Source organism: Rattus norvegicus, chromosome 4, assembly GCF_021556685.1.
Source record: "Rattus norvegicus strain SHRSP/BbbUtx chromosome 4, alternate assembly SHRSP_T2T, whole genome shotgun sequence".
NCBI lineage: Eukaryota > Metazoa > Chordata > Mammalia > Rodentia > Muridae > Rattus > Rattus norvegicus.
Window position 1 is genome coordinate 52068374 of NC_141537.1, and position 576716 is coordinate 52645089.

Sequence of the window (576716 nt, forward strand, 5' to 3'; positions counted from 1 at the left end):
CTCCCCCGAACTTTACAAGTAACACAGAAGAATAAAACTACTTTAAAAAAAAGCTGAAAAGCCAAGACTTGTTACACAGAGAAAACTTGCCTCAAAAAAAATTAAAAAAAAATAGTAAAAAGGAAAAAGTACTGAATTTCATAATAAAATTATATGAATCCCTGTAAACATGTCACTAAAAAAAGCTTAAATAAAGGGGAATTTTCTGTTCCATATTTATTTCACAGTATTTTATATACAGACACATGCACACACAATTGGTGCTTACCTGATTATTTTAATTACATTGCATACTTTATAAGATCCAACTTGTATCAGACAAAAATCTCTATTTTGTGTATGTGGGGTTTGTATGTCTCAGATTATATTTCTCTTTCAAAATCTAAGCACAAAATCAAAATTTGACCAAATTAAAATAAATATTTTCTCATTTAATAAATTAAAAAGACTATGCAAGTTATATAACTTAAAATACTCGTTTGCCTAATTAGTAATTAGCAATTTTATCATCTCATGACCTGTCATTTTGAAGACATTGTTCTGAATGTACTGTGAATGTTGCCATTTCTAGGCTGAGATAGTTTCCTTGCAGAATTTCTTAGCAATCACACATGATGAGCTTTAGAACAGGAGCTATGTGCCATTTGACTGAGATGATGCAGGAGGGTGGTGGGACAAGCTGACTGGAATTATTAAAGCTGGCTGGCTCCCAGCTTCCTGTACATGGACATGTGGGGATTCCAGGTCTGCTTCTAGGTGGAGTGTATGCCGTTGGCCTTGCCAAGTCATAAAATTATTTTCTCCTTTTCACTGCCCAAACTTGCAAAGATTATTCAGACTTCTAGAAATAAAATTAGAGCATCTAGTGGTAGGTCATATCAAGGATGATGGCACAATCTGACAGTGACATCTGTCTCTCCACTTGTGCCAGGTTTGATTTGAGGGAATCTGGCTGGCTAAGGGGTAAACAGTGCTTCGCTGGCTCATTGTACTGTAGTTGCCTTTGGCATTGGCTTCATCCTCAGGTTGCCACACAAGTCAAAGAAGGTGACACCCCCCAGTCAGGGAGCACCATTCTGTGATACCAGTGATAGAATGAATGGAATGTTCCTTCCAGGACTTAAACACAGATCTTTTAGGTTCCTGTGCTGATGTAGATTTTAGTTCAGCCTTTTGTTTATAAAATATCACCCGATGCAGAAGTTGGCAAAAGTGTTCGGCAATGGATAAATATATTCAGAGAATCTGCTTGTCATGAGATCCTTAAGGTTCTCTTTTCTGGACAAACATAATCTGGTCACCTATTGGATAAAAATACAGCAATCTTTCTATGCAGAAGGAACAGTATTTGGAAAATTCCAGAGGTGAGATAGAAAGTGACAGAATCAGCGGAGAACAAGACATCTTTGTAGCTGGGCTGGGTTGTGACAAAGAAGAATTTATAAATTTTATACTCAGAATTTATGTGACAGAAGGCAGATGACAGAGAATGACTGAGAGGTTATTGCAGAAACCTTATTTTTTATTGTGTGTATGTGTGTGTGTGTGTGTATTCCTGCATGCATGCATGTATATATGAGGGTGTGTGTACATAGATACCTGAGGATGATAAGTCTTTTTTATTTCTTTTTTTTTAATTGGAAAATTTTTATTTACATTTCAAATGTTATCCCCTTTCTGTTTTTCTCATCCATAAGCCGCCTATTGCATCCCTTCACCCCCTTCTTCTATGAGGGTGTTTCCCCTTACCACCTTCTTGCCCTGACATTCCTCTACACTGGGGGATCCAGCCTTGCCAGGAGCAAGGGCTTCTCCTCCCATTGGTGCCCAACAAGGCCATCCTCTGCTACATATGCAGCTGGAACCATGGGTCAGTCCATGTGTAGTCCTTTGAATGGTGATTTAGTCCCTGGGAGCTCTAGTTAGTTGGCATTGTTGTTCTTATGGGGTTGCAAGCCCCTTCATCTCCTTCAATCCTTTCTCTAACTCCTCCAGTGGGGACCCTGTTCTCAGTTCAGTGGTTGGCTGCTAGCATTCACCTCTGTATTTGTCACACTCTAAGTCTTCTTTAGCCATTCTCCACCTCATTTCTTGAGACAGGGGCTTTCACTCAATCAGTAGCTTGGCAACTCTTCTAAACATTGACTATTGATCCCATAAACTCTGGGATCACACAACCATGCTCAATAATTTATGTGGGTACCAGGGATCCAAATTCTGTTCCTCAGGTTTGTATGGCAAGTATTTTACCTATAAATCCATCTCCCAAGGTACCCTGAACAAAGAGAGTGGAAGTGAAATACAAAAAGACTTATGATGTGTTCAGGATGCAGAAGAACAGGATGCATGGGAGAAGGTGGATGTGAGTACTGGTGAGTTTGAAGATGATGATATGGGGAATGCTTAGTTACCTCAAAGGGTAACTGCATGAATGTGATTCTTTTTTATTAAAACACAAAACCCAGAGTGAAGATTAAGAGAAATGATGCCTTCGATTCAGACTATTGAATTCAAGGTAGATGTGGGATATCACACAGATTTCAGCAGGCAGTGGTAAGCATGAGTGTTCACTTGAAACCTAAGATAGGCTCCCAGAGGTCATACCACAGAAGGAACGAAAACCTCTCCAGAAAAGTACTCACTGCAGGAAAGAACGAAGGCAGGTTTGCATGATGGATAATGAGTCCAGGATCAATGGGAACATTCTGCTTATAGTGTGTTATCTATTTTTAACTCACCCCTCTGCTATACTCCCAGCATTTTACATTTAAAAGGCAACATAAAGAGTGTGATGTATATGAAAGAGTGACCTTGATAAAATCTCCATAGTGCCCCCAGATCAAACCATGAACAGTCCAGTATGGCTACAAGTTCAATCATCTGGGCTGAAAAGAAGCAGGCTTCTTGAGAAATAGCAGACACAAGTCAGGGTTATCGGGCATCTGTGTGTCTTGACTCTGTATATATGGCCATTGATAGGCAGGGTGTCTCCAGAGAGAGCATTAATGGCAACAGAGCTTTGCTAGACAAGGTGGCCTTGGCTAGAACCATTGCCAGGGGAGCAGTGGGTGCTCTAGAGTTACTAAGATGACTGACTGGATGCTGCAAGACACTTGCAGGTAGGACATGTGCAACTAATAAAGAGGAGTCAACATGCATTGAACACTGTGATCAAAGAGCTAGACACAGTCCACTCCATTGCTATTTTGTGACATTATTTCTAGAAGTAGTATGGGACCACCTGGTGGGAAAACTAAAATCCTTCTTGAATAATTGCTATGCACATTGAAAAGTTGTATTTATAACTTCATTTTAGAAATAAAATTTTATCTTCCTTATTTTAAAAACTCAAACTCAATTATGGGTTAAATAATGTAGATTCCAGGCCATTAATCCTTAGCCAGTAGTTTTAAATGTAACACGCCTCTCTCTGCTCTTTTAAAAAATTAAGCCAAACACATTTTTAAATGATAATGGTGCATTTCTGATATTACAGATAACAACTCCACTGAAACAATTCTCCCTACTATGAGTAAAAGTGGCAGAATTGCTTGCTTCAGTTAAGGTTTAATTTCATCTAATCATTAATTCATTTTTACAATGTGTTTTGTAAAACTAATTAATTAGGTCAATTGCTTCCGGTCTCATGGGTTGAACATTAAAATGAGGTTGGAGAGGTCCTACCAAATTGTGTTTTAAATTTGATAAGCAATATTTGTTGATTAAGACTTGTGAGGCGATAGGAGATGCTTTAAAACATGAAAAACCTCCAAGCCATCTGGTCCATCATTGTGGTTTACAATAGGGCTTTGAATTAAGGCTCTGATATTTTGCAAGCTACTTTAACACTTTGTGCTTTAGCATTCTCTTGGGTAAAATGAATCTGATGTATATGATACTTGGCAAATATTAAATCGATGTGTTTTTATTCCTCTCTACTAATCATGTTCTTTTAATGTCACTACTGGAAAGAAGAGGTGATGATCCTGGGGGGAGTGTCTGACATATAATAATGGGGAAGGTCTCTTGGACTAGACACAGGAAAAGGCAAAGAACTCATTGGAGCAGAAGAATAGTCAGGTCTCCCCTTCTTCTCTTCTCCTACCCACAAGATTCAATCATGAAGGGTATACTGAGGAGTTGCACTTATTTTATTTTAAGAGGAGATTGAAGAGAGTGTAGAAAAAGACTTAACCGCTCTGGAAGGAAGTCACCTTATGAGGAACCCTAAGGACCAGTCACACTAGAATTACATGGCAAGAATGGGATGTCAGAAATGATCACACTGACTGAGAAGTTCCTTCCAGGCCACAGGGATCCACAGCCCAGAAAGAGGCAAGGCTGCTGCTAAGACACTAGAGACTGTCCAATGACACTGGCACTTTGTTGATTCTTCCCACCCATGGACTTCAATGCCAGATACCTTAAAGCTCACTAGTGACTGCCCAATAAACGTGTTCCACCATCAATGTGGTAAAGCACAATAACACTTTAGTCCCTTTGTAAATTCAGAGACCATCTGGAAAAAGAAGAAATATCAGAAAATCTGAAAGAGGCTTATCTTCCAGAAAGAGGAGTAGTCAAACTGAATAATTTCATTCAGAGTGGAATCTCTAATAGTTGATTGGCCAGAACTTGAATATGGTGGCTTCCATGAGCTAGACTGCTTAGACTGGTGGGTTGAAGAGTTAGTGGTCCAAGGTGACAAAATTTCAGTTAGTTAGGAAAAATAGGCTGAGATCTCCTATACAACATGATGATTACAATTAATATATTGTATTCTTGAAAAATGCCAAGAGTGGATATCATATCTTACAACAAAGGCATAACTCTATGAGGCAATAAATTTCCTTTATTTAGAAAGTTGCTTCTATTTCCTCATTCCACAACTACTATAGACTGAGACCTGCATGAAAGCTGAAACCATTTATGGTTATATATTTATAAAATATAATACACATACTATAAATATTATATACAGTAAAATTGCATGCTAAGTTAAAATGTATGCATTCTAACTGCAATTAAAACACTATTACTCACGTAAAGTAACACATTCAAAGTTCATCCAGTGTTTCGAGTCTGTTAAATGTCAGTGAAGACATTTTAATTTACACTTAATTATGAAATAGTTAGTGAGTTGCTGAACATTAGCATGGCAGGGCCCCTGCTAGTACATAGACACATAGGTAGTCAAGATTGAGCAGTATATCCAGACCTTCGATTGATTTGTCATGTTAAAGCCTATAGCCCAAGTGACTGTCAGAACAAATCAATGCCCACAGTTGCACTGACAAATGAGTATATCGGCAAAGAAAAATACCATATGAAACGTTGGAAAGAGAAGAGAAGAAAGAGCAGACACGGTCACACAGTACCAACAATTATCGTTGCTCAGCCAATGCCCATGTATGACCTAATTCTGAGAAGGAATTTATGGCAAAAGCATGGCTCACCGCCTTTTCAAGAGCTGACTCAGCCAGCCCCAAGGAAGCTTGCTTTGTTGGCGAAACCACCTGAGTAGTAAACAAACAGGGTTTTTAATGCCGCTTTAATCTTGAGAAACACCAAAGACCTATGGCTAGTTTTTTTTTTTTTTATCTTTTGGGTTACATTTCATTGTATATGTTCATATTTCAAAAGTTTTTTACTTTACAACATTATTCTCGTGTGTTTGTCTATGTGCCTGTATCAGTAGACAGGATGCTGTTTTCTATATGAAAACACAATTCCTTCCTTACGGTGTTAGAACAGCCCTATCACCTATAATATAATATTATCTAGACATAGAATGACCAGGAATGATTATTAATTGAGCTTCTTACATATTGTAAAGAGAAAACATAGAGTAGATATCCAAGTTATACCAATTATCTGTAACAAATCTTTATTAATTTAAAAATGTGACGTATACACTGAAGCTTTACACAAAAGCGTGCGGGGCTCGGGGGTGGGCAGGGCTAAGAGTGTGGGCAGGGCTAGGGGTGTGGGCAGGGGTGGGGTGTGGGCGGGGCTAGGGGTGTGGGCAGGGTGTAGAGGTGTGGGCGGGGGTAGGGCTGTGGGCAGGGGTAGGGGTGTGGGCAGGGGTAGGGGTGTGGGCACAGGTAGGCTGAGCAAAGGAACTGACCAAAAAAGACTCTACAAAAAATGATATACCCCTTTTCTACTACAAGAGTTCAGTGGATGGCATAGTTCTTTAAATTGGCTGTAGCTGAGGGACTTTAAGAGCACCGGATACCAGTTCAGTCATTGATGGTTTAGCTAAGGGGCTCCTAGCTCCTAGCAGGAATCCTCAGAAAAATAGCTTCCAAGACCAAATTCCATGTAAGCTCTAGCATAGGGTGACAGTAGTAACTTAAGCCTGTGAACTTAAGTAACTTAAGGCCAGGAGCTCCCAATGAAGCCCCTAGGAAGCCATGTATAAGCCTCATGGCAGTCTTTTTTATGTAAGGCAATAATCCTCTGTTTGAAATTCCTTCCTTATGCCTAACTTGTCTTCACCTTCTCTGCCTCCCATGGACAGTGTTTACCTTCCCCTTGCATTCATTTCATGTATCTCCTCCTGAATTAGTTTTTTATCCTTTCTTTATCCTCCTCTCCATGTCCATGCGCATCTTGAAGCCTAAAGCATTCCTGTTCCACCTGTGCACGGCATATCTAAGTGAGGTTCAAACAATTGGAAGGTAGAGAGGTTTTAAATCTAACTCTAATGCCTAGCAGAGTGGCACACAGGAAGGCCTCAGTAATAACTAGTGGGTCAAAGGCGGTCACTCTGTATAAATTATAACAATAGTTTTATGATTAAGTTCTTCCTGTACTCTCTATTCCGGTAAGCTGTATAAACAATACTTTAGAAGGCTCCAGACAGTAAGCAACATTCTAGCTAGAGTAAAAGATCAACAGAGGGCACAAGCAAATGTAGCATCTTGTAAAAGACCACCCTACACCAAAGTAGATTGGAGCATCAAACCAGAAAGAGGTCCTGCAATTGTATTAAAGAATTTACACTTTGTTGTGGGCACTAAAGATCCATGAAGAGCTGATTGGAATTTATTTGAAAATGAACCGTAGGCATTAAAGAGACAAAAGAACGTGTTTAGGACCAAAGGCAATGTTTATTTTTTTTCCCCTAGAGTAAATTATAGGAAACAGAGGGAACTAAACCAAACTAAGCCAGAGGGAAGGTGGTCAGTGACTTTTGCCTACTATGCAAGTATACTTTGTCTCTCTCATTTGATGTTTAAAATCAATAAATCTAACATCCCGAGGAGCTCACATGAAAATGGCTTTCTAAAATACTTTAAATGTTTGGAGAATTGGTGATCTTTAGCATTCAAGATAGTATCAGAGTGAAGCAGAAAAGACTGTATAATGGGGTACAACTGGCCAAACTCAGTGTATCTATACCGAGAACATTTCCTAAGATCTTGGGACACCCACAGTGTCATCAAAGTGACAAATATCACTTTAGTGACACTCATACAGTTTCGAGACACGTAAAATTATTTAAAATACTCATTATTTTCACTTTCTTCTTAAAATGTTTCTTTTTTTTTGATGCCTTGTAAGACAAATTAATAGAATATGTCATATTGTTTGTATATGATACACAATATACACATTTCTAGGTCCTATTTTATTAGATGGAAGCAGATACGTTGATGAACTTTCTCCCCCAGCAGCCTGTAGAGCACCTTCTTCAACACTGTGAACACTGGTCCAGAAAGGCAGTAAGGGAGAAGGTTCCAGATCATTACCATAGTGATTCTCCACATCCTACGATCTAAGTACATGACGTCTTCAGCAATTCTACATATATATTTGTTTGTCTGTATGCATGTGTGTGCACATGTATATGGTTTATATGTAAATAATCATATACATGTATATGATTGTATATATGTATATGATTGTGTGTGTATATGTATACACATATACAGCTGGAGAGACGGCTAAATAGTTAAGAGCATTTGTTCTTTTTGTTTTTACAGAAGACTGGGGTTCAAGTCTCTGAACCCAAGTAATGGCAGACAGTCTGTAACTCCCGATTGAACCAATGCCCCCTTCATACCTCCCCATTCACCAAGCACACATGCAAATATGCAGGCACATCTACTTATACATAAAATATAAATAAATCTAAAAATAAATAGCCCAGTGTAAGGCATTGGGTTCTTCCCTTTAAGTTGTTGGTCAGGGGATGTCCCATAAACACCCTTAAAAAATGTAGTTTGTTGTTGCTCTTGACTTCTCACCAGAACTTGATGTTAAGATCCTGTTGCTGGCTGGGTACGGAGGTGCACACCTTTAACCTAGTAAATGCAAGTCCTATTCACAGGACTACACCTTAAATAACTTTCTACTTTCAAGGGGGAGGCAGAGGTCTCTATGATGTTGATTTGCCAAATTTACATAGAAAACTCCAAGCCAGTCAAGACTGCATGGAGGCACTATGTGTAATGTGGTGTGTGTGTGTGTGTGTGTGTGTGTGTGTGTGTGTGTGTGTGTGTGTGAAAACATTTAATTAACAGTTTGCTTATAGTTTCAGAGGATTATCCATTATCATCACGAAAGGGAACATGGTGGCGTGCAGGCGTAATGCTGGGAAAGTAACTAAGAACTATAGGTTGTGACCTACAGGCAGCAGACACACAGAGTGGCTGAGCTTGGCAAAGCCCACTCCCAGTTACACACATCCTTCAAGAAGGACACATCTACTAATCCTTCAGAAACAGTTTATCAGTGGGGACAACGCACTAAAACATAATATGAGCCTATGGAGTCATTTTCATCCAAACCATCACATTTCTAAACACTGACCTTTATATCCTAAGATTACTACATCCCCTAAGCCTCATCAGAGAAAGTCTCTTTGCAGTGGACGGAGGTTAATAAAGAGGCTCACAACTGGTCAAAGTACAGAGAGTAAGTAGTTGTTGGTAGCTTATCCTTAAATGAGGTGTTTATGTTAACCCCTTCCCCAAGGCTGAGGGAACATCATGGAAGAGGAGATGGGAAGACGCTAAGGGACAGAGGCTGGGTGGCCTGCTTCAAAATTGCGTCTTCTGGGCCAAGCACTGGGCCACTGCACACCTAAATTCCCAGCAGCTTGCCTGCAAAACACCTGCACAATAGCAAGCTCATCAACATTTTAGCACAAATGAAAGAACGTCTCTAGTCGCCACCCATAGCTGAGGAGTTGATGGCGCTGGAGAATCAATTTCTTCAGGGATGTGGCCCTTGATATGTTGACCACGTTCTAGTGGGTGGTCCTGTAGCCTTGCATGTCTGGACAGACTAATTAGGTGGAGTGGTTTTTTTTCAAATGGCATGAAGTTAAGAGGGAGATGTGGTGAGGAGGTCTTGTCAGAATTGGAATGAGGAATGGGAGTAGATACGGTATTCATGTGTGAAATTCTCAAAGAATAAGTGAAAATATTTTAAAAGTATCTAGATTTCAAAGCATTCATTTACATTAAATTTAAACCTTAGAAACGTGTTTATGTATAAATGTTTTTCAGATATCTAGAAGTCCTAAGAGCATTCTTTAAAGTGAACTTGTCTGTTTTATAAAAGGATGTCATATAATTTTTAATGTCATATAATGTTTAATTCCTACAACAAATAGGAATTCAAATAATCTTACCTCTTTCTTACATTTTAGTTTTTTATTATAGACACATCCTTATTCAAGCACTATACTCCAGAAATTTTACTAAAGATATCCTGTCTCACCATCCTACTAAAGTATAGTTAAGGTAGCCACAAAGAAGACAGTTCTCTTTGGGAACAAAGTGATGTGTTCCCTGATGGGGTCTGTTCTTGCTGTAATTTTAAAGTTCATGCTTCTTGTGAAAAAAATGGCATTATAGAACTTAGATGTGATTTTATTTTGTCCTCTTGATTCTTAGTCATCACCTCTATCCACGAATCCCAAACTGAACAGGAGCCAGCATGGATAACATCTGCCAACACCTTAGGGAGAGGTTTCCTGTAAATACAAGGTACTATTCACAGTACCACACCTTAAATAGCTTTCTACTTTCGAGAGGAAAAACAGGAAAAACAGCCCAAACCCACAAAGCCAGTCCATCAGGTTGTCTATTGGGTGAAACTGATTAAAGACTTAAGAGCACCTTGTCTTATCATTTAGTTCCTAGACTTTAAACAACATTTAAATGTGACTCTATCTTGAATCTTAAACTCTCTAACTCACTGTAAATATAGCATCTATAGCAAACAGTCAGGGAAAGAAATATTGCCCCCAACTCTCACATTTGTAAGAAGTCCAGCTGTATACAGCACACTGGAGCTATTTACCAAGCCTGGATGTTTTGTGCCCCAGATATATCCCTGTTTAGCCAAGAGTCTACATTGCTTTGTTCAGTGGAGTGCTCGTTCTGTTGAAATAACCCTGGAACAATGGGGCAGTGAAATTATTTCAGTGTGGTACCTGATTGGTTTATTAACAACTCCATCACCAGAGGCTGCCTGGATTTGACCAGTTTCTTAACAACCATGTGACTTTGTTTCCTTTGTGCAAAGGGAAGGGGATGATATTTACCCCCATTAGTATTGAGAAGAAAGTCAGACATATCTATCCTAAGTCTGTTTGCTGGCATTCAGCCTTTTGATAGAATGCAAGAAGTTTGGGGTTGGGATGCATGCCTGGTGTGGGTCTTCGCTGAATCTTGTTAAAAGCATGTCTGCTTTTTGCTGTTCTGAATATTAACAAAGCCATGTTTATCGGTTCTAAGACATAACAAATAGTGCTTTAAGTGCTATTCACAGACTCGATCTGTCTGGAATCACTCTTGTATGGGAAGCGCTAATATTCAATTTTGCCAAAAGGAAGCCAGAATAGAAATAGCTGAACCACTTAGCTTAATTAAAACTGTCCTTCTCTTAGAGGAAATTCAAGCTAAGACAGTTTCTAGCACTAGAGTTCGTGCTGCATTACGTAGAAAGAATTTATCAAACATCAGTGTTCAAAAGAATCTCCCGGAAAACTTGCTAGAAAACCTGCCCCAGGGTCTAGCCTGTGATATTTAAAGATAAATAGTTGCTGTTGAGCCAAGGAACCATTATTTCTTATTTTTGGCCCAATTCATGTGTGTGTGTGTGTGTGTGTGTGTGTGTGTGTGTGTGTGTGTGTGTGTGTGGGTGTGTATGTACGTCACATGTGTATATTTGTGTGGATCCATACAGAGGCCAGAAGAGGGTGTAAGATCTCCTAGAATAGGAATTTTAAGTGGCCCAACTCAGGTTTTTGGCAAGAACAGCAAGTGCTCTTAAATGCTTAGCCATTTTTCCAGTCCCAGGATCATCATTCGAATCAGTACTAAGAAATTCTGGTGTGACTGGCCATTTAACAGCCACTCTGGAAAGCATTAAAGCAACAATGAAGTACTAATCTGATTAACCACCCATTGTGTGAAATGAAGGGTGGGAACTATAATCAACCAAACTTTAAGTCATCATGATACATAAACAGTAATATTCTTGCTCCATTTGGAAATTCTACCTGAGCCTTGCCCATAAATGAGATGAAATGAGAAATAGGGAAAAAAATACACCATAGTCAAGAATAGACAGCAAAATACCCACGCTGAAAGGTTGGCCAGGAGGAAGCAAGTCCTGTATTTGGGCAGACAGGAGACCAAGAGATTCTGATGACACCACTTGAAGAGCTGGTATTTCTTCACGGGGGAGAGAGCAAACCCTTCATTTAGTCTTATTTAGAAAGCAGCTAAAATTGCTGCTGTCTGCCCCACACATTTAAATGAAAAAAAAAATACAGAATTTACTTGTGGATCAAGGACCACAAAATGAAGTTTGATTTCCTGCAAGAAATAAATAATAATAATAAAAACCCTGTTATATCTTTGATTTCAAAATGTACTGTTTTCTGCCTTTAAAATTCTAAAAGAGCAGCGTGCCCTACAATCAGGGGATTCATTCAGGGGGACAGTGTTCTAGGCTCTCCATTCAAAATGGTATCTTGGGATCAGGAAATGCTGTGATTTTATGTTCAGATGGCACGGGTTATAAGAAAACAGAAAGCATAAATTTAGGTCACAACCAAAAGGAAATGGTTACAACTACTAGTTACTCCTCAAAAAGTTATGATAAGACTTTTTTAGTGTATAAATATAGATCCATATTTCAACACATAGAATAGTTAGCTGAAAGTGAATTCATTCACTAGCATTTGAATTTTTTCCCATGGTAAATACTTACTAATAATCTCTAGGTTGGTATCCTAACAGCCCACACCTTCCAAAAGCAGTCTAGTCAACTATCTTTACAATGTATTTTACTAGAAAATAATATAAGTTGATAGGCACACTTTTATTTGTGTTTTCTTGCACTTATTTTTATTATTGTTATGGGATTCTCAGTATAGAATGATTTGAAAGAAGACAGAAGAGAAACATGAGGATCTGTGAGGACAGGATGCTCATGACAAATAGATCTCAAACAATACCACTGGATCGTCCAGTTTGCTAAAGGTTGTTAAACAGTTGGTGGATGAATGCTTAAGAGCTGTGCTTAGCTTGGGTTTAATTAAAGAAACTGAGTTTAAGCTTGTGATTTCTAGTTAAGTGGTATTTGGAGAGTATCAAATTCAAAAACTTTTGTAGGAACTTACTGGCACCCAAGTTTCAGAATGCAGGGACAAAGTCTGTGATATTAAATGAGCAAATGAGCATGCAGAAACTTGTGGTTCTATCCATTAAAAGCGGGTCTGACCACAGAACACGATCTGATAGGAGAGCAAGGCTGGGATGGTCAGCAGGATAGTGAGTCTGGCTCTGGACCACTTGGGCAGCCTCAGAAGAGCGGAAAACAGGACAGTGCACTGATAACGTGTGTTTTAAAACATTCCTTTGCCTTCATTTGAATTGCAGAGAAAGCTGTTACTTTTATTTTCTCTAGAAAATTGTGAACTTTTACTAATTTAAAAAAATGATGTTACTGTATAATTCCATCTAGTATCTGAATAATTGATTTTAACAAAAGCACACATCTTGGGCAAGCATAACGGTGCCCAAGATGGGTATTAAAGATGAAAATGTATATTAAAACAAACTAGGCTACAAAAACAAAACAACAAAAAAACAAAGAAACTGGCTGCATTTTTACTACAGTTCTTTCTAGAGCCAAAGCAAAGAGAAGCCTGAGAGCATAATCTGTTTTGAAAATGTAGTAAAGACTCTGAAAGATGTAAAAGCCTCTAAAGAGAGTATTGTGTCTCAAAAGCTAAGCAAATAATCAGAGCATGATGGAATAAACCCAATTTAACAGAAGATTTTAAACACATAGTCATCAAAAGTAGGTTACTTACAGCTCTGGGGGTTAGCAAAACTATTTACCCTTGTTTTCTAATTAATTCTGAAACATCTTGCTTATTGTATTTCTTTTCTTTTCTTTTCTTTTTTTTTACTTTTATCTCCCATCTTGAAATCATCCATTCTTTTACTACTGTGCTGTGTTTTTGCTACTCCTGGTAAGAGAGAACATGGGAAGCTAAGCGTTAGTGGTGGGGGAGAGGGACAGGACAAGTGTTCCTTTCTCAGGGTTAGGGGTGAGACTACAGGCAACAGTTCATGCTGTACTGTGTTCCCCAGCTCCTTCCTTCCCTGTGATTCACCAGTTGACTCATAGGAAGTTGTTGGGTGTGATCTCTCTCCTCTGACAGCAAGAAAACTCAGTCAATGGCAAGTGTAGGGAGTGACAGGACTCAGCCAAGGATGGCAATACCAGTTACCTTGGTTAGCTGACGACTCCCCTTCCTTATAGCATTGTTTCTAGTTGTTTCCAGAAGTGATCTGAGCATCCGCCACTCATTTATCAACCCCCCTCATATCACTGGGCTAAATTCTGTCTCCGAATATTCTCCTAAGATTTCATAGACCACATTTATGTTTGTGTGTATTGATGAGAACTGTCATCATTGCCACTAAATATGTACTGCACAAAGTGCCTACTCCCTTGTTCCTAAAAAGGAAAAATTTCTCATGTAAATTAAAAATTAAACTCTATACAGAGTGGATATACTGTGGCATTCATTTCCAAACCCCATCAGATTTCATATCAATGTTTAGGTTTGAAGGCATTATTTCTTAGAACAGGGGTTTTAGACATGAAGAAAGAAAAGGCATTTTCCTGGAAGTTGTCATTGCCCATACAAGCTCTGTGGGAGTAGGCATGAGGTCACCTGTCAGGTCATGAAGAGAATGGAGTAGTCCCCTTGGGCAGGTATAAACTTCTAATGGAAACCAGTCACCCTAGCAGAGCCTCACGACACAAAGCATGTCCGTCAAACAACCAAGCCGGTCGTTTTCATTTGCTTGTCAAGCTGGAGTTTTACTTCTGATTTTCTCAAAGCTTTGCCAACGAAGGGGAAACTGCACCAGTCAAATTAGCACCAATATCATCCTTAGTTAACATTTATGCTTTGAATGGTGAATTCATTGTCAGTCAGTGGGTTGTTCAATGAACCCTCGTGGACGTTCCTAAACATAACCAATGCCAGATCAGGGGAAATTTAAATTCTGAGTTCTTCAGGTTCAGAAATTGTCCTGAGGCTCAATAAGTTTGGTGAGGTTTGGCGGCAGCCATTTCTTATGGAACCATAGCTTCATCTCTTGTGCTACCTCTGAAATGGCCACACTCGCCTTAAAGAGAGGTACATGGTGTCTTACACAGCAGCGAAGACGGAATCAGCATAAGTGCCTTCCGCAGGTGAACACTGAGAGATAAGGTGATGCTTATGCAACGGAGCCGCAAAGAAGAATGAAGTTCTGCCTTTTGTAGTGAAATGAGTGAAACTAGAGGGCAGTAAAATAGCCACATAAGATAGACACCTACATAAAGATGAGTGTCACATGTTCCCTTTCATATGCAGAAAGCACCAAACAAAACCGATAATCCTGAAAGTGTTGTGAGGAATGACTAAAGTTAGAAAAGTAAACACTGAGGAGAGATGGGCATGGTCATTGTATGATGTATGCATATATGATACATTATACAAATTATATATAAATTATATATATATAATTATATGTGATATACTAGAACTGTCATAGTGAACTTCACCCATTTATACAATTAGATGTGTTAATACTAACTTTATAAAGAAAGGTAACAGAAGTTCATTAGTGTACATCTATTTCTTTTCTCCATTGGACCATCGGGGTACTAGGCACAATAATACATTAATTTTCTAGGTTTGGGGGAGGAGGTGAATTTTAAATGACAATCAAATTGACTCCCAAGTATAAGTTTTATATTTAAAATAGTGTCTTAAAATAAAGATGATTTTTTATGTGGATGACCTTCCTCCCTGTACAGTCTCAAAGCTATTATCATTTCTCCTTTTGCAAGAATAATCAAAATAATTTAATAAGTCAAATAAAAATGGCAATCTCCAAGAAGCAAAGGGGAGAGTAGTTAAGCATCTCTCCCAGGGTCAGTTTTCTTCCGGTATCTCAGAGTTGTGGGTACACAACATGGCCTAGCTCAGTTTATAACCGCAAAGCCACAAATAACAGTACATCGCTCTAATCATTTATGAACTTCAGGGCCAGGTTTTGATTGAAACAGCATTGAAAGACATGGACCACTAAGCTCGTAGGTGCTTTGTGAAATACTTTTGCTAAGGTACAGAGTCAAGTGGGGTGTTTTTCATCAATGTACTTATCTTTGCCTTTTGTTCTTTAGGCTCTTCAGGCGTCACTGTTTCCAAGGGATGACAACAGGATGCTTAGGCACACCGAGTTTTGTTGCTAGGAAACGAAGTCCGAAGATTTTCCTGATGGTACTTTCATTTGGATCCTGAGAACTTATCTCTCAATTTCTCTTTTCCTCAGAGATTCCCTTCTCATTCTAGGCCACAGTTTTGGAATGTTGTCAGTGTCAGGGTACAGGGAGGTGAGGACTATTCTCTCTCTAGGAAGCTACATGTCCCCTCCACCCACAGATTTCAAATCCCGTTTTTGGAAAGTACAAGTTGAGGGGCAGCTTGTTTAACATCTATAGTGGCTTATTTAGCTCTCTTTACAAGTACCCCAGAGCTGGCTGTTTTATCAGGAAAAGACGACAATTGTCTAGTGTATTCTCTGTTGAGATATGGATGCGAAATGTCCCTAATGGGTTTATGTATTTGAACCCTCGGGCTCCATCTCATGCTGTTTTGGAACTATTTCCTTTCTTCAGTAACTTGTCTATGATTGTGACATTTTCTCGGTGTTATAGGAAAATGGATTAGGCCTTGTAACTGATTGTTAGTGTCCCAGAGCTGTCATAACTGAGTACTCCATTGCTAGAAATGACCAAAAGTTAGTTCTCAAAATCTCTAAAAGCTACAATCCTGCAACCACACAATTAGGACCATGCTGTGGGAATCTTCCCTTGTAAACCCTGCCCTCTCAGGGTTCCAGGCATCTTCCTTCCAATACTCACTTCTAATCATATTGTGCTCTCTAAAGAAACAAGCTTTCTCTCTTCTCATAAAAGTATTGGGTTACAGTGCACCCTAATGACCTCATCTTAATTTTATTTGCCAATGTCCTATTTCCAGGTAAAGATATATGAAATAATTATTGAGTGTTCAAATTGAACCTGTCTTGGGATGGTGAGATAGCTCAGCAGTACTGTACTTGATGAGCAAACTTGATGATTTCCTAAGCTGCTGCTGCTTCTTCTTCTTCTTCTTCTTCTTCTTCTTCTTCTTCTTCTTCTTCTTCTTCTTCTTCTTCTTCTTCTTCTTCTTCTTCTTCTTCTTCTTCTTCTTCTTCTTCTTCTTCTTCTTCTTCTCTTCCTCCTCCTCCTCTTCTTCCTCCATTTCCTCTTCCTCTCCTCCTCCTCTTCCTCCTCCACCTCCTCCTCCTCCTCCTCCTCCTGCTCCTCCTTCTCTTCCTCCTTCTTCTTCTGAAATCAAAACTGCCAAACATTACAGAGAAACCCACTCTGGATGCCACAAGGAGATATAACCACAAGGTACAGGGAGGTTGTGTTGGGGAGGCAGATCTAGAATTGCAGAGTGCAATTTATCGAGGGCCATCCAGAAGCATGAGTCCAGGTGGCAGGAAGACAGTGGGCTTGTAATTTGGGTTCGATGAAAGGACTTCACAAAATACCTGGGACAAATGTGATTTCATGCAAGTTAGAAGACATTTAACTGAAATTATGCTGGGAAATCTTACCAATGTTGTGAGATAAGACATTCATGGCAATTATAATTCAACATGGCTATAGTCATGTCAAGATCCCTATGCCAATCTATGGTACCTATTGCGATTTCTACTATATATGATGACAATTTCCACAGTTAAATCAAATTTTTTTTCTTTTTAAGGGACTGTGCACTTGCTATTTTGTTTGATTTCTACAAAAAATGTACAAACTCTTTCATAAATGATGTTAGTATAGTCACATCTGTATTTTACTTCATTACTTAGCTTTTATGATTAAAAAAGGTGTGTGTGTGTGTGTGTGTGTATGGGTTGAGCATACATATGTGTCACATGTATGTGTGTATCTGTAGAGGCCAGGCGACAGTGTGGCGTACCTTGGAAGTAGAATTGCAGGCAGTTGTGAGCTGACTGATAGGAATGTTGGGAATTGAACTGTGGTCCTCTGGAAGAGAAGTGAGAGCCCTTAACCACCATACAATCTCCCCAGTCCCTTGATTTTATATACAGTTTATTTGAGACAAGGTCTCAAGTAGCCCAAACTGGCCTAGAACTACCAATATAGCAGAGTTGACAACCATGAACTTCAGTCTTCCTATTTTCACTTTCCATATGCAGAAATGACAATCATGTGTCATCATGCCTAGTTTGTTTGTTATTGGAGATTGGGTCCAGGATTACATGCATATTGGGCAAGAACTCTTATCAAATGAGATATACTCCAGTCCCTGACATCTCTCTTGTTTTCTAGTTGCAAAGTCACATTCCTCTTCTTATCAGGCATTTCTCTTTTCATAGTGTATGGTTCTCCATAAATCATCAACTGACAGGCAGTTGATGTGATTAAAAGAAAGGGTTAGTCTAGATTTACCTCAACTACAAGGCTACAGGAGACTTTGATCATGGCTGTTTTGTTTTTCCATGGCCACATACCGTCACTCTGGAGAATCTGTCCATCTCTGGCCATGCTGACCCCTCTTAGGATATTGCCTTTGTAGGTAGAACTTACTCTCTTAGACTCAATGAACCTAGATGTCTTTTTAAAAAGATTTTTATTGCTTATTGTATTTATTTGCATTTCAAATGTTATCCCCTTCTTGGTTTCCCCTCTGCAAACCCCCTATCCCATCCCCCTTCTTTCTGCTTCTATGAGGGTGCTCCCCCTGCCACTCACTCCCACCTCACTGCTCTGGCATTCCACTACACCGGGGCATAGGTCTTCCGAGGACCAAGGGCCTCTCCTTCCATTGATGTCTGACAAGGCCATCCTCTGCTATATATGCAGTTGGAGCCATGAGTTCCTTCATGTGTACTCGTTGGTTGGTGGTTTAGTTCCTGGGAACTCGGGGTGGTCTGGTTATTTGACATTGGTCTTCCTATGGGGTTGCAAACCCTTTCAGTTCCCTTAGTACTTTCTCTAAACTCCTCCACTGGGGACTGGGTGCTCAGTCCAATGGTTGGCTGCGAGCATCCACCTCTGTATTTTTCAGGCACTGGCAGAGCCTCTCAGGAGACAGCTATAACAGGCTCCTGTCAGCAAGCACTTCTTGGCATCTGAAAAGTGAGTCTAAGACAGCCAGGGCTCTGTTAAACAGAGAAACTCTCTCTCAAAGAAAATGTGTTAGGCCAAATGACAAGCACTCATAATCCCAACACTGGGAAGATGGAAACAGTCAGATGCTGAGAGCAAACCTCACCTACCTGGCAAGCTCCAGGCTACTTTAAATAAAAAGAATAAAAGAAAAGACATACAGCAACCAGAGTTCTGCCTTCACATACATGTAGGCACACATGTATGTACTCACAAACATATACCACATGTGCATACACATGCACACACATATACATATGCATCATAAATATATGCATACATACACACAGACTCACACATGTGTATACATACATGCACAAGAAGATTTGGAATGTATTTCATGAGGAGACCTGGAAATCAAGCTTAGGATGCACAGATAGAAGCTGAGTCCTCAACAGCATGCTACCTTCTGGACTCTGTTCATAGGCAAGCGGAATCCTCTTGTTTTCACCCAGTACTATGACTTGATGCCACTCCTGATCTGGAGAACACTGTCAGGATCGGTTCAGCACCCTCCACCTTTAGGACCCTAGGTCCCATTTTTATCTCCCAAAGAAGTCTCTCTCAGAAATACTAATTTTTCCATTTTAAATGCTGGAGAATCATTGATTTTTCCATTGTAGACAAAGCCATTTTCTACAGAAGCCAAGCACAAAGAGTCTTATTATAACTTTGTGTTACAGGTAAAAGAGGCATTTGCTCTGCTCTGCCCTTCTCAGAATAATATCTTCCATAATAGAAAATCCATGTCCTGTCCAATTGAGCTAAGTATAGCTTCTCTCAGTAAACTAGATGGCTTCCTCATACCTTCCTTTCCTTATGTTAGCGCTTATCATAATCCCGTGATATGACAATAACAACAAAGTCTACCTATTTTCTTCTATCTGACTGTTTTCAGCTCCCCAGTGCTGGTATTACAAGTTCATGGACCAGGTCTAACAATTTTTTTAAAATGTAGCATCTAAAGCAATCTAGTCATTCATAATTATTGGATTTGGGAAGTCAGGAATAGGCGGTCCATGTTCCTCTCCTCATAAGCAAGTCTTCCTCTTTGCCATCACACAAATATTTATTTGTAAGCAGGTATAAAAGAAACAACAAAACCAGTCACATTACCAATTCTGTAATTTGGGAACTTCTGGTTCCTTGTTGTATTAGGGCTCTGACAAGGAGAAAGAGTCTCTTTACTGAAAAAAAAATTCAACTGTTCTGAGCCCCATCGTAGGTGACCTCTATGTTGACCACAGCTGACTTCTCTCATCAAGTGCAAGATTTTATGTTCTAGATGCAGGGTTCAGTATGTTCTATTGCAGACTACTGTACGAATGCAATTGTTACATGGGCCTTTGATCATGTGATCTTAAAACTAGTTATCGAACGTTACTCCACAATAAACATTGTTTCTGAACAGCAATGTAAACAAGACCTCCAAGGTGTGTGTAACACATTTGCCTTGTTTCCCTTTGCCACTTTTGCAGCATGACCTGATAATAAAACAACTTATGTAACTAGCCACAGATGAGCATGAGGATCTGTGACTCTTGGATAATTCAAATGAAAGTTAATCGCTATCAGGCGCAGGTAGAAAGTAACCTACACGTGTGTGTTCTTGCTGTTTAAAGAAAAGGAGTTAAAATAAAACCTTACATTTGTATCCATCTTTGTCTTTATTAGCATTCTCATAACACTTTATGAAATACATACTTCTATTGCAGCTTCCCAGGAAGTAAGTAGGATAGAAGTCATTTCCAATTTTCAGATAAGAAGACTGGATTGGAAGGCTCTCTGACCTCTCTCAGGGTATTCTCCTAGTGACTCCAGTCTGATTTCCACTTCAGAAATCTTCATCAAGGCTTGGTGTAGAGTGACTCTATGGATAACCACCCGCAGTTTCAGAGAGGTTATCAGAAACAGACCCTCTGGGATGCCCTACAAGTGCTAAATCAGAACTTCCGCAGACTGATGGTACCGTAAATTTAATGAGCAGTGGATTAAAGCAAAGGTTGCTGGCTGCTTTTGTAAATGAAGTTTTACCGGGATATAACTACAATGTCTGTGGCTATTTTCTCAGCTGAGTTACTAGTTGCAGGTGAGACTGAATGACCCACAAAGCAGAGTTGATATTTAGATAGTTGCAGAAGATTCGTTGATGTTCTTCAGGCTTATGCTTCTTTATACTCGAGGGACAAATTTAAAAAAATAATTTCTGATCCATTATGGACCAGTATTTCTAGTACTTACATATAATTAAGAATGAGTTGTTATAAAATAAAAAAATACATGTAAGTCCTTCATTGAGAATGCTATGTTCAATAGATACTAAATTCTTTTATCAAATAGCTAAAGTGTTTGACTGAGAACATCCCACAGAGGAGCACTGGCTTGTGGGTATTGTTTGAGGGGCTGCAGCTCAGACAGCAAAACCTGTACCCTTGCCTTTTCCACTGGTTTGCAGTGGCTTGTTTAGTGATGGGACAATGAAACATAGAAATCGAACCTTCCCATCACTCTTTGGGAAAGTGTTTCCTTTAAGGAGCTCAGCTAATGTTTTATTTACCACTTTCTCCTCTACCTGCCTTGTTATTTCAGAAATATATGCATCCACTGTGACTCCTTTGTATTAAGTGGTGCTTAATGCAACTCACTTTTGAACTCTTGGTTTTAAAAATAGCATCTATGCTCCTGCGACTAGAGAGACAGGCGCTCCCCACACTCCCAAATATCACATTGCATCCAGGGAGAACTCACTAAATTCTGTCATCTAATTGGCATGCAGAACAAATATTAGACTCTAAAAAAGCAAAAGCTAGAAGAGCACACTTTCCAAGCTCTCCTAGAAAAAAAAATTACCTGCAGTGTGGGAAATGAAAAGCCTCCAACTCCTTTATGAACTAGTCTTACGTTGCTAGGTAACAAGTTCTCAATTGCTTTTAGCCTGTATCCACAGCCAGGCATTGAGGAGTCAGGCTTGTTTCATAAGTGCCCAAGAGTCCTCAACTCTGACGCCTCAAGTCTTCTCAGCCTTCTGTTCAGTTACTGTGTGCCTGTTTCTGGGGGGTGCTGACAAGACCTCTACCCTCCAACCCAATAGAAATATCTCCTTCAGGAATCAAAGGTGGTGGTGCTGGTGGTGGTGGTGGTGGTGGTGGTTGTGGTGGTGGTGCTGGTGGTGAGGACTTGGCATCCCACCATTCCAGTGTTTGCAAAATACACTGAAGGTTCTCAGGCTGCACTATGGGTTGAAGTAATGCGTCTATGTGGAGCTGCTAGAATCTCGAGTGAGCACAAGACTGCAAGTACAACTAGGATTGGGACAGAGAGCACAATGGATCAGACAGGCACCTCGGCCAGTGCTCAATTGCTGGTCTACTTTTTACCCTTCCAGAGAATGAATGGAACCATCATTTTAGTGACTAGGCTCCTGAAGACCAGAAAACAGGCATGTTTGCATTATCCATGTAGAACACACTATCAAGGAGGCAACTCGATAAAAGTTAAATATTAATAAACATCACTACAAGATAAAAGAGCAAAACAAGATCAGCTGCCAAGTAAAATTGCTGTAATTATAGTCAGTGAATCCCAAAGACACATTCCATTCATCACCATATGTAGGAATAAGATGGCCCAGGGCCATCCTCCAGCACATCACAGACTTTAGCAGAAAACTGGCCCATGTGAGGAATCCAGGAGACAGAGTGAGCAGAAATTACACAACTCTCCTGATATAGGTGTAGGAAGAAATATAATAGAGAAACCCTTCCTGATTCCAACACACTGCAGCCCTATATTCAGCCACAGTGCATGCCAGCTCTTTAATTTTAATTCTGTGGTGGTTGAGTATCTAGCTAAGTAAAGGCACTATCACTTTAAAATAAGGAAATCAGTCTGAGCATCTTGTCCAAGCCTAGGAGTGTTTATTTTTAATTTTTGGCAGTGCTGGGCTGGAACTCAGGGCTTTGCATATGTTAGGCAAGCATCCCAACAATGAGATGCACCCCTCCAGCTCAGTACTGGATTTTTAGAAGGCAGCCCATAAACTTAATGTGTTGGGTCCAGTCTCTCTTTCCCCAGCATAGCATGCATTAGCTTAAAAAGAAAACAACTTAGTAGCATAGCTCCCTATACCCAAATCCTTCCTGGAAAGAGCTGGTCTGGCAGGAATGCTGTCACTCCCAAGTTCCAAGTGAGATGAACACTTTTGCTCCAATAGCTAGACAAAGAGGGACCCACCAGGAGACCACAGGGCTCAGGAACTGGAGCAACTGGGGACAGGATCCTTTCGGTTGGTTTCCATCAGCACCCTGGAGTTAACCCTGTAAAACAGCTCCCCATACCCAAATCCCCTCTGGAGAGAGTTGGCTTCATAGGAGTGCTGTTACTCCTAAGTTCACAAGTTCACAACCTCACAGGAGGAATAGGCTCCAGTCAGAGACAGCAAGACCAACTAACACCAAAGGTAACCACAAGATGAGAGGCAAGCACAAGAATCAAAGAAACAGAAACCAAGGCTACTTGGCATCATCAGAACCCAGTTCTCCCACCACAGCATACCCCAACATACCAAAAAAAGCAAGATTCAGATTTAAAAATCACAACTCATGATGATGATAGAGGACTTTGAGAAGGACACAAATAATTCCCTTAAAAAATACTGGACAATACAGGTAAACAGGTAGAAGCCCTTAAAAGGAAACACAAAAATTCCTTAAAGAATTACAGGAAAACATAGCCAAACAGGTGAATGAATTGAACAAAACCATTCAGGATCTAAAAATGGAAACAGAAATAATAAAGAAATCACAAAGGGAGACAATCCTGGAGATAGAAAACTAGGAAAGAGATCAGTAGTCCTAGATGCAAGGATCACAAACAGAACACAAAAGATAGAAGAGAGACTATCAGCAGATGATACCATGGAAAACATTGACACAATAGTCAAAGACAATTATCAGGAGTTCAAGGCTCATCCTTAAACACAGTAAAAGTAATATACAGCAAACCAGTAGTCAAACTGAATGGAGAGAAACTTGAAGCAATCCCACTAAAATCGGGGACTAGACAAGGGTGCCTACTCTCTCCCTACCTATTCAATATAGTATTCAGAGTCCTAGCCAGACAACAAAAGGAGGTCAAAGGGATACGAATTGAAAGGGAAGAAGTCAAAATATCACTATTTGCAGGTGATAGTAATAGTATGCTTAAGTGACCCCAAAAATTCCACCAGAGAACTACTAATCCTGAAAAACAACTCTAGCAAAATGTCTGGGTATAAAATTAACTCAAACAAATCAATAGTCTTCCTCTACTCAAAAAATAAACAGGCTGAGAAAGAAATTAGGAAAACAACACACTTCACAATAGCTACAAATAATATAAAATACCTTGGTGTGACTCTAACCAAGTGAAAGGTCTGTATGACAATAATTTCAAGTCTCTGAAGAAAGATATTGAAGATCTCAGAAGATGGAAAGATTTCTCATGCTCATGGATTGGCAGAATTAATATTGTAAAAATGGCCAAAATCAATCTACAGATTCAATGAAATCCCCATCAAAATTACAATTCAATTCTTCATAGAGTTAGAAAGAGCAATTTGAAAATTAATTTGGAATAAAAAACCCAGGATAGAGAATAACTATTTTCAACAATGAATGAACTTCTGGCGAATCACCATCCCTGACCTCAAGCTGTATTACAGAGCAATAGTGATAAAAACTGTATGGTATTGGTACAGAGACAGGCAGGTAGATCAATGGGATAGAATTGGAGACCCAGAAATGAACCCACACACCTCTGGTCACTTGATCTTTGACAAATGAACTAAAACCATCCAATGGGGGCAAAAGGCAGCATTTTCAACAGACGGTATTATTTCAACAGGTGAACATGTAGAAGAATGCAAATCCATCTATTCTCATCTCCTTGTACAAAGCTCAAGAGTAAGTGGATCAAGGTCCTGCACATAAACCCAGATATATTCAAACTAATAGAAAAGAAAGTGGGGAAGAACCTCAAACACATAGGCACAGGAGAAAATTTCCTGAATAGAACACCAATGGCTTATGCTCTAAGATCAAGAATCGACAAATGGGATCTCATAAATCTGCAAAGCTTCTGTAAGGCAAAGGATGCTGTTGTTAGGACAAAATGGCAACCAGCAGATTGGGAAAAGATCTTTACCAGTCCTACACCCAGTAGAGGGCTAATATCAAATACATACAAAGAACTCAAGATGTTAGACAGCAGAGAACCAAATAACCCTGTTAAAAATGGGGCACAGAGCTAAACAAATAATTCTCAACTGAGGAATATGGAAAGGCTGAGAAAAACCTGAAGAAATGTTCAACATCCTTAGTCATCAGGGAAATGCAAATCAAAATAACCCTGAGATTCCACCTCACACCGGTCAGAATTGCTAAGATCAAAACCTCAGGAAACAACATATGCTGGCAAGGATATGGAGAAACACCTCCATTGTTGGTGGAATTGTAAGCTGGTACAACCACTCTGGAAATCAGTCTGGAGGTTCCACAGGAAGTTGGACATTATACTACCTGAGGACCCAAGGGAGGAAATATGGAGACAAATTTTGGAGTGAGACTGAAGAAAAGGCCATCCAGAGTGTGCCCCACCTGGGGATCTATCTCATATACAGACACCAAACCCAGACACTATTGCAGATGCCAAGACGTGCTTGCTGACAGGAGCCTGATATAGCTGTCTCCTGAGAGACTCTGGCAGAGCCTTACAAATACAGAGGTCGATACACGCAGCCACCCATTGAACTGAGAAGAAGTTCTCCAATGGAGGAGTTAGAGAAAGAACTGAAGGAGCTGAAAGGGTTTGCAACCAACAATATCAACTAACCAGCCCCTCCAGAGCTCCCAAGGACTAAACCCCCTTACCAAGAGTACACAGGGACAGACCCATGGCTCCAGCTGCATCTTTGTGGTTTTCCCTGGCATTTAAAGTGTTAAATGTTCTGAAAATATGGTTTCTGAGAATGGATTCAATCCATGAAGTTTTCTAGTAGTGCTAATTTTTTACACCAAAGGGTAATTGCTTTTTCAGTATATAAACTAGAGGGTTTTTTTTCTTTTTCTTTTGTATAATAAAATAAAAAATAGTAAGATAAACAAAAAGCTAACACATTGGAATGGAACAAAATAAATAGAAGGGAAAGAACCCAAGAGAAGTAACAAGAAACAGATCCATTGGTTCACACACTCAAGAAACCCAAAAAGAACTGAACTGGACATCATAAAATGTATGTAAAGGATCTCTAGGATATACGTGTGTGTGTGTGTGTGTGTGTGTGTAGAGTTATATAGTTATGTATATTATATATATATATATAATATATATATATATATAATTAAGAAAACATTAAAAATATGACAAATAAGGTAAAATAAGTTAAATTAAGATAAAATTTTAAAAAGATAAACAAGAGGAAGCACTAACGACATTATGAGATAAGGAAGTCCCAAAGATGTTGTTGAGTTCCTTTTCTGTTGGCATCTACTGCTGGGCAGGCAGCCTACCCAGTCTTTTGTTTTCCCAGTGAGACATCCTTGGTGGAATTTGAGTTTTCATTTGCAAGTCCTTATCAATTGGAGATAGTTTCTGGGCTAGGGATGGGAGCATTTCCACTTCTTTCAGGTCTAGGAATCCATCTGGTAAAAAGCCATGCACGGCCTATGCCGGATGCCTCAGGCTATGTGAGCTCCTCTGAGCTTCAATACTGCTGATTTAGAGAGGTCCTTGATGTACTCTATCCCCTCTGGCTCTTATACTCCGTTTGTATACTCTTCTACAGGGTTCCTTGAGCCCTGATTCTATGGAAACATCCCAGTTTTGACTGAGTGTTTCATGTCTCTTAATTTCTGCATGTCTGGCTGTGGGTCTCTGTACTTGTTCCCATCTGTTGCAGGAAGATGCTTCTCTACTGATCTATGAATATAGCAGGCTGTCCTTTGGAGTCCTTTGTCTGTCTATCTGTCTGTCTGCCAGACTGACTGACTGTCTGCCTGCCTGCCTGACTGACTGTCTGCCTGCCTGCCTGCCTGCCTGCCTGACTGACTGCCTGCCTGCCTGCCTGCCTGACTGACTGACTGACTGACTGACTGTCTGCCTGCCTGCCTGACTGACTGACTGACTGTCTGCCTGCCTGACTGACTGACTGACTGTCTGCCTGCCTGCCTGCCTGACTGCCTGACTGTCTGTTATTGGACAGTAGTATTTGGTTTTACCCTTGGCCACTGAGCTGTCTCATCTCAGATTCTTGGTTAAACAAGCAGTCTCAGGTTCTATCTTGTAGAGTGGGCCTTGAGTCAAATCAGATATGGGTTGGGTACTCACACAAGTTTTGTGCCACCATTGCACTAGCATATATTGCATGCAAGATACCAATATAGAGTAAGGGTTTGTTTGCTGTTTACATTACTCCTTTGATAGCTCGTAGAGTACTTTCCTTACCAAAGATGCTAACATATAAGGGTAAGAACTCTATACAGGTACCAACTTACTTCTCTGTGTACAATGAGCTGTGCAGATGTTGTCTTCAGATATGGTGCCTTGCTGTGAATTTATAGAGAACAATTTATTGTCTTGGCAACAACCTGGGTTATTTGAAGTTCCCATGGGACTCTGTCTTAGAGTTTCTATTTCTGCAACTAAACACCATGAACAAATAACACATTGGGAAGAAAAGGGTTTACTTCCATATAAGTGCTAATCATTGCAGAAAGTCAGAATAGGCAGGACTCTATAGGCAGGAACATGGAATCATATGGAAGCATGCTGCTTACTGGCTTGTTCCCCATGGACCAGGCTATATTATAGAACTCATGACTACTAGCACAAGGACGTACTGTCCTATCACTTCTGATTAATTTTGGTTTGAAGTCTGTTTTGTCTGATATTAAGATGGTGCTTCTTATGTTCATTTGGTTTTAATAACTTTTTCCATTTTTTACCCTCAGGTGATGTGCAGCTGCAGTAATATTGACTAAATTTGTTTTTTTTCTCCATAGAATGTCTTACTCACTCCATTATTGTGATTGTAAGTTTTGCTGGGTATAATAGTCCAGGTTGGCATCTTAGAGTCTGTAGAGCATCTGTCCAGATCCTTCTGGCTTCTAGAGCATCCACTGAGAATTCAGGTACAATTCTGACAGGTCTGCCTTCATATGCTACTTGCTCTTTTACCTTCATAGTCTTTAACACTCCTTCCTTGTTCTTAACTTTTACTGTTTTGATTATTGTGCGCGAAGGATACTTGCTTTTCTGGTCCAATCTATTTGGTTTTCTATAAGTTTCTTATACCTAGACAGACACCTTCTTCTTTTAGTTAGGAGAATTTTATTCTATGATTTTGTTAAAAATATTATTGTGCCTTCAGTGCCTGAAATTTTCTCTTCCATCTTTGTATCCTCTTGCTGAAGCTTTCCTCTGAGGTACCTGTTCCAGTACCGAAATTTTTCATTTCCAGATTTCTTCAATTTGGGATTTCTTTATGGATTCTATTTTATTAATTTCTTTTCACTATATCTTTGTGTTTGCATGCATTTCTTTAAGTGTTTTATTGAGTTCCTCTTTAAAGACTTCTATCATTCCCATAAAAGCTACGTTAAGGCTTCTGTCTTTGCTTCTGTTATGAGCAAACACTCAGGGACTACCGTGGTTGGGTTGCTGGGCTACAGTGAAAACACATTGCTCAGAATGTTACTGATTGTGTTTTAACGCTAGTGTCTGAGCATCTGGGTTTGGGAAGATTGTAATTCTAGGCATTGATATCTGATCTTGTCCTTGCTGGGTGGGAGTTTTAGTCCTTGGTTTCTATTGCCCAGTCTGTTTCTCAGGAAAGGATGGTGGCTGTGTGGTCTGGCAGAAAATTCTTCTGGATTTTGATGGGTGGGTCCATTGTGTGCATTCTGGATGAAATGTGTTCTAGATATTGGAAGCTGACACTCAGTAATGAGGATGGATAGAAGGTAGAAGGAGATCAAGGAGTCCATAGGAGAGAGGAAAAGAGGGTGCTCCACCAAGATATGCTTAGTCCCCTGGAAACAGGAATAGATGAATGAAGAGAAGCTACAGCAGGCAGTATAGTTAGGAGTTGGGGATAAGAGAGGACAGGAGGGAGAGTGAGGATCTGAAGCTCACTTACTAGTGAATGGCCAGAGGATACCTGCAGGAGTTGGGCCTCAGAAAACAGGAGAGTGGGGAGAAAGTTTAGGGAGAACATTTGGGGATTGTGGCAGAGCTTGAGAGGAAGGCTGCAGCGGATGCCTACAGAGATGACAGTGAGACAGAGGGATTGGATTTGGAGAAGGTGGGCTTCTCTGGTTGGAGCCGCCAGAGGGTTTCCAGAGAATCTACTGCAGCTGGGAGCTGGAATGAAGCAATGAATGAGGGAGGGAAATTTGGAGGAGAACATCCATGTGATCCACTGGAGATAAGGGCAGCAGATGTGGGTAGGGATGATGCAGTACATGTTCTACAGAGCTGGAGGTGAGACCAGGGGATTTGATTTGGAGAGGAGAGAGAGGTGGAGATTTGGTGTCAGCCTACGTGTTATCTTGGCATGTACTTGCTTCGTGTGTTTCCAGAGAATCTAAATATTTCTAGCTAAATTATTCAGTGAGTATTTTGCATTCATCTCTTACTGTTGAACAGTAATGAGAGAATGCTGACCTGTTGTATTGTTTTCTACTACAACGGGAGAGGAAGCCATTAACAGAGTCACTGAGAAATGTTTTCGAAAAGTTATGAATCTATAGTTTCCTTCATCAAGTGAGAAGCAAATGCTCCTGATATGCATAGTAATTACCTCTCTACGATGAGCATGTGACCACAGTGACACATGGTGATTGTGTGAATGACAGAGTTGAGTTTGGGAGCCAAGATTACCCAGAACCAAATAGCAAAGTAACCTATCAGCGAAGGACTGACATTAAGGTGAAGAAATTGCAGAAAATGAAACAAACTAATAGCTTCATAGGCATGTCATGGTAATGATAGTCATAATCTTTGGAATCTCACCACTTATATTGATTTCTATTGAATACATTTTCCTGAAGTCACTGCATTAGACAGAGCTTCCCATCGACCCCATGTTAATTCTTAGGTAACATCTCTCCTGGCATTCATGGTGTTTATCTTATTAGCTTCATGTTACTGTATTTATGAAGAGCCCCTCCCTCTTTGTGTATAGTTCCTGCAATCCATGGTTTTAATTACACCCATCACTCAGACTTCTATTTATGCTTCCTGTTCTCAAATTTATCTCTTCGGTCTATGTCTTTCTTCAGATTTCTTGGCATAAACACATTTTTTTGAACTATTACTTTTATGCCAGTGCTTTTAGGGAACCCAAGTCAATGTATCCAAAAGCTGCATTTACGCTCTCTTCTCTTTCACAGATTAAAATATGAATCACACTATTCCTCTGTACCTAAGTGAGTGAGATCATGAGAAAGAAATCAGCAGCAGTCTTGTTTCAAAGGGAGCAAGATCTCAGGTTAACACTTTTCTTCTATGAAGAACTGGAAGGCGTCTAAAACAAGCCCAAATCTAGCAAAAGGGAGGAATTAGTGGAGGTGAGTGAATATATCAATTAGAGCAGATAAAGAAAATCAAATATCAATTGGTTTCTCACATGCAAAAGAATGAAACTAGACTAGGAGGCTACCATGTATGAAATTTGATTGAAAATGCATCATCAACCTAAATATAAGAACCCAAACTTAAGACATTTAGAAGAAAACTTGACTAAATCTTTTTTACTTTGGATTTGATAATGAATTCTTAAGTATGACACCCAAAGCACAAGCAATTAAAAAAAAGAAGTGGTAAATTGGATGTTGTCAAAAACTAAAAGCTTTTATGCATTAATGGCATTATCAAGAAATTGAAAGAACACCTTACCAACTACAAGAACATGTGTTTAAAGTCATACCTAACAAGGGTTTATGGTCTAGGACACAATAACAACACTTACAATTTAACAAGCAATTGACAGGACAGATCAACTGAACATTGGAGGAAGAACTTGAGAAAATTCAAAGACACAAAATACTGAAAAGCATATACTATAGTGCTTACCATAGATCATTAAGGAACTCCAAGCCAGCCATAGTGACCAAAACTCATGGCTACATAGTAAGACTCTATCTCAAAAACAAAAATCAACTCAAAACACAAACTCACAATGAGATAATACCTTACACCCACTAAAATGGCTACAAAAGAAAGTCAGGAGGGAGAGTAAGGAAATCTTTGTGTTTTACTGGTGAGGACGCAGAAGGATGCAGCAGCTGTGGAAGGTTGACAGTTGCTTGGGATGTTAAAGATAAAATTACTCTAACTCAGCACTCCACTCTTCAATAAATGCCCTCCAGAATTGAAAACAAAGATCCAAACAGATTCCCATCAGCACATGTTCATAAGAAATGCTATTTACATAAGAAATGTAGTAGAAAGGTATTCATTCATAAAAGGAAATGGAATTCTGACAGGCTACAACATGAAGAAACCACAAAAAACAGTTTCCTAAACGCTTTAAACCTGAAAGAAAGACCACATAGTACATGACACTATGTGAAATCTTCTGAGGTAAATTTTTTATTGGTTATTTTATTTATTTACATTTCAAATGTTATCCCCCTCCCTAGTTTCCCCTCCAAAAAACCCCTCTATCTTGCCCCCTTGTTTCTATGAGGGTGCTCCTCCACCTACCCACCCAGTCCAGCCTCACTGCCCTAGCATTCACCTACACTGGGGCATCAAGCCTTCACAGGACCAAGGGCTTCCCCTCCCATTGATGCCAGATAAGGCCATCCTCTGCTACATATGCGGCTTGATTGGTGGTGTAATGCCTGGGAGCTCTGGCGGGGTGAGGGGAGGAGTTATGGTTGGTTGATATTGTTGTTCTTCCCATGGGGTTGCAAACCCTTTCAGCTCTTTAAGTCAGTCCTTCCTCTAACTCCTCCATTGAAGTCTCCATCCTCAGTTTGATGATTGGCTGCAAGCATCCACATCTGTATCAGTAAGGCTCTGGCAGAGCCTATCTGGAGACATCCATATCAAGCTCCTGTCAATAAACACTTCTTGATATCAGCAATAATGTCTGGGTTTGGTGTCTGCATGTGGGATGAATCCCCAGGTGGGGCAGTCTCTGGATGACCTTTCCTTCAGTCTCTGCTCCACTCTTTGTCCCTGTATTTCCTTTAAACAGGAGCAATTCTGGGTTAAAATTTTGAGAGGGGTGGGTGGCCCCATCCCTCAACTGGGGGCATGCCTAAGCCTCTGGATATGGTCTTTTCAGCTTCTCTCTCCCCTCTGTTGGGTATGTCAGTTAATGTCATCCCCGTTGGGTCCTGGGAGGCTCTTGCTTTCTTGGTGTCTGGGACTAGAGAAAGCACAATGGTAATTATCAGGGGGCTGGGAGGAGGACCGCTTAGTGGGTATGGGTCTTTAACTGTGGTAATGAAGACACATTTGTTGGAACTAGATATAGAGGTTGGTTGTATGTCATTGTAATCCCATTAGGTACTACTGAATATGCATTTAATATGATTAATTTATTATTATGAAAATTTCAGCCCAATTACAAATTCTTTGTCTGTAGGACCAGGAAGATGATCAATAGTGTCACTATTTCTTCACAAACTCCTTTTAAAATTAATAACTCAGATATGGTGATAGCATTTAATTATAATCTTGAAAATGCATGATTAAACTTTAAATTTTTTAATTAAATGTTCATATTTTCTTACTGAATGCTTTTTAGAATAAAATTATAACTTTTTGTAATGATCAAAACCCTGTTGTTTTACGTATGTTAGTATTTAAGTAACCTCATCTACAATATATGTACCATTCAAGTTTTCATTTCTTAGCCTGCTAAAAAGAAAAGCTCCCTCCCCCCACAGTCTCTTACTATACCTGAAACTCACTATAGATCCCAGGTTTGCCTCAAACTTATAACAACCCCTGCCCCTACTTTAGCATACCATGTACTAAGAGCTCAATGGGAGGCAGGAGTCACTACAATTTGAAGGCGAGTGGCCCTCACAGGCTCATTTGCATGCCTGGTTCCCACTTGATGGACTGTTTGGTAAGGATTAATGGGTGTGGGTTGGTTGGAGAAGTGTGTCACTAGGACTGATTGGACTTTGAGGTTTCAAAAGCTCATGCCAGGCACAGTGTCCCTCTCTCTGCCTGCTGCCTATGGATCAAGATGTAAGCTCTCAGCTACTGCTCCAGTGCCATGCCTGTCTGCTTTCTGCCATGATGGTCATGGATTCACTCTCTGAAATTGTAAGCCAGCCTCCAATTACTTGCTTTCATTTTAAAGAACTGCCTTGTTCTCTTAATTGCAATAGACCAGTAGTTGAAACCTGACTTTTTAATTCCTTAGTATAAAAGGAAGACAATTCAAAGAAAATTGTATCAATTGACAAAAATTGAATTATTGTACAGTAGCATATGATTTTTTCCTTTCCTAACAGAAGTCATAATATGAATCACAATAAGGACACATTTCACTGAACATGAAATAAGTGTGGGTTTGGTGTTTAATATCTTGCTTGGACAGTTGAAATGGAAAATTTTATAATGAGTTCCCTTTAAATGCCACTTCTATCGATATGTCCTCTAAGGATCGTCAAAGGCCTGATGCACTGAACTCATGGACCACAGAACATAACCCTCCCACTATTCTCATAGTCTCCATGCACAGATCCATGCTGTTCTGTTTTCAGTGCAAGATACTATTTATAGTTTAACTGATCTAAGCTTCTAACAACAAAAATTCATAAGCTATACAGAAACAATGTATGCAAGTCAGAAGGGAATGAATTCTAACTTCCTGATTTAGTTTGAATTCCTTAGTCCCATCCTGAGAAAGACAAGATGTAGCTCATTCATGTGTGAATGAGTCATGGAAGTCAATGAGCAGATGGGAGAGACAACTCAGGACAAGACTCATGGCTATTGTAGGGCCATGAATGGACAATTTTGTCAATGGTTCACCTCTGAGACTGCTCTGAGATGCTAACATATGCATCTCTCAGTTTATACATGGAGGGGTAAGGTAGCACCAATACAGGGTCACCAGTTTCACAACCACGTCCATGATCACGGTTGAGCATTGATTCCCTGCTTTTCTCTCTTCATCTATGACAGCTGAGTATGCTTCAGAAGCTAGAGAGCAGCTCAGAGGTGACAAGAAGCTACAGGGAAGATCAGAGTTTCTGAAAGGGGGTCCTCAGTGTAGGTCAACAGGACCCTATGCCAAGCTAAGTTCTAGTTCCAGACCCTATTAGCATATGGTATGTGGGTACTAGCTAACTAACGAGCATCCTTGGGAGCTATGCTGTGGATGCAGGAGGAATCACTGAGCACAAGGCAATGTCAACTTTCTATGACACAGTTGTACCCCATTAAGACACAGAACAAGGAAACAGAAACATCTGTCCTGGAACATCTCATCCATTTGGTCAAAGAGAAGATTTTGTATGATTCCATTCACAATCATTTTTAATCTGTGTGCATCTGTCCTCCTTACCACATGTGCTAAAGTGCAAAAACTTAATGTGTTAAGACAGACAAAAAATAATTTTTAACATTTTCTAAATTGCCAATGATTGACTTAAGTTGAAATGATGGAAGACAATTTGTGTTTTAAAAACATTAAATTTAAACAACACAAACCCCTAAAACTCCTTTCAATGAGCACAGAAGCATAGGTGAGTTATACACACACACACACACACACACACACACACACACACACACACACACACGAGTTATAGACTCAGGGTTTGATGAAAATGTGCCCAGGATCAGAAATCACAGTACCTTTTAGTTCAGATATTGATATCCCTCCTGGAACGTCCAGAGAGTCAGTAAGCCAGGGCAGTCTGCACTAAGGACCTACTGCAAACAATTCCCATTAACTGTTTCAGCACCTTACTCCTGAAACTCAGAGATAATGGAATCTTTAGAGGGATTCAGTTATACAGACAATGAAACAAAAAGAGGCTATTTTACACCAATTATTTCCTCTCAACTCACTGCTAATTTCAGCTCAAAGGAAAAACACTTCAGAAACTAGCTTTATTTTTACCTGAATTCTTCCAGCAGTATCACAAACCAGTAAAGCAAATGGCCAACTCCCTACCTTAACATGCCACAAACAAGCAAGAGAGTGAGCATGCATTTTAGTGTCTTAATCAAGCTTTTATTCCCATCCTTGTTTATTTTCCTTCTGCCAAAACCTGACAAAAGGGAATGGGAGCCATAGTTTCTTCTAGAAGCACAGATTGATTTGGGGTCAGTAGGGTTCCATGGAATAAGCAATAAAGTGAATGTTCATCTCTACTCAAACCACTCCACAGGAAATTCTGTCACGTATTCCTTTTAATTGATAATATCTCTATAGATAGTGCACTCCTAAACATAGGCTCAGATCCAAATTCTAATTCTGAACAGATGTAAGCTAAGGAATTCTTTTCAGCTAATTGGTAGCAATAACTTCCTAAAAGTATTCTGGTGCATTAGTTTTTGATTCACCCAGTAATCTCATGTCAAAAGTAGATTAATCATTATAATTCCTTTTTTTAAAAAATAGGAATTTTTGTGTAAGGCAGTTTTAAAGCATGTGCTCATGATCACACAGACTGAAGATGGATCAGTGAAATTAAAAATAAAGTTTCCTGGACTTAAACATTCTATCTCAAATCTACTACTTCAATGGTCTATCTAAAATGAGTTCTTAGTGTAATGTTAACATCAAGGTAAAAATTCAGGTTTAAAACAACTACCATAGAGCACTCTAAATATCAATATGTAATAAGAGATATTGAATGAGAAAATAAAAATACAATCTAGGCAGCATCTTTGGATCCATTCTAGAACTTTGTAGCCAAGTTGTTGAAGAAGCTGAGAAAGGTTGAATTTGCTGTCTTTGAGCAACAGAGGTTAGCACCATGCTGGGAAAGTCATTTTCTTCTCAAATATTATATTTTAGCATAGTCACAGTATAGAAGTTTGATATACTTTAATGAAAGCTACAAACTTGAGTTCTTTATAGATTTTCCTTTGCCTCATTTTTTTTACAGCTGTGCTCAAGTCAAGGAGGGTTTGGTTTCCACAGTTGACTGCTTATCATATTCCCTAATGAAATGATTTAAAGAGGAAGTAGAAAGAATTTTAATATAACAATTGTAAAACCTTAGCCCTTTAAATCAGATGAGCAGACAATAACAGTATCAATGGAATCTTCAGGGGAGAGAAAGAAGCACAGAAAGGAACTCTAATGTGTACAAGGCCAATGTGAAGAGTGAGGCACCACCATTCTGCCTCATGGGTAGACTTTCTGCAGAAGCACCCTCCCTTTGTTCACCATCACACCTCTGTGTTCAGCCTTCTAAACATAGGCAACAATCTCTCCACTCTGTACATATCACATTGATCCTACAATTCTCAGTAAGGTTTCCAAAAGCAGAGAAGAGTCAAAATTTTCCTACTCTTTCTCAAATTCCAGTAGGATGATTTTTAAAAGACACTTAGATTACACTTTACAGGCTCATGTCATAATTCACAGCAGACACGGAGAAGAAGCCCAATATGCAAAGTGACTAGATATGACATGATTTTAGAAACCTGTACATTGGTCCTCTTCGGGAGAGTATGGAGAGGATGAAAGTATGTAGATGTGATCACATCCTAATCATCAAAAAGGAAAACAACAGTGATTAATTGAAAACAATTTTAACTGTGGAACAAAGGTGTTTGCCTGCAGCAAGTTGTAGAATCTCAAGACCCAAAATAAAAGCTCTGGGGGCAGAGTATGTTTTAAAACAACACTCATGTAAAAATTCACTATACTATAGACCACCTAAGGTGAGTCGATCTATTCGACCTAAACTTCAGTACCTAGAACACAGTCAATGTTTAATAAATGTTTGCAGAACATCTGGTATACCAAAGGAGAAAAGCTAAATTTTGTCCATCCAGAAATAACATTCCATCCTCAGATTTGACTGGAGTAAGACATTTGAGGATTTTGGAAGCATCTTTCAAAAACATTTTAGTGAATTATGCAGGATGTTATGAGCTAACATTTTAAATACTGGAAATGTGTTTCTTATATTAGATGAAAGATCAAAGCATCACGAAGTGCTAAGAAATTTAGTTCAAATACAGGAAGGAAATAAGAAGGGACAAAGTACACTTGATACCTGCTAGGGAAAGGAAAAGCAGTTTTCTCTAATGGAGTGTCACTGGCTAAATCAAGCACACTCTGGCCAGGTCCCATACCCAGAAGTAGTTGGACAATACAAAATGTATTCCATGTGTTAATTTACTTATTTGTGTATTTATTTATTTAATCTTTTCATCTTTGATACTATAATTTAATTACATGTCTCTCTTCCCTTTTCTCCTTCCAAGCCCTCCCTCTTGTCTTTCAAATTCATGACCTTTCTTTTTTTTTTTTCCTGGAGCTGGGGACCGAACCCAGAGCCTTGCGCTTGCTAGGCAAGCGCTCTGCCACTGAGCTAAATCCCCAACCCCATTCACCAATTGTTATTGCATGCATATATGTACATGCATACACATACATATTCCTAACTATAACCTGCTCAGTCCATATAATATTATTTATACATTATGTTTTCAAGGTTGGCTGGTTATCTGTGAATTTTCAAAAATAAATTTTGTCATTTTAATTTTCTTTTAATTAGTTTTGGATTTCTTGGGACTGGGGGGGTTGTTTTTAAGAGAGGGAAGACAAGAACTTGGCTGGGTGTGGAAGTAATAAGGAGTTCAGAGAAATTGCAGGAGAGAAGTAAATATTATCGACATGTTGTTTTAAAATGTTTAAATAAAAAAGTTTAAAACCTTTATAAATGAACAAAAAGTAAGAAAAGAGCATTAAGCTACAAACTTAGAAATATAGTTTCCATTTGATAAATAGATTTTATTTGGTAAAAAACATATTTATCACTGAACGTAAAATTAAAGTTACCTTCATTGTTTTTAAGTCTTTAAAACATAGAAAAAATTTGATTGAATGATATGCAGTCTCATGTGAAAGTTAAGTGTCTTTAATAAACCCAATGGCTGGTATTTATGACATGCTTACTGTATACTCTGCATACTTTGAATTACCCCATCTTCAAAAACATCTCATTTGACAGATAAGGAAATTGGAATATGGAGAAAACAATAACTTTTACAACATTCTAAAGATGTTAAAGGAAACACAGAATCAGAGTTTAAAAGGAGTTTTATGTAGAGGAAGAGAAATCATCACATCTTATCAAATTCTTCCTACTGAATTCATTGAATTAATTTATAGCACCATGCTAAGAAACTTACTACCAACTGCCATCACCAATTTGTACAATAGACTCATTCAAAACTCCTAAATTACACATCATAAAAATTAGAACCTAAGAAACACCACTGCACATATTTCAAAATAAAAATAATTTTTAAGATTTCTACCAAATATTAGAATAATGTAATTGCTTATAGACATGTCTTATCCTGAATATAATTTTCTTGTCTTAATATTCAGGAAAACAAATTATTATATTTCTGGGGCATTCGTTTGTATTTGTACCAAAGCTTCTTCAGAATGCAATACTGTTTTTTAAACAAACTGAATCTAAAACAAATAAAATTTATTTCATAAGAATAATGCCTAACACTTAACCACATATTATCTTACCTAAGTTGTGTATGTAAGTCAAGATTAACATTGTTAGCAGACCATCCCTCAAAGGCTCAGATTTTTGCAAAATGTCTGTCTGGTGATAATGGTGTCACAAGTTGTGTCTAAGACTTTTTAGCCGAGCAAATTAGAATGAGTGGTGGCAACTTTATCCCTTTGGAAAATATGTTTTGAAGGGAAAAAAAGATAAAAGCACATCAGTCAGAGATCTGCAATGGCTCTTACCAGCTGTGACTCCACCCTTAAAGCGATGTTCTCCTTTTCTGCAGCACCACTCTTTTCTCTCATTGCTTGTGTTCTACCAGTAAAAACAGTCCCTTTTTTCTAATAGTGAAATGCCTAAAATCTACTAAAAATATTTTAACTTGAAGTATCATGCAAACAATAGGAGATCAGAGCCAAATAAGTCATGAAGAAGTAATATAGAAGCCTTCACTTCATTGAATTTTATTACACGATATCCACCTGGCATGATGTATCTACAGTCTCCACAAAGAACAGTCTAATGGAGGGGGTCTAACACCTCCAGGAAGCAGTCTTTACATGTGCTCCCTAGATTCCTATAGTATTCCATGGTTAAGTTCCTTCACACATACTACCCCTGAACATTTGAACTATCTCACAGAGAAGGCATTATTGCTGTATCTTTTCCTAAAAAGACATTGTTCCGTTGGTCTCAGATCTAGGAAAGGAAGATGCTTACCCCAAAGGACTGCACTGGAGAGAATACATATCTTAGCTTGTAAAATAAAAGCAAATAAAGAAAAACTAAAAGCCAGAACAAGTTGTTTTCTGTGGCTTAGAAACATGAAATTCAAGAAGTAGCCTGTGTTCCAGGGTCAAAAACAAATGAAGAAATTATGTTGACAGCAGAGTTCAAGGCAGGAGACCCAGTGTCAAAAGACAGAGGTGAAAAAGGTGTGGTAAATTTACTCATTCAAGGTGCCATGGACATGGGCTTCTACTAAAATGTTAGCATTTCAGCTGTAGGAGCAAGGCTAGGGATTGAACCAGGGCTTCATATGTTAGGCAGGCTGTACCACTGAGCTACAGCCACAGTCCTCATTGACTTCATTCCTGCTGTCTTCTCTCTAGATCTGTTTTATTATCATTTTGCAATCTAGTTCCTAGAAGGGAGCTGGATCTCTGCAGAAGTGTGACACTGATTCTAGGGGACTGAGGGGCAAGGAAAGGAAAGAAAGCTGGTCTAGTAATGACTGTGAATGTATGGTAGAATTTCAAGGCTGAAGAAGGATTGAAAATAATTTGAGTCTGGAAGAGCCTAACTGTTAATCTCAAAGATGTGAGGAAGTAGACTATCAACCCAAATCATTATGGCCAAATTGGTTAATTAAAGCACATTTTTTATTTGTGTGCACAGGCTGCCTCCTCCTAAGGGTGTGTTTCAACAGATCAGCATTGGGTGTGATGAAAAGGTCTTATAACTTAGCTGGGGTAGGAAGTTTCCAAATGGGGGATTTGGTGGGCAAAACAGTCCAGGTTATAGGAGCAGAACATAAACCTAGTAAGTTAGTCATAGTGACCTCCTGAAACAGACATGATTGTAAGATGGTCGTAATAAGGTAGTAATAACAACCTTTTGAAACAAAGGTAGGGCTCAAAATGTTCCTAATAACTTTTGGAAACAACACCATGGTTACCATTTCCTGGAAAAGGTAATAGAAAACCATTTGTAGTTAAGGTTACAGACGAAGCATAGCCCAATCTTTAAGAAACATTTTTACTTAATTTATGATTATTAAATCAGAAACAAGAGTGAGCCTAGTTTGTCTTTAGTATAAGATGGCTTTTAAACCTAAAATGGAGGTAGGCTGGTTCATCACCTAAAATCAGCAATAAATCTGACCCAAGTGAAGCAAACATCATGAGAATTTGGGCTAGTTAGTGTAACAGCATTTTCCCAGATGTTAGTGTTCAGAATAGAGCTCAGTACGAAATGGATTCTGTTGTCTAGAGTCAGACTAGAAGGAAACTAAAGCCCATAACCTTGTCATACTACATTGAGGAATGCCTGATGTTGGATTTCTGAGGCAGTTTAAAGAAATGGGAGGCGGAACATGTTTATTGGCACACACAAGGAAGCTGCATACTCTCTCCTGTGCAGGTGGTTGAGACTAGAAAGAGGTGACTGCAACCCTTTACAGGGTTTACTCTTTACTCTAATATGTATTTTACATTTCTTCCTATATTCTCTGCCTTCCAGAGTTTCATGCCCAAGGTGAGACTGGTTGTCTCAGCAGACAATTTAGCAAGGTTGAACAAGACAATATGTAATCTTGTGGGAATACTGTATTACAAGGGAGGCACTCTATCACTGAGAAGGGATAATAATGGACTGAATAGAGAACTTGTGAATAAGAAGGAGAAGAATGTTCACTGTTCCCAGTGGCCATCAGGCACAATGGCAATACACTGAGACACACACAAGGATACACAATCAACAGCGATTGATAATACTGACAGAGTCTGCATAACAACTCCATTGTCCTTTAAATTTTTGTAAAGATTGATCATTTCAGACATTTGAAGATACTAAATGCAGTGTTCAGTAGACAATGTGTTAAGAGAAGATGCAGCATCAGAGGAGCACCAGCGAAAACAGTCTCAGTGATGCAGACCCCACAGGGAAAGCCCCTCATCTCTCTACAGTGCTACTGTGAAATGTGCAGTCTCACATATTGACCTGGAAAAACGTTTCCTTAGAGGAGACCATGGGGAAGGCCTAACTCCTCCGCAGCAAAGGGGTTTGCTTTAGTTGTTGTACATTAGCAACAAGTTTCCTGTCTCCCTTTCTCCATGCTCTTCTATGATCCCCCAAATGTCCCTCCAGAGCCCACAAATGGACCAGAGAAAGGGACTATTTCAAATCCCGAGGAAAAGCTGTTATCCATAATCTTGCTAGTCACCAGATGTTAGCATTAATTGATACCTTGTTATTATTTTACAGTTGACAACAATTGGTACTCATAAGTGCCATAGAGTGTGGCTATGGAAGGCATAGCCACATTTCAATGGTAGAAGTAAACACAGCTTCGTTAATTCACCAAGCATATGGATCTTTACAAGGTCCTGTGTGATGGTGTCATTACACATCAGTCCCACTGAGAAATGAAACAGGAGAGTCATATTGAGTGAGCTTTGAAAACAAATACTTAAGAGAACCTGACACGGAAATAAATATTTATCTTTCATTAAAAGAATGGGGGTATGAAGTATTATATGCTTTCTGTATATAGGCCACTCGGTTAGATAACAAGCATCATTGCAAGCTCAGTCACATAAGCCCTATTTTTAATATGAGGAAATGAGTTCAAGAAAGGTTAACTAGCTCACCTGCCCAGTAGTTCACAGAGAGTTGAATGCAGTACAGGTTATGACCCAGGTTTATCTGATGCCACATATTTCTGCAATACTGCACCCCCTGTACTATACCTCGAGTCTCTGAGTCTACTTATGGTAAGTATATAAATTTCAGATAAAGTAAGCCCTTTTACACATTTACACATTGGCCAAAAATCCTTAGGTTCATAGACAGCTATCAAGTCTCTAGTATTCTATCATAAAGTGAGAAGAGATGAATTCTTTAGTGCATTTTACATGTTATCAGACCTGCTCAAACTGTCACTTCCTCCAACACTCTCAAAAATATATCAAGTCATAACATTTACCCTTTGGATATGTAATGCAGGAATATTCAAAACTACACACATCTATCTATCTATCTCTCTATCTCTTTATTATCAGTCAATCATCTATTTATCATCTATCTACATACACACAGCATGATTATGATGAATTAAGTTAAGAGTTTTATCACTCAGTGTCTAGTGCTGCAAGGCAGCAATAGCAATAAAACTTCAAAATCTGTCATTGTGAATGACAAGGTTATATGTTAATGCCATTAAGGAGTTTTAGCTTCTAAATCTTAAAGTCAAGATCTAATACTCTGTAGCTTGACACAAAAATAATAGATTCTATATCCACAGCTGACTCACCATGCAGTGTTATCAGTGAACTAGTGGGAAAAAAATCCACCTGCATTTATTATAACTGTCAATCACTGAGATCATTCTAGCGTTTCTGTATTTAAACCATCTTTATGGTATTCCTAGTTCTCTGTTTTTGTTTGTTTGTTTGTTTGTTTGTTTTTACTGTATGACATAATGATAATCACAGAAATAATCTACAAACCTACGTGGGATCTGGAGACCATGTTTGACCTAAGGACCCAAGAAGACTTACATATTTCCTCCTAGTGTTTAGAGGTATTGTAATGCCTCACGTAACCCATACAGTTCCCCACTTATATTTTAATTACAAAAATCAACCAATAAACATTTTGTGAGTATCTGCTCAAATTATAAGAAAACTCAACAACACAGTAAAGAAAAGAAATCCTTCCACAAAATATGCTTACAGATCTGCCCATGGGAGTCTGATTGTCATGTCAGCAACGGACAGCGGAAGCAGATTAGATGTACTCATCAGCAGAGAGGATGGCAAGCAGGCAAAGGCAAAAGCCTTCCACTCAGACTTTCTCATATCTTGGCTGCTGAAGCTGCTGGAGGATGCTTATCACATTAAGAATGGGATCAGTGAAGGTAATCAAGAAAATCCTCACAGGCATACCAGAGGAAAGAAAACCTAATCTAGATAATTCCTGATGGGAATCCCCAGATATTTCTCTCCTGGGTGATTTTATATCTTGTTAGGTTGACATCAATATTAATCATCACAGGAATTATATTGAGAATTTCCTCACAAGTCTTAGCAATCATGTTCATGTTTTTAGTGTTTATTTTTTTATTTCAAAGAATGCAGATGTCCTTCCACAGAGGAATGGATACAGAAAATGTGGTAAATTTACACAATGGAGTACTACTTAGCTATAAAAAAAACAATGACTGCATGAAATTCTTAGGCAAATGGATGGAACTAGAAAATATTATCCTGAGTGACATACTCCAATGTAAGATGTCATACAGGTGAGGGTAGGTACAAGATAGAATGAGGCCTGTCATTGGATGAGAAGGAAGGATGGGCGGGAGAGAAGTGTGAGGGAAGAGGAGGAGACTGGAATGGGAGGAGACTGGACAGAAGCTGCAGAGAGAATTGAGTTTGGGTGAGTGTTGGTGACACTGGGCCGCCACAGAGTTGGGATGTATATTTCTGGCATGGTGAAGCCTGCCTTGGGAATGACCAAGTGGGGACAAAGGACAGCCTTTTTTATAAATTTACAACAACACCTCAATCACAAAAGAACACACATGGTATGTACTCACTGGTAAATGGATATTAGCCCAAAATCTTAGAATACTCAAGATACAATCAATTTACAGACCATACGAAGCTCAAGAAGAAGGAAGATCAAAGTGTGGATGCTTCAGTACTTCTTAGAAGGGGAAACAATATACTTTTGGAAGGAAATGCAGGGACAAAGAGTGGAGTAGGCACTGAAGGAAAGGCCATCCAGTGACTGTCCCACCTGGGGATCCATCCCATATGCAGCCACCAAGCCCAGTCACTATTGCTGATGCCAAGAAGTGTTTGCTGACAGGAGCTTGATATAGATGTCTTCTTAAAGGCCAGAGCCTTACTGATACAAATTAAGATGTTTGCAGCTAACCATCAGATTGAGCACAGGGACCCCAATGGAGGAGTTAGAAAAAGGACTGAAGGAGCTGAAGAGGTTTGCAACCTCATAGGAAGCAGAACAATATCAACCAATCAGAGAACCCCTAGAGCTCCCAGGGAGTAAACTACCAACCAAAGAGTATACATAGGGGAACCCATGGCTCCAGCTGCATATGTAGCAGAGGATGGCATTGTCTGACATCAATAGGAGGAGAAGCTCTTGATCCTGTGAAGGTTCTTTTCCACAGTATAGGGGAATGCCAAGGTGTTGAGGTGGGAGTGGGTAGGCGGGAGTGAGAGAATCTTTATAGAAGCAGGGAGGGGATGGGAGAGGGCGAAACTAGGAAAGGGGATAGCATTAGAAATGTAAATAAATAAACTCTCCAATAAAAAAACATAAAAAAATCTCTTTACAGAAAATAGAGACCACAAAAAACCATAACTGGCTAAAAACTGATTGTAGGATGCCCAGCCCCAATGCACCAAATATATATATTTCAAGACTGACCAATTGGTATGGATATCTAATTAAGGAGTTCATCCCCGTGGAAGACTAATTCTCCTTCTCTTCACACTTCTTGGTTACCTACAGTTCTTTGTCTCAGGGTAGATCTCAAGAAATGTCCTTCTTTCACATTAGCTGGGAAAGACACTATGAGTATAGCAGAACATGGTTAGAAGACATTTTATTGCAAAGTTCCTTCATTATAACATTAATATTTAGTCTACCCCTATATCTATTACCTGTCTCGTCTCAGGTTATTAGCCACCTAAGCTGTGTCAGTCATGGGTCTATCTCATGAAGTGGGCCTTCAATCCAGTCAGATCATGCTTGGTTGTTACTATGACTTTTGTGCCACTATTACGTTGTCTACTAGGTAGATCAGTTACCATTATATAGCAAGGGTTTTGTAACTATGTTGATGCTAGATATCTCCTCTAGTTGTGTGCAGAGAACCATGAACACTAGTCAGCAGGGGTGAAAGCTTTAGTTACGTACCAACTCAATTTCTCCCTGATGATTGAGATATGTAGGTGTTGTCTTCAGCAAAAGAGCCTTACCATTAGTTTGTGGATAGCAACCATAGCCTTGCTAATGGATTCGGTTGCTTGTATAATCTCACAGAGCCTCCACACTGGCCAACAACTCAATTAGATACAGCTCACTCCTTGCACTGGAGATTTCACTTGGTGGTAAGATGGAGTCTAGTTGGGGCTTTGTCTCTCTTGTTATTTGGTGATGCCGTTTCAATTTCTTTTGTATATGTAAATATGTTAAGAACCTCCTAATGGAGTAGGTTTCCATTATTTCTCAAATAACCCATAGTGTGAGCTGTTCCTCCCTGTATTCCTCCTTTGCTTCCTCTTATCTCCTCCTTTCTGTTTAATCCTCTCATTCCAGGTTTGCCCTCCTCTCTCTCCATAACCATATATGCTATTTCACCAAATTAGAAGTCTCTTTCTTCTACACAGTTCTTTATTCTATACCTAACCTGTAGTTTTATGAATTTCTGCAAGCCTATGAAAGGCATAAAAGCAACATTCACATTTAAGCAAATGCATATCATATTTGTCTTTGGATTTGGGATACCTTACTCAGTATTATTCTTTTCTTACTTCCATCCATTTACTTGTAAATGTTTTGATTTTATTTTTTAACAGCTGGGTAATGCACCATTGTGCAAAGGTACCACATCTTCCTTATGCATTCATCTGTTGATAAACATCTAGTCTGTTTCCAATTTCTAGCTATTATGAGTACAGCAGCAATGGGTATGTTTAACCAAGTGTCTCTATAGCAGGAAGGAGAGTCCTTTGGTTATATACTGAAGAGTGGATCTCGAGTGAGTGACCAGTATAGCTGGGTCTTGAGGTAGATAAATTCTTCTTCCTGAGGAGCTACCACTGGTTTCCATAGTGACTGTACAAGTGTGCACTCCCACAGCAATAGATGAGTGTTTGCCCTACCACCTGTCCTTGCCAGCAAAAGCTATCACTCATTTTCTTGATCGTAGACTTTCTTATGTGTTTAAGATTTACATTTCTGGGATGACTGAGTATGTCAAACATTAATAAAAGTTTCTCTGCCACTTGTGTTTTATCTTTTGAGAACTCTGTAGTTTGTTCTGTATCTCATTTTTATTAGGTTATTTTGTTACTTAATGGCCAGGGATATTTTTAGTTTTTTTAAATATACATTCTAGATATTAGCCTTTTATCTGATGTGTAGTTGGTAAACATATTTTTTCATTCTATATCTTGCCGATTTTTCTGAATGATGGTGTCCTTTGCCATCCAGAAAGCTAAAGAAATTTTAGTAATAATTACTATCATATATAGAGTGCATATTTTTGCCAAATCTTTAAAACACACTTTTGTTCATTGTCAGGGAATATGTGCAGAACTGATTTCACTGTGGTCTGGGAGGTTGAACATATACATGCAGCCCAGTCATTGTTGGGCATTTTGAAAGATAATTAATTATGTAGTTTGTTGCTAGACTGATTAGAATCCTCTTTCCTTGAATACCTTGAGAGGTCTAGATTTTTGAAACATTCTTAGTACACAGAACTCTCTCTTGCCTTCTTTCTAGCTAATTACATTCTTTTGCTCCTCCTCACCAGAGCATCGTGCATGCTGTTTCCAGAGCAGCACTTTCCTCTATCAATACATCCGTGTAAGGAAAGCAGTCCGTCTATGTCTGTGACAACTGCATAGGAGACTGCTCCTGTACATTTCCACTTCTTTTAAGAAGTAAAGGAACGTGTGTGCACACACTGGTAAAGCCTGCTCGTGTGCCTCACAATTATCCTCTGTGATGGTTAATCCTCCTTGCAGCTTGACAGGATTTAGAATTACCCAGAAGACACACCTCTGAATATGTCTCTATATATTTCCAGAGAGGTCCAACTGGATGTTAGGAGAGAGGATAAAACCTCGATGTGGGTGGTGCCATTCCCAGGACTGGAATCATGGACTGAGAGAGAGAGAGAGAGAGAGAGAGAGAGAGAGAGAGAGAGACAGAGAGACAGAGAGAGACAGAGAGAGACAGAGAGAGACAGAGAGAGACAGAGACAGAGACAGAGACAGAGACAGAGACAGAGACAGAGACAGAGAGAGGATTCCCACTAGTACCAGCATTCATTTCTCTATGCCTTCTAACCACAGAACAAGGTAACCAGCCCTTCTTGGCTTAGCTGCCATGCCTTCACCACCACAGAGGTGAAGCACAAACTAAGCCAAAACAAGGTCCTCCTCTTAAGTTACTTCTCAGCAGGTATTTTTATCACAGTATTTAGAAAAGGAATACATTACTGTCAAGGTTTTTCAAATCGTTGAAAGCAAATGCAAATGCGGCCTAGTTTTAAATAAAAACAGAATTATGTTAAAAGGCTATTTTCTCTGCTATACAAGGATTCTTTACATTAAGTAGGTGTTTTTCCTGCTAGGTATACCACAAACTCAAGAAGCTGGGAATCTGAAAGCCACATGGAGACCTCACTTTTCTCTTCAAGTCTGTGATGGAGAGCTGGGATACTTGATGAAATATTGGACAGTAAAAGAAGACTCTGCTTTGATGCTGGTGCTAAGCACTACTTTAATGAGTTAATGGCTAGCACAGTTAGGAGGTCAATATCTTTTCAAGGAAATGAATATTCATTTATTCCAGATATCACAATTTTTAGGTACTATTAAAGTTAATATTTTCTTTTAATCTTCTCAAAGAGAGCTGCAAATAATTTTGGAAAAAAATTTAAAAGTGCAAGGCTTCTCATTAACACAAATTCATATCTTGAATTACTACTTCGTAAAACCTATTTCGCCTCATCTTCAGCACCTCGTCAAGAGGGAGAAAAAAGCTCCTGGCCATTCATTTAGTAGTTTGTTAATATCAGTTACAAATTTTACTCAGTTCCAATTGGCACTGACATTTTACTCTTTTTAAGTCAACACAGTTGGGACCATATCTTTTGATTTTCTAAGCTCCCATTAGTAGCACCTCACACAGTGCTTGCCATATCTGGCCACGTAATACCTTTTTGTTAATTGTTTATTGATTTGGAAGCTGGATTAATATTGTCTGTATATTAATGTATCAGGAAATAATATAGTTGAAGTATAGAAACAAGACCTCGAGGAGTCAAAGGAGTGTGGTTAACATTCCTTTTAAAGTCAGAAGAAGATCTCAAACCCAAGCTTTCTAATTCTTAGTGTGATTCTCCTTTCCTTGAGCAAAGATGTCCTTCCTGGCTTCTTTGGTTTTGTGCTACAGGGGTTGGAACTCAACCCTGACTGTGTTAGACAAGCCTCCCACTTAGCCACAGAGCAGTACCCCAAATCCTCTAATCAATGGGTTTTGTTGTTGTTTTGCTTTTCTTTTTGCTAAAGAAACTTTTATTGATTTGCTACTTGAATTTGACATTTAAAAATGTGAAGCTGGGAAATCTCAAAATAGCTGCTATGTCTTTCTATTGACTGGGGCAATTTTTCCCCAATTTGTATAAATTGTTTTTGTTTTCTTTTTTCTGTTTGGCTGTTCTTTCACACAAAAACCACCTTCGGGCAATTTGATTTTCTTAAACCATATGACGTCCATACATTTCATTCCTAGAGGAAAAGACATGGATAGCTAAGCCAATGTCAATATTACGGTGACAAGGTCAAATGAAGGAGAGCTAGAAAGAGTCTATATTTGTTCCTATTTAATCTTCATAGCTCCACATAGAAAATGTTTCACAGCCATAAGATATTTCTGATAAGTGAGATTAAAAGCATTTAAAGTTTTTCAAAGATTTATGTATGTACTTATCTGTACATATGTATATGCATGCGTGTGCAGGTGTCTGAAGATCAGAAGAAGGTATTGGATGCTCTGATGATGGAGTTACAGGGGTTTGCGAGATGCCTGATGGGGGTGCTAAGGTCTGAACTCTCCTTCTGTGGAAGAGCAGCAAAGGCACCTAATCGCCAAGCCATCACTCCAAGATTAGGAGTTAAGTCACCTTGTATTTATGTAAAACATAACAATACAAAAAGGATCTAGTACCTGGAATCAAATAGAGGGCTGAATAAATGAGGACTGACTATGAGCTGATCATACCCACCCTTAATCTCCTTTGAAACTAGGCCAATCCCATGCTGCACACATGCAAGTGTGCAGGTTTAGGTGTTCCACAGCTTGAGATCTTAATATCATCCCAGTTTTCTCTTCCCTGACTCATAGAACTTACATATGCACACTTTAAAAGACTGAATTCGGGTCACATTTTCACCTTGAAATATTTATAGTAATAGAGTTATAGATTTTGCATTCATTGTTTATTTTCGTCGGCTATTACAGGAAACACACAGCACAATCTAACAAGTCATTGAGAAGAACTTATAGGAATAACCTGGTTGTGTGTTCCCTTGAGGTCTTCCTTCTCAGCATACTATACTCCTATTTTTCTCAGCAGCACATTCTTCTACCTCCTCCCCTCATTCAATCAAAGCCCGAGAGCCAACTAAGCCTCACTTTCTTTTTTTTTCTTTATTAACTTGAGTATTTCTTATTTACATTTCGATTGTTATTCCCTTTCCTGGTTTCTGGGCCAACATCCCCCTAACCCCTAAGTGAGCTTTCATATCCTGTCCCTTCTTCCTTTTCTACATAACTTTTATACTTATATACTTACTCTCGATGCTTCAGCTATCACATTTTTGCCAACTAATTCACCACAATTGCAAATATTTGTTAAGTTTTGATCTTTATTCAAGAGAGCTTGTTGTCTTATGGTCTCTAATATCTGCAATATAACCCTGTCTTAATTTATTATTTTTAATTTAATTTATTTTTATTACTTTTATATTTTACTGTCAAGTCGTTACCCACCTTCTAGCCCATACTCCCATTCCTCTAAGAGGATGTCCCCACTCTCTTCCGCACCCCTACCCCCACCAGACCTCCCCACTACCTGGGGCCTCAAGTCCCTCAAGGGTTAGGCATGTCTTTTTTCACTGAGGCTAGACCAGACAATCCTCTGTTGTATATGTGTTGGGAGCCTTGTACCAGCTGGTATATTCTGCCTGGTTGGTGGCTCAGTGTCTGAGAGATCCCAGGGGTCTAGGTTAGTTGAGACTGCTGGTCTTCCTATGGGGTCACCCTCCTCCTTAGCTTCTTCCAGCCTTTCCTTAATTCAACCATATTCTCTGACTTCAGTCCATTGGTTGGGTGTAGGTATCTGTGTCTGTCTCAGTAAGCTGCTTGTTGGGGCTATTGGAGGGCAGCCATGCTAGGCTCCTGTTTGTAAGCACATCATAGCATCAGTGATAGTGTCAGGCCTTGAGATGGATCCCACCTTGGGTCAGTCACTGGACCTCCTTTCCCTCAGTCTCTTCTCTGTTTTGTCCCTGAAGTTCTTTTAGACAGGAATAATTCTGGGTCAGAGTTTTTGGCTGTGGTATGGCAATCCCATCCCCCTGCTTGATGCCCTACCTTTTTTCTGGAGATGGATTCTGTAAGTTCCCTCTCCCCACTGTTGGGCATTTCATCTATGGTCCCTCCCTTTGAGTCCTGAGGGTCTCTGACCTCCCAGGTCTCTGGTACATTCTGAAGGGTTCTCTCATTTCCCACCCCCACTGAGGTTGCATATTTCCATTCATTCTGCTGGTCCTTAGGGCTTCTCTCCTGCCCCCACCCATACCTGATCAGTTCCCCTTTCCCTTTCCCTCTCCCCTCTTCCACCCAGGTCCCTCCCTTATGAGCTCCACCCTCTTTATCTACCTTCCTTCTGTCTGATGATCATCATGTACAACCCTCAGGAACTTCTCCACGGCCACACCTGTTTGATGCTGCCTTGCTCCCCACCATAATGGTACTAGACTAAGCCTCTCAACTTGTATTAATTAAGCCTAATTGTTTTGTGCCAGACTGTCCTGAGTATCAAGGAGCTTAAGCTAATTAAGTATGCGAAATGGTCCACGCCTTCCAGGACTCTGTAATGGGATTTTTAAAGGTTCTACTTCAACCTTCGTCTGGCTGGAAAAAGAAACAAAAAACAAAAACCCAAAACAATATCGGATCTTAAGATGTTAAGAAAACGCAGGGCGTGAAAGAAGAAGGTACCATTATCAAGATCAAGGTCAGATGAGTAAACAGAAACAAGAAAATCGTGTCACAGATGACCTGGATGCTCCCAAGCCTGACTGAAGCTGAAACAAAAGAGAAGCTAAATGGAGACACCAAAGAAGGATGCAATAGACTTTCAGATGAACCCCCGCCCCATCTCATAAGTCAAGAGGAAAAGATGTACCAGATATAAAGATGTTTGCCTTGTTGGATAGTGACTTAAGAAGCTGCAGTCACCGATGGAACATTTGGCTAGTCGGTGCTGTCCTTCTCAAAGATAAGCAGTTATTGAAAAAGTTCTTCAAGTCTATAGGGCAATTATATTCTGTGAGACCAAGAAAAAATGTTACAGAAATGGCCATGACTCCATACATAAAGCAGAATGCTCACTGTTTGCATGGGGACATTGTTCAGTTACCAAAAAAAATGACCTTGAAAGGCTCCAGCGACTATATCTGATGTACAGGTACAGCTGGCTGGACAGGAATTTGTACATGCTTTTATAAAGCAAGAGAAAGAAGTCAACTAGCTATGTGGAACAGAAAACAGAAATTACTTTTAAATGTGGAGGTGCTCCTTCTACAATGGACTTACTTAAATCTAAGGCATTGTGTGCCTCCAGGTCTCTGCTTTCTGTTTCTTATGCTGCTGCTGATTGCTTTCCCCACCATCAACTCAAAGTCAGATAGAAGAGAAAGGGCCATCGGATGCATGGGTTGAAGCATTAGCTCACATTTCTGCTCCATTAAGCTTCAAACCTCAATAGTTGATTGCCTCTGATAAGGGGTTTGTGACCATGACTCTCGGAAGCCCACAAGAAATACAGGATGCCAGCTGCTGTGCCTTGATAGAATTTAGCAGAAAGCTGAGGAATGATGCTGTCTCTCAAATAAAGAGACTGCCTTCTAAAATGAAATATGGGTGTTTATTTTGATGTTCCTACAACTGAGTCAGAAAGATTAAAGGCCGAGTGGCATGATTCAGACAGGATACTCTTAAGGCCAGCTATATTACCTGAAATTGAAAAATATTATGATATAAACATAGCTTGTAGTCCCAGACAGAGAAGTGAGTGGTCGGACAGTATGTTGGACCACTCAGGCTAGCCTGGTGGTTGATCTGGTGGCTGTTCAGGTAGACAGAGTTAGCAGGAGTCTCAGGAAATTGGCAAGATGGTAGAAGACTAACTTGGGACAGAAAATGATCAAGAGTGATATGAAGTTTGGACTGAGCATTCAATAGTTAATCTTCTAGTAGGAGCTTGACTGTTTCTGCCTAATCTTATACTGTCCTCCAAAAGTTAGATGATCACAGATGAAGTACGTGTCTGTAATTTTCAAAGAAGCTGATCATATTTTTTTAAGTATTTCGCTAGAATGGATGTAAACAAATCTACTTGTCTTGAATTTTTAAAAAAAGACCCTTAAAAAATCCAAATCAAAGACTGAACCCCCAGTGAACTAGACTGGTGGGGGGAGGGCGGCAATGGGGGGAGGGTTGGGAGGGGGAACACCCATAAGGAAGGGGAGGGGGGAGGGGGGAGGGAGATGTTTGCCCGGATACCGGGAAAGGGAATAACACTCGAAATGTATATAAGAAATACTCAAGTTAATAAAAAAAAAAATCCAAATCAAAACAAACAAAAAATCCAACCAAGTATATCTTAGTCCCTAACTACTGTTGTGACACTTTCTGCATTTGTGTTTATTTCAGCCCCCAGCACCTTCACAGGAACATTGTCCCCTCAGTTATCAGCTACATCTCCAGTTGCTGAGCCAGCTGTTTCATCATGCACATTTGCCAGCACTGTCTTTCGCAAGAGCCATCTCCTAGAATCACTTTCTCCCTCCCATGTCATCTTGCTTAAATTCTAGAGTCTGGTACCTAAGCCCTTCATCAGCATGGTCCTCACTCCATAAATTTTCTAACCAAATATCTCATTACTCTTCAGGATACCCCTGCTTCCTCTAACTCAAATAAGCCACCCCCTCCTACTTACCTCTCAATCACCCTCTTTATGAGTTGTTTTTCCCATAACCTCACATTCTCTTTGTTCTTTTCTCTCACCCATGCTTATTACTGGCCATGTTTATTACGGCTCTCTTTGGCCCTGTGATGACTGCAGCAGGGGTATCTGTTCTGAGAGGAAAAAGTGCCCCAGTTGCAGATCCTTGAGGATGGGTGTTCACAGGTATTCAAAGTTGGCTGCTCATCCCACTAAAATCAGGGACTAGACAAGGCTGCCCACTCTCTCCCTACTTATTCAATATAATTCTTGAAGTTCTAGCCAGAGCAATCAGACAACAAAAGGAGGTCAAGGGGATACAGATCGGAAAAGAAGAAGTCAAAATATCACTATTTGCAGATGATATGATAGTATATTTAAGTGATCCCAAAAATTCCACCAGAGAACTACTAAAGCTGATAAACAACTTCAGCAAAGTGGCTGGGTATAAAATTAAGTCAAATAAATCTGTAGCCTTCCTCTACACAAAAGAGAAACAAGCCGAGAAAGAAATTAGGGAAACGACACCCTTCATAATAGACCCAAATAATATAAAGTACCTCAGTGTGACTTTAACCAAGCAAGTAAAAGATCTGTACAATAAGAACTTCAAGACTCCGAAGAAAGAAATTGAAGAAGACCTCAGAAGATGGAAAGATCTCCCATGCTCATGGATTGGCAGGATTAATATAGTAAAAATGGCCATTTTACCAAAAGCGATCTACAGATTCAATGCAATCCCCATCAAAATACCAATCCAATTCTTCAAAGAGTTAGACAGAACAATTCATCTGGAATAACAAAAAACCCAGGATAGCTAAAACTATCCTCAACAATAAAAGGACTTCAGGGGGAATCACTATCCCTGAACTCAAGCAGTATTACAGAGCAATAGTGATAAAAACTGCATGGTATTGGTACAGAGACAGACAGATAGACCAATGGAACAGAATTGAAGACGCAGAAATGAACCCAGACACCTATGGGCACTTGATTTTTGACAAAGGAGCCAAAACCATCAAATGGAAAAAAGATAGCATTTTCAGCAAATGGTGCTGGTTCAACTGGAGGTCAACATGTAGAAGAATGCAGATCGATCCATCCTTATCACCCTGTACAAAGCTTAAGTCCAAGTGGATCAAGGACCTCCACATCAAACCACATACACTCAAACTAATAGAAGAAAAACTAGGGCAGCATCTCGAACACATGGGCACTGGAAAAAATTTCCTGAACAAAACACCAACGACTTATGCTCTAAGATCAAGAATCGACAAATGGGATCTCATAAAACTGCAAAGCTTCTGTAAGGCAAAGGACACTGTGGTTAGGACAAAACGGCAACCAACAGATTGGGAAAAGATCTTTACCAATCCTACAACAGATAGAGGCCTTATATCCAAAATATACAAAGAACTCAAGAAGTTAGACCGCAGGGAAACAAATAACCCTATTAAAAAATGGGGTTCAGAGCTAAACAAAGAATTCACAGCTGAGGAATGCCGAATGGCTGAGAAACACCTAAAGAAATGTTCAACATCTTTAGTCATAAGGGAAATGCAAATCAAAACAACCCTGAGATTTCACCTCACACCAGTTAGAATGGCTAAGATCAAAAACTCAGGTGACAGCAAATGCTGGCGAGGATGTGGAGAAAGAGGAAAACTCCTCCATTGTTGGTGGGATTGCAGACTGGTGCAACCATTCTGGAAATCAGTCTGGAGGTTCCTCATAAAATTGGACATTGAACTGCCTGAGGATCCAGCTATACCTCTCTTGGGCATATACCCAAAAGATGCCCCAACATATAAAAAAGACACGTGCTCCACTATGTTCATCGCAGCCTTATTTAGAATAGCCAGAAGCTGGAAAGAACCCAGATGCCCTTCAACAGAGGAATGGATACAGAAAATGTGGTACATCTACACAATGGAATATTACTCAGCTATCAAAAACAATGACTTTATGAAATTCGTAGGCAAATGGTCGGAACTGGAAAATATCATCCTGAGTGAGGTAACCCAATCACAGAAAAACACACATGGTATGCACTCATTGATAAGTGGCTATTAGCCCAAATGCTTGAATTACCCTAGATGCCTAGAACAAATGAAACTCAAGATGGATGATCAAAATGTGAATGCTTCACTCCTTCTTTAAAAGGGGAACAAGAATACCCTTGGCAGGGAAGGGAGAGGCAAAGAGTAAAACAGAGACTGAAGGAACACCCATTCAGAGCCTGCCCCACATGTGGCTCATACATATACAGCCATCCAATTAGACAAGATGGATGAAGCAAAGAAGGGCAGGCTGACAGTAGCCGGATGTAGATCTCTCTTGAGAGACACAGCCAGAATACAGCAAATACAGAGGCGAATGCCAGCAGCAAACCACTGAACTGAGAATAGGACCCCATTGAAGGAATCAGAGAAAGAACTGGAAGAGCTTGAAGGGGCTCGAGACCCCATATGTACAACAATGCCAAGCAACCAGAGCTTCCAGGGACTAAGCCACTACCTAAAGACTATACATGGACTGACCCTGGACTCTGACCTCATAGGTAGCAATGAATATCCTAGTAAGAGCACCAGTGGAAGGGGAAGCCCTGGGTCCTGCTAAGACTGAACCCCCAGTGAACTAGATTGTTGGGGGGAGGGCAGCAAGGGGGGAGGATGGGGAGGGGAACACCCATAAAGTAGGGGAGGGGGAGGGATTAGGGAGATGTTTGCCCATAAACCGGGAAAGGGAATAACACTCGAGATGTAAATAAGAAATACTCAAGTTAATAAAAAATAAATAAATAAATAAAAACAAGTATAATATGAAAAAAAAAGTTGCCTGCTCTATATCGCTTGCTACACCATATCCCTAACCAAGCAATCCGTGATCATAAATGTCAACGGGTGAGTATAACTCCTAATGAATGGATAAACCCGTGCAGCCACCAAATGGACTTTATTATTTGCCACATGCCATGGGCTATGTCAGCATAGTGGAATAAAAAGTATTTAAAAATTTTCCTCAGGTCAAAATATGTTCAGTTAAAATTATTTTTATCAAATTTATTTTCTCATCCCAAGGCCAATACTGTAATATTTGGAGTTTATCTTTGTTTCTCTTAAATATTGATGCTTTTATCTAGGAAGCATCATGTGTTTCTGTTTGAATTTACTGATTTAACCAACACCTATTCGGGATGTACTAGAAGCCAGATGAGCTCCAAATGAGGAAAAAGTTAAAATTTTACTGTATCCTCTCAGTGGAAATATATTTTATTCTATAAAGTATTGATAAAGCATAGGAAGCATTAAAAACCACTCTGCATATTTAGTAATGTCAATAAAATTCAAAATATCATGTTTATGGTGGATATCGAGGACCTAAATATCATTATATTTTCGCCAATGGCAGACTAAAATTTTACCCACTTTGGTCACCCTTGACACCATACTCACACATACACACACAAAAATAGTTTCAGTGGGTATTGTTTATATATTTTGTACACACACATTCATGCACACTTGCTCATATGTAACAATAATAATAATAAAAAGAAGCTACAAACTTGAGGGGCATGGAAACACCTGGAGAGAGGAAGTGGGGAGGAAAGAGTAATGTAATTCTGTTTCAATTAAAATATGCTCTAAAACTCTACCTACTTTCCACCCATGTATTGCTGCAACATGCAGTGTGGTTTACTTATGAAAGAAACCGGAAATAAAAGAAAGCAAGGACACCATATTTCCCCTTTATATTATCGAGCTACTTACATAATGATAATTCCAGTCAATAATCCCAAAAAGAAATTCTTAGTTTGTTAAACATGCCCTTAAATATTTAAATTACAGTTGTGCTTGTGTGTGTGTGTGTGTGTGTGTGTGTGTGTGTGTGCGTGTGTGTGTGTGTGTGTGTGTGTATGTGCATTCCCACATGCATGCTTTCACAAGGTGTAGTTGTGAAAGCAAGGGGACAACTTGGGAGGAGATAAAATTCATGGTGGACAAAGACTGAATAAGAACGTATGGACAGGATTGGCAGATGTGGGAGAAGTCCTTTCCTTGTCAGCACGAGGACCTGAATTTGAATCACAAGAATGTGAGTTAAACCAAAGTTAATAGCACCCATCGACAATTCTTCTTCTGCTACATCAAAATGGGAGACAGAGACAGAAGAATTTCTGAAAGCTAGCAGGACAAGAGATGTGGAGTATGCAGCAGGGAGTGAACAACAAAAAGGAGACACCATCTCAAAACAAGGTAGAAGGTGAGTACTGATACCTGAGCTGGTCCTCTGTTCTCTGCTTGCATGCTTGCCATGGCATGCACATACCCACATTTATGCACATAAACATACATGCACATCATTTAGAGACATGTGTGTACATACCGTACATAATGCAAAGATACATTTAAAAAAAAGAAAAGAAAAGATGTGCAATGAGAATGTTCAGAAGATCCTGTGTTGGCAAACCTCTTTCCATTAACAACCTTGACTCTCAAGTGGATCTTTTAACATCCAACTCAAATACAGTCACAAGGATGTTTCATAAATTATTCACGGGACATGAATTTGTGAAGTGGTCAGATAAGAGTCTAGCTGTCTTGTGGAAATTGTGAACAGAATAAATGGTTGGCTTCACATATTTTGTTAAGGCTTACACAATATTACAAACACTTAATAATAATTAATAATCGAGTACGTTGATGACACTGGGCACTAAAGTGGAGAGTTGTATAAGGGTGACTCATCCATCACATATAACGTCTAATCTTTGCAGATCTCTTGAGCTACTTAGGACCAGCAATGGGTTAATGCTTCCTAGTGGCAGCCTGGCTTTCCTCCTCTATCTATAGCTCACAGTGACCACTGGAATTTCCAGGTACTCAGTAACCAGGTAAAGTGCCTTGAATCTTCAATTCATAAAAAGCATGGTAAATTTGCCTTTCTATTAGCAACACAGAGAAATGAACAAGAAAACCTTAATAACCTTCAGGTAGTTTCTTCTTTTCTAGATTTCCCTTCTGTTAATATTCAGTATCTTTTGGGTCTCCATATTGATGCCTCCTCCTCCTCCTCCTCTTCCTCCTCCTCCTCTTCCTCCTCCTTCTCCTCCTCCTCCTCCTCTTCTTCCTCCTCCTCCTTCTCCTCCTCCTCTTCCCCCTCTTCTTTCTTCGCCTTCCTCCTCCTCATTATCCTATTAAGGACACCAATGCAGCATATATATATATGTGTGTGTGTGTGTGTGTGTGTGTGTGTGTGTGTGTGTGTATGTATGTATATATATATGTATATATATGCTATGTCTAGCTAGGAACCTCAGTGGCAGTCTCCCCACCCCCATGGGGAAGCCCCAAGTGCTGGTCTACCCAGGTTCCCACAGGGTTAGCTGCTACCAAACTGCTTACACTTCCCAAGCCATCTGCCCCTTGCGGCTAGCCCATCGAAACTGTCTGTCACTCCTTCTGATCCCTTAGTCCCCTAAAATAAAAACTCCAGAGGCTTGTAATTTACCAGCCAGATTTATAACAGTAAACTTAAACCCCCAAAATGCCCACACAAATAACTCAAAACTCAATTGATATAGACAAAGGGGGCACACCTAGATTGGACAAATGTGACCTACATTACTCAATCGTCTATCTGTGAAATTCCCAATTAGTTATGGCTCCTAGGATCAAGTGGTTCCAGCTCATCATCCTTTCCTTCAGGTACTGTCTTGTCTCTTTCATCTCTGTCTCATCTTGTCTCAGTCTCTCCCTCTCCCCTCCTTCTCTCTCCTCTCTAAAACTTTCTACTCTGCTTTCTTTTTCCACTGACCATTCATAGGCTCTAGTCTTACCTGACTAATAAAGTTTCACCTGACCTCTCCTGGGTTCAGGCACCCCATTTGAATGGGGCAGAAAAAACAGATGGCAATCCACAACACACCTGTGTTTAGGACGCAGCACATGACATCCCTGAGCTATTGGGGTTATGTCTATCCTAAGCTTTCCCTGTTCTTCTTCTGAGGCGTTAGACAGAGGCAATCAGCATCTGAGGGTCACGGGGTTGCACCTGTGGTTTCCAGATTGAAACTGGAATGTTTCAACTCCTTTTTCTGTCTTCATTGTTTTCTAAAGCACCCCATGTCCATCAGCAAGACATGCAGGGCTACATCTCCACAAGACCCACTGAAGTTTCTAGCCCAACCTGAGTACCTCCAAGTGGAAATCAGAGCAGCAGATCCAAGATCATGTTCAGATGCACATCTACAGAAGAAAAAAGCAGAAACAAAAAGACAAGGTTTTCCAAAACGTATCTTTGAGGCTAGGAAGATAGCTTGATCTATAAAGTGCTCACCATACAAGCATGAGATTTTTAGTTAAATCCCCAGAACACACATTAAAAAAAATCCCTTGTCCACACTTGTGACCCCAGTATTGTGGAGGTAGAGACAGGTGGATCTTTGGAGCTCACTCGCTGACCAGCCTAGCCTAACCAAGAAGCAAGTGTCAGGCAAAGGAAAGAGTCAATGCAAAAGTAAAGAAAGGAAGAAGGAAGGAAGGAAGGAAGGAAGGAAGGAAGGAAGGGAGGGAGGGAGGGAGGGAGGGAGGAAGGAAGGAAGGAAGGAAGGAAGGAAGGAAGGAAGGAAGGAAGGAAGGAAGGAAAATAGACAGAGAGAAAAAGCAAGGTGGAAGTCACGTCAACACCTGAAGTTGTCCTTTGGCATCCACAGGCACACCTACTCACAGGTGTATGATTATGCACACACAGGTGTACACACATGTACACACACACACACACACACACACACTTCAGATGGTTAACTAAAACAAAACAAAATTACTTTCCCTCTTTTATCTAGAGAACCACAGAACACCCTGTCAAATACCCCAGTTTTACATAAAACTACATTACCATTTTTAAATATCTGAAATTTTATAGTAACAAACTTACATTATTTGGGGGAAGAGCTTGGGTCCTCAAGGTGCTACATATATTAATCTAGGGTACTAAGAATTGTCTCTTATGAATAGTGAAAGTGACTTACTTCTCAGTGTGTCAGTCATACCAAACTTTAGGAATGATACTTAGAAAAGGCACATTGATAGGTTGCCTCCTTGCCTCTGATTTATAGATCTTGAAAACATGTATGAATTTACATGTTGGCCCTTGTCATGGTTTATAGAAGGGGCAGTTGAGTTATTTCTCATATGTTGATTTGCTTACCAATTTAAAGAAAAAAATGGAGGGCTGGAGAGATGGTTCAGCGGTTAAGAGCACTGGCTGCTCTTCCAGAGGTCCTGAGTTCAATTCCCAGCAACCACATGGTGGCTCAAAACCATCTGTAATGGGATCTGATGCTCTCTTCTGGTGTGTCTGAAGAGAGTAATTCCCATACATAAAATAAATAAATGTATCTTAAAAATAAAAGGAAAAAAAAACCCTTTAATTCTAACTTTTATCATTAGGTGCCAAGTTGTGAGAACTCCTAGGCAAACTTTGTTTTTTAAGTTGGAAATCTCTTGTGTAAAAATATAGCTATTTGGCAGCTAAAAGTTATGGAAAACAATCTTCAAGAAAAATAGCGACTACATTAACAGATGCTTTCTTACAAGTTTCCATAGGCTCAGTTCTTTCTTGATGCCTATTATTAGTAGATACACAGTGGCTGATGGAATGCTTATGAGTAATATTATCTCTGTACTATTTTCTTTTTTTTTTTTTTTTTTTTTTTTGGTTCTTTTTTTCCGGAGCTGGGGACCGAACCCAGGGCCTTGCGCTTCCTAGGCAAGCGCTCTACCACTGAGCTAAATCCCCAGCCCCTGTACTATTTTCTAAATAAAGATGGAATTACCATTCTTAGTAAAGCATATAGGAAATGAATAGCTAATTTGTATTTTATAAGATAACAGATCATTTAAAGGTGAGAAATTTGAAATTCTGCCTTATTAAGACATATAGTTTGAAAGCATACTAATGAGGTTACTCTTTGACAAAATATTCTAATAATTCCTTTGGGGATTCAGCTGTTAGATTTCTCAAGGGCTGATATAAAAGAACTGTGTATTATTTTGAAACCTAATGAGTTACTATGGCTTCTTAATACTTTCTATTTATCATAAATGCAAATCGCCTTCTTAGAAACATTTATCTGTGGCCTTAGGGCAGCATTTCACTAGGAAGCTTAACTGCCTGTGTTTAATTAGCATTGTGTTATTAATGAGTCACAACATTCACTTGCTGCTATTCCTTTGTCCCCAATTTCATATTATCATTTAGTTTACTTGATCTTTGTCAACCTCTTTTGTATACTATTTGTTTTCTTCCCTATAGTTTGAATGCAGGTTTCCATAAGTACATAAAAGAACATTGATGTCAACAGTCATTTTGTAAGTCCAAATCAAAATCAAAATTATATGCTTGCCACACCAATGTGGATTGAAACAAGAGGCATAAGAATTCTTTTGGATGTGGAGTAATAGAAATTTTGGTCTTTGCTGGTGAGAGCATGAAATGATAAAAACATGTTGTCAACTTTCACTTCAAATGTTTATTGGCTGGAGACTCTATAAAAATATGGTATAATTGTGTTGGAAGGTACATTAGAAATGCAATGCAGAAGATATTGTAGTGTACAAGGATAAATCACATATAAAACGGTATGGGTGAATCTCCCAGAGCTATGAAGTTGAAGAAGTCAAACACTAACTTATATGTGATTCCATTTACAATAGATGACAATAAATATATATGAACACACTCACATGTAATTTTTTCTGGTCTGTTCTCTCAGGGAACAGAAAGTTGTTTTGTCTTTGTGCAACAGTTACTGGTTGGGAGCTTGGGGAACTAAAACAGTGGGCTAAAACATATTTATTTGGACAGCAGCCACTCTGGATTGGTGTATATGTGTGGGTAAATTCATTGACTGCCCTTAAAACTTATGCACTTTTCTGTGTGTGTTATATTCCAACTTTAAATAGATGTGGGATATAAAAGAATGTGGGGTGCTGTTAAATGTGAAGAATCAGTGTTTAAACTATCATTAGGAATCTCTTAGACCAAAGACAAGAGCTAAAAGGATTGATATTCATTTATCATGAATTGTCAATTAAACAGTTTAATGAAGTTGCAGATCTTTCTAAGTTAGTCCTGGTAGATACAATAATATGAAGATTCTGAAACATAGATTTCAAAGAGTATAGGATACTAACATTTTAAAATGCTATTTATCAAATAACCATATAGTTCAATGTTTATTTAAATGTACTTTCCAAGAAGGCCCTAGAATCAAAGTTAATGACGACTTTCCTGTTTCTAATAATAAAGTCTAAGAATACTGAATCCATATGATGAAAAATAGTTAAAGCACATAAATAAAAACACTCAAATGATAAAGATGAGTTTGTGTAGCCAGTGTGAGTGAAGATGCCCTCAGCTCCTACTGTAGCAATTCTACATATGGTTATTCTTCAGTGTAAGCTGCCAAGAGGGCCAGTAACATCTGGGGATATGATCATTCCAAATTCCCTTGTCATAAGTATATATCATTTTCAAATATGACAGATTCCGTCTCTATGACATCAAATTTTTCCATTTATTTTGTTGAAGCATTCAGCATTATAATGGTTCCTTTGCTGCATTCAAGATGAGGTGACAGTTAATACTGTCATTTAGCAGATGATATATATGGAGAAACTAAATTTATACCTCTTCCAGAAGCTACTATTGAATTCATGGCAGTTATCTGAGTTTATTTTTTTCAAGTTGGCCTAGTGATGATAATACTAGTTATGAGCTTGGACAGAAGGTGCCCCTCAGGAGTGGAAAATGCTATTCTCAGAAGTTGTGTGCTTTTAAATAAAAACCCAATGTCAGTGCAGGTGGTTCCCTATTAGTTAGTGGCTAAAGAGACTGTGGAGGCCTCCTAAAGAACACTGCCTAGTGCCATCACTCTTGGTTGCTTACTAGAACTAGAGAGGAAAATGTTCTGGAGGCATCATACTGGACATAGAGAAATCGGGTTGTGAAAATGCTGGAAATCCTCTTGTTGCTGACATTTTCAAAAGGCTTTATGCAGACTAGTAGAAGAGAAAATTTGCTAATGAATTTATTCAGCTACAGAATATGGTTATTCCAAAACAGACCTGCTATACAAGCTGTGCACTTGGTGCAGTAGTGGTCAGCTATGTAAGGGACAGCCAATCGCTCTGTGATTGGGTTGGAAGCATGCTTCATGACAGGGAATACACATCCTGTATTATAAACCCGTTCAAAACCTCATGGTTGGGAGAAGGAAGCATACAATTATTGTTTCCCTAAATTGATACACTGTCAGACTTCCTTCTAAATATTTATGTTTGTAACTATAGACTAGTTTGGCTTTCATCCCAGGTCAAGGAAGCTCTGTTTTGCAGGGAGCTGTGGTCAATATAGAGACTCCTATCTATTCAAAGTGCTAAAAAATAAGTATCTGTTGAGTTCTTAACTCTAAATAGAACATCTATCTATCTCTCACTCCTTTTGCAAACTGCTAGGTCCAAGGAATATCATGGTAGAGAATACAGGAAGAATGTAAGAGGAGAAAAGTATTGAGAAATTTCTTAAAACATTGCAATTCAGATACAACAGCTTTTATAATCATGAACACATAGCAGCAATGGATACCTGCATAAAATTGAGAACTTCCACTTCCTATCATGCTTAGAAAAGGTACCCCATGAAGGCCCCATCCCTTCCTTTACTGTTAATGACTGCTGTAGAAGGGGGTATTATTTCTGTCAATTATGTACCCACTGGAGGACAACTTGAGAAGAAAAGGGTCTTTAGAGAGAAAGAAAAAAGAGATTAATGGGGGAGAATAGAATCACAATAGTACACATATATACATATAAAATATTACATATATATATGAATATATAAGTGACATGTGTGGGTAAAACTGCCAAAAAATAAAATTACATTTAAAAAGTTCACACATCCGAATGCTATTACTCAGAAAAATGCAAAAGAAGTGTTGTGATTAAAAATATATTCTACTTCTCAGCAAGGGGAGCTCAAATCAGGTCAAGTTTATAGATTCCCATCTCTAGACCGAACACCTCAGCATCATAGAGGGATTTCATAACTAAATTGGCAGTATTATGATTTTTTACTCTTTCTCACACTGTTTAATCAAACAAAAGATCAAAAGAATATTATATGAATATATGCCGAGCCTCCCAGTTCCTCCCAGAGAGAAGCACAGGTATTCCCTAGAGGGTGAAAGCTGGAGGAACTTTGTTGTCAGTGTACCTGTCCAATCTGATGATATTTTTTGTGGCACTATTTTAGTTATTTCATGAATCTAGGTACTATACCCAAACAGGAAGATTCCCATTTTCAATGCTTCTTCAAACTCAGGTGAACTTCTGAAAAGAAAGAAGTGGTGGGCCAAAGAAGACCCTGAGTGCCAGAGTATATTCTGACCAAAAAGCTTTTGTTGCTGATTCATTATCAATCCCTATTTAGCCAACAGTCCATATTTGATTACTCTAACCACAGTTCTTGTCAAATTCCTTTATAATGTTTTGCTGGCATTGATAAAATTGGTTCAACACCAGGCAACAAAATTTATAATATTTAATATCTTAAAAATAAAACTAAGATCAAAAAAAATACTGTGTGCATTTGGACGCTCTATGAACTCATACTGTAAATGGATACCATATGAACTCTAGTCTTCTTCTAGCTTCTAATTTCTATATACTGATTTAAAAGACACCCTTAAAAAAAGATCCCCACCTATTATTTCAGTCAAGGAAGAAATTCCGTGTTCTAAGTAGAAGGTGATAGGGAATTACAGAATCATTGATGTCCAGACTATTACAAGGTTTGTTTTCTGTTTTTGTTTTTATCGTTTTAATACAGAAAGTAGGATGTTATGAGAATTCATCCCCCGAGGAGATATAGACAATAATTACATCCTCCTTATGACATCCCAACAACAAAGTACATGTGTTGGTTAGTTTTATGTCGACATGACACATGCTAAAGTCTATTGGAAAGAGAGAACCGCAATTGAGAAAAGTTTTCCATAAGATTGGCCTATAGGCAACTCTGTGGAACATTTTCTTGATTAATAATTGATGTGGGAGAACCCCACCTATTGTGGATGGTGCCAACCCTAGGAAGGTGGTCTTTGCCAAGTCTTTGCCTAGTTATGGAAGGGACAGCATGACATGGTCCTATCACTGGAACAGAGCCAGGAGGACATGGATCTCCATGAGTGCTGACAGTTGCTAGGCATGAGGCTTATTTGTTCATAAAAATGTGTATATTTTATTTCATGTTCCTCCTTCAGAAAATATTCTTCCTGCCAAAGTTATCAGGGAATATCCTCTCTGCCAAGGTTAATAACTCCATAATAATCATAGACAGCAGGCGTACATGAGATGAGACTATGTCTATGTCCTTACCAAAAATCCTTCAGGACAGCCCTTAAGGCTGTGGGAAAGGACTCTAAAAGCATGAGTTCAAAAATATATACTTTCTCAACTATTCAAATATAAGGATGCAATACAAATCATATGAGGGGCTTCACAGGTCTAAAAGAATAAATGCAGCTACACTATGAACCAGCTTGTTGGAAAGATATAAAAGAAGGAGATAAAGAGATTTGGGGAGTGGTGGTCACCACCCAGCTAAGTTTATTGCCTGTGCTTACAAAGGCAGGCAGATCTCTGAACTCATTTGCAATGCTTAAAAAATGTGCTTGCTGTCTCTAAGAATCAAGGGGCTGGGGTCATGGAATAATTCATAGGAAATCAAAAGGAAACTTGGAGTAAGTGATTGAATTGATACGTAAATAGGAGACTTGGCTTTGGTCTGTAAGAGTTGAGCTATCTGGATGAGTTGTGTGGAGATCTCCAGAGAAAGCTGTCTTGAACAGACCACAAGTTGTCAGATTGTATCCATGATTTGACTTTGTTTTAAGTCATTATTTTTGCCACTTTTGAACACCCCTTCATAAGACCCCCTCTCTAAGCTGAGACTGGTCCTTCGCAAGTCTTTGGTTATTTAAGAAAGCAGGTTGAACAAGCCATGAAAAATGCGTGATCCAGTAAATCCAGTAAACAGAATTTCTCTACGGCTTCTGCTTCAGTTCCTGCTTTAAAGTTCCTGACTTCTTTCGGTGTTGGCACGGACCTGAGATGTGTCTTTAAATACACTCCCTTCCTCCTCCCTAGGTTGCTTTTGGACATTGTTTTATGGCAACAATAGAAATCCTTACTAAAGTTTACCATGGTGATCCAGTGAGTTACTTATGGAGTGTGACTTGAGGGTATTACCAAAAGGGACATGGGTGCCCCTAAAACAAATGTATTGCCAGGTCTTTACATGTCAGATGTAGCTGCTTGTACTACAAATGCAGATTATGTTCCCCAAACAACTGTTTGCATGAGAGGGTTGGCACATAGCTCTGGGAACCTGGCCCAGTTGGTTCTGATTGGTAAATAAAGATACCAACAGCCAATAGCTAGGGAAGACAAATAGAGGCAGGATTTTAGGATTCTTGGGCTTGGTACCTGGAAGATGAGAATAGGAGATCCGCCATGCTGGGAGAGTGTGGAGGAGAGCTTTGCCATGCCTGAGAAGAGTACAAGACAGGGAGGCATATTGGCCATGTGAAGGAGCCAGAAGGCACGGCCCAACTGGGCCCAGAGCAGCTGAGATAGAACATAGAATTTAGTAAGTAGCAATTCAGAATTATCAGTGGGGAGGTAGGTTCTAACAGCATTGGAGATCAGCTACTGCTCTCTTTAAGGAATATCAAAATATAAAGGCTGTGTGTTTGTGTTTCATCCAGGATCATAAACCATTGGGGCAGGTAGCAAACCACTATCCAGATTTATTAATAATTATTTCTACATCCATGGCATCATAGATAGTCTCTTTCCTCAAAACTTTCCCAACCTATGTCCTCTAGGCTTTTCCTGAGGTCCAAAGTACAGAATTGTCTGGGAAGGGTAGCTGGACATTCCGATGAGGATTCTGTGAATGTCATACTCTTTCATTCTGTGAAGGAATGTCCATAGTCCTTAGAGCTGATTGACTAACTCATGTAAACAGGCATAACTGACCTAATATAGGTGGTGTCTGTTTTGCCCCAAGGACAACAGTATACAATATGAAGTAACAATTACATAATATCATCTAGAAAACCAAAAAGTGTATAGTCACTTACCCACCTACCCAACTTCATGTTCTATTTCTCTCTCTCAGAAAATAAAATAAAATAAAATAAAACAAAAACCCTCACAACAAACAACAACAAATAAAATTCAAAATACCAAAAGAAACCACAAAAAATAAAAAAATACCCAGAGTTCTTTTCGTGTTGGCCAATTATTCCTTGGCTTGTCTAGGAATGGCAATGATATTCCGTTGGCAAAAACTGATTTTCTCGTTTAGCATAAATCAATTGAAAATGGCATCATTGACGTGGGACTTTGTGTCCACTTCTCCTTATCAGAACTGGTATTTTTTTCCTGATTTGAACCTGTGTAGGTCTTGTGCATCTGTCATTGTCTGTTTGGGTTCACATGTATACTAGTCCTGTTCTTTCTGGAAAATATTTTTTCCTTGGAATTGTCCACCACCTCTGCCCCTTACAATCTTTCTGCCTCCTCTTTCACATAGATCTCTGAGCTTGGAGGGGAAAAGTTTGATACAAACATCTAATTAAGGGTTAAAGGGGCCAGAGTCTGGCACATTGTCCAGTTGTGGATCTCTGGGTTAATTGCTGTCTATTGTTAGAAGCTTCTCTGAAGAAGGTTGAGTTGGACTCTGGTGTAAGAGTATAGCAAGTCTTTAGAAGTCATTTTATTGTTATGTTCATTGCTTCATTTCCTTCTGTTGTTCTTGTTTGTTTTGTTTTGTTTCATTTTCTTTTGTTTTTGACAGTGTCTCTAAGAGACTTTTACTGTTTTCAATCTCACTATATAGACCAGGCTGGGCTTGAACTCATAGCCTGCCTTTGCTTCTACCTCCATAGTTCTGGGATTAAAGGTGCATTCCACCAAGGCCAGCCTTGGCAGAATAATAGTAGTAGGTATTCCTATATGGCCCATGACATATCTATTCTAGGGCTCTTGGTCACTTTAGCACAGTCAAGTGTGGGTTATATCTAATGGACCTGCAGGTTTTTTTAAGTGATTGATTACTCCTATAACATTTGTGCCACTACTGTACCAGTATACCTTGTAGACAGGTCATTGTCTCAGGGTTTGTAGTTGGGTGATATTAATGATTATATTTCTCCTTAGGAGTTACCTTTCAGTACCATGAATACTAGTCAGTAGGAGTAAATACATGTTACCCTTGAATTCAGATGTGTTACGTGAGTTTTTTTAAGAATCTGTTTTAAGTACTCTTACCTGACCAATGGGAATAGCTCAGAGGCCATTCATTTTTCACTAACAAGACTTTGAAATAGTCTCTAAAAGATCTTTTTATTTTTTTAAACACCTATGAATCCCTCTAGATAGTTCTGCTTTCCTATTAAACTTTTGAGTTTTTGAGCCATCTTCAGATCTTCCTGTTTGCCTTTCACAGCCAATGTTTTGCATTTGGCATTCTCATGAGTTGGTAAAGATCTGGCCCCCCTTGCTGTCAATGAATCCTTTAAAGATGAAATCATCATTCTTTGTTATTTATAGGAAGCAAACATAACACTTCTAAGCACTTATTGCTGCTGACTAACTTAAGGTTGTTTCAAGGAAAGAATTGCAAGACTCTACTTTTAGTACACAAAGTTTAAACTCATGTTAATACATCTCTTATTGCACAAATATATCTGTTATTTTCTTTTCGTGAGGCAATTGTTATAACAGGTCTTCCAAGGGCTGATGTTAAAGAATCCTTACTATTTTGAAACTTGAGTTGTTATCACTTATTTACACTTGCTATTTATCATAAATCAAAATCACCCTGTTAAAAAATTTGAGTATACAAACCTTTTCTTTTCTTTCGAGACAGGGTTTCTTTGTGTAGTCCTGACTGCCCTAGAAGTCATTTTGTAGACCAAGCTGGCCTTGAACTCAGAATTCAGAGATCTTACTGCCTCTGCTTCCGAAGTACTAAGATTAAAGGCTGTGGCTCCACTGCCTGGCTTAAGTATACAATCTTAACATCTTCAAACAGGGCCAGATTAACTTCTGTTTTTTCATTTTATGCAATTTATTTCTTTTTCAGGTCTTGTAGCACTCACTGAAGTTTCCAAAACTCCTTCTGGAATCCAAATGTTAGAGGTTCAGACACCTCTTCACCCTCACCACTACCTGATAAGAATGTGTCTCTAATACATGGACAATTGAAGAGCTCAACCTGAAAGCATCCTGAGCCACACCCTGAGAAAAGGAGGAACAGTGTTGCTATCCAAAACTGGCTTTCACCTCCGAATCCAATGGAGACATCACTCACAGATGACAGGGATCCGCATCTGTTGCCATGGCAATACATACATTTGGTTTTACTCCTACCTTAACCTGGAGTGGTTATGTCACAGTCACAGTTTAAATAAAAGGCAGAACCTTCCTGTCCTTTTTCTCTTTTTTCCATCTTTCTCTCTCTCTTTCCCCCTTTGTTTCTGTTGTCCTCAATAAACCTCTCTTTTATGGGACTGTATTGGCCTGGTGTGGTCTGTCTGCTCTCTAGACATGAGCCACAATTCTATCACAACAAACAGAACCTGGGAAGTTTTTAGTAACTTTTCAGTATGGCGCAAAAGGGGAGAATTGTGATATTTAAAGACTCTTTGAGAGTGTGGAAGGACTGTAATATAGCAATGATTTACTAGACACAGCAAGAAAAAGTACTCTAGATTATGCTATGCAACATAACATTCATCTTTTTCCAGAATGTTCTTGGAGCAACCAAAGTTATTTACAATTTTAGTATTTCTGGGGAAGCATTTTCTGAAAGTTTTATTGATAAAAACAAGTGGAGTATTAAAAGTCTATTAGCCAAGCAAAATAGGCAGTAAAGCCACATTGGTATAGGTAGTAAGATGCATGGTAGTGGAAGTTTGTATCTCATTTTGGCTTGTTCCCACAGACAAATCTGTTTCTTAGTGTCTCTAAGGGCTTTGAAGAATGTGGGAGCATTGTATTCAATGTTAACTGATGCCGTTCACAGGGACCCACAGGGACAATGGTCTCTTGTATACAACTCTCCAGCTGTTTTTTAGGTGACTCCATCACCTGGCATCCATGGTAAGATCTGAATATCAAAACACTTCAATACCTTCTCATATTTGTTACATTAAAAGCCCAGTACTTGGTACAGTTTGTAGAGTAAGCTGGTACAACTTGGGCTAAGCTTGGAAGGGTGTGCTGTAGAAGGCCCTGTGTTGAACTATCTCTCCACCTCCACTGCCATCTCCTGCCCCCAACATGATAAACACTAAATTAGAAGTCTGTGAGGTAATGTGCAAAATGGAGGCTTCCTTGTGGAGTATGTGCTCAACAGGTCTAGAATCTGCTGTTCACTGTCTGTAAAGCTATTGATAGGGTTTCCTTCCCTTTAGCCATTTGATTCATTGTTCTAGAGGCAAGACCAGCTGTAGACATGCACACCTTAGAAGTAAGAAGTGGCCCAGGAGCATCTGTTTGCTGGAAGGGCTCGAGTTATCTAAGATGCCAGTGTATATGTTTGTTCTTTCCAGTTAAAGTTTAGAGCTAGACATAGAAAGAGAGTAACCTGCAGCAGAGACCAACAACAGCCAATGATAGAAGGACAAACCTAGAATATTAGTTTCTAAATTTGCATAAATTTTCAAGCATTCTGACATGTACTGATTTTTATCAATTTCTGTCACTATCTTTTTCTTTAATTCAACCACTATGTTTCACATATATGAAACATATATATATATACATATATACATACACATGTATATATGTATATGTATATATGAAACACCCTTTAGCCAAGTCTCAACTTGTATGGAGAATGCAAAAATATTCTTTATGTGCCGTGGTATATCCAATACTGAGGTATGTGTCTTCAGGATTCTTTTCCAACCCAGAGAAGTTCAGACTTGTGACAAGGATTCCAAAGTCGAAATCTTTCTTGTTTTCTTGCAACAATTGGCACATTGACCAGATCTCATGTGAACCGTGATTCATCAGTCACTGACAAACAGAAACAGTTGCTCAGAAATCCTGGGCAAAAATTCAGAGGATCATCCTCACTCATCATGAATTATTATCCCCAAGTGCAGAACATTTACAACAAAGTATCAGGCTAATCGCCTGTGAAGATGACTTCCCTGAGCCACACAAGTTTCAGAATAGACTGATGGCATCCATCTTTCAGAATAGACTGATGGCATCCATCTTTCAGAATAGACTGGTCGCATCTATCTTTCAGGATATCAGTAATTTCTTCTCTGTGTGATCAGATCTGAAGGTACATTTCTTCCCCTTTAGTAAGGGAGACGACCACGACTGGAAAGTACACAGCCCATTGCTTTGTTTCTCCCCTCTAGTTCTGTGTTGCAGAAAAGTGGGTGCCCACATTTACCTCGTTTACACTCTACCTGCCACCTGTAAGTATATTTTGCCTAAAGCAACAAAAAACAAGAATGAACAAAGTCTTTGCTATCATATCTCAGTCTACAATAGAAAGTATGATATAAGGAAAATATGGCCTTTCCCCCTCTGAAATCTGTGGTTGGTAGCATAAATTGGGAAAGGGTAGTATGGTAGCTTAGGCTAAACTTTCACATACTTGAACAGCACAGGATTCTCATGTCTTAATCCCATCATGGTTCTATACATGAAGTCATGAGGGTAAAAAACTAGAGCTCCAGCAGCTCCAGCAGGCTTGGCCACCTCTCCTCAGGATGGCATAAGTAAGGAGGCAAGACTGAGAAGGACTTTACTTAGTCTGACCTCTATCTAGGGATCTAGAAACCGTAAACCATTGTCAGGTAACTGACAGGAGCTGTAGCTGTAGTAGAGGCAAAACTGGGACAAGAGATATGCACACTTATCGTAGTAGGTGCTCTAGTCAATGTCTCAGTTCTGGGTCCGCAATGTGTACTGAAGAAGTTCTTAATTGTTTTCATCACTTGAATTCAATCCGATTCTTATATGCTTCCATTCCTGGGTACTCTTATTTCAGGGTGGTCTGTCTCACAGAGTTTTGTTCTCCTAGGAATTCAAGATGGCTCACAAGGAAGGTTAAGGACGATGACTTATCTCTGTGCCTTCAGCCAAAGTAAAGGAAACAGACAAAGAAAATTAAGACAGCGGTGGCAAACTTCATTCTGCTTTTGAGTATTAAACCCAATTGAGGAGTCAAGGCTGTCTCGAAAAAGCAACTTCTTTTGTTTGTTTGTTTTGTTTTGTTTTAGTGGTTATTTTATTTATTTACATTTCAAATGTTATCCCCTTTCCTGGTTTCCCCTCCAGAAACCCTCTATCCCATCCTCCCTCCCTCTGCTTTTATGAGGTTCTCCCCTACCCACCTACCTACTCCCGCCTCCCTGCCCAGGTATTCTCCTACACTGGGGCATCAAGCCTACACAGGACCAAGGGCCTCTCCTTCCATTGATGTCTGGCAAGGTCATCCTCTGCTGCTGCATATGTAGCTGGAGCCAGGGGTCCCTCCATGTGTATGTACTCTTTGGTTGGTGGTTTATTCCCTGGGAGCTCTGAGGAGTCTAGTTGGTTGATATTGTTGTTCTTCCTATGGGTTGCAAAAATAATGTCTAAGTGCCCCTTTTAGCTCTGGCTTTATGCTATAGGATTCTGAAGGAGAATCATAAACTCTTCTTTCACAACTGGAGGTTCCAAATGTTTTCTATTTACAAAAAGGTAGTAAGCATTCTTCTTAGTTGACATTGTAATTGTTTTATGAATACATACTTTCAGATACCTTCAAATCACAAATATTTTATTTACCCACAGAAAATCAAATATGTTCCTTTTATTTTTTTCAGAATATATCACAGTCCTGGAGAGTCTGGGTTTTTGATCCCTTCAAAGACTGTTCTGTGCTAACCGTCAGCCATGGTCAGAACTGCCTCCAAGTACAATCTTTGGAGCAAAAGTCTATTGAAGGGAGAAGGGATAAAAGGGATGCCCCTTCTTAGCGTATTTTAGATTCTACGATGTCCTGGAACTGTAAGAAGTTTAAGTTTGAAACTTTCTATCAAGTCTTAATTAATATGCAAAATTAAAATTCTGAACATACATGAACCTCTTGAAATATTCTTAAAAAAAAAAAAAACTTGAGCACAGATTGCTCTATGGAGTTCTCTATCTCCTGAAGCAGGTTCTCAACCTTCCTAGTACTCAGACCCTTTAACACAGTTCTTCATGTTGTGGTGCCTCCCAGCCATAAACTGACTTTCATTGCTACTTTAGAACTGGAATTTTGCTGCTGTTACGAATCACAATGTAAATATCTGTGTTTTCTGATGGCCACTCCTGCAAAAGGGTCCTTCAACCCACAGGTTGACAACCACTATCCGAAAGTCTCATGACGAATGGGCATGCTTTTGTGTTGTTGACTTTTAAATGTTTGCCTCGGGAGCCCGTTGGAAGTATTTCGTTTCTTCTAAAAGTATGTCATATATCTCAGAAGTCTTAAACCGCCTCCAGGTGGTCCGATTGAGAATCTTATGGAACCTGCACTATATTGTTCAACAAGTGTTCACAGCCTGGAGACACACTGAGATATTACAATTCAACATAATCCCCAACACACTAAACACCATTAAATGGGGAGGAATTCCTGCGAATTTCCAGGGAAACCCAGGGAAATGCAAATGAGTTTCACTTCCTCTTCAAGACGAATGATGGGAATATCCAATCCAAGTATGTTTGGTGCTGAAGGAAAATGCAGAGGCGGCTTTGAGCTTTGCACACGCATGCAGCCAACAGGCTGCCTTTATTGACTGCTAACCCTCGAATGAATTTATATTTCAGTCTCCTCAGGAAAATCACTCTATAAACCAGTTTATGATTTTCCCTCTCTGATCTTCATTGCAGCTGCTGATTACTGAAAGCGATGATCTCAGAGTCGGCTGTCCCTGCCAGAGAGCTTGCACACAGAGAGATGCCTTTGTGAAGCCAGCCATAGAAACCTGCATAAAATTGGCCTTCTTTCCTTAATAGAAGCACACGAACAAAGATGAGTTTGTTGCTGACTCAGAGCTCAAAGCTTTGTTTTGTAAAGCCCTCTGAATGTACTGCAGTCTGCCAGAGAAGGGTTCCTTCCATCGAATAGAAGGGGAGGGGGGAGGACAGTAAGCGGAAATCAGACAACAAGTCCAAGTGCACACCCTTCGGGTGGAAATTTGTGAATAAAGTGGCCTGAAACTTTTTTTCTTCCTTTTTGCTGAATACTGGTCACATTTCACAAACTGAATAAAAATGAAAGGAAAAGGAACTTCAATTAATGGGATGCCTTTTGATTTGCAGAGCAAAACGGCCGCAGCAGATGTACCAGCAAAGAGGATTAGATTGTCCCTCTATGAAGCACTGAAATTTCTTTTTTTCCCCTGTAGTAACCCCATTGAAGAGAGGCTGTCTTTAGTGTCTAAGATTCAGAGCTGCAAAGAGACTGTTGTCCTGGGGCACAATGGACCACTCTCATAAGACCAGAGAGAAGATGCGAGGAGAGAGCTAATGCCCCTTGAAGTCTGAGCAGGACACTTTCAATTTTACTTGTAAAAGGTAAAATTAAAAGGAAATTTGTCCATACACTTAACATTGATGAAACATGCATTAAAGTGAGTCTTAAAACATTCATGAACAACATTCCTCATTTGGAAAATTCAAAGTGAATCAAGAAGGAATCTTAACTCACTGTCCTGTGTTTTAATCATTCCAGGAGGCTTCGGGTTTTAGAAGAGAGTTTTGTTTCCAATTATTGTTCAGATCTTCATTTAAAAATATAGACCTATTTCCAATAAAATAATTCTAGAATGTCAAATTTCATTGTTATCAGAGCCCAAGGCATTCAGCAGCAAATCCTACAGGGAGCAAAGGAAGGGACGATGAGACATGTTCTTCCTGTCCTTGGTGTGACCATGAAGGACAAGAGAGCCCAAGAAAGTGTGTCCTTATGTCTAGGTCAAGGTCCCATTTTTATGGGACCTAACAGAATTATGGGGAAATGTTGTGAGAGTGGAAGACTCAGCTGGTGCCCGAGTCTATGGAAAATAGCTGGGGTTCTCTGTGTAACCCAGATTGAAGGAAATCATGAATGCTGGCTTAACCACAGACTCAACCATTCAAGGGAAGGGTGAGGTCAGCACACTGCGGAAGTGGAGAAAATAACCCCCCTCTCTCTTCTCATCTTTCCCACTTCAGCTTCTTAGGGGCAAGCTGCAAATCTGCCTGAGGCCAGGGACAAATGTTCGCACAAATGATTTTCTTCTGTGCTTGTCTAACCGGAGAGCTAATCCATTCTATTTGTTGTTCTGTGGTTTCGTCCTCTGACAAGATACAATCTGCACACAGACACTGTGGCATGCACACTGGCACTGTGTCCATGAACACACACACACACACACACAGAGACACAGACACATGCGCGCGCACACACACATACACACACACTCACAAGCTCACACACATAGACACACACACAGGAACACACAGGAACACAGGCACACAAATACATACATAGACACACAAATGCATACATATGCTCACACACAGACCCATACAAACACACAGAGACACATATACAAAAACACACACAAGCATACACATTCACACAGGAACACAAATACACACACATATACACACAGATACACACAGATACACACACACACACACACACACACACACACACAGATGTGAGCCTTCTTCTATAATAGCAAAACAGTATTTTCTATCAGACTGATTCCTCCTTATGTAATAGCAAAACTGAATTTTCTACTGGTTATGTCTTTTCATTGAAGATTGTCTAAATGCATTTTTGTTTGTTTGGGGGGGTATTTTTTGTATTGTATATTTATATATTTCAGTGCAATGTAGGCTATTTGAGTTTTCAATTAAGGGTGACTCTGTCACTAAGCTTTTCCTCTGGGCTCCTCTGAGCTTGTACTCCTTGTGATCTCCTTGACCAGAATTCAGAGGAGAGCCACAGTATAGAACACAGAGAGAGCTCATTAGAGAGTAAAGTGGGCCACGCTCAAGGAGTGACAGAGAACAGGAACCGAAAAGACCATTGTGTCAATTTGTGTTTTAGCTAGCTTTTGTACCTTTTCTAAAGTCTCTGGAACTGTCAGTTTTACCAAGGGGAAGTCTTTTGTCCTATCCAGGTGACTGACAAGCCCATTTAATTGTTTTACAGGATGAGGAAATACTGCTTTTTTAAAAAGAAAATCAGAAAGTGTTGCACTAGATTGATGTATGAAATGTAGAGTCGCTGGAGTTAGATTTAGATAGTCGCCAACCTTTGGAGAAGCTCAGAATGCTAGGCCTCTTCCCCGAGTAACAGATACAACTCAACCTAACAGTTTTGTAGAGTCCTGAAATCCCTGTCTTTGGGTTCATTTATTTATTGTTTTCAGGCAAGGTCTTGCTATACAGCCTGGCTAGCCAGGGACTCTCAATGCAGATAAGGCTGGTCTTGAACTCACAGAAAGTCCCCTGCCTCTGCCTCCAGATTACTAGGTTTAAAAGTGTATGCCGTCGAACCCAGATCAATCTTTGGTTTTATGAGCTATTGATTAGGAGGGACGTCCAGCACTAATATTCTTCAAGCCTGTGAATAGCCAACTAGTGGCCTAACAATGTTACCTACTTCTCCATTCTCCCAAGAAATTAATCATCTTTGTCTTTCTTATGGGTGGAAAGGTTCTCAGGGGCCATTGCTGTTGTCCTGGGCACATGTGAATTTTTGGTTGTCTTTCCTTTTCCTTTAGACCAACGATACCTTCAGGATGGGCCACCAAACCTGCAGGCCAAGCCTAATCATGGCTCTTAACACATTTACATATGGAGCACACACATCCATGAAAAGCAAGTCCAGCCACTCACAACAGACCATGGAATGGCACTGAGAAGATCTTTGAAAGACAATGTCATACCAACTAATTCTTTTATGAAATTAAGGCTCAGGGATAATGGCCCAAACATTAACAAACTTATATTTTCCCATAGCTGCCTAATGAAATTCTAATGTTTTACAACACATTGTTGATCTTGATGTACTTACTGTTGATGGCAAAACTAATGTAGGTGAAGAAAATACTTGAATGTTAAACTGCATGTGAAATAAACTAGACAAAGTGTATAGTGCTCCTTTTAGCTTTATTCCCAGCAAAAAGTGAATTCACAAACCAGCTGGAAATCTTTCAGTATATGGTTCATAGACTAAGCACGTAAGTACTCCCTGTGTATATCAAATATCCCAGCTCCTATGATCTTTCCTCAAAGTTTCTCTGTTTCAGCCTTTCTAATCTCTCTGTAGGAGACAAGTCCAGACAAGGACACAGCTCCTCTAAAATCACATGCACGTGTTCCTGTTGATGTGTGTGCATTTGCACATGTGTTCCTGTGCCAGAAGAGAACATGAGATGTCACTTCTTGAGCATCGTTTTTCTTTCAATATCCAATCTCTCATCGGCTGGAAACATGACAAGTAGGAGAGACTGGCTAGTCAGCCAGCCCCAGGGATCTGCATGTTTCTGCTTCCCAGGCCTGAGGATTATCAGAACACACTGCCAGGCCAAGGGAATGTCTTATTTTTAACATGTGTTCTGATAGGGGTGTGTACCAAACTCAAGTTCTATGTGCTTGCCTGAGCTATCTTCCCAGCCCTTCCTTTCTTCAAATTCTTTATATTCCAAAGGTTTCTGTTATCTCTGGAAGTGTGTTCCAAAATTGTAGCCATATTTTCTTCATCTTCAAATGGTCCTTTTTTTCAGTTGACTATTTAATGTGAAACTGCTGACTGTACCGTGGGAGATGCTGTTTGCATGGTAGGAATACTGAACTTCAAACAGGAAATAAATCTTCTTGCATGTGCAGATAGAGGCTCCAGGCAAAAGGAAAGAACCATATGAACAGAGGCTCAGGAAATGTGTCCTTGAAAAGCAAGCCTACGACCATCAGCCTAAGGATGGTGGGAATCAAGGCAAAGAACATGGTTGGTAGGTGACATTTGAAAATGACCAAAGAGGAGGACTGTGAGGTAAGGAGCCATACCTGAAGAAAGACATGCTAGACAAAGCCATCCTCATCGACAGGCACCAGGCAGTACTCTTTTTGCAATCATAGTTTGCGGCAGGGAGAGTAGCTGAGGGTAACTCTCGAGTGTGCTTTGCTTTGCTGTGGTAAGTGAGCATTTCACCCTCACAGCCAGTCATTACTGGTCAGCCTCACCCTGTGCTAGAAGTGTGCTCATTCTTAGCTATCTCTGTCCTTGCTGATGTGGGAGTATAGCCTGTGGGCGAGCCTCCTGAGAAATTTTAAACAGGTAGCACAGTGATGAGCCGAGTATTTAGGAAACTTAGGAAACTTAGAAAACAAAGCCAAACTTAGAAGATACAGTCACAGGTTGGACACAGTGGGCAGATCTTGAGAAACCTGCATTTGGATCACCTTTCCCAAGGATGCATTAGGAAAGTACATCGAAAGTTTATTTTTTACAATTTGCTCCTCTCTGATTTTTAAGAGAAGATTTATGATTTAAAAATTACGTGTATGCACATGTGATCATGTGTGGGTATGAGCACATGTGAGAGGGTGCTGAGGAGGACAGAGGGCCAGAAGACCTCAGATCTGGAGTCACAGGTCACCCAGTGTGGATGCTGGAATCAGATTCTTCTGCACGGGAGAGCATGCCTCCCAACTGCTGAGGCATCTCTCTGGTTTAGCACACACCATTCCCTGTGCATTGAAAGCCTCCTCCCTGCCATCCATCACCAATGCTTTCCCCCTCTGACCTGTTGACCTACCTATGTGCCAGCTTCAATGATAGAGCCTCTTGGCTACCCTCCCTAAACCGCAGGGCTCACTACACATCTTTACAGGTTTAACTGCTTTCTAAGTGTCTTCAAGGAACCACTCTACTTTAGGAAAACTGTAATTATTGGGAAGCATATATGACCTCTTCTAGGTAGACTTTGTGAAAAAATAGAACTCAGACCTCCAATCAGTAGCTCCACGATGAAGGAAAAACAAGAAATGCTAAGAACTGAATGATGAAAATATACTTGCATGAGTTAAGGTATAATTATATACGCATGCTCCTATGACACTCTACTTAAAAATAAACGATTGGGTGGCCTGCCCTCTGTTTGCCCTCTAATGTATGTCTAAGTGGGTTTTGGGTACGTCTCCATCACAAGGCACATTATTATGAGTGGACCTACTCTGACTGAGGCAGAGATGGGGGGGCTGTGTCTTCTAAGTTTTTGTGCCGTCTATGTCCAGAAGATTTCCTGAAGCAGCTTGTTTTTTTAAATGTGTTTGAGTAAGTTCCTACATTTTTCCCAGTTGATTTTCACAACAATCGGTGAAGAGGATAATGTCACCATTATACCCATTTTATAGTTAGGGAACTAAGACTAAGACTCATCGTTCAGTGATCTGGACAACAGCGAGAATTCAGAAGGCAAAGAACACACTCTCCACCAACTCCTTTAAGCATATCTGGTACCAAAAGTGACGAAGAAGGAATTTGGATTCAGTCATTTTCCAGAAGGATTTGGATTGTGCCTCTCATAAGGAATGGGCTCCATTTAGTAGCCTATGTAGAAGTACTTTCACTTTTCTAAATACTTGGGAAAACTAGAAAAGAGAGTAGGGCTGTGTCTTAAAAGTTATTGAGTTCTTTTGTTTCCTCCTCCTTCCCCAAGAGTGATGACACTACTCATGTGTATCTCCTAGTAAATAATTTTGAGGATTAGAGGTTATGTGATAAAAACCTCCCAGGCTTCTTGAAAGAGCTGCTTGAACCGCCAGGGTGTGCGTGGCAGTCACATGCCTCATGTTCATCACAACTACGTGAGATTTCAGGAACAAGTTTATAAAACAAGCCTTTTTTTAGACTGCCTTGGCAACCAAATATTCATTTATTCTAGATGTTTCTATTTCTAATTATGAGAACGGCTATCGCTCAGCACCTTCTAAGTTCCAAGTGCTGTACACACGTCTTATTCAAGCTACATAATAAATGCCACTTTTCATTCATCTGGCAGACGCTGGTGCTTTCCCGGATGGTGGCGATGTGATTAATTATTGATCAGGTGACGAAGCCTGCCTAATGTGTCAGTTAGCTAATTTGTAACTCTAGTGCTTGGAGAAATAAAAACCATTTGTTGAGAAGATGTGTACCTCTCAAAGGTATTTGTGATGTCTATAAAATGTGTATGGAGACTAATCTTTCTAAGGGTCTTCAGTTTGAACGATGCAGCCAACATGTCTGACTTTATATAGAATCAACACCATTGGGCTATTTCGCAATAGCAGAGTGCTTCAGTAACCTTGGTAATCACACAAGAGGCCCCTCCCCGTGCACTCTCCATGACTCATCAGGAAGTGCCATTTGGACAATTTCAGTTCAGGAAAGCAGCCAGTTCTCAGCTCAGTTCCCGCATACCCTTTGTCTGTCCGTACAGGTAAGAACGGGTTCAGGAAACAGCGGCCTCTCAGTGTTGCGTAACTGGATGTAACAGTTCTTTCTATTCAGCGGTGACACAGAAACTCAAACCAGCATCCTTTCAATCCTCCTCCAACCTCATTTGCGGAAAGAACAAAAGGGAGAATCATTCAAATAAATGTGGTGTCTGTGGCTAACTGTATGGCGAAAGAGTCCTTGGAGTATGCTGGCAAAGAGGCCGAGCCTGAATCACATTAATAAGAGCACAGCAGGGGTTAGAGACACCAGCGCAAATGCAGTTTGAGGGATATTGGCCACAGTGAGAAAGACAATGAAAGCCAATAGGAGGCGCTCCAGTGTGGCAGGACCTCCACTTCAACTCGCTGCTCTTGCTGCACTAGGACCTAGCAAGGGCCCTTGGTCTTGGTGAACTTTGTGTGTGCCCCTATGTGTGATACCCTGCCATAAAATGGTTTCCACATAAGCTGATTCCTGTGAACATAGTTTCTGAATACAGGAGGTCCTGAATAATGGAAAGAAGGAGTCTTCCTCCCTCCCTCCCTCCTCCCCACCCCCGCTCTGGCTCCCTCACTGGCTCTGTCTGTGGGTAAAGGTTAGGCAGTTAAGACCATCCCACACCTGTTGTATCTGCCTAGGGCTAGTTCCAATTAGACTCTATTAGTACCAAATGCAAGTTGGTGTTGTTGAGATTTTCCTGTTTACTGGTTCAGCAATTATTCATTTAGCTTTAAGCCCTTGAACAAGACTCCTCCCCGGCAGGTACCAAGCACTGCTTTTCTGATGTAGGATCTATGTCCAGAGATACTCGTTCTGTGATGTAACCTTTGAAATTGAAAGCTATCACACTTTCTCAGGAAGTGTTGTTTTCCTACCTCCTAAGACGTAGTGAATTATTAAGAGCAAAGAAGATATTTTCCTGAAGTTACGACATTTAGGAAATCACCCGACAGGGGATCTTGGTGAGTGACCAGTGAGTAATTTCAGTCTTCTGATTCCAGACACGGTCTAGCAGGAAATCTCCACAGAGGAACCTGTGCTTGTCTCTGTAGTCACAGAATTTACTGATTCTCAGCTTTGTGGCCTTGTATCTCTGAAGTGTTTAGTTTACCAGCACAAGGTGCAGAATTTTATCACCTTCTCATAAGTGTCTACTTATGCAAGGTGCAAATTGGGAGCATGAGGGGCTCCTTTCCTTTCACAAAATGCGCGTTCTGACTGGTCTGTCAGCAGTACTCAGCAAACCTGCAAGTCTCTTCAGTCATTTTCCTTATTACGGTGCCATTTTTCTCTTTCCACTTCACTGAAGCATAACTAAAACATTGTGTGTGGGGTGGTGTGTGTGTGTGTGTGTGTGTGTGTGTGTGTGTGTGTGTACTATAGAACATGAGGTTCTGAGCTATGTAAACATTATGAAATACTTCAGTCGAGATAGTAAACATTTCATCACCTCACAGAGTCACTGTATTGCTTTTTTGGATGGGAACATTTAAGACCTACTTTGCTGAAAATTTCAAGTGCACAATCAATTATTATTAACATAGCCACCACGCAGGACAATAGAATTTTTTGGCATATCTTTGTTCTAACTGAAATGTTACAGTCCTTGCCAACATCACCTCAACAACCCCTTCCTCCCACTCAGTTTATCCACAACTGCCGTTGGATGTTTTGCTTTTCTGAACTCAACATTTTTTTTTTTTGGTTGTTTTTTTCGGAGCTGGGGACCGATGAACTCAACATTTTGATCCCATATGTTGGTGAGGCCAATTACTATCTCTCCTTCTACATGTCTCTTAACTTCACTTAGGATAATGCCCTCTGGTTATCCATGTGGTTCTAAATCAGAATTACTTCATTTTAAGACTGAAAGGACTTCATCCTGTGTGTATGCCACACTTTCAGTATCCACTTATCTGTTGATAGACATTTATGTTTACTTTATATCTTGCCTATTGTGAGTAAACCTACAGTGGACATGAGAATTCAGACTGTTTTCCTACAGGCTGCACTCCCTTTGAACGTGCTATGGCTTGGATGTGTTATCCAAAATTGGTTTCAACTTATCAGTTGTTAAAACTTGTCATCCAGCAGTTACTCAAGTTGTGGAATTTTCTTACAGCAGCATAAACAAACTAATATATGTACATTCTATATAATGTGGTTGCGAGACCATATGGTAGTCCTACTTTCAATTTGTCTCACACTTAATTCACTTTTTTTCTGATCTAACATCCCTCTGTGATAGCAAGATATGGAGAGTGGATCCTCTGAAGAGAGACTCTGGTGTGGGCTTTCACAAGTGGTTAGTGGATTCCTGATAAGGCAACTTGATGAGTACAGCCTCTTTTCAGAGGTCATGGGTCAGATAGCGGTAGATTTGGGGATGGCATCATTGACAAAGTCGTGTCAATACTAGCCAGCAGCGGCAGCTTCTTGGGCACAGAAGCAGAGACAGTGCCAGTGCCTCTGGGGGCAGTGGTAAGGCACACCAGTACCAAGTTCTTTTCAGTAGCTGTCACATCGCATGGGATGGTATGAGGGTTCCCAATCTTGTTTCCCTTATAGCCTGTCTGTGTAGAGAATAGAAAACTTAGCAAAGTGATAGCCCTTTGGGCTGCAGTGCCTACTTCCTTAGAGCAATTAACCGGAAATAAACATGACCAATGTAGTCATTGGAGACCTAATGGTGAGAAAAAAAAAATACCTTGATCCTGGTTCTCTGGCTGGCCATCCCTAATCTACTTCTGTGCTAGCATGGTCCTTAGAACCTCATCTTTGAGATGTTCTCCCAGGAAAAACTCAATAATGTCAGATTACCTGATGAAAAGGGAGAACAGCTCTCCAGGGACTTTATCTTTTTTTTCCTTCACCAGGCAGCCCAGATTGTTGATGAAGACCCATGCCTTGTCTTCAGCTTTGCCTCCACAAGTCCCATGGCCCCTAAAGCCACTGCTGAGTCCTCCATCAAGTTTCCGCCTTGCATCTGGGTCCAGTTCTCTGGAACCTCCTATACTGCCCCGTCATCACCTGCCATCTGGTGTCGTCCTGAGAAAGAGGTAAGATTTTTAATTTTGAATAAGCTTCCATATTCTTCTTCATAATGCTCATCATTCCTTACGACAGGATTCAAGGGTTATTTCTTCCCACATCCTCATCAACTCCTTTTATCTTTGACTTTTTAGAAATTGCTCTTCTAACAGGGTAGTATCTCGCTAAGAATTTATTTTACATTTTCCTCATTAAAAAAAAGATCTGTGCCTATTGACCTTTTGTTTGCCCTTTTAAAGAAATCTTTATTCAGACCATCTGAATTTTAAGACTAAAATCATTTTTCTGCCTTGAATTGAGTTCCTAACGAATTTTGAATATCCTCTTATCAGATGTGTGACAGAATGTGGGTTAAGGATATGTAAAGTACAGTGGAAGAGTACCTATATTCAACCTCCAGAACCGTTAACCATTAACCAATTCATCCACCAATCAATTAAAAGTGTGATTTGAAAATATGTGGTATTAAGGTATTAAGAGTGGGCTGCTTGTCTACTAGCAGTGGATCAATAGATGGCCAACTAAAAACAAACTCAAAGGCGTCTTTGGAGGTTCATGTCAGGGTGTTTTCCTTTAATTGTATCTTATTATGTTTTATTTTTATTTTACATTATTTATATTTATTCTCTTCCCTATTTTATCCTACAGGTCCTTTGCACTCATATTATAGCTTCCAGCTCAGTATTTTTATGAGATTCCTAAGTGTGCAAACAAGTGGGCCTCTGTTTCTTTTGCCTTCTCTCGGGCTCTTTTCCGTCTCTTTGTTTCTTTTATCCTGTTCTGAGGTGCCAGTTTTTGTTTTAGCTTATGTTATTATTAGCTTTTAGAAGCCTGTTTGTTTTCTAATGAGTGACAGAAAGGGAGTGAATCTAGATGGGAGGAGAGATGGGGAGGAACTGGGAGGAGTAGACGGAGAGGAAACCATAGCCAGGATATATTATTTGAGAGAAAGAAAGAAAGAAAGGAAGGAAAGAAGGGAGGAAGAAAAGAAGGAAGAAAGGAAGGAAGAAAAAAAGAAAACTATTTTCAATAAAAGAGGAAAAAGAAATATGTGGTAAGCTAATATTCTTTTGCCCTGCAGAAGCTAAAATCAACATTACCACCAGTGTCTAGTTGAACTTGTGTTACTTATGCTTTAGGAGTGACAAAAATATCATTGCTTAAACAAAACCCAAAAGCTTCTCTTTTTTTATGATATCTCCATGTACATTAACTGTTTCAGTCCTGTTTTTCAATCTTCAATTCATTTAGAGTTAATTTTTAAAAATAATATGAGAGAATGCCTAGTCTTTTCCTTCTGCACATAGATATTTAGATCTTCAAACACTGCTAATCAAAGACTATCTTACCTTCATTGTGTATTTTCAGCAACTTTACATATGCATGAAGTTATTTCTGGGCTTTCTACTCTTTTGTGTTGGTCTATATTGTTTTAAGAAAGAATTTTATTTTTATTATTTGTGTGTGCATGTGTGCATGTGTGTATGTTTGTATCTGTATATATGTATGTATGCTTTCATTATCATTATTATTTTAGGGGACAAGATGTCCCAGTTAAGATTTTTTTATTGCTGTGAAGAGACATCATGTCCACAGCAACTCTTATAAAGGAAAACATTTAATTGAGACCAGCTTACATTTTCAGTGGTTTAGTCCTTTGTCAGCATGGTGAGAAATATGGGAGCATTCAGGCAGACATGGTGCAGAAGAAGCTGAGAGTTCTACATCTTGAACCTCAGGCAGCAGCAGGAGACTTCTTCAAAGCTTACCAGATGTCTGGAGTAGCTCCTCCTCCCATATTTTCCTGTTTCCACCTCCTTAGAGTAGGTTAGAGGCACACGATGCCATACCTAGCTTTTTGTTTGCTTGCTTGCTTGCTTGTTTATTTGTTTTTCCCACCCATGCTAGGGATTTTAGCAGGTCCTCACACTTGTGTAGAAAGTATTTTTCAAGGTATCCATTGTCCCAATCCTCAGAGATAATGTTTAATGATTCTAACTCAAGCCATGAGCACAAGGTATGTTTACTTGTGTTTTAGTCAATTTATTTCATGGCTATTTGATAGCTTACATTGTAAAACTGCTTTACCAAGTTGATATAATTTATTCTATTTTTATTTTTCCTACATGTTTTACATTTTTACACATGGTGAATTCTTTTACCTCATTTTATATGGCATATTAATGAGCAAGATAATTTTGAATGTTGATTTATTTCCTCAATTTACAGATTTACTTCTAGTAAGTTTTATAAAAGTTTTAAGGTTTCTAATATAAAAAAATGAAGCCATCTATAAGTAGGTTTTAAAGTGGGGGTGGAGAGGGCTAAGAGAAAGAACAGAAGTCAGTGGAGGCATCTCTGGGACTGGCCTGAGACCTGGGACAAGCGAGATATCAGGAGTCTATAGGAGTGACTGTAGTTGGGACTCTTAAGAGCTGGGGATATGGAGACTGAAGTGGACACCTCCTGTAGCAGGGTGAGATTTCCAGTGAAGGGAGAGGGACATCAATCTACCCACAAAACCTTCAATCCAAAATTTGTCCTGCCTACAATATGCACAAGGATATAGATGGAACAGAGATTTAGAAAGTGGACAATCAATGATTGATCCAATGACTTGAGACCCATCCCACGGGAGTACCAACCCCTGACACTGTTAATGATACTCTGCTCAGCTTGCAGACAGGAGCCTAGTGTAACTGTCTTCAGAGAGGCTTCATCCAGCAGCCAGTGGAAACAGATGCAGAGACCCAAAGCCAAGCATCAAGGCAAGCTCAGGAAGACTTGTGGAAGAGTTGGAGATAGGATTAAAGGTGCTGGAGGGGTCAAGGACACCACAAGAAGACCTATAGAGTCAACTAACCTGGGCTCACAGAGACTGAACAACCAAACAAAGAGCATGCATGGGCTGGACCTAGGCTCCCTACACATATGTAGCAGATACACAGCTTGATCTTCATGTGTGTGTATGTGTGTGGTATATGTATACGAAAGTGAAGAGACAAAAGGATGATGTCAGATGTCATCTTTTAACCTGCTCCACCTATGTTTTGAGATAGGGTCTCTCACTGAACCCAGCTCCCACCATTGACTAGCTTTGCTGGCCACCGAGTTTCCAGGCTTTTTACCACACACAGCACTAGTGTTCTGGCCCTTTATGTGGATTCGAGTTACCTGAACCCTAGTCCTCTGGCTGTGCAGCAGATATTTTACTGACTGAGCAATCTTCCCAAGTCTAGGAATGAGGGAGCTTCTTTGACTTTTAAAAAAATCCTTTTGTTTTTGGAGATTTTAATACAATCACATCATTTTACCCCCTTTCCCTCTTTTTAAAGTGGACAAATGGGATCTTACTTCATAGGGGAGTGTCTAGATATTTGGTCTCAAAAGCGTTTCTGCAATGCAATTCTGTGAGGATTCACTGTCAGGGTCTCCTGGCATGGGCTAAGGAGATCACCTGAAGGCCAGAGTGGTACTAGGATTCTTTCTACCCCACACAGTGTCTTTTTCTCTACTAACCAGACTTAGGGGAGGAGCAATATCAAGGAGGCAAAACTGCCCTGGCTGCACTCACTAATGTATCTTATTTTCTTTTATGTATAATAACCATATGCTGTGATGTCTCCCTCAGGTCTTTTAGCTCTCAGGAAGATGTGTTCCTACCGGGAAAGATGTTCAAGTTGTTTATGGAAGAGATGAATATTAGAAAAGTTATTTATTTACTTTTTACCCTACCCTCATTTTGGCATTTGACAAAACATTGTAAATATAATTTAGATAGATTGAAAATTAATAATACCTAATTCAAACTGAGCATGTTATGTGTTGAGTTCTCTAGAGGAGTTATTGAAATTCTCATAAAACCTCATTAGTTGGCATGATAAAAATTTCTCTCATGAAGATACTGAAGCTTAGTGAAGTTTTACTTATAATCTAAATTTACATAACTATAAAGTAGGATCACTAGTCTTTTAACCTAAGCAGTATGGTACCCATTTCAATGATCTCATCTTCACCTGTCAAGTAATCCCCTAGTCAAATTCCAAAACTTTATAGCTTTAACACAAAGGCAGCATTGATGGACCACACCATCATCCCCAGAATACCTTGCAGACCCTAGAAGATCTCTCCAACATGCCTGGAAAAGCAATGTTCAAACAGCATCCCCACCTTAGCAATTATGCATTCAGTTTCTCTTCTTTCTGTAGAAATAAAGAAGACATTACTAAAAGATACCATGTTTGATTAGATGCTATTTCTCTATGCATTCTTCAAAAGAATTTTAAAAGTTATGGAAGAGATGTGGGTCATCATTTGAATTGTCCTTTTACTAGTACTTTCTGTTATAAGGCAGCTTTTATATCAGACTCCAGAACATTTTGACGTTTGCTGTTCACCTTTACAATTTACTGACAATCCCAGTTTTCACCCTCAACAAGCAAATGTATTCAGTCTTGACTTCTGCTATCTATGCGACTTTCTGTCAAAAAGATATTTCTATAGGTATTATTCACATTCTGTATGTGTGTATATGCCACGTGTTGTGTAGTACATGTGTATATGTGTTATGTGTGTGTTTGTGTGTTGTGGTCAAGATAAACAAGATAAACAAGGTAAACGTTATTTTACTTGATGATTTTTTTTCTTAGAGTGCCAATGTACAAGCTTGAAGACAGCCTGGGTTGGGCTACAAAAGATTTTCAAAATAAGTAATAAATGAATTGAAAAGTATCTCTTAAATCATCTGCAGACTGAGTTTAGATATGAAGTATCATAATCATTTGATAATACCCCATTTTAAAATAAAAATAGTAAGCTTTACTCAGTGGTAGAGCGCTTACCTAGGAAGCGCAAGGCCCTGGGTTCGGTCCCCAGCTCCGAAAAAAAGAACCAAAAAAAAATAGTAAGCTTTAATAAAGAACTAATTTTATCCAGTGAGTAGTTCACACTTTTTGTTGATATTTAAATCATTTATATCGAGTTTCTTCTGCTTATTTTGGTGATGCGATCAACTAATTTGACTTTCTGAGCATTGATTTTTCTTTCCTGAAAACATGAACAAAATTACCTCGTCATCTTAATTCATAGCCTCAGTTTAAGAAACTCTGCGAGTCTCCAAATGTGTGAGTGAAACAGGTCTTAGTGATTTATAGGGGCAGTAACTATGATAAATTCACACTGAAGTTTGAGTCACATTAGGTAGAACCTTAGATGTATAAAAGCAAAATATGAGCAATGCACGGCCTCATCTACGTTAGAGGTTCTAGAGAGACAGTTTTGAAGAATGTGCCTTGATGTCCATTTAAGGGCTATCTCTGCACAAGATGGCTACGGATTGTTCATCTCTCACTCATGGAAAGGAATCTAAACATTTGTGTAATGTTTTGAACATCTAATGTCATTACTTTAAATATGGTAACCACTGTATGTGCTGTGTGTGTTTTATTGATGTGTTTATGTTGTTTTAAAGAACATCTTTTTTTTTGCCTCCAAAAGCTAAGGCTGAAGTGAAAACTAAAGCACACCAGGATTTTATATCTATATTACTACATGATCATTGTTTCTGAGAAACACAGTGACCCTTCTCATGAAGCGAGGAAAATTATGTACACAGACATATACACAAAAAATCATTTTGTATTAGCCATGTAAAGTATAATTTCTTGTTTTTTTTTAAATAAAAACACTTAGAAGGAAATACTATGTCATAAATGATAGGACTCTGTGGGGTGTGTGTGTGTGTGTGTGTGTGTGTGTGTGTGTGTGTGTGTGTGTGTGTGTGTCTAAGCACACTGAAGCCAAAGCAGGATACCAGGTATCTTTCTTTATCATTTTCTGCCTTACAACCTTAACACAGAGTCACTCACTGAAGTGCAAGCAGCTGTTTTGGATGGCTGGCCAGGGATCTATCAGGATCACCTGTCTCTGCCCCTCCCCTATGCTTGGGGTTCAGGCACACACAGCTACCTGTGACTTTCTCTGTGTATGCTGGGAAGCCAAATTCAAGTCCTCATGCTTGCAAAGCAAGAGATCTTATCCATTAAGCCCCACCTCTCCCAGCCCCAAAATGGTTTTAGGAAAAAGGAAAGGCAAGAAATCTAAAAGTTAAATAGTGTGATCTTCGTTTTAATTGTTTGTGCTAGCCAATACAATTACACAGGAGAAGCAGGAAGCATACAAAATTGTTAGTAAGGGGTTTCCAACAACTAAAGTGCTTAGGACAGAAAGTTTGGGTGTTTTCTCATGAAAGGTCATAAAAAGACACATGCAAGTGCTCTCTGCCAGTGAGCATGTGCCATACCAGTGTTGAATATCAAAATGAAACCTCTTTGGAAATAAACTCTCTAGCACAAAACTGTTAAAGCTGATGTGTCTTTAATATCTCAAGAGCTATTTCTGCTTATTGTTAATACTTAAGAATTCTCAGACTCTAATACGATAAAACCTACATAGATTTTATTTTTCCCATTTTTGATTTCTAAATTAAAACAGTTCATGTGTACAGCAAATATTTGATTTCTAATTTATTTTTTCAAAATTTGTTTCTGGGCTACTTTTTAAAAAAATTTTTAAATTTTTTATTAGATATATTTCTTTACTTACCTTTCAAAGGTTATTTCCCTTCCCAGTTTCTTGTCCATAAGCCCCCATTACCTCCTCTCCCCCTCCCCCATACAGGTATTCCCCCTATACATCCTCTTTATTGCCCCCCCATATTCCCCTGCACTGGGGGTCCAACCTTGGCAAGACCAAGGGCTTTCCCTTCCACTGGTGCCCCAACAAGGCTATTCTCTGCTACACATGCAGTTGGAGCCCTGGGTCAGTCCCTGTATAGTCTTTTGGTAGTGGTTTAGTCCCTGGAAGCTCTGGTTGCTTGGCATTGTTGTTTTTATGGGGTTGCAAGCTCCTTCAACTCTTTCAATACTTCCTCTAATTCCCCTCAAGAGGGTCCTATTCTCAGTTCGTTGGTTTGCTGCTGACATTGACCTCTGTATTGGACATGCTCTGGATGTGTCTCTCAGGAGAGATCTATATCCAGTGCCTTTCTGCTTGCATTTTTTAGCTTCATCAATCTTATTTAGTTTTGATGGCTTATCTATAGATATGGGCCACATGTGTGTGAGGCTCTGAATGGCCAGTCCTTGAGTCACTGCTTTAAACTTTGCTTCCATATCCCCTCCTATGGATATTTTCCTCCTTTTAAGAAGGAGTGAGAACATCTGCATTTTGGCCATCCTTCTTCTCGAGCTTCCTGTGGTCTGTGGATTGCATCTTGGATCATTTGAGCTTTTTGGCTAATATCGACTTATCGATGAGTGCATACAAAGTGTGTTGTTCTGTGATTGAGTAACCTCACTCAGGATGATATTTTCTAGTTCATTCCATTTGCCTATGAATTTCACGAAGTTATTGTTTTTGATAACTGAGTAGTACTCCATTGTATAGATGTACCACATTTTCTGTATCCATTCCTCTGTTGAAGGGCATCTGGGTTCTTTCCAGCTTCTGGCTGTTATAAATAAGGCTGCTATGAACGTAGTGGAGCATGTGTCTTGGTTGTATGTTGTAGCATCTTTTGGGTATATGCCCAAGAGAGGTATAGCTGAGTCCTCAGGTAGTTCAATGTCCAATTTTCTGAGGAACCTCCAGACTGATTTCCAGAATGGTTGTACCAGTTTGCAATCCCACCAATAATGGAGGAGTATTCCTCTTTCTCCACATCCTCACCAGCATTTGTTGTCACCTGAGTTTTTTATCTTAGCCATTCTCACTGGTGAGAGGTAGAATCTCAGGGTTGTTTTGATTTGCATTTCCCTGATGACTAAGGATGTTGAACACTTCTTTAGGTGCTTTTTGGCCATTCGATAATCCTCAGCTGAGAATGTTTTGTTTAGCTCTGTACCCCATTTTTTAATAGAGTTATTTGGCTCTCTGGAGTCTATCTTCTTGAGTTCTTTGTATATTTTAGATATTAGCCCTCTATCAGATGTAGGATTGGTAAAGATCTTTTCCCTATCTGTTGGTTGCCGTTTTGTCCTAATGACAGTGTCTTTTGCTTTACAAAAGCTTTGCAGTTTTATGACGTCCCATTTATGGATTCTTGACCTTAGAGCATAAGCCATTGGTGTTTTGTTCAGGAAAATTTCCCCAGTTCTGGGCTACTTTTGAGTTTGTTTTTCCTTTACAGAATCTAAAGGTATCTGCTTAAGGAATAAGGTCTATTCTCCCACCTGAAACAATAGAAAGCCTACATATGAAATAGTGTTTTGCAAGCAGTGGTATCAGGCAATGATCCCTGTGTGATAGAAAAGCTCTCTGAGGACCTTGAGAGAGCTTCCACAATGTCCTTTTTTTTTCTGGAGTTGAGGACCGAACCCAGGGCCTTGCACTTTCTAGGCAAGCGCTCTACCACTGAGCTAAATCTCCCACAATGTCCTATAGAGAAGAAAATTCCAGGACATAGCTGAGAGTCTAGAGAATCTAAGGTATGAACAAGGCTCAGGACTATGCACCACAAAGGACCATGTACCACAAAGGACCATGTACCACAAAGGGCCATACACCACAAGGGTCAAGCTTCCAACAGGGAAAACGGCTAAGAACCTAAAATCAGTGAGACTCCTCTTTAAGGATCCACCTATGCATTGCAAAATCCACATGACTTTGGGAAAAGCACTACCCTTTGATTAAAGGTAACAATGTCTGACAGTCACACAAGCCAGGAATAGTATCTGTTCCCATCAACCAAACTAAAAATACTCAGGAATCAAGGGAGATGGCTAAAGCATCTACAAGTATCATTACCTCACAGATGAAAAGTGATTACCCCAAAGATGTGCATTATTTTAGTCTCTAGGAAATCTCAAAAGTAAGACACCAAGGAATGAGACAACTTCCCTGAAACATGGAGAACAAAGCTAAGGTTTATTAAGAAGCACGTTTTGTAGCATCCAACAACATGAGGCTGACAATGCCTAGCAGCTAATTAATTTATTTCCCTCACAAAAGCAGAAAAATATGACATATAAAAAAGAAATGAGGGGTTGGGGATTTAGCTCAGTGGTAGAGCACTTGCCTAGCAAGCTCAAGGCCCTGGGTTCGGTCCTCAGCTCTGAAAAAAAAAAAAAAAACAAGAAGAAATGACAAGAGTAGGAGAAATCATCTTCTCCAGGGAAGAACTCTGTAATTGGTCATCCAATAGCAAGTGGTCATCCCTTAAACCATTCATATAAGTAACATTATGCATACTACAATGCTATATTTAAGATACACACATATATGCACACACATATGAATGCAATAACAACTAATGAAAGAAGAGGCCATGAATTTGAAAGACATTAAGGAGGGGTATACATGAGGCTTTGGAGGGAGAAAAGGGAAAGGGATATAGTGTAATTGCATTATAATCTCAAAAATACTTTTAAAAGAACAGAATTAGTCAAGGACAAAACTCAAAACTTGGTATACATTATAATTATCAAATAGGAACTTTGAATAATTATAATTTCATTTCATGTATTTAGAAAGTTATATAGATATATGGAAAGTAATAGAGAACACAATCAGGTTTCTGGAAGTAAAAATAAATATCCTGGATGATATAAACAATAAAGGAAAAGATGAGTAGTACTTAGAGACATGGCAACAGAAACTTCAAAGTAAACACATAGGAAAAGGAATCAATCAAAAAGTAAACAAAGCTTTAATGAGTTACAGGGCAATAACAAACAACAAAATACATGTAATTAAGAGTTCCCGGGGAAAGGAAATGATGGGACTGGAACATTTTAAAGGAAAAATGCCTGGAAATATTCCAAATGGGATGAAAATTGTAATAGCACGTTTTGAATAACCCAATGAGTTTCACATGGCGAGCAGTGGAATAAGGCAGGATTGCGAGTAAGTACTTTCAAATCCAGGAAGACAGACAAATGGAAGACGTTGAAATCACCAAAGGAAAACAAAACACACTAAGTAAAAAACTGAGATCAGAGTGGAGCAACGTGGGTTCAGAAAAATAACTCCCAAAACTTCAGAAAATATTTCCCGAAAATAAGGGGAGAAAATAGATTTGGAGACATGAAAGAGCTCACAAGACTCATTCCTGCTGAGAGATGTAAAAGAATGGCCTTCGAGGGAAGAGGTGGTACTCAAGACCCACTTTCTGCATGCTGTCTGACCACAGGCCTCTCAAACTCAGAATCAGCAACAGAAGGCTCTCTGGGAAATCCCCCAAATGCTTGGGAATTAAGTCACTAACTCTCTGAATAATCTGCCTGCCAAAAATAAATGGAAAATAAAATTAGAAATTGTAAGCTGATTAAAATCAGAGCAAAACATATAAAAATTTTGTGGGCTGCCTCGGTGAAATATTTAGAGGAAAATAAATAGAATTAAGTCTTTGGGTGAGGAAGGAGCAGCACTGTCAAATGGATGGCCTCAGCCTCCAACTTAAAATAAGGAGATTCACCAGAATAGGTAGGCAAAAGGAGATTAGGAGTCTCAGTGGGGCACAGCAGTAAGATTTGGGGGAAAGAAACAGCAGAGACCATACATAAAACTGAAAGCTGGTTCTGAGGGAAAATAAAAGCGGATAACTCTCTGTCAAGATGCACTGGAGGGAAACAGTGTTAACTGAAGTCATCAGCACCGAGAATGAGGAAAGGAGTTATCACTCTTGACACAGTCTGAAGATATTCCAACGTTAAAAGGATAGGGTAGAGAAATTATACCAATTGTTTCAAGAAGCTGGGTAAACAGAGGAAAGTAGTTTGGAAATCACAAACTGAAAATGCCAGATCAAAAGTAGGCTTCCAACAGAGTTTATTTAACAGATTTGGACAGTGCAATAGAGCTAACCAGAGCAGGAGGCAGGAGCACTAAGCACTCATGATATTCCCAGGTTCCAGGATGATAGGCAAATGCCGGCATACCTGGCTAGAAAGACATTTTATTTTCATTTCAGCCTCTCCCACAGAAAAGTACAGGCTCATTTTCAATGCTGAGTTTCCAAAAACACTGAAGGAGAAACAAACGTTTTACCCAACCTCTTCCAGAAAGGGTGTGACTATTTCCCGAATCCTTTGCGGTATACCCTTACTCTAACACTAAAGCCTACACAGGAGCCGGAAGGAAGAAATGCAGACACATAATCCTGTGAGATACTCCTCCTGTAAGCAACAGCAAAGCAAATATAACAAAGTATAAAAATAATGCATCACGACCGAGTGTAGTTTATCCCAGGAACACAGCGATGGGTTTATAAACTTGCATGTGTGCATGTGTGCATGTGTGCATGTGTGCATGTGTGCATGTGTGCATGTATGAGGAGTTTGTGTGCCTGCATTGTCACACACGTGTGTGGTTGCCTGCATGCTTGAACATATACATGCAAGTACAGGTCCAAAGTTAATGTCAAGTTTCTTTCACCATCACTTTCCACTTTATTTACTGAGATGTGTTCTCTCCCGAATTCCAAACTTGCCCATTTCAATTGGCCATTGTGCCTAGAGATCCTGTCTTTATGTGTCTAGTGCTGAGATTAGCAGTGACCACCGAGCTGCCGAGCCTTTACCTGGGCTCTGGGATTCTGAGCATCGGTCCTCAAACTGTCCGTGGAACACACTTGATTTACTGAGCCATATCTCTAGTCCCACAAGGTTTGTTTTAACATTTAAAGCATTTAAAGGTCTATTAGTGTTATAACCCAAATCCATAGCTAAAGAGGACAATCATATAATAATGTCCATTGAATAAAAAAATGTAATAGTCACATGATTTTTTTAAAACCCACAATTCTTATCAAAGTAGGGGGTCGAAGGAAACTCTGATATATTACTAATTGTGCTGTTGTAGACAGATTTCCTAGTGTCAAGATAAATGGTTCTGACTGTTAGTGTATGAAAAACTGGAGGCAGTACTGTTGCAAAGTCTATAATTTGTCCTAAGTCACATATTCCTTCAGCATCAACATCACTTGTCAATTCCTGTTGACAACTGTTCCACACATCCTGGATGTGTCTATGAAATTCAGCTATCCTAAAATATAAGTAATCACTGTGACCCTGAAAAGGAATAAAGTCAAGACACCATGGTATTTCTCAAGTCTCTACAGGAGAGATTTCAGTTGAAGACTCACAGAGAAATCTTCCCGGGGTTTTCTTTTTTTTTTTTTTTTTTCGGAGCTGGGGACTAAACCCAGGGCCTTAGCGCTCTACCACTGAGCTAAATCCCCAACCCATTTTTTTTAAAGATTCATTCATTTATTATATATAAGTACACTGTAGCTGTCTTCAGACGCACCAGAAGAGGGCATCAGATCTCTTTACAGATGGTTGTGAGCAACCATGTGGTTGCTGGGAATTGAACTCAGGACCTCTGGAAGAGCAGTCGGGTGCTCTTAACCACTGAGCCATCTCTCCAGCCCGAAATTGTTACTATCTTTTTTTTTTTCCCTCGGGGCTGGGGACCGAACCCAGGACCTTGCGCTTCCTAGGTAAGCGCTCTACCACTGAGCCAAATCCCCAACCCCGAGAAATCTTAAGAGGTTTATTGCCCCATAAACTAATATCCCTTAGAGGCAAGAGGTTTCATATAATCCTACATCTATCCTTGTCCCTCCTTCTATATCACTGGATACCTTCTGAACAGGAAACATAGTAGGTTCTGGGGCATAACTACAGACATTTAAGAACTTACAGCCTAAATACAGACATATATGATGGCATCTGACAACAGTGAGGACATTGAAGTATTGACTGAAAATATTGCAAGAAATAATTACACCAAGGGGACTAAGTCAGACAAGAACTGATATTATTTTAATGATATATAAATACAGAAAATTTAATTGAATATAATTCTCAGTGATAGAAACTAGACTGGTAATTATGTGGTGAAAGATCTGTGGGAATAGAAAAAGAATGCGGAATGATTACCAAGGTGTGTGAGAAAACTTTGAGAGTCATCTGTCAATTATATTCATAGTAGGGAAGAATTTAAATATACATTTATTTATATGTATGTATATATGTATGTATAAACTTCTATACACACACACACATATATATATACATACATACACATGCACACACATACACACACACACACACACACACACACACACACACACTAGAGTTCATTAAAATGTGTACCTTGATCTGGATGTAATGGTATATGACTATAATCCCAGCACTCATGAGTTTGAGCCAAGAGAATTGCCAGTGCTATATAGTGAAATGTTCCCTGGGAATTGTTGGAAAGAAAGGCTTTAGAGCCCCCTCCCAACAACATAGGTTAGGGTCCTTGCTCTTGGTTACTCACCAGAACTAGACAGTAATATCTTACTGATCAAGATATCACACACTTTGATTATATGATATGGAGAAATCAAGCTGGAGTGGCTATGTGAGTTTACTCTTTGCTGGCCAGCTTTTATAGTGCTGGGAGGTGCTATGCTGCCTGATGGGGTAGAGATGGCTCCAGTGATTTTACCTATGAATCCCATGAGCTATGGTAACAACTTGTTTGGCAACACGTGCCTACTAGTGCAGTAGCTACGTGACTGTTACAGTTGTAACTACCTTCTATATAATTAGGTTTGAAAGGAAGGAATTCATGCCTGCTACTATAAGCCTGGTCAAAAGCTGGTGTCTGGAGAGATCATAAGACTAAGAGGAAAGATAATGCTGATTTTTGTTGTTGTTGTTTGTTTGTTGTTTGCTAAATGACCATGTTTTCAAATATTTAGCAATACTTCTAAATACTTATGCATAAACTGCTAGATTAGTGCTACTCTCTGCCTTCAACAGAGAAACTTTTCTTGCAGTGGCCAGTGGTTAATGAAGAGTCTCACAATTGGTCAAAGTGCTGAGAATAAGAGTTGAGTGCTAAGTCCTTAAGAAAATATCTACCTCACCTCCTTCGGGCTCAGGGAATGACATGGATGAAGGAATGAAAAAGCATGAGACAGAAGTCAGGCAAGAGCGCTATGAAACAGTGTCTTATAAAAGTGAAGTGACTGCACTCATGGATTTGGTGTAGCTATGGTTACCTGCCTAATACTGAGCCTGTCAACATTCCAACACACATGGGAAAGCTCAGGAGACTCACTGAGGCCCTGTGAGTAATTAATGGTTGCTGGGAATGGTGTTGTTTTCTTCAGTGGTGTAGCCATCAATTAGTTGTCCATGCTCAGTAAATAACCCTGCTCTCATGCTCGTGCAAACCACCATAATTGAACTCAGTGGGTCTCTCTCTCTCTCTCTCTCTCTCTCTCTCTCTCTCTCTCTCTCTCTCTCACACACACACACACACACACACACACACACACACACACACACACAACACACACAAAGTAGGACATCAAACTATAAAGGGAGATTTTGGTATGAGAGGAAAGATGAGGAAAGAAAGCAGTAGGAAAGAAAATGAGCAAAATATATTACATACATGTTTGGCATTATCAAAAATAAAAAATTAAACGTGTATAAGTACATCAAGTTTATGGAATATATTCTATGCCAAGTAAACTTTAAAACTCTGTTAAAAGAATATCAGGGTACAAGGTAACATAAGAGAAAATGGCATTTTCCTCCTGCAATAGATGAAAAGCTCAGGAGAGTCTGTTAAAAAGTTATTAAACCTAATCGCATCTTTCTGTACCACAGAGTCCTTAGAGTAAACCCAGTGTATATTTACATTGTGAAACATGAGAAGAGATTAATAAAGGACTATATTGAATGATGTAAAATATATGATAAAATACAAAGGATAGTTCCCTGTGTCTAGCAACTCAGGGGACACATCTTGTCTAGACGAGAACTGGAGTGGAATGTTTCCTAAAACTTGGGGTTGTGCTGTGCTTTAAATAGTGAGATTCCAGGACAACTGAGAGAAAAACAGCCCTGTTGGCATGCCCCTCTTTGCCTCAGAATCTTCTCCTGCTGCCTCCATTAGCCACCTCCAAATACATTCTAGGCCCATGGAGACATCCATTGAGACACAGTAAATAAATCACTAGGACAAAACATCAATGCATAGCATAGCTCCCATTACTGTCTGCTTTCTTCTTTTCTGATTGTGGACCAAAGCAATCAAAATTAGACAGAACTAACACACAGTCAGTGATTATTTCAGACTTTAATCCACAATGCGTGATGGCTAATAAGCCTTAATTTTCCCTCTGATTGGATAATGTCTGTTTTGGAACACTGTTGAGGAGAGTGTGAATTTGACAAGCTTGCTCTGTGCCAGAAGTTGACAGTCTATAGCTTGATAGCCAATCTGTCCCACCACCTGTTTTTATCGAGCCTGAAAGGTAAAACTCTTTCAAATGGTTGGAAAAATACCAAAAGAAAAATAACATTTTGTGATGTGAAAATTGCATGAAATTCAAATTTTTGCATCTGCAAATCATGTTTGTGGAAGTCAGATATACTTGTCCATGTATATACAGTCCACGGCTGCTCCTGGGCTGTGGCAGAGTAGAGGAGTTATACCACAAGCTCTCCATCTCTACTCTCTGACAATTTATACAAAGAACTTTGCTGAGTCAGATACTGTGCCGGAGAATCTGAATATCTGGAGACAGAGTAACCTGGAACCAGACTCTGGCTCTATCGTGACCTGGCTGTGTCGTCCCAACATGTTAACCCACAAACCCAGCTTCCTTTAAGAAAAAAAAAACTTATATACAGTCCTTGTTGAAGCTTAAATAACCAACTGAGGTGGTGATCATGGGGACTAAGACACAGGACATTATTTCTGAAGCTAACTGAACAAAAGGAGAAACAGTATTAAATTATACCAATCTTCCCCTTCCTCCATGTATCTTTCTTTCTTTACCATTGACTCTGAGTGTGTGTGTGTGTGTGTGTGTGTGTGTGTGTGTATCATTTTACTCCAAAGTTCTGTCTCCCCCACCCTTCACCTTTCTAATGGTTCTTGAATTTCTTTCTGCATGGATTCCTTCTTACCCCAGTAGGACTGTTTATTTCAGAAGTTACAATAGAGTTTATATTGTTCTAATACCCTGTCTTTATAACTAGGCACTTTTTAATTCTTGCCATCTAGTTCCTGCCATATATGATCTGCAACACATCTGGAGCCATTTGACTTCTATGTCTATAATTCCTGTACTGCCATTTGGTATCCACCTTTTTTCATTCTTTCTTATATATTTTAAGACCTTTTCATCTTCTCTTTATCAAGCATAGTGCCTTCTTTTTTTCCCAGCTCATTGTCACAGAGTGATTTCATTTGTATTCAGCGAACTTGAAATCATCCAGCTCTGGCCAGACCTGGAAATACATACTGAGAGACACCAGCGTGCTTTAACTGTAAGACCAACCATGGAGTTATAGTCAGTGTTTACAGAAACATTTTCCAGGCCTGAGATTTGATAGAATCCACACGTTAATATTCATTTTTCCACATCATAAGTAGCAAAGAGAAAAACTAGAGGGAAAGAATGAAGATGACTAACAGAAAGAGGAAAGGAAAAAGAGAGAAGAAAGTGCTACCAAGAAGACATTGTAAAGCATAGAATTTATGTAAACATTCAACCAAGCAAGTTTGTAAAACTGAACTTTTGATGTGGATGGGTACACTCAGCATGGGCATAGCTGAAGACAGCAGGATGGGAAAGCACTCTCCTGGTAGGGGCTGAATCCAGAGAACTAACTGGCATTACAGAAAGGCCAATAATGTTGAGTGAAAGTTTCTGCGTTCAACAGGGTTGCATAACTGAAGAACATTTTCCCTGTGTTTTGTTTCGCTTGAGACAGATTCTTACTATGTACCTCAGGCTGCTCTCAAGCTTGCTGTGATTGGCCTGCCTCTGTTTCCCACTTGTGAGGATCGGGAGATACCACAGCTGGCCTGGGAATGAAATTTTCCACCTCAGTGAGGAAAACGGTACTTCAAACATTTGGAGAAGAGACAAGTAGTTGGCCACGGAAAAGAAACAAGAAGAGGTGGAAAAGACTCATGCCACTTAGCTAGCATGAGGATCAGCTACAAAGTGGACAATGGGACTTTAGAGAAGGGACAGAGAAATCCAAAGTTTTGTGGGAAGAAAGACTAGGGGGAAAAAGGAAAATAACTCTTTTCTAAGTAATTCAGAAAGATCAGCAGACTGTATTGCTGCAGCCCAGTAAGACACTGTACCATATAATTAAACTCAATGCTCAGTTGAAGAGAGAGGTAAGTAGACAAATCCATAGGACAAGACATGCCATGGAAGGTGGACTTATGACCAAGGCTAAGATCAATCAGTAGGAACGTTAAGGAAAGCATTAGGAAAACTAATGTTCTCACCGACAAAGCAAGATGATACTCAAAACTCAGAGAGATCGCAGAAATAACCTTAGAGATGTGCTCAAGGTAAAAACAAATGGACAAGAAGGTCTTGAAAATGATGCAGTGTTCAGAGAAGAAAAGGAAAAGGCCACTGACTCAGCATTTCTCTTAGACAAGTCACGATTCATGAGAGTTTGTTCGTGATTCCTCAACAACCAAAAAACTGCTGGACATCAAGCTATCACCCGGCTTCTGTTTTGTACAATATACAGAAAGGAGAATGGTTTGGAAGTTAGGAAGAAGGCTATATGGTGTATACAAGTGCAATGACTAGTCTTTGTTGTCAACTTGATGCAACTCAGACCTATAATCCCTTCTGGGTATGTCAACGATGACATTTTCATAGGATTTACTGAGAAGAGAGGACCCACACCCGTTGGAAGTGGTACCATCTCATAGTCTGGGAGCCTGGAAGGAATACAGTGCAGAAAGAAAGAAATACACAGAGTGTCAGCATTCTCCTTCCTCCTGCTGCCTGGCTGGCTGTGTTCGCAGAGCATCTTCTATGTGCTTGCACTACCTGATGTGGACCAAGCCTCTTCAACCTGCCTTCCCTGCAATGATACAGTGAAGTCCTATCAGTCAAAATAAACCTCTCTCCCCTTAAGAGTTTTCCTTACAGTGTTTTGATTACAGTCACAGAAAACTAGCTAATAAAACAACATTAAATCCTAATCTATGACATTGCAAAAATTAAGTTGAATAAGTAAATGGAAAAGCTATTATAAATATATTGAATATTTGAATCTAAGACATTCCATGTTAACTTTATTCTGTGAGTGAATTAATAGAAGGATGTCACTGATAGGTTTCATTATTTCAGTGAAGCATGTGAAGAATTCATGAACTATGCTATTTTGGACAAAGCAATGGGTGAGTAAATTATGACATACCATATGTTAGATTCCAGGGAAACCTGAATTTATGTGCATTGTCATATGAAAAAGTAGTTGTGATGTACTGTTGAACAACAGCCCATAGGTTTGCAAGACAGCATTTTCTACTGTCTAAAAAAATTGCATATGGTAAGTTCTCCCAGAATTGCATCCATATGTATGTGGGTACCTTTCTAGGCAAGGACTGATAGCAACCACGCATGTGAGCTCTCATTTGTATACACAGACAGTGGCAGATTGTGCTACAGATTTATTTGGCTTAGGCAATAGAGCATCTATGTCTCATTATTTTCTCTTTCCTTTTATTGGATATTTTCATTATTTACATTTTAAACGTTATCCACTTTCCCTGTTTCCCCTCCACACACCCCAATCCCATCCTCCCTTCCCCTGTTTTTTTGAGGGTGTTCCCTCACCTACCTACCTACTCGGTTGCACCAGCCATCCCTGGCATTCCCCTACACGGGGGCATTGAGCCTTCACAGGACAAAAGGTCTCTCCTCCCATTGATGTCCAACAGGGCCATTCTCTACTACACGTGCAGCTAGAGCCATGGGTCCATCCATGTGTACTCTTTGGTTGATGGTTTAGTCCCTGGGAGCTCTGGGGTGTCTGGTTGGTTGTTGTTGCTCTTATTATGGGTTGCACACCCTTTCAGCTTCTTCAGTCTTTTTTCTAATTTCTCCATTTTGGACCCCCTGCTCATTCCAATGGTTGACTATGAGCATCCATCTCTGTATTTGTAAGGCTCTGGAAAAGCCTCTCAGGAGACAGCTATATCAAGATCAGCAAGCATTTCTTGGCATCCCCCTTAGTGTATGGGTTTGGTGTCTATATAAGGGATGGATCCCCAAGTGGAACAGGTTCTGAATGGCCATCCCTTCAGTCTCTGCTCCACACTTTTTCACTATATTTCTTTCCTTGAGTATTTTGTTCCCCCTTCTAAGAAGACTGAAGCATCCACACTTTGGTCTTCCTTCTTCTTGAGCTCCATGTGGTCTGTGAATAGTATCTTGTGTATTCTGAGATTTTGGGCTGATATCCACTTATCAGTAAGTGCATACCATGTGTGTTCTTTGGTGACGGGGTTACCTCAAGAAACATGGTATTTTTTAATTCCATCCATTTGCCTAAGAATTTCATGAAGTCATTGTTTTTGATGGCTGAGTAGTACTCCATTGTGTAAATGCATCACATTTTCTGTATCCATTCCTCTGTTGAGTTCTTTCCAGCTTCTGGCTATTATAAATAAGGCTGCTATGAACATAGTGGAGCATGTGTCCTTGTTACATGTTGGAGCATCTTTTGGGCCTGTGCTCAGGAGTAATATAACTGGGTCCTCAGGCAGTGCTATGTCCAGTGTTTTCTGAGGAACCCCCAGACTGATTTCCAGAATGGTTGTACCAGCTTGCAATCCCACCAACAATGGAGGAGTGTTCGTCTTTCTCCACATCCTTGCCAACATCTGTTGTCCCCTGAGTTTTTGATCTTACCCATTCTCACTGGTGTGAGGTGAAATCTCAGGGTTGTTTTGATTTGCATTTCCCTGATGACTAAGGATGTTGAACATTTCTTTAGGTGCTTCTCAGCCATTCAATATTCTTCAGCTGAGAATTCTTTGTTTAGCTCTGTACCCCATTTTTAAACACGGTTATTTGATTCTTTGAAGTCTAACTTCTTGAGTTCTTTGTATATATTGGATATTAGCCCTCTATCAGATGGAGGATTAGTAAAGATCTTTTCCCAAACTTCTGGTTGCTGTTTTGTCCTAATGACAGTGTCCTTTGCCTTACAGAAGCTTTGCAATTTCATGAGGTCCCATTTGTTGATGCTTGATCTTAGAGCATAAGCCTTTGGTGCTCTGTTCAGGAAATTTTCCCCAGTGCCGATGTGTTTAACGCTCTTCCTCACTTTTTCTTCTGTTAGTTTGAGTGTATCTGGTTTGATGTGGAGGTCCTTGATCCACTTGGACTTGAGCTTTGTACAGGGGGATAAGAATATATAGATTTGCAGTCTACTACATGCTGACCTCCAGTTGAACAGCACCAGTTGTTGAAAATGCTATCTTTTTTCCACTGGATGGTTTTAGCTTCTTTGTCAAAGATCCAGTGGCCATAGGTGTGTGGGTTCATTTCTGGGTCTTCAATTCTATTCCACTGATCTACCTACCTGTCTCTGTACTAATACCATACAGGTTTTATCACTATTGCTCTGTACTACAGCTGGAGGTTAGGGATGGTGATTCCCCCAGAAGTTTTTATTGTTGAGGATAGTTTTGACTATACCGTGTTTTTTGTTATTTCAAGTGAATTTGTAAACTGCTCTTTCTAGCACTATGAAGAATTGAGTTGGAATTTTGATGGAGACTGAATCTGTAAATTGCTTTTGGCATGATGGCCAATTTTACTATATTAATCATCCCATCTTTCCATCTTCTGAGATCTTCAATTTCTTTCTTCAGAGAGTTGAAATTCTTGTCATACAGATCTTTCATTTGCTTGGTTAGAATCACACTGAGGTATTTTATATTATTTGTGACTATTGTGACAGGTGTCATTTCCCTAATTTCCTTCTCAGCCTGTTTATCCTTTGAGTAGAGGAAGGCTACTGATTTGTTTGAGTTGATTTTATATCCGGCCACTTTGCTAAAGTTGTTTATCAGGTTAAGGAGTTCTCTGATGGAATTTTTGGGGTCACTTAAGTATACTATCATATCATCTGCAAATAGTGATATTTTGACTTCTTCTTTTCCAATTTGTATACCTTGGACTTCTTTTTGTTTTCTAATTTTTCTGGCTAGCATTTCAAGTATGATATTGAATAGGTAGGAGAGAGAATAGGTAGAGCTTTGTCTAGTCCTGATTTTAGTGGGATTGCATCAAGTTTCTCTTCATTTAATTTGATGTTAGCTACTGGTTTGGTGTATATTGCTTTTACTATGTTTAGGAATGGGCCTTGAATTCCTGATTTTTCAAGACTTTTAACATGAAGGGGTGTTGAATTTTGTCAAATGCTTTCCCAGCATCTAATGAGATGATCATGTGGTTTTTGTTCTTTGAAATTGTTTACATAGTGGATTACATTGATGGATTTTCGCATATACAACCAACCCTGCATCCCTGGGATGAAATCTACTTGATCATGGTGAATGATAGTTTTGATGTGTTCTTGGATTAGGTTTGCAAGAATTTTACTGAGTATTTTAGCATCAATATTCATAAGGAAGATTGGTCTGAAGTTCTCTTTCTTTGTGTGGTTTATGTATAAATGTAATTGTGGCTTCATGGCATAAATTCGGTAGTGTTCCTTCTGTTTCTATTTTATGGAATAGTTTGAAGAGTATTGGTATTAGGTCTTCTAAGGTATGATAGAATTCTGCACTAAACTCATCTGGTCCTGAGTTGTTTTTTGGTTTTTTTTTTTTTTTTTTTTTGGTTTTTTTGGTTGGAAGACTTTAATAACTGCTTCTATTTCTTTAGTGGTTATGAAACTATCTATATGGTTTGTCTGATCCTGATTTAACTTTGGTACCTGATATCTGTCTAGAAAATTGTCCACTTCATCCAGATATTCCAGTTTCCTTGAGTATAGCCTTTTGAAGTAGGTTCTGATGACTTTTTAAAAAAGTTCCTCAGTTTCTGTTGTTATGTCTTTCTTTTCATTTCTGATTTTTTTATTTCAATATTGTCTGTGTTCCCTCTGATTTGTCCGGCTAAGGGCTTACCTATCTTGTTGATTTTCTCAAACAACTGGGGATTCCTCCATACCTGGTTCCTGGGTGTTCAGGCAGATGTTGTAGCCTCCTCACCTGTGATCCTGGGTATGTTAGAAAACCTGGGAGTTGCACGTCCTCTGAATGTTCTCTCTTTCTCTTTTTTTTAAATGAAAGTTATTAAAATCTTTGGATAGCCACCACCAACCCTAATTTAAGGAGTTGACACGTGACCTTAGCCTGAACCTTCTAGCTTTTTTTCACTTTCTCTTCTAAATGATTAGTACAGAAATCACCACGAGGCTAATTTGAGCATCACATGGATCCTGAGCAGCCAGAGAAGAACTTGAAGAATGATGACTTGACTTGCACAACTGCAGTCTCCCTGTAGAATGGTATGTTTTTGAAAAGTAGTCCCAAAAGAGAGGAAGTTGAGTCCAGATGGCTACAAGAAGTTCAGGCTCTGAAGCAAACCTCTGTGAACAAAGCTGTTTGGGACTGGACACTCCATCCTCAACTTGTATATTTTAAATTTTTACTGAAAATAAAATTGTATTTGCTTAAATAACATGAGATGAGAAAAGATGTTCAACATCTCAAATACGTAGAGAAACGTAAATCCAAACAACAATAAAGTAACACCCAGCTTGTGTATAGATAGCTGTTATCAAAGTCCGATGACAAGTACTAGTGAGAATGTGTACAAAACTGGTGGAAATGTATTTGGGGACAGCAACCATGGAAAACAGCCCAGCGTTCTCTCAAATAATTAAAATAGAACTACCTACCGTAAGATCCATCTGCTCACCTTCTGGGGATAAATGAACAGAAAATTAAATCAACATGTTGAAGATATAGACTCTCTGCTCTTATGTTACTAAGGAGATGGTAATATCTAGATAAGGAGAACATATTTTTTATGACACTTGTTTTTTTATTATTTTTTTTTATTTTTTATTTTTTTTAAATTTATTTAATACGTAATAATAATTCTTTGGTTTCCGGGTAAACATCCCCCTCCCCCTCCCCTTCCTTAAGGGTGTTCCCCTCCCAACCATCCCCCCATTGCCGCCCTCCCCCCAACAGTCTAGTTCACTGGGGGTTCAGTCTTAGCAGGACCCAGGGCTTCCCCTTCCACTGGTGCTCTTACTAGGATATTCATTGCCACCTATGAGGTCAGAGTCCAGGATCAGTCCATGCATAGTCTTTAGGTAGTGGCTTAGTCCCTGGAAGCTCTGGTTGCTTGGCATTGTTGTACATATGGGGTCTCGAGCCCCTTCAAGCTCTTCCAGTTCTTTCTCTGATTCCTTCAACGGGGGTCCTATTCTCAGTTTAGTGGTTTGCTGCTGGCATTCGCCTCTGTATTTGCTGTATTCTGGCTGTGTCTCTCAGGAGAGATCTACATCCGGCTCCTGTCGGTCTGCACTTCTTTGCTTCATCCATCTTGTCTAATTGGGTGGCTGTATATGTATGGGCCACATGTGGGGCAGGCTCTGAATGGGTGTTCCTTCAGTCTCTGTTTTAATCTTTTAAGCTACCCAAATGGTCAGCCCTGAAAAACACGTACAGACTAGTAACATTATACAGCCCGGGCATGCTGTATTTATTTATTTAAGATTACACCTGTATACATATGTAAGAACAATTAACGAAAAAAAGAGGCCATGAATTTGAGAGAAAAGAGAGGATATGGAAGAGTTTGGAGGAAGAAAGGGAAAGGTAGAAAATAACGTAATTATAATCTTAAAAGGTCAAAAAAATAAAGTATTTGGTTATGTAGTAGAAACAAATTTCCAAGGTCTATAGCATAATCTGGTTATCATCAATAAAAGCAATGGTGTCTGACATATGAACCAGGACACTAACTTCTACTTCTGGGAGCAGAAGTAGAATCAATGAGTTCAGCTCAAACTTAAGCAGAGGGGTAACCTTCACATCCCTTGATAATTTATCCTAGAACAGCTTTTTCTTTTTAAATATATTTTTATTCATTCCTTGGGAACTTCACACAATATCTTTTGATCATATCCACCCCCAACCTCTCCCCTTAACTCCTCCTTCCAACTCCTCCCATTAACTCCTCCCGTATTTTTTTTTAAACCAGTTACAGTGAGTCACTGATAATCACCACTAATGTCTCAAGAGGAAGAAGAAAAGCAGGAAAAAAGTGAGTGATTCAGTACAAGCCTGATGCCAGCTGGGAGGGGGAAAGCCCTTTCTGACGTGGAGCTAGAAGGCACAAAAGGACATTATTCTCACAGGAGCTCCGATTTGAAATGTTTGAATGGGCTGACCACCAGCCGCAGCCGGCAGCCTACTATGCATGCATGCGCAGGCATGGGAACTCTTCAAATATACTTTTTCTTTCCAGAACTGAAACTGTTGCTTGTCTTCCCGCATTAATCGCCAAACAAGGTTACTTTCTCATTTTTGCTCTCTCCCACTGAATTAATGCTTCAAGCCACAAGAGAATAAAATTATCTCCCATTCTCTCAAAAAAGAGCTTTCTTTTTTTTCTTCTCCAAATACAATATATCATGTATATTTTTGGCTCCTCTGATTATCAGCACATGAGAAATGAGGATACTGAATTAGAGGTAATTAATGACCATGTACACGGAAGCAAGAAAGTGAGCATCACAGCCATTTTTAAAATGTGATGTGTGGATGAAGAAGGGCCATTAGGACAGAAGATAGCCTACTGGGGAGAGACTGCCTCACTGGGAGTGACATTACCTCATATGACATCAGGCACAAAAGCTTCTAGGGAAAGCTAGTTATTTTGTGTCCTTGACCTGAAAAGAATTGCAGTGACCTAATAAAAGGCATTGTTGTGAGGTCCTATAATTAAATTTTGTGCACACATTCTGGAGAACTGTGAACTGCACATGAGGCATATAAGAAATCTCCCACAGTGAACCAGCCATGCTGACCTTACAAGGAGAAAAGAGGTAAATGGAAAAAGAGAATGCACTTTCCCATGTATTTTTCTCCCTTTACAAGAGGAAAAGAAGAATTTCTGTGGCATGTGTATTGGAGGCATTGTTGAGAAACAGTTCCTGCTTGCATGAAGGTTGCCTCTGTGAAGCAGCCGAGGTCAGTGCCCAGGCAGTTAGGGGCCAAGTAAGTGCCAGTTGCGGATCTCTGCCGAGGCTGCAGCATGGATGCGGGCTCCACTCTCCCACCCTCCTTCTGAACCAACGTTCTTTGCGCCTTTGTGCCAGAGCTGTCACTCTCCCCATTCTGGGCCCTCCCTTCTCATTGGTGGGATTCTTCCCTTACATAGGAGCTGAATGTTCTGTTGTTTGCCAGGAAGCCAGACGTGCTGAATGCTGATTTCGTGGAAGTCGCACAAGAGAGGCAAGCAACAATTTCCAACTAATCTACATAAAAAGTGGCCATACAAACGATCAGCCTGACTCATGATACCTTTTAGACATATGCAATAGTGCATAGCTTCTCTATGTGATATAACTATGTATATGTAAATATAAACGTGTGTGTGAACACATGATGTATAGATATGTATATGCAGATATTGATATATGCACATATATCGATAAACATGTGTATATGATACAACACATCAAGTATTCACAAGAATTTAAATATATACGCATATTTCCCTTAATATATAAACATGCATATATATACATATATACATATATATGCACATGTTTTAGTTTCTGTTTCTGTTGGTACTTCAAAAGTCTTTATCTCATGACTTATTTTCTCTCATTTTGAAAGAACAGCATGAATAACAATCACAGGTGAACTGTTCCATTTCTTTGATCTTTTCTATGATCTAGGCATATACCTGATGTCTGCTCTAGGACGTGATATAGTGGACACTTGTATTCGATTTCTATTTTGGCATGAAAGATGAAAAGAACTGTTTGGAAGCATGTAGGTATTCATTTAAACCTTTTCTTTGCACAAAAGATATTCCTGTCGTCAGATATTATAACACTTCCTGCAACCTTCAGAAGTCAGAATGTAGGGCATAGGCTATGGATAAACAGGACCTTGTTTGCATTAATCCACATTGTTTTCTTAATGAGGCTTCATAGGAATCCAAAGCCTAGTAATAGCTTGCAGCAAAACTGGTCCTTTTACGTTTTAATATCAATTTATCATTTACTATTGTGCTAGTATGTAAATTACATCTTAATTCTTTTCTCCCTGATACCACAGATATTCTTAGGGATTCACCAACAAAATAACACTAAAATTGTTTTATCTAACATATCATGTGCTTCTATACTTTTGGGTTTCAGTTCAAAAAACTGAAAGTTGGCTTCATTAAAAAATGTATTTGTTGAAAAATGTTTAAAAAACCACATGCATAATAAATGAAAATGGAAAGTTGGACAAGGTTTGAGAGATGAGGTGTTGGGGATTTAGCTCAGTGGTAGAGCGCTTGCCTAGGAAGCGCAAGGCCCTGGGTTCGGTCCCCAGCTCCGAAAAAAAAAAAAAAAGAGAGATGAAGTAGCCCCATTCAGAATGTGATCATTCAGCCAACATTATTTCTCCATTTTTATTTATTTTTTTCAACTGATTTATTTCACCAATGAAATCATTTAGAGGCCATCCACATTTTCAGATTGGTATAAAGTTGTAGAGCTCAGACTCTGTCTTGGAAATAAAGAGTCTGTGTAAGTCTGTCTGTTCAGTTCAGCCCAGAGTCAAACGAGACAGTTCTGCTGGGCGCTTGGCTAGCAAGCGTGGTGGAGATTTTACAGATTGAATGGGGATAAATTCCTAGTGTTTAGGTGGGGGCTTTTTCTAGAAGGAGATGGAGACACAGAGTTATAACCACGACATAAGGAAATGAAGTACTTTAAGGTTTCTCCCTATTGGGAGAAAATAAAGGAAGCCAGTTCTCCACAGACATGCAATTTTGTCCTTAGACTTAACCGACAGCCAAGGAGGTGTCCACTGAAATACTTAGATATAAATTTAGCAGATCATTCGTGTTGTTTTCTGAATTCTGCAAGTGTTTCAAGACAGCTCTCCTGATTTACTGCATTTTCTTTGGTCTAGATAGAAATGTCTGGTTTTGATGAATCTCAGTTGAAAATTATATTGATATCTGATGGTATTTGATTCATATGCCATGGCTTTCTAGATTGTTACATTGTTAAGAAATAAAGTATCAGTGGACATGGTAGGACATGCTTTTAATCCCAGTACTTGCAAGACAGAAGCAGGTGGATCTCTGAGTTGAAAGCCAACCTGTTACAAAGGATTGGTTTGGGTGAATCTTTATACTTGCTCTATATACAAGTAAATGTGAGCCAATTATCAGGTTAGTTCAGATCTGAAAGACATGTGTAGTGCTCTTATACTGACCATGTGTCAGCTGAGCCTAAACCTAACTTTGTAAATAAGTATTGCTGTAGTCATCCTACAGATGAGAAAATTGGGGTCAGAGGTGTAAAGAACCAGCCTACACACATACTGTTTGCAAGAGAGAAGGTCTGTCTCTCTGCCTCTAAAGGACGTCCATATTTTATCATGTAGCTGTACACCTCTCAGTGCATGAATTATGTACGCCAGAGCCAGATGGCTCATACGTTCTAAATTTGCAAAACATTTCATCTACGTAGGGAAAAGTGTGAACAAGAAGAGGAGGACATGATTAGTCACCTTCTGATATAAACATGTTGATTGCGGTAGATATGCCCTTTCCCCTAAATATAGAACAAGAACTTTGATGGAAATATGAAGTTCAGCTAAGCACAGGTTTTTAACTGAGTAGCAAGCTTAAAAACGAAGAGAACATAACCAAGTTTCCAAGTCTGAATTTACAGGTAAGGTACACATTTTAAAAATCCTGTACTAATAGGAAGACTTCAGAAATATGCACTTTGCCTACATACTTATAAAGTAATTATGTTTGAGCTACAGAATACAATATGGTAATTGCAAGTGTACTTTTGTGTTTCCTTTGACAACCCCTACCAAAACTAACTTTGAAGTGCATGAAATTGTTCATTCAGGAACGGACTCTGTCTCCCCTACATGAAGTCAGAGGCAACAAATAGAAGGCTGTATGCTGCAACTCCATTGGGAATGTTTTAATGATTTTTTTTAAAAAAATATTTGCTCCTTTGAGCAAATATACCTAGATTATAAAGGAACAGCTGGTCGGTGCATAACACATCAAAATCCCACATTCTGCCACAAGCTAACAGATCGCAATTGAGGTACTTGAGCAAGACATTCAGTGCTTACTAATTTTTCAATGTCAGGGGAGCAAAACTCACATTTTTGTAAAGTTAGAATGAATATTATTTCAAATCCAATAAGATTAAAATTGACATGTAGCTTAATACAAGCACATGCTAATCAAATTAAAACTGAAGTCCCCCCGGATTCTAAATCGCTTGCAGTAGTTCCACGTATGTTGTCACAGTCCTCCACCTAGTCCCTCTTCTGTCACTAGACCACGTGTGTCTATAATAGACAATCCAAGTCTTTTTTATAATATTAATTAGCCATGCTCTGGAAGAGTGACTATAAAGACCATTGTAAAACACCCATACAAATACTTCACTGAATATATACATTCAAATTCAATGGAGTTAAAAAATTTATAAGGAAAACCAGAATAAGCCCAACTTATGGGGAAGGTTTCAATTATGTTAAATATTATTAAGCAGTAACTGAGCTCATACAATTGATAAAATTAAATTCTTCACTAGTTTCCAACATTTTAACCTTTAGTTTCTTTACATAAAGGCCTGTTGGTTTCTACAGCCTTAAACAAATGTAATTTTTGTAATCTAGAATGTAAAATGTATCAAGTCATTAATGGACTAAATTTAACCTTCTCTGGTCATTTGCTGACTTTGGTTTTGCTTTTCCTTCTTGTTTGCTTGTTTGTTTCCATTTTAGGGTATTCTCTCCAGAAACCTGACCCAACCTCACTAAATAGTAGAATGAAGTGAACTTATTGGCTGTCCAATTCTAGGGAAATAGAGAAGCTAGCTTGGAATTCGGTACCGCTCATTACCTTCTCTGCCATGCCGAGCCTTTATAGATGGTAGTGGATTATTACAGATCTGTATTTATTCAAGGGTTGAGTTTAAGTTTTACCTTAACTTCAGGATTCAGGGTGATTGTGGCTAGTGTGTGGTGTGACCTTTGGTAATGGAAGGCCAAAACGGGGGCTCCATTTACCCACATGTAGCACAAGTGAAGATAAAGTACCACAGGGAAGACTCCTCTTGTCTATGACACCCATGGAAAAAAATCTCATGTCCTAGGGAAATGGCTAAGCTGAAAATGAACTTGGAGCTCTTGTCCTTTCTGCTTTTGTTTCCTGTTTTGTGATCTGTCTGTCCACCTGTTTGCCACTCTATCAAGCTATGTCCATTTGTAATTCATGGAAATCAACTTAGATGTAGAGCATTGTGCTTTGACTTTCAGGATTGGATGTTTCGGCTCACGATCCAGAAAGTTCTTTGCTTTTGGCTTGTGGTACAACAGGATACCGCGGTAGCAGAAACATCCCTCTCTCCACAGCAGCCAAGAAGCAAAGCAGAAGAGAAAGAGACTTGAACCCTAGAAACTCCCTCAAAGGCTCTGGACCTAACTTCCTTTCACCAGTCTTGACCTCCTCAAGTTTCCGTTGCCCCCACTGGCACTGTGGGTTGAGAATCAAGCCTTCATTATATGGGCCCTTAGGGAACAGTTCTCGAAACCATAGCACAAATCTTTGTTCTCAAGGATTAAGGTTCACTTCTCTGAAGTGGGAAGAAAATTTAGGAAACAGACTTAACTCTGTGGTGTGAGCTGCAGCCATTGCTTTCTCTCTTGTCATTCACATTTGCACTAAGATGAGAATCTCCTTTTACATAGAAACACATGCTTCTGGTTAGTTTCAACATGCACCTGAGGTAGGACTAATATGTAGAGAAAAAATTCCAGATTTCAATTACTAAAATATTTCCCACGGGTTCTAGAGGATGTTAATGGTCACATTTAAAACAATATTTAAATATCAGAGTCATTTACATTTTATCAAATATAAGTTATGGATTAAAATTTTCAATGTGTTTAAATGATCTTCCTGTTGTCCCAATATCTTCTGATGTCATCTTTTAAATAATTTGAGATTTCATATTTATTGTATAGTAGTTCTCACTGAAATCAGGTTACATCTACCTTTCTATAGTTGCTTGACCAAGCCATGCATCAGTTCCACGTTTTAAAATTATTTTAGGTTTTAAATTTTTTCCTATAGTTCTTATTTTATTTTATGTTCATTAGTGGTTTGCTTGTATGTATGTAGTGTACCAAGTGCACGCATGAGACCTGCAGAGTCAAGCAGAGGCCTTCATATTCCCTGTATTGAAATGGTGGTAACCCAATGTGTGAGTGTGTGTGTGTGTGTGTGTGTGTGTGTGCGTGCGCGTGCGTGCATGTGTGCGTATGTGTGCGTGCACAGAAATCTGATATTCTCCAAAAAATAAATGCTTTTAGCTATAGAGCCATAATATCTTCAAATATACATGTATATATTTAAATAAATTCTCATAACTTATAGCTTTTATTGGCTATTTAGTCTTTATCTAAGCCACTTAAGTTAATTTTGAGTATTATTTTTATTTATAGAAATACCCTGTGTTCAAATTCTTTTATTATTTTATAATGCCTTGCTTTCCTTTCCTTCTTTGTTTTGTTTCTTCCATTTTTAAAATCTTTATTTTATCTTAATCATTGTCAAATGTGTGCATTTTTAAATACATAATATCACGATGGTAAGAGTCCCCTGAAATGTTCCTGCGTTTTAAGTACAGCATATTCTACCCTTCAATTATTTACAAAATGATGGGAGGGGTGAATTCAACATTCACTGAAGAAATATCACTCCTACTACAGGAAGAAAACTATCATTATTTAGAGTTTGACAAGATTTATACTAGAAAACTGAACTGTCTTACACCGATGCTTCATTTACCCATCAGTCCAATAATAACAAAAATAAATTTCACGTGTATTTCTTGGACAGTTTTTCACTGTAGGACTATTAGTACATAAGACTGATTTATCTTATGTCAATGACACAAGCTGAAGTCATCTAAAGGAAGGGAACCTCAATAAAGCAACTGCCTCTACAAGAGCTGGCTGCAGGCAAGCTGTAGAACATTTTCTCAATTTGTACTACAGAAGTACCTATCCTATTGCAGACAGTGCTACTCTTGGGCTGCTATGAGAAAGTCGGCTGAGCATAGGGAGCAAGCAGGTCAGCAGCACTCCCTCACGGCCTCTGCACTAGCTCCTGCCTTCTGGTTGCTACCCTGTTTGAGTTGCTGCCCTGACTGCCATTGATGATGAACTGGGACTTCAGAAGAGGAACTGACATAAAACCTGTCCTCTCCAAGTTGCCTTTGAGCGTGGTGAGTCATCATTAGAATAACAAGGAAGCAGTTGACTAAGGCAATGAGTTATTGAACATTTATGGACAGCGTAAGGTGCTGCTCAGCAGTGTTCCTGTTCCTGGTAGAACTTTATTGTTGCTGTAGGGTTTCTGACACTCTTTGTCTCAGCATATACTAGTTCAGAGATTAAGTGCAGTCCAAAATATCTTTGGAGACAAAATGTCTTTTATTTGATCGATAGCTCCATATGTTAATACAAATATAAAAGTGTTTCTTCACCCAGATCATGGGTAATGGCCCATTGCAACTTATCTCTTAAAAATCAAATCTCCATGGCCCAAGAAATTAAGTTCCTCTTTCTATAATAGTTGTTTGATTTTCTATATCCTAGAGGTTTTGAATTGCTTGTTCACTACTCGCCTCAGCCTCTTCCTCACTCCCAAGCCTTGTTGAGTGGCTCCCATTACATTTCTATTGGTGTCCTTGGTAACTGGATATAGGGCTATGTTATACATAACTACTCCCTACTGATGTCAGCCACTTTAAACGTATGTCATCCTTTTAATATCAGCTTCCCCATCAGTCCTCTTGAGAAGCAGTAATATTGTGTATAATATGATCATAAGTCACATGTGGTCCTCTAACATCAAATTTAAACGACAATGGATTCAATTAGAAATTTGATGTTCAGATACGCTGGACTCATTTCAAGTACACATGAGCAGTGTGTTACCATATGGGTTACCATATGGGACAGTGCAGACATTTGCAGCACCATTGGAATTTTATTGGATAAGACTGCTATATGCAATAACTGATTATCCTGGAGACCTTCAGCATAACTCTCATGCAGGTGATGAGAATTTTGCAAAGAGTCCTATACAAAGGCACTCTGCCTGAGTATCATAATCAGGTTATCTTCTATTTATACAAATGACCTCATCAATTTCATCAACTCTAAGTAGGAAACTCACAGTCTAACATAGAAATTGTATTTCTTATACCATTATATTACTGTAATAAAATGAGACTTCACTGTGAATTCCAATGACTCAAATGTGACCATTCAGAAGCTTAGCAGTCATCTTTTTAAATTAATGCTGAGCTATGGAGAGTTTGAAAAGTGCCTGTCTTCCTTCCCACTTGAAGTCCCATTTCACTCATAATAGGTATTGTAGTCATTCCAAATAAAACTTCAGAAGACCTTTTACAAAATTGTACTGAATGGTCCTATTCATATCCCAAGATCACTAGGAAATTTCCTTTGGTTGTTCTTCAGTACTGCATAGTGTCTTGTTAACAGCTTTACCTCTGTAAACAAGCTCAAAATAAAACTAAACAGTCTGTGCAAGGCCGGTGTATAAATGCGTTTCACAATCTTTCAAATGTGGAGTAGAATTCTTAAGTTCTGTGCTTGGCATCATGGTGTCATCAATTTTCATCATTTCTGTGGATCATACTTTGTTGAATAGACTTCACCTGCACTCCTGCTGTGAGGGAAGGACCCAGATATAACACGAGTTGTATAGCTACTTCAAATGTTACAGTCTATCATTTTCCATGTATGAAAATATGTTCTTTCAGCATGTGTATTATATCAGCATGTTGCTAATTAGCCATTTCACACTGGGCTACTGTAATAATGCTAATTCTAAAATTGTTAGGGAAAACAGGACTTCCATGATCTCAGTAGTAGTCACCTAATTCTCAACACACACACACACACACACACACACACATACACACACACACACACAGGGAGAGAGACAGAGAGACAGAGAGAGACAGAAAGAGACAGAGACAGAGAGAGACAGAGACAGAGAGAGACAGAGAAAGACAAAAAGAGACAGAGACAGAGAGAGACAGAGAGAGACAGAGAAAGACAAAAAGAGACAGAGACAGAGAGAGACAGAGAGGGAGAGACAGAGACACACACAGAGAGAAGCTGAAGTATCAAATAAGTACAGAATTAAATTTCTCCAAAAAATGTGATTTGGCTACATTTTTAAGCTGTCATTTCACTTTAATTAATTGTTTACTTTGCCATTCAGATGTATTTTCATTTTATGAGGTCCCATTTGTTGACATTTGGCCAGTTTCCCAGCTGTTGGCATCCCACTCAAAAATCAAAACTTGCCTTCACCCATACTTGTGTGTCCCACTAGCATTTTCGGTTTCAAGTTTTATTTACAGTCTTTGATTCACTTTGAGTTGATTTTTGTACAGGTTGAAAAGTGAGGTTCTTGCCTTCTTGTTCTCTCTTGCTGTCTTACTCTCTTCCCCTCTTCTCCCTTTTTCTCTTCTCTCCCATTCCCCTCCCCCTTCTTTCCATGTGCTAATGGCTTCTCTCTCTCTCTCTCTCTCTCTCTCTCTCTCTCTCTCTCTCTCTCTCTCTCTTCCCCCCCCCACCTTTCTCTGCCCCTACTACCCTCTTAACTCCCCTACCCATGCCCTGAATAAACTCTATTCTATACTAAAAAAAGAAAAGAAAAGAAAAGTGAGAACATAGTTTTCTGTGGACAGCCACTTCTTCTAGTGTCATTTTGTTGAAGAGAGACATGGCTTTATATCTTGGTCCTTACTGCTAGTCTATTAACCTACATGTTCATTTTGGACCAGTGCCACACTCTTTCTGCTATTACAGCTTAAAAGTACAACTTCAGATGAGGTATGAGGGCTCCTTCAGCTCTGTTCTTCCTCAATATTGGATTGACTATCCAAGGACCTTTGTGCTTCCGTATGAATTTGAAGATTGTATCTTCAATTTCTGTAAAGAATGGTGTTTGTATTTTGATTGGAACTGCATCAAATCAATAGATTTCTTTGGTATTTCCATTTTCACAATATTAATTCTTACAATCCCTGAGCATGAGAGAAACAAACATTTACATCCAACTGTTTAGAAACTGCAGTAAAATAAAAAAGAAAGGCAGCAGAAATAGAAAGGGGAAATGCATAGACAAAGATTTGTTTTATTTATTTTAAACTTAAGAGAAAATTATAGATGCAAAAGTAACTGTGATGATGGGAGAGATGTATCTTAATAACTCGTGGGATGGGGGGCTACAGCAAGAGTTGTGGTCTGGTGAAGCTGAATGTCTCCTCTTTGATGAGACAGATCAATGCATTTCCCCCACTAAAAGCAGAGTAACGAAGGACAGGCTACAACTGCACTTGGGAATGTGGTGGGAAGAAGTTGAGGCGTTGCAGTAACTAACTCCCATTTCAGCTCCAGACATTTTATGTTGCAAGTTAATATATGGAGAACACATTAGAAGCTGATCCCACGTGGGAAGATAACAATTAAATAGTTATTTAAATGGAAAGACATGACTTGAGAAATTAGATTGGATTTCAGGCAGAGTGGGGATATATTTGAGTTTTAGGATGGTATGCTTATAGAGAAACACATTTACCCTGTGATGGATCTCTCCTGCTATACTCTCTTAGCTTAATGCATAAATAAATGAGATAGTCATCTCACCCAACTTGGAGCTTTGACTGACCAGAAGTAGAACTTTTGGCAACAAGATGTTTAAGATTATAGATCGTAGGAAGGAAAGGGGAATAAAAGAAGAAAGCCTGAGGGTTAATGAAGTGAAAAATCACAAGAATCACTGGAATATAATTGGTAAATAAGGAAGCTCATAATATCAGTTTGATTGAAGAGAGACATGTTTAAGTTAGTGCTTTGAGGAGGGAAGTAACTTTAGAAGAGATGAGGTGTTTGGGGTTATATGACTACAGATATGAAGCAACTTTAGGTGATATCTGTATGATCTACATGTGATATAGTAGAATAAAAGTGAAATCTTTAGAAGAATGGATTTACTCATTATGACAAGAATGACCCTTAGACGTCAGGATTCAGAAAAGAACTTGGGTCATGGTAAATACATGCAAAATACCATGAGACACTGTGAGATGATCTCTGAGCCTTGTTGACATAGCGGGGAATTAATGAGTGTTTTCAGACTTAAAGAACATTAAATAAATGGGATGGTGAAGGCCGACGGTAGCCACTCTCCAGAACCATTCCCTGGAGACGTTTTACCTGGTCTCCACAGCCTTGACCCTGACAAATAACATGGCTTTCAGTTTCATGAAAGCCCTGAGCCAGTGCTTTCACGGTGTAATTGCTGTAGAACAGCCATGTCTCCATTCGGATCTCAGAAACCATGTGAGAAAACAATGGCGGCTGCTCTAGGCTGACAAATTTGGGGCTCATTTTTATGCTGCAGTATCAGCAAATACAAATGGGAACGTTCTTTACTGGGTATTTCAGCACTCACTCCACTCACCCCTTCTGCGTGTCTATCTCTAGATCTCTCTCTGGACTCATAAGCCGCGGCTCTTCTCTGCACTCTACGTTACAGTAAAAATGTAGCAGCCTTATATTTGTACTATGATAATCACAATATTTTGAGCGCAGATTTTGTGTTCAAAAGTGTAAAATTTGTCAAATTGGGCTAAAGTGCAGGGTAATAACTTAATTTCTGATTTGATGGCACATTTTCCAGAATGATTTACAAGGTATAAAGAATCGAGTCGCAGTGATCCCCAATCCACACCGAAGAATTGCCACGTTTCATTTCTTTCACAATCCAAGCAAGTCGATATGAAGCCATCACTGACAGAAACCACAGAGCGCGCTTTCAGCAACGAGCGCCTCGTTGAGTTAACCTCCCTTTTAGTTGTACACAGTTAAAATAGAAATAATAGCAAATCTAAAAATAAATTGGGAACTTAACTTTAGGAATGGTTGGCATGGAAATAATACAAATTCTCCTCACATCAGTTATTACACTAGTTTACCACACAGTTTAAAATAAAGCATGACATGATAAACTCACTATATTAACTAATATTTAAAATTCATTTGTAGTTTCAGAAGGGAAGGTGGATGAATTGAAAGACCACTGCCTTCTGTTCTAAAACAAAATGGCCAATTTTTAACAACACACCCAGGAAAAACAATAAACATGTTAACTTTCTAAATCCAGGCATATAACACATTGCACTGAGAATGTCACAAGTAAATGATATAAAACTGCTATTTTATACAAAGATATAACTTTTCCGTAAGGAGTCTCCCACTGTGATTTGTATAAAATACAGTGAAATAGAAACTGTCACTGTTGAGGCTTTATTGCTATGAAGAGATATCATGTCCAAAGCAATCCTTATAAAGGGAAACATTTAACTGGGACCAAATTACAGGTTCAGCGGTTCAGTCCATTATTGTCATGGAGGGAATCATGGCAGTGAACAGGCAGACATGGTGCTGGAGAAGTGACAGTGGGCTTGTGAGCATTTGAAACCTCAAATCACAGCTTCAGTGGCATGCTTCCCTCCACAAGGCTACATCTAGTCCAACAAAGCCATGGCTTCTAATAGTGCTTCTCTGTGTAAGCCTGTGAGAACCATTTTTCATTCAAACCATCATAGGAGCCAAATTTTAGAGCGTATCACCATAGTTCTCTCTACATGACCAAGCATGTATACGTATATTTCCTGGTTCAGAAGAATAATATATGTTAAGACATATTAATTTATTCTCTCACATATTACATACCTACTGCAGGTTCCCCTCTCCTCGGTGCTCCCTGAAACTTCCCCCTTTTCCACAAATCAACATCCCCTTAACCTCCCCTCAGAAAAGAGCAGACATTCCAGGGAAACCAACCAAATACAGCATAACATGCTACAGTAAGACCAGGGACACATTTCCATATCAAGGCTGGATGAGGCAACCCAGTAAGAGAAAAGACAGGTAAAAGAGCCGAATACAACCCTTGCTCCCTCTGTTAATCACCCCACAAACAACCAAGCTACAAACCATAACATATATGCAGAGGACTGAGGAGAGACTCACATAGGCTCCTTGACTTCTGTGAGCCCATTCGAGTCCCAGTCAGGCGATTCTGTTGGCCATGTCTTCTTTTTGTGGTATCTCTCCCTGGCTCCTTCAGTCTTCCCTCGCCTTCCTCCAATGTGCTCCCTGAGCTCCACATATTTGGTGGTGGGATTCTCCATTCACTCCCACCAGTTGCTAGATGAAGCCTCTCATATATATATGTATACACACACACACACACACACACACACACACACACACACACACACACATATATATATATATATATCAGTTTTCACTTAACCAGTGAGCCAACCAAAGATTAGATATGTTACCTGAACTACAGCAAGCAAATAAGAAAGCCAACGTCCAGAGAGGTTGCTACATGTCAAAGACCACATAATGGAGCTTTAGCTAACGCATCCTGGCTGCTGCCCTTGAAGAAAGAACGTGAGCTGCTACCATTCTGCCAGCCTGAGTTCATTCTTCTATTATCTTCATAGTGTGAATGGCTCAATGACAGGCTAAGGCAGCATGGATTCTCATTATATTCCTTCCCTGACTGAATGTCCGCAAAATATAGACATCATCACCCTGAACGAAGATTGAAGTTTCACGTTGACGAATAACCACCCAAATAGAACTTAAAGAATCCACAGCAGCGCAGCTTCACCGTGTCTTAGGTGTAATGGTTTCTAGATATTAAGTTCCATTCAACTTTAAATTCTGTATGTAAATGACAATGTAAACTATTGATTGTAGACACGTATAAGACATAATTGGCAGGAAAGCCCCTCTTCTGCAAACGTCACACTCACTGTGAACCTAGACATGGTGGTGAAAATGAACTCTTAGCACTAGGCACAAGTGGAGTTGTCTGCTTCATTCTAATTTGCATTTGTAGGGTAGGATGTGCACGGGATCATGTATGTGAGTGTGTTCACATGTAGTTTATGTACACTCACGGGTGCACACATAAGCCAGAGAATGATGTCAGGTGTTTTCTTCTGTCACCACCATGGTTTTTGATAGGGTTCCTTGCTGGACCTGAAATTCTCAGCTAGGATGACTGGATAGTGAGTTTCTGGGATTTACTTACCTCTGCCCCTTGGTGTTGAGGCTATTGGTAGCAATATTTTGCTTTTAAGTGGGTGCTGGGGGTTTATATTCAGACACTCTTGTTTGTATAGAAAGTACTCCTAGCTCCTGAGTCATGTCCCTAGTTTTGCATTGTCATCGATAATCATGTCATTGGGAAAAAATCTAACAGTAGATAAGTTAGGGATTCCAAAATAAATAGGAAGCCCTCATGCAAAAGAGAGCAAAAAGTCTGTCTTTCTATTACATAGAAAATGTAGTTGTACTTGAGTTTATTTCCGAATGATGGAAAAAGGAAGGAAGGCGGGGTAGGACTGAAAATGATCGTGACCAGAAGCAGATGTAGTGGGAGCACACGCTGCTCAGACAGAATGAGAACATTAGGAAAAGAAACGATGTTAGGGGTTTGCAAAACATTGACAGGTACATTTGCCTGTGAAGTTATAATGCAAGTTTAAAAAAAAATTTAAAGCTAGTTGCTTATTTCTTGTTTTATCTACTAAAGACCAGCACAGCAAGATATGCTCTGTGGGAAGAACCAACTATTTTCAAGTGGGATTCAAGGCCCATTCCAGTAGGTCGAGATCCTACAGTTGGGTATTCCCAAGTCCCAGACATTGACTTGCCACTATTACTTTGTTAAATGAGTATAGTAATATCAATCTGCCCTCGAGATATCCATGTCTATACACAGACATTAATGAAACACTCCTAAGAAGGGAGTTTCTTTGTGCAGTGAACTGAAATTAAAGCAGGAACTTACAACTGATCGCAGTACAGAGAATGTGTGTTAGTGGAATTCTCAGGCACAAACCCACCTCTATCTCACACACACCCCCGAGTTCATTGTGAAAGAAGGGGTGACCAGACTGTAAAAGCCAGAGGTCAGGGATGACTAGAACAAAATGGTGGCTTCTGGGCATGACAGGCCTGGTGTACTCATGCACTCACAGCAGTTGTGGCTGCCTGCACAAGACCTGCATGGGATCAAGACAATCAACATTTTAGCTTTGAAAGATAGCTCTTCACAAAACCCTGTGCATGAGACCTACTGATGGTTAAAGGCATCTGGGATGGAGACAGTTTCATTAAGGATGTGGCTCCTGGCAGGCGGACTATTCTCCAACAGATGGCCTCAAATGTGTATGTATATAGGAAGTATAAGTTGGAATTGGTAGGTAGTTAAAATGCATACATATGTACATACATACATACATACATATATACATACATGCATACATATATGCATACATACATAGGTATATGAACTGCAAAAACTTGGGAGGAGGGAGGGGATGGAATTGAAAGGAGTTAGAAAGGAGGAGTGGAGGATGAATCTGATCAGAAAATATTGAATAAAATCAGTGAATAGTAAAATATTACATTAAAACAAATTGTTTAAAACTATTGACCGTGAAAAGGTTAAGAAGGGAATGCTGAAGTTCTTCAAACTATAACAGCTGTGCTTTAATTGATTGATGGTTTAATATATTTTCCGGCAAGTTCTAATTGAATACCTCCATTCTTTATCACACAGTACCACATGCTATGAAATATACCAAGCAGTGTATTCATTTGAAGAGCTAAACATTCTTGTGTCTGAATAATTAGCACTCGAAGACCGGCCTGAGTTTCTCGGAGCAAAAGAAAACAAAAATGTCTGCTTGTACACTTAGAGTTGAGAATGCAGATAAGTAAGGAAAGGGCAAAGGTGTAGGAGGCCAAACAGACAAAGCAACAATTCTCAGGAATCCTACATTCCTTGGGGCAACTTTGCATTTACCTGGGGGAGGGGGCATAGACTTTTCTTAGGAATTATATAATTCAGCATATAGTAGGACATGGGATATAGTATTCCTTGTTACATCAGAATTTTAGCTCACACACGATGATCAAAATTAAATGTTTCGTTCTAAAGAGATCACCTCACACACCTTTGTGATATTGGTTGCGACTTTTACATTTTGTTTCATGTGTTGTATTCACATGCAGGCCAGAGGATTGCTGCTAGGAGTGGGTCCTCTCCTTCCACCTCATGAATCTGGAGATGAAACTTGGTCTTTGGACTTGGTGGCAGGTACTTTAACCTCCTGGGCCATCTTACCAGCCCTGTATCAGTCCTTTCTGTCTGTAGAGCCTGTATTAGAACTGCCTAATTGAGAAAAGGCAATCAGTATTCAGTTCTTTAGCAAGCACAATGTATGTTCTGAAAAAAAAGCTTTCTTTCTCTGTTCATGTCTTTCCAAAGTCAGGTGACCAGAATAGAGAGAAGAATTCCAAGTCAACCATCTATCAGAATACATTTGCTATCTCAATTAAAGGCACTAAGTATGGTGCCTTGAACATAATACATGTCCACTCTTTAAAAGAAAACTTTATATAAACAATTAATACAAAAATACTAAAGGAAAAGTATTATAGAATAAAGAAGATTGAGAAAACCATTCAAAAATTGAATACGTTGAGAAAAATCAAAATAGATAAGTCAGGGCACTATCAACTGACTTAGCCATCTTGAGAGTGCCTGATCCTAACTGATGGTGGGAAAGCTGAAGAAGCAGCTTTGCTGGGGGTGGAGCTTGGAAAGCACTGTGGGCTCTGACAGCACCAAGGGCTTCTGGAAGTATGGGAAAATATGAATTCTAAAACAAAAGACTATTGATAAATCTAATAACCCAATTTTAAAGTGCCATAAGGGCATAACGTGAACAGATAAATCTTCAAAGAAAATATGTAAATGGCAACAAGTATATAAAAAAGAAGATAACCAAAGAAAAATATAAACCACTATAAGAAGACAGAAAATCAAGACAGACATTTTGGGGAGGATGTATGGAAAAGAATCCTTTGAACACCATTATGAAGATACAAAAGACTTCAGTCACTACTAAAAAAAAAATGGAGAGTTCTACAAAATGCTTAAACTACAAACACTACCTGATTCAGAAACCACATTTCTTAGTATCTAGCTCAGAGAATTTAAATGAGATATATGCACTCTTGTATTCATTCGAATGTTATTTGCAGTAGAGAAGATCACACCATCAATATTCCCTAACTTTTGAATTTAAAAATGTTGAGGATGGTCATAGTGGTGGTAGTTTATCATGGGAGTAGGTACCTGTTACACAAGACCTTGCGTTCAATCACAAGTACCAAAAAGAAAATAATATAGCGCACATAGAATGGAGTGGAGCCCAACTGGGCATCTGCCCAATGTAGTGTAAGTAAGACTTCAAACACTCTGCTAACTGAAATAAGTCAGTCATCAACAAAAACTACCCAATTCCATCCGTATGAACTATGTAGAATAATTACACGAACAAAGTCAAAACGAAACTGTGGTTGTTAGGAGGATAAAAATCCATCATTGACCATAATGTTGAAGGGAAAGAAAACAAGTTCCAAGTATTTGTAACTCACCTTATGCTTAGAACCAACCATACTTTTCTTTTTGTAAACTTCAAACTAGAGCAGGGAAGAGCTCATCTTCAGTGTTCCAACCACGCAAAAATAAAATTAAAATTAAAGATACAACAGAGTGTTTTAAACCTGTTTAAGAGGAATATTTTCCTCCAGTCCTGCCAGATGACTACCTACTCCACAACCCAGCTGAGAGGGAAAGTCGTACCCCAACTAGAACTGGAAGGAAGGTACATCACTTATTCAAGCAGAATAGGACACTACTTTAAAAGTACATTTGGGGGAAAAAGGAGTTCTTGAAAGTTAAAAATGTGGGAGGGTGGAGCACCAATGGAAGTGTCACAACAGACTTGAGAAAAACTTCTCAGGAAACAGAAAACAAAATAGATAGGAAAGAATACAAATTAGAGGGTCAAGAGAAGCCCAGTAGTCAGAGACTCAGAATACCATGGAAATGGAAACAGAATGCAAGAAGCTAACAAGGAAATAATTTAAAAGCATTTTACAGACTCGGAACGTACAGATGGGAAGACCCGAGGGAAAGAAAGGAAGAACAGAGAGAGGAATGAAGCTTGGTTATTGGGAACTCCAAAGGCTTTGCAAGTCTCTTCAACACTCTCATCAACCACAACAAGTTCTGAACTAAAAGCATTTTCAGATTTTGTAATCAACACCAGAGCAGTGATATTTTATGTTCTGGTTTGGATTGGATCTTTTGAAATTGGCTTTCCCTGGTAGGAGTTTTATACCCTCTGGTCTCAATCTCTCAGCTACAGGAATATACACTGTACCTAGCTTAGATATGTTATTAATGAAGAAAGGATTCAAACATTGAAGAGGACAGTAGAGATGCTCTTCCTTGTAGTGGCTTTAGGAAATAATCTGTCCCCTTGCATTTTCTAGCTCTGGGCACCTTTACCTCACATCACATCACCAGTCTGACTCATTCTTCTGACTCCCTCTCTGACTTTTAATATACCTACAATTACACAAACCCACTCAAATAATCCAGGACAATTTACTTAACTTGAGGACAGTTGATCAGCAAACTTTAATTCATTTTCAACAGTACCATTTGCCAGATCAACAGAACATCTTAGCAGGCTGCAAATATTGGAGTATGGAAACCTTTGGTGGGTCACTTTTCTGTTCAAGAATACCTAGATACAATGAATAACTTAGTGGTGGCAGGACACTGGCCATCTTGCTAGTACTTACCCAAGAGGGATTCTCATGGGTCAGCTAAAAGATTATGGCCCTCTGTTTCTGACAACACTTTTGCTTCCTCTTCAAAGGGTTGCCTGAGATGAGATGGGAAGCAAAAAAGACAGCCCGTTCAGAATGGAGGTCCCTCACTCTGCCTATTTGTCTATCTGTGCATTTCTTTATTTGTTCTCATCTGCAGCAAGAGGAAGCTTCTCTCATGATGGTTGAGCAAGGCATTGATCTATGAATATAACAGAATATTGTTAGTAGTCATTTTTTTTGTCTAGATAGGTCCCAGACCTCCCTAGTCTCAGGCTCTTGGCCATTGGAACAGTGTTAGGCATGGATAGGTTCCATTCATGGAATGGGCCTTAAAACCCAGAGTGGTTGGTTACCTGACAGAGGTTCATGCCACTATGGCACTAGTGCATCTCGCATGCAGTTCACCATGATAGACCGAAGGATTTATAGATGGTGTTTATCTTTCTCCTTTGGTAGCATGTAGAATATCTTCTAGTATCAATTTAATTTTAAACCTAGTCTAGATTATATGTAATCTAGTTACAGCCAAGTAAAGCACACCTGTAAGCAGAGTTAAAGAACTGTGCTGTTTCTTCAGGTTTTTCCAGCACTATTTTTTAAAATGTATTTATTTATTCTCTATATATCCCAATATTCACCCCATTCCTCACAGTCTGTTCTCGCACAGCTCCTTCCCTCATTTCCCCTTTCCCTTCTTTTCTGAGAAGGAAGTAACCTCCCAGTACCATCTCTCTCTCTCTCTCTCTCTCTCTCTCTCTCTCTCTCTCTCTCTCTCTCTTACACACACACACACACACACACACACACACACACACACACACACACACACACACCCTAGCACATCAAGTCTCTGAAGGACTAGGCACATCCTCTTATACTAAGCCCTGACAAGGCAGCCCAATTAGAGGAACAGGATCCACAGGCAGGAAACACAGTCAGGGAATCCCCACTCTAGTTGTTGAGGGACTTGCATGAAGACAAATTGCGAATCTGCTACATACGTGCCTAGGTTCAGCTCATACATGCTCTGTGGATGGTGATTCAGCCTCTGGGAGCTCCCAAGAGTCCAGATTAGTTGACTCCGTTGTCTTCCTGTGGAGTTCCTATCTTCTTTGGTCCCTCAATCCTTCCTGCAACTCTTCCCTAAGACTGTCCTACTCCATCAGCTAATGTTTGGCTGCGGGTCTTTGCTTCTGTTTCCATTGGCTGCTATGTGGAGTTGCTTAGAGGATAGTTATGCTAGGATCCTGTCTGCAAGCATAACTTGCAGTGTTATGAGTATCACAGTGTCAAGGATTGGTTCTTGGCTGTAGGATGGGTCGGAATTTGGGCCAGTCATTGGTTGGTCATTCCCTCTGACTCTGCTCCATTTTTGTCTCTGAACACCTTATAGGCAGGACACATTTTGGGTCAAAGGTTTGGGGATGGGTTGCTATCCCTATTCCTCCACTGGGAGCCCTGCCTGGCTACAGAAGGTAGGCTCCACACAGGAACAGGCTCCGTATTCTTCACTGCTATGAGTTTCAGCTACAGTCATCCTCATAGATTCCCTGGGACCTCCTTTCATCCAAGGCCTCTGACAGATCCTAGAGATGTCCCTCACTGCCCACTGATGGTTTCCATTCTCTCTCACTTGCTCTCCCTTCCACCTGATACCCCCAAACCTATTTCCCTTCCCACCCCTCTCTCAACCAGTTCTCTTTATCCATCCACCTCTTATATCTACTTTATTTCCTTTTCTGAGAAAGATTCAAGCATCCTCCCTTGGGTCTTCCTTGTTATTTGACTTCTTTGGGTCTGTTATCAAGTACGTTATGGGTAATATCCACTTATACGTGAATACATTCCATGCATGTTCTTTCAGGTCTGGGTTACCTCACTCGGGGTGATTTTTTCTAGTTCAATCCATTCGCCTGCAAAATTCACGATGTCCTTCTTTTCAATAGTTTGCAGTATTTCATTGTGTGAATGAACCACATTTTCTCTGTCTATTCATCAGTTAAGGGACATGTGAGATGTTTTCAGTTTCTGACTACTACAAATAAAGCTGCTATAAACATAGTTGAGCAAGTGTCCTTGTGGGATGGTGGAGCACCTTGGGGATATATGCCCAGGAGTGGTATTGCTGGGTCTTGAGCTAGAACTATTCAATTTTTGAGAAACTGTTAAATTGATTTCCAGAATGGTTGCACAAATTGCATTCCCATCAGCAAAGGAGGAGTGTTCCCCTTCCTCCACATCCTTGCCAACACATGCTGCTCCTTGAGTTTTTGATTTTAGCCATTCTGATAGGTGCAAGGTGCAATCTTAGAGTTATTTTGATTTGTATTTCCCTGATGACTAAGGATGTTGAGCATTTCTTTAGTGTTTCTCAGCTAGGAATCTTAGTTAGAGATTCCTCTGTTGAGAATTCTTTTAATTAATAAATTAGTTAATTAATTAAGCATCTTGATAAAACCCCCTCCCTTCTCTCTTCTCAGTCCTCTTCTCACATACCTCTCCACCAATTCTCTTTCCCCTTTGAGGAGGAGGGGAGGACTCCCATGGGTACCAATGTGCCCTGGTACATCAAATCTCTTCAGGTCTAAGAGGATCTGATCTCACTGAGGCCAGACAAGACAGCCCAGGTAGTGGAAAGAGATAAAGGCAGGCAACAGAGTAAGGGACAGTTCCAGCTTCAATTGTTAGGAGCCCCACACGATGTAGCTATACATCTGCTACATATATGTAGAGGGCCTAGGTCCAGCACATGAGTGTTCTTTGATTGGTAGTTCTACTTTTGTGAGCCCCCATGGGTTCAGGTTAGCTTACTCTGTAGGTCTTCTTGTGATGTCCCTTTTCACTCTCTGAATCCTTCCCCCAATTCTTCCACAAAGCTCCTTGAGTTTTGCCTTTGGGTCTCTGCATCTGTGTCCATCAGCTGCTAGAAGCTTCTTTCAGAAGATAGTTACATTAGGCTCCTTTCTGCAAGCATAACAGAGTGTCATTAATAGTGTCAAGGGTTGGCTCTCTCCCATAGGATGGGTCTCATGATGAGTCAGTCATTGGTTGGCCATTTCCTTAATCTCGGCTCCATGTTTTTTCCTCCACATCTTATAGGCAGGACAAATTTGGGGTCAAAGGTCTGAGGTGAGTTGGTGTCCCCTCCCCTCTAGTTCAAGTCCCACCAGGCTACAAAAGGTGAGCATTTCAGGTTCTATATCCCCCCTCCTGCTAGAAGTCTTAGCTAGGGTCACCCCTACAGACTCCTGGAAGCCTCCCCTGTCCCAAGTCTCTGGCTCATTCAGAGATGCCTCCCACCACTGGTTTCCATTCTCTCCCAGCCCTCTCCTCCCTCTTTCCCCACACCTGATCTCAGTTCCTACCCCTATCCCCATCATCTCCCATCCAGTCCCCCTTTCTCCATTTCCCATGTCTGTTTTATTTACCCTTTTGAGTGAGATTCAAGCATTCTCCCTTGGACTCTCCTTTTTGCTTAGCTTCTTTGGGTCTGTGGATTGCAGCACTCCTGGGCACACGGTGGAAAGATTCTCCAACATGCTACATGAACACTTGATCCACTATGTTCATAGTAGCTTTCATAAGAGCCAGAAACTGGAAACAACCTAGATGTCACTCAGTCAATGAACATATGAAGAAAATATGGTGCATTTACACCACAGAATACTACTCAGCTATTAAAAACAAGGACATCATCAATTTTCAGGCAAATTGATGGAACTAGAAAATATCATATGGAGTGAGGGAACCCACACCCAGAAAGACAGGCATGGCACATACTTATAAATGAATATTAGCCATAAGGCATTTTTAATTATCCTATGTCAGTAAAAAGAAGGATATATAACCCAAGTTATGAACTGTAAAATTGTTTCATTTTATACACACTGGTATAAAGACTGGGACTGTTGTAAATACAGACAGATGAAAGCCCATGATGTCATGATGTTGAAGCACATAAACCCATTCAACATGAAAAGGAAGGACTCAGAAGAGATCTGCTTTTTATTGCTCCCATCACCCACGACTTCACTCCTCTTCATCCTTCCTGCTCAACCTCCTGCAGACACCATCACCACGGGAGCAACATCTGGGTGATTCACAGAAGACAGGGGTGAATATTTCTTAAAACGTTTCATCGTTGACAATGAAGATCTTAGAATCACATTTAGCATTTAAGTCCCAGGAGGAAAGACAGTAAAATCATTACATAGCCACAACAATATACCATACCAGTGCCAGGTTTCTTCCTGTTATTTTACATTCTTTTCTCATTTTCCTGCTTGGTCCCTGCTTCTTTCCTTCATGCACCCCAAGAGTGTATAATTTTATCACTACTCATATTTGTTTCTCATCTCATTCTAGACACACTGCGAAGGGAACGGTGGCATATACAGATATCTCTTGCCTGTGTGGAGATAATTAAGTTGTCAGTGCAAGCCTGGCCAGCTCTCTCTTTCCCAGAAACTGTGAAAATGCATGCTGAAAAGAAGCTGCCCCTATCCTCATAGCTCACCAGACTGCTGACCAACCACTTGTAAGGCAGCTACCTACCCTAGGGAATCTGTCAATTAAACCCATTACAGGCATCAAGTGAACAAGAAATCGATGTAAATCCAATTTTCCTTATTATTGCAATATAATCTAGCCCATCCTGACTGATGGGTTCACTGTCTCATATTGCCTATTGTCATTTTAACTTGCCTTTATTCAGAGGCATTCTTTCATGTTATTAAAGACCTTGATTGAACTTCAAATTATAATTTCAGGTTGACCTGTATGTAAACTACATAGACATAAGTGCTATGCAGAAGTAGTTTTACTGGACGATAAACTAGCATGGATTATTAGACCCAGCTCCTATGGCCAGTGCTCCCTAGATGATATTGACTAACCTGAGTGCTTAGGAAAGATGATTTCCTATAGCTGACCATCTATAACAGGATGACTTCTAATGGTTGACTAGCTATAACAAAATGACTTCCAATGGCTGACCAGCTATTAGATGACATAACCTGTGATCATAGGAATTGAAGCTTGTGTTCCAATGTGACCATCAAAGTCCTGTGTCTAGTAATACTGAACTCTTTGAGCATTGGGGGACACCTATAAAAATGGGGAAACAGTCGCTTGTGTGTGACATTTGGGAGAGGCTGAAGTTAGAATACAAACATAGTGAGTAGAGTTAGCACACTGTTGAGGTGTGGTCCATTGCTATGTATTGTATTGCCAAATTCTGTATGCCAAGGGCTAGTTGCCTCAAGATGTATACTAACTTTCGTTGTGCAAACCTTGGTCCTTAACTTAAAACTATTGGTTGAATAAAAAGGGCTACAGCCAATTACTTGAGGAAATAGAGCTAGGCTGGTTTGTTATCTGGCTGGGGGTTGCAGGTAAGAGGAAGAAGAAAGGACATGGTGGGAGGAGGAAGTTGCCAAGAGAGGACATGGACCATGAGCACATGGTCAGGAGAAACTTGGCATACGCGGCTGCGGAAGTAGATAGGCTAACAGTGAGAAATGTAGGTTGGGGGTGACCTCCAAGTAACTGTCAAAGCCAAATAAGATAACCATAATCTGAGTCTCATTCATTTGTAAGCTAGACGAGGACAAATTTAAATGGGATCAACTACAGTAGACATTAAAGGAGAAATGACAATTTTGTTTCCCTTGGAACATCTCAGGAGATGAGTGCAAGCTGGGAGACCCAGAAGGTTTGCAAGCTTTGCTATTATTTTCAGATTCCTTAATCCCTTATTTTAGCATGTGACATTTTATGGTTTTGTTTCATGTGGATCTTGAAAGTCCTTCTCTTTCACCACTTCTGTGTCTTGTGGATATCATACTTACATACTTTATTTCTTTTTTTAACATATTCATGATGTTTAATTTATTCTTTGGAGTTTACTGTATCATTATTGTTTTAGTATATTTCTTATCTCTTTAAAACTTTAATATTTAGTTTATGTGTACAAGTGTTTTTCTCACCATGTATGTCTATGCACCATACTTGGTACATCGTGCTTGGTGCCAACGGAGGTTAGAGGAGGGTGTCAAATCACCTGGAACTGAAGTTATGGACAGTTATGAGCTGCTATGTGAGCGCTGGGAATTGAACCCAGGTCCTCTGTGGGAACAAGCTCTCTTAATTATCGAGCCATTTCTCTAATCCTATTTTTTCCTATCTTAAAGTGAAAATCTTAAAAGTGTTTCTCATTATCATCTTTTTTGTACATTAACACTGTCACTTTTTGATATTTCTTTTTGTATCTTAGATTGTAGCCCTTAATAGATATCAGGTCCTGACTCTATCTGGAGTTCTTTTCACTTCATAGTGGGAGACTTTCAAAAGATTTGTTCAGCTAATTTGACCAGGAGAATTGACTGTGTAGAAGCTGACTGGTAAACACCCCTGTAGGAGCTAGAAAAATGCCTCAGTCACTGCGAGCACTAGATACTCTTGCTGAGGACTGAGATGTGGTTCCTAGCACTCATGTCCTGGTGGTTCACAATTGCCTCAAACTCCACTACCAGGGGATCTGATGCCTTCTTCTGTCCTTTGCAGGCAGTCAAATGCACATAGCATACACACCCATCTACAGACTTTTAGATTCTTTCGGTTTGACAAGTTAAGACCCATGGCTTAATTGGAAGAGGAGTCTGAGACCAAGTTGTGAGGCGTAATTAATAATCCTAATTAGTACAAGTTGAAGTACAATTAAAACATTCTCTGATTTTTAAGCTCCTTCAGGCAGAAAATAAATTTCCCTCCGCTGTGATTAGAATTTGTAGTGCTAGGTAGCGCTGAAAACAATCAATAGAACAAATGGTAAGGAAAGACAAAGCTTGGCTACATACCAAGTAGCCATCAAACTGTGCACTCTCTATGTACAGCTACAGAAAACATGCTGATACATGAACATCACGTTTTAGCATCCTGTCCACAATGTGATTCCCTTACAATCTCCCCAAATCTTGGGTAGACTTTAGAGCCATAGAATGTGCTCTTCAGGGAAGTCATACAGAAAGGACACTCGCATCCTCTTCATTAATAAAGGGGAATCCTACACTAAAGCTGAACCCTTCAATGTCACATGGGTTTCAACGAGACAGTCTTTTGTTTGCTTTTAGCCCATGTTGTCAGCCAAGAAGCAAAGCTTTGGTCAAAGCCTCAATTTTCTAATCATGGTGTCTCTGTTCTATTCTCCATTAATGTTCCAGATTCTTTCAGGGATTATGCTACCAAATAACTCTGCTTGAATAACTGAGTAAAAACACAAGCCAGAAATTCCTCTCAGGACAATACTCATCTTATTTGAGCAGAAAGCATATCTGAATTTTTGGAATGGTGTTTCTTTCTCATATCACATCCCTTTTATATTATTTATATTTGACTCTGAATCAACATTTCTAAATGTACTATGTCTTAGGGAACAAAAGGAGGCACAAGTTTCAACCGTAAAAGTCACCTAGGTGGAGTCTGACAGGAATTGTTGAATCTCACTGATGTCTGTAAAGAAACAGCAGAGATGATTACATGACTTTTGGATATCATTCTATTTTCCAGTGACATTTGGGACAGTAGTAATGTTAGCTCCCTCAAAGCCAAGGATGTAAGGATTGCATAAGCATTGACACAGTGCTCATCAAACAGATTCCTCTAATGAATACAGGATATAAACTAGGTTGATGGTGATTTGATATCTTGCTTCATACCAGCCTCTCAACATTTCATTTCCTATTTCTTATGAGAATGGTGAGCGAGTTCCCCAGAGCAGTAGACTTTCTCAGCTTCTCTTCCTATTTTTAGGAATAGGAGAAGCTAGCTAGAAATAATGTAGTAGCAGTAGATACTTAACGAAAATGGTTAGAGGCAAATGCCAGGATTTTACAGAGTCCCAGAAATAGAACTGATTCTCAACTCTCAAAATTGTGATGTTTTTATTTCTTTGCAAGTTCTTAACAATAAAGTTTGTAAACATGTTGGAAATGTAAATAAATAAGTCCAAATACTGGTGTATGGACCTTCAAAGAAAGTAACAAATCTCCAGGTTTGGTTGGGCCTCTATGTGCAAGGAAGGGACATATCAGCTTACCTTACAAGGTTTAGGCCTGCTAGTGCATGCTATTATTTGAAGAACTAAAAACTTGAAACCTCCCACATTACAAGTCAAGACAAATAGGTTATGAACAGTGTGTCTACTATCCCCCAGCAGGAAAAGCAAGGAAACCAAGGGAAGAAAACCTTTCTTAGTCTGAGGGAATCAGTTAGTGTCCAGAAAATGACAGAAACATCGAAGATGCTGAATGGAACTTTGTCATCATCAGACAAGAGAAGAGCCAGGCAATACTACCCTGAGAGCTTCACTTCTTGGACAGACAAGTCCATGTGTTTGAGGAATTATTGAGCAATGATCATAAAGTCAAGCCCACTGATTACATCAAAAAGCATGATAACAACAGAATAAAATTGAAAAGTGGTCAGTCAACCTGGTGTCTGATGAGGTAGAGGGCAGGAGGAAGGAAAGAGGACCTAAGACTATCCAGGTTCTGTAGACCACAGAAAGCACCAGACTTGGGAAAATGAGATCTTTAGCTTTGGGTAGACAGCATTTGCGAAAACATTAGGAAGTAATGTTTTTAGGAAGTAATGTTGGTTACCTTTGCAGTGGTTTGAATGGCCCCCAGAGGCTCAAATATTTATATGCTTGGTCACCACAGATGATAGTTTTGAAAGGATTGGAAGGATTGGAGTTGGGGTCTTGTTGGAGGAGGTATTGAAGGAAATGAGTCATTGGGCCTGGGCTTTGAGGCTTCAAAATCCGATCCAATGCCTGGGCATTCTCTACTTGCTTACAGATCAAGATGTGGTTCCCAGCACCTGCCGGTTTATGCTGCCATGCTCCCCACCATGATGATAATGGACTAAACCTCTGAAACTGTAAGCCAGCCCCTAATTAAATGCTTTCTTTCATAAGAGTCACCTTGGTCATGGTGTCACTTCAGAGGAATAGAACAGTGACTAAGATCACTATATTTGACATGAAGTCAGAAACCTAATTTCAGTGGTTTCAAGGGATATTAGAAAATGAAAAAGTAGACAAAATTATTATAGTCTGGTCTTACAAGAAAACTGTAAAAGAAGGTATCACTGGGACCCTAATTATAATGAGAACATGAGGTGAAGAGAAAATTCTAAGTGAAAAAATACTGTAATGGTTTGGTTGGGGAGCAAATAAATAGACATAGAAGAGGGAAAGGCTTAATAGACCTCTGACCCCACAAAAGCCAGATGGTTCAAATAAAGAAGAATTAGAATATATTGGGAGCAGAAAGACCTCATTACAGACTTAGAGGAAAACAGAAATTCTTTCTCTGAATATACAGAAGCTATTTACTTTGAGTTTCTAAGTCAAATGGGTGGCAGTTATAGAGAGATAATATTTTGATAAATACATGGATTAAATAATAGTTTTATTGTGATTTAAAAAAAAACAGCATCATTGATAGACAGGTGCGATTGCTGCCCTTCTGTAAGCCCAGAACTTGTGAGGTCGAGGAAGGGCAGTCATAAGTTTGTATCCAAGCTGAACTCTCTCAAAAACAAAATATACCAACACATGCATAGACATATATAGTGGATCATTTAGGGTGACTGTGAGTTGTATTTAATTAAAAATGGGTTAAACTTTTGGATACTATTGAGACTGTTTTACCCAAAGCTTATGTTCATTCGCTGATTCACAAAACTTATTTTACACGATCTTTGAATTTTACAATACCACGGACATTGTTTTTAATGCTTATGTCGCAAGCAATCTTTAAGTTAAGCTGGTGGATAGAGTATGGTTTCTCCATCATCTCCATAAGGGAGGTAGAGTAGAGAGAGCAAGATTTAAAGATGGTTACTGCTTACAGCCAACACAGTGTACAAGAGGAACTGCCCTCCCTTCTCTAAATTTACAATAAGTAAAATAATCACTTTGATACTCCAACAGTTAATACAGCACACTGCAGACTACCATGACCCTCCCCAATAAAAGCTCCTACTATAAGAAAAAAATGAATGCATTCTGAATAATATGTCAAGTTGAAGAAGCAGCCACTGCTACAGGTTCCTGTTTACTAGCTTGTAGCTCACATTAAGATGCTTGCTTTAGAAACTTACTCCGAAACTGAACATGGAGTAAAGTGCAGAAGGACTAAGAACTGGGCACTGAAAACATCCAGCCAGAAACAAGGTGAGTGAGAAATGGGAGGTAGAGAGTTACCGCTGAGAATAAATATTTTAAAAATCAGGCAACTTTTCTAAGGAGACAACATGAAACAGCACAGCTTATTCTTAAATAGCACAAGATGGCTCCTGTTGGCCACCAATTCTCCTTTTAAGTGATTATAAATTAGGCTTTTAATACAATACTATACAATGAACAAAAGCTCCTTTTAGTGTTGTCAAGAATCCAGGAAAGCAAGACTTCCCCCAAGAGGAGGTGATGAAGCAATTTACATTAATCCAACTGTTTTGCCAAGAGAAGCTTTTGGCTATTGGATGTGGGTATGATTATAGATGTTGAAGCAAAACGGCAGGAAGAATAAATAGTAAATGTAAAATTAACTGGAGAACATGGACAATGTGTACACAGGAACTCATTTTACTACTTCTATTTTTTTTTTTTTTAGCATCTTGTGTCATTCCAAATTTCAAATTGAAAAAATGATTAAGGACTACTATCTACCTATGGAGATAGTTACCATATGGAACACTGATGCAAACATATTTTGGTAAGTATGTTGAACAGCAAGAACTCTAATTCATTGCTAGTAAAAATAGAAAACCGTTTTAGAAGAGGGTATGGAAGATTCTTATAAAATTAAACACACCATTAGATGACCCAGCAATCACCCATTCTCCGTGGTGTTTACCCAAATGGGTTGAAAGCTTACATCTACAAAGAGTGTGCATATGGATTCTTATATTTATCTGACTTATAACTGCTAGAAGAGCAGCCATGATACTCTTCCCTGGGCAATGGACAAGTAAACTTTACCACATCCAGAAAATATACTATCCAGTGCTAAAGGAAATGACCTACCAAGCTATGAAGACTTGAAGGGTCTTCAGAAAAAAATGTTAATAAAAGGAAGGTAACCTGAAAAAGATACATATTGCATAGTATCCAACCACAAGACATTTGGAAAAATGAAAATTATAGGAAGTAAATATCAAAGCACAAAAGATTTTTAGGGCAATGATAATATTGTACGATGCTATATTATCAATATCTGTATCTCTTCTTATGTATGTTGTGTGTAAATGTGTATGTCTGTCATCTTTCCACATATTTATGAATCAATCCATTGTATATGATTATGGTTTTGCCATAATCTATAGACTGTATAAGATTGAGAGTAAGCCTAATATGTTGGTTTTTTTTTTTGAAAAATAGTGTGTTTGTGTTAATTCATCGCAACAGTGTACCAGCGGGATGATGATAATGGGAGACTGTGCACCTCCAGATGCAGGAAATATGTAGGGACTCTGAATTTTATAATTAATCACTCGATCTGAGCTTAAACCTATTCTAAACATTACAATCTACTTAAGATCAAAATAATTTCACAGGAGATTGATCCAATTTAAAAAAAAGTTTAGTTTGTGATAAAACTAGGCTCTGAAAGATTCCTAATACAGTTAATTTAAAAAGCACACCAAAAAATTGACACATCCACCAATATGGAATCATAATAGAACAAACACTTAAAGAGTCTTCTTATCCCTTATAATCTTATGCACTGAAACCCAGTCCTCATGTGGAACTTTTGGAGGTAGGACCTTTGGGAGCTGATTATTTCCTTCCCAAACGGGATTAGTGCCCTTATCAATGAGGCTCTGGAGAGTGACCCTGCCCACTGACCATGATAGGCTTCAGTAAGGAGCCAGACACCAGCACAGGAGGAACCGGGTCTTGTATGCAAAAAAAATGCTGTCAGTGCCTAATTCTGGACCACAACCTCCAAATATATTTCTGTTGATGGCAAACCAGGATAGTGTCTTGCTCTAGCAGCCCAGCTTGACGAAAAAGGTAGGCTCTTCACAATGATGATTTTTAGGATGAGAGAAAAAATGGAATTTAAGGAATTTCAACCATAACTATTGTTCCAAATGTATGATTATTTCCTACCACTCTTTTAAACTCAAACCGTACAATAGATTAATCAATGGCACCCAGGGGAAGAATTACCAGAATCCCTAGAATGCCAAATGTTCTGGACAAGGAAGGAAAGATTACTGTCCTGTGTTCATTGTTACAATTTCACCACTCAATTGCATACTTGGAATTTCATAAGTTTAAATTGAATAATTTTATTGTGGACCACAACAACAATACAAAAAGTACACATGTAACTTACTAAGTTTTTCTTTCAAGTATAATTTTGTCTCTTCCAGACGGTCTCAGGGCCAATTCCCTTTTACCCTAGAGCTCTCAGGGAGACCCTGAAAAGAACTTAACCTACACTCCCAAAAGTCACAAAGCCCATGTGCATAAGAATGAACAGAAAGTTAGGACAAATCCAAATAAATCACCTGACCACACCACCGAAAGTCAAATGACCCTTCAGATGTGACCAAAATCTGTAAAGCTAAATCTGTTTCCATAATCTAAGATACACATTTCTTGTAAAATGAGAACTGCTTCTGAGAACATCTCCATCTTTTCCTTGTAAAGAACCACTGCTTCCTTACCAGATTACAGTTAATGCTCAATTCAGCTTACCAACTTTGCGTCAGTATACTTTTCAATGGAAATAATTTTTGGGGTAAATTCATGAAAAACATGGCTATTTCTTTTTTTCTTTATTAACTTGAGTATTTCTTATTTACATTTCGATTGTTATTCCCTTTCCCGGTTTCCAGGCCAACATCTTCCTAATCCCTCCCCCTCCCCTTCTATATGGGCATTCCCCTCCCCATCCTCCCCCCATTACCTCCCTCCCCCTAACAATCACGCTCACTGGGGGTTCAGTCTTAGCAGGACCAAGGGCTTCCCCTTCCACTGGTGCTCTTACTAGGATATTCATTGCTACCTATGAGGTTGGAGCCCAGGGTCAGTCCATGTATAGTCTTTGGGTAGTGGCTTAGTCCCTGAAAGCTCTGGTTGCTTGGCCTTGTTGTTTATATGGGGTCTCGAGCCCCTTCAAGCTCCTCCAGTCCTTTTCTGATTCCTTCAATGGGGTCCCGTTCTCAGTTCAGTGGTTTGTTGGTGGCATTTGCCTATGTATTTGCTGTATTCTGGCTGTGTCTCTTAGGAGAGATCTACATCCGGTTCCTGTTGGCTGCACTTCTTTGCTTCATCCATCTTGTCTAATTGGGTGGCTGTATATGTATGGGCCACATGTGGAGCAGGCTCTGAATGGGTGTTCCTTCTGAACATGGCTATTTCTTAACTGTGAACGACCAACCTTAACATCCAGCAACTCACAAACATATCAAGACAGAGTTTTCAAGATTCTGTAGAGAAAATGCGAAGCATTTTCTTAAGTTTGAATTTCATACAAATGGTCCCTAATAACTATAAATATGTCACAAATATTCAGCTGAGGTATCCTAATGATCCTTTCATAGTGAAAAATGCTTCATCATACTAAAGTACCTCATTAAATTTAGTACATTGTAGTGCACTAAGATTACTTTACATTGTAAAATTATTCATCGTTAATATTTGAATTTAGCTGAGTCTCATCCACTTAATTACCAGTTGCATGCAAGATTGTCTTCTAGTGACAGCCATCGTCTTCTCTTAGACTATCAGTCTGTGATAGGGATGGTGACATTCCCTCCTCAACAGTGGCTGATGTTTAATGGGGAGGGGTGTCCAGTGACCACGCGATTCACTCAAAACTCTTTCCTCCCTATTAGATTCTGAGTTCAGAAATATTTGGCCATCTTCAACCAAGTAAACCTTATTTCCTTGCAGAAATAATCCTTAATCTGATAAGATCAGATGACATGATTCCTTCTTTTGTTTCAACATTCAGTGGTAGGTTAAACATCTAAGAGTGATGATGATGATGCTTCCAGGGCTTTGGATTACCCAGCATCCTCTAGGATTATATATAAACAATGATCAAATGAATCTTTATTCTGTGTCTATTTCTGATCAAATGTATGTATGTTTGTATGTATATATTTCATATAGGCATTGTGCATATATATACATATATGCATACATCAACATATATTCAGACTCTATATGAGGCATATGGTGTGTGTGTGTGTGTGTGTGTGTGTGTGTGTGTGTGTGTGTGTGTGTGTTTCTGAGACAGAATACCTTTATGTGGCCCCAGCTGTCTTGGAAGTCACTATGTACACCAGGCTGGTCTCGAACACTCAGAAATCAGCCTATCTCTGCTTCCTAGGTGCTGGTTTTAAAGACGTGTGCCATGATGCCTAACCTGACGCCATGTGATTGTATGCCTCGCAATGAACTCGCAACAGCTAATGTACACCAGTCAGATGATACTTGTCAGAATTTGTGAAATGAGACAGTAGGTTCCTGATGCTCATTCGATGTCTTCTCCTCCCACTGAGCTGCCTCAGTGGCCTGCTTTTCAAGGATTTCAACCTTCCTCTTCATCACCCCTCCACAGAATGATCAGAGCCACAGCAGCTGCTCCTCCAGTTCAACTTCTCCTTGCTGTCACTCTGAGAATTAGTTGACATTCTGTTTCCCCTACAAACCCCAGTGCTGTCTTTCGTGCCTTCACAGGTGACTGACCATATTCTCAACTATGAGAATGGAGTTATCAGGGATCATAGATGTACATATTTGCTCTTCGTGAGAACCTTTAGCTTCTACTGGGGCCTCATTTGGTTAATCAACTCTAATGCCAGCTAATGAAAGGCTAACAGTCGTTCTTATTCCTGGACTATTCTCCCGGGCTAGTGGACAACACTTGATAATTGAGATGCACTATACTACATATGTTGTCCCCGCGCGAACTTAGCTTCTACTCTACTTTAATTTTACATTTATTTATTTATTTATTTATTTATTTATTTATTTATTTATTTATTTGGGAGGGATGCATGCCACAGCATTTGAATAGAAAGAGGGCGACCTATGAAAGTCACTTCTTTGTGGGGCTAGTGTCTTTATCCACTGAGCCATCTCGCATGTACCTAGCAGACACCAAGCAGTTGAAGTTCCTTCTGTGGTTCCCTAGGCGTTCCAAGTGAGAAGGCTCAGCATTTCAGCTAACAAGCTTCTTCACAAGGAAATCAATGCTTGCCGTAGTTTGAGCATTCTCTATCTGCTGGAAATCGCAGTGCCTTCAATATGCATGTGGCTTCAATGACTTTCAGTTTGGTCTCTAGCCTGTTTGATAATCGGATTCTCCAACTGTCCTTTTTGCGCATCTCTAAGAAAATGTCCCTGTTCACTCCGGCTCACATTCAATAAATACTTTTTTTTTCTTTCTGAACTCTGGGTGCATTTCCAGTGGACATACACACCTGTTGTTATGTTAGTAAAAATGACCAGAAATTCTTTTCTCTTATGGAAACTCTCAATCTCTGTTATAATCCTCGGGGCATTTCTATTTCTATGCATGGGAAGAACAGGATCAAGGGTCAACTTCTTATACTGATATATATGCGTTCCTAAACAAATACTCCAGCGTCGAGATCTCTTCTTTCAGGACTACAGTGCATTCACCATCCACAAATCGATAGCAAGCTGCATCATTAGCCATGTACATTGAGCCCAGTGTTCAGAGGCAGTGGGAATTCTGTGAGAACTGGGAGTCACAGCTGAAACGGACTTGGAATTCCAATTTGTATGCATTAAGCATCCTTTGAATTTTATAAAGCTACAGCACTGGCTTTGAGACAATAACAGAACACAAGAGTACATGCTGTACAGATCCCGACATCAAACTGAGTACTGGGGATAATTCCAGAACTTGGTTTTCTGTGCCTTTGAATGTGACTCCTGAAAGGTTACGAATAGAATCTCTTACCAGTGTAAAATGGACCAATAACTAAACCACATCATGTATATGAAAATCTCGCGAATATGTTTAGGCTATTGGCTGACATCACCACCAGTTAACTTGTTTCACGTGGACCTCAACATAATTTAACAAATATTTCAGGAATACCTATTAAAACTCCCTACCCCGTCGCCAAGCCAGGAGTTCAGGTTATAGCACTCACAGCCCTACACAGCAAACAAACACCTCCATAGAAACAGGCTCCTAAGGAGAGAAAGGCATGCTCAGCTCTGCGGAAGCACAAGGTGTGTATTATGTTTATTTTATGTACCCTTCAATCAAGCAATTAAAAAAATCTTCCTGCAGGAGGACCCTGTGCAAAGAGACACTTGGGGAGTTCTGTCCAGCAGGACCAGGGCAGTGTTGCGAGTTCCTCACAGCTGTGCACAGCATGGCAGAATGATTGGGGTCTAATGAAGGGTCAGCCAGGACCGAATGGTCACAACAGGGCTGGAAATGATTGGACTTAACTACCCTGATGGTAATGGGGGCTGGAACTACTTTACTTACTAGGGAAATGGAAAGGGGTTGGGGGAAGCTCAGTTTACCCAGGCTCCCTTCACCCCTTCCTGATAGGATCTGCTTGGTAACTGCAGAGACGACAAGAAACAAAAGAAAAAAAGACTTTCCCAGGGGTGAAGCCAAAAGGTCAGCCCCAAGCTGTGCGGGACAATGGGGACCCAGCCTGCTCTTGTGTTTTCCTAGGGGGATGAAGGAGCCTTAATGAAGAGACCTTTTTCTCCGCGAAGATTCTAAGCCCCAGCGGGTTCCACTCCACCTCCAGCCCCGGGCGGGGGAGGGGCGTGGGGCTGGGACAGGCTGGGCTCCGCCACGCCCCTCTTCTGCCGCTGCGCGACCCCGGCCCCCGCGCGCTGCGCGTGCCCAGCCCGGAGCGCGTCCCCGCAATCCCGCGCCGCTGTGCTGCCAGCGCTCAGATCCTGGCCGCTGCAGCCCGCTCAGGCAGGGGACAGCGTCCCGCCCAAAGCCCCGCGCTTGGCCCGGGCTCGGTCCCCGCGCCCACGCGTCACCTAGCTCTATAGTCTGTCTCTCTCTCTCTCTCTCTCTCTCTCTCTCTCTCTCTCTCTCTCTCTCTCTCTCTCTCTCCCTCGATCACACGTCCACCTAGACCCTGGCCAGTCACCGGCGTCCCCTGTCTCGGTGTTCCCACTCTCTGCACCCTAAGCTGTACCCCTGCGGCTGGCGAGGGGCCGCGGACCCGGCTGGAGATGCGAATCCTGCAGAGCTTCCTCGCGTGCGTTCAGCTACTGTGCGTGTGTCGCCTGGGTAAGTGATAGGACCTCGGTGGGGCGGCCGCGCGGGGCTCAGTCTCTGGGACGCGGCTTTGGGTGGGGGGGTGGATTCAGAATTGTCGGCAGCACCCCAGGAAGTTACTCTGAACCTCTCGATGTCACCTCCGCGGACTGCTCCCCCACCCCCTCAACTGAGCCGCCACCACCTGCTAAGTCCCCCTACTGAGACTCGTGTGGTCAGGACACCTGGACACCGGAGGTCACCCAGTCAGAGTCCTCTCTCTCTCTCTCTCTCTCTCTCTCTCTCTCTCGCGCGCGCGCGCGCTCTTCTCCATGTTGCAAACTGTGGGAATAGCCTTTGTAGACCTACATAAGAGGATGAGTCAGTGACTTGAAATACAATACAGCGGTGGCGAGGGGCTGCGACCTAAGCGTTCATTTTTACGTTGCCAGGACTGTGGACTTGAACGGAAGGCACACGTGTCTGACTTGAATTACGAATACGCACCTGAGAGGCACTGAGCTGAACAAGCACCAACCTGACTTTTCTAGTACTTTCAATTTAGTCACGTTCAAGTCCAGACAGTCACTTGCAAAAAAGTTCCAGTCAAATCTCTGTGAGCATTGTGCCCCAGCTTCCAGAGAGAAGAGCTGCAGGTGATGGGCTTACGGTACACAGCGCCTTCTCGCAGCCTTCCGAACTATACACATATTAAATAGAGATTGCACTCTGCAGTCAGCACTGTGAATATTTACATGGGATGGGCATGCAGATTTAGGTTTCCAAAAGGGAAAAAAAGGAAAACGTGTCTTTTGTTTCTTGTTGTTTTGTTCCGTTATTTTAATTATTGAAAGCCCCTTTCAAATGGAGCCATTAACCTAAAAATTAGAATATGTACCTCGATCTGTGAGTATAACTGTTTAGCTCCTATCAGTTCTAAAACCCTACTTTTAAATTTTAGATTATTTATAATAAGGGATACATTAAATATGCATTTCCAACCCAATGGGTGGTGCTCCTCTTAGCACCGTAACCTTTGCAAACACAAATCATTTCTAGTTCTGACTGATGCAAAAAAAAAAAAAAAAGAATTGTGTAGATCACTATGGTGATGATGCCCGTGATTCACTCCGTGTATTCACCTAACTTCAATCCCTAAGGCTTGGTGAAAATGCTCAAGGCTGACTTGGTCGAAGCCTTGCAGGTAGCCACTCAGCGGCTGGAGCCCCTGACCTTCCAGGATTGGGGAGACTTGAAGTTGATTGTTGAGTCTGCTTCATTGGAAACACTCTTCCAATCCACACCTGTTGAACTGACATTTCCTCATTGCAGTCACAGACATTTTAGCAACAAAGCCAGGTCCTCTTGCTACTTAAAATTATCTTTTAAGGAGATCTCACAGAATTAGGGAAGCAAAGTATTACTCTGCAAAGCCCAAGACTACATTAGGAATGGCTTTAATTGAGGAAAAACATCAGTGGCCACACAATTTATCTGTTCGAAGCATGATGTTCATCGGTGTTTACTACAGTCACAGAGTTGTCTGCCATCGCCGACCTCTGACCCCAGAGCATGTAATCAGCCCTCCTTGCACGATAACTGAGGTTTCTTGCTCAGGTTCTGTGTCTATTGGTCGGCCTGCTCTGGGCATTTCATCTGAACAGAGTCAGGAAACCTGCTGCGGGATTTTGCCTGGCTTCATTCACTTAGCAGAATGTTTTCAGGGTTTACTCATGTCTTAGCATGTATCAGCCCTCGTCCGTTTTTATGACTGAGACAGATCCCACTATATGCAAATCACGTATTTGCAAAGTTGCTTTTTATTTTCCCATAGTAAGGCATTATTTGTAGCCTGCTTAGGGCTGCATACATTTTGGCTGGTTGGACACATGCCTTTGAAGATATAAAACATACGGGGAAGGAACCGAGTGCACTGTTCGACTGTTATAAGCTTATGCAATAGCATTTAAATCTAAGCCTGTCTATTCGAAGTGAAATATGCTTTAGTGTTCTCTCTCTCTCTCTCTCTCTCTCTCTCTCTCTCTCTCTCTCTCTCTCCTCCACCTCCTCCTCCTCCTCCTCCTCCTCCTCCTCCTCCTACTACTACTACTACTACTACTACTACTATGTGATGCATACGTCGTATCCTTCACCATTTTAAACCAGCCCCCTTTACGTTGCTATCAACAAGCTGTCCTAGAGACATTGGCAAATTAGATGGAAATATTGACCTTGGGGGTGGCATATTGTGGAATGTGAGGCACATTATCTATGAATGAAAAATTCAGCCTCCCCTTTATAATGCCACCCCCCATATAGACATCAGTGTTCGTGGATGTAATTATTTCTCATCTTCAGTGTCTTTGGAGCCTTCCAGGTCCCATGCCACCCGTTAGAGGTGCTCAATCAAAGGTCTGAGGACTGGCTGAGGTGGTGGTACAGGTGGCTATTCTGACATAATTAGACCACCCTGCTCACCATTATCCAGGAATGTTTGAGAATTCGCCAAGGTACTTATTGTTTACAATTACACACACACCTCTGTAATCAGGGTAGTTTCCCATAAGAAGGTAAGATTGTGAATTATGGGGGGGAACCAAGGGGTTTTTCACTCGTGAGACCTTGAGATCTAGAAGTAAGCAAGATCTTCTAGAGCTGCGTCAAGGCACACACACACACTCTTGTCAAACAGGTAATGTACCTCATTCTAAACCTTGTCAGATCTCATTGCTGTGAGACCTGCCTGACACATTTTAATGTGGGGCCACATTAAAAATGGATTATCCCTATGGCCCCTGCAGCGATTATGACGTCAGTCACTCTGGGTGTGGTTCCAGGGGTCTTTTCAGTTCTGACTCCATTTGTCCTCTATAGCAACTCATACCTCGAACACGAAACACTCCTGCTTCCCCCAAATAATAACTGGTCCCCATTCAGGAAATTTATTATGTTTGGCTTGCATGAGAATACCTTTCTGCACTTGGGATCTCCGTTTCTCTGCACAGCAAGACTGTTCTCAAAGGGGGAGTTTGTAGGAGAGATCACTTCATCAGTAAATTCATTTCTACTTGCACGTCTATAAGAGAAATGAGGGATCTTGCTTAAAAGTGTATGTTGTGACAATTTTGCTTCTGGTAAAAGACTTATTTTTTTTTCCTGGAAGTACAAGCTGTTTCCCCAGCCCTCAAACTTCAGGAAGCTCTGAGAAGATCTGTCTTGGGAGCTCAATTTGAGTGCTTGTTTGCTAACCTTTTTTTATTTTTTGAAATGGCTCTGTCAGTCAAGCCTCCAGTATGTTAGGGACCATCAGCCAAGCCGTCAGCACGTTAGGAAAAGACTTTGTGGACATGAAGTTTGTGCTCTAGATCTACCTGCCAACAGCTCCAGCATTCACCCAGTGCCATCCCCATGATGGTAGCATCCATCTTCCCATTTCTTTCCTCATCACAGATGAGGAAACAGGCACACAGAACTAACATGACTTTTCTAGCATCACACAGCCTCGGAGATCTTTTTCTCTTCCAAGTCAGAGACCTTGTTTTCTGCAGTTTGTCTTTTGACTTTTTTGTTTATTCGTTTTGTTTTGGACAGGGTCTTACGAATCAGGCAGGCCTTTAAAACTACTGTAGCCAAGGATGATCTTGAACTCCTGTTCTCCCTGCCTCTACCTTCCAAGTCACACCTTGGTGACATTTTCTGTGTTCCCTCTGGAGGATAGCTTTTCCTGTTGAGAATTTGCAGGCTTACTTCCCAGGAGGAAATGCAGAATTTCAGTCCTGTTTGCTGTCTTGAAAATGTACTCAGTGACTTTTCTCATATGTTCCCATATAGCCTTTTTTTTTATTTAAGGACAGTCTATCATTTTAGGTAACAATGACAATTGCCTCAATGCAATCTTGAAAATAGTAACAAAGCCGTAGATCACACAAAGAAGGCAGCCTCCATATACTACTGTCTATCTTCCTTCACTGTCGTCGGCTGCATACTAAGATCCCAACAGTGCTAAGCACAGAGACCTGACACATGTGCCCCCTACCCACCTGTTCTGAGTCAACCCATACTGAAGACCTTTAAGAGATCTCATTTTTGAGTGACGCATGAATCCCACCACCTGATAGGCTGAGGCTGGAGGGTTGCTCTAAGTTCAAGACCACCCTGGTTAGGTAACCTTTTCTACCAAGGGGTATGAAACTGTCTCAATACAGCAACAGCATCAATAAATACATTCCCCAAATGCTAGTTCTCACTTCTCAGACTCTATATTGACAACCAGTTGAGAAGAACAGTCTGTGAATGCATTAAATGTGTTAAGTCTCAAATATACAAGTAATATAAGTATGTATAAATACATTCTACTATTTAAGTAATATACATATATGTATGTATCTGACCTGGGACAGGGGAGATATTGTCACATGGCTCTAAAGGAGAAATTAAGGTGATTTGGTCTTTCATTATGATATTTTTCTGATAGTCTTCTCAATCTACTGATTGGGAGATGATCGTGCAGATGTCAAAAGGCTTACCTCGTAAATGTGAGGACCCCAATTTGGATCCTCAGAGTCCATATAAAAGCTACATGTGCTGGTTTGTGGTTGTAATCCTAGTGATGGTTGAGATGAGAGATGGAGCCTAACCCTAGAGCCTACTGAACAAACACCCTGGCCTACTACACAAAGCTCTAGGCCATGAAAGACCCTGTCTCAAAAGGAAGTGAGAGCTCAAAGGAATGACCCCTGAGGTTATCCTTTGACCTCTATATATGTGCACACACATGTGCATGTGTGTACCTGAACACACATATAAAGAATAGCCACGGAAAAGCACTGTTTGAAGACAATAATAAACAAAATCATGGTTTTGGCCTCTTGAGAAGTTATCGACTCAACTAGAAAGGAATTCTAAAGTCATTAGCATTATTTGAATTGTTGATTCATAGTGACTATTTCTGGGCTGCATTATGTCAACTGGACAAACAACCTGAGACATGATGATGGTTATGCATAACAGCTAAAGAAACTTAAATGTCCATTTCCTCATAAATTGGAATTCACAACGGGTGGTTTACGTGTGAGTGATCTGTTCTCACACTACGTTCTTCAGAATCTTTTTTTTTTTACTACGTCCTCTATTTTTATATAGTCTGCCTGCCTTCCCAACTGGAGCAGCTTCTCAAGACGGTGTTGTGTTCATCATTAGCTTCTTAGACGGGGCACCTAGAGGACATATTTAGTTAGCCCTTAATACTCAAGGCCGTGTTACCTTTATGTTTATGATCAGCTGATTTCTGTCTTGATTCTCTTCTAGGTCAACACTTTGGTCAGCATCATCTTGACCTGTTCATCATTAATGCCTGTTCTGGCACCAGAGCCCAATTTTCCATGATTCTCTCAGATGTCCTTTAAAGATTACCTAGATCCAGACACTATATGTACATAGAAAGTAAAGCACCTGTGCTTAATAGTGCATGGACAGTGGCCAGGGTAGCCAGAAGTGAGCATTTAATTGTGAATGAGTTGATATGAGTGAGCCTGGCTGTGTTCCAGGGTTCAGGGTGAGTGTGTGTGTGTGTGTGTGTGTGTGTGTGTGTGTGTGTGTGTGCGCGCGCGCGCGTGCGCGTTCATGTGTTACTGAGAGGAGGACAAGGGGATGAAGAATGGTCAGGAATTTTTTAAAAAGTATCTTATGCATAAGAATCTTACTTTCTATCAACCCAAACCATGATATTGGATAAATCATAAAGAGGATTAGTGTTGGTTAGGGTTAGGGTTAGGGAAAGGTTGGTGGCCCAAGATACTTTCGAAAACAAAATAATAGAAATGTGGACAGGAAGTATAGTGACATCTCAAGACATATGATTTTAACAGTTCTTCTTTCAGTTTCTTATTAATCCTGGAGATGAATTATAGGGCATAGCTTAGCCCTACACATAGCCTGTGTTGAGTATGCTTCTTTTTTTTTTAATGGAGCTAAATTCAGTTGGGTGGAATTTGGAACAGGGGAGATGTTGTCACATGGTTCTAAAGGAGAAGTTAAGGAGATCTGATCTTTCATGATATTTTATGAAATTTATGATTTTATGATATTTTTCTGATATTCTTCTCAATATTCCCCTCCCTCTTTACTTCTTTTTCATTTTGATGGCATTTCTTCTTTAATCTTTACTTCCTTTGAGCATGGATTTAAATAATCAAATACACTTGGCACATTTTTTCCCACATATTGATGAAGAGTTGGCTAGGGAGGAAATTGATGGTATTTGATGTCATTAGCAAACATATTTTTCCTTTGCTAATATAATTTGGAGGGCTTGGTAGTTAGCATAATCTTAAAAGGATAGGTCAACAGATGCTTCTACTCAAAATTCCTGTATGTTAAAAATAGGCCTCATTGTCCTTTATTTCTTCTGATATTTGCTCAGATGTTAAAGTAAACTCAATTATTCAGGGTCTTGGTTGATGTGAACTTGCTGGTTTGATTCAATAAGAGTGAGTCATTTCGTGCGAATCTTCATAAGGCATGCATTTTATAAGTTTCCTTGGAAATAATGTTCTTTATATTTTTGGAAAGAACAATTCGCTCATGCGTTGGAAGGAAGGAATTGGGTTAAAGTGTTTATAAGAGTGACTAGGCTTCAGGTAGGTTTTCATTCTTGGAGACTTGTTTCCCCCCACCCCCTCTCTCTCTTTCTCTAAGCATGGATCTTACTACTAGACCTTTACTGGAACTCATTAACTCAGTATCTTGAATAGGAATAAATAGAAAAAAATCCTTGAAAAAAAAAGTGACCATTTAAAGCAGATATCATTGTTCCTATGTGATTTCTGATCACATACATTGAAATGCTGGGTGGATAGTTACAAATACCCTTCCCGATGTTCTCAGGGTTTTCAATCACATCATCACCTGATTAAATCTGATTTCTGCAACTAAATTGTCATACACTTTCATCTACACATTTTCTTGAATAGAACACGTAAAGGTGTTGCCTGTTATGTAGAGTTGGATTAAAATCAAGGTCTACCCACAGGAGCCATCAGCATGGCGTTGAGGAACAGGTAAGACATTAGTCTCATGTTTGTCTCCTTGCAAAAGTGTTGACAGACCTTCTCTGAAATCATGAGTTTTTAATCTTGGCCACACTTTAGACTTGCCAGGTATGATTGTGTGCTTCCTCTCCAAATTCTATGTTGAATCCCAATCAGGACTGTGGGACTTGGAAATGAGATTTCTCGTGAGTAAATAGGTCATGAGGTCCACGCTCTCACAAAAGGAATTAATGACCTTAGAGAGAAGAGACAAGAGCAGTATCTTTTTCCATCCTGTAAAGGCATAGCAAGAAGCCAGCCATCTGTAAGCCATAGGAAGCCTTCATCAGGATCAAATCTTTTGACCCTTTGATATTGGACTTTCTAGTTTTCAAAACTGCAAGAAACAAATGCTTGTTGTTTTACCCATCTACCCTAAAGTATTTTGTTACAGTACCCTGAGCTAAGCAACACATGCAAACAACTTCTAGTTCAGCACACTGTAGCTTCGGAGTTCCTTAGTGAAGTATAGATGTTTTCTTAAAACACTTCAGGTGACTGGAGGACACAGTCAGGGCTCGAAAACCACAGATCTAGGCCAACCTCATGATACTACTAATCTTAGTTCGTTTTTCTGCAGGTCGAGACACTGGCACGTTATGTGCTTGCTAAAACAAAACCAGTTGCAAGGGACAAAGGCCCTGGAAAATATCCCAGCCCTCTTTCCTCTTCTGAAGGTAGTTTCAGTTTCAGAGTAACCCTAGAAGAGGTGTATGGACTGAAGCATTGACCTCAGAGTCCGCAAGCCAGACTTAGGAGGGCAAGAGACTTGGAGTTGATAATTCAAGTCCATTATCTTTTCATTTGCCAATGATGCATATTCTTAGTGGTAACCAGTATTGTCTTCTTTATGAATCATTCAGTAGAACTAGTTAGTGTTAGTGTTTTCTATTCATTAAGTTAATACAAGATTTAGCTATATCCCTCTTCTATTTTATCTATTTTATGTTGTCTCTAAAAATTATCATTGTATGAATTATAAATGAAAACATTTATAAAATATCAATTATTTATCATGTCTTGGCTATCTGCATTTTACAGTGTTTGAAAAGCCCTAGTAACTTCCACTTAAAAGCTAATAATGGGCTTACCTGGATGGTCAGATTCCTTCCTCAATACACTAATACTCAGTAATGATAACATAAGCACAAACAGATGCAGTGGGTCTTGACGAAGAATATTCTTTGAGATAAAGATTCCTCTAGAGAGATGAAATTTACATACTCATACTGGTTAATTTAAATTTCACAATATATAAAAGGAGCTTTCTAGCATGGAAAACTTTGCAGATGGATTGTGTGGGTATATATATATATATGATATATGTATATATATCATATATATATATATGGTTCTAATCCACCTCTAGGAAGACAGAACCCTTTTTACACCATGCAGAAGGATGAACTTTCAGGGTCACTATGAGAGCAAAAAGGCATAAGGGCCAACAAAGAATTCACAGAAGCATAAAAGAGAATCAAAATGTGGTATTTGGAAAGAAACAATGATTTGGGTGGATGAATAGCAATACACATTCTCAAATAGTAGGGAAGATTTCCCACAGCTGCTTGAAAAGTTTGGAACTGACATTTATCTACCACAATGGAGCGTGACCGCAGGATTTCGAACAATAAAATTGCTTGAGAAATCCATATATATTTTAAATTTAGACTTTAAAAATATTCTTACTACTACTGTATTTCTATGTGTATGTAAGAGAGAGGGAAGAGGAGGAGAAGACAGAGAGGGAGGTGTGTGGGGGTAGGGAGGGTTATTTGTATGTAGTATGCTCCCCTGGTCCCCTTTGAGGTTGTGTTCACCTTCATGGACACATGTGGGAGCCAGAGGTTGATGTTAGGATATTTTCTCACCTCACTTTTCTACCTTCTGTTTTGAGACAGGGTTTCTCACTGAGCCTAGTTCTTGCCATTTTAGTTGGTCAGTAAGTCACAGAGCTCCTCCACCTGCCTACTTCTCAGCGCTGGGGTTATAGGCATACACCCTCACGCCAGACTTTGATGTCGATATTGGGGATCTTACTCTTCTACAGCAAGCTCCCCGCTGACCCGTTGCCCCTGCTCAGGTCTATAGAATTATGGGACAACTCACGTATCAGAGGAGGGTGACTGAAACACATTGAGACAGGACGTAAGGCTGCTTCAGTGCCATTACTGTGGAATTTTCTTGGTGGTTCAGTGTGTGACAGGACCATAGCATCCTCACAAGCCACTTTGAGGCCTAGCAAGCACTTTCACATATATCACTTCACTGGACTTAAATAGAATCGGTGTATCTGATAGCATATGATGCCATTGTCTGAAAACAAGGTATTCGTGATCTTTGAGGGAGTGTCTGGTCTGGGAAAGTAAAGATGTAGCAAGAAACAGAGGGAATCAGAGAGATAGCCAAGAAGGAAATGTGCAGACAGCACGCTGACACAGCTCTATAGGAGCTGCTGATAAAGACACAGTGGGGAGAGAGAGAGAGGGTCGTAGCATGAGCTTATGTATTGATTAAATAGTAAAACTAAGGTTAAAATGAGCCTGGGGCCTTGAAGCGAGACATCCCTCCAAACTGATTAGCTTTGTGACTTGGGCAGCAATCTGAGCAGACTCTGCTGCTTGTGGAGATCATAGTTAGAACTTTACCAAAGCAAACACCATTTTAGGGGTGAAAGGATGCGAACAGATCGATGGCGTCAGGTCCATCTGCAGCACCCATCTCAACACAGTTCAGCTTATGGACTTCCAACACCCACGTGTGTGTCCTTTCCACGGTGAGCACACACACACTCCTGTAGTGGGGCAACCAGTAGGCTGCTGGTACAGTAGTTTTCATACTTATCCATGAGTTCACATGAACTGACGTATATCATAGTCATCTCTCATAAACTCGTCTCTCTGGAAACTGCTTACAGTGCGGGCTGCACATTGAAGACAGAGTAGGAGAAAACAATGTATAGACTGTGCTTCCCTGGTTTTGCTTTGAAGTTTATTCTTGAGAGGAAGGGAGGGAGGGAAGAAGAGAGGAGCATGCAATGCTGTGTGTGTAGTCTGTGCTCGCCATGGCACACAGGAAAGGGTCAGAGGACAACCTAGGACCTGGGGTAGCATTTATTTCCATCCACCTTGATTGTGAGTGAATCCTTTCTGCTGTTGTTATTTGCTCCTGCATGATCCAGTATGGCTCACAAGCTGCTGGGAATTCTCCATTTCTGCCTCCTATTCTTGCGGAAGGAACTCTGGGATGCAGACCATGTTATCATGCGGACTTTTGATGTAGATTCTTTCTGGAAATTCGAGCTCAAAACTTCACGCTTGCACATCAAGGTTGACGTGTGATTGTTCATTATTGAACAATGCAATCAAATTTTATTACTTACTGTATGTCTCTTTAAGATATATTTATGATATATGAAATAGTAAGCTGAAGAATCTTATAACTTAGGAAAGGAAGAAAGTAGTAGCAAAACCAAAATGTAAGTTTATTTTACCATAGATAATTGAAATATAAGTGCACATTTCCATAAGTAATTAAAAATATAGTATATTGTGCTATATAGGATTTGATTACAAAGTGAAAATCTATTAAAAATTATTGACTGTATATAAGATATGTTTGGTTGTGGACAGTTTTTGTTTGATGACTTTCATAATGGAAAGTAGTACATAATAGTCATATATTTACAGTTATCCAACCATGTTATAAATATATGGTTATATAGATATATGTAGTCATGCATAAATTAATGAAGATCTATAAATACATGTTCCTATGAAGAGGAATAATTACATATGTATGTTTCTTGTTACTCTGGAAGAGTCTTTAAGTATTAAAACGGTATCTTTTATGAAAACTATTCAGATTAATTCCAGCACACACTTTGATTTCTTTTAAAGATTTCAGTCTATTATTTTTATTTATATGTATGCATGAGTATCTGTGTGAAAATTATGCCTCTTATATCCATGTCTGTGGAAGCCAGAGGATGGTATCAGATTTCCTGGAGCTGGATGGCGTTACAGCCAGTTGTGAGCTTCCTGAAGTGGGTGCTAGGATCCAAACTTGGGTCCTCTCAAAGAGCAGCAAGTACTGTCAACTCCTGAGCTATCTCTCTAGCCATGCTCTGATAGTTCTGGCCCTGAAGTGTTCCTGGACCTAAGAGGAAGAAAAAAAGCAGAATGTCCATTGCTGCCTGTGACCTGAGTCAATCCTGCCATCTCCTCAGGGGATGGGCCTAGTTAGAGAATTGAAGCTATGTGGTACTTAGCAAGAGCTCACTGAGGAGTCTGTGTGCTCAGTAACACACTTGGGCTTGAATCAGTATTTCCATCTTTAAGGGGTAAATCTGGTTACAGATACAAAATGTAATATGGTGGCATCAGAAAAAGAAGAAGTAAAAATAAAAGATGTAAATACACTTCGTAAAAGGCATGCGAGCTTGTGAGCAGCCCCTCTTTCCCTCTTTTGTACGAGACAGTTTGCTGTTTCAGTTTATAACATAAGCCTCTGTTGCGTCCCTCTGTCTTTTCTGTGGCCAGCAGACGTTTATGCATTTGAGACCAGCGTGGTCTGTATAGCAAGTTCCACTCCAGCCAAGGCTGTAGCATAAGACCTTGTCTCAAAAACAACAAACAAGAAGGACAAACCAAAAGCAAAGGAAAAGGAAGGAGGAAGGGAGGAAGGGAGGGAGGGAGAGTAAAAACAGAAAAAACATACATTATTAATTTCATATGTAGCTTGTATATTCCTGTTCTTGAGCAAAAGTTCACCGAGTTTTGCATCTGTACCCTGAAATGAGTTTATTTTTCAGTATTCCTCCCATCACATTCAAAGTAATTGTGTAGCTAAGAATACATTCAAATAAATGTAGAAGTTAAACCTTCTTCATGCACATTCTGTCCCACATCACATGACTTGTAAGGTTAGACCTGTTCTATCATGAAGCCTAACTGTGGACAGAGGGAGCTGCCCTTATGCCACGAATGTCAGCTCTGTATGCTACGATGTTAGACAGTTGGCCAGGAAACCTGTAATTTTAGGCTTCTCTAGAAAAAGTATGAACATAGATAGCAATGCTGTCTGCTACATAGATTTTGTAAAGAGTGAAATCACATTTAATTAGGCACGAGTGCCTAGGGCACACTGCCCTGAATCCTATAAGACACAGTACAATCTGGACTCCATCTATTCCACCAGATAAAGTGCCCAGGGAAGCCGCCATCTTGACAGTGATTCCATGATATTTTCTTGCTAATCTTTCAGCACTTTCTAACTGTTCAGGATTCTTGGCAGGATTAATCAAAACACAAAATGCTTGCGTGCTCCTCCGTGGTTTCTGGATTTTATACAAACCTCTCTGCCCATGGCAAGATGCCTACAAGACAGCCTTCTGGTTCACTGCTTGGAAGCAGTTTCTCTCAGCATCCTCATTTTCTACATTGAAAAGTTGAAATCCTGCAGCACCCGTAAACTGGAAGACCAGGAGGGGGGTGTCTTTATCTCTTTCAACTTTTGAAATTTTATTAGACACGATGGCATTCAGGCAGGCAAAGATGAAATGCTTACCTACTTTCTCTACTGTGAGCTTAGCTGCTAAGTCCTTCTCCTATGAGGCAGTTAGGTCTCCTGCTGGCAAAGTGTGCTTCTGGGCTGTAAGTTTCCACCTATAAAAACATGGGAAGGCTGGATATTTGACGGGAGTCTTTGGATGGAAACTTGTAGAAGGCTGGAGGTCTGTGTGAGCGATTGCCCTGCTTGAGAAGACAAATAGAAAATAGGTCATCAAAGATAGATTGACAGACTCTCTGTGTCAACGTTATTATGCTTGGCTGTTGCTCCCTAAGAGGATGAACTATGAACTTTCAATGAGAAAATATTAACATGTGCACGTGTAAACTTAGAACTTGTAGACTGGAGCGGAAATCTCCATCCATTATCCCTCACAACTTTCTTGTAGGGACTGAGGAATAAGAAATGAAAAGGTTTCATATGTATTATGTATGTCTTTATTTGTCACTTGAAAATCCTAGAAATACATACTAATTAACCAAAACACAGGTGGAAAGTTTCACTGTAGGAAACATAACCAACTCAGAGCCATGAAAATGTCAGAAATCTGCCTGCTCCCATCCTGGGAAATGGACACAATGCAGTGAACATCCATCCATCTTAGGGTCTTGATGTACATCACTTTTTCTCCAAGACCAACATTAAAAACATTTTCTTGCAAGTGTGTAGCAACGGTCATGGGAATCCCTTAAGGGACTCATGTCCTAAGAAGACTTTGTGTTTTCATAGTCTAAGAAGAAAATCTGCAACCAGCCTCAGTAGTGAAACACGATGAGGTTTGCCAGAGTTTCCGACCACAGAAACCTGTGAGGAGACATTGGGTAAGATTTTATGTACATTAGTCAAGACTGGGAAAGACACAAAGGTTCACGTGACTTTTGATGTCCTGTGATGCTCTTCCCAGGGTATCCACAGTCCGTCCAAAGCTGAAGAGCTCAAGTTACTTCTCAAGCTTTCCTTCAATCCTCGTACATTGCTGGCTCCCCTTGACTCAAGATCTTTACCACTCTGTGGCTTCTGACCTTCTGAATCTCTGGTTGTGTCCTCTTTGCAACTTTCTAGAACATCACTGCTCCCTCAGGACACTGCCTCACTCACTCACAGCGTACACTCTGCATTCCAGTTGTTTCCAGTTTGGTTTCTCCTGAGGAAACTCAAGATTTATATTCACTGGGCTATAAGGGATGTACCTCTCGCCTATATAGTAGGTACCCAGTATACCTTTGCAGTCTATATGAGTGCAATTCTTTCCAAAACAATCATACTGAAGACAGAAAAACCTAATGATGGTTCCCCAGGAACACATTCAGGACACTCCTTAGCAGACTATGAAACTTGGGATGCAACTTTTAACACTGGGGAATTAGAATTCACTTCACCCTCAACTTCACCCAGTTCCTCTAATTTATCAAAATGTAAATGGAAAGTGGGCCAATCAAATCACATTCTGATTTTAACAGGTCCAAGAATCTATATAGGTTTTGAACCGAATTGGCACCCAATCATGGACAACTTCCTAAGGGCTTTTACTCTTGGCATTCGGACTTTTAAGAAAGAAAATTAAGCGATTGGAAGAGAGCACAATAGTGAATGCAGAAGACAGGCAGAATGACATTGTGGCCAGAAACATGAGAGAAAGAGTACTAGAAGTTTCTTTATTCTACGTAGTGGTGGGAGAATCTACTTTTTGGCCTGCCCAGCGGATGCACCATTTCTTTGGGTAAGCTTCCCCTACGTTTCCTGTCAAGCCAGCGTTTAATGAAACAAAACGATACCGGATCCCTCTCAGTAACACCTCTTCATGCCTCCAACACCCCAGTCAGCGCCAGCCAAGAGCATTTCCCTCAACCTCTTTTATCCTTTTTTCCCCAAGAACAAGATTAGAGATATGTGGGATCCTGTTTGATTCAAGCATAGAGAAACCGTGGTGTATCTCATGCCCATGGGTTACCTGCAGCTGTCAATAGTGGTATTGTCAGCATTCATTCTGTCCTGGGTCTGTACTTATTTTTTTAAAGCAGCATAAGAGACTTATAGAGCAAAACTGATTTTTCCATGGGACAGGGGACTGGGGTTGTTGACATTTCAATGTCTTTTTAAAAATGTGAATAGTACACTTGTGCCCAGTTCCTTTTAGGGGCGCTGAGAGACATTCTAAAACCACCACTCTTTGCATATACTCAGTTCCTGAGCTGCTGGCATCGTGTCTCTGGCATAGATAGAGAGGTCTCTATGGCTGCAAATAGAAATCCACCAAGACAGAGCAAATGTTTAGTAGAATCATAAGTTAGTGTTCTGTTCATACAAGTGACTTAGTAGTTAGGAGGCTAATGGACAAGTGAAGAATTTTCTCTAGTGTACATAATCACACAGGGGGTAAAAAACATTAGTTTTAACTCAGTGTGAATCAGACTGATATTGAATTGCAGGAGATTTAAGAACTTGAAACGTAGGTTTTAATGAGTTCAAATGCAACCACTACAACCTTAAGGAATATAAATGAATAGAAAACAGCACATCAGAGGGAAATAATTACAATACTCAGATGTAAAACTCAAAAGCAGATTGCTTGATGGAACAGTGATGCTTGATAGAATATTAACGAGGTGATTAAAAGTTTAAAAGCCACCATTTCATTAAATAGTCACTAAAAGCAGCAGTATTTGTGCTAATAAAGACTTGCCTTGTATCTATAAGTAATGATTAAGGTTGTGTGGGAAAAACTGGGCTTTGAGACACAGAGACATAGGGAATGAATTCAATTATTGAAATTTTGCAATCATGAGCCCGGGGATGAATTTGGTAGGTTTAACATTAATTTTAAAGTAATGAATATTTTTATTCTGCTTCCAGAAGAATTTAGCTTTTTACTTATGTAAAATAAAAGCCCCACTTAAATTCAGTAAGAGGAGGTCGGAAAAATTTGCCGACCTTTAGTTACAGTTCAGAGACGAGTAGATCAGTTGTGAAATTACAAATAGTCTGTTTTTAGGAGTATTTGCTATTGAATGACCTTCTCGTCAAAGGAGAAGCAACTATTCAATAGGAGAGAATACAGCAAGAGTGCCTTGAATTACTGGGAGGGGTCCTTGTCATCATGGAGCAAATGCTCACATAGGAGAAGTAGCTCTTTAGGTTTGGGATTCTTTTTGTCTACTCGTTATGTCCATTAGCAATCAAAGCATGGATGCTTCCCCTCAAGTGACTAGCTTAGTATTTGATGATGCTAATGATTAGTTTTAACATGCTGATCTGTTTCCACTAAAACAAATTTTTCTCTCTTGGCTTGGGAGATGTTTTTGTGGATAAAGCACTTGCCAATGCAGGCACGAGGACTGGAGTGTGGATCCTTTGAACCCAGGTAAAGCCAAATGTGCTGGTATGCATCTGTAGTCACTTAATTCCTACAGAGAGATGGGGGAAGGGGGAAGGACAGAGAATCCCTAGAAATGTGTGGGTTAGCTAGCCCCGAGTTTGCAACAAGCAGTGAGCATCTGTCTCAAACAAGGTAGAAGGTGAGAACTAACCGCCAAGGCTGTCCATTCACATGCCATAATATGCACATGCCATGGTAGACACGTGCCCGCACTCACACATGAATACACATAAACACCTGAAAACAAAAGAGAGCAATATTCCTCTCCTTGCCTCTGCCGCATCTCTGGCCTTTCATATACTGCTAACCTTTTAGACAGAATTTTCCAGTTAGCATCTGGGTTTTTTCTCCTTCCATTTGCTCGTGAGCCTGTAGTGAACAAGAATCTGCTCCCGTCACTGCAAGAACCTTCCCTGATCCATCTCAGTCGTGCCCTTGGCATGGTTACATGTAATGGGCAGCGCTGTCTGTCATGATTTAGCTGAGTCACAGTTTGCAATTGTAACTCTGGAAATGCCTTGGTCTCTTGACTGCCCAAATGTCTCCTAGGCCTTTCCTTATGCCCCAGGGCCATCTCTCAGCATCTTCGTCCCTGCTTATAACCTCAGCACTAGCATGACAACCCCAAGAGCTCATGCTTTGAGCTGTACTATCGTTTGGATCCTAACTGACCACCAAAGGCATGTATGCTAAAGGTTTGATCCCCAGGATATGCACCATTGGGAAGGGCTAGAAATTTTATGGGGTGAGGTGTAATGGAAAGAGATGAGGCCCTTGGGCGTGTGTCCTTACAGGTGAAAGTCAGCGTGAGCCGCCATGTTCTTTCTGACATATCTACCGATTGGCTTTAGGCCCAGAGCAATTAATTCAGTTGACTATATTCTGAAACTTTTGAAACTGTGGGCCAAAGTATACCTCTCCTTTTAGGTTTTGATGACCTCTGTTCTAGTATTGGAAAGATAAGTAACACAGACCTCTTTGTCTGCACACTTGCCTGACTATCTCACCCTTCCATTTCTGCATGATGTCTCTAGGATTTATGTCTGTAGGCCAGAACTCCGACCCCAACACCATGCTGACATCATTTAACTATTTCAGTAGACTTTAATTTGATCTGCTGATCTTTCTTCCATTCCGGATCAAGCTCTATCCTTGTCCAAACATGCTGCTTGATTCACAGACACATCAGTACTCCATCAAATGAGAAACAAGAGGGTCTGCAGATTACCTTCAAATGCAGTATAGAAGCTGCCCCTCACTTTGCCAGCCTTTAGCCATCTTGCCATAAGGAAGAGTGGACACTGTGGTATCTATTCAATATGGACAGCTACCTAGCTACCTTTCGCTGCTGTGGAATCTAGGCAACTACGTTCTAACAATTTTTTGCCATGTTCACCATGTATGGTTAATGAACATCTCCCTACTTCTATATATTCACTGGCCTATAAAAATACCTTATTAATAATTTCCTCACTAAAACCATCTGCATATTTAATACAACTAACATGATAACTTTTATATAAGTTTTCTCAATGATGTGTGGTGACCCTTGTAGTCAGTGACTCTTCCTTTCCCTCCTTTAATGCTGTGACTGAGGAATTCCAACTTAGAAGACAGTAAGGAAAAAGGTTTTGCATAACTTGGCCAAATTCCCAGGGTTAATAAATGGTTGACCGACATGATACTCTGTTCTAATACTTCCTAACTTCAAAGTCTTCATCCTAAATTCTAATCACTGCTCAGAATAAACTGTTAAACGAGTCATTTAACTACAGTAGCATCTATATCGCTAACACATTGACTCAGATTGGTGAAGCACATTGGAAATCAAGTGTTAGATGATGCTTTGGGGTGATCGTTTATGTTCCTTGTTTCTCTCACATATAACTTGTAAGCTGGTTTCATTTTAGGCTCTGAACATGAATAGACCTTAGAAGAAAAAGATACCCTGAACGTTATAATAGCTCTCAGTTGAGCTTTCAATTCGCTTTAAAATGCTAATCTCTCCCCTTAACTGTAGAAGACAGAAGCAAACTATGTACTCTGGGGACATCATTTGCATGAATTGTTCCTCTCTTTTGTTTGAGATTTTTTATTTTGAGGTTCAGACATTTGAAGGGGTGTAGTGTTATTTCTTTCTCTTCTAAAATAGCACGTGTCCCTGGCAATAGGGTGAGCAAAAGCAGACACTGTTCAGAAACAATGGATTCTAGCGGGAGAAATGAGCATTGCCAGCTTTCCTTCTTGTCCACCAGTCTTGTCCACCCTGATTCCTCAGAGATAAGTATGAAATAACAATAGTTTTATCTTTTGGGAGACAGATATTTAAACTCTAATTATGGAAGAGAACGGAAACACCAAGGAAGTCAATTGTGGGTTGTTCCCCCACCCCCATTTCTGTAGGAACAAAGTGACTAGCACCTCTGGCTTTACCTGGGTTCTTAGGATCCACACTCCAGTCCTCATGCTTGCACGACAAGTGATTTATCCACAGAAACATCTCCCAAGCCAAGAGAGAAAATTTTGTTTTAATGTGAATAGTTCACTAGGTTAGAAGAAGAAAATCATTATCATTATCAAATTCTTACAAACTATTTACCTGCCAAAAAAGCAGGGCATTTTTATATTCCCTGAGAAACATGGAAAGGAAATATGAATGATGAGAGAGTACATATTTAGTTCTTAATATGTTGTGGGAGCTTCACCTGGATGTGGTTTATTGCAATTGGGTGCGTTTTTATGCGCCTTCAAGTGTTGCATGCTCCTGGTCTCAAAAACAAAGATTTCTTCGTTCAAGATGATAATTTCAGAAACTTGGAGATGGTTCAGATTGACCTAAGTCAACAGTCCTAAGGCTGCAATCCTTCAATGCAGTTCCTCACATTGTGGTGACCCCTAACCATAAATTGTTTTCATTGCTATTTCACAACTGTAATTTTGCTAGTTATAAGTCGTAATGTAAATATCTGTGTTTTCCAACAATCTTTGGCAATCACTATAAAAGGGTTGTTCTAACCCACAAATGGATTGTGACCCACTGACCAAGAGGCTAATATGTAGAGAAATAGAGACCATATTACAACCTTCAATCTTTACATCAGACTGAAAAAACAAATTTTTTCAAAGAAATTCAAAACACTAGATCCTTCCTATGGCCAGGTAAACTTCAAAAAAGTTTATCTTAGCATCTTTCTGCATCCCTGCTGTGTTCCTTCCCATCGTCCCCAGACACATACCATTCAAGGTACCCTTGGAAGGTCAGTATCACTGTTTCCTACATGTTGTTTGGGTCCTACTCTCTAAATGTCCTGGGCTCTTTGAAAGTCAACTGTTTTGCTTTTTTTCTCAATCAAATCCGTCTTTTCCTTGACTACTTGTAGATGTCTTTAATGATTCCCAAATCAATAAAATTTATAATAGAGCTTTGAATAGCTACAGCTAATGACACATACATTTGAAGAGTATATTAATATCAATAACTATGTGCTTGTTATGAAAATAAAATAGGGTTTAAACTACATTACATGAAGCATATGCTTTGAAAGTTCTGGTTATGCAGGATAGTATTCCTCACTGCTATACACAGGACGTCTACACAGCCTTTTCACCTTGAATTTCAGAAACTCTCAGAAAATATCAACTCCTGTGCTCTTCTCCTCAAAGCCTCAGAAGCTACCCTTCCATTCACTACATCTGAGAGTGTGAATATGTTAGCTACTGAGCCAAGAGTATTCACAGATGACGAAAGAACAGAGCAGCCTTAGCATGTGCATGCAGTGGAATTTCATTCAAACTTTAACAGAGGACACATCACATATGCTGTGGCACTGATGAATTTTCTAGAACATTCTAGAGAGTGAAACAAGGTCACTAACAGAAAGAGAAATACCTCATAATTCTACTCACATAAAGTAGATACCTTACTGAGCATAGGAAACAGGCTGTGAGGGATGAGACATTTTCCACTTCTTACTCATGGACTCTGTATTTTTCTTACCATTGGCAGTAAGTTACAGTCTTTAATTTGGCAGGGATTTATTTCATAAAATGGGTATTTCTTATATGTGGAGAGGAAATAGCTTGGTTAATATTGTCACATTAGAAATGATCTCTTGAGACATTAATTTAATATTGTGTTTTCATATGATCTTTATAGTACCGGGGTGGACATTGCTGTTTTCATTTTACATTGTTAATACTGTAGTTTCTGTTCATTCACTATTGGGAAGAGTATAAATCTGTTCTCAAGCCCTCTACCTTTAACCTCTTTCACCTTCAGTGGTAATGAGATTCTCAGAAAATCATAGGAGGAATTAGGGCTTGATATTGGTTTGACACAATTCATTTTAACATAGAACTAAGAACTGACCTCTATATCAGAAAATGCATTTTTCTTGAAAACCCAGAATCTTGTGTTGCTCAAGTTGACACTTGGTCTCAGGCTTGGTGCTACTATGGTGCTCTCAGAAATATGGGTGTCCACAGTGAGCTCAGGAGTGAGGGTGTCCATGGTGAACTCAGGAATGTGGATGTCCATGGTGAGCTCAGAAGTGTGGGTGTCCATGGTGAACTCAGGATGTGTGTGTCCAACCTGAGCTCAGGAGTGTGGGTATCCATAGTCAGTTCAGGAGTGTGAGTGTCCACAGTGAGCTCAAGTGTGTGGGTGTCCAGAAATGTGGGTGCTTGTTTCTGTACATCCCTCTGTAGATTCCTCTTTCCTCTAGATCGTGTTAGCCGCTCAGATTTTTGTGTAGCCTCTTGGCCACTGTCTGTCTTAACACTTGTCAGTCACAAAGATGCCATGATCCTAGTCTTCCTAATTGTCACAGGTCCATGATCAGCAGCTTTCCCTGTATCTTTCCCATGGCAACATAGAATCTGTGTGCTGCTTCCTGGGCAAAAGTCTTAGTGATCACAAATTGCTAAATGATTGTCTGGCCAGGAATGCAGAGGGGCATGATAGTATACAAGGTCAATACTTTTACGTGTGACTTTCATTCAGTCACTCAACGAAGGCTTTTAAGCTCCTACTATTTTCTGTAAAATCTTATGATATTAAAGACCCATTAATCTGTTTCTTCAATCTTAAGAATAAAACCTTTTCCTAGGAACGTAACATCTTCTTAGATGCAATGTAGAACACTCTGATGACACATTAAAGTGCTACAGTTCCAGAAAATGGTACTTCTAAAGAAGTATGAACTTCAACAGAATAATAAACAACAGAAGCATGTGGCATGTCAATGAACATGCTCAGCTATTATAGGTCTCATCCTACCAACAAGAATCCCCTTCAGAGGAATTTCTTTAACCATGAGAAAGAAAGTCCTGATTGTCTCATAGTTTATTCATGCACTGTTTGCCCCGACCTCCAGTGCTCTCACGTTTTCAGAAGGTAGTTGTAATGTTAGAGGAATTTCTGGGAAATCTTGTTATCCACTGGTTTGAGGATGGTTGATGATAGAACTAAAAGAGATATCTGCTTGCTATGTGCCCAAACCATATTTTCTAGAACAGAGGAAGTCAAAGTTTGTTTTCAACCCTAACTTTTAAAAAATACTATTGTTAGGCTGGAGAGATGGTTCAGTCATTAAGAGCACTGACTGCTCTTCCCGAGGTCCTAAGTTCAATTCCCAACAACTGCCTGATGGCTCACAACCATCTGTAATGGGATTCAATGCCTTCTTCTGGTGTGTCTGAAGATAGGTACAGTGTACTCATATAAATAAAATAAACAAATCTTTAAAAAATAGAATGTTTTTAAAAATATTATTGACTTCTACGCTAGCATAGTGCTAAATTCATTTACATTGCTGCAATTGCCTCAGGTTGATGGGGCAATACACTTGAATACATTCTTTAGAAGGAACTGTAAAATCAGCTCAAATAATGATGCTGGATGATTTGTTAATCTATGTTAGGACAGGGTGGATGCAACTCTTAAAAACTAATGTTTGTTACAAAGAGAAGCACCTACTTATAATCTGTGGGGGGTGTCAACCTTGTGAAGGAAAAAAATGAGATGGGGATCAAGGCACCACAGGCTTCTGTGACTCCTCAAAGAGTCAGTTACTTGATCTAAGATGGCTCCCAGCAAACCAGTGAGACAGTAGAAAGGAACTGAGGCCAGGGCGATGGCTGCTTCCACCATCCTCACAGGTGAAGATACAACGCCCACTTCTTCTGAGTTACCTCATTAGGCAAGGGCTTTCATTGGAGCATGGTGAAGGTGTGAGATAGGATTGACCAAGGCTTTAGGGACTTGGGGTTGGCTCAAACACTGTATCTAAGCGTGTGTGCTGGGCAATAACTCAGATCTGCACTCTGATGCTGATCTCCAGAGTCTGAGCTCCTGAGATTCGTCATGTAACTCTGCCGCCTCTCTCTCTCTCTCTCTCTCTCTCTCTCTCTCTCTCTCTCTCTCTCTGTCTCTCAGACACACACACACACACACACACACACACACACACACACACACACACACATACACACACACAAACACCTCTTTGGTACTGTTGCCAAAATTATCTATCTGAAAGTCAATGAGAACTTTTTAGCAAGTACTTGATGTTAAATAGCCTTAAGCAAAAAATACAAAGCCCATAAGTAAGAAGTAAATTAGGGGAGCTGAAGGGATGGCTCAGTAGGTAATGTGCTTGCCATTTGAGCATGAGAACCTGAGTTCAGATTCTCACCACTTGTAAAAGAAGCCAAGTGTATCAGCTTACCTCGTAATCCCATTAGCAGAGATAGCAGGATCCTGGAAGTTTCTAGCCTATTAGCTCTAGGTTCAGCGAGAAATCTTATCTCAAAACTAAAGTGGAAAGTAAATGAGGAAAACATAAAACATTAATTTTATATTTCCATGGGCATGGGTATACACACACACACACACACACACACACACACACACACACACACACTGATGTCTACATACACATGTGTGCACACACAAGCATAAACACACACACTAATAAGTAAAGTAGACCATGAGACAGTGTAGCAAATGACATAATACACAAGGAATTTTCAAGTGATAATGGTCCAGAAAGAACCCAGAAAGTCCAAGATGTACAGACTGTAGATTTGCCATCATAAATTCTCAACTCATGGCTATAATTTGTTTTCCTAGGTGATACTATTCCAGTACCATTTTTTCCCTCTTTTTCATACTATCTTACTTTTCAACTTACAAGGCAGCAACATTTTTATAGCTTTAAAAGGCCCTCAGTATTAGTGGCCTCCACTGAACTGAAGCAGCAGCTATAGAAACATCTCACGTCCCCATGTTCCTTCTGAAAATCCTAGCAGCCACAGACATTCACATCCACGTTCACATTAATCGCACTGATATCTGGTCATGACTCAAGCCATAGTGCTTGGGGATGCATTTCTGTGTGAGTTGAGAGCCCCCAAATACACATTTTGCATCTTTCTTGCTTTGCTGTCTATTATTTTCAACATTTTATATGCAATGCTGAATATATGTGAGATAAATTCACCTGACTGTGAGTTCATGTGCTTTTCTGCTGTTGGAAGTTTTGTTATTACTGTTAAACTTACAAAAAGCATGGATTTCATTTGAACAGAGTGCTAATTTGGTGGCTCTTTGCCACTCTGTCTCTCTCTCTCTCTCTTCCTCTCTCTATTCCTCCCCTCTCCTCTCCCAAACTTCTCTTTCTGCTCCAGAGGAAGAAGGGGGAAATTTGGATTCTGGAACACCTTAAATCAGAGCAAGAGAAATTGAGTAGCTGAGGACTTGGGACAACAGAGGGCATTTATCCTAGACCTGGGGAAGGACCCTGTTTATTAGATTTCTGAGCCAGGACTATGATGCAGCTTTTCGACTGTCTCTTGGCTCTCCTCTTGAGACAATATAAAGTGGTGGGGATGGTTTAAAGATGTCTCTTACCTAATTTTAGAGACCATATTTAGAACCAGGGACAAGAGAAAATTAAAGTATAAGCTAGATCTAGAAATACCACCTGCTCCTGGGAATTAGTTCTTCAATAGTTTAACCACTGTGGTGTCAGTAGATGAAAACTGGGAACTGCATTGCTCCTGAAACAGATCTCAAGCCATTTTCTGAAGCATATTCTAGCCCAGTGAGTAGCTAGCGTCACAACTAAAGTCTAAGCAGAGTTGAGATGGTCATTTATTAGAGCAGAACAGGATACATGATCAGGCTTTGAAACCTGAGAGACAGGTGTCAAGCTCATATTGATTCTCAGGGTGGAGAGGTCAAGTTTGGAGGCTAGAAGAAGGTATGAAACATGACTAGGGTGAAGATAAAGGGAGAAAGCTGAAACTGAATGCCAAAGATGTAAGGTTATCAGTGGCCATGGGGTCACATCCCTGGCCACTGAAGAAACCGGCACAACCAAGGCAAGGCTTCTCACTGAGAACGAGAACAAGCTTCTTGTGTGTGATTCTTGTCTCTTTGGCTGAAGATGGCTGCTCTTCTTCTGGGGAATCACATTCTTTCAGTGGGGTTGTCTTGATTAGATTAGAGAGCATTGAGGTTCGGCAAAGGAAACGGCCTTGCTGTCTTTTTGGCTAGGCCTCCCACCTCCTAAAAGTTCCACAATCTCTATAATGCCATCAGCTGGAAATTAAGAGTTTCAACAATCCTGAGGAAGGGAGTTCACTTCCAAACCCTAACAACAATGTAGCTGGTAAGTATGGAGGAGTTGGTTCAGAGGTCCAGAGTATGCACTGGGGAAGATTTCACCAGTAATCTTCCTTTATCCTCATGTCTGTACCTGGGTCTCTTTTTCATATTTACCACCAGGCACACCATTACATTGTGAACATCTTTTTCTTGAGAATGAAAGAAGAGAAATGAGAACGAAATAAGCAAGAGTAGTATTTTAGGAAACATCTTCCATAATTCAGGCAAAACATGTTTTTTTGACAGAAATCTTAATCTTGTATTCACAACTCACTTAAGTTGGAGAAAATAGAGTTGAAACAATGTTCTACTAGGCTTGTAGTAGGTATGAGCCCTACGAGGCAACCTACTACTAATTTCTGCTAAATGAACATAACAAAATGACTTCTAGTTGTGCGGTATACTGATAGATTGTCCCAGCTCTCAACTCTTATAGAGAAACTTTTATTTGCAGTAGATGGTGATTAATGCGAAGGCCCCACAACTGGCCAAGGTACAGAGGATAGTTAGCTGTGGGATGCTTAGCCTAAAAGGAACATGTATACCGAATCCCCTCCTCCTAAGGCTTAGGGCTTACTGCAGAGGAGGGGCTACAAAGAATGTAAGAACCAAAGAGGTGAATAAATCCAAGGAAACAGTAACAGGGCACCTCCATAGATGAGCTCAGAGACTATGTCCGCATCACACACCCTATCTAGTTCAAACCAGACCAATTAGCAGCTTGGAGACAAAGGTGGACATGAAGTCCCACCCTGACCAAGGGACTATTCACAATGGGCAGTTTCTGAGAGAGGAATAATTAGTTTTATTTGAAAGTGTTGCTATTCACAAGTCAGCTATGCCGTAATGGAACACCACATATCCATGAATATACAGGCAGCACAAATTGAACCCCGTAGGTTTAAAAAAAAAAGAAAAAAAGAAAACAAAACAACAACAACAAAAAAATCAGTACACAAAGTTGAGTGAGTAGGGAAGGTGGGTGAGGAGTTGGGGAAAGGGAAAGGGGTGAATGTGGCCAAAACTCATTCTCGGAAATCCTCGAAGAGCTAATAAAAATGTTTATAAAGAAGTTAAATTTAAGTAAGTGTTATTGTGGAAATGCTACACTTCATTAAAAGTGATTCATAGCCAAGAAAGTGTATAGTAACAGGACTTTTTTTGTATGTTTGACTTAGAATATAGAATACAGTTCACTTTTTAAGCAAGTGATGCAGTGGGACTTACAGAATTCTCTGGCTATGAAAACGTCTTCACTAGTTAAGATATTCTAAAACTCGATGGAGGCATCACATAAGTGAGAATTTAATCAATTAATCTCTTGATAATTTAAAACAATGTGTGCTTATGTTTTGATAAAATATCAATTATTTGGTCTCCTGATACTCTTTGTTGAACTTACTTCCCTAGAAATTACTCCAGAATGCCTATCAGGTAGTGAAGAAATCACATTCATGATTTTTGTCCTTGGTGTCCTTTCACCTATTATAGTCCAGTGTCACAAAGGTTTCATTTCTTTTCTCCCTGTCACTACCATTCTGACGACCGTGGATACCTCCATGCCCTCTTTCTTCTGTGGTGCCACATCTGGCACCCGCCAGCCAAGTGGGCTTCTCCCAAGTGAGAAAACCATCTTCTTCTTCATCCTTCTCTTTCCTGCTGCCCAGGAGGAAGTGGAACATCAGCATGCCCTCTTCCTAACAAGCACGTATATACTCAGAAAAGGAAATAAATTTGGAAATTTATAGTGAAGGCTTCAAGGCATACTCATTTAGCAGAATGGTTTAGAAAAGGTAATTTATGTCCTAAGGGACCCACACACTCTAATACTGTGATTTCTCTCTTTTTCTTCTGTTTTTATTAGACTTTTCTTTTTAAGTTCAGAAACCGTGTGTGTGTGTGTGTGTGTGTGTGTGTGTGTGTGTGTGTGTGTGTGTGTGTGCGTGTGTGTGTGTGTGTGTGTGTGGCCAACTTGCCCTAAGCAGACAGACACTGTGCTGCCCAGAGCCAGCAGGGGGCTCTGCTAGTAAGCGAGGTGCAACTGTCAGGAACCAGGGACACTGGCATCAAAAGCTTCAGGAGAGAGCCCTCTTCCCAGGAACTGTTACAGCTCTTATGTGACAGAAGCTCTCAGATGATCTGTGGTGGAGTAATTCTCACACTTTTGTTCCTTCTGGGTAGGATCTTATATACATCTTGGGGTGGGTTGGGGGTCTGAGAGCAGATGCTTTTTTATTGTATATTTTATTTATTTACATTTCCAATGTTATCCCCTTTCCGGTTACCCCTCCACGAACCCCCTATCCCATTCCCCATTGCCCTGTTTCTATGAGGATGCCCCCCTTATCCATCCACCCACTCCCATCTCACCTCTCTGGTATTCCAATACACTGGGTCATTGAGCCTTCACAGGACCCAGGGCTTCCCCTCCCATTGATGCCAGATAAGGTCATCCACTGCTACATATACAGCTGGAGCCATGGGTCCATGTGTACTCTTGACTTGGTCTGAGATGTTAGGGATGCCTCATCTGCATGTGCAGAGGCTTGGGGCACTGCCCCTACGTGACTCTTCATGGGTTGCTGTGGTCATGTGACAGGGGCCTGGTCAGAAGCAGGTGAAGTTCCTACCATCTGCTGATATAGATGAGGTGCTGGAGCTTCCAACCCACTAACCTTACCAAGTTTCCTGGCACAGTCTACTGCCCATCATCTTTTAGTGGTAACAATTATAGGTGCAGTTTTAGCTTACTTCGATAGACTAAAAATAAATTTCATTTTTGCTATCCTCACAAGTGGTTCAGTTAAAAATCTTTTACATGAACTATAATTATGTAGAATTATGCCTATGTAATCAACTTCATAGCTCTTTGACTGATTGAACTTCAGGATATCTTTTTTTATGTTGATTACCCCAAGGAAGATAATTCCCCTAGTAAGGAGATATTGAGAAAGACTTTTTCTCTTGAATTGGCATTTCTGCTCTCAGTCCTTGGGCAAAGAGAACAATGAATCCATGTGTTTCACATTCCACAGAGTGTACCAACAATATTCAGAACAATAATGTGAAGCAATGCCTTACAGTGCATTAACCAAGAGAAGAGGCACCAACCAATTTTTACCCAGAATCCCTCACTCCACTCTTCAGCCTTCGTAGGGAAAGTTCTGTACAGGCAGTCACTAGTCACCAAGGACAGCTTCCTTAAAGGATGTATGAGGGCAGATGCTTTACCTCATGTCTAGATCACAACCTACAACAAAGACAAACAGAAAAAGGCACCAAAGCATGGATGCCATTTTGAAAAAGTGGGAAATCTTCAAAAAGTGATGATGGACATCTTTAATCTAAAGTCATTGCTCACAGTGATTCATGTGTTTATAGCTTCATGCACACATATATATGCACATGCACACAAAGAAATGGAGGCCATCTGGGCTTGTATTAGGAGAGGGGAAAAAGCAAGACTATGTGTGCTACTAATTCAAATGAAACATTACAAGTGAACCTGACAACATTCTGTGATGACATTCCTAACCACGTGACTACCACCTTCCTCTTCCTATTGCTCCACCACTCTGTGGAACACTGTTCCAAGATAACTGACATGATTTATTGAAGGTAATGTCTATAGACCTTGCAAGTACATTTCTCTCAATTAATTGCACCATACAAAAGGCTAACGGCCTTGCCTACTGCAGGGGATGACCTTTGTACATGTGGTGATTTTCTTATCCCTCTATAGCATTTCAGGGTAGATGTTCCTGGGAAACTGGAAAACTTAAATTTATTAGTGGCTTAGTGACCACAGGGTTTAAAAGACTGCCTCTGTTTAAAGAGAACAATCATTTGAAAAGGAAAAAGTCTGTGGCTGACTTACAGAGTTTATCAGAGATGGAAAACTTCATGTCAGAACTCTTTCCTGCCCTATAAATCTCTTGAATGAAAAATATAAATTTCACATTTAGGGAAGCACACAGATGGGTAATGGTCACTTTCCAATGTCTTAATGGTTGTTTTATTTTTTTTTAATGTTATCCAACAAGCTTTTATAATAAAATTGTATGGATTGTCTTCAGGAGGCAAAATGAAAACAATTAAACTGTATCCATTTTGTTCAACCATAGCAGTCTGATATGATTCCATAACCAGTGTCATCTGTCATAATTCAACTTCAGATTCGTGATCCAGAAGGAATGATAACTAAGCTGAAGACTATCATTGTTGGGGTTGGGGATTTAGCTCAGTGGTAGAGCGCTTGCCTAGCAAGCGCAAGGCCCTGGGTTCGGTCCCCAGCTCCGAAAAAAAAGAACCAAAAAAAAAAAAAAAGACTGTCATTGTTGGCTAGGAACTAGTTTGGCACTAACAAATTTTTTTCAAGTAAAGTTTGTTTGGGGGAGCTTTAGGTAATAGAGCTTCCCTCTGTTTCAGGGACAGAGGCTTGACGTAGATGAGAAAGGACATGGGGTTTCTGACCACACATGTCATGCATGTAAACAGCATGCCCTGACTTGACACTCTCTGAACAGTGGCTATCTGGATCTCGCTTTCCTGGAATGAGCCAGGTTTCTCACACTCTTCTGAAAGCGAAGCTTATGGTTTACAATTTTGGAAGATAAACTTGACTTATGTTTACTATTCATATGGAACAATGTTATTAGATCTTTAAGATTACTGTTTGATCAAGCAATCTATGCTTTGTTTTCAGAGACCTCTCAGCTTTTATTGTATAATATAGATAATGAAATTGAAAAATTGAAAGGTCTCCATGTGAATATTCTTTGTGAATAACTAAAATCTCATTATCTAAATAAATACTATCCCTGGAGTTTAGTTCCATCAATAATTAAGTAACTAATACATGGTAAAAGAAGGATTATAATTTATATAATCTAAATTATACTTTTACTTATAAATATCAAATTAGCCAAAAGCCAGAATTACATTATATGGCTATTATTAAGAATGAATGATAAATGATTTTGAACTGACAGGAATGGTTATTAAAATTCTTGTTAGTTTTACTGAACTATGTATTATGGCAACAAAAAAAAGTGAGTATGTTCAAAACAAATTAAATATGGAAGTTAATTTGAAGACATTTAATTTATTTTGTCATGTCTCTATAAACATTAGGAATAGGGATTTTATAAATGGAAACTATAAACCTCATGTTATTGTATGACTTTGTATGTATGAGCCAAATGCTTTCTCTGATTTCTTAGTGATGGCCCAAGACCATACATACATTAAAGCATCTAAGCTTTCACATAGCTTATTTAGTCATAGATTTAGAAAAATAATTTAAAAGCCTAGAAAATGTCACAATATATTATAAACTATTTATATGTCAATATCTGTGGAGTGGTTGAAGGTCAAAATATATTATGATACAAATTAGCATATCTTAGCAACTTAATTTGTTTCATATATATGTCTATTCTAGTTTAAATTTATGCATTTCATACATTATTTTGAATTTTTAAATAAAACGAACGAAGTATACGGATGTCATATATAATTCTTTTCCAAGTTTCAAAAATAAACATCAGTAAATTTGAATAATAAAATTTGTAATCACTGACAAAATGCCATGATTATTTCTTTTCAGATGTGTAACTTAATAAGATTCTCAATTCTTGAGATCACCTTTTTAAGTGTTCTTTGTCAAATGAATGTACACTACAATTTGGAGACTCCGTGTTCTTTATTGAAACTGACTTATCCGCAAATATAGCTAGCCGTCCAATGGCAAAGTTATCATCATATTTAAACATTCAATCTTTGTGTTAAGGTCAGAAAGGCATTCTATAACAATAGCGTGCCTCATCTTTTTGAAATAACATGAGGTCCTCTGGATTAGGAAAAGTGCAGCTCCAAAATAAATATTCTGGGATGTTAAAAAGGAAATAGAGGGCTCCGGATACCCGAAGATTCATGTCATGGAAATGTGTCCAGAGCGTATAGTATGGGAGGCAGGCACTCTGAGGTTTTGGTTCTGAGATGTTTCTGACTGCTCTACGTGGCCAGTAATTTTGTTCGTGTTATCTTTTGGCTGATTTCTTTGCTCTTCTTCTGTTTTCAAATTAGCTTTCACCTCGTCGTTCATCACATGCCTTTCAGATCTATGCACGCTGTGGGTTAAGAATGAGTGATGGGGCTGAACAAACACACAGGAAGGTGCTGAAGGTCTGAGGATAATATGGGAGCCTTTCCTCTGCACTCCTGCATTTTAGTCCTAGAATGACAGATCACATACACAACAGAGAGAGACTGGGCAGCCTACTGTGAAACGTCCATCTTCTTCTTCTTCTTTTTTTTTTTTTGGTTCTTTTTTTTTTTTTTTCGGAGCTGGGGACCGAACCCAGGGCCTTGCGCTTCCTAGGTAAGCGCTCTACCACTGAGCTAAATCCCCAGCCCCAAAACGTCCATCTTCTGTTACAATTATTCCAAGGAGAATTGATAAATACCATTCAGTTACACCAAAACTGAGTTCACTCGCTGTTTTACTATTCATTAAGAGTCTGATGGCTAAATCTAACTAGCTTACACAATATTTAAAATTGTTTTTATTTTGTGTGATATATATATACAGTTATGCACCTCATGGAATTAAGCTTTGAGCTAGTTAGAAGTCCCATGCTGTTACATAGTTTAACACACTGATGACCTCTTGATTTGTGTTATAACCAGCCAGTTAAAATAAAACATATTTTTACCATATGAGTTGTAATGATAAGTAAGTAGGCACTATGGTTAGCTTCATAATAATACCGTGTGCTTGTACACTGAATGAATTTAAATGTCTTTATCCTTAAATTCTGATTCAGACCTCATGTTCTGCATCTGACACCGTTTTCTTGTCTTCCATTGTCCTTCCCTTTGCTTAGATGGGTGGAAGGGGATGGTAGAAGGGTCTGCCTATAAATGACCAAACTTTCTAGGACCTCTCCTAGGGCTGTCAAGGGTAAGTGTCAAAATGAAAGGCAAACATTACCAAGGAACAAATTCCATTAATGAGTTCTTTGTAAGTAAATCCAATTTTCCCTCTCAGGAACTGTTTCTATCTCTCATTCATAGCTGGGTATGCAAGCCATAGGACCTCTCAAATACATCATAAAAAAATTAGGAGTCTTTACATTTTATGTGCCCATGTGAAATGGTTTTTGTTTTAATAAGGTATTAAGTATTTCATTAAGATTTTTCAATACTGTAGGCACCTAGACAACCATAAGGTCAGTTATTACATTTATTTAAATGGCAAATCTGCACAGGAAGGATATAAGGGGGAAATTAATTGAAGTTCTCTTTATGACCTGTTAATCAAAAAGTAAAGCTATTTCTGAAAAGGGAGATGAAAATTATATTTGAAATTGAAACATGGTGAGGCATTTTCTACTGGCCTGAGAACTGGGATTTTTTTTTTTAATCTTAAGGTGCTAATAGATAATTGAAGGTTTCAATAATTGAACAGAAGGAAGCACTGGCTAAGTTCAATAAACCCTGATAAATTCTAGGGGAAGTTTGAAGTAACTTTCATATATGTATGGCTAGCAGCAAGTGTCTTCTATGAAGATGACAGGAAGACAGTGTGTACTTTTCGACATCAATACATCATTGTGTGTGTGCTGCTCTCTTTGACAGCAACCAACACTAGGAACATAAAATAAGAGATGTTTATTAAGTTAGAAGTGCATTTTGCATCATTTGCCATTCATTCTATATTCAGTAACCCTTCATTCATTTTCATATTACTCATTAAGCCCATAACTTTTTGCCCATTGAGGTGACAGATTCCCTGGCTTCTGCTGGTACCGTGAGCCGTGGACAGAAAGAAGACAGGGAAATGTTTAAGAAGATGACAGGGGTTGTTAGAAAAATGTATGGAAGTGCATGTCTCTAAGACATTCAGTAAAAGGAGGACAATGGAAGAGAATTTTTAGGGTAGTTACGCTCTATTTTGTTATCTGGCCCAAGGAGATCAGTGAAGAAAGAGATTGACTCTCTAGAAATCCTAGAGGGGGAGGAGGATAGAAAAGTGTGGACATTGGTCTTCATGAAATCTAGAGGGAAAGCAGTCAATGAGTGAGGATGGAAATGAGTTGAAAGGTGGAGAAGGAAGTGTGCAAGTGCTGTTCAATGGCTGAGCAATGGCTACTGTTTGCTCTGTGATTAAAAACAGGGTGGTACAACGTCAGCTCCTAATCACAAAGGGCTCGACTTAGAACAGTACTCTTTTTTTTATGATACTATTTTATTTTTTTTATTTTTTATTTTTTGGTTCTTTTTTTTTTTTTTTTTTTGGAGCTGGGGACCGAACCCAGGGCCTTGTGCTTCCTAGGCAAGTGCTCTACCACTGAGCTAAATCCCCAATCCCGATACTATTTTATTAATACATCAGGCATGATTCGTTACATTGTTAGAGTATACAGCATTAATTAAAATGTACTTAAGCTAAAATAATGCATGCTTTTGAGTATTGCATATATCAAATATTACAGGTCTTTTTTAAGAAGTACCTGTTAGATATATAAAGGTACAAAGAAAAGACCGGATGTATAAAAGAACCATGACCTTTGACCACTTTGAGTCTTGGACTCCCAATTCACATCTTAAGAGGGAGGCCTCAGTACTTCTTTCTAGCAACAAAGATGACAGATTTGCAAGTGGCAGAAAACATTCCTCTGAGAATCCATTGCTTATTCATTGAATTAATATTTAATGAGCCCCTACCAAGCACATAGATAGGTGTGTGGAATGCCCAGCTAGGTGTCGGGAACATGATGTGCACTTTCTGAATTCTCGAGGAATTTAGAACTGAACACTAAATAAATAATAATAGTAAAATGCATTAGACAATTCGTGATCAGTGACAACTCTGAGAAAGACTTCAACAGTCAAAGATATGCTGTCATTAAGGTGCCATGGGATGTTGAGGGTTGGGGTGTGGTGGGGAGGCAGAGAAGGAAGAAAGTCAAGATATCCAAACAATGGCTGAGTCAGAGCTTTGGGGGCAGAATAAAGTTTGAGAGCCGCAAGGTGTTCTACTCAGTGTTCTATGATACTTCGGGTTATCTCTTTACCAAAACTTTCTTAGCTATTACCTTCTACCTGTGGACGCTATATAATTAGAATTTTCTGACTAGGCTGAGATCTGAAATGGTTCAAGAACTTTGCAAACTGACCCATGAAGCTTTTTAACTGTAAGATCAATAAATCCAGGAAGGAGATATTTTGAAGTTTTTAAATGATTATTTCTTGGAGTAAATTTGTTTGTTTAGCAAATACAGATTTAGTAAGATGTTTCTGCACTTAACCTGTGCTAACTTAATGAGTATTCCAATTAGTCTACAGATGGTCTGTAAAACCAAAGAAATCGTGGGAGGGGTTTCTCTGGATATTGCCATAGTTACCTCACCTCAGCAACTGAGGGGGAAATGTTCTCTTTGTTTATTAATGTCAGTACAATCATGTAACATTGATTGAAATTTCAAACATTCAACCAAAGGATTCTAGGTTTGTTTACACGAATGAAAGCATTTCAGAAATCATTCATAATGTCCAGACAAAAAATAATCTGGTTCACTTGCTGGGAAAATCTGGAATCAGGGTTTGGAATTATTCAGCTGTGCGGCTGATTGATGATTTAGTTACATCCTTACCCTGTTTGCTTTGTACGTGGTGTTCATTTAAGAGAAGCACAAACCTGGAGCTTCCCCCTGGGCTGCCCCAACTCTGAGAGCATTATGTCTTTACCACTGCCTTAAATCACACCCTTTATTTATGGTTGCTTGGTATTTTCTGGAGTCTATAGTGGTCTTCTCTTGTCTGGTACATGGAAATTGTTTTCATTGGTCTCTAACTTTCTGATAATCATTCATAATACAACAATCAATGTTGTCTAAGGGCCCGAGAATGCTTTAGAAACAGAAAGCACCATGGCTTTTTCTTCTCATCAGAAATACAACCCTGTGGAGAGGCAGAGAGTGAAAGGCATCCGAGTGTGTCCATGGCGATCCACTGACTGAGTGCAGGAAGTTACTGTGGCATTAAGCCCTGAAAAGGATTGATTGTTTTTGTGAGAAATCCTCAAGACATGCCTTGAATTCAAAGAGTCAAGTTCATTAAAATCATAAATTATCTGCTGAATCAGTCTCTCCTCACTCCTTCCCCCTCTCCTTCCTCTGAAATACCTTTGGCAGTCAGTGTTAAAGAACAAAACATGTTTAGTTTTTCTTTAAAAAAATTGATGGAATAATTGGAGTCACTAAAATCAACACCCTTGGTGATCTTCTGCCTTAAGAAGCTTCTGTTGAACACTTGCTCCCTCTCTGTAGCTCTGAAACTGATCGGTATCTTTCATTTACTTCCTAATGTCCCAGGACTATGCTAGTTCTAAGTATAAAAACACCCCTTGGGGTTTTTTTCCTATTTCAAAAAGGGCTGCTGGATGGACTGACCATCCTGTGAAAATCAGATGAAATGGTACATGAATTCTTATTGCATATCCATGAAAGAAGGGGATATCTTTCTCTCTGATTGACTAAAGCCCAACGCAGGGTATGCCACAGTGCCTTCTTCCTGGATGACAGCCATCATAAGAGATGAAAAACCTGTGACAGCACCACCCGTGGTTTCCGGATATGGGACCACCATCATGAGTCACTAGCTAACCCCATTGCTGTTTCACCAAGGAATGTCCGAAGTGTCTATGTGCCCAGAAAGGGTCTCCTAATGCCAAATAACTCCTATTCCTTGACGTGAGACCAGAGAGGCTTCTGAGAATCCAAACTTAATAAAGAGCATTCATTAAATATGGACACAAGGTTTTTCATTCAGTTGAAGATGCATGTATCATTTAAAATCAAGTCAGTACTCTCTGTCACCTCTTTCTACAGATGTAAAGGTTGCTTACATTTTTAACACTGTGGTCAAGCTTCTCAGTAGAATGGATGCGGGGGCAGGAATGTCCGTGTTTGAGAGCACCTTGACTTGACATAGCCAGGTCCTGGTGCATGCTGTTAGTTTATGATCTCTTGGAGTACAAAATACTTACTGTGAGATCTCATTTTGAACGTTGAATCAGTGTGTATTTCGTCTGATATGGCAGATCATCCATCAAATGTTTCCCATCAAAACAACTTTGCTTTAGTGAGATGAATGCCAGACGTGTAAAGTGCAGGAAAGTGTCACATGAGGGCCAGAGACATGGTTCAAGGACTAAAGGTGCTCGACACTAAGCCCAACACCCTGAGTCTGAACTCCAGAACACACCTGTAGGAGACAATCAGCTCCTGAGAGTTATCTTCTGATGTCCATTCATGTGACTTGACCCCTCCCCCAATAAATGCTAATAATTTTTTTCATCCCTGAAAGGAGTCATCTTTCTGTTTCAGTATCTTGTGTCTTTGTAGTATAGCCTATATAAAATTAAGGCCTAAATCCTTTCATGAAAACACCTTTTCTTTTCCTTAATTTGCACACAGAGCTAGCTCCCTAGGGGTGGAAAAAAAAATGCTACCTTTGGTTGGTTGTGAGTTGCTCTTTCTTCTTTACCATCACCATCATCACCCTGCAGGAGTGTGTTAATTACCTTGAGGTGTCCCAGTGGCCTAATAACTTCAGGGCCAGGTGCCAGCAGAGTCCTGGCTGTAATTCACTTCCCTCATACGGTTTTAGCTTGTTCTATCTCCTCATAGCCTCACGAATGAAATGGTAAACCTGGGGAGAAAACATATTTGTTCTAACCAAGTTAGCTAGTCCACGGAAAATAATATCAAACCCCTAGCCAACCATTTTCGATCATGTGTAAAACGTAACTAGTGAGATCTATTCTCCAAGGCTATTAATTATACACTGAACAGCAGTGCTTTATACGTTTTGGTCCTATAAGCACAATAATCTGTGTTATCTAGGACATCTAATGAGCATTTTTGAGCATCTGCCATCGCAGTAAGCATTCATGTTGTGGGCAAAAATTTGTGAACAGCTGTCGCAACACTGAGCCAATAAGATCCAGTTCTGTTGTTAGTCAAGATAGGTCGCCGACCAGAAGCTTTGAAGAAACGTGTTGCGATGGGCAGTTGAACTAAATCCTTTTACGGGGGGGGGGGGGCAACTTTGCTAGTTCGGGGAATGAGGACTGTGCAGATACCAAGATCCAAAAAGGAAGGCATGTCCCTGGAAGAGAAAGTGGTATGCCTGGCAGAGAGTAAAGGTGCGGGATAGAGAGGAATCCAAATGCCAAGCAGAGAAACAGGACACAGATGAAACCAACCCAATGGTCCAGAAGGCCGTAATAAGATCTGCAGCTTCTGCTTGCCTCACACTTTTTAGTAGAGAAAACTAAGACGAGCAATGATTATTACCGAATCATCTCCAGGTAGTGACACACCTAACCATACTAAGGAAGTAGTAGTTGTCATCTTTTTTTTTTAATTAAAAAAACACCAGTGTCCAATGTGAATTGGTATCCAATCACACTGGAAGGCAACTGTCTAAGAATATAATGAAAACATCATTAACACTAATGGCATCATTAAACACATTAAAACAAACTTTACCAATGGGCAAAGTGGTTGGAAAAAATGTACAAGGTGTGAAATTTTAACAAACAGTGGGGCTATGCTATCTTCTACCTCCTTTCAAACAAGGAGACTATCAGTGTTCTAAAAGTCTTGCTGGTCAAGGACACTGTGGTTAGGACAAAACGGCAACCAACAGATTGGGAAAAGATCTTTACCAATCCTACAACAGATAGAGGCCTTATATCCAAAATATACAAAGAACTCAAGAAGTTAGACCGCAGGGAAACAAATAACCCTATTTAAAAATGGGGTTCAGAGCTAAACAAAGAATTCACAGCTGAGGAATGCAGAATGGCTGAGAAACACCTAAAGAAATGTTCAACATCTTTAGTCATAAGGGAAATGCAAATCAAAACAACCCTGAGATTTCACCTCACACCAGTGAGAATGGCTAAGATCAAAAACTCAGGTGACAGCAGATGCTGGCGAGGATGTGGAGAAAGAGGAACACTCCTCCATTGTTGGTGGGATTGCAGACTGGTAAAACCATTCTGGAAATCAGTCTGGAGGTTCCTCAGAAAATTGGACATTGAACTGCCTGAGGATCCAGCTATACCTCTCTTGGGCATATACCCAAAAGATGCCTCAACATATAAAAGAGACACGTGCTCCACTATGTTCATCGCAGCCTTATTTATAATAGCCAGAAGCTGGAAAGAACCCAGATGCCCTTCAACAGAGGAATGGATACAGAAAATGTGGTACATCTACACAATGGAATATTACTCAGCTATCAAAAACAACGAGTTTATGAAATTCGTAGGCAAATGGTTGGAACTGGAAAATATCATCCTGAGTGAGCTAACCCAATCACAGAAAGACATACATGGTATGCACTCATTGATAAGTGGCTATTAGCCCAAATGCTTGAATTACCCTAGATCCCTAGAACAAACGAAACTCAAGACGGATGATCAAAATGTGAATGCTTCACTCCTTCTTTAAATGAGGAAAAAGAATACCCTTGGCAGGGAAGGGAGAGGCAAAGATTAAAACAGAGACTTAAGGAACACCCATTTAGAGCCTGCCCCACATGTGGCCCATACATATACAGCCACCCAATTGGACAAGATGGATGAAGCAAAGAAGTGCAGACCGACAGGAGCCGGATGTAGATCGCTCCTGAGAGACACAGCCAGAATACAGCAAATACAGAGGCGAATGCCAGCAGCAAACCACTGAACTGAGAATAGGTCCCCTATTGAAGGAATCAGAGAAAGAACTGGAAGAGCTTGAAGGGGCTCGAGACCCCATATGTACAACAATGTCAAGCAACCAGAGCTTCCAGGGACTAAGCCACTACCTAAAGACTATACATGGACTGACCCTGGACTCTGACCCCATAGGTAGCAATGAATATCCTAGTAAGAGCACCAGTGGAAGGGGAAGCCCTGGGTCCTGCTAAGACTGAACCCCCAGTGAACTAGACTATGGGGGGAGGGCGGCAATGGGGGGAGGGTTGGGAGGGGAACACCCATAAGGAAGGGGAGGGGGGAGGGGGATGTTTGCCCGGAAACCGGGAAAGGGAATAACACTCGAAATGTATATAAGAAATACTCAAGTTAATAAAAAAAAAAAAAGAAAGAAATCTCTTAGAACTAAGATGCAGATGAGGATAAGGCACTTTCAAGGATTTCTCCCACGTGGAGGACACTCTCCATCTGACCAGAGTGCCTTGGGGACAGTCTGTGGCTCTCATAGTTAGCTGTGGCTCTTGGTAGTCTGACCCAGTCCATTGTGTATAGACTTGGGTGTGGTTTTCCTCAGTTTAACTTTAAAATGCTCTTCACATTGCATCTACATAGTGCGGTTTTTTTGTTTTTTTGGGTTTTTTTTGTTTGTTTGTTTTTTTTGGTGAAAAAAGGTAAGCTTTAATTGTTAAGCCCAAAGTGACAAGTTAAAATGGTTTTCGATGTTCTTTTTTTTTTTTTTTTTTTTTTTTTGTTCTTTTTCTCGGAGCTGGGGACCAAACCCAGGGCCTTGTGCTTCTTAGGCAAGCGCTCTACCACTGAGCTAAATCCCCAACCCTGGTTTTCGATGTTCTTTACAGTCTTCAGAAGACTTGTTCATCTTTAGTTTGTTTGGTCGTCGTTTCCAATGTTGTTTGTAAGTGTAAATGTATTAAATTAAAGATCTAGTCACATCAAACATATGCAAGTCATAAGAACATATGAAAAGGTCAAAGTCAGCTCCCCAGGACACCGTGTAGTGAAATTTACATCTCTATGAATGTGTATTTACAAACACATATCTTAATTGCTGATAATCATTTCAGCCCTGTGAGGTTGGCAGAGTATGAGAATTTTGAAAATATATTCTCAATAGCTTCATATTCTTCCAGAGTCTGACCAAAGTTTAAGCGCTCCTATTCTGCAGATTAACTTATTTTCCTCTAACTAGCTCTTATTTGAGGTGCTATCAACATCTTGGTACCTCACCCTTTGATGTCTCCCATGTTGGTTGTTTTTAAAATATGTGATTATAGTGTCAAGAGATATGAAAAATGTTCAGATTCTCGATGAACTCTTTCCAACTCACATTCAGGAAAGTTCAAACCAGGTCAGTCTCACATTTGTATGTAAAGAAAAAAAGATTAAGATTCTTTGAGCATTAGTAAGCTTTAAAATAATAGCAAACCTTTGCCAGTCTGTTCACTGAACTCACGCTGTCTGTTTTATTAACTTGTAATGTGAGTGCCATGTGCTTTTAGACATATCTACAGGTGTATGAGTGTGCACATGCACACGGAAGCCAGAGGACAGTGCTGGGTGCTGTCTCTTAGGTGCTCCAAGTATCTTCTCAAGCAAGGTCTCACACCAGCCCAGAACTTTCCTAGCAAGCTAAGCCAGCAGGGCAGTGAGCCTTAGGGATCCATCTGTCTCCAGCTTCTTAGTGCTGGGCTTATGAGTGCACTATCACAACTGGCATTTTTCTTCAATTTATATTTTTTATTTGATAGTTAATGTATTTACATTTCAAATGTTACCCCCTTTTCCGTTTTCCCCCTTTCCCATTTTTCCTACCCCTGCTTCTATGAGAATGCTCCCCCTCCCTCCCACCCACTCCCACCCTAACACCCTGGCATTGCCCTACACTGGAGAAACGAGCCTTCACAGGACCAAGGGCTTCTCCTATTGATACTGGGCAATGCCATCCTGCGACTGGAGTCATGGGTCCCCCAATGTGTACTCTGTGGTTGGTTGTTTAGTCCCTGGGAGCTCTTGGGTGTCTGGTTGGTTGATATTGTTGTTTCTTCCTATGAGGTTGCAAACCCCTTCAGCTCCTTCAGTTCTTTCTCTAACTGGGGTCCCCATGCTCAGTCTGATGGTTGGCTGCAAGCATCTTAATCTGAATCAGTAAGGCACTAACAGAGCCTCTCAGGACACATTCATATCAGGCTCCTGTCAACAAGCACTTCTTGGCATCAGGCCTTTTTTTTTAAAGTCAGGAATTCTGGAGAGGAAACTTGGGTCCTTGTACTGTAAGCACTTTACCAACTGAGCTCACTTCTGAGCCCCAATCTAGCAATTCTCGGTAGATATTGTGTCTGTAGTAGCACTGCAAGCCTTGCTTGGTTACAGAAAATGCCCAGTTCAGGCTCTGTCTTGGTTAGGATTTTACTGCTTTGAACAGACATAATGACCAAGGCAAGTCTTTTAAAAGACATTTAATTGGGGCTGGCTTACAGGTTCTGAGGTTAGGTCCATTACCATCAAGGCAGGAGCATGGCAGCATCCAGGCAGGCATGGTGCAGGGGGAACAGAGAGTTCTACATCTTCACCTGAAGGCTGATAGTGGAAGACTCTCTCCCAGGTAGCTAGGATGAGGGTCTTAAAGTCCACGTTCACAGTGACACACCTACTCCAACAAAGCCACACCTTCTAATAGTGCCACTCCCTGAGATGAGCATCTACAAACCATCATAGTCTCTGTATCCCCCATTACTAAGAGTCTTCCCCAGGGTCACCCTCATAAATTCCAGGGTGTTCCCATTGCATCAGGTTTCCACATCGCCTCCCAAATTCCTCCCAATTTTAGTTGTCTCTCCCAGTACTCTCTCCCTCCATTTCCCCCAACAAATCCCTCTTGTTACCATCTCCAGCAACCCCAGTCCACTAACAAAATCTATTCCATTTTCCCATCCTTTGAGCATATGTCCAAAAGTGATATAACTGGGTCTTGAAGTAGATTGACTTCCAGTTTTCCGAGAAACCGCCATATTGATTTGCAAAGTGCCTGTACAGGTTTGCTCTCCCACCAGCAAGGGGGGAATGTTCCCCTTGCTCCACATCCTCACCCAGTTAATTTTTTCTTCTGTCCATATTTTGCTCTTACTGATGTGTAAAATGTATGTGGTGTAGAAATTTATGCTTTGAATTTAACAATTATAAAAATTAATATATCTATATATCAAACTGTCTCCTAAATATGTATTTATTTTTTATGATTCTGCCCCCCAAATCAACAGCATTAGTTAGAGAAGCTTCTTTGTGCAGGAGGGTGATGCTTGTTGCAGAGACTGCTAATGTACTGAGAGTGACCGATGATTGCTAAGTCCTAAATAGAACACTTCTATCATTGCCTTCAAGGCTTAGGGGCCATCACTGAAGAAGGCTTAGAAATAAGGGCCAGAGGAAGGAGGGGAAGAAATGTTGTAGAATGCTATCTTTCAGGCATAACACTGTTGTCGAACTGAAGAACTCACAGTAGCTCCTATTAGCTGTACAGGACTAAACCTGAATATATGTCCTTTAGCAAAACAGTAGTACAAGTTTCGCCCAATATTGCCTAGGACTCCTTAGCCGTGAGCTCTTGGTACTGTTTATGCTACTTGGCATGAATTCGCTCCTGTGGAGCAATCCAACCAGAGAGCACTTGGTTACCTGTATAACAGTCTTGCCACTCTTGCACTAGTGAGCTGCCTTGACTCTCAGGCCAGTCATGTGTCATTAGAGCGCACAGCTTGGTAAGACTCTTGACTTCTCCCTCAACAACCTGCAAAGAAGCTTCCAGCACCTTGAAAACTAAGGAGCAGTGCAGTTTCCAGCATGAGTTCTCTATGTGCTTCCTTGTTACTTTGTGCATTATTCACAGGTGGCACTGTACTCAGAAGCTGTTCATATTAGTGTGCGAGGTGTTGGGGAAACCTGAGCGATCCATCATAGAATGGGGCAGCAGATGTTCTTCCAGGCTGAATTTCAGTGTAAGCCAGAGAACAAAAATCTTCCTGGAAACAGACCAATTTATATTACTAACTGGTAATACACTACTACTGTACACATGATTTGACAGTACATAATGACACAATGATATATAATACAAATACAATAGCAGTTTAATGATTTATAGTGTTTTGACTGTCTTTGTGTTTTCTTATTTGAATTTCTCTTCCTACTTTTCATACTTTCACTCCATTCTACATTTATCTTTAATACATTGTTATTTCTATCCCTAGTTTTATTATTACTATGCCTTCAAACACTGGATGCTTCTTTTATGGCAGAGCAAATTCAGTGTTAATTATGGGTATAAAGTATGTAGCTATGATTGTCTAGATGACAAAATGAGTTGTCTATCTCTTTTTTTTTTAAATGATATGTAATCCATAAACTTTATTTTATACATCAACTTACCCTAGACTGCAATAATGAAAACTGTCACCACTCAATTAAATCCATGAGATAAGAGTTTCAGACATAAGCAGATTCTAAAATATGTTACTATTATTATTACTATTGGCATTATTTAAGATTATGTGTATTTGTGTGGGTATGTGCATGAAGTATGGTGCCACAGAGGCCAGGAAAGGGAGTCAGATCTCCTGGACATGGAGTTGGAGATGAGCCACCTTTCTAATCCCAGACTTTAAGTATCAATAACTGGTATACAGAGAATGAGTTAAATATATTCCCATGATGCTGTAGAAGCGTATTCATTACCGTGAGATAGATCAGTAATTTGTTTGTGAAAAATAGACATTATTAACTAAATAAAGGATGTGAGTAAGGTTATGTCCAATCTAAATTAAATATGTATGAATATCCACCATTTACAAAACACATGTATATCCCTGTTCCGATACCCAGCGATCATCATGGAGGAGGTAAAAAGACTGTAAGAACCAGACGTGATGGTTGACTGCAATGAAAGAGGGTCCTCTGGATGTGATAGGGTCATTACACATATGGACTCACAGAAACTGTGACTGCACGCACAAGATTAAGCCAATTAAAATACTGGGATGCATAGAAGTGGTGGTCATGAGGTTCCACCATTAGCTGAAGAGTGATTGGCAGTTGACTGCTGGTTGGGGAGAAAGATTCAGGTTCCTTCATGGATGAATAGCCCCTGAGAGGCTACCCATGGTCCAGAATATGAGTCTATACCCATGTACACACTAGCGGTTTTAAGTGGACACAATGGGCTTAGCAAAAGGAGCATAGGAATTCGGGCGAGAAAGATGTGTGTTGGGGTATAGGGATGCGTGAGAAGGGGATGGATTTGATCATTATGTATGAATATGAAACTCTGAAACAATAAAATAAAATGAACATATAAGACCATAAGCTGAAACTGTCTGTAAGTAGAAGAGATTATGTGATTTAAAAACTATTGTGCAAATCTACATTTTTCTAATTTATTTAAAACAAGCATGCGTGAACACTTATATGATAAAGATTACTATGAGCATGTTTTTTAACTTAAAAATTTTCAATCTTAGAAATATAAATAAGTCATGGGAGGTTACAAGTGTGTGTTTAAGAAAATATACTAAATACTATCCAAGGGACGCCTGTGAGCTGTCATTGGAAACTACGGATGGAGTTGGTAAATATTTATTTCATAGAGTTATTCAAACATCCGGAATTTTTGTCTCTTTAAGCTTACAATCTAAAAACAGATCACTTGAACTTAAAACTTATGTTTATTTTTTCATTAATTTATTTTGTTTAGTCTTAATTAGAGCTTCCCCTCCTTCCTATCCTCCCAGTCCCTCCCTCTCATGTCACCTCTCCCTCTGCCCCCTCCTTTTCTCCTCAAAAAAGGAGAGACCTTCCCTGGATATCAGTCTGCCTTGACATATCAAGTTGTAATAGAACTAAGTTCATACTCTTCTCTTTAAGCTAGACAAGACCTTCCAGTTAGGGGGGAAATATCCAAAAGCAGAGTCAGACACAGCCCCTGCTCCTTCTGTTAGAGGTCCCACCTACGGGCTAAGCTATACATCTGTTACATATGTGTAGGAGGGGTAGTCTGTCCCATCCTTGTGAAATGGTCACGTCCTGTAATTAGGCAAGACTTCCAATGGAGGGATGGGAATACCAACACAGCCACAAAACTTTTGACCCACAATTCTTCCTGCCTATAAAAGTCATTTTAATCTAAAATTCCTCGTTAATAATATAAATTAACAAGCCCTCCTATTTAACACTGTATTCCTTCTTAAAGCTTGAAACTATCAATTGTACCGATGTTTTTAAGCCTTTGGAGAAGGCTCTCCAGTGAAGTGCTCCCTTTCAACGCTGGAAGGTGGCTGAAATTGAAGAGTTCGAGTAGATCCCAGTGATGTATACATTTTATACAGAAATGTGTTTTTAGAGAGTTGGGTTACATTGATAAGAAAACGTTTGATCAATTATTATATCCCAAGGAGACTATATTATGTGACTGACTATAATTAGGCAAGTCATATCCACAAATGTTTGCATATATGTTGCATGAAGTGAAAAGGACAAGTTGCGTGATTATTAGAAATGAATGTCAAGAAGATGTGCAGAGAAAATCTAGCATCAATTGGTTAGCCTTAAGCAAAGAATTGGGTTAAACTGACTTATATTAAAATGATACCAAATACTCTTTACTCCCAGGAGAATTTAATTTCATCTGGAAAGTTTACAACAGTTGGCTGTTGACCTTTGATTGCTTGGATAATGAATTCAAGCTTCTTGTAAGAAAGACAATCCCAGCAGGGAAAGCTAAGCACACACTACATTATGGTCTGAAGATGAACTCTTCTCTTTGGACTCATGTTTTGGGGCCAGTGGTGGTTGATCTGGTAGCACTATTTTGGGAGGCTCTAGAAATGTTAGAAGGTGAGATCTGATGGGGGAGAGTAGGTCACCATCACTGAGTCCTTCAGGATATAGCCTCCCTGACCTTGCCAGGTGCCCTGTTTCCTGCCTCTGATAAAGATAAATGAGTCTGTGCTCTCCCACAGCTCTGATGTTCTTCCCATGTACTTGGGGACAAGCTAAAACAAATCCCCCCTCTTTTATATGGAGTCTATTAGCTATGCAAATGTACTGTCAACTACCAGAGAGGACTTACTTCTGTGTGCCATGTTCATGGGAATCCTTTCATCACAAGGGGAGTTCTTTCTTAAACTCTCGTTGTGGGTTTTTATTTTATCATATGTTCCTCAAAGAAGAAATTTGTTTTATATTCAGTGGCAATAGTTATGACTGCTGTCAGTGTCGATCTTTTAAAAAAATCATTGCTGCATAATATCTTCATGTCAAAATATTTAGTGAATAATTGCTCTGGTGATACTAGACTGGCTCCAGATTTCTGGCCCCTTATTCAAGCTTTACAAGTCAGCTAATTTTCTTCATGAACATACTTCCACCCTGTTACTTCGGATAAAATGTTTATCTTGTTACTCCATCATCTTTTTATTTTGAAGGACATCAAAGTTTACCCATACATGAAATACATTCAGTACACTTCCATCAACTGGATAGACTGCATTTCATTAAAACCAGACACCCCAGGAAGAAAAGAAAAGTAAGGTGAAAAGTAGAGTTGGAGAGATCCATATGACCTTTCATCACAGTAAAGATTCCCAAGAATATGTCTCTAATGACCTGAGGCTTACGTGAGACTTTGGCTGGCCCTACAACTTTTGGAAAGCTCTGTTGTTTGTCCCTCCTAATACTCAGCGCTTTCTTCTGCTGGAACACACAGTCCTTCTCGTCATGGCTTTCCTTGTCAGCCTTTTTCAATAGCTTCCAAATTTCATTCTAATTATTTGGCTACTTCCCCACCCTTCCGGGTTCTTCACTCTGCTGAAGAGCCTCAGTGATGTGTTTAAAGGTTATGGGGTGTAGAAATAGTCTCTACTTGGACAAGTCCATCTTCAGAAGTCATGAATGCTAAACTTCAAGTTTCTATCTGTGGTGCTATATTGTCCCCGGTTTCTCATTCTGAGAACCACTCTAGTTCTGTTCCCTTTCATATTCTGGACACTCTATGATATTAAATATCCACATATCTTTATGTGTACCATAGAACACTGTTCCTACAATCTATAATAGGAGGCAGATCGTAATATTGATCAAGATGTAACAGAGGCTTTTCTCAGAGTAAACTCAGAGTGATTTTATAATTAAAATTTAAGGATACTTTAGTAGGAAATGAGCACCGCATTTTTATTTGGAAAGAGGGGCTTTTAAACTTGAGAAAAACAGTAATGCTAATTATCAAGGAGAGTAAAACTTTGCTTTACATGAGTATGAAGAGTAATAAATATATAGTTGTGTATATGCTTATATGTATATTCCTGCTTTCATCTATTAGGTAGTTTGAAAGTTTTTTTAAATATATAGTCTTAAATTTTATCTGTGCCATGGTCCATGTACAGAGGTCAGAGGATAAGTCACCGGAGTTTCCCTCCTTCCACCTTGTGAATTCCCAGGATTGAATTCAGATCATCATTCTTGGTAGCAAGTGCCTTTATCCACTGAGCCCGTGATATTGATTCCTAAGGCAGGACTAAGATGAAATGGGCTGAAAAGTAAATATTTAAACTTATCTGAGAGTATATAAGCCAAATCTCTTTCAAGGTTTTAAGTAGGTCAAACGTCACTTCATTAAGAAAATATTTTTCGTAACAAATTTCAGAGTAGCCTTTTAAAAAATTGTCCGCGAACATTTATTTACCTATACTTCGTGTGTACATTCCTTAGAATTTCTCTCCTACTTTCATAACTGCAATCCAGGTTTAAGCAGACAGTACTAGGTAGGGTTGAGACATTTTCTCAGTTGAGGTTTCCTTCCTCCGATGAGTCTAGCTTGTCTAAAGTTGACATAAAACTAGCCAGTACGTTACTTGGTAAAAAAAAAAAATGTCAAAGTTAAAAAACTGAAATCCACACAAAAAAGAAAACAGCTCTATAATTTATAATTTTCATGAATGGTAAACGTGTAAGCACTTTGATAAATTGTACTTTATGTAGGGTTTTTTGGCTTCAGTATATATTATGCCAGAAAAAAAAAAAGAGCCTGTTCCTCTTTTCCTGCTCACTGGAGCTATCACATCTCATCTATGGGACCTCGGAGCTCAGTTCTTAAAGTAGGGTACTCTCTCACGCCCCAGGTCTGTGTAATTAGCATGTGAATGTGTAACGGCATTGTTTGAAGTAACAATTAAGGGAACAATACATAAAGAGGCTGATGAGAGCTACCAACACCTGGGAATCCTGTATTGAAACTGCTTCCCTAATGTATGTAATTAGAAACCGAGGACAAATACACACTGTGTGGTGATGAAGCCCTATGAGGAAAGCCAAAAGTTGGCTCACCTTTTGCTGTCATTCTTTGTAACGAAATGTTAAAGCAAGGGTTTACTGTTACACTTACTTCAAAAGACCGCTGCACTGTTACACTTACTTCAAAGGACTGCTGCCTACGTACAGTTAGTTTTAGCACAGTATCTGACCTTGGCAAATCATCCAAATGGTTCTACATGATAAAAAATACCTACCATTTAAAATCACACAGTTAAGATGCATAAAAGATTAGAAAATCGCTTCTTGCAGTGTGGGTACAAAGTTTTAGGGGGAGACGTCGGGTTGCTGGCCAGGACAAATCACGTGTCCAGTCAATCTTCTATGACTGACTCTTTTCAGTTGTGCTAGCAGACCTCTGGCTTGCTACATGACTTTGTTTTACTTCCCTTGAAGTGATACAAGGATCCTGATCAGGAGACAGCATCTTAGGAAAGTCATGAATAGCCCCTTAATCCTTGGGCAGGATCAGTGAATGGGGAAACAGAAACTAAGCCTTAGAACTTTGCTTTTATCAATGACTACATGTGCAAACTATTTCTCTGGCTAATTGTATTATAATGAAACAGAATCCACACCATTCCCCCAATTGTTAAAGTCTAGTGATTTTTTTTTTTGGTGTTTTCCAATACCCTGTCATATGTATTCCTTTATCCTCAGCATTTAAATTAGTCTACATAACTACCATTTTAAGAGAAATTGATTTGCACAATTAACAGTGAGTCTAATCTCATTTTTAAGAAGCAAGACAAATGCACACAGAACTGTCTAAAACAGTGTTATTCATAGTATACCCCGAATGGGGACTACCTGAGTACCCATTGGATGATGAGTGTGTAAATAAAACAGGGTGTGTCTGTTTTCAAAACGGATTTTTCAGCAGGTAGATGTAAACATTCTAGAAACAATGTTTTCAAGGCTACTGTGGTCAAAGAGAACATCCAGAGCCAGTCTCACATCAATTCTTGGGGTAAGGTTTTCTAAGGGCTATGATGAGCTAGCTGTTGGGGAAAGTAGGACCCCCTATGCCTGTTTTAAAAGATTTTGTTTTGTTTATTTGTTGTTTTTTGAGACAGGGTTTTTCTGTGTAGCCTTGGCTGTCCTGGAACTTGCTCTGTAGACCAGGCTTCCCTTGAACTTCTATAGATCCACTTACCTCTCTCCTGAGTGCTGGGATGAAAGGTATATGCCACTAGCACCCGACTTCGTTAACATATTTTATCCAAAGGAAAAATAAACTCAGGTAATAAACTCGGGTACTTGCCATGTGCCGCAAGTGTCCACTGATGCTTCGTGACAAGAATATCATTTCCCTTTATGGCTGTACTCTTCAGACCTGGTTCCCAGTACATGGGAAGTTTATTTCCAGGTTGGTAATTAAAGATTTCTGCATCTCAACAGGAAGAGAAAAGATCTTACAGTTCCAGCATTTCTGCGGTAAAATGGTAGTCTCAGACAACAGAAGTTAGGAACCAAGTACCAGGAACTAACTGGTCAATGTTTAGTCAAGCCTAGGGGAACCTGTCTTGGCTACCATATAATGGAATACCCCTGGTGTTAAAAATACATAAAAGCTTTGGTACAGGAGCAAGAAAAACATGTAAAGTGAATGAAACTGATCACAGACTCATTCATTGTATAGTTGGGTTTACATGAAATGTTAGCCGTATTTAAATACGAAGAGAGTAGGTAATAGAGATATTTTCCCCCGTAATAAGAAAAACATCAATATACAAATGTGCCTTTATGTGTGAATACTCAGATGAGAGCTATATGGTCTGAACCCCATCTTAGAATGGACAATGCTCCCCAAGTTCATCAGTAAACTGTGGCCTTTAAGAATAAGGAGTTCTGTCAGCTGTACCGATCAGGTCTCCGACTAAGCCTGCAAAGCTTTCCTGTAGCTACACTGAAGCTGAAACAGAGCAGTGGCATTCCTGTAGTCGGGGACTATGGGTGTATGGCACGTGAATTAGTACTGTGAACCCTGATGCCTGGATGGTGAAATGGGTCCAGGCACATTTTGAATTACACAGAATGAAGATCAGAAGTAGAAGCTTCTTTTCTTCCTCTATGAATTATGCCACAATTTCCCTACAGCCTGTCTGTCTCCTTGAGCCATGAGGCATCTGCCTCTTTCACAATGTTCAAAGCTTCCCACAGTCTTACCTCCACCAGATACTGCCATTCCTGTGGAGATGAATCCACTTACAACGTCCAATATAGCCTTTCTCCTTGTCATAGTCATACATTAAGGATTTCAATTTCCTCAAGACGTCTGATTTCATTCTATTTTAGAAGGAAACATGTTTTGAACACAAGATGATACTTTTGGGCTCTTTTAAGAACTTATAGATGTGTGTCCGATTGTAAGCCCCAAATGTTTTCAAGTAACAGGATTTCAGATCTTGAACTCGGAGACAGGCTGTCCTTTCTGGCCGTGTTTTCTTTGTGATGATGCCTCCAAGTTGCTGGGAACTTGCTCCGCCTTTGCCTAAACTTTAGCATTCTTTACAAGCATTTCATATACTTTTCACTAAGTGCTCCAGATGTGTTGACGTTGATAATGGTGGAGAAGTGGCTGAATGGAGATACTGGGAGGGAAACGTAGAAAAGACTGTGGCGTGAAAGATTTGGACAACTTCTCATTTTTAAGTTTTAGCCACCTGTCTTTCTTCAAATTAATCATTTTTATTTTTCTTGGTTCTAGACTGGGCTTATGGATACTACAGACAACAGAGAAAACTTGTTGAAGAGATTGGCTGGTCCTATACAGGTATGGATGTCTCTTACACAGTGAGAAGTAACAAAAACTTCCTTTGCCCTGCATTTGTTACTTTATGTGAAAGGAATTCTTGTACCTGGCATATTATTTTTGTCTACTTCCATGTGGTCCTTTTAATTAATAAAATATTATTGGTAGAAAATTATTATTAGTGGGCTTCTCATGAATCTGGTATGATAGCATATTGACTAGCATTGAACTTCGTTCTCAGACCTTTATCTGTATTTCTTAGAACTGAACTGAGAATAGGTCCCCCGTTGATGGAATCAGAGAAAGAACTGGAAGAGCTTGAAGGGGCTCGAGACCCCAAAAGTACAACAATGTCAAGCAACCAGAGCTTCCAGGGACTAAGCCACTACCTAAAGACTATACATGGACTGACCCTGGACTCTGTCCCCATAGGTAGCAATGAATATCCTAGTAAGAGCACCAGTGGAAGGGGAAGCCCTGGGTCCTGCTAAGACTGAACCCCCAGTGAACTAGTCTATGGGGGGAGGGTGGCAATGGGGGGAGGGTTGGGAGGGGAACACCCATAAGGAAGGGGAGGGGGGAGGGGGATGTTTGCCCGGAAACCGGGAAAGGGAATGACACTCGAAATGTATATAAGAAATACTCAAGTTAATAAAAAAGAAAAAGAAAAAAAAAAGAAATATGCATAACCTACCTGAGTACCAGTCTTTTTTCATCTGTGAAGCTGAGGGCTAGGCTGAGCATGAAATGAGTCAATGAAGTGGAAAACACTTTCTTAAACCTTTTTCTTAAAAAATAAATGGCTACTTCCACTAAGTACTAACTGCTATAATTGAGGTAGTGATTATTTTTCACTCATTTTACAAATGTTGATAATGTACATTTTTTTTTTTAGTAAGGTCTTCCTTCTGGATGTCCATGATTGAGCTCATTGGAACCAAACTTTAAAATTACTTTGTGTAATGACTGTACTTGGCTTGAGTCATCATAAATACCTGAAGTAGGTTAGAAAGAATACTAACCACAAGTCATAATCAAAGCTTCACAAAGAAGAGAAAGTAGAGTGTTGATGCGAGAACACGAGAAGAATCTGGATGGACCACACATTTGGCAACCAGTAGGGCTATTGTGGATAAGCACTGTGGTTGGGCACTGAATAGACTTACAAACTAGTTGATGAGATGAAATCAGAAAACAAGGCACTGACCATAATTTGGGGCTTGATTTCACTTAGAAAACAAAACAGCAAAATGTTAAATTTTATATATAGACAGGCATCCTCCTTTTTATTAAGTTTTGTTAGTATACAAAATAATGGGTCTCATTATGAACTGTTCTTTGTTTATACTCACCCATACAATATCACAAAAGCTTAAACGCAGAAGCAGGAAGTGCTTGGTTCAGGTCCAAGCTTACTGTGGGTAACTATACAAAGCAGTACCACTGACTGCTATCGTGATTGGTTTTGAAGGGCACAGAACATAACAGAATATGTAATCAACTTGAACATGAGAAGGTGTCCTAGTAGCAGCAGAAACAACATATGAGAACATCTCCTTTTAATATTAGTAACAGGACAAAATGGCAGGCTAGCCACGTAACAGTTACCTAGGCCTTAACATTGCATCTAGGCCTTAATATTTTACCCAGGCCTTAACAGTTCTTAAAGTAGGCCTGAAACTGAAGTGATTGGAAGTTTTATTATTTAGTTACTCCCTTTGTGTTCATATAGCTAAGTCTTTCTTTCTTCCCTTCCTTCTTTCTTTCCTTCTTTCCTTCTTTCTTTCCTTCTTTCTTTCTTGTTGCTTCTTTTCTTTCTTTTAATGACATTTGTTATTTGAAATTGCCTCTGATTGCTTCTGAAATCATATTTTAAAAAATTAATAATCAAAGCTGGGCATAGTAACCCACACCTTTAATGCCAGCACTCAGGACACAGAGGCAGGTGGCTTTCTGTGAGTTCAAGGTCAGTTTGGTCTACATAGTGAGATCCAGGACAGCCAGGGCTGTGTAGAGAGACACTGTCTCAAAAAAAAAATAAAAAGAGGAGAGAGAGAGAGAGAAGGGGAGGAGAGGGGAGGAGAGGAGAGGAGAGGAGAGGAGAGGAGAGGAGAGGAGAGGAGAGGTGAGGAGAGGTGAGGAGAGGAGAGGAGAGGTGAGGAGAGGTGAGGAGAGGAGAGGAGAGGAGAGGAGAGGAGAGGAGAGGAGAGGAGAGGAGAGGAGAGGAGAGGAGAGGAGAGGAGAGGAGAGGAGAGGTGGGGAAGAATGAGAACAAGGAGAAAATTCTCAGTTGGAATACAGGAAGCAATCAATGGGAGGAGAGGCCCTTGGTCCTGTGAAGGCTTGATGCCCCAGTGTAGGGGAATGCCAGGGTAGGGAGACAGGACTGGGTGGCTGGGTGGGGGAGCACCCTCACAGAAGCAGGGGGAGGGGGTGGAGAGAGGAGATAGGACTTTCCAGAGGAGAAACCAGGAAAGAGGATAACATTTGAAATGTAAATAAAATATCCAATAAACAAAAAGAAACAAAGACCTGTCCTTAATGTTCATATATAATAATAATCTAAAAACCTAGGAAAATAGGTTTTTATTTTATAAACATAGTAAAATATATACGAACAAAAATTATCCACAATTCTGTCTATTTGATATAGTTTAGTTTTCTTTCTTTCCTGAGTTTGCTCTTCCATTGCAACATCATGATTTAAATCCACAACTATTCACCTGAGCATCTTTAAAATGGATTTTGATTAAAAGAATTGCTTGATCAAAGGGCTTTTATAATTTATAATATCACATTTTTACATTCATCGTAAGATACAGCCAAACAAACATTTAAAAGTTATACTACTCATTTCATTCCAACATTTTCACTAGTGTTAATTTTAAAAGTTCAATGAAATTGTTAGTAAAAAAATCACATTTTTAATATTTTCCAAAGTGAATTATTTGATTTGTTTAGTCATACAACAGAGGCTAGGTTATGTTGTTGGGGGACATGATAATGTCACGTGATGTTCAATTAATAATGTATGACATAAAGACTTAAAATCAAAAGTAAGAAAGCCTTAGGATTGACCTGTAATTTTACTTGTGCTTTTATGCATATTCATGTGATGCTCATCTGAATGAATTTAGGTCTGCATTTGATTTTAGGATGTGGGCTAGTTTTTCTCACATTCATAACTCATGCACCATAAAAGTTTTAAAGTAAGCTATTGCAGGTAAAAGATGAAGGCATTTCATCTTTAAATTGCATTACAATTAGTACTTTTGAGAAATTTAACTTATTTTAACCTTATTAAAATAGTATTGAGGCTAAAATATATGAATAATAACATAATTATCACAGTCAAATTTTAAATACTGGAAAATAATTGTTTACTTTTCTATCTATTTCTGAAATGTTAGAAAGTACTGAGTGACCAAAAGTAACTTCTGATTACATGGTCTGAATAAATTTATACTACTAAAGGATTATCTAGGAAGTTTTCCTAAGATTACTTTTGTTATAGTGACTAAAGCTAAATAATTTCCTAATTCCTACTACTATTATGCTTTCTTCTTTAAAGGAGAATATTGTTGAAAGTTGATTTTAAGTAGGTAATATATTTATATTGCTAGAAAATATCTTTTTCATGTATGAATTATTTATGCTCCTGATTGAGTTATAAGTTTACTAATGAGTAAAATGTAGTTTTCAAAAACTATAATTTTGTATACTTTATAACTTTATATACTTTGTATACTTTATATCTAACAACTGCAATCATTTTGGATTTATTTTCACCCAAAATATAAATCCTATATTTTATATTGAGTTGCTACTGTTAAGCCTCAGTAAGTGGGAAAGGCAAATGCCAGAGAAATTATTCACCATGGCAAATGACCCCTCAATGGATTGTTCTGCACAACGTCTGCTGACGTCAGATTCTGCACGGTGTGGAGGCAAACCATCTTCCCAGTACTTCTTCTTTTTTTTTTTTTTATTGTCTCAATAATTTTTTTTTGCTTATATATTCTTTTTTTTTATTAACTTGAGTATTTCTTATATACATTTCAAGTGTTATTCCCTTTCCCGGTTTCCGGGCAAAATCCCCCTCCCCCCTCCCCTTCCTTATGGGTGTTCCCCTCCCAACCCTCCCCCCATTGCCGCCCTCCCCCCATAGTCTAGTTCATTGGGGGTTCAGTCTTAGCAGGACCCAGGGCTTCCCCTTCCACTGGTGCTCTTACTAGGATATTCATTGCTACCTATGGGGTCAGAGTCCAGGGTCAGTCCATATATAGTCTTTAGGTAGTGGCTTAGTCCCTGGAAGCTCTGGTTGCTTGACATTGTTGTACTTTTGGGGTCTCGAGCCCCTTCAAGCTCTTCCAGTTCTTTCTCTGATTCCTTCAACGGGGGACCTATTCTCAGTTCAGTGGTTTGCTGCTGGCATTCGCCTCTGTATTTGCTGTATTCTGGCTGTGTCTCTCAGGAGCGATCTACATCCGGCTCCTGTCGGTCTGCACTTCTTTGCTTCATCCATCTTGTCTAATTGGGTGGCTGTATATGTATGGGCCACATGTGGGGCAGGCTCTGATTGGGTGTTCCTTCAGTCTCTGTTTTAATTTTTGCCTCTCCCTTCCCTGCCAAGGGTATTCTTTTTCCTCATTTAAAGAAGGAGTGAAGCATTACCCTAGATCCCTAGAACAAACGAAACTCAAGACGGATGATCAAAATGTGAATGCTTCACCCCAGTACTTCTTAAATGTGACTCGTAGTAGTTTTAACAAGCTGCCTCTGGCATGAGCTCTTTGCCAAGGGCTCTTCATGAGGTTTAAAAGTTCTACATGCTTTGGATTTTAGAGTTGCATTTTTATTTTCAGTTCCTAAGAAACTCACGGGCTGGATCCTTCCACTCCTTAAAAGGGGAACAAAAATATCCATAGGAAGGGATATGGAGGCAAAGTTTAGAGCAGAGACTGAAGGAACGGCCATTCAGAGCCTGTCCCACATGTGGCCCGTGTGTGTGTGTGTGTGTGTGTGTGTGTGTGTGTGTGTGTGTGTGTGTGTGTGTGTATCTCCACAAAACCTAGATAAGATTGATGAAGCTAAGAAGTGCATGCTGACAGGAACCAGATATAGATCTCTCCTGAGAGACACATCCAGAACATGACAAATACAGAGGCGAATACTAGCAACAAACCACTGAACTGAGAACGGGACCCTCTTTGGGAGAATTAGAGAAAGGATTGAAAGAGCTAAAGGGGCTTGCTACCCCATAAGAACAACAATGCCAACCAACCAGAGCTTCCAGGGACTAAACCACTACCCAAAGACTGACCCAGGGTTCTAACTGCATATGTAGCAGAGGATGGCCTTGTTGGGGCACCAGTGGAAAGGGAAGCTCTTGGTCCTGCCAAGGTTGGACCCCCCTAGTGCAAGAGAATCCCAGGGGATGGTAAGGGGGGAGTGTATGGGAGGAACACCCTTATGGGGGAGGGGGAGGTGATAGGGGGCTTAATGGACAGGAAACCAGGAAAGGGCAAAACATTTGAAATGTAAATAAAGAAATATATCCAATTTTAAAAGAAAAAGAGATCATCCAAAGGGAAAAAATAAAATAAATAACTAAATAAAAAATTAAAAGATAAAAAATGGAAAAGAAACTCACGAGCCACCTCTCAAAAATTTTTCCACTTAGCTGTTTTTTTTTTAAAAATTGTAAACAAATACTAATCCACTGTTGTTATAGAAGGCTCACCACACAGAACTACACTTACTGAGTAAATCTGGTTTAGTCTACTGATCAACAAACTTCCTAGTTTCAGAGGTCATGAGAACAGGTTATTTTCCTTCAATGAACTTTCAAGTGAAGAACCCAGATAAAGATCAGGACTGTTATCCTAAAGCACACAGCAAGCTTTTGTGCACCCTCCATTCCACAAATGTAGAATCAGAGAAAGGACTTCTTTTAGGTTAGGGGGAGCTAGGATTCTCAGCTCTCCAAGCAAGGGCAGCAGATAGACTAATGGAGAGACAATAGAGATGTTACCATCTTCCTCTGGTTCCAGAAAAGCTGGGTGTGCCTCGTGAGCTAAGAAGAAACCAATTTTGCCGCTCAGTTTCAGTAGACACACTAGCAACAATGCAATGCCACTGTACAATAGACTATTATTTGGGAAGTTAGCCGCAGAACTACTCCTCTGAATGGCCTGACTGAGCCAGACATGGCACGTCACCTGGCCAGGCTTGGATCGAATGGTCCTGTGCATACATAATGAACAGTTCTTTCCTCTCTAATCAAGTTGCCTGGCCCTGCCCATAACCAACAGCCTGTCAGTTTTAGGTCCCATCAGAAGCAGTCTTATGATCAAATGGGTAATCTTATTAAGAAGTGGTGTTGCTGTTACAGAAAGGGAGGCACATTTCCAAAGAGATATTGAATAGTCAGGGTGAGTGAGAGCAGAAGATGGACTGTGTTGTTTATATGAATGTCTTTCATTGGTTTTAAAAATTATGTCTGGAATGTTTGAGGATCCTACGGAAAAGACTAGTGGTAGAGCATTTTATAACTGTTTATAGTTCAGACAGACTATGACTTTATTCTTTTGTAGTTGGGATATCAAATACAATATATATATATTGTATATATATATATATAAATAATTTTTTTATCCAAACGAATGTATCTCTCCCATGAAAATCATTATTCACTATAGCATTCGTCTCTTTTTAAAATTTGAACACAGATATTTAAGGTTGGCTTATGTGTCTAATGCTGTGCTTATTAATACTGTCATATTCCTCAAAAATGAAAAAACTGTGCTTAACATATAGTACACTGTCATTGTATTGTAAAATTGTATGTCATTGTGTGGGTCTTAAATATAGCTAACTTTGTAAGTGGTAGAAAGGAGTTAGTTCTCATTCAACTTTGCATGTGTGGGCTTCCTTTTGTGTTGTGGTATTGGAATTTATCCAAGGAGCTGAACTCTTAGAAAAGTATTTCGGAAAGTGTTTGCACATAGACTGTTCTACTAAGAAAAACTCTAAGCTTGACATTTCTCAGTGAGACTACTCTTAGGCTACCGTAAGTCATTTTAGACACATGACATATCAAACATAGCTTAAATGGAATCACTTAAGCTGAGATTGTTTATCAACGATTATACGACTGTAAGAGACGAAGAAACAATACAATTCCCTACAAACTACCAGATGGGTGGAGAAACAGGGCAGAAAAGAAAATTACTCTCTTAATTGTGCTTTTTATACAGATTAAAAACAACCTTTCCATTCAGGACTGCTGTCGCTGGGCTAACAAAGGACAGGGTTGCTCAATGAAGTTGCATTTTAAAGTTTATTTGAGGAAGATAGGTAAGGTGTGGTGGCAGCAGATGGACAGATTGAAAACCTGGGAGTGTCAGCACTAAGTACCTGACTTCATGGCTTCGCTCCGTGCTGTCAGAAGACTAGACTCCCTCTCTACGAGTGCAACAGTAAATTTTCTGTGTCAGTCCAGATAAAGACAGTAGAGTGAGGAAAAATATGTCATTTTTGTCTTTCATTTTTAGTATTACAAATGCTCAGGATTCTCCTAAAAGTTACTGGAATCTTCTTTCTCCTTGACTTGTTTAGGTCCTACCTACAGACTTGAGTAACAGTAGGATTATCGGAAGTATATGCATTTGAACTGTTTCATTCTTAGAAGCACACTACTGACATACTTTTACTTCCTAGACTTATAAATGCTATATTATTTCTCATTGAGCATTCTTTAAAGAAACTTGGAATAGAATTCTTCATAGCAATGTATTCTTACATTTTCTTGCCTCTAAGCGCCTTTTTATAGTTAAGGTTTAGTCAAAGGGTTGCAGTTGGCACAAGCCAGAAGATGCAACTCTCTGACCACTGTTAGATTTGTGTAGATACCAAAAGGATGGAGATTTTAAATACTAAAGTGATCCTATTTCTTTAGGTAGAATGTCTTTTCTTGCTTGGCAAACATATAGACTAGAAGATGTTACTTACAGAGAATATAGAGTCATAGGGACCATGTGGTGTGGTGTCTGAACCAGGATACAGTTTAGTATTTAAGTAGACCATACCCAACTCAAAGAATATTTGAATCTATGTGGTCTCATTTGTCTGGGTTTTTTTCTGATTCTGTAATATCTTTTTAATCTGTTATATCCTCTTTGATCCTTATATTTGAACTTCTTATACTAAAGAGACTGTTTATCCTCATCTCGAGCGTAGTTGTGAAAAAAATTTAAGTAAAAGAATTGGCCCATTTCTGTATAAAATTGCTCATATATGTGGGCAGAGAGGAAAGGCCTGGAGGAAAATCGCACCAGACTCTTGGTATTGTCATCCTGGAGAATAAGTCAGTGGAAACATGAAAATAGCAACATGATTGTCACCTCCTACTATACATATCTCACAGAGCATTCTTTATATTGACAAAGAAATATTTTGAAAAAACGTTATGGAGTATTTTAAATGTATCTGTCTTAATTTTAGTTAGAATGGGCAAAGTTGTTAGGTGAGCTGTGTCTTCACTCGCTGTTACGTGGCATTTCTGAATGGCTGAGTCTCTGTTGGTGGAGAGATGCGCTTACCAGAGCATCTGCAGATCTCTGCATCCAGCTCCCTGGCTACATCTGACCTGCAGACAAGAGAGGCTGCTAATCGCTCTTCATTTCAGGTTTTTCATCTGTAGAAGGTTCTTAATAATGCCCTACTAATTGAGTATGGATTAGATAAACACCTCCCATTGTTGCAAGAACGCTCTTGGAGCAAGGACTGTAAGCGACAGATCCAAGTGATTACTGTTTGGCAGCGTTTTAACTTGCGCCCACACAGATTGAACAAGCCGCGGAACATCTGATAATCTCACAAGAGGATTTGGAAAGAGTTGATCATCTAAAGTGCATATTATAGACAGGTATTTCCTATGCTCTGGGTATTATTGAAAGCTTTCTTAAGATTTATATTCCTCCCCATGGTAAATGTGGTGACTTGTAACGTTTCACTGTGGAGGCTGAATACGGTTCAGGTATTCAAACTTAGAATCTTCCTGTACTGTATTCTCAATGATCACTAAAACAATGGAGGTTCCCTGTTCTCATTGTCATAAAATGATAGATGAGGTAAGGCAAGTGTTTATAAGCTCAATTTCTCCATTATATAATATATACATACATCAAAACAGTGTAATTGGTATGTATGTAATTTTTAATTTATTAAACACAAAATAAGTACATCATAAACATGTTTCAAAATATTATCTAGGAGAAAGCAGGAGGAAATGAGAAATGCCTATAGAATACCATAACAAATAATCAGTGCTTCTCTTGTCCACTGGCAGAACTGGACTCTGCCATGTTTTCCCCTGTGCTAGTCAGGCCTTCCATTCCTGACAAAACACCCGAGAATGCAACATTGTAAAGAAGAAGGTTTTTATTATGGCTCCTGGTTTGCCATATTGAGGCCTATACTTTTTGACTACATTGATCCTAGGATTGTGGCCAGGCTGCTCCTCTTTTGGTGGGCAGGAAGGAGAAAGAGGAACAGCTGGGGGATAAGGTATAATTTCAGAAGCCCATCCCAGTGATGACTTCCTCCAGCTAGGACTCATCTCCTAGTGACTCTAGTCTACTGTGCAGAATAGAGCCACCATCTAGGAACTTATGTATTCAACACATGAGCCTAAAGGGGCATTAATGTCTTTGCACCTATCTATAAAGCAAATCACACTGATCCTCTGGTCCAGCTTAGTAACTGTTTCTATGGACAACATCTAATCAAGTCAGTAGATTGGACTAGTCCTGTGCAAACTCAAGATGAGAAGTTTTGGATGCTTCTCCCTGGGTCTGTGTTTAAGAAATCTGCATTATATTTCAGGGGATCTCGCCTCTTACTGTAATGAACATCATTTATTTCAGTCCATGCATACTTTACACTGGAATCATCTGCTTTATGGCAGAGATACACTACATCAGAAATGTGTGTGTGTGTGTGTGTGTGAGAGAGAGAGAGAGAGAGAGAGAGAGAGAGAGAGAGAGAGAGAGAGAGAGAGAAACTATGTGACTGGCCAAGACAACAAAATCCAAGGTTAGGCCATAGTTTAATATTGTCATGAGAACTGGACTGTGCTAAACTCTGATGTCAAATTTGATTACCATAATTTAACCTGTGGCTGGCCCCCTCCTATGTTATGTACCAGTTTGGACCAAATGGAAGGTTTACTTAATTTTAATTTCCCATGTCTTCACCATGGTAACTCTGATTCTTTAAACCAAAATTTGTCAGAGAAGGAAAGATAGAACATACCTGGCTGGTTTCATATGTCCAGAAAGATTTTTTATTAAGTGAAATGTCCTTTAAAGAATGGGAAATATAATTCCCCTATAGGTTTTTTAATATATTTAAATAAGTTTAGAGCTACTAAGTTTTATTCCCTCTATATTTTCAGAGAGGAGAGAGAGAGAGAGAGAGAGAGAGAGAGAGAGAGAGAGAGAGAGAGAGAGAGAGCATAGAGAGAGATTACATGAAAGTCTCTGGGGATAGAAAGAACTAAAGGGGTGGAGGAAAGATAAGAAGAAGACAAATAGGAAGGCATGGTGGAATATGTTCATGGTACACTAGGTACATGTATAACCACACCTTTATATAATCTAGTGTAATCATGTATATGTATGTGTATATGCATGTATGATGGTTTATCCCTTTATCTCTAAATACTATGTTACTGCTTTAATCATATAGACTGTTTTGTTGATGTTGAAGGCCTCCTTGACTGAAGCAGAAGTAGGATTTCCCCTAGATGGAATACAAAGTGTGTTTCTTGTGTCCCATACACTCTAGCATCCATATTGTGGTCTCTTGTTTAGAGAGAACCCTAATTATCATAGAATATTCTGATGCATCTGTAACAGTTGGCTCAATTCACCCCCATAGGCCAAGGTCTTAGGTTTCCATGAAAAGAGAAGGAAACTTGAGCCCTAGTGAAAGGGTAGGAGTTAGATCTGAATTTAGTATCTGAGAAACTATACACAGTGAGTCTGATGGAAACCAGAACACAGAGAAAGACAGGATGGAGCCCTAGGAAGACTGCTCTGGAGAAAGAAAGCTGGCAAGAGAGGCTGAGTGCAAAGCATAGCCTAGTGTCAATAAGAACAGGTCTAGGATCATTATGTTGCTCCTAGCTGCCCTTCCAACCACCCCTCATGCAGAGACTACACCTCCTAAAATGCCTGCACATTCTGCCTTGCAAACAAAATCACCCAAGCAACTCTACTATGGGGCTTTCTCTGAAAAGACAGAAATAAGCATGGGAAGAAACTAAAATGTTCAGTGTTCCAAAGTACAGAGGTATTGTGACAGCTAATACAATTTCCATAGCCTGGTGACAACTGATGGTCTCAAGGAAGGGTCAGCACCATTGGACTTAAAACTAGACTCTTGAACCCAAGCCTACACTTTTTCCCAAGAGGATGCTCTTCAACTTTCTTATTTAGTAGAGTAAGTTCTGGTGATAAATAGAACAAGAGAGCATAACCAAGCATTGGAAGCCCCTGCAGGCAAAGACTGTGGATGCCTTTCTAGTTACTTTCTCTCAATGCTGATACCGATGAAATGTGACATCCAGGTTATATTTCCTGATGAGCACCATAAGTGTCAGTTTGGTATATGTTTGTCCATGAGGAAAACATGCTCACTTAAGATATATATATATATATATATATATATATATATATATATATATGCAGGAATTCTTTTACCCTATTGAAGTAACTGCTATTTATGTCTTCTGTTAGAGAAAATATAGCTAAAAATAAAAATCTGTCTTAACTCAGAAATTCTTTCTAAAGGGTAGTAGAGAAGACAGTGGTTTGATTACGGTGTGAGGATGAAGAATGTAGCCATCAAATATAGTCTATTCAAGAGATTGTAGGACTCTCACATTCATAATCAAGCAGCCATAACTTATTATATTCATATTTTGAAATTAAGCAATAATTAGCCCTCATGTATGAAGACTTGATAGTAATTTTGGTCATATGTAGTTCAACTAATGGTTACCTGGCAATTGCAATGATTATGTTGATAGATTGGCTTTATCCAGAGGAAACTGGGGTTCCCAAGCTCCAAGGTGTTCATTTGCTGATAGAAACCATAGGAAGTCAGGGACAAAGAAAGCCTGTGGTCTGCTTGGAGACCAGGGACAGGAGTTCCCAAACTCCTGGACATCTAGAGGCCATTAGGCCAAGGAGAGTTAGGAATGAAGCAAGCCTACAGGCTAAAGACAAGCCCCAGGCCATTAGATGGCACGGATCTGTAGTCAAAGATTTCTGCCATGCTCCCTACATTGGTTCTTGATGAGAAAGAGAGTCCTTAGTTCTAGTCTGTTCATTGATTGTCCATTGTAGAAAATGTATACATACCCTCTCCTCAGGGTGGACCAGATATTAAATACCTTTTACAGAAAGCAATGTCCGGGAAGGGAACCTTATTGGTTAAACCCTCGAGGTCTCTAGATACCTCTTTAGCATGGAGAACTTTGTTCTGATCTATGTGACCATAGGTCACGTTCCTATGTAGGGAGTATGGTCATGTGACAGGGGCCTGGACAGAAGCCGGTGAAGTCCCTATCATCCTTTTAGAGGTTCTAGGGTTTCCAACCCACTTAACCTTACCAAGTTTCCTGGAATGGTCCACTGTCCCACAGTTAGGCTCTCGGGTATTTATAAGGACTTGGGTACATTACAAAGAGCATCCTTAGAACGTACTTACAATGATCCATTTTCTAAAATGCTCTAAGAAAGGGAGCATTCTCCTCCCTATTTTCAACAGGAGTAATTAAGCTCCATTTCATTGTTTGTCCTTATACTTTAAGTTACCTTTCCTGACTGACCTAGAGCTTCTCATCCTACATACTGCTCTCTAACTGTGTTTATCTCACTAGCAGTTTGTGGGTATTGATCCAGGTAAAGGTATTATAGTTAAGTCTGTACCTCAACAGAGAGCATCTGTCCCTATGGGGCGGTCTTCCTTACTGTATTTCTCCTTCTGAAACAGAGCCTCACCTATTGCAGGTCCCCAATACATAGTTAGTAATTACTAGTCTGTTTCCTTCATTGTCACTGGGGACACAGAATTAATTTCATCTTGTAAAAATTATGATCACTAATATCCTGATTTCAAATGACTCTCTCAGATCCTCCTTAGAACAAAAAGGATTATATATATATATATATATATATATATATATATATATATATGTATATGTATATATGTATATATATTAGAGTGACTACTGGAGAAGCCACTATAATTCACAGAGAACTCAAAAAGAAAAGAAAAGAAAAGAAAAGAAAAGAAAAGAAAAGAAAAGAAAAAGGGCTACATTTTGTAGACCTTTGCAACCTGGAAAAACAAACAAAAAATAAAACAAAAACCAAAACCAGTGGCACTCCTGCCTGAACTAGTGACAACAGGAAACCAACCACAGTGTGTGCTATCCTAGACAGCCTATAGCCTGCAGGTAGATGGCTTATCTAGCCTTTGCATGCATGGTTCCGACCTTTACATATTTCATGAGTGTCTCTAGAAAGTGAGATCTGCTTGCAGCATTCGATTTATAGATTCTGCATGGCTCTATGGTTCCAAAGCCCCGAGTTTGTTTTTAAAAATCAACTGCATTTGTGCCTATAACACACTTGGCTCTCTTTCTGGGGTGTTTAATTTAATCATTCGGTATTAGACTGTGAGGGAGTCAGCATCAGTATCTTATCACATCTCCAGGCTTTGCCCCCGCCTTAATGGCATTGCTGCCTCATTAACAGAGGAAATGTAAAGTGTTGAGGTCATTAGTTTGATCAGTACTCCTTGGCTGTACACCAAGAGCCAGAAACTGCAGGACATCAGGGAGGCAGCTGCAGATGGAACCAGTCAGCAGGGTGATGACAGTGATAACAGTGAGATTTTAAAAGTGTGATCTGTGCCACCATGGTAGACAGAGGCAGCACAGGGTCTGCAGTCTCTGGAATAGAATAGCCTGGGGAGTTCAGGTAAAGCGTCTGGAGAAAGGAAATTTAAATCGAGACAGGGAACAAGTTATAGTCATGCTAGCCTGGCAGAGGATTGTCCCAGGTAAAGCTAGCCACAGTGCTGGGCTGCAGGCGAGATAGGCATCTCCAGACTCCATCCCTACTGGCCTCCCTGCTTTCTGACCCAAATTAGGAACAGAATAGATGATCTTGTTGATATAGGAATTCTTTCTAAAATCCTTATTCCATTCAGGATCCTTGGTAACATAATTTTATTGTCAATGACCTAAACTTGTTGTTACTGACAGTTGTGTTTAGCAGATGCTTGGATTGATTTTATACCAGCATTTCAACTGGTAAGCTAATGGAAGGAGAGAGAGAGAGAGAGAGAGAGAGAGAGAGAGAGAGAGAGAGAGAGAGAGAGAAGAGCTCAAAAGGATGGGATAAGGAAGTCTTGCATGCTCCCATCGTGGGAGGATTTCAAGTAGACAGATCTAATGGGCATGTCACACATCTCTGCAGGGAGTTCACTGTGAGATAATAATTATTGGCTTGGCTGTATTCTAACAAAGCAGGATTAGTGGGTGTCCTTCTACTGGTTTGCCTGGTATGGAGAGTGTACTCTATAGAGTTGATCTAATTGCTCAACTTTAAATCTGGCTTTCCCCTTCATCCCTTCTAAACTCTCTGATTCCACAATCATCATAAACGCCTACTTCAAAGGGGCCAGCATGGTTAAGTGAGTCTGTATTCACAAAACACTTGGGAATGAACCTGGCATGCAGAAAGTACCTGATAAACGTAATAAAGTCACGTAAATCTACTCCTCAGGAATTGTCTTGAACCTAATTATTGAACATATATATGTCTAGGGTTCTTCAGATCCATTCAGTCGTAGCTGGAGAGATGACAGTTCAGTATGTAAGGTGTTTGTTGTACAAGAATGAAGATCTGGGTTCAAATCCCCAGCCCCGCCCCCCATCTAGAAATCAAGTGAGATATCATGCAATTGAACCCTGGTGGTAAGAGGCAGAGACACACAGATCTTGAGGGCTTGCTGGTCAGTCATGCTGACCCAAACTATAACTTCTCAGTTAGAGACTCTATCTCAAAAATTAAAATGTAGAATGACACAGACACTGGGTGCCTACTTCTTGCCTCCGTATATGCATGGGTAGGGGAGTGTACCCTTGTGTGCTCACATAAAACACACACACACACACACACACACACACACACACACACACACACACACACAACCTTTCTTTTACCCATTACTCACAGAATGATAAAATGAGTTCCTCACCATAGCATACTACATAATGGCTATTAATGATCTAGTTCCAGCCCACCTAATGGACTGCTTCTCCAGTCCTCATAATGATTTTTCCCTGACCCTGCTGTAGCGCCAAGCCCTGTGGAAAACAAGAATCTAACTTTAGTTGTTCCTGGCTATCTTGCCTAAGTACTAGACCTCAGTGGTCTACTACTGAGAAGTTTTCCGGGCTCTGTATTGGGAAGACCCTTTGCTCTAATGTACCATCAACTCATCCTAAGCAACCCAGAGCATCCCTGCAGACACAGGGGCTAATTCTGCTTGGCGACTGAGAAGTAAATGGACGCTGGGAAGCTGATAGTTTTTGAATTCCTGTGTAAACATAAAATGGGATTGCTCCAGAGCCACCATATGTAATAGCTTTCTGCCTTGTCAGTCAGTGTGTTGTTTTAAGAAATGTGTTAAAAGCGGCCATTTCTTGAAAGTGCAGTTTTAGCTTCTTCTCTTTCTTGTCTTTTTGTTTACCTCACTTTTCTAGCTTTTCCAGACATGTATTCATTTTATTACTAAGTTGGAAGAAAGGTAATTAAATGTCTATCTCATACAATATAAATTGAATTTATTTTATTTCTCCTGACTTTAAGACAGGACAGAATGCAGAGACCCACAGGCAAACATTAGACAGAGCTTGGGAAATCTTATGGAAGAGTCGGGAGAAAGGTTGAGGGAGATTGAGGATCAAGGACACCATAGAAAGACCTACAGAGTCAACTAAACTGGGTCCACTGGGGCTCACAGAGACTAAACCACCAACCAAAGAGCATGCATGGGCTGGACCTAGTCCAGCTTACATGTACATAGCAGATGTACAGTATGGTGTTCATGTGGGTGCCCTAACAATTGGAGAATTCAGTTCACCCTGTTGCCTGCCTTAAGATCCTCTTCCACCAACAGAGATGCCTTGTTTGGCTTCAGTGGGAGAGTATTCCCTTATGACTTGATGTGCCAGGGTGGGTTGGTACCCATTGAGGGGAGGGCTTCCCCTTCCCTGAGGTAATGGAAGAGATAAGATGAGACCAAGAGGAGAAGGGGGAGGAGCTCTGATATAAAGTGAATTAATTAATTACAAAAAATAAACAAGACAGAAGGTCTTCTGCATCCTTCTAGCTCCCTGCTCTAACTGTGTAACTGTGAACTAACTCAGTGATCAATCAAGACCGAACTGTTGATCATGTATGTCCTTGCAGAGTGGGGAAAATTTCCCATGAGAATATTCACTTAGAAAAACGGCCATGCTGAATATTAGTATTTTACCGATATAAATACCATTTTATATTGTAAATATACTGGGTCCAGCCAGGACTCTACCCAGGCCACTTCCAGGATCTCGGGACTTGATTTTCTTCTCTGCTGTGGTGCAATAACCTGGCTCCAACCTCGTTTCACAATCTGGAGTCCTTACTCCTGCTCACTAAGAACCAACCTCTCACACTGATTGTCTGAGTCGCTGCCAGCTCAGCCACATTCTCTACGTCATTTACCACAGAGTGGAGGTTTTTGAGAAGTCAGAAAAATTATGCAGGAACCTGCAATCCAGATATGCCTTCAGAAAAATGCTTCAGAGCCATCCCACCCTGCAGCTAATGCTTTTCTGCAAATTAATAGACAGTATGGCTGACCTACTGGGTCTCCATCTTCTCCAACACTTTTCTGTCTTTAATTATTGCAAATACAAATATCGCCAGCTTACCTAAATCCTTCTGGTACCTAGCTGGTACAAAACAAATATCGGGAGAATCTTGCTTTGTTTGTTTACCTTTAATTTTTGAGACAGATTCTTATTCTGCCTCAGGCTGGCTTTGATACTTCTGCCCTGGCCTTCCAAGTGCTAGGATTATAGACATGCACCCCATGTAAGAATTTTTATTTTTTTATTATTTGATAGTTTTCTACATGTATATGGAGTATTTTGATAATTTTACACACACACACACACACACACACACACACACACACACACACACACACCACATCACATTAGTTTCTCTCATCCTCTTCAATTTCCAACAAACCTTACAAGTTCTAACAAGCCCTGGCCCTTATGTTCATGTCTTGGTTTGGTTGGTTGCTTGGTGTGTGTGTGTGTGTGTGTGTGTGTGTGTGTGTGTGTGTCCTACAGAATTTAATTAGGATTGCTTACAGGGCAGGCGCGGGTGCTTGTATTTACAGCATGGGAAACTTAACAGTGGCTACACCACTGAAGAAAATGCCTGCCTCTCCCACAGCAAGCATCCTGGTTCACTGTTCTCTGCCTCCCTCAGCCTGAAAGACTCTGTGGCCTTTGCTAGAAGAATTCATGTTTACAGAGCAGTCCCTTTATTTGCAGAAAAACCCCATCTTTAATTACTACGGTGATAAGGAAGAAAGGCAGTTTAGAAATTTCAGAGCATAGTTAGGGAGAGACTCCTAGGCCTTAGTTATGATTCAAGCCCCTCCCGACGTACATTAGTAGGTAAATTATATTAACACTTCTATTACTTCCATTCCGGTGATTGCTTGTTCGTGCCTGAGCACAGGAGAGAAGCCTTGGTTTAAAATCTAAATCCCACTGATGTGTTTTTATGCCACCGATATTTTTAAAAGTAAATTGAGTAGAAAATTGAGCTCTGGCATATGATGCAGTCCTCTAATGTATCTGCCCTGCCTTTAATCATTTATGAGTTCTCACTGCAAGATGCTGATATAGATTAGATACCATGGAGATCTAAGGAGTTATATTTATTTGATCCTAATTGATACTTGGCCTTAGATAGATAATCACATTTCTTTCCAATTTTCAGACAGCAGCTGTTGGCTAGATAAGTATTAAACTTTGCCAAATACATATATATATATATGTGTGTGTGTGTGTGTGTGTGTGTGTGTGTGTGTGTGTACTTTTCCCATGTTTGAAATATAAGGTGTATTGAAATCTGTATATGTTAGCATTATATATGTTCTCACTTGACAGTGATTTATTATCTTTAATCATGTTAAAATCTTGTTAAGGTTTTGAAGACAGTTACATAATAAATGTTTCTGCACAGCATGTGGGCATGCCATGTAAAAACTTGTGGGCTGTCATAGGAAAATATATTGCATGTATGGGACATGTAAAGTACAGTGTGCCTGAAGAGTTTGTTTTCTTAGCTGGAATAATCCTGAACTTCCATAGCTTGCTCCTTCTCTTCAGAGTGAAGTTCCCCCCAAAGCAATTACAATAGTAAAAAAAAATGAAGGAAAGATTAAATATAGATATTGTATAATCTAATTTCAGACATCATCAGAATTACCTGGAGGGATTACTGAAGAGGGAAGATTGCCAGACCTGGTGCCACGGTTTCTCATTCACGAAGTTGAGATAGAGGTCACAACTTTAATATCTAACAAAAGTCTTAGGTCACCTGACGCTGCTGATAGGAGAAACCTCATCTTTTCAGTGTCTAGAAACTGGATCCATCCAGCTTCTGCTGTTATAACTTGCAAAGTGAGGAAATGACCGAGTGTAGAAGAGAAAGGGTATACACTGATGTTTCTGTGCATCTGAAAGGGCTTTAGCTCTGTGGGTGAGGTGAGTGGATGTAAGAGACAATCTGATTGCTTCTGTGTAGTATTCTGTGTTATTTTTCAAGCTTTCTCTCTGTGTCAGTAAGAGATGAACACTTGGTACTGCCACTTGCTATATTTTCCCATCAGGATGGGGCCTTCTTTGTGGGGAACTTCCTGGCCTAATTGCATTAGGTAGGCATCTATCATTAGTGAGTCTGTTATGAGCTGTCCTTATGCTCATTTCCTCTGGCTGGTTTATGGCCAGTGATTTCTAAGCAAATCTCATCTTGAGAGAAGAGTGTCTCAGCTGCAGAGATAACTCAGCAGTTAGGAGGACTTACTTCTCCATTAGAAGGCCCCAGTTCCTAGCACTGATATCTGCTGGTTCACAACTCCCTGGAACTCTGGCTCTCAGGGTATCTGATGCCCTTTTCTGTCCTCTCCTGGTACCCGAACACATTCAGGCAAACACATACATAGAAATATCAACTAAAGCAAACTCTTTTAAAGATCCTTTAAAGAGAATTAGTTCTACCTCCTCCAACAGCTATCAGTAGCCTTTAGCTACTGAGCTATCCCATTGGGGTTTGTCAGCCCCTCCCCCTTTGTGCTAGACTACTGGCCACCTTGCAAAGCAAGCAGCCATGGCTACTGAGTGCCTGAGTGTAGCTTTTCCATCATGAGAGATGAGATACAGATGTCCCATTTGTGGGACATCACACGGGCTCTGATCCTCTGCGTTTTAGCCTCTGTGAGTCACTGTCTACTGCACCAGGAAGCTTGTCTGAGAGCTGCAGCAGTCTGTGGGTCTAGGCAAACAAATTCAGGAGGCAGTTTTCTTTAAGGGTGTCGGTCCTGGTACATCAGCCAGGCTGTGGTGGATGGCTTCGCACCTGTGAGTCTATGTGTAGCACAAATTGGACTCAGTGGGCCTTAAAGGAAAAAAAATCTGCCAAGAAATTGGGAGGGCATGAGAGGGTGCAGGGTGGGTCTGGGAGGAGTTCAGAGGAGGAGTGGAAATGATTAGGAATAAGTTCATTATCCGCTTCAACAAATTCTCAAAGAGTGAATGTAAAATAGATATTTTAAAGATTTAAAAATTACTTCTTTGACATAGAGATTGTGCTCCTTGACAATTTCAACATTATATTTTATGGCTGGGGGATGGGCCAGTGAAGCATTTGCTTTGTAACCATGAGGACTTGAGTGTGAAGCCTTAGAATCCATGAAAAGAGAGAGACAATCCCGGGTGCACCTGTCATCACAGTGCTTCTACGTTGGGCTCGAACACATCATCCATCCCTGCTGGCTCCCAGGTCAGCCAGCTAGCGTGTGCAGAAGAGAAAAAGGGAAACTGTCTCAAACTAGGTAGAAAGTAAGAACCAATGTGCTCTGACTGCTACACATGTTCTACATGCCCACAGTTGCACACACACACACACACACACACACACACAAACACACACACACAGATTATCTATTACTGTGGGTTTCTTCTTTTGTTTCTTTTTTAGTGTCTAAATCCCAACATAGTCTCCTATGCTGTATTTTATTAATAAGAACCTTCTAGCAGTCTGCTTTGTTACTACTGAAATTTAGTGGTGCCTTTCAAACTCTCCAAGTATTTCTTGATTTTTGTTTTATGTAGGCGCTTATTCATTCTTTCCTGCATTAGCAGCTCACAGTTGAGTAAGTCATTTCGCCATCACTTTTCAAGTCATTGCTGACAAGGACCCAAGACAAATGGTTTTACTGCTACACAAGCCAATTATACTTTCCATCACTGGCTTAAATTAAATTTTTCTCAGATTTCTGTTTCCAAGTCTTAGGGATATATTTGAAGTTTTGTACTAATTGTCCATTTAGAAAGGTAGGTTGGTTCTCATTACTTTAGCAGAGAACGTTTTAGGGTATCTTTTTTGAGGTTGTCTTTGGTCTGTTCATTTGGTTTTGGGCATATCCATATCCTACATTGTAGCCCATGCTGGTCTACAACTTACTATGCTACCCAGCTTCAAATGTATTCACTTCTTCTGCATCAGCCTCAGCTTCTCGAGTGCTGGGGTTACAGGCAAGAACCACCACACCCAGCATGACTGGCTGGTAATGGATATGAGAGCCCGAATCTGTGGCATAATGACTCTATTCATTTATTCATTCAGTTCATCTAAATTAAGCATGCCTATATGTCAGCACAAGGAAATAGCAACACAAATAAAAGAAAGAAAAATACTAAGTGTCCCTCATGGAGCTTGGATTCTAAAATCCTACAGGAGGAGAAATGACTTACAGTGACTGTCTACAGTGAGTGTCAAGGACAGTCATTTTAGATAATTATCCTCTGGAGATTTTCCAAAAGTATAGGGATTAAAGTCACTGCTCTAAGTAAATAAACAATTTCTAAGACCAAACTAGTTTGTTTTAATTGAAGAATAATTATCTATGTATTTTCAAAGTTAAAAGTTTTGTAATATTTCCCTGCCCCCAATTTAATTTGATTGAAATCGATTTGTCACTGGTTTAAGAAGATTCATTGTATATTACCAGGGAATTTGAAAAAGCCTACCATGCTGTAGCTAGTAGTGACTTACGCCATGTACAAGCTCCTCAGAAACCACTGAAGTCAAACTATTTCTCATTACTCCTTGCAGTCAGTCATATTTCCTCATTTGCCTTCTGACCTTTGTCCCTTCCATATTCTGGATGCAGAATACCAGGTTCAGAATCTCAATCCATATTCAGTGCTGGCAAGAGCTATCCATCCCTTATAAGATATGCAGTTGCCCTTGTAGCTTAATAGGTGCCTCATTTCCTCCACCCTTTAAAGCATGTTAGACTTAACTAACAGGGTAATTTTCTTAGAGGTTTACAAGAGGCAGCTTGTCATTTTGGCTAACTTATTATCATGAAGCATAGCTAAGCACAGGGGAGGATTCTACAGACATCCTGCCCTGAGTATGACAGCTCCCTTACTCACCAAGAATTCTGCACCCCACCCACCACGTATATACTCTTTGATGTTGGTCAAGTTGATAACAGAAAAAGTCTAGAAATACTTCTCACAGGAGTAGACAAACTCCCGGAGTTCAAAGCAAAAACTTCGCTCTGAACAAAGAAGTGAGGAAGAAGCCTAAAGATTACCTTCATGTTAAGGAAGAATGTCCAACTCCCTGGAGCCACCATATGCCCATGGGGAGTATTGTAACACCTTCTCATGTGCTCCCATACTCAGTGCTAACCCAAGCCGTGAGAACTTTCTCTGAATCCTAGCTTGAAGCTACAGTAGGTATGGTGAGAGTGAATACAGTTCTGAGAAGAATTTCAAAGCCACCCTCAGGAATTGCCAGTTAGGAACTATTGATTTTGTATGTTCATCCTAAGAAGGGTAGGTACATGGCGCTCTTCCCATTTCCTGAGAAGGATCAGCCAGTAAAAGAAAGGGGGAAACAATCCTGATCCTATAGCACTCCATAACTGCACAACTCCTTGTACCTAATGAGTAAAACAGGAAATGAGCTTCACTCAGTATAAATCAAGAACTGAGGAAGTTAAATTTGACAGGGAATTTTCAGATATAGAGGCGGTTTCAAATTACTTCCCCCACAAAAATATAACTCTTCCAGTTCGAAGAGAAGGAGCACGACATTGTAGTGACAGAGCTCACGTTTGTTTGACACACCGCTTGTATCAAGTGAGCAAAGTAAACACCAGCAATGTGGAGCCACAAAGACTCCCTGTGCCAAAGGGTGAGGGTGAATGAGCATCCTTTGTGGGAACATTCGTAATGAAAATGCACAGCCTAGATCTTTCACCGGGAAGCACCACACAAACTCGAGCTGAAGGAGACCAGATGAAGAAGCCACAGTGTCCAGAGCTTGAGATCATGAGAGCGATGCAGGAAATGTTAGTAGTTGAAACTAAAGCAATACGACAATAAAAGTGCTCTAACCAAACTGAGTCTTGCCCTTAAGGACATTGTCAAGAGGTGTTATCCACACTTTTGTAATTACTGGAAAGGGAGAGGGCAAATACTTTTATGGCTGTGCTGTGACTGTGTGGGAAAATACACTTGCATTTAAGAAGCATAAACTAAGGTGCACCCAAACCAATGAAAGGTTACGACTAGGCTCTCAGATGGGTAAGATTTTTCTCCTCTGCTTGCACTTTTACTGTGTATTTAGATTTTTTTCGAAAGATAGGGCTCAAAAACATCTAGTAGGTAGATTCTTTTTATTTCGAGGGTAGATGAAGAAGATAAAAATGGAGCCTTTCAATATTTTACTCTTGGTGTTGGTATACTGCACTGACCAGGCATGACAATCTTAATTGATTAATAAACAAAGGAAGAGAGAGTCGAGGAGATGGCCCAGTGGGGAAAGCACTTGCCACAAAAGTGTGAAAACTTGAGTTCGGACTCTAGAACCCTGGTGCTGCACACGGTTAATCCCTGCAGTCCTATGATAGGAGGCAGAAGTAAAGAACTCCTAGAAGCTGACTGCCTACTCATCTGGTGGACAGGAGAACCCCCACCTCAGACACAGTAGAAGGTACAGACTGACACCTTAGGGTATCCTCTAGCCCCCACACACATGCCATAGCACCATGACACTGTGTTTTTGGTGGTGGTGGGAGGTGTACATACAATTTATGAAAAGAAGGGCATGAAAAACATCACTGAATTCACCAGCATGTGCTGACAGAAACAGAAGCTGGATTCCACAAGTTTTCACTATACATTACTCTATAGTTTAACTGGAAACTGATAATTCAGGTAGTTAGTCCGCGCTAGGCGTACTCACATTTTTTTCTATCAAAATTATTCCACCAGAAAGCAACACAAGAGTCTCAGACCCTAATGTGAACTTCCTTATGTCTGCCGAGGTTTCTGGGTAAAACAAGAGGAAGTGGGATGTCACAGAATATGCTTTGTGGGAGCAGCAAGATGGCTCAGCAGATAAATGAACTCACTGTGCAAGCCAGGCAACTTAAATCTGTAACCTACAATTTGGACAGAAGGAGTGAACCACTCCTACAGAGTTGTCCCCTGACCCTGACATCCACAACACTGCATAGAAACTCATACATGTACATGCACATAAGCACACAGTAACATAAATAAATATAATTTTAAAAGAATATGCTTCAGAACCATTCAGGATTTTGTTACTTATCCCCTCAGAATGTTTATTTCTGAGGCAAAAGTCCAAGCCAAATTAAATAATTCTGGCATTGCATTATTGTGTTGGTTTGTAACTGTGTTTCTTCTTAAGGCACGTGCTGAAGTTTTCAATTATGACACACTGGGGCACACAGGATACAATTCCGTGTTACAATAAACTGAGCTCTCTTCAGTCCCTGGGAACTGTGGGGAGGGTTGTGTATTTTGGTGACCGTACACCCTTATGAACTGTGTCTCTTTGTATGTTTTTGTTTTCTAAAGATGCAGCTTTGATTTTTGCCTGCTTCAAGTAGCACTTCGACCAGGTAAAACTATATGTGCTAACTGCACAGTGGCTGAAACAGCAGTAGGTGCTACGCAAGCTTGTTCCGCTCTTCACAGGACTAAAGAGACTCCTGTTCTGAATAAGCTCAGATTCTATTATGGAAGAAAGATGAAAACACACGAGTGAAGAAGAAACTTGCCCTATGATGACTGTTGTGAGTCTGGACACAGCCGAGTAAGACAGCAGCTCTAGGACAACGACGTCACCTAAGATAGGAAAAACTGAGTCAGGGCATGCTCGTGTGCGCATGTGCGTGCGCATGCACAGTAAAGAAGCAAAGGTGCCTAGACAAGGAAAATTTGTGATCTTATTTTCCTGCCTGGAAATGATAAAAATGGAGTTGGGGGGAGTCTGTAACTAAGCAAGTAGCAGCCCTCTGCCAGTCTAAAAAATATAGGATAAGAAAGCTAACGACAGTTAAATATAGTACTTGTTTCCCAGATACCCAGCAAGGTTCTAAATGTGTACTCTGTGGAGATCGTATCCTAAAAATAACTCACAAAATACAGTTTTGATTTGGAAGATTGTAAGAGCCAAATGGTTCTTTATAAGATGTGATGGGTTATGGTTGAACTGGATTTTAAAATCAGAGGACTTTTCCATGTTCTGTTTTGGAGTTCTTTCAAGTCAATGGAATCAGTAAATTCTCTGAAAATGAACATTATTTGGAAAGACAGTCAACTTCTTCAGACTGCAGAAGGGTCCGGTTCTTGGTCAGATGACTTATGTGGAGGATAGCAGTGTCTTCCAGGAGTTGGCATGGTAGTACACTGATTGCTACTTTAGGCTCTCAACTGCCACAGGAGAAGCAATTTGGTTAGCTGTATTTTGGGATCTGACTAATATAATTTATATGTTTTTGTTTTGAGAAGGGAAGAAGAGTGACTTATGTAGAGTTTTACTGGTCTGACCATTATGAACACCTATTGATAGTGTGGCCATAACTGCTTGGTAGTGCCGTACATGAAAGCATAGGTTCACTGGCCATTCAAACTTTCAAAGATCTGGCTTAGTCTGTGGCCAGCCTACCTACCCCCACCTCTACCCCTCCTCTCTCCTTCATTTATACTATCAGAGATGATCCTAAGCTTTGCCTGGGATTTCTGTGACTTCCCACACTTCACTTCTCAGTACTTGCTTCACTTCCCTTGCCCTGACCATTTGACAACATTTATGTGCAATTATGCAGAGGCAAGGAACCTACTCTTGAACTACATGCAAAACTCTGCTTAGTTCTATTCTACTGAATAGAGGAGTAAGACATTTTAACCAGGATGTTAAAAACGTAGATGCAAATTAAAACACACTTAAGTCCATGCAAGTGTATCTCTTGACAGTGACTTTTAGGTCTTGTATCTCATCTTAGCATGGCATTTCCTGATGTCTCTCCGAACAGCCATGGTCTCTCTTTTGTGTGGATGCTGTACTCTCTACCCGAATAGCATCAACCCAGAATTCTTTCCTCATCTCCAGTTGGATATTTGTCTCTCTTAAGACTTATGCCAAATGTCTTGTTTTGCAGGAAGTCCTATTTGTCATCTGTCCAGTGTGTGCTATGTACTATTAGTGTTGCTACAATACTGTGTACACATTTCTCCTGTGCTGACAATGAGGAACTGTAACCGCTTGTGTTTGCCTACTCAAGCAGTGAATTCCTTGATAGCACACATTCTGTTCATCTTTGAAACTTTTTGTATTGAGCCTCATACACTAGCTCAGACTAACCACTCCATAAGTACTAAGGGAATGAGTAAACACCACTCCATTCCACAAGTACTAAGTGAATGAGTAAGCACCACTCCACAACTACTAAGTGAATGAGTAAGCATCACTCCACAAGTACTGAGTGAATGAGTAAGCACCACTCCATAAGTACTAAGTGAATGAGTAAGCACCACTCCACAACTACTAAGTGAATGAGTAAGCATCACTCCACAAGTACTGAGTGAATGAGTAAGCATCACTCCACAAGTACTGAGTGAATGAGTAAGCACCACTCCATAAGTACTAAGTGAATGAGTAAGCACCACTCCATAAGTACTAAGTGAATGAGTAAGCACCACTACATAATTACTAAGTGCATGAGTAAGCATCACTCCATAAGTACTTAATGAATGAGTAAGCACATGAACAATAAAAACTGCCTTCCAGAGCCTGGCAACTGGACAGGATCAGAAAGTAATCCAACAGACTTCTAAACCGTGAATTTGACTGCCACCACGATAGATTCACAGATTATTTTCTGGCCTTCACATGTGGTCAGTAAACTGCCTCTAGGAGATCCGGTACAGGAGACTGTTTTCTGACTAATATTTAGCAAATGGATAAGCCGGCTGCTCTATATGAGAGTTAAAGAAAGCATTGACATTTTAAGCAGCATGCTCTTTAAACGGTGGTGCAGTGGTGCGAAAAAGAGGTCCTGTCACGAACAGAAGGATGATAGAAGGGCCATGTCTCAGATTTCAAACTTGAATCTTTTGACCAGCATACCAGACTTAAAGATCACAGATACAGCCATGCCTTGTGTGAATAAACCTGTGGATAATAAACATGGAAAACAGGCATGATGGTGGTGTCGTGTCAGAGACTTATGCTCTTATTTTCTATCTGGCTAGTTTTTTTGCTTTAAGTACCTGGCTGATCAGTTACAGAAGGAAGAGGAAAGTTGGTGACCACAACAAGAAAGTTTTCAATGTCTATAAGTCATCATCTTCATCATCATCATCATCATCAGATCGCTGCCACCACCTGTTCTCAAATTGGAATAATTTCTAAAGCTGTGTCTTGTGTATTCGCTTATTTCATTGGTATAAACAAGGCTGCAGCATCAAATATTCCTGTTTCTCTCAATCATTCCTCACATAGATTGCTTGCCTTTCATTGAGAGAAATTAGTTAACCACAACTGGACTGGGGGAAAAATCGCTACAATGAATCAGCTCTCACTGCCTTCAATCTAAACCCTGAATATAAAAATACAATGGACACACGTTGATAATATAGGTATATAGAGAAGCTATAACATTAATCAAAATTATTAATCTCTGAGCCTCAATTTCCTTTGAGAAAGGGTGGCTTCTCATAGAGAAACAAGAGCTCCACGGAATTCCGTAAGCTTGTTAAATTTCCTCTGTGATTTCTTTTCCATCTCTGATTTACTGTTTCATACCAGACTAAAGCAATGAACTCATTTCAATATTTGGATTCAGAAGTATCAATGTCTCCTTTTAAATTTAGAAGGAAGAGTTGCAGGGAAAGCCTCGGTTGCAATTGTTCAATAGCTTTTTGAACGTTTACTTTTTTTCTTCCTGGAACAGATTAGAGACCACAGTAAGGGAGCTTATCGGTTTCTTTTCTTTGACTTCCATAACATACACAACAAAAAGCAGCTCAGGGGAGAAGGGTTGGTACTGCCTTACAGTTCCAGACATACAGTCCTTTTTGGCAGGGAAAACATGGCAACAGGCAGGGAAGGAACGGTTGCAGGAGCCAGAATCCGGCTGAAAACAATGCGCCCTCACACAGGAAGCAGAGAGAGAAAACCGGAAATGGGGCCAGACTATAAACCTTGCACTCCACCCCCAAGTGACGCACTCCTTCCAGCAGCGTTCTACCTAACAGTTTCCTAAAGGTTTCAAAGAGCAATAGCGGCTGGAGAGCAAGCGTTCAGATACGGTAGCTTATGGAGACATTTCAAGTTCAAACCAGGACACGGCCTTCAACACAAGTGCCAGAACCTCCCAGAACCTCCCGTTCTCCAGACCTTTACCTTCTCACCACCCCGTTGTGCTGATCACTGCCTAGTCCTGCAAACACATGCCCTCCGATTATCGATCAACACTGTTGATCTCACTCCGAAACTTAAAGCTTAAGAAAGCGAAGACACACACCGATGAGGACTAGCTCTCTGTTTATAGTTGTCTCTGTCTTGGAGGACCAGCTATCACACTGTTCTTCACCACAAGCTGCTGAAAACCCTATGCATTCCACTACGATTAGCTCTGTGAATTTAAGTCTATGGTTGTGAATTGTTTTACTCCAGGAACAATAAGCTTTGAGTTAGGGAATAGCATCTAAAGATCATTCTTAAGTCGTGACGCCTTGGGCTTTGTGATCTGTGTGTAACACCTAGTTTAGGATAGTCATTCTGTGATGTTCTTAAAACATTTTTACTTAGATTTGCAATTCCCTTGCAGGTCACTAAATTTTAAGTTCTTTTGGATCTAACTTTTCTCCTCAAGTTTTCTGTGTCACTAGACTCAGAGGTCCTATCATTGATCCTCTGCTCATTTACCAAATGTAACAAAAATGCTTCAGACACATCTATGATTTTAGCCTACTGTGTTGATGGTTCACAGTCTCTATCGGTAGCTCAGACCTCACAGTGGCTTCAGGAGCCATATTTCTAATTGTCTAGTGAACATCTACAGGCTTCTCAGTGACGAGAGGTCAGATTCAAACCTTCTCTGCCTACGCCTATCCCTCCCCGCGACGGGTAGTATGCGGGTATTATGCACCCATGTTTGTAACTTTTAAGGTAGTATTTTCTCTTCTTCCCCTCTTTACTTCTCAGTGAATGAATCTTTTCTAATAGTTCCAGAGCCTTGTGAATGACTTTCTGTTTTGATTCTCAGTTCTGTTTCAGGGTTTGGGTTCTTACTATTTCTTACCATCACTAAATGGTTTTTAAAATAAGAAGTTTTTTTTTCTTACTAATGTAATGGAATAATTTTAACCAGCAATCAGAAGTATAAGTCTTGAATCCATCAGGAGATCCAGGCTATTGAGACTGTGGAAAACAGTGCACTAGTGGTAGCTTAAGACCATAGATCTTATTTGATCTGTTTAGCAATGTCATTATACTTGCCAAAATTATCAGGGTCTGCTAGCTCATAGCTAGAGTGATGCCATTTTTACTACCTCAATATCCTCACATTCATTTATGTTGTATTTTCCTCCAATAGTCTGTTATAAATTTAGAGTTATTGCATTGCAAAACAATATTTTTAATCACTAAGTCTTGAAAGGATTCTATTGGAGAAATTTTCTGAATTGAAAAAATGTATATGATTTTAAAGAGGAAACTTGGGGAAAGTTTCTAGTGTGTGCATGCATGCTGAATTTCAGCTAATGATTTCCTTACATTTCATAGTGGCACTAGGACATTGGTTTAGAACTGCCCTAAGTACATAGGTAAACATCACTGCTGACACAGAAGCCCCTATCAATTAGAAATTTCAACCAGCCTCACAAAGATTTTTCTACTGGGTTGATAGAAGGATCTGTCACAAGAGATAACGAAGGCAAATACAGCCCTGAGGAAGTAGGCTTTCATACTGAGCTAGCTTGCAGCTGATCTGTCTTCTCGCTCCAGAAGCCTCTCTGGTCAGAACCATATCAGAATGTCTCTGTAGATTCTTATTTTGCAATGGGGTGTTCTCTCAGACATCTTATATGTGATGGTACTTATTAGAATGATATATATTACTTGATGATTTTTAGGCTGCAGATTCTTTTAACAGATCCCTTTGCTCCAGGGCTCAGGGCTACATCTGAGGAAAACAAACAAAAAGGCTTCTTACATAAATCATCCTTCCATTTGGCTGGGGTTCTAAATTCTTTCTTATATTTTCATAGAAACTGATTTATTTCATTTGTATGTCAGAATAATTTAAAATGTGAATCTGAGTCACTGTACTGTCAACCTCTTTATACTATTTAAATTACTTTAAAAAGTTGGTTGTTTGTCCACTCATACAATAGTGGTCTGAGTGTTATGGGATTAACCAACCAATTTCTGTTTGGAATTATGGACCACTCCATGAGGTGGAAGTCATACAAGGCACCATTATCAGGGACAAGAATCAATGGTTAGAGAGGTCACAGGCCTTAGGAAAGAACCTACTCTCATTGTTCTGCTAAACGGACATAGCATCCAAACAATTCTTAATGACTTACTGTCATACCTGTAGACCAGTCCATCTCTCAACCTCCACCAGAGAGGCTGCTTTTTACAGAGAGTAATTAACATAGAGACTCACAGCTGGTCAGCATGCAGGAAATAAGGGCCTGAATTGTGTTCAGTCCTAAATGGGATGTCTATACCATAGCCCCCTCCCCAGGTTCAGGGATCTTCTGGAAGAGGGGCTGCAAGGATTGTGGGACCCAGAGGAACGACAAAGAAACAGTCATTGCCGATAGGAACTCAGAGCAATTGTCTCTACATGCACAAGACCTATGTAAGCTTAAGACAGACAAAATCTCAGTATGGAGGGCCAAACGAAGAGGCCATGAAGTCCCACCCCTGCCAAAGGCACAATTAACATTTGAGAGTTTCTGGGAGAGAAAGAATCAGGTTTTCTCATGTAAATGGAATCAGAAGGAATTCATTTCTGCTGATTACAAAGTTAGCTATATTTAAGAACCATACAATGAACTTAATTTTAAATTTTACGTGGTAAGCATAGTTTTTCTCTTTTGGGGAAGAATAATGAGCATACCATTGGAAATATTAGTCAGTCTTAAATACCTGTGCTCAATTTTTAAAAAGAGACAAATGCTATAGTGAATAATGATTTTTCATGGGAGAGGTGCATTTATTTGGATAAAATATTTTATTTATTGTATTTGATATCCAAACTACAAAAGAATAAAGTCATACTCTGTTGGAACTATAAACAGTTATAAAATGCCTTCACCACTAGTCTTTTCATAGGATCCTTGAACATTCCAGAAATAATTTTCCAAACCAATGAAAGACATTAATATAAATAACATAATTCATCTTCCATTCTCACCCCAACTATTCAATCCCTTTGGAAATGTGCCCCGCTTCCTCCCACAGCAATGCTACTTTTTAATAAGATTACCCCTTTGATCATGAGACTGCTTCTGATGGAACCTAAAACCAAGAGGCTGTTGGTTATGGGTAGGGTCATGCAAGTTGATTACTAAAGGCTGAAATGTTACTAGAAAAAAAAACACTCAACTTTGTGTTCTTTCTCTTAAAAATAATCAAATCAAGTCAAAACAAAACAAAAACAAACAACAAAACACAATTGGATAGAATTTGTGTTGCCTAAGTACTCGGGTGTGGGACCTGCCCCAGAACATTTCAGCCTTTAACGATCAGTTTGTTTTAAAATTCAAAACTTACTAATAGCAATTTGAGGGAGGGAGGGAAGGAGGGAGGAAAGGGAGAGAGAGAGAGAGAGAGAGAGAGAGTTTTGTCAGATTCATATCAATTTTCAACCAATATTCTGATCATTTTGTGAATTATTTGATGTTTCAAGGCAAGAATAATAAGACACTGGGAGCAGGAAAGTGAGGGAAAGAGAGAGAGTGTGTGTCTCTAAGCTGTTATGCATTTGCATATGAATGTTATTGTACTCATTCCCACTTCGTTTTGTATTTACTTTTCCCACTTCATATTTTTTAATGCTAGTGACTAATGAAGTAATAGAGTTCATGAAGAACATTTTATAAAATGCACTCCTCTCTAGAACAGCAACTGGTCAATCTATGTAGCAAATTAACATTGGGAGTAGGTAACGACATAGCACTGGAGTGGTCTTCATTTGGCAAATAGTTGTTTAATCCTTATATGTCAGAGGCTAAGAAAAGTGATAAATAAGAGACAGATGTATGGCCATCCAGATAAGTCCAGGATATTATAAAATGTAGTTCACATGCTAGTAGGAAATGCCTGTGAAAATAGCCATCGATTTTGCAGCCTTTTCCTTTCCGTTTGCCTTACTGATTGGCAACCATAATCTCTAATAAGAAAGCTTGCCCTTGCCCTAGATCCATTGGTCCACAGCTGTCTTCTCCATTAGCCTCTACGGAATGTGTGAGGAGACACTGTACACACACACACACACACACACACACACACACACACACACACACAAATCATGTCCCTGCTCATGGCTTGTCTGAGCTGTGCCTAACTTTCTCTGCCATCCAAATTTGCTCAGGCTTATCACTCAGAGGAGCATAGTGTGGGTTCCCTCTGTCATGACCCTATCTATCCATCAATGACAGCACCAGTACACGTTCACCATGCTTGGTCACTTTCATTCGTCATGGACATTCTTTCAGACGTATGCAGGCATGTTTACCACTCTCCCCACGCATCCTCTTCTGGAATGTAACAAACAAGGAAACAACCTTGAACTCCCGTGTGTCCCCTACAGAGTTTGGAATTGCTTTTCCTTTCCACTTGGAAGAAAAGGTACACAGAAATACTCTGATGCGCAAAGACTGTTTCACAAAATCTTAATTTGCTTTTTCTGTCTGCTAGATTTGATTTGGCAATAGTGTATACAGGAAGCCGACACGTTAACTGTAAACTTACCATCTGTTTAATGCCCCCAGTAGACGAGCACAAGGAATCTATGGGTTGATTCAGGTCTGTCAATGAATGAGTGAAAGATGTGATAAAGGAATAGTTTGCCTACATCACTTAGAGCTCCCATTCAGTCTTCTGCAAAGCTTACTACAGGTAAATCTTGAAAGATCTTCTGAAACTTGTCCAAATGCAACTCGGATAGATTTGTTCTCATTAATGATTCTATCCACTTGCTTTTTCAGATGCACAATTCTAGGCTTTAACCACTACAGCGAATAAAGTCTCCAATTGCTCTAATGATAATTTTGAGAACTTATATAATGATACTTAAGTATAAGGGTAGATTAATCTGTCAGTGTTAAAGACAGATGAAATATATCTAATGCTTGTTACATTTGTAGTATGTACCTGTGTGTGTTCGTGTGTCCGTGTGTATCTGTGTGCCCACTCGTGCACATGTGTGTACACTTTAACATTTATGGGCTAACTTCTCTTGATTTTTGTACTCCTGGTCATTTAAATGACTTACCCTGTAGAGTCTTCAGTTGATAGGTTTTTCTGGGCTTTGTTTTTTTTTTTTTATTCTTTTTTTTTTTTGTCTGCTAAAAATAAAATCTTTAACCTTATCCTGCCCTCGTTTCTTTTGTGTCCCCATCATAAATATTAGGGAGTCAATTAGATCCTGTGCTGCTCCAGAAATCCTAGTGCAAGGGTAATAGACTGACTCACACTCTGCCACACATTTGAAACACAATCCAGCTGATCAGTCCTGTTGTGCTATAACAAGAAAACATAGAATTCACGCCTTCATATTTTCTCCCAGTGTCATTCAGCAGAATTTCAGTAGAAGCTACTCCACTCTCATATAGCAATGGCAAGCGTTATAGTTGATTTTAGGAATTTCCCTGTAACTGACTTTTTGTTTTCTTTAATTTTACTGTTTTGAGTTCTAGTCCCATGAGTTCAAATACATAAAACTCCCACCATAACTTGTAAGGTTCTATGAATGTTCATTGAAGACCCACCCTGTACTATTTGTTATAGATATGAGGGTGTGGAAACAACAAAGAAATAAACATTTTGCATTAGAAGAAGAAAAATAAAGGAAAGGCACTGGGCATGACCAAAAGCAGAAAAGCATTTTGCAAGACTGCTAGGAAAAAGTGTTCCTGGGTAGTTGTAGTTGAGCAGAAACCCAACTGAACCCAGAAAGTAAGGTACCTGGGCCGCGCAAATATCTGGGCAAGCAGTCCAGGAGATGAGAGTAAGCTCTGAGAACAGAATGGAAGCGATCGTTGCTATAGCACTGTCCCCAAGAGTAGTCAGTGATAAAGAAAAGTCAAGATGATGCCTAGGCAAAGATCTTGTATTCTGAGTGAGATAGACAGGCATGGGGAGGATTTAAGGGAAAAAGTGACCCGAGCACTGGTGTGTGTTTTTTAAAGATTTACTACTGAGCCAGGCATGGTGGTACAATCTTTTAATTCTAGCACTTGGGAGGCAGAGACAAGCAGACCTCTTGAGTTCAAGGTCAGCTTGGTTTACAAAGTAAATTCTAGGACTGTCCCAGTGGCAGGGTATCTGTCACCCAAAAGAAACCAACAATATCAAAAGATTTACTACTGGGTTTTATTGGTTTTCTCTGATGTCAGAGAAAGTTATTACATAGGTAGAAGTTAAAATACAGATTTGTTCGTGATTTCTGTATGCCAGGAGTTGTGAAGAGTGCCCACTCTGTTGGGCTGTCTGCTCAGGGATTCACAAGTGTAGCAACAGGGTGTCTTATCTGAAGCTTGGCTGCCTCTTGGTTAGAATAATTCACTTCTGAGAGGCAAGATGGCGGTGCCTGGTTTCGTTAGCTTGCTTGCTCTGGTTGGGAGTGTGCACCCTCAGCTCCTAGCCCTGGCTCCTAGTTCCTAGGCCTGTGACCTCTTACAATCTGGTTGCCCAACTTTTCAAAGCTCATGAGATTAAAATGCACAATTGCAGAGGAGTTTTCTGTATCAAAGCCAAGCAGTGACTTTCTATTGCCTTTGCCATAGAATGTGAATTAGCAAAAGAGTGACTGCCCTCTATTAACACACCACTTATATGAGACAGGTAAAAAATACACTGAAAATTTGGAGGGTCCTTTCACAATTGCACTTGCTACAGGGAGAACAGAGTTGTAGAGGGACCAAACTGTAGATGGGTGGAAAGGCACTAGAAATCTCTGAACTACTGTGGAGATTTATGTAGATGAATTTCCTAGAGATTGTGTTCAAACACAGATCTGACTTCATGAAGCTATTGATAACTGGCCCACCAAAGGCCTCTTTCAGGAGATTTTTTGTCGAGCATAAAGTATAGAAAGGATGACTGTGGCTTGAGCTAGTATAGCCATGGTAGATATGAAAGACATTCCAACTAGAAATATATTTTGAAGGCAGATCCAACATGACTAACCGAAGTGTAAAACTGAGACCTACCAGTGATTCGTAAGTTCAGAGAATGGCAAAAGTGCATTAGGAATTTGTTTCAGAGCAGAAATTAAGAGTTCCATTTTGGATGATGGGTATGGCGACACATGGCTTTAATTCTGGCGCTCAGGAGACAAGAGGCAGGTCGATGGGTGACAGTTCAGGACCAGCCTGGACATAAGGAGTTCCAGGACAACCAAAGGTTTATAGAGAGACCCTGTCTCAAAAAGTAAATCTATCTTGTATATATTAAGATCTAAGATCCAAGTCAGAGTGAAGGTGAAATGGACCAGAGTCATCCAACTTCTTTGTCACATGCGGTGTTGGCTGAGACCTAAAACAGTATGCTTTGTAAACTGTGACCATGTGATTCTTCTAACGAGAGTTTATTGTGCTAATATTTTAAAGTGTGAGCCACGAAAAGGATTTATTGATTCATGCTTCTACGCTTCTTTTACACTGACATTTATAAAATAAGCAGCATTTTCTTGTCTCCATGCCCAAGCATCTTAGAAATGAAATCAAACTATCATTACTGAAATCAATAAAACTCTTCCTAGAAGTCAAAATATGTGTCACTGTACATATCCAAAACACACTGTGTTCAACTCCTCCTGAGAAGTATGGCCAGCATTAAGAGTATGTTTTCAGCACCTATTGATTTCGATGGACGCCTCACTGTGAGGTATTATTCTGCTTTCCCCAGGACTTCAGAGGCAGCATCGTGGTGTGACTAATGATTCTTTCTTTACAGGGATGTTTTGCAAATTAGCTTCGACACACTGCTAAGAGGTGGTCTTTCAATCCAGCTGACATTGATGTTAGCCTGCACCACCTTTCACATCTCCAGGAGACTGTGGTGTAGCCTGGGGTTGCACCACAAATGTTTGCTTGGGATTCCCCCAGATTTTAGTAATATGAACTCAGCTTCACTCACACTCCTTTTGAGAAAGAAAAGCTGTTAAAATTTTGTCTACTGAAACTACGCTGCCATTTTTCTTTCCTTATGGTAACTGGAGAAAAGTTGAGAAAAGTTTAAGCCTTGGACTTACAATAAATATTACAGACATTTGAATGAGACGTTAAATAAATGTCCATTCTTAGCTTTGATGCGGTGAAAGTGGGAGATGATGTGTGTCTCCAGGTGGGAGTGAGGAAGGGGCAGTGAAGGCTTCTTATTGGTTCAGAGGGCCGTTCATTTTGTGAAAGAAGTGAAACAAACCCTATCAGAAGTCTTGATAGGGTGTTTTGATTTAACATGGTTACGTAATATGACCTGGTTGCATTACCACATAGTACAGAGATTTTTGATGATTATTTTTTCATAAATAAAACTTGAACAGATGGAAATTGAGCCAAGTCATTTGGTGGCAGCAGTGACAAAGGGTCTGAAAAGGGCCATCTCATGTGAGTTGCTAAAGATTTCAGCATCAACTCTGAGTGCCTGGCCTTTCAGTCTGCAACTGAGCATGGCTGCCTACCTTACATACACCTTGGCTTTATGAAGATTTGGATAAGGTGACAAATGGAACAACTATTGATGAACCCTGAATTTGACAGGTATATGAGTGGGCCTATGGTTTACAATATTTGGAATTTTAGGAAATTCTAAGTAAACACGTCTTTTGGTGCAAGCCCAGCCTACATCATACTCTCCTTGTGACATGGGAGATGATGAGTTATTTAAAACCCACCGTCTAATTGAGGCATAATTATTGTATAACTTATTTTAAAGATATGCCACTTCTACCATTCTGATCTATTCTTTTATAATATATTATTTGATAATGTCACACTTCAGGTTTTACATGGCAATTCAAGAAACTAATTCTCTTCTTTCTTTTCCCTAGGAGCACTAAATCAAAAAAATTGGGGAAAGAAATATCCAATATGTAATAGCCCAAAGCAGTCTCCTATTAATATTGATGAAGATCTTACACAAGTAAATGTGAATCTTAAGAAACTGAAATTTCAGGGTTGGGAAAAACCATCCTTGGAAAACACGTTTATTCACAACACTGGGAAAACAGGTAACCTCCTTGTCTTTTGCTTTTGACATGCTTTTTCATACTGAGAATATTTTTTAAATAAGATTCATTCCCTTTTACTAACATGCTAGGAACTGAACAGAGGCTGATAGTAATAGGCCAAATAGAACAGAATCAGCACTTGGAGAGTTTGTACAGAAAAAAAAGTAACAAAAACATGATGCAGTGTTTTCTCCTCGTGCAATGAAAGTGGTCTTGCCATTTGATAATGTAAAAAAAAGGTAATAAAATTAGAGGTAATGAAATGTTTCCACTTGGTGCATAGTCAGACACTTGGTCAGTATTTCCATATCTTGGGCGTTAAGTTTGGTCTTAGATGTTCAGCCTCAGGCCATAGTCAATATTTGACCATGACAAGATAATCAACTATAACTTAATTTAAGAAAACCAAGTAATAGCCTTTTATTTGAGAAATTTAAAATTATAAATTAAGGAGGTACTTCTGTAAGTATCTTTTATGGGAGCATCTCTTTCATGTAAAATGTAAAATTTCTGAAAATTTAAGGAAATTCTGGTGAACAGTATATATAGACACGATAATTTTCAAAATATGACATGTTTCCCTTTTAGATATTTTGTTTTGACATGAAACAGTTTGTCAGGGAAATTGTATAAACATAAATGTCCATCTTTGCAAAAGTTAGAAATAATGATAATAAAATTATAATAACAGACCTGTTAGTGTGGTTTATAATGAACAAATTTCATCTGCATTTCATATTAAGATAATATAATTAATAAATGTGATAATTTGACTTTGTATTCTGTAGAGCCAGGGTTTTTCTCTATCAGTGACTAACTGAAAAGCATTTAATATTATTTGAATGAATACCCTAGAAAATTTTGGCATGTTATTCTATAATTCAAATATAATAAAAGTAAATTATTCCGAATCTTGACAATTTAATACAATTTTGTGAGTGTTAAAAGCTGTGCTTTGAACATTTGATCTCTGCTTTGTTTCTTTTAAGGTGCAATGGGTAAGTATTTGTCCCTTACGGTCAGTCTGCTTGGTTTTATCAGTGGTCGTTCAGATGACAATGTAAACATTGGAGGAAGCAACTTGCCTTGTCTGTTACTCAGTTGCCTTGAGTGTAACAGAGGTCACAGTTGTTTTTGCTCCCTAAGGTTACATAAGAATCAAGTAGCCAAGGGGTATAAGCAGTTGATATTCTACTAGGAGGTCCTTCATGAGTGATTCATGTTGACTGCCATTGCTTGCATGATTGACACTGTGCTTGACATTATTATTATCATAGTCAATGGAAGCTTACATCACTATCTAGGTAGCCAGTGTATGGGATTTCATCACTAGTGCCTATGCCAGCCATGGTTTCTGACTTGCAGAACAAGGACTAGTTAACCTGACTGAGAGACATCATCATCTTTGCACGAGGCTCTCAAGAGAATCATTATCCTTCCGATTACTTGTAAAATTACAGCCAATAAAATCTGTGGGACTTGGGGAAGTTTCCAGTTCTAATGGTGGACACCCCAGTTTCAAATATGAAATTGCAAAAGTTTTTCATATGATGGGTCTCCTCAAATGCTTGCCTAGGACAATTTGGGGAGCCAGATGAAGTCTGGACAGAAAGCAGGGATTAGACGGAGCAAAAGGTCGGGAGGGGGCGAGGGCCAAGGCGCAGGAACAGGCTATCAGGGGCAAGGCGCAGGAACAGGCTATCAGTGAGAGATGAGAGCTCTCCCAGGGAAAGACTTTTCTTCTCACCGTCTCTTCTGGCACCTTTACTGTGTTCCTCTCTCATCAAGCACTTTGAGGCCAGAGAGCCTTGGAGGAATGGCGGTCTCAGTTGACCAGATAGAGTAAGTGGGTTGGCTGTCCCGTGGTGAGCATCAAACTGTAGTCGTATCTTCAGGGTCCTTGATTTGTGACAAGATACATTAGGTATGTTAATATGTGGACAAAATTGAAATGCAAACGACTTTAAACCTCTTGAATCTGTCAAGTGAGTTTTATCTGAAGTAGGAGATTCAGTTAAATTCATAATTTGGGTTTTCACAAACTTAGATGTAATATTTTGTTCTTTTATTTTTTGCTTTAGTGGAAATAAATCTCACCAATGACTACTATCTCAGTGGAGGACTTTCAGAAAAGGTCTTCAAGGCAAGCAAAATGACTTTTCACTGGGGGAAATGCAATGTGTCATCGGAAGGATCGGAACACAGCTTAGAAGGGCAGAAGTTTCCACTCGAGGTACGGTGGCAGCTGCTGTTCTCAGGCTTAGCTTCTGCATCTTTGAGAGTTTCCCTCACGCAGAACTGGACTTGCTGTGTAGTTGAGAATTTAGAACATACAGTTGTGTCTTGACGCCTTGATCAATACATGCTTTCCTTCCAAGACTGTAAACTCAGTGAGCATGAGAACCACCTTCAGTTTTCTACTTTGACATGCCCAGGTTGTGACTTACTAGCTTATCAATAAATGCAGATGAGGAACTGAATGAATAAAATAATAAAAGGGGCGATGTCATCAATGTACAGCAGGATGCTTTCAGTTGAGTCCTCTAATTTCTAGCAAGGGGTCATGTTTAAACTAAAAAAGAGTTATAAGTATGATAAACGATGTATATAGGTAAACATTTTCGAATGTTTCTCTAAAGTGCTGAACTTTCTGGGCAGTAGTTTATTTAATATAAAATAAATTAATAATTTAATAATAAATTTAATAATATTAAAAACTGTTTATTTTCAGTATTTTATTATTCAAAGTATAGCAATAATAATTATGATATGAGTCAGATTTTATGTGTGAACAGTTCTTACAGTATTAAATATTGAAACAAAGGATGTCATTAAATACATTATGATGGAGTATTAGACCTTGTAAAAATCATGTTTCGAGTTTTATGCTGGGGCTGGGAAGATGACTCAGCGAGTGATTCCAATGTTCCTGTGGCAATATGGGGAGAGGAGATAGGAGACTCCCCAGAAACTCTTGGGCCAGGTTCCTTGAAATAAGCAATGGCAAGCAATGAAAAGACCCAGCTTGCCTCTGTACCCACACCACCGCAGGCCATTACACACACACACACACACACACACACACACACGCACACGCACACGCACACACACACACACATACACACAGATATATACACACACAGACATACACACATACACACAGACATACACACACACACATACACACACACAGACATACACACACACACACGCACACACGCACACACACACAAACACGCACACGCACACACACATACACACACATACACACGCACACACACACACACGCACACACACACACACGCACATACACACAGACATACACACATACACACAGATATACACACACACATACACACACACAGACATACACACATACACACAGACATACACACACACATACACACACACAGACATACACACACACACACGCACACACGCACACACACACGCACACACGCACACACACATACACACATACACACAGACATACACACAGACATACACACACACTCATACACACACAGACATACACACACACAGAGACACACACACAGACATACACACACACAGATATACACACACACACACATACACACACACAGACATACACACACACATACACACACACACACGCACACACACATACACACAGACATACACACATATACACACACACATATACACACACAGACATACACACACACACACAGACACACACACAGACATACACACACACACAGAGACACACACACAAACACACCCTTCCCACTTCAAAATGTTTTATCCAATTAAAAATAATAATTTGAATATGACCTAATCAGCATTATTTTTCCAACTTTGTAAAGCATGAAAACTAACTACACAGAGATTGGGTTAAATGGCCAAGACTCTATCCTTAATGACATGATTTTGTACAAATTATTTGATTTGCTACAACTTCTGTCCTGTGAAACAGACATATTCTATGAAGTTAATTAAAGAAGGGACTAAGTATATTATTCTTTAAAATCATCCAGAGAAACCATAAAAGGGTGAACAGTAGCTCTCTTGTGCTGATGGCATTGCAAATGCCTCTGATTTTCTTCTTTTAAAAATCCACAAGTATAGACAATGAAACTGTATTACTTCAATAATCCAAAGTAGTTGTTAATAATAAAAATCACAACAAATCAGGGTGAATTCTGTCAAAGAAACAAAAGGCCATTTAAACACGTTGATAATTATATCTAGGAATTATAACCAGGAAGGACTACCTATTAACTATCCAGGAATAAAGTCATATTTATTAAATGTTGTCAAAGATTTAAAACCACCTTTTTTTTTATTAACTTGAGTATTTCTTATATACATTTCGAGTGTTATTCCCTTTCCCGGTTTCCGGGCAAACATCCCCCTCCCCCCTCCCCTTCCTTATGGGTGTTCCCCTCCCAACCCTCCCCCCATTGCCGCCCTCCCCCCCATAGTCTAGTTCACTGGGGGTTCAGTCTTAGCAGGACCCAGGGCTTCCCCTTCCACTGGTGCTCTTACTAGGATATTCATTGCTACCTATAGGGTCAGAGTCCAGGGTCAGTCCATGTATAGTCTTTAGGTAGTGGCTTAGTCCCTGGAAGCTCTGGTTGCTTGACATTGTTGTACATATGGGGTCTCGAGCCCCTTCAAGCTCTTCCAGTTCTTTCTCTGATTCCTTCAACGGGGGTCCTATTCTCAGTTCAGTGGTTTGCTGCTGGCATTCGCCTCTGTATTTGCTGTATTCTGGCTGTGTCTCTCAGGAGCGATCTACATCCGGCTCCTGTCGGTCTGCACTTCTTTGCTTCATCCATCTTGTCTAATTGGGTGGCTGTATATGTATGGGCCACATGTGGGGCAGGCTCTGAATGGGTGTTCCTTCAGTCTCTGTTTTAATCTTTGCCTCTCCCTTCCCTGCCAAGGGTATTCTTTTTCCTCATTTAAAGAAGGAGTGAAGCATTCACATTTTGATCATCCGTCTTGAGTTTCGTTTGTTCTAGGGATCTAGGGTAGTTCAAGCATTTGGGCTAATAGCCACTTACCAACTTTTTAAATACATAGCATCTCATTTCTACGATTTAATGTCCTGCCAAGGCTGGACCCCCAGTGAATGGGATTCTTGGGGGGAGGGCGGCAATGGGGGGAGGATGGGGAGGGGAACACCCATATAGAAGGGGAGGGGGAGAGGTTAGGGGATTGTTGGCATGGAAACCGGGAAAGGGAATAACATTTGAAATGTAAATAAGAAATATCCAATTTAATAAAGATGAAAAAAAAGAAAAAAAGATTTAAGCTCTCATGCAATATTACCTACTTTTTAAATGACATTTTTTAAAAAGCTCTCCATATCAAAAGCTTTAAGCTATCAAAAAAATACAAAAGAGTTAAATTCTAAATAAATATTTTGTTCAAAATATTGTTTTGGAAAAGTTGTTTGTTGGCTTGTCTGCTTGCTTGCCTTTTCTTTTCCCTGTTGCTTTTTAAAGATTTATTCTAGGCTTGAGATACAGCTCAGGGATTAAGAATTGTGTACTGCTCTTGCAAAGGGCCCCGTTCGGTTCCCAGCACCAATGAAATGACCCACAAATGCCTGTTTACTCCGTCTCCAGGGAATCCTACTGCCCCTAAAGATCTCTGACAGCAACTGTACTTACATGCACATCCTTCCACCAAGACATACACATAAACACATAATTAAAAATAAAAATAAATCAAGCCTCAAGCGTTGACTTAGTGGTTAAGATCATGTGTTGTTCTTGCAGAGAACTGAGGTTCAGTTCCCAGCACTCACATGAAGGCTCACAATCATCTGTAGCTCCAGTTCCAGGGGGTCTGCTGCCCTTTTCTGTCCTTCTTAGGCACCAGACATATGTAAGACACACTGACAAGCATGCAGACAAAACACTCGTACACATAAAATAAAAATAAATATAGTATTAGAAGTATTATCCATGCAGTTATGCAAATAGGACCTCAAAGGAGGATCCTAGAACCTACCCATTCCTCCTTCCTCCCTTCTCCCTTCCCTCTGAACCCCCTCTTTCTTTTTTCTTTTTACATTCCTTTCTTTCTTCCTATGTGTCTTCCTATGTGTCCATCTCTTTATTCCTTTTTCTCCCACATCCCATAACAAGTCTTCTGAATTCTTTTTAAAAATTGCATGTGCTTTAGAGCAAACTCTAACTACCATTCTTTCTTCATACTTATCAAATGACAAAATATTAGTCTCTCTTTAATCTTAACCTCCTTCTGTCTGTCCACATTCCTATCCCTAGCCTATCCTCATGACTGTTTTCTAAAGGGCGTTGGTGATTTCCCATGGCTCCTTGGTGTGACCACTGCCTGCTCCTCCAGCCCCTTCCCTTACAATGATCCCCTGCTATCACAGAAAATGACTTTCAGTTTCCCATGCCTATACTTTCTTTGTGTACATCTTTCAGGAGACCTTCTCGGGAGACCACCCCCCATCCCTTCTGATTTCAACCTGCTCAAAACTACTTGACTTCTAGAGGTCAACTGAGATACCTTCTCTGAGAAGGCACTGGTGGCACACCACGGCCACTGCCATCCTGCTGAATATGGTGCCTTTCCACTATCAATCCTTAAGTGTCCTCAGAGGTTTTCTACTCTTGCCTGATTCTACCTTTATATACTGATGTTACCTGGATTTCAATCCATGGGCAAGGAGCACATTAAAAGCTGGAATAGAGCCTGTCATGGCTGAGCATCTAAAGTGGAATAGATATTCACAAGGGCTAGCTTCACAGTAGAAGCTACAATAGGACGCTTAAAACACTTGGCATTTTTAGATATAAGCAGAGTTCTTTGTAATTTCAGTGGAAGAACAGAAAGTACAACATGACAATGCCCAAAATTGTAACAATGCTCCATCAAGTTAGGTATGTTCGCTCAAGAAACAGTGATCCCCAGGTTTGTACAAATTATGCATGATAGTTAAAAGAAACTTTGTCCGGTTTTTTACATTCAACAATTACTTAGTGAATTATTATTATTATTATTATGGCTATTATTATTCCCCTTCTAGTGCATACTGCTTTAGGGAAGATTCTGTGTTTCCTTCTATGTCCAAGGATACAAATGACAGCAAACTTACTTAAGTATATCTTATTGAGAAATCATTTGGAAAACTCAGAGACTCTAGAACTGTAAAGTCTGTAGAATTTTTCAGTAGAATTTACTAAGCTGGTTAGCTTCTCTGGTACATCTCTTCACTGGCTTTTGTGAAGTGTTTCTAATAAAGCTACTACCATTACATTCACAGATGCAAATCTACTGCTTCGATGCGGACCGATTTTCAAGTTTTGAGGAAACAGTTAAAGGAAAAGGAAGGTTAAGGGCTCTATCCATTTTATTTGAGGTAATTATTGGACATGGGTTTACAATTGATTTCTTCTTAAATCATAGCAACTACCAGTTATATATATATATATATATATATATTAATATAAATACTTTCACAAGCTGAAGAGACCACACCCATAATGATCACTGGCAGTCATTTCCATTAAGAGTTGCCCTCATCTGGTATGTTTTTAAAAGAACTCATATTTATAACTGAATAGGTTTTTTCCTGCTAGAGTGGACAGTTATAAGTACACAGACTTGCCTGTCTATCCATGATGTGCCGTAACTCATGAGTAGTAACTGTAAATCATGGCATTTCCCATTTTTCTTTTCATAGTGTAAAATGTAAAGTTACCTGATTTTTATTTATTTTGTTTTTAACCTTGCTGTTGAAAAACAATGTACTTGGGACATACTGTTCTTTATACTAATTTGTGATGTATTATTACGCACTTAGTCAATTGTTGACTCCTGTTTTCATAGTGCCATTCTTCCCTGACAGATTGGAGTTGAAGAAAATTTGGATTACAAAGCCATTATTGATGGGACTGAAAGTGTTAGTCGTTTTGGTAAGCTGTTAAGATTATGAGATGAACACCTATGAGTATCTGCAGCATAACCAGATCACTTGGGAAAGATGGGGAGGATGGTGTCTTTAAAGACGAATGTTATCTCACTTCCCATACTTGACCGCTCTGTATATTTCTCACGAAGTAAAGAACCATTTATAAGATAATTTTGTGCCATAACAACTATGAAAACTTGGGCATGGTGGAACATGCCTTAAATCTCAGCATTTGGGAATCTTGGCAGGTAGATCTCTGTGAACCCAATGCAGTCTTCATCCATATGTCAAGTTCTGGGGCAGCCAGCCAGGGCTACACGGAGAGGTCCTGTCTCAAATGAATAAATTCTTAATAGATTAATTAAAAGTTTAATTTATAGGCTATCAATGTAAAAGGGAGTCTGCTATTCTCCAAATTCATTCTTTAAAAATAACCTTATTGTAGTATGCTTTTAAAACATTTATCTATTCTGAGTCTGCTTTGTACATCACCTTAAAGACTATATGAGACCAATTAATCTTACAAATACTAAATTATGAAGTGAAAAGAGACTTGTACTCAAGTGGACACCTGTGCCTTGGTGGTTTTCTTGGCAAATGAGTATGTCAAAGAGGTAAGATATTTACAAGAGGAAGGATGCTAACACTAAACGGGATGGAATTCCTTTATATTATTCTGCCTGGTGGGTAACTAGGTGGATCTTGTCATCTGTCACAGCAAATGCTATTCACAACAGTGGTGACAAGCTAGAAACCCGTGATTGCTATTTTACTTTTAGTAACAACCCACACAAACAATCTTCATCCTCCCCTGGTCATCAATAAAGTGAAAATCATTACTCTCTAGAAAGCCACCAAAGCAAAAACGAGAAACAAGACTCACGTAGACCTTTTTCTTAAAGGCAAAAGTCCAACCTGCGATTGATTGATCTTTGTCACTTACATGTGAGGATCAGAATTGACTGACATTTTCAGAAGTCAGGAACATGGGGACTCCTGCAGCAGAGAAGCCTGCTCCACCCCTCCTCCTGTCATCAAAAGCAAGGTCCAGCTGACGGCCCACTCAGTCCACCTAGAAAGCAAAATGCAACATTGAATACCATGAGCCACACTTAGTTCTCTCTCAATAAGTCAGAAAGTGGATTATAGCCAACTGAAGGAAGGGAAGCAGATGGGTTTCAACACTTTCTTCAAGGCGTAGAAAAGCTAAACCTAAATTATTTTCATGTTTTATGTCAGCTCATGGGACAAGAGAAACCAAATTACTAACTCTAACTTGTGAAGTTCTAGAACCTTCTCTATGTTCTTTTGAAGTCTAGACCATCCCCTAGAGTACAGCAAACTATGGAATTCTAATCTTGGGCTGCAAAGCTATTATTATAGAGAATCTTAGATATTGAAAGCAGTTCTTACCCTTAGACAAAGAGACTCTAGGAGAATGCTCAGACTTCCAACCCCAGATCCATTTTCTCATGTAGAGTCGTAACCAACTCAACACTACAAACATCATTCAGAATGGAAAATCTCCTTACTATGTCCTGGGCTGGTTTCTCATCTCCTACATTTCTCTCTAAAAGAGAAACCTCATTTCTCGTTGAGAACCTGTTCTTTCTGATCCTCCTCTTACCGTAGCTATTCTGTGCTTGACATTGTTGCACTTGGAGATGGAGGAATCGGTGGGGACTTTGCAGTGATGCAAAGATAAAATATTAATGTTTTTCAAGCAGAACACACCGAAAAATATGAATGAAATCTTTCTAACTGCAAAGAAGAGAAACTTCCAGGGAATGTTATCAGTGATTCTTGAATGGAAGGTCTCATCAGAACAACTTATGCTGCTACTTGCTCAACTGCAAACCAGGCCCAGGGATCTGTAAACCAAAGAATCTTTACAAGAGGTTCTGAGGTGGCTCCTTAAGTGCCATTGTTATAAGTAATAGTTGGTTTTAAATTCTCAGGAGCTTTCACTTAGTGCTTGGCTGTACTGTGGTTCTCGGTTACCTGTCTCTTTTTTTTTCCTCTCTTTGGAAGAGAGAAAGAAAACAAAAGAAAAGGAAGAGTGGATTCTGGATTAATGAGAAAGAAATAAACATCCTCTTTCTTCTTTTTCTTCTTAAACTTCTTTACCTTTAGTGTTTGTTCATGTTCCAAAGAAATTCTGTGTTCCACATCTCCACAGAGGTCTCAAACCTTTGTCCTCTCTGCCCTGACTTGAGATCATCTGGCATCAATTCATCTCTCCCGGGTACCAGAACATCAATTTCTGCCTCTTTATTTAATTAGTATATACCAAAATCACATTTTCATAAGACACACGCATAAAAGAAATTTTATCTTTAGTAGATTATCTAATCACCAAACAATCAAGCCTTAAAAGCAGGAATCAGAAACTGGTGAATACCCACAGAGTAACAGGAAAATTCTGATCAGTTCCTGAGAACTTGAATTGAGATCTGAACTCTGATAATCATCTTTTTCATTTCTGAGATTATAATTTAATCACATTTCTCTCTTCCATTTTCTCACTCCCCCAACCCTCCCACATAATCCATAAAATCCATGGCCTATTTTCTCACTAATTTTGATTTCATGCATATATATCTGTGTGTGTGTGTGTATTACTAAATATAACCTATTCGATACATATAATGCTACCTATATGTATGTTTTCAGACCTGACTACTTAGCACTGGACAACCAATTGATGTGCCCTTCCCTGGAGAAGACCACTTCTCTTGTTCATAGCTTCCCTCAGTTGTCTAAAGTTCTTCGTGTAGGACTAAGGTCACATGGGCTTTTCCCAGTCCCACTTCGACTCTGAACTTTGATAATCTCATCTTGACATTGGACATTTCATAGACATCATTAGTCCATTAAGGCAAACAAAATGTAAACTTTCTAGTGGACTAAAATAAGATTTTATTTGATCTTGGAGAAATGTAACTCAGTCAAATAGGTTTCTGTTTATAAGATTTAGCTTTTAGCTCAAGCGTAATCAATAAGCTCTAATTTTAATTATTCACAATACGCATGAATAGTGTGATCAGGAAGTTGAAACTCTTGAAAACACTTCCGTTTTCCCTGGGTTTTGACTTTGGTTAATGTCTGCATCATCTGGGAAGAGATTTAAAAATGCATGTGGCCAGGATCCAGCCCTAGAAGTTTTATCTCCAGTGGCAGAAAGTGTGATGCTGGTGTGATTTTTCAAACTCCTTCGGTTATTCTAATAATGTGCCACCTCACATAACCTCAGTTGGCTTCGGGAACTACCATGTAATGAAATAAATCTCCTGGATAGAGCAGAAGAGGTGCATTGTACAGCAGAGTGAGAAAGATGAGCATTTAACTAATGAGTAAATCACTACCTCTGTGAGTAATGGCAGAGCAGAGAGAGCTGGATGCCCAAGGTAGTACTGTGGACAAGCACTGTTGGAAGACCCAAAATAGAATGCCTCCATAATTGTATAGGGATTTTCTAATCTGCATGCAAGTTCATGTACAAGAATATACATAACACAGATAAATATAAGAATAGCTTGCACATAATTATAAATGTGTATATGCATAGAATATTCTCAGTACATTTTCCATTTTTGAGTTGACTGTCTTCACAATGACTCTTTTCTGAGGACTGGCCTCATGAAGACCAGGCTGACGTCAAACTCACTGTGCCACTTGGAATGGCCTTGGGCATCTTATCCTCTTGTCTCTACATTTTATAGCAAAGATTACAAGTATACACGGCCACACTGGTTTTATTAGGTTCTTGGGATCAGATCTAGGACAGCATATGTTCTAGGCAAGCAGTCTAGCAAGTGTAGTATATCCTCACCCCTAAATCCTCACTCTTTAAATCTTGATCGTAGCATCCTTAAAGTTTGTATCATTTCTCCTTTCACAAGTAACTGAGAGCAGAAGTTCCAAGCTGCCTATATGAAGATAACTTCTAATGATTGCTTTTAGAAGGGAAGACACTTTTAAACCTATAGTCCACCTAGAATTGGACAGTATTTGTAATCTACAGCACAGTTACAGGTGAGGGTGTAGCATAGTGACAAAGTGCAAACTTGCATGCTTAAAGTCCTAAGTTCACTCCCTAGCACCCAGTGAATGAATGGATGATGAATGAACAAATGATAATGAATGAATGAATGAATGGGTGCTTGAAATTCATTTGTTTCTTCAAGGATAATTAATACAGTTCTGCTCATTGAAAATTCTATTAACTCTACTCTACCTATTACCATTTCAGCTATCAGTTAATCATGTACATACAGATCTTTATTCTCCTTTATTCTTTTTTCTTTTTCTGCAAAATATGATACTCTTATGGTTTTCACAGTCACATATGGTCAGGAAGACTTCCAATCTGACAATGACATTTGTCTAGTTTTTTATTATTCAAGATTATCTGATTTATAGACTCTGTATTTTATTTAAACTTTACAACCAGTCTTCCAGTTCAGATAAATAGCATGGAGAATGGATCACGCCATTAATCCTGGCACTGGTCTACATGGTGAGTTTCAAGACAGGCAGAGCTATATAGTAAGACAAACAAGTAGACATCATCAACAACAGAAACACACGCTCAAAGGGTACACACACACACACACACACACACACTCTCTCTCTCTCAAAGGGTACACACACACACACACACACACACACTTTCAAAGGGTACACACACACACACACTCTCTCTCTCTCTCTCTCTCTCTCTCTCTCTCTCTCTCTCTCTCAAAGGGTACACACAAACATACACACACACAAATGCACCCTACCATAATATTGAATTTTCAAAGCCAGGCCATGATCATTTCTACCTTTTTGAAGAGTTTTTCTCCTCATTCTCTCTAGACTATATTATAACATAGATTCTATTTGTACTTCAAATTTGTGGCTATTTTAAACCATGTTGATTCTGCCGTTCATAGCTTCTGGGAAAGGGAATATCAGATTTCTTCATTCGAGTGACTCAGTATATCAACCACATTCACACTCAGGAGTAACTGGCTAACACAAAACTCCAGTTTTGTTTGTTTGTTTGTTTGTTGTTTTATTAGTGGTGGTTTGGTTTGGGTTTTGGTTTTTCTGTTTTGGTTTTTAAGAGAGGGAAAGGTCATGAAGTTGAGTGTGGCGATAGGAGGGAGAAGAATCTGAAGGAGTTGGAGTAAGAGAGGGAAAGAATATGACCAAAATATATTGTATAAAAAATTTAAAGCAAAAGAATAGAGAAAGGAAAAAAAACATGTTGCAGAAAAACAATATTTTTGTTCAAAACTGGTGTAGAAATACAATTGGTATTTTTCTTGTATTGTGATTGTGCACCGTGACTTTGATTAATTCATCTATTAAATTGAATAGTCTTTTAAATATGTTTCCCAATATACATGTTTAATTCAATTTTATTTTGAAGCATGCAAGTTTGGTACATGGTAAAAGTAACACTAAACTTGAAAAAGAAGACACTTCAAGCATGTTAAATTGCTTCTATATTGTCAGTGAAGAAAATAAATGTTCTTCATCTGCAGATAAGCTTACTTAATTTCCTTGCCTTACAAATTCGTATCAGTGCAATTTTGTTTGTGCCCTTAATTCTTTCTTTTTTATTCTTTAAAGCATTTCTTAAAAGACAGCTGTTTATTCAGAACACAACACACACTTCTTTTCATAAGAGTAATATTTTCATTATTTATTCTTTTTCACAATATATGAGCTTGTCCTCTACTACTACAACTGAATTTTCCTTAATTGTCATTAATAGTGTTTTCTTGTGCTTCCCACATACCAAAGTGTTAAAAGAATGGAAATGTCCTAATATGTGAGACGAGTGCAACAAAGAGCAGAGGAACATTCATTGGTATTGATTTTGAAATTACAAAGAATTCAGAGTCCAAGGAATGCTGGCTTGAACACACTTTGGCTTTCTTTATTTTCCCAATTTCCCCGACAATAATCACTTAATTACTTTTCCAAGAATTTCCCCAGTCTCCCGCTTCCTTTAAAAATATTTTTCAGAGTGATTACATAGTTCATTTTGCAATTGCTGTGGGAGTGGTAGCCATTTTGAGGCCTATTTATTTAGAAAGCCCTAAATAAAACCCTAAAAAAATAGTTTTTAATTGAAATAGAATTACATCATTTTCCCTTCTCCTTTCTTTATCTCCCCCAGGCCATCTCATGTACCCCTCCACTCTCAAGTTTTTCTTATTTTTTAATTATTACTATTACCCACATTCACCTATATATGTATATATGTATATGTATGTATGTGTATGTATGCAAAAATGCATATAAATACAACCTGATGAGTGTGCTTTGTTGCTTGTGTGTATATGCCTTTGAGGGCTGACCACTCTTCATTGGCCAACTAATGAGGGAGCTAAAGCTCCCTCCTCTAGCATTCATGGCTGCCTGTGGTTCTTTGTCTAGGGATAAGAGTTCATGAAATTGTCCTCCTTTCATGTTAACATGCTCATTGATATTATCGTCATTACAGTCTTATTCCTACAGCCATTTCTAGGAGAGACTATTTCCCAACCAACATCCTGGTATTCTGGATCTTAAAATCTCTCTGCCTCCTCTTCTGTGATGTTCCCTGAACCGCAGGTGCACAGTCATGCTCTGTCTGCAAATTGTGATCATGGCAATTCCCATAAATCCTAAGAGCTTTTCTCAACACCCCAGCCCCAAGTTAAAGAGCATCCCCTTAAGTAACCCACACAGGCCTCTAACTCCTGATCCTCCTCCTCAGCCCTGCAGTTGCTGGGATGAAGTCACGGGGCCGTTCAATCAGCACCCTTAATTGATCCCTTTTCATCGTGTTTGATATCAAACAAAAGCGATGATCTGAGACACCCTTGTCTCATTCTTGATTTCCGGGGGAAGCTTTCAGGAAGTTGCCCTTAAACCAATGCTCACTATAAAAACTAATCTATAACAGCAGCATAGGTCTTTGTTTTTCATTCTGTAAACTAGAATGAATTTTTTTTCAAAAGACGTAGCTGATTTCTATTGAGGTAATCATATATTTCTTTATCTTTTTATATGAAATGATCTTTTTTCAGCATCATGTTGGAAAACAAGCTATCTAACAATCTACAAAGATATATTTGAGACAATACGTAGAATGTGGTTTCCTTTGCGCACGCTCTCCCCCTCCTCCAAATATAAACTTAAATTCTTAAACTTAAATTCTAACTAAATATATAAGTAAGAATGTGTCCTTGTGTTGTAGCAGATTTAATAACTAAGTTCCAGCATTGGGATTCCAGCTGAGCTGTGTCTCATTACTTCACAGGAAAGCAGGCTGCCTTAGATCCGTTCATCTTGCAGAACCTCCTGCCAAACTCCACTGACAAGTACTACATTTACAACGGATCACTGACATCCCCTCCCTGCACAGACACCGTCGAATGGATTGTTTTTAAGGATACAGTTAGCATCTCTGAAAGCCAGGTACTCTCAGAGATTCACGTAATGAAGTGATTGGAAGCCATTTGTGAAAGCATTATTTTGTAGCTCTGCTGCCTGCCGTGTGTCAGTTTAGAGCATTTACCGAAGCTTTTGAGGCAGGCGCGTTAAATGATTTGGTCTTCTTTCCAGCTGGCTGTATTTTGTGAAGTTCTCACAATGCAACAGTCCGGGTATGTCATGTTGATGGATTACTTACAAAACAATTTCCGAGAACAACAGTACAAGTTTTCCAGGCAGGTGTTTTCTTCGTACACTGGGAAGGAAGAGATTCATGAAGCAGGTATGGATTGAAATATTTCTTCACGTCCCTCACAGACTCGGCAGAGATGGTTATTCTGCTGCGGTGGAAAATGCACAAGACACACACAGCTTTGGAAAGGTTTAAATTAACTTTTCTAGCTGTAGGCGAGCAATTTAGCTGCCCCGAATCATGGTTCCCACATCTACAAATGAGAATTTGAAAAACTCCATTCTTCCTCTATGAATATTTTACAGGCGAGGGGAAAAAAAAATAAGAGCTGCTAAATAGAAGCAAGTTTTCCTAATCCCACGACAGTAGGTAACATAGCAACCTAGGCCATCCAAACTCCCTTTAAAGCGTATGCTGCACTAAACGCTATAGAAGGAAGAGGAGTAAGAAACCAAGATGTTCAGATATTGGGTTGTCATGTCTGGTAGGGATGATCGTGGATTTGAGCTGGAGACAGAAACATTAACTGAATCTCAACCTGAGATTATGGTACACACACCTGTGTTGCTAGTTCCAAGACAAAAATTAAGAACCTACTGTACTGAATTGCTGTTGATAGACAAAGATGTCCTTGGTTTCCTTCTTTGGGGGGAAATAACTTTATCTTTGTCATAACCAACTAATAGAAAAAAGGGTGGGTGTTTGGGATCCTTGTGTGTGTTTTGTGCCTTTTCTGACTGACACAGAATCAGAAGCCCTTACTACCAGATGACACAACCAGAGGTATCCATAACTTCTAACTTTCTGTTTATATAAGACTGTAGCAATCCATGTAGAGATAGTTGAAGTTGCCTTCATTTTGGGGTATTAAGACTTCTGATTCTGCCCTGCACTTAAATTTTTGTTATGAATGATATTAATTTAATAATCAACTTCTTTTTTAATTACATGTTATCATTTATGTTTAAATTTAAGTGAATCATTAACGTTCATGCTTTTATTATTTTAATATTATATTTGGAATTGTTTGTTATCCAACAAAAGGCATGACAACATTGTCAAATAACTATATCTAGTGTGACAGTAGCATTCAAAATAAAATTTGATTCCTGGTAAAACTAATTTCTAAAGCCATAACAAAGTCTTTAGTGGTCTTTATAGTGAATAATAGGTAATTGATTAGAAAGATGGAAATGAACCTAAACTACCTCCCTTTCTAAAATACAGTAGACAAAATGACAAATTAAAAATGTGATTTCTGCGCTGGAGGGTTAAGAGCATCGACTCCTCTTCTAGAGGTCCTAAGTTCAATTCCGCAACCACATGGTGGCTCACAACCATCTGTAATGGGATCTGATGCCCTCTTCTGGTGTGTCTGAAGATAACTACAGTGAACTCATAAAAGAATAAATACATTTAATATATATTATTTCTTTTACATTGTACTTTAAATCACATCTTATCAAAACCGTGGATGGAACCTCACGTCTTTAGGAATAAGATCATAATCTGTCACTTAACATAGGTCTTTGGTGCTCAGTGATACCAATGCTAACCCTTCATCAGCAAGCTCTCTTCTTTCCCACTGTACTCTTTGAGGTCCTCTGAAGCAGGGAAACCCATTCTCACAGGTCACACTGAAGAAGTTTTCTCTACGCCCCAGGCCACTCCCTGCTGTCTTTACATCTTTGCTCACTCGTCATTCTCTGAAAGTCATACAAGACATTCCTCCACTCAGAGACTGTCTCTTATCCCCATTATGTCTGAATTTGTCCCAGGCACAGGACTACTCTCAGGTAACATCATAACCAGAAAGTTTAAGGTAAATAATGCTCATCTGGTCTCTGTTCATTATGCCCAAGTTTGTGTTTCTCAGTAACAACCAGACTATAGCAATTGCCGGTGCTCATGACTCTCCCATAGCCCTCTAAGCCCATGATGCAACTACGTATTTTATCTCTTTATGTGCATTTCTGAGCTAAGCCCAGTTGCTGAATATTCACTGCATGCCTGAAGGAATCAATTTCCATATAGTAAAAGCATGATGATGCTTGATAAGTATACTCTGCACTGTCCAGTGTGCAACCCACATGTAGTTCTGAACTGCCATAGGGCAATATAGTTTACATAATTAAGTTAAAGGCTTAATTGAGTATCCACAGCAAGCAACAACAGCTACCTGCTATTGGGTAACACTCCCTTACCTTGAACCAAAGTCTGTTTATACTTAAGTGTATTATACTTAAGCCTCACATCACTCAGCTCATGATGCTGGCCAACATTTTCATGGTTTCCAGTTCGGGAAGCTGACACTGAGTGATTTGTCCCAGTTTACACAGCTAGAAAGAGGTGATGTCAGTATTTGACCTCAGGTATCTCCAACTTTAAAGCCTGCCATAGCTCTTTCCACTTTGCCTAATATTTTGAAAGGAATGTAATTTTGTAATAAAATCAATGACCTTAAAAAACAAGGTCAGACGGAGACACTCACTGCAGTCTCCGTTCCCCTTGGTATCCTGAGTTACGATCAGTCAGTGAAGAGGTTACTGCGGAAGGCAGGCAGCTCGCACACGGAACACGGAGGCATCACTCTTACTCCTGGCAGCTGCTCCTGGATGCTGCCTCAGTACCCCACAGCTCTGTTGCAGCATTGTCCTGGCTGACAGAGTGATGCATATCACATATTGTCATTTTGTTTGAAAATAATTATAATTTCCTAACTAGGAAAGGGTGCTATTGGAAATAGATCTATCCCTTTAAATTGGAGGGAGCTTCTACTTCCCCGTCTTACTCAACGAGCCTTTCCTCCATCCTTGCAAACGGACCTTTCTGCGAGCCATCCTGGTCTTTTTCCTGCAGTCAGGCTGTTTTTATTGCCTCGCTTCAGAACTTAGTCACATGCTTCACGTCCTTGGTTGATTTTCACCTGTCACAGCTCGCTGTCATGGAATAAAGGACAGCCACTGTCCTGTGGGTGCAGACTTCTTCTCCCTTGATAAGTGAGGAACAAAAGAGAGAATTAAAGAAAGGTTAAGGTTCACTTGTTCCTTAGCCTTTGGGCCTGCAAAGAGCACGTGCTACTGGCAACGGGCACAGCAGGGTTGAGAAGCCTTAGATTTCCAGACAAGGCAGAGCCACGATCTTCTTTATTTAATATCCTTTGATTTTTTTTAAATGCTCAAAGTCTTCAAAGGAGTGCATAACATACAGTCCACATTCATGATAAAAAGACAGTTTCAAAAATTTTTAATTTTAAAAACAGTATCTGTGTCATAATAAAATTAAGAAGTCATTTTCTTGGTGACTGATAAAAAGAATCTATTCAGTCCCCTCACTTGAACTCTGTCGCTATTCAGTTGCAACAGTTATTATATTTGACAATAGTGTGTATTCAGCATATAAAGATAATTATAGACTAATCTCACAGATTCTCATTGTATAATGTTTTGCATTTGCTGAACTTATTTTAAAAGAGTGAGCTGCATGCTCTCAGCAGTTGAGAAGGGAGACTTGGGAATGTTTAGAACTGGAGCATTTGTTTATGAGCAGGATCTGTTCTCTTTCTATCTCAGCAGCTTGCATTTCAGGAAGCATTCACTATTATTGCATTTGCTGAGCATATATATCCTTATGATAGTTCTCTTAATTATGAATGCACTAGCTGGGCTGGAGAGATGGTTCCATCATTAAAAGCACTGACTGCTCTTCCACGGGTCCTGAGTTCAATTCCCAGCAACAACATGGTTGGTTCACAACCATCTGTAATGAGATCTGATGCCCTCTTCTGGTGTATCTGAAGACAACTACAGTGTACTTATATATAATAAATAAATAAATTATTTTTAAAATTATTTTTAAAATGAATGGACCATCTCTTTTCTTTTTGAAGCTGAATTTGAGAGCAATTTTAGGGTAGATTCAGGTTTTGATTTGTATCAAATTTAATCTGAAAAGAAGGCATTTCATGGGTGCTTTTGTTAAAGTAGAAAGTCTGAGTAAGCTCACAGAAGACACTAAAGATACTTCTTAATGTCATCACTCAAAATTGGCCACTGAAAGCTCAATGTGCTTTTTGTCTTTTCACTCCAATCAAAAACATTGCACCTCACAATGGTAAATATGTTACACAGAGATATTAAATGAACCTCTAAGGAAGCATTTAAACTGTCATATACTATTCCAATATTTAGTGAAAATTTATAAAGAAAATTTTTTCCTCAATCTTGGACATTCGGGGTTTTCACTTTATTTTTACTTTTGACCTTTATAAATATCTAACATTGTCATTTTGGCTGCAGCAGAAGTAAAAAGAATGGTAGAAATTGTCAGAACCTTGCTCTCGATACATCCATCACAGATACGTGTCTTTTCAGCATACATACCAAATCATGGCACAAAGCATGTGACTCCCTGTTTCCAGGTTCACTCTGAGGTGAAAGCCCAGACCATACTCATTTTCACATTGACAGAGCCTCAGTATTCATCTCATCAGAACATCAATGCTCTGCGTTTCTGCTCTGATGTGAGGCTACCATTTTTAGACAGGCACTTCATTTGGGCATCATAAAGTAGACATTATAGATTCTAAGAATCCTAGAATGTAGTCGAACCATCTGATTGGGAAGGCTTTAGTAGAAGCTGTCTTCTAAATAATAAGTCCTGTAGATAACAGTTTAAACATGAACAGAGTAGGAGAGGTTCACGTTTATTCCCATCCTCTCGAGTACTATATGCTTTCTTGCTCCTAGCACACTAGCAAGACTCTCCCATTGAAGAGCAGAGCATTCAGAACACACAATCTGAGCTTCAAAGACCAGAGTACATTGACTTCCAAACTCAGCACCAGTAACTTGATGATATAAAAATCATGAAGTTGTCAACGTTATAAACCACCGTGTCTTCACCCATAAAATAAGAGAGATTACAGCTGGTCCCTTCAGAGGGCTGCTGTAAGATTCAAGTGAGCTAAAATCTGCAAGGTACTACCACACCTTAGATGAGTGAGCTACACACTCGGTGACTGATATTGTTGTCATGTGTCGCATGCATAAAGAAACAAGAAATCACGGTGAAGAAATAGAGCTCTGCAAAATTTGCATGACGAGCATTTCAAATAATTATGGATTGTACTCCAAGAGTTACCTAGCACCATAATGAATGTAGTATAAAAACTTTAAAAGTAGTAGAATATAGTGTGCTTTTCAAGACAGAGAGCATGTTGGGAGTATCTCTGTAGAATAATGTACACAAAGCATGTAGCATAAGGCAATGAACTACAAGATATTTTCTATCAATTCCTGGGAAATGTCATTATGAATTATACATTAGCAACCCTGCTTTCTGGGAAGTCAGTAGCTGTAAAAGTGGGTTTTAGCATCACACCTAGATGGCACTAACTCCAATTATAGTCAGGAAAGAAAAAAAAATCACTTACTTCTCAGACGATCATGCAGTACGAATTAAACTGCTGATAAAGTTGTTCTCAATCCCTGGAGAAGAGCGTGAAGTATATCTACATGCACAGTCAGCAAATGATGGCATTTTTGACACTGCCCTAGGCACACCCACCTGAACTTTCTTACCTTTCTACATTTTTAGCCGTAGTTCATGCAACTCAGAATATGCTCCCTCCCTCCTGGCAAACTCCATGTGTTTCAGGACACACCCTAGAACAAGGAAGTCCAGAGAAAACTCAAACTTAGCTGTGCCCTCTTGTTAAACAGAGATTTGTCACAACCAAAAAGGTCACTGGTATTTCTCCTCCACGTCTTTTCTGCTATCTTTTCTTTCCCTGCCTTTTCCCTTTGCCTTCAAGATACTCAGAACTTTGATTGGCAATTTTGTAGTTCTTTCTTAATGGAGTACAAGTTCTTCCATACAAATAACAACTAATTAACCGCTGACCTTTATGCAAGCTAAACATGACACTCTATGAACTTAAGTGGATATAGGTGGCTTTTGATGAATCCCATGTGGCCCGAGTAACAGTTGTTTGTTTGGTTCTGGTTTATTGAGCATTTCTCTATGAGTGAAGTCTAGAATTTAGAAACTAAAGGTCCATGAAGCTTTCTGAACGTCAGTCTTTGAAATCTATGACAGGGAGGAGCTTCCAACAGGCAGGAGCAACAGCTGCACCTACATGCCAGTAGTAACCAGAACCAACCTGGGTGGTGGAAGATTGGGTCTGATTTTAATCCAGAACAGATATGGGTCTCTGACAAAGTTGATATGGTAAGAAGCCCCTTCGCTTCTGAATGGCACTTAAGTACTTTCTAGAACTCTGTTTGTTCTTCACGAACCAGGTTCCCTGTTTCAGCCACTGTTGCTTAAAGAATGGATAGCTATGATCCAGATTGAGTATAACTTGTGGAAAGGAAATGAACGGCAGCATTTGCTTCCAGTACAGTTGATGAGACCCATACATGGAAATTATAATTCTCTTACTGTTGAAATTTGTGTTAGCATTTTTAATATCTAAATACATACTGATCTAAAAAGGAATTCTAGACTTTCAGCACAAATTGTTGGCTGAGTAGAGTTTATTTATTTCTAATAAAATAATTATCCAAATTTCTGGAGAAATTATTCAGTGATTACAAGAACCCACTGCTAAGAGTGCCTAATAGGCTTGCAGAGGCCCTGGGTTCAGTTCCCAGTCCAGTGAAGGTCTGCTCATAGCCACCTACAATTCTAGCTAGAGAGTGTCCTCACTCTTTTCTAGACTGCACCATTGCCTTCAAGGAATGTGTACAACTCCACACAGAGACATATACACTACATATTCATGTAATTTAAAATAAAAATAATATATTAGCTAAAGGCTTATATTATTAAATTATTGGTTATCAATTAATAAAAGGGATATTTTAAAAAATAATGTTCTTATTTAATAAAGCTCAAATGTATTTGATTCACAACATATAGAGGTGAGTTAGTAAGCCAAGGGGAAATCTTCCTTGTAAGGGAAGCATTTTTATTTTTAAAAAGGCTTATGGAAGCCTAGTAGTATAGTAGCCTCTTAAAATATATACCTATTTTAAAGGAGGTTAAATTGAGTAACCATATTATGAGGAGGTGACAATAACTCCAACTGGACATTGTATGCTACCAAATACTCAAGAATTAAGAATGAATTCCATCGTTCTGAGTGGCTCACTAGCAGGGTCTGATAGGATTTCTAAACTTTATGGGTCATAGCCATTGCTATTGATTACACACCAGAATTTAACACTAAGATCCTCTTGCTGAAGATACCATGTGCTTATGTCATGGAATATAGAGGAATCTTGCTGGTACTCGACTGGAAGCTTCAGCCTTCTGGCATGCATTCATATTGCTTGAAGGTGCCAAAGGAGAAAAGTAATCATCATTCTCACCCAGCTCTGAATCCTGAGAGCTACAATAATGACGTAACTGCAAGATAGGCCCACTGGTACAATAGTGGCACAAACGTTACAGGTGTAATCAACCACCTTTTACAAACTGGATTTAAGGCCCACTCCACAAGATGGGACTCATCCATACCCTACACTGTCAACAAGACCAGGAACCTGTAGCTAGATAGGCCCTGGCCCCTGAGGAAAAGTCTATTTATACTATTCTGCTAAATAAATGTAGCAATAGCACAACTCCTAAGACACATCCTCATATGGATAGACCAGTGAATGACTCAACCTGCATTGGACGTTTTCTTTGTAGTGAATGACAATTAACATAGAAATCTACAAGTGGCCGACATGTAGAGCACAAGAGACTTTGGGATGCCTAGCTTTCAATAGGATGGCTCTGCCACACTGTTCACTTGAGGCTCAAAGATCTATGCAGAGGAGGAAGAGGAAAGATTCTGAGAGTCAGGGCCATAAGGAAACAGCGTCTTTCAGCCACAGAAGAGCAGGTGCACTTAAGAACCCACAGAGACTGTGTCAGTGCACACAAGACCTGAACAAACTTGAGCCAGACAAAATCCCAGTATAAAGGAGTGCAAATGAGCATGAATCCCACTTCAAGCAAAGTATCTATTGCCAACAGAAAACTGCTAGGAAAAATAATGTCGGTTTTCTTAATTGAGTGACACTGTGCACTGTACTACTCCTAAGACAGGTCCCATGCTCAGGAGTAATCAGTCAACAGAAACAGGCCTTCACAATTCTAAGAGAGAGAAAATATGACATGGAGTGGTTAAGAAGGTGATGATCTGCAAATAGTTGAGAAAGAAGAATGAAAAAATAAAAGAGAAATACATAAACCCAATATAATTAATTGAAATAATTAATATGGCCATATTAGTCATAAGTAAGATAGCTAGGAAATGAAAACCTGACATCAAAGAAATATGACTTCCTTTGAAATCTCTCACTTCATATTAACCCAGATGGATTGAAGCATCTCCTGTTTGTCACCAGTAAGATCAGACAGAAATGGACAAGCCAGAGAAGCTAGATAAGAATGCTGTGAGTGTACCAAAGACTATACATGGACTGACCCATGGCTCCAGCTGCATATGTAGCAGAGGATAGCCTTGTTGGGCACCAATGGAAGAAGCCCTTGGTCCTGCCAAGGCTGGACACCTCCAGTGTAGGGAAATGTCAGGGGCAGGAAGGGGGTGGTTGGGGAGGGGAACACCCTTATAGAAGAAGGGGGGAGGATGGGATAGGGGGCTTGTGTCCAGGAAACCTGGAAAGGGAATAACATTTGAAATGTAAATAAAAATATCCAATTAAAAAAACAAGCTTAACAAGAAAAATAATGTTGTGGGTGTATCCCAAGTAACACTTTCCTACTTTTCTCAAGTCCTTTCTGTTTAATGTGCCTCATTAAATTAACTGAATTTTAAAGAGCGCATCTTACAGAATGTCTGTCACTTTACTGTATCCATTTGCTCCAGAAAGAGGGACTTATTTTAGAGGAGAAGATCTGCGAATTATATTGCCAGGAATCCTCCTCATACCTTCCACGGGTGCACTCCTCTACCAGGAAGGAGATGATCTCAGTTTTCCATTGATAGCTTATGTGCTGCCTTTATTTTAGAGACTGGTTGATGGCTTTCTGCCATCTGGTGGAAAATCACAGAACAGTCACGGATAGCATTATATCACATAGTCTAAACATAACTAAGGTAATATATTTTTGGTCTGAGTTCACATTTTTTCACAATGAAAGAATATTTTATTTATTCTTTTTAACGTTTTTATTGAGTATTTTATTTATTTACATTTCAAAGGTTGTCCCCCTTCCTGGCTCCCCCTCCATGAACCTCCCACCCCATACTCCTCCCCTTAACCTCTAAGAGGGTGCGCCTCCACCCACCCATCCATTCCCACCTCAAAGGAACACCTCACTCTAACTACCCCTCCAAACAAAAAATAACATTACTTGTTTGCAGGAAAAAACCTCTAGCTCATGTAAATGTATCCCTGTATTCATTCAAACATGTGCTTGTATTTTGTGAGTAATTAATGTAGTGCATCAAGCACAGCGTTGATCTGCTAAATTCTAATACCGTGTTTAAGGCAGCCTACTTGTGCAGGGAACTCTTAGTCTCGGTTGCCCTCATGTGTTTATGAGATGAATTACAAACTAGAAGAGACAAAAAAAAAATCCATTAGGATCACATTCTGAAAAGGCTGCTGGCATATTTTCAAATTTCTTACCCATGGGAATTGATTTATCTAAGACACCTACAGACTTACATGACACAACTTTGTAGTTTCATATATCCCTTGAAAACAGTGCCCAGCCAGTGAGTTTGTTCTCTCTGTGTGTCTTTCTGTCTCTCTCTGTCTCTCTCTCTTTCCCTCTCTCTCTCTCTCTCTCTCTCTCTCTCTCTCTCTCTCTCTCTCTCTCTCTCTCCCTCCCTCTCTCTCTAATTAATTATTTTATTTATTCCAAATGTTGCCCCCTCCCAGAGTTCTTCACCCCATTCCTCCTCCCCTTTGCTGTTAAAAGAGCGGTCTCCCCTCTCCCCAGCCCCATCCTCTTTCCCTGAGCATCAAGTCTGTACAGGATTAGGTACATCCTCGGCTACATAATGCTGGGGAGGAAGGGGTATATCCCATCATCCTGTGTCTGCTCTTTGATTGGCGGCTCCCAGGACTCAATGGGGGTGACTTTAGCCAGTGAGTTCGTCAATTCATCTTTGTCCTGAGAGATTTTTCTCTCTGTCTGTGGGATCCAACTTTTCCTGTGTAAGTTACCCTAAGCTTATCACATATCTGTACACACTGCAGAGCATCAAGACTGCTTCCGACAGGACTGAAGTTTTGCTCAGTTCCAAGCCATGGTGATCTTAAAGTTATTTTAAGAAGATTTGAAATTTTTTTTCACAATATTATTTCCACATGAGACAAATATCCAAATTTCCTGTGTTATTTATTTAATCTTTTAATGATGCCAGAGATGGATTTTAATCACCAGTTCTCAAAAAGGCCGAATTGATGGTTGTAGTTATGATATGGCTTTCTAGGGTTGGGAATTTTGAATTATTTCTCAAATAGCAAACATATCCAAATATAGGCCATGTTTTATAGTTGTTGGTTTTTTTCTTTTTTCAAAGTCCTGAGCTAAATATGTTCATCAAGTCTCAAACAAGGCATATACAGACACCATGAGTTTGCAGATTTCCTATCTTGATGTTTCTAAAAATGAATGTCCATGTCAAATGCTCTCAAAACCATGTTCTGGGCAATAGCAAAGGAAAAGGGAGGGAGTTAGGATTCTTATTATATTCTAATGGGATTGAGACGGCAGGAGATAATCAGAGTATGGTGTTTTCAAGTGGGACTTTGGAAAGTGGAAATTGGGTTTGTGGGTGGAGCGCCTGTTCCTGAATCCTGGTGGTGGTATAAGGACAGAGGAAAAGACCATATGGACAGTGAGGTCTCCACAGACTCTCATCAAGACACATCATAGTCAAGGGGTCCTCAACCAGGACTTCTACCCTCCAGAACTTTGAGCCACAGTAACCGCCTTTTTATGAACAGAATCCAATTTTAGGTACAAAAAGTCATCACAAGTGAAAGTATCATGACAAAAAGGACATAATATCTTACTTCATATTGAATTAAAACATAATAAAAAATGTTCAAAGAGAACGTTTTACTTAATATAAATCCTGGAAGCCAACGATGTCTATGCCAGTGACTTACTTTTTATTTTTTTCCCCCTGAAGTGTGCAGTTCAGAACCAGAAAATGTGCAAGCTGACCCTGAGAATTACACCAGCCTTCTGATCACATGGGAAAGGCCTCGGGTTGTTTATGACACAATGATTGAGAAGTTTGCGGTTCTGTACCAGCCACTGGAGGGAAACGACCAAACCAAGCATGAGTTTTTAACAGATGGCTATCAGGACTTGGTAACTATAAGATGAATTACTTTCTGTCTGATAACATAGTTTGACTTCCAAGGTAAGAACTTACAAATAATTATGTATTTTTACCTTTGCTCACTTTACATTTTGAGTGAAGGTGTTCCCAGGGAACATGGGCAGAGTAAATAATGTCTGTCTGTAGTTAGAATTAAATATGAGATCGTGACACTGTGAACACCATGTTGGACGGTGGATACATTTGGAAAATTTGGGCATTTGGGCATTATTAGTGTGCCCCTCCTTTATAAATAAGGTAATGTAAAGAATAATTAAGTACTCTAATTAAAACCTCACATTTGGCCGAAGAATCTCACCTTATATATGTGTGTACTCTGTACTATCTCAAGAAGAGAACAAACAATAAACAAAACCAGGTAGCAGAATTAAAAGTCTTTTGATTTGCATCAAATTTCTAGATGACATATGTAAAGTGATAATTGGGTCATGACTTGGAGAACAGAATAATATAAAAGACCCTCTTAGCCATTCTGTGAATTACAGAAAATACAGTTCAGAATCCTTTTGTGACCCAAACATCATGGTTTGGGCCACAGACTTTGACTTGGTAGGGAAGGGTTAGCAACCTCTCATCTGGATAGGATGAGACACCGCCACACCAGGAAATCTCAGGCGGCAAGCCGTGTCCCGGGAACCCACTTTAATAAATCTGTCATTATTATATCTTTGATAGCATATGGACAAAATAGATAAAAATTTAACTACTCTTAAATTCATTTGTGTAGAATATAGAGAAAATAAACTAGGAGAACTGAATAAGGGAGCAAATATTTCCTCTCACAATTTATAAAGAAAATAACTTACTGCTTCGTGAGCACACATGTGCACATACACATACATGTGAGTACACGTATGCACTTGCATGCAGCCATGAATAGTCAGGATTAATTTTTCACTGTTAATAGTTTTCTGAGAATAAATTTTGTATGATTTGTAATATCTCTCTTCTAGGGTGCCATTCTCAATAACTTAATACCTAACATGAGTTATGTGCTCCAAATAGTGGCCATATGCTCTAATGGCCTTTATGGAAAGTACAGTGACCAATTGATAGTCGACATGCCTACTGAGGATGCTGGTGAGTGCCTCCCGAGATGCCCTTCTATCTTCTGAGCTATTTGGTTATGGGGAACACATGCTTTCTTCTGGCTTTGTTGTGTTTTAAATGTTTCTATGAAGTTTATTTTTTTATTAGCATCCTTTTCATACATACTTGCTTGTGTTGATCTTCAAAACGCTTCTCTGCCCCTTCCTTCCCTGGTCTCATTCCTGCCCTTCTCTGCTTTCATGTCATGTATATTCTCATAAGAATACACACACACACACACACACACACACACACACACACACACACACACACACCCTCTTTCCTCCCTCTCATGGACTGCTTTCTATTTTTATGACCTGTACCTACCTATCCCTATGCATACCTAAATCTAAACTCTAGATTCACATGTGAATGAAAAAAAATATAGTTTTTATCTTTTGCGGTCTAGGTTACTTAGCCTCACACACTATTTTCCAACTTCAACAATTTTCACACCATTGTCATGATATTTTTGTAATGAGTGATTTCAGTTCTGTTGGGTATAGGTACTACATTTCTCCGTCAGCCTTTCATCTGCTGATGGACATCTGGAGTGGTCCCATCTGCTGCTATTGTGAAGTCATTGTGTGCTGTGAATAGTAGCAGTCTATGTGTATGTGTTACGTAGTACAGCAAACTAAGGGAAGGGTTCTAAAAACAAAGAAAAGAGAAAGGAAGGAAGGAAAGGAAAGCAGAAAGGAAGGAAGGAAGGAAGAAGGAAGGAAGGAAGGAAGGAAGGAAGGAAGGAAGGAAGGAAGACGGATGCCCAATAAATATTTTAATAAGTGTTCAACATTTTTAGCCATCAGAGAAATGCAAATTAAAAGCACTCTGTCTGAGATTCCATCTCACCCTAATCAGAATGGCTCTCCTCATGGTGGGGGTTGGAAGAACAGCCAGTGCTGGTGAGAATGTAGGGAAAGCACCTATATTCACTATCAGTGAGAGTGAAAACAGGAGCAGCCAACATCAAAACTAGCATGGAGGGTTCTCCAAAAACCTAAGCAGAGAACTGACTTCACATCCTTTTGAATGAAGGGGAAAGTTCCTTCCATTATATCTGGTTTCCCAAGAGGCTTGGCATTTAGCAAACCCAATACGAGGTGATCCATAAATTTATTATTAATTCCAAAATTTTAACACATACAAGATAAGGAAAACAAGATTTACTTGTGTTTGCAAAAGTCATTAAATGGGAATGGATGAGTGGATATTGAGACTTCTTTGAGACATAAACGTAAGAGTTATTTTAATTTCATTTGTACTTATTTCCTTTCCAGCCCCCAAAGCATGTAGTAAGTATACTCTCATCCTAGGACCGTGACAGGTATTTTCAAATATCTATACAAAGCATCTCAAAGTTTACTTTAAATATTTTTCCACTTTTTATAATTTGATCCAGGGATGCTTTTCCCTTCCTTAAGTTAATACCAGTCTTATTTTCACAGAAACAAAAGTTGTTTCTAATTGTGTTTATCTGCATGCTATCTTTCTAAAGATTAAGGGAAAATCTTTTGATCTCAAACATATGCAATAAACAAATCAAGATATAGACATTCACAGATTTACATAGCCTTGCTTTTGTTACTGAAAGTTTTTCAAGTGTTAGCGTTGATGTGTGTATGTGCACATGTATATATGGGTATACATCATAATAAACGTAAACACATAAATGCATGCATGCATACATAAATGTTCTTTGGTCATCCCTCTCATGATTCAAGCCATTACAATGCTTACAAGTTTTTAATATCAATGAATAGTTATAACTATGTTTTGTGTGCAGAGGGGAGAATGCCTTGCTTTCATTATGTAAAGGCTGTAACAGGAGTTTAATCCAATGTAAGCTCACAGGATGAGCATGCTTCCTCACCTTGTGTGATTGACCACTGAATATCACATTCATTCCTTTCTCAACCAAACGCTACAACGCCCATCAAGCTCTTGTCCACTGATGGCTTATGCCTGTGATGGCATCGTTGGTTTTTAATGTTTTGCCTCATGGCTTCTCTATGATCGTTTTTCCTATTGCCTTTACTTAGGGTTTTTATTTTCAAAATTGGGTTGTTTCAGAATGGAAATGCTAAATCTTAAAGGTGAGACTCACAGGAACTGACCACACTTATATTTTATGTCATTATGTTGCAGAGAACAACAGCTTTTCCCAAAGTTCTATCCAGATATGTGTGTCTATCCAGAAAGCAATATCAGTAACAGGATAGCACTGTCCAAGCTGGCCAGGCGTATATAAATAGACCAGCATGCATTATATGAAAATTCTCCTGCGCCTTTTGCTGCACCTGACTATGAATTATATAGGGCACATTCACATAACTATCTTCCTTAGTGAAATCACTCTCATCTCTGTCCATAAAGCAGATCCCAAGGCATTTGTCAGATGGATTGCCTCCTTAATCCTGTTCTATACTGATGACTATGTCACCATGTCTAAGTTTTTGAAAATTTTTGTTCTTTTGTCCATTTTGAGATGCTTATTGCATATGAAGAGGATCAGATGGATGTCTTCCGTATAAACTTATCTCTGAGTGCTTTGTTTTAAGCATGAATCTGTGTTGGGACATTGCTAATTATTTTAGTATGTTTTACTTGTACAAAATAATCAGTATCACAACTGAATCTCTATTTATTCAAGGATCGGGACACTGTTGAACATTTCCATGATGGGACACTAGGTCGGACCTTCCATTTAATCTCCATGGATGTCTTAGTCCCCTAAAGTGTTTTGTACAGTGTTGGTTCTTTATTAGAGGGTGGCATTTGACTGGTTAATGTAAGAACCCAAGCAAATGAACATAGTAGGTAGACTACTCCCTAATTCTACCCATCAAAAACTCCCTTTATCAAAGAACCAGTTTATTTCAAGCTTGGAATTTTCGTTCTAACTATGAAGAAAACCTTAGTTCTTTTAGACGTCTACCCCTGATTTTAAAGGTTGCATTTTGGTTCACTTGCTTACAATTCACATTAGCTTAAATATTATTATAGTAAACATATCTCAGTCTGGACCATGATGTTACTTTCTAGGTGGGCAAAATAAATTGCTTTCTAATAAGTGAGTCTTGTTATTTTTGTGGCTAATGTAGGAACGTGTTAGGTTGGCCCTCTCATCCTGTTTAGCATGGCACTACTTTTCCTTGGTGATGTGATGAAACATAACATTGAATTATTCTGTTGTTATTTAAAATAATCTGTTTTCTAAATGCTGTATAGCTTATTGATCTTGTTCAAATGAAATGAAGAAGATAATAAGTAATCACCCTTGCAATTGCACGGATCTCAAGTAATCACTCAATAGCTAAGGAAAAGTCAGTCTTCTCAATCTAATCTTTACCTTTTTAAGTTGACGAAATTGTGCATTTAAAGTAATAATAATTTTACAACTTTATCACATCCTAATGTTACTTGTCACTACTCACAACAATATTAATAGGCACTAATATCCATTAAGTTCGATTTCAAGTGCTATCTTAAAATGCACACATAAGTTCATATTAAGAAAAACAATTTGAAAAGTTTCTGGGATGCCTTTGTAGTGTTGAGAAGAAGTATTCTTTTAAGAGACATGGTGGGAAATTATCTTTACGAATGAATAATTCATGAGTATATTTATTTCATTATAACATAAGCACGTATAATTCTCTTCTCTGATGAAGGTTATACAATATAGAGGACACTTTCACATATAGGCTTTAAGGTTTTAATAACTGTACGTGTTAAATGTAAGTGCATGACAGAATAAGCCCACATGCTTGAGTCTCCATGCACCGTGTGCTTTGCAATTTGTCTCCATTGTGTGTTGCTGCATTGCTGCCTCTGTCGTTGGTCCTCCTGCATCATTCCATGCTACTAATGCTATGGAATCATTAGATTTTAAATTACACATTGAAGCAATTGGAGTCTACATTACTTTTTCATTTTGCACTGTAAAACTTGGCTAATCTTCAAACAATTAAATAACATTGCTGTTCACCTTTATCAGTTGTTGCTTCTTTGTATTATGAAATATTAAGGTCCTAATGGTCTACCAATGTATCACTTTTAAGTATACATAAGAGTGCATGTGCCTCGAAACAGCATACGTCATCTGCATCTGTTCAGCTATTACACAAATGTCACTTCTAAGTATCCACTCAAAAAATAAAATAAGACACAGACACAAGTTTGCTATCATATGTTTTTTCTCAGCCTTCTTGGAACCTATTTTGCTGAAGTGAAGATACTCTATAAACCAAGGTCATTTGTAAACTTTTTATTTATTAGTAAATACTCTAGTCAACTGGCAAGTATTAAAATGTCAGCTACTGTTTTTCAAGAAAATACCAGCAAGGGGAGATGAATATGAGAGCTGTTGCTGTTCAGCTCTACTTTGGATGTAGGGGTTTTAATCCTTCATACTCAGAAGTACAACTTCTTCAGAATCTTTAAAGGAAACGCGGTGTGTAGAATTGTCCTATTTATGAATCCCAAGGATTTCTATTAAAATGATCTGAGTCCAGTTGGAAACCAGAGTCAAGATCTTCCAAACAGAGTTCATACTTAGCAATGTGAAGGCTCCTAGGGTCCCCATCCAAGAGACTGACATGGGCTTGAGAGGTCACTCAGGCTCCTCCAGAGCCTAAGGCTGTGCAGACAAGGCTTGTTTGTTGCAGAAAAGAGCAAACTCACAAACAGCAGTAGTCAGACTCTGGGGTAGTGTGGTTGAATTAGTTTACACATTTCACATTGAGAGAATCGTGATTCATATAGTTAACACTGCTCACTAGTAAACGGTAAAGTCTATCAAATGCAATACACACTGAGAATGTTTATATGAAGCCTCTCTCCAACTCTGTCAAATAAATGAAATAATTAGAATCCATGGTCAGATGATGGTAAACAGTCTTAAAAATCTGAAACATCTCCTGAGGCATGCTGAAATGAGAATAAAATTGTGGAGTTTAATGCAGGTGAAAAAATATAACACAGGCATCGTTAAAAATATTTTATTATAGTCTGCCTTTATTATAATTAAAATAGTTCAAAGCAGAGGAGAAGACAGGGCTTCTGGGAAGCCCAGGAAGTGTCTCATGGACTGAATTTGAAGATTACTACACACATAGACTTTTCTACTCTGACTGTAGCTTTCAGAATAGTAAGTTGAAGGTTGTTTTGGCCACAGTGCATTGCATGTTATAAACTTCCCACATGTTGGTTTTCTTGAGGGTTACAAAGACTAAGGTGTTTGAGAGAATTGAAATTACTTTAACTTGGACCCATTATGACTAAAGAGCTTGAAAAGAAGACGTGGGGAGATGATTACATAAGAACAGAACAACTGATCCATAGAAAAATTGGCCCAACTCTCTCACAGTCAAACAGCCTATAAATAAAATGAGAATTTCACGTAAGTCTAGGAGTATTTCAAGTGAAAATTTTCACTTTGATGGCACAGAAAATTCGTGAGGGTAATTACCTTCAGAATAGCTAAGCTTTTAAGGATATCAAGGAAATCTTAGGAATTGAGGACATTTGTAGACGTTACGTGATTTTCTTCTAAACAGAATTTATGTGCCCAATCATGGCTTTTCTGTTATAGTTATTAATACCCAAGGAGTTTCTGGTGATAAGAATCAACTTGTGCTGCATATATGAAGTATATATAAATATATAAGGAGGAAGGCTAATTAGTAACTGTATAATAGGATACTAGGAACTCTGTAAAACTGTGCTCTATTTTGAAGAGATTTTTAACTAAATTAAAGACCTTTTGAACCAAAAAAAAAAAGAATCAACTTGTGATAGTCTATATTGAAGGGAAAGTCAAAATAGGATGCATTAATGTCTGTTCAGTTATGCCATGGAATTTCTTTAGAAGATGTACATACTGTGTAAAGACTTAAACATGGAGCATAAGCAACCTCAGGATGGAGAATGCCAATGGAGTGCAGTTTCAGAAAAGCCAGAACATAAGAAAAATATCATTATAACAGTTCCCCCAAGCCCTCACTACTACTACTGTGCTTATCCCTTCTGGATAACCCAGACGCTTACCTGAGAAATATCCACCAGCTCTCGGTAATTTGTCAGTGTGCTAGATTCCTTTCTGGATACCAAGAACCTTTATCTTTTTCCAGCAAGCACTCAAGCACTGAACTACATCACTGTGCTCTTAGCCTATTCTAACATTTGCTAACAGGTCTTTTTTTTTTTTTTTAGGCAATGATAAAAATCCATTGATTCTAATTGGTTTGGGAAAATAAAAAGCAGACTTGAATGAACGCAGTGACAAGAGTTCTCCACAGTAGTCTAAATGCTACTAGTTCAATTTCCTTGGGGAAAAATCCACATAAAATCTTTCCCTCTAGGTTTCTCTGTGGTCAGCCTGGAGCGTACTGATAATAAGTTCTCCTTCTTGCATGGTGCAGGCTCCTGTGTTCAAATAACTACAAGCACGAATGAGCACGAATGGATGGCTTGGTCATTAATCAGAAGAACTTCAGGAAATTAGCCAAATCGGAAAATTAATCCTGGCCAAGTGCCTAGAAAGTCCCAGTCATTCCTCAGTTCTATTTCTATCAGCCCTGAAGATAAACAGATAAGAAATTGGGCTCGTTTTGGCTATTAATTTTTTCACTATTGTGCCGTCCTTTTTCCTTCTTTGCTTTCATAGGGATGGGGGTAGGCTCTGGAAAGACCATCTGAGCAGAAGGTAGAAATCAACGTAAATGTTGTCACACATCACTTCGTTGTGTTGTCTCCAGTTTGACTGTAGTTTTGAAACTAGAATCTGACACTTTTACTTTGAGATATTTTGAACAGTAGTGACTTCTTCGTTTTCTTTTAACTTTTTCTCTCTCTCCACCCAAAGATGAGCCTATGAGGCTTCAGGAGTTGAATTAAAACCATTAACGATATTGTTTTTAACTTTTTAGAACTTGACCTCTTTCCTGAATTAATTGGAACTGAAGAAATAATCAAGGTATCATAGCCATTTTTATATTTCAATGTTTTAAAAGTTAAAAGCCTATCTAGAATTATTGCTTGGATTTTAGATATTGTTTTATGATTTACTGTTGGATTAATTGTTATGTTTTAATGTCACACACACACAGACACACACACACACACATTTATATATATATATATATATATATATATATATAAATGATTTGTGAAAAACTTGGAAGGTGTTTGATTGGTGTAATACCCGAACAATAGTTATAATGAAAAAATTCATCAACTTTACAAATAATTGTACGTATAAGCTATAGCTATATTGGAACTTGGTAGCATTCAATCTTTTCTAGCAATATTGTCCTAGCTTTTAATATTGCTACAGTTTATAAATAATCAATGGCTGATGGATTCATAATAAATATGAACAAGTTTGTAAACAGAATATTTTTTAATTTGAGCTATTCATAGAAAGCATACATTTCTAGCACAGTGAAATAAACATTTGAGAATATAAACATTTTAACAATATCTTATGATTTGACATGAGAGAAAATAGTTGAGTGAATGTGCCTTTCAACCTAACTCCAAATATGTTGTTCATCACAACTAAAACTGTATTTTTAAACCACATACCCTAAATTATATAGATATAAGGATATGTGCAAATTGTGTAGGAGCAGAGAAAATGTGACAACTAATGCCAGTATCCAGTATGGATTGAAATCACGTTATCATTTTACATATAAAATTACCTACCTCAGTGATTGACATATCTATGACTGGTCCTTCTTACAATGGATTGTCTTACCCAAATACTTATTCTATATTACAAGCATTCACATTTAAATCTAGGGATAGCTTTGTGTGTGTGGTCACATGTTCACCTGTGTGTAAATAATGCCTAAAATTACTAGTCAGTTTTACAATTGAAATTACTAAAATTACAGAATCAAATCAAAAGAAGAAAAAATGTTTGCCTTGGCTAAATCAACTCTTTTTTTTTTATCTGATAAACTAAAGCAAGCCCCTGGCTCTAGTAATTTAGTAAATGATGTTGTTTGGGTTCCATTGTGTATGAAATGCAGTCGGTAATTACTTTTCATTATAATCACCATAATTCCAATTCCCTATTTATTTTTATTCTGAATTAATATTGACACTAAAGCGATCTCGGGGGATGCTTACAAAAGTTGTTTGAAATCTCCCAATGCTAATTACAAGCAATTTTTTATATAAAACTACAGTGTTAAAGTTACTATAGCATTTAATTGTGTGAATAAGCTATAATTTCTCCCAGTATAACATTAGAGATGCTAATGTATATACATATTCATATACATCCTATACACATACACATATTAGTATATGGGATGTTACTTAAGTGTCACCAACTGTGAGTTCTGCAAACACAAGCGGTAGAGAAGTAAACTGCAATGTTTTCAGATTATATCTATTACGGTCTGTCATGTTGTAGTTAAAGGTTCCTCCACAGGAGGAGGAGAAATAAGCCAGCATGTCTGCCCAGGTTCCAACCAGAAATAGATGCCATGGCCAAGTGTACTCACTGAAGTTGATTTAATAAAAAATTCTATTCAAAGACGCATGAGAAGGTGAATAGATGTCTAGAGGAGGTGGTTTTCTACAGCTGTCAGAGACTGTTTACTCTACCCACACCTGAAAGTCAGAGATAAAGTATACAGACTGTCTTCCAGCAGATGCTGTGACCTGGGTAGGGGGAGAGGGCCATTCTGTGATGAAAATATGGGTGGTAAGGCTCCTGGACAATATTCTCACTCTCTTACTTCCTATTTCCTAGCCCTACAGCATGGAAAATTGTGGAGAACCAGGAAATAAAGGGAAAGAATTATATAGTCCATAGACAAAAAGACCTGTTCGAAGACACAGTAGAACTTAAAAGTTTTCTTTGTGAAGAAGTTTGTGACCTGGAAGAAAAAGAGGACTTGTTTAAAAAACAAAACAAAAAACAAAAATCTATAGTTTTTGTGGGTCCCATGGCAGTAGCACCCGAAGAAACAGAAATACCATTTTATAAAGTAAAACTAGAATACCGTTTTCACTGCTGAGGGAAAGGAGTCAGACATACGTGGGCCTTAAAATGATAGAAAAAAAGATAATAGGTCCAAGTACCCTGATCAGCCAGTTTAACTGTACAAGTCAGAATATTGCATCCTATTGATATCAACTCTCATAGCATATGGTCAGGTCAGAACAGATGCATTAAATAGTGTGTTTTTCTACAATGTGACCTGCAGATGGGTTGAGAATATTGCTCACCCCCCACTGTCTACTTCCTAATAACGTCTGCTCTTATACTTCGTGTGTGAACAAAAGAAACAGAGAACTGTGTGGATTGTATCCATGAGGATTTTTTAAGTCCTGAGTATTGAAATGAAAAGTAGATCCTCCCCATGTAGAAAACCACCGTCACTTGAAAAGCGAAGGTCTCTGCATGACTGGAGCGTTAAATTTAAAAAAGAGAAAGTTGAGAAAGCAGGTGTGATGGCGCAGGGGAAAAAAGGGAAGACAAATTACAATTCTGCAAGAACTTACAGGAGAGGGTATCTGTTAAAATGTTTGTAGCCATACAATACATATATTAATCCTAGAGCATAAACTCTTGAAAAAGTGCACAAGGTAGTGTGACCTAACAAAATCCAGCAGAGCATAGAGAATGGTCAATCATCTTCCTCAGATTCCAAGAGGCATCTTATTGAACGTTATAAAATTTATAATCTGCCAGAAAATGAATCACTTAGGGTAAAGGTTTATTCTGGATATATAGCTTTTGCCACAATATATGCAATGGGAAAACAGATGAGTATCAGCAAGGCTCTCATAAAATTGTTATGGGAATCTACATGGTTTGTGGAAGGATATGATATAGTGTGTTAATGTGGAACATATACAAAGATGAATATTACTGTGGGGTCCACGGAAATTATTAGCTCATGCATAACAACACATGACATATCTTTGAGGAGATTCCGTTTAGAATGGGGAGAGAAAGATTAGAGGATAACAGATTAAATTAAAGATGTTCTGGGGTTGGGGATTTAGCTCAGTGGTAGAGCGCTTGCCTAGGAAGCGCAAGGCCCTGGGTTCAATCCCCAGCTCCGAAAAAAAAAAAAGAACCAAAAAAAAAAAGATGTTCTATGTTCATTTTCAACAGAAGAGACCCGAATTCACTTAATCTCATTAGAACAATCTGGGGATTTGAGAAAATGCAGAATGCTCAACTGTGTTTAAGTTGTAAGGAGACCCTAGAAGGTAGACTTGTAGACAGATGTAGGAATGAGCTTTTGAAGAGAAGACTAACAAGGTCTTAGAGATGAGAGGAAGGAAGGGGTAGGGGTGACTTAGTTGAACAGTGTTTTCAATATTAGGATCACATGTGATTTTTGTCAGTTGGCTTCTGTTCTCCCTGGCAAGGGAACAAAACTGGCATCTGCTGAGAATGAGACAAAGAACAGAAGATGGAACGCTTGAATCGTGCTCGGTGTTGGGAGTTAGTGTGGCATGACATTTTAGAGCTAGGCATATTCTTAGACTTTTAATATAGAGGAATAAGATAACAAATTCATTCTATTAAGCTGAACACACATGCTCAGAAAAACTGAGTCAGATTATGAAGCAAATATCTTTTGAGGTATTATTTCAAATATTTTTGTGAGATTCCTTTGGGTCTTTAATATTGAAATGTATACAGTTATTACTAAAGTGACTTCATTTAGTTTAATAGCTTTCCATAGTGAATATACAATAAAAATTATATATATATATGTATATATATGTATATATATACACACACAGAGAGAGGGAGGGAAACAGAATAGAATAGAATAGAATAGAATAGAATAGAATAGAATAGAATAGAATAGAATAGAATAGAATAGAATAGAATAGAATAGAATATGATGTCCTATGAGGGTCAGAAGTCATGAAGGACACACCAGTGAAAAATTTGTAGTATAATGCTGTATAAGATATTTAGACTTTGTTTTTCTCTAATTTCTTTATAATTCTTTAAATTTTGTTTGCCTCTTGCAGGAGGAAGACTATGGAAAAGGCAATGAAGAAGACACTGGCTTGAATCCCGGTAGAGACAGTGCCACAAACCAAATAAGGAAAAAGGAACCCCAGGTTTCTACCACAACTCACTATAATCACATGGGGACTAAATATAATGAAGCCAAGACTAACCGATCTCCAACGAGAGGATCTGAATTCTCTGGAAAGAGTGATGTTCTCAACACATCCCTGAATCCTACTTCCCAACAGGTTGCTGAATTCAATCCAGAAAGAGAAATGTCCTTGCCTTCTCAGATTGGAACTAACCTGCCACCACACAGTGTGGAAGGCACCTCAGCCTCCTTAAACAGTGGCTCTAAAACTCTCCTTGTCTTCCCACAGATGAACTTGTCTGGGACTGCAGAATCCTTAAATATGGTTTCCATAACAGAGTACAAAGAGGTGTCTGCTGACCTCAGTGAGGAAGAAAACTTACTGACTGATTTCAAGCTCGATAGTGGAGCAGATGATTCGTCAGGCTCTAGCCCTGCGTCCTCCACTGTCCCCTTTTCCACAGATAATCTATCCCATGGATATACGTCTTCTTCAGATACGCCCGAGGCGGTCACGTATGATGTCCTTAGGCCAGAATCTACGAGAAATGCTCTAGAGGATTCGGCTCCATCAGGTTCAGAAGAATCACTAAAGGATCCCTCTCTTGAAGGGAGTGTGTGGTTCCCTGGATCCACAGACCTAACAACACAGTCTGAGACTGGATCTGGGAGAGAGGGCTTTCTCCAAGTTAACTCCACGGACTTCCAAGTTGATGAATCGAGGGAGACAACTGAGACATTTTCTCCAGATGCTACCGCGTCCCGGGGTCCTTCGGTCACAGATATGGAAATGCCACATTATTCTACCTTTGCCTACCCCCCGACTGAAGTAACACCACATGCTTTCACTCCGTCCTCCAGACCACTTGATTTGGCTCCCACTAGCAACATCCTCCATTCGCAGACAACTCAACCAGTATACAATGGTGAGACACCTCTTCAACCTTCCTACAGTAGTGAAGTCTTTCCTCTAGTCACCCCTTTGTTGCTTGACAATCAGACCCTCAACACTACCCCTGCTGCTTCAAGTAGTGATTCGGCCTTGCATGCTACGCCTGTATTCCCCAGTGTTGGTGTGTCATTTGACTCCATCCTGTCTTCCTATGATGATGCACCTCTGCTCCCATTTTCCTCTGCTTCCTTCAGTAGTGACTTGTTTCACCATCTGCATACGGTTTCTCAAACCCTTCCGCAAGTTACTTCAGCTGCTGAGAGGGATGAGCTGTCTTTGCATGCTTCTCTGCTGGTGGCTGGGGGTGATTTGCTGTTAGAGCCCAGCCTTGTTCAGTATTCTGATGTGATGTCACATCAGGTCACTATTCATGCTGCTTCGGACACATTGGAATTTGGTAGTGAGTCTGCTGTCCTTTATAAAACGTCTATGGTTTCTCAAATCGAATCACCCAGCAGTGATGTCGTTATGCATGCATATTCGTCAGGGCCTGAAACTTCTTATGCCATTGAGGGCTCCCACCACGTGCTCACTGTTTCTTCCAGTTCTGCAATACCTGTGCATGATTCTATCGGTGTAGCTGATCAGGGGTCCTTACTTATCAATCCTAGCCATATATCACTGCCTGAGTCCTCATTTATTACTCCAACTGCATCATTACTGCAGCTTCCTCCTGCCCTCTCTGGTGATGGGGAGTGGTCTGGAGCCTCCTCTGATAGTGAATTGCTTTTACCTGACACAGATGGGCTGAGAACTCTTAACATGTCTTCACCTGTTTCTGTAGCTGATTTTACATACACGACATCTGTGTCTGGCGATGATATTAAGCCGCTTTCTAAAGGTGAAATGATGTATGGAAATGAGACTGAACTGAAAATGTCTTCTTTCAGTGACATGGCATACCCTTCTAAAAGCACAGTCGTGCCAAAGATGTCTGATATTGTAAATAAGTGGAGTGAATCTTTAAAAGAAACCTCTGTTTCCGTATCTAGCATAAACAGCGTGTTTACAGAGTCTCTGGTTTATCCCATAACTAAGGTTTTTGATCAGGAGATTAGTCGAGTTCCAGAGATTATCTTCCCAGTTAAACCTACACACACAGCATCTCAAGCATCTGGTGACACTTGGCTTAAACCCGGGCTTAGCACAAACTCAGAGCCTGCGCTCTCTGACACTGCTTCTAGTGAAGTATTACACCCTTCAACACAGCCCTTGCTCTATGAGGCCGCATCTCCTTTTAATACGGAAGCATTGCTGCAACCTTCCTTTCCGGCTTCTGATGTTGACACCTTGCTTAAAACTGCCCTTCCCTCTGGGCCTCGTGATCCAGTGCTGACTGAAACCCCCATGGTTGAGCAAAGTAGCTCTTCCGTGTCTCTTCCCCTGGCATCAGAGTCTGCTTCAAGCAAAAGCACGCTGCACTTTACATCTGTACCAGTTCTCAATATGTCACCTTCTGATGTGCACCCCACTTCACTTCAACGCTTAACAGTTCCTCACTCGAGGGAGGAATATTTTGAACAAGGTTTGCTTAAGAGCAAAAGTCCCCAGCAAGTCCTGCCGTCCTTGCACAGCCATGACGAGTTTTTCCAAACTGCACATCTGGACATTAGCCAGGCCTACCCTCCAAAAGGAAGGCATGCATTTGCTACTCCTATTTTATCAATCGATGAACCACAAAATACACTTATAAGCAGGCTTGTGTATTCTGAGGACATTTTCATGCACCCTGAAATTTCTATTACTGATAAGGCACTTACTGGTCTACCAACGACCGTTTCTGATGTACTTATAGCTACTGACCATTCTGTTCCATTAGGAAGTGGGCCCATTTCCATGACAACTGTTTCTCCCAACAGAGATGATTCTGTGACCACAACCAAGTTGCTTCTTCCTTCTAAAGCTACTTCTAAGCCGACTCATAGTGCCAGATCTGATGCCGATTTAGTAGGAGGTGGTGAAGATGGTGATGACTATGATGATGATGATTATGATGACATAGATAGTGATCGCTTTCCCGTAAATAAGTGTATGTCATGTTCACCCTATAGAGAATCACAGGAAAAGGTAATGAATGACTCGGACACCCAAGAAAGCAGTCTTGTGGATCAGAGTGACCCAATTTCACATTTGCTCTCTGAGAATACCGAAGAAGAAAATGGAGGCACGGGTGTAACTAGGGTGGATAAAAGTCCTGATAAGTCACCACCACCAAGTATGCTACCCCAGAAGCACAATGATGGAAGAGAGGACCGTGACATTCAGATGGGTAGTGCTGTCCTTCCTCACACCCCAGGATCTAAAGCATGGGCAGTTTTGACAAGTGATGAAGAGAGTGGGTCAGGGCAAGGCACCTCAGATAGCCTTAATGATAATGAGACTTCCACAGATTTCAGTTTCCCAGATGTTAATGAAAAGGATGCTGATGGTGTCCTGGAAGCAGATGACACAGGCATAGCTCCGGGATCTCCACGGTCCTCCACACCATCTGTTACTAGTGGGCATTCAGGAGTATCCAACAGTTCAGAGGCAGGTTAGTTATGAGCAAAGGGATAGAACGAGATGTGCTGATTTTCTTGCTATGAAAGTAAAAATAGAAGAGTCACGGAAGAAAAGAATTCTGGTCCACCAGCAGATCTTCACTTTCTAATCAGAACGTTCAATACATTTATAGCTCTTATAAATATGGTTTTACTCATGATTTCGAATGAATATCCAACATATTTTGGTTATTGATTTTTATTATCTTCAAAATGCATTGTGTGCTGTTACTAATCCCTATTCCTATTGTGTGTAGTATCAACTATGTATGCATAATACGCCATTAGAATATTACAACGCAGTGTGCTGTGTTAAGACAGTTTAAATGTTCATACTTGTATTCTGAAACAAGTTGTACACAAACTCTATTGGATTTAAAATCTCAGTAATATGCTATAAGCACCCATCCACCAATGGTGGACACTTCACATGTGCACAACAGCTTGGAGAGCTTCTCAAAAGAACTACAGGGCTAAGATTTGATAGCTAAGGAAGGTTTTTATAAACATCATACTGCTTTTAAACTATCCTTGAGCTTCTTTTTTGTTGCCTAAAGAGGGCAGTATAAACCAGCAAAATACATTCTACTTTGTGTTTGTTACAGTATTCCAACTTACTAATCGACATGAATATGCAGAAGATGCATAGGTATTGTATGACAAGATGTAAAAGAAAAAGCCTACAGCCTTTTCTGTAGAGATGCATTTCATTGTTAATATATTTTATGCAAATGGGTTTATTAGCCAGATGTTTCTTGGAGCAGACTGCAACCTAGAATACAGATGTGTGCTTTAAATGTCAATGGTAACAAAATTCGAAATTCCATTAAGTGTTTAAAAAAAAAACTAGGTGATTCCATTGAATTCACGGCAAGAATTTTATAATTTGCTTTGATTAAGTGATGAGGTTTTTTTTTAATGCACAAGGAAAGTATTTAAATCTTAGCAAGTCAAAAGATAAGATAATGTATAATGTGACATTGGGTAATAATTGCACAGAGCTTAATATTAAAAATCCACAGTATAGAGCCAATCTCATTAAAATATATATTCTCTTTGTTATTTTCATCATTCACATTAGTTGTAAACTCTTTAGTATGGCAGCAATTAAGAGATTATATATTTAGATAAGACAGTTTCTTTTTTTTCTGTATTCTGACTTGATCTCCACTTAACATTGAATTTCAGCTTCAATGTATGAACTGATGTGTGAGAAGGAGTAATGAGTCCATGGGTCACTGTAGTCAGGAATGTTGTTACATATGTGAATTGTTATCTGTCCTCAATTATAGCACTTGTTTTTCTTTCTATATTTTTAGATTTATCTGAAAGGGAAAGATCGTGAACATACTCTAATGGAAAGACCATGCATATACATATATAACAAAGCACTATATCTAGAATTATCGAAGAAAGTTATTTCTCTTAGATGTACTAATTAGATTTATTTAACTGTTAAGAGTAAGTTCCCCCACTAATGAAAACAAAGCAATATGGATAAAACATCCATCTTCAGGAAATAATACAGTTAATGAAGGGAGTAGGATCAAATAGAATTAGGGAAAACAATTTTTACCTGTTTTTAAAACTGTATCTGTAAAACTAATTCAAAGTCAGTCTTATCCAATTATTGAATATTCCCTAGTCTGAAACTCATCATTTATGGTACTTCTAAATTGTAGAAAAACTGACATGATGTTTCCTAAACTAATATAAATAGGGCAAATATAGATGAGAGTGAACAAAGACTGTAAGATACTTGCTCTGGTTCACATAAAGAGTCCATGCAAAACTAACCCTGGGAATGTATTATTAGTGTCTGTCTCTTAGAACATGCTTACATGATTGAGAACAATAAAATATATTTTATGATTAAATTTTCACACCAAAGTTATGCTGTTTTATTCTCAGCCCTTTAAAATGTTAATCTTACTCTTTATTTGCTTAACTGCATCATTGTCATTTAAATAACCCACCTACTAAGTTCTATCAAGGCAAACATTTTAGTCTCTGATAAATGGAAATAAATGTTATACTCAACAGCACACAAAGCAGCTAGCAGACTGTACTTTCACAAAATATGCCATCCTCTACAAAATGCCTAGGCTTCAATAATTTGTACACACCATAGACTCATTCTAACTACTCAGTAACAGAGTGCAAACTCACATCTTCCAGAGAACATATGAGAAAAGTCCACAGAGAAGGTGATAGATAGATAGATAGATAGATAGATAGATAGATAGATAGATAGATAGATGGATGACAGATATAGATAATATATTAGAGAGCTAGAAAGTTACATATATAGATAGATACATAGTTAGATACATAGATGATAGATATATGATTGATAGATAGATGATAGAGAGTATGTTTATAATCCATGCATATGAATGTGCATTTATGTTATATATTTTCAAGTTATATATTTCTCATATACATCACATGTATGATCTGACATATTTCATATGTGGCTATGCATATGTATAAGTTAAATATTTAGCTATACACATCTATATATAATTATATATATACATATTACAATGCACCTACATGGCCATTAAAGTTATAAAACTTCATTAACACATACTTTTTTGTTCTTAAACTCGAACGTGAACCTGATTCAGACATTCTACTGAGTTTCGGCAGGCCCCATATTTGCATGTAAAAACTACAGGTAACGCCATTGCTCCTGTCCTGTGGGTTATAGTTTAGAGCCAATGATATAGAGAATAGTAACCATCGTTTGTCATTACTGGGCCCCAAAGGTTTTGAAAAACAGGTTATTTCATTTATTCCTCATAAACTCTGTCCATTTAGGTAATAGTTATAAAAGGAAAAAATGTGGAAAGCCATGGGAAAAGGAAGATGTTATTTTAAATGCTATAGGACATTTTGCTGTATTGATCATCGATTATTTGTGGGTCCACATGAGTTTCCACAGACATAATAACCAGAACATATGAATGACCTAAGAACATATCAATGACCTAAGTTAAAAAGTAGAACTTCGGCCTTTTTCATGAGAATATTAACTACAACATAAATATGGGTTGTTTAAGATATTTTACTTTATATATATATATATATATATACATATATGTATACATATACATATATGTATGTATATATATATGACTTTTATATACACATCCTTGAACTCCATATTTTTAGCAAATACATCTATGAATGTCAGTTCCGGGGAAACACAGCTACCATTACATTTCTTTGGTGTCCATTCTAAATGAATGAATTCAGTTCTTAACCCTATGTCCTCAACTCTAGTTACAGAGGGAAGCTGTTGTGTTAAACCACAGTTAGCTATGTTGTAATGTATATGTGTGCGTTTATAGGAATTCTCCCAAATTTTAAATGGTATCATATATTGAAATTAAAGTTTCGTGTTTCCTGTCAGTAAAGCATTTGGTGTAAAATATGAATTGTATCAAGTGCTGGAAATATGAAGACTTTGATGGGACCTTCAATTTGGCTCTCTAAGCACCTGTACAGAAAGCAACCAGGGTCACCTAGACTTGGAAGAGCTCTAGTGAACAATTGTTTTCACTTTCCACCAAACACCCTTCAAAGCAGAGGAAAGCGTTCACAGTTCTCAAGTTGTTTTTTGACAACCTGGAAAGGTAACATAGTTACAGTAATTTGTTCTTGTGCAATCAGTACTCAATTGGACATAAAATTAGTGGTTCCCCACCATTTAGATTAATTCAAGTTGTCTGCAGTTTTTTGTTTTTTTTTTTTTTTTTTTTTAGTCCACACGTGTGTTTGAAAGCAATTTACTAGGGCATTTAATTTTTTTAAGTTCACGTGGAATGACGTTCATGCAGAAAAGAATCTGAAAACAGATCCGATCAAAACACGTAATATGTGTGCATGAAATTCACAATGAAAACTAAAAAAATAATTTTGAAAATACATAAAATCAACCCATGTTTAAAATTGAAAGTCTGCTTGATTGAAGAGGCACTATCAATTTTTTTAATTGTTTACTAAATTACAAGGTTAAAATAAACACATTAAATTAATGTTAGAACATCAAGGTTATACCGGATAACTTAGTAAATAACACTGTTTTCCTAACCTTTACTTTTAACAGTTATTTTCTAATGCTGACTCTTCAGTTTCTCTTCAAGCAATTTTATCCAATCAGCATTGTTTCCAGATCCTGTTACAACACCCCCACATCTAACGATTTCAGTTTATTTTTCTTAATATCTCTAATATCTTGCCTTCATTGTTAAACTTTATTTTACTTAAACTGATATATAGACAGCCTTTGCCCCATAGAGTCATAATTTTAAAGGTAAGTAGCAACAATGCAGGTTGCTCTTAATCAGTTTGGAAAATGCCATGATTTTTCCTTCATCTTAAAACTCAACTCTCTCAATTTTCTCCGACTACAGAGGCCAGTAATAGTAGCCATGAGTCTCGTATTGGTCTAGCTGAGGGGTTGGAGTCTGAGAAGAAGGCGGTTATACCCCTTGTGATCGTGTCTGCCCTGACTTTTATCTGTCTAGTGGTTCTTGTTGGTATTCTCATCTACTGGAGGTAAGTTGAGTGTTTTTGGAAATTTGTATTATTAAAGCTCAGACTTCTGCCTATATTTAATCTGAAAGAGCTCCAAATTCTCAAAATTCTTTTTACATTAAATCTGTCATTGATGTATTCATCTCCGAATAAGGTAAACATATGAACCTAAAGGTTGATGTTTCTGTACTTAAAGGAAGGAAACTTTGATTTTTTTTTAAATGGAGGAACTTTGATTTTTAGTTCATGTTTATTAGGATGTCTTGACAACTGTATTTTCACTTTAATCAAATTAACAACCTAATATCATCATAGCATTTACCATAAGTGAGAAGATTTTCTATCAATTCTTACAAATACAAAAGTTATTCTTTATGAAACCAATTTTATATGAAAAGATATTTAAATAAAATTATATAAGACAACCGCCAGCTGCAAATAGTAATGAAAAATAGTAGCCTATACACAAAAGCAACTAAAACACAGAGTCATGGGAAATGACTGTGGTAAGATACAAAGGCATTTATTTAAAAAGATCTTTTTAATTGGCTTTGAAGATGAAATATGCCTTCGTGATTTTCACTAATCCTTCAAGATGTTTAAAGAACCAGGGCAGTTGCCTCTTTTAAAAGCTCCTTCCCTTGTCCCAAGCAGAACAGACAACTAATTCATGAAATTACCAAGGACACAAGTCAAAAAACTGGTTCTTGGAAAAACAAAAACTCGATGGTGGTATGGGAATTCCCATCTATAAGCCAAGAAATTGCCCTGCTTAGTAATTTATGCTGTTCTGGGGGAGATTTGTGTTCAGGAGATCTAAATTAACTTCTTTCGGCTAAGTAGCATCATTCTATAATTTCAAATTGCTCTTTAATTGTCACCCACAAATGTTTTTTTTTCCCCTCAGTATAATTATTAACTGTTTCCCATGTACCTGGTTAATGACTGTGTCAACTACTGTTGGGAAATATAAAAATAGTAAATTTTGAATAAGTATCATTGCTTTTAAGGAACTCATGCTTACTGAGAAACAATACTTTTCTGTGGAAAAAACTTTTTAAATATTACACAAACATACATGGCTAGCAGCTGAAATCTAACGTGGAGTGATCAGAGAACGGGAGACCTTAGGCAATGGAGACTTGCAGAGTTAAATGGAAAACAAAATGTTGGACTGGCCCTGCATGTGCTTTTGGAATTAGAGATGAAGTTGAGGGCATTCCGGGCAGGGGACACGGGCACATCCAGGAAGCTGAATAAAGTGAACCGAGTATGCCCAAGTCAGTGATGACGCACGCTTGTCATTTTATGTAGCTCAAGGTTGACTGTACACAGCTCGATGTTGTTGACAGCAGGTAGCTTGGTGTATGGAGCTACAACAGAACAGTTCTAAGACCAACTGTGTCTCACATCTGACTCCCTTTACGCAACAGAGTAGACTTCAGGATATACCAACAGATCGGGCTTTTTGTTAGAAACCCGTTTAGTCAACAAGATGCAAAGCTTCTTCCTTCTGTCTGTGCTCTAGTGACTACTGTCACTTTGTATAGCGATGCCATGGCTAACAGACTCTGAGCATGTCACAGAGCCATAAATGCTATTCAACCAGCATTCGTTTGAGCTTTCAATCCCTCTCACTAGACTTGTTGCCCAAAATTTTGAGCATATCTTTATAGTCAGTTTATGCAGTTTGCTCCTTTTTGTCTAATCTGATTTTCCCTACAAAAAGAACTATTTGGATAAATAATAATTTGTTTTAGACAAATTCAACAAAAGATGGAAGCTATAACAAATCATGTTTCATATTAAATAGTGCTAACGTTGAACTCTAATAAAATGGTAGTTGATTTTTACGTAAACGAATTAGAGTAAGTTTGATAATGTCTACCAATTGATCTATGTTATCTTGCTCAAATTTAAATTCATTGGGCTTAATATGGTTTGATGGTTCCTGGGAAACTAAAATCTGAGTGTTTTTAACTTGTTAGTGTGGATCATCCCATATCTATTGTCAGGAAAAACATATAAAATTGTCAAAACAGTTTTATCCTTATCAGTCAGATATTTCTCTTTTCCTCGCAAAACATTATTTCATGAACTTTGGGTACAGGGTGCAGTTAAAAGATGAACACATTGGGGCTTTTGTGTATGTATTTTGTCTATTAAATGTGGTGGAATAAAAAAAAAGAGTCTGCCCTTTGCCAACCCCCTTCAAAACCTACTCCATGTTGTGAGATATCTGTCTTGGTCATGTCTGCATGAAAGCAACTCTCTAGAAAACCTAACTTTTAAGTTGATTGTAAAACACTTTGGGTGTGGGAAACTGTGCCAAACCACAACATTCTCTTGTTCAAGGTTTGGCTGAATTATTCAAATTCCAATCTAGATACATGTATTAATAACATAATTTCGTCAACCAAGTGGGAGCATTTTTTTTTTATTTGTGAAAGCCACAGCCGATGGGGAGGGAGAATATGCTCATACAGAGGAAAGCACTGTACAGGTGAAGGACAGTATTAAAAGAAGCACAGGAAAGAAACCTCACTGCAGCAAAGCAGGAGCAGGCAGGCAGGAGCAGGCAGGAGCAGGCAGGAGCAGGCAGGAGCAGGCAGGCAGGAGCAGGCAGGAGCAGGAGCAGGCAGGAGCAGGCAGGAGCAGGAGCAGGCAGGAGCAGGCAGGAGCAGGCAGGAGCAGGCAGGAGCAGGCAGGAGCAGGCAGGCAGGAGCAGGCAGGAGCAGGCAGGAGCAGGCAGGAGCAGGCAGGAGCAGGCAGGAGCAGGCAGGAGCAGGCAGGAGCAGGCAGGCAGGAGCAGGCAGGAGCAGGCAGGAGCAGGCAGGAGCAGGCAGGCAGGAGCAGGCAGGAGCAGGCAGGCAGGAGCAGGCAGGAGCAGGCAGGAGCAGGCAGGAGCAGGCAGGAGCAGGCAGGCTTCTGCTATGTGCTTCACTATAGAATCTTAGGGCCCCTTCTTTTAAGGAGAAGATTCTTCTCAGATTTTAAGTTGAAGAAATAAAGACATTATTTTGTTTACTAAAAAAAAGGAAAATCTAAGGCACAAAAACCAAAAACAAATGTTGTACACACAGTCCTTGTGAGCTTTTCCAAGCTAGTGTGTCTAAACTTAAAAAACCAAAAAGAAAAACAAAAAACCACTAGACCAAAAGAGCCATCTGTTTAAAGTGGGCAGTGCCATACATTTTAGTGCTTTTAAGAATTTCCTTGGTAAGTACTTGCTGACAGGTGCTTGATGTGGATGTCCTGAGAGGCTCTGCCAAAGCCCTACTGATACAGATGAGGATGCTTGCAGCTAACCATCAGACTAAGCACAGGGACTCCTATGGAGGAGTTAGAGAAAGGACTGAAGGATCCGAAGGGGTTTGCAACCCCATAGGAAGAAAAACAATATCCAGGGACTAAACCACCAACCAAAGAGCACACATGTTGGGACCCATAGCTCCAGCTGCATGTGTGGCAGAGGATGGTCTTGTTGGGCACCAATGGGAGGAGAAGCCTGTGGTCCTGTGTAGGTCCCCAGTGTAGGGGAATGCCAGAGCAGTGAGGTAGGAGTGAGTGTGGGAGGGGGAGCATCCTCATAGAAGCAGGGAAAGGGGGAATTGGAGGGGGGAACAGGGGAAGGGGATAACATTTGAAATGTAAATACATAGACTGTCCAATTAAACAAAAAAGAATGTCCTTGGTGACTAATAGTGCTAGGTGGTCTTTTCTTTTGCTTATTCAACAATTTCATATCTTTAGACAACTGTGTGTCCAAATCATTTTCAACTTATTTTTCAACCAAGCTATTTTATTTTTATTTTATTTTGCAAGTGTATGTGTATGTGTTATGCAGGCACTTGTGCATGTAGATTTACATGCCTGTGCATTCATATATGTGTGCGGATATCCATGCTGATGTGAATGTATGCCTATGTGGCAACATCCGAGGTTCACGGTTGGTGTCTTCCTCAATCTTCCTCCCTCAAATACGGAGTCAAAGTTGAACCCAGGTTTTGTGGAACCCATGTCTCCCAGTTCAGCTGTGCAGCCAGCTTGCTTTGAGGATTTCCAAGTCTCTGCCTTCTGGTGTTCTCGGGTTACATACAGGATACCACGCCTACCACTATCCGATTTACATTTTTTTCTGTTCTGTGCATAGACATCGTTTTAGCAGATATATCTTTAAAAATACCTTTTAAGGCATTAACGTTTTTATTTTGATGAAGCCCCCCCCTCATCCATTTCTGTTGCTGCTTATGACTCGGAATTATGTCTAGGAAGGCAGATCGTAACCTGAAGTCATAAAGACCTACCATGTAAATTTTCTCCTAAGAATTTTCCAGAGATGATTGGCTCACACTCCCTGACTTGAGAGTTTCTTCCCGACCTAGAAGGATCAAGAGTCTAGTTGTGGGACTAAGAAGGAACAGACAGTGCAATGCAGTTGGATGAAGACCCCAGAAAGGATTTCTTACATTTGTGACCAAATTTTAGACAAGAATTCCAAATCTTTCTCATGAACTGACAATGTCATTTCACCAAATGGAACGAGTGAATAGGAGATGCTTCAGTTGCCCCTTTTTTCATAATTCATAAACACACACACACACACACACACACACACACACACACACACACACACACACCCAGGAACTCAAAAAAGATCAGAGATCCCAGCGACATGTCTCAGCAGACACTGATTTCAATCCCTGGGATCCACAAAAGAAAACTGACTCCCATTACTTGTCCTCTGACCTCCAACGTGCCTGCTCCCTGCATACGTACGCAAAATAATAAGTGAAGAAAATTTACAAGATCATAGACTTAAATGTGGGAGGGAAAGTCATAAAATTCCTGAAAAATATTTCAATGTGTCTCTAATATAATTTTTAAAGTGGAGTTAGTGAGTTGTATCCTTTGTCTAAATTCACCTGAGTGTCTACCTGTGCTTTGTACAGACACTGGGAGAAAGTGGTTTATCAGAAGAATAACGAATTATAGATGGTAAAACCTGAGTCCCTTCCCAGTCTCACCTCTAGTTATTAGAAGGCTTTGATTATGTCACTTCTGACCTATGAATGTGCCTCCTCTGTTTCCATTGGTGATGGCTGTGGAGTCATTTTTAAGTGTGCCGTGAGACTTTCTTTTGGTGGTCTGTCAGTGAACGCTTCTGAATGTTATTTTGTATTTGTATAAGGACTCTGAAAAGGGACATAATTACACATTTCCAGCTTTTAATTCTAAATACTGTGAAAGAAAGGTGTAAATTAAATAATCAGATTACCATTGATTGATGGAACCTGTGTCTACAAGTTTAAAACAGTCATCACTTTTTTCAGCATGGTGGAGTGATAATTAGCAGGAGACACAGTTATCAACACTTAGCACATAAACGTGAAGACACTCACTGCTTGTTTGGAACAGATGGAATATAGAGACTTGGGCTTGTCGTACATTAAGTAATATGCCTTGAAATTGTTTTCCAGATGTTTTAAGGTATAATTTACATGAGCCACACCATAAGTTTATAAGATGTAAAACTACTTCCATGGGGAAGATTTGTAAATAGCCCTTTTTAAATAAAGGAAAACTACAAAAATAGAGCATTTTAAAGGAGTTAGACCATGAAAAACACTAACATTTATGTGTGGGAGAAAGATACATCATCAAAAGTTGTGTAGGATCAGGACATTCCATAGACACAGTTGTTTTCCATGGGAAAAAAATGGGGCAAGGAAATAAAAATTATCTCTTGACCCTAAATTCATTTTTGTGGGACCTTAGAGATACTAACAAGCCTGAATATAGGCTTTCCCTACCATACCACGTTCAAGTAGAACGTCACTGTCCACCTAAGACTGCAGTGTGAAATGTACCTAAACAACTACGCGATTTTAATTCTTTTCTCATTCAAGATTTTTTTTTGGTATGATTTATAAGAGTTTTGAGGAAATTAACGCCAAGTATTATAATCAGGCCACTTGACTTCAAAAATAAGTGAAGGGGCTGGGGATTTAGCTCAGTGGTAGAGCGCTTGCCTAGGAAGCACAAGGCCCTGGGTTCGGTCCCCAGCTCCGAAAAAAAAGACCCAAAAAAAAAAAAAAAGTGAAGATTTCATTATGTATTTGGAGTTAGCAGAATTGTTATTAGCCCAATTCCTATAACACATATTAGCAACATGGCAAATTGCAAGGTCAACGTTTTTATTTACATTTTTATATTCTATTAAATGCTTCCTTCCCCACATCCTCTCAGGAACTGGCACATCCTCTGTTCATCCACTTAACCATCTATCCATCCAGTTTTTCATTGTTTTGTTTTGTCTCTCCATACAGCTTTTTAAAAGCTATATATTCCTTCTGTATCCTTCAAACATTTTGAAATTTCAAGTTATCTTAATTGAGTCGCAGACAACAGACTCTAGCACGCATCCGAATGACATTTGATAGGATTTAGTCACTACTACACATCCATCTAATTCAACAAACACCGAGTACCATTATATTCTTGTCACTATATTAAGAGTTGGGTTTGTGTGAAATCAAGGGACACAGCCCTATCTTTTAATAAAGATATAGCAAAGAACAATTATTTACAAAAAATTATTCTTAAAGAATAGTTATTTAAAGTAATTAAAATGCTATAATGCCCAGGAACTCAAGGCCATTTTTGGACTCAATGGCTCTTTTTTTCAAAGTAGTCTTTTATGGACTACTTTTTATATCTAAAACTGAAAATTTGTATCCGGTAAAGTGGATGGAAGAACTGAGGTTGATGAATCTGCTTAGGAGATGAGAGCTATTTCACAGAGTAGATACCGCCAAGTTGTACTGAAGCTTGAAGACAATGTGTAGGTGGCCTATTGATGAATAAGGCATTTGGATCCCAAGGAGAATCATGTTCAAAGCAGGCAAGAGATACCAGTTGTCAAGAACAAGGCAATCTCAAGTGCCAGCTTTTTAGGCAGATTATTAGACTATAAATGTCAAATTAGAAAGTGAGAAAAAGAAAGGACCACACATAAATAGGTTTAAGTATTAAAGCATTATGGATCACATAATCGGAAAACTATATAAAAATTTGAACTAGAACCAATTTGAACTAAATCTAGCAAGCAGATGGCTACTAACGGAAAGGTAGGCACAGCATTACAGCAGGAAGACCTACTCTTTTTGTATCATTTAGTAATACTCATGGGAGAATGGGCTTTAAGTTAGTAGAAGAAAGAAATGTTTAGCACCTAAATAGGGTTTGTGGCATCGAGCCTCTTGTTACTGAAAATCCCAAACTGAACCTGAACTAAATACCAGGGATGGTGCTAAACGATCCGTGTGCCCACTGTGAGCTGCAGGAAGCCCCAGAAGTGACACATTCCGAGTCCTTCCTCTCCATGTCAGGGTCAGAACATGCTAGCCATAGTTACATACACATCAGGCTTGCCCGACTGCTCCAGTTTGGATTAAGAGTCACTCATGTGGGCTGTCATTAATACTTTCTTTATCCCGGGCCAAGTTTCCCATTCCTCATTTAACTGTACAGACTCTGCTTTCCAAGATGAAGTAGTCACCTGGTGCCTTTGACACCTGCTTCCTTATGCACTTTTTCTTATGCTACTTCCTCTGGAAAATGCTCTTCTGTTCTCTCAGGTGTGTTTGTTTTCATGGGCGTCTACTCTCAGAGCCAAGCGCCTTGCTGTGAACACTGTCACTTTATGTTTTTCTTTTCTCTTGGCATTAACGTTTCAAAAGACGTTATAAATACACATTTTTACATGACATTCATTTAAAAGGTTATCTTGGGGTAGCTATAACATGATGGCCCTAATGAATAACTTTGTAGTAATTACCTATTTTGGATTATTGGCTTATATTTTGGTGAGGATACCAAATACGTGTAAAAACAGAACAAGACGATAAAACCGAATGCATAAGCTTCCTAGCTTCAGATGATTCAACCATTTTTGTCTTTAGCACACTGACAAGGGAGTTCACATTCAGTAGAAAGTGTACCTTAAATTAGGAATTTGATTTATCCCGCTGGACTTGTCACATGAAGTTTACTCTTCTCTTGCGTTGCTGGGCAGTGATAATGACTCAGAATTTCCAGTCAGCCACATTAGCACAGAAGCACATAAGCAACACTCTAGCTTGGACCGTTGCTAAGTTATGCTGCACGGGGGCGTGGGTGTGTACTTGATGCATTTTCAACTCGTGATGTTCTTCAACTTAACAATGACTTTATCCAGATATAGTCCCATTCTAAGTAGAGGAGAATTTTTATTTATTTTTAATAGAAACATGTGCCACAGAGCAAACAAAGGGGAGAATAATAGTGACAGAGATATCCAGGACCCTCAGGGGAATCGGGAGGATGCAAAAATAATAGGAAAGAGGCATGTGTGCAAAGGAAGAGGGAGTACCCAAGTTTCTAAAGTGATTCAAATATGGCTTCTCTGAGGAGAGAGAGAGAGAGAGAGAGAGAGAGAGAGAGAGAGAGAGAGAGAGAGAGAGAGAACAGAAACCTGCTGGATGAAGGGGTTACTGGCAGTGAAGTGACAAAAATTGGTGAAAGCCAGGACCTTCCAGCCCTTGCCGAGATAACAATATGATTCTAACAATGGCGGGAGGCCGTTCAAGAATTGTATCCAGGGAACTGATTTACTGGAAAAATACTGAGATTTAGGAGGTCACTGAATAAGAACAAATGTCATGTTAAAGCTCGTTAGGATTAATAACGTGTAGCTTGAAGCTTTAAAATGGAAAATAAGATTAACATTTTCCCGTAGATACTTCTGTTGAAACTCAACCATTCGTGACTAACTTAAATAAAATAACGCATGTCAAAAAGAGTCATTAGCCGCTTTAATTACCTAAATTTCTCAAATTACGGGATGGCTTGCTTTATTGTATAGCAGCAGTTGTGTCTTTGCTCCGCTCGGCACTGTGTAGTGTGCTCTCACCAGATGTTACTCTTATTATCTGAATGAAAATAGATGCAGGTGACATTGTAGGTCACAACTGACATGGATTCTAAATATATTCATTCTCCACATGCTCGTCAACAGAACTAGCATCTGTCAGAAGTAAAAATCACTTCTACTTTTGCTTGTGTGCTCATTATCCTCTTAAGTTCCACCACTGCCGCATTACTGAACAGTAAAAGCTGCCTTCTTTTCTCAAAGCGATGCCACTGTGGAATTGCACTTCTATCCAGACATAGCTTTTCTGCCCATCTGAATATGTTCCGGAGGATACAGTTGTTTTAGGAACATTCCATGGGCACTATCTTTACTTCCAACTCATGTCCTGCCAAGTTGGCAAAATGCTTTGGTATATGTCAATAAGGAAGAGCGCCTGAGGCACCGATGGTTCCTGCATCTGCAAAGTAGTATTTGGTACCAAGCACCTCTTCAAATGCTACCTCTGCTTGTCTGGTATCTGCTCACTCCTCTGCATCTGGTGCTGGTAAAAGTGAGACAAACTCCATGACATGAAACGCTTCCTTATTTCTGCTTTATGAAAACAGACATAGATGCAATAGTTACTCCCCTGGCCATGGATCCATGTTTGTTGCAATCTAGATACTTCCGCTGAAATTTTCAAGAAGCTTAGATGTCATCGTCTTATGTGCTCTTTCTCCTTTCTTCCCAGAAAATGCTTCCAGACGGCTCACTTTTATTTAGAAGACAATACATCCCCTCGAGTAATATCTACACCACCAACACCCATCTTTCCAATTTCAGGTAATGACCTAGAGAGTATTTATGAACTCTCTGGTGTATATTATTTTATGGTATGTATTGAAAGAAAAGAATGATGAAGGAAGGTTTGCCTTTATTGGAATATTTTCCAAATATTTATAATGTACGCGAGTAAACATCTGTCACTAAAAGAAGTGTTCTATCATGTATCAGGCAACCAATCTTATAGATTGTTCTCATTAATTTCAACTATTCTTAGCCACAGAGGTGATATGGCAAACTAATTTGTAATCATTCTTGTTTAATATGTAGAAAATTCACTAGCAATTAATATTAGTAGAAAATATCTATCCTAGTTGGGTTTCTGTTGTTGAGATTAAAAGCCATGACAGAAAAAAAAATGGAGGGAGGAGGTTTACTTCAGCTTACAGTTCATCATTGAGCGAAATCAGGATGTGAACCCAAGGCAGTCACTGGGAGGCAGGAATTGAAACAGAGAACATGGAAGAACGCCATTTACTTGCTCCCTCGCCACAGCTTGCTCACTTTTCTTTCTTTTCTTTTTATACAACCGAAGACCACCTCTGGGGTGGAGGAAGTACTGCCCACGGTAGGGTGGTCTCTTTCCGATCAATAATTAATTTAGAAAAATTCCCCATAGATATGCCCAGAGCACAGTCTGGTGGAAGCAATTCCTCACCGAAAGTTCTCTCATCCAAGGTGATTCATTTGCGTCAAGTAGACAAAAGCTAACCGGCACAATAAAGCTCACACTCATTTCTATTGCATTAGAGGAAACCTAAGCAAAATGGTCAGAAATCTGGACAGAAGAAAAGAAAAACAGGAATAAAGCTAAAATGAAATTTCTGTAATAGTTAGGGTTTCTATTGCTATTGCAAAACACCGTAACCAAAAGCAACTGGGGGGGGGGATGATTAATTTTATCTAACAATGCTCAGGTCACAGTTTATCATTGAGAGAAGTCCTGGCAAGATATCAAGGCAGGAACTCTTAAAAGCAAGAACTGAAGACAGACCATAGAGCAACATCGCCTACTGGCTTGCTCCTCATGGCTTCCTCAACCTGTTTTCTTATACAACTCAGATCACCTACACAATGCTTGCATGACCCACAGTGGACTGAGTCCTCCTACTTCAATGATCAATCAAGCAAATGGCCAATCTTAAAGGGGCATTTTCTCAACTAAGTTCCCACTTCCCAGATGACTCTAGTTTGAGTCAAAATACCATAAAATTAACCAGGACAGTTGCCCCCTTCTCAACTTGACATCCAAACACATAACCATCATACTATAACATTCTCTTCCTTGTTATCGCCAAGATATCATGTTCATATGAATAAGACAATTTAAAACATTTTAACTTTTAAAAGTTCCACAGTCTTTAAAAACTCAGACTCTTTAAAAGTTCAGCCTCTTTTAAAGTTCAAAGCCACTCTAAAATATTCGAAATATCTCTAAATTCCCAAAGGTGTTTTGATTGTAGGCTCCTGGAAAATTAAAAAATAAGTTCCATTTTTATTTCAAAAAAGAAGATCGGGGCACAGTTAGAATTAGATCAAGGCAAAATCCAAGTCTAATGGTATAAAGTTCAGTGTCAAACTCCTGGGACTATGTTGTTCTGGGTTCCAAAGGATATTGACAGCTTCATTTCTCTGGTTCTGTCATCCGTAGCACATGCAACTTGTCTTGTAGGCTCATTCTGGCTCTCATCCTCACCTGCTGCTGCCCTTGGAGGTCATCTCACGGTAATGGTGTCTCCAACGTGCTAGAGTCTCTGCTCTAACTAAGGCTACATCTTCACCTGGTCCCCTCACAGTGCCTTTTTGATCCTTTCATTTCTTCACAACTAGAGCCACATGGGAAAACTTTTACATGTTACCAAGCTTGGCTGCCAGCAAAAGCAGAGCCTAGGTTTGTTCTGAACTACAGCTTCTGCTTGTTGATTCAAGGAAACACTTCCCAGAAGAATTTTTGCCTTAGTGATGCTGGTCTCTTCTTAATCACAGACAATTTTCCAGCCTGAGATGACCAGAACCTCAGATACCTCACTCAAAATGTTGAAACATTCTTCAAAGAGTCCTTGAGGGGCTCTCAAATTTCCTTCTGAAACTTCACAAGCTGGACCTCCCTCCATTGTCTACACGGCTCCCAGCATAACCAACCAATACTCACAATAGGTCATTATGGTCTGAACACTTAGTGATTTTTCTAGCCCCAAATTCCAAAACCCTTCCCAAGACTCCCCAAAACATGGTCATGCCTCTCTCAGCAATCTCATGAGCCTGGTACCAATTTCTTTTTTAGTTGAGGTTTCTAACTCAGTGACAAAACACTGTGACCAGAAACTGCTTGGGAAGGAAAGGGTTTACTTCAACCAGGTAATAATAGTTATCACTGAATGAAGTCAGGGCAGGAACTCGAGGCCAGAATCTGTTGGCAGGAACTAAAGTAGAAGCCATGGAGAAACATTTCTTACTGAATTGTGCCTCATAGCATGCTCAGCCTGCTTTCTTCTATAGCTCAGGACAACCAGTCCAACTACCCATTGTGATCTCCCACCCATTTCAATCATGAATGTGTTGGCAGACTTGCCGTGTATAGGCCAATGTTATAGAGATGTTTTCCCAGTGCTCAAGAGTCCCTCCTCTCAAATGATGCTAGGTGTGTCTAGTTAGCATAAAACTTAAGAGGAGAGAGCATTTTTTTTCAGAGCTGGGGACCGAACCCAGGGCCTTGCGCTTCCTAGGCAAGTGCTCTACCACTGAGCTAAATCCCCAACCCGAGAGCATTTCTTGATCGTCTGTGTTTATGTGAAAATGTTTCTTAACATTGGAGTGCACACAGACACAAACACCATAAAACCGTATTTGTTGTACTAAGGGAGGGGAAGGACAGGAATACTAAGAATGTATAGTTGCTTGAAAGTTTCCACATCTTGAATAATTGAACTTTTTTAATTGTCTATTATATCAACATTTACATGGACAAGATCATTTAGATGCAATCACTCCCTGACCCTAAAGTTTTTCCCTCTGCGACCAAAATCACAGCCATTTGTGTGATGACATTATACATTATAACTTTTCAGAATACAAAGGGCTAAGGAAAAATAGTCACATCTTTCTCCAGAGTCTAGCCAGATAAGTGGAATCCTCACCCCTCATCAAGAAAACTTGTCTTTGCAACAGATAGAGACCATTAGAGAGAATTACAACTGATCAAAATGCAGAGCTGTGAGCCCAGTTCCCACTGACAGGGCTACCACACAACTCTGGCACCTAAAGCTCAAGTAGCATTGTAGGAGAGGTAGTAGAAAGACTTTAAGGGCCAGAGGAACAGGGGGCTTGTTGTGAGACCATGTCTCTAAGATACGGCAGAAGCTATACACAAGCGTCTCATCAACATGACTGCGTAAGCATGAGCTGAACAAGGAGAAGAGCAATAGGCATGATAACATGGATGACAGAAGGCTCATGGGGCCTCAGTCCTACAAAAGTAACTACAGGCAACCAAGGTACAATGAAACCTGGTAAAATAGACTTCTCCGGGGAAGAACATATCACATCCGTGTGTTATCCTAACACTGGTCGACCATGAAAATATATCTATACAAGTAACTTTGTACATTCTAAGCAGGTTGTATCTGTGTGTTTAAGAATACTAATACACACACACACACACACACACACACACACACACACACACACACACCACCACCACCACCACCACCACCACTAACAACAAAAGCAATTAAAGAGAGCAAGGGAGGTGTACACAGGAGGATTTAGAGGGAGGAAAGGGATGGGAAACAATATTATAATCTCAAGAACTTTGAAAAATATTTTAAAAGAAAGGGGGATTTTTTTAAAGAAATATGCAAGCAGAGGAAGAAGAATATGAAGATAGAGACAATAATAGTGACAAGGTTTTTTAAACCAGGGCAAGAAAAAGAGTCTTGTCTTTCATGTGGTCATTTGCATAAGTTTTGTTCCAGACTGTTTAAATGCTCCACAATTGCTGCCAGAGACCTGGATTCTGCATGTTGTTATCTTCTGAAATCCCATTAACAAAATATAAAACGATTGTTTCCTTTACATGTTTCTTTCTGCCAGCATTTACGTTACCTAGAATATGTAGTGTTAATTTTGTTCTTTCTATACATAGAAGTAGCTTTCTATTCTTCTAGCTTATATTAAGTCTATGAGGTTGCTTTCATAGAGCGTAGAACCCTGGAACACTTTCAGGGTCTTGAGACTGCAAACTCCTAGCTGTCTGTGGAATTGTGGTTTTCCTCACTTCCAAACATTTGCTTTACCTACCCCATTATCATGGGCATTCAGATTAGCTCTAATATTAGCCAGAGTCCAGCATGATGCCTTACTATCAATAAAATACAGCAATTCAAAATCAAGGACTTGTCTAAGAATTCCCAAATCCTGCCTTTTGGATGTCAAAAGAGCAGTAATCAAAGACAGGTCCTCTCACTCGCTCGGTCTGGAACAGTCACCCACCCTTGATCATGGAAGTGTTTTTGTCTTTGTGTAAAACTAGGAAGTGAAGAGATATCCCAGTCTCACTTCAGACCAATTATTAAGGGACTTACCAAAATGCTTGATGTATCTGCAGTGATGGGTTGGCTGGGCACAAGGCTCGGGGACCGGTGGGTCTAAAGGACATTCGTAGAGACTAATGATTTAGGGGTGACAAATCATTTTTGTTTTCTTACCTAATTATAAATGCTACTTTCAAGCAAGCTCTTTCTATAGGTGTGAAGGTGAAATTACACCTAGGTACTTCTCAAGCTTCACTGGCTAATTCAACGTTAGTATTCAAGTCCACCCACCTAAGAGGAAGAACAGATGGATTCTAATTTTTTTTTAATCAACAAATTCTTACTAACTGAAGCTTAAAATTTTTAGAAGGCCGAAATGCTGAACATCTGTTACTGCAAATAACTATTTCTAGTGAAATGTGTTTGACGGTTCCTTGTTAGAAAAATCGCTTGTGAAACTGTATACGGTAAACTACTATGTTTAATCTTAGAAAAAAATCTTTCCCAGAAAAGAAAAGGAAAGTACAAGGCTACTTAAAAGAATTCGCCCCCTTACAAATAAGTTAACAGATTCACAGCTTCATGTACATAGTACATTTTCAAGTTAAAATTCTTGAAACTTTACAGATGAAAAGATTCCAAAGTTTTCCTTCAATTATCCCATGCTTGATTATTCATGAATACCCTTCAAATCAATGCTTTTTCTTACATGTAGAGAGAGGGAAGAAATATTTTCATGTATAAACACGTACATATCTTATCATAAAAATAAGATAATAAGACATTGAACTATGTAACTTTATACAATTGTAACTGCACTGTAATTGATTGAAAATTTTGCTGGAGATTTTGGTACAATGCTTCAAATCCTCCACTTGGGAGAATGAAGCACGATGGCAAATTTCAATCTAGCTAGTGCAATATATAACAAATTTAAGCCACCTTTTATACCCTGAAACCATAAATACAAATACATAAACGTGTTAAATAAGTAAATTAATATACGACTTCTGCATATTTTTGCCAGAATTTATATACAACTTTTATTCACATTAAACAAAATTGTCCAAAATGAGATGACCACAATGTTAAGAAGTATGGTTTTAGGGTTATTTATAAACTAACATTGCAAAGAAATTAGTTTCTCTTTAAAGTATATGAGGACAAAATTTATAATCAAATCCAATTCTACAATAAAATATATGAATTTGGTAATCGCAATTTAGTTGGATCATCATGGCTGAATTTTGAAGTTATTTTAAACAATACTTTATAGTAGAAGAGATAGTAATTTCTACTGTTATCCTCTCTAATGTGTTTATTTTATTCACTTAGATGATATTGGAGCAATTCCAATAAAGCATTTTCCAAAGCACGTAGCAGACTTACATGCAAGTAATGGGTTCACTGAAGAATTTGAGGTATGATTTAAATATGTCTGTTCTAATAATATCAAATACAATGCATTTCTATGATTCATCACGAAGCTAATTCATGATGCGAAGGCATTGAAACCAATTTTGTTCTCAGGAAAATATATGATATCAAGTTTATAATTACATATGTGCATAGGAGATGTGTTTTAGTTGCAATAGAACTTAGAAACTTGACTTTCTATTTTAAAAGTGAGCATAGATAGTAAAAGAAACAGACGTAAATGTGACTCCTCTCCCATTAAGTGCATATTGTTGCTAACATTCTTTTAATAAAACCTAAATAAGTAACAGTGATTTATTTTCTAAGTTGCATAAATTATACTAAACTACTAAACTTGATGATTCTCAGCAACACTGAACACAAATCCTTTACAGTGAGTATGAAGCCTATACCAACACAAACTCATAAGCACTCAGAAACTTTTGTTCTACGAGGTAAAATCACATGTAGTTTCCTAGAAAACATACCGTTCTAAAATCATTTGAACTTTATAATCAATAAAAATTTTCTAACGACATTGTTAAATGCTCTTAGGAGAGGTGGAAAATTTTACCACAAGTCTGTCGTGCCCACTGACCTGTCATTTAATCATACTTCTAAAAATAAGGAGTCATGTGTCCCAGGTTAAATAATAAAGATCACACACACACACACACACACACACACACACACACACACACACACACACAGCCATTTCTGAGGGTTACAAGTTACCAACCAGGGGTTTCATAGTCAACATTTATTTGACTCCAGGAGTTCTGTATTATTATACGGGATCATATAAAAATAACTGATGCAACTAAACGTCATAGAAATTAATTAGCAACCGATAAATAGCAAAGTTGGGATCTCTCATCTTTTCATTAACCTTAACATCAGTCAGCAGTGCTTGGCCTCTGCTTCCCACCATCCAGTCACCCCAGCTAGGAAGCACCACGCTCTATATTACCTTTTTTTTTTTTTTTTTTTGGTTCTTTTTTTCCCCCGGAGCTGGGGACCGAACCCAGGGCCTTGCGCTTCCTAGGTAAGCGCTCTACCACTGAGCTAAATCCCCAGCCCCCTCTATATTACCTTTTTATCTCTTCCTCCCTCCCCACCTCCCCAGCATTCCCTAGAACTCCCTCTTTAAAGGTTTTGGAGCTCTGGCCGGGATCACAGGAATCTTGTCCCTTGATCTCTCTGTGTACCCAGCAACAACTTCCTATGTCCTGTCAATCAAGACGTAGGTAGGGAAGGAAAAGGCCACAGATTAGGAAGCTTTCAGAAGAATAGAAGGGAAATGTGCTATAGCACACCGAGTCTGGTATTTAAAACATCACATTTGCTCTCTTAGTATAACCTAGAGGTCGCCTGGTGTGACAAAGTATTGCTACAGTGTTAACTGTGCTGTTAGAGACATTTCCTCCTGTTGGAAAAAGCAGGCTACCATCAAACAGAGGTATAATTCAACAGGGGGAGGGGGGATGGGCAAAAGGTGGCTGTGACTTTCTTACATGCACATGCACAAAAGCAAATCCTAAGCAAAAAAAAAAAAGATTTATAGTTAAAATTGTCTAAAGGTCAGTCATTGATTCACACCTATCAAGCAAACCTGAAATTATTAAACAGTCCATAGAATTAAATATCTAATAACCACGCTTCTACTCAAAACTTTCTCTTAATTCCACTGCTTTTGTTTAACTCAGTCTGATTTAAGAAAAGTTCCCATTAACTGAATAATTACCTTAATAACTAATAATGCTACACCTTTTAAGTGGTTCATATATCAGACTGTAGCCATTCAGAATGTCTTGTACCCAGAGAAGCCTTAAGAGTTTTTATAGGGAGGGGGAGGGGTTGGAGAACTTGCAGGAGGTTACATTCATATCTGGGTTTTATGTTGTCTGAAATTATGAGGCTTTGGTTTTATTATCTCAGTTCTAAATATGTATAGATCATAAACTGACTGTTTAGATAGGAAACACTTCTGGACAAGCCTTTAATCCATTTTAATAGAAAGTTAGCCCAACTGTTTTTGCTATGCTCATTGACGGTTTTAATCTTTAACAGTTCTACTAGTTAAATCTAGACAAATAATGCTTTGTAAATATTGTTTCGAAGTGAAAGTGTCATTTAATCCAGATTAAGACTCTTCTAGGAGTATTTAATGTTCTGACACCCCTAAATCTGTTATAAACCACCTAACAGGAAGCTCTTAATTCCATGAAATAACTCAAAAACTGCATCACTAATTCGGAGTTTCAAATAGTGCTATTGAGGTCAATTCAAACTATCTTTATACTTTAGCCAATCCAATTACTATGACAGAAGGGGTCATGGGATATGTGGTTCTTCTTAGCATTTTAAATATTCATCATTCTACATCCGCATCCCCATTTAAACATGCTGGGTTTTTTTTCATTTACATATTTAAGGTTCCAAATTATGTGGCATTTTGATTTGCATGCAACTGTTTGAAACATTCTGTTGTGTTAGTATGTGACAAATGTATTTATTGCATGATCATAGTTTTCCATTGTAAACCTAATATGAACACTTTCTTTTCTCATTTGTCGTGTGCTGTGGAATTTGATTTCTTTACTTTTTTGGCATTCATTTCCTCATTAGACACTGAAAGAGTTTTACCAGGTAAGGCATTATTTCACTGCATTTCCTTTTAGCCAAGAAGTAGTTGTAACATGTAAATATGTAATATATATATATATATGTATATATATATATACAGCTTTTGCTAGACCATTTTATTTGTTTTGTCTTCCTTATATTTAAAGGCACTTGTTTTGAAAGAATTTATGTTAAAATACGATGTGTGCCTTTTTTTTTCCAGGAAGTGCAGAGCTGCACTGTTGACTTAGGTATTACAGCAGACAGCTCCAATCACCCAGACAACAAGCACAAGAACAGATACGTCAACATCGTAGCCTGTAAGTATGTTCTTGACTCAGCGGACTACAGCCTCATTGCGGCTGTCCTGTCGACTGGTGTCCTTGCGCTGTCTGCCAACGGACTTCAACGGGGTGGTCTCGAGACCTGTGTGATCAGGGAGAGACTCTTCTGCCTGCTAGCACTAGCCTGACACTAGGGTCACTTCTGCACATGCTATCATCGGTGGCATTGGTTTCTTTTTTGCAGAAGGATCTTCAGTTTTAATCTAGTCCTTTCCTCGGGCCCCATCGCCTGTATTTCTCTAACTGTGGTTTTGCCCATTGTTTATAGTTCACAACCCAACTTCTTAAGGAACTTATTGACCAGCTGAGAATCTCTGGGCTTCCTCTTTCTGCTCCCACCTGTGCTTGCTTCCAGCCTTTCTTAGAACTCTTCCTGGGGTTTTGCACGGGATCTGCTAAAGATTCTCTCTGCATCTCCCCTCCCACGTTTTCTTAGCTGTGTTCTGCCTCATCTTTGAGCAGCGTGGGAGCTTCTATCCTTAACGCAGTTTGGTTTCTATCTTCCTTCTATTGCAGTCTTTCTCCGCTCTGGTTACAGCACTTGCTCCTCCCCACCCCCCTCCTATCCACACCCCATGTGTGTCTCTCATTAGAGAAGAACAGGCTTCTAAGAGATAACAGCAAAACAAAACAGAATAAAATACAATAAGATAAAGCAAAAACTGTCACGTCAAAACCAGACAAAGCAAACTAACAGAAGGAAAAGCTCTAAGGGAAGCCACAGGACTCAGAGACCCACTCACCCCCACACTCAGGAGTCTCATTAAAAAACACTAAACTGGAAGCCATAATACATACGCAGAGGATCTGGTGCAGACCCATGCAGGACCTGTGCTTGCTGTTCACTGTTTGTGAGTTCATGAGTTTTGCTCAGTTGATTCAGAAAGAAGTATTCTCCTAGGACCCTCCATCCTCTCCGGCGCTTACAATCTTTCTACCTCCTCTTTCTTGGGGCTGAGGGGAGGGATTTGATGAGGACATCTCATTTAAAGCTGAGTTTTCCAAAGTCTCTGTCTCTGTTTCTCTGTCTCTCTCTGTCTCTCTGTCTCTGTCCGTCTCTCTGTGTCTCTCTGTGTCTCTCTCTGTCTCTGTCTGTCTCTCTGTGTCTCTCTGTGTCTCTCTCTGTCTCTCTGTGTCTCTCTGTGTCTCTCTGTGTCTCTCTGTGTCTCTCTGTGTGTGTGTATGTGTGTGTGTGTGTGTGCATGTGTGTGTCATGTGTGGGCTATGAGAGTCTCTGTATTTGTCTCTGCTTCCTGCAGGAAGAAACTTCTCTAATGATGGCTGAATAGGGCAGTGATCTATGAATATAACAGAATTTCATTTTATTACTACTTTATTGTTTTTAAGACCAATAGAATTTGGTTTTACTCTAGGTCTCTGAGCTCTCTAGTACTTGGTTCTTGGTCATCTAAGCAGTGTCAGGTATGGGTTCCATCTCACGGAATGGGCCTTAGGTCAGATCAGACCTTGGTTGGTTATGCCCACAAGCTTTGTGTCACCATTGCCCTAATATATTTTGCAAGCAGGACAACACTGTAGGTCAAAGGTTTTGTGGCTATGTGGGTGTATATGTTTTGCTTTTGGTAGCCTGCAGATCCTTGTTTTGAAATCTGGCTTCATGGTCCTTCCTCCCTTTAAGAGGAAAAAAATTTTAAATCTTAGATCCTTTCTTCTGTGATCATTGGATGGCTTCCCAACAAATGCATTACCAGAAGGTTGATTAAATGCTGGTTCCAATCCAGTTGTAGGAGCATACAGGGCTACATCTTCCTCCCTTTAATTACCATGTTCTCTTCAGTAGTTTGCACTGATGCTGCCTTCCTCCCCACGTGATTCACACCAGCGCTTACTATTTCACGATGATTCCTCTGTAAGCTATGGATTTGTTTCTTCACCTTCTACACTCATGCTGGTTATGTTAAGAAGGGGTGGAGGTTTCCTACTGTTTTATTTCCCACCAAAAACAACCTGGAAAAATAGGCGTTAACTATTTTAGAAGTGAAGAAAACAACTCTAATTTACAGAGTGTGTATTAGTCTCAACATAGAAAGAAGTCAGCCTGGCATCCAGACCCATCTCTCAAGAGGCACAAATCTGTTTCCATGTGTCTGAACACATGTAGCCTGCTACCGTTGGGTGGATTGACGGACCTGCTCGCCCTTGGTCAGCATCTCCTTCCTCATCCTTGTTTGTGACCCATCACAGAAACTCCCAAGGTCCTTTGCTTCCTTCACTGCTTCCTCTTCCTCTTCCAACTTCCCATTCAGAGGGTGTCTGCTGCCATCCTTCCTCGGCTTTGTGAGGCTCCCGCCATACTTCTCTCATCTAGAACTTCATTGTCCCTAGTCCCTGTGCCACTTCCAAAATCCATCTAAGACTCCAACTTCAGAGTCCAGCCACATTAAAAACTTTAGTTATTGCCTTATTTCACCACTTTCGTTTCTGCCTCACATTCCTCTTGGCTCCTCCCTCTCGGGACTTGTACATCACTTCCTGGATAGCTTAATCTCACTGCATTAGAAACTTTCTTAAATTTGAGGTCATTGCCCATCTGCCTTTGTTATGTTTGTCAAACCAATATGCCCGACTAAAGTAGATTGCTTTGTGTTGAGTTTGATTTTATGATAAAATTATGATACGTATATGGTAGACCTTCATTATGAAGAGCAATCTGTACTTTAGTGAAATATATTCTCTTTTTGTTTCAGATGATCATAGCAGGGTTAAGCTCACACAACTTGCTGAAAAAGATGGAAAACTGACTGATTACATCAATGCCAATTATGTTGATGTAAGCATTTTCATGAGAATTTCTTATGTACAAGGATGTACGTATACCATTGTATAATAAATGTTATCTGATACATAACGGAAGTGCAAACAATGAATAAATTGTAGGAGATCCTGTGGCTACAGGACTTTGGATTAAATAATACTGTTCTTATGTTATTTTATAAGAGAGGGAGGGAATTCAGACTAAAATGTATGTTCTGATAGAATATAGATATTCACATAGACTGACACCTCCACAAATGGGAGGGTATAGGCCCAGTACTTAGTCTGAATTTTCCCACAGTTCCTGGCACAATGTTATGTAATGAGCATCACTATGATCAATAAATCTAAATTGTAAACTTCCCATGGTAGTACTGAACAGTTTGCAAATGAGATTATAAAGCCACTATTCAGCCTCTATTGTTTCAGACAACTTCATGTGTCAGCTTTGCCATACTCTTTAGAGCGGTAGACTATGTAAATTTTATTTACTTTCCCCAATATGGACAACTGAATGTCAGCTGAACACTGTCATTTCCCTGGCTTCCGGTCTCACAGTCTGTCTATGTTAGTTGTACCTTCAATACGGAGTTCAGAGAAGTGAATTCCCACCTACAGAGAGGGTTTGTTAGAAGAGCATCCACTTCCCGCTTCCAGAGGAAGCCATTTCTGTGCCAAAAGAATGTAGACTTGGGAGGTATAAATGCTAGAATTCCAGCTCTGTCATTGACTAGCAGTGATATTAGGTGGTCATTAACTCCTCCGAGCTTTTTTCACCTCAGCACCAGGTCAGGAATGATGCTTCTGTTTTACACAGATGATACATCAGAGCAGTGTTTGCAAAGCAGTGTTTGTTCCTTAAGAGAGGGCTGGTAATGATTAGCCAGGCTCAGTGTCCCCAAGGAAAGGAAAGAGCCCATAATTCTAGCGCTTTCTGAACTCTAGACAACTGAGCTTCATTGGCTGAAAACCATTTTGAAATGACACAGTCAAGGACTAGACTTTAAGCGCAGTAAATAGTTTTGGACCAAATGTATCTGGTGCAGAGATGCGAGTCTGTGGTCATCTTGAAGACAACTCAATATTTTGTACAAAAGTTAAAGTCGAAGGCAAATTGCTATCTTTATTAGTGCTATCATCGTTCTACAGCTTTGCAAGTTCTTTGTGTGATTTTCTAATACCGAAAGGGGGTGCTGACGTTAGACTCCACAGTTTTAAATAAGCATGTAAATTTACCAAGACATGCTTGTGACTTGTTTCCTCAGGGTTACAACAGGCCAAAGGCTTACATTGCTGCCCAGGGTCCACTGAAGTCCACAGCAGAAGATTTCTGGAGAATGATATGGGAGCATAATGTGGAAGTCATCGTTATGATAACAAACCTCGTGGAGAAAGGAAGAGTACGTAGGCATCTGTCAGGACATCTCTGATATCAGTTGGGAGTGCTTTTAATTAGTTCATTTTATTTTGTTTTATTTTCTGAGACAGGGTCTCATGTAGCCTAGGCTGACTGCCAACTCTCTACAAAGTTGACCTTGATTTTTCTAATCGCCCTGTCTCTGCCTCCCAAGTGCTGGAAGGATAGAGCTGTGCAATCATTTCCTGCTAGTTCTAATTTCTGGTACAATCAATATTAGGAAGCAGGAAAAGTTAGGAAAGGCAATAGGTAGTCTTTTTAATTATTTGTGTCTTGTGTTATATTTACGGGTGCTTTGCCTGTGAGTATATGTGTGCACCAGATGCCTCCCTGTGGAATCCAGAAGAGGGCATCAGATCCCCAGGTACTGGAGTTACAGTTTGTGAGTTGCTATGTGGTTGCTAGGAATTTGAACCTATGAAAGAGCAACAATTGCTCTTAACCACTGAGCCAGTTCTCCACCCCCATCGTATTCATCGTGACAACTCAAAGGAAACTGTTGACACTATCAATAAAAATGCTTCATCATTAGGAATCAAGTTGTCTGCTTCCTCGGTACATTCTTCATAGTGTTAGAAAGAGTGAATTGAACTTCAGAGAAAAACAATGAAGAGCAAAGTGGGTTTCAGGACTCAGAACCTAGATTTGAGTACAGAACCTGAAGTATCTCAGAGCTCCCTGCTTTACTTTCCTTGCCTGAGGGGAAGAAAACGGGACTAGATCATCTGAGTTTTTTTTTTTTCAGACCTGCAATCATTGTGTCATCTACAATTAATTTATCATAACCTAGAGAAAAAAGAGACACTAGTCAAAAAGTTTAGGATGGAACTAGGGGAAAGGTTCAGCTGTTATAAGTGCTGGCTGCTCTTCCAGAGGACCCAGGTTTAAGTTCCAGAACCTACATGGCAGCTCACAACCATCTGTAACTTTAGTTCTGAGAGATCCAGTGCCATTTTCTGGCCTCCATAAGCACGAGATACACAAGTGATGTGTGTGTGTGTGTGTGTGTGTGTGTGTGTGTGTGTGTGTGTGTGTGTGTGTGTGTATAGTAAAAATAGTCCATTCATGTCACGGTCCCAAACTTTTCTTTATTTCAAGAGTGATCCAGTGTGCACTGGATGTTGGAAACATGAAGGTTACATATTTATTTTTTCTTTTACAGAGAAAATGTGACCAGTACTGGCCTACTGATGGCAGTGAAGAATACGGGAGCTTCCTGGTCAACCAGAAGAATGTTCAGGTGCTTGCTTATTATACTGTGAGGAATTTCACCCTAAGAAACACAAAGATAAAAAAGGTAAGTGTTTTAGGGTATCTCTCGCTGTGACAAAACACCAGAACCAAAAGCAGCTTGCTGAGGAAACGGTTTACTTCCATTTACAATTACATTCAATGGTCTATTATTGAGGAAAACCAACAGAAACTCAAGGCAGGAGCCTGATGCAGAGACGATGGAGGAAAGCTGTATACTGGCTTGCTCTATGGCTTCCTCGGACTGCTTTCTTATAACATGCCTTGGAACACCAACACAGTGGCGGTACTGCCCACAATCACCTGGGTCTTCCTCCATCAATCATCATTAAAGAATATACCAGAGTCCTTACCCATAAACCAATCTGGTGGGGTATTTTCTCAACTGATGGTCCCTCTTTTGAAATGACTCTAGCTCATGTTAGCATAAAAACTATTCAATAAGTTATAACTAATGGGAATATAATACCAGTAGATGAACTGATAAATATTGGAGCATATATTCACAATGAAGTATTATTTAGCCCTAATAAATAATGATATGAGTCATTTTGGACAATTTAGATGATCCTCGAAGACAGTATGTTAAGTGATGTAAGCCAGAAATAGGCAAACATGGCGTGATTTTATTTATATGTGTACTCCAGGAAGTTAGACTCCTAGAAGTAGAGAATAGAATGGTAGCTCCCAAAGTGAGTAGAGAGACTCATAGTGGTGTTGACCCAAAGGTGCAAGAACAGATCAACTGAGGGAGCTATTGAAATTATATTGAAATTATAATTTAAAATGATGTATTACAGACTGAAATTTTCTTGGGGTAGATTTAAGTATTCTCACCAAAAAGTATGTGAGATAATGCGTATATTAATCAGCTTAATTAGTGACCCACAAGGTATCCAAAGCTAAAAAATGTTTATGCTCTATATATGCATCAAAGTTCCTATCTGCCCAATAGAGTAATTTCAAAAGTAAAATAAATGATGGATTATTATCTGGTGATCATCATTTGATGGATTCAATCTTTACTTAAATAAACCTGTGATTGTCCTTGCCGGAGTTTTGTTGCTGTGATAAAACACTGAACAAAACCAGCTTGGAAGGGAAAGAGGATAGTTTGCTTACTGCTTGTCATCAAGGGACACCAGACCAGGAACTGAAGCAGAGATCACAGAAATACTACTTGCCTGCTTATCCCGCTTGCGTGCTCAGCCAGATTTCTTATACAGCCTAGGCCCACCTGCTCATGGCTGGCACCGCCTACAGTAGACTAGACCTCCTACATCAATTATCAATTAGAAAATGCCCCCAGAATGTCCACAGACCAGTCTGGTGAGGCAATTACTCAGATGGGGTTCTCTCTTCCCAGTCATGCCAAGTTGACAACCAAGGTTAGCCATCACAGTGATAAAACCAAATCAGAGTTAAGTCTGGATAATTAAAGATACAAAGCTCTTAACACAATGACATGCTAATCCCAGTGATTTCTTTCACGTGGCTATACCTTTAGAACCAAAAAGGCATAGTACAGTAGACTGGTAGGTGAAAAACAATTCCTGACCCATAGAGACACTTCCACAGCCCTGACATAATACTACCACCCCCCTAAAATGGGTAGGAATTAAAATCAGTGAGTAAATATAACCAGAGAAACAATGTGTCTCTCGAGATTTTCACAAGAAATAGGACAGATACAAATAATTAATGGATGGATGGATGGATGGATGGATGGATGGATGGATGGATGGATGGAAGGATGGATAGATGATAGATATGGATGGATGATTAAAGGCAAATGAGTGGGTGGATGCATAAATACACACATAAATACACAGATGGTGATGATGATGATGATGATGATGATGATGATGATGACGATGGATAGAGATGGATGAGTGGGTGGATGGATATTAATGGATGAGTGTGGTTAGTCAGATGGAGTTTTGGGTTTGGACTGACTCATGTAATTTTGGAAATGACCAACTGTGAAGTCTGTGGATGAGAGTAGAAATTCGGGTAAGGGTTGTCTGGGTTAGAGCCCAAATCATCAAGACTTCCGCCAACATTCCAGTTGGGTTTCTCTGTATTGAAGTCTTAAGAATCAATTCTTCTTTAAGAAGCCTCAAGTCTTGGCTTTCAAAGCTTCAGCTTATTGGGTCAGTCTCACCTCATGGAAGAGGAGCTTTTCTACTCAATCTACAACTTTAAATTCTAGCCACATCCAATAAAATCAAAAACCACAATAAAATCAATGACTTTCACCAAACTGATGACACCTGCCTAGCTCAATGGGCATATAAAGTTCACTATCATAAATAACATAAATGTATGTGTCTATGAACATATATATTCTCACCAAAGTAAAACCTAAGTATGTATGGTAAAACGTATGATAATTAGCTTCATTTAGCTATGTCACAATGTATCCATGCTTCAATTACATGTGTATATGTTGGACAACATAAATATGCATAATTTTTTATTTGCTGCTACCAGCTGTCTGAACTCTTTCAGGGCTCTCAGAAAGGAAGATCCAGTGGACGCCTAGTCACTCAGTATCATTACACCCAGTGGCCTGATATGGGTGTTCCCGAGTACTCCCTACCCGTGCTGGCCTTTGTGAGGAAGACTGCTCAGGCCAAGCGACATGCAGTCGGGCCAGTTGTTGTCCACTGCAGGTGAGTTTCAGAGATGTTCTCCCAAACCCACTGAACTCCTTATGCTGACACATGAGGGTTCCAGGAACAACTTGCACCAAGTTAGAAGTGATTTCATGCAACAGGAGCAGTGAAATGATATTCCCATCCTCATAAGTATTGATCAGGAAGGGTGCGTGTACTAGACTTGCAGTTGGAAGGCTAAAGGCTTCAGAGCAGCAGGTTTGGGTCCATCTGATTGTTGAATTGGATTTCAGCTTCCTAACTGTGAGATAGGCACAGCACTGGTTTGTTCTTAAGCATCTATTAGCAGAACACAACACCATAGGGTGAGACTTTAAACGCTTAAAATATTGTCCCTGGTCTGAACTTAATCTGTTATACAGTTATCATGCCAGGATTATATTAGAGAAGGCAAGGCATTCAGGCTTGGAGAAATTAAGCAAAATAACCTGACTTTTTAAAAATAGTTTGCCCCCAAATCCCTTTCTTGCTGTTTTCCCAACTTCTTTTTTATTTTATTTATTTATTTTTCCATTTTTTTAAGTTGGGTATTTCTTATTTACATTTCAAATGTTATTCCTTTTCTGGTTTCTTGTCCATCAGCCCCCTAACCTCTCCCCACTCCCATTCTGTAAGGGTGTTCCCCTCCCCATCCACCATCCCTTACCGCTCCCCCACCCGACAATCCCCTACACTGGGAGTCCAACTTTGGTAGGACCAAGGGCTTCCCCTTCCACTGGTGCCCCAAGAAAGCTATTCTCTGCTACATATGCAGTAGCCCTGGGTCAGTCCATGTATAGTCTTTAGGTAGTGGCTTAGTCCCTGGAAGCTCTGGTTGGTTGGCATTGTTGTTCATATGGGGTTACAAGCCCCTTCAGCTCTTTCAGTCCTTTCACTAATTCCTTCAATGGGGGTCCCATTCTCAGTTCAGTGGTTTGCTGCTGGCATTCGCCTATGTATTTGACATGTTCTGGCTGTGTCTCTCAGGAGAGATCTACATCTGGCTCCTGTCAGCCTGCACTTCTTAGCTTCATCCATCTTATCTAGTTTGGTGGCTGTATATATAGAGGCCACATGTGGGGCAGGCTCTGAATGGCTGTTCCTTCAGTCTCTGTTCTAAACTTTGCCTCCCTATTCCCTCCCAAGGGTATTCTTGTTTCCCTTTTAAAGAAGGAGTGAAGCATTCGCATTTTGGTCATCCTTCTTGAGTTTCATGTGTTCTGTGCATCTAGGGTAATTCAAGCATTTGGGCTAATAGCCACTTATCAATGAGTGCATACCATGTATGTCTTTCTGTGATTGGGTTACCTCACTCAGGATGATGCTTTCCAGTTCCATCCATTTGCCTATGAATTTTGTAGTCATTGTTTTTGATAGCTGAGTAGTACTCCATTGTCAACTTCTTGAAAGTCACGTTGCCTCTGTTAAGCAATTCATTGCTGCCCCAGAACCCAAGAGGAGGCTGATAATAGAAATAACGTCATTAAGGAAAAGAGAGAGAGAGAGAAGAGTTTAAGGAGCTATGCCACTCTTGTGGTTTGTAGTTAAAATTATAGCAGTTAATACCGACCAAGTGTGGGGAACTCCCTGACCGCAAAGATGGCGTTCATTTCTCTACTCGGTGCTTGTGCTGGGGCAGTGCCTGTGTTTCCACAGAAGCGGTCGTCTGCCTTTGAAACACAGCCAGCTCATCTGACACATTCTAATCACCTACTTGGAGTTTTTCTCAGATAAAGTTGGGACAAGTTGATCCAGGGGTGGGGGTGGGGGATCACTAACAAACTGAAGAAAGCCAAAGAATACAGAAAACAAGCTTCTGAAGGTCGGAGATTGTCTCCCAGCGAAAGGACAAGGACCTGACCATTGTCCAGAGCCCGTGCTAGTTCTCTCTACAGTACTTGTAGGAACATTGAAAAGAAGTCCTGCCTGAGCTCTCTCCCTCAGACAGAGGCTTTGAAGAAGGCTATAATGGCTCTTTAGAAATGACAGGGCTTATGTTTTATTCCTTGTGGTCTCACTAAAACGAAACTTTCAGCTGAAAGCCCCCTCGGACTCGTTTCTCTCATTAGTGACAAAACCTTTGCAAACATGCCTACCTGGTAACACCAAGACCTTTGCCTTTCAGAATTTGCTGAAGCTGACACTTCTGCTTTTCTCAGACTGTCTACTTTACTTACTGTGCACCGTAGAGCCAATAATCACCAATAACTGTTGGAACTACTTTTAAAGCATCCCCTAGAAATAGTTAGGTTGCCCTGCTGTTTGCCTCACAGCAGAAACAAACCCCAAAGCAAACTTTGTTTAAGCCTTACTCTGAATCTGAATCGTCACACTGCTTATAATTTTAAATTGCTAAGTTTGTGTATGGCTTATTGGCTTGGAGACAGAAGCTGCTTTTGTCAAATGACAGCGAATAATGACCGATTTTCAGACCCCTTTTGTGCGTGACATTGAAGTATTCCTTTCTGTTCTGTTCAGCGCTGGCGTGGGGAGAACGGGCACATACATTGTTCTAGACAGTATGCTACAGCAGATTCAACACGAAGGAACCGTCAACATATTTGGTTTCTTAAAACACATTCGTTCTCAAAGGAATTATTTGGTGCAAACAGAGGTATTGTTTCTTAAATATTTTTTTGGGGGGGGTCTTTTTTTCGGAGCTGGGGACCGAACCCAGGGCCTTGCGCTTCCTAGGCAAGCGCTCTACCACTGGTTAAATATATCTTTATTAATCTAAGGTGTGGGCATGACACTGAAATCTAGGTATGTTATTCTCTGAGTCCAATAAGGAGGGACTACTTTTAGGGAGGATAAAAATGACAGAATGCATTGGTCATGGTCTGAAATCTGAAGTCCATCAGCGAAGCCATCCTTTGGAAGCTTGAAAAGGTGCATGCTTTCTTGCTTTGTTTTAGATTCTGCTGGCCATAAGTATCCTTAGTCTTGGGAGCATTAGTCTAATCACTCCCTCAGTCTCCTTATAGCTGTCTTCCCTGTGTCTAAATTTCCCTCTGCTGATATGAATCCAGCCACTGTGCTTTGACAGCTGAATTGAAAAAAGTCTATTATATTTGTAGTGGCCCTATTTATCTTTAGAGGTATTCCTGTGTTGAGCTACAACTTATCTGTTGGGGGAATGCAATTCAGCCTATAATACTAAGTTACAAGTAAATCCCAAGCCAGCAAAAATCTGCCCATCTGGGGACAAAAATGAAGACTATCTTTCAGATGGCACTAATTCTGGTAAAGATCCAGAACCAGTAGGACAGTGAACATGTTACCACAAACCTACAGCTGCTCAGCACAAACAGTTAATGGATTTGGTTTCTTCTATTTAAAATACATGATCATATACAAGGCAGGAGTTTATAAACCTGTGTTCTTCTCTCCTTCTTTCAAATAAAAATGACCATAGATTAAAAGCTATGATATAACCCTAAGAATAACCAGAAATATGTGACGAATCTGAGACAAAATAATAATTAAGAGGAAAAAAAACACATCCATGGATGAAGTGACTTTCCATCAGATAGGACCAGAAAGAAGTGAGCTATAAGACAATCATTAGATATAAACTAGACAAGCTTGAACCCAGTGGTTCCAGTTTGTTCTCTGTTGCTGTGACAAGACACTGGGCAAAACCAGGTAAGAAAGAAAAGGCCTTGTTTTAGCTTACAGGTTACAGCCCCCCAATGCAGGGAAGACAGGACAAGAACTGAAGCAGAGACTCTGAAAGAAGGCTGGCTTCCTCAGCTACCTTTCTTATGCACCAAGACCCACCTACCCAGCAATGGTTTCATCTACAGCGGAGTGTGGTGGACTCTCCCACATCCATTTACAATCAAGAAAATGCCCCCACAGACACACACACACACACACACACACACACACACACACACACACATTCCTTGATTGAGATTTCCTCTTCCCAGCAATGCTCAGTTTCCTGGTACCTAACCAGGAAACCACTCTGCTCCTGTGTGACAGGGCTACAGGACAATATAGCCACAAGAGCAAGTCCACCAGAAGCTGCTCAAGGGAGCATTCTTCACAGGAAAGTGGGGTTCAAGACAGGAAGGCAGAGGACTTGGCTTTGCCCTTCGAAGTCTTCTGTCTTCCTTCCAATCCACCAAGACCAATGAGACACACACAGAAGAGGAATAAGAGAGTATTTCTGCCTGGGCCTCCTCCTCTCCTGTCCATCTTCCTACCAGGCCTCATTAGCAACCTTTGGCAGGGCCACTCACAACCATTATATTGAACTCTAGCTTTCTGCCCAAACGGAAGTCTCTACATTTGTCAGAAAACGTAAAGCAGTGCTTCTCTTGCGGTTGTTTCCTCAGGAGCAATACGTCTTCATTCACGACACACTGGTTGAGGCCATACTCAGCAAAGAGACAGAGGTGCCTGACAGCCACATCCATTCCTATGTTAATACACTCCTCATACCCGGACCATCAGGCAAGACAAAACTAGAGAAACAATTCCAGGTGAGTTTGCTCGCTCAAATGTCTCTCAAATATCACCACAGAACGGAACGTCACTGTAGCTCCTCATTTGACTAGACAAGGCCAAGTGGAAGAGCTGGGAGTGTTCTAGAATAATGGCTTTGTGTTCCAACCACCCTTGCTCCTTACAATAGGTTACAGCGCCACATGGTAAATTTTAAAGAGATGCTTAATTCTGAGTAGCAAGAGGAAAAGTTGTCAGAAACCCTAGACTAACTTTGACAAATGCAGACACCACCCAGGAAAGAAGGACATGGAGAATAACGGAATGAACAGACAGGACTTACAATACAAACTGGATAAGTGCTCTTTTTGCTTTGAAAAAAACCAGACCACTTCAGCACAAGTGTAGTGGCTCAGGCTGTTCCTGCTACTCTTTGAAACAGCCTGTGTCTCACTTGAAACCCTCGGACTAAAGTAGGCCACCCACTTACAATAGCTTCCTCAACCTCAGTTTCTCCCACTCACCTGTCTTGAGATAGAAAACCAGAGTGTTTGTGAAGGGGAGGCATGCCTTGCTCCCAAACTTCCGAAACACAAGCTTTCTGACTTTCAGAAATTACTTTGCAAAGATTTCAGCAAGTGGGTGTTAGCAGACCTGGCTCTCATCTCAGAGAAAGTACAGAACGAGGGCTATGATTTTTCTGCACACAACCCCATGCTATTCTCAAACTTCTGAGAGTTCCAGGAGAAACAGGGCTAATTTATAAGGAGAGCATATCTAAGAAGGATTTTAAAAATCCTGGGGATTAATCTCGAGATTCTTTTCTCCTTGCTATTTGTCTAACCTACAGCAGAGTATGCTAACTACCATCAATCCTCTGCCTCTGACCTTCTTGGAGCTGCTGTCTGTGCTCTGGGAATACAAAAGGGAGATTGGGGTGAATTCTAATCATAGAGCTTGTTTGCGGAAAGATGTCAGGCCTTGTTCAGCAGTGCTATGCAGATCCCACAGGATGCTTTGGAGAAAGTGTGCTGTACAGGTTCTTAAAAAGAACAAGTAAAGCATAAGAACTAAGCTTAAAGGATACCTTATGCAAGAATGAAAGGCCATCCCAGCAACCCAATTTTACATTTATCTCACCTGTTGTCAATAGAGCTCTCATTTAATATGATTTACCCACTACACGGTTACTTAAGAGCATTGATACGGCTTAAGCTGAATAATCCAGGATTTAAAAAGAAATACAAGAAACATTGAATTTAAAAGAGAGATTTAACGTTTTTATTCCTGCTCACAATATAAATAGGAAGGCAGGTATAAAGGCATACTATCTTATTTTTAAAAGCAATGTTCATTCAAGTTTATACAAAGGAAAATTTCCTTGAAACCAATTGTGTGCCTATTCCATAAATATTTATCAGATAGCCATTAGCTGCCAGGCTTTGGGGATTAATGCTAAACTGTAAACTTATGGGCTGGGTAATGACTCAGCTGCATGAACATGAGAGTATGCATTTAGATGCCTAGCTTCAAGGAAAAAAAGTTTCACACAAATAGTGCGGTACCTGTAATCCCAGACCTGTGGCAGGTGCACATGCGTCTCTGCTGTCTCATCTGACTAACTGAATTGGTGAGCTCCAGGTTCAGATAGAGAATTCCTGTCCAAAGAAACAATTAGAGAAAAACTGAGAAGGATGCCTGATGTCAACCTCCAACTTCCACATACACACGCACATGCGTACACATAGACACACACGCACGCACGCAGACATGCACACAGGTACACACTCACATGCATATACACACATAAAATATAAGCTTGAATTTCAAAAAACAAACATTTAGGAAGAACTAGAAAGATGGCTCATCAGTTAGGAGATTTGAACTGCTCTAGCAGAGGACCCATGCTCAGTTCCAACATCAACATAGGGCAGCTCATAACTGTTTGTGCCTCTGGCTTTAGGGAATCCAGCACCCACTTCTGGAATCCTCGGATACCTGAACTCACATGTATGCATACCCACACACAGACATAAAAATGTATACACATAGAATAAATTACATTTAATGTATATTGTATATATATTGAAATATATCTTAGAACAATTAAAAGAGCACATGCAAGGTGCTTGCAGCCTGATGAAAGATACAGATAAGAAAACAGACAAACACAAAACTGTGGAATGCACCACTGTGGCAGAAAAGGATGCCGTGGGTGTCCATGTAAAGGTATAATTTAGGGAAGAATGTTTACATCCATAAGAGGACTTGGCATTTAGCTTATAGGGCAATACATTTGGAAAGGAAAAGAGGCAAATATAGCTGCTCAGATTCTGTTAACTGGGAGGGGATGATGTCATTTCCTGTGACAGAGAATTCAAGAGAGAAGGTGCACATTTGCAAGATGTGGTAGAGGATAAGGTGGTCAGATAACACCTACAACCAGGTAACTCTGGAGTACTAGAAGCATAGTAGCAAGACTTGTATGATTAAATGGACCGACTGAGGTGCAGGGTTCCTCAAATAAAAAGTATATTTGGAATAGTGACTCTAAGGACGCATAGTCAAGCAGCCACTTCTGGTGATGGTCTTCTTACTAAATGGAAGTCTTAGGTTCTTCAGAGCATCATGTGACAATATGGCAAGGAAGTGTGTGTGCCTCAGTCAATGTGTGTAGTAGGCAACTCAATGCATCTGAATGGTAAAAGATTGGGCCTGGAAAAAGAGACTGGCCAGCTTGGAGAGGATTATTTGAAGGCTTGGAACTGGATAAGATGGTCACTAAAGATGAGGTGTTTGAGAAGGCTTGGGAGAAGGGATGGAGATACAGCCCAGTGGTAGAGCTTTTACCTAGCACACACCATGTCCTGGGCTCAAACACCAATTTTAAAAAAAAGAAAAAAAAGAAAAAAACAAAAGGCAAGGCTGAGGGGAGATAAGAGGGGTAAATGGAAGGCATGATAGAGTAAGAGATGGTGAGAAACAAAAGAATCCAAAGAAAGTAAGGTTTCAAGAGGAGAAAATGAACAGAAACAGCAAATACTACTAACATTTGTGGAAAGGGTAGGAGAGCTCAGGCCTGAGCCCCAATGACCTTTCCAATGGTTACTGCATTGAAGCCAGATAGCTGAGTTAAAAACAATGAAAAGACCATAGCAAGAAGCAAGCTCAGAGGTCTGGAGAGATGGCTCAGCAGTTAAGGACACTGACTGATCTTCCAGAGATCCTGAGTTCAAATCCTAGCAAGTGCGTGGTGGCTCACAACCATCTGTAACGAGATCTGACCACATTTTCTGGTGTGTCTGAAGACAGCCATGGTGTACTCATATACATAAAATAAATTAATTTAAAAGAAAGAAGAAGAAGCAAGCTCAGGGGAACAAGAAAGCCATTAGAGGAAGAGACAATTAGAGCAAAGTACATTGAGGTTAGGGCTCCTAGACGTATGTGGCATTCACACAGAGAGAGAAGAGATAGATGCACATATAAACACATGCACACATACAAATAATTTTATATATATGTGTGTGTGTGTGTATGTATATGTATATGAATGACTTGGCACTGAAAGAAATAATAAAGATAGGAATAATAAGCTAGAAAATATGAGCTTAGAGAATAAGACAGATTTTATGTTCCTTATTTTGATTTTATTGTGGGTTTTTGTTGATATTGTTGTTGATGGTGTTATTGGTCTGTTTTATTTGTTGGTTTTTCAAGACAGGGTTTCTCTGTGTAGCTCAGACTGTCCTGGAACTCTATTTGTAGACGAAGCTAGCCTTGAACTTACAGGGATCTGCCTGCCTCTCCCTCCCAAGTACTGGGATCAAAGGGATGCACCACCATGCCCAGCCTCCAGTGTATTTTAATAGGAGATATATGAGCTTCCTTTAAAATGAGGGGAAGAAAGAAAATTCAAATTAGCGAAAGTCATTAGTGTAAAGAGATAAGACTGAGAACATGGGGGGAAGGAATGGGTTCTAAAACAGGAAGACCTTAGTGGTTTGCAGTGTGTGCGTACTTAGAAATGGATATACACCCTCTAAGATGTCCTCGATGCAGGAAAGGGTAAGTATTCACAAACACAGCAGAGCCATGCTAAGGGTGATGGCATACACCCGGAATCTCAACACTCAGGATGCTGAAGCGTAAGGATTTCCACAACTCTGATGTCAGCCTGGACTAAGAGTGAGACCCTGTTGTTTAAAAAAAAAAAAAAAAAAAAAAAAAAAAAAAAAAAAGAAGACTTGAGGAAATGGATCATGATTATAATTTAGAAATATTTTCTCTTTTTTTTCTTTTCTTTTTCTTTAGGAACTGGGGACCGAACTCAGGGCCTTGTGCTTGCTAGGCAAGCACTCTACCACTGAGCTAAATCCCCAGCCCCCCTAGAAATATTTTCTAAATTTAAAAACATACTATAAGTGAGGTTGTGGAGGAGGACATAAGTAAGGCTTTGCCAGATTTTTAAGAAACAAAAACTTCTAAACATTGGCAGAAAGAAACAAATCTCAGTGGAAAACCAACCCTGTCTATTTATTGAATATATAAATATTTGATACCAAGATAGTGTGTGCATAAAACACTTATAGAGTAGTATCAGTAAAATAGAATTTAGGGTTTCAGTGACTGGAAACCAGCACCTGTCCTGATGAAGTAGTTTGTAGGATTCATTCCAACAATTCAATAACTAACACTAGTGAAAATAAGTAGAAGAAATGTAAGGTGCACAGCCACAGAGGAACCCATCAGGACACACCTACAGAGGAAGCTGTCAAGAAGATTCTCTCAAAATCAAAGGGCTTGAAATCCAGCAGAGAGGCTTCTGGGACTTCACTCAAAAGGGGCTTCCTTCAAAAATCTCCTGGGATCTAAAGAGTGGGCTATGTTTACATTAAATGTCATTCTTCCTTGAGGTGTGTCAGTGTTTGCTTGGGGATCTGGGTGAAGTGCATGAAATGACCTGTACATTTCCTTGCCTCCCTTGTCAGCTTCTGAGTCAGTCAAATATTCTTCAGAGTGACTACTCCACGGCCCTGAAGCAGTGTAACAGGGAGAAGAACAGAACATCCTCCATCATCCCCGGTAAGTCACACAGAATCTTGCAAAACCAACTGGGTGTTTTAGTTTCCTGATAAAACACTTCTATGTCTCTCAGTCATAATTATGTATACTAATTATGTTATGTATACTGTCACATTGTTCTAATTATACCCAGTATTTGATTATTAAAAATAACTCGAATTCCTGAAGTCTAATAAGAAATTGGAAATTTTAACTTTAACAATTAGTAGTCACCGAAGGTATTCGCTGACAAACGCAATTGCACTTTGCATTCGGGAGTTGTCGTTGGGGGTGGGGATGGCTCCGTGCTGTGAGTATGCTTCTTTACCTGCAATGTTCTGTGTTTCAGTGGAAAGATCGAGGGTGGGCATTTCATCCCTGAGTGGGGAAGGCACAGACTACATCAATGCATCCTATATTATGGTAAGTCACAGACATCATGAGAGAATCTACTAGAATTAATAGTAGAGTGGGCTCCGGAATGCAGGAACAGCATCTGTCCAATACAGTCAGTCCGATACAATGACTATGGCACACGGTCTTTAATGGCCGGAGGCATAGCAGCATACCTTGCTGGGACTGAAGAAACTTCATTCGAAATCCATAAGGAAATACGGGGTCCCAAATTCACCATTCAGAGCTGATGAGTAGACATAAAATGTATTTTCATTCACCAACTTCAACAGAATACAAATTCACTAAAATTAGCACCCCAGGTTTGCAGCAGAGCTCAGCCCTAACCACTGGGTTAATTTGCAGGAAAAATAAATATGTAAAACTTTCTGCATTTAGGTCATCTGAGGAACAGATCGGTGCTTTGGTGGCTTTTGTGTGCACTTTATTGTCATGTTAGGGTTGTCAATCACACAGCTTGGTTTCAAATGAACGAATCTTAATATTCATTCACATACCACTGTTCTTTTTTTTTATCTTTATTAACTTGAGTATTTCTTATTTACATTTCGATTGTTGTTCCCCTTTCCGGTTTCTGGGCCAACATCCCCCTAACCTTACCCCTCCCCTTTTATGGGTGTTCCCCTCCCCATCCTCCCCCCATTACCGCCCTCCCCCCAACAATCACGTTCACTGGGGGTTCAGTCTTGGCAGGACCCAGGGCTTCCCCTTCCACTGGTGCTCTTACTAGGATATTCATTGCTACCTATGAGGTTGGAGCCCAGGGTCAGTCCATGTATAGTCTTTGGGTAGTGGCTTAGTCCCTGGAAGCTCTGGTTGCTTGGCATTGTTGTTCATATGGGGTCTCAAGCCCCTTCAAGCTCTTCTAGTTCTTTCTCTGATTCCTTCAACGGGGGTCCCATTCTCAGTTCAGTGGTTTGCTGCTGGCATTCGCGTCTGTGTTTGCTGTATTCTGGCTGTGTCTCTCAGGAGAGATCTACATCCGGTTCCTGTCAGCCTGCACTTCTCTGCTTCATCCATCTTGTCTAATTGGGTGGCTGTATATGTATGGGCCACATGTGGGGCAGGCTCTGAATGGGTGTTCCTTCTGTGTCTGTTCTAAACTTTGCCTCCCTATTCCCTGCCAAGGGTATTCTTGTTCCCCTTTTAAAGAAGGAGTGAAGCATTTGCATTTTGGTCATCCTTCTTGAGTTTCATTTGTTCTATGCATCTAGGGTAATTCAAGCATTTGGGTTAATAGCCACTTATCAATGAGTGCATACCATGTGTGTTTTTCTGTGATTGGGTTACCTCACTCAGGATGATATTTTCCAGTTCCAACCATTTGCCTATGAATTTCATAAAGTCATTGTTTTTGATAGCTGAGTAATATTCCATTGTGTAGATGTACCACATTTTCTGTATCCATTCCTCTGTTGAAGGGCATCTGGGTTCTTTCCACCTTCTGGCTATTATAAATAAGGCTGCGATGAACATAGTGGAGCACGTGTCTTTTTTATATGTTGGGGCATCTTTTGGGTATATGCCCAAGAGAGGTATAGCTGGGTCCTTGGGTAGTGCAATGTCCAATTTTCTAAGGAACCTCCAGACTGATTTCCAGAATGGTTGTACCAGTCTGCAATCCCACCAACAATGGAGGAGTGTTCCTCTTTCTCCACATCCTTGCCAGCATCTGCTGTCACCTGAGTTTTTGATCTTAACCATTCTCACTGGTGTGAGGTGAAATCTCAGGGTTGTTTTGATTTGCATTTCCCTTACGACTAAAGATGTTGAACATGGTCACACTACTTCTTAAAGTAAATGTGTCCACAGCACTTAACTTCGTATACCCCAGTTTAATCACCTTTAAAATGAAGATAGTTCTATCTCACAGATTCCTGAATAGGAAGAAAACTGTACCTAGCATGTAGATACTGACCAGTAAATGTTGGTTGTAATACATTATTATTTCAACATTCAGTCTACAGTTAAATATAATACTTTAACATGAAAACACATTTCTCTGCATAGTCATATGTCAGGGCTCTTTATTATGTTCTTTGGTTTTGTAGGGTTATTACCAGAGCAATGAATTCATCATCACCCAGCACCCCCTTCTACACACCATCAAGGACTTCTGGAGAATGATATGGGATCATAATGCCCAGCTGGTGGTTATGATTCCAGATGGTCAAAACATGGTAGGTCATTTTTCTGTTCCTTACTTATAAAGAAAATATATTACAATAGCCAGAAGCCTATCATACAAACAAGAAAAGTATTCGTTTTGTTTTTTTTTTCTATAGCTAATAGATTCACTGGAGTCATGCACTGCTAGACTGGATTGGTTAAGGAGTTCCATTGGGTCAAAGAAGTGAATGAGAGATCTAAATGAAGTAGATCTGAGTTTCTAAATACGTATTCATGGCACTGCTTAAGCACACCAGGAAGGCTACACAAATGACACCAGTTTACACACATCCATTTGCATGTTTAGGATAAAATATATAGTATTGTAATGAAATCTCTGCCTAAACCTCTCATTTTTATTTTATTATTTTATTTACAATTTCACAAAATTCATAGTTGAAGAAGTAGTTACATCCTCTTAGTAGTGCCAACCAAGGCTCTTTTATGAAGGAGAGATTTAGGAAACTTTTAAATTGATGCTTTGAGGATCTCATCCATGTATACAATGAAGTAGGCCCATCCCTCCCCCCAACTCTTTATGTATTTCCCATCACATACCTCTTCCAACTTGATGTGTTTTTTTTAATAACTTACTACAATTATTGTTGACCCTATAAGCATGGATATAGCAATGTGCAGGGAACGTGTGCATCCTACAGGTGGCCATAGCCCCAAAGAAGAATGAATCTCCCTCTCTGAGCTGCTCTCACCTGCCAATAGCTTATCAGCTAGGGTGGCAACCCAGGACTTCCTCTCCTCGCTGTGCTAGAAAGCTTCACTTTAAAAAAAGAAATGTGAACTCGTATGGGAAAGAACTCTTTAGGACCACAATGTCACTGACACATCCGCTCTTCTGTGTTTGTAAACATAAAGAGTCAGTCAAACTTAATCTGTGACTTGGACTTGTCATCCTGATCTCTCATACTCAGTTCATTTGTCTAAAGTCACAGAGATTCCAAGTCATGCTAGAAATCGGTGAGTCCTCTCTTTAGTCATCCTACTCAATTGGCAGTTCCAGAAGCAACCAATGCTACAAACCAGAGCACAAAATGCCACGGCATTCGTTTGGGTTGTGAGAGATTTTGTTTCACACATAAATCCAATCTGCATTAAGATTTCAAGGACATTTTAATGGTAGATTTTGTTCTTTAAAGAAAATTTTGATTTGAAATTTCTTTGCCGAGCATTTGAACTGATTTTTCCAATCAGACCAATGAACTATTTCAAGAAAATCTATATATTCTCCCTTGGTCTTTCTCAGGCAGAGGATGAATTTGTTTACTGGCCAAATAAAGATGAGCCCATAAATTGCGAGAGCTTCAAAGTCACGCTTATGTCTGAAGAACACAAATGTCTTTCGAATGAGGAAAAACTGATAGTTCAAGACTTCATCTTGGAAGCGACACAGGTATGAAAGGAAATGGGTTAGAGGATAACTTCCCTCCTGCTCATGTGTAAGACATGTGGTGACTTGGGAATCTATTAGAAGTGGAAATGACTACGATTTCGCACAAAGTGAGGCAGTTCTAGAGATATTCCTGTATTTATCATTTTTACTTCCAAAAATCTTACAGAATCACCAAACTACTAATTGTTTTTGCTAAACTATACAATTCTTGACTTCTGTGTACACAGAAAAGCAAAGATTTCTCTTTTACTTCAGATTGGTTGCCAATAGAACATAGGTTGAAAAATAAACAAACTAACAGAAATAATTCTAATTCTCTTTGAGATTTTTTTTTTCTATAGATGGGTCTTTGGCCTGCTTATGTATGTCTATATACAACATGCATGCAGTGCCCATGGCAGCCAGTAGAGGGTGTCAGATCTACTAGAACTGGAGCTGCAGATGGTTGTAAACCACCATGTGTATGTTAAGAATCGAACTCAGGTTCCCTGGGAGAGCAGTCAGTGCTTGTACTTGCTGACCTATCTTTTCAGACTCTTATTATAATTCTTGTTTTAGAACCAGCACTTACCTTGTGGTGCTTTCTTCCATAGGTGTGTCCATGTAGTGAGAAGGCTATTTTAAGATGATACTCAGTAGATACCCATTGCTTGTCATATGCGTTATTCTGACCACCCCCATTACCTACCTCAGCCTTAGGAAATAGGGCTTTTTCCTAGTGTTATACAGAAAACACACCATACAATAAGTATTTGGGATTGATTCCAGTTCAATGCATCAGTTATATAAATCAAATGACATTGATGTCTGAATTTCCAGAAAGCCGGACCGGGAATGAGGGGTAGTTCTAAAGCAGTGGTCAGGAAAGCAAGATGAAGTAGGCATTTTCATGCACGTCATAGCTAACTGTGTCTTACATGTCATAGCTCTTGAGTTCAGTAAAGAGGTAAAAGTTTATGCTGTGGACCAGACTCATTTCAACTTCCGGGAAGTTTATTAAATGTCCAAAGTCAAAATCTGGGAGTCCGTTAATTATTTTTTTATAAGGATGATCTTTAACGTATCTAGTATTACATAATAAAATAATATTCATAAGTTATATAAAATATATCAAAGTGATACACTAGGTGATCTGCTGGCTACTGAGTTCAATAAAGGAACACAGCCTTGACCTTTGACCAAGATCCTTTATGCTTTCACTCAGCCATCCAATCCTCTCTTCAAATATAGTGGCCGCTTCTCCAATTAGTGTTTGCTGATCTCTGGATTTACTTAATAATTCTATCTAATAATAATAATTATTAATAATAATAATAATTCTATCTCTGTTTTCTTTAGACTGTGTTGTTCTTATATTCTGACCCTTATGTAAATTATGAGGATGTTTTCAAATATTTGCTGCCTTCCCTCATTATAATATTGATGCCATTTATTTACACAATTGGGCAAAAGTCAAATCTGTTTGCTCCCACTGTCAACAAATCAGGGCGTTTTTTTTTCCTATCCAAAATTGGGGTACTACTTGTTTAAAGTTGGTTTTGTTTTCTTTCTGCTTCACTTTGTTTTGTTCAAAAATTTGCAATTTCAAATGGTACCTGATTGAATATGTTCATCTACATGAAAATGTTTCTTATAAGGGATCCCTTATAAGTTACTGAGAATGAAGTCCCTCAGTTTTCCAGTGTTATGATTGTTTTTAAAGTGGTCCTACGAGATACCTTCTGATTCACAGCTCATGAGAAACCTGGAACCTCTTCAGCACTGCTTATGTTGAGGCTGAAAAGGTTTTTTATTTATTTATTCATTCATTTATTTATTTACTTATCTATTTTGCTTCACTAGTTTTAATTTTCCTTACTGAAAATTAAGGTAAATATCTTTCCAAAAATGTATTGCCCATGGCATTGATAACTCATTCCTACTCGTATGGTTCCTCAGGGGTTTGGCCCAAATTTCCATTAGCACCTTAAAATTCTATTTACGTACTTGCGTGAGGGCTTTTTTATATTCTACATATCAGCTCCTTTCCAGCTACACATGTTGCAAATATTCTTTTATATAATTTTAACATTTTTAATTTTATGTAAATGAAAATTTACAAGTTTAAGCCATGTGGATTTTACTGCCCTCCCCATTGCATTTTGTTAGGAAGAATCTACCATTTAGGATTCACTGTTCAAAAATCCTGTTGGGGTTGAGGAAGCAGTGCAATAGCAGAATGAATGTTTAGCCCTCAAGGATATCTAAATTCTAGTCTTTGCACCAAAACCAAACTGAGAACCAAAATAAAATATGTCTGAAGTTGATACTTACCTACATAGCACTGTTTGCTAAATGTCTTCTAATATTCCTATAGTTTCTGTATTGCATTGTGCAAGCCAAGAGTGCACCTTCATTATTTGCCAGGTGATATTATTATTGTCCTAGTGACCTCGTGCTCACAGATCAGCAGTACCCGTTCAGGCACACATCTGGTATGACTGTGTGTATGGACTTGTTTCTAGCAATACTACTTCCTTTCCGTGGGCTCCTTGTCAATCTCTCTGCTGACCTGGAAATGCCTTCATTCTAGCTTATAATAATTCTTGATATCAGATAAGCCAATTTCCCGTCACGATTTTCTTTGTTAGCAATACTTTGGTAGTTTGGGAAGTTTACGGTTACTACATAAAATTGATCCTGAGACACTTGTTTTTAAATAGAGCATCTCATTAAGTTCATTTAGGAAACTGGAGATCAGAGGTTTATTTCACTGTCGCATCATCTGGTTAATCCCACAAAAAGAAATCGAGACTGAAGTTCAAAACAGACATCCACCCACTTGCCAGAGGTTTTCTTATTGTGTTGTCTAATCTCATTCTGTTGAGTGCTGCTGATGTTTGACGCGTTCTCTGTGCTCTTTTCCAAACACATTTTAACACTGAAGATTCCCTTTTGTAACTTAAAATTGAGCAGTGCAGATACATCTTTATGGCACACTTTCATGGTTTATTAGTATTAGCATGATTCACTCACAAGTAACATTTTTCATTATTTTATTTCTATTCACTTTACATCCTGATCAAAGCCCCCCCTCCCTCCTCTCCTCTCAGTCCCACCTTACAATCCCCTTCCCCCATTACATTAGAAGGGAGGGGTTGAGGCGATGAATCAGTCAATAAAGAGCTTGCCCCTGAAGCATAAGAACCTGGGTTCAATTCCAAGCACTAACATGAAAGCCAGGCCCAGGCGTACTGGGGAGGTAGAGGTAGGAAGATACCAAGTGTTTGCTAGGCCAACCAGTCTAGTCCAAGCCAGTAAGCTCCAGATAAAAGATCCTGTCTCAGAGAGTACGCTAGAGAAAACTTGTAGACATTTAATATCAACCTTTTACCTCCATGTGTACACATGTACAGCCACATACACAGGCCTAAACAGGAGATAATGTTTTACCCTGGTGAATGGATCTACTCGTGGTTAATATCCCACTGCAATGATTTTCTCCTTCCACAATCCAGGATGAACTACAAATAAAGCATTCACTATTTTTATCATCCAGCTTTGGTTTCTAAATTTTCCACTTATTCCGACTCACGATAAACTGCCACTAGCCCAGTATTACTCTTTTTAAAACATTGATCTGTTCTTTCTTCTCACAGGATGATTATGTGCTGGAAGTAAGGCATTTTCAGTGCCCGAAATGGCCAAATCCAGATAGTCCCATTAGTAAAACATTTGAACTTATAAGTATTATCAAAGAAGAAGCTGCTAACAGAGATGGGCCCATGATTGTTCACGATGAGTAAGTCTCATGGTCTTAGTCACTGATACCTCTGGATATGTGCATGGCTCTATTGTCTGCAGATCAGCCTGATGCTTTGTGTCTGTGTGTTGATCCAGCCAGGGTGGGTTAGCTGCTTATCATCAAAAGAGAACATTGTGCCTCCCTTGTAACTCCTGGTGAAGGCAGAACTCCTGTGTCTGGACACTGGAATCTGCCCTTAGGCTGTATGGGGAAGCGTTTGTTGAGATGAGACAGTGTTTCAGTACTGGACATGAAAAAACTAACGTAGGACACATCGTAGCTTTTTTCTTTTGAGAAAGGAGTAAAAATGACTATTGTTTGGTAATTGTTCATGCTTTGCCTAAGAGAGCAATCTTTACTTCATAATTTCTTCTGCATCTATAACAATAAGAAAGGCCAGCATTGTGTGTTAAATACCTATTCTGTAAGGTATGTAGTTTATATACTATAACCTCAGCCAAACATTTTCTGCCTGCCTCTTTCAAAGAATAACAATAATGAGGCATAATCAAACAGTAAAATAGTTTATAAAGGATCTGGTTTTTAATGGCACACTTGGCCCTGCCCCAAGTTCAACAATAATTCTATACACAATAAAAAGAAAGACAAGCCATTTCAAGGCTGTGTGCTCTGGGTTCCGAATGTACCTGATGTGTCTGATGGAGTCTTTGCTGTCTCTTTACTGCAAGGCATGGAGGAGTAACAGCAGGGACATTTTGTGCTCTCACAACCCTTATGCACCAACTAGAAAAAGAAAACTCCATGGATGTTTACCAAGTAGCCAAGATGATCAATTTGATGAGGCCGGGAGTCTTCACTGACATTGTAAGTGATGGACCTCACCTTTCACTGTTGAAATATCACTCCCTAGATGTTACTAAAGCTCTTGTTTTTTTTTCTTTAATCACACAAAAGGAAGGTCACAGAGGCCGATAGGTACTATTAACTTGTAGCATTCAAGTTGAATTACAAGTATGAACTTTACAGAAGACTGGCAGATAAAAAAAAAAAACTTTTAGTCACTCGGTACCCTTTTCATAAGATTCATTGTGATGCTTAAAAATACCTGTAGTGGAATTACCAATGAATGGGTTTGTTCAGCAAACTGAAGAGTTATATTCCTGAGGTTCAAGTTGAGGCTTCCAAGAACAGCCAGAGATATATCTCAAAGACCTATTCATTTCTTCCTGAAGCCGAACCCAGTTTCTGAAGTCAACAAATAACTAACTCATGGGTGCTTTTTAAGAGAAAAAAGACATGTACAGTAAAGAATGAGACACAGCCAGCACTGCTGGTTTCAAGGTTTCACTTAGAAATAACCTGAAAGTTGTTATTATTTTGGCAAAAGAATAGAAAGCTTGGTGAATGTCCTGGGTGGATGTCAGCGTCTTAGGGTCACTGTCAGCTTCTTAGCTGAGAACAGAGAAGGGACTCATAGGGAGATCTCTGGGGAGCATGACACCCCTTTTCTCAAGGCAGACCATCAAGCCAGACAAAATCACAGGGATTGAAAAACATTTGTTGAGCAGTGTGTTTGTGGAAGTGCTGTTCCTTGGTGAGAAAACAGCCATTGTTGAGCACTTTCCATAGACAGAAACATTGGATTACATAGCAATTAAAGAAAGGAAACTAAGACCCTGAGTTTTGAGGGTTGGGGATATAACTCAGTAGAATGCTTCCCTAACAAGCACAAGAACTAGTTTTGATTCCCCACATCAGATAAATCAGATAAAAAAAAAACTTGTCTGTAGTCTTGTCACTTGGGAGAGAGAAACAAGAGGATCAGAGGTCAAGGTCATCCTCATCTACGTAGTGAGTTCGAGACCAGCCCCAGATGTATAATAGAAGAGGAGGGAAAAAGGAAAGATGACGCTTTTATAAAGGCTGTGGATGCCGAGCACAGATGAAGTTTATCTGCATTGTCTTCCAACTCCAGGAAACAAAGGAATAAGAGCTGAGAGCTTATCACTGTCAGATGTGCAGGGCCTTCTTCTCTACGTTCAGTGACTATTTGCTTATTGCAAAGCGATTTGGGTTTAACCAAATAGATACAACGCAATAATATAGAATGTGCGCCTCGGCTGAGTACGAGCCCGTTAAATCAGCCCCGTGCCCTTATATGAGCCGTGCTAAAGTGTATCTGAAGTCATGCCTGGTTTTTGCAAACCCATGCCTCTGTTGAGCTTCCTGTCTGTATTCTCCCTTCCCGTGTGTTTCAGGAGCAGTACCAGTTTCTCTACAAAGTGGTCCTCAGCCTGGTCAGCACAAGGCAGGAAGAGAATCCATCCACCTCCCTGGATAGTAATGGTGCAGCTTTGCCTGATGGAAATATAGCTGAAAGCCTGGAGTCATTAGTCTGACGCAGAAAGGGTGTAGGACCACCCTCATCCAAGCAGTGTCTCTTTCTAAACTTAGAAAAATGAGTCCAGTTCTGTTATCTGTTTACTTCCCATGACCTGACGGTAACTCATTCTGCTGCCAAATTGACACCATTAACAACGTGTGCCTTTTTGAAAGACTTCTTGTAATCCACTTATTATGTTTGAACTAAAATGATTGAATTTTACAGTGTTTCTAAGAATTGAATTGTGGCATTTTTTTCCATATTGATTTTAACAACAACAACAAAAAAAATTTGTAGATAATAGGAAACACCAACCTTGGGAGATATTTGTTCTTAAGTGTCAAATTTTTAGCTGTATTTGTAGCAATCATCAGGTTTGCTAGAAATATAACTTTTAATATAGTAGATTGTAAGTAAACCACTTTATCCCCGATGATATTCAACATTTTACAACTGCAGTATTCACCTGAAGTAGGAGTGACAGTAACTTATGTAAATACTGCCCTGGTGTCTCCATGGACCAAATTTATATTTATAATTGTAGATTTTTATATTTTACTACTGTGTGAGTTTTCTAGTGGTGTACTTGAGTTTAATTAGCTTACTCTCTGGTCTTAACTTACTCTAAATGTCTTCTAAAACTGTACTGTGTTATCCAAGAAACTAACCTTCTTTCTGCATGTCATTTTAACTTTTGTGAAAATAGGAAACCACTTGTTTTAAAAGATGTTTTTATGAGAATAACACCTTACCAAACATTCTTTAAATGGTTTTTATCTGAGAAGTTGCAAAAATAAATATAAATATTGCCATTAACTTGTGTTCATTTGTGGAATGTTGTCCTGATCTATGTGTAGTGTGTAAAGTTATCTTCTATTCACCTGTTTTAATTGTTTTCTCAGAGGTTTACTGCTGAATATGCTCATTCTTTCTAGTTCTTATTGAACTCTGGTTGGCTGGTTCAACTCAGCTGTTTTAGCTCAAAACTCCTCTCCAAGCTGACTGATTCAGTCTGGCTTCTCTCAGCTCTGCTTGGCTCTGCTTGACCTCAAGCTAACTCTGGCAATTTGTTCTAATCTTCAGGCTCCTTATTATCTAGCTTCAACTGTCCCTGCTGACCTACACTGAACTTCATTAATTCACGAACAAATTATTCCATTGCACTGCACTGCACTGCAGAGTCCCAACTGTCTCAGTTCCCCACCTATTGACCCCTTGTCCCTGTGCTGCTCTTAAATAGCTTTCCTCCTGAGAGTCGAGCATATCCTATTTTTGACTCATTCTGTCAAATCTTTCTCTGATTCATCACTTTGTCGGCCCCTCAATTACACAACACTTTCCAACATGGCTACTTTCTCTACAAACTAATTTTACCTTAAAGGTCTGTATTAAGGCATGTCTGTATTCCAGCCAGATTACACAGACATGGGTTGTTGGACGTGATCCCTTCCCAGAGCAGCCATATTGCTGGATTAAAATTCCTCTACATGGTAGAAAATTGTGATTGTGGATCCCACTGAGAAAAAGTGAAAAGGCCAAAGTGAAATGTTTTGATGACATTCCTAACCGTATTTAATACACATCTCTTATTAGCCTACCATTGTCAAGTTTGCATAATATTTCACCTGGAATACCAATATGCTGACTGTATGATGTTCTGGCACATTACAATACTTCCTTCTTACTGCTATGTTGAGATGTTACAGTAGGTAGCTTTAAATATTTAGGTAAATAAGTGAAAAACACTGTACCCGTATTAAGAATCTAAACATCCTTGACCTTACGTCATAATCCACAAATGTTTCCCCCTATTAAGATAATCATCTTTAAAATAAAAGCAAGGTTTGAAGGAGGAGGAAGAAATAGCACAAAATAGAAATGTCTCGTTCACTCCCTAAGAGATTCTAACTAGTCCATCACCATTGGAGTTTCTAAACAGTTCTCCAGACATAGATTGACCTTAGAGCAACTTGTCAGAGAGGCTCGTTTGAATCGCTTCCTCCACCATTGTATACATGGCTGTCACCCTGGCTTTCACATTCCTGCTCTCATTTCAGTACCACGGTTGTAATAGTTCTGAACGATTCACAGAGAGATGGCCAATGCAAAGACTTTTTATCTTTGTTGCTCATTTATTTATTGTCTGTTCATATTTTTAAAAAACCTACCAGCATCAAGCTTCTCAAAATTAAGGCACTAAAATGTCAAAGGTTATTATTATACTTATCATTTCAAGTAAATGCTTTAAATAACATATACTGTTGAAATTATGCACTTCCTGTTTTTAATGTGTGCTGTCTGCTTGTTTTTAGATAATATTAAATGAGAAACCTTCCCAAGTTTAGCTGTGTGATATTCCGGTTTGAAGCCCAAGAGAACATACAAAAGGACCCAGGAAACTGTCTAGAGAGAACACAAATAAAATTGAAGCCAAAAAGAAAGGCTGAGCCCTTAGAGTCTTAGTGATATTCAGAGAAACATCCATGCCACTGTCCTTAGGGCACCAACCTATGGCAGATTGGTTTTTAAAAGCATGACTTTGGTCCATTCTATGTCCCTTGACATTCATCCATTTTATCAGTAGAACATATTCTCTCTCTCTCTCTCTCTCTCTCTCTCTCTCTCTCTCTCTCTCTCTTTCTCTCTCTCTCTGCCTCTCTCTCTCTGCCTCTCTCGCTCTCTCTCTCTGCCTCTCTCTCTCTCTCTCCTTCTCTCTCTGCCTCTCTCCCTCCGTCTCTGCCTCTCTGTCTCTGTCTCTCTAACTTTGTATTGATTCTTTGTGAATTTCACACTGTGTACCCAATCCACTCATCATCCTCTCCCTCTGTATCTTTCCTCTACACTTGCAACCTACCTCCACCCAAAGAAAACAAAACATAAAAAAATAAATGAGAGCTCTCTGCTCCCAGACCCCGTGGGAAAGAGACCTCTCCGCCTGGTCAGGTGGGCACTCCTGAGGCTGCATAAGCTCCCGGAAGGGGCGGCACAGGTCTTCCTGGTTGCTGCCGCCGCAAAGAGCCCATGGGCAGCACCCCGAGAGCGAACTTGAGCCTCGGGACCACAGGTAAGACAAACTTTTCTGCTTCAAGAAAGCTGCCTGGTGAACTCAAGACACAGGCCCACAGGAACAGCTGAAGACGTGTAGAGAGGAAAAACTACACGCCCGAAAGCAGAACACTCTGTCCCCATAACTGACTGAAAGAGAGGAAAACAGGTCTACAGCACTCCTGACACACAGGCTTATAGGACAGTCTAGCCACTGTCAGAAATAGCAGAACAAAGTAACACTAGAGATAATCTGATGGCGAGAGGCAAGCACAGGAACCCAAGCAACAGAAACCAAGACTACATGGCACCATCGGAGCCCAATTCTCCCATCAAAACAAACATGGAATATCCAAACACACCAGAAAAGCAAGATCTAGTTTCAAAATCATATTTGATCATGATGCTGGAGGACTTCAAGAAAGACGTGAAGAACTCCCTTAGGGAAACACAGGAAAACATTAATAAACAAGTAGAAGCCTAAAGAGAGGAATCACAAAAATCCCTGAAAGAATTCCAGGAAAACACAATCAAACAGTTGAAGGAATTAAAAATGGAAATAGAAGCAATCAAGAAAGAACACATGGAAACAACCCTGGATATAGAAAACCAAAAGAAGAGACAAGGAGCTGTAGATACAAGCCTCACCAACAGAATTCAAGAGATGGAAGAGAGAATCTCAGGAGCAGAAGATTCCATAGAAATCATTGACTCAACTGTCAAAGATAATGTAAAGCGGAAAAAGCTACTGGTCCAAAACATACAGGAAATCCAGGACTCAATGAGAAGATCAAACCTAAGGATAATAGGTATAGAAGAGAGTGAAGACTCCCAGCTCAAAGGACCAGTAAATATCTTCAACAAAATCATAGAAGAAAACGTCCCTAACCTAAAAAAAGAGATACCCATAGGCATACAAGAAGCCTACAGAACTCCAAATAGATTGGACCAGAAAAGAAACACCTCCCGTCACATAATTGTCAAAACACCAAATGCACAAAATAAAGAAAGAATATTAAAAGCAGTAAGGGAAAAAGGTCAAGTAACATATAAAGGCAGACCTATCAGAATCACACCAGACTTCTCGCCAGAAACTATGAAGGCCAGAAGATCCTGGACTGATGTCATACAGACCCTAAGAGAACACAAATGCCAGCCCAGGTTACTGTATCCTGCAAAACTCTCAATTAACATAGATGGAGAAACCAAGATATTCCATGACAAAACCAAATTTACACAATATCTTTCTACAAATCCAGCACTACAAAGGATAATAAATGGTAAAGCCCAACATAAGGAGGCAAGCTATACCCTAGAAGAAGCAAGAAACTAATCGTCTTGGCAACAAAACAAACAGAGTGAAAGCACACAAACATAACCTCACATCCAAATATGAATATAACGGGAAGCAATAATCACTATTCCTTAATATCTCTCAACATCAATGGCCTCAAATCCCCAATAAAAAGAAATAGATTAACAAACTGGATACGCAACGAGGACCCTGAATTCTGCTGCCTACAGGAAACACACCTCAGAGACAAAGACAGACACTACCTCAGAGTGAAAGGCTGGAAAACAACTTTCCAAGCAAATGGTCAGAAGAAGCAAGCTGGAGCAGCCATTCTCATATCAAATAAAATCAATTTCCAACTAAAAGTCATCAAAAAAGATAAGGAAGGACACTTCATATTCATCAAAGGAAAAATCCACCAAGATGAACTCTCAATCCTAAATATCTATGCCCCAAATACAAGGGCACCTACATACGTAAAAGAAACCTTACTAAAGCTCAAAACACACATTGCACCTCACACAATAATAGTGGGAGATTTCAACACACCACTCTCATCAATGGACAGATCATGGAAACAGAAATTAAACAGTGATGTCGACAGACTAAGAGAAGTCATGAGCCAAATGGACTTAACGGATATTTATAGAACATTCTATCCTAAAGCAAAAGGATATACCTTCTTCTCAGCTCCTCATGGTACTTTCTCCAAAATTGACCATATAATTGGTCAAAAAACGGGCCTCAACAGGTACAGAAAGATAGAAATAATCCCATGCGTGCTATCGGACCACCACGGCCTAAAACTGGTCTTCAATAACAATCAAGGAAGAATGCCCACATATACGTGGAAATTGAACAATGCTCTACTCAATGATAACCTGGTCAAGGAAGAAATAAAGAAAGAAATTAAAGAATCAACAGAACCAAAAGTTGGTTCTTTGAGAAAATCAACAAGATAGATAAACCCTTAGCCAGACTAACGAGAGGACACAGAGAGTGCGTCCAAATTAACAAAATCAGAAATGAAAAGGGAGACATAACTACAGACTCAGAGGACATTCAAAAAATCATCAGATCTTACTATAAAAACCTATATTCAACAAAACTTGAAAATCTTCAGGAAATGGACAATTTCCTAGACAGATACCAGGTACCGAAGTTAAATCAGGAACAGATAAACCAGTTAAACAACCCCATAAATCCTAAGGAAATAGAAGCAGTCATTAAAGGTCTCCCAACCAAAAAGAGCCCAGGTCCAGACGGGTTTAGTGCAGAATTCTATCAAACCTTCATAGAAGACATCATACCAATATTATCCAAACTATTCCACAAAATTGAAACAGATGGATCACTACCGAATACCTTCTACGAAGCCACAATTACTCTTATACCTAAACCACACAAAGACACAACAAAGAAAGAGAACTTCAGACCAATTTCCCTTATGAATATCGATGCAAAAATACTCAACAAAATTCTGGCAAACCGAATTCAAGAGCACATCAAAACAATCATCCACCATGACCAAGTAGGCTTCATCCCAGGCATGCAGGGATGGTTTAATATACGGAAAACCATCAACGTGATCCATTACATAAACAAAGTGAAAGAACAGAACCACATGATCATTTCATTAGATGCTGAGAAAGCATTTGACAAAATTCAACACCCCTTCATGATAAAAGTCCTGGAAAGAATAGGAATTCAAGGCCCATACCTAAACATAGTAAAAGCCATATACAGCAAACCAGTTGCTAACATTAAACTAAATGGAGAGAAACTTGAAGCGATCCCACTAAAATCAGGAACTAGACAAGGCTGCCCACTCTCTCCCTACTTATTCAATATAGTTCTTGAAGTTCTAGTCAGAGCAATCAGACAACAAAAGGAGATCAAGGGGATACAGATCGGAAAAGAAGAGGTCAAAATATCACTATTTGCAGATGATATGATAGTATATTTAAGTGATCCCAAAAGTTCCACCAGAGAACTACTAAAGCTGATAAACAACTTCAGCAAAGTGGCTGGGTATAAAATTAACTCAAATAAATCAGTTGCCTTCCTCTATACAAAAGAGAAACAAGCCGAGAAAGAAATTAGGGAAACGACACCCTTCATAATAGACCCAAATAATATAAAGTACCTCGGTGTGACTTTAACCAAGCAAGTAAAAGATCTGTACAATAAGAACTTCAAGACACTGAGGAAAGAAATTGAAGAAGACCTCAGAAGATGGAAAGATCTCCCATGCTCATGGATTGGCAGGATTAATATAGTAAAAATGGCCATTTTACCAAAAGCAATCTACAGATTCAATGCAATCCCCATCAAAATACCAATCCAATTCTTCAAAGAGTTAGACAGAACAATTTGCAAATTCATCTGGAATAACAAAAAACCCAGGATAGCTAAAGCTATCCTCAACAATAAAAGGACTTCAGGGGGAATCACTATCCCTGAACTCAAGCAGTATTACAGAGCAATAGTGATAAAAACTGCATGGTATTGGTACAGAGACAGACAGATAGACCAATGGAATAGAATTGAAGACCCAGAAATGAACCCACACACCTATGGTCACTTGATTTTTGACAAAGGAGCCAAAACCATCCAATGGAAAAAAGATAGCATTTTCAGCAAATGGTGCTGGTTCAACTGGAGGTCAACATGTAGAAGAATGCAGATCAATCCATGCTTATCACCCTGTACAAAGCTTAAGTCCAAGTGGATCAAGGACCTCCACATCAAACCAGACACACTCAAACTAATAGAAGAAAAACTAGGGAAGCATCTGGAACACATGGGCACTGGAAAAATTTTCCTGAACAAAACACCAATGGCTTACGCTCTAAGATCAAGAATCGACAAATGGGATCTCATAATACTGCAAAGTTTCTGTAAGGCAAAGGACACTGTGGTTAGGACAAAACGGCAACCAACAGATTGGGAAAAGATCTTTACCAATCCTACAACAGATAGAGGCCTTATATCCAAAATATACAAAGAACTCAAGAAGTTAGACCGCAGGGAAACAAATAACCCTATTAAAAATGGGGTTCAGAGCTAAACAAAGAATTCACAGCTGAGAAATGCCAAATGGCTGAGAAACACCTAAAGAAATGTTCAACATCTTTAGTCATAAGGGAAATGCAAATCAAAACAACCCTGAGATTTCACCTCACACCAGTGAGAATGGCTAAGATCAAAAACTCAGGTGACAGCAGATGCTGGCGAGAATGTGGAGAAAGAGGAACACTCCTCCATTGTTGGTGGGATTGCAGACTGGTAAAACCATTCTGGAAATCAGTCTGGAGGTTCCTCAGAAAATTGGACATTGAACTGCCTGAGGATCCAGCTATACCTCTCTTGGGCATATACCCAAAAGATGCCTCAACATATAAAAGAGACACGTGCTCCACTATGTTCATTGCAGCCTTATTTATAATAGCCAGAAACTGGAAAGAACCCAGATGCCCTTCAACAGAGGAATGGATACAGAAAATGTGGTACATCTACACAATGGAATATTACTCAGCTATCAAAAACAACGAGTTTATGAAATTCATAGGCAAATGGTTGGAACTGGAAAATATCATCCTGAGTGAGGTAACCCAATCACAGAAAAACACACATGGTATGCACTCATTGATAAGTGGCTATTAGCCCAAATGCTTGAATTACCCTAGATCCCTAGAACAAACGAAACTCAAGACGGATGATCCAAATGTGAATGCTTCACTCCTTCTTCAAATGAGGAAAAAGAATACCCTTGGCAGGGAAGGGAGAGGCAAAGATTAAAACAGAGACTGAAGGAACACCCATTCAGAGCCTGCCCCACATGTGGCCCATACATATACAGCCACCCAATTAGACAAGATGGATGAAGCAAAGAAGTGCAGACTGACAGGAGCCGGATGTAGATTGCTCCTGAGAGACACAGCCAGAATACAGCAAATACAGAGGCGAATGCCAGCAGCAAACCACTGAACTGAGAATAGGTCCCCCGTTGAAGGAATCAGAGAAAGAACTGGAAGAGCTTGAAGGGGCTTGAGACCCCATATGTACAACAGTGTCAAGCAACCAGAGCTTCCAGGGACTAAGCCACTACCTAAAGACTGTACATGGACTTACCCTGGACTCTGACCTCATAGGTAGCAATGAATATCCTAGTAAGAGCACCAGTGGAAGGGGAAGCCCTGGGACCTGCTAAGACTGAACCCCCAGTGAACTAGACTATGGGGGGGAGGGCAGCAATGGGGGGAGGGTTGGGAGGGGACCACCCATAAGGAAGGGGAGGGGGGAGGGGGATGTTTGCCCGGAAACCGGGAAAGGAAATAACACTCGAAATGTATATAAGAAATACTCAAGTTAATAAAAAAAAATAAATGAATAAATAAATAAATAAAAATAAAACAAACAAATAAATAGAACCATCTTGCTGTGTAAGCTGAAGTATGTCACAATGTATCACACAGTATACCCTGTTGCCCAAACAGCTTAACTTCCAAATGCTCACTACAAGGAGTCATTAGTCTGGTCCCAGGCCTCCAGCTTCTACTACACTACCAATACTGGATCCTCACTGGGACTCCTCTCAGATATCCTATTGTTGCCCTGTGTCATGGAGATCTTGCAGCTTTGGATTTGCAGGACCTGCCCTTCATGCTCCAGCAGTTCATAAGTTAGGTAGATGTTGGGGTGGGAAAACTCAAAGCCCTAGATCTGGGCCTGGGTGGTGGCTGTGTAGTTAAGCCTGCCATCTCTCTCAACTTTGCCTAGGTGAGGGGCAGGGCAAGGGGTAGCACTGCCTCTCTGGCTCTCCTGTCATGGGACCAGCTCTCCACCACTGCCCCTACTCAGGGACAAGCCAGGCTTCCCACTCTCATGCCACCAGAGCCAGCTCTACCTCAATGACCAAGGGAGGTGTGGGGCCTGCTCTCCCACACACTTCTTCTCTCAGTCTTCTCCTGTGTTCTATGACATCTCTTCTAGTGTCATCAACTCTATTTTGTTTCTGTCTCTTTCAAGTATTTCTATCAGTCTGAAGAAAGGATAAATGCTTGCCAACAGTTTGCTAAGCCAACAAGATGTAAATTTTCTCTTACTTCCATGCAGGGCTGTTTTGGTCTCTACCAACCTTATCATGAACCAGGCTCAGAAGAAATGTTAGAGTTTACTAGAGTCATTGTACATGACTGGCTTGCTTGACAACAGCCCAGAATCATTGTCACTCAGAGCTGAGAGGGGAATTCATGCCACCTCACCAGGGTCTCTTAGACCCTAGGGTTTATGTATGTGTTATCTGTTCATTTTGTATACAGTGTCAATCAACAAAACTGGAAAGGTACTTTACTGTAGTAACAGCTTAAATTGTAGAGACACATCCTATTTAACTTACCTAACAATTGTTAGGACCCTTTAGTGTTTTGTAATTTTGATAGCTAATAAAAATCAGGAAAGATTACTAAAGTTAAAAAAAATTTTAAAAAAGAGAGCATTTAGTTAATTCTCAGCTACTAGCATTTATTTCAGCAAAAACAACAGCATTTTCCTGTAAGCCTTTTGAAGTGGCATTCGGGGCAGATACCTGAAGTTATATTGCAAACAGTTAACAAATGTCAGTTGTAGTAAAGAAAAGTAGTACACAAAATAAAGGAGAGATTTTGTAGGATTTTGCACAACACCTAAGTGGGGAAAATCCCACCACAGATAATGAAGATAACTATATTTCCATTAAAGGAAAGGGAATCATTTACCTTAACCAATTATCCGTTTGGGGATATTTTGGACAGAAAGGTGTCTTAAAGAATGCCTTTCTCAAACTCTCAGAAGGATGCCATGTTGGGGTTGGAGAGATAAATCAGCCAAGTACTTGTCATTCAAGGGTGAGGACTTTGATCTTAGAATTTGGATTCCCCCATACTCATATAAAATCCAGGCTGGGGATAGGGGCTGGGGGTAGGTTGTTAAAGAAGTTTCCTGTGTTTCTCAACCGTAAGCCCACAAACCATCAATACCTGTGCAAAAGAAACTTCCTTGTCCTTTATAATCCAAGGCAGCAGCACAGATCATGGACTTAGGAAGAAAGAAAAAGAAAGAAGGAAGGAAGGAAGGAAGAAGAAAAAGGAGGAAGACAGAAAGAGTCTAGACAGGAGGTCTTTGACGCTAAAGCTCTTCACAGTTGGTGGCTTCTGGCAGAGGTGGGGGTGGGGAAAGACTCGGTATTCTTTAAGGGGCTGCCCACTGGGAGTGTGGCCATGCTCCAGTGAGTGTACAGGCAACACAATTGAACTTGGTATTTTTTTCTTTTGTTTTGGGGGAGGGCATAAGAGTGGGAATGTACCTGGGAGGACTGGAGTGAATTTAATTGGGGTGCATTATTTGAAATCTCTAAATCAATCAAAGCATGTTAATAAAAAATTAAGGCAGGCGTGGTGGCCCCCAAGTAATCACCGCACAAGAAAGGGAGAGATGAGAGAGCCCAGAGCAAGCTAGCTGGCTAGACTAGAAGAATGAAGGCATTCTGGATTCAAGTGAGAGACTCTGTCTTAGACTCTAAGGTGGAGAGTAATCATGATAGACACTCTTCAAGGTCAGGCCTCCATGTGCACACACATGCATAAAGAATATGTCTATACACACATAAATGTGTATAATTACTTGCAAGCATATCACACACATGTGCAAAAGAAAATTGAGTTATCTTTTTCATATTGAGTTATAACAGCTCTTTATATATGCTAGCTACATATGCATCCCTAATAAATGACTTACCAAAAAATAAATCTAATTTTATGGGTTATTTGGAAGACAGGTTGCATGATTTTTTCCATTATTTATTAATTCATTTTTATATCCTAATCAAAGCCCCCACCTCTCCTTCCAGTCCCTACACATATACAGCCCTACTTCCCACATCCCCTCTTCCCTGCTCCTCTGATAAGGGGGAAGCCCTCCTGGGTACCAACCCACCCTGCCACATCAAGTCACTACAGGACTAGGCATATCCTCTGCCACTGAGGCTAGGCAAGGCAGCCCAGTTAGGGGAACAGGATCTATAAGCAGGCAGCAGAGTCAGGGACAGCCCCTGCTCTAGTTGTTAGGGGACTCACATGAAGACTAAGCTGAACATATACTGCATATGTGGGGGAGAGGGCTAGGTGTTGCCCATGTATGCTCTTCCAGTTGGTGTTTCAGTCTCTGAGATCCCTCATGTCCAGGTTAGTTGATGCTGTTGGTCTTCTTGTGGAATCCCTCATATCCCATCAAGGTCCCTCAATCCTTCCCCCAACCCTTTCATGAGACTCCCCAAGCTCCATCTAATGTTTAGCTGTGGGTCTCTGCATCTGTTTCAGTCAGCTGCTGGGTGGAACCTCTAGACTAGGCTCCTGTCTGCAAGCATATCAGAGTATCATTAACAGTGTCAGGGATTGGTTCTTGCCCATAAGATGGGTCTCAAGTTGGGACAGTCATTGGTTGGCCATTGCCTTAGTCACTGCTTCATCTTTGTCACTGCACTTCTTGTAGGCAGGACATATTTTGGACTGAAGGTTTTGTGGGTGAGTTGGTGTCCTTATCCTTCCTCTGAGAGTCCTACCTAGCTACAAGAAGTGGCCACTTCAGTTTCCAAGATCTCCCACTGCTAGAAGTCTCAGCTACAGTCACCCTCATAGACTCCCTGGAGCCTCTACTATCCCAGGTTTCTGGCCATCCTAGCGGTGCCCCTCCCCCAACTATACCAATCCCCAATTTCCATTGACTCTCCCTGCCCTCTCTCCATACACATGATCCCCCACCCTCACTCCACCCCTTTTCCCCTCCCTGCGGTTCTATGAGTTTCCTTGGAAACTCAAAAGTTTTCAATTTCTTTTTAATGTCCAATTTTTTGTCTATTGTTTTTTCTTCTGGGGCTTGTGATTTTTGCTTCAATGGCTTAAACCATTGCCTAATTTAAACACATAAAGACCTATGCCTACATTTATTTCTAAGATTTTTACAGTATTAACTCTCTTTAGATTTTTTTTTAGACCCATCATTAGTCAGTTCTTATGTATGCTATGAGCTAGTGGTCCAACTCCATTGTTTCTGTCCAGATTGTCAATCCTCATTTGATGAAAAAGGATTATTTTTCTTTGCTGTATTGTTTTAGCACACTTTAAAAAAGACAATGGAACAAAAACATGAGTGTCACTGGCTTCTCAGTTCTACTTTTTTTGATTCCATTGATATTGTTTTTCTAAAACCACTTTTGGCTCACTCATTCATACTTTATGGAAAGTCAGAAACTTATTCTTGAATCTGCATTTTTTCCGAATTCATGAATTCAAATGTTCTTTTGTATTATTTTGACTATGCTCTTGGATTTCCTGTTTAATTGAAGATTCTATGCAAATAGAGTTTCTTCTCCCCCCCCCAGCGGGGGACCAAACTCAAGGCCTTGCTCTTCCTAGGCAAGCGCTCTACCACTGAGCTAAATCCCCAACCCCTAGAGTTTATTTATTTATTTATTTATTTATTTATTTATTTGCCTAATTGCTGATCTAACCCTGCAATACAGGTTGAATCACTAGGGCAAGTGACAACATACTTGTGCTCTTAAGTGAAAACCATTCAGTATTATTTCATTAAGTATGATACAAATTATGGGATTTTCATAGCTATCTTTTACAAGGGCATTCCTTTCCATTCTGGTTTTGCTATTTGTTTTGCAGTGGTTGCTTTGTTTTGTTTTGTTTCTATCATGGAAGGGTGTTAAAGATTTTCAAGGAGGACTAAAATTATTGTATCAATCCATTTTCCAAAAACTTCAAGAGAAAATGATTTTCAAAATGATTTACTAAATAAATCATAACTTTACAAAAGGCACGAGGCAGTACGTTTGCGACCGTTCTTCGATATGTCAGTCTAAAAGGTATATAGCGGAATCAATTTGAAAAATACAAAAATATAACTACACGAAGTGGGAAAAAATAGTACAACTGCATTTGCTGATGATATGTCCTCAGGAAAAAGGAAGTGTAATAAATTAACAAACTATGATCATCATCACCTTTACATACACACAAAAAGGACACAGGAGACTTATTAAAGGTTCCTATGATGTCTGGAATCTTCTACTCTAAAAGCTTTAGAGATTTGAGTTTCGAAAACACCATTGCATGAACTTCCAGAAAACATATCATTCTTCACATCAGCTTCAGTATATCAGCAAGCACGTTTGTCATATACAAGGTAACAGCTGTGATGCCTAGGAAAATAAATCCCCATTTATAGCTTGATTGTGCTCTGTGTATTAAACACAATGCCTTCTGCTTTAATCCGCTCCAATATTGGCCCGTAGATCTCCTTTGAAAATGGTCCCATTAGGCCTTTGGTTTCAATTTCCCCTAAAAGAAAACAAAGTTTTGATTTTTGATTTAAAGGTGATGTTAAAGGTCCATGTTAAAGAATCCATAGAAAGAACCCTCGGGCCAAATAGTACTGTATTGCAAAGCAATGCTGTTCAATCTGTATGTGACCATAATGGGAGAGCATGGAGAATTAAAACTTGAAATCCTTTTAAGAAAGTCTCAACTTAGACCCAGAGAGGCTAAGTAACAAGGAGGGCTCAAGAGGGCAGGCTGGGCACATGGATCTCCCTGGGAATGAGAAATAAAGTAGAGTTCATGGTTGAACTGGAGAAGGTTGAGATGAGAACGGGAGAGATCAGGTGTGGAAGGGATGGAGGGAGAAAGTAAAGGAGAGATGGCTGGAATGGGGGGGGAGTGGTATTTGGGAGACTATGTGGAGACCTAGTGCAATGGGAATTCCCTAGAATCTACAATGATGAACCTAGCAAAAGCTTTTAATAATGGGGGATACAGAGCCTGAACTGGCCATCTTCTGTAGCCAGGCAAAGCCTTCAGTGATGGCAACTCAGCCACAAAAACTTCCACCTACAATTTGTCCTGCCTACAAAAATGTGCTGGGCTAAAGGCAGTGCCGAACTTGTAGGAGTGGCCAACTGATCTAACTTGAGAGCCACAAGAGGGAGCCCATGCGTGACACTGCCCGGAGATACAGGAACCAAATGCTGGATAGCCCAGAGACTTAGGATAGGCCTACACATGACAGGAAAATATGCCAATGAAATGATTCCTAATGATACTCTGCTATACTCATGGATTGGTGCCTAGCCCAATCATCATCAGAGAAGCATCAATCAGCAGGTAATAGAAGCACAAGCCGAGACCCAAAACCAAACATTAGCCGGAGTCTGGGGAACCCCACAAAAGAGGTGGAAGAAGGTTTTTAGGAACCAGACAGGTTGAAAGTACCACCAGAATACTAAGCAGGGCTTACAGAGACTGAAGCAGCAATCACAGAACTGCATAGGTCTGCCTTAGGTCCTCTGCCTATTTGTTATGGTTGTGTAGCTTGGTGTTCTTGTGAGACTCCTCATGGTGGGAGTAGGGAGTTCCTCACTCCTTTGCCTGCTCTTGGGACCCTTTTTCCTCCTCCTGTGTTGCCTCATGATACTTAGAATTTGGACATTGTCCAAGCTAGTGATATGCTTTATGACACTGTGTCATGGTGCCAGGAGGTAACAGAGTTACAGATACCACTCAACCACAAAGCCTATTGTAGATAACATGTATGTGGTTTAACATACAAGAGTTAAACCACAGACAATAATTCTGATGACCTACAAGTGAACACCCTCTGCTAATTCAGAACAACCACTCTAAAGCAGACCCTCTGTGTGGTGGCAGCCTTCTATGCTGTTTCACTGAAAAGGTGCAACAAACCCACGTTTGGAATGACATAACTGACATTCAATTTGAAGAGACCTTGGCCCACAGGGGTTAAGTTACATCTATTCCACCATTCTGAGGTCCTGTGACTGAGCTGGATGAAAGTTTGGTCTCACGCCAGGACCTACTCACTTTCCTCACCATAGTGTAGCCCCTAGCCAGGTATCCTCAAGATGGCTCATTTTCAATAAAGCAAATTATTTGCTGTCCAGGCACTAGGTGACTTGAACGTAAAGAGGAGCCAGGCTCAGCCCTGATGCAAAGGGAACTTACCATCGAGTAACATTTTGGCTGCCATGGCTGTTGGCAACCCCACAGTCTTAGCCATTGCCGAAAAGCCATTGAAGTCTCCATAAACCACAAGATCAATGGTCTTGTTTTCTAAATGTCCAGATGGATGTCTAATGCCAAAGCTGTCCCGCATCACAATCATATCCTTTTCTTCGGGGCCTTAAAATAAATATAGACATCTTGAATTATCATCATAGCTCAACTATAACTTTATTTCACCTTCTCTGTCCTTCCGGTTTTCCCACCAATTACATGTGTTCATTAGACAACTATTTATGATGCTTTACACATGAAGACCAAGTGAAAACCTCAAGGGAATGGGAATTTGGACTGTATTCCTTTCCCAGTATCCAGTAGTCCGTTCATTTGACAAGGCTATTACTCTGGCAAACAGATACTTGTTCCCCAAATACTGCTTCGGTATTTATTTGATACATTAAATAGAAAGCTCTTTTTCCTCCCAGTCGTTCCTGAATTCACTATTGTCTAAGAATTTTCTATCATTGCCTCTTCTCACACTTCTCCTTCTTACTTACTGCATGACTGCTGCTCTCAAAACTGAACCTTTGGCCAAGCTTTCCTCTGATTCATCCTCAGCAATGTTTACAGAAAACTCATGACCTACCATAGGAGAGCTTTGAGACCAAGTGCTTGGAGAATGCATCCACAATGGACTCTGCCTGAGGAACCTGCTCATCCCCCAGTAAGCCCAACCTGAAAAGCACAGGGTCGCTGTTAGTACACAGCCTATGGATGTTCTTCATTAGCTTCAAGATCCTAGGCTCCCTGACACACCGCTCCATAGAGCAGAGTAGGCATGGCATGTTACAAGCTCATTTATGATTAATTTATAGTTATTTACAGATTGGGTATCTCACATTAAGTATACCATAGTCACATAAATGAATATTCTGCAGCCACAGAAAATCAGAGAAATCCCCTTTGATCCAGGAACAGAGTGACAACATGCTTTAAAATAAACATTTTCCAGGTCATAATCATCACGGTTCTTCACTATCTACTTTTTAACCCAATATAAACCTAATGAATTATAGTCTATCAGGCCAACTAATGACCATTAATCAGCCAATAAACAGATAATTCATCAAAGACAAATACAAAGTCTGTCATGGCCTTTCTTTCTTTTTTTTTTTTTTGGATATTTCTTTATTTACATTTCAAATGTCATTCCCTTTCTAGGTTTCCTAGACATAAGCCCCCTAATTCATCCCCCTCCCCTTCTTCTATAAGGGTGTTCCCCTCCTTATCCCCCCCCACCCCACCTTCCCTTATACTGGGGGTCCAACCCTGGCAGAACCAAAAGATTCTCCTTCCTTTGGCACCCTCTGCTACATATGCAGCTGGAGCCCTGGGTCTGTCCATGTCATGGCCTTTCTTTAGCCAAAAATGACTAAGTCATTAATCATTGGTCCAATATGTTTTCACCTAAATGAAAACATTGGTGCTCACCATTCAGCAGCCTCTAGCTGGGTACTGTCCCCTCCCAACTTTGTAAAGACAACTTCCTTAAGCTTCTCACATGAGGAGGAGCGGGAAATCCCAACTAGGTCACACAGGAGCTGTTTCTGTTGAAAAATGAATGTGAAAAGTCTAAGTCCATACAGAGTAAAACATCATATATCTGAGAAATAAACCAACCAAGACATTGGACATCAAGTATACCTCAAGTTTGTGATAAATAACCGAAATAGAAAATTAAGACAAAAATTATACATACATACATACATACACATATACATATACATATACATATACATATACATATACATATACATATACATATACATATACATATACATATACATATACATATACATATACACCCACACATACATATACGCATCACAAACGCTTGGGATTCCAGAACCAAAAACAAACAAACAAAAAACCCTTAATAAATATTTAATGCTAAAAAGGAGAAACACTAATGCATTTTCCGGTCATGTATCTTCCCCAACACGTTTTTCCACTCAAGCCCCCATTGTAAACTCCTATCCCTGCACCCTGTAGCAATCAATGTGAAGCAGGTTAAAGTACAAGGGGTTTAGTGCTGTGGTTGCCAGTGGCAACCAGAGTTCTTTTGTAGCTTCAATGGATGAGAAAGATCTCACAGGGAATTGAATTTCAAAGGAACACTTAAAAGAGTGACCACGGATTTTTCTTATTTCTAAATAAAAAGTTTTCCAGGGTCCCCGAAGGAAGTTATGGTCTGGATCAGAAGTTGAACAGTTGGTTCACAGGCTCAGTATGGCTCATTTCCTGCTTTTTAAACAAATAAAGTTCACTGGAAGTTGTACCTACAGAGCTCACCCACTGTTTCTGCCAGTACTAGATTACTCTGCAGAGACTACTTGGCCCATGAAGTCTAAAATGTTTACAATCTGATGTTGTGCAACAAGCTTGTCCCATGTGTTCTAGACTCTAAGGGCATCCTGGGATGACCCAGGAGTTCCCTGCTTCCTAGGACTTAGGCATGAGACAGAAATGCCTAAAACTCGGTAACAAGCTTATTACTCGCAGCCATAAATGGCACAGTGAGAGGACCGACAAGGCTCACACCAGCATCCTCTTAAATATCACGCTCAATTGGTCCAAATGACCTGTCACCACCTACACAACTACAAAATCTCAGAGTCCAAAGCAAAGAGTGAAGACATCTCCATTGCTCAGGAAATGATCCTGTGGAGTAAGTGAATGTAGGAACAGGCCAGGTACTTTAGCCCATCACTTTCTCCATCATCCAAAGCACTGAAGCGGGAGGAGAGATTCATGAGAACTCATCAACATACACAAGCTAGACAGAGGATGCCTTGGCCCAGCGCAAAGCAGAGCTTTCAGTCTAGCCATCTCAAAAGGTGCATGTGAACCACACAGCACGAGATTCTGAAAATACTCACCCACGTGAGAGGGTTGGCCTCAGGTCGGAGGGCAGGATATGTTTCTCTGTTGATGAGTCCCAACTTCACAAATCCGTTCAAAGCTTTGGAATATCCCTGAAGCAAGAATTAATAAGCAGCAAATGAATATTTTCCCTTTGAAGACAAATGCATTTTTAGCCCCCTCCCCCCCCTTTTTTTTCTTGAAGAGGGAATCTGCCTTTACAACTAATTAAGGGGTTTTTTTTCTTTGTTTTTTTTGGGGGGGGGTTTATCTTGGTAATAATTTTCATTGCTGAAATGGGATCAATATTAACAGTTGTCATGATAATTCAACTGGTTTGTGTAAAAGACTTTTTTATTTTTATTTTCTCAGTACTATGTTGTATGGTATGTTCAAGCAGCATAAGGGCTTAGTTTCCTGGTGAGTTATACAATTCAGTTTAACAGAATATCATTTAATAGAACAGTCAGATTTCATCTTTATTACAACGTTTTGTTTTTAAATGCTAAGGATCCATCCAGGACCTGATACATGGTGGGAAATTACTCTATCAACTTAGTTCTATTTTACTTTTCTGTGAAGAGAGGAACAATAATCTATACCCCCAAAGCAGAGAACCCACCCTACATTGAAGATCTGGGTACAGAAGAAAAGAAGAATGCCATATTAGGGCTCTGTTATCTGGTTTTCTAATTTTAAACGTTCTTATAACTTCTTACCTGGGATCCCTTTAAGTCCCTATTTTTTGGTTGGGAAAACATTTCAGATTTGTTTCTGAGAAGTCTGTCTAACCCTTTCGCTTCCCCGAGCCTCAGTCCATGTGTTGTTTTTTGTTGTTGTTGTTGTTGTTGTTTTAAATTATTATTTTTAAAGATTTATTTATTTATTTTATATATAATAAATACACAATATATAATGTACACACCAGAAGAGGGCATCAGATCCCATTACAGATGGTTGTGAGCCACCATGTGGTTGCTGGGATTTGAACTCAGAACCTCTGGAAGAGCAGTCAGTGCTCTTAACCACTGAGCCATCTCTCCAGCCCAGTCCATGTGTTTTAAATGACACAAACCTCACCCTACGTTCTCAAGGCACACAACAGAGGAAGGACACTGACCTCAGAAATAAACTGCAACTAACAAGACAAAATGTATGCTTTTAGCTATTAGAGAAAGATGTAGTGTGTCACTCAATCTAGATTGAAACCTTATTAGGCCATAACAAGAAGATGGTAGCTGTCTGCTACTGCACAGAACCTGAGACCACAGTAACCCTAACAAGACTAAGAAACTAAGGAGTCAGTTATACTTAAAGCTGTCCTCCTAGGTGCTTCCAATCCTTAAAGGGTCAATATGATAAATTCGCTGCTTTGAGTTGGGTGTCCTAATGCATTTAATTAAAAAAAAATTCTTTTAAACCAGTGGACTATGGTGGGAGAGAATGTGTCATAGCTGCACTGGGCTCTGAGAATATGAGAATAAACAACATTTGAGTGTTCACCTCCAAACAAGACAGTTGTTATTCCATCCCTCCACAGCTCATAAAACATTGCAGAAGAGAGAGCAAAAGGAATATAAGGGCTGGAGGGCGGGGAGAAGGGAAGAGGCTCCCTAAGGGATATAGTCCCAATCCTATGACTACCCAAACAGCCCTGATTAAATTAAATGGGTCATTACAAAAACATCAAGTCATAAATCTTGGAAAGGGACAAGTAGAAAAAGGGGTGGGTGAGTAGAAGTTAGGAAGGATAAGAGTTGCAATTAAGAGTACTACAGAGGGGTTGGGGATTTAGCTCAGTGGTAGAGCGCTTGCCTAGCAAGCACAAGGCCCTGGGTTCGGTCCCCAGCTCCAAAAAAAAAGAAAAAAAAAAGAGTACTACAGAAAGAGTGTAACCTGATCAAATTCTATAAAAGTATGAATTTGTCAAGCAACTAACTTAATAGAGATCTCCAAAGAAAATATAGACCCCCAACTCGGTTTCTCGTTTTAACTACTAGAAAAAATGAGCATATGCACTACTTATATCAAAACTAGCACTGTGTTTAAAATACAGCACTTACCTTATATCTCAGTGTTCCCCTCAACAATGTATGGGCAGATGAAATTCCATAAATCTCAGCATATTTTGTGCTATCTCTGTTAGGATACCCTTCCAAGTTTAGGCCTGGGAAGTAATCCATGGGTGTGACAGAATTGAGAAAAGAGACTCCCCCTGTCACATTCACAACCTGAGGAAGATTGAAAAAATAGCTGGGGTTCACAACAGTCTGTTTCCTCTGGGCATATCTGCATTAATTATACAAAAGAAATTAATAGAACAGAACTTTGGAAATGTTGATAAAACTACAATTGATACTTAGCATGCCATTAGCCAAGCTGTTCCTCTTGTCAGGCTCCTCTAGCCCTCTAAATCCTAATAAACTTTATTTTCTAGACAAAAGTTTTGTTTTTAATTGGCTCTTGCTCCTGGTTAAAATAGTATCTTACATTTTGTCTGCATTAGGCTGGCTGGTTGGCTGGCAGGTTGTCTGTCTGTCTGGTGTCTGTCTGTCTGCCTGGCTGGCTGGTTAGTTGGTTGGTTGGTTGGTTGGTTGGTTGGTTGGTTGGTTAGTTGGTTAGTTGGTTCATTGGTTGGTTGGTTCATTGGTTGGTTGGTTGGTTGGTTGGTTAGTTTGTTGGTTGGTTGGTTGGTGGATTGTTTTGCTTTTTTGTAATATAATCACATCAAGTGCACACTCAATGGCTTGTATGCTCTGATAACAATGGCAATATTCTTTCCATTGGTCTCACATTTCTTCTGAATATATCAGACACTAGTCTTGTACTTTTCAGTCACCCAACTATCATTAACTGACTAGTCATTTTGTATGTGCCAGAGATCTCACAAGTTTTAGAGAGAACAAGGAAAACAGTGAATAAGGTGCAATTCTCATCTTCTGTTCATTCTTTATTGGGAGAAAAAATGTACTGAATGTTCAGCAATCACCTGCATCTGCATAAAACTTAGAGCATAAGATGGGGGGGGGGGTACTGAAGAGTCAGCAGAAGGAGGACCTCCTTTCACAACAGACACAAGGCCAAGACTACACAATAAAGCTCACATACAACTTACTGCTGTACTTCTGGTCAGAAGCTAAGTATTGATTCCCCAGAACCTCCTACCGGTCCCCAGCACACAAAGTGCAATGAGACACTATTTTGTGTTTAACTTTAAAATATAGCATTTCCTCTTAAGAGTGTGAAGTCTGTGGTTGTCCTTGAGATAATGAAAAGCATTCTGGAATGATAAACTTCGGGCTGAGGCCACTGTTTAACTGGACTTTGTCTTGGTAGAAACAAAGTTGTTTCAAAAGCTGCACAAACCAAGACTGGACAGGGGAGTGGCCAGGGTTCAGAGGGATTTTTCCCAAGGGAAAGTGGGCTAAATGCAGTGGTGCTCAGAATAGTTTTGTAGATGAGCTCCCCTGAACCAAGGTGCAAGAGAAAAAATGGAAACTAATTTATACATAACCTCCAGAAAGAAAGGACCTCAGCCACCCCAGGATGGGTGGGGTAAAATCTTTTCAATTGCAAAGGTCACTTGCAGAGTACCTTCAAGAATACCTCAGGAAGAAACTAAAGAATGTGAAGAATGCTTCCTATCTAATTTGCTCAGAGCCCCCTTTTTAGACTGTGTTGAACTTCTTCTAATAGGATTCTAGTTTTAAAAGCAACCTAATAAAGAAGCCATGAGGTGGTCTCTGCATTCATCTTGCTTCTCTAACCTAAGGTTATTCTAAAGTCCTGCTTCTTTAATTGAAGATCAGGATGACTTTTAAAGAAAATATCATGGCAGACATTGTAGTAAAAAACTATAATCCCAGTGTTTGGAAGGCTGAGACAGGAGAATTGCTAAAAGTTTGAGGCAAGCCTACACTATGTACATAATAGACTCTATATAATAGACTCTGCATAATAAGGGGGAAAAACAAAAAGAAAGAAAAAGTTACCAACCTAAAATAAATCAGCAAGTTTCATTTAATTCCTGTAAATAAAATCAGGTAACATATACTGACTGCTATTGATTTGCTTAGATAAACTAACAGTCAATGAACCTGACAGTTAACAGTGTGAGGATAAGAAACTAAGAGTTAGACGGATTCCCTCATAGTAGACAGACGGAGAGGAGCCGTGGCCAGGTTTGAAATACGGATTTCAAACTTCTAAGACAGCTAGTAACTTCCTCTCCAGGATGTTGGCTTCTTCATTACCCTCCTTGACCTGAGGCAAAAGCTAGAAAGCTTAAAATCTTGTAGACTTTTCTCTCCTATTAGCTAGTCTTCTCTTATGAAAAGACTGAATTTGGAGCTGCCATGGTCCCCACCACACACACACACACACACACACACACACACACACACACACACACACACACACACACACTTTGCAGAGTGTTTTTCTCAGTGCCTGGTCGCGTGCATGGTTCCTGACCACTAATAAAAGACTTTCTTTCACTGGCTGTGTAGGACCTGATCTACTTCTAGGAGGTCCCGCTCACGAAAACATGGAGATGGAGATCAATGCAATAAGCAAGAGGTTTAATGATCCAGTACATTGGGGTGACCCTGTAATCGGGACAGAGGCAACCCCGAAGAACAAAGGCCCACACCCTTATACTTTTTCAGGGTACAGGCTTTAGATTACACCATGAGTTGGTTACTTTTCATTGGTGTGGCTTATAACCTTTTGAATTCATTGGTGGCCACCTGGTGTTTGCCTAAGGCAGCCTTTGTCCTTAAGTTTGAGTCTTACAGCTGATTCTGTCTGCCTTGTTTGAGATTTTTCTCTTCTACATTCTAGAGTTTTCCTGCCTTTTAATTCTCTAACTGGCAAATAAAATTGAAACAATCGAAGACCTCTCCATAGTAACTCCCCTCACCATTTGATATCAGTAGACAATGTCCAGTGTTCTAGGCTCAAAAATGAGCCTTGTCCAGTTCTATATTTTGTTTAGAATTTCAAAATACCTCTGTCCATTCTGCAGAAGACATGTGTTTTTCTCTGCTCAGACAATGCTTGCACCCCTGACCCACTCCCAGCAAAAGCACAGCTCATGACCCAAGATGTTGTGATTGAAGGCTTCTCTGAGGCCAATTCTTTTTCATACACATACCCAACCAATGAGAATCACGGGCATCTAGTTTAGAACAAACACTCAAATCCTCAAAATAAATGATGAATCAGCCTGCCCTTACCTTGAACTTGAAAGGCATCTTGTAGTAAAGACAAACTAGGTCATTCCTGCTTAAGATTAAACCTTTGTTTCTTGAGAATTGGGCTTTGTCACATTTAAAACCTTAACTACAAATGGAGCTCTACTTCCTGTTCCAGGAAATGGCAACTATGCCCTTGTTTCAGAAAGTTATTATAACCATCTTGAACTGTACCTTTGCTTCAAAAGTTTGTCATGACCAGTTGTTGGTTATGACTACCTTGTTATGATCACCTTGTGATCATGCCTTTGTTTCAGGAGGTCATCATGACTAATCTGTTAAGCTTATGTCCTGCTTCTGTAACCGTAGTACCAATTTTCCCTAGCAAGTCCCTCATTTGGAAATCCACTCCTCCTTGAGCTATGAAAACCTTGTCTTCCTCTTATCTAATGCTGACCTCTTGTACCATGCCTTAGAAGGCGGTAGCCCAGCCTGTGTACATCAATAATAATAATAATAATAATAATAATAATAATAATAATAATAATAATAATAACTTGCTTTAATTGAGAATAGCTTTAATTAATTTGGCCATGGTGATTTGAGTCAGTGGTCTCTTTTCTCTTGCCTTTAGGATTAATGTAAGATTCGTCATTAAACTAATAAGAAATTTAGCATGGTAAAGGGGCAAGTTGTTATTTACTAAGGACCCTCAGTCTTTCAGGTACCTTATGTGCTTATTTTTAGTCCATGTTAATTATTCTTTTTTTTTTTTTAGAAGTATAAACTGGCTGTGAGTCACACAGTAACAGATTTGAGCCTAGCTACCTAACACACTGCCTGTGTTCTTTCTACTATATCACATGAACTTCTTCGTTTTGCTTATTTCTCAATCAGTATTTTCAAAAGAATCCTGATATGTGTGCATCTTCTAAAAGCCATGCTAGAGTGACTATGGGCACAGGGAGCAATGGGTAACCTGATTTCTTAAAAAAGAGGCAGGGCTTCCTTTCCACATGTATGAATTTCCCACTCTCCAAGGCTGGGCACTGTACCAACATCTATTTAGGAATGGAAAAAAGAGATGACTAGTCACTACTGCCAGACACAGGGGAGGAAGTCATATTTGCTAAGAATCAGAACAATATCAGTGACTAGAACTGACCACAAGAACACAGAATAGTGTGATCTGCTCTCATGGATAGACCCTTTCTAATTACAAGAGAGGCTTAAGGGTTCAACTGTAAACCAGCGGCGGAGAGGTCACTTATCTTCATCATTCCGGTTCTGAGTTCTGTAAGGTTCATTCTGTGACTCAGGATGACAGTGGCAGAGGGAATGATGGCAGAAGGGACAGAAGGGCAAGAACGTGAGAGACATTTTTAAGGAGTTTAACAATAAAGATTGGGGGACAGATCTATAGACTCGAATCACGGAAATCTCTTAGACACAGACAATCCAAGTATTTACCTGTCAGACACTCTGATTGAGTTCAGACAAAAGAATAGCGAACAAAGGCTGAAGTGGCCAGGAAACTCTACAAGAGGAAATCTGAACAAGACCTTGAAAAAGTATCATTCTAGCAGAGAAAAGAAAAGCATCCTATTTTCTCTTCAAATCTTCCAATGTCAGAAAAAAAAGGGGGGGATGAATGCCCTCCATTTTAGAAAGCAAGTTCAGGATGGGAGAGAGGATGGGGGAATTGAAATTTAACAACCACCAGTTCTACAGGCAGAGACTTGTTTCTCCTGAGCTCTCTGGAGCACTAACTTCTTTCTGCCACTAATATTTGCTCAAGACTTGGGGAATGCCAATAAGTCTGCTGTTAGGCAAATCACAACCTACATGGCTTCATTAATTCATATTACAGGACTGTTATAGAAACTTCTAGGCCTAGAGGAAGTTAGAACAGAGAAGGAAATGCTCTGTGCTCAACCTAAGCCATATATACACTCATAGAGCTTGAGTATAACTCTCACCTCATCCCTTCATCTGAGGAAATAAAATCAACATTTACACCATTCCTCATCTTAAAGCATGCTTCTAAAATTCTCTGCTGGCTCAGTCATGTTTGGCACGCTATGATCCTCTGGTTACTAACTCATTCTCAAGTTAGGGTGCTTCTTAAAATCACTTGGAGAGATTTAAAAATTCCCCAAAGTCGAGCAAATTAAAATCTTCAGGAATGAGGTTTAGGGATCCATTATCTTCAAACTTTCATTATCATTGAATATGCACCACATCTGTCACTCACGCTGATACCACATACATGAATGACCATGGCTGACAGAAGCACTCATCTTATGTCTTAGTAAATCCTTTCAGAACTAAATTGTGTGGTTACTAACGTACTCCCCCTATGGATATAAACTCCTTACTCCTAGATCACGGTAATTTTATAACCTTGGACAAATCTTTCCTCATTCCTCTCTCCCTACCTATTATCTGGAAAAGGAATTTTCAAGTTGTCTTACCAGTTCCCCTAACCACAAGAGTAATCTGATTAAATAAATGGCTTTGGAGAAGCTACGGATTTGGTTAGTAAGGAAACTTACCACTAAACTTGAGGACCTGAGTTCGAATCTACATAGTAGAAGAGAATCAGCTCCTGCTTATTTTCTTAAACTCTAGACATGCACCATGACTTGCACAGTTATGGTGCACATATTTTTCACACTCAATTAAAAAATTAATGTAAAAGCTATTTTACTGGCATTGCAGTTGGTTGAAACCAGTGCTGAGTCTCAGACGATGGCCTTAGCCATCCTGTTTATGCCTTAATCTCATTATTAAAAAGTAATGAAAATAACACTAACAATACTGTTAGATAGCATATATGAAAGAAATGTTAATTCCATTCTCTGATGCACCAAACATTCCACATGGAGGGCCACTTGTATCCAGCCATGAATTCTCTGAAATCAGGGATACCAGTCAGCTACCAAACTATCTTTGGTGCTTATTCCAAAGTCTAACTCGGGGTGTGTTATACTGAAATCACTTGAGAGAAAATATAAATATGTTCTATATGTCTCACACTGAAGTCACTTGAACGATAACCGGTATTTACATATGTAAATAAGATGAGACAACCATTTCCAGAAGGAGCCAAGAAGGAAGAACGAACCTAGGGTTGGTTGAAAAATTAAAGGTGACCTTGTTAAATAGAAGAGAAAGATATACACTGGGAAATATCAGAGGAGACAAGGGGGAGCAGGTACTAATACTTGTCAGTAAGAGCTGGGCACCTTTCCGTTGAGGAGATAGCTAGCAGGCTGCATTATGTTCATCAAGACTCCCACTGGACTCCAGCTGAACTTATATCGCAGGGGATTATCTGAATGCTCTGGGGCTGGAAGACCACCGCAGTAGGAAACATACGACTCAATCTGCAAATTAAGAAATAAATCAGGAAGAATTAATAATATTAAGAAGACTAATCATTTAAGTTATTAACTAGGATTAATGATATCAATTTGGTGAATATGCTATCATTTATTTTTTGAAGTTATCAAATATATATCTTTCAAATATATATCTTTAAAGTCAAAGATTTATTAACACAGATTATATAACAGACACACACACACATATATGTATATGAAAAAAATATAAACTCTACTAGAGATAATGGCTAAATTTTTCATTCAGTTAAAAATTCAACTGTTAGAGCTACAGAGATAGGTCAGTACTTAAGAGTGGTTACTGGTCTTACAGAGAACCATGCTTCATTCCCAGTACCCACTCTGGGCAGCTTACAACCTCCTATAACCCTAGTGATCTTGGAAAATCCAATACCTTCGTATACCTTCTGAGGACATCTACACATGTATGTATATGTACATGCAAACATATATATATGTATATACATAAATGAAAATAAAAGAAATCTTTAAAATAAATAAATAAAAATTCAACTATTTTTTTTTATTAACTTGAGTATTTCTTATATACATTTCAAGTGTTATTCCCTTTCCCGGTTTCCGGACAAACATCCCCCTCCCCCCTCCCCTTCCTTATGGGTGTTCCCCTCCCAACCCTCCCCCCATTACCGCCCTCCCCCCATAGTCTAGTTCACTGGGGGTTCAGTCTTAGCAGGACCCAGGGCTTCCCCTTCCACTGGTGCTCTTACTAGGATATTCATTGCTACCTATGGGGTCAGAGTCCAGGGTCAGTCCATGTATAGTCTTTAGGTAGTGGCTTAGTCCCTGGAAGCTCTGGTTGCTTGACATTGTTGTACTTTTGGGGTCTCGAGCACCTTCAAGCTCTTCCAGTTCTTTCTCTGATTCCTTCAACGGGGGACCTATTCTTAGTTCAGTGGTTTGCTGCTGGCATTCGCCTCTGTATTTGCTGTATTCTGGCTGTGTCTCTCAGGAGCGATCTACATCCGGCGCCTGTTGGTCTGCACTTCTTTGCTTCATCCATCTTGTCTAATTGGGTGGCTGTATATGTATGGGCCACATGTGGGGCAGGCTCTGAATGGGTGTTCCTTTAGTCTCTGTTTTAATCTTTGCCTCTCCCTTCCCTGCCAAGGGTATTCTTTTTCCTCATTTAAAGAAGGAGTGAAGCATTCACATTTTGATCATCCGTCTTGAGTTTCGTTTGTTCTAGGCATCTAGGGTAATTCAAGCATTTGGGCTAATAGCCACTTATCAATGAGTGCATACCATGTATGTCTTTCTGTGATTGGGTTAGCTCACTCAGGATGATATTTTCCAGTTCCAACCATTTGCCTACGAATTTCATAAACTCGTTGTTTTTGATAGCTGAGTAATATTCCATTGTGTAGATGTACCACATTTTCTGTATCCATTCCTCTGTTGAAGGGGATCTGGGTTCTTTCCAGTTTCTGGCTATTATAAATAAGGCTGCGATGAACATAGTGGAGCACGTGTCTCTTTTGTATGTTGAGGAATCTTTTGGGTATATGCCCAAGAGAGGTATAGCTGGATCCTCAGGCAGTTCAATGTCCAATTTTCTGAGGAACCTCCAGACTGATTTCCAGAATGGTTTTACCAGTCTGCAATCCCACCAACAATGGAGGAGTGTTCCTCTTTCTCCACATCCTCGCCAGCATCTGCTGTCACCTGAGTTTTTGATCTTAGTCATTCTCACTGGTGTGAGGTGAAATCTCAGGGTTGTTTTGATTTGCATTTCCCTTATGACTAAAGATGTTGAACATTTCTTTAGGTGTTTCTCAGCCATTCGGCATTCCTCAGCTGTGAATTCTTTGTTTAGCTCTGAACCCCATTTTTTAATAGGGTTATTTGTTTCCCTGCGGTCTAACTTCTTGAGTTCTTTGTATATTTTGGACATAAGGCCTCTATCTGTTGTAGGATTGGTAAAGATCTTTTCCCAATCTGTTGTTTGCCGTTTTGTCCTAACCACAGTGTCCTTTGCCTTACAGAAGCTTTGCAGTTTTATGAGATCCCATTTGTCGATTCTTGATCTTAGAGCGTAAGCCATTGGTGTTTTGTTCAGGAAATTTTTTCCAGTGCCCATGTGTTCCAGATGCTTCCCTGGTTTTTCTTCTATTAGTTTGAGTGTGTCTGGTTTGATGTGGAGGTCCTTGATCCACTTGGACTTAAGCTTTGTACAGGGTGATAAGGATGGATCGATCTGCATTCTTCTGCATGTTGCCCTCCAGTTGAACCAGCACCATTTGCTGAAAATGCTATCTTTTTTCCATTGGATGGTTTTGGCTCCTTTGTCAAAAATCAAGTGACCATAGGTGTGTGGGTTCATTTCTGGGTCTTCAATTCTATTCCATTGGTCTATCTGTCTGTCTCTGTACCAATACCATGCAGTTTTTATCACTATTGCTCTGTAATACTGCTTGAGTTCAGGGATAGTGATTCACCCTGAAGTCCTTTTATTGTTGAGGATAGCTTTAGCTATCCTGGGTTTTTTGTTATTCCAGATGAATTTGCAAATTGTTCTGTCTAACTCTTTGAAGAATTGGATTGGTATTTTGATGGGGATTGCATTGAATCTGTAGATTGCTTTTGGTAAAATGGCCATTTTTACTATATTAATCCTGCCAATCCATGAGCATGGGAGATCTTTCCATCTTCTGAGGTCTTCTTCAATTTCTTTCCTCAGTGTCTTGAAGTTCTTATTGTACAGATCTTTTACTTGCTTGGTTAAAGTCACACCGAGGTACTTTATATTATTTGGGTCTATTATGAAGGGTGTCGTTTCCCTAATTTCTTTCTCGGCTTGTTTCTCTTTTGTATAGAGGAAGGCAACTGATTTATTTGAGTTAATTTTATACCCAGCCACTTTGCTCAAGTTGTTTATCAGCTTTAGTAGTTCTCTGGTGGAACTTTTGGGATCACTTAAATATACTATCATGTCGTCTGCAAATAGTGATATTTTGACCTCTTCTTTTCCGATCTGTATCCCCTTGATCTCCTTTTGTTGTCTGATTGCTCTGGCTAGAACTTCAAGAACTATATTGAATAAGTAGGGAGAGAGTGGGCAGCCTTGTCTAGCCCCTGATTTTAGTGGGATTGCTTCAAGTTTCTCTCCATTTAGTTTAATGTTAGCAACTGGTTTGCTGTATATGGCTTTTACTATGTTTAGGTATGGGCCTTGAATTCCTATTCTTTCCAGGACTTTTATCATGAAGGGGTGTTGACTTTTGTCAAATGCTTTCTCAGCATCTAATGAAATGATCATGTGGTTCTGTTCCTTCAGTTTGTTTATATGATGGATCACGTTGATGGTTTTCCGTATATTAAACCATCCCTGCATGCCTGGGATGAAGCCTACTTGATCATGGTGGATGATTGTTTTGATGTGCTCTTGAATTCGGTTTGCCAGAATTTTATTGAGTATTTTTGCGTCGATATTCATAAGGGAAATTGGTCTGAAGTTCTCTTTCTTTGTTGGGTCTTTGTGTGGTTTAGGTATAAGAGTAATTGTGGCTTCGTAGAAGGAATTCGGTAGGGCTCCATCTGTTTCAATTTTGTGGAATAGTTTGGATAATATTGGTATGAGGTCTTCTATGAAGGTTTGATAGAATTCTGCACTAAACCCGTCTGGACCTGGGCTCTTTTTGGTTGGGAGACCTTTAATGACTGCTTCTATTTCCTTAGGAGTTATGGGGTTGTTTAACTGGTTTATCTGTTCCTGATTTAACTTCGATACCTGGTATCTGTCTAGGAAATTGTCCATTTCCTGAAGATTTTCAAGTTTTGTTGAATATAGGTTTTTATAGTAAGATCTGATGATTTTTTGAATTTCCTCTGAGTCTGTAGTTATGTCTCCCTTTTCATTTCTGATTTTGTTAATTTGGACGCACTCTCTGTGTCCTCTCGTTAGTCTGGCTAAGGGTTTATCTATCTTGTTGATTTTCTCAAAGAACCAACTTTTGGTTCTGTTGATTCTTTCTATGGTCCTTTTTGTTTCTACTTGGTTGATTTCAGCTCTGAGTTTGATTATTTCCTGCCTTCTACTCCTCCTGGGTGTATTTGCTTCTTTTTGTTCTAGAGCTTTTAGGTGTGCTGTCAAGCTGCTGACATATGCTCTTTCCTGTTTCTTTCTGCAGGCACTCAGTGCTATGAGTTTTCCTCTTAGCACAGCTTTCATTGTGTCCCATAAGTTTGGGTATGTTGTACCTTCATTTTCATTAAATTCTAAAAAGTTTTTAATTTCTTTCTTTATTTCTTCCTTGACCAGGTTATCATTGAGTAGAGCATTGTTCAATTTCCACGTATATGAGGGCATTCTTCCCTTATTGTTATTGAAGACCACTTTTAGGCCGTGGTGGTCCGATAGCACGCATGGGATTATTTCTATCTTTCTGTACCTGTTGAGGCCCGTTTTTTGACCAATTATATGGTCAATTTTGGAGAAAGTACCATGAGGAGCTGAGAAGAAGGTATATCCTTTTGCTTTAGGATAGAATGTTCTATAAATATCCGTTAAGTCCATTTGGCTCATGACTTCTCTTAGTCTGTCTACATCTCTGTTTAATTTCTGTTTCCATGATCTGTCCATTGATGAGAGTGGGGTGTTGAAATCTCCCACTATTATTGTGTGAGGTGCAATGTGTGTTTTGAGCTTTAGTAAGGTTTCTTTTACATATGTAGGTGCCCTTGTATTTGGGGCATAGATATTTAGGATTGAGAGTTCATCTTGGTGGATTTTTCCTTTGATGAATATGAAGTGTCCTTCCTTATCTTTTTTGATGACTTTTAGTTGAAAATTGATTTTATTTGATATGAGAATGGCTACTCCAGCTTGCTTCTTCTGACCATTTGCTTGGAAAGTTGTTTTCCAGCCTTTCACTCTGAGGTAGTGTCTGTCTTTGTCTCTGAGGTGTGTTTCCTGTAGGCAGCAGAATTCACGGTCCTCGTTGCGTATCCAGTTTGTTAATCTATGTCTTTTTATTGGGGAGTTGAGGCCATTGATATTGAGAGATATTCAGGAATAGTGATTATTACTTCCCGTTATATTCATATTTGGAAGTGAGGTTATGTTTGTGTGCTTTCATTCTCTTTGTTTTGTTGCCAAGACGATTAGTTTCTTGCTTCTTCTAGGGTATAGCTTGCCTCCTTATGTTGGGCTTTACCATTTATTATCCTTTGTAGTGCTGGATTTGTAGAAAGATATTGTGTAAATTTGGTTTTGTCATAGAATATCTTGGTTTCTCCATCTATGTTAATTGAGAGTTTTGCTGGATACAGTAACCTGGGCTGGCATTTGTGTTCTCTTAGGGTCTGTATGACATCAGTCCAGGATCTTCTGGCCTTCATAGTTTCTGGCGAAAAGTCTGGTGTGATTCTGATAGGTCTGCCTTTATATGTTACTTGACCTTTTTCTCTTACTGCTTTTAATATTCTTTCTTTATTTTGTGCATTTGGTGTTTTGACAATTATGTGACGGGAGGTGTTTCTTTTCTGGTCCAATCTATTTGGAGTTCTGTAGGCTTCTTGTATATCTATGGGTATCTCTTTTTTTAGGTTAGGGAAGTTTTCTTCTATGATTTTGTTGAAGATATTTACTGGTCCTTTGAGCTGGGAGTCTTCACTCTCTTCTATACCTATTATCCTTAGGTTTGATCTTCTCATTGAGTCCTGGATTTCCTGTATGTTTTGGACCAGTAGCTTTTTCCGCTTTACATTATCTTTGACAGTTGAGTCAATGATTTCTATGGAATCTTCTGCTCCTGAGATTCTCTCTTCCATCTCTTGTATTCTGTTGGTGAAGCTTGTATCTACAGCTCCTTGTCTCTTCTTTTGGTTTTCTATATCCAGGGTTGTTTCCATGTGTTCTTTCTTGATTGCTTCTATTTCCATTTTTAATTCCTTCAACTGTTTGATTGTGTTTTCCTGGAATTCTTTCAGGGATTTTTGCGATTCCTCTCTGTAGGCTTCTACTTGTTTATTAATGTTTTCCTGTGTTTCCCTAAGGGAGTTCTTCACATCTTTCTTGAAGTCCTCCAGCATCATGATCAAATATGATTTTGAAACTAGATCTTGCTTTTCTGGTGTGTTTGGATATTCCATGTTTGTTTTGGTGGAGAATTGGGCTCCGATGATGCCAAGTAGTCTTGGTTTCTGTTGCTTGGGTTCCTGCGCTTGCCTCTCGCCATCAGATTATCTCTAGTGTTACTTTGTTCTGCTATTTCTGACAGTGGCTAGACTGTCCTATAAGCCTGTGTGTCAGGAGTGCTGTAGACCTGTTTTCCTGTTTTCTTTCAGCCAGTTATGGGAACAGAGTGTTCTGCTTTCGGGCGTGTAGTTTTTCCTCTCTACAGGTCTTCAGCTGTTCCTGTCGGCCTGTGTCTTGAGTTCACCAGGCAGCTTTCTTGCAGCAGAAAATTTGGTCTTACCTGTGGTCCCGAGGCTCAAGTTCGCTCGTGGGGTGCTGCCCACGGGCTCTCTGCAGCGGCAGCAACCAGGAAGACCTGTGCTGCCCCTTCCGGGAGCTTCAGTGCACCAAGGTTCCAGATGGTCTTTGGCTTTTTCCTCTGGCGTCCGAGATGTGTGTGCAGAGAGCAGTCTCTTCTGGTTTCCCAGGCTTGTCTGCCTCTCTGAAGGTTTAGCTCTCCCTCCCACGGGATTTGGGTGCAGAGAACTGTTTATCCGGTCTGTTTCCTTCAGGTTCTGGCGGTGTCTCAGGCAGGGGTCCTGCCGCTCCTGGGCCCTCCCCCACGGGAGCCCAGAGGCCTTATACAGTTTCCTCTTGGGCCAGGGATGTGGGCAGGGGTGAGCAGTGTTGGTGGTCTCTTCCGCTCTGCAGCCTCAGGAGTGCCCACCTGACCAGGCAGTTGGGTCTCTCTCTCTCACGGGGTCTGGGAGCAGAGAGCTGCTGCGGGCTGGGATCCGCGGGTGTGGGACTTCCGGTAAACACAGAACGTGCCCGTTCCTAGAGGAATTCTGCTTCCGTGTATCCCAAGCTCACCAGGCAGCTTTCTTGCAGCAGAAAAGTTGGTCTTACCTGTGGTCCCAAGGCTCAAGTTTGCTCGTGGGGTGCTGCCCACGGGCTCTCTGCAGCGGCAGCAACCAGGAAGACCTGTGCCGCTCCTCTAAAAATTCAACTATTATTCAACTGACTTTTTGTCAGTTCCTACAAGTTTTATATCACAAAACACACATATATTTACATATATGTGTGTGTGTATGTATATATGCAAAAAACCAAAGCACTTAATTTGAGTGACATTACATATATAGTAATTTTTGTCATGTATAAATGCTTACTTAAACAACAGACTAATATTCCAAAGTTTTTTCCTAAGTTCTAAATACAAAATCTTATCAAAAATCTGTCTCAAAGGCAAAAATCTTTAATAATTAAAATTATTACAATAGCTTCTATTTCTCTAGAACTGTTACTAAGTTCTTGCTTTACTCCAGATGTATCTATCTATAAGTTCTGTAGTTTTTGCAATTCCTAGTCAAAGGAAGAGCTGTAGTCCAGCAAATCACTAATGAGAAGCAAAAGACGGTCATATATCTACTGAGGGGATTCTGCATAGGACTGGGCTCACCGTGGCTCCCAGATCTTTGGCTTTATCAATTGTTTCCATTGCCAACATGTGATCAAGACCAGGATCTAATCCCAATTCTCCAATGACTGTGATGCCAGCGTCATCCACACTGCCACAAGTGGAAAAGAAGAAAATGGAAACGTCAGACATAGAAGAGGAATGATCCCGAGGAGTTGCACCTTACTAGACACAGAGGCTTACCTTTTTTCCAGTTCTTTCATAGCTGGTGTGATGTAGCTTGCAGTGACCATATTAACCTTGCTATCAATGCAGGCCTTGGCCACAACAGGATGCAACACATAAGGCAACAAGCTGAAAACAGAGGGAGAAGGGATGCAGAAACTCTGGTTTCCAATCCTCCCTCCCTTCTAGGATGCTTGAACTAAAACACAGCTCAGGCCTAAGAAAACACCCAAATAGAATTCTCTCAGAAATGAACAAGGACTTCTGAACTACAGAGCAAATTTGTCCTGCTGTCTACCACGCAATGATCTTCACTAACCCTTTCTGTATTTTTTTAAATTTTTTTATGTTCGCTCATTATACATGTCTATGTATGCATGTAACATATCTGAATCACAAATATCTCACAATTAGAAATTCTATTTCTAGTTTTCTAGCACTAAAAGCATATGCATACCGTTGCCAAAAGGCAAACACTAAAGTGTGTCTAGCAGTATGTTCATAACAGCCCAAATCAAAACAACTAAATTCCATCAAAGTCACCAGAGTATTAATGGTGTATTCACACAGTAGAGCATACACAGCAGATTCTCATAATCACAATATCAAATAATGAAGGCAGTCACAAACAAGGACATCCTGAATGGTTAATTCTACGAACTTCAGAACCATGCAAAAAAAAACTAATCTTGATGTTAGAAGAAAGAACAGTGCTTATGGGATAGAACCAATAAGTTTACATAGAGGGCTTGTGAGATATTATCAACATTGTTTCTTGATGTGGATAGTGGTTAGAAAATGTATTAACATTATAGCAATTCATTATAGCAACATGTGGTATTTTTTATTCAAGTGTGTGTGCATGTGTGCATGTGCATACTTGCAAGGTAGAGTAAGAGAAAGAGACATTGAGAGACAGACAGAGAGACAAAAAGACAGAGACTCGGAGACAGAAAGAGTATTACTAAATTAGTCCAGACTGGCCTCGAACTTTCAATTCTCTTGTCTTAGCCTCAAGAAAGTGCTGGAAATACATACAGGAAAGTACCACCACACCACACCACCCTCATACTTATTATTTTCATACATATGTTCTTCAATTAAATGTTTATGAGAGAGAAGACAGAGGAGGAAGGAGAGACAAGGAGAAAACAAGAGAAGATTAAAACAGCAAAATGGGCCCAGAACTTTCTGTTGCCCCCTACCTGATGACAAGATCCTGGGATTCGACCAGGGACTGCAGCTTGTCTTCCTGCTTGCCGACGGTCACATTGACAGTGTTAATGTCGTATTTCTTGCTCAGCTGCTGCATTTGGTTCGTCATGTCAGAGCCTATTTCAAGAACACAAAATTCCACTTTTTTTTAGATTGCCTTCCACTAGATACATTTTCCGTATCTCCACAACTTTTCAAAACTTAGATATAAAAGTCAGCTAAAGCTCAGATTCAAAAGGCAATGAAATTAGTTTGTTCTTCTTTCTTTAAGAATAAAAATGAAAAGAAATGAAATAACTCATTACCTAGTGTTATTTCTATATTGTTGCCTCTTGACAGGTACTCCAAAACAGGCCCAGATACATAGCCAGACCCAAGAACCAAAACCTTCTTCTTGGTACTCATTGAAAGGAATTGGATTCGTTCTCTGTTTGAAAGAGAAAGGGATGGGGGATAATTAAGTTTATTTCTTTCAAATAACAAAATCTTGAGATCCCCACATGAAACATCAACTTAGATGATGAAGCTGCAAAATCTCTCTGCATGGCTTCCAGTAAGAATGTCCCAGAATTCCTTAGGCCAGTGCTCTCACCAATTATTTTAGATCTTGTATAAAGATCTTGATGCTCAGGGTCTACAGTCTTCTGTGAACTCATAGAGTCTAATGGTTTCTACTAGGGAGTGGCACTATTAAAAAGAATAGCCCTGTTGGCTGTTGGAGTAGTGTAGCCTTTTTGGAGTAGGCGTGTCTCTGTGGGTGTGGGCTTTAAGACACTCCTCCTAGCTGCCTGGAAACCAGTATTTTACTAGCAGCCTTCAGATAAAGATGTAGAACTCTCTGCTCCTCCAGACCCAAGGATGTTGCCATGTTCCTGCCTTGATGATAATGGATTGAACATCTGAACCTGTAAGCCAGCCCCAATTAAATGTCCTCTTTATAAGAAGAGTTCTTGGTCATAGCAATGAAAACTCTAACAAGACATGGGGCTAGAATGAGGATTGGACTATTTTTTTCTTGCTTACTTACAGTCCAGTAACGTGATTCATACTTTGTTCTCCCAGGAGTATTTATTCAAGACTATATTGGGTCTGGATGCTGGATACCTGACTTCCTCCTCAGCAAAGTCTGAGGAGACAACAGTCTGAACAATGGATTACTGTTCCTTCACCAGAACCTGTTTTGTCAGATATCTTTAGGCTTATGTAAGAGATTTAGAAAGGATTTTAATTCTTGACCCATGTATTCTGTTAAAACTTGTACTTTTTGGAAAGAGAACTTTTGTTTTGACAAATGACCTCCATGGTAGTGCCGGGGTCTTGCTCAACTAGAAACCTTTATTGTTTGCTTCATTATGTTTTGAGTGTGGGAGTGATTATTAAATGCTTTTAACTGAGACTCCCAGAATCTGTGGGCATGGTCTGGTACCGGGGACTTCACACCAAGCTTGGATGGCAGAGTCTTTAGGGTACTCTCGCACTGCAATCTGCCAACCTTTTCATTTGTAATAAGTGGATAGTATAAATACTAACATAAAATGTTCACATCCATCTTCACCCAGAAACACATGCACACTACTGATAAGAGATCTCCTTCAACTCCGACCCCCATCTATTTAACTGAACAAACCATCATTACCTGTTAATTATATATTCTTTCCAGTAGTACCTTATATAGTTTGTATAAATAAAACATTATTTTGATGTGCCAATATAAATTGTTTAACACACTCCAAGGTTCCAGTTCAGTCCACATCAACAGTACCCCTAAACCCCAAATTCCAGGTTAATAGTCACTGCGCTATGCGATGAAAGGAATGTAAGGCTAAAGTAAATTCCCTTTCTAGGTAAGAGCGCCATTATCAGACTCCTGCCATAAAACTACAGTAGGGCTGGGTTGGGGATTTAGCTCAGCAGTAGAGCGCTTGCCTACCAAGCGCAAGACCCTGGGTTCGGTCCCCAGCTCCGGAAAAAAAAAAAAAAACTACAGTAGGGAATGCTAGCAGGAAGTTCCAGCAACTGCAGCCAATCAGCTCAGCTGCGCCAGGAAGTCTGACACAGACTGGTTGACACATCATTACGATCTCAGTAAGGAATCATTCAGGTAACAAGGATAAGCAGAATTATAAAGAACAGGCAAACGTGATGCTTCCCTAGAAGAAACTCTCTCACAGAACTATTAGAAAGGCTTTTTGAATTTTAGAATTTAGAATTCTTTTAGAATTTTAGAACTCTTTAGAAAGAATTATATACTCAAGTGTTTAAAGCCAGAAGATTCCATTCCCACATTTCGTTCAGCAGGTCTAAGCAAACTAATTGTATATAAGCAAACTATGTAAGAAAATATACATATAAAAACAAAAACAGAAGCCTGATTCTGGCACATCCCTTTATTTCTTGTAGCAAGAACCACTTTAAAAAAATAAAATAAAATAAAAGGTAAGGTAAGTGTTCTATTGTGTTCTGTTTTCTCCCTGGCTTCAGTCAGCAATTGTTTGTGTGTTGTTTTGCAAAATGTGAAAAGACCAGCGGAAGTACAGTCTGTAGGGAAACAATAGAATTTCAAGAAACATCAATGTTTCCTAACCCTGACAGGAGACTCATTTAAGGAGGCAAGGGGGCTGACTTGATAGATTCACGGGCTTTTAAAGTCACCTTTCTGTTCTCATCAACTGTCTTCTTCACTGTCTCTCTTCATTTCTACTCATGATCCCACTTTGCTAAATATTATATGGAACAAATCAAAGCCCAAACCTTCAGTAAAAAGTCCAAACAGAGAGCACCACAGAAAGGATTAATATACTAATTTCCTTTTGGGGGAAAAAATAACTTAGAAATCACCATGTGCAATCTGAAGAGGAACCAACAGAACTATTCACACAGCAACACTGTTTCACTCTTGTGCCGGAAGGCCAGGCCCCACCCGATTTGAACCACTGCTGTGGCGTTGCTATGCTGCTCTTCAAAGAAAAAGCACTGGTGCTGGCTTCAGCAGTTGCTTGCTTTGGATTTCTAACATTATCCAAATGTACATGCTATATAAATCTAATGTTAACAACTCTCATTGAAATCTTTAGGCATAGTCATCAAATCCGAGGTAAGAATTAAAGAACAATATCAGAAGATTTTCTAACAGGACGTACCTGCTTTCCCGGAGTTTCTGTATATATTTGTATTTGTCCGTCAATAGACCATTGGATGTAATCACTGCCTAGACATGTATATACAAGACAATGCTTTAGTGTTCAACATTCAGTCCTAGGAATACGGACATGTGACTGACAGGAGAGACAGAATGACAGAGATGTGGGAGAGGGCAGGAGAGAAGAAAGAATAGGAAGGAAAAAGACAGATGTCAGGAGAGGAGGGGGAAAAAAAGACACTTTGCAAAGAGAAGAAGTGAGAAGGGAAAAGTTACGTTCACATGAAGACATTCTCATAACTTACATCTCGCACGACCGGAGAGAAGTTCTGGCTTTCCAGAGGCTGTGACGCATCTGATAACAGCTGTGAGCAGAGGAAAGTTTTAGTTTTATGGGTAACAAAACACTTCAAAACTCAGGAATAATGACTTGACCAAGTAGAGCTCAAAGTGGTATCTATAAGCTGTCCATTTTCTTTGAAGATTGAATCAGAGAGACAGAAGACACCTCTTCCTTCTCTCTCCCTCTCTCCCCCTCTCCCCTTCTCCTCCTCTACATCAAACAGAGTTTCTCTACATAATCCTGGCTGTCTTAGCACTCACTCTGTAGAGTAGGCTGGCCTTAAACTCACAGAGCTCTACCTGCCTCTGTCTTGGAATGCTGGGATTAAAAGTATAAGCCATCACACCCAGCCCATATCTCACTACACCTGAGAAGCCTTCTCTTTTTCCCAAGATCCAGACATCAGCAGTAGAGTTCAGTCAGGACTTTCTTAGGTTAAGGTCTAGAACACTTACCCAAATAAGAAACAAGTCATTACATAGGGGGTACTAGAAACAGAATATAACATTGTTTTTGTGCATCTGAAACAGATAGTCAACAAATAGCTATTGAATTCAAGGGAAATGAAACTTATTATCCCCAAGCCTATGCCCTGTAATACCACAGAGTCTGTTAAAAAAAAAAAAAGTAAAAGTCTAACAAAAATGTACCAATAAAATGACTTCTAATGATGTTCTGCTAAACCTATTGATCAATGCCTTGCTCAGCCACCACTAGGGAAATTTCCTCCAACAACAGGTAGGAACAAACACAGAGATCCATAGCCAGACATCACGCAGAGAATGAGAGACCTTGGAACGCTCAGCCCTAAATGGAATATTTCCATCAAATCCCTCCCAGCAAGGTTCAGGAAACCCTGTGGAGGAGAAGGCAGAAAAAGTATAAGAGCCAGAGGGGATGGAGGGCACCAAGAAGACATGGTCCTCTGAGTCAACATGACCAAAGCTCATATGAGCACACAGAGACAGGCACGTAATGCACGGGGCCTGCTCAGATCTCTGCAGGTCCTTTGCGTATATATTCTGGGTTCCAATTTAGTGGTTTTATGGGGTCCAAGTGTGTGAACGAATGAGTCTCTGTTTCTTGTGACTTCTCTAGGACCCTTTTCCTTCTGTTTACTTGTTTCATCCAATTCCGATGTGTTAGCTTTTGCTTTATCTTATTATATTTTATTTCACTATATTTTATTATTACCCCTTAGAAGCCTGTTTTTTTTCCCCCTGATGAGAGTCAGAAAGTGAGTAGATCCTGAAAAGAAGGGAGGTGGGGAGGGGTGGGAAGGAGTGGAGGGAGGAAAAATTGTAATCAGAATAGACTGTATGAGAGGGAAAATCTATTGAATCTATTTTCAATAAAAGAAAAAATCTGATGAAGAGAAAAAGTAAAAAAAATATAGTAGCGTGTACACTCTAAAGTAGTTCTTGTTGCAGTTTGTAAGAAAGAGCTCCTCATAGCGCTAACGTCTGACTGAACACTTGGTAGCACTGTTTCTCAGGATTATGGAGTCTTTGGGGCCTGTGCAGCTGGACAGAGTGCAACACAGAGTGGACCTTGACATCTACAGCTTAGGTTTCTTTACTTCCGGATCCTCCCAAATACAACCAAGCACCCTCATGCTCCTGCCACCACCACTTAGGGCCATCCCTTCTGCCAAGCGCCGAAATAAACCTTTCTCCTCCTAATTGCTTTTTGTCAGATACTTGATCATAGCCGTAAGAAAAGCTACACAGAAAATGGGTGCAGACAAGTGAGGCCTTTGCTATGGTAAGCTGCACCATAGGAGCCATGGTCCTGTAGTGCAAGTTTTTTAGAGAAATGTGGAAGAGTGTGGAGCTGCTGGCTAAAGAAGCCCTCAGATATCACAAGCAAAGCTTAATAGGCTATTCAATGAGAAAGACCAAAATGCCAATGGGGAGGCCTACTGTAAAGTCTGGGACCATGGAGTTTCAGACACAAACAGGACAATGTCAGGAACTAGTCCAGAAGCCATTCATGTCACATTCTTGTAACAGTCCAGCTGTTCATGTCAAAAATCTTAACTAAAGCCAACTTCAGAAGTGACGGACTAGGGACTAGGTGGCTAGAAAGATTCCTCAGGAGTTTAGAGCGCTCGTTGCTCTTGCAGAAGACCCAGGTTTGCTTCCCAGAGCTCAAATAATGGCTCACAGTGATCTATAAGAAACTTACACGCTTACAGCTTAGTAAGTATTTTAAGAAATTAGGTAATGAACTTGCTTGTTCAGTGGAGAAAAGCTTGAAGACAGTGCAACCATTCAGAGTACGGTGTGGCTGTGTGTGCCCATCAGAGTTTACTGTGCTTGCTATGTTTGCCCATATTCACTGTAAGAGTGAGTGAGCAAAAATTCCCAGAACCCACACAAAGATGAGAAAGTGGATTCCACCCACAGGTAGCAGCACACGCACACGCATACTCGTGCACACACACACACACACACATATACACACACACAACACACACACACGCACTCACACTAATAAATATAAATTTAAAATTAATCTACAGAACATACCAATTCAACGAAATAAAAGCAAATGATAAAGTACTAGGTTAAGCTCATCCATAAACACAAATGTAATAATCTTAAACAAGATAAACTGGTGCGTGAACTCAATAAAAATACAGTTAATAGATATGTATAAACATACATGTGTGCATGCACTTGCACACACACACTTACTCAAGATAAATCAGAAAAAAATCTTTAGTGTAAAATTGTTAGGAATAGCTCCAAACAGAAAGCCACCCGAATGTCGACCAATGGTAAAATCAACAGAAGCTGACACGGCCATTAGCTACTTGACCTTGGTCACAAATAAAAGATTAATATACTGTGGTCAAGTTGGGTTTACTCTAGGAATGTAAAGATGGTTTGATCTGAAAGTCGGTTGACAGAAATTATCATATTAGCAAAACAAAAAAGTCATATAATCTTGATGAACACAAAGTATAACAACCATTATAAGAGTTCAAAAGTCTTTGATATATAAAAATATATGAAAAATTTATAGTAAATGCAGGCTTATTGATGAAACTATTCTCCAAAGGGGGGGGGCAAAAGAATCAGAGGATGGGGGAGAGAGGCTGTAAAATGCCAACTTTTTAAAAAAAAATTATTGGTTGTTTTATTTATTTACATTTTTTGGATGTTATCCCCCTTCCCAGTCTCCTTACTGCAGCCCCCATCCCATCCCTCCTCACCCCCTGCTTCTATGAGGGTGCTCCCCCACCCACCCACCCCTCCTGCTTTCAAGCCTTCACAGGACAAAGGGCCTCCCCTCCCATTGATGCCAGACAATGCCATCTTCTGCTACTTATGTGGCTGGAGCCATGGGTCCCTCCATGTGTATAAAATACCAACTTCTGAGTATAACACAGATATGACAACCATGAACTCACAGTAGATGCCTATTGTTCTGGTACTAGGTCCACAGAAGTTGGTCCTTGTGTCACTAAGCTATAGAGAGGGAAGGATTCGCTGGACTGTAGAATCTATTGTTGATCTACTGACAACCAACGGCTTGAGGGGAGGCATGGTATCACTTGTATGCTCACTGGTAGTCAGACCAAGTCCTGACAGTCCCCACACATGACCACACAGACAGCTCTGATCAAACTCTGAAGAAACAAAAACAAAGTAAGTAAATACTGAAAAGAGATAGGTAGGAGAGACATTCCAGAAGATAGAAGAAAGGGTACCCAGACTACATAGTGTGTATGTGTAAAACTTTAAAAGAACAAAACTTACTATCAAATAAGGATTTAGAGAGGCAAAGACACAAGTTGCCTGCTATTTTCATTCACCATAAAAGCCCAAATAACTTTCAAAAGATACCAAAATCTTCGGGGTTAGATATCAGGACAGCAGATGTGGAACTTTTTAAAAAGAGTGATTAGGGTAGTGGGTGAGGACAAAAGTATGGGGATGCTAATACTGTCTGACTTTAGATCCATGACTTTCATTGTAAAAGACCATTTTCACTTTTTTCTTAATAGTAGATTTTATTTTTGAGATTATAACATTTCTCCCTTCCCATTCCTCTCTCCAAACCCTCATATATCCCTCTCCCTGATCTCTTTCAAATTCATATATTCTTTTATCATTGTTATTATGTACATATGTGCATATTTTATATATACATATATATATTATTCCTACTCAGTCTAGATAATATTACTTATATGCATGTTTCCCTCTTATGGAACACATACCTTTGATACTTTAACACTTTATATTTTACATAATATAAAAGCTTTATATTTATATTGCTTTCTTTAATAAAACATTTATTCACAAGTGCTGGCATGATTAAGTCACACTGGCTAACTCTCATGATGCTTTAGTGCAAATTCATTGAATTGACCCACACACACACTCTTATGAAATGTACTACATTGAATGATATTTTCATTAAAGATGAGTGGGAGGCCAATGGTTTGGCCAAACAGGTAAAGGCCCTTCACCAAGGTTATGTTGGGACAAAGGTGGCCCAGAGCTTGTGGGAGTGGCCAACCAATGACTATTCTAACCTGAGATCCATACCAGGAGAGAAGGTCAATGCCTGTCATAGCCTAGGTGGCCAGGATCCAGAAACTGGATAGCTCAGAGATTTGGGGGTAGAACCAAACAAGACTGAGCAAAATAAAAAACTATAAAAAGTTAATGAAATGATTCCTAATGCTACTCTGCTATACTCATTGGATCGGTGCCTAGCCCAGTCTCCACAGAAAGGCTGCTTCCCCCCAGCTGATAACAGATGCAGAGACCCTCAGCCAAACATTAGGTGGGGCTGGAGGAACCTTACTGAAGATGATGGAGGAAGGATCATCAGAACCAGAGGAGTTGAGGACAGCAGGGGAACAAGGCCCACAGAACCAACTAAGAAGGGCTCATAGGGACCTGCATGAGTCTTACTAGGTCCTCTGCATACATGCTGTGTTTCTTTACTTTGGGGTTTGTGTGGGAGTACTAACAATGCTCCCCTTGGGGTATCTGACTCTTGTCTGCTCATGGGACGTTTTTGCTCCTACTGGGTTGCCTCATCCAGCCTTGATATGAGGGTTTGTGCCTAGTCTCACTGCATCTTGTTATGCGAAATTCAGTTGATATCCCTGGGAGGCCTGCTCTTGTCTGAAGGGAAAGGGAATAGGAGTGGATCTTGGGGAGAGAAGATGTGGGGGATACTGGGAGGAATAGAGTGAGGGGAGGCTGAGATCACAATGTATTGTATAGAAGAATAAATAAAAATTTTAAAAAGAAATATTAGCAGTCATATTCATCCACATGACTAATTCATGTTCAACATTTAACAGGATACAAATTGGGCTAAAGTACATAATTTTTGCACTGAAAGGATGTCTTAAAGCCAGGGATTTGCCGGTACTGCTGGCTATTCTAATACTTTGCTGGAGCCAAGGTGACTCAATTCACTTATTAGCACCAAGGAATTTCATGTTAGATTAGAGGACTAAGCTTTTACAAACTATCCCTCATTTAAATACTGGGTGTAAATAAACCATAGGGGAAAAGTTCAGGCAATAAACAACTGTATGAGGGGTTTAGAAATAGAGGGACCACAGGTTTGGAGAGAAGCACCAGAACAGAGAAGCATCCACAGGAATAACCAAGTTTCCCAGGTTTGGTATTGCTTTGACGACGAGACTTGGGTGATGTTCAAATTTCATAAACCATATTGACCAGAGAAACTTAATGGGGGAAAGAGTTTACTTTGGCTTCCCAGTTATAGTCCATCACATAGGGAAGTCTGGCCAAGAACTTGAAGAAATCATGGAGGAATGCTACTTGCTGTCTTTCCCGCTCGCACTGTGTTAGCTTTGAAATAGAGCCCAGGACCACCTGCCCAAGCAGAGATGCTGACAACACTGGGACTCTACTAAATCAAGTGATAATCAAGACAGCCTCCTACAGAATCCACAAACCAGACTGATCTCTTCAATTCCTCAGGCAATACAATTCCTCAAAGTGTTTATTCCTGTCAAGTGACTCTAGACTGTACCAAATTGACAATTAAGATTAAGTAGGGCAAGTGGAGAGGTAAAGTGGAAACATACCAGGCACAAAGCACCCAGACTCTAGAGTGGTAGGAGCATAAAAATGGTAGATTCAGGAAAAGGGAGGTCAGCTTTTACGTAAGTCTCTTCTGACTCATGACCTACACACTGAGTAAGTGCAGGCCAGATTATAGCACACATTCAAGTAAAGATAAAAGACCCTTGTTTTATGTAAGCTAGCTGGCTCCACAAGCAAGATGTAATTTTTAATTTGAGTCTAAAGTTGATTCTAAACTTGGCCTTTAAAAAAAAATTCACCATTTTTTTCCAGATTCCCCACATAATTCACAGCCTTCAGAACACTTGCCCTATGACCTAGTGTCAAAGGTAGAAATGATCCACAAACTTCAAACTCAAATTTACCCAGAGTGTTAGGAGGAGAAGAGACAGCAGTGTTCCCTCTTCTACAAGTTTGCCTCCCATGGTTTTGGTTACTCAATCAATTACAGTCTGAAAACAATCAATAGAATTTCCTGAAATCGACTATAAATAAGTTTTAAGTGTATGTCCTTCTGAGTAGCAGATATAATTATATATTTTCCTTCTGCGTCTCATTTGACCAGCGCATCCATGCTGTATATACTACCCCCACACAGGCAACATTAGAAGTCATCTAGATCTCAAATCAGCTGTGGTGGTTTTTAAGTCGCTTAATGCCCGGGGCCATACCATTTTCACTTCGCTTTCTTTTATCACATAGACATTGTTATTAAGTTATCAAGAACAAGAAAGGCATACAACTCGCAAGGTATTTTGGGACTGAGAGACCATATTGACCTAAATTTTATAGGATGATTATTATCAATGTTCTATTTCGTAATTAATTGTTATTATCGATCTTACTGAACCATGTTTTTCAATCGAACTTTGTCGTAAGTATGCATGTATAAAGAAGATATATATGCAGGCTCTAATACTATGTATAGTTTCAGACAGTAACTGGGGAGTCCCGCAGATAGAGAGACTAACATAAAATGATCACAAAATGACTCTTAAAACTGTGTCCCATGTGGTAAAGAAAAATACATTCCTAATAAGAGAAGCAGGGAGTTGGGCGGTGGTGACGCACAACTTTAATCACATCACTTGGGAAACAGAGACAGATGGGTCTGAGTTTGGGGCCAGCCTGGTCTACAAACCAAGTTCCAGGACAGCCAAGGCTATACAGAGAAACTCTAACTCAAAAATCCAGTATTGATAGTGTAGTAGGAGCCAGAAGCTTCAAGCCAGACCAATGACTCATTGCAGTGAACATCTGCAGGCAAATAAGTGTGGACAAGAGGGTACACTGAGGGACACACTGTGACACTCGGGTATGAAGGGACAGAGAAATGAATGTGATTGGGTTGCACGATGTGAAATTCACAAAGAATCAACAAAATTTAAATAATAAATAATTAAAAATAGAAACCATAAAAGTCCAATAAAATAAAATGAGGATGATGGTGGTGGTGAAATCATGGAGACTCTCAGCAGGGAAAAAGAAAACTATCAAGAAATAAATAATTACTGCTCCTAAGTTAAAAAGTGTACAGGGAGATTTGCCACCATTATAAAAACTACTGTGGCATTTACAGATCTGAAGCATTTTTGAATTCTGAAGACTCCTACAGTCTCACACACATATCCACACATACATGCATACATACATACATACATGCATACACACACATTCAATTAATAATAATGATAATAAATATTATTTTAAAAATAAATCTAGTCAGTAGAGAAACGATGTCAAGGAAAGTGAATATAAAATGCACCTAGGACATTTATTGTTCCTTTTCCCACTAGACACACAAACAAGCACTGAGACATTTACACCTCTAGAATGTTAAAACTTAGGAAAACCATTAAGATTGTATAATACAACCAGAAAATTCTACAGGTGTGTATCTGAGTGATACCCTGGGTCACAAATCCAGCTGATGCCCAGTATCACCGTTGGTGCTCTCCTGATGCTACTACCTCCCCTCAAAGCCAACTTCAGACACACTGCAGACTTAGCCTGCATCGGCACATGACAGAAGGCAAGAAACATCTCCCTCAAGTTGTCCTCTGACCTCCACAGGTATATCAGAGTAAGCATACTGCTGCATACACACATACACATCCAAACACGCAACAAACAAATAAAACATGCTTCGACGGTATTTTCTAATGCGTGCATTCTCTAATGTCTCCTTATTAACCCTTGGGTTACTCAAAGAAGACAACTTCAGAGCAGAAGTTTTGACTACTCTCCCACTGTTCGAGATGGTCCCATTTCACAGTCAGAGAGAAATGGAGAACGAAGACAGAAAACAAGCCCTGCTGTTCATAAGCTTGGAATCTCTGCCAGATACTGCTGTTAGCAACAAAACAAAACAAAACAAAACAAAAAATCCCACACATGGTAAGTCTGAACCCAAGATAAACACTGATGGAAGAAAGAGCTTCTTTGGTAAACGGGACGGAATCTAGATTGCACAGCAATTCAGAAGTTAGTCACAGGAGACGAACACCACCTCAGCGTAAGTCATCACTAAACACAACACTAGTGACTGACATCCAGTGATATTTTGTATATGTCCGGTTGTTCCAATCTATTAATTGTACCACAGTAAAAATACCCCCAATATAAATTGATCTACACAGCAAGGGAATCGATAAAGTAACTTTACCTGCTCCCCCTCCCATGTTGTAAACAGTCTTAATGAAATGTATATAATGAGATAAATGTAATCGATTGTGGGCATAGAACCAGGAGACAAGTAACAGATTATGGAAAATCAAAATGGATCTATCTATGAATACATTTAGGGGAGGGCTGGCATTTCATTTTACAACAGATTTCTTAGATACAGAAGACCAGAACATTCATCAGCTCACTTAATAGTTCTACCTAGAGTCACAGAGTTGCTGTGAAGCCTACCGGTCCCCTTACCATCTCTTCGACATAAGGGTAAAGCATGTCTCCAAAGTATTCTGTGGCCTCAATTGGAAGCTGCGCTGGCAAATTGTCAATGGAGCACATCAGAATCCCGGAGCCTTCAACACTAAGAGAAGCAACATCCTTTATTCAAATGCACAGATATGACTTGAAATTTTTCCCAGACTCTACACCACTACAACATTTGTTTCATTGTTATTTATATATCTGTAGTCTTGAGGGGGGAAGAAAAGCATATCACTATAAATGAGACTGCTTTTCAAAGGAAACTATTTTTTTTACTTGGCAACCTACCTCCCATTTAACTATAGTGTATATTTCTTTAAGCATTCAAATTTCAATGTGATTTTTTCCACTACTTTTTAACTCTGAGCATATACCCCCACACTTTCACACCTTCATAAAGAAGGGAAATGTTGAGTGCTTCAAACTAGTACATCGAGGTAAAGAGGCATCAATTGTGACAAACTCACCTGTCGTGAATAATATGCTGGTCTGCGTCATACATGCAAAAGGGGCGTTCTATGGTAGTGCACTCAGTCATAAAATCTATAGAGCCTCCTGTGTCTGCCGAAATGTCACATATTGCCACAAGTCTGAAAATAACGGCAACACTCAGATTAGAGAGTGTCATTCTCAAGCCTTCGGGAAGACTAACAATGAAGAAAATCAAGTGTGCCCAAAACAAATTGCATTGTGTGTGCCAAATATTTCCCAGGCACTTAGAATCTTTGTTCTACTGTTCAGTCTTTGGGTCACTGTGTTGATGTAAGACAGAGGGTTCTTTAGTTTCCAGGAGAATAATGAAGAAAAAAAAGGGAAGGGAAGGAATCAGAAAGAAAAGGAGTAGGGGAAATCCTTTCCCAATAGAAAAATTTGATGGCAGACAGAACAAGGTGGTGTAGTTCATCATCTGTAAATAATTAATGTAGATGGTACAGCTACCTCTCTATGTCACACCTCCACATCCTTAGCTTCAACTGAGACCTGAATGCACTTGAGGAAAATGTTGCATCTCTAGTCAACATACACACAATATGTTCCTTTTCATTATTACCTAAACAATATAGCAGAACCATTTGAGCAGTACTCTTGAATAAGAATTTTACTAGCATGTATCTACTCTACAAATAAGTTTTATTTTAACTTCTTCATGCATGTATACAGTTTAACATATCCTCTTCTTTCTTCCCCCCCATTGTTGAGCACTAAGCCTAGAATTTTAATCTCCCTATCTTTCTCTTTTATTTTTTTCCTTTTTGAGTAAGGGCATCACCAAGTTGCCCAGTTTGGCCTTGAAGTCCCTCTATCTCAGACAGAGTTTACATAGCTGTGACCTCAGCAGTGAATACTCATCACCAACAGGTTCATCCAACTGTACTCGTGTCTTAGGCATCAGGAGCAATGCAGTGATGATGTTAAGTATACAGTGTATGAGCAGCTTGGAGATCTGCAAATGCAACTCTCTTCTAGGGCTTAGAAACCATTCTCCATAGGCAGCAAGAGTTGACTGTACTGCATAACTCCCCCTATATTTTTATGGAAACCTCTAGAAAAATGAATGGTGGTCATTGTCTTTTAAAAAGAAAAGAGTCATAGTGATCCTGTCCTGTCTTCAGTCACCATATGCCCACAGAGGGTGGTATCCAAGAGCTAGCATTGCCCACTATTGCATGTTAATGGCTCTCCACTTATCAAGTAGCAGTCCTGAATTGAAATGCTTATCCTCCTGCTCCCACCTCCCTCCACCCTCGCCCCCCACCCCACTGCTCCTTTTTTGACAGGTTTTGCTGAGTCCAGAGTTAGTCATTCATTGGACACTTTAAGCACAACTACTAAGCTTGGAGTAGGACTGCTTTATTAAAACAAAATAAGCAAACAAACAAACAAAAAAAAACCACTATTTTTTCTTCCCCCTATCCATTCCCCCCTTCCCATGCTTCTGTGAGGATGCTCCCTGACCCACTCCTGCCTCCAAGCCCTGGCATTCCCCTACACTGGAATATCCAGCCTTCACAGGACCAAGGGCCTCTTCTCCTATTGACAATGCCATCCTATGCCGCATATGCGGCTGGAGCCATGGTCCCTCCATGTGTACTCTTTGGCTGGTGGTTTAGTCCCTGGGACCTTGTGGGGGAGGGGTCTAGTTGGTGATATTGTTGTTCTTCCTATGAGGTTACAAACCCCTTCAGCTCCCTCAGTCCTTTCTCTTACAGACCTTCCCACTCGTTTTTGTTTCTAACAGGCTTTTCACTGAAACTTGCAAGGACAAAATTAGTAATACATTTTGACCCATACTTTTGAAGTAAAAGAAAGTTTGCTGTTGAGATAGCAAATTCTCTGTTAAGAAAGGTTCCCGTTCCTCAATTTCTGAATATGTGATGCGTAGAGAAACATTACTTTGAATTGAGCTCATCCTGCAGTATGTCCACATGCTGGTCCCAGGGTCAGTGATCCTTATGAATATAGAGGTGTTTCCCCAGACCAAAGCCCCTTGTTTTCTCTACTGAGGTAGACACTGCTTTGAGGATTATCCCAAGTATTCTCCTTATTTGCTACAAATAATAAAATTTGCTTCCCGGTCACTGCAGGGTTTTGCTTATCAGTTTTGAGCTGATCAAATGACCCAACCAGTGCGTTCTGTTCCAGTGAGATTACATTATCTAATCTCTTGTTACATTGTTTGTTGTTCCTCCTGGTCCACTGACATTTGCTTCAGAGAAGCAAACAGCCCAACTAGGCTTCTCTGAATTTTAGCTTAGTGGAATCCCTGGTACATAAGATGTTTACCAAATATTTATTAATTAACTCACTCACTATTTAAGAACTATTTAAAAATGTCTATTTTATACCAATTACTTATTCAGGTCAAGACAAAAAGGGTCCTATCTTTCAGGACAATAAATTCCAGGAGGAATTAAAAACTATCGTAAACACAGGAAAATAGAGGGTGAGTTTTTTCAAAACAAAGTAATGAACTAGAGAAGAAGATTAATGATGAATAGATTTCCGAAGAGGAGGGGAGCTTTGGAACCAGAAACAAGTCAGAAGTCAGACTCAAGAGGGGATGGGTAACTGTAAAATGCTTCTGAGAAGCCAAGGCAGACCTCACTAAAAATTGAGCTCTCTGGCACACAGAAACATTGTGGTTTTGATCCCTAATAATGGTGCTGCAGCTAAACAAAACAAAACAAAACAAAACAACAACAACAAAACCTTCATTTTTGATGATGTACAAGTCCTTACTTGTGTGGTAATTCAGGACATCCTTCAACAGGAACAACTGAGGACTTCACTGGGACCAGGAGACTCTGGGCATCCTGACGTGTGAGCAGCCGAGGGGTGTTTTGCTCCCAGTAGATTCCATTGATTAAACAAGTTGTGTAGGGTGCAATCTGTAATACAAGTTCCATGTTCAACAAAACAGGATGTATCTTAAGTTAATATCGCGTACTGAGAGAGCACTGTATCAGAGTTAGGCGTAAAGGCTAAGGAGTCGTCAGTGTCACTTCTACAGAACATTTTGTTGTCCGGGTCCCCTGCCATCTTCTGAGAAAAGGATAACAGTCACCCAACTTTCACTGTAGATTACTCCATGATAAGATATAAATATAATAAATACATTAAGATTTTATTCTGTACTATGTTGCACAGCTAGGAAAAAATAACAGAGAATCAAGTGACCCAGAACTTGATTTCCAGTTCAAATCCCAGAGAACAAAGCTTTAATCAAATTCCATTCTCTGAACTCTATTGCCCTCATCTGCCAGATGGCATAATGATATTCAAAAGAACGCTCTGAAGATTAATCAGATAACCTCTCCGGGGAACTGCTTACACACACACACACACGCCCATGCACACATGCACACGCACATACACACGTACATGCGCATGTGACAAGTGCCTCACCATTAGTTCCAGTATGCATTTGATCTAATCACTAATACTTAAGGTCCGAGATAAAATTAGGGGCAGAGAATCAATAATTATCATCATTACTGACACTATCTCCTATTCTCTGTATTCCTTATTGCTTATAGTTCTTTGTCTAGTAGAGTGGGCAGCCCAGAAATCATATACACACAAGTAACACTGAACAGATTAAGCAGGTTGTATTTATTTATTTATTTATTTATTTAGGCATTAGAGAGAGAGAGAGAGATGGGGAGAATGGGAAAGGTCATGCATTTGAAAGGGATCAACACATAGTCCTTGGGCGGGGTTGGGAGGAGGAAAGAGAGTACTAAACAACATATGGGAAACTAAGAATGAAGTGATGAAATATGTATATGTATATATATATATGTATATATGTGTGTATATGTATATATGTGTGTATATGTGTGTGAATATATACATATATGTATGTATATATATATATATATATATATATATATATATATATATATATATATAATGTTGTCCCTTAAGCATCTCAAGACACTCTTACATGGAAGGGAAGAGCTTGCTCTGCAGCACACTCTCCATGCTGAAATAAATAAATTTCATACCAGGACCTACAAGTGCTACATCGTGAGATCACATTTAAATTATTTAAAGCATTTCTTTTCATAATGCATGTATGTACTTTGAGTTAGTATTTGCTGTTTAGTTTGTTGACTTATGTTGAGGACAGCTGACACATGACTAATTGTGTTTCTTAGAAGATAAAATCGCTGTTTGCCCACCAGGGGGATTAGTTTATAAGCCATATTTTGGGCAAAGAGGATAGCCCAGTGCTTATATAGCTGGACCATTTCTCCTCTCGTCCTGCATCAGTCACAAGCATTTGGAGATTGCTGACTGCTATGGTTGGGATGTTGAGTGACCATGAAGACCTAGCCTTAACACTATTCAAATAAGTAAAACCTTCAAAGTGTAGAACCTGGTACAAAGTCTTCAAGTCACTGGGATACGCCCTGTAAAGCAATATTACAATGTAAGTTTCTCCTCTCCCTCTCTTCTCTCTTCTGATCTGAGATGCTTACTCCAAACCGCTGATGCTTACCACTGTCATTCCCAACCCTTAGCAGATGCAAAAGAAGCAAGACTGTCTGATCTTTGACTTCTTAAATCTTTTCCAAAACTGTGTACTTAAGTAAATCTTTTTATACAGCTGCTTTGGGTATTTTGTTGTAGACATGTAACACTGACTAATTAAAAACAGTAATTGAAGGAACCTTTACTATTACCATCCTGTGAAATATTGGGGTGCTTTGGAACTGATTGGCAGAAGTTGGACATGGAAGAACAGGCTAGAAGAACATCCCCAAACAAGCTGGGAGTGTCACTCAGGGGACAAATGCTTGCCTGTTATACACAAAGTATGGTACCATAAACAAAGTTATAAGGAGTCTGTGACCAGGTATAGGGGTGGCTTTTGCCTATGTTGCCAGTATTAGGAGACAGAGACAGAAAACTTGAAAGTTCAAGGACAGCATAGAATGCAACTAAAGTCTGAACAAACCTAAGCCACAGAGAAGGAGCCTGTCTAAAAAAAACAGACAAATAAACAAAATAAAAACAAAAGACAAATAATAAAACGATGAAGAGAACGAAAGAAAGAAGAGAAAGAGAGAAAGAGAGGGAGGAAGGAAGGGAGGGAGGGAGGGAGGGAGGGAGGGAGGGAGGGAGGGAGGGAGGGAGGGAGGGGGAATGGAGAGATGGCTTAGCGGTTAAGAGCACTGACTGCTCTTCCAGAGGTCCTGAGTTCAATTCCCAGCAACCACATGGTGGCTCACAACCATTTGTAATGGGCATGTCTGAAGTCAGCAACAGTGTACTCACATACATGAAATAAATAAATAAATCTTTAAAAGAAAAAAAGAAAGGAAGGAAATAAGGAAGAAAAGAAAAAGAAAGCAATGATATGGGGGATGGGAGGGAGAACGAAAAGAAGAAAGCAAGGAAAGAGAAGAGGAAAAAATGTAAAATGTTCGAAGTAGAACATTTCAAAAGAGAGTCTGAGGAGCGAGGCAAATGTTTCCTAGAGTCGATGTCTACAGTGTATACCAAATGAATGGTACAAGGTGGAGACATGGGAATGGAGACAAAGAAGGGACCCCAGAAAGGTAAGGCAATCAGAAAAGCACAACGCCTCCTGGAAGAAACATCAGGCAGCATGCGTCCTAGGCAAGGAAGGCTTCAGACTCCTGTGTCTAGCCTATGACAACAGCCACATGATCCACAGAGGTAAAGGTTCCCAAGCCAGGGTGAAGGTGCTCAAAATCTGGCATGCTGCTCACGAGATGCTTGTCTTGGAGCTTTAGGAGTTGATGTCTGTCTAAATGCGTTTTGGTTTTGCTTTGGTCCAAAGACTCCTTTCTTATTGTCTGTTCCTGCCTTTTGAAATGGAATGGATACGGTGAAGCTAACATATTGCAGTATCTTAGAAATCTCCAGCTGAGTTTTTATTTTACATGCCTTTACAGCCAAAGATGAGTTCTAAGTGAGACTGTGAAACCTGAATTAACTGATGAGTTAAGACTTTGGAACTGTTGGAGATGAAACGCGCATATGTTAAATGTGAGGAAATAAGTTTTATTGGGTCCAGGACAAAATACTGTGATTGAAATGTAGTTGTCCCTTGAACTCATGAAAAGATTAACCAGCGAGGTCTTTTTTTTTTTTTTCCTGGAGCTGGGGACCAAACCCAGGGCCTCGCGCTTGCTAGGCAAACGCTCTACCACTGAGCTAAATCCCCAACCCAACCAGCAAGGACTTATGGGTATGGTATTTGGAAAGTAGAAACGGAATGCAATCATGCTACCAAGAGGTGGAGCCTTTGGAAAGTGATTAGATTAGAGAAAGTAGAACACCCATGATGTACCCTCATGGTTTAATAAGCAGAGGGAGAGAGACTACACAGAGGGAGACCCACATGCCCTCCCGCCACGATGTGTAGCTGCCAATGGGAACCCATGAAAAAGCCTGAGTTCTGCTTTGTTCTTCAGGCATCCAAACTGGTAAGCTAAATAACCTCTTTGTTCCCCAAGCAGTGGCCTTTCATTTTAAAGCCAACTTAGATGTTAGGGGAGGTTGTGCTTACACATTTTTTTGGCCATAGGGGAAAAAAAAAGATGAACCATCGTTTGAGATGTGACAAACACTAGATTCTTTTTTAAATTGAAAATAAATAAAAAAAATAAAAGGGTTAGGACAACGTGTACTTTAAGACCAAGCCTTAGATAAAGTACATTTTTGTCAACAGTGCTAACCAGTATAGGCTAACACAAAAACAAGGCTCTCCAGGAATTAGCTTAGAATTAATGAGTACATGCGGGGTTGGGGATTTAGCTCAGTGCTAGCAAGTGCAAGGCCCTCGGTTCTGTCCCCAGCTTTGAAAAAAAGAAAAAGAAAAAAAAATGAGTACATGCATTCTTTAATAGAAAGACCATAAAGCAATGAGTATCCCACCAAAGCCACTAAGCAGAGGTCACCTCAAACCCAACAGGAGCCAACTACTAAAACCAATGCCTGAGAACCAGAGGACTCACAGTCAGTCTACACAAGGACCTCAAGAATCAAGGAGTCAAAGTGCACATTCACAAGTCACCTCTCAGAAAACAGCTTAACTATAGCGTGTCACAGCAACCAAGTCAAAACCAAGTAGATACTCACATCTGTATTAAAACGACTTATGTAGCGCTCAGGATATTTCTCGTATTCTACAGGATCGTACACACCATCTGTTTTCCTGACAAGATGATGATGGCGACTTAACACCGTCCCATACACTTTCCTGAGGTCTTACAAAGAAAGAGGAAATTAGTAAAGTAAGTGACAAATGATAACGATTTATGGTAATAAAATGCTAACACAAAGACTTTTTAAAACAGTGAGAGATGAGGTCCTCCCTCGCCCCTTTTACCTCCAGTTTTTGAAACTTCTTTTAATTCATGGGGCTCCACATACTCACAAGGTAGCTCATTAAAGACTTCTTGGGCTCCCTGTAAATGTGCATAAGAAAAAGAATCAAACCTCAGTAGGGACAGTGACAACACGATTTCCTGCAAGGACTCACAATTTTACAGTTCCACTTGCCATGCCTTATAGCCAGGATTACAACACAGAAGTACAGATCCCACAAGCCAGCTATGGTCTCAGTTGCCTTAGAGTGGACTCTCATTTAACTGGTTCTTCAGAATACCAATGTTTATAAATGAGGGTATAGTATATGTCCATTTACTTTTTGATCTGCTATAGAGATCATTCTAAGGGGAGAATGATCTACCATAGAAGGAAAAGATCTGATACGTGCTTTGTAACTACAGACTTATTTTTCAATTACGAGTTTCTCCAGGGTGATTACTACCCCAGAAGGAAACATTATTCCCGCTCTTAATCTTCCTTAGTTACTAGCAAGACCCTAAGTAGTTAATGAAGGAACAACATACCACCTGAAGAATAGTACTTTATATCATTAACAAGGAGTTATCAAAGGAAGTGGGGAGAGGAGGAAGGAGGGAGGAAGGGAACATGGAAGGGCCCTTTAGACAATTGAAATTCTAATACAGTGGTTCTCAACCCTTTAGTTCAGTTCCTCATGTTGTGGTGATCCCCAACCATACAGTTATTTTTATTTCTACTTCATAACTATAATTCTGATACGGTTATGAATCATAATATAAATATCCATGTTTTCCTACCCCTGTAAAAGGGTTGTTGGATCTCATAAAGAGGCCATGACCCTTAGGTTGAGAACTGCTGCTCTAATAGAGGAAATCAACTAAAAGCAAAGAAAATACTTGGACTGTTACTGTTCTTTGCTACAAGAATAACAAAACTATCCCAGGGGTTAGAGAAATAGCTCAGTGATTAAGAGCACTCAGAGGACTCAGGTTCAATTCTCAGCACCCACATGGCAATTGATAACTCTCTGTAACTCCAGTTTCAGGGGATCTGACACTTTTATACTAATGCACATAAAGAAAAATTAAATAAAATTATTTTAAAAATACAGCCCAAACTGAATGGCCATTCATCCTATTTGAAATGCCCGTGACACGCTCTGCATGTCAGATTGCTTGCCAGAGAGGACAGGTGGGTTACCTTGGATACGTTGCCAGTCCCTGTGAATACAAACGTTAAGGGCCCTATTGACTTTGGCATTAAACCCAGAGATATTTCATAGCCAGCATCGCGGACAGCCTGTACAGCTTGACTGCTGTTCCTGTAGTTGTGAGCCATGCCGAGATGCTGAAAGAAAGCACAGTTCACGTCAGTCCACTAGCTCAAACATGTTTCTAGACTGAAAGTGGGATGTTTCCAATAAATAAATAAATAATCTCTCACCATGAAAGGCGTATGATGTCCCAAAGCAAGGAGCCTTAAACCCATTCCATGTAAAATATTAATCATTCCTGACACAGAACCAGAACAATAAAAAGACCATTAATTGAGTGGAGTTGAATAAAAATGCACAAAATAAACTCTGTTCTTAGGCATCTACCAGAAGAAACGATACTTTTTTTCTCTTTGTCTATTTTAAGCCTTCTTAGTGTCCTAAGGAAGCAGAGACCATAATTATCTCAGATTCATGAGGGACCTCAGGACATCCTGCCCACACCCTCTACGTTCTATCAAATCCCTCACCCACCTAGGTTCCCATCTGTTTTTTCTCATATTAGCCTTGATAAAAGAAAATCCCTCCTCTCATAAGAGGTTAATCTCTTCTCCTGTCTGCAAATTGCAACCTGACCTGGCCCTTCACAGCAAGGGGTTTATTCTTGAATGGCCTCCCTCATAGTTTAAATGTACTCCCGTCTCCCATACCAAAAATAAGCAAGCAAACACACAAAAACAGTCACCATTGCTCTAAGGATCCTAACAGATACTTTGTGGCTTACATCATTAAACTTGATGGACTTTTCAGATTTTTTATTTACCTGTCAGAATTTTTTGGCAATGTAGACTCTCTTGGATTGACACCTAATTCCCCTCAGAATCCCTGACTTAATTGTATCCTTCTTTCCTCCTTCCTTTTCTTCTAGTCTCATTATATAGCCCAGGGTACCCTTGAACTCCCTGTGTAGCCCAGGCCATCCTCAATTCCCACAGCTTCCTATCTTAGTCTCAAGTACTAGGATTCTGAACAGGTATAGCCATACCTGTGTCTAGAATCAATCTGTGTATATCACATTATCACCTTCAAGATTGACTTTGGGGCTCCATTCTGAGCTAAATCCCCAACCCGGGGCTCCATTCTCTTAACAGCTTCATTTCCCCTTAGCTAATCTCATCACATCCTAAATGTAAGTTTTGTGGGTATGGATGATCCCCCATGTCCATATTTCCAGTATGGATTTTTCTTTTGATTTCAGGATGAAGTCATTTTTTTTCTAGGCCTTAAGTGGGGTGCCCTCAAACATGTAAAACTCAACACGCTTATAGCAATGAGCTCACTCTCTATTTCCCCTTATTTACAGGATTAGAACCCTCCATGCCTTTCCCAACACCTCAGTCACACATACAGTTCTATCCAGGTTTCTTTATTTTTTAGTTGAAGTCAACTTTTAAATAAATTGTTTATGTGCAATGAAATGCAACTTGAAGTGTACAGTTTATTAACTATTACAAATCGTCACACCCATGTATCACAGATTCAAGATGGGAATTGTTGCTGTTATCCATATAGACTAGATTCTTTGGGTTTTATGTCAATGGAGTTATAAGCACAGACTCTACTGTCTGTCCCATTTTTATCTATCATAGCATATGATATCTCTATCTTGCATAGTTTTACATTTACATCAATGATTTTTTTTTAGTGCTGCTGATTCCAATTTTCCAGTTATATCACAATCTGTTTATCTATTTCCATTTCTATTGTTTCCAGACTACTACAAATTTCTGTAAAAATTCCTTTTGTGGCACAGACACAAAATATGTTACATTACGAAATTCAATTTGTGTATGTGTTTAGCTTAAATGGAGTGATACATGGGATAATAACAATACCCTCCCTAAGAAGCACAGACTATCAGACAAGCATCCCAGTACCCAAATGAGATACGCTATTGCCACTGCCTTGGTTCCATCCCAGAACCTGAACGTAAGACCTTGTTACTGAACACATCATATACTTCAGACACATGACTTAAAGGAATCAAGACAGAGCTGAACTGGAAGCCTCTTTCCCGAGGACTAGCTCTGACAGATTGGGAAGGTCATGCAAGATTCCAAGGGAGAAGAGCAATCAAGAGTCCTACCTAGCTATAAAGTCTTTGAACTACAACAATGGCTGGTCCAGCAAAGCATTCTCTTGTATATTAAGGATAGCCAATGGATGTCTAATTGTACCTAAGCCCTGCTCAATAGGAGAGGACCCTTGCCTATCACTGTAAAACTAACCAATATAAAACAGCCATGGCTGGATAGCTTATAGACTTTAGACTTTTTGGAGACTTTCCTATTTCCATTTTCTAAAATCAACATAATTTCTAACTACATTGTAAATATGTACACTTATCCCCACTGATAGGTGTAGCTTTCACCCCTCATCAAGAAAACTTCTTTTGTCAGTAGAGAGAGATTATAGTGGAGATCAACAGTCAAAATGCAGAGAATAATTGACCATGGATGCCCAGCCTTGACTGATATATCTATAGCATAACCCCTATGCCTACGACGCAATGAAAATTGTTCAGGAAGGGCAGAAAGATTGTAAGAGTGACATGAACAGGTCACCTGCTACTAAGTAAAGTCTTCTAGATGTGACGGCAAAGCTGTAGTCATGAAGTGGTCAGTAGTATGACTACCTAAACAAGTCCTGCGCAGCGATAAGACCAGTTGACGTGCCGACACATATGAGAGAACTGTCATAAGGCCTACCCTTAGGTGAAGAACTTCAGGGAGCCAATGAGTGCTAACAAAACGAGAATCACTTTCTGCAGGAATGAGCTCCCTCGGAGGTTATCCAATGGCAAATGGTCAGCCATAAACACATGCACACATAAGCAACAGAGAAGGAACTCAGTAGAGTGTGTGTATGTATGTGACAATACTAATTTAAGAAGAGGTCATGAACTTGAGAAGGAGTATAACGAATATAGGAAGGGTTTAGAAGGAAAGGTAGAAATGATGTAAATATAGCACACATGAATGAAGTTCACAAAAGATGTGAATTAAAGGGAAATTTTTCTTGAGTTCATCAAGCTCATCAGCTTTAGTGCTTTTTTGTCTTTCACTGTTTGCAGAACAGGTTGCAATGTCCTTTCTTACATTTCTTCCCTCCACATAGTCCCATCTCTTTTGGTAATTATCTAGATTTTTTTTTCATTTTTATCAATAACAGGGTTTTACCCGTGCCTACCTCCCACTCCTCTACTTGCATAAATACGTTTAATCATCCACGGAGTCCTAGCTTCAAAGACAATCCTATCAGCAACTTCCAGCTCTATGCTTTTCCTCTAGCAAGTAGCACTTGCTCCATACTTGTGTGTTACCTCACCTCCATTTCTTTAACTTATAAAAGCCACATCCCATCTACAGGCATGATATTACTCCTGAATCACTCAGCTTGTTTCTGATGTGTTTATTCTCTGGATGTGTCTCAAAAGGCCTTGGAACAGTAGTCAACAGGGCTGACCCAAAACTCAGTCAAAATATCCCCCTTATCCCCAGATTTTCTACCTATGGTGTCCCATTATAAAACATAGCTTTGTTTCTCTGACAAGAACATCTAGAAAGCTACAAGCTGTTCCTAGGTATTAACCTTTTGCCTGTTTTCTTTTTCTTTTCTTTGTGTTTTTGGTTTACCAGTGGAAATAAACACAGAAAAGAGAAAAAATACACAAGGACTCCAGAGACTCACTTAGAAAGCTTCCTAGAATCCTGCCATACCTACCTGCCACACCTGCCCACTGTCCAAAAGCCACTATCCGAGACCCTCTGTGATCCACCATTTTCTCATAATCAATAAGCCGGATTTCCTAAAGGGAGAGAAGAAACTGTTATAACCAGATAAATTCAACTCACTTTGAACATGTCAACCACATAAAAAGATGTAAGAATTTTATATATTTTCCTCTTAGAAAATACATGTTGACTTACAAACCCATTACCAGCAGGTGCATCATTAAATGCTTTGAAAATGCTTGGTCACAGGCCAGCTGTAATGATAGGTAATGGAGTAAACTTTGTGTTACATTCCTTGATTGAGGCAAGGACATAACTGAGACATTTCCTTTATGTTCCCCAAACTGCCCCAATCACTTTGAAAAACACTTAATGTCTCTACTTACCCTCAATCTTCTGATCCCAAAGAAAACATCTTTCCTAAGACATCCCTGTGTGTGAGTAAATCCTGGCTCACCCCAAGACCTTCCCTACCAGTCCTCTTGAATTATTAATGTTCTTTCTCTTTCTTTCTTTTCTTTTCTTTTCCTTTCTTTCCTCCTTTCTTTCCTCCTTTCTTTCTTTCTTTCTTTCAATTTATTTTATGTATGTGAGCATGTTGTTACTCTTCTTGCACAGTTGTTCCTGGGTCATTTAAATACCATTTATCTTAAAATTTGTAACAATATATCCCAACACTCTTCTTTTTCTCTTTTCTATTTTATCTCCTTACCTTAAAAATTGTAACAGTGTATCCCAACACTCTCTCCTTCCTTCTCTCTTTCGTATTTTATCCCATCTCTCTCTCCCTTCTCTTTCTGTCTTTACATTTTTTTTCTTCATCTTTGCCAAACACAAATTCTCTCTCTTTCTTCAAAGGCCTTCCCTCTCTAAGGAAAGCCCCATTAATGTAGTCTTAAAAGCTATAGTACAATTAGATAGTGTTTTTAGCAGTCATTTAACTCTTTGAACAGAGTAGAAGTTAAGGACCTATGGTACGATGCTAAGTATAACACAGAGTGATTTTTTTAGCATGTGCAAGGTCTTGGGTTGCATCCCCAGTACTGGGGGAAAGTTGTACAATTTAAAATCAAGTTTACAAGTGTAAGGGCATTTTTAATCTATCTAAAACTCTGAATGACTTGTTAGAATGCTGCCTAAAAGTCGTCCCTCTGGGTCTATTTTTATTAATTTTCTAATGAGGACCAAAAGTTCATATAACATAAAGTCTCTGAAGTTTTCCTTAAAGAGTTTATTTGCTTCAAGTGAAATGCTTTTGCAGCACGGTTTTCATTAATTGCTTTGAATCTGCTTTTCAGAAACAAATTAACCACTACCCAGGATGACTGGTTTTGAAATTAATAGGAACATATCCTGTTGTCCCATAGAAAATGCATTTCCTTCATTGCTTGTACTGTTGGTAAATGCAGCCCTCTATTCTATTCTCAGACTGTATATCAAAATTATGACATCCTTACTCCAGGCTATGGGCCTGAGCTGTGGTCCATATCTCCACTCACTCTCCACACTCGTCCAATCACCTGACTGTAGACACATCCTGGTCTCTGCCGATGACTAAATGCCAGTCACAGGAAGCTATTCTTCTTGGCTACCACGTCCAACATACCATCTGCTTTTCTGACAACTGTCAAAATGTTGTCATCTGACAAGCTGAAATGCCCAACTCCCAACATTCCCATCCATGCCTGTTCTCATATGAACACTTTCTATGATCGTCTATGATGGTCCTTTTCAACTGCTCAAGCCCCTGCTCTAATCATGGCTGACTTCTCTCTCTAAACTCTACCTTCCTGTCATAGGGTGCTTTGTAGAATCCACCTCTAAAATCCATGTAGGATTAGCCAGATACCACAGCATCTACCCTACCATCCTGTAGGCATCCTGTATCTATGGTCTATAGCCTAGACTGCCCCAGATCAAGTCTTTTGATTGGTGTTGCTGTCTTCCTTTCACCTCCAACCCTTACCCACATGTTAGGCAGCTGAGCACATGGTCCATTGTACCCACCATTCATAAAGACCCTTGGGTCGTTTTCTTTACATGGCTGTCTGCTCGGAAGACTCTTTACCATCAGACATGGCTTGTTCTTTTGTCTCCTTCAAATATCTTCTCAAATGCCATCTTTGGGATGAAACCTTGTCTACACTTGCACTGTCCCTTCCTGGTGTCCTTGTTCCTTTTTCCTTTGGTATTATTTATATTGATCTCTATTACCCACATTGCCTGGTGACATAGGCTCCTTATTGCTTATCCCTGTCTCCTCCCAGTGTTTGTGACACCAAGAATACAAGGGTAGTTGCTGTTCTGCATTTTCATTGTCGTGAATTCTGTCACACACACACACATTGTAAGCACTCAATACAGACTTCAATCAGTGGACATTCCCATTCTAAGTGGCTGCCAATGTTTTCACAGTACTTAAACATCAAAATATACTTTGTCTCTTATGCATAAAGACTGTAAAAAGCATTTCCAGTCTTGTTCTGATGCCATAGGACTGTGCAACCTCGGTTAGGTTACTACACCTCTATGAGACTCATCTGAAAAATATGGTCTTAAACTACATGATCCCTGAGGCTGTTTTCAGCTGTATAATTCTACATGATGGTATCTCTGTACTTGTCTTTATAACTTACTGTTGGGGGGGCATTTATCCTTCTACTTCAGAATATATAAAAGAGATGCAATGTTTATCTAAACTCCAAACCTGCACAGCAGAAGATACCTCTTTATCAGGCACCCTGCCATGGGCCACCTCTCCTACTGATTGACAGGGCCTACTGCTTGATGCTGAATTACTACTCATGAATACTGATCACAGTTACCTGTTTCAGGACCTCATCCAGCAAGCTCATATTAGCTTCCTGAGCTTTTATTGTGTGGGAGAAGAAGGCATAAGTCTTCTTGGACATCAGTTTTTCCTCTGGAGGCCTTTTTACCCCCAAAATCAGGCAGGCTTCTGTAATGTCCTCCTGAAGAATGCCACCGGCCCTGACATACTCCTGGGGGTGCAATTTGGAGCAAACGTTACTCCCATAGATTTCAGTACTCATGTTCTCTCCCAGAAAACGTACAAACAACCCTGGGAAGGATGGAGTTAGATAAATGAGAACAAAGAACACTGCAGCTACTTTTACCCTTTATGCTTCCTCAAAAAAAGAGAACTCTATCTGGCTTGGCATTTATAGGAAAAAGATTTGGAAACTCTGATATGTGCTCATATTTAAGAGCAGAGTATACTTTGATCACAAAGGGAAGCAGGGAAGCAGATTCTCAAGGTCATCATTGGCTGCCTAGTAAGTTGCAGGTTAGTCTGAACTGAAGGAGGCCCTTCTAAGAACAAAACAGAAAGTATGAACGTTTATTCTATATGAATACTGTGCTGAGACATCGCATGTCAAGGGGTGATTTTTACTTTTTGTAATAAGAGATTTCATATATGTCCAACACTGATTTTTTTCATTGTTTTTGGTTCAGTGAACATCTATTATTATTCTATCATGAAGATGTGTGCTAGGAACATGCCTGCAAAAGACAGGCAAGGCACCTTCATGAAAGAGTTTATATAAGATGCTAAGAACAGTCAAAAGAACATTACAGTCAGAAGAATCTGAGGAGCATTCTAGGCTGGTGGTTATTAAGACAATGCCCTGCTGGGGCGATTCAAGAAGCACAGGCGGTGAAGTTAATCAAAAAGGTTGCGTGGGCTGTGAGAAGTGGAGATACAGATACAACAGCACCAGCAAGAGGTCAGAGGGCAGGTGCACACATCAGCAAGAGGTCAGAGGGCAGGTGCACACATCAGCAAGAGGTCAGAGGGCAGGTGCACACATCAAAAGGAAGAGGTCAGAAGGCAAGGACACACATCACCAAGGAGAAGTCAGAAGGCAGGAACACACATCATCAAGAAATCAGAAGGCAGGCAAACACAGACAGGAAAGGGTATAAAGGTAGCACAATGTGGAAAATGCCATCTCAGCTAATATGAGATCTACCAGATAACGATTACCAACAATACTAGCTGACTGTTATTAGTGAGTGCTACATTGGGCTCTTTGTATAAGTTCCCTCACCTACTTCTCATATAATTCCCGTGAGGTAGAACTACCCCCAGTTTTATTATCGGCACACCTGAAGATTACACACTTAACCAAGACAACCTAGTCAGCACATAGAAGAGACAGTCAAGATTTTTAAATAAGGGAGTGGCATAGCCAGGGAAAAATTATAAAACCATATATAATAACGTTAAATGAAATAAAGACACACTTAGGAACCTACTTCAAACAAAGTGTAGATGGGTAGAAAAAACATGTAATGAACAAACTATGTTTTCTGTCTGGTTTCTTTCCAAAACAGTCTACTTATGGTAGACTGGTTATATTAGCCGTGGTAAACTCATACAATGTAGCAATTAGCACACAGCCACTAATAGAATAAGGCATGGTGCAAGGCCAAATATGTGCTATTGACTAAATAAAATAAGCTGTGTTTATGTATAGATAATATATAATGTTTATTCACTCCCACTTACATATATACAGAATAATGTATATGACCTATGGCCTTCGGTACATGAAATAAGAACACGGAGACAAAAAGACACAGGTGTTTACATTTGCAAAAGAGACAAACTAAAAGTTTTGGGGCAGGTGGGAATGGAATGTTGGAAATCAGGGTAAAGGCAAGGCTGAGTCTCTAAAATTCTGAAGTATCACATATACTTGGAATATTAAATACAAGGAAATTTAAAAGCAAACATTACAATCGAGTAGAAATTACAATAAGTGTATCTATATCACATTGACAGCATAAGGACAGAAAAAAACCTAAGACCTAAATCAGCATTCTGAATAATCTTTATGAGAGTAAAGGCAAAATAAAAACCCTTGGAAGTAACATCGCTCTTCATTTACTGGGTTGTTAATTGCAATAGTGGGATTCATGTATGCGCACATGCATACACACACACACACACACACACACACACACACACACACACATTTGGGCTTCTAAACTCTGTCCCCTAAAAAGATCTAAGGGTAATACTACCTTAATAAAATTATCAGACACCAGATCCAGATCCCACTACTTCTGCTACGAAGAAGAAGAAGAAGAAGAAGAAGAAGAAGAAGAAGAAGAAGAAGAAGAAGAAGAAGAAGAAGAAGAAGAAGAAGAAGAAGAAGAGGAGGAGGAGGAGGAGGAGGAGGAGGAGGAGGAGGAGGAGGAGGAGGAGGAGGAGGAGGAGGAGGAGGAGGAGGAGGAGGAGGAGGAGGAGGAAGAGGAGGAGGAAGAGGAAGAGGAAGAGGAAGAGGAAGAAGAAGAAGAAGAAGAAGAAGAAGAAGAAGAAGAAGAAGAAGAAGAAGAAGAAGAAGAAGAAGAAGAAGAAGAACTCCAAGTATCTTAATGAAATAGTAAATCCCAGGTATAAGGCAGGGAAAGCACAAGGTGAGGCTGGGATAGTATGTTATTAGATAAGAGACAAGACAAAGAAGCGAATTAGCTATTCAGGAAACACATTCAAGTGTTCAACTCCTTGAAGAAACTCTCCATAACCAAACTTGAGATAATTAGAATTCTTTTAAAAAATGGATTGAGTGAAAAAGTGCCAAATAATAATTAAAAAGCAAAAGAGAAGAAATAAAGAGAAGCAAGTGAACTAGAGGGTGCCTGCCACAACAGAAAGGGGTGGCTTTGTAAGCCTCTGTGCAAACCCTGGTTCAGGTGAGGATCCCCAAGGGATGGAAAATTGACCAGACAGTTGAAAAGCTGAAGGACAAAAATGTCACAGATGCCGAAATAGTGTGCCTCTGATTATACAGAAATGACAAAGGATGAGGAATATTGTTACACTGGAGAGATCTGGGAACTACCACCTCCAAGTGGTCACAAGTTGCTAGTGGCGGGGCAATTTGACAGGCTCTTGAGGCTTTAATGAGAGGCTATGGGGGCGGGGGAGGGGGGTGTATGTGACTGACATTCTATATGTGACATTAAATCTAGCCTAAATCTAATCTTGATTTAATCTGGTCCTACTCAGACTCTTCAAAAAAGAATCAATGACATCAAAGTCAAATTAAGAAAGGAGGAGACACCCTAGGTCACCACTAAAGATAGGGAGGCAGCGGGCAATGTGAACAGAGACCGCAAGGCAGGCTGCCTAATAATGTCTGCCATTCCAGCACTTGAGAGGTAGAGGCAGAAAGGCCAGGAGTCTAAGCTCATTCTCAGCTACACACACACACACACACACACACACACACACACACACAAAACTCCCCCCCCACCCCCCGAGACAACCTTGGCTACAAGAGATTCTGTCAAAATCAAAGAAACGACAGATTATTGGGTGCAATTTCTTAAATGTGAATGAAATTAGTACAGTGGTTCCACGTGAAAACTCCCAGGGGTGTTGGCACATGCCTTATATCCCAGCACTGCTGTGTTCACAGGTATTTTAGAAGTGAAAGTAGTCACCTTGTCGTGAATGGCTCGTCTATTGGAAGGCTGTATCAAGACCTTGTATCCCAGTTTGGTGATGCCCTTGATGTGCTTGGGAGCCAGAGGCGCCCTGCGCTCCCAGGCGTTCACGTCCTCCCTTCGGAGCGCCATGACCGGCTTGTGGTGGAGGCCTCTGGAGACGCAGGCTCTCAGCCTGGCCAGTCTCAGCCTCTGTGCTCTCAGCATCTTCAATCTGGTAGCTGGAAAGGGAAGGTTGAACAGTAGCACAGAAAAGAGTGGGGAGCTCACAAATCAGTTCTGGTCTCCTTAGAAATCTGTTGCAAAATAGAACCAACCCAGTTGATAGACAAATCTCTGTAAATGTGCCTTTAGCCAACGGAATCAGAGTATCTAAAATTGGCCAGCATAACTTCTTAAATGTTTTGAGCACAAAAGTTTAAACTTGTTAATCTATTATACAAAAGGAGATAGCAGATATCAGTTTTTACAAACGAGTCCCTATTTTACTAATATAAAGCTTGAAATTCCTGTAATGGTATGCAAGAGTTTTCAAATGCTCGCCCTGCAGTTTTCCCATATGCTTCCTAAGCAGGAGTCACTCAGTGTGCTCTGACCCCTAGTGGCCGCTAGTGGGTTTTTTTTTAACCTTCCGCCTAGAGTCGTACCATCAGAAATAAAAGGAAAGATTGTATAACCTTAACACCACATGATCCACACAGCTTGGTGGAGCAAGCCTGAAGCAAAAGGGGCACCATGAGTTCAAAGCCAGTCAGGCCTATATAATCAGGCCAGGTCTCAAAACAGGAAAAACAAACAAAGATTTAAAAAAAAAAAAAAAACCCTCATGATCATTTTTCTAGACCTTTACTGTTATTGAATTTACCGAAAGTACTGTTTCCTCAGCTACTGTCAGTTATTAAAACCGACCAGTCAATTACACGGACACCTTTAGCACAGCAGCCTGTCATTTAAGAAGAGTGGCCTGAGCCTCCACCTTAGACTCAGCTTGTCTCTCACAGGTTCCCTCTCCAGATGCATATTTTTCCCACAGAAGCCCTGAGGGTCTCAACCAGTTCTCTCACTGCTGTTCCAAGTGTGCAAAATCCCACTCATTTAGTCAGTCAGAACAAAGATATTTACAAAATAAATTCTGTGTCCTATACAAGTAAATTTTATGTAGGTTTCACACACACACACACACACACACACACACACACACCTCAGTCTAGAAGCATTTACTTTATCCTTTTTTAATGTCTGTATACATCTTTTTTTAACATTTATTATTTATTTATTTATTTATTTATTTATTTATTTAATATAAGTACACTGTTGCTGTCTTCAGACACACCAGAAGAGGGCATCAGAAGATCTCATTACAGATGGTTGTGAGCCATCATGTGGTTGCTGGGACTTGAACTCAGGACCTCTGGAAGAGCAGCCAGTGCTCTTTGCTACTGAGCCATCTCTCCAGCCCTTCTGTATACATCTTAAAGCCAGATATTGCTGATGATAGCATTCTGTATCTTCCAGATGCAACTTTTTTAATGTAGGGTTGGCAGCAAATTATGGAGATTGTATCTTCTCAAAAAAAAATCTACGCATGATTTTTATACTTCTAGAAAATTCCTACTCATTACTGAGAGCACACAGTAAAACATTTATGAAACATGTTTCTGTTACTTCAGAATTCAAGCTCTAAGGAACACATTTCCCATAGATGGAGAAAATGACCAAACACAAATAATTGCTGTCTATAAATAGAGCACTTCCCAAGAAAACCAGAGGAGAAAGCAAGAAGGAAGAAATCCAGGAAGAAACAGCTACACACAGCCGAAATCACACAGCAAGAGGACAGTCCTGACTTTGGCTGGAACTCTTGCTGGAGACCAGAAATTTCAGAGCAGACTGTGTGCAGAAGACGAAACTGAGAGGAAGTACCTGAACAATCTGTGCGTGACCCAACTGGATTGACCAGCCCCCTCCCTTCCCCATGCTCTCAGAGTAGCAGTTAGAAAGTAGCCTATTTACTGGGCCTGTTCTTACTACATAGAAACAGAGCCCTCTCTATCACTCTAAGCTCCCACCTATAAGTCTATAATGAACTTCTGGCTAAAATATCTTCTAAGCAGGGTATGGTAGCAAATGCCTTTTATCCCACCACTCAGGAGGCACGGGCCAGCAGATCTCTGTGAGTTCAAGGCTAACCTGATACAAAGCAAGCCCAGGGCAGCCAGGGCTTGTTACACAGAGAAACTCTGTCTCAAAACAAAACAAAACAATACAACAACAACAAAAACAACATCAAAACTCGTCTTCCGTAATATGCATGTCATTCTTTGACTTCAAAATACAAAAGTCAATGGGTCAGGACAGCTTTAATGACCAATAAGCCACAAAAGGCACAGATGAGCATTTTACAGGAGAAAACCCAGGTGCTAACATTTCAGTAAGGAGTTGCTAACACTACATGCATTTTTTTTTTGGTTTATTTATATAATTTTGTTTTTTCAAGGGAACTAAGTTAAACTCAAGCCCAATTGCATAGTTAGTTAATATCCCCAACCAAAGCCTGAACATCTTTTTTCTTAAATTCCATCTCCAAAGACAGTGTTTCCTTTGAACACACACACACACACACACACACACACACACACACACACACACACACACACGCTGCACTTCTTGAATTCATAGGTGACCATATTATGAACTTCCCTTTTTGGCCTTAAGTGAAGTCACGTGCACACGTTCCTATTACTTAGTACCTGTCTTGCAAGCACCAGTCCAAGCTTAATTATTAGCCAAAGACGTCTTCCCAAACACAGTGACATCCTTTCCTTTTCTGGAGTTGGTGGGGTGGGCTTGGAGACAGCAGGAGATAACACATACAATATAGTCTAGGGCAGTGGTTCACAACCTTCCTAAGGCTGTGACCCTTGAATACATCCTTCCTGTTGTGAAGACCCCCAACCATAACATTATTTTTGTTGCTACTTCATAACTGTAATTTTGCTACCATTATGAAGCATAATGGAAATATTTATGTTTTCAGATGATCTTAGATAACCCCTGTGAAAGAGTCATTTGACCCCACCCCCCACACACACACACACACATGCACTCACAAATGGTTGTGACCCACAGGTTAAGAACCACTGGTCTAAGGAAACTAGAAAACAAAATCAGAGACTGAATCTTAAGCTACATTCACTTTTTGTAAGGAACTCTAAAATCATTCAATTCCTGTAATTTACATTTTACAATAAACAAAACAATAATTCCCGTTGACTATTGTAAGCACAGCACTATGCTGCACCCTTTGCAAATACTAGTTCATTTCCTTCTGGCCAAAATCTCAAGTAGACAGTATCATTTTCCCCATACACGGATGAAGAGTAGGACCCCAGACCAGGGTGGCTCATTTTTGAGTGGAAACAGAATTGCTAGGACAAAGCTTAAAATCTGTGGTTTTTCCTCTGTTTTGCTAAAGGCCAGAGATTATACTCCCCGAGGAGATTTGACATGTGGCTGCTCTCCCCAGCTCGGGCTTCAAAAAAGAAATCTAGTGTCCACTGTCCACTTTAGTCAATTATCAATTCCCACCTCCTGACCCTTATTCCTCTGTCAACTGAAAATCTTCCCTGAGTTCCTGCCAAGGTAAATTCTAGACCTCTGGGTGTTTAGGAACAAAAAGGGCCAAGATTATAGGAGGCGTTACTGGTCACTTATAACTTGGTGAACTTTGAAACTTAGACTCAGCACAGAGCTTCCCGGTCACTGAAGGTCATCAAGAAATAGGAAACTGGCTTAGGATGGAGCTCAAGAGCGGAGCACGTGCCTAGAATGAAAACAGGTCCCATCCCCAACACCTTGAAGATAGGAGGAAATAAGTAAAGCATTGTGGAGATTCCAGAATGGCCCTGACAGGAAGAGGTATTTACTTGCAGTGACCTTGAGAGGTCTTTGGGGGTTCCAGGCCCAGGATCTTGTGATCGTTGCAAAAATTTTAGGAAGAAACGCCGTGTTTACTTCCCGGCAAGGTGGAATGATTTCGGCTTATCTATTGACTCTAGGGAGATCAGCTGACTTTACTGAATGCTGATGAGAGAGAGAGAGAGCACTGCGACTAAGGAAGATATGAGGCAGGAGACAGGGAAGGGCCAAGGAAACCCCGTGGCAAGGCCAGCATTTCAAATACAAAAATGAAAGTTTAAAAGTATTCTCTATGCCTTAGTGAAAAAAAAAAAAAACAACAACAACAACAACAGCTCTACAGTATATTCCTCCTCACATAGGATTCATCAGGAACTTGAAATGCCTCTGACAGTCACCAGAGTACCACAGTGTGTTGCAAAGACATATTCTGATAGCAGGAGAAAGCTCGCTCCGCTCCGTAGCAACAGAACTCGCTCTGAACCAGCACCTCCAGCTGCTCTTTTTCAGGTTCTCACACTTGATGGTGCAGCAGGTAATTTACTAAATGAGCCGTCTCCCCAGGCCTTTCATGGAGCTTTGTGATTATTCTATCAAACATCAAAAGTTCTTGTCTGTTCCTCCGACCCTTTGTATAACATCTACTCAAGCCAAACGCTTTGTAAACTTGGGGATCACTGGGCCAATGCGCGCGCACAGAATATGAACACCTAAGCATGGCTTCCCTTAACTTTTGCTCACTTCCACTGGGATATGAAGAAGCTCAGGAAAGCACATTCCTTGCTGAAGAAATTAAGAACAAACGTTCCATCTCTGGTCTCCACACTCAGGCCTGTCTTAGGGACCATTTGTTTTAAATCTTTAAAACAATCCGCCTCCCCATAATTCAGTGACTGAAACTGCTAAGTCGCATATAGAGAGGGTTTTCAATGCTAAGTTATTTGCAGCAATCGGATATATACGCCTGCATTAAATATTAAGGGTTAATGTAGACATCAGATGAAGAAATAAGCTGATATATAAAAAATGCAAATTATTTAAATTGTCTTTTTGGTTCATTCAAAAATGCAGATGTACTTAAAGTATACTTGGGGTTTTAAGATTTGTTTTATTTAGTGTGTGTGTGTTTGTGTGTGTGTGTGTGTGTGTGTGTGTGTGTGTGTGTGTGTGTGTGTTTCTGGATCTGTGCTAGTACAGCCACTGATGCCAGAAGAGGATATCCAAACCTCTAGACTGCGGTCCCAGGTATTTATGATCTGCCTGATAGGGGAGCTGGATACCAAACTCCGGTTCTTTGCAAAATACACACTGGTATATTTGCATATGCCATATCTTCCTAGTGCATGTAAACTAACGTAGTGGCTCCATAGCTTTGCCTCTTAGCCTGTTCTCCAGTCCATAGTGTTCCTGGGAATTTCAAAACAGCTCCAGTGTTAACAAAGCCTCTGACAATGGCTTACTCACAGCTAAGCCAAATCCCTCCCAACTCAAGGCTTATTGGAACGAAGCCTGGAACTGCAAAGGCGCTGGCCCCAGATTTTCACTTCCTTTTCGCCAGTACATTTTTCAAATGCTCCCATGTGGAACCTATTATAACCTAGCCAAACGGTTAAAACGAAATACGTTTAAAAAGCACCTAGACTGTGACAGTCAGTCTTCACTGTCATCTTGACTGGATTTAGAATCAACTAGGAGTCACACCTCTGTCATGTCTGTGAGGCAGCCTCAGAGGCGTTTAGCAGAGGAGGAAAGACCCTCCCTGAACGTGGACAGAACCATCCCACAGGATGGGATCCCAGCCTGAAAGAAAGGAGAGGAGCACCAGCATCCCACTCTCCCTACGGACCACGTGATCACAACCGTACTCCCTCAAGCCTTCCCTCCCTGATGGACTGCATCCCCTCTTGTAATGTGAGCCAAGGTAAATCTCTTTCCCCTCAAACTGTTTCTATTGAGTGGGTTGTTTGTTTGTTTACGTCACAGGAACAAAATTAATCATATGGAGATTTTTAGGGATTCCGAACTCTGCAAAAATCTGCAAATGCTTTTCATCTCTGGGCCATCTCCCCAGCCACATATATTAGTATTTTAAAACAAAACACACACTAGTATATTTCCATATACCATGTCTTCCTAATGCAGTAAACTCTTGGGTCTCTTGGTATTAATTTATCTGATCTGAGAATATTTATACTGTCTCCATGCCTCAGCAGTTGTCATGGAGTGATATAAAAACCTGACTCTTGAAGCCTGGTTTGATGGCACACGCCTTTAATTCCAGCATATCAGAGACAGGTAGATCTCTGTGAGTTCAAGGCTAGCCTATCCTTAGTGAGTTCCAGAACAACCAGAACTACCTAGTACGACCCGGACTCAAAAAATAAAATAAAATAAAATGGTCAAATCAATCAAACAAAAAGCTGACTCTCCTAGCTAGCAGATTTAGACTCCGTGAAATAGAAATCAATGTTCTGAATTGCAGTGCAATACAAAATGTTCATCTGCTCCATTCATAGCTCCTTGCTAAACTTCATAGTCCAGGGTAGGAAATATGACTTACTCCTTTCTGTATGCCAAGTGAATGGCACGTTGGAAAACTTCAACAGTTTAAAAAGGAGTAAATCTATTGCACAGCTAGAAATTAATAGAAATACACTATGCATTTTGGCGAACTAGAAAAGATTTTACCATCTTCACAGTAAAATTGCAGATGTTTGAGGTGATGATGTATTTATCTGAATTCAAACAGTACCCGATACATGCATGCATCCAGGAGTACCATGTGATATCTATTAATGTATATAGTTCTATGGTTTTGTGAGCCAGTTAAATTTTCTTAATAATTTACTTAAAATAAATAATGACAAAATTTAAATAGACGTCAAAAAAGCCTAGGCAGTAGAGGACACATGATACATAAGTAAAAACCAGATTCACACACACACACGGGGGGGGGGGGGGCGGATCAGGATAACCAAATAAATCTTTAAACATAATATTTTTTAAAAGAAAAGGAAAAGTCCCTTTAGCAATTTTATTCTGATTCCATTAAGCTCAGGAGAGAGTGGGTGATGTGAGCTACGCGCACATTGGGAGTTTTAGAACGTACATCAGCCTGTAAAATCCCACTGAGGTCCACTAAACAGGAAAGCCAAGCACTAAGACTCTCACCTCAGTCCTCGGCAGTGTATCATTAACCACACTAACCAGAAGCCAAAGTTTCCAGCAGGAGATGCCAAGGTGTTCTGCCCCCTGCATGATCGCAGCACCTGGCCTCACTCTGTCTCTGCATCGTCTGCACAATCCAACCAGTTCTCAAGGCCGTTCCAACCTCCGTCCAGCTCGTGAGCTGAGCCAGCCTCACATGCCGTAGACTATAAATGTGAAGAACGGAATACGCTTCCCAGCCTGCTGCTTCCATCAGTGTTAGCATAGCCACACCCCTAGTAGAAGACACTACCTGTCCTTGCTCCTTGCTACATTGTGGTAAATTGTGCTTCTCAGGGAGAAAGAAAGAAAAAACGGGAAGAGCCTCTTTGGACACGGTGGACATGTAAAATTCATTACCATTTTAACTCTTTATTTTAAGAAGCTTAAGACATCACACTTCAGCATCTCTGAAGTAGGGACCCATCTTAAACTGGAGACACCTTACATTCGATGAATACAGGAATTGTGATAAGACATATGGTTTTGCTAGAATATTGAGGAAATACCTTCAGTAAATAATAAACTCCAACCTCTGTCTTCCTAAGTTGCTTCGTGGAATGACAACCAGATTGTACAGCCAGCAAGTTATGGAGCCCTAGGTCCACACACCTTCATGGCAGGGAGGAATAGATAGCAAAATACACGCATTCGAGACCACACACACACACACACACACACACACACACACACACACACACACCAGGCTATCTCTGTTTTGAATAAAGAATTGGAATGACTGCATAAATCACCAGTCATTCAGTGTGGCTTACAGAGCCTCACCACAGCTACACTTTGCCCACATTCTCACAATGATCCCTATTATCCAAATATCCATATCTCACAATTATCCATAATATCTCATTTATCTCATAATATCACAGTTATCTCATAATGGCCAAGAAATGACAGTCTCTTCAGATTTAGGAGTGATTTCATTTATTCATTCTCTCTCTCTCTCTCTCTCTCTCTCTCTCTCTCTCTCTCTCTCTCCCTCTCTCCATTCAACCAGGCAGAGTTGGTAACAAAGTGTGTCCACAGAGCCCCTCTCCTTGAACACTGGCGTGGCCTGGCTGGCACAGCCGCCCAGAGAGTTTTAGACACCAGAAACACAATTTGCCTAACTTTCCTCACGCCTATCTCAACTGGATTACAGACAACCTCAGCCAGGTCTCTGTCTCAGACACAGTGACCAGCCTTAAACCTGCAGCTAGGGCATAGGAGGTTTGGAACTCCACCGAGCCAAGGGGACTAGGAGAGGTTCAGAGAGAATCTTGCTCCCTCCATCAACCACCACCGGCAAAGAAGCTTTCAGTCCAAAAATAAATAAGTTATTCACTCTGCAACTTCTGACCCATATTCCCCACAACCACCAGCGCCCATCCGACAAAAAGTGCATCCCTGCTACCCCTTCCTATTCAGAAGCCAAGGAGCTAAGCTCGCAGCCTTTCCTCCCCCGCAACCCCTACCCCCATCCCCAGCAAAGCTGGGCAGCGAAACCTAATGCTTGTCCCACCTCCCTAGTTCTGTCACAGTGAGCCTTGAGGTCGCCCGGCGGTTTAGGGGCGGGAGGCCGATCTCTCAGCTAACAGCTGGAGTCCCGCGGTTGAGCTGGGAGCTCCAAGTGCATCCTGCAGGCAGAGGTTGTGCTTGCATCCGAGTCGCCCTCCCGGCCCCCTTCTCACCTTGTAGGTTATGGATCAGTCCCCAGCCTCCCAGAGCTTCTGAATCTGGACCCTAGAGACTCTGATTTCTCTGCCAAAAATTGGCTAGGGGGGGCGGGGGGCCAGAAGAAGGGGGAGGTGTTTGCTCAACTTTTAAGTACGTCACAAGTCTTCCTTCCTGCAGCCAATCAGCGGCAGCCTCGAAGGAGCAACCTTCTCTTCTACCAATCAGCGGTGCTGACAGGTACTAGGTCATGCCCTGCCCCTGCTCTACCCTAAAGTTCATCTGCTCTAAAGATCTCTGACCCTAGAGAGCTTAGCTCATGGCATCTGGTTCTCCCTAGACGGTTATTGATCAGGTTTGTAATTGCCCGTGGCAGTAAGCCTACGAGGGCAGAAAAAAAAAGCACGGAAAAAAATGTCTGGACAGTGTCTACTGAATAGATTTGCGTATCTCCTGGAAAAAGTAGCAAGCGCGCGTGTGTCTTGTTTGTTTTACGAACCGCACTTTACACAGCCTTTTTTTACAGCCTAGGAAGATCAGCCCAAAGCGAGTTCTAGCGTGTTTTAAGGATCCTGATAGCCGAGGTCCTGAGAAGCACAGTGTAGAGTAACCTCCATTCAAGGAACAGAAGTTTAGGGATGACGAATGTATTACAAATTCCAATATTGCTGAAATGCGGGTTTCGTAAAGACTAGCCGCGGTGACCTTGGAGCCTCCGGGTCATAGCTAGAAGGGTGTTATTCTTTTCTGTTTTTACGAGTTTCCCCTCTATTTAGACTTGTGAAGGCTAGTTTTTGGAAATAAGCCTCAAGTGCTGAATAGTTTGTATCAATTTGACACAGGCTAAAGTCATCAGTCAGAGAGGAGGGAGCCTCAGGCAAGAAAAATGTGCGGTTAGATCCCGCTATAGGCAAGCCTGTGGGTGGGGCATTTTCTTAATTAGTGATTCATGGAGGAGAGCCCTTTGTGGTTAATGTTACCCTGATGGTCCTGGGTTCTGTAAGAAAGTAGTCTGAGCGAGCCATGGGAAGCTAGCCAGTAAGCTGCACCCCTCCATGGCTTCTGCATCAGCTCCTACCTCCCGGTTTCTGCCCCGATTGAGTTTCTGTCTTCGGTACTTTTGATGATGAGCTGTTATATGGAAGTGTAAGCAAACTAAACCTTTTTCTCCTCGTTGGTTTTTGAGCACAGTGTATCAGCACGGTGATAGGAACTCTGACTAAGACAAACTGGCACCAGAATAGTGGGTTATTGCTGTGAGAGACCCCACCATGTGTTTTAGGGAGGATTGTGGAAAGACTTTGGAACTTTGACCTAGAAAGCCACTGAGGGGGCTGGAAAATGGGTCAGTGGCTAAGAGCATTGACAGCTAGTCCAAAGACCCAGGTTCAATTCCCAGCACCCACATGAGGGTTCACAGCAGTCTGTAAATCTAGTTCGAGGGGATCCATAGTACCACACGGGCACATACATGGCCATGTAGGCAAAATATACATAAAATAAAATAAATCTCTTTTTTTAAAAATGCCATTGAGTGTTGCGATCTCAGTGGGCTGTTTGGTAGGAGCTTGGAAGATAAGAACACTGCAGACAATGCAGACAGTGGAGATCGGCTGTGAAGTTTCAGGGAAATTTAAAAACTCTATCAGAGCCATTTCTTATTTTGAGATAAGATTCTCTGGTTCTTGCTAGCTCGGGCTGAAGAATCAACCATAACTAACAAGATACCAGAACTATAAAAGTGAAACCTTTACTTTGCTGGATTATTCGATGCTGGTCAGCTTGGAGCTGAGAACTTAGCAGTGGTTAAGAAGGGACCAGCATCGCTGAGGTGAAGTCTTCTGTAAAGTGTTTCCTTGGAGTCGGCATACAGATGATGCGTTCCAGACATGGCCGAGGTTGTACCTTGCGCCGACAGCCAAACTCGGTAGTACAAGAGTCACCCAGGGGCTGCTGGTTTTGAAGGTGTTCATGAAGAGAACGGAGCGGAGGTTTGGCACTGTGTGGCTGGGTTAGACTCCCAGAAGAGAGCCCAGGTGAGATCGCTGGTGAAAGTGCAGCCCAGGTGCAGCAAAAACTCCCAGACTTTCGGAGATGCCGGTACCAGGAGAGGACCAACGAGAACGGAAGCAGCAATGGGGAAGAGCCAGACACAGCCTTGAAGAAGAGTTGCATGTGCTGCAGAGAGCAGAGCTGGAGAAATGACCCAGGCCCCCTTGGAGGAGCCCAGAGGGTCATGAATGAATCTAAGATTATCGGACATTGAGTTATTTACGCTGTTGGGAGTTTATTGTGACTGTGCCCTGGTTCTTCCCTCTTGAAGAATATATTTTTTAACTTAATTTTATTTTTTACAGGAGCTCCCACCTGAAAGACTTGGAACTTTAAAAAGAGATTTGGGGATTCTTTTTTTTTTTTTCTTAGAAAAAAGACTATATGTTTTAAAGGGACCGAGCTTTTAATGTGTTTGAATTTTTGAAGACTGTAGGACTTTTAAAGTTCTTTGTTTTCAATGTGAGGTCTTAGGGATGAATGAGAAAGGAAAGATGTGGCTTAATAGTGGGGCGTGTGTGTGTGTGTGTGTGTGTGTGTGTGTGTGTGTGTGTGTGCGCGCGCGCGCGCACGCGCGAGTGCGACGTTGGCAAGGGGTCAACTGAACTGGATAATTTATGTCAACTTGACAGAAGCTAGAATTATCAGAGAGGAGGGAGCCTCAATCAGGAAAATATCTCCTTTATATCAGGCTATAGTCAAGCTTGTAGGGAATGTTTTGACTTAGTGACTCATAGGGGAGGACCTAGCCCATTGTACATGAAGCCATCCCTGGGCTGATGGTCCTGGGCTCTATAAAAGAGCAGGCCCAGAAAGCCACGGATAGCAAGCCAGCAGGAGCACCCCTCCATGGCCTCTCCATAGCTCCTGCCTCCAAGTTTCTGCCCTGACTGAGTTTCTGCCCTTGCTGCTTTTGGTAGTGAACTGTGGGCAGGTTAACCCCTTTCCTCCCCTTATTGCTTTTGGCCATGGTGCTTCATCACGGCAATAGAAACCTTCAGCATTCTTCAGGCTAAGTGGTTAGGACTGCTGTGATTGTGAGGCAACTGCAGTGTTGCATGTCCACTGCCCAGTAACTGTTTATCTCTTACTGTCTTCACCCCCTTAAAAAGCCATTCCTTAGCCTGCTCTGGCTCTGACCTAGCAGCCTGTGACTAATAGGTAAAACTTCACCACTCACGTAAAGAATGCAGCCAGACAGCACCCGAGATTTATTACAGAGAGTCCCCTGACTCATTGTAAACAACTAAGCTAATGTTTCCACCAGTGTGTGTGAAAAGCATGTTGCTGTGTGCATTTTGTTATGGTGGTTGTTCTGTTCTACCAGAAACTGCTGCCATGTTGGAACATGGAGTTGGTGATAACCTGAATCTGTGTTCCTGGGCATGGTCACTCATATCTGGTCCCAACAGAAACTGTCCTTTACTCCCACTGAGATGAGAATTCTATCTTGCTTCTTTTCTCATATCTTCTTCAGATACATTTAGCTATTAGCTCTCCTGTCTACGTTTTAGACCAGTGATTCTCAACCTTTCTAATCCTGTGACCGTTTAATACAGTTCCTCATGAGGTGGCGACCCCCCAATTGTAAAATTATTTGATTGCTACGTCACAACTATAATTTTGCTACTGTTATAAATTGTAATAAAAAATACCTGATATGTAAGATATCTCTGATAAGTTACACAGCGTGGTAAACAATCCTTACCTTTTCTTGTCCCGTTATGAATCATGAAACGGTTGTTTCATTTTTAGTTGTTTGTTTGTTTTAACCTCTTGTTCTCTTGTGTGATAACAGGATAATAATAAGAGCTGTTTCATGGACTCCTGATTTTGGAGGGAGGGGGGTCATACTAGCCCAAGTGTTCTCGCAAGTAACTAGCTTAAGAAATGGTAAATTATTGATTTCCCCCACATATCTCACTTTCTACACTAACCAGGTTCACCTCTCTAAAACTAAACCATATGCAGGGGTAGAGAGATGACTCAGTAGTTAACATTTGCTGCTCTTGCATAGGACCCAGGTTCAGTTCCCAGCACCTACAGCATAGCTTATGGCCATCTGTTAGTCAAGTTCTAGGGTACCAGGCCTCTCTGGCCTCTGAGGATACTAAGTACACACATGGTATACATACATACATACATACATACATACATACATACATACATACAAGCAAACACTCATATATAAAATAAAAGTAAATTACTTTTTAAAAAGATCAAATATTGCATGTTCTCAGTATATGTGAGCTAATATATGGGCTTAGTTTTTCATCTCACCCCTGTGTCCTTCTTTGAGAAAAGAGGTAGGTAATTGAGATAAACAGGAGGGAATCTAACATGTCCCTAAATGTATTCTCCTTTGAAATTCTTGTGTGAACAGCAATTTTCCAGCACCACATATAACCTATGTGCAATAGTAAATTATTATCTTATGATAAGTAGCCTGTCATAACACAGTAGTTCTCCAACTTCCTAATGCTCGGACCCTTTAGCAGAGCTTGCCTGTTGTGGTGACCCCAACCACAGAAATATTTTTGTTGCTACTTTATAACTGTAATTTTGTGCTTTTATGAATCATAATGTAAACATTTGATATGCAGGGTATCACGTGACCCACCCCCCAAAAGAGTTAACAACCAGTAGGTTGAGAGTCATTCTTCTAACTGAAAGAAAAGTTTCAAGTATAATTTTTAAAAGAAGTTTATTAGTTACAAATTTTGAGTGACAATTATTGTCCCTAACTCCCAGTTTATCTTGAGAATAAAGCCTGCCTTCTCTACCCTCAAGAATCCCTTCAGGTGAGACAGGAGCAGAACTACTCACAGGCAAATCTGGCTTGGAATCTTACGATCCAGCTGTGGGCGGAGATCCTGAATGTTCTACCACCCACCACACTTAGATGAAAGAGGCTGAGAACATTAGTCTCCACCTCCCCTGCCTGGAAAACACGCAAGCAGATTCTAAACCTCTTACTGTGTCCCAGGTCAACTGGCATTGTTCAAATGTATGAACCAGCTTTGCACATTTGAACAACGTTTGTACAAATGTACAAACGAGGGAAGCCCACATGCCTTGTGAAAAAGACAAATTTGTTAGTAAAAGAGTTCATAGATGGAACTTAGATGTAAGTGTAAGGGTCACTTTCCTAGAGTGAGAGAGAAAACATCAGAGCAGTCGCACTGTAAATCTTGGCCGATGCCAAAATAAGACGGTTGGGTAAGAGGTGGGAAGCCACGTCTTCTGAGTCCAGGGTCCAGGAAAGCTGGCCTACTTCATAAAGACTGACAAACAGCTCCACAGGAGAAAAAAAAGGAACCTCAGGAAAAGTGTGAGAAATCCCAGAGTGTTAGGGAAAACGTGCTTAGGCTTTGGGCCAGTATGTCAAGGAAAAAGATAGGAAAAAAAAAGGAAAAGGTAACCCATACCTTCCAGAGAAGTCGGCAGACCCAGCAGTGTTGCTGGGATGGGAATTTCAGAGGGCTGCACCCAGAGAAAGGCCTCTAGACAAGATGAGCATGTCATATCACCAAGGAAATGCTTACTCCTCCCATCTCCTTAGTATGTCTTCAAGTGAAGTAGATGTCCAGTAAGGTGGTCTCCTGATGAGCTAATCAACAGGCAGTCTGGATTAAGAGACAGTAGCATGTGATATGCTAATATTTGGGACACATAACAATGGCATGTCTCTATCCAAGGTTTCTATTTGATTGACAAGGAAAAAATAGCTTTCTCTTAATGGGCCTCAAAAAAAGCCCTGGTAATTTAAGTCTTAAGGAGTGGCAAAGGTGAGGCTTATTTTTCTAGTATTACCAGAGAAACAGGAGGTAGGGTCCAAGACAGATGACGAGGAAGGGCTTTATCATAAGTGTTCTTTAAGCCTAGTCTTCTCTATAACATACCCTCTTCAGTAGTTGAGACCCAATTAGGAGATAGGCTGAAATTGAGATGTAGAACAACTTAAGAGTTTTCCTCTCTTGAAAATTTAAGACTTGGAGGGCAATCCAGGGGTCTCAATTTGAATTGGAATGCACAGGACCATCTGATTGAAGTGCTGATCAGCTGTAAATAAGAGGAGACACAATGGAGACTATGAGCCCAAACTCATAGTATATCTATTAAGATTATAACGGATGTGCCCCGTTTCTGCTAGAGAAATCCAGAGAGGTCTTCCCAAGAAGCAATGGGTGTCTGTCTATAGTTTTAGTCACACTGTCACCTATAGCTTCCAATCAGAGGTGCTCATTTAAAAGAGAGAAGAAACATGACACAAGAACTCCCTTTTGATACTCCTGACTATGAGCCAGAATCAATACCATCTCTAGTTTCTAGCCAAGGACAAGAATTAGAACTGTTCCTTTTCAGGGTTTCTGCCTCTAAAACTTCTGATCACTTTCTCTTCCCTGTTCTTATCAATGGGTTTCTAATGTTTTAAATGAAAAACACACCAATGTTTAAAAAACTCTTACCAGGAGCATCCATATCCCTTGACAGTCACCTGTGCAAAGAAATAGACTCTCTACATTTTCACACCATGTGAGATTTAGTAAGTGTAAGTGCTCTCACACATGAACCAGGTATGTCTCAATTTAATTTTAAATATTTGTGTGTATTTAATGAGTTGTGTAAGAGCTGTGTATTATCAGACCAAACCTGGTGAAGTTGACTTGACGTATAGTGTCACTGATATGTAATAGATCCCATGTATTCAAATCAATAAGGTATTCAAATCAAAAAGGAACACCCAGTGTTTTTCTAAACCACCCATAATGACAAAGGTCTCAAGAAAGAAGATACTTTGAAATGTTGGTCAAAGATTAAAGTGGAGAGATGGTTAAAAACAAAACAAAACAAAACAAAAAAAGCATGTGTAATCTTTTAAAGGATTACATTGGGAAGAGTCAACAGGACAGATTGTGGAGAAAAGACCCAGGCTTTCTTCCCCGAGAATCATAAAGGTTGCATGAGAAGATTAAAACATGCCATTCACTGCAAGTGGTGTTTGTGTTGAGAGTCCCAGAAAGTTAGTTTTACAGCTTGGAAGGTACAATGGTAATTTTCAAGCTCATATATACTTAGGCCATAGGAATAATTTGCTGCATTTTACCATTCTTATACAAAATAATTAGTATATAAAAAGACTACTTCTAAGCAGGTCCACACACACCCCACCTTGTCCTATTAATCATCTTTCTCCCCTACATTTGGTCACGGGCTAGGAGGGATGTTGAAGCATTTAAGAACTCTTATTAAAATGGGTCTTGAAAAATCTAAGCCTATATAAGGAAAATAAGAGACGATCCAAGGTCACCAAAATAATGTTTGGTTCCATATAAGGGCATAAAGTGATGCTTGGACAACCAGGAGAACTGAGAGCAAAAGTTCATGGATTAAAGCTGTGACTACAATTTCTGATTCACTGATTAGAACAACAAGGGCAGGGAGAAACTAGATTACTGCAGGTTATCTTAGATCGGATTTAGCCCCCTTAGTAGCCACCTCTGAATGTGATCTGACATTCTGTGATCCTTAGGTAAATCTTTTGAAATATGTAAATAGACTCCTAGCTCCCACTCATCCACAACTTAACAGTGGCGTGAGAGAGTATCTAAGGGGTTCCTGTTTGTCAAATCTTCCCTACCTAATGTATACAGCAAAACATTTGAAAATGTGTTGATTTATGAACTTCTTTGCTCTATTACTGTAACAATTTTATGAAAGTGCTACCATATTGGACCATGGAATTCGGCTTTAATCTGTGTGCCTGGGCCATGGTCCTAATCTTTGAGTTGTGTTTTGTGCTGACACTTTTCATTGAGAGCGAGTAAGAATGCTATTAGAAGGTAAGAGCTGTGGCAAACGTAGGCTATGCTCAGTGTCTGTGAGTTATTTTAGAGATAAAAGAAGATCCGTTGTCACTTTGAAGTTATTTTGGGAACCCACATGAGGAATGACTTTGTTTATTAGGCCCCTGAGTAACTTCTTGAGCTTTTCAATCTGCACGTTGTAGGTCTCCATCCAACCCATGAAGATATCAGCACACATTAGAAAGTGTTTTTCCTCAATAAGGGGGCATCTGAATAAAATATAATTCCCACTCTTCTCCAAGGCATGTCCTTCTCCTGGGTATGAGGAAGCTGCTTGACTCTACCTCCTGGGTTACCATAGACACGGAGGAAACAAGCCCTGCTTGTGGACTTGTGGACTTTAGTCTTTTTTCCCTCAAAGTACAAGTGACCAGAGAAGTCTGTGCTTCACTTCCCAAGTTGCACAGGTCATAGAATCTCTTAATAGTTCTTCACTGATGTGCTTGAGACAACAAAATCTTACCAGTCTCTTTTAGTCAGACTATCTCTTTGCTGGCTTCTTTCCTTGCTTCTGTATAAGATGGCCTTAAGTTTAACTCTGGAGGAAGAGATAGCTGAGCCATCCCTTGTTGCCCCCTGGTTGGCATATGAACTGTTGGTTCACTTCTCTGTGTGATAGTGGGATAGATTTCTGATGTCCTTTGCAGTACACAACTGCTATCTGCATGCATCACCAGACAGCTCCTGGAGGAGATACAGTTTCAGGGTCATATTTAATTAGAGACTTTGTTCCTGGTAAAAGCCCTCTTCTTTCCATCTAGCTGTGTGATCATGAAGGACTATTCAAGCACATGTAGAGTCAGTGTCAGCATCCACTTACCGTTTCCCATTTGTAAAGTTCAGCTTTGCGAGCTGAGGTATTAGAAGAGGCTTAGCCTCTATTGTCTTGTGAAGGCTGACTAGCACATATCCTGCTCTTCAGATTCCTTTGTTTATGTACCTGTTCCCATGCTTAACTATAATACATAAGGGTTTGCAAGGGCTTATCCTTCAAGGCAAGCTTGCTAGAACAGACTTTCTCTATGACCCACATAGAAGTGAGTTCATTTGTTTGCTTCAGAAACAAGAGCAAAGTTGCTGGGCTTAGTGTGTGGCAACTTAAGGACAATTTCTGCTGATTCCAGGAAGAGGACTTAGGATTTAGATAGTTGTCCCCTAGTTAACCATTGGTGCCCTTTGATTCCGACGACATTTTGAACTTGGTGAGGGGTTAGGACCTCGAACCAGTGTCCCAGAGTGAGTTTAATTGCCTCATCCACTAGCGTTGTTCTAATTGTGATCTCATAAACACTCTGGCCATCCAGATAGTACAGAGTCCAGCTGATTAGGAAAATAGACTATGGGTCTGGGATGCCCCCACAGCTTTTAAGTGAGGATTCCCAATGCCATGCCTTGTCTTTCTGCTACATATAAGAGAATTTTTTTTTAAATCAGGAGTACCAAGGCTGGCACTTGGGAAGCAGAGGCATCTCTATGAGTTCAAGGCCATCCTGACATAAGATTTGTCCCACAAATGTTGATGTAAACCAAGATTACATTGGATTTCAATGAACACCGAGTCCACTGAAAATTTCCAAATAAGACACAAAGAAGAAGGCCAGATTCAAAAGGAGGCAGAATTGCTGCTATGGTGCCAAAGCCAATGAGCTGCACAAGCACTGAGAAGCTGGAAGAGGCAAGCAAGGATTCTCCCGTGGTGGCTTTGGAAACAATGTAGCTCTACCTGTCCCTTGGCTTTACATGTCCGTTATTCAGAAATAAGTTTTATTATTTCAAGCCACCCAGTTAGTACAGTGTCTCTAAGGCCTTCATCTTATCTTTAAACACTGAGAAACCAGGAACTGTATGTAATTCATGCTCCGTTATCTGAAGACCAAATTAAAACATTCAGTGGGCAAAGGAGAGAGGGGAACACATGCAATTTCTAGACAAGGAGGAACTCAAAGTCAAGATCCCTTTGCTACACTGATCTCTGCTTGCTTTCAACAACCAGAGAAAGCAAAGCTGAGCTAGAGCGCTGACTGTTAGCTCCAAAATCAGTTGTAAATTCAGGTATACCACAGCTGTCACTGTCTACTTTTCCAGACCTTCGTGCCGAGCTGTGGCTTCTTATAACCATGGCTATGGTTTTGGAGAAAGAGCCTTCCATGTCTAAAGATCTACTTAGAAAGAGTATCTCACTGTCAAAATTATAGGAAAAGAAACTGATAAGAACATGTTTTAAGCTGCCCCAATTCCTGACAAGTCAGCTATAATTAAGGAGAAAGACAGATAAAAGCTATAGAGAGTTGCTGAACTGTACCTCATGAAAGACATCATTGTTAGTGTTCAAGGATACACAGGGCATAGTGACGCCTAAGATGTGAGAAAAGGTCATGGAAATGCCAGTGTCACATGACACTCATGGACAGCAGTGAGGGGCAGCCAACTTGGAAAGCTTTTTTTTCTTATTTAACTATGGAAAACACTCAGGAATCTCCCTGTTTTCTGAGAAGCCACGGATGCCTTCTCAATGAGTGATCTAAAGGATTTTTTTTTTTTAGCATAAAGAACTACACTTTAGTTGCTTGCTTTCGCCTCAAAGCAATGAGATGGTGAGAAATGCATGCCATCTTTCAAAAGAAAAAAAAGGGTCCTGCCCAGACAAGGGAATTCTTGGCCAGGTCAGTAACGCGTCCATATCCTCACATAGAGATACAAGCACAGGTCCAGACTGGAGGACCCTGAAATAGTCTCTGGACTCTGGACCATTTTCTCTTACAAAATAGTAAAACTTAAAATTTCAAAATTAATTACAAAAAAATAAATGAAAATTACTTGTTGCCGATTTTAAAATTTATGCTCCATTCCCTTCATATTAGACAATTAACAAGAAATGCTTGACATAGAAATCCTTCCTGGCTGCAATTCTGGTTTCCTTTAACCCTTTAGACTATTCCATGGATTCTGATCTCAGGACCCTCAGGACTCATGCAGAATATACATGACAATAAAAATTGTAGAGGGAGTCATGGAAGAAACTGGGGAAAGAGGGTAGAAATGATATAAATACAATACTCATGGACGAGCTTCTCAAAAGATTTAAATTTAAAGACGTAGGGCTAAATTTAAAGATGTTTTCCCCCTCATTTCTATGTATATAGAGAGATGATATGGCAAAACAAACGAACTATACTGAAGGCAAATTAATACACTGACATTTAATGTGGTCAGTCTGTTTCTTTCTGTCTCTGTGTCTCTCTCTGTGTCTCTGTCTCTGTGTCTCTCTCTCTTTCTCTGTCTCTCTCTCTCTTTCTCTGTCTCTCTCTCTAAACTATTTCTTTTGAGTTCTACATGGTCAGCCCCTAAGAACCCTACAATTTAATAAGAGTAAAGTTGAGTAGCGCTGGAAGAGTTACTCAACCAGTCATCCTGTGTTTTTAACATGTCCAATAAAAGGAACCTGGAAATATATACGAATAATATATTGAAAAATACATGTGAAAAATATGAAGAAATACTTAATTCTTTCTTCATACAGATACTAATTACTATCGCCACTGGAGATAACTCATTCTGTTGTATAAGTATCAATTCTGACCTCAAATTAAGATAAATTTATAACAATATGGTAGTTCCTAGCCTATGCTATAAATAACTCTAACAAACATATGATGAATGATGAACAAGCAAAAGCATGGAGTATATAAACTCATGTTTTGGTAGCTATGTAAAAACTAAACTACACGAACTGATGCTTTTCCTTGTGCATTTAAAATCTCAACCAGAGGGCTGGAAGGATGGCTCAGCGGTTAAGAGCTCCGACTGCTCTTCCAGAGGTCCTGAGTTCAATTCCTAGCAACCACATGGTGGCTCACAACCATCTGTAATGAGGTCTGGTGTGTCTGAAGACAGCTACAGTGTACTTATATATAATAAATAAATCTTTTTAAAAAAATTAACAAAGGGTCATCTAGGGAGGCCAAACCTGGAAGTCAGCTAATGTAGGCACAGGCAGCAATGGATAGCCATAGATGAGCATTGTAGAGTAACAGGGAGGGACGGTGGTGTGTGTGCCTGTCGAGCTAGGGAGCCAGAGCTCTGTAGGTGGCATGAGAAAGGAGCTTCCATGCCATAACTCTTGTTTCCAGTTGAGATTTAACTTAACTGTTAAGCCAACTCTCCAGCCCTTGTTAATTTTTTAAAAGATATATTTATTTTAGGTGGATGAGTATTTTGCCTACTCCGTATGAGTACATGACCCTCAGTGGTCAAAAGAAGGTGTCAGATCCCCTAGAAGTGAGGGCGAAGATAGTTGTGTGCTACCATATGCTAAGAACCAAACCCAGATAAGCCTGTTTCCATGTTTAAAGAAGCATTAGCCAAAGAGTTATCGGCAAGGTTAGGGGAACAAAAATGACTTGCTGATATGCTCAAGGATTAGTTACAGCTGGAAATCGAAGGGGCAAAGACTGGACAACAGCTTCTCCAAAACCTGAAAAGAGTTGGGAGCTATTGAAAAATAGTTGTTGAGCAGAAATTATAAACGTACAATATAGTCACTGCCGACACTATTCCCAACTAAAGGCAAGGAAGGAGGACAGTGGCATGACATTCTTCCTGCCCCCACCCTACTATGCTTGTAGCTGACTCCCTTTGACTAAACACCCGGAAGCCAAAGGGCCAAAGAACTGTAGTCATGGGATTCATAGAGGTGAGTCTTCTGGGGCACACTGGGTAAAGGGCATGGTCTGGATCGAAGCAAGGGTATGGGGTAGCAAACAGACTAACCAGCGTAGCTCACCTCTTTTTTTTTTTTTTTTTTTTTTCAATCAGCATCCACTTTAACCCTTGCCTGGATAAAGAACTTTCAATCTTAGCACAGGAAAAAAAATGTGGTCTCAGCAGCCACTGTATCCTAACTGAGCCATGTCTGTTCTGTTTTACTTCCCACTGAAATATAAAATATTCTACCCACCCCTACTTGTCTTTATGAAAATGTCTGATGGCAAGTGGAGACAGCTAGTTAACTTTAAAGTAGCTGTCCCATAAGTGCTCACGAAGCCTGAAATGACCCAACAGTAACTTCCCTTCAACATCAGTTTCATGCACTTGGAGCAGAATTCTGTGTGTGGCCAAGGATTTGTTTTCTTTGAAATCTTGGTCCTCGGTGTCTTCAACTTTCTTTCTTTCTTTCTTTCTTTCTTTCTTTCTTTCTTTCTTTCTTTCTTTCTTTTTTCTTCTTTTTTTCGGAGCTGTGGACATCTTCAACTTTCTAAAGCTATTAGACTTTTCCTTTGCCTGGTGCTTTGAGCATAGAGATCAAGGTTGTGAATTTACCCTTGTCTTTAGGTATCTTCCCCGAAGTAGTCTGAACTGTCCAGCCAACTTTACAGTCTACCTCAGCATTGTAACAGCCAAGTGTCCCCAGCTAATTCGTCTCAGCACTTCAGTCTCTCCATGAACATGACTGCCCGCCACCCTCCACAGTAGTGTGATCACTGTGAATGATGATTTCCAAATATGTAGCATTCCATTTCCTCTTCACAAGGATGTTAACCATATACTCAAATATGCAAGCATCCTGACCATGACCTCACTTTGAGCAGCTGCCTGCCAAAGCCTCTACAGGGGTCGTTATGAGTCAGGGTCTCAGTGGCACCAAGATGACTCACTCTGTGGGTCCAGTTCTTCTTTCTCTTACTCCACACTTCAACCAGAATAGCTCACCAATTCCCAGCAGGAAATCCTATTGATCCATTGATTTCACAATTTAGGCCTCTTAATGATCCATTGGTATCCTAACTCAGGAGAATCCTCTAAAGATATTATTCATAAAAGTCATCTTTTGGGGGCACAGGAACAATAGGAAAACTAGATATTAATCAGCATATATGGTCACACTGCCATTTTTAAAAGTCATGACTCTGGAATTATTTATTTAAGGCTGAGAAAACTTAAATGTTCTTTACAGAGTAAGGATAGCAATATTTAACTCTTGAAATAAATAAAAAGACAGCATGGACATGTATGTGGATGAATTTCTACCATAGAGACCTGAGACCTCACTCACTAAAATTCTCTTCCAACCACAAAGATTACTCAGCCACCACTAATATGCCTTCTAAATGTTTTACTTTGATTGTGTTTCCTTGATGGGATTTAATGAATTCAAATAATTTGTGAATGCAATTCTGTTAAAATGGAATTTATCAGCTTTCAAATACAATTTATTATAAATTATGTTTTATATAATTAACCTTCAATAATACTACACAACTTTGCTAATGCCCTTAGGAGAAAGCCAAATTACTGGATCACATGTGGACATGTGTAATTTCCTGACTCTGATGAATGCTTACATTTTAGTCCTACACTGGAAAATTTAATCTGGCTCCTTTAAAAGATTTTTACTCTTTATTTCTCTCTGTGTGAAGTGTGTGTGTGTGTGTGTGTGTGTACACATATGCAGATGCATTCACCCATGTGTGCACATATAAAAGCCAGAGGCCCATGCTAGGTCCTCTACCATTCTCCACCTTAATTAGTTCACTGAGAGATTAGTACAATGTGTTTTGACCATGCTCACCCTGCCCAACTCTTCCCATATCCACTCTCCTTCTCTATCATACAGTTTTATATTAAAAACTTTAAAAACAAATTCACACTCTCCAAAATATAGGTGGTTGTGGTCTTTCTCTGGAATATGGTCAATTACTAGTCTTAGAGAAAACTGACTCCTCCTTTCTTAACAGCTAACAATGACCAATTACTCCATTGCCCTCTCTAGACTGGGCTTCGGCTGCATGGGTTGCATGGGTTTGTGCATGCTGTCACAACCACTGTCGAGGGAAGATGCTTCCTGTAGTCATCAACAACCTCTAGCCCTTACACTCTTTATACATTCTCTCCCAAAATAATGGGAAGCAGGAGAAGTAAGTGTGTGTGTGTGTGTGTGTGTGTGTGTGTGTGTGTGTGTTTGTGTTTTCTTTAGGGCTGAGCATTCTGAATTCTTATTCTTTGCTCCTTAGCCAGTTGTGGGTTTCTGTGTTAATTATGATCTATTGCAGATGAGAGTTGAGAGATGCATTAACTTATAGATATAACAATTAGCCATTAGGGGTCAGTTTAGTGCTAAATCCATTCATCAGTAAGATTTATTTATTTATTATTTAAGGTTTATTTATTATGTATTCAGTGTTCTGCTTGCATATGTGACTGCACACCAGAAGAGGGCACCAGAGCTCATTACAGATGGTTGTGAGCCACCATGTGGTTGCTGGGAATTGAACTCAGGATCTCTGGAAGAGGAGCCAGCACTCTTAACCTCTGAGCCATCTCTCTGGCCTCAATAGTAGTACTTATTTAAATTGGACACTTGCTGAACCAGAAGCCCACCGTTTTACCTATAGTGGGTGGCCCACCCCCGTTTCTTCTATGCTGTCAGCTCCGGAATGCCCTGTTTTTACATGGATGCAAATCAAACCCAGGTTCTTATCGTTGTGCAACAAACGTTTTCCCACTGACCCAGCTCCCCGGTCCACTTTCTAATTTCTTTTTTCTTGCCTTCTTGAATTATTCATGACTCTTTGGTTTTGTAAGACTGCCCCCTGTTCACTATAGCATCTACTCTCTAGGAGACTTTTAGTGTGCAGTAAATGATTGTTGCCTATAGGTCAGAATGTTGTTCTACAGACCTCTAGCATTTATTTGCATCCCTTTACTGAAATTTCTTGCTCATGTGATAGAAGTGCTCCATTTTCCTCTTCCAAAAACCCTAGAAAGGGTTTAGTGAATTTGGAGGACCTACATGATTGTATGCAAGACCAAGAGCCACAGGGAACACAGAAACAATACAGACAGAAAGTTCTAGTGGATTTGGAGGGCCTGCATGATTGTATGCAAGACCAAAAACCACAGGGAACACAGAAACAATACAGACAGAAAGTTCTAGTGGATTTGGAGGGCCTGCATGACTGTATGCAAGACCAAAAACCACAGGGAACACAGAAACAATACAGACAGAATGAAAATACAATGTAGGGGCTGGGGATTTAGCTCAGTGGTAGAGCGCTTACCTAGGAAGCACAAGGCCCTGGGTTCGGTCCCCAGCTCCGAAAAAAAAGAACCAAAAAAAAAAAAAAAAAGAAAAAAAGAAAAAGAAAAAGAAAATACAATGTAATTAACACGGAAAAATTTTTTGGTTGGGTGATATAACTCAGCAGTACAGAACTTGACTAACATGTAGAAAGCCTTAGAACTGATTAGAAGCATTGAGAAAGGTGGAGGTGGGGGGAAAGGAGGGAAGGAGAGAAGGAAGGAAGGAAGGAAAGAAGGAAGGAAGGAAGGAAAGAAGGAATTAACTGTGGGCGTGCCTATGTGCTGGTGGGAAGAGGCAGCAGGGTAAATGCTTGTAGTTCTTGCCTGACATCCTGAATTCAGTCACCAGAACCTATGGTGTAAGGAGAAAACTGACTTCTGGAAGTTGTCTTCTGACATCCGTGTGAACACCATGGCGTGTGCATAGGCACTGATACATGCACATTATACACATGTACACACATGCATACAAACTAATAAATTTTAAAGAGTGTTTATGGATGCTAGCGTGCTCTATCTGGAGAGCTGTAATGTTTATGATAGACTTACAGTATTAACAAGAAGAAATTAAACTTTAAAGTGTTCGATGGTGTATAGAACAAGGATAGAGGAAGACAGAGTTGTGGAGCTTAGGGATAGAAAAGGAGGCACTAGAGTGGGAGGAGTTGTGTAAACACCATGATAGGGCTTCGGTGAGCTCAGCATGCTGCCTATTCACAACCCTTTCAAATACAGGGCTTTAAAGTTGATGCCTTTGCATATATATATATATATATATATATATATATATATATACACATATATATATACACATATATGTATGTATGTATTACGTGAGCGTGTCTGGTACCCATGGAGGGGGCATCAGATTTCCAAGGTCTAGGGCAGTGGTTCTCAAGGTATGGATTATGACCCCTCTGAGGGTCGCATATCAGAAATCCTGTGTATCAGATATTTACATTGCAATTCATAACCAAATTTCAGTTATGCAGTAGCGATTAAATAATGTTATGACTGGGAGTCACCATGATACGAGGGACTGTATTAAAGGGTCCCACATTGGAAGGTTTAGAGCCACTGGTCTAGAGTTACAAAAGATAGATGGCGGTGAGCAGCCATATGGGTGCTGAGGATTGAGCCTCTGTCGTCTGCAAGATCAACAAGTGAGCTTAAACACTGAGCCAACCCTTTGGCACTAGGAGGCTTTGTATAGACGACTACATGGAGACTCAGCTTGCCTTCGTGTTCTGGTTCTGGAGATTTCAACATGAAAGGGCTGTCAGCGTGCAGGGACACTCAGTAGAGGCTGAGGGTCAGCCTACTCTGTTTTACTTGTTGGCACAGGGTGAGCGGTAGGTTGATGTCGTTATGCAGGTGAAGGCAGATGCGAGAGAAAACGAGGCCCGTTATTGGACGAGAAGGAAGGGAGGCAGGATCAGAGGTAGGTTATAGAAGGAGAGGGAGAAGCAGAAGAAAAAGAATCAACATGGAGGCAGATGTAAATGATCCTTGCCATGCGTCTCTACATAGACACAGGTTGCTATGAATATTTCTTAAGGGATGGATTTCTATAGGTCAATTTATCTTATTCAGGTGGGCGGTTTATGTCCTTATCAATTGATTGTGAGTTTATTGTGTGGATGTATTGTGGATTGGGAATTTAACATATAAATCTTGTTTGTTGGGTTGCAGTTTGTTGAGCCCTGATTTTACTGGAACCAGAGTTCACGGCTAGCAGAGAACTGCAGGGAGAGATACCAACCAGCGATAAATTATGGTTAGTTCCACATGGCCCACGGGTGCGGGAACTAACTCCAGGGACCAGCATGGCAAGAGGCCACGCTGGAACGGCTCGTGGATCACCTGGGTCTGAGAGTACGTGGGGGCAGCGTGGAGCTGCTGAGATAAAGATATCCCACAGTGCCGTGTGGTCCTACGGGTGCCTGCGCTAAGGCGAGTTAAAACCATTCCGACATTTTCTAAACATTTACTGCAACAGTTAGTAATAATATTTTGATAACTGGTTAACATTTTATTTCATGACATAGACTGATTTATTTGCTAATGTTCTGTTGGTAGTGATGACGGTGGTGGTGGTTTGTTTTGGTCGTTTGGTTCTTAGAGGCAGAGTACTCTGTAGCTCGAGCTAGCTTTGGACTGATGGCAGCAAGTTCCAGTCTCCCAAGCCTCCAGATTACAGGTATTCACCACCACGTCAGCTTGTGTCGACACTTTTAAAAGCATTCTTACATTTCTTAAAAACTATACAAATTGTGTTTATAAAAATATAATACATTAATGAGTTCCTGGAAGTTTTCTAAGGAACCACAGTGGACAGCAGGCTACAAATGATCATAGAGTCTGGTTAAATCACATTGCTGAGGATCGCATGCGCAGTGAGGAAACCATCTGCCTGGAACTGGGATAGCAAAAGCAAAGACCTGGTGGGCCAGGAGCTAAGAATGCCACGTGTTGTTTTCCAAGTTTTAATGAACTTTAAAATTACAAGTGAATAAAATCTTAAAATGTCAAAAATATAAGCATAAACAGCATAACAACCCAGTGGTAAACTAATAAGTTTAAATGTCAGCATGCTAAATCTGTGATTTTGACCCAATTGAAGATTGTTTTAGGATTAAAAAGAGTTTAAATCATAAAAACAATAAACTAAGTATCAAACTATTAAAAACTTTTATTCTCTGGCAAACTTATAAGAAAATAAAAATACAAAGCATAGACTAGACGATGTTTTCACATCACGTGTCTAATAAAAGTCTCAAATCTATCGTATATGAAGGGTTCTTGCCTTTCCTTTCAGCAGCGCGAGGCAGCAAGATGGCGGTACAGATTTCCAAGAAGAGGAAGTTTGCAGCTGATGGCATCTTCAAAGCTGAACTGAATGAGCGTCTCACTCGGGAGCTGACTGAAGATGGCAACTTTGGAGTTGAAGTCTGAGTTACGCCGACCAGAACAGAAATCATTATTTTAGCCACCAGAACACAGAATGTTCTTGGGGAGAAGGGTCGTCGGATCACAGAGTTGGCTGCAGTTGTCCAGAAGCAATTCAGCTTCCCTGAAGGCAGCGTAGAGCTTTATGCAGAAAAAGTGGCCACAAGAGGTCTGTCTGTCTGTGTGCCATTGCCCAGGCAGACTCTAGCTACAAACTCCTAGGAGGGCTTGCAGTTCGAAGGGCCTGCTGTGGTGTGCTTTGATTTGTTATGGAGAGCGGGGCCAAGGACAGCAGGGTTGTGGTGTCTGGGAAGCTCCGAGGACAGAGGGCCAAGTCCATGAATTTGTGAATGGTCTGATGATTCACAGCGGAGACCCTGTTAACTGCTATGTTGAGACCGCTGTGCCCCATGTGCTCCTCAGACAGGCTGTGCTGGGCATCAAAGTGATGATCATGCTACCCTGGAACCCAAGTGGTAAGACTGGTCCCAAGAAGCCTCTGCCTGATCGTGTGAGCATTGTGGAACCTAAAGATGAAATCTTGCCCACTACCCCCATTTCAGAACAGAAGGGTGGGAAGCCAGAGGCACCCCCCATGCCTCAGCCAGTGCCTACAGCATAACAGGGTCTTGGCAGCTGCACCTGGAGGCTGGATGTTGTCTTGTAAAGACGTTTAATAAAATCTTGAGCAAAGACACACACACACACACACACACACACACACACACACACACAAAATAAATAAATAAATAAATAAACAAGGTCTCTTATAGTTAATAAATAAATAATAAAACTACCGATGCTTTAAAATGAATAAGAGATTTAAACAAACATCACAAACACACACACGGTATGTTACTGTTGGGCAAGAACATGAATATCCATTTAATATCAGAAGTCAATGGGGAAATAAAGCCTAGAGGTACCAGTATACATCCCAGAATAACTACAGTACAAAGCATTGATAAAGACGTAGAACTGTTGTTACTCTCAAACATTCCTGGCCAGAATACCATAGTATAAAACAACTTTAGAAAACAGTGCTGTGGTTTCTGATGAAATAAAGCATACAAGCTAGAATTCGCACATCTAAGTAACCAAGAAAAACAAAGACCTGTGGTCATCCTCAGAAGCAAGTGTCCCTGGGAAATTCACTCCCGAGAGCCAAAACTTAGAAACAGCTGATCTCTGAATCAGTCAGTGAACTACAGTGTAGGAACTGAAAATGCAAAACAAACAAAAACACCAAGCACAAGGAATCCTGAACCTCACAGCATTGTGAATCCCAAAAGCATTACAGCAAGGAAAAGAAGAGAAGCCTAAAAAGCCACATCTGGTAAAAATTCTACTAAAAGAGAGTTCTGGTAAGGAGAAGGTACAGAGTCAGGAAGCAAACTAGTGTGTCCCAGAGTTTAGGCAAAAGGTGACTGACTGTCCGCAGCATCAGGAAGCATTATGGGTTGATTTGGGTTGTGGTTCCATAATTTCATACACTGGTGGCCATTTTACTAAGGCTCTCAGTCTTACAATCTTTTCTCATGTGTGTGAGTGTGTGAGTGTGTGTGTGTGTGTGTGTGTGTGTGTGTGTGTGAGAGAGAGAGAGAGAGAGAGAGAGAGAGAGAGAGAGAGAGAGAGAGAGAGAGAGACTATGACTGTTTGTGTACATGTGTCACAGTCCACATGTGGCTGTCAAAGGATGACCTCAGGTGTCAACCCTCGTCTTCCACCCTGAGCCCAGGTGTCTTGTTCACCTCTGTGGCCAGGCTAACTAGCCAGCAAGTTTCAGGAGATTCTCCCATCTGTCTCCCATGTACGGGAATGCTGTGTTTGCTGCAACCAATTAGTTCTATGTGGGTTCTAGGATCCAAATAGGTTCTCATACTTCCCCACTGAGTCATCTCCCTAGCTGTTTTTAAAATAATTCTCTTTTTCTTGGATATTTTATGTATTTACATTTCAAATGTTATCTCCTTTCCCCCCTCTCCCATACTCTCCACTCCCCCAGCTTCTATGAGGATGTTCCCACGCCCACCTACCCACTCCAACCTCAACGCCCTGCCATTACCCTACATTGGGGAAACAAGCCTTCACAGGACCAAGGGCTTTTCCTCCCATTAATGCTGGACAATGCCATCCTCTGCTACATATGTGGCTGGAGTCATGGGTCCCTCCATGTGTAGTCATTGGTTGGTGGTTTAGTCCTTGGGAGCTCTGGTGGGGTTTGGTTGGTTGATACTGTTTTTCTTCCTATGGTGTTGCAAACCCCTTCAGCTCCTTCCGTCTTTTCTCTAACTTCTCCATGGGGGTTCTCTTGTTCAGTTTGATGGTTAGCTGTAACCATCCTCATCTGTATCAGTAGGACTCTGGCAGAGCCTCTCAGGACACACCCATATCTGGCTCCTGTCAGCAAGCACTTCTTGGCATCAGCAATAGTGACTGGGTTTGGTGGCTGCATTTAGGATGGATCCCCAGGTGGGGCAGTCTCTGGATGACCTTTCCTTCAGTCCCTCCTCCACTCTTTTCCTCCAGTGAGTCTTTTGTTCTCCCTTCTAAGAAGGAATGAAGCATCCACATTTTGGTCTTCTTTCTTCTTGGGCTTCATATGATCTGTGAATTTTTTCTTAGGTATTCGAGCTTTTGGGCTAATATCCACTTATCAGTAAGTGCATACCATTTGTGTTCTTTTGTGACTGGGTTACCTCACTCAGGACGATATTTTCTAGTTCCTTCCATTTGCCTAAGAATTTCATGTTGTCATTGTTTTTAAAAACCAAGTAGTACTCCATTGTGTAAACATACCATACTTTCTGTATCATTCCTCTGTTGAAGGACATCTGGCAATTATAAATAAGGTTGCTACGAACATAGTGGAACGTGTGTCCTTGTTATATGTTGGAGCATCTTTTGGGTGTATGCCCAGGAGTGATATAGCTGGGACCCCAAGTAGTACTATGTCCAATTTTTCTGAGGAACCACCAGACTGATGGGTCCTGAGTTCAATTCCCAGCAACCACATGGTGGCTCACAACCATCTGTATTGATATCTGATTCCTTAGCTTCATATAATCATTTTTAAGTTACATTCCAATAAGGATAACTTCCAAACCAATAATCAGAAGCTCTTTCCCAGTTATGGTCTGAAGTTGAGGTGTCATGGACCAGGTGTTTATGTTTCCTTAAGAGTCATATCCTCGAGTTCCAGATTTCCTCGTGATGTTTTTGGAGGTATAGTCTGAGGTATGATTGGTTGTATATGGTATTGGTGCCCTTGCAAAGGAAGAGTGAGATGTGAGCCTGCACACATGGAGGAAAGGCTCTGCAGTCAGGGAGAAGGCACCGACTTCAAGCTAGAAAGAGATGCTAGCATACCGGTACCTTGACCATGCCCTCAGGACCCATAAGAAATTAACATTTGCTGTTTACCCAGTCTGTGCCATTTTGTATAACTGTAGAACTATTAATTTGTACCTCGGGAGATGTTAATACTCTAAGAACAACAGGCAATACGGTCCCAGAAACTTGGGTAATCCTGATATGAGATTTTTCTCAGGGAGCTCCACGATGAACAGAGCATGCGGAAAAAGATGGTTAAGAGGGAGGAAGAGAGAGAGAGACAGAGAGGGATAGAGAGAGAGACAGAGAGGGAGAGAGAGAGAGACAGAGAGACAGAGACAGAGACAGAGACAGAGAGCAGTTGAAACTTGTTTAACTGAACTGAGCTGAGACTTTTTATTTTCCTCATCAAAACTATTCCTCTTGGAACAGAGTCTCTGAATAAACCAGTTTGGGAACTTCTGGTGTCCAATATTTGTTGGAGAAGCTTGTCAGCAAAGAAAATAAATCCAATGAACCTGATCTGTCACCTGATTTAAAAAAAAATCGACCCCAATTTTATTTTTTAGAAAAATATACAGTTAATTTTGACTTCTTTTTTTATTCCAAGTCTATGAATTTTAAGACATATATGGGTTTATGTAACCAATATCAGAATTTATAAAAATGCAATATAGTTATGTGTCACAAAACTTTCATCTGAATAATATACTGCTTGCATTCCTAATTTCTGGCAACCAATAGCTTCTTTTCTGTTGCACTGTTAGTTGAAATTAGTTAGTTTCCTGATTATAGTTTCTCCTCTGACTACTGTGATAATATTGAAATATTAAGAGAAAATAACTGTGATAATCAACTTTCAAGGAAAGAAAGTTTCTTAAATTAAAAATAGATTACTTTAAATTTATTTTATGTGTACAAGTGCTTTGCCTGCATATACGTCTGTGTACCACGTGCCTGCCTGGTACCTGTGGGAGATAGAAAAAGTGTGGATCCCCTTGAACTGGAGTTAATGAGCCACTATGTGGGTGTTGAACCCAAGTCCCCTGTGTAAGGGCAATAAGTATCCTTAACCACTGAGCCACCTCTTCAGCCCCGATGTTTTTAATGAGATTTCTCAATTGTCAAAAATAAAGTGACACCACTTAGATGCACTTATTTTTGTATTAATTGATTCTGCTGATATGTGGGTCTATTTCTTATCAACCCCTGCTTTTCAAAACAGTTTATTTAATCTTCCACCCTTTACATACAAATGAAAACATCTCAAAAAAAATCTGCCCTGATTGTGACTCGAACTGTATCAAATCTGTAGATCAAAGTTCTGGCTTGATGTATCTGTCATTATGCCCCCTCCTTTAAAAGCATTTCTCTATACACTTAGTTCCTTTGTTTGTATTCCTCTACATGCAGATGTCCAGTCTGACAAGCACCATTTGTTAAAGATGCTGTCTTTTGTCCAGTGTGGATTTCTGGCTTCTTTATCAAAAATTATGTGTCCATAGGTATATAGATTTAGGTCTGAGTCTTCCATTTGATTCCATGGGCCAATGTACCTATTTTTATGTGAATATCATGCTGTTTTTATTACTATGGCTTTGTAGTACAGCTTGAAATCAGGAATGGTGAGATCTCTACCAGTTCTTTTATTGTTCAGGGTCTGGAGTATAAAAATTAATTGATTGATTGATTGATTGATTGATTAACTAACTAGTAGAAAATAAAACAATAAAATGACTATTAATGATAATCTGTTATATACAGAGATCAGTGCCTTACTCAGTTATACAGAGAACCTTCCTCCTATAGCAGATGGGAACAAATACAGAGGTTCACAGCCAGATATTACACAGAGAGAGAGAGAGAGAGAGAGAGAGAGAGAGAGAGACAGACAGACAGACAGACAGACAGACAGACAGACAGACAGAGACAGAGAGACAGAGACAGACAGAGAGACAGACAGACAGATCTTGAAACATACACCTTTAAATGGCATGTCACCATTAAATCCCACCCCTCAGAACTCAAGACACGAAGAGTGAGTGGTCCGGAGGGGATGAAGACAGTGAGAAAAGCAGTCCCTGTAAATCCACTGAGCAAAGGTGATGTGCCTCACAGAGACTGGGGTACAAAGCACAAGGCCTGCATGGGTCCTCTGCACCAGGGACCAAGGGACCACACACCCTGCCCTCTGCACGTATGCGACAGATTTCAATTTAGTGGTGTGATGGGACTCCTGAGGGTGTAAACGAGTGGGCCTCTGATTTCTGGGCCTATCCGTGGGTCCTTCTGTTGATTTGCTTCGTCCAATCTCAATGTGACGGTTTTTGTTTTAGCTTATTATATTTTATTGTATTACATTTTGTCGTTATCTCCTAGAAGCCTGCTCTCTTCCAATGAAAGACAGACAGGGAGTGGATCTAGATGGGAAAGGAAGTTGGAAGGAACTGAGAGGAATAGAGGGAGGAGAAACTGTAGTCAGGATATAGTGTATGAAAAAGAATCTATTGTGTTTTTTTTAAATAATTTTTAAAAAGACTTAAAAGAGCTATACATAAAAAACAAAATTAAAAAAAACTTTTTTCTTGACCAGCACTTACAGATTTTAATTATCTTATAAGTGATTTGTTAGCTTCACAGTTTTAAAAAGGAAGTTACTCAAGACATTTTTTTCAACTTTTTATTGCTGATACATAGAAATATGACAGATTTTGTATGTTGCCCTTTGTCTTGCTTTCAACTATCAAACACGTTTTACAGAATTTAGAAGAAAGTAAAGGCTAGGAGGATGGCTGAGTGAATACGGAGGGGCACTTGCTGACAAACCTGAGGGGCTGAGTTTGAAACACGGGACCCTAATTGTGGAAAGGAAACTGACTCCAGCATGTCATACTCTGACACGTACACAGTCACTGTGACATAAATGCCCACATGCATCTCTCTCTCTCTCTCTCCCTCCCTCTCTCTCTCTCTCTCTCTCTCTCTCTCTCTCTCTCTCTCTCTCTGATTTGAAAAACCTGCTTTTTCTATCATTCTGGAGGTTTTCTCATGACATTGTTCTTAGTAACCATTCATCTAAGAATGTCTTGATGTCACCTTAATTCCCACGGGCTTGACAATTTTGTCTTTCAGTTCTTGCTAAGCACAGCACACTAGTACAAGGATATGATGCCAGGGATCTAGAGGCAGAGGCAGTGTTGAATTTAAGGCCAACCTGGACTACACAGTAAAATACTATCTCAAAAAAGAAGATGGGTAGGAGAGAGAGAAAGCGGGAAGAGGGGAAAGAGAAAGAGAGATGGGAGAAAGAAGAAAAAAGATGCTGGGCCATTTTCCTTTCTTCATTCCAGAATTTCTGATTTAGTCCCTGGCACCAGTACTTCCAAAAATAGTAGTGTTTTCCTCTAAGGATCTTCAAGAGTTTTTCCTCCCTGTGTGTTGTGGTGTGTACCTTTTATTCTAGTACTTGAGAAGAGGCAAGAGGACCTCTGTGTGTTTGAGGCCAGCCTGGTCTAAATAGTGAGACAGAGAAAGAGACAGGGAGAGGGAGAGGGAGAGGGAGAGGGAGGGAAGGAGAGAGAGAGAGAGAGAGGATCTTTTTCCTTTGTGCCGACTTTACTGTTCCTTCTTCTATGCAGGGTACAGTGGTTTGAGTGAGAACACAAGGAATGGCCCCCGTATGCTCACATATTTGAATGCTTAGCCATCAGTGGGTGGCCCTACTCTGGTTAGAAGTATTAGGCGGTGTGACCTTGTTGGCAGAAATGTCACTGAGGGTGGGCTTTGAGGTCTCTCCTCCTCTCAGCCTACAGATCAGGATGTAGCCCTCTGCTAACGCTCCAACACCTGTCTGCGTGCCACCATGCTCCCCACCACGATGACAATGAACCAACTTCTGAAACCAAACCGTAAGCCAGCCCTAATTAAAGATTTTCTTTGATAAGCGTTGCCCCAGCTGTGGTGTCTCTTTACAACCACAGAAGTGACTAAGATTCTGAGATTTGGACTTTGTTGAGCTTTTCTGTTTGGGTTAACTCTTGACTCGTGTTTGGTGTCTCTCTTGACTCTATGTATGGGTTTACTCATGTTGTCGATTTGGGAAGGTTTTGGCCATTATCTTTTTCAAATATTCCACTGTACCTCACACTCCTCTCTTTACCTCTGTAACAGTGGTCACACAAAGTGAGACATTTGGGTTTGCTCCACGGGACCCTTCAGCTTTGCTGTGGTTACTTCTCTGCTGCTGTCCAGAGGTGACCTGATGGAGCTGGGGTATTCATTCCTCCGTGTACACTTGGTTCTCTCTTTTTCCAGACCATTTCCATTCAGTTCTTCTGTGGGATGAGAGTCGTTTTGTGGCCTTCCAACCTTCTCACTCTGTTCTAAGAGACTTTGCCCATCACCTCTCAAAGCTTTTTGTAACAGTTATTTTAAATGTTTGACAGATAATTTCAATATCTGAGTCCTCTCAGCATTAATATTAGTTGGTCTTGTTTCTTGTTTTTATCCTGCAGTTTGAGACTTTCCCAGTTCTTTGTAGGACAAATATTTTTATACTATTAGGTAGACAATACTAAGTCTGGTCTAATTCCTGGAAAAGGGCGTATTTTTTTTTAAGATTTATTTTATGTATATGAGTACAGGCACACCAGAAGAGGGCATCAGTTCCCATTACAAATGGTTATGAGCGACCATTTGGGTGCTAGGAGTTGAACTCAGGACCTCTGGAAGAGCAACCAGTGCTCTTAAACCGCTGAGCCATCTCTCCGGCTCCCGCGTATTTCTTTTTTTAATCTGTCAAATGATCCCTATAGGTTTAAGCTGCAAGTTTGGACTTGGCATTTGTATTATGGTTTCAATGATGATTCTGTTTTCAAAGTCACACGTGTGCCCCCTAGTGGCCGGCCTGGCACACATTTAGTCCAAGTGACAACATCTGGTATGTTACTTCAGAATAGATTTACTCACAGGTACCTCAGATCTGAGCCCAGCAATTCGTAAACTGTTCTCTGCAGCTGGATTAGTATTTTCGTCTTTCGGTGATTTTCCTCATATTTTCCGACCCCCCCGGGCCATACTCTTCATTCAAGCCAGAAAGCTGGGGTTGTGGTTAGCCCTCTCGTGATACACATTTCACACAAATGTGCAGGATGAAGTCATGAGAGAATAAATGGGTAAGGAAAGGAGGCCTCCATCATCTGCTACCTGGATCTTCCTTGTGTCTCTTGTTGACCGAGAAGAGTTTCTACACAACTGACAGGAAATGTCTTTACAGTAAAAAAGAGTGTTCAGAATTATATTCCTTTCCCAAGCAACATTGTTAAGGTATCTAGTGAATGATACTCAGGTTAGAAACCATGCTTTAATGTCATGTGACCTATGTACCAAAAACTTAGTTTGATTTTTAAATTTTTAATCCACGTTGTTTTTGTCTTAATTACATTTTTCCCCTTATTTGTAAGCCTATCCGACACCTTCAGAAATTACTTTATGGTTGCATTTATTTAAATAAAAAAATCTTTTAATACTGAAATGAATAGACCAGCACACTTTTCTCTCCTTCCTCAACATTAGTTGGAAATTACCTCCTTTCAACATTTTAACTATAAAAGCCCACAATCATTGACATAGCTGCTTCAGGGGCATTTAGCTGTGTTCCTCCCTAAAACACACCCTTGGCTCTCTTGTGTCTGTCTCCTCCTTCTGATTAAAAACCTCACTCCCGGGGCTGGGGATTTAGCTCAGTGGTAGAGCGCTTACCTAGGAAGCGCAAGGCCCTGGGTTCGATCCCCAGCTCCGAAAAAAAGAACCAAAAAAAAAAAAAAAAACCTCACTCCCTAAGTGACTCATCCCACAATTTCCTTTTGCAGATATGCCAGGAATCCCAGCTGCTGCTCTATTCATAATAGCCAGAAATAGGACCCAGCCTGAATGTTCATGGATGGACAATGATGATGTGGCATATTTATTCAGTAAAAGACTATTCAACTGTTAAGAAAAAATGAAATTGCAAAATTTGCAAGTGGGTGGAGCTAGAAACAGTTGTCTAAAGCAGACCAGGCTTTTAAAAGACAATATCAATTCCAACAGTGGCGGGAATCTGCATTCCTTACCAGCAAGATGTGAATTCCAGGGTCTCTGCAGCCCCATTGCATTTCTATGCTCCATTTTTTCATATCTCCACTCTCTCTGCAGCAATGTGATATCTCGTCCTGGGCACCTCATCTTGTTGTGTCTCTGGTTCTCCTCAGCTGCTCCGGTCTCCGTCTTCCTCTGAGGGCACAAGAACGACTCCAGGGACCCGAACCACAAGAGCTGAATCTTGGTGTCATCAGACAGGACAGCTGCTTTTTCTGGCGTCCTATTGGTGGAGATCACTGCTGACTGAAGTGTGTCCTTGTTCCCACTGGTATCAGGATCACGATCTCCATCGGTACCGGATTCTGTGGAGACAGGACGAACGCAACGTTCAGGAACCCAAATGGGTGCTCCAGCATCTCTAGGAAAAACACAAGCAGAACCCCTAACCGTAACTAAGACAGGGTCAGGTCCCTTCCATACTCCTGAGGCCAAATCTTTCCAACGGACCATACCTTCCTTGTGTCTTTTTCCTTTCCAATGTCTATCTGCTGCTAAACAATTATTCTTATCTACTAACAAAAAATTTAAAATATAGGTAATAAAGGAAAGTTTAGCAGGAGGGGAATTCTGGTCCCCTGTTTTAGTTTTTTCAAGATAATTCTTAAGTGTCAAATGAACTCTTTCTACTATGGCTTGTCCTTGAGGATTATAAGGAATGCCAGTCTTATGTACAATATCATAATCCTCACAAAATTTCTTAAAAGGCCCGCTAGTATATGCTGGACCATTATCAGTTTTTAATTGTCGTGGGACTCCCATAAAGGCAAAGGCCTGTAAGCAGTGACTTAACATCTTAAATTTTCTCTCCACTATGAGCAGAGGCAAAGAGCAGGCCAGAATAGGTATCAATAGACACATGGACAAACCGTAGCTTCCCAAAGGAAGAAATATGGGTAACATCCATTTGCCAAATATCATTAGGTTGTAACCCTCTTGGGTTAACTCCCAAATTGGGAGAGGAAATAAATGGGGCACACTGGGGACATTGACTGACTATTTGAGCTGCTTGTTCTTTAGTTACTCCATTGTGAAACTTCAAAGAACTAGCATTAAGATGAAATTTTCTGTGTATTTGTAAAGCTTTATCATAAGCAGTACTATTCATAGGAATTTTTATAACCTCTACCTTCCCTCCAGACACTACCGCAGCACTACCATTGGAGGAACCATCAGTAAATACTAAACGAGCCTTTTGTAAAGAACTAACAATAATTCGAGGAAAAATTACCAAATGCATTTTGAAAAATTGACAAATCTTACTATCAGGATAATGGTTATCAAATCAACTAACAATTGTGCACATTAAAATAGCCCAATCTGTAAGTCCCTGGGCTAAATGTTGTAGCTGTTCTTTGGTATAGGGAGTAATAATAAAATCTGGTTCTTTACCAAAAGTCTGTAAGCTAATTCTTTGAGCTTTAAACAGTAATTGAGCAACGGCCTGAGGATAAGCCATCACTATTTTCGCAGATGAAGCTTGTAAATAAACCCACGTTAAGGGTCCATCTTGCCAAAAAAGTCCCATAGGGGAATAGGCAGATACGAAAATCAAAAATAAAAGAGGCCTAGAATAATCAATATAATTAAGGTGAGCCTCTTCCAAAGCCTGTTGTACTAAATTTAAACATTCACGAGCTTCTGGAGTTAATTGTCTAGGTGAATTTGGAGAGGAATCGCCTTTTAAAATATCAAACAATGGCTTCAACTGTCCTGTGGTTAATTTTAACGTCAGTCGGAGCCAATTTACATCCCCTAATAATTTTTGAAAGTCATTTAAGGTCCTCAATGTATCCAATCTAATTTTAAGTTTTTGTGGGCGAATTCCTTTTCTTAATAATTCATGTCCTAAATATTGATATGGGAAGTCCTTTTGGACCTTTTCAGGGGCAAGCACTAACCCTGTAGCAGCCAAATTTTCTTGTAAGTCAGCATATGCTGTCAGCAACTCCTTTTCATCTGGAGCCGCTATCAAAATATCATCCATGAAATGAACAATATAAATCTGTAGATATTCCTGCCTTAAAGGCTTTAGGGCAGAGGCTACATACACCTGACACTAAGAAAGTAGTCTGAGTAAACCGTGAGTAATTCAATAAACAGCGTTCTTCCATAATCTTTACTTCAGGCCCTGACTTCAGGTTCCTGCATTGAGTTCCTGCCCTGACTTCCCCTCATGCAGAACTAAAACTGTAAAATGAAATAAATCTTTTCCTCCCCAAGTTGCTTTTGGACATAGTGTTTTAGCACAGTAATAGAAACCCAAACTAAGACAACCAGCTGAGTGAACCTTTGTAGAATATTTATATAAATCAAAGCATCTCATTGAGGTAGTCATGTTGGCACACACCTACAATTCTACCATGCAGGAGGCTGAAGCAGGAGATTCATGTGTCTCGCCTTATTAGCAAGAGACTATCACTCATGTGGTCAACCAGTTAATGAAAATAAAATATTTCTTAAAGCAGAGGTGAAGGTTTGAAATATCCCATTGGCTTTAAGAATGGAGAGGTCATGCCTCGCTTTGATGAGAACAAATTAACTGAGGGAAATGAGAGCCTGACAAAGCAGACATATTGAAAACACAGGGAGAGGGGAAAAGACTCACACCACTCCTCAGAGAAATCTGATCTTCACAAAAGAGCTGAGAACCATATATGTACAGCCACCAAACTAGATAAGATGGATGAATCTAAGAAGTGCAGACCGACAGGAACCGGATGTAGATCTCTCCTGAGAGACACAGCCAGAATGTGGCAAATACAGAGGCGAATGCCAGCAGCAAACCACTGAACTGAGAACAGGACCCCCGTTGAAGGAATCAGAGAAAGAACTGGAAGAGCTTGAAGGGGCTCGAGACCCCAAATGATCAACAGTCCCAACCAACCAGAGCTTCCAGGGACTAAGCCACTACCTAAAGACTATACATGGACTGACCCTGGACTCTGACCTCATAGGTAGCAATGAATATCCTAGTAAGAGCACCAGTGGAAGGGGAAGCCCTGGGTCCTGCCAAGGCTAGACCCCCAGTGAATGGGATTGTTGGGGGAGGACAGTAATGGGGGGTGGATGAGGAAGGGAACACCCATATAGAAGGGGAGGAGGAGGGGTTAGTGGGATGTTGGCATGGAAACCAGGAAAAGGAATAACATTTGAAATGTAAATAAGAAATACCCAATTTAATAAAGATGGAAGAAAAAATAATATTCAATGTCTCGAAAGGCTATTTCTTCTAACTTTAGAAACCAATAAATGTTACATTTAGAAGAAAAAAAAAAGAGCCAAGAAATAGAAACTGATGGGAGATGTGGGATCAAAACAGGTTTTGTGAGATGGGAAATAGTATAACATATACACACACATCTGTGTGTGTGTGTGTGTGTGTGTGTGTGCATGTGTGTGTGTGTGTTACCTAGTTCAAGTCATTAGCAGTGGGTGCATACATCCCCATGTCCCTTTCAGCGTCCAGATTTATGACCTCATGTACCTTGTCAACCTCCCTCCTATATAAAATGCTACCACATGCAGGTGAAACTGGAGTGAAATGGGACTTAGTGAGTCTGTTATTAAATGTGTCTAAAGTGAAAATGTCCCTAACCATCCACGAGTCAAGATGTTTGCATGATTGGGAAGCACAGCCCTGTAAGAAAATACCATTAGGTACAGCAAAAAGGACACTCATGACTTCATGACTGAACTCCTGTCAGATCAAATTCCCAGGTTCCCCGTGGCCTTAGGATAGTGAGCACAGGCTGTCAGGAGCATAATGCTGTATACAGAGGGAATAAAATGTGTAAAAATAAAATAAAAAACCTTCATATTAGTCTAAAATCGGTAAGCATAGATATCTGTGGTTCTGAAGGGCCTGTCCTCTGATCAAACTGTCTCTGCAATCTTTGAATGACAAAACGAGAAGTGTTTACTATTTAAAAGTGACCATGTAGTTCAAACATACCTAATGACAGAAAACATTAGGAAACGACACTTTTAAACATGATATGTAAAACAATAATTACTTTTTATTTTTAAGAATTAATGATAACTTTACTTTAGAAACTACTTTGCCATCCCAGCTACACTTGGAGGAAATTGAAGATTTTAAGAGAAGTGCTCATGTGGAAAGGGCTCAATTTAATATAGATGCAATAGAGTTGTAGTTTATCTATATCAAAATTTTAATTTGTAGATCAGAATAGTTGTACAAATTCAAGTATAACTCAGTATATGTACAATCACCAGAAAAAACATCTCTTTAATGCATAGTTGTTCTTACCTACAATTATATAACTAGAATCATTCTAGGCGTATGTATGTATATAGGCATGTGTGTGAGCACATACGTGTTTATGTTTGTGCATGTGTGCACATGCATGTGTGTATGTGTGCATGTGTTTGCATATGTGTGTGCATGGGTGTGTGCATGCATGTGTGTGCACATGTGTGAGTGTGTGTGTATGTGTGTGAGTGTGTGTATGCATATTTGTCTGCCTGTGTGTGTGCATGTGTGTGCACACATGTGTGTGTGAGTGTGTATAAGTGTGCACTGTGTATGCATGTGTATATGTGTGTGTATATACATGGGTGTGTACATACACATGTGTTTGCCTGTCTGTGTATGTGTGTGCACATGTGTGTATGTGTATTGAGTGTGTATGTGTGCATGGAATGTGTGTATATGTGTGTGAGTGTTTATGTGTGTGTGCACGTGTGTAGAAGGCATTGGGTGAGAACAATGAGAACAGAGCCACACTTCACTGCAGACTTTCTGGGCCATAGTGAAATGGGGTAGGGTGGAGAGTGGAGAGTGAGCACTGACGTTCTTTTGGAAGGACCCTGGGTGGTCCTGATGTCTACAAGTAACCAGGACAATGATTCCAAGTCTTGCTGCATTTCGAATAGCCTGAGAAAAACCAAAGTCTCCACCACAGCCTAGATCCAGGAACACAGAAGGTTGGACTGTGGGATTCTCTTCAAGCTCCTTGGGAGACCATCACAGTGTTCAGCCAAGGCACTGCTGCCTTCTAATCCATTGCTAAGATGAGGGCAATCATATTAGCTTCTTTCTATCTCAATATAAATAAGCATAAATATAAATGTAAATAAATTAGACAATATTGATACAGTGTTTATGGTGTATCTTGGTGTTGTATGCCATCGGAAGCAACAGTTCTCATAGAAAAGAGGCAAAAGCGTAGGGCAGAGAAACCTCGTCTCAAACAAAACAAAACAAAGAGGGTGCGAGTAGAGAAATTTGTGAGTATGTTGAGAAACTGGGCAGCCACCATACATCCAGAGGGAAAGCTTCATGTTCAAGGTTACAGAGCCACAGACAGAGGAGCCTGGGCCCCAGACGGCACTGGGGCTCTACCACTGCAGACCTGCCCAGACTTCAGCACAAGAGAACGCCCCCTCCCTCCCACAGAGAGAACACCCCCTCCCTCCCACACACACTGTTGAAACCAGAGCTATTCTCTAGCTGTCTCATTCAACAACCAAGGCTGAACCCAAACAAATTCAAGTTCTGAATTCGAAGTCTTGCTAAAGGTATTCTCTAATTCATATGGTCACTCCTCTCCCCAGAAGATAAAGACTTCCTGGTGCTTGGATAAAGTGTCCGACTGGGGAAGCTAAATTTCAATGTCTCCATTCTACTTACTGGAGATTTTCACATCTTATTCAGAACTGGAGGCATGTTTCACAGTTTTCTCTCTAAGTAACTCAAAACTCACAACGTTCTGTAAGTAGAGACAAATATTTAATTTAATGTGAAATAGTATTTATCTGCCGTAGAAGTTGCCGGATCTTTCCCCGAGTCCATCCTTTAATTCATTTTGTAATTCTGTACTTCAGTTAAATGTGACTTCAAATCACTTATAATGTGTTTGGTGTTTGCATCTTAAAACATTAAAAATTTCTCCAGCTTTATGATCATGATGTGTATAGCATGCTGCTACTTCATTGGAGAATTCCACAGCAAGTCACCTTTCTTTTGTGGTTTGTTTTATTTTATTTATACGCGTGTGTATTTACGTACTACATGCATGTAGGACCGAGCAGAAGCTAGCAGAAGTCACGGAATCCCTCGGAGCTCTGGAGCCACAGACCGCATTAGCAGTGAGCCGACTGACTCATCTTGGCGCTGGCATCCGAATCCAGGTTCTCTACAAGAGCAGCAAGTGTTTGCAACTGCCGAGCCATCCTTCCAGCTCTTAATGCTCTAGATTCCGTAACTCACTTTGTAATTCCTCATTTCAGCTAAGTATAATCACTTATAATTGTGTCTGTGGATTGTAATTAGTTTCTATTTGAAATTCTTTTTTCTTTTCCTTCCAACGGACCTGGCTGCAATTTACGAAATTGCCACTGGGTGGCACCAGATTTTACCTTTTCGTTTTTTCCTTTGAACTTGGCACACAGTTGTAAAGTAAATATTTAAATTGCAGGAGTTAGTCAAGAATTAAATACTTTAATCGGGTAAAGCTGTACGCTAATCCCTATGTCAATGCTTTAAAAAAAAAAAAAGAAACCCACCCTTGCACCATATATTTGTAACTGAAGAAACAGCTGACGCGCCATTAGGGTTTACTATAATTCAAAAGAGCTTACTCAAGTTGTGTGCAACATCGATAGGGTACTTAAATCTGAAATTCGATTAATCCAAAAGAAACTGTTCAAATACGCTACGGCACAACAAACACTAGGAACCCATAACGCAGATACCAAACATAACGCAGATGGGTTCCAGTTACATGCATCCATTTGAAGAAGATCTGAAGCTTACGAAAGCCACGCGCTTTCTTGGATAATCTGCTCCGGGTTTTCACACGGAGGTTCTGTGCGCTTGACGGTTTTTCTGCGGACTTTCCCAGGGCTACGAAGCTATCTTTTGATCTCCATATCAAAGGTAGTGAACATCTAAGACACGGTCGTCCTTGGCTCGGGCTTCCTCTTCTCTCTGATGGCAATTTGCACATGCAGTCCCAACTGTATTTTATAATCCGGCTGTTCGTAGATTGCTGTCTCCTCGTGTACCAAACAAGTGAGAGCACAGGAGAAAGGGGGATGGGGCACGGCATCAAAAACATGTAGGCGAGAGATCAGACCAAAGATACTTGGAGTTATCATTGAGGTTTCTGATTTACTCACGCTGAGGAAGTGTCCACTGTCGGGCCTCACTGACTTTACCTTGAACATAGACACATTATCCCGTCATTCGTTTCCCACTCCCCTGCAGTAGCTCTTTGTAAGCCTTTATGCTTTCGTTGGTGGCCTCGTAACTCTTCTTACCCCTACTACCTTGCTGCCTTCAATCTTCTCTCAGAAGAGCTGAAAAGCAATCTTGTCAGTGTGATACATCACCGCAGTTCAAAGGCCTCTATTACTGGGGAGATTTGTGACATTTTAGGTTAAATCTACATGGCTTCTTATTGCCAAATGTGTCCAGCTCAAAGTAATTAATTCCATCCTGTCCAAATGGATACGTTAGTAGAATTGGTAGGAAACCAACTTCCTTTTTACAGCGGCAACTCTTACTGAGAGCGCGGTGTGAATGGGTCACTTCCACAGATGTCATCACAACACCACGGACTTCTGTAAATTACTCTCCTGGCTTACCTTTCACCTTCGCTTTAGCCCAGCTCACTACACAAGGACTCGCTTTGCTTTTAAAATTAGCACTGCAGTTCTCTGAAAATATCTAAATACCCAAAATAAGCGTATAGAGTTTGTTTCAGAAAATATTAAAATAATACTTTGGTGATCATTACCTATGTATATTTGCATGCATGTGGGTGTACGTATACAGGTAAAGCTCCTTAAAAAAAAAAAACAAAAAGACATTTACTTTTATTTATATAGGTACACTGTAGCTGTCTTCAGACACACACCAGAGGGTATGGGATCCCATTACAGATGGTTGTGAGCCACCATGTGGTTGCTGGGATTTGAACTCAGGACCTCAGGAAGAGCAGTCAGTGCTCTTAACCACTGAGCCATCTCTCCAGCTCCTGGGTAAAGCTCTTGAAGTAGAATTGCTAAGCACTACAGAAGGTAAGAGAGAAACACAGGTTAGTTGTTGCTTTGGTCTTCCTAGTTACCTTGTCTGGCTTCTACTCCTCTTGTGAGGAACACCGTCATGCCCCAATGTGACCATGCTTTGACATGATCTGCATGTCCCCTGGTCACAGCAGAGGTTATTTCTGTCTTACGAATTGGACAAATTCATCTCAAGAGTTATGGGAACCTGGCCGATTGGACACGCTTAAGAAGTACATATGAAATTTGGACCTAAGTCCCCTTGACTCCAGAAACTGCAATCGTTATCTTGTGCTGTAGCGTCACGTGTAAATTGCACAAATATAAATAGTGTTTCTGCAAAGATGGGAGCTAATCAATTCTAAATGTCACCTCAGATCTAGATTTCGGTTGTCCCGCTGAATCCTCTATAAAACAAAGGTTGAAGCACAGGAGTCCTTCCACAGAGGAAGCATTTGGATTCCGCGCTGAAGCACAGACTGCGTGCTTCGCATTTTATTGATAATTGAGAACCGCAGAGACATCAGAAAGTGTCAGGGCACAGACAGTGCTTGCAGTGAGGTGCTTTTGCTTATGACAGCATTAGTAGGGGAGAAGAAAACTCAAGCGACAGAAATGTGTGCTTATTTAGGCCAGACAAAGAATTTGAGACTACTGGCATCATAATCGCTAATATTATTATCACTCCATTTTGTAGAGAAAAATACTAAGTCTTTAGTAATCTGCCAGGTAAACACAGGGTCATGATTAATTCTAAGTGTCTTCCTGTAATGCCACAGAGAGGCTGGAGTCCACAAGAGCTTGCCATTCGGTATGTTTTAGCTGCCTTATCTCTGTCCATGTCACCAAGGTCATGGCTTGACAAATTTTACCTCTAGACTTGGAAGTTTTATTAGTTAAGTCTCTCAGACAAAAATATTTTTTTCCTAATGCACTCTCTTTTTTTCACTCTCGAGGATAACTTTATTAAAACTTAAGAGAGAGAGAAAAAAATAGACCCTAGGGCAGGCAATCTGTAAGTCGATGCAACCACCCAGGGGAGGCGAATGGAGGAGAAGGAAAAGAACAAGAACCATTTGAGCTACCAGCATGGAGACCCACCACACAGTGGCAGACAACCATGCGTTGAAGAGGCAGGCTTTGGAAAAAGCATAAGGAAGCCTGAGGTATCCAAAAAAGCATATTTAAGTTCTGGCCACCATCTGAAAGACACACACACACAGACACACACACACAGACACACACTTGCATTCAGAAAGCCGACCCAGCTAAGCCTCAGAGTGGCTTAGCTTCTTTTCCTAATGCCTTCTAATGTTTATCTTAAGCACAGTTATAAGTGCCTAGTACTGTCATGCTGGTATAAAGATGACTCGGTTGAGGTGGAAATGCCACCCTGAGTGGGGGCTTTCAGCTGGACGGGCAAGCGCTATTGGGCAGGCAGAGTCTTTGTGCTCAGTGGCATTCCCAGGGATGAGGTGGAAGGCCCTGGATAGAAGAAAGAATTCTCTGAGCAAAAGCTAACACCCTTGCTCCAGTCTTCCATTCAGTTTCATCTCGTCACGTTTCTCAAGGAAATAGATTGGTACTATTCAGAAAATAAGCCAAAACTTAGCTTAGCTGAGCACAATTCGTTCTGCTGTGTGAAATCGTAGGGTTGAAGGTCAATCAAACCTTAGTCTTTAAGTCATGGGCTTCATTGTGGCATCATCATGCATATATGTCATGGTTCCTTGTTGTCATTTGTTTCTATTTCCCCTTTCTGTGTCCCCATCAGGTTTTCTCTTTGCCCAGTTTTTACCTTTTGCTTACTTACTAATTTATTCCATTAGTCTCTATTTCCACCTCCCTGAAGATTCCTTCCTCCCCTACCATGACCTCTTTTCTAGTTTTATGACCCAAATTTGCAAACATATACCACATTCGAGCTCTCTCTCTTTCTCTCTCTCTCTCTCTCTCTCTCTCTCTCTCTCACACACACACACACACACACACACACACACACGTGTGTGCGATTTTTAAGTCAGATCTACAAGAGTTCTGCTAAGAAAGATAAATGGACTTCCTCATTTCTTAAGAATGGACTATTTCTGTTGCTTCCTAAGCTCCCTTGTGTTGTGTTTTAAATCTCTCTGCAATCTTAGCATATATCCAGGATGCTTGATTAAAGTAGCTTAAGTGCAGCACAGGATAACTTAAATCAAGAAGGCAACCACAAGTTCAAATGACAGCCAGACACATCTGAACGTGGGGAGCCCCAGATGGTAACAGCCATGGCCTGTCCCTCAGTCTCCCAACTGAACTTTCTGGGATTATCTCCTCAAGCATTTTGTTTTGATTTTGAGGAGGTGGGGGGGTCATGATTCATGATTTGGGTTTGTTTTTACCAAAATAATAATTTATAAGATTTTTTCCTTAATGATTCTATGGAAAAGATCAGAATTCATTTATTTGATTTGGGTTCCATGTCCAGTTCATGTCCCAAGAACTACTAAGAGTTCAAAAGCCAGGTCCATGACAAAAATGCTCACCTCGGGGTGCATACCTGTTCAACATAAAGACTGAGAGTGGAGAGTTCAAATACTGCAAGGCAAGAAGAAAAAGATATCTCGTATTCTATAATGTCTGTTCTTATCTGATCGCACATTGAACAAGAATGAGAACTGCATCTGGGGGCTGGGGAAATGGCTCAGCAGTTAAGAGCACTGCCTGCTCTTCCACAGGTCCTGAGTTCAATTTCCAGCAACCGCTGGCTCAGGACCATCTGTCTATATTGGGATCCAATGCCCTCTTCTGGTGAGTCTGAAGAAAAAGACTATACTCACACACATAAGATAAATAGAGCTTTAGAAAGAAAAATTTAATGATTAGTTATATTTACCAAATAATACCTCAAAACTGCTAAATGTGAGTGTTTATAAATAAATGTGTCAGTTTTCTAGATGCCTTGATGTAATGTGTTGTATAAGTCCTCCTTTTCTAGACAAAAGTTATGCTTCTCTCCCTTATTAAATCACTGCTCTACAATCCACTAGCAAAATCAAACACTGTTGTGTACGCTTTTTATCCTAGCTCTCAGGAGGTAGAGGCGGGTAGATCTGTGAGAGGAGGCCAGTCTGTGCTCTACCCGGTGAGTTGCAGAACAACCAGAGCTATGTAGAAAGACCCCGACCCCACCCTCCCAAATCCACTAACATCCAATAAATAAAAGGCACGTATAAGATACAGAGTATCAAAAAAAGATACAGAGTATCGTATTTTATATACATTGTTTCATGTAATAGTGTTTAACCCAGCAGGTAAATGCCATGTCCTTTTAAGAATAAAGAAAACAATTCAAGAAAAATAATTGCTCCAAGCGTCACAGCAATTAAATGATGAAGCACATGGACGTTCTTGCAGAAGTTCTTTTTACTTGACCAGAGATCAACATTTGGAGGCCATACAAGTTTTGGGGCAGAAAGGTGTGTTGAAAACCCCAGTGGAGACACCATCAGGAGAGGCATATACTCACCCCTCCAACGATCAATCCACCAGCTTTATCATGTTTCCAATATGTCTGATACACAGAGGCCCTTCAGTGAGGGTCTCACACAGGAGCATGATGTACTTGGAGAAAGAAAACCTATTCATGTTTTTAGGACCTTATACTCAAGTCTTCTCCACATCACATGTGTGATAGTTACAGTTTTAGAAATTATATCTAAATTCCACGATCTTGGTCACATATCAGAAAGAAACTAAAAGGGAGAAAGAATAAACTAGAGTAAAACAAAAAAACAAACCAAAATAAAAATACAAGTGAAGTTATGTGACAATAAGATAATCTAACCAGTAGGTGAGGACTAACTGTTAGTGTATAGCTATCTCAGTAACCATTCATTTGGGGGACAGGAATAGTAAATTAGAATCCACCTCATCAAATATAAAAATATGTATTCCAATATGTAGTCCAAAGAAATAGATACTAAGAGAAATCATCAAAAGATTTTAATAACTTGAGTAATGGAAAAGTCTTTGCAAGTATGTCATGAAAGTCATATATATATATATATATATATATATATATATATATATATATTACACACACACACACACACACACATATATATATATATTTGGCTACATAAACTTAGTAGCTTCCATTTGTAGGGAGGGTCACAAGCCTATCACAAACTAAGCAGAGTGCTTGTAAAACTGGTTTAGTCAAATACGCATGGAAGTAATGATGTCATTTCCTCTTGCTGCATTGGGTGGTACTATTGACAGGAGCCAGGTAAAGGACAGGTCCTTTACTGTAGTGTCTCCGTACCTATTTTAGATGGGCCATCTTTCCAATCTGTAAGTACTTCCTCCCGAAGGTTAAACAATAAAATTAAATGTGTACACGTAGAGAACAATAGAGAAAGTGTGTGCTTACTTGTGGGAAGCAGAACATTTGTGGATATGTACAAAGAAAAGGAAAAGAAATTGAACAGCATCACCAACAGTCAAGTCTCTGTGGTTAAAAGAACTGGGCTAAAGCTCTCATTCTTTTGTTTTTATTGGATATTTTATTTATTTACATTTCAAATGTTATCCACCTTTCCCAGTTTCCCCTCCGCAAACCCCTAACCCATCCCCCTTTCTCCTGCTTCTATGAGGGAGCTCCCCTACCCACCCACTCACTCCTGCCTCCCCGCCTCAGCATTCCCCTACATTGGGGCATCAAGCCTTCACAGGACCAAGGGCCTCTCCTCCCACTGATGCCAGATAAGGTCATCCTCTGCTACATATGCAGCTGTAGCCATGGGTCCTTCCATGTGTACTCTTTTCAGCTAAAGCTCTGATTCTTCTGCTACAGTTTCTCACCTGCGAAGTGGATCTCAGAAGACCTACTTGCACCATCATGAGAACAGAATGAGCTAACTCCAGGAAGGCGCTCTTCCCTGTCTCCAAGGCAGGACACAAGTTCTATGCATCATGCATGATTGTGTGTAACCCAAGTCTATCCATTCCAGTGCTTGAGAAGTTGAGGCAGGGGATCATGAATTCAAGAATAACTTGGGCTACATGGCAAGTTCCTAAGTCAAAACCAAAACAAAAAATACATACATACTATACATATACATATAATCAGAAACAGTTAACTTACAGTGTCAGTGTAAGGGGCATCATAATTTTGGACATCATACTTTTGGATTTTTGTCCGAGTCTAAACCTTGTACAAGTAGTTTTTTTTTTTTTAAGTCATGGCAGCTGTTCTCAACTTCAGTTTTGTTCCAGGAAATAATTTATTAAATATTTCATAGGAAACCTTCAGAGCTTTAATTTGCTTCGCTCGCTAGTTCTCAGCGTGCTGGAAAGCATATTATAGCACTGACTACTTAGTCTTGGAATTTTGTTCACACTGTTCTCAGGAAGGGTTGCCAAGGAGAACAGGTGAAAATCAGAAGTGCAGGTCTTTCTCATCCAGAGCTCACTGCTAGTTCCGTCTGTAATGGCTGGTCACATTAAAGACTAAAGTGAGTCGTTAGAGTGTGACCTTTAAATCTCAGAATCTTTTCATTTAAAAAAAAGCATTATTTACTCAAAAGGCAGCAGGTAGCACAGAACCCACTGTTCCTTACAGCATTTTCTGATACGAGAAGCTTTCTGTCATGTGGAGAGGAGAAACTATGAATGGACCAGATATTAGAATGACCAATGACCCCTCATGGGTGTGACTGCAACAGAAAACTAGTTAAAGAACAAAATCATAACTACTAAATGTCACCCTCCAGGCGTATCCCGGGGAGAGCAGGTTTTCTGGAAGTGTTATTCTCGGAATCAAGACCTGAGCACTGAGCTTGGATGGAGGAGAGCCATCAGGTGAAAATGGACATGAGAAAATGTTTGAAGACTCCAGATTCTTCACGTAAGGCAATTAGTCAGACGGCATTACCACACACCGGCTCGGAAGACTGTCATTAGAGTTTACATTTTTGCTTAACACTTAAGCAAGGAAATAAAAACTCATGAATGACAGATAAAATCAAAACAATGCTCTCTAGTTGATTATGAAGCAGAACACTTCAACCAAAATGATCCTATGGTGAATCAAAGAGGCGAGTTTTCTGTACCCAGTGGCTGGCGACAATAGCAGACAAGAAGAGCAGGCTTTTTCCAGTGAAAGGGATCAGCGATGCCCTCCTCTGTTGTCAATCTGCTTAGCCTTCTACCATTTGAGATTTGCTACATCAGATAAATAAAAACTGAAAAACCCCAAAGGAACTACACTTGGTTCCGATTTGAACCATCCATACTCAATAGCATGCCATGGCTTTATAAAGTTTCATATCTATATGGACATGGTGATACATGCCATGAGTTACTGAGACCTGTGGGACTCTGTCTCAAAAAAAAAGTAACAATGGCAAGCCAGACCTGCATGGGGTGGGGAAATTAAAGAGTTAACCCACCCTAGTCACTTGCCCAACAAAATAAAATTGCAATGGGCACAATTTATGCGAAAAAGAGACAAAACCACTCAGATATCTAGTAAAAACTACACCCTTCTGTGCGTCCACAGAGAGCAGTGTGGAGCTCAGCTGAGGTAAAGGGAGCAAGATGGGTGGAGACCTCTGAGCGATGATTTCACCCAGGGTGGAAAGTTGATGGCAAGTTCAGAGCGCGTCTCATTTCCTGATTGAGTTGTCTGTTCAAGGCGACCATCTGAGAGCTAAAGGTATTTACGCCTACGCCTTTGTCCATGCAGCATCAGAAATACTGCTCACATTCTGCAAGGCTAATCAGCTCTCGTCATCTTTTTATGTTATCTGAGCTCCCCAAACGCATGACTGCTGAAAATGGAGGCAACAGACTGAAAACAGCATGCCTCCGAGGAATCAAAGAGAAGCTGGGGGCATCATAAATAATACAAGGAGACAGAAACATGCACCAGAAACTGCTTGGTCTCAAACTTTGATCATAACAATGAAAAAAAATAGTCTCTGAGATAATGTGTGATGGGTTTACATAAAATTATCAAATTTTCCTTTGGTTATTTCCTGTATTAACTCATGCTAAATTAGTCTTCCAGAGAAAAGTAGCATATTTTATTAAAACGTATATGGAAGCATAAATATTATCCAAGGTATATGCGAAGTAAAGTGATAAACGATTTCTTCAGAAATGCATGCAAATTAAATTAACATTGAGAGCAAAGTCTTTCTTTGACAAAAGAGTCCCACATAATCTGTGGCTTTCCCCCTGCTGAGAGTGCTAATTTATTTTTTCTTAACTAGAAAACCATGAGAAGATCTTGCCTAAGACTGAGTTTTCTGTTTATTAATTTCTTTCATTGATTTGAAGATACTTTAATAACAACTATGCATCAATGGTTACAGTATTTTCAAGCTACTTAATGTAATGTCAGACAATGTTTCAGAGTAGAAAGAGAACCCTTTTGGAGTGTTAGGCATTTGCCTCTCTGCATAAGGCATCAAAAGACACAGTAGCAACTATTTATCACAGCTGGGCTTCTGAGGTAGCCCAGTTAGCAGGTGGAATTCTTTGGTCAACAATAGGTAGATGCCTTTACACAAAATATTTAGTGCTATCAGTGGTTTGAGATTCTTTTCCCCCCTCATTCAATGAAGTTCCAAAAAATTAGGGGGAAAACACATCACTGTGTTTGTCACAGTAATTTTGGGTACAGCTAGTAAATAAATACCCATACAAAAGAACTCGCCTCTGGCTTCCTGTCTATAAAATTGTGATTTGTGATCAGCATTTTTTTCCTCTTTCCATTTATTCCAAAATGGCACAAGGCAAAACCTGAAGTTCCAGACATTTCGAATTAATTGGGAACTTTAAACATTGTCGGGGCAGCGTACCATAATTATGTGTGACCCTGGAAAAATAACTTAGTTCTTCAACCCTTAAATCTGTGATGCACAAAATAGACCCAACTGCTATCTTCCCTGGTGATTATGAAGATGAGACAGTAAACACAGCACAGTTAGTGTTCTACTGGGTAAATGTTAAATGTTGGATGAGTACAACCCATAAAGGCAGTTTGAGCCCCATTAAAATTGAAAATGAATTTCAAGTGTGTTGATTTTATTCTATTGATCCACATATGCATACAGAACACAGACATAATGTTAGCTGGGCGCTAAAAGATATATACCTATGCACCAAAAGTCAAGAAATAGAATATTACCAGTATTCCAAAAGGTCTACGCTGTTTCACAATCTTACATCTTACAGCCTTTTATTAAAGGTGATCTATGCTTTAATTTCTAACCCCACAGACTACTTGTGCCCATTCTTTAACTTAATATAAATGAAATTCCTAGTACTTAGTATCTCATTGAACTTCTGTCCTTTAAAGGTTGCATTCCAAGATTAATCATGTTTCTCATTGCAATTGCTCTTACTTTACTGTGTGACTAAACCATGATTAATGTTTCTATTCTAATGATGAGTTCTTGCACAGGATAAGGCTACTGTAAACATTTTTAACATAGTGGTAATGTGGAATAATGGCACTACAAAGAATCTATAAATGTTAAGTGTATGAGGAGGCATTTATGTTGGGAGTAAGATTGCAGGGTCATAAGGTAAGCATAAATTTGTTTCCATTGGCGTGGCCAGTATTTTTACAATGTAACACCATTTTATGCTTTCAGGAGCATCTATTGGCACTGCATATGTCTGTTAATATTTGATGTTGCTAATCATTCTTATGTTCACCATTGTATCAGGTATGTGATGGCATCTGATGTCCTTTATTTTGATTACCATGATTTTTTTTATTAAGACTCATAATACTCAATTAGAAATTCTTCAAAATAAACATAGGTATTTTAAGTGAGAAAAAAAAGTTTTTAAAATATCTGATGTTGGAGGCTGGAGAGAGATGGTTTAGTGGTTAAGAGCACTGGCTGATCTTCCAGAGGTCCTGAGTTCAAATCCCAGCAACCACATGGTGGCTCACAACCATCTGTAATGGGATCTGATGCCCTCTTCTGAGCTGCAGGTATACATAAAAATAGAGTACTTACATACATAAAATAAATAAATAAATCTTAAAAAAATATCTGAGGTTATTTGAAGCCTTTTATTGGAAATTATATATGCTAAATTTGTCTAGTCATAACTCTTGGCTCAAAGCTCAAAATAGCCATATGCCCAATTACAACCATTTTTTAATCTTAAAAATATATCAAATCCATGGAAAATTATTACTAAATCTAAGAACCATAATACTAACAATTAAAATGCATTAATCAATTAATAATGATGCATCTTTGGATCAATATATAATAGACATTTGATAAGGTTTATAAAGCAAACTCAAAAGATAGAAAATCATTAGACTATAACACAAAAGATTTGAATATAATAAACACAAAAATAACTCTAATAAACAAAGAAGTTCAAGAAACAGTGGCCCGAGTCTTCATATATATATATATATATATATATATATATATATATACATACATATATATATATATAGAGAGAGAGAGAGAGAGATACACATTTGTTTATATATCAGCAATATAAACAAAAGGGAGAAATATGATTGCAGAGAAGGAAGTTTAAACACTGGCTCAATTAAAAACTATATATAAAAGGCAAATTTTCAGAAAGGAAATGAAGTATATTAATTCTACAATTTTAGCAGCTTCCTCAGTAAATAAGACAATAATAATTTTAAGGAATCAAGATATCTATGAAAAAGAGAGCAAAGCAGTTATGGAAAGAGATTGAAAATAAGAATGTAGTTAACATAGGGTGGAGAGGGGCTGAGGAATGGCTCAGTTGGTAAAGTGCCTACTGCACAAGCATAAGGAGCTGAATTCAAATCTCTGGAACTCATGTAAAAGCTGGATGTGATGGCAAACTCCAGACTAGAGAAAGAAATGAGTGGATCCTTGAAGTTCACTGGCCAGCCCATCTTGGCAAATTGGTGAGCTCCAGACTCAGTGAGAGGTCTTGTCCCTAAAAGTAAAATGAAAAGTAATCACAGGAGACACTTGACATTTGGTCTCCATACACAGGAACTTGAACGTATGTATACATTCACACATAAACACATATGTACGTTCATAAAATTAATGTAGCTAACATTAGAAAAGTAGAAGATAAGGAAAGAGTGAGACAGGTACAAATTACTGATTATTTTATTTTCTTCTAAAAGTTTTAGTAAAACTCCCAATTTAAAATTAGAAAAGCAAGAAATTAAAAATATAACAATAAATATAAATGGCATAAAATTATCTACTAAAACCCCTATCATACTGAGTAAATTTATGTATTTATGTATGTATTTATTTATTTACGTAATGCTGTCTCAGACACATCAGAAGTGGATATCAGATCCTATTACAGATGGTGGTGAGTCACCATGTGGCTGCTGAGAATTGAACTCAGGACCTCTGGAAGAGCAGTCAGTTCTTAACCACTGAGCCACCCTTCCAGCCCCCTAGGTAAAATTTTAATTTTACAAAGTTTGTGTAAGAGATATATAAAATAATATGATCCAGAAATAGTTTAAAATTTAAACTAGAGGCTGAGGAGATGGATCAAGACCTAAGAGTTCTTGTTGGTCTTCCAGAGGACTCAGTTCCCCACACCCACATCCTGCAGCTAACAACTGCCTGTAATTCCAGTTCCTGGGAATCTGATGCCCTCTTCTCTTCTGTACAGGTACCCATACTCACATGAATATACACATGGATGCACATACATATATATAAGTAAACATAAAATAAATCTTTTAAAAATAAAAATACATAAGATTATTATACAAAGTTAACTGAAAACTGGCATTACTTCTTTTATAAAAAATAATACTTTATATTTTCTGAGTACTATAGGCTAAAAGTGTATTTTGCATGAAAGACATTCAACTTTATGTATAACCCCCTGTAGCTGATTAGTGTCATTATACAGATAAAGCAGTTGAAGTTTAGATAGATTTTTAAATGTATCTGAAATTGCATAAGTGGCCATCTGAGAAAACCAATTTCCACCCAAGTTTCTAGCTAAGGCCTGACTGATAACAGCATGTTATTCTTATAGTTTAGATGCAAATGTAGATGATTATAGAATTAATATATATTCAAAGATGTATTTGCATCACATAACATTTTTCATGAAGGAAAGATTAAAAGTTATAAAATATCAGTGGCCTCTAAGAGAGTATACATAAATGAGAAAAAGGCCTTCGCCCTCTATTTCTTTTAATTTCTGGTTATTTATTTGATGTGGGAGAATCTAATGATAGTTGATCATGTAATATTAGATGCATACAAAGATATATGCAACACTGAGTATATTTTGACACGAAACAAAAACATAAACCATGCGAATCACTTGTCTTGGAACACCACATTCATTTCCAATACAGCTACCACTACAGATAATTCTACATGAAAATTTTCATTTGACTGTTACAACTGTAGCATTTTTGGGTCTTTTTCATTTCTAAATATTAGAAAAGAATCAAAAGTAAGGCCTGAGATGGTGGCACATGCCTTTCGTTCCAGCTCTGGAAAAGCAGAGGCAGGTGGATCTTTGAGTTTAAGACTAGCCTTGTCTACATAGCAAGTTCCAGAACTTCATAATAGAGACCCTGTTTCAGAAAGAAAAAGAACCAAAAGTAACTGGGGGATGGACTGAAATATTACTTTCTGAAAGCTGCATTGATTCTGAGTCTCAGCCCCCTGCAAAAACATGACTCGTCAGGTGAAGTGATGCCCTTGGCTAAACCTACTAAACCCCAGGAAATAAGAGATACTACTAAAGTGTCTATTGTTAGTTCATGTAGCAGGCTATTTCAAAGCTTCAATAAGAGTGTAAGAATTCTAAGAGGAAGAGGGGAACTTTGTGCGAGTGTTTTGCTTAAGAATAAAGTGTATACTAAATGCTCCATGGCTGGAGACTCCTCTCATCACTAACGCTCACAGGAGAACTCACAGGGACCGTCTGTTTTTATCACTCCCCCCTTTATCTTTGTCAACATCATTTTCGGTTTAAAGAAAAAAAGCACCTGAAAACCTTGACACATAAAAATCTCTCCTACTTGATTCTGAGTCGCACAAAAAAAGTATTGTTCAACCGCTCCATAAAAAGGTTAAGGACCTTTAATAATAAAGTCAGCACATTGACAGCATCTTCAAAAGGCTCATTCTAACTCTGAACACAAACACGGAACAAGCCGCATCGTTGGCACTTTTAGGTATTCTCTCAAAACCCATTTCTCAATAATCTGGTGCTGTGCAGAATCTTTTAGCACTTAAAAAGAGAAGTTTCCATCCCCGAGACAGCTACTTACTGGAAATAATGTTTTGTCAGTTTAACAGAACTTTTTAAATAAATTCACATTCTTTAGAAATACGGTTTTATATAATAGATTCTTCTCAAGTGATGGTTTTACTTCCTTTACTGCAAACGGTTTAAATGATAATTCAGGAAATTGGATGTGAAGATGCTGTTGGGAACACTACAAAAACAAAGAATAAAAAAATAATAAAGAAACACTCCAGTCCTTCAGCGTATTCCTCGCACTGCCTGTGCTGATGTGGCTGCAGCTAGAGGACCTTAGAAACCAGAGCCACCACACGCCTTGCTTGTGGACCACCCGCACGTTCCTTGGAATGCATTTTGAATGACATAGGGACTGTATGAAATACCTTAATCTTTATACTTCCTGGTAAGATAAATGCCATTTATTATGCTGCCATCGTATAGGTAAGCTGCCTACTGTGAGCCAAACATACTAAGTGCTTCCTGCAGTATTCTTATCCACATAGAGACCTACTACAGTCTTCATGAGGAAATAAAAAACCAGAATTATTGAACTGCACAATGACACAAAACGGTAGCCCCAGCTTCTGACCCTGATTGCCACAACCATGTCTTTCTGATAACCCACGCATCTGCTCGTGTGTACATCTTGCTTTCTCGTCTGCGTTAGAAGCTAACCTAAAATATTACTGTATATAATTTAAAGAGAAACTATTATTTCACGTCACGGATAATACTTTTTTTTAAGGTTTAGTTTTCTTTATTCTTGTTTCTGAGTATGCTAGTGGGGCTCTGTACATGGGGTCTTCTAGACCAGAAGAGAGCATTGGATGTCCTGAGGCTAGAGGTACAGGAGATAGTGAGCTGCACAAATCTGCCTACTGGAAAGGAAGCTCCTGTCTCCTGCAGGAGCAGCAAGTGCTTCTTACCGCCGAGCTGCCTTATTTTCAGTGGAAAATAATGGTAAAAGTAACAATCAAAAAAAAAAAAAACGTGCTCATGACCAAAGCTGGCTGTGATCAGACAGCATTTCATAACAAGATACTTTGATATTCTAGGATCCCTCATAAAGGTTAAAATGTTACAGATCAGAAGCTGACTCTGGGACAGGAATGACACACGTAAGTTCCTGGGCAATGCTCTTGGGATCGATACCTGTGGGAGAAAGGCAGTGCAAGCCAGAGCAGGTAGAGGGAAGGTTGTGCTGTGATACGGTCCCAACAAAGGTTCATTTCACTACCCGGGGAGCTCGGTAGCTGGTGTGGACTTTGCAAATTAACCCAAGTTGGGACAGACAGGTCAGGAATGTGTGCTCACTGGTTAGCATACTGTTAAAGGAGCACATAGTTTGAGCAAGGCAGTTCTATTCAGCTGGGGCACTCCCAAAGACATGGCTGTTGCAGAATCACTTAGCACTATTTGCAGGATCTCCAAGGGGCCTAGTCAGTATGTCCATGGTTCATATATGGTATGTATTGGATTGCATTCTCCCCACACTGGTACATTAAGGGCTTAATTCTCAGGATGTCAGAAGAGTACTCCTTTGGAAATGGGATCAATGCAGACCTGTATACAGTCATGGTGAAGTAAGGTGGCCTTTAATTAGAGATGACTTGCAGTTTTATAAAAATGGGAGATTTCAAACAGGTATATGCAGGAAGAAAGGTATGTAAAGATATAGGCAGAGAGTGGATGATACTTTCCTACAGAAATGATTGCAGTAGACAACAGGAAACCACCACTAGGCAGGAGGGAGCAGGCATTTAACAGATTCTTCCTCATAACCTTTAGGAAGCCCTTCATCTCACATATTTATATGGTCATACATTTCTATTTACAGAGTCATTTATTATATCAGATGTGATAAACTAATATTTCTGGAAGTAGTAACCCATCTCCCTCTCCCTTTCCCTCTCTCTCTGTATATGTATGTGTGTGTTTCTATGTATGTACATATGAGTTGCATGTGTTTTAAGCATCTATATGTTTTCTTCTATAACTTATTTTTTGAGGCAGGATTTCTCACTGAACCTGGAGCATGACGTTTTGGCTATATCAGCTAGCTATCAAGTTCTTGGAATCTATTTCTGTTCCACGTGCACTGGGGTTATGCGTACTGTGCCACCATGCCTGGTTTTTCCCTTAATGTTTGCTCAGCGAGCACTTTATCCTCTTAGCTATCTCCCCAGCCTGAAGATGGCTGGTTTTTTTTAATTTGTAGACAGTAGTAAAAGAATCTACATTATTTGTAAAGGATCCACAAATGAGAAAAGGCAAAGTATGGTAATAAGCATAAAAAGATATGACTGTATACACACTCTGGAACAAAGATGGAATTCTGAAAATTAGTTCTAAGATATAGGAGAAAAGAAAAAAGTATGGTGTTGTAGAACTCTGTAGATTATTTTTCTCTAATTTCATTTATATAGAGCTTAGTTATAAACCGAATCAGACATAGTGTAAAGCTATATCGTCCAAGATGGTAGGTTATGGCCACCAGTGACTTCTGGTTGCCTGAAATGTGACTGGTGATCAGATTGAGATCTGTAATAGACATACAGTGCACTCTAAATTTGATGACTTGATGTTTAAAAGATCATGCAAAGTGTCTTAATAATACTTATTATAGTTATTAATTATAACATTAATAATTATGTAATGTAATTATTAATGATAATAACAATCCTTCATTATTATAATTATTAATTATAATATATTAATATATGAGGGATAAATGTGGATATTTTGTATCCGAAATAAATACAAATGCATTATTAACGTGAATTTCTCACTCTATAGCTAGACTGCTCAGATTCATGGCAAATTTCTGGCCTCAGCCTCACAAGAACTGGAATTACAGGCATGAGCCACCATGCTTCGTTTATGTCTTCTTTGAAAAGCGTCAACCAGAAATTTTTAAATTATCAGCAGATCTTATATCTATGAAAGGTACTTCTGATGAAAGTACCCTGGGTCAAAGCACAAGGTCCCAACCTGTCTTGGCAAAGCTTGCTTCAATAATATAGGACAGGGCATAGATTTCAGACCAACTAACATTTGCTTAGAGCCTACCTATCTTGGAAGGTTGTAATAAGATTCAAACCAGACTACCGAATATACTAACCCCAAAGGATGAAACACACAGGAATGTAATGCTGTGCCCTTGGTTTAAAGTAAGTTCGAGAACAGTTGAGAAATGCATTGGTAAAAGTAACTCATGGCTTCTCGTTGACTGCAAGCTTATTCTGAGACTACTGTGCAGAGACTGCCCTGGACGTAAGGTGATCTTGGGTTCCACTTTCTAAGTCTAAATGGGAAGAGTTGATGATCTCACTCTCTCTCATGCAGGTTGAACCATGGGTAAGCCAAGTGTGATCCACAGATTGCATTCCCAAGATCCCTGAGGAAGTGGAGGCTACTCTGAAGAAAATTATCATATGACAAAGACCTTACACAGTTTCACCTGGGGGAAAACACTGAAAAAACTGACAAAGATTTACCAGAAGAGTCAGAACAGGCTGAAAACCCTGTTGTGGGTTTCTTGGCTTGTTTTGAATAATCCTAAATAACACACCCAAAGCCAGAAGATTTCAGAGACAGCAAAAGATATGAATATCCCATGAGTTTCCTCTAAAGTTGTTAATTTAAGTATATGTCTGTGTTGTCCTTGAGTGTTTGTGTGTGTATGTATGTATGTATGTATGTATGTATGTATGTATGTGTCTGTGAGTCTGTGTGTGGTGCATATTTGTGTATATATATATGTGTGTGTGTGTGTGTTTATGTCTCTGTGAGTCTGTACATGTGTGTCTGAGTATATGTGTGTGTCTATGTATGGTGTCTATATGTGTGCATATCCACGTGTTTCTCTCTGTGTATGCATGTGTGCCTGTTTGTATTTGTATGTTTGTGTGCATGTACATGTCTATGTGTGAATATGTGTGTGTCTGTCTGTCTAATGTTTATTTTCCTGGTACAATTGTCATCTCAGAGACTTACTGCTGAATAAGCTAATCCTTTCTAGTTCTTTTTGAACTCTGGATGGCTGGTTCAACTCAGCTGTTGGGGCTCAAACTCCTCACCAAGCTGACAGAGTCAATGTGGCTTCTCTCAGTTTTTCACCGAATTGCTCTGCTTGGCCTCAAGCTACTGCTGGCTCCTCCGTATTCTCTGGCTTCAACTCCCTCTGTTGACCTGCACTGAACTATGTGAACCCCTGAAGGAACTAAACTGAACTGCACTCACTGAACTGCTCTCCACTTCTATCTTTGCTGCTCCTAAGTACTCTCTTTCTTGTCTGTTCTCATGAGAGTTGGGCATATCCTATCTCTGACTCGTTCTGTCAAATCTTTCTCTGATTCATCACTTTGTCTTCCCCTCAATTAGACCTCTCTTTCAAACATGGCTGCTTCCTTATACAAACTGACTTTACCTTCATTTGGGGAGGATTAAAGTTGTGTACTAAGGGCATGTCTGTATTCCAGACAAAGAGATTAAAGGTTTTTGGCATTCTAGCTGGATTACATTGACCTAGAAGGTCTTTGGATATATGATCCCTTACCAGAGCAGCCAAGTTGCTAGATTAACATTCCTCTACATGTGTGTATATCTTTGTGTCTGTCTGACTCCTCCCCCCCGTGTGTGTATGTGTATGTGTGTGTGTGTTGTTGTTGTTGTTGTATGTATCTGTGTGTATAACAGAAATATGGTCCTGTACATGATATACACTGAAGTCAGAGGAAGATGTCCTGCTCTGTCACCTTCCACCATGCTCCTTTGAGACATGGTCTCTCACTAACTTTAGAGTTAAATTGATGGCAGCAAGACCTAGTGATCTCCCTGTCTCCACTTTCCCGTGGTGCTAGAATTACAGGCACCTATGTAGTTATGCCCAGCTTTTACATGGTTGATGGGATTTGAGGTCCAGTGCTATGGTTGTACAACAAGTACTCTTGCACTCTGAACCATCTTCCCAGCCCTTCAGTGGGGTCTTTTAACCCCTTAGCCAGTGTGGTTGAGACTTACAAAAAGTCAGGAAATACTCCTGTGAACACACGTTCCTTTAAGAAACATGCTGACCCCTCCTGTACATGCTTCCCACCCACGTGAGAATCCCCTGTTCACTGTATTTCTGTCTACTTCCATTTGTGTATATTTAATTTCTCCTTCACTGGTCCATGATAAGGACATGGAATCTTGCACTCAGAAGGATTCTGGATGCCCTTTGATACAGTTGGTCTACCAGGCAAGAACACAGTGTATGAGAACCTTGAGGATTGGTGTGCACCACTACCTATGTGCTCCTTTCTGATGGATCCCAGTTGCTTCCTGCCAGGGTAGCACCACTTTTATCCACATCTGTGGCTTGCTGCTGCATTGTAGTATGGAGAATGACTGCAAATATGGCTGTGGAAACAGATTTCCTGCTTCCTAGTCCTTGGTCCTCATCACTGTGGCTTTTGAGATCTTGAACAAGCTATTGACTTTCTCTATACCTCTTTTGGTATATGGGTACTAGAGTGCAACCATATCTGCCATATTGTATTGTTGTGGTTTGCCCTGAAGTTATCTGTATTTTTACGCTAATTCCACTGCCCCAAGGACAGCTGCCTAGTCATGTACTCAGGAATCAGGTGACTTCACCAGAACCTCCCCATTGAATTTGTAAAGTACAGGTGAGGGGCAGGTACAGAATAGAAGGAGGCCTGTCATTGGAGGAGAAGGAAGGATGCGCAGGAGAGAAGTTTGAAGGAAGAGGAGGAGATGAGAACAGAAAGAGAGGAGACAGGACAGAGGAGAGGGTGAGAAGCCATGGCAGGTGACGTTAAGATTCTGCTCTGTGTATTTACAGGTTGTTATCAATGTTCCTAAGGGATGGATGGTACCAGGCTTTGCATGTTTAAGTGGGCAATTATATCTTATCAATTGGATCTAAGATTATTGTGTTGTGTGTTCTTTTATGTGAGGGTTTGAGTATAGGAAAGTGTGTGTCAGCAGGAGACATTGGGCTGCCTCGGAGTTGGGATGTGTTTCTGCCAAGATATCTAGCAGATATCTTGGGACACCGCAGTATGAACCCAGCAAGGTAAAAGACAACCATACTTTTTTATTTTTATATTTTTACAACAACACTGTATTTTATAGGACATTGCTATTTTTAAATGAACGGTGACAAGTAGCCTAGCATTTATTATGCAAAGCCTACACTCGTCTTGTTAGCCCACTTCTCTAATCCTTTATTTAATGCCTGTCTACTTTCCACTTCTCTTTTCCAACAATGCACCTACCCACACTCTTATCCAAGGCATCACTGAGAGTGCCCCCATAACAGGGAGACTCATGGGATCTTCTAGACTATCTACTCTCAAGAGAATCATAGACCCCCAACACCACCACCACATTTAACAGTTCTTTCAAAATGGACAGCATTCACCATGGGCACTTTGCCATAGATGAATTTGTCTGATCACAATCTTTTAGTTGTGACACAGCAACACGAGCTAATTGTACCTCTAACTAGTGCCTGGGTGGGTAACCAAGCTATTTCTCTCTCCTTGAGAGACATTCCAAGGGCGACATCAAAAGGTCTTTCTGTGCACTGATTCCAGTGCACCAGGATTCATTAAAGCAGTGAGCAGTGGTAGGAAAAGCAAATTAACTTCTGGCACATTCTAAGCTTCTACAGAGTTGGAAAGAACTAATGTCAGGTGTAGTGGTGCCAGATCCCATAAATCACAGATGAAAGCTTTTCTGGATCTAATCTTATCTAAAGTCAGGCAGAAGCTGCTTTCCCTGAGACGTGCTATGGGCTCCTTTGAAAGAGTTTAAATAACTCTCCGGTGCTATAGACAAATAAACCTTTGGTTATCGGTTTCTAGGAACTTCAGAGACTTTCAGGGTGTGACGGCCCAGGCCTGCAAATCCTAGTACCTAGGAGGTAGAAATAGGTCCATGACTAACTGAGACTGGACAGTGAGGTCAAGGCCAGTCCAAGCTATAAAGTAAGACAGTATGAAAATGACCACGGGTTTGGGAAGATGGCTGAGTAAGTGAACTGTCTGTCACATAGCATCTGCTCTGGTTTTCAGTACTCGCATAAAGGGCCAGGAGTAGTGGAGTACATTGGTGATGCCAGCACCGGGGAGATAGAGACAGGCAGGTCACTGAGGATTACTGGCCGGCCAGTCTAGTCAAATCAGTGAGCTGTTGGTTCAGTGAGAGACTCTGTCATAAAAAACAAGGTAAAGAGGAATGCAGAAAGATACCCAACATTGATCTCTGGCTTTCACATACATGTGCATGCATGTACATCTGCACCAGTAGACACACATACATATACATGAAATATATACACATATGTATATCATACACATACTTACACACACACACACCATAGCAATGACTGGGGATGGAGCTCAGTAGTTGAGTATTTACCTAGCGTATGCAAAAGGATTCAAATCCCAGGACTTCACAAAAGTAAATGAATAAAATAAAAGACAAAATGTCTGGAGAGCGGACTCGGTGGTAAAGCGCATTTGCCGCTCTCATAGTGGACCTGAGTTCATTTCCCAGTGCCCACATTAGGAAGCTCACAACTGCTTGTAACTCCAGAGGACCCAATGCCCCTGCTGGCCTTTGGAGGCATCTGTGGTCATGTGTACATGCCTACCCACAGATGCACACACGTACACATAATTTAAAGTAAAATAAATCTTGAAAGACAAAAGTGAAGACTTTTAACTAACAGCCCAAAGTTCAAGGTGTGGGCACTTAACATATTGGTAATGGGGAAACCTTGTACATCCCGACCCCTCCCCAATTGAGAAATATGTGACAGAGTGGGAGGGGGAATCACATTCATAATATATGCAGAATTATCTATCTGTGTATATAAAGTTATATGTAGGTTCCAAGTAGGACTCCATATAGTACTTACTGTATGTTCATTGAAGAAAAAAAAGAAACCCAAATTAGGGGTGCGGTTACGCTTAACATGCCAAATACTAGTGCTTATTGCTTCTCTGCAAATGCTTGATGAAGCTAGAATATGCTCATCAGACTTGCCCTTTATAATTCCCATTAACAGGAAATATGATGAGAGGAGAGGTTAAATGTTCCATACACCCCTAGACTCTCGTAAATACGTGGTTTTTTTTTTTTTTTTAACTGACAGGGAAGCAATAAAATGTCCAAGTAGAGGACAAAACGCTAGATATTTTTAAAACTAGGACTGATTCTTATTAAAGTATCAAAGGCAAAAACAGAAAGTCTTAACTCTAGACTTTTTGGGACAACCCAAGGACAAAGAGTTGATCCGGCTGAATATTTCCTTAATGGAGTTCTTTGATCAAATGCACAGCCCAGTGGTCCACAAAACAGAGATATCTGGGGCTTTCTGATTTGCTTTCTTTTGTAAATTGGAGTTACCTTTTAACACCTTTTCAATTGTCTGTTTGTTCCTTCTAGCACTGTAGTCAACAACACTGGCAGGCAAAACAATGCCATGATTGTAGCCCCAGCTGTTTTGGCAGTGTAAAAACTGGTATTTGAAACAAACCCTCCCTTCAATCCCGGCGCAGCCTCAGTGTTCCTGAATGCAATGGAGCTTTGCTCCACGGCCTAATTAGGTTAGCCACAGTGCCTGATACACATTCTCCCTCCGCTAGATCTAATTGGTAACAATTAAATTCCACCGATAAGTCCACTCCATATTGTTTTAAATGTACCATCCCAACTTATCCACGGGTAATAGACGTTGCTCTGCAAAGGACTCTCCGAGGCAAGGCTACTTTGTAATTATGGGACAGCGTGAAACTTCCATTTGTCTGCCCTTCTGTGTTCAACAGCACTGTCCTTGGGCTTCCGCCAGCTAACAAAAGACAATGCATTGCCATCTTTCTTATTAGATTATGCCGTTGCCGGTATGACAATCCACGTGTGTGGGCAAGGCTGGAAGGAAGGTGAGCGAGCAGACTTCTCTGTCACTCGGCAAGCCTGCGGAGAATGTCATTTGGGTTTTGGCAAAAGGCGCTACCCTAACAGCATCCCTGGTCGCATCTCTGACTCAGCACCGTTCAGAATGGCGTCTTGAGGCATCTGCTTTCCCCACCCTCGCCTTCCTCCGGGTCTCTTCCCATGTTGTCAGCTTCTTAGAGGCAGGGAATCCGGTGTGTATTTGCCTGGTCCCTGGGGAGCTAGTGATCTTCTCTGAGTAGTAGGCAATCAATAAGGACGTGTTGGGCTTAATTTGTTTGCCACTCTGTTTGCCAACAGCTCCCAGCTACACGGCAATTGCTTGAGCTGCTCCTTCTCGAATCCTCTACAAACCCTTATAAATAGTGTCACCTGAAGGAAAAATCATGGAGCAGAGGATCCTAAGACCTAGAGTTTGGTCTCAGTTTGCTGCTTAGATGTTAAAGGAGACGCTCAGCAAGACTCCCTTGTCTGAGATGCTCCCTCAGAGAATATTCGGTGTCATCTCGCTGTTGATATTAACCACTTCTTGACTCTATTATACAAAACCAAAACCACCACTAAACGTAATCTAGAAATCTCTCTCCTTAATGCGCAATGCTAAAGCATTTGCCACTCACTATTGTACAGATGTGTTTACCCATTGGCTGCCCCCCTTTACCTGAATGCAGTTTCCAGGAGAGCCCGAATTTAACTGGGAAAAAAGTATCTCAGCTCTTAAAGCTTTGCCCAGGCGACTTGACTCTCAGTGTGTGCTTGTTCATCAGTAGACATCTTTCGAAAGTCATATAGCTATCATGGCACTCCTGTGGAGATGGGATTAGTAGATTGATCAGGACTAGGATCAGTTGCTCAGAGATCTGTAGAATCTTTTTCCAGAAGCTGTGCTAAGTATTAAAACCAAAAGAAGAAGCACATAACAATTATGAAATTTCTATTATGTGCCCTTTTTACAGAGTTGGGTTTTTTTGCAATCCTAGTCTTTTGGTTTCTTCTGGGGGACTCTATAAGCTTGTTCCGTTGTCATGTTTAATGGGAATTATCTGTAGTCATTGTCACATAAATCATTTGTTAAAATTGCCCCCCCCCAAAATCAACAAACATGGAAAATAACCGATCTCCAATCAGTGGTAGCATTTCGTCAGAGATAGAAATAGCAAATTCAAGAATCTCAAGTGTGTAGATTATTCCCAAACCTAACAAAGTCACACCGCTTCATAGCCCAAATACCTGAAGAGTCCTACCTTGGGTAAAAGTTGAAAGAAATGTGTCCCATTATTCTGTCTGATGAGGGGATAAACTGACTTAACATCTCTTTAGCATATTCTATTCCTGGGTAGCCTTTAAGTTTCCATTCATCACAACTTGAAGGGTCAAAGAATAATACAGGCTGGAGAAAGTCGTTCAGATTCCAGCAAGAGAATAAAATACGGCCCCTTCCCTGTAGAGTCCTGCAGCCAATCACAGGTCACCATGCCTTGGCAAACAGCCAATCGCTGGTCGCCATGCCTTGGCAAACAGATACATCCCGTTTCGTCTTGTTGATATTCCTATTCTTATGTCATTTAGAGCCCGTCGTGAGAATGGAAACATTTGAAAATGAAATAAGAGTCCTCTCCTGAGTTTGACTCAACTTGAGTCCATTTTGTTTGCATTCCTACCATTGACTATTTTTCTGATTTCTGAACGTACCGACTTGATATTGCACATAGCTAACACCACATTAGTTTCAGGGAGGGAAGAGCTGTTGGAGAAAGGAAAAGCAAGTGAAGATGTTAATACCTTCCTTAAGCCAAGAGAGTGAACCAAGGCAAGATTTATATTTCCGGTCATGTTACAGAAAGGAAGAACAGACCATTGCTGCTATCCTGGTGCCAAGACAAGCCAAGGAACACTTTTTAAATTAGGCTCTTCCTGGGCATGGTTCTCATACTTATAACCCCAGCCCTAGAGAGGGAAAGCCATGACGATCCTGAGTATGAGGCCAGCGTGAGGTTCTCAGTTGCAAACCTGCCTGGGTTGCTTGGCAAGACCTTGTCTCACAACATGAAATAAATAATAATATAATAAATCATGGATTTATTTATTTAAGTTGTCATAGAGCCTATGTAAGGCTTTAAGCAGTTTCCAAACTTGGACAGAGCAAAAAATAAATAAATAAAAACAAAACAAAGAAAAAAAAACAAAAGACAAAAATCTACCCTGGGCAGCAGCATGGGAGATTGTCAGAGCTTTAATGTGGGTCTAGTAGCAGCGTATGTGGACTGGAGTCCTGAGGAGTTGAGAGTGAGTGTGGACTCTGGGGCGATGGCTCAGAGGTTAAGAGCACTGGCTGTTCTGAAGAGAACTTAGGTTTGATTTCCCAGTACTCACATGGCAGCTCACATCCACCTGTAACTCCAGTGCCAAGAGATCTGATACCTTCTTCTGATCTCAGCAGGCAGCAGGCACACATTTAGGGCACTTACAAAAGTGTACTCTCAGTGCACTTACACACATGCACACTCTCAATGCACTTACACACATCCACACTCTCAGTGCACTTACACACATGAACACTCTCAGTGCACTTACACATATGCACACTCTCAATGCACTTACACACATGAACACTCTCAGTGCACTTACACACATGCACACTCTCAGTGCACTTACACACATCCACACTCTCAGTGCACTTACACACATGCACACTCTCGGTGTACTTGCACACAGTCACACTCTCAGTGCACTTACACACATGCACACTCTCAGTGCACTTACACACATGCACACTCTCAGTGCACTTACACACATGCACACTCTCAGTGTACTTGCACACAGTCACACTCTCAGTGCACTTACACACATGCACACTCTCAGTGCACTTACACACATGCACACTCTCAGTGTACTTGCACACAGTCACACTCTCAATGCACTTACACACATGCACACTCTCAGTGCACTTACACACATGCACTTTCAGTGCACTTACACACATGTACTCTCAGTGCAGTTACACACATCCACACTCTCAGTGCACTTACACACATCCACACTCTCAATGCACTTACACACATGCACACTCTCAGTGCACTTACACACATGCACACTCTCAGTGCACTTACACACATGCACACTCTCAGTGTACTTGCACACAGTCACACTCTCAGTGCACTTACACACATGCACACTCTCAGTGCACTTACACACATCATACTCTCAGTGCACTTACACACATGCACACTCTCAGTGCACTTACACACATCACACTCTCAGTGCACTTACACACATCACACTCTCAGTGCACTTACACACATGCACACTCTCAGTGCACTTACACACATGCACACTCTCAGTGTACTTGCACACAGTCACACTCTCAGTGCACTTACACACATGCACACTCTCAGTGCACTTACACACATCACACTCTCAGTGCACTTACACACATGCACACTCTCAGTGTACTTGCACACAGTCACACTCTCGGTGCACTTACACACATGCACACTCTCGGTACACTTACACACATGCACACTCTCAGTGCACTTACATACAGGTAAAGCCCTCAGATGCATATAACAAAAATATATAGCACTTTTTAAGTAAAGAGGGTGAATTTCCAGATCTACTGTTTTCTCTGCATACTCTACCAAGTATGTGGGGAGCTACACCAAAGGAAAGGCTGACAACCTTTTCTTCGAGAGCAAGTAATATCTTCCAGTCTGGCACAAGCTGCTATCTACACCCCAGTAACTGGCAATCCAGATGAGAAGCACAGGCACCTCAGGACCCTTGGCCTAGCTCTGAACTAAGGGCTGCTGAAGGCGTGATGCTGATGGAAAACTGTCTGAAGGCGGAAGTGAGCTGAATTGAACCAAGGCTGCAAAGAGTCCAAGTGGAGTTCAGCTAAAATTAGGGTTCCCAGTACCCGGTATTGATGGTCCGATAGAAGAAACATCATCATGATTGTTAGCTTAATGTTTACTCTGCTTTTACATGTAATTTCTGGGCATGCAGCCATTGTGAGGCATAGGAGAAAAACAGAAAAACATGGCACCTGATTTGAGGAGAACAGTAAATTCATATTATAACATACTTCACAGCAGGGCCAAGTATGGATGCTGGAATCAGGAGAGTCAGGAGTAAGCTACAAAAGACTCTTTTGTAACTCCTCATACATACCCCCAAAGTCTTGTAACTAAATAAGAGATTTTGAAGTAAATATGATGAAAAATGTTTCAAAGGGAAAGTAATAAGAAGACATGTATAGATATGTGAAGAACTTTAAAAGAGAGGTGGAAACTATAAATAAAATGGATAGACATGAAAAGCATATTAAAGTTAGGGGTTAAATCAGTAGGTTTGACTGAGAACTGGGTGCTACAGAGTAAAAAGTCAGTATAGTGGGAGGCATGGCCACAAGTCAATCTTATTTAAACGTCTCTTCCGTTGAGCTTTGCTCTTCCCAGGTGAGTCAAGGTCTGTGTTATGTTCACAGCCGAAGCTAACTGTGACCACTGGAGTCTACATCTTTAACACACACGTCCTTTAAGAAGATTCTAGGGGTCTGGAGAGATGGCTTAGCAATTGAGAGCACTTACAAAAGTGTACACTCTCAGTGCACTTACACACATGAACACTCTCAGTGCACTAACACACTCCTGTTCCTAGAAGTCCTGAGTCCAAATCTCAGCAGTCACATGGTGGCTCACAACCATCTGTAATTGGATCTGATGCCTTCTTTTGGTGTGTCTGAAGACAGTGACAGTGTACTTATGCACATAAAATAAACAAGTAAATCTTGAAGAAAAAGAAGAAGAAAATCAAGAGGAGGAGGAGGAAGGGGAGAGAGGAAGAAGAAAGAAGAAGAAGAAGAAGAAGAAGAAGAAGAAGAAGAAGAAGAAGAAGAAGAAGAAGAGGAGGAGGAGGAGGAGGAGGAGGAGGAGGAGGAGGAGGAGGAGGAGGAGGAGGAGGAAGAGGAGGAGGAGGAGGAGGAAAGAAGAGGAAGAGGAAGAAGAAAAGAAGAGGAAGAGGAAGAGGAAGAAAAAGAAGGTGATGATGGTGGTGACGATGATGGTGGTGACGATGATGATGATGATGATGACGACGACGATGACAACAATGATTCTAGGCTACTACGTGATAATTAGACCACCTAAGAAAAAGTACCTTGTACGTGGGAATCTTTTCTGGAATAACAGGTTTTAGAGGATTTGAGATAAATACAAAGATGCAAAGGTTGTCCGCATCAGTAAGATTTGTTTTGTTTTTGTTTTTGTTTTTTTGTTTCAGGGGAGTGTTGTTTTATCTTTTGGACTTCAACGGTCTGGAGCATGCCAGAATTATCATTATTATGTTCTGGGTGGCAGCATGATTCACAGTTAGAACAAGAAAGCCATTCACTAAGTGAAGTGGAAAGCCGATCGCTTTACAGGAGATCAGAGAAGGGACGGGGTCTGCCACAGGCTTGGGCTATCATGCAAGCAGCCCTGACAGTTGGGCCATTTAACTCGGAAGATCTTCTGGGACTAAAGGAATCTATAGTGCGATGGTTGCGTGGACATCATGGCAACGGGAGAATCAGAGCGGTAGAAGCTTAGGTATCTAGAGTAAGGTCACGCGCCAGCAGAAAATAAGTATCCAAACGATGGAAGTGGTACAGAGGATATAACTCCTGGGCAAAAAGACAGACGACACGGCAAGCTACGCCAGTAGATGTTGGCCTTCAATGCTTCAGACACCCCGCCCCCTTAGCTTTCACCTATGGTCCGTGGTTGCCTAGGCCCAGGTTACGAAGGTGAGGAAAGGCCAGGCTTGCTTCATATATGGGCTGTCTCAGTGTGTGAGGCACTGCATCCTCTCTTAGGAGAACAAAAGGGGAATGGTTACAGGAAAATCATTTGCAAAAGCAGCCGTGGATCGGAGAGAGCACCTGCACTCTGCCTCGCTGTCTCATCCTGTGAAATGGGCCTCGGCCTCTGTCGCGGCTATATGGCAGCTTGCCATCTCCTTTGCCCAGTACTGCTTCTTTGCAGTCCAGTTAAGTGGTGGTGTTATCTTAGGATCTTCCAGAGCACCCCCGTGGAAGCGCCCAACCTTTTGGAACCCTAGCTCCAGAGGACCCAATACCCTCTTCTGTTCTCTAAGGGCACAAGACATACGCATGACGCACAGATTTGCATACAGGCAAAACACACGAACACATAAAACAAAAACAAAACAACATGCATCTATTAAAAAGATTCTGAGGGGTTGGGGATTTAGCTCAGCGGTAGAGTGCTTGCCTAGCAAGCGCAAGGCCCTGGGTTCGATCCCCAGCTCCGAAAAAAAGAAAAGAAAAAAAAAAGATTCTGAAATTTGTGAGGTTTCTGAAGGAAGGATATAGTCCTTCTTAGAAATGCAAGCTACTCGTTTTACTATATTTACTTTCTGAAAATGGGGAGTTCTATAGAGTCTAGGCTTCCTGTACTAATGGGACAGCCACTCCACTACCAGAAAGCAGAGGGCGCTTTAGTCTGGAACACGGGAGAACAAATGGCTTTCAGTGTTTTTCTGCAGGCAGGAGAGAGCAGCTCCCAAAAGGCTAATGCTTGCTGGAGGAACTGGCGGTTCTCTAGAGATCTACTTAGCAAACATATATCTATACTTAAAGGCAAGGAGGGTAATTAACACTGAATACTAGAGCGGGGGATGGGGGTGGGGTGGAGAGCCACACACAACATAGGAAGAGTCATTCTACAAGGCAGTTCTCAAAGGGCCAACATTTCTTTTCCATTTTCCTTAGATTTTTATTGGACCTCAGTTGCACAGGAGGACAGTAATCATAACCTTAAATTCAAGTCAGCACTTTCAACATCTACGAGAAAAGGCTGCTTTTAGACTCCTTCCTTGTGTACTTGCTGGCTTTAATGTTAAGATAAGCCACTGTGAAATCACTTCCCAACTGGATAGTAAAACAGTGGCTAGCTCTTACCGCTTGTGCAGAAAAGGCTGTGTTTTGATGAGTGATACACACTTCTTGTTCAGTGAGTACAAGAGCTTCACTATGTCCTTCTCCCTGGCCTGGAACTTGCTCTGCAGGCCTTTGAACTTTGAACTTACAAATACACCTGCCTCTGCCTTTTGAATACTGGGATTTTAGGTATGCACCACTATACCTGGCCACTTGTTGATTTTAATACTAAAATAAACAATCACGAAATCACTGCCTTATAGAAAATTAAAACGACAACAGTAACCTATGCTTTTCCCTGGCACTGCTCATCTATTCCCCTTCCTCCCATCTTGAAGCTTAGATTGGTGATTTCATTGTTGCCTTCTTTCCTTTTGAAACAATTCTCTTCTACTTGCGTGTATTTATTGACAGCGCACATTTGAGGTTGTCTTAAAGTTCATAGGGTACGTTTTACCCATTGTGTATTGAATACTCTAATAAAATGGATTATGGGTAGATTTTGTGCAGGATGTCATCTCTTGGGACGTTTTAACTTAAAACCCCTAAGATTTATTCATATTGCCCTGTGTCAAATTGTCCTATGTTAAGCGGGCGAATGTCATCACCGTGCGTCCCTTTATCACCAAATTTGCACGTGAATGCAAGTGCACCTTTTAGGAAGAAAATGGTTTGTTTCTTTTTGCTTATTTATTTGCATATTTATTTATTTGTATATTTTAAGGACAAGGCGTTAACTCTAAGCAATACAAAAATTCCAAGCACTTCTGAATATTTATCTACAGCCGCCACCCCCTTATTGGTTTCTTAATTGAAACAAGATCTTTCTTCCCTGCTTATCCCTCGACGTCTTCACGCACTTTACTTAGCCTTGTGCAAGTACATGCCTTGCCTTTTCTTTTTCCAGCAGTTTCAAGGAACCCTGAAATCATGTGTTTAGTCACAGGACAGGGCAGCGCTTGTTTTTCTATAAAACCAGAACAGAGACATTCAAAGTGCCTTCGATAACAATGCCACATTTGAATAACCCCTGTCCTACACACAAACCTTGTTCTCGTGTCTCCCTTAAGCCCACCTGAGACCTTACACCAGTTGAGCTGTTTGTAAAGATTCATTTGCTTGGGCATAAAGAACTCTCCTGTGGTATTGAAAACACATCCCTCAGAGAATAAAGGACCAAGCTGTTGGGCATAATGAAAAGCAAGTGTTAAACCTCGGCCACACAGACATTTCACACACCTGGAACAGCATCCCGATGCTTTCAGGAGACAATGGCAGAAAATGAATCTCATGTGTGCTCCAGATGGTTCTGAAGGATCATAGACAAAAAGCACCCATCCCCGCCCCACCTCCCCACTTCTCAAAGCAACTCTGATTAAAATTTCCTAGGACTTCCAGCTAAATACTAAAAGTTAAGCGGGTGAATGTCACCGCCCGCCGTGTGTCCGGGGTGCCCTTTATCGCCAAATTTGCATGTGAATTAGAGTGCACCTTTTGGGAAGAAAATGAAAAACACTCCAAAATATTAAGATTGCACCGACTCCTTGGTGGAGGTAATGATTGATGAATACTCCGACGCCGCACGGAGACAGATGTACATGGAAATAGCAAAGCAAATGAGCTGGAGAGGAAGCCCCCAGCTCTGAGGGGCAGAAGCAAACGGATAGTGCAGTCACCCTGCCACAGAGACAGAGCGCCGTCCACCATTCACAACAGCTTTTAAAAGAGCAAATATTTTCTATTCGCTCTCAAGAAAATTATGTTTGTTAGACTAGGAAATTGTGTGGATGCGAATTCTCCAACCTGGTAATTATCTCTGATCCATTTCAATAAGCAAAGGTTTGGGGGAATTATTCGTGTATGAATCATTTTCCCTGCTTTTTATTTGCAGAATAGATTGGAACTGTATGAACAAAAGACCTTCAACTCCTATTAACATTTTGCATGCAATAGAGGCTCTCTAGAAATTAAAAAAAACAAACATTGGTAAATCAATAAAGGAAAACATTATTTTATTTCACCTTGGGCTCAGCCACCCACTGCCTACCTTCCCTTCATCCTTGGAAGTTTTTCTTTTGAGCTGACCCAGCCAGAGTGTAGACGGTTGATGGGGAGGTGGGGGTGGACGGTGGGCTGAAGGATATTGCTTCAGTAAAGGTTAGGTTTTTAATGGGGAGTAAAAGGAGGAGAATGACTGTCTTGGCTAGATTTAAATATTCAAGGAGGGAAATGGTTATAGAAGAGGCAGACTCTTCTGGAAGTATTGTATGTCTGGAAAACTGAAAGCTGCAAAAGCAGGGTGTGTGTGTGTGTGTGTGTGTGTGTGTGTGTGTGTGTGACAGAGATAGAGACAGAGACAGAGACAGAGAGACAGAGAGAGAATAGTGGGTGGGTGCTGTTCAAGGATTCAGGATAACCAAGCATAACCAGAAAGAGGCAATAACTGAAGTGCCAGTATCAGAAGGACTGCAGCCAAGACACTGCCCCTACTAACATCAGGAAATATTGTATAAGATAACATTATTCTCTCCAAAATGTAGATATTAATAACCCCTAAAGCTGGCCATATCAGCACTTTCCTGTAATTCTGGTACTCAGGAGGCAGAGGCAGGAGGATTTCCAAGAGTTCAAGTTCAAAGGCAGCCTGATTTACATAACACTTTATCTGAAAAAAGAAAACAAAAAAAAAAGAGAGAGAGAGAGAGAGAGAGAGAGAGAAGAGAAATCCCTACTCTACCGGTGTGGTTGAAACGATGAGATAAAGCATGTATAGAGTACTGGGCATGTTGTAAATGTAACGATTAGCCACTGTCATCATCATCGTTACTATCATCATGGCATAATCATCACCTCTCTAGATTCATTCGCTCTATTAGATTAATGAAAATATCCATTACTCTTGCACAAGGTTGTAATATGAGGACCTGGTTATGGGGCGAGGTTGAAGCTCCGTGGCAAACTAGTTACCTGACACAAAAGGCCCTGGGTTTGATCCTCAGCATAACAGAAAGACATTATCAGCAATAACACAACGTAGCAGAGCCATGTACTGTTTTCATTCCAAATGCCATTAAAAGTTGTGCCCTTCTTAGAGTAAGCCTTGTACCAACTTAGAATATCCCTAGGGCAAAGTGAACTTTATCTACTGAAATTGCCAAGAATAAACACGGATGAACTTCACCTTAAGTTTCCCTGAAAATTTTCTGTGGGAGGAGAAAAAAAAATTGGCCCAGATCAAGAAAAGAGACTTAACTCACATGTGAAAGGCAAGTCTATGCACAGAACACACAGTAATGGCTGTATCAACCGGGAATTGCCTCCCCCAGGGAGGAGCAGGGCAGCTCCAGATTGTAGCAGATGGGGATTAAGTTTTCTTTGTTTGCCTTTACAGGGCTGAAGCACAAGAGCAGGATAGAGTTACTCAATTGCAGAATTAGGCAACTCCATACCCACGTTGTATGGCAGTTTTTCTTTCTATCGAAGGAATGAGGAAATTCAATGAAAAGGGCTTGCTCGTTTTCTAAATAAGAAACTTAAAAGTCAGGTAAGGCAAATTTATATTACTCAGTTAAGTGGGTGACTGTGTGAGGCACACTTACAACACAACGATGATGGAGCCAAGATCAAACCCTAGCTCTTTGTTTATGGAAAGAGAAAGAATAAACTGAAAATATTTTACAAAGACAGGAAAGGTCCGATTAGATGGTTCAGTTCCCTTTGAGATCTTGAATCCTTGTCCACATTAGCCGTATTTTATCTATGCATTTCTTAGCTCCTCCCACCAACATAAAGCCTTTTCCCTCATTAGAAACCCATAACATTTCTCTCCATTTGAGAATGTGTTATGCTTTCATTTGAAGTAGTGTATAATACCCCTCGAAGTATCATTTTTATTTGTATATGTATCTCCAAAATCATTTAGCAATTCACTGTGATCCAAAAACGTATAAAAACAGTAGCATATTACAGTCAGTTGGGATGTATCCCAAGTATAGAAAAATGGCTGAATATTCAAAAAGATAATATGATTAACTATATTTGTAGATTACAAAGGAAAGTCACTTAGTTCTATCAACTGACACAGAAAAAGCATTCAACAATATCTAACATCCATTTATAACAAGATGCTAGCAAACAGGGCAAAGAACTTCTTCAACTTGCTAAGTAACATCTACAAAAATTAAATATTCCAGCTTACATCAACTTCATGTTGATATTTCTGAAGATCTGCAACAAAACTAAGACATTCTTATGTGTTACTCTTATTCAACACGCTATTGTTTCTTTAGCTAGTTCAATAAGACCCAAAATAAACTACTTCTTAAAAGATGGGAAAGTAGAAATGAATCTCATTATCCACAGATGTCATAAATAATCTAGTGAGAAAACGGATCTACTGGAACTAAATGAAAAACAAAACAAAACAAGTAAACAAAAACTTTCTAGACTTAATACACTATGGTAACAAAACCACATGATACAAGGTCCATACATTGAAAATAAATTAATTTTAACAGAACATTACAGAGCTATCTGAAATTTTTAAGAAGTACATAATATACAACTTGCAATGCCATCAGAACTTAATTTTTTATCATATATTATATATATATATGTGTGTGTGTGTGTGTGTGTGTGTGTGTGTGTGTGTGTGTGATGTGTATACAATTTTGGCACGTTGATGACAGAAATTAAAGAAACCTAACATGATTGAAGGTAACGTGAGTCCATTGATTAGGAACTGTTCCATGGTTTCCATGTGTCAGTTACTATGCATACATGCCTATTTTTGCTTTCTGGGCTTAAAAGATTAAAAGCAGGCATAGGCCAGTAATATCATTTGGGTTTAGGAGGAGGAGGAGGAGGAAGAGGAGGAGGAGGAGGAGGAGGAGGAGGAGGAGGAGGAGGAGGAGGAGGAGGAGGAGGAGGAGGAGGAGAAATATGAGAGCTTGAGAAATAGCAGTTGAATCTAGGAGTGTTTTAGTTCAATTCCCATTGCTGTAACAAGCACCATGACCCAAAGCAACTTGGAGAGTAAGCGCTTATTTTGTCTTACATTCTATCGTGAAGGGGAGTCGGGACAGAACTCCAAGGCAGGAACTGAACCAGAAGCCATGGAGTATCGATGTTCAGTCTTGCTCAGCTTGTTTTTGTCTGTTTGTTTGATTGGTTGGTTGGTTTTCTTCTTACAAGCCAAGACTACTTGCCCCAGGGGTGGTACTGCCCATGGTGGGTTGGCAACTCCCATATCAATCACTAGTCAAGAAAATGACCCAGAAGCAGACAATTTGCTGGATGTATTTTCTCAGTTGATGTTCCCTCTTCCCGAATGACTTCGGTTTATATAAACCTGACAGAAGCTAGCCAACATAAAAAGTAAGGAAGAAAATATGCCAATGAACCGAAACAATTTATAAAGTTGGTATGTAAGGGATCTCTCAAATATATGCACATATGAAATTATATAAATTATATAGGATGCAATCAAGGGCATATGCCAAAGGGATGTTGAACAAATTCCTTTACCCAGGGCCAAAGCTACAATAGCTCAAGCTATAAAGTAAACATCTGTAAATCTATGGTGTTATAAATAATAACTGAATAAAGAAAGGGGTGGTGGAGGGGGAGCTAAAGCTCTCAGGTAAAAAAAAATTACAAGTTCAAAAAACAAAACAAAGAAGAATTACAAGTAATGTATATAAATATCTTGTCTTTGAAAAGGTGAGATCCTCAGCTAAGGTTAGAAACTAGGCCCAAGCTTCAGAATTAGCGCATTCTATTCTGCGCTTCGCTAACATCTGTGCTTTGACAGTCAGTGGATAGAAAGAGAGAGAGCAAGAATACAGATTCAGCAAGAAAGAACGAGGTTTGAGCTGAGGATACAATTGAACGAGAAAGGGTATTAGATGCTGAACCTGTGGAACTATGGCTGACCTGGGAAAGTGAACACCACGCAAAACTCCCCGGGACCTACATAAAGAAAGGAAGGACGAGTCCTTCCCAAAGAAGGGAATGCAGTGGAGGCAGAAAATGGAACTCGGAGCCTGGGAGGCTGACTTGGTGAAAGCAAATTGACATTTTGAGTGCAACGGGGATGGAAATGTAAGAAGTCAGCACAACTGGGTGCTTTTGAGTCTGAGAACTTCAGAAAGTTTACTAGAGGCCCTAAAAGCCTGATATCAGTCCCCTGTTCTCTCCTCAGCCTGGATCCCAAGCAGATGCCTCTGGTGTTTTGAGAAGACAAATTAAAAGACGGGAGGTGTCGCGCGCCCAACGTCTCGCCAGCAAGAACACGCACAGACACCAGGATCCTTCTGCAGCAAAGTGTTTATTACATCTTGAAGAGGAGAGAGCGAGCCCCAGAATGGTGCTGTTTATATACACCCTAATGTGGCGTGTCCACGCCTGATTGGTTGCTTACCCATGATCTCATAGGCACGCCCCGGAGTGGGCAAAGACCTGGCACGAAGGCACTCTTGCATATGCGCACACAGTTAACTTCCTGAAAGGAAGTCGGCTGGTGCAGCGAAGGCTGGCGCCATCTTGTAATGGCGGAGGCTATCCTGGCCTTCCACGTGGGGCGCAGTGGAAGCCAGCGCCATCTAGCGGTGGTGAATGTTATTGCGACCCTCTACAGGGAGGGACAATGTGTCTGCTTCTGAGGAGCTGCAATTGGAGTTGCCCCACCTCACTTGTTTGTCTGTTTGTTGAGGCAGGGCCTCACTAAGTAGCCATGGCTGATTTTGAGCTTCTATACAAACCTGGCCTAGAACCCATAGAGCTCTATCTGCCTCAACTTTCACAAGTGCTGGAATTACACGTGGGCACCATCGAATCTGATGAGATTGCCCAAATGCGCCCCCATGAGAAGCTGCTTTGTTCCTGCTGCTGCTGCTGCTGTTGGTGGTGTTTGTTGTTGTTGTTGTTGTTGTTTCTCAAACACACCAGCAGCAGTGAGCACTGCCTGTGGGTCTGAAGCCTCACTTTAAGAAGATCCTCTTTTTAGTGGCTACCCCTTGAAGTAGGAAAGGCAAACCATCTCTCGACACCTCGGAAAACTTGCCATGTTCAGCTAAATACAGTTCAGTCGATATTCTCAAAGGCATTCTGCTTATTCTATAACAGAATCTATTCTTCTGCTACTTTTCAGTCTGAATTTCACCAACAGGATTGTCACTTGAGGTGGGTGGGTAGATAGAGTGAAGGGTAGATGGGAAATAAGGCTCCCGTACCTTATCCCTAATGCTCTTAGATTTTCTGCATCCTCCCTCTTCTATTCTCTGACCTTGAGTCCAGTTGAAAATGTCTCAGCTCGTGTGTGTGTGTGTGTGTGTGTGTGTGTGTGTGCCCATCTGTGTGTATGTGCATGTGTGCACATGTATGAACATTTTTGGCCTATTCAATCTCCAAGCTGTTTGTATTTCCTTTACATGAATCTCATGACAACATGGATCAATCTAACTTGGTCTTTACTTAGCTCTTGAGTTCCCCTCTTAGGTGATGGTTCTTCCTTTTGAAAACACAAACCTCTTCCCCTTTACTCTTACTTATGAACGGAACTTTTTTTGTTGTTTGTTTAAAATTTTTAGGAGCTTTTGACGCATAAGTACTGCTGTAGGGGTACAGAACTATTCAATTATTTACTTCCAGCAGTATCCATACCCTGTGGCAGGTAATCAATATTTTTTTTTCGGCTGTGATTCAGGAGACTGAAGTCAAGATCTTGAGCATACTGGCCTACTGCCGTTTCAACCTTTGGATTCTTGGAACATATTTTCCTTACACAGTTCAGGCCAGCTTTGCACTCCCAGGCTCCTGTCGCTGGCTCTCGTATGCTGGGATTACAAGCATGTGCCACCATTCTCAGCTATTTTCGTTACTGTTGTTCTTGCTGTTACAGGGTATATATGATGTATGTATGTGCATGTAGTTGCTCACTTATACACATGTGTTTTTGTGGGTGTGATGCTTGCATACAGATGCAAGAGAAGGGCATCATGTTTCTCTGTCATTGTCCACCTTAATTTTTTGAGTAAGCATCTCTCATGGAATATGAAGCTTGCTCTTTTGGCTAGAACTACTGGCCAGTGAGCTCCTGAAATCCTCTGGTATCTGCTTTTAAATGCTGGAGTTATAGGCCTGTGTGACCAAACCCAGGTTTTCACATGTGTCACGAGGATTTCTTGTTTTCACATCTCTTTCTTTCATGTCAGTCCTACCCATCGGGCCATCTCCTTGGCTCTCAAGACTTTTAGCAAATCAGTATTAAACAATGGCTCCCATAAATGCAAAACTCAGTTTTTGTTATTTTTACTTTGCTCAATCTTAATATAATAAATGTTTACTAACTATATATGCATATATATGTGAAAGGCTTATTTTCATTATTTTTAATTATGAGTGTATGCAGGGAGAGTGCATACGTGTGAGTGCCGGTTCCCACAGAGACTAGAAGTGGCAGATCCACTGGAGCTGGAGTTACAGGTAATTGTGCATCAGTAGATGTGGGTGCTAAGAGTCAAGCTTGAGTTCACTGGAAGACCACTATGCACTTTTAGCACCCCACCTGTTTCCAGCGCCTACCATGGATATACAGAATAAAGGGATTGAGGATTTAAAACGTTTGTCCATTTCTCCCAGAGCACAGAGACTGTAGAACCATACAATCCATATTGTTCTAAAAGGTTCTGGTATCAATTAGGGGTCTGATATCTGTCAGCTATCAATTTAGACGAATTATTAGGAATGACACAGAATTAATGAGGAGGAAGCAGATTGGAGTCATCATCAATTTGAGGGGTGCATATTGAAAGACGAGATTACTAGTCATAATGACTAGTTAAGGACCATAATTCAAAGGGGAGTCAATATAACCTAAGTCCAAAAGCAGGAGAATTTCAGATTGGTGCCTGGGGCCACATCCACCAATTTAAATTTTCCACAGATAGGGAATAATTGAGAGTAACAGAGCCTGTGTATTGGGGAGATAGCACAATCAGCTACTTGTCATGAGAGGGTGAGGACCTGAGTTAAATTGCCAATAACCCGCATACAAAGATGTGGTGGGGTGAAAGGGATCAGTAATGCAGTACTGACAAGACAGGAGTTCCTCACAGGCTTTGCTGGCCAACTAGTGTAGCTTAATTGATGAACTCCAGGTTCGTCAAGAGACTGTCTCAAACAATAAGGTAGAGAGTGTTTGAAAAAGACATTCAGCATTGACCTCTGGCCTCTACAGACTCACCAATGCATATGCATATGCGTCCGCTCATATGCACACCCACATGCACATATGTGCACACCCCACAAACACACACGTAGAAGAGGGCCTGACAGGGGCTGAGGAGAGATGGCTTAGCAGTTCAGAGCACTAGCTGCTCTTCCAGAAGACCCAGAATCAATTCTCAACACCCACACCACAGTTTACAAGGCTTGTAACTCAGTTCCAGGGTATCTGATGCCCTCTTCTGGCCTCAATGGGCACCAGGCATACAAATGATACCAAAACATTCATGCAATCAAAACACCCATACCCTTAAAACAGGATAAAAAAATTAAAATTAAAAAGAAGGGGGCCAGGCAACCAGGAGCAATTCATCTCATTCGCATTATAATTGCTGTCCTGAGCCTATGAGAGACCATTTTAATGGAATTAATATTGGTTAACATTAATCAGATTACTGTTAAGCAAACAAAGTATTACTCTTTGTTTATTTCTTTTATTTTTGAGACTATAGGTACATCCTTTCACCTTTCCCTTTTCTCCCTTCAAGCCCTCCCATATACCTCTTCCTTCCTTTCAAATTCATGGTTTCCTTTTTCATTGTACACATATATGTGTGTAAAATATCACTCCTGGCTATACTTCAACAGGAGCTTTTGCGTGTTGTTCTTGCTAGGGCACTCCATTATGAGGGTGCAGTGTTACTTCCTTTGTTGTGGGCTTCAGGCCAAGCATCACCAGATGACCAGTTTCTAGCGCCATTCATGGCAGACAACCGTTGAAAAGGAACTGAGAAGTTTAGGGGAAGAACAGATAGTGAGAGGGTTATTCGGTGAAGATGTGCAGAAGTTATGGATGCCAGTGGCAATCAAGAAGCTAGCAAAACCCCAAGTCAGGCAAATATCCAGAAGGCAAGCAATTTACCAGATTTGAAGTTTGCACTCAGTCCCAGAACGTGGGAGGCAGAGGCAGAGGCAGAGGCAGAGGCAGAGGCAGAGGCAGAGGCAGAGGCAGAGGCAGAGGCAGAGGCAGAGGCAGAGGCAGAGGCAGAGGCAGAGGCAGAGGCAGAGGCAGAGGCAGAGGCAGAGGCAGAGGCAAAGGCAAAGGCAAGATGATATTGTTCTTGTTTTGAGACAGGGTTTCTCTGTGCAGTCCTGGATGACCTGAAACTTGCTTGGTAGACCAGGCTGGCTGGCCTCTATCTCAGAAATTTGCCTGCCTCTGCCTCTGCCTCTGCCTCTGCCTCTGCCTCTGCCTCTGCCTCTGCCTCTGCCTCTGCCTCTGCCTCTCTGCCTCTCTCTCTGCCTCTCTCTCTGCCTCTCTGCCTCTCTGCCCCTCTGCCCCTCTGCCCCTCTGCCCCTCCGCCTCTCTGTCCCCCTGTCCCTTACCCTGACCCTGCCTCCGGAGTGCTAAGGTTTTCAAAGGTGTATATCACCACTACCTGGCTCACTTTGTGATAGTATGTGCTATGGAATGAAACCATTGGGTGTTGTAAAATCATAAAGAAGTAACCACTACAGTGTTAATAAGTCAAAACATTTCATTCGTTGGAGTATTGTTATTTAATAGGAGATTCAAAAGATAAAATTCAAGGAGAAGCAGTTTGAAGGTCTTAGGAGGGAGAGGTGGTTGCCGAAGTCAGAACAGACAGACTCTCTAAGGAGAGAAGGGGGGCTCAGTATGAATTATGTGTGTCTTCATGGTCAAGAAGCCAAGAGGATGCCATCATGAGAAGAGTGAAAACAGAGAAAGTTTTTCCCATCTTGAACGGCCTAAAAATATTTCCATCTTGAACCATCTAAAGAGATAATAAAGCAGAATGGAGCTGAGGACCTCCCAGTGAAATCAAGGTCAGAGGCACCCATTCCTTAGAAAGCCAATTATTTAGCTGGTAAAAAATTGAAAACACAGCTTCGACATGGTTACAAATTACAGTGAATTGTATATATAAGTGCATTCTATAGCTGCATATATCCTTATTAAAGTTCTGGGAAGTCGTTCTTTCAGGCTTGCAAAGGAAAACTTCCTAAAGAAAGTTTCCCAATTAGTGCTTATTACAGAGAGAATCTATAACATTAGAGTCTTGGCTCCTGCCCTAGCTACCCCTCTTATATACTCTGGGTTTTTATCTTTCCTCATATTTTCAATACATGGAAGCCATCAAGCTACAATCTGCACAGAGTCTCCTAAATACCAGTTCAGATCTAAACTCCAGGATAAGCCCAGATGACAGGAGACAACCGTGAAGTAGTTGGTATTCTGGGAAGAATATTATTCTCACCCTTATACTCTAGTGATTGGTTACAAGAAGAAAAAAAAAACAGCCCCAATAAGCAGTTGTTCTCAGAAACAAACAAAAAATGACAAAAGAAAAATTTTTTTAAAAAGCTGTCAAAGTGGCTCTTGAAGAAGGATTTCCACAAGTTCAAAGCTAGCCTAATCTACATGGTGAGTCCCAAGGGCAGCCAGGGCTACAGTCTAAGACGATCTCAAACACAATGCAACATAACTGTCATCTCTAATAGGTCACCTATCTGTCCAACTCAATTGTATACTTACAGGCTCACTAGGGAAAAGCTTGATAGTGTCACTACTTCCTTTCTTGTGAAACTGATTTATAGATTTTCTTACAATGAACCAACAGCCTGAATGAGTATGAAAATATAAAGGTGCTACAATGTTCATAGTGATTTACAAAAGAGCTAAGCAATGGTTTACTCTAATGCTACCACTACCGGAATCAGAACAGTTCACCTTTAGAATGAAGGGAGCCAATCCCATCAGTAGAGCAGTAGATGGAACCTAGAACACACCCACAATTATATGGTTATTTGATCCTCAACAAAAGCACCAAAGCAACCCTCAGAAATCAGAAATTTTCAACAGATGGTAGTGGAAAAACTGGATGTATGGGGTAAAAAATTAGCCTCATCCTACACCAGAGTTTATTAAGATGGATTATAGACCTCAATGTGCAGTCAATACATATTACATTTGAGCAGTAAGAACAAAGTTCTCAGTGAGGAGACTAAAAGAGCAAAGATTAGTAGACCTCCTCAGTATTAAGAGCTGTTTCCCAAGCCTCCCCCAAGAAGAAAATGAGTTGGTGAACTAGACTGAAGAAAATATTAACAATAAAACAGCCCATTTGTGATAAGAGACTGGGTTTATATTATCTAGAATATATGGGTGGTTAGTCTTACAGCTCAATATAAAGAAAAACGGCCCAGTAGAAATAGGTTAAATCTTTGAACAAACACTTCATTAAAAGTAACACATGAATGGTCAACAGTCCCATGCAAAACTGCTCAACATTATTGGTTATCGGACTCTTCATAGGAGTTAAGGTCAAAGTGACTAGAAGCACAAATCCTAGCCAAATACGAAGCAATTGGAACTCTTCTGTCCCTCTGTCTCTCTGTCTCTGTCTCTTTGTCTCCCTGTCTCCCTGTCTCTCTGTCTTTCTCTGTCTCTCTGTCTCTCTCTCTGTCTCTGTCTGTCTCTCCCTCTCTCTCTCCCTCTGTGTGTGTGTCTCTCTCTCTGTCTCTGTCTGTCTCTCCCTCTCTCTCTCCCTCTGTGTGTGTGTCTCTCTCTCTGTCTCTGTCTCTCCCTCTCTCTCTTTCTCCCTCTCTCTGTGTGTGTGTGTCTCTCTCTCTCTGTCTCTCCCTCTCTCTCTCCCTCTCTGTCTCTCTCTCTCTGTCTCTCTTTCTCCCCGTCTCTCCCCTTCCCTCCCTTTCCCTCTCTCTTTGTGTGTGTGTGTGTGTGTGTGTGTGTGTGTGTGTGTGTGTGTGTGTGTGTTAAGCTTGAAGCCCTCCTATCTCAGTCTCTTGAGAGCTGGGATTACAAAGGACCCTACCTTCAGGGTTTACTCTGAGCAGTGCCATCTCTGGGTTGTAAGCCAGTCATAGGGAGCAAGCCCCAAAGCAGTGTTTGCCATGAACTCTGCTTCAGTTCCTGCCCCCAGGTTTCTGCCTTGAGTTCCTGGCCTGTGTTTCTTCAGTGCTAGCCTGTGAGTTGGGAGCTGTAAGATGAAATGAAACCTGTCTGTCCTTCCTTAACCTGTTCGCGGTCATGTCGTTCATCACTGCAATCAAAAGCAAGCAAGGACAGTGGGAATTTGAGCATGTGCCTCTTAAATGTTTGTTTAGTTTATTTAGCTTTTACTTCAGACGGCCTTAAACATACAGTGAATCCTAGCTAATGCTACACATGGTGTGGTATCTAATAGGCAGAATATTGATGTCTGAAGTTCACTTTGCAATGTATTGTGAAAGAAGATGGATTATTTGGCCAAATGGATTGATGGATATGTGTTCTACTATAAAGAAAAAAATAATAGTTGAACGTAGGTGATGGGCATATGTATTTGCCATGAAATAACTTCCAATATATTGAATAATTTATAATAAAATGTTGGAGGGGACAAAAGGAACTTTGGTTTACTGTCCCGAGTTGCCTTCGGTGAGTAATGACACTTTGCTCCAACAAGACTGACCTCACTGTGCAGTGGCAGGGACTCCGACAGATGTCCACCCTCAAACTGGCTAGCAAAAGCCAATTACTACATTTCCAGGAATCCTGTGACCCAGTTGATGTCACAGTGGTGGTCTGAATTGGGCACAGTGGGATTACTTACACCAGGGTATTGCTAAATACTACCCATCGGGGCTTCTTGACTTTTGTTTTCTGAGAGCCAGTCGTTAAACATTTATCAACACACACACCACCTCTTCCCTCACTCTACAGCCCTCTGGCGAGAGAAACGAAGCACAGAAACATAAATTAAGCAAAACACCTCTGAATTATAAGTAAAACATAAACACCTTATCCATGTCAAGCCATTTTTAGCCCAGAAAAACAGAAAATAGCTAAGGATTGGCAATCGGCATTGTCCACATATTTCCAAAGAAAGTTTTAGGATTGCTTATGGGCAATTATAATCAACATTTATGAATATCATGAAACACGGAACAAAAAACTTTGGCGAACTACTTAATTTAAATTGAGCTTGCATAAATTTAAATTACTTGCATAAACATAACTGACAATAACTATTAACTTTCACAGTTCAGCTTCTCCATGTTCCGTGAGACAGGTAGGTGTTGTCTTCAGTCACAGAAGAATAAAAAAAAATTTTCAAGTGAAACTCGGTGTTTCATTCCTACCGAGCAGTTTTGATAAGCAAATATTCCACCAGGAAACCGTGTGCTTATTGGGCAGATGACAGGCGATACGGCATGCAGCGAGAGCACCTTCATCCACTGCTCAGGTTTAAGCTACTGACCTATCAGGAGCCTTTATTGAGACCTTTACTTTGTTCTTATTTTGGATTTCAGACGAGCTTATTGCATTTTGGTTATTACAGATTTGGGGGTGATATTTATTGATCAAATGTATCTACTTCAACTAATAATGAAATTGTAGCTAACTTTGGCGTTAGGCACGTCTATGGCACGACTGTGCGATGTATACAAGCGACTTAGACCCTGAATGGTAAGAAGCCAGGATCATGGCCGTAGAGCTGCAAACACATTTTCTTTGCAGCTAGAAAAACCACCCAGAAGAACCGCCTCTGTGGCAGGTTAAACGACACGCAGCGCACTTGCTTATAGACTCGGAGAATCGTAGGTGGTGGCTTTTTCTTCCCACTCTGAGATCACATTCTAAGAGTTTATGCAAGCTAAGAATTCAGAAACCCTTTGGGTTAACAACATTTCTTGGCTGGATTAATGTTTTTACACTTATTTTTAATCATTTGGCTGATGGAATAATTTTCTGCGGCATTTTTTTTCTTTTCTACTTCTTTCATTGTGTTGTTCCCAACGGGAAAAAATGCTTTAAATATTTCTAGGCGATAGTAATTCATTTAGTAGGTTAACATGGCTTACTGTGGTTTAGATCATTCATAGGACACGAGAAGTCACTCACCTTGGAAGGAGGAAGAGGAAATAGTCTGCTGCCTTTGCCGAGCGAGGACGAATGGCTTCAGACAGCCTTTGTTCATCATCACAGGAGAAAAGAAAATTTCTAGATGGGCGTATGCTCAGCCCAAGGGCTAGATTTAAAAAGCCCTGACCGGCCTTTTTGCTGGGTGCCGGCTGCTTGCTGTCGAAATGGGCAAGTTTATGAAACCCAGGAAAGTGGTGCTGGTCCTGGCTGGACGCTACTCCGGATGCAAAGCCGTCATCGTGAAGAACATTGATGATGGCACCTCCGACCGCCCTTACAGCCATGCTCTGGTGGCTGGAATTGACCGCTATCCCAGAAAAGTGACAGCTGCCATGAGAAAGAAGAAGATCGCCAAGCGATCCAAGATCAAGTCCTTTGTGAAAGTTTATAACTACAACCACCTCATGCCCACAAGGTACTCTGGATATCCCCTTGGACAAAACTGTTGTCAACAAGGATGTGTTCAGAGACCCAGCACTGAAACACAAGGTCAGGCGGGAGGCCAAGGTCAAGTTCCAGGAGCGATACAAGACAGGGAAGAACAAATGGTTTTTCCAGAAGCTTCGCTTTTAGATGTATTTTTTGTTTTCGTCATTAAAAAATTAATAAATAAAAAGCCCTGACCGTGACAAGACTTACAACTAAAATCATCCCAGGAATATGTTTTCATGACTTAAGCGTCTTCTCCCAGATCAACTCATCTTTAGTACAACCAGCAGGTAAATCCACAAAAATAATTACAGTTTTACTTATGTTTTATAGCTACATAGGGCATTTTCTTAAGAAATACCTTCTGAATTTAGAAAAAAATTATTATTATTTTTGATGGGTAATAATGTAAGCCCAGGTTTTAGGACATAGCTCTAAAAGTCGACCCTGACTCAAGAATTTTACATTCTTCTCTTTGCATGGATTAAGTCCCATGCTGGGGAAAAAAATCTAGTTTATTGACAACAAACATAAAGAAGGCAATTAAAGATATTCCCCTTAGAGTAACTTCCTTAGGAAGAGGCTTCCAAACCATTTCTTTAGCCCAGAGCTTTGCTGAGCTTTTCTGTTGAAGACCTGGTTCTCTTTTTTTTTTTTTTTTTTTTTTATCTATTTCTTTTAGATTTCGCAATTTAGTGGATCATAAGTTTTTATGGTATTATTAATCTTTTTATTCATTTACATTTCTTTTTTTTTATTTTTTTTTATTTTATTTTTTTTTATTAACTTGAGTATTTCTTATATACATTTCAAGTGTTATTCCCTTTCCCGGTTTCCGGACAGACATCACCCTCCCCCCTCCCCTTCCTTGTGGCTGTTCCCCTCCCAAACCTTCCCCCATTGCCACCCTCCCCGCATAGTCTAGTTCACTGGGGGTTCAGTCTTAGCAGGACCCAGGGCTTCCCCTTCCACTGGTGCTCTTACTAGGATATCCATTGCTACCTATGAGGTCAGAGTCCAGGGTCAGTCCATGTATAGTCTTTAGGTAGTGGCTTAGTCCCTGGAAGCTCTGGTTGCTTGACATTGTTGTACTTTTGGGGTCTCGAGCCCCTTCAAGCTCTTCCAGTTCTTTCTCTGATTCCTTCAACGGGGGACCTATTCTCAGTTCAGTGGTTTGCTGCTGGCATTCGCCTCTGTATTTGCTGTATTCTGGCTGTGTCTCTCAGGAGAGATCTACATCCGGCTCCTGTCGGTCTGCACTTCTTTGCTTCATCCATCTTGTCAAATTGGGTGGCTGTATATGTATGGGCCACCTGTGGGGCAGGCTCTGAATGGGTGTTCCTTCAGTCTCTGTTTTAATCTTTGCCTCTCCCTTCCCTGCCAAGGGTATTCTTTTTCCTCATTTAAAGAAGGAGTGAAGCATTCACATTTTGATCATCCGTCTTGAGTTTCCTTTGTTCTAGGGATCTAGGGTAATTCAAGCATTTGGGCTAATAGCCACTTATCAATGAGTGCATACCATGTATGTCTTTCTGTGAGTGGGTTAGCTCACTCAGGATGATATTTTCAAGTTCCAACCATTTGCCTACGAATTTCATAAACTCGTTGTTTTTGATAGCTGAGTAATATTCCATTGTGTAGATGTACCACATTTTCTGTATCCATTCCTCTGTTGAAGGGCATCTGGGTTCTTTCCAGTTTCTGGCTATTATAAATAAGGCTGCGATGAACATAGTGGAGCACGTGTCTCTTTTATATGTTGAGGCATCTTTTGGGTATATGCCCAAGAGAGGTATGGCTGGATCCTCAGGCAGTTCAATGTCCAATTTTCTGAGGAACCTCCAGACTGATTTCCAGAATGGTTTTACCAGTCTGTAATCCCACCAACAATGGAGGAGTGTTCCTCTTTCTCCACATCCTCGCCAGCATCTGCTGTCACCTGAGTTTTTGATCTTAGCCATTCTCACTGGTGTGAGGTGAAATCTCAGGGTTGTTTTGATTTGCATTTCCCTTATGACTAAAGATGTTGAACATTTCTTTAGGTGTTTCTCAGCCATTCGGCATTCCTCAGCTGTGAATTCTTTGTTTAGCTCTGAACCCCATTTTTTAATAGGGTTATTTGTTTCCCTGCGGTCTAACTTCTTGAGTTCTTTGTATATTTTGGATATAAGGCCTCTATCTGTTATAGGATTGGTAAAGATCTTTTCCCAATCTGTTGGTTGCCGTTTTGTCCTAACCACAGTGTCCTTTGCCTTACAGAAGCTTTGCAGTTTTATGAGATCCCATTTGTCGATTCTTGATCTTAGAGCATAAGCCATTGGTGTTTTGTTCAGGAAATTTTTTCCAGTGCCCATGTGTTCCAGATGCTTCCCTAGTTTTTCTTCTATTAGTTTGAGTGTGTCTGGTTTGATGTGGAGGTCCTTGATCCACTTGGACTTAAGCTTTGTACAGGGTGATAAGCATGGATCGATCTGCATTCTTCTACATGTTGCCCTCCAGTTGAACCAGCACCATTTGCTGAAAATGCTATCTTTTTTCCATTTGATGGTTTTGGCTCCTTTGTCAAAAATCAAGTGACCATAGGTGTGTGGGTTCATTTCTGGGTCTTCAATTCTATTCCATTGGTCTATCTGTCTGTCTCTGTACCAATACCATGCAGTTTTTATCACTATTGCTCTGTAATACTGCTTGAGTTCAGGGATAGTGATTCCCCCTGAAGTCCTCTTATTGTTGAGGATAGCTTTAGCTATCCTGGGTTTTTTGTTATTCCAGATGAATTTGCAAATTGTTCTGTCTAACTCTTTGAAGAATTGGATTGGTATTTTGATGGGGATTGCATTGAATCTGTAGATTGCTTTTGGTAAAATGGCCATTTTTACTATATTAATCCTGCCAATCCATGAGCATGGGAGATCTTTCCATCTTCTGAGGTCTTCTTCAATTTCTTTCCTCAGTGTCTTGAAGTTCTTATTGTACAGATCTTTTACTTGCTTGGTTAAAGTCACACCGAGGTACTTTATATTATTTGGGTCTATTATGAAGGGTGTCGTTTCCCTAATTTCTTTCTCGGCTTGTTTCTCTTTTGTATAGAGGAAGGCAACTGATTTATTTGAGTTAATTTTATACCCAGCCACTTTGCTGAAGTTGTTTATCAGCTTTAGTAGTTCTCTGGTGGAACTTTTGGGATCACTTAAATATACTATCATGTCGTCTGCAAATAGTGATATTTTGACCTCTTCTTTTCCGATCTGTATCCCCTTGATCTCCTTTTGTTGTCTGATTGCTCTGGCTAGAACTTCAAGAACTATATTGAATAAGTAGGGAGAGAGTGGGCAGCCTTGTCTAGTCCCTGATTTTAGTGGGATTGCTTCAAGTTTTTCTCCATTTAGTTTAATGTTAGCAACTGGTTTGCTGTATATGGCTTTTACTATGTTTAGGTATGGGCCTTGAATACCTATTCTTTCCAGGACTTTTATCATGAAGGGGTGTTGAATTTTGTCAAATGCTTTCTCAGCATCTAATGAAATGATCATGTGGTTCTGTTCTTTCAGTTTGTTTATATGATGGATCACGTTGATGGTTTTCCTTATATTAAACCATCCCTGCATGCCTGGGATGAAGCCTACTTGATCATGGTGGATGATTGTTTTGATGTGCTCTTGAATTCGGTTTGCCAGAATTTTATTGAGTATTTTTGCGTCGATATTCATAAGGGAAATTGGTCTGAAGTTCTCTTTCTTTGTTGGGTCTTTGTGTGGTTTAGGTATAAGAGTAATTGTGGCTTCATAGAAGGAATTCGGTAGGGCTCCATCTGTTTCAATTTTGTGGAATAGTTTGGATAATATTGGTATAAGGTCTTCTATGAAGGTTTGATAGAATTCTGCACTAAACCCGTCTGGACCTGGGCTCTTTTTGGTTGGGAGACCTTTAATGACTGCTTCTATTTCCTTAGGAGTTATGGGGTTGTTTAACTGGTTTATCTGTTCCTGATTTAACTTCGATACCTGATATCTGTCTAGGAAATTGTCCATTTCCTGAAGATTTTCAAGTTTTGTTGAATATAGGTTTTTATAGTAAGATCTGATGATTTTTTGAATTTCCTCTGAATCTGTAGTTATGTCTCCCTTTTCATTTCTGATTTTGTTAATTTGGTCGCACTCTCTGTGTCCTCTCGTTAGTCTGGCTAAGGGTTTATCTATCTTGTTGATTTTCTCAAAGAACCAACTTTTGGTTCTGTTGATTCTTTCTATGGTCCTTTTTGTTTCTACTTGGTTGATTTCAGCTCTGAGTTTGATTATTTCCTGCCTTCTACTCCTCCTGGGTGTATTTGCTTCTTTTTGTTCTAGAGCTTTTAGGTGTGCTGTCAAGCTGCTGACATATGCTCTTTCCTGTTTCTTTCTGCAGGCACTCAGCGCTATGAGTTTTCCTCTTAGCACAGCTTTCATTGTGTCCCATAAGTTTGGGTATGTTGTACCTTCATTTTCATTAAATTCTAAAAAGTTTTTAATTTCTTTCTTTATTTCTTCCTTGACCAGGTTATCATTGAGTAGAGCATTGTTCAATTTCCACGTATATGTGGGCATTCTTCCCTTATTGTTATTGAAGACCAGTTTTAGGCCGTGGTGGTCCGATAGCACGCATGGGATTATTTCTATCTTTCTGTACCTGTTGAGGCCCGTTTTTTGACCAATTATATGGTCAATTTTGGAGAAAGTACCATGAGGAGCTGAGAAGAAGGTATATCCTTTTGCTTTAGGATAGAATGTTCTATAAATATCCATTAAGTCCATTTGGCTCATGACTTCTCTTAGTCTGTCTACATCTCTGTTTAATTTCTGTTTCCATGATCTGTCCATTGATGAGAGTGGGGTGTTGAAATCTCCCACTATTATTGTGTGAGGTGCAATGTGTGTTTTGAGCTTTAGTAAGGTTTCTTTTACATATGTAGGTGCCCTTGTATTTGGGGCATAGATATTTAGGATTGAGAGTTCATCTTGGTGGATTTTTCCTTTGATGAATATGAAGTGTCCTTCCTTATCTTTTTTGATGACTTTTAGTTGAAAATTGATTTTATTTGATATTAGAATGGCTACTCCAGCTTGCTTCTTCTGACCATTTGCTTGGAAAATTGTTTTCCAGCCTTTCACTCTGAGGTAATGTCTGTCTTTGTCTCTGAGGTGTGTTTCCTGTAGGCAGCAGAATTCAGGGTCCTCGTTGCGTATCCAGTTTGTTAATCTATGTCTTTTTATTGGGGAGTTGAGGCCATTGATATTGAGAGATATTAAGGAATAGTGATTATTGCTTCCCGTTATATTCATATTTGGAAGTGAGGTTATGTTTGTGTGCTTTCATTCTCTTTGTTTTGTTGCCAAGATGATTAGTTTCTTGCTTCTAGGGTATAGCTTGCCTCCTTATGTTGGGCTTTACCCTTTATTATCCTTTGTAGTGCTGGACTTGTAGAAAGATATTGTGTAAATTTGGTTTTGTCATGGAATATCTTGGTTTCTCCATCTATGTTAATTGAGAGTTTTGCAGGATACAGTAACCTGGGCTGGCATTTGTGTTCTCTTAGGGTCTGTATGACATATGTCCAGGATCTTCTGGCCTTCATAGTTTCTGGCGAAAAGTCTGGTGTGATTCTGATAGGTCTGCCTTTATATGTTACTTGACCTTTTTCCCTTACTGCTTTTAATATTCTTTCTTTATTTTGTGCGTTTGGTGTTTTGACAATTATGTGACGGGAGGTGTTTCTTTTCTGGTCCAATCTATTTGGAGTTCTGTAGGCTTCTTGTATGCCTATGGGTATCTCTTTTTTTAGGTTAGGGAAGTTTTCTTCTATGATTTTGTTGAAGATATTTACTGGTCCTTTGAGCTGGGAGTCTTCACTCTCTTCTATACCTATTATCCTTAGGTTTGATCTTCTCATTGAGTCCTGGATTTCCTGTATGTTTTGGACCAGTAGCTTTTTCCGCTTTACATTATCTTTGACAGTTGAGTCAATGATTTCTATGGAATCTTCTGCTCCCGAGATTCTCTCTTCCATCTCTTGAATTCTGTTGGTGAAGCTTGTATCTACAGCTCCTTGTCTTTTCTTTTGGTTTTCTATGTCCAGGGTTGTTTCCATGTGTTCTTTCTTGATTGCTTCTATTTCCATTTTTAATTCCTTCAACTGTTTGATTGTGTTTTCCTGGAATTCTTTCAGGGATTTTTGCGATTCCTCTCTGTAGGCTTCTACTTGTTCTCTAAGGGAGTTCTTTATGTCTTTCTTGACGTCCTCCAGCATCATGATCAAATATGATTTTGAAACTAGGTCTTGCTTTTCTGGTGTGTTTGGATATTCCGTGTTTGCTTTGGTGGGAGAATTGGGCTCCGATGATGCCGTGTAGTCTTGGTTTCTGTTGCTTGGGTTCCTGCGCTTGCCTCTCGCCATCAGATTATCTCTAGTGTTTCTTTGTTCTGCTATTTCTGACAGTGGCTAGACTGTCCTATAACCTGTGTGTCAGGAGTGCTGTAGACCTGTTTTCCTGTTTTCTTTCAGCCAGTTATGGGGACAGAGTGTTCTGCTTTCGGGCGTGTAGTTTTTCCTCTCTACAGGTCTTCAGCTGTTCCTGTGGGCCTGTGTCTTGAGTTCACCAGGCAGGTTTCTTGCAGGGGAAAAGTTGGTCCTACCTGTGGTTCCAAGGCTCAAGTTTGCTCGTGGGGTACTGCCTAAGTCCTCTCCGCTGTGGCAGCAACCGGGAAAATCTGTGCCGCTCCTTCTGGGAGCCTCCGTGCACCAGGGTTTCAGATGACGTTTGGTGTTTTCCTCTGGCGCCTGGATGTGCACAGAGTGCAGTCTCTTCTGGTTTCCCAGGCGTGTCCGCCTCTCTGAAGGTTCAGCTCTCCCTCCCACGGGATTTGGGTGCAGAGAACTGTTTATCCGGTCTGTTTCCTTCAGGTTCCGGCAGTGTCTCAGGCGCAGGGGTCCTGCCGCTCCCGGGCCCTCCCCTACGGGAGCCCAGAGGCCTTATACAGTTGCCTCTTGGGCCAGGGATGTGGGCAGGGGTGGGCAGTGTTGGTGGTCTCCTCCGCTCTGCAGCCTCAGGAGTGCCCACCTAATCAGGCGGTGAGGTGTCTCTCCCAGGGGGTTTGGGAGCAGAGAGCTGCTGCGGTCCGGGATCCGCCGGTGTGGGACTTCCGGTAAACACAGGAAGTGCCCGGCCTTAGAGGAATTTTGCCTCTGTGTGTCCTGAGTTCACCAGGCAGGTTTCTTGCAGGGGAAAAGTTGGTCCTACCTGCAGTTCCAAGGCTCAAGTTTGCTCGTGGGGTACTGCCTAAGTCCTCTCCGCTGTGGCAGCAACCGGGAAGATCTGCGCCGCTCTTTCCAGGAGCCTCCGTGCACCAGGGTTCCAGATGGCGTTTGGTGTTTTCCTCTGGCGCCTGGATGTGCACAGAGTGCAGTCTCTTCTGGTTTCCCAGGCGTGTCCGCCTCTCTGAAGGTTCAGCTCTCCCTCCCACGGGATTTGGGTGCAGAGAACTGTTTATCCGGTCTGTTTCCTTCAGGTTCCGGCAGTGTCTCAGGCGCAGGGGTCCTGCCGCTCCCGGGCCCTCCCCTACGGGAACCCAGAGGCCTTATACAGTTGCCTCTTGGGCCAGGGATGTGGGCAGGGGTGGGCAGTGTTGGTGGTCTCCTCCGCTCTGCAGCCTCAGGAGTGCCCACTTGATCAGGCGGTGAGGTCTCTCTCCCACGGGGTTTGGGAGCAGAGAGCTGCTCAAGACCTGGTTCTCTTGAACAGCAGTTTTGAACTTACAATTATTAAGTATTCATAACACACATTTTGTAACTGGAATCTTCCAAGGCTTGAGCAATGCCCCCTGTTTACTCACCATTGACAGAACGTTCTTGTCCTCTGCCGAGCACACATGAAATCAGTTAATTTAACACACACACAGCACTTCCTCTTTCCCTCAAGCTTCTAATCTAAAAGTCCTATCAGATTTTTAAGAAAAGAATCTGAGACAACCCTTGCCTACTCCAAATGTATTTAATTTCTTATATTCTAACCTCACTCCTTGTCTGGAAGGAAGAACAGTCGCAGAGTACTAGTCAAGCAAGACAAAAAGGCCCCATATGAAGAGGTAGTGTTCCTCAAAGAGGAAGAATTAAGTCACCCGTTAAAGGTACTTACATCTGGGGGCTAAGTAACCTGAAGTCATCATCTGCCTGCCTTATCGCAGACCTTTCCTGAAGAACAAAATCTATACAATACTTTCTGCACACACTCCACATGTTTTACAGCAAATAAGCTGGAAGAAAATTACTAAATGTTTATCTCCTACAACGATGGAGTAATAAGGAACAGAGATATGCCTTCACGTTTTCAACTTCAATTATGAAGCTGGAAAGAATTGAGTATGTATATGATCTGGTTTACGGACGCCCAATTTCAATAATCACCAATTCATGGCCAGTCCTACCTGTCTCTTAGTGATAGTCACACTCTTGTTCTAATATAACTTTTGAGTAAATCCTATACGTGTTACCATCTCACTCTAGTGCTGACTAGACACCTCTAATGCATACACTCTTCAAGTAAGACCATGACACTTTCTCCTATTTGAAAAGGTTTTATTAAGTATCCAGCCAAAGCTCACCCCTGTGGTATTGGATATCACAAATTACTTCTGCTTCACAGTGTATTGATGGAATTAGAAGTGATAGAAGATGCATACGGTGAATTGAAATGTGTTTTAAAACTCTCAACCGTTAGGGCCTCTCCCTCCACCAGCTTCTACTTGTCTCTCTCCCTATCTCTCTACCTACCTCCCTACAGGGAGGACAAACTGGGTTGATGCATTGTATATGCTGCTCTCTGAATTCTATTTTCCAATTAAGAAAAAACACACAAAATCAGCCAGGTGGTGGTAGTGCACACCTTTAATCTCAACAGTTGGGGGACATAGGCAGGCAGATCTCTGTGAGTTCAAGGCTAGCCTGATCTACAGAGAGTGATAGCATAGCCAGAGCTATACCGTGAAACCCTGTCTTGAAAACTCAAACAAAACAGAAAAAAAACCCCATAAACCCATGTTTTATGAAAGATTTGTATAAATAAAACACACTTTTAGAATGTGGCATCCACTAGTATGGTCTCGTGCTTATGTCCCCTCAAAACATATGCCGAGGCCCTAGCCTTAAATATGATGGTCCTTAGAGATGGTGTCTTTGGAAGCTAATTACGGATGGATGAGACCACGAGGAAAGAACTCTGTCCTGATGGGATTTGTGTTCCATAAGAGACAAAGGAAAGCTTTCTCTCTTCCTTCTGACTCTGCCCCATAAAGGGGCTCATGTGATCATACTGCATTGTATGACAAAAACTTAAATAAACTGAAAATGGAGGATACAAAGTTGGGAGAGGTGGAGAGGTGTATCTGAAAGGAGCAGGGTGTGAACAGGATCAGGATACAGTGTATGGCATTCTCAAAAAATCTAGGAAAAACTATATTTTAAACATTTTTTATTAACTTGAGTATTTCTTATATACATTTCGAGTGTTATTCCCTTTCCCAGTTTCCGGGCAAACATCCCCTTCCCCCTCCCCTTCCTTATGGGTGTTCCCCTCCCCATCCTCCCCCCATTGCCGCCCTCCCCCCAACAATCTAGTTCACTGGGGGTTCAGTCTTAGCAGGACCCAGGGCGTCCCCTTCCACTGGTGCTCTTACTAGGATATTCATTGCTACCTATGAGGTCAGAGTCCAGGGTCAGTCCATGTATAGTATTTAGGTAGTGGCTTAGTCCCTGGAAGCTCTGGTTGCTTGGCATTGTTTACATATGGGGTCTCGAGCCCCTTCAAGCTCTTCCAGTTCTTTCTCTGATTCCTTCAACGGGGGTCCTATTCTCAATTAAGCGGTTTGCTGCTGGCATACACCTCTGTGTTTGCTGTATTCTGGCTGTGTCTCTCAGGAGAGATCTACATCCGGCTCCTGTCGGCCTGCACTTCTTTGCTTCATCCATCTTGTCTAATTGGATGGCTGTACATGCATGGGCCACATGTGGGGCAGGCTCTGAATGGGTGTTCCTTCTGTGTCTGTTTTAATCTTTTCCTCTCTATTCCCTGCCAAGGGTATTCTTGTTCCCCTTTTAAAGAAGGAGTGAAGCATTCACATTTTGATCATCCGTCTTGAGTTTCATTTGTTCTAGGCATCTAGGGTAATTCAAGCATTTGGGCTAATAGCCACTTATCAATGAGTGCATACCATGTGTGTTTTTCTGTGATTGGGTTACCTCACTCAGGATGATATTTTCCAGTTCTGACCATTTGCCTACGAATTTCATAAAGTCATTGTTTTTGATAGCTGAGTAATATTCCATTGTGTAGATGTACCACATTTTCTGTATCCATTCCTCTGTTGAAGGGTATCTGGGTTCTTTCCAGCTTCTGGCTATTATAAATAAGGCTGCGATGAACATAGTAGAGCACGTGTCTTTTTTATATGTTGGGTCGTCTTTTGGGTATATGCCCAAGAGAGGTATAGCTGGATCCTCAGGCAGTTCAATGTCCAATTTTCTGAGGAACCTCCAGACTGATTTCCAGAATGGTTGTACCAGTCTGCAATCCCACCAACAATGGAGGAGTGTTCCTCTTTCTCCGCATCCTCGCCAGCATCTGCTGTCACCTGAGTTTTTGATCTTAGCCATTCTCACTGGTGTGAGGTGAAATCTCAGGGTTGTTTTGATTTGCATTTCCCTTATGACTAAAGATGTTGAACATTTCTTTAGGTGTTTCTCAGCCATTCGGCATTCCTCAGCTGTGAATTCTTTGTTTAGCTCTGAACCCCATTTTTTAATAGGGTTATTTGTCTCCCTGCGGTCTAACTTCTTGAGTTCTTTGTATATTTTTGATATAAGGCCTCTATCTGTTGTAGGATTGGTAAAGATCTTTTCCCAATCTGTTGGTTGCCGTTTTGTCCTAACCACAGTGTCCTTTGCCTTACAGAAGCTTTGCAGTTTTATGAGATCCCATTTGTCCATTCTTGATCTTAGAGCATAAGCCATTGGTGTTTTGTTCAGGAAATTTTTTCCAGTGCCCATGTGTTCCAGATGCTTCCCTAGGTTTTCTTCTATTAGTTTGAGTGTATCTGGTTTGATGTGTAGGTCCTTGATCCACTTGGACTTAAGCTTTGTACAGGGTGATAAGCATGGATTGATCTGCATTCTTCTACATGTTGACCTCCAGTTGAACCAGCACCATTTGCTGAAAATGCTATCTTTTTTCCATTTGATGGTTTTGGCTCCTTTGTCAAAAATCAAGTGCCCATACGTGTGTGGGTTCATTTCTGGGTCTTCAGTTCTGTTCCATTGGTCTATCTGTCTGTCTCTGTACCAATACCATGCAGTTTTTATCACTATTGCTCTGTAATACTACTTGAGTTCAGGGATAGTGATTCCCCCTAAAGTCCTTTTATTGTTGAGGATAGTTTTAGCTATCCTGGGTTTTTTGTTATTCCAGATGAATTTGCAAATTGTTCTGTCTAACTCTTTGAAGAATTGGATTGGTATTTTGATGGGGATTGCATTGAATCTGTAGATTGCTTTTGGTAAAATGGCCATTTTTACTATATTAATCCTGCCAATCCATGAGCATGGGAGATCTTTCCATCTTCTGAGGACTTCTTCAATTTCTTTCTTCAGAGTCTTGAAGTTCTTATTGTACAAATCTTTTACTTGCTTGGTTAAAGTCACACCGAGGTACTTTATATTATTTGGGTCTATTATGAAGGGTGTCATTTCCCTAATTTCTTTCTCGGCTTGTTTCTCTTTTGTATAGAGGAAGGCTACTGATTTATTTGAGTTAATTTTATACCCAGCCACTTTGCTGAAGTTGTTTATCAGCTTTAGTAGTTCTCTGGTGGAACTTTTGGGATCACTTAAATATACTATCATATCATCTGCAAATAGTGATATTTTGACTTCTTCTTTTCCGATCTGTATCCCCTTGACCTCCTTTTGTTGTCTGATTGCTCTGGCTAGAACTTCAAGAACTATATTGAATAAGTAGGGAGAGAGTGGGCAGCCTTGTCTAGTCCCTGATTTTAGTGGGATTGCTTCAAGTTTCTCTCCATTTAGTTTAATGTTAGCAACTGGTTTGCTGTATATGGCTTTTACTATGTTTAGGTATGGGCCTTGAATTCCTATTCTTTCCAGGACTTTTATCATGAAGGGGTGTTGAATTTTGTCAAATGCTTTCTCAGCGTCTAATGAAATGACCATGTGGTTTTGTTCTTTCAGTTTGTTTATATAATGGATCACGTTGATGGTTTTCTGTATATTAAACCATCCCTGCATGCCTGGGATGAAGCCTACTTGATCATGGTGGATGATTGTTGTGATGTGCTCTTGGATTCGGTTTGCCAGAATTTTATTGAGTATTTTTGCGTCGATATTCATAAGGGAAATTGGTCCGAAGTTCTCTTTCTTTGTTGGGTCTTTGTGTGGTTTAGGTATAAGAGTAATTGTGGCTTCATAGAAGGAATTCGGTAGTGCTCCATCTGTTTCAATTTTGTGGAATAGTTTGGATAGTATTGGTATGAGGTCTTCTATGAAGATCTGATAGAATTCTGCACTAAACCCGTCTGGACCTGGGCTCTTTTTGGTTGGGAGACCTTTAATGACTGCTTTTATTTCCTTAGGAGTTATGCGGTTGTTTAACTGGTTTATCTGTTCCTGATTTAACTTCGGTACCTGGTATCTATCTAGGAAATTGTCCATTTCCTGCAGATTTTCAAGTTTTGTTGAATATAGGCTTTTATAGTAAGATCTGATGATTTTTTGAATTTCCTCTGAATCTGTAGTTATGTCTCCCGGTCCTAGAGGAATTTTGCCTCTGTGTGTCCTGAGTTCACCAGGCAGGTCTCTTGCAGCAGAAAAGTTGGTCTTACCTGTGGTCCCGAGGCTCAAGTTTGCTCGTGGGGTGTTGCTTATGAGCTCTCCGTGGCGGCAGCAACCAGGAAGATCTGCGCCGCCCTTTCCGGGAGCCTCCGTGCACCAGGGTTCCAGATGGCGTTTGGTGTTTTTCTCTGGCATCAGAGATGTGTGCAGAGTGCAGTCTCTTCTGGTTTCCCAGGCGTGTCCGCCTCTCTGAAGGTTTAGCTCTCCCTCCCACGGGATTTGGGTGCAGAGAACTGTTTATCTGGTCTGTCCCTTCAGGTTCCGGCAGTGTCTCAGGCGCAGGGGTCCTGCCGCTCCTGGGCCCTCAACCACGGGAACCCAGAGGCCGTATACAGTTTCCTCTTGGGCCAGGGATGTGGGCAGGGGTGGGCAGTGTTGGTGGTCTCTTCCGCTCTGCAGCCTCAGGAGTGCCCACCTGACCAGGCGGTGAGGTCTCTCTCCCACGGGGTCTGGGAGCAGAGAGCTGCTGCGGGCCAGGCTATTTTAAACATTTTAAGTTAAAAGAAAGTCTTAGGCCAACCAGAAGGAAAGCCCTTGAGGTGCGGAGTTGGCTTAGTTGGACTGGAGTCAAATCCTCAAAACCCCTTGGTCTGGAGAGACAGCTCAGTGGTGAAGAGCATTCATTGCTTTTGTAGAGGACCCAGATTCCAATCCTGGTGCCCACATGTTGACTCACAATCATCTACAACTCCAGATCCAGGGGATTTGAGAATCTTTTCAGAACACTAAGGACTAGGCACGCGTGTGGTACACCTACATGCAAGCCCAAAAAATCACTCATACACATTAAATAAATAAATCTTGTAAAACCCTTTTTTTGTTTTACAAATCTCAAAACAGTCAATTGTGAGTTCCTGTGAGTTTCTCCCTGCTGTGAACATGGGATGCCCAACACTTGATGTGACACACACACACACACACACACACACACACCCCTTCTGACCACTTCCCTCTTGCCATGGCCCTGAAACAGCAATCTGCATTCCTGAATCAGTTGAAGTATCGAAGACTGGGGACCCCGCCTTAATGTTCTTGCCTCAAAGCTCTAGTACACATCAGGCTCTCCCTGCCTGTTGAATGGAGACTATGAACAGCAAGAAGCAACTGAACTTTTGGATGAGGTACAGAATGAAAAACACTTGTTGAAGAAGCCAGTGAGGAAATTTTGAAAGTAGAACAAAAATGTAACAAACTCCACTGACAATTTTTTTTTTATCAGAAGAGGTCATAATTGATCATCAAAATTCCAAACTTTTGGCTAACAACATTTGCCAACCATCCACTAGTGTTCCTGTTTGTGGAGGAAGATGAAGAGGCCTTGGACTGTTTGACCAGTATAGGATGTCATACAGGTGAAGGTAGGCACAAGATAGAATGAGGCTTGTCGTTGGACGAGAAGGAGGGATGGGCAGGGGAAAAGTTTTAGAGAGAGGAAGAGACTAAAGGAGACAGAAGAAGCAGGGGAGAGAACATGGAAGCTGATGTTAAGATTCCTCTCTGCACATTTATAGGTTATGAATATTCTTAAGGTACGGCTATATACAGGGCTTTGTACATCTAGGTGGTCAATTATATCTTATCAATTAGATCAGAGGTTATTGTGTTGAGTGTTCTTTCATGTGGCGATTTAAGTTCAAGAGAGTATGTAGACGCTGTAGACACTAGGCCTCCACGGAATTGGGATGTATGTTTCTGGCATGGTGGCAACCTGACTTGGGAACTAGATGGGTAGACAGATTGTCGCCAGGCTCAGAGAGAAGCCATCGGCAGTGTGATATGGGATGGAGCAGAGTGGGTGAGACGCTTTGCTGACTGAGATGAGGATGTCTACCAGATATCTTGGGGCACTACGATGCCAGATCTAGTGTGGGATAAAAGAAAGCTTTTTTTTTTTAATAATTTTACAGCAACAGACCAGACTTGAAATGATGGAATTTGAAGACACAAAACCAGGTTACAGAAGAGATTTTCGTTTGTTCTTGTTTGTTTCGGAGACTAGGTTTCTCTGTCTTGCCCTAGCTATTCTGGAACTCACCCTGTAAGACAGGGCTGGCCTCAAACTCAGAGATATATATCTACCTCTGCCTCCCAAAATGACAAGTGCATATACTCAGATTTGGTTCCCATTTTACTAACCAACTACATTTCTATTTTGAGTCACCAAAATATATTGTCTTATTTGTTATTATGACTAGAGGACGACACACTGGCCTGAACTTTCAAATTTCTCTGAGAGGAAACATAGTCTATGATTCCTATCAAGAACAGACTTAAAAGAAGTTTGATGTGCCCTCTTCCATTTGTGATACATTTCTAGATCCTGTTAGGATGCTGGGTACTCACTGCCCCTGCTCCTACAACTTAGTGCACATGAATAGCACGTGTTTGTTTGACAGCAAAGTAATGCAAGAAACTTGCATCAGAAGAATTTTGTTCAACTTTACTTAGTAATTTAAACTCATTAAGATCAATACCAGTGAGCTTCCATTTCACATGAATACTGCCCCGTCTTGAACAAAAAATTGTATCTAGCAATTTTGAGATCACTTTGTGCCTGTGTTGTGCCATGGTGGGTTTTGACTTTTCCTCAGACTCCATTATAACATGCCATAAAATTGAAGATAAATATAACAATAGAAGGATTTATTTTCTCCCCTAGCAAGGTCATAAAGATATCAGACTTTCCCCCCATGGAATGAAGTGAGATGCCCTACACATGCTTAAATTAATGATTTTGGAATCGTTACAAGTCCAGCTACCCGGTATATCTATCAGCATTTTGTTATTTATTTTTCTTTGTTCTGGAGCTGCAATAGAGATATGCATTGCCAAAAGGCAATGAAATTAATAGCAAAATATCTTCTACTTATAATCTACTTTTCAATTTTTAGCTAATCTAGTAAAATCAAATAACTTCTTATGGGTAAGTGAGTTAGTTAGGTTTTCTATTGCTGTGATGAGACATCATGACCAAAAGGCAAGTTGGAGAAGAAAGGGTTTAACAGGCTTACACTTCCATACTGCTGTTCATCACTGAAGGAAGTCAGGGCAGGAGCTTGGAAGCAAGAGCTGAGGCAGAGGACATGAAAGAGTGTTGCTTACTGGCTTGCTCCCCATGGCTTGATCAGAACACCAGCATAGGAGTGGCACCACCACCATGAACTGGGCCTTCCCCCATCAATCGACAAATAAGAAAATGCCCTATAGACTTGCCTGCAGCTAGATCTTATGGAGGCCTTTCCTTGATTGGGGTTCCCTCCTCTCACAGGACTTGACCTTGTGTCAAGCTGAGTATCCAGCATAGAAAGCAACCTCATTTTAGCATAGCACAGCAAACAAAACAAAACAAAACAAAAAACAAACAAGGAACAGCAGCACAGGAAGAAAAAAAAAACCAAAAACAAAAACTGGAAGATATTTTATTGTGGTCAACCCCTCAGGATTGAGGATTCAGATTTTCAGTTCATGCACTCTTCACAATGCACTCTGGTAAAACTGCAAGCAATGTTGTTTTAAAGCAAACCACACACACACACACACACACACACACACACACACACACACACACACACACCCCAGAATTTACCTAAATAGAAGATCTAATAAGAGTGAGAAAGAAAATGTTATTTTGAATTTTGAGATCACCTCTATCTTATAATTGCAGGTTTGGTGACACTTTTTATAAATATGGGACAGGCCCGGTCCAGCTATGTGCTAGTCAGGTCTTTAAACTGTTGTCAGTCATCTTTTTTTGTTTTTGTTTTTAGTTATGCTTTTTTTTTTCTTTATTCTTTTTTTTTCCGGGGCTGGGGACCGAACCCAGGACCTTGTGCTTCCTAGGCAAGCGCTCTACCACTGAGCCAAATCCCCAGCCCCGTTGTCAGTCGTTTTTAAAGATGCTTTCCCGTTGTAACTGCTGCTAACATAAGGGAGGAATCCGCCAAGCAAGATGCCCAGATTCTAGAAGTGAAGACTCTACTTCCTGGTTGGTCAGTGTTTCCCACTGTTTCTATTTGTCTGTTTGCTTTATGTGACAGGGTCTTTACTCTGTAGCCCTGGCTAGCCTCGAACTCTCTAAATAGACCAGGCTGGACTAGAACGTACATAGAAGAAATCTATCTTCCTCTGCCTGCCTAGTCATGGGATTAAGGGTGTGCATCGCTATGCCCTGCTTTCTCTCCACATTTGGGAAGAAATGTTCTGTAAGAAGTTAAGTTTCAGGCCTCACTAACAAGTTTCAGGCTTTGATAAGGGCTCAAGCAGTGTTTCTGCTCACTGCCAAGTGTGACAACTTAGTCCCAGTTTTGCTCATAAAACTGCTTTTGCTTTATACTTTTGGGAGCCTGGAGAGATTATCTTTAGAAATCTCTGTTTGGGTTCTGTACTAAGGAGATGGGACTTCACCACTTACATGGTTAATTCTCCTTTATAATATTTTGCTTTCCAAAAACCTGAACGAAGAAAAACATTTAGCCCCAGAGGATCAGAACTTTCAACAATTCATCCCAGTACTTGTCTAAACTATCTTTTTCTGGACCAAGATGAAGAGAAGCCATTCTTTTTCTAGTATCTAAACACTGGCCTCAGCCCTCAGGAAACATGAAAAAAATTGCTAGCTAACATGTAGCCTAGCGAAGATGAGATTCAACAAAGCCAAATGTTGCTGTACACACGTTTTAGGGCTTGTTTTCTATGAGTAGGAATTAAAGTCTTTGTAAGCCCACATGGACAGAGGTCATCTTTCAATATTTACCAGAAACAGAATGGTGAGGCCTTCCAATGACTATTGGTTAAGTGTCCCACCTTACTAAGATCCCCCCAATAATGGATCCTCTTCCATCATAGCAACCTCACAGAGCTTTGTCAGAAATCAAAATTCGCCGATCTTCTGGCAAGGGCTTCTCTTGAGTACTTGATTTTAGAGAATTTCCTTTTGGTCTCTGTGTCATCACCAACGCTCCAGGCTGCTCAAACCTGTAAGCAGACAGATGACCATTTCCCCCTTCAAACCTCACTGGAAATACTGCAGCATCTAAGAGCAACCTTAAACTATTCTATGCTACTGAACCTAGCATCTATTTGTTCCCTCCCTCCCCCTCTCCCTCCCCCTCTCCCTCCTCCTCTCCCTCTCCCTCTCCCTTCCCCCTTTCTCCCCCTTTCTCCCCCTTACCCCCTCTCATCCCCACCCCCTTCCTTCCTCTCCCCTGTCTTCCTTCAACATCACAAACATATTCATTTCTTTGGTGAGACACATCTCTATTTCCTATGCCAAAGCATGCTGGCGTGGGCTAGGAGATGGAAATGCACAGAGAAATATCTCCTGACAAGAAGTATCCTGCGGTTTAGACACTTTCCCCAACAATGTTCATTTGGTTTTCCGCCACAGAACAATAGCATCACCCGAATGTCTAAAGGACATTTCACCCCAAGTTTTGAGAGGAAGTCCAAATACTAATTGAGGATAAGTTCAAGAAGCAAAGGCTGCATTCTGCCCTTGAACTTAAAATATATACGTTGCAAGTTATAACGACCTCTGATCTCATTCTTCTTCCTCAAAGGAACAAATGCTTTCAGAATCCGAGGAGGCTACTTGGAAAAGGCTGTCACCTGTCACCTAGGAGACATTTCTCAATATACTCTTCGCTGCACTAGCAACCATGAGGGAATGCAGCCAATGTTCAGAACGATGGAGTCGAGAAGATAGAGTCCGATGCCGTACTCATAAAGGCATGGAATCTAACTAGACTTTCTCACGCCTTCCGAAGTCAAACCTAACGTGGGTCGAATGTGTGGCGACCGAGAGAACGAAATAGGGGTGTGTAAACGTCCAAACGAAATGGAGGTGTGTAAACGTCCAAACGAAGTGGGGGTGTGTAGACGTCTGGATCTGATCTCATGGTGTTGCTTGTTTGCACTTACATTGAATGTGCCCATTGGGCAAGCCCTGGAAACTCAGACTAAACCTTAAAATCTTAGTGCCCTTCTGCGAAACCCTGAGAGTTCAGTTCAGTTCAGCACTCACCCCAGCACTCCCACCTCCCCCCATCTCTCTTTCAGGCAGGGTGTCGTCTGAGGGTCCCAGGGGAGCTCCAACACCCCCTTCGCCGAGAATGCCCAAGGGCTCCCTCGCCACATTTCAGCTCATAGCCAATTCTTGGTATCCTGTGCCCTTTGTGGCCTTGATTGAAGTGGGAATTCCAGTTACCTAGAAAGTGGATGTGCCTCTGAGCTGCTCTCTGCTCACCCCCTATCTGCACACTCCCAGCCAGTCTCCCTAATGCCCCACCGGCCATTTTTTTTCTTATGTGCCCCATGACCGGTCGAAAGTGGGGCACGAGTCTACCCAGCGTCTGCTGGGTGATCCTAGACTGGCAAGGTCACCCTGCTCCAAGAAGAGACTACTTGGCTCTCAGGAGACTCTGAGAGTCTACTGTCTGGAACCTGGGTGTGTTCTTGGGACACATACCCCAGGAGGAGCCCAGACTCACGCACCAATTGGGGGAGGGGGCAAGGCAGTTGGGACTGTGACCTCTGTTCAGGAACCCCTGTAGCCATCCTACTCCCCGCCCCCAGCAGCCTCACCCCCAGGACGTGGACCGCTAACGCGAGACTTCTGTGCAGGGCTGTGAGTTTGTCTGGCAGCTTCTACTGAGCAGCTAATAGTATAACAACCCGGCTTTGATAAATCTGAACTAATTACCCCTCTTAATTAAAGTCTTTAGCAGTTGTTTCACTGTTTTGGCAAGAAAACAGGAGAGACTTGCAGTTAGAAAACAGCCGAGCTCCAGCGCACAGTGGAGCTGCTGATTAACACTTAAAGCATTTCAAGGACCTGGCACTCGTCACGGTTTGGTTTTCATCCATGTCTCCTCCTTGAATGGAAGTATATTCGGCTATAAACATTTGTACACATCTAAAAACACGAGGCACTCTTTGCCAGCTATGCACAAGTCAGTATGTGTCTTTGGAATGGTGGCAGTCCACATACCACAGGCTCTAGATAGAAGGTCCCTGCCTTTCGGACCACACAGATCTACCAGAAGACCCATGTCAACGTTGTATTTCTGTTAGACACACATCTTCTGTCTCAGAGTTGAACCATATTTCATAACCTTGCCCAAAGGAACAAGCATGGGGACAGACTATTCGCCTGTGGTAAATGTTCTGATCAAATCAGTAGACATTATTAATAAAAAGCTGGTTTAAAAGATAACAACAAACAAACAAACAACAAAAAAAAACAAGAGTATGGGTGAGAAAGTTGTTGACAGGGATTTTTAGCTGAATAATAGTAAATCTTAAGGTTTGTTGATTAAATAAGCATGTTCCAAGTTTTTATTTCCAACAGTCAATGAATCAACTCCGACGTGCAAGGATCAAAAGCAAAATTTGAAATTCATTCGTAATGAGCCACTCTTATCTAATATGTATGTGTGTGTGTTATGTATGGGCTCACAAATGGTGAACGCATCCTCACAAGTACACACCTCTGTGTGTATATAGAACATACACACCGCGTTTTGTTGCTTCGGGGAAGGAGAAAATTATAAACGGTCAGCAGGCATTTTGAGATGGCAGAATCGACACAATGGAAATATATACAATAATAAAATTAAAATGATGCAGCATTCCCGGGTAGAATAATACAGATCTCAATAAATACAGCAGATATTCGTTTAAAAACAAAACAAAACAAACACCATCTCTCCACCCGAGATGAAAAGTCTTCTCAACTCAAAAAAAAATTGAAATAAGTCCCTCCAAATATATCGTAATTGTTAGTGCCTATATAGAATATAATACACAAAACCATTTAGCAGGTGCATGCAAGAGGCGAAAGGCCAAGGGATGTAGAGGCATGGGGTCCTCCCGAAAGTGCGGGGCCCTTTTGCGCCCGGTGCCCCGGGTTTTGTAGGCGAGCTTGGACCAAGAGGTCCGCTCTAGTCTGCGGACTTCCGCAGTGAGGGCCCTCCGGTTGGGGTTAGGGAGATCTTTAGCCTCCGTCACTGGTGGCCTTGGTGAAGCCCGGATTGCAGAGGCCCGGGAGGCGGCAAGGTAGGTTGCAGCGGCGGCAGAGGCGCGGGCGGCGGCTGTTGCAGCTGGGGCGGCGGATCGCTGCCTGGCTCCCCAGTAGGAGTGCGGGTCAGCCCCAGGCTGCTGTCGTGTAGCTTGCGGACATGCTTCTTGAGGTCAAAGTTCCTACAGAAGCCCTTGCCACACGTGGGGCAAGTGAAAGGCTTCTTGTCGTTGTGAGTGTGCATGTGGAAGGTGAGGTTGTACACCTGGTGGAAAGCCTTGTTGCAGATATTGCACTTGAACTGCTTCTCCCCGCTGTGGGTCAGCTTGTGATTTTTGTAATTCCCTGAAACAGAAAAATGGCCCGGATAAGGTTCTGAACAAAGCTTGAAAAGAAGAGAGACCGGTGTATAAAAAAATAAGGAGGCAGGCTGAAGAGCCGCCCCAGTTTTGACCCAGGGTTCAGGGCATTGATTCCCCTACGTTTGTTTTTAAGCACTGAATTTATTTCTTCTACATATTAATACACGTTATTTATCCAGTCATACTAAAAGAAAACTGGAGGCGACAAAGAAATATCCTTTGACATAACAAACGTGGCTGCCTTCTCTAACACTGCCGAGACCTGAGAGTAGGGAATAAAAGTGACAGTCGCCCAGGTAAGCAGGTGCACTTTACAGATCACTTATAAAAAGCATCCTGAGAATATTCAGTATGGCTTTCCTGCGACCACACTGAGAAGCCATCTCCTGGGCCCAATACCTTTTTGATGAAATCCTTTGCCACAGAATTCACACACGAATGGTTTGTAGCCCGCGTGAATTCGGGTGTGTGTGTTTAACGTGGAACTTCTATTAAACGCTTTCCCGCACTGGTTGCATTTGTGGGGTTTTTCCTAAACAGCAGAGAGAAAGAGAAGATTAGAGAACTTCATTTAAGGTACTTTGTTATTATGATGCGGAATCCTACCAGCACAATACACTAACACTCCGAAGCTTTTAATCAGAACAAAGATAACAGCACAAGGCCTCTCGGTTCAGCCACCACGGCCCACCAGACCTTATGCTGAAGAGTGAGGCTCTATTGACCCCTTCTCCTCACCCCCAAAGAGGTCCGAAGCCTTCCGGGTAAACTTAGGACCGAGGAACATACCTGTGTGTGAATGATCTTATGCCGGCAAAGGGTGCTGGCTTGCCGGAAACCTTTCCCACACACTTTGCACACGAAGGGTCTGGCTCCTGTGTGCACCGGCATGTGACGGGTTAAGTTATAGTGCGCATTAAAGACCTTAAAATGAAACACACAGGAAACAGGTTAACGGAACTGCAGATTTGAAGTCAAAGTGTTTAGAGGGAGGGAGGAGGCAAAACAAGTCTTATACCCCAACTCCCCAAATACTAAAACGGAAGCGAGGGAGGAAGGAAGGAAAGAAGGAAGGAAGGAAGGAAGGAAGGAAGGAAGGAAGGAAAGAAGGAAAGAAGGAAAGAAGGAAAGAAGGAAAGAAGGAAAGAAGGAAAGAAGGAAAGAAGGAAAGAAGGAAGGAAGGAAGAAACTCCCTTTAGCATAAGATTTACCTTTCCGCAGACTTCGCAAGTGAAAACTTTGGGTTTGGCGTTAGGAGAGCCGCGGCTGAAATCCGAGGTTTTGAAAGCGATTTTTTCCGACAAAAGTTGGGCGCTTTCTTTCATGTAATTGTGTAGCTGAGCCTGGGACAGGTCTTTGAAAGCTACTCCCGAAGGTAGCTTCTCCACCGCCGGGACGACCAGTTTATTCCTTTCGGCTAAATATGTTTTGGGCTGTGGGTGCAAAGGGGAACTGAGAAAGTAGGAGGCCACGGGGTGGATGTTCACGCCCGCAGCCGGGTGGCACGGGCCGTCACCTCGGTTCAGGTAGCACAGGGCGCCCATGGCGTGGAACGAAGAGTGGTTCACCACACGCGGCCTTACCAGCTTGTACTGCTGTAGTGGCAGCGCGTCGCGGGCCAGGTCGCCCTTGAGACTTAGAGCGCAGTTGAGCAGGTCGCTGCAGCTGAACGCGGGCGCGGAGGGCGCCACCGCGGGCGGCGCCGGAACCTCCAAACTCGCTTTGCGGGGCTCTGAGCCATTCACTCCTGCTTTGGAGTTCGTGTCGTACGCCACGGGAACGAAAGGGATCATGCAGGGGATCGACGAGTTGAGATGCAGAGAGTGCTTGGGGTCCCCTTTGGGCACGGCTCCCTGCAGGAAGTGGGGGACCGGCAGGGCCTTAGGCTCAGGGGTGCGCGCCATGATTCGTTCGATGGAGAAAGCCAAGGGTTTGGATGTGCTCATCACGTTGCCCCGAGCTGGAGCAGTCGCTAGCATTTTGGTGGTCGCGTTGAGGCAGCTACTGTCCATGACTGAGTCGCCAGCGTCGGTCCGCCGGGGTTGAGTCGCACGATCGTTGCCTTGTCCCCTGCTTGTCACAGACCTGCGGAGAGGACAGGCACCGTCACCACCAGCAGCCTCCTCCTCCTCCTCCCCAGCATCACCAGCCGAACCTGCCTGCCCAGCCCAATGGACTCCTGCCAGCCCATCGCAGAGTTCTTGGCGCACCAATGACTCGGGGACAATCACTACTTATTTCTATCAATAGAAAGTGTTGTGTCAATAACGCAGCCAAGATCTCGCCAATCGTTAACTTCCAAGAGGAGAAGGTAAACTAGATAATTGCTCAATTCGCTTCCAACAGTCAACAGGAAAACTTTTTTTTCTCTGCAGTCGGGGACTACTTTTCATTGGTGAGAGAGGTTCCCCCGCCCAGAAGAGGCGGGGGCGCTCTCCGCAATGCGCCGAGCCCTCCCCGACGCGCTAGCACTCGCCCGCACACACTCCTCTACCCTTCAGCTGCCCCTCCCCCTAGCTTCCTCTGTCTTTTTAATTCTCAATCTGCTTAACCAGGCTTTAGAGGCCAAGCAAATCTGAGATCAATTTTCTCGTTTAGCTCTAAGTGACATCATCTAAAATCATTGTGCTAGGGCTAAATAAGGAAACAGAGTCTAATTCAGGGGCAAATGCCAGACTATATTTATCAAACGCCAGGCGCTAGAAAGCCTTGACCAGGAAGCCTCTGACAAAATCCGAGGTTTCTTTGCTTGGCTTGCCTGAGCTCAGTTCGGTCCAAGCCGCCTCCTACGCTGCACACTTTCTTCCTCCAGGACTGGGGTGGGGATGTGGGGTGGGGGCTGGGAAGGTAAGAGGTGATGCTCGTCCCCTGAATCAAGGAGTCTCCATAGCTCGAGCCGCGTCTGGACCGTTTGGAAGACACCAGCAGGTAACTGGCCTCCCAAAATGCCCCTGAGATGTAAAGGCCTTGGGAGGCTTGTTATGCGTTTGTGGTTTTGTCAGAGCGATGCCCATGGCAATAGGCCTGGGAAAGACGCACTAGCACCACAAAGTTGAGTTGCAAAGAATAAGCGGGTGCCACACCGCAAGAAACCTAGGTGCGGATTGGACTCACACACAAACACACGCGAGAGCGCGCTTCCTCGAGTTAACAGAGGGAACCCCGAAAGGGCACTTCTCCAAAGAACTCGCGTCCACTGCCCTCTCCGAGCAAAGCCTTTTGAATGTGGAGCCGAGAAGGGGAATGGAATCTATCGATCTCTACCCCGGCTGCCAGCGTCTGCGTGTCACTCAGTAGCAGCCCGTGCATCCGACACCCTGTGTCTGTGCGTTCAGACGAAGCAACTGTGGTGGCCACAGATCACAGACACATTTCTTTCCCCCACCTCCCAAGAGCGTTTGGCGACCCTGAGAGCTCCCTATCCCCCCCACCCTTCCCCCACCCCCGCGTGCACCCAGCGCCCTCCTGTTGTGTCGCCTGGGCCCAAATTCCTGGGGCAAAGTTTCCCGAGCTGGGCGAGCTTTCCACTAAAATGCCAGAAGCCGAGGCTCCCACTGCGCGGGTTCCCGCGGCTCCCGCCCAAGCAGCGGCGCGCACCTTCCCCGGAGCAGTCAGCGCGGAGCCTGCGGTCGCCAGAAGCAGAGTCCTGGGGCTAGGCGCGCTCCTGGGGCTGCGGGTCAGAGGAAAGCCCTGCTGTTCTCGGGCCAGCTCCGGGAGGAAGCTGAGCGAGGAGCCCAGAACCGCACCGTCTGGAGGCCGCGGTAAGCAGCTGCCTGCAAACTGGAAGTTCCATCCTCCTAGTGAGTTAACTCTAAGGCGTGTGGAGCCGGTGCCAGGTATCTGGCCAAGAGTGTGACGTGCTGTCCTCTGGTGAGAACCCTGGAAAGGGCCAGCAATGGGAGGTGATGTGGGAGCCTAGGACTGAGCCTAAAGCTTATGTATTCAAAGGTGCCAAATTGGGGTTCAAATGGCGGCAACTGTCTTTCAAGTTATTTCCTTCTCCAAAGACCCTTTCTAGTTCATACCAATTCAGGGATCCAGGCTCCCCCGCCCCACGCAGACTGTGAGAGCCAGTTTGGATACTGCCAGGGAAGTCCAGTGGGTTGGAAAGGAAGACACCCAGTTGTTGAGGCCTGTCAGCAAGGCGGGACAGTTGAGTGGATTCTGGAGAAATAATTGCTGAAAAACTAAGGGCCAACAGAAGTCTTTTTGAAAGTTGCAGCCACTAAGCCAGATGGTGGAAAAGTCTGGCTGTTAGAGGCCCGCCTTAGTGGCTAGGCCTGGGAGTGTCTCCTTTCAGGTGTCCAGGCAAAGAGTGGGAGACAGGGCAGGGTACCCGGGGAGAGGGGAAGGAGGCAACACAAAAATCCAGAGGCATTCTAGAACCCTTTGGGGCCTCAGTTTTCCACCAACTGGAAATGTTCGTTCGATTCGCTTTGGGGGATGCAGAACCTTAGTCCTTCACCCTGATCAGACAAAGGGTGCTGTGCGGGCGACCCGGACTGCTTAGGAAAGGCGGGGGCGGGAGTGTCCCTGTCCCAAGACAGATGGGTAGAGGTTAAGACTTTAATTGCTGCCTTTTGGGGCGGATCAGATTCCCTTTCCTACCTGCCTTCCCAACAGCGAAAAATCTCCCTCTTGCTGCACTCCTCCCTCGCCGGAACAAGTTTAAAGAAGAAAGCAGAGAGGCGAGAAACTGCTCGGTTTTCGGAAAGGTTTGGAGACCCCAGCTGACTTGAACAACTCACCGGCCTCTGGAATGTTACCTGCCTTCTTGATTGAGCGCCAACAGTTTCTTTTAGGTCGCGTGTCCCTCCCTCTTCTCTTCTTCCCCTTCCCCTCCCCCTCCTTAAGGGCAAAAAAAAAAAAAAAAAAAAAAAAAAAAAAAGGTTTGTATTTGCCTCTTTGGTGGACACTAACTTTCTACAAGGCAAATATTAGCTAAGGGCCTTTTATAGTTAACATTTCAATAGTTCGCTTTTCACTGGTCTTTTCGGGATTTTCCTTTTCTGCCAAGTGTTTGAAAATGTCATTTGAGTAAATACAGCAAAGCATCAATTATTCCTTTCCCCACCTTTTTTGAAGCTAGCCCTGATCTTGCTACTCTCAAAGTCCAAAGATGTATTTTACAAATCCAAGTGTTGATATGCCAATGTTTGTTCATATTCTCCACTCAGTATATAACCAAAACATATTAACATTTAATATGCACGCCATAAGGCAAAGATAGTCTTAAAATACAAAATTTATCTAGGAAGCAGTTTCTTAATGTCAGAAATTAAAACTTCATTTACCTACAAACATTTGAAATTACAGAAAAAAAGTTACCAAGACAGAGAATAAATTTGGAAAATTTAGAAGCTTCTAAAAGCTTCCAAATATTTGATTTCCTTATAAGAACGTAAAAGAGCTTTGTTTGTTTAGTTATAGCAAAATAAAAATGTACAGATTCTTTGGAATTTCTTGGAGAATCCTATAGTCTGCCTTCTGTTTGTTTAAAGCACATTTTAGTTGACCTATCCATCCGCCTTAAACCCTGATGCAAGTTGACTTTAAGTGTTTGGGTTGGGGAGCAGGAGGTATCTCAAGAAACCAGAACAGTTCTTGATATGAAGAGGCCTGAGAACAAAGCCAGATCAAATACTGAGAAGCAAGGAAAGTCTTGCTACAATACCAATTGAAAGTTACAAATTTCTGTACAATGTAATTGCTGCTCTTCATATTTCCCAGACTTGTATACTTTCCCCCAGACTTTGTACTTATCTCCTGTCATAAGTAAGGGATTTTGGGGTAAAGATTATTGCCATCTGAAATGAAAAAGAGCTAGAAGAGAGTTGTAAAGTACCACGTATTCTGTAATCTCTATTTCTTTAAGGCATCACAAAGTACTCTTGAAGTTTCTTATTTTAATTTAAAAATGAATTGGAAAATATTGTAACATAACATAACAGATCTATAGCCAGTACCTTGATTTAAATTTTAGGGTTTTCAGGCCCAACAAACATCCCTGACTTCCCACAGTCAATATTCTTTAGCTACAGCGAGCATGTAGTGTATGAGCTGCGGTGAGCTAATAAGAAGCAGGAGGCACTTCTGGTGTTTTATTGTTATTGTTATTGTTATTGTTATTATTATTATTATTATTATTATTATTATTATTATTATTATTACAGTCTAGATATTTGGGCTCATTTGCAGCGTTTTCTGTCTAACAAAACAACACCAAAGTCAATACAAATTGTTTTTGGAAGAAGAAAGGCAATTCCTAAATTCCTCTACAATCTTTGTTTCTGGTTGATGGTTTGTAGTTTCTTCCTTCCGGTGTGTAATAGTCACTTAGGACACAGATCGGTTCTTTATGGTTCAAGGAAAGAGACTTCTTGCGTACTTCAAACTTACTCCACGAATACACAGCGGGACTAACTTTGCTGCACATTAACATGTATGTCGTCACAGGTTCAGGCTGCTAGTAGGCTTTTAGTTGATCTGATGGCAAATAAAGAATTCTTGGGGGGGTGAGTTGGGGGGCGGGTAGGAAAACCTGGGAGATGAATATGGTCAAGCGACATTGTAATAAATCTCACATAACGAATAAAAGTATTATATTTAAAAAAGGAATTTTTGATGATTTTGTGCAGCATGTGAAGGGTAGTATCCCTGATTAAGACCCTGTGAATTAAAGATGAATGGAGAGGTCTAAAAACTCTCAGTTATTTGTCTCTAGCTTTTTGTTGTTAGTATTTCTTTCATATTAGGATTTCGTTCAAATGCAGTGCAATCCTTCTTCTCAAAACAGTATTTGCATGTTAAATTGTTTTGTAGACGGAAGTGAAGCATTCTGACTTTGCGGCCAGAACAGCGGCAGGTAGCAAGGTCAGCCGCCTGTGGTTGGAGCCTACCCCTACCCTAAGGATTTCTCTCACCCGTTCCTTACAGGCCCATGAGGTGTGTCCCTCTCCACTGCAAGGCTATGACTCAGGCCTGGACTTGGTGGGAAGAAGTTCACAAACTCAACTTTCCCAATCTTTTCGCGGAGCAGCTTGAAAGTCAAGCAATCAAACCCAGCCAAGTTTAGCTTGTAATTTGCAACGGTGTTGTTGAAAGTTGAGAGGCAAACACGTAAAGGAGGACCTGCCAAAAGTATTTTTTTTCTTCCACACCGACAACGCGTCTACCGTGGTACAAAAGCTGGTTAATGCAGTTGGCTGATTAGCATTTAGCAGAAGTTCCCAATTTTTAAAGTCATTTTCTGGCCAATAAAAAGAAACATATCCAACATAAAGAGCGACTCTTCCTTGACGTTGGCCAAGGTTTTAAAGCAGTCTCGGTGCTAAGTTCAAACTTTCTTCCATAAGTGATCTCGTGAAATGAAAGGCGATGCTAGAATTTGAAATAACACAGCTTACAGCAACAGGGAAGCAATAGAGGTAAATCAACATCCTTGAGCCCGAAATCTCTAGAGCCTTTTAGGATGTCAGTTACCTCCTGGATTCCGGTCCACAGCTGCTTGGGTTCGGGAATGCCCTGCTCAGCCCCGCAGCCCTAGGCTGCTCCAGTCTCCATCCACTATCGCTCGGCCTGGTTGGCCCTGAGCCCCAGCTGCCCAGGGGACCTGTGTTCTCGCTGCTTGCGGTAGGGACAGAGGCGACCCGCCACGGCCACGCTTCGATTGCCAGAGCCCAGCCCTTGAATAGAAGAAGCTCGAAAGCTGAAAGTTGGTTCCCGCCGAGTTCTGCTCTGCTTGGTTCACAAAACCCTTCTAAAACGAAGCCTCCAAGGCTGGAAGAGATGGAGCTGGTGCAACTGCTGGGGAGTGCCGCTTGTGGAGCTTGGAGGGGGCTGGCGAGCTGGGGCTGGTATCCTGAGGCCCGGGCCGGACCTTCCTGCTTGCCCGGTAGCACTGCGCGTGTCCCGCCCTGTCTGAACCGCCACAGGGCCTCCCCAGGGCAAGGCTCCCAGTCGGCCAGCGGGACTGCGGCGGATCTGGTTCCGAACTCCGGCCTGTGGACTGTCACTAGCCCTGCAGCCCCTCCCTGGCTCAATCCCGCTCCTCCCTCCCCGCTCCACTGGCCCACAAGGCTGGAGGAGGGAGGGGGAGGCTCGTAAATTTCGGGAGGGGGAGCAGGATGGCATTGAGGAGACTCAGAAACAGATGGCAGAGAGCTCCTTTGAAAAGTTTGTGAACGGAACATTCACTAATAGCTTGGCTTTGACCACTCAGGGTGTACGTGAAGGGTCAATCTACAAAGTCAGGCCGACAGAAACAGACCTTGCTGTAGGACAGGCCTCAGGAGGAAAGAAAGCTTTTGTTTTTGTTTTGTTTTGTTGTTGTTTTTGTTCTTGTTCTTGTTAGTTTTGTTGGTCACTTTCTTAAATTGTTTTAAAGTACCTTAGCACTTCTCAGTTACATACTCCAACATTTTTTTCCAGACCCGTTGTCCCGAAGTGTGTGTGTGTGTGTGTGTGTGTGTGTGTGTGTGTGTGTGTGTGTGTGTGTGTGTGTTTTCCCCACTCTTGTCTAGGTTCCTGGGGATTCCTTCTTTTGAAACCGGTTGGTTGGTAGTTAAAAGTAATTGACTTGATCTATGGTACTTATGATCCTCGCGAAAGGGAGAAATGTTCCTAATAAGAGATCTCTTTTACATCTTACTATCTTAGTCACACACTCCAATAAGTCATTCGGAGTCCTGAATTCCCCCGGTCAAACCCCAGACCTCCACTAATACTGAGCCGCAGTGGTTCCAGACCTCATCCCTACAGCTCACTCCCACAGCTTCCGTGGGCAGAAGGTGCCCAGCTGCAGGCACGGCTCCTTTCCCAGGAAAGCGGTGGCCTCTCTTTGACGTCCCTGAGCCCCTCGCTCCACCCTCCAGAGTGGGTGTGTTACTTGAGTTTAACTCCAGGAAAATCCCTAGAAGAACGAAGCTTGGTGCTTTCTAAAGGGCTCTTACTACTTTTTCAAACATCAGTTTGGATCATCCATCTAGTTGGATGGACGTGTTTGTTGCCTGTAAACCCGACACTGTAAACCCGACACTGGAGGCAGGAGGTTCACTACAAGTTCGAGGTCAGCCTGGGCCACAGAGATCCAGCCTCAAAATTTGAAAAAAAAAAAAAAAAGCCTTCTAGTCTGAATTTAGCAGTATTTTAGATTTAGAAGTTTTTCATTGTCTTTCTAGAAATCTCCCTGAACGCCCTTCGGTTAAACCTGGCCACTAGTCTCACAGAGGACCGGGATTCTGGAAACATGTAGAACCTCGGGTATCTTGTTGGCCCTGAATGACCTCGAAGGGCTGGCAGCTTGTGGCATCTTTGTGCCACAAAAGACTGTGCCAGAACCCCAGTGCGGGCAGCAGCCTGTGGCTTCAGAAGGCTGTCTGGGTCAAGAGTTGGAAGGGAAGTTGCGTTTAGAGTAAAAAGCTCAAAGAGCTTGGCAAGGGTGTGTGAATCATTCAAAGACTGAATGAGGTCGGCTCCTGTTGCTTGTGAAGGAAGCGCATGTGTATGTGTGTGTGGTGGGGGGGCTCTACCTAACCCTGTGATTCACAGCTTCTCAGAAATTTACATAATACAAGGGCGTAGTTGTAAACCTAAAGGACAAAAATAATAATTCAATGGCACATATTTCATTTTCGCACCGCCGACCTGGATGTGTTCCCGGTGTTGGCACATCACTGCTTCTTGGGGCTCTTTATTCGCCACTCTGAGTAGCTGAACCTTTATACCACTGCTGAAACGGAGGGAAAGAGAGAAGAGGAAGAGAAATTGGCTTTCACAGTGCTGGTCCTAGATTTCACCACTGCAAAAGACTGCCCCCGCCCCCTTAAATTAAGAGAATTTGCTGCATAAAAAAGACATCAAGAATGGTAATAATTGAAGTCTTTTCCTTTCCAGGGGACCTAGTGTCATTTTATTTGGCTGATGCTTTATTTCAAGCAACACAGCCTTTAATATGAACAGAAAGTTCCAGTTTATCCTTTCCCCAAGTAAGTGAAGATCTCAACTCTTACCAAGAGAACTGAGTGTCAAAAAAAAGGGCTCAGACTTAATACAGGATAGAGAAACAGCAAGCAGGGCAGGGCAGGTACAAAACGTGTGGGATTGCTGAAGCGCCCCCCCCCCCACCCCCGTCTCTGTCTCTGTCTCTCTGTCTCGGTCTTTGTCTGTGTGTGTGTGTGTGTGTGTGTGTGTGTGTGTGTGTGTGTGTGTGTGTTCATTCTGAATTTGACTTAGGTGGCACAGGGAACATAAATTGTAGAGCCCTGTTGTAGTACCTCCTTAATGGTTCCCCATAGAACACCCAGTAGGAAAAGCTGGAAAAGGGATTCCTGCATTTCAGCCAGGAAAGAGCTGCCTTGTACCTTCCAACTATGTCTAGGGTCTGTAGTCACCTGGAAAGCACAAGACCACAGCCTTGGGTAAATTACTTCCTTTCTCTGCTTAGATGTGGAGTTCTGATCCCTGGAGCCTGGAGCCGGTGATGGTTTCCCTGACATGTCTCATATTTTACTGCCATGCTCTTCTCTGAAAGCTCTATCTGCAGAATAGGCAGCATTCTCTAGCATGTAATCCATGTAGAGTTTGCAGTTATATTTTAGTTTCCAAGGCTCTGATGAGAATTGTAGAAGTGGAAATTTTACTAGAAAAACCGCTCACCCCCAGTTCCCGCTGCCTTCATCCTGGGCCTCTACTTAGCAGAATAGATCCTGTAATTCTCCTTCTAGAAGCTTAGACTCTTCCACCTCACAGCAAAGCAAAAGCCAACACTTCCTTTTTAAAATGTTCTTCATACATACATTTCCACAAACCAATTTGTCTTTGGGACACACACACACACACACACACACACACACACACACACCTCCTTGGAGTCCTCATTCAAGTGCTCCTGCTTAGCCAGCCAACATGGAACCATTGGTTGGACACCTGGTATAGAATGGAGATGAGTGTTTTTTCCCCTTACTTTGAACTTTTCCCCCTGTAAAATGGGGTTACTTTTTTTTTTTAAATTCTCTTTATTCCCAAGAGACACGGAGATTGAAAAGAGACCTCAAGGTAAGGTAATTTTATGTATGAAAAACTATTACCCCTGTTTCAAAACTAAGGAATTTTTCTAAATTGTTAAACAAATGAATTTAAAAATGACCTCTCATCTCAGAGGTAGATTTTAGGTCAAATGTGTGGAAGTGTTAAAAACAGACACAAGAACCGCATTTATAAATTTTTTTCCACAACCTCAAGGATTTTTCTTGTCCTTAGTGACATCCTCTCCCATCTTTAGCTCCTGATTCCCCAGGGAACCCTCTTCTATATCTTCAGAATTAACTCACAACCACCTTTTTTAAATGATGCCAGTTTAGTTACAGCAGATTTCACTTCTTATAGCGCCATAACGCGTTCCCAAAGTTAATCAACTTTCCACAGACTATTCTCATTTATGAAAGAACACATCTTGTAATCATATAACAACAAAACTACAGTGTTTGAATAAATGAAAATGAATGAACTTCTCCCATAGAATAACTTTGAGGCAGCTGGAAAAAAATTATTAGCAGGTTATTCAGCCAGGAGGACCTAACAAGAGCAACGCACAGTGCTTTCTCACATGGCCATTCCTGTTTTTTTGTTTTTGTTTTGTTTTGTTTTGTTTTGTTTTTGAGATACATTCTCACTGGGCTTTGTCTTTTTGCTGTGTGACACTCTTTACTAAAACTTCTTTCCTTCTTCCCTGCCACCCTCTCCTGAAAAGACTACACCTAGCACTGTCTAATGCTGTGCAAAAGAAAAGGCCAGGAAAGTAAACCAGAATTACAACACTTCTTCCTTTCTTTCAGTTACACTCAAGAGTTCCTTATGGGAGAAGGGCTGGGTACGAGGGCTGGTGCTAAAACGTCCACCAGACTCCATGCGAATAGACACTAAAATAGCTTGATGCCATGTTCTCAATTTTTACATGGGAACACATATTGGTGGCATCTGTGTTATGGGTACTGTAACATATATAGGCCAGGCTGCACTGCACTGCTTGTGTCTAAAACTGTTTGAGGTCAACTGTTCAGTTGAAATAACTGTGCATCCTCTTGGAAGTAAGAATCACTTCTAGGAACATTCAATATAGACAGAAATAGGGGACACGACTAAAAGATTTTTATGTTTGTCATTGTTTAGACTATTCCTGTTACTCACAAACAAGTACACAAACACAAGACCCTTCATTTTCATGTTGTAAAGTACAAGGGAGACTGAAAACATCATGTTGTTCAGACCCCACTACTGGGATTCAGAAGGTTATAGGTTAGCTAAAAAAGGAATGGGTGGGTTGGGGAACAATCCTCAGGTAAAACTGCTCTCATCCCAAGCCTGCTTTTCCCTTTGGTGGATCAGGAGCATGTGTTTCTGCATGGTTACTCTGTGTCTGTGTCCCAGTCTTATCAGAGTAAAGGATTCACAGTGGGGATATCCTCTACCTTGTGTTGAGCCTCAATGATGTTTGAGTTTCCTGTGTCCTAGAAATGCTTTGTTTAGCAACACATTAGGGCTAGATGATGCCTCACCCTGACACTATCTGTTGTTCTTCTCTAAGCCGGAGTCCACAGTGCGTATGCTGGAGGTGGGGACTGCAAAGGGTCTCTCTCTCTCTTCCCCCTCCCCCTCATCCCTTCCTTCTTTTTTATTCTGCAGGCTTCTCAGTTTTCAAGTAGTCGCTCCTGTTGCAACCTTGCTCTAGGATTCAGAAGTGCTCCTCTACACTTAGGAAAATGTTAAGACACCTCAGTTTCCTGACATTCCCTTGATCTTAACTGCATTGACCACAGTCCTGGGGTCTCCAGCTTTACAGTCTAGCACAGAGTGATTGTCCCTTTTCCTCTTTCTGTGACTACCACCCTTTCAAGGGTAGCCCCAGAGTGCCTCCAGGCTCCTTTCACAGCCTCAGCTTCAGGGGCTGCTATGGCAGCAGCCCCTTCAAAAGCTGGGACTTCTTTCCACTTCCCGACTCCTTTGCAAAGCTGGAAGCTGACGTCCTACCCAGTTCATCCCAGGGGTGGTTGGAGGTTCAGAGCTGAGTAGCAGCCAAATGGAATCTGTGCCAGCCTCGGGCAGAACGAACGACTTGTGAAACTGGTGGTACCTGTTGGTCCAGACTGGCTCCCCACCATGTTTTTGGAATCCATCACTCTATCAAGAAATAGTTAATAACAGGCAGAACTTCTTAACATGACTCCAATCCTTAGAATAACCTTCCTTATCTCATTGTTCAAGGTTGCAGAATTTAGATGTGAGAAAAAGGTGTTGTCCACCCTATTCAGACTCAGACTGGTTTTTCTGACTGTAAAGTTGGGCTTGTTTGCAGGGGTTTAAGCTGATACCTGGTGCACTTTTTCACTGCCCTTTAGATTAGTAAGTGGTAGGCATAGTGATGCACACCTTTAATCTGAGAACTTACAAGGTAGAGGCAGGCTGATCTCTGAGTTCAGGCTAGTCTGGTCTACAGAGTCAGTTCCAGAAGTCAGAGCTACATAGTGAGACCCTGGGGTGGGGGATAGGAATAGTTGAAACCTTCTTCCCTCTGCCTTATAAAGGATAGAATCCAGGGCTTCACACACACTAAGATATTGCTTTGCCACTAATTGATTTTATATATATTCATATATATGCATATATATATGTGTGCGTATGTATGTATATGTATATGTATGTATGTGTATAATCACATTTGGGTTTTTTGTTGTTGTTGTTTGTTTTTGTTTTTTTGTTTTGTTTTGTTTTTTGGTAAGTAGCCAGGGCTAGCCCTCAGCTGCTACTCCTCCAGGGTCAGCTTCCTAGGTAGCTGTGGCTCTAGGCATGCACCTTTCTTCACCGACTCTTAGTGTGCCTGCACGTTCTCCCTGAAAAAAAAATCATCAAATAGTTTATGGAGGTAAAGTCCGTGGTTGAGGCTGTTCTGATTGTGAACCCCACTTGCAAGCCAGCCTATATAGATAGATGGTCTCTGTTCCCTTCAATATCTGGATTCCTTTAAGGCAGACCCACATCCCATCTCCAGCTAGCAGTGGGGTAGCCAGCCCAGGGGTAACCTCATCCTGAATTGGGGCTTGGGGCGGAGAACCGAGGTGTGTGTGTGTGTGTGTGTGTGTGTGTGTGTGTGTGTGTGTGTGTGTGTGTGTGTGTGACTGTTCCCGGTCCGTGTGTGAGCTAGAAGCTTCAGTGAGCTAAGGCACGGAGCCAGAGACCTACTGGGCTGCGGTGACTGAGCTAGAGCACTTTTTTTTTGTTTGTTTGTTTGTTTGTTTTTCAGGATCACAGATCTGTCAATTCCCTTCAGAGATCCAGACTGGCAAATTTCCATTTTCTGTGTTGAGAATAAGAAATAAAGGTGACTCGGATCTTCCTCTGATCGCCTTCTCCATGAGACGCTTCTCCCAGATTCTGTGAGGAAGGCTGGAGCTGTGATTTCCCAGCGCACTCTGCACTCTGCCTCAGTCACGCAGTCACCGTGGCAGCCTGGGCTCCCTGCAGCTCTGCGAGCCCCTTTTGCGAGGCAAAGGACGAGAGGAAATCTCTTAGGAGAGAGGTTTCCTAAGCTCTTTGCTCCTCTAGACACCTGGAAGAAACGGTAGACCCGGTCATAGAGGGCGAAGGAGGACGGGCCCCAGGCCAGGCTGTGACCTGGTGGGGAGAAGAGTAGGGGCCCCCAAACCTTTTTGCACGGGCATTTAGAGAACTAGCAGGAAATCTCTTCTCCTGAGCCAGGGACAATGAGCTCAGGCTAAAGGGAATTCAAGTGGAAAAATTAGCGAATGCACGGGACTACCTACAGCCAGCGCACAGAGGGTTCCTCTGTGCTGTGTAGCACTGTTTCTTGTTGGAAAGGACATCGACACGCTCTTTCTTCAATAAATGTTTGAACGAACGTTCTCCGCAGATGGGTTTATAACCCTTCTCCGATGGGCCTTATAACTCTCTGCTCTTGCCTACGTTCACAATGTGTGTAATCCCACTTCAAAAATGTTCAGGACTTGATAGGTTTTTCAAATCCTTGCTTCTGTTTTTCCCTCCTAAAAGTACTTTGAAAGAATAATACCATCTAAAACTGGGTTTGCTTTCATAGTTTCTTGGGTGTCCAAACCAAGGATTCTGCACGTCAGTGAACCATGAAGTTATACAGGGTAAAGAGAAGTTCTGGTCAAAAGTGCACAGAAGCACTTTTCTCTCCTTTTCGGTTACTTTGTTAAAGATTTTAGCATAGTTTTGTGACTCAAAGGTCAGTGTGAGTAGACAAAATTTGAGTAAGGTCATGACTTGGTTTGCTGTTGTCCTACCTGTGGGCATATTGGGTAGGAAGGAGGGAACGGAGGATTAGATAACAGCAGAAAGTGCCACCTTTTGCAGAGAGACCCAGGCTGCTATAGGTAAGTGCCCTACACAATCATCAACTGCTTTCCTCCTTGTTTGTGAGTCCTGCCAACAAGACCTTCCCTTCCAACACTGTTTTAAAGAGTTCCCAAAGAGTTAAGGGGACAGCAGACTTCAGTTAGGACATAGAACAACCGGAGTCAATTACACTGATACACTATTAAGAAAAATGTATATTCACTGTAGAAAAGGGGGTGTTCAGAATAGGTCAGTAGTTCAGTATGCCATCAGAACTCATAAGACCAAGTAAGTGCCTTAGGGATTTAAGGCAGAGGGTGCTGATGATGGAGAAAAGAAGGAAGGTGTCTGTGGGCAAACTGCTTTCCAAACCAGTGAGTCCATATTCTCTCATCAAGGACAAGGGAGGAAACTGTCTTCTTTTGTTTATCTTGCTATCTTACATTTAGGACCGAAATATCACGCCCAATGATTGCTATGTAGTAATTGTGGATAAATCAGATTTTGTGTACTACTTTGAGTGCCCTAATCACTGCTTGCATGACACATGAGTGGAGGAAGGAGTTTGGAAGTTCAAGGCATTTCGGGTATTACATCACATCACTCTTGATAATAGTACACTCATTTTTTTTTTTTTAACACTGAGGAAATTACTTGTCAGTATGGGCAGATGTGGTGTGCCTATAGTAACAGCTACTTGAGAGGCTGAGAGAGAAGGATCATGGGAACCTAAGGGTTCCAGACCGCTTTGGGCAACATATCAAAATCCCACATCAAACAAACTTTTACTTGTGAATAAGTGCAGTAGAATAGTATGCCAGTAAGTACATATTAATATATTATCTATCAGTATAGTAATATTAGTAAATTAGTAAATATAAATAAAAATGTCTATCTTAGGAAAAATGCAACATAAAGAAAGACTCAGGGAAATTACAAATCATAACACTATATCCTTCCAATCTCCCAAGAAAACATTGGGAGAATTACTCGTAGTAGTGCCAACTAATAATTAACATTAGGATGTTACTAATATTACCAGCTATTGATAGTTACTACCATTAATATATAGTACTTGAGTAGGTCCTTAACAGTTTTTTTTTGTTGTGAATGTATGTTCTTGTGATAATTCTTTTATCAGATTGTGGGCCTGATAGCACAGAGCGAGCTGTTCATAACTTTTGCTTATTTGGTTGAAAACAAAGCATCACGGAGTAAAACCAAAACACAGAGCCAGGTAGCTGGGATGTTTGAGATACTGCAAACATCTTTTACTGCATTTAATCTACTTAATGAACATAGAAGTTGCTCTGACTGAATGGATTTTTATTGCCAGCAAGCTGTCACACTTGTTGTCGGAAGCACACCTGGCGATGTCGTACGCATGGAAAAAAAATGTTCAGAAACAGGATGTAAGTCTGTGAATAATCTAGCCTACATTTGGGTGTGATACTCTCTGAAGTCCAGGATTACACCTGCAGACAAATTCAGAGTTATGAAAACCAAGTTTTCTCCACATCACAACACTGGCAAATTACAGAACAAACTTTGTACATAAATGGTAACTGGGAGGCACACCACTTTGACGGAAGTACAGTAGGGTTGGCGCTGTGACCAGAAATGGCTTCTCTTCACAATGCTGTGTCATGGGAGGTGCTTCTCTCATAGGACCACATAGGACGTTATGTTGATATGACTATTGAAAAGCAAAGTCAGATATACTAACAACAACAAACAAAAGAAAACAGAATTAAAAAACAAAACAACAAAAGTAGCTCATCGTCCAGTCACGAGCACAGCCAAGTTCTAGGTGAAGCTATACATATGAAATATGGTTTTCTTTCCAAAAATACATGGCATTTCTCTCTTTATCTCCAAGTTCGCTTTCTAAAGAAATTAGAGCATTTTTATTTGGTCAAGACAGTAAATACAGCTACAAAGACAAGGTGCACAAAACGCTGCCGAGGCCTTCCTTCCTCTTGAGGAACTGTGCGTCCTCAGCCTTCTTCTTCCTCATCACTATCCTTCATGGTAATGCCCTGAAGTCCTCCTCCTTCTGAGACAGAGGCTGTGGCCTCCTCCACGGTTAAACGTCTGTGCAGAGTATCATAGGTCTTACTGTTCAGCGTTCCCTCCAACACACCCTGCAATCGGAAATCCCTGTAGGTTTTCTAGAAGAAAAAGAGAGTGTTTGCTTCGATTAGTGAGACATGTGCGCATACATATGGGCCTGTGTGTGCAGATGGTATGTTTGGGTTCTTAAAGGGCATTTTAGAAATATGGGAGCAATGCATGAATAGATTCTAACTGTGGCTGCTCACACGGATCATCTTGACAGTGTATTTCTGGGGAGAAAACAGAATGAGGGACTTGGGATGGTGCTACTCAAACTCCCATCCCATGTTGTGACTACCAGATGACGAATTAACTCCCCTGCTCCAAACATTACTAGCTGCACTGAATTTAGTACTGAAGAGTCCGAATCAAAGGTAACAGGATGTTTATGTGCATTTTCAATAGGAAGAACTTCTTAGGTTTTTCAATAGGGAAGTTTTTCCTTTAATATTGAAAAAATATACTTAATTTTATATAATATATTAGTGTTGGGGGCAGGCATTGGAGGAGAAAATCACGAGTAAAAGAAGTTCACATTTTATGCACTTATGAATTACAAAATGTATTTACTCATGGTATGCTACTGGAAAGTTATGTCTATATTATGCCTGTAAGAGTTTTATCTTTTTCCTTTGCAATGCTTCTAGAACGGTAAGTGCCACAATTCTGGGGAAGGTTTTTTTTTCCATAATTAGGAAAAGTAAAATGAACATATCTTTTGGTAAAATAATAAGGCATCATATAACACGTTAGAGCTGTGCTTTATGGATTACCTATGAATAGAATTCAGTGTTTAGTATCTCAATGTAGTTCAATGTTACTGTTTCTTTCTATAGTGGTTCTTCTTTAAAATTATAATTACATTTATTTGTTTCGTGTGTGTGTGTGTGTGTGTGTGTGTGTGTGTGTGTGTGTGTGTGTGTAGTTTGTCTGTGTGCATGTGTGACTATCAGAGGACAACTAGTTTGAGTTGGTTCTTTCCTTCAACCGTATGGATCTTTCGGGATCAACTCAAGGCTGTCAGACTTTAGAGCAAGCACCTTTTATACACTGAGCCATCACATTGGCCAATTTATAGCAATTCTTCAAGTTTTTTTCTCCCTGTAGGATTTAAAATGTCTAACCTATAAAGCTTCTCTTATGCTTAAAGTATGATTGTTTTCATGACTCAATAAGACTGCTTAATAGTATAGTACTTTGGCAGTGGGAGAAGAATGTCTACTTATTCGTATGGAGAAACCAAGAACTCATGGAGATTCTTCATTCCATGGGGGAACTTTGAAAGGCATTTTAAATAGGCGCCTTTCACAATTCTGCTGGTTGCAGAATTTAGAATCAGAAGCAGACAGACTGCAGTGGATTTCCCAAAGTGTCAGTTGATGCCAATATACCATTTTGTTAAGTGATTGCTAACCGGTAGGTTTTGTTTGCTTTGTTTTTTTTTTTTAAATAAGTAATAGGTGAAAAAAAAGAGTCAAATCAGGAGGAATATTGTATCACACTGTGCAACATCGTAACCCCAGTAGATGGAAACACAGTGAGGAGAAGCTTGGTTCTGTTCAATACAACAGACATCGTCAAAACAATTCTATCAGAATGTATAGACAATCCCACAAACTCCAACATTGGCACTAAAGACACCTATCACATGGGTCAGGAAGTGCATACTCGTCCCCCCATTCAGCACATGTGCTTTCTGGGAAAAGCAGGAGCACTGACAGTAATGGAAGCTCCTGGAAGCTCTGGACCTGTTTCAGTTTACCCTCCTGCCCTCTTTCCTTGAATTGTGCCCATAGTGTCTCTAGAAGTGACATGTAGATGTCAGGGTGGAGGACAACGTACTCTTTCTCATTTGATCACTTGACAGGAATAAACTTCATGTTAAAAACCAACGCCATTGTCTACAAATGAGCTGAAGCCTGATAATCATTGCATGGCATCTAGGGTCAGAGTCTCCACAGCAAATCTGATCTAAATTCAGAGAGTACTTCTCTTAGATGATCCAATCTATTTCCACTACCATTTCAGTAGTTTATCCTAAATCACATACAGTCTACCATCCTCATATTCCCTAACTGGAATAAACTTACTATGATGCACTCCTTAGTTGCCTTCTGATTCATAAGTTATTTACAAGTACCATGAAGGCGACAACGCTTTGCGGTACCAAAAGTCATCGTTAACATTGACAACCAGGGAAGGAACTCTGAAATGTGACTTTTGCCTAGAAAATGTGATAATGAATATACATGGCATTATGGCCACAAACATTTAATGTTACACCCTATAGTTGTCATTTTAATTAGGTTAAAATTGTATTAAGCACACGACACACAAACCCCTCACTTACAGATGAAGAACGGTACGCTGTATCGTGCCACAATTACTAAGTTTCTAAGTTTGCCCTTTGGGTTTGGTTGGAATGATTTCCTTCAGTCTTAAACCATGACAGACTTAAACCATGGATTCGAAGTCCCAAAGGCTTTCACATTTAAATATACTTAAGACTGTTTCCTTATTCTGTGAGCAAATAACAATCATGAGGTGGGGTGCAGGGCAGATCCTTACAAACTCCAAATCATAAAATGTTGCCAACACCTGGGACGTTCTCAGGCGCCCACATTGGCGAGGTTGGCTTTTCATTAAGACAAGGACCTGCCACAGGGTGCTGCTTGCTTCTTTTCTCCTGGCAAAACAAGCGGCTCATTTATATTTCCTGCTTTAATATGTTTTATGGCCACCGGGGAGAATATAAATCATCAACCATTTCGATTATTTGGGTATCTTACTTTTCTCCTTCTTGAAGAAGTCGTTCTGATGTTAAATCTTCATACATAATTTCACAGACTTTGATTTTTTTTTAATGCCAGACTTACTGATCTTACTGGTATTTTCCTTCCTTCCTTCCTTCCTTCCTTCCTTCCTTCCTTCCTTCCTTCCTTTTCTTTCTTAAAACAACTGAACGGATTTCTGTGTACTGTTAATGAAGATTGTTGACTTTCACACAGATAACTCTCAGGTCTTTCTGAGCTTGGAATAATGGCCATGCTTATGCGTAGTTAGAGAGGAATTAGATAGAGTCTAGTCAGGTTGAGTGGATCCTGGATCGAATGCAGGGATCTGCTGTAACAGGCAGGCCAAATCCAAATGATCTAGGTAGAAGGAAGGGGCACCTAGCACTCTTCACAATTCTACATGCATGATGTTTAGACCTTGTTAGAAAGAAACTCAGTGGACTTAGCCCTTCTCTCCTCCTCTTGCTCCCTTCCTCTCTTCCCCCTCTCTCCTCATTCCCCTCCCCAGTCTCTCCACATGCTCACCACCAGCCTCTACTCTTCTGCTCCCGCTCTCTATCTCTCTGTGTCTGTCTGTCTGTCTCTGCCTTTGTCTCAACTTCCCTCCCCATGCCCTGAATAAACTCTATTCTGGACTTAAAAGAAAAAAAAACTCAGTGGAAAACGGTTACTAAAAACAAAATCACAATTATGAGTAAAAATGATTTTTATGAACAAAACCAAAATCAGTTTTAAGGATCTGATGATTCATTGCATGAAGCTGGTTTAAGTTTGTTTATGGTAAAAGTTGGAAATGATTAGACTGTTCAATCAATACTTCCCCTTGATATTCACCACGAACACAATAATTTTACTAATACTTGATTAGACGTATTAGCCAGAAGAGCTCATGGAGAGCTGTGGCTGTTGACACAGGCCTGTCATTTCTGGTATTTGGGAAGCTGAGACAGGATGATTCCTGGGTGTTCAAGATCTGTCTGGGTGACAGAGAGGGTCTGAGGTCACCCTAGGAAAACTCAGCAACAGCACGTTTCAGGGTAAGAAATGCAGAAGATGAATTGGGGACATAGCTCAGTGATGGAGTGCCTAGCACACTGTTTTTGGCCCAGAGAAAAAAGTAAAAATGAAACAAGTCAAATGTTACGAAACTTAATTGCACACTTATTGGTTTTCGTTATTCATGGCCATGAGAGGAGATTATCTTAAAAGAAGGGGACACTGGACTAGAGCAATACGAAAAAGCTGCTGCAATATTTACAAACTTATTAACTCTTCTTAACATATTCACTCATGAGAAGATGTGGTCTCTTAGCACAGTCTATGCATAGAATGTCGTTACCTGTCCTTATGTTTACACTTGATTGTAGACTATTTTTGGAAGCCACATCTCAGTAAGTTGAAAGCATTTCAAACTTTTAAAGAACAAATGATTGGCAAGTGAAAAAAAAAAGAGAGAAAATTTTAATTCCCCAAACAAAGAGATTAGCTATCTTTCAAATGAGGGTTGGCAGAATAAATGGCTTCTGACATATTGAACACGATAGACAGAAGCTTAGAATATGGCCGCTGGAGAAGACAGCCAGTGGCCCCATTCAAATAACAGTATAGGCTGTTATGCGCATGCACATGTGATGTAAAGGCCGCATCCTGATCGTTCTTTATGCAAAACAAACTGAAAGCCGTCCAAGTTACACAGAAACAAAGGAGGCTTGATGGTGGAGTAGGGCACATTGGAACGTGTGTCCCTGTGTGGTTTCAGTCCTTTGTAAAATAAATGATTCCTCCTATGAGGGATTGAGGACATTTCTGCTTTTATATGAAATGTGTGGGTGTGTGGCAATCACTCCTTGTTATTGGTCACTGATCGCCATTGCTATCATTTTAGCATCATTCAGTTCCTACTTCGAGGCAAATCGCCCTAATCTGATTTTGGAACAGAATTCATCTGTGGCTCTGACTTGTAGTAACTTGAGTGTCTGTAGCACCAAACAATTGGTTTGTGAATTAGACTCTAGGAACCAAGAAAACGTTTTTTTTCCGCAGTAAATTTTAAAATGTGAATGGAAATTTCTTTTAAAAAATGATGTAATTCAGTGGCGCTCTGAACATTTCAGCACCGTATGAGACTCTTCTGGAGGCCTGTTAATCTGTAGATCGCTGGGTCTTATCATTACCTCCTGATTCCACCGGTTTAGGTGTTGCCCAAGGACCCTGTGGTTCTGACAAATCCGAAGGGGGTACTGATAGTTTTAGGTTAGAATGGCACACTGGCACTCTGAGAAACACTGTGTGTGTGGTCATGCATGCCTGACATACTACATACATATGTAGTATGTGTACACATACACACATACATGCATATATATATATATATATCATTAATAAATAGCACCAAATGGAAGGTCTACTGCATGAAAAGCTTGATTCTTGGTTTATTTTCAGCTATATCAAAAAAATTTGATTTTTGAAAGCAGAGTACATTTTTGCCCCCCACAAAGTTTTTGTTGGGTAGATACATTATTTTAAAGCTCCCAGCTGTTAAAGATAAAAATAGGCCAGTACCTTTTTATCTTGAAGAACAAAACTCCAAGAGTTCTGTTGAACGCTTGTAAGATCTGTGTTAACAGTTCTGGATGCTCCCTAACAGTCGACGCCGTTTACAGGTTTGAAGAGGCACAGCGTCTAATTTCCTAACGGGGCATGCGCAAATTGTGCATTTCCCTTATTTTATGGTCAAGTCCAATTCAAAAGCCCTCATGATTAATACATCGTCCTCACAAACGCAAAGAATGTACTTTCTTCTGACAATGAGTGTAAAAATCACCGTGGACCTACCGCATTCAAGTACACGCCTGGGGGATTTGTGTCACTGTCTTTCCCTATGAGTACTTACGTCCACCAATGTTTGTTTTCTTTTGGTGGGACAGTGTCTTACCGCTACTCTACGGTTTGCCAGGCAGCTCACATTTCAACACCTCATTTACCTTCACAATCTTGATGAGCGTCTTCAGTTGGTAAATATGGAGCTGGAGGTCTAGTCTGTCAGCCAGCCATACACAGATGACTTTCATGGAATTGCTGTACCATTGCTGGAAAGAAGGAAGGGGGGGGGCAGGAGGAAAAAAAAAAAGAAAGAAAACAATGTCTGCAGTATTCGTTTAACAGATTCAGTAATGAGAGGGTAATGAAGCACTCTGAAATGACCACAGATCAGCACTTGAAGTCAATAATGCTATAATTTCCTGTTAACGGAATTGTATGTTTTGCTGGCAAATCTGCTGAACTGACCTAGGCCGTTCTTTACACGAATTAGCATTACAGTGTTTAGCTGTAACGCATTCATGGGAAATCATGGTTTTGCACTTTGCAGCCTAGTGGCCTGCTTTGTAATTTGTAAGTAACAATAGGTACTAACTACACATAATGGGACTGAATGGATGGCCAGGCTGCAGGGAATAATACAAAACAAAACAAAACAAAAAACCAAACCAAACCAAACCAAACCAACAATAACGAAAGCCTACCAGGTAAATCATTTTCAAAGGGAAATTTCCTATTGGTCTCCATGCTATGAAGAATTCAAACAGTTAGGAGTGTTAGAACCCAAGTCCTGATGCTATGCCTAGATATAATGTTTTGAAGGATGGCAAAAAGTATCCACTGCTTACTAAATGGTGATCCATGATGCCTTTGTAGGAATCTTATGGAACAAGTGCCAAGATGCTTTACATGACTTAAATCAAGATTTACTGAGATCACAGGAAGGAGCCTTGTCAAAATGGAGTTCTTGTATGCAGCAAGAATCACAAAGCACACATTGTTACCCAGGGTCAGGAAAGGAAAAGATCTACATTGCTTTGCAAGTAGTCTTGGGGGCTTCATCTTTTTCCCATTTATTACAACTCTATTGAGGTGAAAGAAACTGAAATTCTTTGGCAGCAATTCCCTGCTCTGTACAATGTAATGCGCACTGAGCAGGAAAAAAAAAATTAAAAGGTATTTTGCTCTCCTATGTTCAAATAGGGCACCTGATATTAATTGTGACATTTTAAGAGATTCGGTGATTATGTGATTCAGTGATTTTAAGATCCAGGCCATTGGTAATGGTGTAATAATGTTGCCACTCATAGGGCAACAGAAATATCAACAATGATTTGGCATTTACAAAGTGAGAGAAGTGTTTTGAAAGAGTTTGTGTGTGTGTGTGTGTGTGTGTATGTGTGTGTGCTTGTATACATAAATATGACAACATACCACATATGTACCTGTTTTTAGGTATTCAGACACAGATTTTTTTTAAAAAAATCTTATTTTTCTCCATATAATGACACAGTAAAATTTAATTTCTAAGAAATCATAAGTGCTACAAGTCTACAATTCATCCAGGCTTGGACTTACTGACGATTTAATGGTGACTTGATGTAACGGAGTCAGAAATGGTGGTTTAAGTATGAAATGAATTAGTCACACACTTTATTTCTATTAATTCTTTACTCTATTGAAGATGCAGGCTTAAAATGTGACAAGCAAATTAAAATGATCTGATTTACTAAATAGAAGCAAACAGGTTACTGAAAATGTCGCGTTTTACATTTCGGAGTAGACTGAGATTTAAACAGCTATTGTTCTCTCATAGTGAATACTTTGTTTACTGTTTTAGTGCTGTCAAAATGATACTAGGAAGTTTTATAAAGTGAGATGCCCACACCCATAAATTCTTTTATTACTAGTTGACCCAGCGCTTCCACTGATAAGGGACGTCTCAAAGTCTTTTATGGATACAAGTTACCGCTTGTTTCTGACATTAATTCTACATTCACCCCCCCCCCCCCGCCCCAATTACTTAGCCTTGGTTGCTTGTATTTTAACGTAGCTGAACACTTGGGTATGATTGGTAACAGTGAATTAGCATATGGCACTAAGATCCTACTCTCATACCACACTGAACAGGTATTTTGGAACCTAAAATGCTGTCAAAAGGGACTAAACTTTTAAAAAAAAAATCTACTCTTCGTCTGGATAGAAAATTTTTTGAAGGGGAGAAAATATTATACGTCATAAAAAGGCTAACACAGTGCAGCAGCCAATACGTGAGTGTGCACGTAATGTGCTGAGTTGTATAAAACTGAGAGAAATGAAGTCCTCCCTTAACAAGCACACAACATGTGTGTGCCTTTATGTTTTAAAGAGTCCTCATCCCATTTCAAGTTACTTTAACTTCATTTCCCATCCTGTATAAATGGTGCTCACAACGATGCCAGAATGGCAAGGGCATTTAATAGAACACAGACATTATTGTGACTCTAAGACTTCTAACATAGCACCCAAACTATAGATTGGGAGGAAATGAACATGGGAATAAAAATAACCTAAACGGGAGCCAGAGAGACAAAGAGGGCGGCAAGCAGCTAAGGAAAAGGCTAAGCCATTTTTCCTCATCTTCCCTTGGAGGCAAACATCCGAACCTAGAAGCAAAGTATCTCAGAAACGTCATCCTATCTGTTCAGAATGGGTGCTTTCGATTTAAGTCAAGGCAGACTGGAGAATAACTGTGGCTAAATCCAGGGAATGGTTAGGGACAGTGGTAGCTCAGGGCTTCACCAAAGAGGCCATGGAGGAGCAAGCTAATGACACTTGCAACTTTCCTGCCTGGGAGGAAACTGGAGCCCTCCCTCTTCCCACCCCAACAAAGCCACCAAGGAAGAGCTGCCTGCAGTCTGGTCCTTCTGGTACTGGAGTTAACACACCTCTCCTAAGGGGGAAGAATACAGTAGGTCCCCCTCCCCGGTTTTTCTTTTTTTTTTTTTTCATTTTTCGAAGAATCCAAATTGGGCAAGCTTCCTTTGCCCCAGGAACTCAAACCCAAGCCAGCCTTTGCATGAAACAAAGGAAAAAAACAAAACAAAACCCCCAAAACGTGAGAGGGTGACCATGAAGCAGAGTCAGAATGTTAGGTGTTAGGAAAAAAATCCTTCCCATCTTGCGGGAAAAGTTAATTTTCTGAAGTAAGTTCTGTGACTATTTGCTTTTTTTGCTTCAGGGACTCACAGGAAGGCGCAGCCGCCTACGCAGAAGCCCAGGGAATGGTGTTTTCCTTCGCTTTGGTCTACCCAAGGATAAAGCAGTAACTGTATATTTTACATTTTTTTCTCTCTCTCTCCAGCAATCCTTGATACCAGTCTACCGCTTAAAAAAAAAAAAAGGAAAGGGGAAAAAAAGCTCCTTTTTTCTTTTGTGGTTCATTCAGCTCCTGTAAGGGCACGCACCATCACCACTCACTTCATCTTCTTGAGATATCTCTTTTAAAGCAAAAATAAAAGAAAAGGAAAGGCTAGGGTTGACTCTGTGAGACCCCTGTATTTATTCACACTTATTGTGCATGACTGTAGACTGGTAAATCATATTAGCAGCCCGTCTCCCCATCAAGCTGCTACTTGCTTTCCAGCCCTGGGAAGGTTCAACAAATCAACAGGAGCACGGAAAACAGAACATCAGTCTAATCTAGTGTTTAAGGTGAAGTTTTCAAACCCAATCTAAGAAGATCTTTAGAGCAAGCACCAAGCTGAAGGGCTCAGAAGGTGGTATTGACAATGAAGGAGTGTGGAAATATTGAGGAGCGCGGCACTTGTGCATTTTTAATAACAAGAGGGTCAACAAGGGCGCAAGCTCCCTCCGTGCCAGGAGTCGCCACTGACTATGGAAATTGCCACACCGGGGCCATAAACGCTTGCAGTTCATCAGCTTTCTTAAACACCCTGAACCCCCTCCGTGGACCTTTAGTCTTGAATTAACAAACCAAAGCAATGAAAGAGGGTGCAGTCTGAATGGCTGGCATTGATCCCCAACTGTGTCAGCACTGCTACAGGCCCTGAAAATCTCTCTCCATTGTCAATAGAAATTGACAAACCTCCGCTCCTAAATAGTGCAGCTGAGCCGGGCGGGATCCACGCAGCTGTAAAGGGCTCTGCTCTTGGGGCCCCGGAGCACTAACAATGGAACAGGCATGAGCTCTTTGTCAGCCTGAGACTCGGCAATTTTCTAACAAGGATTAAAGTTGTTTCTCCGCAGAGCTGGTGAAAAGAGATTTAGCAACATACCGTGCTTTCTTCGTGCAAGTTAAAGAGAAGTAGTTAAGGAATGCCATTATTCTGTTGACTAGAGGAGATACAAAACAAATATATTAAATATGCACAACCTCCCTCCTGTTTTTTTTTTTTTTTTTTTTTGGCCTCATTTATAACATTTGGAGGATGATTCCATTAAGTAGAACACTTATAGCCTGGGAACAAGCACTTCACATTTATTTTGGAAGTTTTATTTTTCAAAGCTCACAGCTGCTTGCCACCTGGAACGAGGTCTCAATACATACTAATGCACAATGCCTTTAGACCCTCTGTGGCTGATATTCCTAAATCTGAATCACAAGACCCCATAGGGGTTACATAGTGAGGCTGCTCCAAGCAAATGATTTCTGGCAGAATGCAGCTTCTGATGGGGATGGCCAAGCAAAAACCGCCGCTTCGCATGGCTCCGATCTGTGATGTGCTTTCTGCTTAAGTGTTTAGATTTTCTTATTGATTACGAATTGACGCAACTAGTTGGTATATTTCCATCCTTCTCCAGCTAGGCTTGTCTCAATAGGTTGAAAAAAAAAGAACAGAAAAGAAAAAAGGAAGGAGAAAGGAAGAAGGGAAAGAGGAGGAAGGAAGGAATTAGGAAGGAGGGTGGAGGAAGGAAGGAGAAAGAAGGAGGAAGGAAGGACCAACACTTTTCAGGGCACTAAGGAGTGATAGAATGGCTAGACTCCAGACTGAGCATGTGTTTCTTTGTTTAAACAAGAGAAGCTGTTTTAAAGAGCTCAATCACTCGCTTGAAATGGAATAAACCCCACAAAACCTCATTTTCGGAAACATAATCTTTAAACTCCAGTAGCTCAACTGAATTAAAGAACATTATTATTATTATTATTATTATTATTATTATTATTATTTTAATGTTGAAGGCTTTGGTATGAGTGAATTATAAGCCACTCTCTAGAACCACTGATTGGCTCTACCAGAGAAACAAACATTTATATACACTGATATCCTACAGTTTTAGCAGCACACTGAAAACATGCACGCTCTATTGGCTGTCCATTGTTACTTCTGCCAGCAGCCCCTCTACTTAATAACTAAATTATGGGTCTATTTCACTCACTTCCTGTTTCCAAAGACTCAAATGCAAATGTAACATTGATGTAAGCCGGACGGGATAATCCCATTTCCCACCCCTAATTCAAGGCATCCCACATAAACTATCGTATCCAGAGTCACAGAACGGATCCCAAAACATGATTCTAAGTCTCAGGCAGAGCCCTTTATAGTTGTGTGTTAGCTTGGAAAAGGGCGAAGAGCTGTATTTAAGGAAAACTGAAAGCTATGTATTACAGCTGAAAACGGAGGATGTGTTCAGCCCAACCCACACACATATAGCTGTCAGTTAGGCACAGAGATGGTCACGGAGGACGGGATGGAGTAAGAGCATCTCCTGGTTAAGGTAGCTGAGGGCTGGTGTTCATGCACCAGAGGAAAAGAAAACAGTCCCCAGGAAGGAGGGCAGAGCTAAGGCAGTGCAAGCCCCTTAATCTGTTCGCTCAAGTGAGCTGGTCTGATGAATTGTCAGTGCCTCGGTTTTCTCACCTGTATGAGGAGGTGCAGATTGTATAAACTAATCTAACACAATGGCTCTGTAGAAATGCTGGTCATCTGGGGGCCGGGCGCACAGTTCTAGGTAGACCACTTGCTTAGCATGCATGGGACCCTGTACTCTGTTCCCAACGACGGAAGAAAAATATTGTGAAATCAGATTGATTGTTTCGGGAAAAGGCACAAAGACTAAGCTTAAAGAGAAAGTTAAACCATGACATTCTCCTTCTTTCAGGGCTCTTTTCTTTTTTCTTTTTGATGCTGCTTGGATATTGCTTTATTCTTTTTTTATTATTTATTTATTTTTTTTTAGAATAAAGAGACAAGAAAGTTTTGAGTTCTAGAGGTTTCTACTGGTGGTTGTTTTGTTTTAGTTAATTTTTTTCTCTTAATAAAATACAGACACAAGAATGAAACTATGAAGTGTAGTAAGAGGTGAGTAGGGTTAGAGAAGTCTGGATTGATCTTTTTATTGCTGTAATTTTATATTACCATTAATTATTTTGAGACTGGGTCTTCTGATTTTTAGGGTGGCCTTGAGCTCGCTGTGTAGCCACAGGTAAACTTGAACTTCTGATTCGCTCTTCTATTCCTCCTGAGTGCTACAATTATAGGCTGTGTCACCATAGTGCTGGGGGTCGAACCCAGAACTGTGAATGCTGGGCGAGCACTCTATTATGCGAACTACTTTTCTAGCCTTATACTGTTATTATAATTTTGATTATATCCTCAAACACCTTTTCTATGAAGTACAAATAAAATGAACTAAGGTCAACTGTTAACATTGATGAAGTAGATGTTATTACCAATTTTGCATATTTACATATTAATTAAGTAGAAAACTGGATTGTGATTAAACAATTTACTTATTCAGAGCTATATATCATAGAAGATTTTAAATTTACATTTTGGCTCCAAAGTCTAAGTTTGTAATTGCTACTGCATTTCCTTCTCGAAAACAAGCTAGCTTTTCTGTACTGTTAGCAAAACATTCCAATCCTTTAAGGCAATTTGAGGTTTTTTTATAGTATAAAAGAAAACAATTCCTTTAATTCCTGGTGGCCGCCGACTGATCGCAACATAGTACTTGCTGTTCACCAGTTTCTTGCAAGGTGAGGAACTCTGTCAGATGCCAAACCTCTATAAATCTGCTAATGTAATGTGCAATCTAAGGGAATTCTTTGAAGAGCCATATTCCTTTAGAAAAATCAAATGACTGCTATAAAACTCTGACATCATCTCCCCTTGCAATTTTTTTATTGCCTAATGTTTACAATACTAAAAAAAACCCAAAAACCCTACAACCTAATTTTTTAATTAAAACTGTAAGAGAACAGTGAACAGGAAAAAAAAAAGATCTGCATAGGAGAACTCTATACATGGGGATTTCTGCATGCTCTCTTTAAACACAGAACAGATGATACACACTTTTTGATGTTTTATAATTACAAGGGGTTTTGTTTTGTTTTGTTTTGTTTTGTTTTAAGTATGACAGGACACTGATGTTTTGCAAATCATGAGCCTTTTCTTGGCTAATTTACTTATTTAGAGAATGGTTCCCATGAAGTTTAGGATGACCTTGAGCTCCACATATAGTTGAGGGTGACCTTGAACCCCCCCTCCCCGACCTTCTTGCTTACTCCTTCCGAATGCTGGGCTTATTTAAGGAAGAATAAAGTAAAACGTGCCAACAAGAGAGTGCTGGCATCTATTAGACACTTTCTAAATGCAGAAACAAACTTCTCTGTTACTGGAGTTGCAGAGTCCCTCCTTTTAAACGTCTGTGAAGACTCCAGGTGAGGAAGTTCTGAATTAGGTCCTCATCTGCCCAGGGTAGAGCACCAGCTCCATACACTGCAAGGTGCAGAGGCTCTGTTTAGCTCACTGTTCTAGAATTAATCCCAGACCCTCTTCATTCATTTCAAGGCAACCTAAAAGCCACTCTATACTACATAAAGGGTATCAAAATCAATATCATTTTATATTGTTTACTATCTTAAAGTAGGCAGGTGCCTCTGGGTGTTTATTTTGTAGCTTGTTTGATGCTAAAAGGCTAGTGATTACAATGTAAAAGGTGGCTGTTCCACTCTTCTCTGCCTAGGACCCAAAGACGGGAGCCATACTGGTTTGGTTACTATTTGCACAAAACAAATGAATGGTTTGGCATAAATCAGTATGTTATTTAGTCATAATAGTGTCTGTAACAGTCTTGGACACACGAATCATTTAAGAATGGTTTTCTTGGGTACTATAACCTTTTTTTTTCTGGTTGGATGGCAATTTACACACTATATATACAATTTTAGTCAATATTATATTTTAAATCAATAACATAAGACCTAAAAACATGCAGTAATCTTCAGGAATTGCTACCCAATGGTACAATGCTTCAAGATAAGAGCTAAGTTTGAGAGTTTGCTGTTTGAGGGTCTTCCTACTTGAGTTGTTTTTTTTTTTTTAAATAGAGAATGGGAAACATTCCAAAATCCAGTCTTCAAAGTGCACAGGGAATGGAGTAAGTGGCTGCCTTTCTGCCTCAGTCTCAGTCAATTCCCATAGGGGGTGTGCAGCAAACCATAGAGCCAATGGCTCTGCCTTATGATGAGTTTCTCTGTGCCTTTGGTTTCTCAGTGCTTGCCAACACCATTGGACTGGAATTGGATCATCAACTCCATCTCTCTCTGGCTATATGTGTTCACATTCGCATTGAAGGTGAGGTTCATCATTGTCTGCTATGAAAACAATACCATTTCCAACCAGGGAGAATTGGGTACTCACCTCGTACCTTATGCTTCTTATATTCTAGGTGGGTGTTGTTGTTGTTGATGTTGATACTGATGATGATGATGATGATGATGTTGATAATGATGATGTTGATGATGTTGATATTGATGATGATGATGTTGATAATGATGATGTTGATGATGTTGATATTGATGATGATGATGATGATGATACACAATGTGTTACAAGTCTATCTCAGGGTGTGAGTAGCCACAAGGTATTCACAGAACCTTACTTTGATTGCTATCTTTAGCCCCTGGCAGTGTATTTGGAACACAACACACATTACAGAATTGTTGGTGGATTATTTTTTTTTCGATTTTTTTTCCTCTTTGGAAATATAAAATGTTATTTGTGTATACAAAATAGAAGTGAGGTTTTTTTTTATAGAAAAATGACATAATTGAGTCAGAGTCACTGTTGTTTTGAATCATGTTTTATTAGTAGAAAAAGAATTTAATAGGGACATATTAAGTTGCTCCGTTGGTAGAGTGCTTGTTCTGCATGTGTGAGGCCCTCGGTTTGACCCTTGCACTGCAAAAATCCGATAGGTATTAAAGCTGTTGGAATCATCAAGGAGATAATTGTGCTCCTCTAAAGAAATGGTACGTACTAGTAAAGTGGAGTTTAGATTGTGACAGTCATTTCATGTTAGCTGATGACTGAAGGGAAGGTACTGCACACTAAGACAGTTTCCATGCCCATCTACGTGCACTCATACATGGAGGTACTCTAGCACTGCATGGTAAGATGTGTTAAGCTCTAGACTGGCTTTAGGACTGTCAGCCAAGTATCAGACTGCCTCTCCAGAATGCTTACGGATATCTGGAGACCTGTTCTTCTAGTTATCTGAGGCTCTGGGGCATCTCTGAAGATGGAGTTGGAAAAGGAACACGTCTGGGAAATGTCTGTGCCTGTTGACTTTGTGAGCTGTAGAAGTGTGGGTTTCTCTTCGAGGATGCACGAGAGCTCTCTTGGAATTTGAGCAAAGAACCCAGGGAGGTCAGAGAAGGGAGACCATGGCATGAGTTTTTGGTCTCTTCAGTGGGTGGAGAAACACTCAGCCCCGGTGTGAATTGTGTTGGAACTAACTCTGAGGCAGTTTTCTAGTCATCTACTTGAAGCGCAGGGAAGTCACTACCATTTGGTAGACTGAAGAGAGACTCAGTTCTGGCCTGCACTGTCTTTCTATCTGTAACTATACCTGTGAATATCTTCTCTGACGACGAAACGGTAAAACATTCTATGTGGAAATTAACTACATCTCAGGAAAATCTGTGTGCTCTTTAGGGCAGGCACGTGGTAGCATCAGGCTTCCAGCCTGTTTGCACAGAATGGTTTTTTAGAGGTGATCAATAAATGCAGGCTTCCATAAAAACAACGGGTCAAAAGAGAGGTTGGAACATCTTCTAACTAGAGTCCAACCACATGAGATAAGGTTAGCATCTGACGTTTGACTCGCAGTGTTCACCACCATTCTTTACACGTGGTCATTGGATAATGTACTAGGTTTGTCTCCTCGTTCCCTGTGTGCACAACATACATCTCAGGAAGTGGTCTCTACCAAGAAACAAGGGCAGGTAGGAGGCTAAGAGGAAAGTCAAGAGAAGGAACTACAGGAGTAGAAGTTCAAGGAGACGGTAGAGTGTGTATATAAGGATCAGAGTGCATATGTAGGAATAAGGTTTGAAGGAATCTTGCCCAGCCACATTCAGATACGGCGCTTTATCTCCACTCTAAGCACGACAGTGAACACCTTGAGAAATTTCAAAGCGCAGCCATGACAATGATTAAAGGGCTAGGAACGGGAACCGTGATGAGAAGTTAAACAAATAAGGATTATTTCTCCAGGAGGAGACATGTATGACAGGTGCCTTAATAACAGTCTTCATGCATAGGAAGGATTACTGCTGAGAGGACGCTGGTACCTGCTTTTTGTTCTCTAGTGAGAGGGGAGGGGGAGGAAGTTTAAAATGCAGCATGCAGGATTTAGAAGATGTGGGTGTTGGAACTTTCCTTTTTTTTTTTTTTTTTTTTTTTAAACCAAGTGGTTTGCCTATATTAAGCTAGCAGAATTTAGAATTTTATCTTCTTGAGGCACAGGTTGAGATTAGGAAATATAGGCTCTTGGTAAGTTAACTGTTCATAAGCATGTTCACGAATCATTCTTAAAATTAGATTTCTGACAAAACGTCCAATGACTAGACTGAACGATGATTTTTGCCAAAAGGCTACTTTGCCCCATGGTTTTTTTCTTTCCCTTCCAAATTTGGATTTAGTCAATATTGGCAACCTAGCTGACACTGCTGTGCCCGCCAGTGAATGGTGCCAGCCCTGCAGAGGGGACTGCGGGAGGACCTGCGAGGGAGCTGACTCACAGCGAGAGAATCCACAACGCGACTACAGAAATTGGCCTTGAAGCCATGTGTGCCATTTGCTTATGAAGTTAGAATTGAAAGGAAGGAGAGTAGTTATCAGTTCTGCGCAAACCCCCACCCCCGCACTGGCCAATTGGTAGAGATGCTGGTCTTAGGGGAGCCGGGGCGTTTCAATAATAAGCTACCAGTGACCGGATGCTGTGCAGGCATGCCAAGCAGCCTGTCAGAAGCCAGTCTGTACCAGACTCTACGGGCAGGTAGGTTCGACCCTCCAGACAAGCCTAAGGTGACAGAAGCAGGAGACCAACGCTAAGTTACTTTCGTGTGGCTCCGCATATGGCTCGCTACCCATCCCTCGCTGGTACATAAACTGAACGCCTCTTTAATTTCTTCAGCCGCACCCCATCGATCCATCAAGGCTCTGCTAGCAGCTTCGAGGTATGCTAGAGATGTACGACTCTGCACACCGTGTTTAGAAACATTTCTTCAACACGGAAACCTTGCCACCTTCTGTTTGTCCGAGGCAGTTCCAGCACTGCTGAGACACCTTAAGGTATCCGCAACATTTCTCGTCTTCTTCTTTTTTTTTAAAACAAAACAAAACAACCTCCCATCCGTTTGCAAGGGCCCCCTCCCCTCGGAAGCCCGAGCACAATTAAAGGTGAGTTAAGGCTCTGGTGGGAATGTACATAGCGTCAGCCACTCGGAGCACTGCTCAGCTTTTGAATTGCTTTTTCTCCTTCTCGGTTCTTTTAAATGGCTTTCTATGGCGGGGGCATTTTTCTTAATTAGTCACAGCTAATTAGTGTTCTGGCATAGACGAGTAATCAGAAATGTCAGAACTGCAAGGCTACATGGCCCTAATCCTTTGATAATAATTTAGCCTCCTGGGAGGGCCCCAAGCTGCGGTAAGTAGTGACTGACAATAAAGGTAAAATTAGGCGGGCGGCAGACCATTACGATGGAAAAATAAAAAGCACTACCAAGTCCTGCTGAGCGCCATCAGGCAACTAACTGCACGGCCAGATGAGGTGCCTGTTTAAGCCTGTGTTGTTAATTAGCTGATTCTATCGGCTCCGTCGCAGATGTCCAGGTGCCTCATGCGAAGATGCGTGTTCCTGGGCATGTGCCAAGTGACAACTGTGGACCCCGATCGCATTTCAAGAGCTGAAGTTTAAGGAGTCCACGTATGTCCTGAAGATCCTTTTGAATTATCAAAGAAATAAGATCAACAAGCTACATTTTTTTTCTCCCCCTCCCTTGTTGAATTTCTCTTAGGCAATTAGGCACGCTCATCTCAAGTTTCCCCCGGTTCTAATTCAACCGCAGCTTAGATTCAAATGAGGGCCTTTGGCCTCCCCAGAACAGTGCCCGGGCTTGCCAAAGCTATTTTGGCATACGCTGTACATCAAACGTGGACGCTTTCTCCATCAATTCTTACACTTACAAATAATAACATTAAAATGAGGATTACTCGCCCAAGTGAAAGGAGACAGCCGTGCAGCTGCGACAGGAGAGAACGCCTTTTAAAGCACGACAGAGTCAGAGGGAGGAAAGTGGTCAGGAGCAGGCCCTGAGCCTCATCAACCGAGGCTGAGGAGACTTAAAAGTGCTCAAAAGTGTTCAAATACAGTGGGCAAAACAAGGCAGGAGACACAGAACAACCTCTGGGAAACAAATTTTTGCAGTAGCTTCGAGGGGCACTGAGACACGAGGCGTGAGAAGAGCCAAGAGACTGCTTCTTGGGGCCACACAATGCACCTTGAAAATCTGCTTTTGGCATACATCGAGGCAGACAGACCAAAGGTGCACAGCATAACAATAGAAATAAATTTCTTCAGAGATCCTCAACTACCTCGCTGCACTTGGCAATTATCCTTTCGGCCGGTGGAGAAGGTGGAGAAGGGGGGAGCAGTTACGACACAGGTGTCATGGAGTGCTTAATCTCAGAGTGTTGTTAGGAAAGTCCTGGTCCGGCATAATGGGCCCAGACGGAATGTTTTACATTAGTCTACCTTTTACAGAGAAACCATAACAGTGAAGAAGATCTTTGCCAGTAGAAGTCTATGAGGTCGACTCTAGAACCACCACCCAGTCAATCTGAAAGCAAAAGATCACTGAATGAGGGAAGCTGCTACCTTTAAATTGACACTCACACATCGGAGAAGAGATCTTAAGTAAGAGAATGGATGTCAGGCAACAGAGATCGTTTTCACTGGACTTGGTCCCATCCCATACCATTTTTCAAGGCTGCTTACAGGAAGAAAAAGCCCTCACCGAAAGATAGTGGCTTAAAATGTGTGCAGTCAATTCTAAATAGACTTGACCAAAGGTGTCATGGAAAGGAGGTTTTATCTATTGGCAGTGTTCCTCTCCCCTCTTTCTTGAGAGAGGGTCTTGCCATATATGATCTATCTATTTATGTCTCTCTCTCTCTCTCTATCTCTATCTCTATGTATGTATGTGTCTACCTATGTATGTATGTACATATGTATGTATGCATCTATCTATCCATTCATCTATCTCTCTATCTCTATCTATCTATCTATCTATCTATCTATCTATCTATCATCTATCTATCTCTATGTATGTATCTACCTATGTATGTATGTACATATGTATGTATGCATCTATCTATCTATCTATCTATCTATCTATCTATCTATCTATCTATCTATCTATCATCTATCTATCCCTATGTATGTATCTACCTATGTATGTATGTACATATGTATGTATGCATCTATCTATCTATCTATCTATCTATCTATCTATCTATCTATCTATCTATCTATCATCTATCTATCTCTATGTATGTATCTACCTATGTATGTATGTACATATGTATGTATGCATCTATCTATCTATCTATCTATCTATCTATCTATCTATCTATCTATCTCTATGTATGTATCTACCTATGTATGTATGTACATATGTATGTATGCATCTATCTATCTATCTATCTATCTATCTATCTATCTATCTATCTATCATCTATCTACCCCATAGTAGCATTAAACTTTAGATCCCCCTGTTTCATCCTTGTGAGCTGAAATTGCAAGCATATACCATCACACCCAGTTCAGGAGTCACTGTTATCTATGCTTTGTTGATTTAAATTGTTTTTGGGACATTCACATAGTAACAAGTTGAATCTTTAATTAAATTAGGAGCAGTACTACTGATGCTACTGAGCAAATACACTCTTGTACCAAAACACGTAGGCAATGGTGTGACAGCCTGGATAAAAACATCCTGAGCATCTATGTGTCCTCCTTCCTTATTTAGGAGTCCAGAGACAAGAGATCCTATGACCAAAATTAATTTCATTTGGAAATCCTATTTCCTTGCGTTATTTCATGTTTTGCTTTTTATGATAATACCGATAGATTATGGAACCTATTTATATCATAAAGGTTAGTTGGGCTCAAAATGTTTAATTGAGGTTTGCTGTTTTCTTGTTGTTGTTGAACTAGGGAAAATCCTTTTCATGCCCTGTCCTTGGAAATGAATCCTTTACAAAGCTGGATGAGTATAACTGACTAGCTATCACTTAAAGAACTTCATTTAATTTTATAAGGCATCACAACAATGTTTTAATAAAACTCGCATAGGGATGAATTTCCTCAACAATTAAGTATTTAATCAGTTTATAACACAGGAGAATGCTTAATCTGCGTGATTTGCCAATTAGATACTGCACCCTGCTGTGCCTTCCTCAACATGAAAACCGGAACGAGGTTGTTTAGGGAATTCCAGTTGGGCACGCCCAATAAATGCATGAAGGTTTGGAGGACTGGGTAGTGTTGATGTCCAGGGAGATAAGATGTGCACTGGTGAGCCTTCCACCTCAACTCTAGGTGTTGGATTTTAGGAAACGAGTACCCTGGTGGCTTTTACTGGGGGATGTCAGTCTTGACTTCCTGTCTGCATTATTTGGCCGAGAGAACCAATACCCTCCATGAATGTCCCCATGCTCTCTCACGATACAGAGAGAGTCTGCAGCTTGTGCTCCATGCCCTGAAGCCTGTGTGTGTGCGAGTATGCGCGTGAGTGTGCGTGTGCATGTGTGTGAGTGCCACAGCCAACACGTGGAGTAAAGTACAACTCACAGGAGTCAGTTCTCTCCATCTACCATGTGGCTCCCAGGAACTGAATTCTGGTTGTCTGGTTTGGGGGCAGGCACCCGTGTCCACTGAGCCATCTTACGGATCCGCAGCTATTCTTTAACGTAGACTTTCTTTTCTACTTATCTCCTGTACTTGATGTGGCTTTTCAGCTAGGACACTTTGCTTTCGTCTGATTCACAGAAAAGGATGAAAAATTGTTACCCCGTTGAGGAAGGAAGAGTCCTGATGGCACCAACCAAGTGATTCCTACCACCTCTGCCAAATTAAAAACACCAACGATCACTGGACTAAGGATCTGGTTTTCAGAAATGATTTGAAATTTTGGTTGATCCTCAGTGGCTCACTAAACTGAACGTTAGGTAGACATTTGGAAAATCCACTACACAATGAATGGCACAACCGTGGCTGGAACTCAGATTTCTGGAATCTGTGCCTGTCACAGAACACGACTTTATTATTTTCAAATTTTGTCTGTCTGAGATATGGTTGAAACATGGGATTTCATGGAAACATCTTGAAAAGGGACACAAGTTCAGAGTTTGAGGACACCAACAGATCATTTATTTTTCTCTGACTAGGAGATCCTTTAATTCCAAAATAAAGATAATAGGCTAAAGGCACATCACCCACAATGCTGGAGCGTCTAGTTGGAGAAATAAAAATGGTAAAACTATTCTGAAAGCTCAAAGAGATAGGGGAATCTCTCTTTCTCTCCCCCCTCTCTCCTGTCTCTGTCTCTCTCTGTCTCATCTCTCTCTCTCTCTCTCTCTCTCTCTCTCCCCTCTCCTGTCTCTGTCCCTCTGTCTTGTGTCTCTCTGTCTCTTGTCTCTGTCTCTCTCTGTCTCATGTCTCTCTGTCTCTTATCTGTCTCTCTTGTCTCTCTTGTCTCTTTCTGTCTCCTTTCTTCTCTCTCTCTCTCTCTCTCTCTTTCTCTCTCTCTCTCTCTCTCTCTCTCTCTCTCTCTCTGTGTGTGTGTGTGTGTGTGTGTGTGTGTGCACGTGTGTTTCTATCCACATGGTGAACACATAGAAGTCAGAGGACAACTTACTAGAATCAGTTCTGCCTTTCCGTGTGGGTTCCAGGGACAGAATTCAGGATGTTATGCTTGTGATCAAGTGCTTTTATTCACTGAGCCACCTTGCCAGTCTCCCCCCACACCCCTTTTTTTGTGACAGTTTTTCACTAAGCCTGGAGTTCATGGATTCAGTCAGATGGCTGGATAGCTAGTCAGCAAGCCCCAGAGGCTGTCCTGTCTCTACCTCTATATCCCTGCAATCAAAGATCAAAGGCGCTCACCATCTGTGCTGGGATTTGAACTCCGGTGTGCTCATGTTTGCAAGGCACTTTACTAACTTAACCATTTTCCTAGCCCTGGATTAGAGATGTATCTTAAACTCAGTTTTGTTTGTTATTGGCACATTCCCATCATTTATACTTTACAGAAGTCATTTCTGCTCTAAGTAGAAAGTGTTCTGTAAGCTTGAGCACTTACAGGATAAAAAAGAACAGCATAATGTTTGTACTAGTAGTTTCTGACCTTTATAGGGCACTTTGAATTTTGAAATGTCAAGATTTAATATAAAAATCTAAATTGATACTATTTATGTTTTTGGGGCTAATACATACTTAAACCATTTTCATTCTTCATATATTTAAGTCAAGAAACGAAACTGCTTGTCTATGGAGGTGGGGACAGGAATAGCAGTGCAACGTAGACAAGTCACACATTTCAACACAGTGTATGGCCATGCAGGAATAGTGGGGACGCTGCTGTTCTCATTCCTGGATGTCCCAGAACCGTGGGTACAAATCAAGGGCAATGGTCATTGTTTAAATTGAGCTCTGGGGCATTTCACTATAAAGTAGGGTCAATTAAGATGTTTAACTGATGAAAAAGTATCAGAGGTCAAGGATATCTTAAGGAGAATATCAAGTCCCACAAATCCTTTGACAGCCCTTTTCATGGTAGGGAACCATCTAGAAAGAAGACTATACACTATAACGCAAGGGTTCTCTTTTAAAGTGTCAGAGACAAAGTTAAATGAATGTGTGTATCGAAGATTAATAGGTTTTTTTTTTTTGTTTTGTATTGTGTTGGCCTGTTTCTAAACTAAGTGAATTTCATTTGGGTAAAAGGCTCTCATTCTTTAAGTGTTGGGCCTTAACTGAGCATAATTGGAGCCTGTGGCATTTTGGATGCCGAGTTGGATAACACCACTCCGAGTAAACACATCATAATTTGTGTGTGTGTTGATTTGTACATGATCTTAGAGGCTTCCATTAACTTACTTTTATAGGAAGTAGTCTAATTGGAGGAGTGAAAGTTTGCCACTATGCCAGAGTACTATTGTTCTCTTCAATCTTTTATCTGTAATAGGCTATGGTTGCTAACAGTGCATTTTGGGTCATTATTCTCAACTGTTTCTTGACACCTGACAATATTATTTTAAGCTCCAGCCAAGTAGATTTCCAATAATTATATAATGTCTCTCAGCAATGATCTGTTGCTTAAGCTACACAGTCAACCTTACCTTTCAACACATGCTTGATAACCTCTCATTTACTAACTGTAATTGAGGCAAATTCAGCCCTGGCTAATTAGGGGCTCTTAGTACCCCCTCGTATATGCTATTCTCGACGACATACCCATAGAGTCAGGGTTCATTTTCATTTTTAATTAAAGTAATACATATGTGCAACTTTAAAAAAAAACCCAGAATGTTTGAGGACATTGCAATTGTTGTACAAATAACCAGTCCAATGCTCTACTGTGGACGTATAAAAATGAGAATTTCTTGACTAAAATAGATGTTTAAGATTCAGACTGAAAGAATAGGTAACAGGCAATTAAGGCTGTATGTGAATGTTGGCCTTCCTGGGTCTGCTTCGGCTAGCTATGATAATTACTGAAGTCTTCTGAGTTTCAGTGTCTGCAGAGGAGTCAGGGTCTGGAATAGCTTTGAGGTGAAAAAACTTTCTACATTTACTTAGGTGACCAAGACAAAGGCACTGAAGATCTTTAGAAAACAGCCCCACCTTCCAGCGGTGCCTATGTCTTAAGAGGGTCTACTTGCAGAATGGTTTTACCTTGTCGTCCCCCCCACACCATGAAATATGTTATGTTCTCTGGCTAGGAAGAAACGTGACAGAAATAGCATCGACTCACTGCTCTTCTGTTCGACATTTCTGAAAATCACCACATAAGCAAAAAAAAAAAAAAAAAAAAAAGTAAAAGAGAAAGTTGGAAATAAAACATATGCCCATCAACTTAGAGCTCTTCCAAATGGAAGCAGAAGTTGCTAATATGGTTTCAGTATTTTGTACAAGAGCCAGCTGGAGAGATGATAATTTTTCTACCCCTGCAGGGCATCAAAGCTTTTAGAAAATCATTCTCTTCACACATATTAACACATAGCTTATTAAAACAGATGATACTTTTATGGTAAGAAAGGGCCTGGAAACGTAAAGTCAGAGAGGTAAGGTTCACTTTGACCACCCGGTCATACAAACGGCACACGCGGGACTCGACAGACCGTGGTGGAGAGGATGGTGTAGTGGGACCTTCCGCAACTGCACAGCTGAAATGTCACCATGAAGCCCGTGAATTGCTGTTATGAAAACATTTGCAGTGACTTGCATAATTAAACGAAACTGCCAGAAAAGCATTTCTAAAATGCAGAGAAGATGCATGTAAATACACTTCAAGGAATCGGCACTCGGGCAAGCTGTAGGGTTACGTCACTAGCACGGTACCTTTCCCTTTGGGCTGAGAGCTCGTAGTTATGAGTGACCGACAACACTGATACTAAGTCGAGTGCTTTCTTAATTACCTTTACAGTAAACGGATCGGGTATCTACAACCAACCCCCTCATGCCTAGTTCTTATGCTAAAATAAAGACCTTAGTCCTAAGAAAAGTAATCGCATATATTTTTTCACACACACCAATGTTTTAAATCAAGATAAAAATGTTCAGTGACCAGTGGCGGCTACTTACATCAAACAGCTTTTCTATATACATCTCTTCATTGACTTTTTCTCGAAGGATATCCTGGTTTTGCCGAACGAACATAATGTAGGTGTCGGCCAGATCCATCCCTGGTTTCTGTTGTATGGGGAAAAAGCACACAGAAATTAAAAAAAAAAAGTCGTTTCTCATTCCCGAAACTTTGATTTTTAATGATTTTGGGAATTTTGATTTTCAGGAAACGATTTTGATAGCTGTTGAAGTTGTTCACCCCTGTGAAATATGTTTAGACCAGATCAATAATGACTAACACATGTAAACGTTTATCAGCGATCTTTACTACTAAAGGTCACAGCCATTACTGTTAAGATGATTGGGAATACATGGTTGCAAGGCAATGCACAGCTTTTTAGAAGAGGTTTAGTTGACATTTAGTTATTTGTATGTGTGTGGGTATGTGTATGTGCAGTTGAGTGGAGGTACCCTCAGATACCAGAGCTGTTAGACTGTCCTATTGCTGGAGATCACATGCAGTTGTGAGTGGGCCAGCATGGCTGTTGACAAGTAAACTCAGGTTCTCTGAAGGGTAGAATGTAACTTTTAACTGTGGAGAAATCTCTCCAGCTTTCCGTGCATATTTTTTTTCTCAAGAATGAGTATTTTGAAAAGTCAATGTGTCAAGAAGTATAAATGTGATCAAAAGAAAATTTCTTAACAGAAACACTATTTCTTAACTGTAAGTGCTGTACAAGCGACTTTTCCTTACCTGCTATTGGCTCATCGGTGATATGAAAACCACTAATTGTACTAGATTTGTCTCTTTTGAGTATCGTGGGTGCTCAGGAATACACGGTCAGTGTTTATATTAAGGTTAATAAAATACTAAGAAATGGGGAAACATTTAATACAAAGTAAAACAAACCATTTTTTTGGATTTTCTGTTGCTTGCACTCATTAACCTCCAATACTATTTTATTATATTACAGAAGTACAGCGAGGATATGAATAAATTTGTCTTTTATATAGGACCAAAGAGATGAATTAGCTACACTATCTAGCATGTTGTATTTTCTCCTGTTAGAAGGGGCAGGGTAGTTAGCATTATTCCTTCTTGCTATAGACTTAAAAGAAAAGTTAGGATCAGGGTCAAAAGTCTTCATGGCTGCCAAAGAGTTTTCCTTCTCCACTTATCATTAGCTCCTTCTCAAGTTTCATCAGCGAGGCTGACTGATGGAAAGCATTATTTACATCACTTACATCTGGGGTTGACTCACCCTGTATTGAATTATCTGACTAGTGTATATATATATAACATTAGTAAGAACATAATAGTAGGACTGACGGTCAAGTAAGATAAGTTAGACTTACACGGTCTCATGGACATAGGATGTGCTTACAGCCTTCACCAACAGACTCACGTACAGAAGTGAACACGGAGAGAAAATCAGGTCAGAGAGGACATGAGCTTTTTAACTGTTCCCGTGTCTGCAAACGCAGCACACGGTAAAGCTCTGACCAACGGACATGGCAGAGCATCTCTTTGTGAGGGAGAAAGTCTGCTGCTTTCTGCTCTTTTTGAGGATGGCGGATTGATATCGTATATGCCATGGACTGCCTATCTTAAACCATTGTGCTGATAGGTACCAGGTTATTGAATTTCAATGACAAACAGCAGGCTTTTTGTTAGATGATTATTTTTCTGTGCTGTAAAGATAACTGTTTTTTGTTGGTGGTGTTGGTGTGGGTGTTTTGCTTTGTTTGTTTGTTTGAGACAGGGTCCCCTGTGGCCCAGGGAGTCTTGAATCAGCTATGTAGTTGAGGATCACTTCTGATTTCTGTTCCTCTCTGCTTCCATTTTCCAAGTGCTAGAATTAGCGTTGTGCACCACCATGGCAGTTTATGTGGTGCTGGGAACGGGATACAGGGTTTCGTGCCTGCTGGGCAAACATTCTTTCAACTCGGCTCTTCCTCCACCCCTGATAACACACATTCACCTTTAAGTACGGAAAACGAGGCCTCACGAGTTTTTACAGCAGAACTCTGACACAACCAAATTATGTTAAAGTCTAAGATAACTACTTAGACCAATGTCATCCCAAGCCAAGAGTATCCATAAGCAGTGTAGGCAAAAAATGCACTGTCAACCTGGCGGCAGCTGATCACATCCATCCCTTGTTTTTCTGTATAATCCTGAAAACCAGTGTTTGAACATATAAATAACTCCAAGGAGAATGAAAAAAAATATCTAAGTTGCTTTTATTTTGGGGAAATGAAGTTTATACATTAGTTTTCGAAGTGAGGAGGTGGGGGGGGGGTCATTTGCTCAGAGATCACCCGTTGTGGTTCCACAGAGGCTGATGACTCATAGGGTAAGTATTTTCCTCAGTGCCACTCAAGCTTTGTCAAAACACTGAAAAAATGAGAACATTCAGGAGGCATGGGGCCCAGGAATGAAAGTGACAAGAGGCCAGTTTTCTTTACTTACTACTGAGGGAGCTCAGCATGTGAGCTTCATGTAGGTGCTCGCAGACAAGAAGCTATGCCACCCAGAACAGCAAGTCACCAAGCAAAGCTGGCTACACTGGATCTGAAGGGGGGGGGGGGCTTGCCTTTTGTGCATCATGTCTCCCTACCCAAGCCTTTTTTTTTTGTTTTTGTTTTTCTTTAATTTCCACCTCACAAAAGGAAATGGTGCTTAGAAGTTTAATCCAATCAGTCACCCCCCACCCCCCCCGCAGACCCAGTGCAAAGCAAGTTATGGTCACATAGAACGGGGAGTAGTGATGGCTAGCCTGTTTGCTCTCATAGACATCCCTGTGTTCTCGAACTTCATAAAGCACTGTCCGGGAAGAGTTTATCTTCCATCGTCTGAAACCAGCAAACACTTTGCGGCTCAAAACATAAAAGAGTTCTAAGTTTCGGCTCCTCCCTGGCAAACCCCAGCAACGGAATGCTCAAATCTGAACTCCGGAATCGAGTTCCGCCAACTTTGTTGAGTGTGTGGAGAAAGGCTCCTCCGAGTTTGCATTTTCGAAACCGAGTTTTCTTCTCTTTTGGCAAACGAAGGTGCACGTGCTTGGAAAATAAAGCCTGGACTTCTTACCACTCTCATTAGCATTACTCCTTCCTTTATCTCGGCGCTGTTTACCTATTCTTGAAACTGTGACATATGGGAATTTCACACCTAGTGAACATATTTTCATGCAGTTTGTGGCATGAGACTATAATCATTAAAAGAATATACACAAGGAAGAGTGTAACTGCAGCACCTGGTGACACGTTCCAATTAGAGTTATAGTTCTCTGAAACACTTTATCCTTCATTTGGTGTACGAAGGGTAATTATCTCTGATAAGTTGCTGAAAAAGACGCAATTTTCCTTTTAAACAGTTTCTACCTTCGGTAACAAACGTGTTTGGATGGAAGACATTATCGCTGGCTCAGTGCTCCTCTGTGCCAAGGCTCTTGTTGCGTGTGGCAGTGGAATTTACACATTCGGGAAGCCACTGCCTCTAGTTGCACCATTAACTGTTATCTTATGAGTTAATGCTTTAACAAGCTAAGCGCTCTGGTGTTAGCTGTTTGTGTATGGTTTGGAACGTAGATGAAATGAATGTTCGCAACTGCCCTGTGGAGGGGGAGGAGGAGGAAAAGGAGGAGGAGGAAGAAGAGGAAGAGAAGGCAGCCCTAAATTCTCCCACAAGCAGGTGTGTCTTCCGATTCCACCAGAAGAGTACCCTGTGAAACTCCAGTGATGATGGGCTCTCATGCCTAAAAATCAGGAATATTGTATCCTACAGAGCCATGTTTAGAAATCTTTCCTGTGTTGGTAATTAAATTATAGCCTCCTTAATGAATATGAGCACATAACAATTAAAAAACACATGGTGAGCACTCTATTGAGTATAATTCAGGAATATAAAATTATTTTTTTTTTCTTTCTTTCGGAGCTGGGGACCGAACTCAGGGCCTTGTGCTTGCTAGGCAAGCGCTCTACCACTGAGCTAAATCCCCAACTAAAATTACTTTTTTAATCATATTTTCAGTTTAAACCTCTGAGACCTTTGGTTCACTACATACACTTTCCCACCTTATTAGGATGGCTTTCCCAAACATAAAGAATTCCTAAAGTAATTTCCTGATCAGGAAAGGCAAATTTTGGCCATCAAAGCTATAGTACAGGGACATTAAGACATTAAAGATTCCTCCACAAACATGGAGAAATCCGTATCCACGGAGGAGAAATGAGGTTCTGACATCGGTTGCATAAGCAGCTGAATAGATCGGCAAGGGAACGAGTAAGGGTGCACACTCCTGCACTTTTTCCCCCCAAGCATTAATTACTAGTTAACCCAACAAGAGGAGCACACCACTTAAAAAGAGAGAGGAAAAAAGATTCCTTGCTAATTATATGCTGCAAACGCTCTTACTTCCTGCTGCTCTAGCTAATCCCACAGGTGCAGGCATTCACTTCCCCATTCATGGGTAGGTAGGTAAGACGTGGCCGTCATTTTCCACAGCAACAGATTTACATGTGGAAGAAGCTGCTTAACCTTCCACTGGAGGTTAACGATACCCTATGCAAACGCTGTCACCGTGTCTGTTTAACAGGGAGACGCAGTTTTAAAGGTACCCTTCCTGTCTGAAAGATGAACTAGAAGGTACAGTGTAATTGACTTAATTGAAAAGTGCACTTCTCGGATCCTAAAAGAAAAAAAATCCGACACGAACCTCGCTTTAGAGAGACGGTCGTGTGTGAAACTGCTACCCTTGTGTATGGCGTTCTATAGGTTCTGTAGACGGAATCGCCACATTTGGTGCAATGCTACCACTGACAGTGAAAGGCATGGAAGTATGGCTGGGACTCTCTGTGGCCCAGTTCAGGCATGCAAGGCTCGATAATAACCTCAAAACTGATTAATAGGGGACATATAAGTGTCTTGGCAATTGATAAAAAAAAACCCAGCTTTTAACTGTTTAATATATGTATTTACACATCAATTTCTGTTTCTTGCATTCCAGTGAAAAACACTCTACAGCCTTCAAAAGCATTTAGCTTTGAACATATGTTCTCAAAAATTTCAAGACAACAAGTAGTTAAGTATTCCCTCGATGATACCATTAAAAAAAAGAGAGACTTAATTGTTTTATGAAGTAGCGAGATTACATTGCACCTGTGTAGAAAGCCAAAAGGAACAAAGTCAAACCCTTCAAACTAGATTGATGCCAACTTAAGTACTATGTTTATTTGTGGAGCGAGGACTGGCTTGCGGAAGGGGGCAGAGGGAGGAAATTTAAATAACAAAATTTATAAGGATCTGTTTCCTTCAGGACTTTGAAATAGATTTTCTAGTCTTTTTAACTCTACTAATTAACATATGTGAGAGCCTAGGTTCCATCTCTAGCATAACGCACGTCACAACACATGAATGGAAAGAATCTGAATTAAGGATGACACAACACAACCTTAAAACATTTCTTCCAAACGTGAAGAGGCTTGAAGCATATAACAAAATGTTAAGAATGTGGACTTTAGGCAGTCCTGGACTTCAGAGATAGGACATCTTTTGGCTGGGGTGCGTGTGCTCTGAAGGCCTTGTGTGTGCTTCCCTAGCTGTCAATAAGAGTCAAAAGCCTCCCACAAAGTCTGAGAGCACCGGACACTATGAGGTGCTATGTGTAGAGCCACTGTAGTGGAAGTGGTCACACTGGTGTCGCTCAGATGAAAGCCCTGCATCGTTTCTTTTAAGGAGGGACACCATTTATATTCCAGCATGGCTAGACACAGTCACGAGCATGCGTGTGTGCTTATACATCAGCAGTTTTGATCTTTTTCCTGGAGGAAATCTTTCCGAGAAAAGGTCATTTAAAATGTTAGAGGAATAGCCTGGCTGAGGCACCCTGAGCTCGTCCCCTTCGGTGTCTGCCTGCTCACTGGTGTGGCTCTTGTTCAGGTCCTGTTTAGGCAGCCATGTTGAAAAGTCAAAGAACTACAAGCAACCAAGGAATGCTGACGGCTGGAGAAACCGGCCTCCCAGGGAAGAGCCCACCAACCGATTATCCAATATCAACTGGTCAGCCCTGAGATCATATACATACAGCCAGCATATGGACTGAGCAGGGTGTATTTATATACTTAGGAACACATGCACACAGAGAAGGTTTTATATATGTATACACACACACACACACACACACACACACACACACACACACACCTGTGAACACACAGGTCCTGCCAGGGAAGGGGTGTTCCCCAACTCCTGCCTGGCTCTCCCTCTGTTGTAAAGGACTTAATGTTTAGGTGACCTCATCTAAATAATATACCCTATCAGAAACACATATGTGAAAAAAGAGGAACACAGTGTCAGTGCTTGATAGAAATGTATGTATACATATATGTATATTTTATACACACATATATGGAGCACTGACATTTTATGTATGCACATACACTGACAGCTTTTTATATGTATGTACATGTATATATGCATGTACCTATGTATATACACACATATATTTGTATGTGTGTATGCATGTGTGTTCTACTGCACATGAATACTAGTATTCTAGTATTCTTTTCCAAGAACTATCAACCTATCTTTTTTTCCAGTCAGGGTGAGTCACTACCTCTGTACATGGGTTTTTCATAGGTGTTCTGGAAAAGAAAACTGAGGAATTCATGCTTGCATGGTAAACAGTTTACTAAGATCTTGCCCCTGCCCCTGATCGCAGATATTTCAAATATGCCCTACATTTACAAAGCAAGCTAGCAGTTGATGGTGGTGATGCCTGCTGGTAGGATTTGCTGAAGAAGGCAGAGGCAGGAGGATCACGAGTTTGAGGCCAGCCTGGGCTATACAAAGTAAGCTAGCATACAACTTGGATCTTCATAATGGCCCCACAAAGTGGCACAGAGATGACATTAGTATCCTCAGTGCCAAGAAAGAAAAATGGAAGCCACAGGTGTGGCACTGACAGTGGCCTAAAGAGGAACCTGAAACCAGATGCTGGACTTTATGTCATTTGTGATCCAGAGCTAAGTTTAAACCACATTTGGGGAGCTTTAAAATTCCACATGTGTGGCAATGAGCATAAAGCGGGAATGTTAGAAAGAATTGCTACTGAAGAGAACGCTGATGGTAAACTGGGTGTCTTGTCTCTTACGTTCAGTTCCTTTCAGGATAAACACACTCCCCCAGTCCCCTTTTATCCTCACAATCTACTGTTTCCAAGTTTCTTGGATGAGACCCTTAACTCTTATAGCCACTTTCTACAGGAAAGTTAAAAAGGTATGCTGTTTGTAAATGACTTCTGTTACCTGTCCCTGGCCATACAGCTAGCACCCATGAACACCGATTTTGTAGAATGTAGCCACTAGATTTTATTTTCTAATCAATGGTAATGTATGATAATAACTAACATTTACTGAGTACTAATTGCACTCTAGGAAGCCTGGGAAGTACTTACTCACAATAAGCCTGTAAGAGGTATAATTATATCTTCATTTAATAGACAAAGAAATTGGTGCCCAGGGTTACACTGATATTATAAGCAGAGTGTTGGAGGGAGAAGCCAGGCACAGGCAGTCTGGCTCCCCTAAGGAACCACGCTATTTGATTTAAAAAAAAATTCCCTGCATAATTGCTTTAAATGGTACTTTACAAAGGCTTTTATTTATTACTTCACTTCGTATGTTTGCTGTGTGTGCATGCTCCTGAGAATGACTGGGGCTGCTGACTGCCATCGTGTTCCTGTGGAGGTCAGGGGACAGTGGTGGGCACCGGTTCTCACCCTCACGACCTTATTTGAGGCATGGTCTCTCTTTTGGTGTTCACTGCTGGATTTGCCAGGCTAGCCCCCATTCTTCTGGGGACTTTCATCTCTGTCTCTGTCCTGCTGTAGGAATGCTGAGATTGGACATAAGCTAGATCATATCTGGCTTTATGTTGGTTCTAGGGATCCGGATTGAACCCAAGTCCCCACACTTGAGAAATAAGTGCTTTTACCGACTGGGGTGTAGCCTAGCCTCCCATCCCTTTCTAATTATCATTTTATTACATCTTAGCTTATTTATAGTGTATGCATGTGTTTATGTGTATATGTGCGGGGTGTGTGCACGCATGTGTGCAGGTCAGAGGACAACTTTTGGGAGCTGGTTCTTTCCCACACTATCTGTAATCTGAGGATTAAACTCAAGTCATCTGGCTTGATGCCAGCTGCCTTAACCACCGAGTCACCTTGTTACCCTTCCTGCCACTGAAAACGTACAGTGCTTTTAGCTACATCTTACCTATGCCATAGGTTGACATACATTTTATTTTTAAAGGATTTTTTAAAAAACATTAATGTACATGTGCGGGTGTGTGTGTGTGTGTGTGTGTGTGTGTGATATGTGTGTGTGAGTGTTTTGAGGTCAGAGGAAACATGGCAGGGGGAGTTCTTTTCTTTTTCCATGTAGGTTTTAGTGACTGGATTCAGGATTTTGGGGTCAGTGGCAAGTCATCTCTCCACCCTCACTTGTCAATTTTTTAAAGTTTAACTCATCAGTTCCTTCCATAGACTATGATTTCGGTGTTGTATTTTAGATATTCGCCACTAAACCCAAGGCCCTTTATATTTTCTTTTATATTTTCCTTTGAAGGATACATACATTTGTTATTTGTATATGGTTCTATGATGTCTTGGTTTTTTATAAAAATGGGGCGAGTACCTCCTTTTCTCAATGGATTTTTCTTAAAAGACTAGTTCAGATAGATAAACTTGCTGGGTCATGAGCATAAATAATAATAATACTAGCAGAACATCATAATTTTAAAATTAATAGATGTTTGCAATAAAATCCCAAGGTCCAGATCTGAGGGAAATATGCATCCACTGGCAATTGGTCCTGGACAGGACACCTCTATGAAACAGATAGCTCTGTTCCAAGGAGTAACTTGATTGGGTAGTGACTATGACACCTGCAAATCATCTAAGACAGTGGTAGGTATGTTGAGGAACTTGGGAATGGCCACATAACATTGCTTAATTTAGCATGTCTACATACTAATTTATCCTCAGACTCTGAGCTGATGGAGGTTTGGGATGCACAGTTTCATTAAGAATGCCAATGGTCGCAATCCAGTCACCATCTGTGCCCCAGAGCTAAGGCTGTGCCACAGCTCTTCTTACCCAAATCCCTCCCAGAGTGCTGACATACCTAAGATAACAGGCTCATAGGCTCACAGGAGGGACAAGCTCCAGTCAGAGACAGTAAAACTAGTTAACACCATATGTAACCAGATGGTGAGAGTCAAGCACAAGAACATAAGCAATAGAAACCAAGGCTACTGGGCATCATCAGAACCCAGTTCTCCCAATGTAGCAAGTCCTGGATACCCCAACACATTAGAAAACCATTTAAAATCACATCTGATGATAATGACAGAGGACTTTAAGAGGGACATATATAACTCCCTTAAAGAACTACAGGAGAACACAGGTAAATACATAGAAGCACTTAAAGAGGAAACACAAATATCCCTTAAAGAATTGCAGGAAAACACAAACAAATAGGTGAAGGAATTAGAAAAAAAAAAACCCAAACATTCAGGATCTAAAAATGGAAATAGAAACAACAAAGAAAGCATAAAGGGAGGCAACCCTGGAGATAGAAAACCTAGGAAAGGACTTCAGGCCCGAGACCAGAGGTAAGACCAACTTTTCTGCTCCAAGTGACCTGCCTGGTGGACTCAGGACACACAAAGACAAAATTCCTCTGGGACCAAACACTTCCAGTTTCTAGCTGGCGCTTGGACCTTGCTGATCCTGGCCCAAAGCTCCCTGCCCCCAAACCCCATGGGAGAAAGAGAGCAGATCACCCAGAAGTGTGGACAATCCTGAGACTGCAGAGCAGGACAGGCTGCCACTTCTTTGTCTACATCCTTGGCCCAAGAGGAAACTATATAGTGCCTCTGGGCGTGGGAAGATTGTAGCAGTCAAGCTGCAGGAGCTCTGTGGTCCAGACTATGCTTGGATCTGAAAGGACCTGCTCAAACAGCTCCCTGCACCCAAATCCCGTGCTGGGGAGAGTTTGACCTTCACAGGGGCAGACGCGCCTGGGAAACCAGAGGAGAATATTCTCTGCCCACATTTCTGACTCTAGAGGAAAACACCTAGCACCATCTGGGCCCCCTGCGCACAGGGACCTAGGAGAAGTAGGGGCAGGCCCTTCTGGTTTCCGCACACAGGGACAGCTGAAAGCCGGTGGACAGGAACGACTACACGTCTGAGAGCAGAGCACTCTGTTCCCATAACTGGCTGAAAAAAAACAAGAAAACAGGTCTACAGCACTCCTGACGCACAGGCTTATAGGAAGGTCAAGACAATGTCAGAAATAGCAAAACAAGTAACACCAGAGACAACCTGATGGTGAGAGGAAAGCACAGGAACCCAAGCAACAAAAACGAGACTACATGGCATCATCAGAGCCCAATTCTCCCACCAAAGCAAACACTAAATATCCAAACACACCAGAAAAGCAAGATCTAGATTTAAGATCACATTTGATCATGATGATGGAGGACTTCAAGAAGACATAAAGAACTCCCTTAGAGAAATGCAGGAAAAAACAAGTAAACAAGTAGAAGCCCTTAGAGAGGAAACACAAAAATCCCTGAGAGAATTACAGGAAAACACAATCAAACAGGTGAAGGAATTGAAAATGGAAATAAAGAAAGCACAAAGGGAGACAACCCTGGATATAGAAAACCAAAGGAAGAGACAAGGAGCTGTAGATACAAGCATACAAACAGAATACAAGAGATAGAAGAGAGACTCTCAGGAGCAGAAGATTCCATCAACACAACTGTCAAAGATAATGTAAAACAGAAAAAGCTACTGGACCAAAACATACAGGAAATCCAGGACACAGTGAGAAGACCAAACCTAAAGATAATAGGTATAGAATAGAGTGAAGATTCCCAACTTAAAGGGCCAGTAAATATCTTCAACAAAATTATAGAAGAAAACTTCCCTAACCTAAAGAAAGAGATGCCCGTGAACATACAAGCAACCTACAAAACTCCAAATGGACTAGACCAGAAAAGAAATTCCTTCTGTCACATAATAATCAAAACACCAAATGCACAAAACAAAGAAAGAATATTAAAAGCAGTAAGGGAAAAATGTCAAGTAACATAATAGAGGCAGACCTATCAGAATTACACCAGCTTCTCAACAGAGACTCTGAAAGCCAGAAGATCCTGGGCAGATGTCATACAGATCCTAAGAGAACACAAATGGCAGCCCAGGTTATTATATCCAGCAAAACTATCAAATAACATAGATGGAGATACCAAGATATGCCATGACAAAACCAAATTTATACAGTATCTTTCCACAAAGCCATCCCTACAAAGGAGAATAGATGCAAAACTCTAACACAAGGAGGGAAACTACACCCTAGAAAAAGCAAGGAAGTAATCTTTCAACAAACCCAAAGAAGATAGCAACACAAACATAATTCTACCTCTAACAACAAAAATAACAGAAAGAAACAATTACTTTTTCTTAATATCTCTTAATATCAGTGAACTCAATTCCCCAATAAAAAGACATAGACTAACAGACTGGATTCCTGAACAGGACCCAACATTTTGCTGCATACAGAAAAATGCACCTTGGTGACAAAGATAGACAGCGTAAAAGGCTGGAAAAAAATTTTCCAAGCAAATGATTCCAAGGAAAAAGCTGGGGTAGCCAGTCTAATATGGAATAAAATGAACTTTCAACCAAATGTTATCAAAAAAGATAAGGAAGGACATTCCATAATTATAAAAAAAAATCTAACAAGATGAACAATCAATTCTGAATATCTATGCTGCAAATGCAAGGGTACCCACATTCATAAAAGAAACTTCAGTAAAACTCAAAGTACATATTGTACCTCACACAATAATAGTGGGAGACTTCAACACCCACTTTCATCAATGGACAGATCATGGAAACAGAAACTAAACAGAGACTCAGTGAAACTAACAGAAGTTATGAACCAAATGGATTTAACAGATATATGTAGAACATTTCTTCCCAAAACAAAAGAATATACCTTCTTCTCAGCACCTCACGGTACCTTCTTCAAAACTGACTATATAATTGGTCACAAAACAGGCCTCAACAGATACCAGAAGATTGAAATGATGATCCCATTGCATCCTATCAGATCGTCATAGATTAAGGCTTTTCTTCAATAACAGTAGAATTTCCACATATACCCAGAAGCTGAACAATGCTCTATTCAATGACAATTTGGTCAAGGAAGAAATAAAGAAATTAAAGACGTCCTAGAATTTAATGAAAATGAAAGGCACAACATACCCAAACTTATGGGATACAATGAAAGCAGGGCTAAGAGAAAAACTCATAGCTCTGAGTACCTCTAAAAACTGGAGGGAGCATACCTTAGCAGTTTGACAGCACACCTGAAAACTCTAGAACAAAAAGAAGCAAATACACCCGAGAGGAGTAGATGGCAGGAAATAATCAAACCCAGAGCTGATATCAACCAAGTAGAAACAAAAAGAACTATGCAAAGAATCAACAAAACCAGGAGCTTGATCTTTGAGAAAATCAGCAAGATAATTAAGCCCTTAGCCAGACTAAACAGAGGGCACAGAGAGAGAATCCAAATTAACAAAATGAGAAATGAAAAGGGAGACAGAACAACAGAAACCAGGAAAACTAAAAAAAAAATCATAAGATCCTACTACAAAAAACCTATCCTCAACAAAACTGGAAAATCTGAATGAAATATACAATTTTCTAGACAGACACCAGGTTCCAAAGTTAAATCAGAATCACATCAACCATCTAACCCGTCTCATAGCCTATTTCTATAGAAATAGAAGCCTCCATTAAGAGTCTCCCAAACAAAAAACAAAAACCATCCCCCCAAAACAAAACAAAATAAAATACCATCCCAGAACCAGATGGGTATAGTGCAGAATTCTATCAGCCCTTCATAGAAGACGTAATAACAATCCTCTTCGAAGTGTTCCACAGAACAAAAAGAGAAGGAAGGCTACCCAATTTGTTCTATGAAGCTACAATTATGCTTATACCCAAATCAAAGACTCAACAAAGAAAGAGAACTTCAGACCAAATACTCTTATGAATATCAATACAGAAATACTCGATAAAATTCTTGTAAACTGAGTAAAAAAAAACACATCAAAACGATCATCCAACATGATCAAGTAGACTTCATCCCAGGGATGCAGGGATGGCCCAAAACACAGAAATCCATCATTGTAATCCACTATGTAAACAAACTCAAAATAAAAACCACAGGTCATCTCATTAGATGCTAAGAAAGCATTTGACAAATTACAACACCCCTTAATGGGGAAAGTCTTGGAAAGATCAGGAATTCGAGGCCCATACCTAAACATAGTAAAAGCCATATACAGCAAACCATTAGCTAACATCAAACTAAATGGAGAGAAACTTGAAGCAATCCCACTAAAATCAGGGACTAGACAAGGCTGCCCACTCTCTCCCTACTTATTCTATATAGTACTAGAAATCCTAGGCAAAGCAATTAGAGAGCAAAAGGAGATCAAAGGGCTAAAAATTGGAAAGGAAGAAGTCAAAATATCACTATTTGTAGACAATAAGATAGTATACTTATGTGATCCCCCCAAATTCCACCAGAGAACTCCTAAACCTGATAAAGAACTTCAGCAAAGTGTCTGGGTATAAAATTAACTCAAATAAATCAGTAGACTTCCTCTACTCAAAGGATAAACAGACTGGGAAAGAAATTAGTGAAATGACACTCTTCACAATAGCAAAAAGTAATATACAATACTTCAGTGTGACTCTAACCAAGCAAGTGAAAAATCTGTATGAACAGAACTTCAAGTTTCTGAAGTAAGAAATTGAAGATCTCAGAACATGGAAAGATCGCCCATGCTCATGGACTGGGAGGATTAATATAGTAAAACTGGCCATCTGCTGAAAACAATCTACAGATTCTATGCAATCTCCATCAAAATTACAACTCAATTCCTCATAGAGTTAGAAAGAGCAATTTGCAAATTCATTTGGAATAACAAAAACACATGATAGTGAAAAAGTATTTTCAACAATAAAAGAACTTCTGGGGGAACCACCATCCCTGATCTCAAGCTGTATTACAGAGTAATTAATAGTGATAAAAACTTCTTGTATTTGTACAGAAGCAGGCAGGTAGATCAATGGAATAAAATTGAAGATGTAGAAATGAACCCACTATGGTAATTTGATTGTGGACAAAGGAGCTAAAACCATCCAGTGGAAAAAGGACAGTATTTTTAACAAATGGTGCTGGTTCAGTTGGTAGTCACTATGTAGAAGAATGCAAACAGATCCATTCTTATTGCTTTCTACAAAGCTCAAGTTCAAGTGGATCAAGGGCCTCCACATAGAACTAGATACAATGAAATTAACAGAAGAAAAAATGGGGAAAAGCCTAGAACATATGGGTCTAGGGAAAAATTTCCTGAACAGAATACCAATGGCTTATGCTCTAAGATCAACAATAGACAAGTGGGATCTCATAAAATTGCAAAGCTTCTGTAAGGCAAAGGACACTGTCAATAGGACAAATCTCTTGTCAAACAACAGATTGGGAAAAGATCTTTACCAATCCTACATCTGATAGAGTGATAATATCCAATGTACAAAAAGAACTCTAGTAGTTAGACTCCAGAGAATCAAATAACCCTATTGAAATTGGAGTATAGAGCTAAACAAAGAATTCTCAACTGAGGGATATGGAATGGCTATGAAGCACCTAAAGAAATGGTCAACATCCTTAGTCATCAGGGAAATGCAAATCAAAACAACCCTGAGATTCCACCTCACACCAGTGAGAATGGCTAAGATCAAAAACTTAGGTGGCAGTAGTTGCAGGCCAGGATATGGAAAAAGAGGAACACTCCTCCATTGTTGGTGGGATTGTAAGCTGGTACAACTACTCTGGAAATCAGTCTGGAGATTCCTCAGAAAACTGGACATAGTACTACCTGAGGACTCAGTTATACCACTCCTGGGCATATACCCAAAAGATTCTTCAACATATAACAAGGACACGTGCTCCACTATGTTCTTTGCAGCCTTATTTATAATAACCTGAAGCTGGAAAGAACCCAGATGCCCTTCACAGAGGAATGGATACAGAAAATGTGGTACATTTATACTTAGCTATTAAATACAATGACTTCATGACATCCTTAGGCAAACTATAAAATATCATCCTGAGTGAGGAAACCCAGTCACAAATCAACACACATGATATATACTCACTGATAAGCGGATTTTAGCCCCAAACCTTGGAATACCCAAGATACAATTCACAAATCACATGAAGCTCAAGAAGGAAGACCAAAATGTGGATCCTTCAGACCTTAGAAGGCAGAACAAAAATACTCACAAGAGGAAATGTGGAGCAGAGACTGTAGGAAAGGACACCCAGAGACTGCCTCACCTGGGGATCCTGCCCATATAACATATAGCCACTAAACCCAGACAATAATGCAGATGCCAAGAGGTGCATGCTGACAGGAGCCTAATATAGCTGTCTCCTGAGAGGCTCTGCCAGAGCCTGACAAATACAGAGGCAGATACTTGCAACCACTGAACTGAGAACAGGATCTACAATGAAGGAGTTAGAGAAAAGACTGAAGGAGCTGAAGGGGTTTGCAACCCTGTAAGAACAAAAATACCAACCAACCAGAGCTCCCAGGGACTAAACCACCATCCTAAGAGAACACAGGTATGGACCTATGGCTTCTTCCATACATGTAGCAGAGGATGGCCTTGTTGGGCATCAATGGGAGGAGAAGACCTTGGTCCTGTCAAGGCTGGATGATCCAGTGTAGGGAAATGTCAGGGTTGGAAGGTGGGAAGGAGTCAGTGGGTGGGTGAGGGAATTCCCTCATAGAGGCAGGGGTTAGGAGTAGGGGATAGGATTTTTCTGAAGAGGAAACCGGGAAAGGGTGTTATATTTGAAATGTAAATAAATAAAATATCCAACTTAAAAATTTTAAATATTAAAAAAGAAAAAGAATGCCCATGGTCTGATTCATTCTAAACACAATCTTCACAGTGGTTTCAGTGAATACTTAAGGGATTTTAATCCTAATAATATGAATTATTCAGATAATAAGTGCAATTGAATAGCACTGATGCTCTTGGGGAGAGGAGTGGTGATAAAGATCAGCATGTATTTTAAGGACTTCCCTGATGAAGAAATGGCAGAAATAGGATTGATAGGCATCCTTCATGGAAATGCAGGTCAGTCTATGATGCTGAAGAGGAGGCTGCCTAACCGCCAGTTTGCAATCACTGAAATAGCTAAAGAGACCTCAGAGATTCTTTGAGGAAGATGTCAAAGGATGACCCTTTTGCTCTGAGGAGAATGAATTAAGCACTTTCTGCCTCTCTCAGCTAACATTTTATGAAGTAACGACCATCTAGTTCATAGTCAAATTGAAAGCTTCAAAAACTCCAGAGACACAAATACTTATGATATCCTATCCTACTGAAATACAAGATACAAAAAAATTCATGATATGAGATGCATAAGTAGTCCAATGAAGTGCACACGTGTGTATGAATGCCTGCCTTTCTGGAGACAAAATATAAAACCTTCCCCTTAACTCTCCCACTCTCACCTTTATGCATGTATTTATTTCTCAGCACTGACTCTAAGTACCAGCGGACAGAGTGCAAAGCCTTCTTGAGAGTCATACTGTAAGTAAAAGATTCCAAAGAAGCCTCAGCAAATGGAGGGAGCACCCAGTTATACATCCCCATGCCTTATCCCTGCATGGCATGTCCAACTGGGGCGTGGCCAGCAGAGGTGAACCATGCTCTGTCCCCAAGCTCTAACCACAGACTCACTGTTCTGCCTCCCTTTCCAGGGGAGTCTTTGGGAGGGGCCTCAGGAAGATTTGGTTCTACCTGGAGCACAGCAAGCACAGGTGAGCTGCATGCTGTGCCCTGAGATCCATTGTGAGAACCAAGGCTTTGCCTGGTTCCCCAAAGGGTCCAGTTGGCATCAGGAACATCCAGCCAACACCAGGGACAACCAGATGGCTAAAGGCCAGCTTACAAACATAACCAACAAAAGACAGAAGGATATAGCAGCACCAGGGCCCAGCTATCCTAATACAGCAAGCCTTGGATATCCTAACACAGCCAAAGCATAAGAAGGTGACCTTAAAAATACAATCTTATAAAGATGATAAAAAGCCTTCAAAGAGGAAATGAAAGAATCCCTTAACGAAATACAGGAAAATACAATTAAACTGGCGAAGGAAATGAATAAATCCAATGGGCACTTGACATTTTACAAAGAAGCCAAAACCATACAGTGAAAAAAGAGAAAGTATCTTCAACAAATGGTGCTGGTAAAACTCGATGTCTGCATGTAGAAGAATACAAATAGATCCATATTTATCACGCTGTACAAAACTCAGGTCCAAGTGGATCAAAGACCTCAACATAAAACTGGATACACTAAATCTAACAGAAAAGAAAGTAGGGAACAGTGTTGAAATAATTGGTAAAGGAGCCAACTTTCTGAATAGAACACCAACAGCTCAGGCACTAAGATCAACAATTAATAACTGGGATCTAATGAAACAGAAAAGCTTCTACAAGGCTAAGGACATCCTTAATAGGACAAAATGGCAGCCTACAGAATGGGAAAAGATCTTCACTAACCCTATTTCAGACAGAAGACTAATATCCAAAATATACAAAGAACTCAAGAAATCAAACAGCAACAAGCTAAGTAACCCTATCGCCCTGTACAAAACTCAAGTCCAAGTGGATCAAGGACCTCCACATCAAACCAGATACACTTAAACTAATGGAAGAAAAAGTGGGGAAGAGTCTCGAATACATGGGCACTAGGGAAAATTCCCTGAACAAAACACCAATAGCCTATGCTCTAAGATTAAGAATCGACAAATGGGATTTCATAAAATTGCAAAGCTTCTGTAAGGCAAAGGTCAGTGTCATTAGATCTCTACAATACCTACATCCCATAGAGGGCTAATATCCAATATATACAAAGAACTCAAGAAGTTAGACTCCAGAGAATCAAATAGCCCTATTAAAAATGGGGTACAGAGCTAAACAAAGAATTCTCAAATGAGGAATATTGAATGGCTGAGAAGCACCTAAAGAAATATTCAACATCCTTAGTCATCAGGGAAATGCAAATCAAAACAACCCTGAGATTCCACCTCACACCAGTCAGAATAGCTAAGATCAAAACTCAGGTGACAGCAGATGCTGGCGAGGATGTGGAGAAAGAGGAAGACTCCACCATTGTTGGTGGGATTGCAAGCTGGTACAACCATTCTGGAAATCAGTCTGGAGGTTCCTCAGAAAATTGGACATAGTACTACCTGAGGACCCAGCTATAACACTCCTGGGCATATACCCAAAAGATTCTCTAACATATAACATGGACACATGCTCTATTATGTTCACAGCAGCCCTATTTATAAAAACCAGAAGCTGGAAAGAACCCAGATGTCCTTCAACAGAGGAATGGATACAGAAAATGTGGTACATTTACACAATGGAGTACTACTCAGCTATTAAAAACAATGGCTTCATGAAATTCATAGGCAAATGGATGGAACTAGAGTATATCATCTTGAGTGAGGTAACCTAATCACAAAAAAACACACACATGGTGTGCACTCACTGATAAATGGATATTAGCCCAAAAGCTTGTATTACTCAAGATATAATCCACAGACCACATGATGCTCAAGAGGTAGGACAACCAAAGTAAGTCCTTCTTAGAAGTGGGAACAAAAATATTCACAGGAGGAAATACAGAGATAAAGTTTGGAGCAGAGACTGAAAAAATGGCCATCCAGAGACTGCCCCACGTTGGGATCCAGCCCATATACATACAGCCACCAAACCCAGATAATATTGCAGATGCTAAGAAGTGCAGGCTGACAGGAGCCTGATATAGCTGTCTCTTGAGGGGCTCTGCCAGAACCTGACAAATACAGAGGCAGATGCTTGCAGCCAACCATTGAACTGAGAACAGGGTCTCCAATGGAGGAGTTAGAGAAAGGATTGAAGGAGCTGAAGGAGTTTGCAACCTCATAAGAACAATACCAACCAATCAGAGCTCCCAGGGACTAAATCACCATCCAAAGAGTACACATGAACAGACCCCTGGATCCAGCTGCATATGTAGCAGAGGATGGCCTTGTTGAGCATCAATGGGAGGAGAAGCCTTTGGTCCTGCCAAGGTTCGATTCCCCAGTGTAGAGGAATGTCAGGGCAGGGAGCCTGTAAGGGTTGGGTGGGTGTGGGGGAATACCCTCATAGAAGCAGGGGGAGAGGGGATTGGCTAGGGGCTTTCTGGAGGGGAAATCGGGAAAGGGGATAACATTTGAAATGTAAATAAAAATTTATTAAAAAATTAGGGTACAGAGGTAAACAGAGAATTTTCTAACGGCTAAGAAGCACCTAAAGGAATGTTCAGTGCTCTTAGTCATCAGGGAAACACAAATCAAAACGAGTTGGAGAATCCACCTATACACTGTAGAATGACTAATAGCAAAATGTTAGGCGACAGCATGTGCTGTCGAGGATGTGGAGCAATGGAAACACTCCTCCATTGCTGGTGGGAGTGCAAACTTGTACAACCACTTTGGAAGTGTATTTGGCAGGTTCTTAGAAAATTGGGAATAGATCTACCTCAAGACCCAGTTATATTACTGTTGGGTACATGTCCAAAAGATGTTCCACCATACCAGAACTCTACTATGTTCATTCACAGCAGTTTTATTTTTAGTAGCCAGAAAGTGGAAACAACACAGTGGCATACTACTCAGCCATTAAAAACAAGGACATCATAAAATCTGCAGGCTACTGGATGGAACTAGGAAACATCATCTTGAGTGAAGTAACCTAGACCCAGAAAGACATGTATTGTATGTACTCACTAAGTGGGCAGTAGCCATAAAGTACAGGATAACCATTGCTATAATCCACAGACCCAAAAAACTAAGTTACAACCATGGGCCAAGGGAGGATGCTTGATTCTCACATAGAAGGGGGCATAAAATAGACATTGGAAGTGAATGGACAAAGGGAAGTGGATGGGACAGGGGACAAAGAGGGGGATGGGGTGAAGATCAGGTATGGGGAGAAATGGCTTGAGGAGGTTGGAGGGGGTGGTAGAGAGAAGGAAAATCAGTAGGGAGAATTTCTGGAGTTAGCATGAGTCCTGGGACAGGGGAGGCTCCTGGGAGGATATGGGTGTGACTCTAGTTAAGACTCCTAGCACAGGGGATATGGAGCCTGAAATGGCCACCTGCTATAGCCAGGTAGGGCTTTCAGAGGGGCAAGGGGAACACCAAGCCACCCACAAACTCCTTGACCCAAAATTAGCCCTGCCTATAAGATGCCTAGGGAAATGGCCAAGCAATGATGGGCCCAACCTGAGACCTACCCCATGGGAGAAAGTCAACCCATGATTCTGTTAATGATACACTGCTATGCTTGCAGATAGGGGCCTGGCATAACTCTCTTCTGAGGTACTTCATCCAGTAGCTGATGAAAACAGATACAGAGACCACAGCCAAGCATTAGGAGGAGCTCAGGGAGTCCTGTAGGAGAGTCATGGGAAGGATTGTGGGACCCAGAGGAGTCTAAGACTCTACAGGAGGACCTACAGAGCCAACTAACCTGGGCCCGTGGGTTCTCACAGAGGCTGAACTAACACCAAAGAGCATGTATAGTTTGGACCTAGGCATCTTACACATACATAGTAGATATGCAGCTTGGTCTTCATGTGGGTCCCCTAACGATTGGATCAGAGTCATCTCTGACATGGACTCCGTTGCCCAGAGGATGCCTTTGGATCTCTTTCCCCTACCTGGGCTGCCTTGTCTGCTCAGTGGGAGAGGATGCACTTAGTAACGATGCTACTTGAGGTGCTAGTACCAGCGCTGGTACCAGGGGTGGGAGCGTGTGCCCCTTTTCTGAGGAGGGGGGAAGGGGTCAGAGGAATAGAGGAGTTGTAAGGTGGGACTGAGAGGGGAAGAGGGAGGGGGCTGCGACCAGGATATAAAGTGAATAAATACATTAATTTCAAAAGATATTATGACATTAGTCATACCGGTGACGAGATGCATGTAAGCATTCTAAAACTAAGCCACCTATAGCCATTGTTCAAGGATTCTAAGCAGTCGTGCCAATCACAACTCACATCAGTGCTCCACTCTGAGGATGCTCAGGCACAGGGATATCTAGGATTTGCTAGGTTTAAGGACATTTGCCACGCTCTAATTGTGCAAAAATTGATAACATACGCTTGAAATCATAATTAGGTTAGCCTATGCTTTAATTATCTATAGCCCATATATTTGAATGTGATAGTAATAGAATTCAAAACCCAAGTTAACTCAGTACATCTTAAAAACACAATCCTAAATTGGTTTATGGGTTTATTCCATGATTTCATACATTATTTCCAAAGAGGTCTTTGAAAAATCCAGTGTTTAAACAAGTTACAATTGACCTGCTAAGTTTGTTTTTACAAACAGAGTTTACTGAACCTTTATTGTTATTCTAATTGCTACTGGAAACTGTTTAGAACCTTCACATAAAGATCAAGAAGACCAAGTACTGTTTTATCTATATAGAGTCAGGCATTGTCTATTCCATCCCAGAGGGTTGTAAAGTTCTCCCTGAAGCTCTAATGCCAAGTTCTCATGGCGAACTTTCGGACAGCTCCCAAGTTATAGAAGAAAAAGTGAGATCTGTTGAGATGCTGCTGCTGAGATTTTATTATGAGGGTTAGTATTTGCTTAATGAAAGGTAGCTACTCCCCAAGGGGTGGAACCAGTTTAAAGAGCTGAAGTCAACCAGCACTGACTCATAATTATGAGGGGCTTAGGGAGGGAAGGAAGGGAAAGGTGGATGGATGGAAGGTGTGGGAGGAAAACAGAGTTTAAAATACTTACAGGGACATCCACATATTTTGCAGCTGCTTTCACCTTAAATGGGAAAGGAGAGAATAATTAGGGGAATTCTTAACTGGTGCACAAGTACTATGGTAACTGTTAAAAGGAAACACAAGAGAACTCATACTTACAGTGAAGGACAGAATGGATGAGAAGAAAGTGCCTTCGTCATACCTTGACAGCTTCGAAAGCACCCCTTCCAGCACTGAAACGAACTGCAGGAGAGTTCACAGTGAGTGTGAGAACGTAGTCTACGAGCAGGGAGGACAATTTGTCAACCAACTTTTACACACACACACACACACACACACACACACACACACACACACACAATTTTGTAACCCCTGGATTGGGAGTTGGGTATCCATGTATGTGGCCCAAGAAAGTTCTTCATTAAGTATGGCTAAGAGGAGCCAAGAGGTTGGACACCTCTGATTTAAACCATAAATAAGAATTGCTTTCAACTTTAACACAGATGCTTATAAACCATGGCAAATAAATCAAATATCCATCATGCATGACTTGCCTAGAGTACAACTTTTTCTACATATACGGAGGAGCCCGACAAGCGAAGACTGAGCAGTAGAAGAGAGGTGTGGCATTCAGGGCTTTTACAATATTAGAACAAATCTAGCATTCCTTAAATTAAGCACTTATCAAACTTTCCAATTGTGACACTCAAGTATCATCCCTGTTTCCCGAGGGTCAGTCCAAGGCAGACATCACCTCTTCTACTAGCTACATGTGGATGTTGGTGGGCAGATAGAGAAGAAGTGGGAGCCAAATTACTTCAGAGAAATTTCACATTTTTAAAACTTTTCTTTTTCCTCTTTGTTCCTTCATTTCCTTCCTTCTCTCTCCTTCCCCCCTCTCTCTTCTCTCTCTGTTTTTATGACAGTGTGTTACATGTCCCATTCTGACCTTGAACTCCTTATGTCATAGAGAATGACTCTTACCATCTGATCTTCCTCCTTTTACCCCTTTTGAATGCTGGGATTACAGGCATGCACCACCATGCCTACTTTATTTGATGCTGAGGATCAAAACCAGGCTTTGTACATGCATGGTAAGCAAGCATTCTACCAATCTGACTTACACCCTAGACTCCCCATCCCCAATCTCTCTCTCTCTTTCTCTCTCTCTCTCTCTCTCTCTCTCTCTCTCTCTCTCTCTCACACACACACACACACACACACATAACATTTACATACATTCATATATTCATTGTTGGGGTGTGTGTGTGGGTATGTCACAGTATGTGCATGGAAGTCAGAGGACAACTTGTGGGAGTCTGTTCCCCCATCTAATTTAATACATGGGTCTCATTCAGGATTCAATTCAGGTCATTCTGCTTGGCTGCAAGCACCCTAACTTGCTGACCCATCTCACTGGCCAATTTTTTTTAAATTTCTAGAATATAAAAAAAAGTAATCAGCAATATAAAACTGGAAAATCTTGTTCTAATGACTAGAAACATATTTGACATGAAGATCAATGGAAAAAATAAAGTAATAAGAACATATTACCCTGGTTCTTTCCTCTGTATATCTAAAATAATATGCACTATTGACAAATTACATATTCCCGAAGGGAAAATACTGACAAGGTTTTTTAAATACGAAAAGGGAAATTAACGAAGGCTGGTTTTTGTTCACATAGCAGCTTCTGCAACAAAGTGATAATAGTTCCAGGGACATGACTTATTGGTCTCTGGTGACCACAGAACTCACGTTGAGTGCACAGGAGATAATGTTTTCTCTATGGCTGATCAATTACTGCAAAATAGTTTATGCAAAAGAAACGGAAACTTCCCTGTAGGCTTCTTCACCACATCATTTGTGATATGATGTAAGAACGCAGAAACACAATCGTGCAAACCGCAGCGCAAAGGTGTGCTTCTCAAAGAGAACTGCACTCGGCTGCGAAGCGATCTTAAGAGTTCTAAACAGGAAAACTACAAAATTATAAATTACTCAGGACTCAAAGTCTACTTACTGCGTTCTTCCTGACCATTAAGTTGGGACCGACTGCCTAGCTTAACTTAATGTGGTTTGCCAAGACCCAGAAGCCCAATCCTCCAGGGCTCTGTCAGACCACGGGAAGGGAATTCCAGACTTAATGGCCCTCTGTGGAAAATGCCTCATCTCTTATAGCTCAAATCGGTAAGAGCAAGTGTTTGCCAGGTGATCTCATTTGCCATGAGGAGAGACAACTACTATGGTTACCGACAACCAGAGGCATCAAAGACATAGCACCTGATCCTTGGTGTGTGCAGTCACTGTTCACACAGGTGAATAGGGCTAAGGGTAAGGTAGAGGCAAAAATCCTACAGAGGGACGTAGAAGATGAAGAGTCAAGTTAAACCCTGCCGCTGTCTGGATATTAGGTTATTGTGTTTCTCTTGCCTCATGGGTAAGATGAAGATTCTCACTGACAAGGATAGCACCAAGAACGTGGAGGTCATTAGTATGAAAAGATTAAAATTAGAAAATATTAAATAGGAAGTTTTTGGGTTTTGTTTTCAAGACAGGATCTCCCTGTGTAGCTCTGGATGCTCTAGCACTCACGATGTAGACCAGGATGGTCTACAGACTCACAGAGATCCACCTGCCTCTGCTTCCCAAGTGCTGGGATTAAAGGCACGTGCCATTATGCCTGATGAACAGAGAGAGTTAGCGTGACTGCTGTGATTAGCTATATCATAGTCGTGAGTTTTCTGAACATCTAGGTAAGTTAAGTAGGCTTGTTCAGTGACAATGGATAACAACGGGTTTGGCTCACAGACAGATAGGTGTGAGTTAATGACATCTATGTGGGTGTCCATAAAGGTGGGAACGGATTCGAGGCTGTCGGACCTCTTGAGTCCTGCCTGCTTTGAGCACACTGGGTGGATAACATGGGAGAAGAGCTTTGAAGATAAGTGGTCTGCCCAAGAGCCCTCGTTCTTCACCATCGTGCCGCAGAGCTGAGACTTGAGATGATTCGGCACGTGTGTCCAAGCACCTAGGAAGTGTCGGCTGGATGTCATTTCTGTTATTATTATCATTAAGCCCCCAAGACAGAAAAGACAAACGTGAAAGAGATCTAGGCTTTTCTTCTCAGGCGTATACAAAGTTGCGGAAGAAAATGACACGAGCCCGAACGTGACATTAGCCAGATGTGGCTGATTTGGCTGGACACACAGTATGCAGAGTGGGAGGAGAGAAAGTCTAATCGAAGGACTCACAGTTCAAAATTAAAAGGGAGATAACTCCACGGTGTAGGGTTTGGACTGTGTAACAGCAGAAATGGAACTGACCCTTAGGAGGTCTCTTGGATAGGAATTGAGGGAAGGAGTTTTTCTCTTGAGGTGCGTGGTAGCCAGCCTGGTCTTCTCTGCATGTACAGCACTGCTGGACTACAGCAGAGTAAATCCTACGCGTGGGCCTCAGCCCCGTCACACACGGTGGTTCTTTGCCTCTATTTCAACAATAGTAGGAAGCCTCTGTTTGGGTTCCTCTCTGTCCCAAATGGTCCCCAAGGAGGCACAGACACAGGAGAGACTCCAAGGGCTTACCGAGATTGCACCCCTGGGACCAACTAAGTGAGACCCACAGTTCCTACAGGAAGGTTTTCTTTGTAGGATTGTTGTCAAGGCCCACATGGTGGAAAAGCTGCCTTCTGAGTCAGACTTTATTAAAATCTAGATTAGTAACAGCATATTTTTCCCCTTGGCTTTTAATTGCACAAAACAGCAAGGATCCGAAGAAATGCAGTTAAATGCTGCGCCTCCTTGCTGCATCTTTAACTGTTTCCTGTGAACTTTCTCTACACAGCGCTGGGAGATTATAAATACTTATGGCTTTGCCTTGTGCTTTCTGCTCTCCTGAGGGTGATGGGTTGGAACGAACGCTGCAATTTCTTTGTTTCCCTGTTCTTTATTGTGGATGTCATGCACTGGGTTTGTTTGAGTAACATTTAACACTTGGAGTCTGTCTGGGTAATTACTGCCTTTGCCTCATGATACCTACTCCCAAGGAAATGCAAGACGAAAAGCACTCTGAAATGACTGTTGGAATAGAACGAGGAGTGCCATAAGATATGGTGGTTTAAATATCCTGTTAGAACAGGATATAAGAGTGAAAAGGACATAAGAGTTGTTGCAACAGGCTGCATGATTCCTATATTTGTAGCAGGATATAAAAACCGTGGATCCTGAGAAGTGATGGGGCCTACAGACTGCTGGGGTTCCTCACAGGGTTACTGCTTTTTTCAGCCATGAAGTAAACAAGTGGAGGATGCATTGTTTACACAGCAAACTTTAAAACTTTCCATAGAAAGCATAGCCATTCATAGGAAGAGTGATTGCGAAAGAAATGCGTGCTATTCTAGATAAAAGCCAGGGAGACTTAGGATGTTAGCTAGTAGAAGTTTTGCTGTTAAGATCGGGACTAACCAGTATTCAAATTTCACATGCAACCAGATAATCAGAGCTGGAAAGAAAATAGGCTTTCTTCTTTAAAGAGAATGCCACTATCATGACGGCTCATTTTCTCTCCTCTCTCAGGAACTGTGAATCAGGTCCTTGCAGCTTTGTTCTGACTTTGAAAACATCTGGATCACAGACAGCTGTGAGAAGGATGACTAGTGCTTGACAGAACGCATTTTTAAATACCTTGCCCTGCAAGCATCCAAAACACCACACCTAGCCCAGCTGTGATCAAACTCCCTAGACGGCCTTTCCCTATTGTTCCCTCTTCCTTTGTTCTCCCCAGTGCAGTGACCCGGCCTTACTTTCCACCTCTCTTAGCCCTTAACCGAGTAAGCCATTCCTTTTAAGCACACATCTAGATTTAACCAAGTACCTTCTGCATATATGGCATTGATCCTGAGAAGTAAATTTAATCGAAATAATCTTACCACGGTGAGTTGGCAAGATAGTTTCATTAGATCATCAAGGCAGTCAGGTCATGTTTTTATTCTCTGCCTACCTTATTTATCAGAGGAGTTTGGGATAAAGCACTCTATGGTCTCAGAAAGAATATATATATACATATATATATACATATATATACATATACATATATGTATTCATTCACACACCATTTTATGAACTTTATACGCAATGACAGAGTATTTTCCTCCAATACCTCCTTCTTTTTTCCTTCTCAAACATATGTGAAGATCAAGGAAGTTGAGCATTATCACGCTGTTCTTTTAATTCAGATTAAAAGTGCTTCAATAATGGGGGTATGTCCCGACAGTTGTTCATTTTCTTTATTATTGGCTCTCTTAATTCTTCATCCTGACCAACACCCCTTAGTTTTTCTTTGGTATCCTCAACACTACACCCAATGAATTCATCACGATCTCCTCAACTTACAGACGCTCTCCTTGCTACCTCTAGCTGACTGTCCAAACCAGTCTCGTGCCATGCATGCCTCAGTGAAACAAACACCCAGTGGGCGTGCCCTTGGGCTGACTGGTACACCCACAGGCAGGATAGCACTAGAGTGTGGACTCACCATTCTTTCAAGTAACCTTCGTTACTTCTGTAGGGTGTTGTGGAGGGGTTACAGGTTTAGTGGCCACCAAGGGTCTACTAGTATGTACCTTGTAACCTCGCCCACCTAATTTCTCATCTGTGAATGGGGAAACTGGGATATGGGTGTTGGGTTCATCCTGAGAGATGAAGCCACACAGGTGGGGCTCCAGACCCCCTTTCAGTCTGAGCAGCTTAACTTCAGTGAGTGTTATATTTCGCTTCTCTTACTATCTCAAATTGGCCATAAACATAGTATTTAGTGTTCGATTTAGATTTAGCATTCCACCTACCATTTTCACCCCTTGGTCAAAATGCTCTCAATTCCCCTCTGCTGGGAGCACATCTGTGTCATGTTCTTCCTTTAAGCCTGCTTTTCCCCTTCTCCTCTGAGGGCTCCAGTTACAGCACTTCAGGCCTGGGAGTAACAGCTACCGAGGGTGCATCAGTTCAAATTATCACGTGGGTAATTTCAGCCCGAATATGTCCCCTCCCTCCTTGACAGCCAAGGATCTCCACTGGCATCTACCCTGCCTACCTCAAAGGCAAGCTCAGTCGTGCTGTGATGCATAACGCCCCCACGATCTCTCCCTCCGCATCTGTTTCTCTTTGCAGGGCACCCGAACCACTGAAGGACGCTTTATTCTTTTCTGTGATTCATGTCCTAGAACTAAGGGTAGCCCTCGCTCTCGCTGTTTGCTGCCTCTGCGCTAGACTTAAAAACCCTGCTCGCGGTGTATCTTAAGTGCTTGGGATTAGCTTCCTAGAGGTCAAAGTAACAGCCCTCTGTCAAGGCTGTTTGCTACAGGCCATCAGATGAATCTCCTAATAGAGAGCCAGGTAATTCTTCACCCTGCCTTGCACCTCTCCCTTCTTCCAGTGACTTCCTACTGCTCTTGGGATCAAGGCTCAAAACTCCTTAGCACATCCCATCAGCTTCTCCTCACCTCTTACAGCTTCATTTTACACCAGGCCCCAGTGCCTGCAGTGTCTCCTCCCTCACCGCTATGCCCCTCCCTCTTTTTCTGGCTGACTCCTTCATGGTTGAGAATCCCGTTTCTTCTGCTTGAGAAAACTTGTCCTCCAACTACACAAGGCACGGTGCCATGTGGTTTATGACACAGCCCGCATTTGTCTAGATTGTACCTTAATATTTGTGAGTTCGTCTCTCCCGAGGGGTCAGGAAGCTCCCCAAAGACCAGACTTTGTCTGTTTTGCTAGCACTGTAACTCTGGCATCCAGCACGCGGCCCGGCACACAGATGCATCGTGAAAATCTGCCATGCTTCAGGATCATGAGTTTCAGTGCCTTTTCTCTTGTCCCTTTGCACGAAAATCTTTTAAAACACTATGCGGCCTCACGGAAGGCGATTTATTTAATGTTCCAGGTTATAGACAGAACAACTCCTTTTAACTCACTCAATGAACACTCACTGTTATGAGAAGCACTCTGCGGAGCATAAAGTATAACGGGAGACAATGAGCTTCTTGATTTCAAAAGACTGCATATGAACACATGGTAAGCGACGGAGGAAAGTGCGGGTGACATATTAAATCTGCCTCGGATGGTGAGATGGCCTCTGGGAGGGCGATCATAGGCTATTTCAGCAGAGTTGTAAAAGGAAAGGAAGAAAGAGCTTCAGAGTAGGGATCTGGCTTGTGAAAAGGCACAGAGCCTCATCAGGTAACTGAGAAATCACTAGGACCCTGGGATGTCAGTAAGAGCGCTGCAGGAACAAAAGTGATTAGAGTGAACAGACTTGGAGGTAATGCCTAGTGTGTGTGCATACGTGCGTGCATGCGTGTGTGTGTGTGTGTGTGTGTGTGAGTGTGCGTGTGCGTGTGCGTGTGTCTATGTGTACCTCTCCCAGAGTATCTTCTAAGGATTCTTAGGAATTTGTAGTAAAGGATACCGGGCCAGGTCACGATAAGGACAATGTAGTCTCACACACTGCATTTGTCATGAATATTGCTTCTAGTCAAAATGCACCAATAACCACTTCTTGTGGGACGTTAACAAAAACTAAAATAAAATAAAATCAAGTGCAAGCTACAATCTAGAAAACTACAGCAAATCAACAAGGCACAAGCAACAGGGAGTACCCCGAATCTGTGACACACGTGAGGATATCACCTACCTTGTGTTCTGAAAGGCACTTTAGCTACAATGTGGAGATCACTTTAGCTACAATGTGGAGATCTACTGGGCAGAGGGGAAACATGGTATCAACTTGCAAGGTGTGGACTTAAACATGCATTGAAAAGAGGGAAGCAGGGAGTCAGATGTGGCAGGAAACAGAACGTCCTGAAGACTGACCCAGTCTGCTCTCATGTGAGGAGGGTCAGAGGGCTCTAAGACGGTAGGGATCCTGGGATCAGGATGTTTTTACAATGGGGTAACCAGCAATATCAATGGACTCAGGAAATGCAGAAGAGAGACACTTAGGTTGGAGGTGTATGTGGAGGCATACAGGAGGCCACTGGGAATGTGAACTTGTAAGTAAAAATATGAGCAACATTAGGAGCATGAATTCATATTTAAACAACACTTAAAGCATCCCAACTTCTGCCCTAAGACTATCTGCATAAGTTTATACTAACAGATGCTCCTTCATAATACTGTACCAATCATATTAGTAAATATGAGCAATTCTGGTAAATGATATTACCATATACTAATAAGTACTTCTACCTTATAATTGAAGAAATCAAGCCACAAGGAGTCTGCTTGGGTACGTCAAGATGTGACAATTAACAGGGGGAGTCAGAATTCCAGGGCAGGTCTGAGGTTCGAGTTTAGCCATGATTCATTACTGCCCTTCACAGGATCACCAAGAATGCAGCCAAGAAAGTCCCAGAAATGTGTAGAGTAAGTTTAGAAGGAGACCAAGGAAGCCCGAGGAAACCAGCAATAGTCGCTAAGCAGAGAGAAGTATACAAAAAGGAGGAGGAGCTTTCCTACACACACATGCTCAATGCTGTGAGAGCAGCAAGACATCGGATAAGGGGATGTAGACGTGGAACCGAAGTCAGGCAGCACAAAGGAAGGAAGCGTGATACACAGGAACCGTGTTTACCTAACA

At 40.4% G+C, this 576716-nt stretch overlaps 4 protein-coding genes, 1 long non-coding RNA gene and 3 pseudogenes across 22 annotated transcripts in view; 4 read left to right on the forward strand and 4 right to left on the reverse strand.

Annotated features, from left to right (window-relative positions):
• Window positions 1–51493: 51493 nt before the first annotated feature.
• Ddx50-ps1 (DExD-box helicase 50, pseudogene 1) lies at window positions 51494–144061 on the forward strand (annotated as a pseudogene).
• On the forward strand, window positions 143926–326544 carry Ptprz1 (protein tyrosine phosphatase, receptor type Z1). Of its 5 annotated transcripts, none has more exons than XM_087656160.1 (30): window positions 143926–144305; window positions 194838–194903; window positions 231945–232124; window positions 234206–234357; window positions 239416–239511; window positions 240001–240067; window positions 247367–247524; window positions 247672–247822; window positions 258900–259084; window positions 260069–260195; window positions 267137–267183; window positions 271230–272229; window positions 279217–279361; window positions 288985–289076; window positions 294944–295029; window positions 297653–297673; window positions 297873–297969; window positions 300702–300784; window positions 302034–302168; window positions 303348–303482; window positions 305948–306111; window positions 308572–308707; window positions 310437–310583; window positions 315537–315630; window positions 315959–316032; window positions 318075–318203; window positions 319454–319600; window positions 323239–323381; window positions 324074–324209; window positions 325604–326544. In XM_087656160.1, the coding sequence occupies exons 1-30, from the start codon at window positions 144248–144250 to the stop codon at window positions 325742–325744; spliced, it is 4392 nt and encodes a 1463-aa protein (XP_087512286.1). In that variant the 5' UTR covers window positions 143926–144247; the 3' UTR covers window positions 325745–326544.
• On the reverse strand, window positions 250596–253225 carry LOC147994770 (uncharacterized). Its single transcript, XR_015685961.1, has 2 exons — window positions 253167–253225; window positions 250596–250723 (listed from the first exon to the last, which is right to left on the reverse strand). It is a non-coding gene; the product is annotated as an uncharacterized LOC147994770 (long non-coding RNA).
• A 12343-nt stretch (window positions 326545–338887) lies between the features above and the next one.
• Aass (aminoadipate-semialdehyde synthase) lies at window positions 338888–402340 on the reverse strand. Its single transcript, NM_001100963.1, is given in 24 exon segments — window positions 338888–339456; window positions 341137–341313; window positions 341780–341868; window positions 342625–342740; window positions 344073–344168; window positions 346119–346286; window positions 352499–352639; window positions 360253–360361; window positions 360454–360564; window positions 361641–361767; window positions 361956–362077; window positions 364791–364858; window positions 365095–365154; window positions 374150–374261; window positions 374629–374751; window positions 377402–377550; window positions 381779–381906; window positions 382029–382107; window positions 383210–383356; window positions 383453–383520; window positions 387006–387090; window positions 389842–390018; window positions 393494–393717; window positions 402307–402340. Coding segments are annotated over 23 exon segments (2781 nt in total). The 5' UTR covers window positions 393704–393717; window positions 402307–402340; the 3' UTR covers window positions 338888–339337.
• Window positions 402341–421121: 18781 nt separating this feature from the next.
• Rps3-ps7 (ribosomal protein S3, pseudogene 7) lies at window positions 421122–421931 on the forward strand (annotated as a pseudogene).
• Window positions 421932–482256: 60325 nt separating this feature from the next.
• LOC103692084 (60S ribosomal protein L27 pseudogene) lies at window positions 482257–482687 on the forward strand (annotated as a pseudogene).
• A 20088-nt stretch (window positions 482688–502775) lies between these two features.
• Window positions 502776–506144, reverse strand: Fezf1 (Fez family zinc finger 1). The gene is made up of 4 exons (NM_001109224.1): window positions 505056–506144; window positions 504634–504768; window positions 504244–504376; window positions 502776–503827 (listed from the first exon to the last, which is right to left on the reverse strand). Exons 1-4 carry the CDS (start codon window positions 505854–505856, stop codon window positions 503469–503471), a joined length of 1428 nt encoding a protein of 475 aa, NP_001102694.1. The 5' UTR covers window positions 505857–506144; the 3' UTR covers window positions 502776–503468.
• A 14321-nt stretch (window positions 506145–520465) lies between these two features.
• The window catches only part of Cadps2 (calcium dependent secretion activator 2), a 535166-nt gene continuing 478915 nt past the window's right edge, over window positions 520466–576716 (reverse strand). For 13 of the 14 annotated variants that reach the window (XR_015685524.1, XR_015685523.1, XR_015685522.1 and 10 more), the window contains 5 exon segments: window positions 568245–568328; window positions 568114–568146; window positions 546105–546212; window positions 527111–527215; window positions 520466–521387 (listed from right to left, as the gene is read on the reverse strand). Coding sequence is in view for 10 of the 14 variants with exons in the window: in XM_087657185.1 (XP_087513311.1) it covers window positions 521214–521387; window positions 527111–527215; window positions 546105–546212; window positions 568114–568146; window positions 568245–568328 (504 nt within the window). In the remaining 4 variants the exon portion in view is untranslated. 14 annotated transcript variants of the gene reach the window in all.

Excerpts from the sequence above, each read along its gene's own strand:
- Fezf1 (NM_001109224.1), bottom strand. The coding sequence starts at position 505,856 with ATGGACAGTAGCTGCCTCAACGCGACCACCAAAATGCTAGCGACTGCT. Across the intron at positions 504,769-505,055 it reads CTTGCGAAGTCTGCGGAAAG|GTCTTTAATGCGCACTATAA; the intron begins GTAAATCTTATG and ends TTTCATTTTAAG. Across the intron at positions 504,377-504,633 it reads ATAAGATCATTCACACACAG|GAAAAACCCCACAAATGCAA; the intron begins GTATGTTCCTCG and ends TCTGCTGTTTAG.
- Ptprz1 (XM_087656159.1), top strand. The coding sequence starts at position 144,248 with ATGCGAATCCTGCAGAGCTTCCTCGCGTGCGTTCAGCTACTGTGCGTG. Across the intron at positions 315,631-315,958 it reads AACATCCTCCATCATCCCCG|TGGAAAGATCGAGGGTGGGC; the intron begins GTAAGTCACACA and ends TCTGTGTTTCAG. Across the intron at positions 319,601-323,238 it reads TCATCTTGGAAGCGACACAG|GATGATTATGTGCTGGAAGT; the intron begins GTATGAAAGGAA and ends TTCTTCTCACAG.